Source organism: Podarcis cretensis (genome assembly GCF_951804945.1).
Source record: "Podarcis cretensis genome assembly, chromosome: Z".
In the NCBI taxonomy this organism is placed as follows: domain Eukaryota; kingdom Metazoa; phylum Chordata; class Lepidosauria; order Squamata; family Lacertidae; genus Podarcis; species Podarcis cretensis.
The window spans coordinates 15,113,893-15,624,312 of NC_137184.1; the positions used below are offsets into that span (position 1 = coordinate 15,113,893).

The 510,420-nt window shown below is 45.6% G+C and overlaps 8 protein-coding genes and 3 long non-coding RNA genes across 35 annotated transcripts; 4 read left to right on the forward strand and 7 right to left on the reverse strand.

The window, feature by feature from the left end:
- The first annotated feature begins 8,298 nt into the window (after positions 1-8,298).
- On the forward strand, positions 8,299-77,979 carry FIBCD1 (fibrinogen C domain containing 1). Of its 3 annotated transcripts, XM_079961383.1 has the most exons (8): positions 8,299-8,403; positions 9,030-9,125; positions 41,953-42,429; positions 51,053-51,212; positions 52,113-52,249; positions 72,370-72,466; positions 75,541-75,720; positions 76,675-77,979. In XM_079961383.1, exons 2-8 carry the CDS (start codon positions 9,054-9,056, stop codon positions 76,932-76,934), a joined length of 1,383 nt encoding a protein of 460 aa, XP_079817509.1. In that variant the 5' UTR covers positions 8,299-8,403; positions 9,030-9,053; the 3' UTR covers positions 76,935-77,979. The 3 variants fall into 3 exon arrangements, with proteins under 3 accessions (XP_079817509.1, XP_079817508.1, XP_079817510.1); XM_079961382.1 differs by lacking the exon at positions 8,299-8,403 and having other exon boundaries at positions 8,507-9,125; XM_079961384.1 differs by lacking the exons at positions 8,299-8,403; positions 9,030-9,125 and adding an exon at positions 39,445-39,572.
- Positions 77,980-78,106: 127 nt separating this feature from the next.
- Positions 78,107-103,305, forward strand: QRFP (pyroglutamylated RFamide peptide). The gene is made up of 2 exons (XM_079961533.1): positions 78,107-78,822; positions 101,802-103,305. Exons 1-2 carry the CDS (start codon positions 78,673-78,675, stop codon positions 102,198-102,200), a joined length of 549 nt encoding a protein of 182 aa, XP_079817659.1. The 5' UTR covers positions 78,107-78,672; the 3' UTR covers positions 102,201-103,305.
- On the reverse strand, positions 94,638-95,447 carry LOC307207539. The gene is made up of 3 exons (XR_013834695.1): positions 95,371-95,447; positions 95,112-95,239; positions 94,638-94,938 (listed from the first exon to the last, which is right to left on the reverse strand). It is a non-coding gene; the product is annotated as an uncharacterized lncRNA (long non-coding RNA).
- Positions 103,306-115,019: 11,714 nt separating the features above from the next.
- Positions 115,020-241,843, reverse strand: ABL1 (ABL proto-oncogene 1, non-receptor tyrosine kinase). 3 transcript variants are annotated; one of them, XM_079961241.1, is made up of 11 exons: positions 239,308-241,843; positions 159,680-159,853; positions 157,913-158,208; positions 150,988-151,260; positions 138,645-138,729; positions 137,372-137,549; positions 129,924-130,108; positions 124,619-124,771; positions 123,638-123,727; positions 122,325-122,489; positions 115,020-120,189 (listed from the first exon to the last, which is right to left on the reverse strand). In XM_079961241.1, the coding sequence occupies exons 1-11, from the start codon at positions 239,441-239,443 to the stop codon at positions 118,532-118,534; spliced, it is 3,393 nt and encodes a 1,130-aa protein (XP_079817367.1). In that variant the 5' UTR covers positions 239,444-241,843; the 3' UTR covers positions 115,020-118,531. The 3 variants fall into 3 exon arrangements, with proteins under 3 accessions (XP_079817367.1, XP_079817369.1, XP_079817368.1); XM_079961243.1 differs by lacking the exon at positions 239,308-241,843 and adding an exon at positions 185,302-185,431; XM_079961242.1 differs by lacking the exon at positions 239,308-241,843 and adding an exon at positions 182,424-182,807.
- A 10,494-nt stretch (positions 241,844-252,337) lies between these two features.
- Positions 252,338-262,429, reverse strand: EXOSC2 (exosome component 2). Of its 4 annotated transcripts, none has more exons than XM_079961441.1 (9): positions 262,113-262,429; positions 260,760-260,861; positions 259,512-259,557; positions 258,715-258,804; positions 257,956-258,021; positions 257,639-257,707; positions 255,245-255,421; positions 253,694-253,822; positions 252,338-252,911 (listed from the first exon to the last, which is right to left on the reverse strand). In XM_079961441.1, the coding sequence occupies exons 1-9, from the start codon at positions 262,412-262,414 to the stop codon at positions 252,831-252,833; spliced, it is 1,062 nt and encodes a 353-aa protein (XP_079817567.1). In that variant the 5' UTR covers positions 262,415-262,429; the 3' UTR covers positions 252,338-252,830. The 4 variants fall into 4 exon arrangements, with proteins under 4 accessions (XP_079817567.1, XP_079817566.1, XP_079817565.1 ...); XM_079961440.1 differs by having other exon boundaries at positions 252,338-252,914; XM_079961439.1 differs by having other exon boundaries at positions 262,066-262,391.
- A 2,663-nt stretch (positions 262,430-265,092) lies between these two features.
- LOC307207544 lies at positions 265,093-283,680 on the forward strand. 3 transcript variants are annotated; one of them, XR_013834697.1, is made up of 5 exons: positions 265,093-265,941; positions 266,054-266,165; positions 282,811-282,942; positions 283,038-283,237; positions 283,351-283,680. It is a non-coding gene; the product is annotated as an uncharacterized lncRNA (long non-coding RNA). The 3 variants fall into 3 exon arrangements; XR_013834698.1 differs by lacking the exons at positions 265,093-265,941; positions 266,054-266,165 and adding an exon at positions 278,884-279,048 and having other exon boundaries at positions 282,808-282,942; XR_013834699.1 differs by lacking the exons at positions 265,093-265,941; positions 266,054-266,165 and adding an exon at positions 280,145-280,807 and having other exon boundaries at positions 280,961-282,942.
- LOC307207549 lies at positions 272,373-273,993 on the reverse strand. Its single transcript, XR_013834707.1, has 2 exons — positions 272,758-273,993; positions 272,373-272,693 (listed from the first exon to the last, which is right to left on the reverse strand). It is a non-coding gene; the product is annotated as an uncharacterized lncRNA (long non-coding RNA).
- PRDM12 (PR/SET domain 12) lies at positions 275,107-297,098 on the reverse strand. Of its 5 annotated transcripts, none has more exons than XM_079961418.1 (8): positions 296,280-297,098; positions 294,308-294,705; positions 285,057-285,247; positions 282,990-283,145; positions 280,017-280,128; positions 278,615-278,677; positions 276,168-277,241; positions 275,107-275,400 (listed from the first exon to the last, which is right to left on the reverse strand). In XM_079961418.1, exons 2-7 carry the CDS (start codon positions 294,570-294,572, stop codon positions 276,859-276,861), a joined length of 1,170 nt encoding a protein of 389 aa, XP_079817544.1. In that variant the 5' UTR covers positions 294,573-294,705; positions 296,280-297,098; the 3' UTR covers positions 275,107-275,400; positions 276,168-276,858. The 5 variants fall into 5 exon arrangements, with proteins under 5 accessions (XP_079817544.1, XP_079817543.1, XP_079817547.1 ...); XM_079961417.1 differs by having other exon boundaries at positions 276,805-277,241; positions 296,280-297,097; XM_079961421.1 differs by having other exon boundaries at positions 277,018-277,241; positions 296,280-297,094.
- A 28,335-nt stretch (positions 297,099-325,433) lies between these two features.
- On the reverse strand, positions 325,434-385,820 carry FUBP3 (far upstream element binding protein 3). 6 transcript variants are annotated; one of them, XM_079961347.1, is made up of 19 exons: positions 385,706-385,820; positions 371,607-371,712; positions 359,378-359,428; positions 358,772-358,805; positions 356,974-357,020; positions 355,714-355,785; positions 354,613-354,670; positions 348,336-348,498; positions 347,075-347,173; positions 345,405-345,509; positions 343,312-343,414; positions 341,812-341,912; positions 340,649-340,790; positions 334,655-334,815; positions 333,519-333,592; positions 332,774-332,850; positions 330,945-331,016; positions 328,719-328,846; positions 325,434-327,083 (listed from the first exon to the last, which is right to left on the reverse strand). In XM_079961347.1, exons 2-19 carry the CDS (start codon positions 371,707-371,709, stop codon positions 327,075-327,077), a joined length of 1,599 nt encoding a protein of 532 aa, XP_079817473.1. In that variant the 5' UTR covers positions 371,710-371,712; positions 385,706-385,820; the 3' UTR covers positions 325,434-327,074. The 6 variants fall into 6 exon arrangements, with proteins under 6 accessions (XP_079817473.1, XP_079817470.1, XP_079817472.1 ...); XM_079961344.1 differs by lacking the exon at positions 385,706-385,820 and adding an exon at positions 385,482-385,624; XM_079961346.1 differs by lacking the exon at positions 385,706-385,820 and adding an exon at positions 374,998-375,129.
- On the forward strand, positions 384,248-414,627 carry LOC307207534 (uncharacterized protein). 6 transcript variants are annotated; one of them, XM_079961534.1, is made up of 5 exons: positions 384,248-385,407; positions 390,377-390,454; positions 392,442-392,647; positions 401,561-401,642; positions 413,866-414,627. In XM_079961534.1, exons 1-5 carry the CDS (start codon positions 385,240-385,242, stop codon positions 413,875-413,877), a joined length of 546 nt encoding a protein of 181 aa, XP_079817660.1. In that variant the 5' UTR covers positions 384,248-385,239; the 3' UTR covers positions 413,878-414,627. The 6 variants fall into 6 exon arrangements, 1 of the variants encoding a protein (XP_079817660.1); XR_013834691.1 differs by lacking the exons at positions 384,248-385,407; positions 401,561-401,642 and adding an exon at positions 386,002-386,121 and having other exon boundaries at positions 413,866-413,933; positions 414,325-414,627; XR_013834690.1 differs by lacking the exons at positions 384,248-385,407; positions 401,561-401,642 and adding an exon at positions 386,002-386,121.
- A 10,165-nt stretch (positions 414,628-424,792) lies between these two features.
- ASS1 (argininosuccinate synthase 1) lies at positions 424,793-504,188 on the reverse strand. 2 transcript variants are annotated; one of them, XM_079961403.1, is made up of 15 exons: positions 504,096-504,188; positions 500,990-501,102; positions 499,584-499,652; positions 498,293-498,481; positions 488,915-488,971; positions 486,561-486,635; positions 476,392-476,462; positions 475,858-475,888; positions 461,834-461,924; positions 458,440-458,524; positions 457,017-457,081; positions 449,116-449,247; positions 437,469-437,625; positions 427,685-427,750; positions 424,793-425,426 (listed from the first exon to the last, which is right to left on the reverse strand). In XM_079961403.1, exons 2-15 carry the CDS (start codon positions 501,095-501,097, stop codon positions 425,375-425,377), a joined length of 1,248 nt encoding a protein of 415 aa, XP_079817529.1. In that variant the 5' UTR covers positions 501,098-501,102; positions 504,096-504,188; the 3' UTR covers positions 424,793-425,374. The 2 variants fall into 2 exon arrangements, with proteins under 2 accessions (XP_079817529.1, XP_079817530.1); XM_079961404.1 differs by having other exon boundaries at positions 504,101-504,120.
- Between the last annotated feature and the right edge of the window lie 6,232 nt (positions 504,189-510,420).

Genomic DNA, 510,420 nt, shown 5'->3' on the forward strand with positions numbered 1-510,420 from the left:
AGGACTTTCGCCAGCCAATAGGAGGGGCTGAACAGGAAGAGGTGATAGCAGAGCTGGAGTCAGAGGGGCAGGACTTGATTTTGTCACCAGGAACCATTCTTGACTTTCACAGATGGGATCAGATGCACCAGCAGAGTCTGTGTTTGCCCACGTAGCAGTTTCATAAGGCAAGAGAGCCCCATAAAGGAGCTTTAGACATTTGGCAGGAGGGGCATGAAAATCTTTGGGGCATCTTCATCACTTTCATTCAGCCCTGCCTCTCTGCCTAGAAAGTGGATAAAGAAAAGTCCGCATCTTGCTTAACACTAGAATTTGTGGACATCCAATGAAGCTGAATGTTGGAAGACTCAAAACAGATTAAAGAAAGCCCTTCTTCACACAGTGCATAGCTAACCTACCGAACTCATTCCCACAGTAGCGATGACTACCAACCTAGATGACTTTAAAAGAGGATTAGGCAAACTTATGGAGGACACAGCACAGTTGGAGGCAAAAATGCTTCTGAATTCCAGTTGCTGGAGACAAGGAGAGAATTCTCTTGTGGCCAAATCTTGCTTGAGGGCTTCCCATAATGGGCATCTGGTTGGCCACTGTGGGACCAGGATGCTGGCCTAGATGGGCCATTGAGCAGACTCTTCTCATGTCATTATGTCTACATTGGAATTGTGACTTCTGAACCTTGTGCTCACTGCTGAGCCTATCCTGTCATTTGCCTGATTGAAGAACTCTTCCTAACCCTCTCCAGTAAGAGCCACCGTTGTTGTGTTTGGGGACAGGAGGGTGGTGGCCTTCCCAAATTGGGGAAACAAGCACCCCTTCCTTAATTCCTTCCCCCAAATGTCCCACCAGGCTAAGAACAAAGAGCTAGAAACATGCCTGGCTATAATTTAGCTATTGTGCTGTGGGTGGGTGGCTCCAGAGGTGTTCCCCCTCCTCAAGAAAAAAACCCAACCCACTGTAATGTTTTTTTCCATGTCCTTACTGCATCTTGACCATCTGGTTCTTTTTCTCTGGGGCCCAAACACACTGGGAAATGGGGAGGGTTAATGTACCATGAGGAGGCCAGCTCTCCTGTTCTTTGAGCTTCATTAAAGGTCCTTCAAGCCATGAAGAAAACAAAAAACCAGTGGCATTCTGGGGCCACCCAATACTCACAAGGCCTTCAAATGTCTCTGGGTTGGATCCAGCATTACTTCTCTCTATATGCATCATTAATGATGAGCAGGGAAATGGAGAGATGTGGAGGAAAGAGGCAACAACGTGGATGTTTGAGGTAGTGGAATGGTCACATACGTAGCAGGTGCAAAGAGGGCTGTGGCTCAGTAATAGAACACCTGCTTTGCAGGCAGAAGGTCCCAAGTTCAGTCCCCCAGTGGCATCTCCAGGTTGTGCTGGGAGAGACTGCTCTCTGAAATACTGGAGAGCTGCTGCCAGAATTAGATGGACCAATGGGTTTTTAACCTGTGTTCACATACTATCAAAAATGCATATGTATCCTGTACTTTTCTGTAAAATATTACTGTCTGAGTCATCATTTCTCAACCCAGCCTCACACTGGTTGTAGTTCTTAAGCTTCTTCTAATTCATCCCTGGCCAAGGTGTGAACACCTCTGCATAGGGCGAAGACATTCCCACCCTGTCAATGTCCCCTGGTATGCAGGCAAATGGAAACAAATCTGACACTAATGAAGCCATGCTGATGTGAACAGTTTCCCTGTGCTCAGTGTGCTTCAAGGCACAGTAAGGTGAACACTCCCTTGCATAAAGCAAATGTTACTGCAACACTTTCCAGGGTGTTCTGCTGTCTCATTCCATATCGCAATAAGTCAGATAATTTGGGGAAGCTGGTTTGTCACGCAAGATCTCCTGACAGACTCTAATTGTGCAATGTGAATTTGTCAGCACATGACTGAATCCTACCTGGAAACAGTGGCAGCCTGGAAGCACACTGAGTTGTTTGCCTGCCTTGTGGTGAGACCCTGACATGTTTTGCAGGGTTTTTGGGCCAGAAACGCACAATCATGTGTCCCAGGAGACCATCTTGAGGCATCTACAATAAGGAAGCAATTGCAGAGATTCACTGCAAGCAGTGATGTTGCACAGACTCTTTCTTTCTTTCTTTCTTTCTTTCTTTCTTTCTTTCTTTCTTCTCTCTCCCTCACAATCCCTCCATCTCTTATTGGCTGCCAGCATCTAAGGAAGGAGTAAAAAATGACACGCAGTTGCAACTGTCTAAATCTGCAATGCTGTACAATTAATTAGCGTGGGGCATGCGGAAGGACAGCTTGCAATGATTCTGGGAGCTGGGAGGCCTCTTTTAGCTCTCTTGGAAAAGCCACCCGGAATCAGCCAGCTGCGAGATTAAGTGAGGGACTAATGAAACACGGAGGATCTCCTCTCCCTTATTCTGCACACCCTTCAATGGCTCCATCTCACTTACAAGCCCCTGGTCCTTCCCACAGCTGTGTGTCCGAAATCACCTGTGATTATTATTGTTATCCAGGTCAGAGGACTCTGCCCAAGGCAAAATGTCACTGCAACTTGGACAGTGCAGAATTCAGAGGGGAGGAGGGGAAGGGGAGCATGTGAGTAGTTATAGAAACCATTATACTGTACTGTTACCTGCAACCATAATCTCCAAGTTCCAGGCACTTACCCAGGGTTTAGTTTCCTTGGAATGAATGTGAGTGGAGACTGTGGTATCCTTAGGATATATGGTCAAATATGCACATATATATGGGATGCAGGTGGTGCTGTGGGTTAATCCACAGAGCCTAGGACTTGCTGATCAGAAGAAGAAGAAGAAGAGTTTGGATTTGATAGCCCGCCTTTCACTCCCTTTAAGGAGTCTCAAAGCGGCTAACATTCTCCTTCCTCCCCCACAACAAACACTCTGTGAGGTGAGTGGGGCTGAGAGACTTCAAAGAAGTGTGACTGGCCCAAGGTCACCCAGCAGCTGCATGTGGAGGAGCGGAGACGCGAACCTGGTTCCTCAGATTACGAGAACTACTGCTCTTAACCACTACACCACACTGATCAGAAGGTCGGTGGTTCGAATCCCCACAACGGGGTGAGCTCCCGTTGCTTGGTCCCTGCTCCTGCCAACCTAGCAGTTCAAAAGCATGAAGTGCAAGTAGATAAATAGGTACCGTTCCGGCGGGAAGGTAAACGGTGTTTCCGTGTGCTGCTCTGATTTGCCAGAAGCGGCTTAGTCATGCTGGCCACATGACCCGGAAGCTGTACACCAGCTCCCTCAGCCAGTAAAGTGAGATAAGCACTGCAACCCCAGAGTCGTTCACAACTGGACCTAAGGTCAGGGGTCCCTTTACCCTTTACCTTTATGCACATATATACAACCTGAGCATAAAGTGGAAGGGCTCACAGCATTCACCCCCAACAGATCTTGCTTCTCCATTAGTCACAGCTTTGGATCCAGCACAGAGCAAGCATGGCTCTGTGTCTCCAGCTTACATCCTGCTTCCAGCTCAGCTCTCACACACCACACTGGCTCTTGTACTCCTAGGTGAGGCAGGTGGAGGAAAGACCCATCCAACCTAGAGGGCACCATCACTTAGCTGTAGCTCTTGCAGCTGAGCTCCTTCTTTTAGGATGCTGATGAGGACACTTAGTGGGTGTGTATCACAAAGAAACCTGCCTGACTGCTTCAGCAAACTCCTTTGTCAGATTCTAATGTCACTCAGTACAGGACCCCGATAATCAGAAGGTACTCCGGGCATCATCCAGGCTGCCCCACCCCACAACCTGCAACAGTACAAAGATAATATTTGCATGCATTTCTACCTCTGGCCCTACCCATCACTGACATGTGGCCTTTGGGAGCTTGCCTAGAAAGGAAAGGCTGGAAAAGGCCCTGCCTTTCACCATCGTGGCCTTCTGGCTGCACACTGTCAGACACAGGATGTTCATTTAGATAAATCTTTTGGTAGGACCCAATAAGCTGATCCCTGTCCCCCTATTGTTTCTGTAGCCAGTGCTATGGGAGATTCTGACCCATCCCTCCTGGGCGTGTCTGTCTGTCCAGGCAGGGTGGGGACCTGGAGCCAGAGAAACTGCCAGGCTGAGCACAGCAAAGCAGGCTGGTAAGGGGCTCCAGATCCAACATCAAAAGCCAGTGACAAGTAGAGCCAACTACCGGTAATTCTCTTTTTGCCCTCCTCCTTGCTGAGTTCTGCAAGCACCAATGCTAAGACTAAGGAGGAGCCAGTTGTTAGGCAGGACCACCGTCCTGGACTAGTTGTAGGAGGAAGGGAAGTTGTAGCTGGCTGAGGGCAAGCTGAGGTTGGTGGGGCAGTGTTCCATCCACCCTCCTGGGCAAAGCTTCCACAGCTCAGAAGATTGGGGTAAAACAGAAAATGTCACCCTCCACTGCCTCCTTCTCTGCTCCCCTTCCATTTTTACAACCTCCTCTGCAGATCCCCCCACAAACACACTGAAGGCAGTGGAGGGTTAAAAGGAGGCTGGGGAGGGACAGACAACAGCAATGAGGATGTGCCTTAGAGGCTAGATCTCAACCTGAGGAGACTGCTTCATCATGTCTTGTGGTCGGGCCAGCACTGCTGCCAAGGCTCCTTTCCTCAGAGAAGGAGCTTCCTTCTGCTACCTCAGTTTAGCGCGGGGGGGGGGTGTCCTTTGCCACAGACACTTGTTTTCTGGAGTTTGCTGAGCTCTGCATGGAGAACAACCCCCTCCCAATCTGCAGCCATCTATGCAGAGTGTCAAATCCTGGCAGAATCAGATTGCTATTTTTTTTCTTTGGGTCAGGGAATGCAGGTGGGAAAGAAAACAGGTTCTGGTCAGATGGAGCAGGAAGCTTAACTTGATTGACAGTGCTGAAATCTGCTGCCAATTAAGAAACTCATACCTGCCTGCCAAGGCTGAGATTGGAACGCATTCTTTTATCCTCACCCCATTGCATTAGGAAGAAAAACGAACAAGTGAGTCTGTGAGTAAGTGATGCAATAGCCAAAATGTACCTGCCATGAATAGTCAGGACATGCTGCAGCTCTGCAGAAGTATTGTGAAAGCACAAAATGTTGCATTGGCCTCAGAATCCAGCTTACTGGCTTTTTGAACAAAACCAGCACCAAGTTTCTAGTCCTTGTGGGTGCAAGAAATGCAAAGGCAATGCTTAGAGTCATCACAAAAGCAGTCTGGGTGGCTGAGGCAAGTTTTTCTCAGTGGTTGCGGGGGGGGGGGGGAGAGACCTCCTAGTCAAATGTAGCAGGAATGGAGAGCCATTGGACCTCCTGTTGTTGCTGGACTACAATTCCCATCAGCCCCAGCAAGTATGGCCAATGACCAGAGATGATGGGAGTTATCATTCAGCAACATCTGTAAGTCCATAGGTTCTCCACACTAAACGTATTACTTTGCCCTATGGCCAGCGAAACCATGCTAGATCAGGCTTCCTCAACCTCAGCCCTCCAGATGTTTTGAGACTACAATTCCCATGATCCCTAGCTAGAAGGACCAATGGTCAGGGATGATGGGAATTGTAGTCTCAAACATCTGGAGGGCAGAGCTTGAGGAAGCCTGTGCTAGATTATGCAAAATATGGTATGTGTGTTTTTTAAAAATATCATGCAAAACAAGAGAGAACAGGCATGTTTGCATGATTTATACAGGTTGCAGGATTATATTTATTGTTGTTCTTTTTATACTGAGTTTTTTGGGGATGTATTACTTGAATGAGAAGTGTTATAAAAATATTTTACATGAGGAATGACTTCCTTACTTTAGTATTGCTGGAGGAGACCCTCTGATTTATGGAAGTAATTCAAGTTGATTAAGTGGCTAATGCAAGTTGATTAAGTGGCAATTACTTGACATGTTCTGGCAGTCCAGGAACATGCATTTTTCTAATGGAAATCACACCCAGAAGCTACACACATAAATCTTTCTTTTTGTCTTTCTAGGACAGCAGTTTTCAAGATGGTCCTGTGGAAATTTATTTGAGTTTTCCTCAATGAGACAATACTTAATGGCAGAAGATGCCCCTCATAGAGAACTTGTCCCTCAACAACCAACCTTTCCACTATTATTATCTTAAATAATTTAAATCTCACCCTATCCTGTGCAATGCGCATGCAGCTCTGCAATGGTTACAGTAAAATGAAACTTTACTGTAGATCCAGGGGCAGTCTACCAGGTACTTGGGGGAAAACCCAGGGAAGCTTGTGTTGCCTCCATGCCTTGCTTGCAAACTTCCCCAAACACATCTGATTGGCCACTGTGAAAAACAAGTGTCCTGGGCCAAGGTGGATTGAATGAGCCTCATAGGTTCTTATGGGCCACATCGGGGGTAGTGAAACCTCCATGTGCAGGAGCAATCCACCTCTGAATAGCATTTGTGCGGGGACATTCATTCATTTCATTTATTGCAATTCTATCCCACCTTTTTCTTCAAGGAGTTCAAGGCGGTGTATGTTGTCTGCCCACCTTTCCTCAGTTAATCCCCACAACAAGCCTGTGAGGTCGGTTAGTCTGAGAGCCAGTGCCTGGCCCAAGATCACACAGCGAGCTCCATGGCCGAGTGGGGAATTTGAACCCTAGTTTCCCAGGTCCCAGTCCAAACCTCTAACTACTGCAGTGGACAGCCACTCATTTTTAACCTGCTCTACCTTGAAGGGTTGTTGTGAGAATGAAATGGGTGAGTGAGATGAGGAGAACCATAGACACTGCCCTGAGTTCTTTAAAGGAAGAAAAGAAAGAAAATTAAACAAATTTCTGTAGTTAGTGTGTGCGCCTGTGTGTGTGTGAGAGAGAGAGAATACGAAGGCAAGCTTAATTCTTTTTCCTCTCAAATGGCCAATTCACTCACATAGTGTAGATTAGTTATAACTTAAATCAGTGGTGCAGTTAGGTAATTTTAGACCCTGGATTTAATGGTCCTCCAGCCTACCCATCCTCTTTAGATGCTAACGTACATTGTTTCTCAGTGGAACATAGGAATCTGCCTCATACTGTCAGCCCGCTTACCCACCTAGCTCAAAATTGTTTACACTGACTGGCAGCGGCTCCCCAGGGTTACAGAATGAGATTCCTCTGACCCAGCCTGGAGATTCCGTGCAGGCAGGCGTTCTGCCTAGCCACAACTGGCTGTCCAAAGCCTCGTAGCGCAGCGGAGCCTGCATGTGAAACGCTTCACCTTGCTGGCTGTTTTCTGCCCTCAAGGAGCGCGCGACTGAAGTAGCTCCCTCGTGAAGCCTGGGGGCTAGAGGGGCCAGGAAAAATGTAACCGTGCGCAGGAGCCAACTCCTTGGGGCTGTGGGGGGCTTCGGCCCCCGCAATAAAATATTTGAGGCAACAAAGTTGATGGACATTCCCATTCAAATAGTGTGTGTGCACTGCATCATGTGATCGATTATGCAGGGCGGGGCTTACCTGGGGCCCCACAATATTTTATTCAAGTTGGCACCCTATAACCGTGTGGTGTGGTGGGGCGGGGGGAAAGGTTCGTGCCTACCCCACCCCGCCCATTCACGCACAGCAGGCGTCGCTTGAGGGCGCCCTGTTCAGGTGCGGAAGGAAGGAAGCTGCACGTGTGAACGCAGCCCGAAGCCAAGCAGGTTGCAGAGCGGTGGGTAAAGGGGAGAAAAAGAGAGTTGCGACTGAGGAGCGGTTAGAAGATAGGGCACGTTTTCATTAAGAACTTTCTGGTGTGTACTTATGTGTGAGTGAACGCCTCCCTTCCTGTATGTAAACGAGTGAATGTGTGTTTCCATCTTCTGGGAGTGCTGGTTCCCCTGGGGAGAGAAGGAATAGAGCCTGCTGCATTATTATCATTAGTAATATTAACATTACTTTCAGTAGTATTCGTAGTAATAGTCCTCCAGCCTACCCATCCTCTTTAGATGCTAATGTACATTGTTTCTCAGTGGAACATAGGAATCTGCCTCATACTGTAAGCCCGCTTACCCACCTAGCTCAAAATTGTTTACACTGACTGGCAGCGGCTCCCCAGGGTTACAGAATGAGATTCCTCCGATATCCGTGATATCGATAGTAACAGCAATACTAGTATGTATACTAGTAATAGTAGTATAGTAGCACTAAGCTATACAATACTATGCTACTAGTAGTAGTATCGTAGCTTAACAATTATTATAACGCGCGGAGGTACGGAAGGCGATCGCCTCGCTACGCGTCTCCAAGTTCACACGCGCAAGAAACTCGTGCTAGCCTGACGCGCGCGCGCGGAGGAACCTCGCGTCTCGGCACCCCCACACCTCATCCCGCCGCGCTGCCTGCTTCGGCTTTCCCTAAGCGGCAGAAGTGCCGCGAGCTTCGGCCAGACAGCTTCAGTACCCGCTCCCACCCCTCAACATACGCCCGCGCGCCCGCCCCACCATCAGCATTCCCAAGAGGGGAAGTTTTCTCTAGGTGGGTCATCACCATCGCCTCCCCTCCCTCCCTCCCTCCCTCCCTTCCTTCCTCCCTTCCTTCCTTCCTCCCTCAAGTAGCCCTTCATTACCCCCCCCCCCCCCGCCACGCACGCACATCCTTCCTGCAAAAGTGGGCTTGTTTTGTCTAGCCAAAAAGAGAAAGAAGAGGGGATTGCCTGGAAACACAGAGAGAGAGATTCCCCCTCAGTTTCTTGCAGATGCGGCAGGTCCCTCCCCGTCTCCGCTCCAAATCTTCCTGAGATCCTGGCAGAAAGAGAGCGAGGGAGGAGGGAGGGCGGGAGAGCGAGCGAGCGAGCGAGCGAGCGAGCGAGCGCAGGTAAAAGGATCTGCTAAGCTAGAGGAAGGAACCTCAAGACCCCACCAGGAGGCAAAATTGCTCTGTGCGTTTTCCTATCCAGCCCTTTTCTCTTCCCAGCGCTTGGGAAGCAATCCTTTGCCTGTCTTCTTCCTGCTTCTCGTTTGGAACTCCTTTTGGTGGGCGGGGTGGTGGTGGTGGGAGAGAGACTCTCTCCATCACACCCCCTTGGGTACCACTTTGGAGTTGCGGCATCGCCGGGGCGACCCTCAGTTGCGTTTGTGGGATCTGTGTTTTATCTCCACCAGTCTTTTCATCACCTTATCCAGAAGATGGTCAACGATCGATGGAAAAACGTGGGGGGAGCCTCTCAGCTGGAAGACGGTCCGCAGGAGAAATCCCAGGTAAGCATTTTTTTAAAAAAAAAAATATTAAGTGAGGATGGTGGTCTAAGAGAGGCAAGGAATAGAAGAACGGGGATAGGAGGATAAACCCTGAGTGAAGGAGAGAGGAACTGGTATCGATGGAGAAAGAGAGATGTACAAAAGGAAATTGGAGGGGGGCACAATTGGATGTTTAATTTGGATTAGTTACCCCCATTTATACTTACAATCAGGTGGTTAATATGGGGCTAAATAGGAGGATCTGATCCCTTCCCAACAATACACATGCTATATTAATATTCCTCTGCACTTGAAGATGCAACCATCTCCATCCAGAGTCACTCTAGATTAAAAGGATGGAGGCTTTGGATTGGACAGGATACAGGATGCACTGCTTTCTCTCTGTTTCTTAGAAAACCAGCCACCCAAAAACTTTTTTTATCCTCCTGTTGATGCTCCTCTCCCCTTCCTGTGCCCAGTCCTGTAATGTGACTGCAGTATCTTTGCACAAAATTAAAAAGATGTAGAAGTATTTGGGGACACGCGGATGGTACACTTTGCCCATTCAGCCATGTGAGGTGGTTTCCCTCTTAGCTGCCAGTCAACCCACTGGCTGATCTAGCTCAGGACCAGCTCTCCATGGGTTTTAGATGGGGAGCCTCTCCCAGCCCTACCTGGAGATGCCAGGGATCAAACCTGGGACTTTCTGCATGCAAAGCAGATGTTCTGTTGCCAATCAAGGCCCTTCCATTAAAAATACAAATAGGATCCTAGTCGCTGGGATTCAGTATAGACATAAGGGGATGTCTTATGTCAGATCATTGGTCCATTTAGCTCAGTACTGTCCACACTGACTGGCAGCAGCTCTCCAGGACTTCAGGCAGGGAGTCTTTCCCAATTCAGCTTGGAGATGTCAGGGACAGAAACTGGGACCTTCTGCATGCAAAGCAGTTGCTTTACCACTGAGCTGTGAGCTTTCCCTGAAAAGCAAAGCAAGATGCTAGTCCTCATAATTCTGAATCAAGAGCTGAATTAAATAGAGATATAGGAAGGTGTTTTATACTGAGACAGACCACTGGTCCAGTTAGCTCAGGATCAGCTGCTCTCTAGGGGTCTCAGACAGGGAGTCTCATACCAACCCTACCTGAAGATGCTGTGGGTTGAACCTGGTACCTTCTGCATGGAGGACATGCTGTGCTACTGAGCTACAGCCCTTGCCAGTAACAAAAACACAATAAACTGCCTTATAGTGAGTTCATCTGCTATACTGATGGCCAGCTGCTCCCACAGCGTTTTCCCCCAGCCCTACCTAGAGATGCCGGGGATTGAACCTGAGATCTTTCACCTGAAGAGCAGGTAGTCTACAACTGAGCTAAGCCCCTTTCCCTAAAAGTAAAGATTCTAGTCCTCATAGTTTTAAATACAAGTGTACAGGAACATAGGTAACTGTCAGACCATTGGTTCCACCTACCATCAGTACTGTCTACACGGAACGGCAGCAGCTCCCCAGGATTTCAGGGCAGTGGGCATTTGCAGACATACCTGGAGGTGCTGGGAATTGAACTTGGAGCCTTCTGCATGCAGAAGCAGGTATCCCATCCCATCAAATGAAATCATGTTCCAGGCTTTAGACTCCTGAATTAAAGGCTGATTTCAACAGGAACATAGGAAAGTGGTTTCTATTGGGTCAATCCATTGGGCCCATCAAGCTCAGTGCTGTCTATCTCCTGGGGTTTCAAGCAGGGAGAGTTTCCCAGTCCATGCCAGGGACTGAACTGGGACTCTTTGCTTCCCAGACAGATGCTCTAAAACTGAGCTATGGATGCCCTTTGTGAGCAAAGGAAGCTGTCTTGTTCAGAGCCAGACCCCTGGTCCATCTAGTTCAGGACTGTCTACATTGACTGGCAGTAGCCCTACAGGGTTTCAGGCAAAGGGTGTGTCTCCAACTCCTGCCTGGAGTCTGAGCCTGGGACCTTCCGCATGCAAGGCAAGATGCCCAACCACTGAGCTACAGCTCTTTTCCCTAAAAATAAAGCAAGATTGCATTGCAGGGGGGTTGGACTAGATGATCCTCAGGGTCCCTTCCAACTCTACAGTTCTAAGATCACAGACCTTGTGGCTCCGAAGGAAAGACTGGTTTTAAAAAAAGAACTTAGCATAAGTCAGACATGGGTCCACCTAGCCCAAGATTGTCTGCACTGACTGACAGCTGCTCGCCAGAGCTTTCAGGCAGGGAGTCTTTCCCAGCCCCACCTGGAGGTGCTCTTGGGGATTGAACCTGGGACCTTCTGCATGCAAAACAGATGTTCTGCTGCTGAGCTCTGGGCTGTCTTCTTCAAACCATCACCCCCTTCCCCATGCTGCCAAGTTGAGTGGCATCCGGTCATCCACTGCTGCCAGGATAGGGGTGGAGGACGCAGGTGCATGGCTAGCAGCAGTCTTTGGAACAGGTGCTCTCTCTGAAACACTGTGGAGTTGGGTGGCTGGGAGCCCATCCTCCGCCCTGGCAACCCTCACCTCTGTTTGTGCGAGATTAGCAGGCGTGCACAGGTCTCTCGCTGGAGTTTCAGGATGGCAGGCTCTGTACATTCACTCCCAGCTTCACCCTCCTGCGCACACACACGCAACCTTCCCCAGGGACCCTCTTGGAACCTGTGTTGCTGGCTGTTGGCAAAATCCTCCTTGAATTATTTAGTTTATTTATTTACAGACAGAATGTCACTCTCTTTCTCTCTGACTCAGAGGCTGAGCCACAAGACAGGCAAATGGATAAACAGGATGGGGGAGAGGGGGAATGACACTCCCCACCTTGCACACACACTCTCTCCAAAGCACCTATAGAAAACTCACATGTTCCCTTAAGAGCGCAGAGGCACTCTGGTGTTGCAAGAAATGGTATTGATTGATTGATTGATTGATTGACTGACTGACTGCATTTGCATGTACATGGTTCTCTCCAATTGTTGTGAGGTAGGTTAGGCTAAGAGAGGTAGTGAGTGGCTCAGTGTCTCCCAGTGAACTTCATTGCCGGATGGGGATTAGTCTAGTGCTCTAACCACTACACCACAGTGGCTCTTGATGACAGTAGGCAGAAGACAGGTAGCCCAAGCTTTAGGCAGAGTCAGAGCCAATTAGAAGGGGAGCCAACTAATTCTAGTTTTGTCTTCCACCCCTTCTACAAGGGGCAACACTGAGACTAAGGAGGAAGAAGTTGACAGCCAGGAGCACCCGCTGGACTCCTTGTGAGTAAGAAGACAGGCAAGTGGGTTTTGCCTGGGGGAAAAGGTTGGTGGGGCAGTGCCCCTTTCACCCAAATGGGCAAGCCTCTAGTACTTTCAGTACACAATTGGAACAGAATCTCCAGGCTCAGAAGCAGTCTACTGCAATTTTAGATGCCAGAGACAAACAACTAGCGAGAGCTGCTGCCTTCAAGTCCAGCTTCTGGGTGTCATGGCTGGCCATAAGAACACAAGAAATGCCTGCTGGATCAGGCCAATGGCCCATCTAGTCTGGCATCCTGTCCTCCCAGTGACTAACCAGATGCTTCAATAAGGAAACTGCAAGCAGGACCTGAGCAGAAGAGCAAGACTCCCCTGCAGTTTCCAGCAACTACTGTTCAGAAGCATTACTGCCTCTGACTACATGGGCCCCCTTTGGCCTGCACCAGCAGGGATCTTCTAAGGTTCTTACTTATTTTAAACAAGATTTATATTCCACTGTTGTAAATTGATTATTGTTATTAGTATTACACAGCACCCTGGGGTCAATTTGGATGAAGTGCTGTTTAGGATCGTTAAAGAACAAACACATACACAGGAAGCACTGCCTGTGCTGCTGGGAATGTGCATGAAGCCTGGCACAATGAAGACTCCTTTTAAGGAGGAGTATGCAGTAGTAGGGGACGCAGGTGGCACTGTGGGTTAAAGCCTCAGCGCCTAGGACTTGCCGATCGAAAGGTCGGCGGTTCGAATCCCTGCGGCGGGGTGCGCTCCCGCTGCTCGGTCCCAGCGCCTGCCAACCTAGCAGTTTGAAAGCACCTCCGGGTGCAAGTAGATAAATAGGGACCGCTTACCAGCGGGAAGGTAAACGGCGTTTCCGTGTGCGGCTCTGGCTCGCCAGAGCAGCGATGTCACACTGGCCACGTGACCCGGAAGTGTCTCCGGACAGCGCTGGCCCCTGGCCTCTTAAGTGAGATGGGCGCACAACCCCAGAGTCTGTCAAGACTGGCCCGTACGGGCAGGGGTACCTTTACCTTTACCTTTTATGCAGTAGTAGAAGTAAAATAGCCTGGAGAAGTGTGCAACAGTAATGTAAAATAATGTCGGGGTGGGGAAACTTTTTAAACCCAAGGGCCACATTCCTTGGGGGGGGCATATTCCAGTGACATGTGGGGAGCCAGAGGGGAAAGAAGGACAAGCAATGGATGCAAATGTTACTTTAGACTTGTTTCTATGTTTACATGCACACACCTCTCTCCATCCTCCGTGCAGAGCTTTGCCACTGAGATGCAACTCCCTTTTTGTTCCTGCCAACAACCCTTTGCTGCCTCAGCCTAGTTCTCTCTGAACCTTCCATCCTCCTGTGAGAAGGGGGAAACACACTACATTTTATGCTACACATGCTACTCACTGGATGCTAGATCTCTGGGACTGTTTTGGGGCATCAGAACCCTGTCCCCCTACCAAAACATAGGAGACTTGATAAACCACCCTTTCTCATCTAGAATATGTTTCTCTGCCTGTTCTCTCCCTCCCCAAATCTCTCAAATCAGCAGACCTTGTAACAGCCAAAATTGGATAATTTCTTTGCAAAAGGATTCTCCTTGTACTGCATCCTCCCTGCCAAGGATTTTGATAATATGACTTCCATTCTAATGTTTAGCGGAGACATCAGATTTGCTGTCCTTCCTTTTGTGTGTGCCCCCCCCCCCCGGCCCATCTGCTGATTTCAGTAGAATTTACTTCCAGTTTTAGTGTGCAAAAGACTGCAGCTGTGGAGAGCAGGCCCTACATATAACATGTGTTGAGAGTGGGGGAGAGAACTTGTGACTCTCCATGAATTGTTGGACTCCAGCTCTCATTGTCCCTGACTATTGGCAGTTGTTGACTAGGGCTGATGGGAGTTGGAGTCCAACAGCACCTGGTGGGCCACGGGCTTTCTTTTCTGGCTTCACACCTTTGTGAGATCCCTAACTTGTTGGGAGCTTTGTGTAGGACAAGGATACAGAGCCTGTTTGTGGTGTGTGCATGTCAAATTGTAAACAGTAAGGTCTGCTGTTGCAGTTAACATACTAAACTCAAAGTAGCTTCCAAAAAATATACTGGCATATTTACAGGCTCTCAAGTCTCAAATATTGAAATGTACCTTTCCTAATGAACCAACTAATGCTTCAGTTTACAGTATTCACTTACCAACTAAAGCTTACTGCCTGTGTTCTGCCTCCGCTGTCAGAGGCAATCTGCTTCTGAGTATCAGTTGCTGGGAAGCACAAGTGAGAAGAATGGTTGTTGCACTCAGGTACTGCTTGTAGGCTTCTCATAATGGGACTCTTGTCTAGCCACTTAACCCTTCAATACATTATGGTTTGCAAGGGACTTATCTACACATTATCACTACACTTTTATTTTGAAGGAAAAGCAGCCATGTACTCTCCCCTCTCCCAAGAAAGATTGGGGGCTTTCTCTCCTCCTCCTCCTCCACCTCCTCTTGCTTCATTTATTACATTTTATCCCACCTTTCCTTCAAGAAGCTCAATTACATACTTCTCCATCTCCCCATGTAATCGTCACAACAACCCTGTGAGGAATGTTGGGCTATGAGCAAGCGTCTGGCCAAAGCTCACCCAGTGAGCTTCATGACTGAGTGGTGGATTTGAACCCTGGTCTCCCAAGCCCTTGTCCTGCACTCTAACCATTGCACCACATTGGGTCATTGTTACCTCCAAAAAGGTGCTGTTTTTTGGATCAGGGCCCTCCCTGCATGACTACTTCCCCTTTGTATGATGAATAGGCAAAACAAAACAAAACCAGCCATACTATTACTAAAAAAGAGGGTGTTTTTTTAAATTAAGGTTTACTCAGAGTAAACCTATTGAAATGAATGGACCTAACTTAATATTTTTCAATTTCAATGGGTCTGTTATGGAAAAAAAAAACTTATTTGAATACATCCCAGAGTATTTTAACACAATGCATAGTTTGACCTACTGAGTTTGGCCTAATTTTCAGAGCCAAATGACATGTCACATTAACTGATATCAATACAAAAGCAATGTTTATCTTCAGGAATAAAGAGAAATGTGTTTGAGCGCCCCTTGAGACTAGCTCTGAATAAGGTTCTTTCTAGTAGAAAATGGAATGAATGTTCAGAGATGACAACTAGCTTCCTCAGTTGTCTCAATGCACCATCTGATGAAGGTGGTTGTCACAGAATCTTAGGCCATTTTGCATTAAAAAAAAATAAAAAAGCATATTCAAAATTAGTCCTTTAGAGAAACACATTTCTCTAAAGGTGTTTTTAACTTCTCTACTTAGAACTGGCCACATAGAAACACAGAATCACTGAACTGTGGAGTTGAAAGGGACGCATCTATTCCAACTTGCAATGCAGGAATCACATATTTTCCTTTGGGGGGAATAAACAGCTTTGTTTGGGGGATCCCAATCTGGAATAGGGGAAATCAGATAGATTAAGGTGGGAAGTGTTAATCTTGCCCATTGCTGCAATTCTCCCCACCTTCCTACACACCAGAGTTCTAGTCCTGATCAGATCACTACCACCTTCCCTAGCTGCTATCTAAAGCATTTCAAAAACATTTTCCAGACCACACTTACATTGTTTTTTTAAAAAAAATGCTTACTGACCCTAGTATTTTTGTAACTATCCTTTGACATGCAAATTATGCTTTCTTATGTGCTCATTCTTTGGCATGAAAGAAACAATCATGGAAGTGCTCATTTAAAAGTTGCTGAAGTGCTTTAGGTCCAGGCAGAGGGAATTTGGGTTGTTGATATCACATGCACCAGCCAATAGCTCATCCCATTCTATAAACATCCCTCCCGTTTAGGCTGTTGGAAACGTCTGTAATCCTTTTTCTTTTTCAACACATGCAAATGAGATGTTTGTACTGAATTTGATGAGGGCACTTTTGTAAGCTGAGCATAGAACCTGCCTTTGCCAATGTTTGAAAGTGTCTTTCACAGCTGACTCGGTTAGTGAGTGCCTTGTCAGGAAGACAACCAGGTTCTCTGAGATTTGGGAGCATGAGATCTAATCCTCCCAGACCACAATCCCACTTAAAAGTGTTGTGTGGTGTAAAATCCTCCCTAGAAAGGCAACAGATGCAGTGGCTCAGACTAGATTACAGGAAAGAAGTACCGTGAAGGGGATCAATCCTTGTTATCACAGCAGGAGGTGAAACACAATAGTTTTTTATTTTTTTAAAAAAAGGAAGTTATGAAACTTTGTGTGTGTGTGATTGTGTGCGTGTGTGTGTGTGTGTAAGCCAGAAAAGTATCATGCAACACATTCAGAAGGAATTACGTTGCAAGCCATGGTTCAACACCAGCTTGTTTCTCAGTGATCTGGTTAAGCCCTGGAGTGTTTTGCCTTGGAAGGGCTGCAACAGGATAGTTATTGCTTCATATTGGTAAGGAATGTACGCTATAGATCATGTCAATGCCATGGGCTCAAGGACCATGTGTGCTATTGGAATAGAGGGGGCGCAGATGGAAACCTGTGAGTTCCCCTTTCTTATAAGAGCCTGCTGGATCAAGCCTATGGTACAGCTAGTCCAGCTTTCTGCTTCCCACAGTGGCCATCCAGGAAGGAAGGCACATGCAACAGCACTCTCCCAACTTGTGTTCCCTAGCATCTGGTATTCAGAGGCACACAGCTGCAGACAGTGGAGGGAGAACATAGGACGAGCCTTGCTTAATCAGGCCATTGGCTCTTCTAGTCCAGCATCCTGTTCTCACAGAAACCAACCATATACCTGTGGGAAACCCACAAGCAGGACCTGAGCACAAGAGCACTCACCTGCTGTGGTTTCCAGCACCTGGGATTCAGAATCATTACTGCCTCTGACCTTGGAAGCAGAACATAGTCATTATGTCTAGTAGCCTTAAAGGTAAAGGTAAAGGGACCCCTGACAATTAGGTCCAGTCGTGGCTGACTCTGGGGTTGCGGCGCTCATCTTGCTCTATAAGCTGAGGGAGCCGGTGTACAGCTTCTGGGTCATATGGCCAGCATGAGTAAGCCGCTTCTGGCCAACCAGAGCAGCACATGGAAATGCCATTTACCTTCCCACCAGAGCGGTACTCATTTATCTACTTGCACTTTGATGTGCTTTCAAACTGCTAGGCTGGCAGGAGCAGGGACCGAGCAACAGGCGCTCACCCCGTCATGGGGATTTGAACCGCCGACCTTCTGATCAGCAAGTCCTAGGCTCTGTGGTTTAACCCACAGCACCATCCTCCATTAATTAGCCTTATCCTCCATATATCTTCTTTTAAAGCCATCCAGGTTGGTGGCCATTGCTGCCTCCATCGTGGGAGCAAGTCCCATAGTTTTAACTGTGTGCTGTGTGAATAAGTCCTTTGCTTTGTCTGTCCTGAGTCTTCCAGAATTCAGCTTCATTGGATGTCCATGCACTCAGGGGCAGAGTACATAGCTACCTCATGCTTCAGGCCCCAGATGTATGCCCTTAAGTTCATGCCTAAAAGAGCCAGGCAAAAGAGCAACCAGCCTTACGTTCTGAGCACTGTCTTGTCTACCTGAGAACGTGGGCAGCTTTGTTTGGAAGTCAGAAGAGATGATCAGCCTATAAAAACTGCTTTGTTACAGAGTCACACCACTGGCTAGCTTTGCTAGCTGCTTTGACTGATGTAGATCTCCGGGGGTCCCAGTCCCAATTTCTGCCCAATATCCTTTTGTAGTTTGAGATGCCAGGGATTAGATCCGGGGCATTCTGCATGCAAAACATGTGCTCTGCCACTGAGCTGCAGCCTAGCTGCATAATCCTGTTTTATTCAGCATCTAGTTCAGTATTGACTAACTGTGAACAGCTCTCTAGGGGCTCAAGCAAAGGGAGACTTTCCCTTTACTCACCCATTAACTGCAACTCTGGTTTTAAAAACTGGAGATTCCAGAGACCAAACCTGGGGACTTTCTATATACAAAGCTTGAATTCTGCAACTGGACTCTGCACTCTTCCTCATGGTTGGATTACTGCAATGTACTCTTGGGAGGGTTAGCCTTGGGGTTGGTCCAGAGGCTTACAGATGGTGCAGAACATGACACCTAGGTTGCTTGTGAGGGTCAGTTACCACCAGCATATAACACCCTACTTGATTTGCACTGGCTGTCAATCTACCAGGCCAATTTCAAAGTTTTGGTACTAACCTGTAAGTCCCTGTACAGCTTAGGACCAGGTTCCTTGAGAGACCATCTTATTCCTTATACACCCAGTAGATCTGTGCATATTGTGGGAAGTTTCTCTGAGAAGTTCCAAAGATCTCAGTAACCCACTCTGAAGTTATTCACAGCAGGGCCTTCCATGTGGCTGCCCCTGTTCTGTGGAACAGCATTCCTCTTTGAGAGACAGAGGTGCCCACTTTCTGCACTATCTGAAAACAACCAGAGATAGGTTTCCCCAGTTGGATAAATGAGTCTTTGCCATGAGCGTCCACTTGTTAGGGTTTCAGTCTTGTTTTAAATGTATTTGCTGTATTAAAAAACCAAAAAAAAAAAAACTGTTACGCATAAATTGCCTGGAGATAGTGGTATAGGAAGGTAATTAATAAATTAATGGTAATAATAACTACTACAACAGCAACAGCTCATACTTGAAACAGTCAGTGGCTATTGCTTTGGGGAGAATGTGCCCGTAGCAGTGCTGGCTGGCATCTTTTGGGACTGGCATGGTAGACACCGGCGGAGGAACAGGGGTATGGGGGGAGCACACCACCCCCGGCGGCATGATCCCAGTGGGGTGCCATTGTGGCTGCCCCCCACCCCTGCTGGGCACCACGCCCCCGCAGGAGGTGCACCATGCCCCCAGGATGCGTGCCATGCCCCTGCGGGCGGCACACCACACCCCCGGGACATGCGCCAGCCATGCCCCCTTGCCTGCTCTCCACCCCCCCACCCGCTGAAGCTTGAAGCTCCACCACTGATGGTAGATAGCCATGAAGCCAACAATAGGTGGCGCCAGAGCCAATGAAAGGTGGAGCAAGGGCCAATGACAAGCAGAGCCAACCAATCCATGGTGGCTGGGACTCTTTGGCACTGGTGGGGCGGAAGCCAGGAGCACCAATAGCAGATGAATCCAGGACTATTCGCTACCAGGTCATAGGAGGGCAGGCAGCTGTGCGGGGGGCAGACTGATATTGTTTGGGCAGTACCACAGTTGCTTTCATGGACCAGCCTCCACTACTCATGTTAGATTTCCAAAAGAGAAATAATGGTATATATATTTCACATGGACGCTCCCACCCCAAAATATATTTTCTCTCTGAAGTTAAGCCCTATTGATTTTTGATGGAGTTAACTTTCAAATAAGCATGCTCAGGAGTCCTTAGGATGTATCGACCAACAGCAATAAAAGTGTTCTAATGATGTAAAAAGGGCCTTCAAATGACCAGGAGGGTCCAGCAATGGTGTGTGAGCACGTGTGAAGTACTTGCTGGGGGAAGAAGGTGTCCTGGCCTCCCCCCTCAAATTCCTCCCCCCCCCTGGCCCCCCCCTGTGATTCAGAGAAGCAAGTTCTGTCCTGGTGATCCTCAGATGTTGATCAATTGGGAAGGGATTTCAGATTAGTGTATTGAAGACGATAAAGGGACTTGCGAAGACAAATCCAAGAGGATGGGCTGAAAGAGCAGAGGGTGTTTAGCTTACAGAAAAGAAGATTAAGTGTCCAGGGGGGAGATGACAAAAGGATATTCAAATATTTAAGACAACCTTATGGATAAATCTGTGACGGCTATTAGATTTCTATCCTCTCCTTCATCACAAGAAGAACCTGCTGAATCAGGCCAGTGCCCCATCTAGTCCAGTCTCATGTTCCCACTGTGGCCACTTGGATGCTTGTGGAAAACCTGCAAGCAGAGCCTGGGCATGAGAGCCTTCTCACAGCAACTGGTATTCAGAAGGATTACTGCTTCCCATTGTTCTGGCAGAGCATAGCTGTTCTGGTTTACAGCCTCTCAGTGGTAGAAGTTTTGCTGCACATTCAGAAGGTCCCATGTTCAACCCCATGTGTCTGAGGGCAGGGCTGGAAAAGACTCTTGTCTGGGACCCTGGACTACTGCTGACAGTCAGTGTAGATAATACTGAGGTAGATGGATGAACGGTCTGTCTCAGATTAAGGCAGCTTTGTGTGGGCTTGGTCTTTGGTTCACAGTTTGTTCGTTTGTTTTTGTTTTTTTGAGTTTTATTTATTAACGTTCTTATGTTACATCAGCAAATATTATCATTTACATCACAGGGCTTATTATAATATAATTTTAAGCATGTATGCAAAGTTTATATACAAAGTTTATATACCTAAAGAAAAGAAACGAGGACAAAAAAACTATTCCAAAATCATATATGTACCAACACTTTGGACTTCCTATCTATCCCGTTGTATACTCCTTTTTTACAAATGAATGCTCTCTTATTATTGTATATTTTTTTACATTTCATCCAATACATTCCTATATCAATATGTACCCTTGGTCTTATTTCTCAACTCCGTCTCTCTCCAGCGTCAATCGAATGCTAGCATAGATGCTACGCTAGCATTTGGTTCACAGTTTGAAAAGACTCAAAAGAAAAGAAAGGAGATTCCAGCTAAAGATTAGGAAGAACTTTCTGACAGCAGAAGCTGTTTGACAGTGGAACAAGCTCCTTTGGAGGAGGTTTTCAAACAGAAGTTGGATGGTCATCTGCCAGGGATTCTTTAGCTGTGACTCCTGCATTGCAGGGGTTGGACTAGATGACCCCCAGGGTCCCTTCCAACTCTACAATTCTGTGATTCCGTGCTCAAGGAATGCTGCTCAGGATTTAGGGCCATGACAAATTTCCAATGTTTGGAGGTTGGCAGTGGTTATTATGCAGTGATGTAGGAAGGAAGCCTATTGTACATGCTCAAAGCCATTATCTTCTTTTCACATGTCTAGCAGCAAAATGGGACTAAGGAGCTGGCATTCTGTTGTCCAGAGCCTATGAAAACTCTGATGCCAGCTCTGCCCCCGCCTCCCTCTCTGTCATAATTCCCTGCAGCTGCAGGTGAGATAAAAGCATCAGTTATGCAGCTGCCCCTGACTCCCTGCTGGGCGTCTCATGGGACAGATTTTGGCTGCTCCTTCCTCTCTCTGCCTCCCTCCAGCTGCATGCATCTTAGAGCTCTCCCAGGGAACTTCTGCCATCTGCTGTCTAGCACTTGGGGTGAGGAGGGAGGGCGACTTCAATCTTGCATCTCTCTTGAAACCTTGCTGAGGTTTTCAGCATCCATACAGATTCTGCAACAATTTGTCCAGAACTTGAATTTCTACCGCTCTAGTGCACTGTTTTAAAAAATCGAGTTTTTATGACGTCGTATACAGGAGTGAGGGACGCAGGTGGCGCTGTGGGTTAAAGCCTCAGCGCCTAGGACTTGCCGATCGAAAGGTCGGCGGTTCGAATCCCTGCAGCGGGGTGCGCTCCCGCTGCTCGGTCCCAGTGCCTGCCAACCTAGCAGTTCGAAAGCACCTCCGGGTGCAAGTAGATAAATAGGGACCGCTTACCAGCGGGAAGGTAAACGGCGTTTCCGTGTGCGGCTCTGGCTCGCCAGAGCAGCGATGTCACGCTGGCCACGTGACCCGGAAGTGTCTCCGGACAGCGCTGGCCCCTGGCCTCTTAAGTGAGATGGGTGCACAACCCCAGAGTCTGTCAAGACTGGCCCGTATGGGCAGGGGTACCTTTACCTTTACCTTTATACAGGAGTGAACAAAGCAAAACCATTAACAAACAATACTGGTCTGCTGCATAACAACGGAACATGTCAAGAAAAGAGGGGGGTATTCTATACATCACAAAGGCAAATGAAGGTATCTATACCACTGTGGTGAATGAGTCTTTCGGGGTTCTCTCCCCCTCCCCCATGCTTTTGAACAGCAGGTAAGCACCCCTGGGACTGGCTCCTTTGAGCTCACTGCCTTTCCATTGTTTAAATGCTGTTGTCACAGAGCTTGGAAATGACTAACATAAAAGGTGAGGCTAGCTAATTGTGTCTCTTTTAATCAGATAGGACTTTTAATCATGGTCTCTTTTGAGCAGACAGGTCTAAACTAGTGTTCACCCTCCTGAAGTCCTCTCTGTGACTGAGCAAAAGTGGAAATGAAGTGGTTCAAAGGCAAACGTTACCCATAGTGGCTTAGGGTTGTCACCAGTGATTTGAAAAATATTTGTGCAGTTAGGTGGAGCCAGGGTGGGCTTTGACCGGGCAAAAGGTGGAGCTTGATGAGTTCTTAATGGATCAGGAGGCAGAATGGGGTAGTTTCTACACAACAGCGGCACAGCCTAGAAACATTTGCTGCATCAGGAGCCGTGCCATGGAATGGAGCCCATGGGGTTTCCTGTGTCAGGAGTTGGACCCTGAGAAATGTTGTTATGCTGTGCAGTCAAGCCTAGAGGGTTTTGTTTTTTTACTGACAGGAGGTGGAGCCTTGGAGATGTTGCTGCCTCAAGTGGTGGAGATGGGTTGACTTGGAGCCTGATAGCAGGCAAAGCTTGATTGATTATGGGTCCGTCCAGCAGGGCTCTTCTTAGGTTATATTCTTATGATCCAGGAGGTAGCAGGCGACCATCCTAACTAGTATCCATGGATAGCCTTATCCTCAGTGAATTTGTCAAATGTCATTTTAAAGCTATGGTTCACAATCAGCCATCACCCACACATTGTGGTACCAGAGTAAGGACATAAGGACAACCCTGCTGGATCAGGCCAGTGGCCCATCTAGTCCAGCATCCTGTTCACACAGTGGCCAACCAGATGCCTTAAAGGGAAATTTGCAAGCAGGATCTGAGCACAAGGACACTCTCCCCTCTTGCAGTTTCCAGCAACTGGTGATCAGAAGCATTCCTGACTCTGACCATGGAGGCAAAGCCAAGCCATCATGGTTGGTAGCCATTGATAGATGATGCAGGACAGGCGAATGAAAGGACTTCTTCATGCAGCAGACAGTTGAACAATGGAACTCACTCCTGCAGGAGGCAATGATGGCCACCAACTTAGATGGCTTTAAAAAGAGAATTAGACATGGAGGAGCACAAGGCTATCAATGACTGCTAGCTACAACAGGGGTGGACTTGGGTCTTTCAAAATTCAGTGGCCCCTGTGCAAGGCCAAAATTCAGCCCACCTCTTGCCTTCCATTCTGAGTGTGTACTCCGTCATAGTTGTGGCGCCCTCCTTGGCTTGGCTCCCAGTGTGGAGGGACCAGTCATGCTGCCCTGAATCTGCTTTATAGCTACAATGGCTATGGTCTGCCTCCACAGTTTTGCTTCTGCACACCAATGCTGGAAACCGCAGGAGGGGAGAGTCCTCATGTGCTTGGGTCCTTCTTTCCCATTGGGGCATCTGGTTGGCCACTGTGAGAACAGAAGGCTGGTCTAGATGGGCCACTGGCCTGATCCAGCAGCCTCTTCTTATGTTTTTATGTTCTTAATAACATCTCTTTCCCCTTTGCTACATCAGAGATTCTTCATTAGAGGGTGATTTGGGTTCAAGGATATGTAGCAAAGAACTTTGTAATCTGCCATCAGACTCCTGTCCTCTTCTAATCACTCACTCCTATTTCCTCGGGGTGCCCTCGAGGGTGGCGCAGAGCCTGAAATGAGCCAAGAATGTTCCAGCCACTATCTTGGTGCTGGTTCCCGGGCAGTTCCACGGATGAGACATGCTCTCTCTCCCCACCGGCCTTCCCGATCAAAAAGCACCCGATCATTTGCCCCGAGTGACTGCTTGTTCTGTGCATCACTGTGCTTTTCCGAGCTTGCAAGGGGCTTGGAGGATGAGATGAGGCTGTTGTATCAACCCCTCATCTGCTTTCCCCTTTGGTGAGACAAGCTCCTTCGTTCTGCCGTGTTCGTTCCCCGGGCCGGGAGAGCGGCTTTATTCTCCCGGCTCCTTTCATTCTCCGAAATGTGATCTGTCAGTCAGAGCATAAAGCTCTGATCCCTACGAGATGGAGATGGAAGAAGGGGGGAATAGGTGAAAAATAACAGCTCTCATTTCACACCAGCTGGGTCTCACCTCACCCAATCTCACCACATAACAAGCAGGAGTTCTTAAGCATTCTGCTTTGTGGGCCTGTTAGAGGTGCTTTGCTTTTTCAGATTAGGTTTAACAGCCATTGTGACAGCTGCAAACCCCCCCCCCCAAAAAAAATTTTCATTTTAATCACCCTGTATTTAATCACCTAGCAGCATTTCCTTCCAAGTAATTCTGAGGTTTTGCACACCGGGCTCAAACTCACCTAAGGCATCACCTAGCAGAAACCTACCAGATCAGACCAATGACCCATCTAGTCCAGCATCCTTTTCCAGCAGTGCCCACCCAGATGCCTCAACAGTAAGCCCACAAGCAGGGCCTGAGCAGAAGAGCACTCTTCCCTCCTGCAGCTTCCAGAAACTGGTATTCAGAAGCATTGATGCCTCCAAGAGCAAGCATGGGGTGGTGGTTATGAGCGGTGGACTCGTAATCTGGTGAACTGGGTTCGCTTCCCCGCTCTTCCACATGCAGCTGCTGGGTGACCTTGGGCCAGTCACACTTCTCTGAAGTCTCTCAGCCTCACTTACCTCACAGAGTGTTTGTTGTGGGGGAGGAGGGGAAAGGAGATTGTTAGCCGCTTTGAGACTCATTAGGATAGTGATAAAGCGGGTTATCAAATCCAAACTCCTCTTCCTCTTCCTCCTCTTCCTCCTCCTCCTCCTCCTCCTCTTCCAACACTGGAGAAAGAATGGAAAAAGAGCCTGCTGGAACAGGTCAAAGAGCCACCATCCTGTTCTCACAGTGGCCAACCAGATGCCTATTGTGGGAATCCCACAAGTAGGATTTGACCATAAGAGCCGTCTCCTCCCCTGTAAAGGTAAAGGGACCCCTGACCATTAGGTCCAATCGTGACTGACTCTGGTGTTGCAGTGCTCATCTCGCTTTATTGGCCGAGGGAGCCGGCGTACAGCTTCCAGGTCATGTGGCCAGCATGACTAAGCCACTTCTGGCGAACCAGAGCAGCACACGGAAATGCCGTTTACCTTCCCACTGCTAGGTTGGCAGGAGCAGGGACCGAGCAACGGGAGCTCACCCCGTCGCGGGGATTCAAACCGCCAACCTTCTGATCGGCAAGTCCTAAGCTCTGTGGTTTAACCCACAGCGCCACCCGTGTCCCTCTCCTCCCTTGTAGTTTCCAGCAATTGGTATTTCAGAAGCATTACTGCCTCTGACCGTAGACCATAGCCATGTCTAATCCTCTTTTAAAGCCTTCCAAGTTGGTGGCCATCACTGCCTCCTGTTGAAGTGAGTTCTATAGTTTAACTGTGCTGTGTGAAGAAGTCCTTCCTTTTATCTGTCCTCAATCTTCTGACATTCAACTTCATTGGATATTGATGAGTTCTAGTGTTATGAAAGAAAGTTTTCTCTATCCCCACACCACACAAAATGTTAACCTGTTACTCACATTTTATCTGCCAAACACTGCAACCTTTCCCCATAGGGGAGTCACTCCTTAATCTTTTGGGTTGCCCTTATCTGAACCTTTTCCAGCTCTGCAATATCCTTTCTGAGGTGAGGTGACCAAAACCACACATGGTATTCCAAATGTGGTTGTGCCATAAGATTTTTATAATGGAATAATGATACTGGCCATTTTATTTTCAATTCATTTTAAAGGTGAACCAACCCAATTCACATTTTCTGAAACATTATGTGAAGCAAAACATAGCCATCAGTTGAAGTTCACACTTCTCTGAATTTTGGAATGTAGTTCTCTAGCCAAGCAATGTGTATATGAGGGCAAAGTATGCATAACATACATATATTGTCAAAAAGAATATTTTAAAAATGTCTTTGCGACGGGGGGAAATCACTTTGCAAATGTGTATTTTAGGTAAAACTGTACAGACCTCTGCATTTTAGGGATGGGGTGGGAAATCACACTAAAATGCTGGTGAATTTACATGATGACTTCTTTAAAGAATTAAACCCTTCTTTCAAACTGTTATGGAAATGTATAGAACTGAACCTAAGGTTGGGAAAATGAGAAACAGAGAGAAACCGGAATGGATGGATAAACCTGCCCCTGCTCCTGATAATACCAAACACAGGTGCTGCTTCATGTGAAGAGCACTGGAAACAAAACAGGGTGACTGTGAGAAACAAGAGGGAGTTGTTAGTTTGTGGTCAGTAGACACAGAATGCTGAACGTTGTCACAGGGGTCTATGGTGCAGCTTAAGTTGGTTGGATATGTTTGAAGAGGGAGGGAGGGGAATGCAGCTATCCAATAAAAAACATTAATAAAAATGAATGTATATGGGGAAAGAGTGTGCATAAAGATGGCTATATTATTGAGAGCAACAGGCAAACAATCATTGTGTTATGAACATCTGTGCATTGCTCAAAACTGCATTAAAATTGTGTTTATTAGGAGAAATGTGCACTAAAAATTTGCTGACCAGTTTTCATGGGGCCTTACAATTGCAAATTGCTGCAGAAATGTGGAGTATGGAATTTAGGGTTGGAACAAGAAGAAATGGGGGGGGGGGGCTGTAATTGACGGATTCGCCTGTCCCTGGCTCCTGATAATGTGAAACTCAGACGCTGCGTGCCAACAGCACTGGAGCCAAACTGAAATTGACAGATCCCTTCCTCCCTTATCCACAACACCCTTTTTGAGATATGGGCTGACTGCAATAAAACAAAACATGAAGCGGTGTAGCTATAAGCTTTCCCCCTGCTCTGAAACAGGCTGCAACACAGAACAGGGTAGAACAGGCAATGCATACCTTTTTAAAAGAAATTTTGCTGTGGGGCTTCTAATTGATCTGTCTCCAGTAGTCCCTATAGTTCTGCCCCATACATCAGTTGATGAGAAACCTTTCCTCGGGGCAGCTGAGCTCTTACAAATCCAGAAACTGCAGGGATCTTGGTTAGTGTATTCCAATTGCCAAAACAAACAAACCCACAGGCAGTTAAATGCATCTGACTTGTTCAATTTCTCGATCATCAAGAGTCTATTTATGAGACGGAGGGCGACTTTCAAACACCACCAACTTAGTCTTGATGCAATTTATACTTAACTGTTGTTCCTGGCAACTGGTCCCATAATCTCTTAATAAACATCTCAGTCTCACTTGTGTTCCAGAAAGCATCCACCGTGTCATCTGCCTTACGGAAATGTGGACAAACTAAGTGGCTTGATAGCAGGCAGGCTGGAGGGCAACTATGGGGAATGCTGCGATTCGGGTATTAGATAAGACCAGAAGAAGAGCCTGGCTGGTGCATCAAACCAATGGCTCACCGAATCCAGCATCTTTTCCTCACAGTGGTCAGCCAAATTCCTGTGGGAAAACCTCAACTGGAACCAGAGCACAAGAGCCCTCTCACCTCCTGTGGTTTCCAGCAACTGGTATTCAGAAGCTTTATTCCCTCTGACCATGGAAACAGAGCACAGCCATCCTCCATTAATTTGTCTAACCCTCTTATAAAGAATCCTGGGAGCTGTAGTTTGTGAAAGGTACTGAGAGTTGCTAGGAGACCCCCATTCCCCTCACAGAGCTACAATTCCCAAGATGGCTTAACAGTCAATCCCTCTTCCATAGCTCTGTGAGGGGAATGAGGGTCTTATAATTATCCGTACCCTTCACCAACTACAGCTCCCAGGATTTGGGGGTGGGAGGAGCCATGACTATTGTATCATAGTGCAAATGTAGCCATAGTCTGCTCAGAGTCATGTTTGCTTATTTCAATGGGTCTACTCTGCCTGCCTTCTTACTTACAGCTTGAGGGGGGCAGGCAGTTGCGGCCTGCCCGCTTCCTCCTCCTCAGTTTCGTTGTTGCCCTTGTAGAACTCAGCAGGGAGCAAGCTAGGGGCAAAAGTAGAATTAGTTGCCTCTGCCTGTCATTGGCTCTGGCCCCACCAATTACGGGCTCTGGCTCCACCTACTGTTGTAGCCCTTGACTTCTGCCCATGGGCCCAATGAGCGCCAGCCACCGCCACTGGTCCTGAATAATGCGACACTCCATCAACACTGCAGCCCTTTGGCTGAGGAATGCAGAAATGCAAGTTTCCGATATAGTATAAAACTTGGCCCCTGCTCCTTTTCCTCATCGGCGAGGGGAGCACGTTCTGGCTCCGTCTGTTGCTTATTTTTTTGCTTATTATGTAACTGCTTAAAGACCCTCTGGAGATGTCAAAGACCTTCAACAAAGGACGAGGAGAAGGCAGGAGGAAAAACCCATCGCTTTTCAGAATAAAAATCCTCTTTGCTTCAGCGCAAGAGAGAGGTTTTATTTTATTCTTTTTCAGAAGAGGAGGTTGGGCATAGTTTTGGGCACAATTATATTCATGCAGGTGTCTTGCAAATTGCATGGGTGTCAGGTTCTGGGAGATTGCTCATAAAGCTGAAGTTGCGCATAGCCAGAACAACCCAGAAACAACACCCCCCCATAGCTATTTCTCCCTTCCTGGAGCTGGCTCACTGAGCAGGCCTTGCCCCCCTGCCCATACAAACTAGAGAGCTTTTAAGAGAACTTTTAAGCTCTCTGCCTTGCTCACTGTGCCCTGGGAAGGTCTCACGTAGGCTCTGGGAGGTTCCCATGAGAACTCATGAATAATAGAATAATAGAGTTGAAAGGGACCTCAAGGGTCTTCTAGAACCTTACATTTGCCCCTATTGAAATTCATTCTGTAAGTTTGTGCCCAGTTCTTCAATCCGTTAAGGTCATCTTGAATCCCGATTCTGTCTTCCGTGACATTGGCTACCCCTCCCAGTTTGGTGTCATCTGCAAATTGGATGAGCATCCCCTCAATTCCTTCATCCAAGTCATTTATAAAGATGTTGAACAACAGTGGCTGCAGGACAGAACCCTGGGGCACCCTACTTGTCACTTTCTTCCAGGATAACGAGGAACCATTAATGAGCACTCTAGGTTAGATCAGTCAACTAGCTACAAATCCACCTAACAGTTACCTTGTTCAACCCAGATTTTACCAGCTTATCTGCAATAATATCATGGGGGGGGGGGATTGTCAAAAACCTTACTGAAATCAAGATACACTATGTAAGATCTCATACTGCCCCATGAGACCTCGCTAAGGCCACCATGAGCCTTTGTGAGATCATTCCAGAACCCAGTAAGCAAGGGAGAGAAATGGAAGATTCAGGATAGATAAACGAAAGTACTTCCTCATGCAGCCCATACTTGAACTATGTAACTCAATCTAGCAGGAGGCAGTGATGGCCACCAGCTTGGATAGCTTTAAAACAGGATTGGACAAATTCATAGAAAGGGCTATTGATTGCTACTAGCCACGATAGTTATGCTCTCCAACTCCATGGTCAGAGGCAGCGATGCTTCTGCATATCAGTTGCTGGAAACCACAGCAGGGGAGAGTTGCTCTTATGCTCAAATCCTGCTTGTTGCTTTCCCACAGACAGCTGGTCAGCCACTGTGAGATCAGGAGGCTGAACTTGATGGGCAATTGGCTTGATTCCTCAGGGCTTTTCTGATATTCTTATCAGAATAGTGGGCCCCACCAAGCCCTGAGTTCCTGCTGCTTGCCTGAGGGTGCCATCGCGGAGCCTGTCCAAATCCATTTTGTAACTTTGCTTCCAGTGAAACATGGCCTCAAGCCCACACATGGAGTCAAAATCGCCTGGGTTGTTTTTTGTTTTGTTTTTCATGTTGTTCAGCAGATCTGAATACTATTATTATTTTTTTTAAAAAAACACCACCGTGCTAAATTGTCTCAAGATGCTTCGCTTATTGACTCTTGACATCTTGTGTTTGGAGGCACACAAACCCCCCAAATGACAATGCAGCATCTCTGTTGCTGCTTTAAGGCAATCACCAGAGCTGCTGCCTGGTTTCTGCCAGTGATCCCTTGGCCAAGTGATTTGTAGCTCTTCAGCTGGACACATAAAAGAAAGTTCTTCATGCAATGCATAGTTAAGTCTATGGAACTTCTTCCCACAAGAGGCAGTGATGGCCACCAACCTGGATGGCTTTAAAAGAAGACTGGACAAATTCATGGAGGAGGAGAGGGCTATCAATGGCTACTAGCTACAATGGCCATGCTCTGTCTCTACAACTGGAGGCAGCAATGCTTCTGAACAGATGTGGGCTCTTAGCCACTCCAAGCCAAAGGTGTGATCTTTCTTGCCAACCCCTAGATATGCCCTTGCTTCTGAATATGTTGCTGGAAACCATGATGCTCCTGTGTTCAGATCCTTCTTGCTGGTTGGCCATCTTTGGGGGGGGGGAGATGCTGGACTAGATGGGCCCAGTGGTGGAGCTTCATGCTCCGGCACCGGGGGTGGAGAGCAGGCAGGGTCGGGGCTGGCGCACGTCCCAGGGTGTGGCGCACTGCCCACAGGGGCTTAACGTGCGTCCTGGGGGCGTGACGATCAGCACTGGCGGGGGGGGGCAGCCCCAATGGCACCCCACCAGGATGGCACTGCTGGGGGCGGTGTGCTCCCCCCCCCCCGTACTCCTCTTCCTCCATCAGTGGACGGGCCATTGGCCTGATCCAGTAGGCTCTTCTTATGGACAGAATGTGTGCCATTTCTGTGGCCTATTCCCAGCAATAAGGGCCTACATTTCTAGCAGAGAAGACAGGAACTCCAGTGCAGTAACATAACACCCGTCATCTCCCCATGTGCCTAATCCAGATCATTGCTGAAGTTGCCTTAATGCAAATGGCTGCAGGGGTGGAGGACAAAGGATGCTGGAAGGAAGATGTCACTCCAGACAGAAACTCACAGGAGAGGCAAGGACAAGGCTTGGAGGAGGGGAAGGGGAACTTTGTCAATGCAGCAATTTCTCTGTCTCTTTTTCCACCTCCCAAGAGGAAAGTAGTTGTCTTTTGTTTCTTTGAATATGCAGCTCATCCCCCCCCCGCCCCCCCTGCTGTGAGGCCTCAATCCATTCTGACAGCTGCATCTGAGGTCAGGAGAAAATCATAGCCTCCGTGTTGCAGGTGTAATGGAAAGCAGGGGGAAAGTTGGCAGGAATGGAGTAAGGAAATGAATGCAACCACAGGGAGAGAGCTGAGCCTCCTTGTGGGGTGAGGCAGCAAAGAAAGCCAATGGTTATTGACTGATTTTTATACTACTTTTTCCTCCAATGAGTTCAAAGTGGCGTACATGGTCCCCTTGCTCATTTAACCCCAACAACAACCCTGTGAGGTAGGTTAGGTTGAGAGGCAATGACTTGCCCCAGGTCACCCAGTGAGCTTCATGGCCAAGGGGTTTTTTTAACCCTGGTCTACCAGGTACTAGTCCAACACTCTTAAGCACTATACCACACTGGTCTCAGTGTATGGCAGTGGTAGACACTGGTAGGGGTGTGATAAGGCATTGTTTTCTGCTCTGCCTTCTTTTTCAGTGCAGGCAGCGCTGTTTCTGTTCTACAGCAGTTCACCCTCTGCCCAGAACTATGTTATTTGTCCCATTGTCCACAGTGGCGAGCTCACGTTACCATCATCATCAATATTCCACCTTTTCACAGACTGGGACTCAAGGCAGTTTATACAATTTAAAACAACACAGATAAAATACAAAAAGCTCAAAATGTATAAAAGTTAATTGCTAAAAAGTGCTTATATTCTAATAGAATTAAAACATTTAAAAAGCCAACAACCAAATCTAGAAATACAGATAATAAGAACGGCACAGCACCATTAAAAGCACAAAAAACAGTCAGCCCCCAAAATACTTGTTGGAATAAAACAGTCTTCACCTGCTGGCAGAAGGGCATAAAGGAGAGAGCCAGTCTAGCTTCTCCAGGGAGGGAGTTCTAAAGCTTGGGGCAGCCACCAAGAAGGCCTTCTCCCGTGTCCGCACCAAGCCTACCTGTGAGGGTGGCAGGACGGAGAGAAGGGCCTCCCCAAAACAGTGGCGTAGCGTGGGGGTGCAGGGGGGGCCGGCCACACCGGGCGCAACATCTGGGGGTTAGGGTTAGGGATAGGGTTAGGGGGCGCAAATCCAGGGTTAGGGGGCGCAAATTACTTGCCTTGCCCCGGGTGCTGACAACCCACGCTACACCACTGCCCCAAAATATCTCAGAGCCAGGGCTGGTTCATATGGGAGGACAGTGTCCTTCAGAAAGCCTGGGCCTAAGCTGCAACTTATGTAACTTATGTAATTAACCATGTAAGGGACACATGTCATTACACTGTTCCACTCCCTCAATACAAAGGAAATGCAATGCACCTGCAGAAAAACATAGTTACATATCATTTGGAGACTGAAAGCAGCAGCAATAGCCAATGGTGAATTCACTGGACTGAATTCTGGTCTGGACACAGGGTGAATAAGTGAGCATTGGCAGTTCCTGGACACATTTTTTGTTTCATCAGGATTCTCTGATACCCCTCACCAGTGGGGTATATGTTGACTGTGGTCACATTGATGGCATATATTGAATGCATATTGAAGTTCTGTGGTTTCCTCCAAAGAACCTGGGAACTGTAGTTTACCACCTCACAGTTCTACAGTTCCCAGACCCCTTAAACTACAATTCCCAGGATTCTTTGGGGGAATCCATGTGCTTTAAATGTATGGTGTGGATGTGACTTACAGCTCCCATCATCCCCGATAGCATGGCAAGGGATGATGGGAATTGTAGTCCAAAGCACCTATAGGACACTATATTGGCTAATCGTATGGGACAAGTTCAGTATATTTCCATAAGGCATAATGGTGCTAAAGGAAGACCATGATAAGATATGGGTTGTATTCAAATAAGTTCTACTCAGAGTTGACCTGTTAAAAATAATGCCCATTCATTTCAATGGGTCTGTGCTTAATAGGACTATTGTTGGATACAACCCTCTATAAACCTCCCTCTCCAAAACCCCTTATATTTGTTTGCCTTTCATTTATATATTACTCATACCTGCTTCTTTCATACTCAGCCCAAAAAACACTCTCTCAGGAGCTTCATATAAGATTAAAAAGTAAAATCAATCAATATCCACTTAAGCCAACGTAAGCAGTACAGCTCACAGGTCTCCTTTCTCCTGAGTTTGCCTGATTTGAGGGAGGGTGTTTTGGGTAAGCCCTGAAAGAAAGAGAAGGTGTTGCATTTGTGAAATGATTTGTTATGCAGGGAGGGGTGGACAAGTTACGGGCCTCCTGGTTTCCTTGCATTATCGTTCTGCTTTTCATTTTTATAGCAGAAGAAGGTGATTTTGCTAGGAAAAGAAAGTTGAAAAGTAAAATGTAGTTGAAAGAAACTAACACCCCTCTCCCCAGCCATTGCTGTGTGAACAGAAACTGACCTAGAGGCAAATAAGGAAGGCTCTTCAGAGGACAATCCCTCAGCCACATTCGACACAGAGAAAGAAAGCCTCAACAGCACTTGGCTAGTCTGCAGTGAATGTAAGGGCCGGCCTTGTCATTGCTGTTGGTCAGGCAGCAGAGTGTGCTGTGTGACCTGCTCTGTAACCCTTTAAGCTAACCTGCTGTTGCCCTCAACTCATGTATGCTAGAGTCCCAAAGGGCGACTCAACTGCCTATTTGTTTAGCTTTTGTGTATGGAATAATGGGAGGCACCATCTTGGCCTCAGGCTGAGATGCAGAACCTGAGACCTGGGGGCTGGATGCTGCCTCCCCAAGTAGGCTGCCTTGGGACTATCCCTAGGCCACACCCCTCACTGGCCTTCCTTTTCGATCTGCTTGAGTGTTTTTTGATTGGTTGGAATATGACCTTAAACTCTGATAATGCCACATGGTTGACTGGATGGAGGATAGAGAGGGCTTTGTGAATGTAGAAGCCAGCCTACTGTACAAAGGTAAATTTTCCATTTCTTTCTCTGCCCACCTTTTCCTCTGGCCCTGCCCACCACTGGCATATGGCCCCTGGAAGGCTGCCCAGGAGGGAATGTGGCCCTCGGGCCTAAAGAGATTCCCCACCTCTTGGGCTGGCTTTACTGGACGGGTTGGTGATGCAACTGGATTGTATTGCACATGCCCCCACCCCCCAAAAAAGAAGAAGATTATAGCAGATCAGCCCTGAAAAACATCAAGAGAACATCCCACCACCACCAAATTTCTACACCAGAGCACAACAGTTTGACAAGGCATCATCAGGAGTCTCCATAAGAAGCAAGTGAACAAAGGAGTGTGATTTAAGAGGATTGTGCTCATGGAGCGCAGCACTGGAGACTTAGGAGGCCTTTGTAATAAGTGGTTGAAAATAAGTGGAAGAAATAGATGCAGCATCCAGCAAAGGCAAAATCAGGACAGGCCCCCAGAGTCCAGCAAGCTTTAGTACACTAGCCTGCTCTGCTAAGCTTCTTTCTGTTTCTCCGGCATCCAAAGTAACCACTACAAAATTGCACACTGGTGTTCAAGCATCAGCTCATTGCAGATACAAACCTCTGGTCCGGCTCCCTCCGAGGTGCTCAATCTGGGTTATATCATGATCCAGTTCTGCAGATCACAGCGGACATAAGAACATAAGAATGGAAGAAAGCCTGCTGAATTAGGCCAAAGGGGGCCCATCTGGTGCAGAATCCTGTTCTCCTGATGGCTAATGCCTGTGGGAAACCTGCAAGCAGGATTTGAGTGCATGAGCCCTCTCATTCAGAAGCACTGGCATTCAGAAGCACTGCTGCCTCCAACTGTGCAGGCAGAACACAGCCATCATGGCGAGTAGCCTTTGATACCTCTTTGATAAATCATGGTTAGTAGCCCTCGTGGAATGGGTATATATGGGTTAAGAGAATCTCACAAGTACTGTAAACTGGTTTAACTTATTTATTCATTCTATAAATTTATACATTGCTTGTTTTTTTCTTACACACACACACACACACACACACACACAGGTTTTCAAAGAGAATAAAACAATAAAATTATTGGTAAAAAAACAATTAAAAGCAACTATTTAAAACATTCTAAGAAACAAAATTAGAAATAAACTAAAATTAAATAAAAATATAGACCAGCATTCTACATGTCTGGTTAGGCATGTCTAAACAATAACATTTTTAGCAGGTGCTTTAAAAAGTACAACGAAGGCATCTGCCTGAAGTGAATAGGCAGGGAGTTCCAAGGTGTAGGTGCTGTCAAACTGAAGGATCAATTTCTTCCAAATGCAGAACTGGTATTATGTGGCACCTGTAACATTGCCAGGTCTACAAAACAAAGCAGTCATCGGGGCCTGGTAGGGACCCCAAGATCTCCTGCAATGCTTTTGCAAAGTTTTTTTGCAGATAAAGTCGCTCAGATTTGGAAGGAGGTAGACTCCACCGTGAGAGCAGGGCCGGGGCAGGAGAGTGCCGGAGTTCTGTCTAGTCCTGCTAAATGGGATCAGTTTCAACCTGTTACCTCCAAGGATGTGGACAGGCTGCTTGGACGAGTGAAACCAACCACTTGTCTCCTTGATCCTTGTCCATCCTGGCTGATAAAAGCAAGCCGGGAAGGGCTGGGCAATGGGCTCCGAGGGGTGCTGAATGCTTTCCTCTGCGAGGGAGCCTTCCCGCTGAAAGAGGCGGTCATTAAACCGCTTCTTAAAAAAACATCTTTAGATCTGGCCAATATGGCCAACTATTGCCCAGTCTCAAATCTTCCATTCTTGGGCAAGGTGATTGAGTGGGTGGTTGCTGAACAACTCCAAGCACGCCTGGAGAATGCGGACCATTTGGATCCCTTCCAGTCGGGATTCAGACCTCACCATGGGACTGAAACTGTCTTGGTCGTGCTGGTCGATGATCTCTGGTGGGCTAGGGACAAAGGTGAGAGATGTTTCCTAGTTCTGCTGCATCTCTCAGTGGCTTTTGAGACCATCGACCATAACATCCTTCTGGACTGTCTTGAGGGGCTGGGAGCACTGTTATACAGTGGTTCTGCTCCTTTCTCCTGGGACGTGTTCAGAAAGTGGTGGTGGGGGATGAGTGTTCAGACCCCTGGGCTCTCACTTGTGGGGTGCCTCAGGGTTCCATCCTCTCCCCCATGCTTTTTAATATCTACATGAAGCCACTGAGAGAGATCATCAGGGGGTTTGGGCTGGGTGTTCATCAATATGTGGATGATACGCAGCTCTACCTCTCTTTTAAATCAGAACCAGTGAAAGCTGTGAAGGTCCTGTGTGAGTGTCTGGAGGCGGTTGGAGGATGGATGGCGACTAACGGATTGAGGTTGAATCTGGCAAGACAAAAGTACTGTTCTTGGGGAACAGGGGGTGGGCTGCTGTGAAGGACTCCCTGATCCTGAATGGGATAACTGTGCCCCTGAAGGACCAGGTACGCAGCCTGAGTCATTTTGGACTCACAGCTGTCCATGGAGGCGCAGGTTACTTCTGGGCAGCTGTCTACCAGCTCCATCTGGTATGCAGTCTGAGACCCTATCTGCCCACAGACTGTCTCGCCAGAGTGGTGCATGCTCTAGTTATCTCCTGCTTGGACAATTGGACAATGCGCTCTACGTGGGGCTACCTTTGAAGGTGACCCGGAAACTACAAGTAATCCAGAATGCAGCAGCTAGACTGATCACTGGGAGTGGCCACCGGGACCACATAACACCGGTCCTGAGAGATCTGCATTGGCTCCCAGTACGTTTCCGAGCACAATTCAAAGTGTTGGTGCTGACCTTTAAAGCCCTAAACGGCCTCGGTCCTGTATACCTGAAGGAGTGTCTCCACCCCCATCATCCAGCCCAGACACTGAGGTCCAGTGCCAAGGGCCTTCTGGCGGTTCCCTCGCTGCAAGAAGTGAGGTTACAGGGAACCAGGCAGAGAGCCTTCTCAGTAGTGGTGCCTGCCCTGTGGAAGGCCCTCCACCGATGTCAAGGCAATAAGCAACTATTTTACTTTTAAAAGACAACTGAAGGCGGCCCTGTTTAGGAACGTTTTTAATGTTTGAGGCTGTATTGTTTTTAATATTCGGTTGGAAGCCGCCCAGAGTGGGCAGGGTGTTAATAATAAATTATTATTATTATTATTATTATTATTATTATTATTATTATTAAGCAGATATTGGGTAAGGCGAGATCTCACAGGCAAACACATTGAACTTGGCCTAGTAGCAGATAGGCAACCAGTGCAGATCTCTGAGTACAAGTGTTATATGCTCACACAGCTTCACTCCTGTCAGCAGTCATGCTGCAGCATTCTGCACGAACTCCATCTTCCACAAAAATCTTTGTAGAAACATGATGGACTTGTGAACAAGCACATGTGAAATTGCACTGGAAATAATGGGTTGCATCCAATGCTAGTCCTGCTCAGAGTAGACCCACTGGAGTTATCAGAAATGGCTAATTTAGATCCATAAATTTCAGCAGGTTTACTCTTGAGTGGGACTGGCATCAGAAACCACTCTCATCTTTTGGATTCTGCGTGAGTTTTCACCATGATCTGTCTGTTCATTTGTAGCATTTATTATTAAAAGAAAATGGAAACTTTAGGGGGAGAAGTGCAAAAATGCTCCAGGCAGGCTGGGTTTTTTTTTGGGGGGGGGGGCATTATTATTAGTGATGAGACATTACAAGGTCCCAAAGGTCAGAGTTATCCCCAACCAGCATCCTATTGCTGCAAACTTTGCAGAATCAACCGCACACCTCGGAGAGTGTGGCTCTGAAAAGGAATTGGTGCCCTGGGCCATTTCCAAATAAGACTCCCTGCTCTAAAAACACTGCCCCTGCCTTCACCTCCCCTCTCTCCGTGTCCCATCTCCTTGCTTTTTTATTAACGAAAGAGATTCATGATTCATGCAGCAATGAGATGTTTTCTCACTGCAAACCGCCAGACTCATTAAAGAGTCATGAGGTCCGTGAACCTCTTCGGTAGGCGAGGCGCTGGGGTGACTCCAGAGTCACGGTGGAAGGAATTCCTGACCGGAACCAGGTCTCGCCATTTGGCCCTGCTGGAAGCGGGGACTGCTTATTGTCGCACTAAATAAAAACGAATCCAACCACAGAAGCGCATCTGTTCCGTGACCCCTCCGTCGTTATTATTTCATAGAGCAGGCACCCAAGTGAGCCGTATATCAACTGCGCCCTTCTGTCTAACTAACTACCTGGTAGAAAGATGTCTCCGAGGAGTGAACATTTATCTGTTCACCTTCAGAGAACAACCCCCGCTCTGTATGATCAGCCAGGTATCTTAGGATAGGGAAGGTGAATTACAGGAAATAATAATAATAATAATAATAATAATAATAATAATAATAATAATATGAAATAGATGCATCCAACTAAGTTCTCATCAGAGTAGACCTATTGACATTAATGGATTTACTATAGTCATGCCCATTATTACTCTGAGTAGGAGAAACATTGGATACAGCACCACATTTATGCTAAGAATAACTGATTTGAGTGTGCGTGTGTTTTTAAACATCAAAAGAAAACAGAATCAAGTGGTGTATAAATTTATGGAATAAGTATATTAAATAATTAATAACCTTAATTAACCTGGAGCAGTGTGGTATAGTGGTTAGAGTGTTGGTCTGTGAATGTCAGACAGTGGTTTAAATCAGTCATGAAGCTCACTGGGCAACCTTGGGTCACAGTCCCTGTCTCTCAGTCTAACCTACCTCCCGCTTCTGTACTTGGTTCAAAATATTCTTTCCAATGCAAACTGAGGTGGTCAATCACAACAGCTACAAACACAAGCCAGAAGGCCCTTGTTTGAAATCTGCTGTTGGCCACAAGCTCTCTAGATGACTCTAGGGTTGCAATGCCACCTGTCCCTAGAAAAGCATGATCATTCTTTTTTTCTTTTTTTTGGAGAAAAGTGGCCCCTGTCCTGTTTGGACTTCAAGCAGTCTGGACTCCTCCTCCTCCAACTGCGTGGTAGAGGGTTGGTCCAGTGGGAGGAGGAGAACGAGAGACTGAGCAAAGAGTTTGTGCAGGAAAGGGTGGGTCCATGAGGAGGGTAGCGAGAGTGAGAGCCAGAGGGACATGGGCAGAGGGTGGGATGGAGCTGAGAGGAGGAATTTGAGAGAGATTTTTTGCACGGGCAGAGGATGGGTTGCAGGGGGAGGGGGGAGTTGCAGTGCGCAGGCCTTCTATGGTGGAGTCTCAGGTTTTGTGCTAGCAGGGGTGGTTGTGGGTGGGTCGGAGAGTGGGTTTAGAGGGGCCAGGTCCAGTGCAGTAGTTTTTTGCAGACAGAGTGAATAGGGTGGGTCAGAGAGCATGGCAGGGTTTTTGCAAGGCTCTGGTGGAGAGTAGGGGGGCGGCGGATTGTAATGGATTGCTTTGAAGTCATTTCTGCACCAGGTAAAGTAATTTTGTCCCCCCCCCCTGTTCCCACCACCCCCGACCTGTCCTTTTGCCCAACCAAAGGTGACAACCCTACTTTAGACAAGCTATTATTTTCCTCCAGCTTCAACACACACACACACACACACACACACACACATATTGGCAACTACAGTACGGGGACATATCGGCTGTTACGAAGGTTTATTGAGGCTATATATCTCGAGTACTTTTTGTACCCTTGAAAGGCACTCAGCAAGTGCTTATATTCTTATTTTGAAAGTGCCCTTCAACACGACCCTTGGGCAACGGAGTAAGGATTGCTTAAGCAAAGGAGAAACTTTCTGAAATCCCAGTGTGTTGAGATATCCTGGGGGATATCAGTGGGCTTGGGGGGAGGGGAGCATTGCAGCTAACCAGTGGTGTAGTGGCCAGTTCAGAGGCACAGGGTCCTTTCATGACAGTCACAGCCATTAGACAATAAACTTATAATCATGCAATAATTCTAATTAAGGGTGCACCGCAACACTCAGTGCCAATCTATCTGTGTTGCCCTTCAGCTAGATATACTATTGTCTGTTCACATACATGGTCAAATGATTTGGAATGCTCCAGCATCCTTTTTTGGAGTGACTTAGGTTGTGTTCTCCTTGAGCATATATAACAGAACTTGTACCCCATTCTATTGAAACGGAAGCCCCCTTGTGCTGTCAGCAGTGGTGTAGCAAGCTACCCAGCGGTGGGGCGAGCCAGGGCAGGGCACGCTGTCCAGAGCCTCCAAAGAGCCTACCCACCGCCTCTGCCTCAGCTGTAGGGCAGCTGAGGGGTAGGCGATGGGCAGACGCAAGCCCTGCGCTGCTGTTTTGGGCAACACCGAGCCTGCAGGCGCCTGAGCCACTGTGTCACTCCCAAGAGAGATGTGTGGCTCGGGCCCGCTGCAGGCCCCAGCCTACGGTAAGTGCCACCCCCATGATGTGCCCCACTCCTCTGCCCCCCCCCCCAACTACGCCTCTGGCTTAGCTTTGGAGCAGACAGAACAACAACTCCTTGGTGTCCTTCCAGTGTATCTTCTCCAGAGGGACCCTAGGAGAACATCCTCAGTGGCTGCCCTACCTCCTTTCACTCTGATTGGTCTCCATAGTGACTAAGGAGCTTTCCTTTCATGCTGATGGGGCAGTTCTAGGATGCTGGAGACAACGGACCCTGCTGGGACCCATCTGCAGAAAAAGTAATGGGCTTTTGACCTGCTGTGTCCACAGACTACCACACCTCTGCAGCATACCCTAAATGGGAGGGAGATGAGACTCTGATGTCATTTGAGGGGGGCTCAGATCTCCCAGGGTTTTGCACAGTGGGGTCGTCACAGTCAGAGGAAGGCAGATCCTCTGGCTGGGGGGGGGGTATTGGCCCCACAGATTCATCTGGTAGCAATGCCTCTGGAGTTAGCCTTGCATCAGCTTTTCCTTCAGGTTCACAGTCCTTGCCTCCATCACCTCATGAAGCACCAACACCTTGGAATTCCCTGCCAATTGATATTTGGCAGGTGTCTTCACTGTGCCTCCTAAAAACATTTCTGCTTAGGCACAGAGAACATTGATATGTGCTTCGATGTGGTTGCCAGCTTATCATCTTAATTATTTTTCTTAATGCTTTAAACAGTTGTTTTTAACTATTTCAAACTCATAATTTCATTGTTTTATTCTTTTTGTGAACCCATTTGAGATTAAAAAGAACCCTATCAAATGGTAATATAAGAACACAAGAAGAGCTTGCTGGTCATCTAGTCCAGCATCCTCTTCTCACAGAGCCCAACCGTGTGGGAAGCCCATAAGCAAGTCCTAAGTGCAGCAGCAACTCACTGCACTTGTGATTCCCAGCATACTGCCTCTGACAGAGGAGAGATAACATAGCCATCATGAATGGTAGCTGTTGATAACCTCCATAAATTTGTCTAACCTATTTCAAAAGCTATTGAAGTTGGTGGCTGTCCCTGCATCCTGTAAATGGATGGTGAGAGAGTGAACAAGATATGGAGTAAGAATATTCGAAAGTCCCACGGGATCAGACCAATGGCCCACCTAATACAGCATCCTCTTCTAACAGTGGCTGACCAGTTGCTTGAATGGGAAGCCCAACGGTAGGACCTGACCACAAGAACCCTCTCCCCTCCTGTGGTTTCCAATCATGGAGGAAGAGCATATTCACAGTGGCTAGTAGCCATATAATTTAAAAACAACAGATTGTTGAAAAAAATAAATAAAATGAAGAGGAACCCAGCTTCTGGTCCCTGACATGAACTGACTTTCTCTCCCCTCACTTCCCATCCCTACCCATCCCTTGCCATTGCTATGTTGGCCCACAAAGTGGCCATAACCTTCTCTCTGCTTCCGTTTTCTAGAGAATGAGCTGCGGTTATATCCTCTGCACCGTCCTCCTGTCTGTGGCGGTTCTCCTCGCCGTCACTGTCACTGGCGCCATCCTCTTCATGAACCACTACCACACGCCCGTCACGGAATCCCCACCCATCATCAGCACCAATCCCGATGAAGCCAACGCCTTGGTCACCATCGAGAAAGCTGATGGCTCTCGTGTCAACATATTCATCGACCCCAATTGCCCGGACCAGGGCACCGGTTTCACCCGCCTGGAGGGCCTCCAGTCATCTGTCCTGAGGGCTGTGACAGATCTTGATGCCGAGACAAAGTCATCAAAGGGGCAGGAGAGGGCGTTGCTGGTGGGCCTGTCGGATGAGGTGTCCAAAGTTCTCAGCCATGCCACCCAGCTGAGGGCAGACTGTGACGGTCTGAAGAAAGGGCACAGCACCATGGGGCAGGAGCTGAACGCTCTGCAGAATGAGCAAGGCCGTCTCATACAGGTGATGGATGGGAGTGGAGGGGCAAGAGGCTAGTTCCTGTGAACACTTGCCCCGTAAATACACAAGTCATGCAAAGAATAAGTTAGGGACCGATATAGATTGAGATGATTTTCATATGTTATGGACAGGCAGCTAGCAGAACTGCAGTGTGCCCCCCCCATCCCCAATAACTTTTGGCTTGTGTCCCAGGAACAAGTTAAAGCCATTTGAAGGGTCATAGTCAGAGGTCTAGCATCTTTAATTTCAGGGGAAAGGTTAGTTTTTGGAAGAACTCCTGCTTGAAACCCTGGAGAATCACTGTCAGCCAGTGTTGACAGTACTGAATTGGAAGAACCAACGGCCTGACTCAGGATAAGGCAGCTTCCTGTGTTCCATTGCTGCTGACCCCTTGGCTCTCAATCAATTAAAAATGTGGAGTCTCTTTTAAAAAAACATCATTTCAGTTTAAATAAATAAAATAGTAGCTGACCAGAGATTTTCATGAACTGCAGACTGTCCTCTGGATTGGAGGGTTTTAAAATATTTTTAAGTCACTTCCATCCATGTAAAAAACCAAAATCAAATTATATGGAAAATGTTAAGTTCTGTTGCAGTTAGGTGCAGCACAAACTTTTGGTTTTTTAATTATTATTTTAGAAACAGATGTCAAAACATTTTCTATCTCCCCCTGAATATACACCATTACTTACCCAGGCTCCCTGGTTTACAGGACGCTAACTCTCTTAACAGGTTTTCAGGAAGTGTGTTTTTCTTACAGAAAGAATGGAAGAAGGCAAGAGGAAGCATTCCATAGCCTCTATAAAAACAGTCGTGGTTGCAAGTGGTGGAGATTAGGTCATATAGAGGTTGCTGCCCCACCAACCTTAGTCTGCCCTTAGCCACCCCCTACCTGACCATCTTCATGCATACAACCAATCAGGGTGTGGCTCTACCTGTCATTGGCACAGGAACCACCTACTGTTGGGCTCCCTGCCAGTCCCCATGGAACCAGCCGCTGAGTTCAATGGCGCTTACTCCCGATGCAAAGGACTTGTTCATTCTGTGTGCTGCTCCTTTTTGATACATGCATGTATAAGCATTTACTTATAATCTCTTTATTGTATCCCACCTTTTTCTCCAAGGAGCTCAAGTTGACTTACATAGTTCTCAGCCTCATGACAACCCTATGGGATATTTTAAACTGAGAGGCAGGGGACTTGCCCAAAGTCACCCAGCAAGCTTCATGGGGGAATGCAAATTTGAACCCTGGTTTCCCAGGTCCTAGTAGGACACTCTGGCCACTGTATCACACTGGCTGTAATGAATCACACAGTGGTCTGAATTTCTGAACTCTTCTCAGAGCTGTGACTAGGATGGGGACCCTCAGGATTGGGGGCTGGATGCTGCCCTATAGCTCTCTAGCTAACTGCCTAGCTCTCAGAACTTTTTCCAGGATTGCAGCCCTTACCAGTCCTGCTTTGCATCCTTCTTGAGGGTTTCTGCCTGCCTGGGATGTGTCCGTGAACTTTGCTCAAGACTCCTACTTGTCTGGATGGAGGATAGATAAGGATGTGTTGTTGTGGTGGTGGTTGCATTTATTATAGTGTTGTGAATTGGGGAGGTAGGCTGTGTACCTGTATACAGTCTCTTCTAATTCCTGGATACAATAAGGATTCAATTGCTGGAGTAGCCAGGCAAGTTTCTTGGTGACTCTTGGTGGCTCTGTGCCAGAAGACAAATGGGCAGGGTAGTTAGAAACTGTCTGGCAGTTAGAAAGACAAAGGCCAGAGTTGTGTGAGCTAGAAGCTAGAAGCTGAAGGCAGGCTGGGCAGATGAGAGAAAGAGCTAGGCCTGATCTCTGCTGGAATCCAGTGCTGAGGCCATGGGAGAAGCAAGACCGAATTGGGGGCGGGTGAATCCTGTGAGCCCCTCCAACACAGGCTCAGGTTGTACAGTATATAGATGTAAATAAACCATATAACACATTGTCAACCTGAGATAGCTCAGTTGGTAGAGCATAAGACTCTTAATCTCAGGGTTGTGGGTTCGAGTCCCATGTTTGGGCAAAAAGATTCCTGAATTACAGGTGGTGGGACTAGATGATCCTCGTGGTCCCTTCCAACTCTACGATTCTGTGATTCTGTGACACCACCGTCTCTGCTGTCCCTCATTCCGAGGACACCGGACCCTGGGTAAGTGCCTGGAACCCCTGGAATCTCGCACCGCTCAGAGATTGGGGTGGCATGCAACAATATTTACTTATATCCCACCTTTTTCCGAGACCAAGACTCAAGGCAGCTTATACAAGTTAAAACACCACCGGTTAAATACAAAAAGCCAAAAACATATAGAAGATAATTGTTAGGGTAGAAACTAAGCTACCAGCCAAATTGCTCAGCCCACTTTTGGCTCTGACCCCACCCACCACAGGCATGTGGCCCCCAGAAGGTTGCCCCAAAGGGAATGTGCCCCTTTGCCCCTGATAGACTTTCCTTGCTGATATGGCTGTATAGGGGCTCTCACAATGAGTTTATGCACTTCCAAATTTACAACCGCAACACTGGTCTGGGATGCCACAGAACTGCCCTGAGATCTATGGATAGAGGTTGGTATAAAAATCTAATTAATTAATTAGGAGGAGGAGGAAAGTTGCAGCCACAGCTTTCCATAGGAGGAAAACTGGAAAGGTTACAGAAGGCAGGGGAGGGGAGTCTGTGCATGTTTTGCACGTAGCGTTTGAGAGCTCATTTGCCAGACAGGTAGCTAAATGCTGGTGAGCCCTGAGGATGTTGGCTTACCTCAGTGAACTCTGTTGCATTTTGATTGAAGTCATCAAAGGAGGCTTCTGCAAATTCAGTGCTGATGCCTAAGGCAAGGTTAGAGGGGGTGGTGGAAAGAACAGCCATTACATCCCTGTAGTGAAAGGGAAAGTGCATCACCTGGAAACAAAATGGCTGACCATTTCAACTCTGCATTCAAGTGAGGTTTAATTGTCTGGGCAGGGGGAAGGGGTTCAGCCCCATAAACCTTGAGACTGGGCTAGAGCGACAGGGATGCCTCTGAACGTGTCTGTGATCTACCTCCATATTTGGAAGCCATTAATGCTTCTGAATACTAATTGCTGGAAACTGCAGGAAGGAAGGAAGGAAGGAAGGAAGGAAGGAAGGAAGGAAGGAAGGAAGGAAGGGTGCTTTTGTGTTTAGGTTTCCTATAGTTGGTATCTGGTTGGCCACTGAGGAAGAACAGGATGCTGGACTAGGTGGGTCATTGGCCTGATCCTGCAGGGCTCGTCTTATGTTCAGGAAAAGCACATGCTTTGCACGCAAGAGGTCCCTTCAGTCCCCAACATCTCCAGGTAGGTCCAGAAGGACACCTGTCTGGAATCCTGGAGAGCCACTGCAGTTAGTGTGGACAATATTGAGCTTCCTATATTCTTAGGAGTGAAGGCGCAGTGACAGAGCACCTGCGTTGCATGCAGAAGGCCCCAGTTTCAATCCCCAATGGTATTGCCAGGTAGGTCAGGGAGAGACTCTCTGCCAGAAGCCCTGGAGAGCCACTGCTAGTCAGTGTGGACAGTACTGAGTTTGATAGACCAATGGCCTGATTCAGTGTGAACCAGTTCCCTGTAGTTCTAAATCCTCCTCTTCGCCTGCATCTTCAGTTAGGTAAGACATCATCATCACATCCTTGTAAAAACCTTTATAAACCCTCCTGGTTTTGCACCTGTTTCTTGCTGAAGTAAGGCAATTCCTCAATGAATCATCACTGTATATTAGATAAGAACTGCTGACTCTTATGGAGAAGTCTGATAAAAGGTGCGAGCAAGGAGAAAAGCTGTTTGCATTTTCACCCCCACCCCCCCTCCACCCCCATGTAGGGTGTTTAATGGAAAATTGTGATGTTGGAAAATCTGCTTTTAAAAACCACCCATCACTTCTGCCAAGGGATCCTTATTTTTTGAACTCAAGAGTTCAGCAAGCCTCACTGAATTGTTTCAATTACTTTGATGAATTAGTTATTGTTTGCTTTAATTATATGCTACTGGATTTGATACTATGTATAGCGATTGCAATGTTGTTTTTAATGCTGTTGTGAGTATTGTGAGCCCCCATGCAATACACATACCCCCCCTACAGCCACAGGAAGCTTTGGCAGCACACTAACAATGAAATGGCACCACCTTAGTCCATGGCTAGGGAATCTGTGGCCAGTGGGCCAATCTTGGCTCTGCAAGGGGTCTGCAAGGCCATTTCCCCCCTAAGCACATCCAACTGCCCATCAGCTGACCCCCACAGCCAGCAGAACCTAACTTTCTGCTCATCAGCTTATGAATAAAGTGTACGATCCTGCTGGGTACTGCTTTGCTGGTTCATTCCTTGATGATGACTGACAGGTAGGCTGCCCTGCCCGTCTGTTAAACTTGGCCCATAGGGGCCAGTGGCAGATAAACCTCTGACCCCCCAAGACGAAAAGGTTCCCTGAGTGCATCTAAGTGTTAATTGTTATTTAATATTTTCCATGTGCTGTTCTTGTTTACCAGTGATTAGTCATCCCAGGAAAGCAACAACTTGGTCAGGAGGGCACAGGGGTAAGGCGATTTGCTGGTGCTTTTCTGGTGTAGGGAAGGTTTAGGACCTTGGATAGTTCTGCCGGTATGCAAAACCACAGTGGAATGATTTCAGCACCATGGAAAGCAAACCTGCAGCTAATGTAAAGGACATAAGTCTCATGCCACAGTTTCTGGCTCCTAGCGGGTGAAGGTCAGAATAGTGATGACCTGGTTGGAGGGAAATCCCTGGTCACTACAAGGTCCAGTCATCAGAGTATGAAGACAGCAGTAGTTTCCTCAGACAACGCAGGATCCCAGGCAAAGTGTCCTACATGGGAAGAACAACAAAGCAAGTCTGATTACTCCTCTGATATCTCAGCTTCTAGGTTCTTAGTCCATGCCATGATATGTCCATTACTTTTATTTTCTGGGCCTGGCTTTGGTGTTTTGGGCATGCCTTGTTAACATTTTTTCGTTTGAGTTGCTACAGTTGTCCTTATGTGGAGCTCAGCGGCCTCCCCTAGGTCTCCAGAAGTCATATCTTCAAGTACTGCTAGGGTGGGAAGCCTCTAGCCTCCCTGCCTGGGAGTTCAAGTTGGCCCACAAAGTCATTTCTCCCAATCCATGGCCCACCTGTCAACCCTCTGACATCACTGATGGGTGGGAGAATTAGGTTCAATCCTGCTGGGGTCTGCTTCAATATTATATTCCCTTGGCAAAGGAGACCCCTGCATCTACAAGGACTGAACCTGGTGAGCAGAAGTTTCAGTTCTGCTCAGTTTACCTGTTCCCCTGCTAGGAGAAGGCTCATATAGTCAAAGCACAGTGTAGGGCTGTTTGAAAGCCATTTGCAAACAGCTCTTTAGACCCCTGATTTTCAGAAGTTTGAATAGTAGTGTGAGGCTGTTTGCAAAAGGGCTTTCAAACAGTTCCTCACCATGCTTTGAAGTCCTGGCAGTTGGGGCATCAAAGCTCAGTATCACCTGATAGCAGCTAGGCTCTCCAGGGTTGCGGGTAATAGAGATCTGAATCACCAGTCAGAAAAAGCTCCCCACCCTTAAGGAAGATTAATGGGCAAATGCTCCTTGCCTCTAGCATATGTGCAAACACAAATGCATGTGTACAAGCAATAAGCCATTACGCAGAGCACAGCCTGCCACCCCATGCACTGCAGCTGAAGTCAGCTTTGAAGAGTTGATCACCTATAGCAGCCCAATTTTCAACTGCATTTTTGTTGTTTTATGACAAGATTTACATAGCTGCCCATCAACAGTGTTCCCTGGGCAAGTCTACAGGGCAAAGGGAATAAAATACATGATCATTAAAAGCATCAACAAACACAGCAGAATGCAACATAAAACTCTCGATGTTTTGGCAGAGAAATGCAATCAATTTGCAGCTCAATAAGATAAAGCTTCCACAATGGGGGCCCAGATAGCATTTGTTTAAAATGTTACCATATACATTACTAGGTCCACTGTGAAAGGAGGGGGGGGGAATTATTTCAGACTATTATGTTGCATACTCATGATATTGAGAACCAGTATGCTGTAGTGTTGGGCTAGGACCTGGGAGGGACCAGGGTTCAAATCCCCAGTCAGCCAAGAAGCTCAGTGGATGACCTTGGGCCAATTACTGTATTTCAGCTTAACCTACCTCACAGAGTTGTTGTGAGGATAAAATAGGAAAAGGGAGGAACTGTATATGCTACCTTGAGCTTCTTGAAGGAAAGTTGGGATATTAACATAGGAATAACAATAATGATAATGATAATGTTTTCTTCCCCATATGATTCATTTACCATGGCATTGTTTTATTTAAAAAAAACCACCTTCAGAATACTTTACAAAAAGAATAAAACATTAAAAGCAGTTTAAACTGCTGTAAACATTCACATAATAATTAAAAACAGAACTAAGCTAAAAATGTATTAAGACACATGTAAACATTCTACGTATCTGGGTAGGCTTGTCTAAAACAATAATGAGCAATGCAATATGTATATATTAAAAAATTCCACACACACACCCCAGCACACTATTATTAGCATTAGCATTAAATGTATTACCCATCCTTTACCAGCAGGGTCCCAGGGCAAGTTACAACAATTTAGAATTAAAAATGATTAAAAACCGATTACAGTCTCAGGAATAGGTCAGGGTAAAGAGGTGCGACTTCAGCATTTGCCAGAAGCTGCATAGTGAAGAAGCCAGAGCCACTTCTGTAGAGAGGAAACTTCACAACTTAAGGACTTCCACAATGGAATGTCCTCTTCCAGGCCTGCCACTACCCTAAACTTCTAAGGAAGGTGAAACTACGAAAATGTCTTTCCTCTGCTGATCTTAACACCCAGGAGAGTCTGTAGGGATATACCTATGGGGCCTAAACCACTTACGGTTTTGAACTCTAAAATAAACACTACATTAAAAAAATCTTAGCATTGGGACTAATGTAATGAACCACCATTAATACCCAAAAGTGCTATATACAAAAGAAGAAGAAGAAGAAGAAGAAGAAGAAGAAGAAGAAGAAGAAGAAGAAGAAGAAGAAGAGTTAGAGTAAAATAAAACCCAATTGATACTTTGACAGAAATGACAAGATTGCTTTCGGTCACTGTGGCTGCCTTAGTCTAATTTTAGAAATGGCCAGAGCAAAAATCTGCAACCTTTCCTATTAGCTCAGCAACTTTAGCTCCCAGACAAACCAACGGGCGATGAGAAATCATTAGTTATTAAATTTGTATTTCTTCCATATCATAAAAAGCAAAGATGCAATGCAGTTCCCTTGACACATTTCCCTTCTCAACGTAAATGAAAAGCATCTTGTGCTTTAATTTTTGAATGTTAACTCTCTTATATAAATTTAATAAAGGCAGACTGTTTGGGGGGGCGGGGAGAGAGAGAGGGAGAGAGAGAAGGAAGGAAGGAGCCATTAGGGATGTCGGAAGATTCTGGCAAAACTGGAAATGGGGCTGGGAATTGCAGATGCTGGCTTATTCACCACCATGCCCCAAAGAGAAATCAATCCAGTGAGTGGAATCAGTATTCACTGTTGTTATTGTTTTTAGTTCATAAATGACTGAAATGAATCGGGTGCCATAATGGAAGAGGAATCTTATTTACATAAGTTATGTAAGTTATATAATTTTGCCTCAGCGGACAACTGAGATTAATAATGTGGTTTTGGGTGGAAGATGAACTGTGGCAGAATCGAAATGGTCCTGCGTGTAACAAATATAGGGCAGAATGGAAATCAGTATTAGAATCAGAGCATCATAGAACTGCAGAGGCTGGAAGGAACAGCCGCTGAGGGAAGGAAAGTACCTGAGTATGGGGGCAGGAAGTTAAAGGGACAGTTTAGAGGAGGGAGCTGTAGAACAGAGCAAAGCCTCGCTTAGTAGGATTGGGCTGCAAATCCCTTTGAACTCAGTAAGGCTTGCAGCTAGGAAAGCATTCATAAGTCCCATTGAACTCTGGAGCAGTGCTTTTAAAAGCACCAAGCAAAAAAAGACATTATTCAGAGGTTGTGTCTAAGATCATAGGGGATCTCACCTAGTCAGGATGCATGGACAGGGTGGTGATGGTACCATTGTCTGGCTTGCCTCATGCAGCAAAACTGGCACTACTGCAAGTGCCACATAATACCTATTCTGCATTTGTAAGAACTTGATCACTTAGTGTGGCAGCACCTGCACTTTGGAACTCCCTGCCTATTGAGATCAAAAAGGCACCTTCACCTGCTAAAAACATTCCTGTTTAGACAAGCCTACCCAGATACTTGAAGTAATTTGAATCTATTTTAGTAGTTTAACTTTTTCATGTTTTAAAATAGGGTTGTAGTTTTTTTTTTATTGATTTTACTGTTCTATCGTTCATAAACCTCTTAGAAGTTTTTTGTTGTTTTTTTTACAATCAAGTGGTGTACAAATTTTATGAAATAAAGGAAAATATAAAATATAATGTCTTGGGGCTGGCCCTGGTTGAGACCTTTCGCAGGCTGTCCTAAAGCTAGTAGTGGACAGGTTGGTGCCTGCGGATGGTGTGTTGGCAAACCCCCTGAACTGAGTCATAACGAGTTTGGATTTTTTCCACACAGCTGCTCTCAGAGAGCCAGACCAACATGGCGAGACTAGTGAGCTCTGTCAGCGACATCCTGGACACCTTGCAGAAGGACCGCAGTGCGGTCCGACCTCGGCTCAAAGCTGACCTCCAGAAGGCTCCAGCTCGGAGTGCCCGGCCAAAAGGATGCTCCAACGGTAGGAGATCTGCTTCCTTCTCTTCTCCTTCTTGGGGCAATTATGAATGTAATTTATTCACACTCCACCAACCACAAATAAGAAGTTAGAGAATGTAAAATATGTATCCTGGGCCCCATCTGCACTTCACATTTAAAGCAGTTTCATGCCACTTAAACAGCCATAGCTTCCCCCAAAGAATCCTGGGAACTGTAGCTTGTTAAGGTGCTGAGAGTTGTTAGGTGATCCCCAACTGCTTTCACAGAGCTAAAATTCCCAGACTGGTTTAGCAATCAGTCCCTCTTCACAGGGAATTGTGGGTATTCAGCCCCAAATGCACAAGTGAGCACTCAGTGGTAAGATAGAACTGCATTTTGCGTTTTTTGTAGTGAGTCAGCTCATTGATCCATGTGGCTCAGTATTGTCTCTACACACTGACTGGCAGCAGCTCTCTACTGTTTCAGGCAGGGGGTCTTTCCCAGCCCTATCTGGAGACATCAGGGGTTGAATCTGGGAACAATTGCATGCAAAGCAGATGCTCTACCACACAGCTATGATTCTTCTGAGCAAAAAAACACACAGTCCCAGATGTAGCATACTGCTTTGTTTCTGCACGAATCAACCCCCTAAAAATCAGAGAGAGAGAAACTGTATTGCAGGGGGTTGAACTAGATGGCTGTTTGGGTCCCTTCCAACTCTATAATTTTATGATTCTATGAAACAAGAGTTCTGCCAGAACTCCACTTGCCCAGAGCTTAGAAGGAAAACAGAACAAAGTCTCTTTTAGTGACAGCAACCAGTTGGAATAGGCGAGAGTCCACAGCCAAGGGCTCAAACAGTGATGTTGTAATTTAGTCTATTAATTAGACCTCTCTTGTTTCTCTTCCCCCCAACTCACTTCTGCCCCACACTTCACTGCAGGCTCTCGGCCTCGGGACTGCTTTGACATCTATGCAAGCGGACAACAAGAGGACGGTGTTTTTTCTGTCTTCCCCACTCACTACCCTGAAGGCTTCCAGGTTTACTGCGACATGACGACGGATGGCGGTGGGTGGACGGTAAGGGTCTGTTGCTTGTTTAAGTCTCTTTGACACATTGGTTTGAGTAATAGACCCCTTGGCTTAGCTGGTCAAAGCATGTGACCTTCTGTCAAGGTTGAAGCAGAGAGGCAATGATGGGGAACAGATTCTGGGAGCTTATGGAGGACACAAGAGAAGCTGGCATCCTTTGTGGGTTGATGGGCAGGGCCTTCTGGGCATGGAGGCACCGTGGGCTTCACTGCAGCAAGAGCACAGGGCCAGTCAGTGCCAGGGCAAATGCTGAGGGTGCTTTCAGATATGGACAATTTAACAGCATCTGATCAGCACAGTTTTGGTTTAAGCTGGAAATGGGATAGCAGCTCAGCTTCCAGACTTTCAGCACCCTGTGGCTGGGACCAGGATGCTGTGCCTTTCCAGTTGTTGCTAGATGACAGCCACATTCATGCCATACATTTAAAGTGCAGTGATGGCACTTTAAACTGTCATGGCTTCCCCCAAGGAATTCTGGGAGCTGTAGTTCATTAAGAGTGCTGAGTTGTTTGGAAACCCCCTTTCTCCCTCACACATTGTTAAACTACCCTAGAAATTGTAGCTCTGTGAGGGGAAAAGGGAGTCTCCTAACAACTCTCAGCACCCTTAATGAACTATAGCTCCCAGAATTATTTGGAGAAGGCACAGCTGTCTCAAGTGGTATCATAATGCTTTAAATGTGTGCTGTGAATAAATGTTGCCAACAACTTCCATCAACCTGGATTGTTGGCTATGTTGGCTGGGGCTGAAGGGAGTTGGATTCCACTGTAATTAATTTCACTGGGTCTACTCTAACTAGAACTTAGTTGGATTCAACAATAACATTTTGGGGAAGACACAGATGGAATGAGATTTTGATTTTTATTTTTTTAGTAGGTAGGACTTAACAAAGAACAAACGGCATTTGTTATCACTGTACTTGGTTCTATGTTTTGGGGTTCTGAAATGATATACATAAAACAAACCTTCCCTGGCATTATCATGCTGATGTAAAATAAACTCATTTCTGGAGAGGAGCAGATGGGAAATAAATCTATACAAGAGTAAATGCAAAATATTGCGATAATGCCGACTTTATTATTAATGGAGCACACATAAAAAGCAGCGTTTGTGTACTAAACTTGATGGTCTGTATGCCAGCATGGTTAGATGTTCTGTTTGTTTATCTCTAGGCATAAAATTAGTTTCTAGATTTCATTGCGGCTTGGTGTGACAAGCAGATAGCCGAGAAGGTGGGGGCAGAGCTGTGCATGGAGAAAGACTCTCACAGTTCATTAGGAACCCACAACACTCTTATAAGCAAGACCATACCCTCATTTTGCCCATGGCTCTGTCTTGCATTTTGAGCTCAGGGGAGAAATGTGGTTTCCCAGAAAGAAGAGCCCAGCCTTGGAGAGTGCTCTGGCTTATTTCCTGCACAGCACCTGTGTACATATGAAGGTGCTTTAGACTTGGATTCAGACAACTGATTCATCTGGCTCTATTTTACCAACAGCTGTACTTGGAGATTGAACATGGTTCTGTCCTTGAGGTACAGCCCTTCCCTAGAATTAAGGTCCTAATCCTCATGGTTCTGAATAAGGAGCTGATTGAAATAAAAACATAGGAAGTGATGCCTCATATCGAGTCAAAACGTTGGTCCATCTACCCCAGTATTGTCTACACTGACTCTCCCCAAACCAACCCCAGGGCTTCAGGCAGGGGACACTCCCAACCTTACCTGGAAAATTGCATTGGGAATTCTCCATGCAAAGCACGTGCTCAACCTCTGAGCCCTTCCAAAATATGTGCCACTTGATTGTAGGTAGAACCTCTATGTGGTTTGCAAACAAACATTAAAATGATCATAAAAAATTGAAAACATGAATGTTAAAAAAATCAAAATACTATTAAAACCAACAGTTTAAGTTAAAACTAGATTTAAACACATCAGCTTCTACATGTCTGGACAGGATTGTTAGAACAAATACGTTTTTAGCAGGTGCAGAAAAATGTACAGCAAAGGTGCATGCCTGATGTTAATAGGCAGGGAGTTCCAAACCATGGGTGCTGCCAAACTAAAAGGTTGATTTCTTAAAAGTTCAGAACTAGATAATCAGTCCTGGATAATGAAGTAGTGGGGTTTTCATTCCACTTTCAGCAAATGGCAAGAAAGCAAAACTTTCAGCTGGGCTAAAGAGTTAATCGGCAGAAGTACCCAGGAACATAACAGGGTGGCTAAGTGATATTAAGAAGTAACTGATCCACATGAAGTGGTTTCAGGGCATGTGCCCTAAGGGTGTTTGAACTTAAGACACAACAGAGTGACTGAAGGTTTATCAGTGGCTCTTAACACACAATTCCATCTCCTGACCTGCCATTTTCTAAAGGCAAGATGAAGTCATTGGCAGAAATTTAACAAGTTTCCCCTCTGGGAGGAGAGTCATAGATGTGACCTTCCCAGAGAGCGCTGGGGTCATCACAGCAATTCATGTCTATGGCAAAGATGCTAGATTGGGGGCTAGTTTGTGTCAACAACGCCAGCCTGGAGAAATTAATGAACGAGGCTGAAGAAATGCCAAAACAGTGAGGCAACGAGACAGGAGCAGAAAAATCACAAATTGTGACAAGAGCAGCTTCATCCGAGAAGTCAGAAAGTTAGCTGAAGTAGGAGATACCTACAGACAGGAAGCTACTGAGAACTGGCTTTAAGAAGTGGTAGAAAAATCACTCTTGTCAAACAGTCAGGTTGGCACTCTTCAGATTTCAAAACGGTGTACAAGGAATACAGTCATACCTCGGGTTACAGACGCTTCAGGTTGCATTTTTTCGGGTTATTGACTGCCGAAACCTGGAAGTACCAGAATAGGTTACTTCCACGTTTCAGCGGTCGCACATGCGCAGAAGCGCTGAATTGCAACCCGTCCGTGCGCAGACTCACAGCTGCGGATTGCGAACGTGCATCCTGCACAGATCACGTCCGCAACCCGAGTGTCCACTGTACACACAGCCATGGAAGGAGCATTGCTGCTACTACCCATAATGGGCATGTTCAAATGTTAGAGGCAGCAATGTTTCTGTATACCAGTTGCTGGAAGCTACAGGAGGGGAGAGTGCTGTTGTGCTTGGGTCCTGCTTGCACACTTTCTTCCATTGAGGCACCTTGTTGGCCCCTGTGAGAAGTGGATGCTGGACTAAATGGCACATACCTAATCCAACACAGCTATTTTGATTTCTCCCTCCCTTGCTTCTGAATACCAATAACTGGGAAGCATAAGAGGGGAGAGTTGCTATTGCAACTCAGGTTCTCTTGCAGGTTTCTCAGAGGTTGGCCATTGTGAGAACAAGATGCTGGGATAGCTGGGCCTCTGGCTCTTTTTATTTTCATGCACCATGCATAAAGAGACATTGTGTGTGTCAGCAATATCAGAGACCCGTGAGTAGCCTGCATGCAGGACCTGAACACAACAGCATTCTTCCCCCTTGTGATTCCCAGCACTCAGCATTCAGAGACATGCTGCCTCCAACAGTGGAGGTACAAGTCATTCTGGCTAATAAAGACTGATAAAATTATTCTCCATGAATTTGTCTAGAGCTATCCAAGTTCGTGGCCATCACTGCCTCCTGTGGGAGTGTTCCGTTGCATGTAGAATTTCTTCCTTTTATCTGTCCTGAATCTTCCAGTTTCCAGAGGAAGAATTTTATCTCTGCTCTTTCTCCATGCCATGCATAATTTTATAAAGTTCTATCATGCCACCTCTAACGTCTTTCCTCTAAAAAGTCCCCAGCGCTGCAACTTTTCCTCATCAGAGAGGCACTCCATCTCCTTGATCATTTTGCTCGCCCTTTTCTGAACCTTTTCCAACTCTACATATTAAATGATTGCATAGTGAAAACTGAGTGAGGGATCATATTTTGTTTACTGGGGCCTACAGGGAAGGTGGGCAGTTAAGAAGCTGTTATGTATCCAGGCACTGTAGACCAAAGCTAGGCTGTATCCATGCAATACAGGCCTAGGAGCTCAGGAACCATCTGCATAACAAAAGACAGAGAGGAGTCTAAAACCCTCCAATAACATTGTTAATAGCTGGCAGGCAACCAATCCCTGCTGAGATAGGCCAGTGTTGTGATTCCCTAATTGCAGCATTAAGGCAACCTATCACAGGTGGAGTTTGTATCTCGCCTGAGCTGTCTTAAGATATATATACTGGGCCCTGTCAGTCTTGTTCCTGTTGCTACAATAAATCCCTTTGAGCTGAAATCTGGTCTTTAGGTTATGCCTGAACCCACCTACACTTCAGTAGCCATGGTGACATGACAGAGCCATCTGCATATGTCTTTCTACTGAAATCAGGGCCAGGAGACAGTGTGATGCTGGTGACAGCTTGGCAGATGTCTACAAGCATACACTACGATCGCCAGGTCAGAGGCCTGATTCATGGTGGCTCCTCCAATCCAGATCCCTGACAAAACATCATGTACGATTTGCCCAGCACCCTTTTCATGAGGAAATGAGGGATGTGAATAATATCCTCCCTGCTCTGCTCAAGCCAATCTCGCACACATCTATTATAGACACTGGTCAGGAGCAAAAGACCTGTCGGAACAAATTGTTTGGGGACTCAATCGCAGCTCGTTAGTTAAGAGGAGAAGCAGAGGGTGTCACTTGGGACCCATCCATTTTTCTTGACTTGCAGACACAATCTCTGCCATCAACACTGTGGCTAGTGGCGATGGAAGCGTTTGGGTTGAAAATGAGAGTGGATTGTAAAATTAAGAGCTGCCAGAGAAGCAAACCATTTTATCACACCTTCTGCACCTGGTGTGTGGTAAAATCACATGGGCATGATATTACGGACAGCCAGGTTACCCCGAGGTGAGAAAATAAAGCCTGGGATAGTTTGGCTTATCTGAATAAACAACATAACATTTTTGTTTTGCTGTCTTTCCTCCTGCCAGATAGGGATAGGGATAAATTTTGTTCACTTTGCATTTCATAGAATCATGGAATTGTAGAGTTGGAAGGCACTCTCAGGGTCATCTAGTCCAACCCCCTGCAAGGCAGGAATCTCCACTAAAGCTTCTATGATAGGTGGCCACCCAACCTCTGCTTAAAAATCTCCAAGGAAGGAGAGTCCACAACCTCCCAAGGGAGACCATTCCACTCTTGAACAGCTCCTACTACCAGGAAGTTCTTCCTGATGTTTATTCAGAATCTCCTTTCTTGTAACTTGAAACCATTGGTTCGGGTTCTGGCCTTTGGAGCAGGAGAAAACAAGCTTGTTCCATCTTCCATGTGAAAGCCCTTTAGCTTAGATATTTGAAAATGACTGTCCTATCTCCGCTTCGTCTCCTCTAAACATACCCAACTCCCTCAACTGTTCCTCATAATGTTTGGTTTCCAGGCCATAGATCATCTTGAAAGTGACTCTGACTTAAGATCACATTGACACCATACATTTAAAGCACTACGATACCACATTAAACAGCTTTATTTAAACCCATGCTGTTGTTTAAAACCACCATTTAAAAACTTGCCTCCTCTTTTACTCCCCTGCCCACCAACTTCACGCAAATCCAGAATTGTGATGTGGCACTACAACTCCTCCACTGGGGGCTGCACGTTGGCAGCCTTACATTTTTATATCTGTAGGAAGACAAGTAGTCCATAAGTGCCAATAAATAAGGCAGCAAGTTGTTTGTGCAGAGTCAACATGCTGGTGCTTTGTGAGAGGACTAAGGGAATCCCTCATCGGTCAGACTAGGCCAGGCCAAGCCAGGCCTCACCTCTGTTTCTAAGAAGGTGAAACTGGAGAAAGTCAACATAAAAAAGATCCAAGTATACAAAGCTGACTTGATAATCCTGATAGTTGCAGTTATATAACCTGTAGGCCCTTTGTTACCCTAGAAAATGAGGACATGAGTTAGAAAAGGTGGTTGCTTGGCTGTGAATGGCACCTTTCCAAAAAAGCAAATTACCCAGTGTCTCTTTAAGTCCATGGCTTAAGGAATCAGAGAGCTGTGTGAAGGAATGGATGATGGGGCCTAGGGAACTCCAGCTTCAGCTGAGAGCAAGAATTAGGTCCTTATGGATGAGGGGAGAGGGCTGCAGTTTTGTGTCCAAAAGAGGGACAGTCCCTGTTGGTGACCAGCTGTATTGTTTGCCTGTCAGAGCTTCTCTCTGTGTTTAGCAGTTACTTAAATACCAGAAATCCCTCTCTCTACTGGAGGGGGAAATTATGCATGTTCAAATTTTGCCTGCAATTGTTGCACACCCTGATGCTCTTTTAAAAACAAAAAATGGTGAGAAACTGAACCCAGATCTTCAGGAACATGTAGGAAGAGCAATTCTGTGAGGGAAACGAAATGGGATCCTATGAGCAGATAGTGATTGGCGATGTAGTTCTTAAAAGCTTTAAAGCTATTTTCTTAATATATATTTTTTAAGGCGGGAAACCTGAGTTTCACTAAGGCAATTCTGTGAGGTAAATGCCCAAATGAGCAGACATCAGTGTGTGATGGAGGAATTGAAAGGTGGGTTTTGAAAGCTCTGGAGCTCTTCAAGAAAAACTAAAAAGGAAGGAAACTTACGCATGAGGATGTCAGTTTTTGTTTTTCTCGCTTTCTCATTTTCCCAACTGCCCTGCTGCCAAGTTTGGATTTTCCCCAAAACATACATTTTTATGCACACACACAGCTAGCTAGCTAGCTATTAAAAATAGCTATTTATTTATTTAACATTTATTTATTTATATGTATATTTGTACATTTATTTATTTGTACCTTCATTTGAATCCACACACGTTACAACAAAATGCACTTGGGTGTGCTATATCTACGACTACTCTCCACACATTTATGCACACTTTACCCTATTATATGCATTTTTGTACACAATATTTGGCCAGAGAAGTGTGTTGCAAAATTTAACTGTGGATGCTGATCAATAACTGTGTTTATTTATTGTATTTCTATCCCACATTCTTTTCCAAGGATCTCAAAGAGGCATACATGGTTCTCCGCCCTCCTTATTTAATCCCCACAAAAACCCTGTGAGGTAGCTTAGGCTGAGAGACTGGCCCGGGGTCACTCAAATGAGCTTCATGGCCAAGTGGGGATTCAAACCTGGGTCCTAGGCCCTAATCTGCCACTTTAACCACTACATCACACTGGCTCACATATTGCAAATTAGCAAATTAAGTCTTTAAATTTGAACCAAATACAATTACTCCAGTAGCCCTGCTTGTGGAACTGCTCTGATAAATGTGTGGCTATTTTCTCTTTTTTAACCCATGCTTACTCCAGGACAGTCAAATCAATTTGTCTGAACTAGATCAGGATATAAACAGGTTGTGTCTCTCACACTGTGTCAACATGCTCCCCACTCCACAGTTTCTGAAAGCCTACTGGGAGCCAGGACATAGGTTAAATTGCTCATGCTGCTCTATAAATCCCTTTGGATGAGATCATATAATTTCTTCATCTACAGCTCAGGTTGCCAGCGAAGCCCATGACATGCTGAGGAAGGAGATTCATGCAGCTTCTTGAGGGCTTGCTGGTTTCCTTCTCTGACAAATAAACTGAGCACAAATTGGATGCAAGCTTTGTATGGATTCAAGGAATGGCACAAGCCACATAAATCCACATTGCGCCACATGCAAAAAGGAGCACCTGAGATTCAATCTGTGTGACCACAGTAACTCAGGAGTAGAGCAGGTCCTGGGTTCAATCCCCAACATTGTATTGTATTTTAAATATTCTGTTGGGAGCCGCCCAGAGTGGCTGGGGAAATCCAGCCAGTTGGACAGGGTATAAATAAATTTATTATTATTATTATTATTATTATTATTATTATTATTAACATTTCCAGCTAGGGCTGCCCGAAACCCTGGAGAGCTGTGGCCAGTGAGTGCAGACAACAGCACTCCTGATGGACCTGTGTTCTTATTTAATTCAGCCTTTTATTCAGAACCATGAGGACTAGAATCTTACTTTATTTTTAGGGGACAGGTGGTAGCTTAGTAGTAAAGCATCTGCTTTACATGCAGAAGGTCCCAAGCTTAATCCCCAGTGGCATCTCCAGGTAGGCCAGGGGAAAGATTCATGTCTGCATTCCTGGTGAGTTGCTGCCAGTCCACCCATACAGGACTGAGTTCATTGGTCTCACTCGGTATAAAGCAACTTCAGATGTTTTTAGACTTTCCCCTTCTGACAAATGATATGATGCTCAAGAGGAACTGGTTTTTCTGATGCACTTGTAATTAGCGAAGGCAGCCATTTCCCCCCTGCCACATGCTTTTTCAAATTAAACGACAATGTCTCCTGAGAAACCTTAAAATAACTCTCCTGTTGATGCTTCAATCTAAAGTAATTAGTACTTATTTCCAGCTGACTACTACACCGCTAACAACAGCAAAACAGTGTATTGCCCCAAAGTAGAAACATAAAGACCCTCTTGCCATATCTGACCAGTTAAGGAAAACCTGGTAAACCTGTCTTAATTATAAAACTTACATATTGTTACCGGCCACCCCAACCTCTACTGTGTGGCAGCAAGAGATTTCAAGGTTCTTGGAAATTAACCAGGGTTTGCATTTACTTGGGAAAAATCAGGCACAACGGAGACTGCAGTGTCTTAGAAATATGGTTTATTCGCACATATTTACACCTGAGTTAGAGAGAGAGAGAGAGAGAGAGAGAGATCCCAAGAGGGGTTGTCCTTCCAAGCAGCGCAGCACTGGATTTAGAGGCACCTTAAGCCCCATCCCCGCGTCTCTCTGTTAGTGGCCTGCTCCAGCCCAGCCCTTTAGTTTGCTGCCCTTCAGTCCCTGCATAGAGTTCTGCCCACTTCCTGCTCCTTCTTCCCAGAAACCCCTGCTCCCAGATCATCAGTTGTAAAAGGACACCCTCCCTTCCTGTGGTGACATCACCTCCCTTGTTACCCTGGCAACTTCCTTCTGTGACTGGCAGAGCCTTCTGCCTGGTTGATGACTTCCATTGAGGGCTGACAGCTGGCTATCAGTGCCATCGTTTCTTCAATGACCCACCCCCAGCAAGGCATTACCAAGCTGGCGTCATGAAGAAGTTTGCTGATGTTATTCCCAGCTCTTGCTAAATGATTTTGCTCAGATTCTGCCACTCCACTGAATGTAGAGACTATGGGGAGTCTGCCACACCCCCTCATAACAATACTGTATAATGAAAATGCAATACATAATAATCAAGAAAGCAAATTTATTAAGCTGTGTTGGGCCTTATTCTTACATTTCTGGAATGCCAGTGTAAATGATTATATATTTCCCCCCTTTAATTTATTCACAACACTATAGAATTCTTGTTGTTTGTTCTATTATCCCTTCCAGTGCTATTTTTCAAGAAAAAGAGGTGCGGGAACTCACTATGAACACCTCCCTTGTTCTCTTATAATGGCAGTATTGCCCACTTGAGAGATGCTGGAACAGTTCTGGCGAGTTCTGGCTGGGAAAAACCCCCTGATCTCTTCCCCTCCTTATACACTTCCTTTTTTCTTTCCCCTTTATATTTCATTCTTTTTCTTCTTAGGAAACAAGAATGTTTCATATATAATAGTTTTGACAATGAATTGTAATAACATAACCTTAATAAAATCATTAAAATTAAATGGCAACCTCATCCCTGTTTCCCCCTCACTGCTATCTGGGTTGGAGAAAAAGAGTTGAAGGAGAAAAGGATGGAGTCACTCATGAAAAGGTTAAGAAAGGCCACCTTTCTCCGTACCTTCTCACAGCTTCAAAAGTGCTCCAAGGACTGAAACAGCGACTTCTCAAAGGGCAGTGGGAGATGATAACTCCAATACTTATGTGCCTATTTAAAGCCAGCCCAGTCAGCAGGATCCTCTCAGCTTTGAGGAGAAAATAGTTTTAACATCAAGGCAACACGCTGGCAGCAAAATGCCTCAACAAGTCTGTCAGCATGCTAGACATGTCATGGCTAAATCCAGACCTTGAGCATCAGCCGGACCACGCAGGGCAAAGATGCGAAAGAGGGCCCAGATAAATGCATTTCGGGGCTTCAGACTTATGGTAGGACAAGCTGCAAATTATGCTCCATTTTGGTCTCGATGGCACTCAAGCCAAGGTCTGTTCCATCTCATTTGGTCCTGTTGTGACCATTGTGTGTGAACTTCTTACATAAATTACACACTTTTGCAAAAACCCATCTCCTCTACATCTTTTAGAACTCTGCTTGCCTTCTGCTGCATTGTTGCTTCTTAGTCTTCCTTGGTCATGGCAATATCAAATAGTTCATTGCCAAAATTGTTCCCACCTATAATCATAAATATCCTATTTCAAATCCCTGCATTGGTTTGCTGTCCTCTTCCATATCCTGCAGAAACTCTTTGTCCACACCTTTGGAGCATTCCACAATAGCCTTCACTTATCCCATTGTTCTTCTTCATCATCATCAAATTTATTTCCTGCCCTTCTCTGGCAGGGTCCCAGTGTGTTTGACCATAGAATCATAGAATTGTAGAGTTGGGAGAGATCCAAAGGATAATCTAGTCCAACCTTTGCAATGCAGGGATCACAGCTAAAGAATCCTTGACAGATGACCATCCAATCTCTGTTTGGATACCTCCAATGAAGGAGAGCCACCAATGTCCAACAGCACTTACCGTCAGAAACTCCTTTGTAATGTTTACCATATTTTTCGCTCTATAAGACGCACCAGACCACAAGACGCACCTAGTTTTTGGAGGAGGAAAGCAAGAAAAAAAAATATTCTGAATCCCAGAAGTCAGAACAGCAAGAGGGATCGCTGCGCAGTGAAAGCAGCAATCTCTCTTCTTGTTCTGGCTTCTGGGATAGCTGCGCAGCCTGCATTCGCTCCATAAGACGCACACACATTTCCCCTTACTTTATAGGAGGGGAAAAGTGAGTCTTATAGAGCAAAAAATATGGTAATCAGAATCTCCTTTCATGGGATTTTAATCCTTTGGTTCAGGTCCTACCCTCTGGAGCATCAGAAAACAAGCTTGCTCAGTTTTCCATGTGACAACCCTTCAGATCTTCTTTTCTCCATGCTAAACATACCCAGCTCCTTCAGCTGTTCCTCGTAAGGCTTGGTTCCCAGCCCCCTGATCATCTTGGTTGCCCTCCATTGCATATATTCCAGCTTGTCAACATCCTCCGCAATACCGACACCATTTTCCTAGATGTAAAGGTAAAGGTAAAGGTACCCCTGCCCGTACGGGCCAGTCTTGACAGACTCTGGGGTTGTGCGCCCATCTCACTTAAGAGGCCAGGGGCCAGCGCTGTCCGGAGACACTTCCGGGTCACGTGGCCAGCGTGACATCGCTGCTCTGGCCAGAGCCAGAGCCAGAGCCGCACACGGAAACGCCGTTTACCTTCCCGCTGGTAAGCGGTCCCTATTTATCTACTTGCACCCGGAGGTGCTTTCGAACTGCTAGGTTGGCAGGCGCTGGGACCGAGCAGCGGGAGCGCACCCCGCCGCAGGGATTCGAACCGCCGACCTTTCGATCAGCAAGCCCTAGGCGCTGAGGCTTTAACTCACAGCGCCACCTGCGTCCCAGTCCTAGATGTAAAGCACTGGTTAAATGTGTGGCACTTGCTGTAACAACTTCATGGTGAGTACCAGCACCTTTTTGCTGATGCATCATACAGTTGATTCATGGTCTACCAAGACCCTTAAATCCTTTTCACATGTACTGCTAGTAAGCCAGGTGTCACCCATCTTATATTTGTGCAGCTGCTTCTTCCTGCCTAAGTGCAGATCCTTACATTTGTCCCTTTTGAAATTCATTTTTTTAGCTTCTTCATCTGAAGTCTTTAAACATAGGTTGAGTAGTCGTCTGCCAGGGATTATTTAGCTGTGATTCCTACATTGCAGTGGGCTGGACTAGATGACCCTTGGGTCCTCCTTCCAACTCTGCAATTCTATGATTCTACATTATGCTCCTCAGATGATCAATTCCAATCCAGCTCTCTCAGTCCCAACATGGACTTTTGAGGATAGCCAGAACCTCATGAGTGAAGGAGAGAGAATTTTCTTCTTGTACAATAAATCAAGGTAGGCTTCTGACAGAACCTCTTACACATCACTAACATGTTAAGACAAACTTAGGTTTTGCTCCTTTGACCCTCTGAGTCAATTCTGTTTGACTGCACTGTCATGACACCTTTCCTTCCTTCCTTCCTTCCTTCCTTCCTTCCTTCCTTCCTTCCTTCCTTCCTTTTTCAGAAGTGACACTAGTGTTTAACTAGTGGGTTGCAATATCCCCCCAGACATGGCCATTTATGTTTGCTGTTTTGGTTTTGACTTGTATTTTTACCCCAACTCTTGTTTCAATGATACTCTAAAAGCTCTAGTTACTGGTCAAAAAACTTACACAATTCACCTGCAGCTTGAAAGCCAAGTGAAAAGAGAAGGGGAGATGTGTAACAACAAAAAAATATGTACAGAACGTTCATGATTCTTTGAGGCTCTGAAATAGCTACTTGCCTGCAGCGAGTGAGAATTGCCCCCAGGCAGCAAAGCAGGGAAGAGAGTTAGTTCTATTTACCTCGTATGTTAAGCCCATCAGTACATTGAACTTGACAAACATTGGCATATGGACTGACTGGCTAATATTTACTGGTGCAAAAGAGAGAGAAAATGAGAATTCCTGGATGCCAAGATCCAAGTTTAAGGCCCATACTCTTTGTTGAGAGAACCCCAGCAGACTTTTAAAGTCTCAAAATATGTAGTAAAGGATGTAGTAAAGGATTGTTAAACTTTTAAAATATGCCCTTCCAAGTGAGGTGTTCACTGAGAGTTCCAGCACCTCTTTTTCTAGGATAATAGCACTGGATACAACCCAATTAATCTAGTAAGAAAAAGCAAGAACAGGCTTTTTCAAATGTTCCACAAAAAAGTTGCTGCATACCTGTTGCATAGAATCTAACAATGAGAAAACCATCTTCTTTCACCTGAATCTGGAATGTCCCCAACATGTGCGCACTCAACTGCTTTGGCAGAATTGACACTACTAAGGGTGCCACATAATACCCATTCCACATCCGTTACAACTCAGTGAATTAGTGTGGCAGCACTTGCACTTTGGAACTCCCTGCCTATTGAGATCAAGCAGATGCCTTCACTGTACTCACCAGCTAAAAACATCCCTGTTTAGACAAGCCTAGCCAGATGCTTAGAATGCTGAGGTGATTTTCATCTGTTTTAGTATTTTAACTTTTGTATGGGTGTGATGTTTTTATTGATTTTTCTGTTTTATCTTTTGTAGAGCAGACTGAGGCTTTTTTATATTAAAAAAAAAAAACCATAAACCAAACAAGCAGTGTATAAATGTTATGAAATAAACAAATAAGTAACTTCTGGGGTGAGGATGTACAGTACCCAGATCAGCTTTCCACAAAATTAAAAACAGAAGAACTTGGCTGCTGGATCAGAACAAAGGCCCGTATGTCATCCCAAACAGGTGTCCCAATTGTAAACACGCAAGCAGGACCTGAGCACAAGAGCAATCTCCCCTGCTTAGGTTTCCAGCAACTTTTATTCAGAAGCATTACCACCTCCAGCCACAGAGGCGGAGCTACAGTCATCATGGCTATTAATCTTTGATAGCCATGTCTAATCCTCTTTTAAAGTCATCCAAGTTGGTGGCCATTGCTGCCTGCTATGGGAGCAAGTTCCATAGTGCTGTGTGGAAAAATCCTTTTCTTTTATCCTTCCTGAATCAGCTGTCCATAAATTCTAGTGCTGTGAGAGAGCCTGAAAAATGTTTCTCTCTCTCTCTCTACTTGCTGGGAGGATGCTGGGAGCTGAAGTGGTCCAGCAACATCTGGGGACTGAAGGCTGAAGGACACTGCTCTGTTTTGAAGGGCTGTGAAGGGCTGTAAAGTTAACAGACCCAAAGAGGGGATATCAGGAGGGGCCTTTGTGGTTGTCCATCAATGGTGAGCACCTGGAAGGCAGAGAGGCCACCTGGTCACAGCCTTCTTCATTAGGGTGAAATGCAGTCTATTTCAATTATAGCAATTACGGTATGTCTAAATCTGGACCTATGCATATAAAAGAGCAGATGCACAGTATATGAATATATGTGCACCTCCTTTTGCAGTGACGCATAAGTGACAGTCCTTTATTCCAGTGAAGTTAATGCAGTATCAAAGCAATGCACTCTCGAGTGGTCCCTGGTTATTAAAACTGTTGCTGTCACCCTCTGGATGATTTGTGGGCAGTGCGGGGGGAGGGGGGCATTGAGGCCAATTGCTTGAATGCTCAAATGGACTGCAAGTACCTTCAGAAAGGTCACAACTGATCACTTCCGGGGCGGAGGGGAGAGGAAACCAACACATGTAAATTTTGGGGTTGAATCAGGAGAGAAGTAAGCCCTGTAGTCAGGATTCTTGTAGTCTGCCTACAATAAGTACAGTACTATTGCCAACCGCCTTGTGGCTTCAACCAGGTGCAATGCTAAACAAAAACAAGTTGCAGTGATCTTGGGTGCTTGCATCCTACCACCGCCTGGCCCAGCTTGCAAGAATTTCAAAAGCTTTGTGTCCATTTTGTACCACTGACTGGTTGCTGTGATGCCTGAACATGGATAATCTGTGGTTAATCTTAATGATGGTTTGTATGAACAAGATGACTTCAAACTGTGGTTTTTTTGACAAACCATAGTTAAGACTAACCACTGTTATGGTTAGTTTGGGATGTCATGCTAAAGTGTGTTCAATTTAAAACAGAAAATTCCGATCTCCTCTTTGTGGCCATGCCGAGGGTGGGCAGACATGAACCTGTGTGTAAAGCCATCTTTTATGAAGAAAATGATATTGGAATCTGATACCCTAGTAGTATTCAGCCACCATTCCCCAGATTTACCCAGCACAGCCTGTCTCTGAACTGCCTAAGGAGCCATTGGTTTTTCAATCATAGCTTGGCAGCCTTACCAAACAACATCAATTTCTTTTCTGACCCTGGAATAGAACACTTGAGTATTGAGTTCTTGACCCTTGTCTTTGAAGCTATGAATGCTTTCCCTTTGTGATCCAGCAATAAAACTAAGTCCTCAGGGATACAGACCCAACTGCAACACCTTAGCTATTAGCAAAACGTCACAGCCCCTTTTCCTCCTGATGGTTGTGTTAATCTGCTTGGAACTCCGTGGCTGTGACCAGACATATTTGGATCCTGTTAGACCTTCTTATATGACGTACTGATGGCAAGATTAAAAGATATGGCAAATTCCCCTGATTTCAGATTCAGGTTTCTAGCCCACATGGCTACAGAGAAATCAGCTCTGAGGGAGGAAAAATAATACGTCATATTGAGGGGCAAAGGAACTGTGGCTGTGGCATTGTGCGCCACTTCGGGGTCCATGCATGGCTGTCTCTGCACCTCCACAAAGGGGGATAATCAGCAAAGAGGCATTTATCACCAAAGCTGTTCGAACCACTAATCTCTCAAGGCATTTGTGTAATCAGGCCTTTACATGGACGGTTGCAGAGAGGAGAATGAGAGCAAGGGAGAGCTCTCTGCTAATGCAACTCAAGCCCCTCCAAACCCTCCTCCATCAGTGCCATGGACAACTGGCCTACTTTGCAGCCTGAGGTCAAAGCAGCTTAATGAAGGAGCTTGCATTATCTCCTGCTCCCATAACCTTCCCTCCTTCCCCATGCCCCACTGATGTGGGAGCCAAGAAAAGCTCTCCATTAGCAATCAGCTTTGGGCCCCTTTCCAGCAAAAGTGTCCTTCAGCCGTCAAACTGTTCAGGCCCAAAGCCCCTTTCAAAGGGGCTTAGCGAAGGCAGCTTCTCAAGCGCTCAATGCAGGGATAAAAATTAAGGGTTCTAATTCTAGAAGGTAAGTACTGCTTGGATCAGAGGCGAGCCTGACGAGTGAGCATCATGTCACAGCCTCCAAACTAGGGCTTGCAAAGTTGGTCGGAGCTGTGGCGGAGCATCTAATGGAGGGCTCGGCAATTCTTCCAGCCTCAAGGGCCATGTTTCCTTCTAAGCAGCCTTCTGGGGGCCACAGAAAAGGACTGCGCAGGCCAACAAGCAAAAGTTGCTGGAACGAGTGTCAATTTACTTCCTGCAGTGCTCCTGATGCTCTCTGCACACTGTGCGACTGAACCCATCATGCCCCCCTAAATCTGCCTCTTCTGAGGCTCTCTACATGCAAATGGTGCACTCCACCACTGAGCTATCTCCTTCCCCTAGCCACAATAAACAAGATTCTAGTCCTCATTGTTCTGAAAAATCACGCAGCACATAGTTCAACTATGGAGCTTGCTCCTGCAAGAGGCACTGATGGCCATCAACTTAGATGCTTTTAAAAGAGGGTTAGACAAGATCATGGAGGGGAGGGCTGCTGATAGCTGTTAGCTATTATGGATATGTTCTGCCTCCATAGTTGGAGACAGCAAAGCTTTCTGAATACAAGTTGCTGGAAACTTAAGGAGGGGAGGGTGCTGCTTTTGTGATCGGATTCTGATTGTCAGTTTCCCATAGGCATCTGGTTGGCCACTGTGAGGACAGGATGCTGGACTAGATGGACCACTGGCCTGATCCTGCGAGGATCTTCTTATGTTCTTAAGTATTGATTGAATTAAGTAGGAACACATGAAGCTGTCTGATACTGAGTCAGGCCATTCATCCATCAAGTTTAGTATAGTCCACACTGACTGGCAACAGCTTTCCAGGATTTCAGGAAAGGGACATTCCTAGCCCCATCTGAGGATGCAGAGGATGGACCCAGAGACCTTTTTGTACAAAGCATGTACAGCCCTTGCAAAATAAAAGAAAAATCCTGTTGTTGTTTTCCCCACCTTAAAAAAAATAAATAAATCCATCCATGTTTTCCTGTCTGTCCAGGTTAGCACACAACCCCAGACTAAGACTGTGGGGAGCCCAGTTCCTAGCTGCCCCTTAACAATGTTCCATTGTGATGCAACAGAAACACATCAGGATTTTGAAGCATATGCTGGCTGCGGTGGTGCTCAACCTCCAGATACTGCAATAATGTAATCATGGGCAGTTTATGCAGCATGAAATTGCCCGAATCTGTTCAGGAAGAATCATCCATAGCAAAAGGGTTTGGTGGTGGGGGATGTTTGTGCAGCTCATGGGAAGAAAACAGGAGAGGGAGGACATCAGTCAGAGATAATTCTTCCCCTCCCCCTCCACACACACTTCCACAGAACACTACAACTCCCTATCATCCAATGCAATTGACTGTAAATATTTCACACACTTGCAAAACTAACTACAGAAATGGTGGCGATCCCTGGCTTAGGTGGGTTTTTTGTTTTGTTTTGTTTTTAAATAGAGGCTTGGACAAATGTACAGAGAGTAAGATGGTCAGAAGCTGTTTGCTTCTTGGTTTGGAAACTGAGTCCAGCACAGAATGCAGTAATGGGTGGAATGAGAATGAGTGAACCTCCCAACTTCCCTTGATGCCAGTTGGATTCCCCCACTGCTGGTTTTAAGCTAAAAAGCCTTGTACTGTTTGGGATCCCTATACCCAAAATACTGCCTTTCCACGTATTTATTTATTTGTTCCATAAAATTTATAACTGCTTGATTGTAAACAAAATAAAATGGGGGAGGGGGGGAGGGGAGGAAATCTCAAAGCAGGTTAAGGAAAGGATAAAACAAGAAAGGAAAAGTAACAACCATAATACTTTCGAAGGGTGAGAATAACAATAGACTGAAAACGGATTAAAACCCACATCAACTTTCTAAGCATCTGGACATCTTTGTCTAAACAAAAATGTTTTTAGCCAGTGCTAAAAAGAATACAATGAAGCCAGCTGCCTGATACGAATAGGCAGGGAGTTGCTGCCACACTACTTAAAAATGCAGGGTGGGTATTATGTGGCACCTGTAAGAGCGCCAGTTCTGCTGAATGAAATGGTCAAGTGGGCATAAATGAGGTAAGACCATCTGCAGGTAAATTGGTCCCAAGTTGTTAAGGGCTTTATATAATAATAACACACTGAACTTGGCCTGGTAGCAAAACAGCAGCCAGTGCAGATCTCTGAGCTCAGGTGTGATATGCTGACAATGTCTCAGTCCTGTCAGCAACCAGGCTGCAGCATTCTGCACTAACTCCATCTTTTGGATCAATGCAAGGGAAGCCCCACATAGAACACATGGCAGTAATCCAGTCTTGAAGTAACACATATGAAGAAGAAGAGCTGCTGCCAGTCAGTGTAGACAGTTCTGAGATAGATGGACCATTGACCTGACTCTTGGTATAAGCAGCTTTCAATGTGCCTATGAAACTAGCTTAATTTATGGAGGTAAAGTTCACGTCTGCCTGCTTTTACATCTGGCACCTGGAAGGTTGCCCAAAATATGCGGCCCTCCCAGCAGAAAAGGGTTCCCTGCCACTGTTAGAAATAATACCCCAGTTCCAACCCTCCAACCATTATTAGCCCGAGGGTAATGGTGGCATATTGGCATCACCAGTGGAAATAGGGTTACCATCACCAGAATGCTGCTTGAAAGTAAATGGATGTGCCATTGTACTTGTATGGGCAACTTTGAAAGGCCTTTTAGGTCACGGCTGAAAATCCAGTGATCTGAGAACTCAGCTGTTCTGAAAGTAAACTTTCCTTTTGGTGCCCTTCCAGTCAAAATGTGCCCCTGCTTCATTAAATCAGGGGATGGACGCTTAATTAATGGTGAGTAGCAGATACAGGAGGTATTTTCTTGATTCTCCCGCCAATAGATCAAAGTTTAATTAAGCAAGAAAAGTACCAAAAGGAGGACATTTCACTTGGCTAATTTGAGAACCACAGCAGAAGGGGGTATGGCGAACCGGTAAATGCACAGTTCGTTATTGCTTAATCTTTAATCAAAACTCTTGTTGCCCAGAAATGAAAACCAGCTTGAAATGTTCACGTTCACCATTATATAGGGTTTGCCTATAAGACGCCGTGGTTCAAATGCAACACAGCAGGGCTTCCCTATCACTTGGCACACCATTCACAAATAGCAGACCGTGGGCACCAGAAGGGAGGTCATGTACCCAACAGCAAGTTTAGCGAGTTATAAAACACTGAATCATAAGATCACACATGGCTAAGGGGAGATCTGCTGGCAATCCAAAATCAGAATACAATTCAGTAGTTCTTCATGCAGAGGATAGTTAAAAAATGGAACTCACTCCCATAGGATGCAGTGATGGCCACCAACTTGGATGGCTTTAAAAGAGGATTAGAAAAATGCATCGAGGAGAGGGCTGTGCTACTACCTGCAATGGCTATGCTTAATCTCCACAGGTTGCAGGCATGCTTCTGAAGACTAGATGCAGGAGACCCCAGGAGGGGAGAGGGCGCTTGTGCTCAATTCCTGCTTGCTTGTTTCCTACAGGCATCTGAGTGGCCATTGTGAGAAGAGGAGACTGGACTAGAAGGGCCACTGGACTAATCCAGGAGGGATCATCTTATATTCTTATGTCTGCTTTGCACATTACTTTAAAAACAACAACCCTACAACAGTGTTGGGAAACCTCAGTCCCAGGGACCAAGTGCATCCCTGGAGAGCTCTTGATACAACCCTTGGGACTCCGGTCAGGCTTTACCTCCTCCTCAGCCATTTCTTCTTTCTATAGGCTCCATACTACCTATGCTTTGTATCCTTCTTGAGTGCTTTTGCCTGGCTGGAATGTGCCCTTGAACTCTGCTCATGCCCCATGCCTCCCTCCCAGCCTGGCTTGCAGCCCCCAGGAGGTTGCCCAGGAGAGAATGCGGCCCTTGGGCTGGAAGAAAGTTCCCTGGGTGATAGCCTAGAATGAGAAAATTAATAGCCGCCATATCTGTAACATAACATTTCTGGTTTCAGTGTCAACCTCCCTATTAATCCTGACAGGAAGCCTCTTCAGAGTCCCTTTTGCTGAACCACTCCAACATAATTAGCCAATTTAACGGGGTTTTTAGTTTGCATCTCGACTCTTTCATCTGATAAAGCGGCACCATCGCTCTTCAAACTGGACTGTGAATGGGGGAGGCAGAGACAAAGCTGACGGAGGCTCGCCCCCGCCTCCCCCCCAGTGAACACACACACACACACTTTCTCTCACTCGTTCTTATTAATCCTGCACTGATTTCTCCCACTACAGGTCTTCCAGCGGCGTGAGGATGGCTCCGTGAATTTCTTCCGTGGGTGGGAAGCTTACAGGGATGGATTTGGGAAACTGACTGGAGAACACTGGCTCGGTATGTGCATCTTGGCCTTTATTATCACAGCTTTGGGGAAGAGGCAGAGAGGTGGCTTTATTTATTTTTATCCCACCATTTGCAGCGAGTTGCTCAATGTGGTGCACATGATTCTCCTCCTCCTTTTCATCCTATCCTCACAACAACCCTGTAAGGTAGGTTATAGGCTGAGAGGCATTGACTGGCTGCACCCCTTGAGCTTCATGGCCAAGTGGGGGATTTGAACCCAGGTCTCCCAGGTCCTACTCCTCATTTAATCCCCACAATAACCCTGTGAGGTAGGTTAGGCAGAGAGGCAGTGACTGGCTCACCCAAGATGGTGGTCCTCATTGCCTCCTGTGGGAGTGAGTTCCATAGTTTAACTATGCATAGAGAAGGACTTTATTTTATCTGTCCCAAACCTTCCATCATTCAGCTTCACTTGATACCCATGAGTTCCAGTGTTATGAGAAAAGAAGAAATGTCCACTCTCTCCAGGTCATGCATAATTTTGCAAACTTCTATTATGTTGCCTCCTACTGCTTTTTTCTCCAAACCAAAAAGTCCCAAATGCTCCAAGCACCTGTTCACTTTGGAATTTCCCTGTTATGACAGCCTTGACCCATTCCTAGATAAGCTGCACACCAGCGAGCAGAAACCTCTGAATCAAAACTGTTGGGGTTTGCAAGGAAAGCTGCTGTTGGCTGTTGTGTCATGTTGTGGAGATGATTTCTACCTAAGGAGCCTGCAGCCTGCAAGTATAACTTAAACTACTGGTAATTAAAGAGAACACCAGGCGCGATGGAGGAGAGGTTTGAAAAAGGGAGAGAAGGAGTCATCACTCATGGCGAATGACAACTTTCCCCAAATCACCTCTTAATTGAGAAATGATCAGCAGGACTCCTTCTCCCCACTCAGCACCCACCTCTGGAGAGGTGCTTTTGCAAGTCCTAATTGATAGGCAGCAAAATCCCATCTCTCAGCCTCTGAAGGCCCACACTAAAAGCTGCATGAAACAGAGGCTGAGAAGGTTTGGACTGGGAAGTGGGACTAAATTGTGGATAAAGCACATGACACAACAGCCAACAGTAGCTTTTCTTGTTGTGTTGGCTGGGCTCTTAATATCCCATTGCCTCTTCCACCCCCACTTCCAGTTGGTGCATGACATGGAGGTATTGGGTAGTTTTTCTCCCTCTCTCATAACACTGGAACTTGTGGACATGCAATGAAGCTGAGTGTTGGGAGATTCAGGACAGATCAAAGAAAGGACTTCTTCACTTCCTCCCACTGGATGCAGCGATGACCACCAGCTTGTATGGATTTGAAAGAGGAGTGGACAAATTCATGGAGGAGAAGGCTATCAATAGCTATTCATCATAATGGCTATGTTCTGCCTCCACAGTCAGAGACAGTAATACCAGTTTCTGAATACCACTTGTTTGGGACTACAGGAGGGGAATGTGCTGCTCTTATGCTCGAATCCTGCTTGTGGGTTTCCCAATGGGGCACCTGGCTGTTTACTGTGAGAACAGGATGCTGGACTAGATGGGCCATTGGCCAGATCCAGCAGGGCTTTTCTTATGTTCGTACATCCTTAGAATCATGGTATTGTAGAGTTGGACGGGACCCCAAGCCTCACCTAGTCCAATCCCTTGCAATGCAGGAATCTTAGCTAAAGCATCCATGACAGGTGGACATCCAATCTCTGCTTAAAAACCTCCAATGAAGGAGAGTCCACCACTTTTTGAGGAAGTCGGTTCCACAGTCGGACAGCTCTTGCCACCAGAAAGTTCTTTCTGAAGTTGTGTCAGAATCTCCGTACTTGTAACTTAAGGGTAACTACCCAGTGCAGAATCTTGAATCTCCAATATCTGCACACCACACATTTTAAAAGGAAAAGGTCAAGGACCCCTGACAGTTAAGTCCAGTCACAGACAACTCTGGGTTTGAGGCATTCATCTCGCTCTATAGGCCGAGGGAGCCGGCGTTTGGTCATGTGGCCAGCATGACTAAGCCGCTTCTGACGAAACCAGAGCAGCACACAGAAACACCGTTTACCTTCCCGCCAGAGCTGTACCTATTGATCTACTTGCACTTTGACGTGCTTTCGACCTGCTAGGTTGGCAGGAGCTGCGACCGAGCAACAGGAGCTCATCCCATCACAGGGATTCGAACCGCCAGCCTTCTGATTGGCAAGCCCTACACTCAGTGGTTTAGACCACAGCGCCACCCGCGTCCAATCACACATTAAGGCAGGTCTGATTTTTAATATTTTTGGTAGCCTTAAGAAAGCTGCTTTCTGAAAAGGCTGCACCTTCTAAGAAGAGCATAGCAAATTATGTATTTCATAAAATGCATATACAGTGGTACCTCTGGATACGCACACCTCCGGCTGTGTATCCTTCAGGATGTGAACACAGCAAACCTGGAAGTACTTTTCCGGCTTTCACCACACGTGCATACGCAGAAGCAGTCCCTCCGGTTGTGGAAACCTCAGGATCTGACCAGAGCTCCGGAATGGATCCTGTCCGCAACCGGAGGTACCACTGTACTGCTTGATTGCAAAAAAATCCAAAAACCAAAGATATCAAACTCTCAAAATGGTATACAAAGAAATAAAACAATGAAATTGCCAGTAAAAAAGTACAAAACAGCTATTTAAAAGTCTTCAAAATACAATTAAAATCAAGAAGTTTAAACTGAGATTAAAACATGTCAGCATTCTACATGTCTGGATACAGTGGCGTAGCGTGGGTTGTCAGCACCTGGGGCAAGGCAAGTAATTTGCGCCCCCTAACCCGTGGATTTGCGCCCCCTAACCCTAACCCCCAGATGTTGCGCCCGGTGCGGCCGGCCCCCCCTGCACCCCCCCACGCTACGCCACTGTCTGGATAGGCTTGCTTAAACAAAAAAAAATGTTTATAGCTGGTGCTGAAATGAGTGCAGCAAAGGCACCTGTCTGATGTCAATAGGCAGGGAGTTCCAAAGTTTGTATATCCTCGTTTATAAAATGCAGTGTCTGGCAAACAGTCATGTATGTATTTAAGGACACACCCATGTCCCACATATAAACTGATTTGAAACTCATTTAACAGGGTTGAAGAGGATCCATGCCTTGACCACGCAAGCCAGCTACGAGCTGCGCATTGACCTAGAGGACTTTGATAATGGCACAGCTTATGCACATTATGGAACATTTTCGGTGGGTTTGTTCTCTGTCGACCCTGAGGAAGATGGCTATCCAGTTACTATTGCTGACTATTCTGGGACAGCAGGTAATTTTGCCTGGTGCCTAGGGCAGAGGGGATATGTGTGAGAGGGGAAACAGATACGCACGTGCAGTGGATATTTGTGCACTGGGGATGTGTGTTTGTGAATAGCTGTGGAAGTTTGGGGTATATACCTCTTTGTGGATCACCAGGAAAAAAGGAAGGTAGGAAGGAAGGCCATTTGCTCTGTGCTCAAAATACCGTGCATTATATCCAGAACAGCACCGGTGCTAATAGCATTGGAGCAATCGGGCCTGTCAGAACGGCAAATTTCCACTTCAAAACAGCTGCTCAGAATTGAAACTTCAGGTCAGAAATTGACATTTCACCCTGACAGAAAGAACATTTAGGTTGGAACGTCCAATTTGCAAGGAAGAATTTAGCTCTCAGCTGTCAGGTACTAACTCAGAAAGCAAATATTTATAGTTTTATTGACGTAAAACAAAACAAAATTTTATTTCAACTGAATTGCAAACCCCTTTCTAAAATGTAGAGCTACAGTTCTGTTCATTCTTTTAGCCTCACCAAAAACTGCACCTTTAGTTTTTCAGCCTTCCATTACTTTGTCGCAGAATGTTGACATTAATACCCCTAGCGCAGATCTGGTGCCATCTGCTAGCCAAAATGGCTATGCTTTTGTCTCCATGGTTGGAGGCAGTAATGCTTCTGAATACCAGTTGCTGGAAACCTCAGGAAGGGAGAGTGTGCCTGTGCCAGAATCCTGCCTGTGAGTTTCCTACAGGCATCTGGTTGGCCACTGTGAGGACAGGATGATGGACTAGATGGGCCATTGGCTTCCTCCAGCAAACTCTTCTTATGTTCTTATGGACCTGCTGAGAGCTTTTGGAGCAAATTTCAATAGGCTGTCTGTGGAGTTGGGGGGGCAGATGTCCCTGTCCACCAAGTGGCCCTTTCTAAAGACCTCACCACACCCTGACAAATGACTCCTTCCCCCTGCAGGCGACTCGTTCCTGAAGCACAATGGCATGAAGTTCACCACCAAAGACTTGGACAACGACCACTCAGAGAACAACTGTGCCTCCTTCTACCACGGGGCCTGGTGGTACCGCAATTGCCACACCTCCAACCTGAACGGGCAGTACCTGAAGGGCCACCACAGCTCCTACGCCGATGGCATTGAGTGGTCCTCGTGGACAGGCTGGCAGTACTCCCTCAAGTTCACCGAGATGAAGATCCGGCCTGCCAGAGATGAGAATTAGCTAAGTCTCCTTCCCACATCACCCTACTTGTTCTCTATCCCCACCCCACCCACACCCACACCCCCAGTCCCCCGTAGCTCAGTGTTGTTTTTTGTCTGAGTCTGGGGCAGCAGGACCCGAAAGAGCCCCCTTCCCACCAACCAATGTTTTAATACTTCAAGAGTTCCCCTTGATGTGCACAGCCGGTTCCTGGAAGCAAAGGCACCAGCTCTACCTCTTCCAAAGCAAGGGTTGTCTTAAGTCCACAAGTCTCCCATATAAACACAAGCAAGAAGGATTTCCCAGCTGCACAATGGAAGCCATCTTACTCACCCCCCACCCCGACGACAACGACGACTTATTATTCTTATTCTTATTATGAAAAAAGAGAGGTGCTTCGATAGCCAAAGAACCTGGCCCCTAGAATGTGTGAATCTCTTAGTGGTCCAAGCATATCCAGCATCCCACCCCTTAGTAGAGATGTAATCATGCTATTTATAACAACAGCCTGATCTTTAGGCAAGGTGAGCTCACATACAAGGCCAGGCTGAAGGAGATGAAATAGACCCACGGCAAGGAAGGAAGGCTTTGTGTCAGTGCTGAGAATGACTGACAGTGCTTCAAAGCAAAGCCAAAGGAAAATATTGCTGTGCTGTCAGGAAATCACACATCATGGATTGCACTGAAAATGACCCCTGGATCATAGAATCGTAGAGTTGGATGGACTCAGAGTAATCTACTCTAGTCCACTGTGAAGCAGGAATCACAACTCAAGAATCCTTGACATATCCAACCTCTGTTCATTTGGTGTGAGCTTGCCTCGCTGTCACAACCAGGGGCATCAAGAGAACTTTGAAGGAAACAGGAGCAGGAACTGCTGAAACAGTTTGCTTTTTCGCCTTCTTGTCTGGAATAGAAATCATTCCAGCGATTATTTTCAGTATTTGCCTTTGTTGTTGCTTCCAGTCTGCTGATGATCTGTAACCGATTATGCTATACACCCCCCCCCCAATCTGCACTGCATTTCCTGTGCATTAAATAAATGCGGTGGGATAATGTAATGACAGCATATGTCACCTGCGTAATTTATTGTGTAAGTTACATTATTTCATCACAGCAGATGAGATGAGTAGTTTTGGTGGAAGACAAAAAGGAGCGGAATGGAAACGGTGTTACATGTGACAGCTACAGGGCAGAACCAAAAGGGATGTCTTCTCACATCTCTAGTCACAACACTTTCTTTGTGTTGCTGCATGAAGACTGGAGGGTGCCCCACTGTTCTTATGGACAAAAGGACCAACTAAGCACCAGGGTGAAGGATGGAGTCAGCACGTCAAGAGTAATGATTTGCACCAGGACAAGCAAACTAAGAATGGCCAGCCTTCGGGCATAGCTGGACTCCTCTATCTTCTCTCAGCCTAACGAATTCAAAGCCACAGGAATCAGCCACATTTGTTTGCAAGTCCTTTTGAAGCTGGGAGAGACAGAGGTAACAAGGCACCCACAGGCCCTGATCCAAAAGAATCTGAGCAGGAAAACACACTGGAGGTTGTGAGAAAGAGCCACAAGCAAGAAGGGGGCTGTATTTTCAATGGGGCAGAACTCAGTGGTAAAGCAGAAGATGTAGAAGATCCTAGGTTCAGTCCCCAGCATCTCTCTCCAGGTAGGGCAGGGAGAGACCCACTGTCTGAAACCCTGGAAAACTGTAAACAATGTCATGTGACAAAGCGCGTCAAACAATACTGAACTAGATGGACTAATGGTCTGTCTCAGCATAATAAGGCAGCTTCCTGTGTTCATCAAGAGCATCTGCAGCTCAGTGCCAGAGTACCTGCTATGCATGCAGAAGGTCCAGTGCTTTTTTTTTTTCAGTCGGAGTGTGTCGAAGCACACTTCCGGCACTTCTCAGGTGGGTGCCATTGTGGGCTGGCAATCCTCCCACCTGCTTCTTGCCTTTTATGCACTTCTGAGAAGCCCAAAGCAAACATGTCAAGTCAAAATGGAAGCTGGTCAGCATGTGTGAGTCTACAATTTTTTTAGAACTATGACTCCACCTATCTCCTAGCCATGATTGGTCAAGCTATGGGGTGGGGCCAATTCATATTCCATTTTCTTCAATCAGTCTCCCATGTAGCAGCAGCAGGCTTTAAGCTTTCCTGCCAGGCCTCTACTGTTGCACGTGTGTGTGTTTCTGCAAGGGCCTTTCTGAGATGCCCTAGCCACCTGCCTGAATCTAAGAGAACAAGGGAAGCAGGGGTGCATTTATCTGACCTGCACAAGAACTAGGGGTGACCTCCAAACCGGTTAGAGAGACAGCTTGCAGTAGCTTTTAGCACCTCCATGGGTTTGTTGTCAAACCGGCAATTGTTCAGGGTTGCCCTGAGTTGCCCGACGACTTACTGTAACAACTTTGTGGTGAGTTCCAGCACCTATTTTTCTTGTGGGTGGGGCAGGGGAAGCACTGAGAAGGCCCGAGGTTCAATATCTGGCATCCCCAGACAGGGTTGGGTTGACTCCCTATTTGAAACCCCGGATAACCTCTGCTAGTTAGTTTGACTGCTCTAAGCTAGGTGGATCAACCGTCGGACTTTGCATAAGGTAGCGTGCTGTGTTCATATGGAGGAATTTGCCCTTGTGTCTCAGTTCTGCAGAAAGCAAAAAGGGCAGGCACCTCTGAAGAATCACATTGCCTTCAGATGAGGGAGCAAGCTGTGATGTAATAAAGGCAGAATTAATGCATGCCCCAAAATCCAGCAAATCCTGAGCACCCAGTGCTTCCCTGCATGCACACACATAGGCAAATGAGGCTCATATTTCACATGGTGACTATCAAATTCTCTGTGGCCCATATATCTAGGGGGGAAAAAATTTAATGGGGAAAGCTCAGCCTAGTCATAGAGCATCTTCTTGAGATGCAGAAGGTTCCAGCTTCAGCCCCTGCCATTTCCAGGTAGATCTGGGAGACTTGCTACCTGAAACCCCTGGAGAACCACATTCAATCAGGGTAGATAATACCAACCTAGGTGGGCCAATGGTCTGACATAATATAGGGCAGCTTCCTATTCTCCTATTTAACTATGAGGTTAAAAAAAAACCGTGATGTTTTTTCAGAACCTTGAGGACCAGGATCTTGACAAACGTAGGGCTCTAGCTCAATAGTAGAGCATCTGAGTGTCATGCAAAAGGTCCCAGGTTCAATCCTTAATGACATCTTCAGGTAGGGCTTGGAGAGAACTCTTGCCTGAAACCCCTGGAAAGCTGCTGCCAGCCAGTGTAGACAATACTGAGCTAGGTGGACCAATGACTTCATACAAGGCAGCTTCCTCTGTTCCCCAAAGCCTCCCCAAAGACCATTCAACTGATCAAACTGGCTCTTGATAATCAATAACTGCACTGCCATCCGATTTCAGAATCTGGGATTCCCACTGGCACTAATACCTGCAAGTGCTTCACACATCATGCTTCTATAAATATTGGGGGGGGGGGGACCACTGTCCACATGTCCAAACAGGCACATGGGCTGTCACTCAGTAGGAGAGGACCTGCTTTGCATACAGAAGGTCCCAGGTTTGACTACCAGCATCTCCCATTAAAAGTGAATCATGGACAGCAGAGACGAGAATGGCCTATACCCCAAGTTCTTTGGAGAGACTGGCTGCCAGTCAGAACAGCCCATTCTTTGTTATATGGAGCAATGATCTAACTCAGCTTCACAATCACAACTTCCATGGTCCTGTAGGAAATGCATTATGTGTGAAGCAGCCCCAAGGATGGTTATCAGTCTACTTACCTTCTCCTTACCAGGAAAATAGGGGCTCCACAGCTCCCACATTTGATGAGGATTGAACTTTCAATACACTATCAGGATCAGGGGGGAAAACAACTCACCCTATTATTCTTTCTCACTGCCCCCTCTCCCTGTCATTCAGCACCTTCATTTCTGTTAACCTGTCTATTGTCAGTTCCCAAAACTGGGAGGAATCCAGAGTCAATTTGAGATTGGGTTGCATTGGACTGAGTTGAGTTTGACTGAGTTGAATCTTCGAGGTAGAATAGGAATTTTATAGCAGACATTGTTCACCCCTGCGCTTGATATATCAGCTTGGGAAATGTTCCTAAGGTGGAGAATGTGTGTATGTGTATGAGACAGCTCCCATATTTTGGGTGCCACTGGAAAAGCTAAGTTCTAGCCTGCTCCCAGCTGAATAATGGGTACAAACCACATGTCTAGCCTATGATTTTTCTCGCCTGGCTTGCTGAGGAGCGTATGACTTCCGCCTTCCATCTGTGGTAGAAAAAAATGTTATGCACACCCCAGTCTCTTTAGTGGTGAGAGATTTCAGGGTGCTTACACAGGGTTCAGTTTCCTTGGAATGAAGGTCAATGGAGACTGTGGTGTCTTTAGAATATATGGTTTTACTTCTACATATATACAACCTGAGTTTAGGAAGGGTCTCACAGCCTTAACACTCTGACAGATCTTGCTTCCCCATTGGGTTTCCAGGGAAACCCCTGAGTCACAGCTTGGGGTCTAGCACAAAACAGGCATGCCTCTCTGTCTCCAGCTACCAGCATCAGCCAAAACTCTGTCTTACACAAAAAACCTTCTTAGCCTGTTGTTCCTCATCCTAGCATTATGTGGCATCCAGCCAGGTGAGGTGGGGGAAAGCCCATCCATATGTTTCTATGGCAGTCTCTTTGGACTGGTCTGACCAGTTCACCAGGTTTCCTCTTGTAGATCTTAACCTCACAGTCACGGGGTCACAAGTTTGAAAGGTACCCATGGAGATCATCTAAACTAACCCCCAACCTTATAACAGTAGTGGTGGTTGCCACATTCTCCTTGCTCCAGCAGTGTCTATTGCCCAGGGAGGACAGAAGGCCATGGGCTCATTTTTGCATCAGACAGAAGCTGTGCACCTTTCAAGATTCCCCCAAGCCTCTCATTTCTTCCAATCCCATTAAGGTCTTGCAGAAGCAATCAGAGAGGGCTTATTATCTGTGGGTCACTGATAACTTCAGAAATTGCTTCCCACCTGTCCTCAAGCCCTCCATACCTCAGCTGCTGTTGCATGGCAGAAATCATGTCTAGGTAGAAAAGCTTGGTTAATATGTATTTTTCTTTTCTTTTCTTTGTCATCTCAGGCTTTCACAGCAAACAACAGAATACAGGATTGCCAAAGGAGCTTTAAGAAAATGGCACAACCCCAGCTGTGGTGCTTAGTTTGTAAAGAGGCTGCAATGGAGGGGGGGCTCATAAGAGAGATAGTTAGCAGAGCAAGCTGTTCTCCATCAAGCCCAGATGTTCAAAAATGGGGTGTCTGCCTTAGTTTGCTGTGGCCAATTCCACTCACTTCCAAGCGCTTATGGGACAGATCTGGCAATGGTTTTGCAGCAAACTCTTTAGCAGTTTGATGCTGAAGGACTGGTAGAGAGAAGAGGCGAGACAGAGGAAGCGGGTGTGTTCTTGGCACTAACAGGGAGGCAAAGGGTGGTTTTAAAAGTGGGTTGGAGAAATTCATGGAGGAGAAGGCTATCAACAACTACTAGTCATGCTCCACCTCCACAGATGGAGGCAATAATGCTTCTGAATGCCAGTTGCCAGAAACCTCAGGAGGGGAAAGAGCTCTTGCGCTCAAATCCTGCTTGCACGTTTCCCATTGGGGCATCTAGTTGGCCACTGTGGGGACAGAATGTTGGATTAGATGTACTGTTTTTGGCTTGATCCAGCAGGCAAGCTCTTCTTGAGTTCTCCCAGTTGCTGAGAATCACAAGTAGGGAGAATTGTTCAGCTTCTGCTTTTGGGTCTCCCATTGGGGCATCTGCAAGAACAGGATGATGGACAAGATGGACCTCATTTGTCCTCATCCAGCAGGGTTCACCTCATGTTCTGCCCCCTCTGTTGGAGGCTGTATGCCTCTGAATACCAGTTGCTGGAGGCACAGGAGGGGAGAGTGCTCTTGTGCTCAGGCCTGGCTCATAGGCTTCCCATTCGGGCATCTAGTTGGCCACTGAGAACAGGAGGCTGAGTAAATGGGTGAGCAATTTCTTATGATGGAGCCTGGTTAGATATAGTGGTCCAGGAGATCTCCCATTGTCTCTGCCCTGTAGGAATGGGAGAAAGGATTTTGATATGAGTTGCTGAGATTCCTTCTCAAGAGAAATGAATCTGGAGATTCTTGTGGAGGGGAAAACACTCAAGGAGTTGCAAAGGAAGTGTTTCCTTTCAATAACAGAATATTTCTCTGGTGAGGTAGGTAAGCAGTTCCGCACAGCTCTGAACCGCCATCTGAATTTGCCTACAGAAACATTTTGAAGGGTATTGGAACAATCCATGCATGGGCAAAGTTCCCTAGGAATCCCTGGAGAAGACAATTGTTCTGCCAGCATTACCTGGCTGGTGTCTTGAGCTTGGCATGAGAGGAGCCAAGATTAAGAACCAACTTCCATGCCATGTAAAATACCAAACTTAAAGGGAGCTTTGGGGCAGATCCACACCAGACATTTAAAGCACACAGATAGAGTGTCCTGCTTTGCCTGATTGACAGAGCAAGGCCAGTCAAAACCTATTGGTGGGCAATTAGACTTCGGGGAGTAGGGTAGAGGACAGAGATCCAGATAAACTGTTCACATGTTAATTTATACGTAGAGATATAAACTGATAAATAATACAACTAATAGAATTGGTGACATAATTCATCTTATCTCAGCAGGGTATGGGGAGTCTGTGTCCAGTTAACAGGCACCAAATCCTTAAGGCCTTCAAATTTACTGTGGTATACTTTTGCAGGAAGAGGTTATTAAGGCTGTTAATATCACAGCCAACTGGGGCTTGAAAAATAGAAAGTGGAGACCATCATCTTTGTGCACTGGAGAATTGGAAGTTGTGTGGAAAAAGCATTGTTTGCCTGCTATACAGTCTCCGTTCACTGCTTCTGGCAGTCTTTAAAAAATCTGCAAATGTTGTTTGAGCATAGAATCATAGAATTGTTGGGATGTACCCCAAGCACCATCTAGCTCAACCTCTTGCAATGCAGGAAGCACAGCTAAAGAATCCCTGACAGGTGGCCCTCCAAGCTCCATTAGAAAACCTCTGACGAAGGAAACCCCACCACCTTCCGAGGGAGTCTGTTCCAATGTTCAACAGCTGTTACTGTCAGAAGGTCATCCTAATGTTTAACCAGAATCTCCTTTCTTATCATTTTAATTCATTGGTTTGCATCTTACACTCTAGAGCAGCAGAAAACAAGCTTGCTCCATCTTCCATGAGACAGCCCTTGAGTTATTTGAAGATGGCTTTCATATCTCTTCCCAGCCCCCTCTTTTCCAACTCCCTCAAGCATTCCTCATAAGTCTTGCTTTCCAGACCCTTGATTATCTTGGTCACCCTCCTCTGCACACGTTCCAGCCTGTCAGTATCCTCCTTAAATTGTGACACCCAGAACTGGACACAGTATTTATTCCAGGTGTGGTCTGACTAAGGCAGAGTAGAACAGTACTATGGCTTCCCATTATCAGGACACTAGACTTCTGTTGTTGTAACCTAGAATAGCATTAGCTTTTTTTGCTGCTGCATCACACTGTTGACTCATTGTTAAGCTTGTGGTCTGCTAAGATCCCTAGATCCTTTTCACATGTACTACTGGCAAGCCAAGTGTCTCACATCTTATATTTGCAAGGTAGGCGCAACATCAATTAACTGCTCCCAAGGGCCAATTCCCTCAACATTAATTCATTTAAGAATGATACTGTTTGTTGTGGAGAGTGCACAAAATATTACATGAAGATTTATTCACATCGATGGTGAAGGGGGGGCATGCATCCTTTCTGATTCACAGGGAAGGTTGCTAGATCTGATTATCCTCCAGGTGTTCCAGCTGCCCCCCCCCCCCATGTGAGTGCCCATCCATGTTAATTCCCCACAGTAAACACAAAAAGTATGACAGAAAAATAAATGTTCCTCTAAACACACAGGGAATGGTGTACCAGAGTAACAATTGGCCATTAACCATTTATATAGCTGCATTCCAAACACCATTAGTTGTGCCTCATATTGGGAGGTGTTTTTTTTTTTTTAATTCTCCTTGTCAGGCTTATCTACCCTGCTGTGCCCAGGGGTGGTGGGAGACACTGCCAGCTTTCAGCTTCATGAGATGTCCACAAGTTCTCTCCTAACACTAGGACTTGTGGGTATCTAATGAAATTGAACACTGGAAGATTCAGGGCAGATAAAGAACTTCTGCAGTCAGCACAGAGTTAAACTGTGGAACTCCCTCCCACAGGAAGTGGTGATGGCCACCAACATGGAAGGCTTGAAAAGAGCACTGGAGCAAGTCAAGGAGGAGAGGGCTATCAATGGCTATTAACCATGACAGCTGGGCACTGCCTTGGGGGTGGTACATCCCATTTCACCGCTTGAAGCAAAAGGTGGAGTGTCCCCTTGCCCTGCTCCCATTGCCACCATACCTGCTCCTGCACCATACCACTGGCGGAGACGCAGCACCAACATCACCACTAATTTCAGGCGAGATCTTGCTGAAATCATGTGCACTCGCAAGATCTTGCACAATTTCAGACATTTCGGCTGAATTCGGCACCAATAGCAGCACTGCTTCTGAACAGGCAGCAGAGCAGGTGGGGGGGGCCAGGGCTGCTACCTTGGGGGCCACCGTTTACCTAATAGTAGAGCTGGCTATGCTCTGCTTCAATGGTCAGAGGCAATAAAGCTTCTGAATACCACTTGCTGGAAACCACAGGAGGGGAGAGGGCTCTTGGGCTTGGGTTCTGCTTTCGGGTTTCCCATTGGGGTATCTAGTTGGCCAATGAGAGAACAGGATGCTGGACAAGATGGGCTTTGGCCTGATCCAGAAGGTGCTTCTTAGATTCTCCTTCCACTTTTGGAGACATTGTGCCTCTGAATACCAGCTGCTGGGAATTGCAGGTGGAGAGAGTGTTGCCATTATACTCCGGACCTGCTTGTGGGTTTCCCATTGGGGCATCTAGGTGACAGGATGCTAGACTAGATGGTCTTATGTTCTTATGTTTATATTCATTCAGGAACTCAAAGAACCTGGACCAGTCCTGGAGGACCTTCCCTATATAAGACAACCCCACTCAGCTTCCATCCCAGGAACAGAAACTTGTCCTGCTTTCAGAAGGGTGTGTTTGAAAACAAAGGGGGGGGCGGGGGGGCGGGAAGCAGCTGTTATCTTTACCTTACACCTGGAGAAAATTTTCGGTTGAGGAATTAAAGCCCATTTGACAAATCCCACTCCTGCTGTTTCTTCCAGCCTAATTAAGTAATTTGATTTACACTCAAGCCCAAACAATACCTGCAATCAAGTGAAGGCAGGAGGAATCTGCTTCTTGTTGATACTGGAAGGTTAGGAGTTTGTTTGTTTGTTTGTTTGTTTTGTTTGTTTGTTATTGCGCCTGTATCTGCAGTATCTAAGCTTCAAGATTTGGGACTGGTTTGATTTTTTTTTTTAATAGTTCAATTTGTTCAATTCGAAGAAGATTCCGTAGATATTGGTGCATGTGCTCCACCTCAGAGGACATTCGGTGAAGACAAAGTCTCCCACAAATGAACGGGACATTCTTTTATATAATTCACCCAAGTGATGTGGAAATAGATTTTATGGTGTTTGCCTTTGTGGTGCTAGACAACCAGTCCATTGTGTTTGCCCTGGTTTCTTTTGCTTTAGGTGGAATATTTTCTAATTCTGTTGGATCAGGGAGGAGATAAGGGATTAAGCAGTCATCTTGATTTCTCCATTCCCACTCCCACATTTTGGATCTTTGAGAAACTGCTTTCTTGACGGGAGGGGAAAAAAGCAAAACTGGGTTGTCGTTGGCTTCTGAAAACATTTCCTCTGTCATCCTGAAAGCCTCGCCCCAGGAGTGCCTGTTGGGGCACAGCTCTACCAACCTCAGGCTGGCCTCATCCAGCCCCTCACCCACCTGCCCTCCTCTTTTGACACAGTCTGAGGGTTGCTACTGAATGTCAACTTCTTCCTCCTTAGTCTCAGTGCTGCCCTGCCAGAGGCAGGATGGGGACAAAATGAGACTTAATTGGCTTTGCCCAGGTGCCACCTACTAATTGGCCTAGGTGGCATGTACTAATTGACCTAATTGGCCCAGGTTCCACCTACAGTTGGGCTCCTTTGCCTTCCGTCCCACCAATCCCAAAGAGCACCAGCCTCCACTGCTTTCCCCTAGTGAGTTTATTTCAATGAAACGGAGGGGCTGTCTAAAATGTGGAGTTTCCAGGTTGGATCCAAGGATTAACTCCTGAAGAGTCTCTGTGTTATCTGTTTCTCAGGCTTAGGCTAAAACATGTCTGCTGTGATGCTCAAGGCATATTAATACCAGAGGGGCAGCCAGCCAGGTTAGCCTCTTGCACAAAGAACAAGGAAGAGTCTTGTGGCACCTTAGCCCTCCTAGTCAGAAACCAAGCAATTGGGGGGGGGGCAATTTTATGGGGCATTTTTCTACCCTGAGCAGAATTCAAGTGCATCTCTGCGTGTTAAAATGTTCCAAAATAAAGCTGAGTGTGTTGCATCAGGAGAAGAGCACTTTAACCAGTTTCCCTGGATCAGTTTTCATTTGAAAAACTATATGAAACTTCTTTTTAAACCCAATATCTTTGCTGAGATGAAAAAACAGCAAAATGGCAAAACTGAATAGGTTATGTCAGCTATTTTGGAACCCTTAGCATTTTATTTTTTTACAGAACAAAAATGATAAATGGCAAGCTGTTGAAATTCAGGGACATTGTTTGCTACTACACAGGTGATGTTCATTAAGGAGGGCTATGTTGCAGGTCTACCCCAGTGTAAGTCCTGCAATGAAAAGTGCTCATACAGCAGATTTTAACTCCACTTTTGGGGGTGGGGGTGTGAAGAGGGGTGAGAATTTAAAGTATGAGAAACATGGGTGGTTAAAGATGAATCAGAGGGGCCAATGCAAGTTTTAATATTTTCCAATCTAGAGAAAAATTGTGATGTTAAGTCGCAGTAAAATTACTGAGAAATGTTAGTAGAAATTGGTTGAAGTTCTGTTCACAGCAATGGGACATAAGCATGACTCACTTTCTCTGTATCTACCACAGTCCCCATCATCCATGATCACTGGTCACAGTAGCTGAGGCTGATGGGAATCATGGGGTTGGAAGAGACACCCATCTAGTCCAACCCCCTGCAATGCCGGAACCTCAACTAAAGCATCCATGACAGATGACCATCCAACCTCTGCTTAAAAACCTCCAATGAAGGAGAGCCCATCACCTCCGGAGGAAGTCTGTTCCACTGTCAAACAGCTCTTACCTCCAAAATGTTCTTCCTGATGTTTAGTTGGAATTTCCTTGTTTTGGTCCTACTCTTCAGAGCAGGAGAAAACAAGCTTTCCCTTAAGATATTTGAAGATGGCTCTCATGGAGAAACTATAGATGGCTGCTAGCCACAATAGCTATGTTCTGCCTCCACTTCTGGAGGCAGCATCCTTCTGAATACCAGTTGCTGAGAATCTCAGGAGGGGAGGGTGCTCTTTTGCTCAGGTCCTGTTTGGAGGCTTTCTTTTGGGGCATCTGGTTGGCCACTGTGAGAACAGGAGGCTGGACTAGATGGGTCTTTGGCCTGAACCAGCAAGGCTTCTCTTATGTTCCTCCAACTTAAAGATGTTACAGTCTTGCAATTCTTAACACTGTATGGCTTATCAAAATGTATTGTGTGATGTATTTCTGGGTTTTCTGTGCACAAGAAACCAGGGCAGGATGCTACAGAAGATGAACAGGGCAGCTACTTGACATGGGTGTTTCTGGATCTAAGATGTGCTCCTTCAAAGGCTGATCCTTGATGGTTAGATGCTGCTCTGAACAACTACTTGAACAGAGGCTGGCCTGACCTTTCCAATGATGCTTTCCAGTGAGCCATCATTTCACTTTCATGCACTGTTTGATCTTGACAATGACAAGGAATTATACAAAGCAGGGAGAATTTGCCACTTCTGCATTTCATTGAGCTGGAAGTTCAGCGATAAAGGGAGGGTGGGGGAAGAGAGACGTGACTTTCATGTATTTTGCATGGGTCACTTAAGGGTGTGTGAAGGTCAGCAAGGCAGCTGGGTATAGGATACTGCCCATTCATGTCTGAACTGCTGGGCAGATCATGTGCCCATCCACCATTTCAGTGAAGTAGATCACTAGTGTGTGATTGGTGTCCAATAACATAACGTGTGGACTTGCAAAAACTTAATAAAAAGGAACTCATTATTATGCGTTGTTTGGTTTACTGCTTTTCCTCAAAGGTGAATATGAGGGCTACTGCCCCAATTCAAAACAACCCTGTGAGGTAGATTAAGCTCAGGAAGGAGTGGCTAGCTTGCCCAAGATCCTCAAGTGAGTTGTCATGCACCATCAGAGACAATGGAGCAACTCTCCTATGAAGAAAGGTTGCGGCATTTGGGACTTTTTAGTTCAGAGACAGGCAAGTCAGAGGCGACATAATAAAAGATTATACAATAATGCATGGCCTGGAAAGAGTCGGCAGAGGGAAGTTTTTTCTTCCTCCCACATAGCACTAGAGCATGGACATCCAATGAAGCTGAATGTTGGAAGATTCAGGAGATATAAACAAAAGGACTTATTCATGTAGTGCATGAATTGTGGAACTTGCTTCCGCAGGAGGCAGTGAAGGTCACCTACAAGGATGGCTTAGGTCATCAATAACTGGTAGCCACGATGACTATGCTCTTCCTCCACAGTCAGAGACAGTAATGCGTCTGAATCCCAGTTGCTGGAAACATCAGAAGAGGCGAGTCCTCTTGTGCTCAGGTTCTGCTTTCTGGTTTCCCATTGGGGCATCTAGGCTGCCACTGTGAGAACAGGATGCTGGACTAGGTGAGCCACTGGCCCCTGCCAGCAAGGCTATTAAATTATTAATTTTGTATACTGCCTTTCATCTGCAGATCTCAGGGCAGTTCACAACATAAAAATGCAATATCGAAGCACAAAATACATTATAAAAATAAGAACAAAACAAAACCAAACACCACAAACCAATACCCTCCTCCCTACATGTGTCACTATGTCTCCCTTATCCAGGAACAACATTGTGTCTGGTTTTTCTAAAAATGGTTATTGACTGCAGGGGATGGGGAGATGTAAAACTTCAAATCAGCATTTAATAGGATCACACTCCTGGAGTGATCAGCCCTTCTCTTGAACAAAGTGTCTGTGTTTGAGTGCTAGCTTTGAAGACAAGAGTACTATAAAGCAAATCAAAGCAAGATATGCTTTATTGTACTAGCCAAAGGCCATGACAAAACCATACAAACACTACCAGGAAAAGAAATATCTATGTAACTGTATATAATTCAGTATAAAGGATAAAGCAAATAAGTGCTCAGTAGGGAGCCCAAGATGAAAATACTCATATCAGATATCATGCGTGCATAAAAAGCATTGAAGCCTAGGATTCCTTGTGCCTGCAGGCATAAATTGAGGTAGGGATCATATGGAGAAGGCCCTTTCTCTTGAAGCCACCCCTTGTATATATTGAGGGCTCTTGCCCCTTTCATTAACAGCTTTCTGCTCACACCGTTCTTCTGAAGAGGCCAATTAGCTGCTGCCTAAGTCAAATGGTGGTTGGTTTTGTTACTTGTCCAAAATATCGAAAGATGATTCACCTTATCTAGTAGTTCCAGCACATGGTCATTAAAAACAATTATCATTCACCTCTTCCTTCCCTCCTTTGGCCTCACACTGTCCTCAACCACTATATGTGTCTTCAGCACTAACTACTTTTTAATTATATTGCTGAACTCCTGCAGTGGTTCTCAACCTGTGGATCCCCAGATGTTTTTGGACTACAACTCCCATAATCCCTGAGCTCTGGCCTTGCTAGCTAGGGATGATGGGAGTTGTAGTTCAATAATATCTGGGGACCCACAGGTTGAGAAAGGCTGCCTTAGGGGGTCCCTTAGCTGTGGTTGCAGGGGGTTGGACTAGAGGACCCTTAAGGATCTCTTCCAACTCTATGATGCTATACTATGATAATCAGCATCACCTTCTTCATCTTCCCTGTCACTCACGGGTGACTCAGTGCTAATTAGCGATATGGTCCTGGGCCTGCTTTGGGATATAAAGAAAAATAACAATTGAATTAAATGCACTTTTTAAAGGGGGAGCGTGAACAGCTAATCAAAAAGACTCTTTTGCCCTCAAAGAAGCCCAGTCGGATCCATCTCCCCCCCCCCCCCCCCCAACTTCAGGCTTCACAATGGAATCCTAGGCTCTGGAATGCAGAGCAATAATCTTATCAGAGGGGAGGGGAGGGGAGGGTGTCTGTTTAATGAGGGGTCTTATTTAAAGAAAGGGAGACACGGGCATCTCATGCACATCCTACTTTCCCACCTGGACGGAGCAGTCAATCTAGCAGAAGCAGAAAAGTAAGTACTCAAGGAAACCTGTTGCCATGTTCAGTGGAGGTGGTTTTAGGGTAGCAAGACTGGTTTGGCTGCACTGGGCGGCATACTGCAGGGGGTGCCACAACAGTGCCGTAGAAGGGAGTATGAGAGGTGTGGTGTGTGTGTGTGTGTGTGTGTGTGTGTTGAATTTTAGTGTCACACAGGGTGCCACTGAAATTTGAGAGCCCAAAGTCTGCTACTGTGTTCAGAAGAAAGCTTATGTGTTTTTTTATTCATTCATTCATTCATTCATTCATTCATTCATTCATTCATTTGTCAAGGAATATTTTTCCCCAAGTGGGTGTTCTGTCTCGCAAAGAGTGGCATAGATGAGGTCAGCTCTTGAAACTAGTTTTCTAAAGGTAAACAAATCTAGACTCCTATTTCCCTAACTTCAGCCATTTCTAGACTACTAGGGCAAGGAGATTGGCCTTGAGTTCTCAATGCTTCTTTGGAGGCTAGTAAGAGGTGACATTATGGTAGTTTATAAAATTTTGCATTGCACTGAAAAAGTAGATAGAGAAACGTTTTGATCACTCTCTTGTAACACTAGAACTCGTGAACATCCAATAAAGCTGAATGTTGGAAGATTCAGGGCAGATAAAAAGAGGGACTTCTTCCTGAAGCACAAACTATGGAACTCCCTCCCACAGGAGGCAGTGATGGCCAGTAGACCCTCCAAGTGTCCCTATTTTCCAGGGACAGTCCCAGATTTACAGAAGCCCAGTTTCTTATTTGATCCTGGAATGTCCCCTTTTTCCTTTGGGTGTCCCTATTTTCATCAGAGAAATGTTGGAGGGTATGGAGTTATCTTACCCCCGAGCCATCTCAAGGCAGCCCTGTATAGGGAAGTTTTTAATGTTTTATTGAGTTTTTTAATATGTTGGAAACCACTCAGAGTAGCTGGGGCAACCCAGTTAGATGGGTAGGGTATAATAAGGCTGTCCTTGCTCACCAACAATGAGATGCTGAAAAATCAAGAGCAGGGTGAGGTGACTCTGAGAAAGGGATGGGAAAGGATGCCATGGGACAGGGATGTGGGGGACATTTTGCAACCGAGGGCCGCTTTCCTATCTGCGAAACCTTCTGGGGGCCACATGCTAGCAATGGGTGGAGCCAGAGGCAAAGTGGGTGGGACAATGGATGTAAAATGTCACCTCTGTGCAGCCAACTAGGTTCTGCATACCCCTCTCTTGATCCTCCATGCAGGCCAGCAAGAGGCATTGTCTGAGGACAGCAACTCCCAGTGAATGGGAGAATTGGGGACCAGGCAGAGGAGCCCGAGGGGTGCATTTGGGTCCCTGAGGTCCTCCACCCTGGACTCAATAAGCCACAGAGTCTCCAGGTCTGGGCAATGCTGTTCTTTGTGACTGCTAAACAGAGGATATTCGGGGAAGTCAACCCCTGTTAGGCTCACAGTGGCTCCAGACCTGCACAGAGCCCAGCAATTCTTGGACTGTGCTGTTCCCTGCATGATCTCCTGTAATCCAGAGAGGATTCCCTTTGCCTGGTTTCTCTTCCTTCCATCCTCCTTGCTTTCTGTCATCCCCCAAACCCTTTGCAAGGGGGCTTCTCAGCTTGCCCCACTTCCTCCGGCTCACCCCCTCCTGCAAATGTCTCCATGTATCCGTGATCACAGAATTATAGAGCTGAAAGGGACCCCAAAGGCCATCTAGTTCACCCCCTGCGATGCAGGAATCCCACCGGAAGAATCCCCAACAGATGGCCATCCATCCTCGGCTTTAAAACCTCCAAGGAAAGAGGAGGTGCCAGACCGAAATTGTTCAGGGGTGTGTGTGTGTTTATGTGTGTGGTGTTTGTATATTAAGGGACATGTAGTAAAATGTGTGTGTTTGTGTGGTGTTTGTCATTGTTAACTGACCTGCGTAGGTTTGTATATTAAGGGACATGTGGTAAAATGTTGTGTAGAGCAGCGTTTCCCAACCTTGGGCTTTCAGCTGTTTTCGGACTACAATTCCCATCATCCCTGACCACTGGTCTTGCTAGCTAAGGATGATGGGAGTTGTAGTCCAAAAACAGCTGGAGGCCCAAGGTTGGGAAACTCTGGTGTAGAGAAACATTTGTGGGATATAAGGTAAAGTGAGAGCAGTGGGTGGGCTGTGAGAGGAGGATGGAACCTTGGGGTGTGCTGCGTGCTGATTGGCTGAGGATGGAGTGTGACAGGCAGGTGACAGTTGGGACAGGTGTGTGTGTGAGACAGTTAAAGGCAGTTGGGCTTTGAAGGAGGAGGGAGGAGGGAGGAGAAAGACTCCAAGAAATCCAGTTCCTCAAGACATGTTTGTGGCTTAGACAAGCTGATTTGTCTCAGGAGGGCAGTTTGGTCCCAGGGACGCCAGTTGCCAATCCCAATCTCCACAGAAGAAGGGCCTTAACAGTCTCATCTTTGGGAAGGAGTGAGGAATCTGCTCTGCTGAGGTCTTCCAAAATTTGGCAGTTGTGGTCCCAGCCAGTGTCAACAGATACAAAATCAGTTCCTTGTTATATATACATTCAAAAGAGCTAGACAAGGAGAAGGGTGAATTGTTGGCCCAGTTATCAAAAAGATCTCAGAAAATACTTTGGTCCAGGACCCTTTGTTTGGCGCCGCCCTGCCAGATATGCCTGTGGGTCTCAGGATCCTGGCATGGTGGGGAGGCACCCCTAAGTGTACAAAATAAATTCATTATGTCAAATAGCAACCATGTGCCATTTGCAGGGAGAGGTCCCTGGTGTGAGCCAAAAGAGAAGAGCTTTTCTCCCGTCTTATTCTTGTATCTTGTCCCCAAAATGAAAGGCTCCCCTAACCAAAATCCTGGCTACACCCATGGTTGTCACTCTTCATGGCCAGACTTACCGTATTTTTTGCTCTATAAGACTCACTTTTCCCCTCCTAAAAAATAAGGGGAAATGTGTGTGCATCTTAAGGAGTGAATGCAGGCTGCGCAGCTATCCCAGAAGCGAGAACAGCAAGAGGGATCGCTGCGCAGTGATCCCTCTTGTTGTTCTGGCTTCTGAGATTCAGAATATTTTTTTTCTTGTTTTCCTCTTCCAAAAACTAGGTGCGTCTTCTGGTCTGGTGCGTCTTATAGAGTGAAAAATACGGTAACTTGGCAAGATCTCCCTCTCCCCTGACTCAAGGTCTTTGATGATGACTTCGTCTGGGTGGAAGGGAAAAGGAAAGAAGAGAACAGCCACTTAAGGGATGGGAAACCCCTGGAGGTGCCACACCCCACCCTCCAAAGCCCAAACTGCCCCTATTCTGTTGGCTACCAAAATGTTTATTTCAAGCCTGATTTTGGTGGGGGTGAGAGGTGAACCTGTGGGCGCCAGAGACGGTCTCTCTGGCCCCCAAGGTGCCCTTGGGGTGCATTTTGGCATGTCCTATCCAAGGACTGCCCCCCCCCACTACCTCCCAGAGCTCGGCTTTAAATGCCAAAGATGGTGGAGGCTGAGGTACCCTTCCCAAGTTCTCCTGGCCACATGAAGATCATCTTCCCAAGGGGCTCCACTGTGAACCTCCTCAAAGAGTGGAGCTCCAACGGTGGGCCCTGGGCTGGCAACTCTGCAGGTGAAACAAAGGAAAAAGGTGAGAAAGAAAGTAAAATACAAACTAACCACCTCTGCCTTCCTCCAAGTCTCCTCCAAGCAGAGGTCAGTCTCCTCCGGACTCCATTATCGTCAGAGTCTCACAGGCCTCGCCATCGTCTCCCTCTCAGCAACAGAATAATTGCTCACCTGGACCCCCAGACTCGCCTGTTTCCATCCCCTGGCCACTCACAAGGGCTGGATCTTCCTTGGGGACAAAGAGGTGGACCTTGTTCCTCATGCAGCAGTTGCCCAGCAGCTCTCGCAGCCTCTTGAAGCTAGGAGAGAACAAGGAGAAGTTAAGAAACTGGAGCCCTGGGTTCAAAACATCTCTCAGCCATCAAGCTCCCTCCACTTAGCCCATGTCAGGGAAGTCCGGATGAGGCAGAGGAGGACCGCAGCAATGGACCTGGTCATTGCCTTGGGGGCCAGGGCTTCAAACTCACTGCCCACTCTTTCACTCCTCCTCACTGCCAACTGCTGATCAGTTGCAGTTGCAGTTGGTCCCTAGAAGCCAGCAGTGAGTGATGTCACATAGGCTGGGCTGGGTGAGTCATGGTTGCCTTGACAACAGCCTCCCCACTAAAGCTGGACCACTCTGGCTCCTCCTTCAGAATGGGGAGGCAAGACCCTCCAAGTGCCCCTAATTTCCAGGGATAGTCTTGGATTTACAAAAGCCGTCCCGGTTTCTGATCTGATCCCAGAATGTCCTCCTTTTACTTAGGACATCCCTATTTTCATTGGATAAATGTTGGCGAGTATGGCTTAGTTGACTTCAAGAGAGGATTAGGCAAATTCATGAAGCAGAGGGCTGTTGATTGCTACTATCATGATGGTTATGCTCTATGTCCCTATGCTTCTGGAAACAGTTGCTGGAAGCAGCAGGAGGGGAGACGGCTCTTGTTCTTGGGTCCTGTTTGTGGGCTTTCCACAGGCATCTGGCTGGACATTATGAGGACAGGATGCTGGACTGGAGGGGCCTGATCTAGCAAGGATCTTCTAATGGCCTACTTCTACTGTCAGAGGCAGCCAGCCACTGAATACCAGTTCCTGGGAATCACAAGTGATGAGTGAGTTGCTTTTGTGCTCTGATGTTGCTTGTGAGCTTCCCATTGGGTCATCTGGTGTGCTACTGCAAGAACAGGGTGCTGGACTACATGGGCCAGCGGCCTGATGCAACAGGGGTTTTCTGATGTTTTTGCTGTCTTAGATCAACTAAAATATCACAGCAGTGCTCTCCTCTTCCCAATCTTATGATATCACAAAAAGCGCATTACAGTAGTACATTACATAACTGAGAGTGCATCAAGTTACAAATGCCCTTGCTTTAAATTTTTTATTTCAGTGATGTCATTTACCAAGCTATTGCATCCCTGAACAGTACTGTATCACGCAACTCCTTTTCATGCAGAAGCAGACATTGAAAGATGAGGAGGATATATTTGGCAGGTTCACTCTCTCCAAGGCATTTACAGATGTATTTGCCTCTGGAATTCTGACGACTTGGATGGCAGCCTCTTGGAGTAGCTTGGCTTCATGAGGCGGGTTCCAACACAATGGACAGGTTTTTCTAGGAAGTTTTCAGTGGGAAAATTTAGGTTTATTTGCACTGGAAATATATTGCAAATTCATTGACAATGCGGCTATCAACTGTTATTAGCTGTGATGCCTATGCTCTGCCTCTATGCTCAGAGGCTTTTCAGTTTTTAAACTATAAAGTAGTGCAGCCACTGTGCACCAAGACACAGTGTGGCTCCAAAGGGTTAATAAAGCATCAACCCATCCAAAGATTTATTTTACAAATAAGAAAGATTAATAAAAATAAACGTATCATCCACTTGTGAGTTCCATCATTATTGTTCTATATAGCCTTAAATGAGCCAGATATTTGCATGTACAGAAGGCCCTGATTGACCATGACGCCTCAGCATTTGTATAGGGAATAAAATCATGCCACATATTGAAAAACAGTCAATCAAGCTCTGCCCTTTAGATACTTTTAGTTTTATGAGATATCTTTTCAAGAAAGGTTATTTGTTTTCTTTCTTTTTCTTATGGTTGAACTTTTTTTCTTAGCAAATCAATAAAAAATTAAAAAGAGTAATGCCCCTGAATACCAGTCGCTGGAAACCACAGGAGGAGAGAGTGCTCTAGTGCAGTGTTTCCCAACCTTGTGCCTCCAGCTGTTTTTGGACTACAATTCCCATCATCCCTTGCCACTGGTCTTGCTAGTCAGGGATGATGGGAGTTGTAGTTCAAAAACAGCTAGAGGCACAAGGTTGGGAAACACTGCTCTAGTGTACCTGTCCTGAAGCATCTGTCTGACCACCGTGAGAACAGGATCCTGGACGAGGTGGGCCACTGGCCTTATCCAGAACCCAGGGTCACCTTATCTTCTTGAAATGGCAGGCACAAAATGTATTGTGTTAGTGGAAATTCACTTGCAAAAATGTGCAGATTAGAGGAAATGGCATGCTAAAAACAAGTGTGTCATTTGGGAGAAAAGTGCCTCGGATTTCTACAAGGAACAGAATTAAACACATTTTGTTGGCTGAGGCAGAGCAGGAAACAACTAGTCTCCTCCCTCGTGCCAAGTCAAGGTACATGGAGTTAACTAAAGGCTGGCTGAATTATTCTGGCACCTGAAGCAGAGAATCCCACAAGCGCTTCTCCCTGGGGAGTAAACATGACAATTATGATAAATTAAAGGACTTAAAATCTGCTGCCCTTTCATGACTTGAGCAGTGAGATGCAAAGGAAGGCAGAGTTGCTGCATTTTTAACAGTTATCTAGAAGAGGAGATTTCAGGGGGTGCAACTTGAAGCAATGGGGAAATTAATTTATTTATTTTGTATTCATATTCCATCTTTTCTCCAAGGAGCTCAAGGTGGCATACATGGCTCTCCCTCTCCCCAGTTTATCCTTACAGAAACCCTGTGTTGTAGGTTAGACTGAGAGGCAGTGACTGAGCTAATGAGCTTCATGGCTGAGTGGGGGATTTGAACCCTGGTCTCTTAGGCCCTAATGCAACAACTACACCACACTTGCTCTCCAAATAAAATAAATCTATCTCCAGTCTGTGCTAATTTTACTTGGGTTCATATACCTGTTTTGTTTCTGCATTAATCTGAGATTCTGTATTTTAAAATCCACATGAAAATCTGTACTTAATTATTTGGGGTTGTATGCAATGCTAGTCCTACTCAGAATAAATTTATGGAAATTTATTGCAGTGGCTAACTTAGGTCCATCAAGTTCAATAGGTCTGCTCTGGGTAGAACTTAGCTGGATAGAAACCCACATAATTTTACCACATAATTTTATTTACCTTGAAATCCACATTTCATCTCAATATACACATAAAATTATATCCATTTTTAATGCCTTTTATTATTTGAACCGAGAATATCAGGCTTGGGGCATGAGTGTTAAGGCTCTTCCATACTTTCATTTAATATAGCTAATAAGCTTTCTGTACCTCCATTAATCATCTGTTGTCTATATTACATTCTTCTCCAAATTGCTGCCTTCTCACACCTTCCTGTCCTTTTCTCATACTAATTTCTTTTTCAGAGTACCCCTGGTATGGGAAAAAAAATCTGGATCAAGGGAGGGGAACATATAGGAAGGCAGTGACTTGCAGGAGAGCACCATGTGGACAGCAGTACATGTGAGAAGGATCTAGGGGTGATAGTAGACCACAAACTTAGCATGAGTGTGATACTGCAGCCAAAATGGTGAGTGCTAATCTAGGCTGCCATCAATGGAAGTCTAGTGACCAGTTCAAGGGAAGAGATAGCACCACTCTATTCTGCCTTGGTCAGACCGCATCTGGAGTACTTTGTCCCACAGTTTAAGATGGATATGAACAAGCTAGAATGTGTGCAGAGGAGGGTCTGGAACCAAGGGTCTGGAAACCAAGCCTTATGAGGAATGGTTGAAGGAGCTGGATATCTTTAGCTTAGGAAAGAGGAGACTGAGAGGAGACATGGTAGCCATTTTCAGATATCTCAAGGGCTGTCACATGGAAGATGGAGAAAGCTTGTTTTCTCCTGTACTAGAGGGTAGGACCTGAACCTATGGTTTCAAAAGACAAGAAAAGAGATTCCAACTAAACATTAGGAAGAACTTTCTGATGGTGAGAGCTGTGCAACAGGGGAATGGACTCCCTCAGAAGGTGGCAGACTCTCCTTCCTTGGAGATTTTTAAGCAGAACCTGGTTGGCCACCCATCAGGGATTTGTTAGCTGTGATTCCTGCCTTGCAGGGGGGTTGGACTAGATGACCCTTGGGTTACCCTCCCAACTCTGCAATTCTTTGATTCCATGACAACAGAGAATTAATGAAGCTACATGAAGTTTTGTATCCAGATTAATTGGCAGTATGGATGAGCCCTCTTAAAGTGGGGTTTGCATTTGGCATCAAATCTGGGACCAAATGATGCATTACTGGAAACAGCATCACTCAGGAGTTCCCATTAAGGCCTTCCAAGTGGAGCCAAACTTTCCTGCAAGGACTTCTGTTCAGTGGTAAATTCCATGCCGAATGGAAACTCTGATTGCCGCATGAATCTTCCTTTGCAAACACTGCTCAATTCAAGCTACACCTGTTAATGAATACTTTCCCCCTTGAAATTGAGCATGGGGGGAAAATCTCACTTCTGTTATTTTACCCACTTTCTCCGTCAACCTACCCAGTACTGGCATGCAGCCCACAGAAGGTTTCCAATAAGGGGGTGTGACCCCTCAGTGCTGAAAAAGACCCCTCCACCCTAAGCTAAGCCATCATTCATTCACTGTACTGTGCTAAAAAAAAACCTATCATCACCCTTGTTATTTTATCAACTGCTGTTATTTTATTATAATATAGTTGCTGTTGAAACATAAAAATCTATGTCTAGGGAAGAAGAAGATACCTGTGGTGTGTCAAGGGTTTGCAAAGCTTTACACGAAAATTCAATAAATGTTTTAGACTATTCTGTATCTCACCCTACGAGACAAGAATGAACTCTGCGAGAGAAGTAGGGCGCACAATTTTGCAGTGCAAAAAGGAAGAATTCATTTCACAGCAGGAAAGGAAAAGGGGGGATAACTGTGTATTCCAAAAGCCCACATTTCAGCGGTGAGCCTTTGCTCAAAGGGGGCTCCATGCCAACCCCTCAAAACCATCTGAATAATTGTGACCAGAATTGACTCTCTATCACCCTCAGTTTGCCAAAGGAAGCTGTCCAGATCTCTTGATTAATTTGTTTTCCTGCATTCTTGTTTTACAAGGCTCCTGTTGAATCCACATGGTGCTAATGGAGCAACAGAGTTGGCAATCTGGGGAGTGGAAGAGGTCACAGGCCAGATCAAGCCACGGGGCAATTTTAACTAGCCAGGCCAAATTTTAATCAAGATATACTAATAAAAGAATGAAAGGGAAAAAATGCCTGCTGCTTCACTCAGAAGCAAAAGAGAAAAACTTCTAAGCAGTAAAAAAAATAAGAGCCCAGACTTCCTCTTGGATTTTGTAGGAGAGTAAGGCAGTCATTCAGTGGTGCAGCACATGAAATTGTAACAACAGCAGCAATAATTTTAATGTGTGGCAGAGAGCAGTCCTAATTCAAAGGCTGGAGAGGAGGGGGGCCAGGAGACAAGATGGGGTGGCTTGCTGAAGACTCCAGGGAGTCCCCTCCTCCTGCTGTGACCAGTTCCCCTCCTGCCTGGTCTCCCAGAACACATAGAGAAATGAAAAGAACAGATTGGTTGTGTTCAGACACAGTCTCAGAATGCTTGGGGAAAAGACCCCAGAGAGGAAGAGACTCGGGCAGCTGTGGGAAGACCTACTGGGAAGAGTTGCTGGGATCACTACAGCTGCACTATTTGGGTTCCTTTGAATAAAAAGTTAACTTCACCGACACCAGTGTTTGTTTATTGCTGACCTTCACCTGACTCTAGCTCCTGATAGGCTTAACCATCAGAGGAGGGAGGGAGGAAAGGTGGGATGAAGGCCAGAGCTGCTCACCTCTCCCCGCAGCTCCCATTGCACCACCGTGAGAGGTCAGGCTGCCTCTCCCCCTTGCTCCCCTTCCCCACTGCCTTTCCCCACTGGCCAGGGGAATTCAGGACTCTGCTTGACATAGTGAGAAGCCATGATGGTGCAAGGATTTTTGTGACAGTCCCAGCATTTTTAGGGCAGTTGGAGACTATGTTGGCCACTATGAGAACAGGATGGGCCCTTGGCCTGATCCAGAATGAATATTCTACCTCCACTGTTGGAAACATCAAACCTCTGAATACTAGCTGCTGGAAACCACAGGATAGGAGAATTATTGAGAGTTGTTAGGAGATCTTTATTCCCGTTCCTGGAGCTATAATTCCCAGAGTTCCCTGAGAAGAGTGATTGATTGTTGAACTAATGGCTCTCAGTACCCTAATATACTTATAAGCAGTTTAAAATGTGAATAAAACAATGAAATTGGGGGGGGGCTGTTAAAAATATTTATTTAAAACATTCAGAGAATAATTAAAATCAATGATAAATTTAAAAATGCGAGTAAAGCACACAACTCCTAGAGTGATTTGACAGTCAATCTCTCTTCCCAGGGAATTCTGGGAACTGTGAAGAGAATAGTGGGTCTCCTACCACCACTCAGCACCCTTAACAAACTCCAGCCTCCGATAATTCCTTGGAAGAAGCCATGATAGTTTAAAGTGGTATTATAGTTTTGAATGCAGCTACTAGCTCTTCCCTTATTCATTATAAAGTACAGAGGTGTGTGTGGTGTGTGTGTGGTGGGTTGAGGACTTGTCTAGAGATGCCTAAATCCAGTGACATGTCTTTCACTCTTTCTCCCCAGATGAAGGCCTCCTGCCTCTTCTCCTGCTTCTACCTGCTGAGCTTCTGTGTCTGTTTCCCCCTGGATGAAGGGCAGGCATTAGGCCAGAAGGCCAGCCTCTGGGTCCCTGGAACTGCCAAGTGGAAGTGTTCGCCTGGAGACCTCAAGTCCCTCCTCAGCATCGCCAGGGAACTACAGGGATTTGAGAAGGAGCGAGCTGGCATCCGCCTCCGCTTCGGGAGGGAGAGAGGAGGAGGTCCAGAAGATGAGAATGAAGCCACCAACTACCTGCCAGAGGAGGCAGGTGAGAAGAGGGCTGGCACTTTGGGGAACCTTGCTGAGGAGCTGAACGGCTACAGCCGGAAGAAGGGAGGCTTCAGCTTCCGCTTTGGGCGACGGAGGACAGCAGCTCTCTTCTGAAGTCCACTGTCCACCCACTTCGGCTGTGGAAGTCCTTCCTTATCTGTCCTGTGCTACATCTTCAACACTCTTGGGATGACCAGCAGTGCCCTCACCCCTGATTTCATCCTTCTGTTGCCTCATACAACACAAGCATTTCTCATTTTCCTGTTCCCCATTCTGCAAAATATTGTTTTTCGCAAAAGGGGGTGAAGAAGGGATTGATTCCACAACAGTCTCCTCCTTTCCACTGACTTCAGCTGTTCTGATTCGGCAGCTCAGTCTCAAGGCCACTTCTGCGTGTTTTGCAGGAAGGGAGAACAGTGCAGAAGAGATTCCCCCCCCCCCCACGCTATAATTTCCCCCCTGCATTGCCTGACCGTAAAGGAACATTGGGAGCATAGATCACAGTCTTCATTCATGGAGGGCACCTCTGAAACTCAAGAAGACCTGGCTGGTGCTTTTAAGAACTGAGCAGATGCTTGAGAGAAAGAGTGGGGAACGGTTTTCAGCTCAAGGGCCACATTCCCTTCTGGGAGTCATGGGCCAGTGGTGGGTGGGGCCCAAAGCAAATGTGGGTGGAGAAACAAATGAAAATTTCACCTTTGTACCATAGCTTAGTTTACACCCACCCACCCCTACCTTTATACTGCAGCCAGAGCAAGCAAGAGGCACCATTGGAGTTCAAGGATACATATTCTAACCATGCAAAATAATGGGGGGGGGGGAGTTAGGGGTGTGGCCTGGTAAGAGTAAGTGTGGAGTTGGTGTAGCCTTCATAGAGTTCTGAGGGCCAGACAGGGAGCCCTTAAGGGCCATGACCACTCTCTTTTATTTCTAACACAGTATCCTTGTGGAAGAATGAGGTGGAGGGGGTTTGCTTTCTGGGTTTGGGGAGAGAGATCACCCCTTGCTGGAGATGGGTAGAACTGTGAATTGAAGTTTTTCTCCATTTTTAATTTCTCCAACCAGCTCTCCACATTTCCACAGCCTGTGGAAGACCGCTATTCCTTTAAGTTCTCATGAAAAGTCATTAGCATTTTAATGCAGATTCTCCTAATTGATACGTTTGAAATATTTTTCCACTAACAGGCATTGTTTCACAAAACAATTTCCCCTAAAACAACACATATTTGTATGCTGTTTTTGTGGATGTGTGCATCTTTACTCACGTTACTCCAGAAAAGGGCAATGATTGGCAAGAACTGCATCACTAAATTTGGAGAAGGGCTGCAGTGCAGTTTCTGCATTGTTTCTGAAAGTGCATATTATGTAGGTTTGCCTTTAAGTGAGCTGAATTTCTTGCCCATTCCCTAGCTACCAGTTGTGATAGCTATGTTCTCCTTCCACGTCAGAGGCAATATACCTATGAATGCCAATGGCTGGGAACCACAACTGGGGAGAGTTGCTCTTGTGCTCAAGTTCTGCTTGGGAGATTCCCATAATGAACATCTTGTTAGCCACTGAGAGAAGAGAAGGACAGACTGGATGGGCCTCATTCAGCCTGATGCAGCAGGGAATGCAGGACAGTTTTAAAAGGGGATCAGACATGTTTATGGAGGGCAAAGCTACTGGCCAAAATGGTAACACTCTGCTGCAACAAAGACAGTAATGTATCTGAATACCAGTTTCTGGAAGCCACAGAGGGAGGAGTGTGCTATTGTGCTTGGGTGCTGCTTGTGGGCTTCCCATATTGGGTATCTGGAAGCCTGTGAGCAAAACCTAACACAAGACCACTCTCCTGTGCTTTCCAGCAATTGGTATACAGAAGCACTGCTGCCTCTGCCCCTTTCTCAATCTGGCTCCACCTCCTTCTTGAATCTCAGGAGACTTGAAAATCATAGAACCATAGAGCTGGGTCCCCAAAGGGTCATCTGGTCCCACCCCCTGCGATGCAGGAATCACAGCTACTTGGTAATCGAGGCGTGGAATCAAAATCTGTGTGCCAGTTATCGATTGCAGACTGAAATGACTGAAATAAATATTTGCTTGTTCCTCCCTCTGGTTTAAAGGAGGGAACACAATCCCCACCCCCACCCCACGTTCTGCAGAGCCACAACTGAGCATTGCTTCACCACAGAAGAATAATCAGAAGATGAAATCTGGAGCCCACCGGTTAGCATGACTTTCCCTGAGCCCAGTGCAGTTTGGAAACTCTTTCATTGCAGCTGGATGGAAAATTGACAGGCTGGGTATTTATTAAGGATCTGAGTGCTTAAAGAGTGTTGCGGGGTGGGTTATAAAGTAAGAGGGCTGTCTCCATGGCAACATCAATTAAAAGCTCCCAGCAGCTTTGCTGTTCAATCAAACCATACATTGGGGTTGTTTTCTGAAACAGAGCTCTCCAGTGGGATGAGATTAAAAGCAGGGTTTGTGAGGCATCTCCTGCACCCAGCCTCTGGTCATCTTCCTTTGCAACCTGGCTGAAGAAGCAACAGGTGTCATTCAGCCAACCATTTCCGGAGCAGCAAAAAAACAGGTGCTCTCAGGACTTCAGCCCTCTGTGGGTCTTGAACTTGAGATAGGAGGAATGTCAGGCTGGAACTTGGCCTAGTCCATAGCCTCTGTCACTATCCAGATCTGTGCTTGTCTCCGTGTCCAGCATCCACAAGTTGGACACAGCTGGCAATTTGCTGATCTCTAGGAGAAAAGCTGGTGCTCAGCTGTGGAGGATCTGCTTTGCACGCAGAAACTCCCAGGTAAGTCCTCGGAATCTCTAGGTAGGGCAGAGAATGGCCTCGAAAAGGATATTGCAGGGTTGGGAAAGCTTCAGAAAAGGGCAAGCAAAATGATCATGGGGTTAGAGAATCTCCCCTATGAAGAAAGGTTGCAGCGTTTGGGACTTTTTAGTTTAGAGAAAAAGGTGAGTGAGAAGGGACATGATAGAAGTTTATAAACTTGGTGGTATAGCAAAAGTGGGTAGAGACAAGTTTTTCTCCCTCTCTCACAACTCTAGAAATCACGGACATCCAATGGAGATGAATGTTGGAGGATTCAGGGCAGATAAAAGAAAGGAGTTTCTTCACACACCACAGTTAAACTGTGGAACTCGCTCCCATGGGGGGGCAAACAGCCAGTAGTTTAATTCTTTATTGACAAAGAAAGCACCAACCTACAGTAGCTCCAGAGGTGAATTAAACACACACACACACACACACACACACACACACACTCCCCAGGCTAATGCTCTGAGCTGGATGTTGGAGCAACAGGCACAAGTAACCTGTGACCCCTTTGACATGGAAGATGTTGCTGTGCCTGCTGCTTTCTGTCCCCACTTCAGGCACCTACTCTGCTTCAGCTCCTGGCGTGTCCTGCCCTTCCTCACCCATCTCTGACTGCTCAGATCTCTTCCCATCCTCCAGCTCTGGCTCCTGCCTTGTAGGAGGCACAAACCCTCATAAATTGCAACCCATTTCCTCTGGATCAGCCTCTGGCCACGCTAACCCTTTCACCATTCCATAGAGCCCCACCATTCCTTAACATCAGCTCTCCAGGGTTTCAGAGTGTTCTTCCCTAGCCCTACCCAGAGACGAGAAGGATGGAACCTGGTGCCTTTTGCATGCAAAGCAGATGTTCTGCCAACAAGCTACAGTGTTTTAACTATGATGAAGTTAAGGTTCCAGTCCTCAAGGTGTAAGAAGCTACATCATACTTTACTGGTTGCTGGAAACCACAGACAAGGAGTGCTATTGCACTCAGGTCCTGCTTGCAGGTTTCGCATTGGGCCACTGTGAGAACTGGATGCTGGACTAGATGAGACATTGATCCAATCCAGCAGGCTCTGCTTGTGTTCGTATGTACTGAATCAGAGCATTGGTCAAAGCAGGTGCTCTATTGCAGAGTTATGGTGCTGCTACACTGTTGAAATGGACATGATGATTCAAGAAAATAACCCTTGGGATAATGGGGTTGACTGCAAAGTCTGTGAGACAAACTTAGTGTGCTGCCAATATTTTGGTTTTCTGTAAAACAGATTTTAAAAAGCATGAATCAGAATATCAATACATTTATCTTTGGGGCACAGAAACTGGCAAGAGCATCTACCATCATAGAATCATAGAATTGTAGAGTTGTAGGGGACCCCCCAAAGTCAGGTAGCCTAACCTCCTGCAATACAGGAATCACTGCTAAAGAATCCTGTTATCCAATAATTCTCAAAGATTATGGACAGTGACTCTGAGCTTGCATTTGCAAGCTCCTTTAATTTCCTTGGATGCAGCTCATCAGGCCCTGGAGATCTGAATTCATTTAAATTAGCTAAGTGTTCCCTCACCACTTTTCCTATCTTAGGCTGCAGCTCCCTTCTTACATCACCTTGCCAACAAAGGTCCGTATAGTTAAAGCCATGGTTTTCCCAGTAGTGATGTATGGAAGTGAGAGCTGGACCATCAAGAAGGCTGATCGCCGAAGAATTGATGCTTTTGAATTATGGTGCTGGAGGAGACTCTTGAGAGTCCCATGGACCGCAAGAAGATCAAACGTATCCATTCTTAAGGAAATCAGCCCTGAGTGCTCACTGGAAGGACAGATCGTGAAGCTGAGGCTTCAATACTTTGGCCACCTCATGAGAAGAGAAGACTCCCTGGAAAAGACCCTGATGTTGGGAAAGATGGAGGGCACAAGGAGAAGGGGACGACAGAGGACAAGATGGTTGGACAGTGCTCTCGAAGCTACAAACATGAGTCTGACCAAACTGCGGGAGGCAGTGGAAGACAGGAGTGCCTGGCGTGCTCTGGTCCATGGGGTCACGAAGAGTCGGACACGACTAAACGACTAAACAACAACAACAGCAGGTTGGGCATTGCTTTCCTTTTGGGTGAAGAGGCAAAATAAGTGTTGAACAGTTTCACTTTCTCTCTGTCACAGAATAGCATTCTGTCTTCTCCATGCACGAGATCTACTACTTGTTTGTTCTTCCTCTTGGTTTGAGCATAGCTGAAGAAACGTTTTGAAAATTATTTTTAACCTCTCTTGCAAGCCTGACCTCCTTCCTGCAGCTGTTGGCTGTTCGTATATACTCTTTGTGGTTTCCCTTTTCTTCCATTTCTTATACATGCCCTCAGATCTCAGCTCATCTGTAAGCTCCTTATGTAGCTACACCAGTTTCTTCAGATGTCCAGAACTGGACAGTACACCCAAGAGGGGTCTGTCTAAGGCAGAATACACTCATTTCCCTTGATCTTGATGCTATAGTTCTGTTGATGCAGCCTAGACTTTCAGCCAGTGGAAATAGAGGAAAACAATAGAATGGGAAAAACCAGAGCTGTTCAAGAAAATTGGAGATATGAAAGGAACATTTCATACAAAGATTACCATAGTAAAGGACAAAAGTGGTAAGGACCAAACAGAAGCAGAAGACATCAAGAAGAGGTGGCAAGAATACACAGAGGAATTATACCAGAAATATATGGATGTCTCGTACACCCCAGGTAGTGTGGTTGCTGACCTTGAGCCAGACATCCTGGAGAGTGAAGTCAAATGGGCCTTAGAAAGCACTGCAAATAACAAGGCCAGTGGAAGTGATGGTATTCCAGCTGAACTATTTAAAATTTTAAAAGATGATGCTGTTAAGGTGCTACACTCAATGTGCCAGCAAGTTTGGAAAACTCAGCAGTGGCCAGAAGATTGGAGAAGATCAGTCTACATCCCAATCCCAAAGAAGGGCAGTGCCAAAGAATGCTCCAACTATCGCACAATTGCACTAATTTCTCACGCTAGCAAGGTTATGCTTAAAATTCTACAAGGAAGGCTCAAGCAGTACAGTGGTACCTCAGGTTACATACACTTCAGGTTACGTATGCTTCAGGTTACAGACTCCACTAACCCAGAAATAGTACCTCGGGTTAAGAACTTTGCTTCAGGATGAGAACAGAAATTTTGCTCCGGCAGCGCGGCGGCGGCAGGAGGCCCCATTAGCTAAAGTGGTGCTTCAGGTTAAGAAGAGTTTCAGGTTAAGAACGGACCTCCGGAATGAATTAAGTACTTAACCCGAGGTACCACTGTATGTGGACCGAGAACTCCCAGAAAAGCTGGATTTTGAAGGGGCAGAGGAACCAGAGACCAAACTGCAAACATGTACTGGATTATAGAGAAAGCTAGAGAGTTCCAGAAAGACATCTACTTCTGCTTCATTGACTATGCAAAAGCCTTTGACTGTGTTGACCGCAGCAAACTATGGCAAGTTCTTAAAGAAATGGGAGTGCCTGATCATCTCATCTGTCTCCTGAGAAATCTCTATGTGGGACAAGAAGCTACAGTTAGAACTGGATATGGAACAACTGATTGGTTCAAAATTGGGAAAGGAGTATGACAAGGCTGTGTATTGTCTCCCTGCTTACTTAACATATGCAGAATTCATCATGTGAAAGGCTAGGCTGGATGAATCCCAAGCCGGAATTAAGATTGCCGGAAGAAATATCAACAACCTCAGATATGCAGATGACACAACCTTGATGGCAGAAAGTGAGGAGGAATTAAAGAACCTTTTAATGAGGGTGAAAGAGGAGAGCACAAAATATGGTCTGAAGCTCAACATCAAAAAAACTAAGATCATGGCCACTGGTCCCATCACCTTCTGGCAAATAGAAGGGGAAGAAATGGAGGCAGTGATAGATTTTACTTTCTTGGGCTCCATGATCACTGCAGATGGTGACAGCAGTCACAAAATTAAAAGACGCCTGCTTCTTGGGAGAAAAGCGATGATAAACCTAGACAGCATCTTAAAAAGCAGAGACATCACCCTGCCAACAAAGGTCCGTATAGTTAAAGATATGGTTTTCCCAGTAGTGATGTATGGAAGTGAGAGCTGGACCATAAAGAATGCTGATCGCCAAAGAATTGATGCTTTTGAATTATGGTGCTGGAGGATAAAATGATGCATTTTGGGATCAAATCAGAAACCGGGATGGCTTCTGTAAATCCAGGACTGTCCCTGGAAAATAGGGGCACTTGGAGGGTTTTGCCTCCCCATTCTGGAGGAGCCAGAGTGGTCCAGCTTTAGTGGGGAGGCTGTTGTCAAGGCAACCATGACTCGCCCAGCCCAGCCTATGTGACATCACTCACTGCTGGCTTCAAAGTCACCAACTGTAACTGATCAGCAGTTGGTAGTGAGGAGCTGGACCATAAAGGCTCGTTGTCAAAGAATTGATGCTTTTGAATTATGGTGCTGGAGGAGACTCTTGAGAGTCCCATGGACTGCAGGAAGATCAAACCTATCCATTCTTAAGGAAATCAGCCCTGAGTGCTCACTGGAAGGACAGATCCTGAAGCTGAGGCTCCAATACTTTGGCCACTTCATGAGAGGAGAAGACTCCCTGGAAAAGACCCTGATGTTGGGAAAGATGGAGGGCACAAGGAGAAGGGGATGACAGAGGACGAGATGGTTGGATAGTGTTCTTGAAGCTACCAGCATGAGTCTGACCAAACTGCGGGAGGCAGTGGAAGACAGGAGTGCCTGGCGTGCTCTGGTCCATGGGGTCATGAAGAGTTGGACACGACTAAATGACTAAACAACAATAACAACAGACTTTCAGCCTAGTCCTGAAACGGCTCTAGGAAAATATGCTGGGCCACTGAAGATCCAAGGGACAGAATCAAGTTCCCCACCACCACTAGCTGAGACCACTGGCTGCACCCTTTTAGTCTAGAGGTGTAGTCTAGAGGTGCAAGCAGAGCGTAGGGATATGAGGCTGCATTGGGGAGGGGGCAAAGACCCTTTACAATTTTTTCTGCATCAGGGCCCCTGCCTCAAGCATCCAAAAACTACCCAATCAGCATGAATGGGGAGTTTTTTAGCCAGTGGTACCCATCAGAATGAAAGGAGACAAGTCAGCCACAGAGGATGGGCTCCAAGAGTCACTCTGGAAAGGTGAGTGGAAAGAAGACTAAAATCACTAAAGGACTCTGCAATTCAGAATTTGCCACTTCACTGCAGACTGTGGGACAATATAAAGATTATGGATGGTGGGGAGAAAGTGGATATAATAATGTCCCCCATCCTTTTGGGGAAAGAGCTAAGCTTTCAGTAGGAACAAAGGAAGTGATCGTATGATATAGGCACAGGATTTTCTGTTAAATCTCTATCTTGAGCTTATCTGCATGGGTTTTTTCCTAACTCCTGTTTTGCTCCTTGCTCTCAATGAGTTGTTTGTTACCAGCTCTGCTAAAAGTGCAAACAATTATCATATATTATGTGTGTTATTATACGCCTCTCCACTTGAGGCTTCCTAAAGGAACCAGCGCATAAAATGTATATACACACAACAATGCAAATAACTTACGTGTTTGTGTTCTTATAAAACTGTGGCAGAAATATAGTACTGGATGAGGCTGGACTCTTTTAGATGGATTATAAATATAATAGACATACTTTAGCATCCCATTTGGCATATAATTAGTCAGGCAATGCATGAATGGCTTAGATGTAAGCCGACACTCAATGAAAAAGGCGGTCCAATGCAGGCGAAGCCAAAGTCTGTGCCTGAATCCATTTAAAGGACATACATAGTTAAACTAGATGGAACTTGCTCCCGCAGGAGGCATTGACAGCAAACAGCTTGGATGGATGGCTTTAAAAGAAGATCTGTTGATGGCTACTAGCCCCAACGGCTAGGCCAAGCCTCCACAATCCAAGGCGGTAAATGCTTCTGAATATCAGTAGCTGGAAAACGCTGGAGGGGACTGCACTGTTGTGCTCAGGTCCTGCTTGTGGCCTTCCCTTTGGAACATCTGGTTGGCCACTTTGAGGATGCTGGACTAGATGGGCCATTGGCCTGATTCAGCAGCCAGGCTCTCCTGTTTTCCCTCCACTGTGGGAGGCAATATGCCTCTGAATACTAGGTGCTGGGATCCACAAGCGGGGAGAGTGTTGCTGTTGCTCTGAGGTCCCATTTACAGGCTTTCCACAGAGGCATCTTGTCAGCCACTATGAGAACAGGATGCTGGACCAGATGGGGCACTGGCCTGATAGCAACTGCCGTCTACGTTTTGCAACCCTGTCCAAATGACCACAGGTTTCAGCCACACCTCCAAACATATTAAGTGAGGTAGGAGAGCTTCTTCAGCCCAAGGTCCATGTTCCCTTCTAGGCAACCTTCTGAGGGTCGTGTGTCGGGGTGGATGGGACCAGCAGCAAAAGTGGGCACGGTATAAAATGTTTGCTTACACAAACCCTTTTCTATGTGCCATCCAGGCAAGCAAGGTGCATGATCAGGGATCAGGGTTAAACGACACATTGCACACAGGCAAAAATTCTCTAGAAAGGTGCAAAGCAGGATCAATTAGAGATATGGCCTGGGAAGAACGGGCATGGCTGTGGAGTGAGTCCCAAAGGCCTGGCAGAGAGGCCTGGAGGGTTGCATTAGTCCTTGGGCCTCAGATTTCTCCTCACCTGTGTTTTAAAGGCAGCATTCAGGGTTGGAAGCTTCAGAGAACCCAGCTTGAGATTCTCTTCACAGAGACAGCCCCACAAATTTAAACACTCTCCTTGCCACTTTTGGTCCAATATCAGATTATCATAATGTGAAGGGTGTGAAGGGGACACCATCCGTCACTTCCAAGGTAGGCCAGCAAAGCAGGAATTAAGTCTCAGGTCAAGCTGAGCAAAAGGAGGGCAGGGAGCTAAAAAAAACAAAAAATCTGCAGAAGTATCGTACCAGGGGGAGAAAACCCATAGAAAGGACAGTGAAAAATAAAAATAAACCACCCTTCTTCACGCATGGATCCAAGAGCCAAACTTAGCTTCAAGGAGAGAGGGTTCTCACGCAGGTGGAAGAAGATCTGCCAGGGGAATAGAAACCAGGGAGGGAAATTCTGCTGGCTCAGTTACTTTTGTCAATTTCAGATCATATTTTCTCTGTAGGAAAAAAGCAACACAACAACAACAACAACCCTTCTCTCTGCCATCCCCCCTCCACCAACCTTCGACTCCCCCCCCCCAGTGATGAAAGAAGTTTGCCAAGAAGAAAAGCGAGGGCACAGGGGCTCGGCTGACCCAGCAGATGTAAAGCTGTGCTCCCACAAAGAACATACGTCTATGAACACAATAAAAGCCCTGCTGGATCAGACCAGTGGCCTGCCTAATACAACCACCAGCTTGTACCCCACCGTCTGGTATCTAGAGGTAGTTTCCCTGGGTGTGGAGGTTCTATTGCAGTAGACCTCCATATGGAGAGTCCTGCTGGACCCATCTAGTCAAGCATCCAGTTCTCACGGTGGCCAACCAGACGCCTGAGGAAAACTCTCAAGCAGGAGCTGAGCACAAGAGCACTCTCTCCTCCTTCAGTTTCCAGTATCTGGTATTCAGTAGTAAAGACCCCCCCAATGAAACCCGATAGTGAGCCACTGCCAGTCAGATGGGCCAATTGTCTGACTTGGTAGAAGTAAGTTTTCTATGCTTCTGTTTAAATGAAACCTTTATCTGGATCCATGAGGACTAGAATCTTACTTTTTTACAGGGAAGTGCTGAAACAGTGTTTGAGCCCTTGCTTTGTATGCAGAAGCGCCAACGTTCAATCCTGGCATCTCCAGGTTGATTTGGGAATGTCCCATCTAAAACTCTGGAGAGCTGCTGCCAGTCAATGCAGACCGTACTGAGTTAGATAGGCTGGCTCAGTTTTAAGCAGATTCCTGGCTTCCTTTCCACATCTCAGTGATATGCTGAAGATGTTTCCCAAGGCTACTACACACTGTGCAACCTTTTACCATCTATGTAACAACAGCAGCAGCAATAAAAATCCTGCCCTCCCCCCCAAAAGCCCCAGAGAATGTTTTTTCCCCACTCTCTCTTTTTCTTAAGTTTTCCAGCCAAGCTGCCTCTGAAAAAGGGAGGGCCAGCATTCAAGGCTGGCCCTGACAGCAAACATTACCATTTCAACTACGTACTTCACAAAGCAAGCAAGCTGCTATCCTCTGCACTCCCACCCCCCCCCCCCAGCCAGGGCGCTCGCTCTTGCTCAGGCTCAATAACCCTGAAAATTGGAGCTATCAAACTGTTAAATGCATTGATCTGTTAAATCAACTCCCACCGTATTAGGCTAAGTTTAGGCTTCAACCCAATTGCCACCACTTTCGTCCAACCCACCACTCCCAGCTTGATGCGCTTAGCTCCTTTGGGGAACCCTCCCTCCCTCCCAGATGCAGCTGGATAAAACACACGGCAGAAACTCAAATGCCTTCCCTGAAATGCCAAAGATCACCTGAAAAGCTCACACTAGGAAGCAGCTGAACCCTCTTCTCTCTCTCTCTCCCAACCAGCCCAGGAAATTCCCACCTGCCAGAGCCAATGAAGCACCGAGCTAAAACTGGTCAACGGCTGTTAAATTCTCCCTGCCGGCCTTATATGCCAGCGATATAAAAATGAAAATCATGCTCAGCTTCCCATCTCTTGAAGGGGCACAGACATAAGAACCTAAGTAGAGCCCAATGGCCCATCTTAGGCCAGCAAAAACTGTTCTCACAGTGACCAAACAGATGCCCCAAGGGGAAGTCTACAAGCAGGACTCAAGCACAAGAGCACTCAAACCCTCTTGTGGTTTTCCAGCAGCTGATATTCAGAAACAATGCGGCCTCTGACCATGGAGGTAGAGCATACCTATCATGGCTAGTAGCCATGGATAGCCTCCTCCTCCTCCATGAATATGTCCAATTATATTTTAAAGCCATCCAAGTTGGAGCCCATCACTGCCTCTTGTGGGAGTGAGTTCCACAGTAACTATACATTGAGCTGTGTGAAAAAGTCCTGAATCTTCCAACACCCAGTTTCACTGGATGTCCCCGTTCTAGTGTTAGACCAGTTTTCAACTGGTTTTCCAAATCAAAACCAGTTTACGATCAGCCGCAGGATGGGCCCTGAAAACACACATCTCGGATGTCAAAGGCCAGGGTAAAGAGGTGCATTTTCAGCATTTGTCAAAAGCTGTATAGTGAAGGTGGTGGACATACCATTGTGGGGAGCAAGTTGCACAGCTTAGGGGCTGCCACAAAGAAGACCCTCTCCTGGGATGCCACCACCCCAAATCTATGAAGGTGGTGAAACTACCAAAAGGGCCCCTTCTCTGACGATTTTCAAGCCGGGGAAGGGACAGTAGAGAAAGAGGCAGTCTTTCAAATATTTGGGACCTAAGCTATTTAGGGCTTTAAACAATAGTGTGTGTCTGGAATTGGGCTTGGCTGGCAACCAATGCAGCTGAGATCTGAAGGGAACCCCAGCCAGCAATGTGGGTGCTGCATTTTGGACTAGTTGACGTTTCCATCTTCAAGGGTAGCCCCACAGAGAACGCACCACAACAATCCAGTCCAAAAGTTACCAGAGCATGGAGGACCATGGCCAAGTTATCCCTGTCCAATATAGCCTATTGTTCAAAGGCAGAGTTGCATTTGTTGCCACCCCTTCACACACTTTTGCCTCTGGCCCTCCTCATCCCTGGAATGCTGCTCATGACGGATTGTGGTCCATGGCCTAAGGGGGGTTCCCAACTCCTGAGAGATTCTTATGCTTGCCCCAGAATTAGATATAAGGTTACCAAAGCTCTAGCATTGCCCTTCTCATTGATGCACTAGCTTTCTATGTGTGAGAATTTCTTTCTGGGGAGGAGCTTCACCACATCTTGAGACTTGTTTAGTCAATCCAAAAAAGGTCAATTTTGTGTGTGTGGACTTCTGAGCAGGTAGAAGGCTCCCCTCCCCAGAAATTCAGAGAGATAAAAGTGCTGCTTCCATGCTGGATCCCACAATGAAGCTGTGCAGCATACCGTCAGGTGTTGAAGGGTGTCAACCTTCCTATCCATCTGAAACTGAAGAGAGTTTGACTTCATTTGACAGGGAAGAAAATACTCCTCCTTTCTTTGACATCAATTTATTTTTTTAAAAAAAATGCTAAGGAAGAAAAATCTGGAATTATTTAAAAAACAAACACAAAGCCAAAGATAGAGAGAAAAAGCCATTTACAGGGGGGAGGGAAGGTATCCTCCAGCCCCCACCCCCGCATTCTGAACTGGACAATCATCAGCTGAAGGAGGAAAACTACAAAGTCCTGCAAGTATTATTGCATGGGTGGGTGGGGGTGCAAAGAGAGAGACACAGTTATTCACATGTTGTAAAACGAAACAGACAGAAAGACCTACAAAAACTGTGTGTAATATTGAGTTACAAACATATATCTATAGTGGCAACAAGAGATTATCCACAAAAACGAAATTGGTACCCTCTGGAAACAGTAGAGCCCAACTGGAAAAGAGAGATCGTTTTCTGGGTGTGTATGTGAGTGTTTAGGGGTGCAAGTCTTTTTTGGTCTACTGTTTGTTTTTCGTCATGCACATCTGGGTCCACAAAGGCAGCTGGCAGTGGTGCATTTACATCCCCATATTTATTGTCATGTACAAAAAAAATTGTTATGACTATGTTGCAAAGCGGTGTGCGAGTGGGTTTTGTGGGTGGAGTGAAGAGGAAAGAGTCTCAGAAATGTCACAGCGACATAACCAACGTATAAAAAAGGAAATTGTAGCATCATAGAATTGGTAGGGTCATCTAGTCCAACCCTCTGCAATGCAGGGATCACAGCTAAAGAACCCTCAAAGAGGAAGGCAGCAATGTAATTTCAAAGTGGTTAGTGCTGAAGACACATAGAGAGGATAAGGAAAGCGCGAGGCCAAAGAAGAAAAGGAAGGGGCGAATGATAATCAGTTTTGGTTTCCTTGAGCCTCGCTTTTAAAAAAATCAAGTGGCGGTAAACTGCAGTTAACAGGGTGAAGTAGCATTGAGCTGAAAAAAAAAAAAAAATTGCCAAGGGGACAGTAGGTGGGATTGAAACCTCCTGGGCAGTAAATGTGACAGTAGACTGGTGAGCAGGTGATGGGACAAGGCTTTGGGAAGCCAGCAAGACAAGGGAGCTAATCGCTTTGCAAAAGGGCAGGGGGTTAGTTATGCTCTTGGATTAGGAGATTCTGTCAACAAATGTCTCATTGGATAAAACTGCTCCTGGCTCTTAGAACCCTCTGTGCAGATGGGATCAAATGCTCCCCTGTGCGTGTCTGTTTATCTAAGAACATAAGAGCCTGCTGGATCAGGCCAATGACCCATCTCGCCCAGAATCCTGTTCTCACAGTGGCTAACCAGATGCCCACAGGAAACAGGCAAACAGCACTCTCCCCTCCCAAGAGTTCCAGCAACTGGAAATCAGAAGCATTACTGCCTCTGACTATGGAAGCAGAGCTTAGCTACCATGGCAAGTAGCCATCAATAGCCTTCTGCTCCCTGAATTTGTCCACTCCTCTTTTAAAGCCATCCAAGTCTATCTTATCTATATATCTATCTATTTAATTGAGGATGAGGGATCCTACAGAGACAAAGACAGCATGTGACATGCCTACTTCCTGCACACTTCTTACTGACATGCCTAGTTTGGCATCTGCAGGGAATTACCTTTTGCATTTAATCATCTAATCCCCTCTTGGCACTTGTTAGGAGTGGTGCTACTGTAAGATGAGCCTTTGTCAAGAGGGGTTTATGAACACAAAGGATTGCAATTCATTTTCATTAAATCAAGTCAGTGGTTGTGTGCCCTTACAGATGTTATTGGACTACAACTTCCAAAATCCCTGACAAGGGGCCAGGCATCCAACAAGAACTAGTTGCCAGTCCCTCATTGTTGGGCTCACAGCTCACAGCTCACAGCTCCCTTCCCCACTGGACTGTTGGCCATGCTGGCCGCTGAGAACTGGGAGTTTCAACAGGATCCAGAAGGCCACAGGTTTCCTATCCATGCCCTGAACAAAGTGCTTTGTAGTCCAAATATGAAAGCACAAAGTTAATCTACAGTGGGAATGACTGCAGCTTGTTTCAGGAAGAAAATTAGCATAAAGGGAGGATAAAATTCTCTTCTGCCTCTGGTTAAATACTGATAGTAAGCCCCACTTCTATGAAAATTAACAAATTTCTGAAAACCCACCAAAAGTGTTTCTTTGCAGGACAGGACTACATAATATTTTTTTTTGAGGGGGAGAGATTTACAGCTCCCATTTTAATTTCTAGTCAGATGCTAGCAATTCACCACCAGCATACATTTAGGGAGGTTTCTGTTTTAACTGATGCCCTGGTTGAATCATGCCATTTTCAAAATAATTTGGCTAGGCTGTTTACTGGAGAGATGGGAATGTGGTGGTGGTGGTGTTTTTCACCACCAGAACAGGTCTAAGGTAAGGTAAGGTAAGGTAAGGTAAGGTAAGGTAAGGTAAGGTAAGGTAAAGGACCCCTCGACAGTGGATACAGGTAGTGGTGGGAACATGGGGGCAAAGGGACATAATAATTGCTCAGGTTCTCCTGGCAAGACAGGGCTTTTGCATCATTGCCAATATCTCCTCCTACCTCTGTCCCCTTCGCTAGCCAGTTCCAAACTGGAAAAAACAGAGATCTGGTGCACATGTCAGGGAAGTGGAGAAGGGCAGGTATGGAATAAAACACCATACAGGGGAGAAGAGGAGGAAGGAACTTGAAGACACCTCCTCCCTACACCTTTTGGCCAGGAAAACTGGTCCAGGTAGCAGGGTCCATCAAGCACAGCCTCCAATGTACAGGTTAGTCCAAAAGAAATGAAACATTAAACAGGAATAAAAGGAAATGATGCCAGGCTCAACACTGTTCAGTCATTTCCCCTTAAGGCGAGAACTCCACAGATAAGAGGATTTCGAGACAGCAGGGAATCTGGGTTAGAAAAGGGAGAGGGGGAGAGAGATGTGGATGGGTGGACCATCTCTCAATGAGTCTCTGGTTCAGGGGCTAGACTTGCAATGAACAGGCAGCTTTGTGCCCACACCTGATAGGACAGGGTGGTTCAAGGTGAGGCAGAGGGTTTTGAGAGCCCTTAAGGGTGACACAGAGGGAGGGAGGGAGGTAGGTAGAAACCCTCAGAGGATCCTGTGTAACCCCTGGCTAAAATTGAGGAGAGCTGTTCTTGCACACTTTCTGTGTCTGTTTGTGTATTGACTTCTTTCCATCACAGGACCCCAGGTGGTGCACCTTTGTATCTCCTGGGAAGCCCCCTTTTCCGGCAGTGACCAGATCCAGACCTGCTTCACTTCAGTGAGCTTCATAGCCTCACACACCCCTTGAATTGTATTTCCTGGGACCCACTGGTTTCAGTTGGGTCAAGCGCAGAAGACATCACCCTGTGTTAGTTAATATGTGTGATGATTTTGGGGCTGTTTTGTTCTGCCCCAGGCCACAAAATGCCTTGGCCAGTCCCAACTGATGCCCTCCACCCCCACCCATGCCACCCCACCCCCAGGTCCTGCATCTGCACTCAGCTGTGCAGCAACCCATCATCTTCCCCAGTTACAGGTATCCAGTGGCTTCTGCTACCTCTGGACAATGTCACTAATTTCTTTCACAGAAATGAGCAGCTTGCTAAAGTCCTGGGTGGCAGAGGGGCCCCCGGTGGCTGCAGTAGGGCAGATCTGGAGTTCCCGGAGGCTGTTCTCCAGCTTGTTGATGGCTTCCCGGAATGTGAACTTTCGCATCTGCTGAATGGAGTCCACGTAGCTGACACAGAAAGTGTAGAGATTCTTGCCTGCCTCCAGGACGGCGCTGTGGCTCACCATCTGCTCAGAGTTCTTGCTGATGGCCGTCCGCAGAGCCTCAGAGCTCTCCAAGACCATCCCCTTGGTGACGGCACCACTGGCGATCTTCTCTGGGGGCTGGCGGGTCTTTCGCAGGGAGACACGAGTGGAGATGAGGGGGATGAAGGCCGTAGAGGGAGGCTGGTCAACACTTGGGGCAGATGAGGGAGAAGTAGTGGAGGAGGCGGAGGCTGCCATCAGCAGCAGTTTTGTGGAGGATGGGGGCTTTGGTACAGAGGAGATCGCAGGCTTTTTCATCCCCTCTGCTAACAGACTGGACTTGAGAGGCTCAATGCTAGAGGAGTCTGTGGCCTGAGTTGGCTGCTTGCCCTTTGGCATGGGTGTCTCCTCGTGTCCTGGGCTAAGACCCCCCTTGCTGCTTTTCCCTATGGAAAAAGATGAGGAGGAGAGTGGAGGGGGCGGTGCTGGTTTCAACTTGGAGAGCTTCCCCTTGTCTTTCTCCGAAGGCTGTTTTGCCTTCCTCAGCCGGGGCTCTTCTGCAGGAGCTTTGCTGAGGAAGATGCCAGTTTTGGCAGAGGGGCTCTGCTCTGCTCCCAACCCACCTCCTAAGGCACTGGATTTCATGCCTTCCTCTTTGTGAGGAAGGCTGGCGGGAGGCACAAGCTGCTGCCTCCGGATAAGTTTCGGCGTCAGTGTGGGCGGGCTGGAACCCGGGCTGGACTCAGCATCTCTGAAGACGTCTTCAGGCGCCTCATCGCTCTTCTTGAGCAGCCGAGGAGGTGGGGTCACTGTCCCCCGGGTGACCACATCTGCCTTTGCCTCGTTGGCCCTCTTCCGAGGCAGGGCAGGCTTCTCACTCTTGTGCCCCCCAAAGGTGGACGAGTTGAACTGACGCCCTGTGGATTGCAGGTTCCGGGGCAGGGTGACAGACTTCCACTCTGTGTCCTTGGTCCCATGGGGCACGCAGGAGGCCGAGCACGATCGCAGGAAGCGCTTGCTGGCAGAGTTCAAGCTGTTTTCTTCCTCACTGGCCCCTGGCCGGCTATTGGTGGCAGGGCCAGATTTTTTCCAGGGGTTGGGCGACAGCAACCCTGAGTTCCCAGACACAGTCCCATTCGTGACTCCAGCCTCGCTGATGGCACCTTGGAACCTGGAGCGGTCCTCGGTGTCTGCCAGAGCAGCCCCGTTGCTGCCCTCCTTGCCCTCTTCCTCACCCCCTCCCTTGCGGTCCAGGTGGGCGTCCGCCTCCCGGAAGGAACTGCTCCGCTTGGGCGGGGTGGGGGCCATCTTCTTCTTCTTCTTGATGAGGGCGCTGAAGAGGTTGGTCTTCTTGTCCTTCGGGAGCAAGCGGTCATCTTCATTCAAGCCCCCATCTGCAGGGCCCCTCTCCTTCCGCAGCAGCAAGGGGGACACTGCTGGCTCGTGGTCTGTGGGATCTGCAGAGCAGGAAAAATAGAAAGTCAAGAATTAGACAGCACTTGCTTAACCGGCAAACCAATCTCCTCGCCTTATGGGCCTGTCTGGAGGTTGATTTGAAATGTGGCAGGCATAAGTTACACTGCTATAATAATAAGACCTGGTATTTATTCTAAGCTCTCAAAGTGCTTCACATGAATTATGTCAGTAACTCTTATAAGGTACAGCAGCATGATTATCCCGCGCCATGCTGCAGATTTGTTTGGCGGGGGGCGGGCAGAGAGCAGCTTATCTAAGGACACCAAATGACTTCTCAGCTCGTTCTCTTAAGTAGCTACTTTTAAAGATTTACTACTGTGAGACACAGTGACGACCACTGAGTTTAAGAGCGGATCAGGCACGTTCATGGAGGAATGGGAAGGTTTATTTATCAGCAGCTGTTAGCCATGATAGTTAGGTGCAGCCTCTCTGTTTGGAGGCAGTTTATCTGAGAGCTGCTGGGAAGCAACATGCCAGTGCCCTTGCGTCGTGCACATGGTCAGAGGCATCTGGTTATCTGATGCTGGAATAGAGGATGGTGGACAGGTTTGAAGTCTGAAGAACCAGCATGGCCCTTCTTAAGTTCTCACTCCAGTAACTTGCAACAGAAATCTCTGGGCTGTAGGCCAATTTGAATAGGCTTTCTGGAGCTGGGTGGCCATTTGTGTGTAGCTGCCTCTTAATCTCAAGTGTCAAACTGCAAACTTAGCTCAGCAATACAGCACCTGCTATGTATGTGGAAAGTCTCAGGTTCAATCCCTGGCAGTGTCTCCAGGTAGGGCTAGGAAAGACCAGCTGCCTCAAACCCTGGAGAGTCACTGCCGGTCACTGTAGACCATACTGAGCATGATAGAACAATGCTCTGTGTATGAGGCAGCTTCCTATGCCCCTATTTAATTCAGAACCATGAGGAATGAAATCTTTCTTTATCATTAAGACATGGAACCACAGATCAGTGGCAGGGCACCTGCTTCACATGCAGGAGGTCCCAGGTTCAATTCCCAGTTAGGACTGGGAAATACACTTGTGATCAACCAGATGCCCTATGGGAAGCCCACAAGCAAGATCTCAGCATACCAGCGTCACCAGGGACACTTGGGATTCCAAACAACTGGCACCAGGGGGCATAGTGTCTCCAAGAGCGAAGGCAAACCATCTTTGCTGGTTCAGACCAGGGGCCCATCCAACCCCAGAAGCAGGGCTGGAAGGCCCATGCCATTGCCTCACCAGCAAATGGCACTTCCAGGTAGATATCTCTTAGACATGGAGGATCTTTCCCAAATACCACAGCTAATAAGAACACAAGGAGCCTGGCTGGTGGATCAGAGTAAAAGGGGCCCAATTTAGTGCAGCAGCCGGAGACTGTAAGTGACCCCCCCTCCACAGCAGCTGGATTTCACTGGCAGAGGGAGGCCTGGCCAGATTGCTTGAGAGCACACCTGGGCTCAATCTACCAGGGTAGTAGGAGCTATATCAAGGCCTGGTCCAATGGGGGCAGGGGCGCCCCAAGCAGCAGCAGCTGCAGCTGCTTCAGAGGTAAGCAAGGGCAAGGGCTACCCCCTTAACACCACCTTTCTGGGGATGGCCTTGCCCTCATTGTTTAAGATGTTTTAAATTAACTGATTTTGAACTTGGATGTGTTTTTAATTTGAGAGTCACCCACCCTTTGGAATCATTTTTTTAAAACTCCTGTTTTTAACTTTGTCTGTTGTCAATAATTTTAATGTTTGCTTAATATTATTTGTGCAAAGTGCTTAGGAGTTCCATGTACAATCAAGTGGCATATAAATTTTGTTGATTTGTTTAACAATTATTATTATTATTATTATTATTATTATTATTATTATTTAAACGTTAAAATCCAGATTGCGCCCTGGTCTGGTATGAGCATACTTCTCAAAAAATCCTTATAATGCTATACAAAACAACCACATCCATATTTTATCTCTTTCTCATAAACACACACACATCAAATCCAGGAAGGAGCAACCCCAATGGTGCACTGGAGTCCTGACCCAACTGCTTTGTGTGCTGCAGGCTGCCTCAAGCCTCTTCAAGGTGCCTCAAGTGTCCTGAAGGCACCTTGAGCCGCCTTGCGACCAGAGCTAGGACATACCGCATTCCCCTGGCCCTTTGGTGGGTCCCGCCTCCAAGCTCTCATTGGCTTCTTTGCATTCAGCTCCTCTTCTGGATGTCCTTGTCTTTGTTGGCAGTTCTGGAGCTTGTAGTAAGGTGCTCACTACACTTCTCATTCCTTTCTTCCCCAATTCTTTCTCCACCTCTGGAAAACACAAGGATGGGGTGGGGAGCAGGGGGAGAGAGAGCAAAGAGTCAACAGGCACTAACCAGAGTTAGCAACTGACAGAAATTAAGCCTTTACTGCAGTGCAGGCCATTCTATTAGGACAAGTGAGGCACCACCCCACCAACCCCAGCCTTCCTTGAAACCAACTCAGGGGGCAGCCCTGCCCATCAGCTTCCTTATCAAGTCTTGCTACTGCCCCTTGTAAAACTCAGCAGGGAGAAGGAGGATGGGGACAAAAATACAAGTTGGGACTCAGCTAGACTGGTAAAGGAAAAGCGATTTGAATGTGTTGTATATGCAATATAACATTGTGCCACCAGATGGTGATGTGGAGTCCTGGTTTTCTCTGCCTGTTTTCCCTGTTTAAATTTACAATACTTTAAACGATGTGTCTAGATCCAGCCTTGGTTGGCTCTGCTTACTAGGTGCATGGGGAGGGAAAGCTCTAGGGCAGTGTTTCTCAACCTGTGGGTCCCCAGATGTTGTTGGACTACAACTCCCATCATTCCTAGCCAGCATGACCAGTGGTGATGGATGATGGGAGTTGTAGTCCAACAACATCCAACCCACAGGTTGAGAACCACTGCTCTCTAGGGGGTTAATGTGGGGAATAGCAAGGGGTTGGAGAGCAGAGAGAGTTGGGGACACAGTCCCTAGTATCTGTGTGTGCGTGTATTTGTGTTGGCTACTAGTCCATTTTGGGTGCTAGTCTTTAGTTTCTTTTAAAATTGTTTTTATTAAAGATTTTCTTGGGTTACAAAAGTATCTACATAAACTCTATTTTCAGATGGGGGAAAGTAAAATTAGATTCTTTTACTTAGTGTATATGTGAGGTTTTTATGTCAGCATCACTTGGGTAGGTTCTTTCTATTCATTTATTAGTTTTCATTGGTGCTGAGAGCATGGTTGGTTGCCTTCAGTTGACTGCAGTGGGTTTTGTCTGCCTGAGTTTCTGGACCCAGAACTGTTGGTGGCCCCCTACCCTGACTTATCAAAAGAAGATTTTCACTACATCTCCAAAAATAAAATAAAATGTGTGGGGTTATGCAGATGAAGCAATCATGCAGAAAACAAAGCACTTATCTCGCTTCCCACAGAGCGAGAATTATCCGTGATAGCACCTACCATCAGAAATGCTGGATTCCTGAAACATAGTTTCAAACGCCTGGTGGATTTCTGCAAAGGAAGGCCTATCGGATGGGCTCCACTGCCAGCCTGAAAAGTAGGAAAGGAAGGGTGGAATGTTAGCGTTTTTGTGAAATACCTTCAACACATGTGCAAACCCACTCTCTCTACCATGCAGTTTCTTCCCATTCTCACAAGTTAAGAGCTCTTTGGGAGGAGAAGCCAAACTCCCTGATGGGTGAGAAGGTGCACTTCCTTGAGTTCTCTCTCCTAGCCATAAGGGTGAAGCGATAGGGGCTACCAGCTTAACCTACCTCACAGGCCAACTAAGTTAGTTCTTGGTATGAGCTTTCGTGTGCATGCACACTTCTTCAGATACGTATCTGAAGAAGTGTGCATGCACACGAAAGCTCATACCAAGAACTAACTTAGTTGGTCTTTAAGGTGCTACTGGAAGGAATTTTTTTATTTTGTTTTGACTATGGCAGACCAACACGGCTACCTATCTGTAACTACCTCACAGGGTCACTGTGAGAATTAAATGAGGACCTAGGAGACTGGGATTCAAATCCCACACTTGGCAATGGAGCTCAATGGGTGAGCTTGGGCTAGGCATCGTCTCTCGGCCTAACCTATGCCACAGATTATGTTCTGCAGATTAAATGAGGAGTGGGGGACAGACCATGTACACCACCTCGAGCTCCTTGGGAAAAAAGGTGGGATGTAAATGCGATAAATAAAATAAACAAGAACATAAGGAGTGTAACTAAAGCCAGGTGAAACAATGCAATGGTTTCATCTTCATTTGGAATAACAATTAACTCACATTTCTCAAGGGGACACCTGGGCCTGTCATCTATCAGCTTGTTCTTACTAGGGTCAGTAAGGGCAGAAGACCAGGTGAAGAGCAGCTCCCTGCTTCTCTGTGACTGCAGCCGACCCCAGCAACCCACTAAGATGTAGAAGTAAGTAAAACCTTACATGCTCTCATGAGCTCATAGACTTTCTCTGGACAGCCCTCAGGTCGTTCCATTCGGTAGTCCTTCTCCAGGAGCTCATAGACCTGAGATAGGTCGATCCCAGGGTAGGGAGACATCCCATACGTTGCGATTTCCCAAAGCAAGACACCAAAGGCTACAGGGGAAGAGGAAGTCAGTAAGACATTTTCAATGTACTGATACTTTAAATGGGAGGTTATGGCAAAGGTGGGAACACATATAAACAACAACAACAACAGGTTGTATCTACCTTCTGTTCAGAGTAGACCCACTGAAATTAATGGACCCAAATTAATCCCATCAGTTTTAAAGGGTCTACTCTAAGTAGGATTAACATTCGGCTGACAAAGCCCAGTGTGATTTTAAGGCATGTATCATTGTAGCCAATTCTACTCAAAGCAGACCCATGTGGTGTAGTAGTTAAGAGCGTCAGACTAGGACCAGGATTCAAATCCTCACTTAACCATGTAGTTCACTGGGTGTGACCTTGGGCCAGTCTCTGCCTCTTAGCCACATCTACCTCACAGGGTTGTTGTGGTGATTAAATGGAGCAGAAGAACCATATGTGCCACCTTGAGCTCATTGGAGAGAAAGGTGGGATATAAATGCAATAAAAATAATTATTAGTCACACCCATCAATTTCAATGGGTCTACTCTAAGTAGGATTGACATTTGGGGGGAAACCAATGTAATTTTAAGACACATACAGGTGTAGCCAACTAAATTCTACTTCAAGCAGACCCAATGAAATGAGTTACGCCCAACAATTTCAATGGGTCTACTCTGAGTTAGGGCTAACATGGCATACCACACGTAATTTTAACATGCAATTATATTGTGTTGAACTATTGCTTTTATTCATTCATTCATTCAATTTCTTTGCCAAGAAAAAAAATAAGCATTGCCTCAATAAATACAGGGACTAGAGCTATGGTGTGTGTTTCACACTTAGCTTAATTAGTGTGTTTCACACTTAGCTTAATCATGCAATGCACATACCCAAACCAGGTTCGTGCACGGCAAGGAAAAGTCTAGGAGAAGTAACCACCAGGGCTAGTTAAACCAAAACAAATCTCTCCAAAATGATTGCTGAGGTAAAGAGGCCATCTAAACTATCCCTGGGTTGGACTTAATAAGCAAAAGGAAGGGGGCATCCAAAGCATATTCAAATGTGTAAAGCTGCTGATTTCATCTATATTTTGATGCATTTTAGGTCAATCTGATTTACGATGTTTGATTTTATTGATGCTTTTAATGAATAGTTCACATATAATTGTATGTAAATTGCTCAGAGGGTTGTTGTCGTTGTCAATAAATTGATATATAAACCTCAATTGAGATACTTTGCTCGCAGAGCATCCCTGCCCAAATCTTTGGCACCCTCCAGGTGAAGGGTCCTCTGGGGAAAGGTGAAGATTATCCGCTGGTGGTAACACAGAGGCAGGCTGCTTCACTGGAGGCCACAGTCTCATGGCATGCCACAGAGGCCCCATCTGTGTTGATGTTCTGCCGGCTCCTGAAGACACACCATTTTCGGTGAACTGAACTTATAATTTTATTGTTTCTTTTTCTTTTTCATATTTATTTATTTATTTATTTTTATTTTTTACCAACAACCAAAACCCAAACAGTGAAACCCGCCCCCCAGGCAGCTGATACATTGAGTATACATAATCAATAATAACATATTCAAACCAACCATATGTACAATTCTATATACATCAACATTTCTCCCTCCACAAGGAAGAGGTTTAACTTATTGTTTTAACTTATTTTTCCAAAAAAAACCACAACCTGTTGTGCTTTGTAATTCCATGTTTTGTTGAATACTTTAATTAAGGGTGTTTTAATGCCACTGTGGATCTCTTAGTGTATATTTTAACTATGTACTGATTTTATAGTAAACTGCTTTAGAAGTCATTTTGCGATACAAGTGATATGTAGATTAATTTAGTGAAGAATAATAATAATAATAATAATAATAATAATAATAATAATAATAATTCTTTTTAGGAAGGACTATCACTCAGCAGCCACCCCTTTGTATGCAGACTCTCAGCATCTCCGATCAAAGAGAGGATAGGTCATGGTGGGGGGAGTCTTTTTTCTTATTACAACCTTGGAGCACCACTGACATCACTGGAGTCATAGGGACAGACTAGTCTGAGCTGGTATTTATTTTTATTTATTTTCTCAATTTTCGTCCGATCTCCCCTCCCTGTTTCCTTCCTGTGAGTGTGCTAGAAGAAACACACCACTGAAATAATGAAAGCCTATGGAATCATAGAATCATAGAATCATAGAGTTGGAAGAGACCACAAGGGCCATCGAATCCAACCCCCTGCCAAGCAGGAAACACCATCAAAGCACTCCTGACATATGGTTGTCAAGCCTCTGATTAAAGACCTCCAAAGGAGACTCCACCACACTCCTTGGCAGCAAATTCCACTGTCAAACAGCTCTTGCTGTCAGGAAGTTCTTCCTAATGTTTAGGTGGAATCTTCTTTCTTGTAGTTTGGAACCATTGCTCCGTGTCCGCTTCTCTGGAGCAGCAGAAAACAACCTTTCTCCCTCCTCTATGTGACATCCTTTTATATATTTGAACATGGCTATCATATCACTCCTTAACCTCCTCTTCTCCAGGCTAAACATGCCCAGCTCCCTTAGCCGTTCCTCATAAGGCATCGTTTCCAGGCCTTTGACCATTTTGGTTGCCCTCCTCTGGCCACGTTCCAGTTTGTCAGTGTCCTTCTTGAACTGTGGTGCCCAGAACTGGACACAGTACTCCAGGTGAGGTCTGACCAGAGCAGAATACAGTGGCACTATTACTTCCCTTGAAGCCTCTGAAACAGAGGAGGTTGCCTGGTGCATCTCTGTGTAATTTGCTGCCCTGACACAGTCTCTGCCCCTGCTGTGATTGGAGTGTTCTCCATATCCTGGGGCAAAAATGCTGCAGAATTATTCACACTTGGGTGAGGCTGCCCAATGCTACTCTGCAGGAGTCCCCGCTCCAGGCTTGCCTACTCCCAACTGATTTTAATGCAACATGTAAATTTGTTCCCAAGAGGTGGGAGAGCCACGAGCAAAACACGCTCTGGCAGTTCCGCGCTCTGGGCAGCTCACATTCCATGCCAAACGGCTGCGGAGACGTTAAGGAAGAGTAACAAGCCTCTGCATCAATCCAGACAAGTCTCATGAGATAAGACAGGGCAGAATTAGCCTAATTTTCAATTTACTAGCTTGTCTCCAGTGCGAACACTTCAAGTTCCTTCAAGTCCTGTTAAAGGCACAATTAAGAGACGTCAGGGCGGATTAATTGAAACCTCTTTTCCTATTGAGATGCTGCTTCTTCTCTGGGAATCAAATAGCTCTCCTTCACCCTCTCTAACCCACTCCAAAAAAGCCCTCTGACCTCCTTTCTCGCTTCTATCCTAAGAGCATAAGAAGAGCCTGGCTGCTGGATCAGGCCAAAAGGGGCCCATCTAGTCCTGTGTTCTGTTCCCTCAGTGGCCAAACAGATGCCTCAAAGGGAAGTCTGCAAGCAGCACAACAGTGCTCTTCCCACCTGTGATTCCCAGCAAATGGTATTCAGAGGCATACGTCCTCCAAGAATGGAAGTAAAACACAAGTAAAGTGAATCAGACCACTGGGCCACCTAGTGCAGTCTTGTCTACACTGACAGGCAGCTACTCTCCAGGGGTTTCAGAGAGTGTACATTTCCAGCCCTAGCCAGAGATGCTGAGAATTGAAGCTGGGACCTTCTGCATGCATGTTCTGTCACTGAGCTACAGTCCTTCTCCTAGAAACAAAGCGAGATTCCAGTCCTCATAGTTCTACATAAAAGGCCAATTTAAGCAGGAACATAGGATGCTGCATTATACTGATAGTTGTTTCATCTAGCTCAGTTCTATCTACACGGACAGGCAGTGGCTCTCCAGGGTTTCAGGCAGGGGATATTCCCAGTTTCACTTGGAGATACCGTTGGGGACTGAACCTGTGAACTTCTGCATGCAAGACAGATGCTCTGCCACTGAGTTTGGCTTTTTCCCAAAGGAAGGATAATGTGATACATGTATCAGTAATCAGGTTGGTTTGCTTAAAGATGGGAGACTGAACGAAATCCTCAAGCATTGCAAACCACCTAGGAAATGAAAGCTGTGTAGACACCATAGATTTTTGAAGCACATTTTCCTCCTCAAAGAATTATGGGAACTTAAATTTACCCAGCGTCTTTGACAAACTACACTTCCCAGGATTCTTTGGTGCTGGGGGGTGGGGATATGTTCCAAATGTGCTTTAAAGGTACTTGAGATTCCCCTAGGCAAGGCAGAGGCTCTTGTCATCAGCTCAGCAACCTGTATGTAATTACTTCAGCCACCCCTCTCTCTCTTAACATGAAGGGAAGGCCACTGCCGTCTTGTGTATTGAGAGGTGTCACAATGCATTACATGGGAAACAACCAGGGACTGTTCTAGTCCAGCCATTTCTTTTGTTAACAGCTTGGTCCTCCAGCACTTGGGAGATTGAGGAGAAAATGTGATGTTAAAAAAACAACAACCCACAGCCTCCACAGATGCAGGCATATTATCCACCTTGGAAAACTGGATTTTTCTACAGCTATGATGGGAGTCCAGGCAGTTTTGAAATCAGTGGCTGATATCACTGCAGTTTTGAAAGGTTCAGCCTGTCATCTTGATTCAAAATGGTTTCTTGTAGCGTGCAAGCACAAAGAAAGACCTGTTCCCTTGATCTCAGAAACCATCATGCAAAAATTGGTTACAATCAACGTAGTTACCCCATCCACATCCAGTCATTCTCTCCACCATCCAACTCCCGAGTCCAAGTGCCCTGAACTGTCTGTCAGAACCAGTGTTCTTCACCCTTGGGGGGTCCACAGATGTTGCTAGACTACATCTCCCATCATCCCTGACTGCTGGCTAAGCCTGCTGAGGATGATGGGCATTGTAGTCCAACAACATTTAGATCCCAAACTGTCTCTCACCAATATTCAAACGCTTATCCATTCACTGTTGGCCACCATGAGAACAGGATGTTGAGCCAGATGGGCCATTAGCCTGATCCAGCAGGGCTCTTCTTCTGTTCTTCCTGTTCGCTCTCACTATTCCGAGCACACTCCCCGCCACCTCCCAACCTAATGCTTCCCTCAATTTACCTAATATGCATGTACCACATATCACTTTATTAATCTAAAATTATTACATATATACAAACACAATATTATTTACATGTACAACAGAACACCACAGGCACACTACACAGCTCTTACCCCAGACGTCAGATTTGATGGAGAACTTGTTGTAGGCGAGACTTTCTGGTGCAGTCCACTTGATGGGGAACTTGGCGCCAGCGTGAGCTGTGTAGGTGTCACCTGTCATCAGCCGGCTCAAACCAAAATCGGCCACCTTCACCAGGTGGTTCTCCCCAACGAGGCAGTTCCGGGCAGCCAGGTCCCTGTGGCAGCAGTGATGGGAGATGGGCTATGAAATCTCTCTCTACATTTCACTGCAGATACAACTTCTGTTCCATTACGTGCTCACTGCTTTTCATTAAGAGTCAGTTCACATAACCAGAGGCTGCTCCATCAAATTTACACAAGCACGTTTCAAGTGTTGATGCTGACAAAAGTTGGAAGGGACCACGAGGGTCATCTAGTCCAGCACCCTGCAATGCAGGGCTTTTTTTGCCAAACGTGGGGCTCGAAAACACGACCCTGAGACAAAGAGTCTCATGCTCTACCAACTGAATGTAAGAGTGGGATGGCAATGAAAGCTGTGGCTTCTTTGCTGCCATCTACAATTTGGTGGCAGTGGCTGTTTGCTGCAGGGAGCTTCAAATATTCCCACTGTACCCCACTAGCAAAATCAGGGATATGCCTCAGGGATGGGGACCCTCTGGCCTGCCAGGGAGCCCAGTTTGGCCCACAAGGCCATTTCTCTGCAAAAGCACACCCAACTGTCCATCAGCTGATGTCACTGGGTGACACCAAGAATGGGTGGGAGGGGTTCAATCCTGCTGTGTGCATCTTCCCTGGCAAAGCAGACCCCCACAGCCAGCAGGATTGAACTCTCTGCTCACCACTTGGTCACTGCTCCAGGTTTACCTTCTCCCAGCTGATTTGCCTCCTCTCAACCAACGGCTCTGATGCTAGCAGAGAACTGAGACTTTTTAAAGCTTCCTTTTGAAGGAACACCAGACTAAGCAACCTCGAGGAAAGTATTTTTCCCAGCAGAGGTCAAGAATGAAAGGAGATCTAGAACAGTCATTTTCAAACAGTGTTCCGCAACTCCTGTACTTCCTCTGAAGCTCATTAGGACTCCCTCAGTGAGAGGGAAGGGGGGGGGGGGAATCAATAATGGCAGACGATTTATTTATTTGGATTTATACCCTGCCCTTACAATGTATCATCAGGGTGACTTATAAACTACAGAGCCTGAGGAAATTTTAAAAGGTCTTTGCACTATATTTGTTTCTGGGCCCAGTTTGAAGTGTTGGTTTTACACTTTGCACCATTTAGAATGTTTATTTTTTTGGGTACACTTTACACCCTCTTAGAATGTGGGGTTTTTTTGGGGGGGTATTATTGGGTTACTGCTTTTGGTTTGATTTTCTATGTTGTGGTCTTGTTGTGAACCGCCCTGAGACCTCCGGGTATAGTGCGGTGTATAAGTTCATCTGCATGAAAAGCAGATGCTCTATCACTGAGCAATAGATTCTCCCAGGGAACATAGGAAGTTGCCTTATTATCCTGCATCAGACCACTGGTTCATCTAGCTCAGTATAGCCCACCCTGGCTGGCAGTTTCTCTCCAGGGTTTCAGGTATGGGACCGTCCCAGCAATATCTGGAGGTGCCACTGGGGATTGAAGCTGGGACCTTCTGCATGCAAAGCAGATGCTCTGTACCTGAAAAATTGGTTCTGTTCTCTTAAAATAAAATAAAAAAATCTAATTTTCATGATTCTGTAAAAAGAGATTTAAACAAGAAGCTGGTTTGAATCAGCTTATAGGTACATCTATCTCAGTATTGTCAATGCTCTCCAGGAGTTCAGGAGGGGATATTCCCAGCTCTATCTAGAGACGCCACTGAGGGCTGAAGCTGGGACCTTCTGCATACAAAGCAGATGTTCTGCCATTAAGCTACAACCCTTCACCAATCATTTTAATTGGGCCAAGGAGCCGAATTTATTGGTAACACACATCCACCTGGTGATGAAAAAGCAAACATTACAACAGTCGTTCTCAAAGTGGGCAGGATTACCTGGGGGCCCTAAGAAGCAAGGGGGTAGCAGGAGGGTGTAAATGTAGGTGTTAATGACTATCAGACTTTGAAAAGCTGGCTTCACAGAATCAAGTGCATTCATTTTGTTGAATTAAACTGAGTAGTTGTAACTGAACAAATGTGCAGTTAATGATTACTGTTTTGAACTTTTTTGTGTTATTATCTTCCTCAGTGGGCCATGAAAACTGCTATTCTGAATAATGATTTGTACAGGGTAGGGTAAAGTATGGGGCACTAGGGATTAGTTTGTGGAACCAAGGGGGCGGTGGCCTGAAAAGGTTTAGGAGCCACTGCATCAGGCGTTTGTGGAGTGGGGAGTAAGTTAACAACCTCAATGAAGGGTGTAGAAGCCATAACACACAAGAGAGAGAATGGAGGAATTGTTTCCATGCAATTTTCAGCTCCTTCATAAAACAATGGAAGAGAGTTCACCTCAAAAAGTATAAAATAGAGCTGGAAGTTTCATAAAATGGAACCAAAATGACCAAAAGGGTAGAGTGACTCCTTTATGTGTGGCGTGGAGACAGTGGATGGGGGGGGGGGAATTCTCCTCTCCTAATACTTGGACTCATGGTCATCCAATGAAGCTGAATGTTGGTGGATTCAGGACATTTAAAAGAAAGTCATTCTTCGTGCAGCATGTATTTGACTGTGGAACTCAGTGCCACAAGAGGGGATTATATCTACCAACTTAGATGGCTTTAAAGCAGACAAATCTGAGGAGGAGGATAAGGCTATCAAGAGTTACTAGCCATAATAACTCTGTCTCCAAAGTCAGAGGCAGCAATGGTTCTGAATACCAGTTGCTGGAAACCACAGGAGGGGAGAGCTGCTCTTGTGCTTAGGTCCTGCTTGAAGATCTACCACTAGGGCATCTGGGTGGCTACTGTGAAAACAGGATGCTGGATTAGATGGGCCATTGGCCTGATCCAGCACGACTCTTCTTATGTTCGATGAGGCTGAATAAACTGTTTCCACCCAACGCCATGCTAAATTGGAAATCAATCCAACTGCACAACTCTTTCCCTACGTGAAAGACACATGAACCACTTTCCCAGTGACTTGTGAACTTTGCAAAGTCACTGGCAGAGCCACAGAAGAGCTCCTTGTTGAATGAGAGAGCGCCATACTGAAAGGGCACATTAATTTGTCACACACCGTTGCCGACATGTCCTGTTCTCGTCAGCGAGAATGCCGTCAACACAGCACATAAAGGGGAGAAAAGCACCTTGTCATTAGCGACCGTCATTTCCCGCCGACTCCAGTCATTCAGTGAGGTCACCAACATGCATCTGAAATCCATTGAGGAGGACAGCAACAGCACCCCCCTGAAGGGACTGGGAGTCTGTGGGGGTGAGCCGTTTGCAAAGAAGAGAAGAGAACGGGAAGTAAGACACTTTTCCCGCCTGCTCCTGCGATCTGGGGTCACTGACAGTGCAGAACAAAGTGCCCAAGAGTGCAGAAGGAATGAGACAGAGTGATACTTGAATTTTTTTCTTCCTCTAAAAAAGAAGAAGCTAAGTTCCCTTTGCAGGAGGGGTTGGACCGGAGATGAGGATCCCAGCATGGAGCAAATGGAACCAGTTGAGACAGTAAGCGTTAGGTTGGGAGGGGGAGAGTTTGTGTTTGGAGTGGGGAGTGATTGGATAAGGTTGGTGGGAAACACTTTGAGCTCTAAATGTTGTTGGACTACAACTCCCATAATCTGCAGCCAAATTCTTTGGCTGTGATTCCTGCACTGAGGAGGGATTGGGCTAGATTGCCCTTTGAGGCTCCCTTCCAATTCTACAATTGTATGAGACACTGGTGGTGCCATTATCAGAGATGGAGGTGCCTGAATGAGCCTTTAGATACAGCAGAAGAAAAGCTTGTGTCTTAGGGATAAACGGTCAGCATTTCAGTGTGGGATCATCAGGCTTGTTACAGGGGAAGCAGATGGGCAACCTTTGGTGGGCATTTTAATTGTGTAGGAAAGATCACCACTCTGATGAAATGCAGTTGACCTCAACGTGTGTGTGTGTGTGTGTGTGTGTGTGTGTGTGAGAGAGAGAGAGAGAGAGAGAGAGAGAGAGAGAGAGAGAGCCAGCAGAGTGTAGTGGTGCACTTCCTCAAGTTCTCTCTCTTAACCAACAGAAAGGTGAGGCAAAAAGGGCTCCTGATCCAGGCACACCCTGGAAAGTCATGCAAAACAGACATAAAGGGCAAGTGTGGTGTAGTAGTTAGTGCTGGACTAGGATCTGAGAGACCAAGGTTCGAATCCCCACTCAGCCATGAAGTTCACTGGGTGACCTTGGGCCAGCCACTCATTCTCACAGTGTCGTTGGGATTAAACAAGGAGAGGGAGAACCATGTGGTTCCACTTGAGCTCCTGGAAAAAACGGGGGATGTAAATGCAATAAATGAATAAAATAAATAAATAAATAAATAGTGTCTGAGATGGTCGGGGATGGGGAACAGTAGTGCCATGATGGTAGGCATGGATCCACTTACTACAATAAACAGCATACATGCACGAACACACCCAAAATAGCAAGGCTGGCTCATCACACGTTGAAATAAGTGGAATAATGTACATTGACATCTGAAAAATTAAAAGGGGAACGGTTGTACCTTGGAAACAGAGCATCTGCTTTGCACGCAGAAGGTCTCAGCTTCAACCCTAGTGGTTTCTCCAAGTAGGGCTGGGAAAGACTCCCTGCCTGAAACACTGGAGAGTTGCTGCCAGTCAGTATAGGCAATAAAGGAAAGCTGTCTGTGGACAAACGCCAGCTCCCTCCGCCTGAAAAGAAAGATGAGCACTACACCCTATAGTCTCCTTTGGCTTGGGTTAACCGTCCAGGGATCCTTTTCCTTTACCTTTTCCTTATGGGTAATATTGAGCTAGATGGGAGTCTCTCCCACCTGAAGATGCCATTGGGGGTTGAACCTGGGACCTTCTGAATGCACAACAGATGCTCTACCTCTTCCCCAAATGGAAGGGCCTCACATGCATTATTTGCTATAAATACTACCCTTTATTGTCAGATGAATTTAATGACTATGCACTGCAAATGATCTATATTCTAGTCTTTGATTACACATGCACCAAATTGAAGTTTTCTGAGTGGTTTGGAAGTACTGTAATCATTTTCAAATGTACTCTGGTGGGTGTGGGTGTGCACGTTTCCCTGTGGGGTGGAGAAAGAGATGTACAAATGTCCCATTCGCAGATTCCCCCCCCCCCCCAGTGACTGGGGTTGTTTCCAGCATGTCAACATTCCTAAGTCACAGAGGAATCATCCCGGAAAGGAAATAGAGACCTCCCACACGGCACCAAGCTCAGCCCAAGTTCCTTTCAAGACAGACACTGACAATGCCCCCAAAAAGTTGATCAAGTCACCCACCAGCTATTAGATTGCTCAGAGGCCATTTCCCCAGACAAAGAATGTAAAGTGCTAGCAATAATTGCAGCACACTGAAAGGTCAAAATCCTCCAGACAGCAAGAATGGCAAAGATGCTTAATGGAGAGAAGCGGGAGAGGCACACAATCCAGACAATAGCGGGAGGAGAAAGGAATCACTAAAAAGCACAAGATGACAAGGAGAGAGGAGGATGGAAGGTGTGTTGAAAAGGTGGGGGATGGGGGGCGGGGAGAGAGAGAGAGACAGAGACAGAGAAGGAGACTTTCTGAGAACTCCAGTAACTGTAAAGCGGCGAATGATGGTTCGGGGTGGGGAGAGAAAAGGGGTGTCATTATGGGCAATTTACTAGCTCAGGGGAAGGAAGGAAAGAAGGAAGGATGGGGAAGAGCTCATTTTGCACAAAGAGCTGTGGTGATTAGGAAGGAAGGTTTCATTATGAGGTTTTATTGTAAAATCACAGAGGAGGTAGAAACACTGGTACACCACATCAGGACTGAGAAAGACTGAAAGGCAGGAGTGATGGAAGGGACAAGGGCATCCTGGGGGTTATGACCACACAGGGGCAAAAAGGTGAGGGTTTTCATTGGCTGCCAGCCACGATGTGTATGCTCTGCCACCACAGTTGGAGGCAGCAATGTTTCTGAATGCCAGCTGCTGGAAACCACAGGATGTGGGAGAGCTTTTGCACTCAGGTCCTGCTCGTGGGTTTCCCATAAAGGGCTTGAGGGTTTCCCAAATGGCCACTGTGAGAACAGGAGGCTGGACTAGATGGGCCACTGGCCTGATCCCATGTTTTTGTGACAGCATTGGACCCTCACACACCATCTCAGAATCTATTTGGTCCAGTACTATAATGCCATTATACTAAAAAGACAGCAAGCTGCCTCATGCTGAATCAGACCGTGGGCTTATCTAGCAGAGTATTGTCCACAATGACTGCCCAATGTTCTCCAGGGTTTCAGCCAGGGGTGTCTCTCCAAGTCCCATCTGGAGATGACAGAAATTGAACCTGGGACCTTCTGCTTGCAAGGCAAGAAATTCCACCACTGAACTATTGTCCTTCCCCTAAGAATTCCAGGGCTCATAGTTGTGAAGAAAACACTGGCTTATATAGGAACACATGAAATTTCCTTATACCGAGTCAAACCATTGCTTCATCTAGCTCAGTATTATTTACAATGGCAGTGGCTTCCCAGGGTTTCAGGCAAAGGTGGATCTGTAACACTCCTGGGGGTGGGGAGAAGAGCTGTGAGAGGATTTTTTTAGGGTGGAGGGAAACAGCTGGTATGGGAAGGATTGAAATCTCCCCCACTTTCTCTGCTGCAAAGTGAACTCTTGCTCAGGTTCACATTATACACAGTTGCAGGGTTGAGTGTGCAGCATCACCACCCCCAAAATAGCTGAACGTCTGGGTTTGTCAGCTGCTAAGCTGTGCAGGGATGCAACATACCCTTGGCAGGAAAAATAATCCAGAAGCAAGACGTGATTCCCCAAGGAGTGCCTGTGTGTTCCAAGACACAGCACACAACATTAATGTGCTACTGTAAAGCTGTATCGCTCTGTCTGTGAAATATTGTATTAACAGCCTCTGTAGCAGGCTAGTGGTATAAAGGGAGGTGGTTCCATTTTCTTCTGTAAGAACAGAAGCAGAGTCCTGCTGGATCAGGCCAAAGGCTCACATAGTACAACCCCGTCTTCACAGTCGCCAACCAGATGCCCCAGTGGGAAGCTAACAAGCACAGCCTGAGCGCTACCAAACTCTGCCTACTTGTACCTCCCAGCAAACAAGAGCCTTTTACAGTGGAGCTGTTTGATAGCCTTATTTATCCATCATGAATCTGTCTAATCACTCTTTTAAAGCCATCCAAGTTAGTGGCTGTCACTGCCACCATTTTTTAAAGTATGTTTTAACTGCTCTATAATGTTTTTCTTTTTAAATTGTGGATCCATTTGCAGCCCTGGGCTCTTTCAATAGGAAACAAACAAGCAAGCAAATCATAGCACTATTCTGAATAGCAGCACAAAGTTTTCCTACCTATGGATGAAATTCTTCTTCTCTAGGTACTCCATAGCAGAGGAGATCTGGGTGGCCATGTAGAGGAGCACAACAGCATTCACCTCTTGCCTGTTGCAGTCCCGCAGGTAATCCAAGAGGTTTCCATATGTCATGAACTCGGTGATGATGTAAAACGGAGGCTCCCGTGTGCATACGCCTATGAAACATTTAAAAATGAACAAATTAATTTTTAAAAAATAAATCCTGCTAAAGAAAGAAAAAAATAATTTGTGATTTGCAGTATTAATTCTGGGTTGTATCCATTGTTAGGCCACCTTCACACCATGCATTTAAAGCACGATGATACCACTGCAAACCTCTCCCACAAAGAATTGTGGCTTGTTAAGGGTGCTGAGACCCCTATTGGCCTCCCAAAACTACAGTTCGCAGTGTGGTTTAACAATCAATCCCTTTTCCTAGGGAACCCTTAATTTTCTGAAAGGAGCTCAAGGTGGTGTTTATGATTCTTACCCCGCCCCCTTTCATTTAATGCCCACAACAAACCTGCGAGGTGGGTTAGGCTGAGAAGCAGTGACTAGCCCTACAGTTACCCAGTGAGCTTCATGGTTGTGTGGCAATATGAATACTGGTCTCCGTGGTCCTAGACTAACACTAACTACCACACCACACTGGCTAGGAGAGACCTACTGTCTGAAACCCTGATGAGCTGCTGCCAGCCAATGTAGACAACACTTAACTAGATGGACCAAAGGTCTGACTGTGTAAGGCAGCTTCCTATGACTAGGATGAATGATTTTTAAGCTAGAGGTAATGCACTCCTATGAGGAAGGGACCACAGCTCAGTAATAAAGCATCTGATTTGCATGCAAAAGGTCCCAGGGTTCAATTCCCAGCATCTCCAGGTACAGCTGGGAGAGTCTCCCTATCTGAAATCCTGGAGAGATGCTGCAAGTCAGTGTGGACAATACTGAGTTAGATGGTTCAAAGCTCTGATTTGAAATAAAACAGCTTTCTATGGTAAGAGAAGTTTCCTCCAGAAGCTGGTTAAAGATGTCTAAGCTTTCTGGCCTTTTATATATTAAATACAAGTATGAAGATTTAAACACACACAGACGCACAAACCTAACTCAGTTCAACTTTAAAAAAAATTAATTGCCAGCTCCTGCCAGTGAATTGAAATGTCTCTCTGTGAAGCCTTGGTGTGGCTAAGTGGTTTATCTTCTCCTTAATGCCTGTATTGCTGCGCAAGGCTTTGGTTTGAGTCGCCCTGCTTGGTATTTCTGACACTTACCCAGTAATTGCACCAAGTTTGGATGCTTGATCTCCTTCATTACCGCTGCTTCTTTCAAGAATTCTTCTACCTCCATAGTGTCCTCCTGCAGGAAAAGAGGTAAGGGGAGCACAGGGAGAGAGAGAATGATTTCAGCACATGGTCTAGATAATGGAATCACTGGAAATTACAGTTGCACGAACAATAATAACCTCCGGTCTCAGGCTGCGGAATATTGATAACCTCTAGCCTCAGGTTGCAGAAAATCGATAACCTCTGGTCTCAGGCTGTGGAGCATTGATAACCTCTGGCCTTATGTTGCATAATATTGATAACCTCTGGCCTCAGGCTGAGAGCCAGTGTGGTGTAGTGGTTAAGAGCAGCAGTCTCGTAATCTGGGGAACCAGGTTCGCGTCTCCGCTCCTCCACATGCAGCTGCTGGGTGACCTTGGGCCAGTCACACTTCTTTGAAGTCTCTCAGCCCCACTCACCTCACAGAGTGTTTGTTGTGGGGGAGGAAGGGAAAGGAGAATGTTAGCCGCTTTGAGACTCCTTAAAGGGAGTGAAAGGCGGGATATCAAATCCAAACTCTTCTTCTTCTTCTTCTTCAGGCTGCAGAACATCAAAAACCTCTGGCCTCAGGCCTGCCCCTCAGTACAGCAATGGGCTCTTTCCAATCCTTGTCTGTGCATGGATTTACTTTTGCACAACTCTATGTCATGGTCTGGTTGGACACAGAGGAATGGTGGGAGGAACCAGCTGGGGAACCCCCAAGGAAAGAAGGCTTAGAGCCCAGGGAGTGGTCAGAGAGAGAAACCTGCAAAGAAGAGGTGTCGTAATCTGAAGAGGTAACCGGGCTTAGTGAGCTGGGAGTGTTTGTGGCAGAGAGAAGTTAAGAATCAGAATCACATCTGGCGAGCGCAGAGATGAGTCAGGCTGGTGAAAAGTCATGGGTGTCTCCCCCTCCTGCTGTGACACGCTCACCTCCCCCCCCCCAATCTTCCAGAACAAGGAGAGGTATGAAAAGAGAGGAGAGATTGGCTGTATGCAGGCGCAGTATCTGATTGCTTGGAAATAGCCTTGGAGAGAAGGAGACATAGATAGCTCTGGGGAGGTGGGGACCTTCAGTCTCAGCAACTGATTCCATGGAATAAGACCCACCAGAAATTAGCCACTGCGCTCATTAGGCTTGACACTCCGCAATGTCTGCGGAGATCATGTTTTTGCTAATAAAGAGTTAACTCCAACTTTAGACTGTATGATTACTGACCAGCATGCACTGGGACACTATACTTTCCATCTCTCTCTTCCTCACAACTGCCCCTTAATTCTGGGGGTTTCTCCAATCCTCAGGAGCAGTTTGGGGAGGGTGCAGGGCATGCACGGGGTGGACGAGGGGGGAAGAGTTCCATTGTGTGAGCACAAATCTTTGCTAATGGAACAAGTGCATTGATACCACCCTATATTTTGCTTGAAGCTCTTTTATTTTATATTTTGCTGGTGTTGGGTTACTGCAGTTCCAGGAGACAATTTTATTCCCTATATCCAGATTAAACTCTCCCTTTATTTGTTTTGAAAAGGCCACGCAGGTACCATCCAGAGAATGGCTGAGCAATGTGGAAATCGATGCAACTTCAGAAACTGTCACCTTCCTCTGAAATATCAGAGGGGCTAATTTACATGCTGAGCCAGGGGTGGTGGTGGCTGGGTTAACTGGAATTTGGAGTAAGTCAAGAATCAATCTGTGGGCTCCTGGCTGATCCCCTGTGGGGAACCGCAAGTCCAGAGGCCAAATATGGCCCCCAGGCCTCTCTATGGGGCCCTCAAGACTTGCTTCAGCCACACCTGAATGTGGAGGGTCTGTTAACCTATTAAGCTGCCAACAGACCTCCCCAATGAATTTGTTTAGTCAGTGTTCAAAGCCATCAAAACTAGTTTCCATTAGCACACCTTGATGAGTTAATGAAGTATTATATAAAAAGACACACTTTTGCCTGTCCAGATCTACTGACAAACAACTTCCCCAGGTGACCCCAAGTTTTAATATCATGGAGGAAAAAGGATCCCCTTCCTTGTTCTCTTTCCATGGAATTATGCATAACAGATAAATTCCATAAACTGCTGCCGTCCCTACATTAATAAACTTTTCCCTCCTTGCTTCCTGCATCTTCTGTGAGACATGACACTTAAGGCTTGATTAGGTAGTCAATATTCGCAGAGGGAAGATGTATCAGTAGCTTAAAAAGTTCAGAAGCATATACCAGAGTGGAGAAATCTCTGGTCCTCTAGATTCCAACTCCCATCATCCCTCCAGATGTCACTGGACTCCTGTTCCAACCATCCTTCCAGACATCAGTGGACTTCAACTCCCATCATCCCTAACCATGATGGTTACTGAACCTTATGGGAGTTGAGAGGGTGACATGGAGGGGGGGTCAACAAGTTCACTGTTCCTGTCACATATAATCTACAAATACAAAATGAGGAAAACCCAGTGTGGTGTAGTGGTTAGAGTGTAAGACTAGGAATTGGGAAACCAGGATTTCAATCTCCCACTCGACCATGAAGTTCTCTGGATGACCACTCGCCAGTCATCATCTCCCAACCACACAGGGCTGTTGTGGAGATTAAGTGTGGAGAACTACATACACTGCCTTCCTGATCTGGAGATGCTTTAAAAAGTATTAAGAAGTATTAAGAGGGGCCTCATTGGCTTCAACCAAAATTCCATCTAGTCCAGTATCCGATTCGCTCCCCAATTGCTTGTCTCCAGCCACTAAAACTCAGTGGCACATTGCCTCTCTGGAAACCGTGGCTAACAGCACAAACAGAATTCTTTAGCTGTGATTCCTGCATTGAAGGGGTCCAATTCCAACTATACAAGTCTAGAAGAGCTTCTGGCACAGAATTCTGCCCCCCTCAGAGTTTGCAATGGAACCCGAACCATGGAGAGAAAGTTTTGCATTTTAAAAGCCACTGTCTCTCAATTTTTCCTTGCAGTGTCTTCCACCGCCACAGTTAAAATTGCATTATGATGTTATTAGCAGAAAGCCATCTCGGCTTGGCCTCACTCTGGAGTGAGGAAGGTACGGTTCCTGCTCAGCGGGGCGTAGAGTCCAAGATAAACAGAAGCTTGGGTGGCCAGAAGGTCATTTACAAAGCACGGCTGGGAGGAGGCTGTGCCTTTACAGACAATGCTGTTCTCTGTCCCTGGGCTTCTTTCTTTCTGGGCAGGAAAACAAAACATTGATGGGGGATAAGGCAGAAAATGGCAGAAGGGGATACTGGGAGGTGGGAAAATGTCACAGAGGCAGCACCACTGTGAAACGGAGAAGAAACCTTGGGATTTCAGATGCTAGGAAAAGGGGAGATCCAGCCCAATGCCACCTGCTTGCTGGAATTTCTCCTGCACAGGGGCTAGTAAAATGAATGAGAGCTACACTAGATTGTGGTCTCCACTTTTTCAATGGGGCTTGCACAGATTAATTTTTTGGTTGTTGTTGTTTAGTTGTTTAGTCGTGTCCGACTGTTCATGACCCCATGGACCAGAGCACGCCAGGCACTCCTGTCTTCCACTGCCTCCCACAGTTTGGTCAAACTCATGCTGGTAGCTTTGAGAAATTTTTTGGTACATCCCTGCATTTATACCTCACCTTCTTCCCCAAAGAGCTCAGGGTGGTGTACATAGTTGTCCCCGTCCCCCCATTTAATCCCCACGACCACGTGAGGAAAGTTAGGCTGAGAGACAGTGACTGGCCCAAGGTCACACCCAGTGTGCTTCATGGCCAAGTGGGTGATTTGAACCCTGGTCTCCCAAGTCCTAGTCTGGTACTCTAATCACCACACTGTACCAACTCTAATTTGGTGTGAGAGTTTTTCTGCTAGAGGTGCTTGAATGTATCTGGCCAGCCCTGAGGACTAAAGATGTTCCTGTTCCCAGCTGCTAGGAATCACAAGTGGGGAGAGTGATACCATTGCACTCAGGTCCCGGTTACAGGCTTCTGTTTGAGGTATCTGGTTGACCACTGTGAGGACAGTATGCTGTACTAGATGAACCTTTGGAACGATTCAGCTGGCAGGCCCGTCTTATGTTCTTAAAATCTGGCTCAGTGCTCATTTTGCTGTTCGGCATTTTCACCCCATCCATGTATTTGCTTCCAATTAGTTTGACTGGCAGCTGGCAGGTGACTTCCTCTCCCTAGCCAACAGAAACCGGGCTAATAAAAAGTAAGCAAGGATGATGTCTGAACGGTAAGGCGAAGGGTAAAAAAATAAGTCTGGCTATAAATCACACAGCCGAGAAACCTAGTGGTTAGTGCTGGCTGTGAAGAATCTTAACTTCTAAACAAGTTTCTTGTCCTCAAGAATCTTCTTCAGAACTCTGGAGACATGTTGGCTAGGCATGCTAAATAAAGGTTCACAATCCAGGTTGGCTTTATAGCCTTTGAGCCTGGGAGTGATGGTCAAGAGACAGAGTTACCCCATGCTGTGATTTCCTGTCCTTCTACATTCTGTTTACTTAATAAGCCATTTATTTTCTTATAGAGAGAGGGTGTGAAAGGAATCTGCATGAGGCTACCGACTGAGAACTCACAGAACAGAGTCCAGCTCTCATGAGCCCTACAATGCAGCTTCTCTTCTAGAGCTGGGCAAATCTATCAATTTTTGTTTCTCCTGGATTCACTCACCTCACCCATTAGTTTTAAGTTCAGCTCTCCACATTCCCATGGCATTTTAGAGTCAAATATTAGCATTTTGCAAGCATTTTTTTCCTTATTACCATCCTCGTTGTCATTACAGCTGGTCTCACAGTGGGTTGCAACAGCTTACAAGGAATGGGGAACTTCAGGAATGTGGCCCTCCAGCCTTCTCTATCTGGCCCTTAGGACTCTTCCCAGGCCACATCCCTCCTAGTCCTTCCCTAAGTGCTTCTGCTTGTCCAGAATATGCTCTTGAATTGCAATGATGCCTAGAGACAATGCCCCTGTGACTCTGGACAAATAGAAACAACAGAGCATGTGCTTCTCCAGAGTCTTTACTATAGAGACATTTGTACTAGCCTCATCTTACCATTACTGCATAAGTACCCAGGGCACACAGGACAATTTTATACTTCCCTGTTGCTTTCAGATACCAACCCTGCTACAATATACGTTGCCAGATTCTGCACAGGAATGCTCAAAATTCGTCGGATGATGACTAGTGCCACAAACTAGATATAATGAGCACTCATATTAGAGTGCTCTGTAGACTGATAGCTATAGTCTTATACAGTGGTACCTTGGGTTACTTACGCTTCAGGTTACATAAGCTTCAGGTTACAGACTCTGCTAACCCATAAATATTACCTCAGGTTAAGAACTTTGCTTCAGGATGAGAACAGAAATTGTGCTCCGGCGGCGCAGCAGCAGCGGGAGGCCCCATTAGCTAAAGTGGTGCTTCAGGTTAAGAACAGTTTCAGGTTAAGAACAGACCTCCAGAATGAATTAAGTATGTAACCAGAGATACCACTGTATATACTAACCTTTTACGCTCTTCCACTCCTGTCTAATGTTCTTAATCCTTCTTTTAGACTCTCTTAGCTTCTTCTGGATCCTTATAGACTTTTATACAGTGGTGCCTCGAAAGACGAAATTAATTCGTTCCGCGAGTTGCTTCGTCTTGTGATTTTTTCGTCTTGCGGAGCACGGATTCCCCGGGTATTAAGGGCTTTAAGAAAAAGGAAGCAAACCCGCAAGACGTTTTCGTCTTGCGAAGCAAGCCCATAGGGAAATTTGTCTTGCGAAGCACCTCGAAAAACGGAAAACCCTTTCGTCTAGCGAGTTTTTCGTCTTGCGAGGCATTCGTCTTGTGGGGCACCACTGTATATACTTTCTGTCTTAACTCCTTTTAGTTTTTTTTAAAAAAATTAAAGATTTTAAATGATTACCGTATTTTTCCATCTATAAGACACCCCCATGTATAAGACGCCCCCTATTTTGGGGGACTCTGATTTAAGAAAATGGGGGGGAGATACTATCCGTGTATAAGACAAACCCAGATTTTGAACATTATTTTAGAATTTAAAAAATTGTCTTATACACAGAAAAGTACGGTATATCCCTCCCTCCTTATGCTGTTGTACGACTGTAATAAAGATTTGTTGTTGCTGTTGCAATGATGCCTTTTGCTTGCCTTGATGGAAGATGGAGAGACGGGTGGGGTTTTTTTCATGGCTGGATTATTATATTTATGTATTATTATTACAGTGGTACCTCGGGTTACAGACGCTTCAGATTACAGACTCCGCTAACCCAGAAATAGTACCTCAGGTTAAGAACTTTGCTTCAGGATGAGAACAGAAATCATGCAGTGGTGGCACAGCGGCAGCAGGAGGTCTCATTAGCTAAAGTGGTACCTCAGGTTAAGAACAGTTTCAGATTAAGAACAGACCTCCAGAACGAATTAAGTTCTTAACCTGAGGTACCACTGTATTATTATTATTATTATTATTATTATTATTATTATTATTACTATTATTATTATTACCTGTGCCTCACTAGCAGGTCCCAACAATTTATAATTCAGAACACGTAAAACATATTACAACCACAGGAATGGGGTGGGCCCCGAAAACACACATCTCGGGTGTCAAAAAGTCAGGGTAAATAGGTGCTTCGGAAAGCTGTATAATGGAGGTGCTAGATGCACCACTATGGGGAGGAAATTCCACAACTTAGGGGCTATTACAAGGGAATGTCATCCCCTGGGCTGCCACCCTCCCCCAAATTTCTGAGGGAGGTGAAACTACAAAAGCCCCTCCCCCCACTGATCTTAACACTCATGAGGATCTGTAAGAAAGGAGGCAATATCTCAGATATTTGGGACCCGAGTCATATATTAAGTTTTAAATGCTATTTTCACTCATGTATACATTGTTAGGCACACTTTGCCCAAATATACACATTTTTGTAAACATTTTGTAAACATTACCTTTCTGGAGAACCACACTGAAAATTTCAGAGAAGTGCAAATTCAGGAAAAAAACCTTCCACCTGGTTTTGTTCATGGTTCCAGAAAGTGTAATTAAAATGCAAACTGAATTGAGTTTCTCCTCCATCCTTATTCCCTTTCACCCTTTGCTGTGGAATTCTGACTTCCTGGTTTGTTTGTTTGTTTGTTTGTTTCATTTATGCTGGTGAACATGGTTCTCCTGCTCCTTGCTTAATCCTGGCAACAACCCTGTGAGGAGGGCTAGGGTGAGAGGAAGTGACTGGCCCAGGGTAACTCAGTGAGTTTCATGGCCAAGTGGGGATTTGAACCCTGGTCTCTCCCAGGTCCTAGTCAAAGATGCTAACCACTACACCACACTGCCTCTGCTTCTATAATGCAATGAAAAACTTCTTCCAGAATCTCTGTCTTAGCTCCTTGATGTACACCTCATTTTCCTCCTCTTCCAGGAAGACCACAGCATGCATGAAATATCAGGGGAAGCCTGACAGTAGCAATAATTTGTTTGTAAGCCTATTGGGCATGAAAAGATTCCAGGCTGACTGATCTTCAGCCTCCCACAAGGCTGGGGCTGGAAAGAGGCCGTGGCCGACGTCAGCTGCAGGATGGATGTCTCAAACGTGACCCTCCAGAGGCACCCAGGTGGGTCAGGCTGCTGGATTCAATCACATCACATCATCAGAGGAAATGGAGCAAGCGCCTGGCCAGATCTGTAGGACCACAGAAAGCCTGGGGGATGGGGGGGGGGAGATAAATCAAGTTCTTGTGTGCTAAAACATAGAGAGGCCTGGGATGATTTGCTTGTCTTGATGCAGGCAACAAAAGCTCTGCAAAAGGGGAATGGTTGTGGGGCAAAATATTCTGCAACCTGAGGCCAGAGGTTTTTGATGTTCCACAGCCTGAGGCCAGAAGTTTTCAATGTTTTCAGGTTGCAGAATATCAATAACCTCTGGCCTCAGACTGCGGTACATTGTAAACCTTTGGCCTCAAATCCTTGATCATCTTGGATGCCCTTCTCTGCACATGTTCTAGCCTGTCATTATCCTTCTTAAATTGTGGCGCCCAGAACTGGACACATTACTCCAGGTGGGGTCTGACCAAAGCAGAATAAAGTTATTCTATTACTTCCCTTGATCTGGATACTTCTCTTGATGCAGCCTAAAATAGCATTAGCTTTTTATGCTGCTGCATCACACCATTAACTCATGTTAAGCTTGTGATCCACTAAGACCCCTAGGTCCTTTTTACATGTACTACTAGTAAGCCAGGTGTCCGCAGTCTTAAATTGATGGATCTTCCTGCTAGCCCAGAAGCTGACATTTGTCCCTACTGAAATTAATTTCTCTAGTTTGGAGCCACTTCTCCAACAGTTAAAGTAATCTTGAATCCTGATTCTTTCTTCAGTGGCACTGCCTACCCCTCCCAGCTTGCTGTCATCTGCAAATTAGATGAACACCCCCTCAATTCCTTCCTCCAAGTCACTTATAAAGAGGTTGAACAACAATGGGCCCAGGACAGAACCCTGTGACACCCCACTTGCCACTTTTGTCCAGGATGATGAGGAACCATGAGTGAGTACTCTTTGGATTTGGTCAGTCAACCAGCTAAAAATCCACCTAACATTTATCTCATCCAATCCACATTTTATCAGCTTCTTCACAAGAATATCAGGGAGGACTTTGTCAAAAGCCTTACTGAAATCAAGATAACTACAACTTGCGTGCAGAAGATCCAGGTTTAATCTCTGGCATCCCCCCCTTAAATTCCTTCTATTAATAACCATAAGAACTGGAATCTTACTTTACTTTGAAGAGAAGAGGAATATCAAAGGCTTAAAGCTCAGGCCTTGCATTCAGAAGGTCCCAGCAACCAGTGTCTGAGCACAGGAGCACGCTCCCCTTCTGAGGCTGACATGGCCATGGGGCCACAGAGATGAAGAAGTCTAAGAGTTGCTGTATCAATTTGAAAACAACCCAAGCCAAATCTCTGGGTGTAGGCTGGCAGTTTCAATCAATTGTAGGCAAGTCCTAAAGGCTGAAATGCAATCTCAGAAGTTGGGGAAACTTTTGCAAAGTCAGAGAAGTTAGGTTCTAAATTGAGGATTGTCAGAAGGAGGTTCCCTTCCATTCTGCTCCGGGCAAATCAGGTTGTCAAATATCCTTGATCTCAATCTCTCTCTTTCTCTCTTGCCAAATGCAATGTACTAATTGAAGTCTTACTTAATGGCCCTATGGAGCTCAACATTACCGAAGCACTGGACGGGGTCCCCCCAGCCCTCGTTTTTCCTCTCTGTAGGAACTACTTTGCCAAGATGCACTGAGTCGCTTCCAGCCACTTTGAAGCAGGATAATAAATAGGCTGCAGCAGGAATAATTCATCATGAGCGACGTCCGTTGAAACTACCAAGGCAGCCTCCTTCCCGTTATTATTTTAAGGTGTCGATCTTCTTTGCTGCGGGGGCAGGCACGGCGAGGGACGGAGGGAAGGGATGCCCAAAGTGCTTTGGAAACTCTTTTCTGGAAGACAAATTATACCTCTCAAGAGTTCTCCCTGCAAAGAGACCGCTAAGGGCCTGTCTCCCCCTGCTGGTGTCTAAAGACAGATATGAGGTGTTTTTTAAAAAAACAAAAAACAAAACACCACCCGGCATTCTCCACACCTTTGAAGAAGGAGCCCTAATCCTGCAGTCTAAGACTAGATTGACGGATTTAAGGAAGGTGGATTAGGAGCCCGCCTTTCAAGTGTGTTTTTAGCCATGCATAATTTCAGGCTCTGCACCTTTTTGGGGAGAGTTTCTCTGAGCGCTCTGATAGCTCTCCCTGCACAGAGAGAGAGGGGGAGAGGGAGAGAAAGAAAAAGCAGCTTTATATTATTTTAGTCCCAGCTTCCAGTCATCCTTCATTAAGTATTTATCTGGCGTTTAGGAATTGGCGGCGGAGCGTGGCAAAGTACCCGCTTTCGACTCAGAAAAACAGGGAGATTTTACGATAGAATGCATAACTGAAACATCTAAGAGAAATCAGCTTCCCAGAGCGGGAAGAGGTGGTTTGCGGGAGGAGGGAAGTTACCCGTGGAAATGGCAAGCCTGCCCTCCACCACCCAAAAAAGCTACAAAGCAGTATGGCATGACTGGGATAGTGGTGGAGGCATATATCTCACATGATTAAATTCTGCAATCCAGAACTGTGTCAAGGGCTGAAATACAGTGGGCATTTGGCATTGCAGACCAACAGGTCTAAAGGACTTGTGGGTGTTCAGATTCCTTTCCTTTATCTGAACTGAAGATACTAGACCTGGAGAATCTGCTGCAACCTCCTCCTTTGCATAGTTTATGTGAAGTTGTTAGGAAACCCTCTATTCCCCTCACATATACTTGGGTTAAATGTTCCTAAAAATGTATATATAAGTGATAATAACATATAAAGTGTGTTACACAGCTCCTGCCCCAAATATCTGAGAGATCACTACCTTCCTTACAGACTCTCCCCGATGTTAAGTTCTGCGGTTCCAGCTCCCCATAGAAGCTCAGAGTGGTAGTGGTGGTGGTTTCATGACTGAGGGGTCTGATACTGCTTAAGATGTATAGCACAGACTGAACCAAAGACTAACCATTTTCATTACACCATAAGAAGCACTTTGCAGAACAGATCCCATTCCATCAGATGCAGAGAACATAAGAAGAGCTGAATCAGGCCAATGGCCCATGTAGTCCAACATCCAATTTTCAGCAGCCAACCAGATGTTCAGACAGAGCTTTGAAAACTAAGGAGCAGACAACGCTGACCACTGGGCAAACTAGATTCTAATTGCTGTCTCTCAATACATTCTGATGTATTATTACTTATTGTTTTTAACTAATTTGTTTTTATTGTTTCATATTTTATAAACATGTTATTAATGTTGTAAGCTCCTTTGAATCCTAATTTGAGAGAAAGGCAGGATACATAAACATTAAATACTGCTGCTGCTGCTACTACTACTAATAGATTGTGAAAGGCGTTCCCCATGATGTGCACATTGTCATTCACTTTTTTGAGAGGAATTTGAAAACATTCCTATTTACCTAGCTGCATTTGATGACTGAAGAATACTGTTCCTGGTAACGCTGAGATTTCTGGATGAAAGTACAGTGGTTTTTTTTTTTTTTTTTTAAGTAAGTAAAACACCTGCCCAGGGAGCGCAATGTATCTGTTAATGGAGGCTATATCTGCAGCAATCAGAAACGGAACATTTCTCTCCCCCCCCCCACCCCTAAAGTCTTATAATCTGCATGGTTAGAACACTAGGTGTCACTGTCTGCATATGCTTTTAAAAAAGAATCCACAAAGCCGACTTGAGGAATTTGCTTCTCTAGCGGTACAAAACAGAGGTGGGAAAATAACTCAGCAGTTCAAATGCAAATCCTAAGAACATAAAAAGAGGGCCCAACTAGCCCAGCATCTTCCCACACTGGGTAACCAGATGCCTGCAGATAAAACTTGCAGGAAGGATCTGAGCACAAGAGCACTCTCCCCTCCTGTTATTTCCAGAAACTGGTATCCAGGAATACTGCTGCCTCTGACAGTGGAGGTAGAGTGTAGAAACTATTTTAAATCTTCGAAAGCAATTAAAATAAACATGAAGATAAAACACAGGTCAACATTCTACATATCAGGGCTCTGCCTAAACAAAAATGTTTCTTCCACACACCAAAGAGAGTACAGTGAAGGTGCAAACCTTCTGACAGTGGAGGTGGAACATAGCAATCAGGGTGATCAGCCACTCATAGCCCTCTCCTCCACCAATTTGTCTAATCAACTTTTAAATCCATCCAGGTTGGTGGCCTTCACTGTTTCCTGTGGGAGCGAGTTCCATAGTTTAACTGTGCTCTGCTGTGTGAAGAAGTCCTTTCTCAGTGGCGTAGCATGGGTTGTCAGGGGGGCAAGGCAAGTAATTTGCACCCCCTAACCCGTGGATTTGCACCCCCTAACCCGTGGATTTGCGCCCCCTAACCCTAACCCCCAGATGTTGCGGCCAGTGCAGCCGGCCCCCCCTGCACCCCCCACGCTACGCCACTGTCCTTTCTTTTATTTGTCCTGAATCTTCCAACATTCAGCTGCATTGCATTCCCACAGGTATCACAAGAGAAGGAGAAAAACTACTCCCTAACCACTTTCTCCATGCCGTGCATAGTTTCATAAACTTCCATCATGTCACCTCTTTCTCACCTTTTCTCTAAACTAAAAAGTCCCAAATGCTGCAACCTTTCTTCATTAGGGGAGTCTGTACCTTTTGGGACCTTCTAAGCGTGGTGAAGTTTTCCTCTTTAAAAGGGCAGTGGCTACCAAACAGAAGAGTGGTAGAAAGAGAGAAGAGAACAGGTTTCAGTACCTACCTTTAAGGTCTTCACCGCCACTGTGAGGTTATACTTCTTCCAGACGCCTTCGTATACCTCGCCATACTGGCCCCCTCCAAGTTTGTGCTTCATGGTGATGTCCGTCCGTTCAATCTCCCACTTGTCGTAGTTGGGGGACACACCATAGATTGTGGGTTTGTTGCGCTTGGGGGCCGGGTAGTGCAGAGTAGTGATCAGCCCATCTGCCACGGTCGAGTGATGGTGGACCAGCTCAGCCAAAGTGTTGAAGCGGCTCTCCGAAGACACGTAGAGCTAGGAGCAAAAGCAGAGAGGAAGAGAGAGTCACCACAACTCCATGTTGTTGTTATTATGCTGCTGATTTACACAAAAATTGCATGTTTATTCATTTACATGGTACATATTTATACAGTTACTAGTTTATTATTGCTGTTTCAACTGCCATGGTCATATCAACCACAGATAAAATATATGCACTAATACAATATTAAAAATAACTTAAACCAAAATATATATTTGCATCAAAATAGAGTAATAGTAATAGTAATAATAGTAATAATAAAACATCATCAAAAGGTTAGAAAAGATTACAATATGAAAGGTTAAAGGAACCAATACATTAAAATCATCCAATTAAATCTCTAAATTAAACCATCCAATTAAAATTTATTATAATAATTAATTTATTAATCACCTTCCAAGCCACCGTATCAAGGCGATTCACGTTTAAAATAATAAAAAAGTTAACAACTCACAAATAATGAACACTTTTTTTTTTTTTTAAAGACTAAAACCCTAAGAAGTGAACATGTATGGTAAAAGACCCCTTTGTCCAGCTGTGAAAACCTGTCAGAACAAAAATGTTTCCAGGAAGTACAGAGAGTGGGCCGCTGTCGTTACTTGACAGAAATGCCGTTTCACAGAACAGGAGCAGCCACACTAAAGGCCATGCTCAGAGTTACTGCAGAGACGTCTTCCGAGAGCTTTGGAACTTGCAGACCACAAGAATATATGGGGTGCATAAGGGATAAGGCAGTCTCTCAAGTTATTCCTAAAAGCTTTCCTACATATTTATATTTTTATCATCTAGGCAATTAATATACTGACTTAGCAGTATATAAATATATTTATCAGTAAATAAAATAAATAAATATTCTTTTGTAAAAAAATAATAATTGCATGCTGCAATTTAATAAAACCAACAGCAACATCAGGGAGGTTTAAAGCAACTGTAATACAATAAAAGCTAACCACAAATTAAAACAGATTGCCAGCTAACTATTAAAGGAAAATGTTTTCCTGTAATTATCTGCATAAGGAAAGTTTTCAGTGAACGTTTGAAGGTTAATATAGAAGGCGCCTGCTTGAATCTCTCTGTTGGAAGAGCATTCCACAGGAGTGAGCCAATAATACCGAAGGCTCTGTTTCATATTGATGTCAGATGTGCTGCTCTGCAAATTCACTGGAAACTACCTTATGCTGAGTCGGATCATTGGGTCAATCCAGCTCAGGTTTGTCTACACTGACTGGCAGCAGCTCTTCTGGTATTTCAGTCAGGGAATATTCCCACCTCTACCTGGAGATGTTGGGGACTAAACCTGGAGCCTTCTGCATGAAAAACAGATGCTCTACCAGTGAACTAAAGTCCTTTCCTCTAAGAAGTATGTAAGATTCCAGTTCTCATAATTTTGAAAAAATAGGAAGCTGCCTTATTTCATGTCAGACCATAGGTTCATCTAGCTCAATATTATCCACACTTGCCAGGTTTTCAGGGAGGGAACAATCCCAACCCTATGTGAAGACACCAGGGATTGAGACAGGAAAATTGGCTTCCAGGTGGAGAAATCGAAATTGGAAACAGAATTGCTAGAACCCAATACTAAGAATGTATCAAGAATGTATAATTTGTTGCTGAAGTGGAATACAATAGATGAGACAGTTAAATCAGCCATGATTAAATGGGCACAGGACGTTGGACATGACATTATGTTTGCTGACTGGGAACAGTTATGGACCACCGGTATTAAATTCACGGCATGTAATGCCCTAAGAGAAAATATTATGAAAATGATTTACAGGTGGTACATGACCCCAGTTAAGCTTGCGAAGATTTATCATCTGCCCAATAATAAATGTTGGAAATGTAATGAGACTGAAGGTACCTTCTTTCACCTTTGGTGGACCTGCCCAAAGATTAAAGCCTTTTGGGAAATGATTTATAATGAAATTAAGAAGGTACTTAAATGTACTTTTCACAAGAAACCAGAGGCATTCCTCTTGGGCATGGTCGGCCAATTGGTGTTAAGGAAGGATAGGACTTTTTTTATGTACGCCACTACAGCAGCAAGGATCCTTCTAGCAAAGTATTGGAAGACACAAGAACTCCCCACACTGGAAGAATGGCAGACGAAAGTGATTGACTTTATGGGATTGGCAGAAATGACTGGCAGAATCCGTGACCAAGAGAAGGAGACGGTGGAGGAAGACTGGAAGAAGTTCAAAGCTTATCTTAAGAACTGTTATAATATTGATGAGTGCTAAAATGTCAAGGGGAAGGAAGATGCAGAATTGCAGCTGAAAATGTTATTTAAGGCGAAATTGAGAAAGATAACAAATTTAAATTTAATTGGTTAAAAGGCTTGCTGAAAAACTGTGAAATAAGGATGCAAAAAAGGTGAGGTATGGGGAAGTCCGAGAAAGGAGGCTTATGAAAATGAGGTTAAGAATTTATATTTGTGTGTTTGTTTGTATTGGTGGATGTTTTTATGTCGTTGTTATTGTTTTGTTTTAAAATTGGAAAACTAATAAAAATTATTATAAAAAAAAAATGAGGACACCAGGGATTGAACCCGGGACCTTTCACAGGTGCAAACAGATGCTCCACCCCTGAGCTACAGCCCTTCTAAGGCCCAGGTTTGATCCCATAAGCAATATATGAGCCTGGCATATATATCAGAGCTTGCAAACTGGGCAGTCCACAAAGGAGACTGCCCCAAAAATGTTGTGCCAAGATTTTGAGCCAAGCAGACGACACTGGAGTGCATTTTTTCCATGGTCTCCCCTCACCCCACCAGGCTTTTGCAAATAGTAAATGTAAAAGTTTAAAGAAATGAAGTATCTCTCCCGTCTAGACCCCCATCAGATCCCACTTCTCAACTGATCCCACTTTTTTATAACAGTGCTGCCCCAATCCTGGACAAGCTGCATCAGAGAAAGCTTTTGGATTAGTAAGAAATCAATCTTTCAGCATGGCAGCACCACAACTTTGGAACACCCTGCCTGTTGACATCAGGCAGGTGTCTTTGCTATACTCTTTCAATACCTCTTACAAAACATTTTGGTTTAGACAAGCCTGCCTAGATATGCAGAATGTTGACATATGTTTTAATCTGATTTTTAGCTTATGGTTGATTTTCATTATCTGTTTTACCAATAATTTTATTTTTTTATTCTTTCGTAAACCGCTTTGAGGTGGGTTTTTGTTGTTGTTGTTGTTCTTTTTACAATACCAAATTTTGCGAAAGGAATAAAAGAAAGCTGCCTTTGAACCAGTCTGGATATTTGACCATCTGTCTATCTGTCTTTCATGCTACAAAGCTCTCTGATCCTTTAACTGGAGAGTTCAAGGACACAGCCCAGCCAGGCAAAAACACTTGGGGTAAAAGATAAAGGACCCCTGGGCAGTTAAGTCCAGTCGAAGGTGACTATGTGGTGTGGCGCTCATGTCACTATAGGCTGAGGGAGCTGGCATTTGTCCACAAACAGCTTTCCAAGTCATGTGGCCAGCGTGACTAAACTGCTACTGGTGCATGGAAGACCCTGACAAGTGCCAGAGTGCATGGAAATGCTATTTACCTTCCTGCTGCAGTGGTACCTATTTATCTACTTCCACTGGTGTGCTTTTGAACTGCTAGGTTGGCAGAAGCTGGGACAGAGCAACAGGAGCTCATCTCGTTGCGTATTCAAACTGCCAACCTTCCAAACGACAAGCCCAAGAGGCTCAGTGGTTTAGACCATAGCACCACCCGCATCACCACTTGGGGTATAAAACAAGAGCAGTGTGGCCTGGGGAGAGTTCTGAGCACTGGACAGAAAGGTCTAGGAGGCTGAAAATATATTGATACAGTTGTAAGAAAAGCCTGCTGGATCAGGTCAATGGCTCATCAAGTCCAGCACCCTGATCTCAATGAAGCCAACTAGACGCCCCAACAGGAACCTACAAGCAGGATCTGAGTGCAGCAGCAACTCTACTCACTTGTGATTCCCAGAAACTGGTATTCAGAAGAAATATTCATACTGCTTCCAACCTGGGGGGGGGGGGGGAGAGATATAAGAGCCCTACACCAGGTTCAGACCAATGGTCCATCAAGTCCAACATCCTGCTCTCACAGTGGCCAACCAAGAAGGCCATGGGAAACTCACAAGCAGGATCCAAACACAAGAGCACTCCAGTGGTTTCCAGCAACTGGCAATGAGAAGCATTTGTGCCTCCAACCATGGAGGCAGAGAATAACTACAGTGGCTAATAGTCATGCATTGCCCTCTCCTCCATGAATTTGTCACATCCTCTTTTAGAGCCATCAAAGTTGATGGCCACCACTGCCTCCTGTGGGAGTTAAGTGCTGCAGATATTAACCTTGCACTGTGTGAATAAGTACTTTCATTTATCTTTCCTGAAACCTCCAACATTCAGCTTCACTGGCTGTCCACAAGTGCTAATGTTATAAGAGATGGAGACAGTGGCACAGTGTGATTCTTTCTACACAGACACATACAGAGACACAACACCAAAGCTGCTGATCTAACTGGAAGAGCTTGTGAGATATTAAATTCTGCCAGCAAACTGAGAAATGAGACAGCAGTCTTGGAAAGCCACAAAAGCCCAGACAGCAGGCGGGAAGGATTGCACCGTCTGTTCTCCCCACTACCATCTCCATCTCCCAGGGGACATATGATATATATTTTTTATCAAATGGCTGAAATTGATCGTTTAAGAACTAGGCCTGCTGAGACTCTTGGTGTCTTCTTCTCTTCCCTTCACAATAAAATTAGGATGAAAATTCATAGATTCCTGGTGGTAAGCCAGTGGCTGTTCACTTTAATGAAATCATCCTGCTGGTACCCATTCCCAATAATTCCAATTAAAACAGTTCCAGGGAAAGAAAAACTATTAACCTGCTTTGCGCAAATCTAAACTGATTATCATAGCAAGTATTGGTCATTCCTTGGCACTGAGAGTGCTGCCAGACTAAACAGAGTGCCTTATCGCAATGCTGGAGCAGGCTACAAGTGGCAGAACACCTTGTCGCTGATGCTGCACTGCCTTATGTCAGCAGGAAGATCTAAATCTCTCCCCACAGAGATGTACTGGGCACCTTCACTGCTTAGTTTGTGTCCTGTGCTGAAGACATACCTCTTTACCCTGGTTCTTGCGACTGTAATTTGTCGTAAAATATTTTCAGTACAGTGGTACCTTGGTTTACAACCATAATACGTTCTGGAGGTCCGTTTGTAGACTGAAACAGGTTGTCATCCAAGGCGTGCTTTCACTAATGGGGCCTCCAAAAAACACACATTCGTAATCCCCCCAAAATGGGTTTTAATCCAAAAAAAGGTTGCAAACTGGGACCCGCACTTCTGGGTTTGACGTGTTTGTAATCCAAAACTTATGCAGACCAAGATGTATGCAAATCAAGGTACCACTGTATTGTATTTTTAAATTGCTAAAACCTGCCCTGGAACCTTATTGTGAAGGGCAGGTAAAAAAATTAATTATAATTATTACTAGTAATAAAAATAATAAAAACAACAATAAAACAACAAGTGCTTGTTTCTTATTTTGACATCCTCAGAGGGTTTCAATTGAATAATAATAATAATAACAATAATAATAATAATAATAATAATAATAGATGCTATTTATTATTACAACATATTCAAAAAGTTGTTGTTGTTGTTAAACCCCACCTTTTCCCTTGATGGGACTCAAAGCAGCTTATAGTTAAAAGCAAGAACTGTAAAAACATAGACAGAACAATAATAAAAACCAAACATTGATAGGAAATGAATACCCAAAGGTCATCTCGTCCAACCCCCTGCAATGCAGAAATCACAACTAGGCTCCCTGACAGATAGCCAGCCTCTGTTTAAAAACCTCAAGCGAAGGAGAATCCACCACCTTCCAAGGGAATTCACTCCATTGCTTAACACCTTTTACTGCCAGAAAAGTTTTCCTAATGTTTAGTTGGAATCTACTTCCTTGTCTCTGACCAAACTGCGGAAGGCTGTGGAAGATAGGAGTGCCTGGCGTGCTCTGGTCCATGGGGTCACGAAGAGTCGGACACGACTAAACGACTAAACAACAACAACTTCCTTGTCATTTGAATCCATTGGTTCAGGTTCTGCCCTCTGGAGCAGCAAAAAACAAGCTTGCTCCATCTTCCATGGGACGGCCTTTCAGATTTTTGAAGGTGGCTCTCGTATCACCTCTCAGTCTTCTGCTCTACAGGCTAAACATATCCAATGTTTAGTCAGAATCTCCTTTCTTGTCATTTGTTCTTGCTATTATTCATTTATTTATTTTTTGTCATCTTCACAGGTTTTCAATCTTCCAGTGATCCATTTGGAAACCAGCAGTACTTGGCTCTGCTATCCTCACCCAACAAAGCCATACCAAACACATGCACACACAATTTTTTTTTGCAGTTTGGAAAATGATGGAGAAACAAACCGGTGAATGAACAATGAACAGAGAGACATGTGAGCAAGCTGCGAGCAAACCAGGATGAATGCTTGCTATCATATAACCCCGTCCCACAGATGAATCAGAACAAATGCTCAAGAAAGAACAGTAGTGGTCTAACCACCATGCATGCTTTTAGCAAAAAAATGATGTAAAATAAATAAATAAGATACGCCTGGAAGGTCAACCAGGGTCTGCTCTCACCTTCCCATCAGATGCAGTGTTGATCCGGTAGTGGTAAACCCTTCCCTCGTATCTCAGCGATATGGACCGCTGGCCTGGACTGCTCTCACTCTCCCGCACCAGGAAGCTACCGTTGATCCCACTGCTCAGCAGGTACTCTGCCGCATTCCGCGACACTGGCCCATGGTACCATGAGTGCTTCTCTAAGCTGTTCACAGGGGTGATGTAGTTGCTGGGGACCCAGCCTTGCCCGTTCTTTGTCTGGGCCTCACACCACTCCCCATTGTGGTTATAGCCCAAGACGCGGAGCTTTTCACCTTTCCATTAAAACAATTAAAAGAAAAAGAATGAATATTGGTCATTGACTATAACCAAGAGATGGATGAATGGATTAAATAAAAACAGCACATACAGTGTTTATTTTTACATGGACAGGCAAGCATCCGAGGCAGCATGTGGTAATAAAACCCAACAGACAAATGCAAAATTAAAAGCATCAGAGGGGGAAATAATCTGAAGCTGCTTAATTTTTGAACTGGAAACAATTTTTATGAAGCCAGAAGTCACAATTGCAGAAAGCTTTATCACATGGTTGCTAAGAGTGGTCATCAGGTAGATCAGGGGTAGGGAACCTCTGGTCCACATCTTGCAGGAGGCCTTTGAATTTGGTCTACAAGGGCATTTGGGGCAAAACATGCCCACTTGTCAATCACCCTACATCATATGATACCAGCTGTAGAGATCTGTTATCTCTGATCTAAGTACTAAGATCCAAGAGGCAGCTTGCTCTTTGATGGTAAAAAGCAGCAGCAAAGACTTAGCACTGTGATCCCAGTGCTAAGATTGGAGATAAGCCTCTGCCTGTTGACTCTTAAAGAGCAAGCAAAAGGTCACCTCTGATTTTAGCGCTGTGTGACTACAGCACTGAGATCAGAGGCAAGCCTCTGTCTGCTCCTGCAACTTGAACTTTGAACCACCTGGAGTCATCTTAAACCAGGCAATTACCGGATAGGTGTCCTCATCCACCTGCTAAAAATGGCCTGTGGAGGGTGGACCAGTCCTCAGGCTGAAAAATCTTTCCTAACCCTGGTGTGGAACCAGCATGGACATGGTTAACTTCACTGTTCCAGGTGTGCCCGCTGGAAGAATCCCAATGAAAAAAAAGGCACCCACCATTCCCAGAGAGGGTTCCCAGACTGCCATCCGTGTGAGACAGATCTGATATGGGGAATGGGACCTGGAAATTGGTTTTAAAACTTCTGCATGAAGAGAAGTGATGGGGGGGGGCAGGGAGAACCACTGTGGTGCCATTTCCAAGGCAGCTCCAAACACCACACATCTTCATCTCAGAGCAAGGAGACCAAAGTTGATCTCAAGGCCCATATTGAGAGAAGATGCTCCTTCAAAGTCACCAGAGACACACTATGTCGAGTTTAGCACTAGCACCAAGAACCTGGACTTCAGCTCAGCATCAAATTGGAAGTTCATATAGATGGAATGAACAAAGGAGGGAGTCCGTCAGCAGGCTGCTGCAGAGATAGAAGGCAGACTGGAATACCAACCTCATTGACCTCCTTCAATTCTGTCTGGTTACGTATTATAAAAGCTACTGTTTTGGGATTTGGCGCCTGAGTTTGCTTGTTCCCTATGCCCTCCCCATAGTTTGTCCTTTCAGGCCATGCACTGTTTTTGGACAAGCACTGTTCTGAATGAAAATAATGACACTCTAGAATAGCACACTTGGTCTCATGCACACTTTGTAGTCTGATGCTGACATATATCTCTTACCTTTAGTTATGCTGAGAGTGTTGTCTCCACTTGCTACAAAATCATACAGGGCAACGAAAAGGTTGGGGTCATTTTCTCCGGGACCCGAAAGCAGATTCTCTTTGGAGTTCCAGCGGACGGCTTCACTTAGGCCCTGGGGCTCAAATTCAGATGCTACTGGCCTCTGAAGCGCTTCTGGAAAAGTAAATGAAAAGGGGAGGGGAAGAAAAAGGTTAATTTTTAGATAAGAATCTCCCCCCCCCCTTTTTTTCTTAATCAGAGTTTTGCGGTGAATGTGCTTAGTGCAGTGGTTCTCAAAAGGTATGGAATGCCTGGTGTATCAGAAGCAGAGGCATAGCGTGGAGGTTGCTGGCGTGCCAATGCACCGGGCGTGGTTTCGGGGGGGGGGGCATTCCTGCCTATGGTTAGCTCTTGTGTCCTTCTCAGGAACCCTCCAGCAGAAGGGCGCCTGAGGAGGAGGCAACAGCTCAGGCATCCTGCAAGCCCAGCGCTGCTCGCAAAAGCAGCGTGGAGATGATGCTTGCCTGTTGCCTCCTCCTCAGTCACCCTCCTGTTGGAGCCTGGAGGGTGCCTGAGAAGACTGCAAGAGTTCATGCATCCTGCAAGCCCAGCGTCATTTTTGCAATTATTGCAAAGCGATGCTGGGCTTACAGGGCGCTGTGAGGGGCAGCCAGGCAGGCTGTGCAGTGCAGTCCCGATGCATTGGAGAGGCAGCACTGCCCCTCTCTGATGGTGGGACCCAAGGCTGCAAGGGTGCCCTTACAGGTTCCACACTGACTTAAAAGCAGCACAGAGCCTGGGCACAGAGCTGCTGCGTCCCTCCAGTTAAGAAGGATGCAGATGCCCCGTCCCCCGGAACCCCCCACCCTATTGCCCAGAGTATACCCACCCCGGGTGCTGGTGGGGTATGCTCCGCCACTGGTCAGGAGAGGATGGCAAATGTGGTGGGAATATTCAAGGACAATCAAATAAACATTTTAACATTTCAGTGTAGAATAGTATAGTATAATGTCAAAATAATATTTTTTTTATTAGTAGAATATGGATATCTTTTCAAAATGAGAGCAAGAGCATCAAGTGATATGGAGGACAATCCTAGTTGTGATCCAGAATCGCCATATTGTGAGAATGATTCATGTTCTTACGTAGCTGCATTGATTTATACTTTCTGGATGTCCCATGATCATATTATAAAGTAATTGTGTTCTATGTTATAAATCAAACACTGCCAGGAGTTGTTTCTTTTTGTTTTCCAGTGTATTTATCAATATAAAATTTGGTGTGGCATGAGCAAACTTTTATTCTGAAAGTGTGGCCCAGAGAAAAAAGTTTGAGAAGCACTGTTAAAGGACATTTATTTTGTATTTTGGCTGATTTATATTATTAATGTGTGTGTGTGTGCAAACAATTTTGTTTTATTATTTTATGAATTTTTTTGATATTGCAAGCATTATTCTTTTTTTATTTTTTGCATTTCTATCTCACTTTTTCCTCCAAGGAGCTCAAATTGGAGTACATGGCTCTCTCTATCCTCATTCAATCCCAACAACAACCCAGTGAGGTAGGTTAGGCCCAGAGACAAGTGACTTGAATGAACATCTGAATATACATTACAATAAAAACCATGAACAGAATTTAAAATTATAGGTTGTATCCAATGCTTGCCCTACTCAGAGTAGGCCCATTAATTTCAATGCGTCTGCTCTGAAGGTAAAGGTAAAATGACCCCTGACCGTTAGGTCCAGTCGCGGACGACTCTGGGGTTGCGTGCTTCTCTCGCTCTATAGGCCAGGGGAGCTGGCGTTTGTCCGCAGACAGCTTCCGGGTTATGTGGCCAGCATGACTAAGATGCTTCTGGAGAACCAGAGCAGCGCACGGAAATGCTGTTTACCTCCCGCCGGAGTGGTACCTATTTATCTACTTGCACTTTGACATCCTTTTGAACTGCTAGGTGGACAGGAGCTGGGACCGAACAACAGGAGCTCACCCCGTTGCGGGGATTTGAACCACCGATCTTCTGATCAGCAAGCCCTAGGCTCTGTGGTTTAGACCACAGTGCCACCCACCACCTGCTCTGAAAGGCATATCCTATATCTATTTGCACACAAACACACCAGCTTTGGTTGCAGAGCTCTCCTCAAAAGCTGCCTTATTCACCAAGGCAACATACTTAGAAAAGAAGAAAAGTCTGATGGGCTGTAAAACAATTAAGTTTTCAAACATGCTACGGGGATTCAGCCTTCCCCCCACCCCACTCATCTGTCCCTTTTTTGTGCACACAGATTACCCATTTTATCATCCCCGCAGCGCTTTAATTACGACAATTATGAGAGAAACAGAAGAGCCACTTGGAGAAAATTAAGCTGATTAATCATTTTACCCCGAAGAATGCTTTGATCTTGTCAAGCCCATTAAAAAGCTCCCTTTATCAAGCAAAGAGGCGCCATACATATTGGATGTGCTGTGTGTATGTGTGTGTGTGACATCATCAGCTGGGTAAACACCTGAAATAAACAGACAGCAAACAGCTGGAGATGGTGGAAAGATGACATCAGTGAAGAGCAGTGCAGAGAGAAAAGGCTGCCCCCTCACCCCCTGCTGCTGCTCCATCCTCCCTGTGCAAAGGCTTTACTGTAAACTGTACACAGTGGGATGTCATGCAACCTCGGTCAGTGAGAAAAAATGCCTCCCAATGGGGACTGATTCAACAGGAAGGCCGGAAATCCAGCACTGTCTTCCCCTCCAATTACACCACGACCAAGGACAAGTGGTGAAGGGCTCATGCCAGGTCTTGAATCAAGATCCTGGAGAGAGGCCACGCTGTGAACAGCATGAGAACCCCCCTCGCTCCCCCCTCCCCTCATGTTTATGTTAAAATTTGACCCCTCCCTTCTCTCTGCGCCAAATTACTTGCTCTCTTTTGAGATGAGGAGATGCAACAGGCCAGACTTCAGGAGAACAGTGAAAGCACAACTTGGAAATCAAGGAAAACTATTTACTTTTGAGTGATCTTCATAAAGAGATAGAAACAGCCTCCCTGCTGGATCAGGCCAACTGGGGCCCATCTGGTCCAGTAGGCTGTTCTGACAGTGGTCAACTAGATGCCTTGAACAGAAACCTGAAAGCAGGACATGATGCAAAGTATCACCCGTATCTTCATAGTGCTCGGTGGCCATAGATCTTGAAACCTATTAGGCCTGAGTGACCACACAATCACGGCTGAAGGTGGAAAATTGCACAACTTCCAATAATATCTGAATCCTTAACAACAGGACCTATTGGCAGCCAAATTTAGGGAGGGGTGCAAATTCAGTGACAGAGCACTTGCTTTGCATGCAGAAGCGCTCTCTCTCTCTTTCTCTCTGTCACACACACACACACACAAAATACATTTTGTGACGCTTTTCTTGAACATAGAATCTGAAGAACTTCACATGTATTGAAAGCTTGCACTCCAAGTAGTATGAACTTCAGTGGCAGAAGTAAAAAGACAACATCTATCTCCTGCTTTGTTATTTGAGAACAAAGCCTGCTTTTGGAGAGACCACCTGCTTCAGCAGACATCCCCGATATCTGACTTGAACCTTCTGCTTTGATTGCTATTTAAACTGTCACATTGTCCTGATGGGCTTGTTTATTATGTTAAGGATTCTTTAATGTAGGTTTTTGTTTGTTTGTTTGTTTTGCTATGTACTTTAATTACAGGTAGCTGTACTTTTTACAATAATTTGATTCTTGTTATTTTGATGTTATGTCAATTTCTGAACCACCTGGGTATTTCTTATTGAAAAGAAAGGCAGATTATGATGATGATGGTGTTGTTGTTGATGATGATGATTAAATTTCAATCTACCAACTCCAGCAACCTTCCAGCAAGCATAATCTATCCAGGTTTGAAGAAGAGAAGAAAGAAGAGTTTGGATTTGATATCCCGCTTTATCACTACCCGAAGGAGTCTCAAAGCGGCTAACATTCTCCTTTCCCTTCCTCCCCCACAACAAACACTCTGTGAGGTGAGTGGGGCTGAGAGACTTCAGAGAAGTGTGACTCGCCCAAGGTCACCCAGTAGCTGCATGTGGAGGAGCGGAGACGCGAACCCGGTTCCCCAGATTACGAGACTACCGCTCTTAACTACTACACCACTAAATACAACTCAACTAAATACAAGAAACCAAAACACAGAAATCCTCCAAAATTCACACAGTTCTCCAGCCAAGCGATATGTACAAATAATTACATAGCAAGGGAAGTGTGTACAAAAATGAATATGTTAATGAAAATCACACACACACACACACACACACACACACACACAAATGCATTCCTTTAAGGCAGATTGCTTTGCAAATCAGTACATTTTAGGCAAAACTGCATATTAAAAATGTGCATATTAGGATAAATTCACACTAAAGGTAAAGGTAAAGGTACCCCTGCCCGTACGGGCCAGTCTTGACAGACTCTGGGGTTGTGCGCCCATCTCACTTAAGAGGCCAGGGGCCAGCGCTGTCCGCAGACACTTCCGGGTGACGTGGCCAGCGTGACATCGCTGCTCTGGCGAGCCAGAGCCGCACACGGAAACGCCTTTTACCTTCCCACTGGTAAGCGGTCCCTATTTCTCTACTTGCACCCGGAGGTGCTTTCGAACTGCTAGGTTGGCAGGCGCTGGGACCGAGCAGCGGGAGCGCACCCCGCTGCAGGGATTCGAACCGCCGACCTTTCGATCGGCAAGCCCTAGGCGCTGAGGCTTTAACCCACAGCGCCACCTGCGTCCCAATAAAAATTCACACTAAATTCATGTGAACTGAACTTTTGGGGAAAATGAAAATTTGATGTATTTGTCCATCCATATGTGTTCATTTTTTACACTGACATCCTACTTTTTTGTCCAAGAAGCTTAAGGTGGTGTACGTAGCTTCCCACAACAACCCTGAGAGGTTGGTTAGGCTGAGTGAATGAGTAGCCAAAGGTCACACCCAGTGAGTTTCATGGCCCAGTGGGGATTTGAACCCTGGTCTCTCCTGGGTCCCTCTCTGACACTTTAATTGTTTCTGCCTGGTTTTGAACTGAGGATCTTTTGCGTGTTAGGCAAACATAATAAGCACTATGCTACAGAAACTATACTATGCTTTACTTTACTATGCTACTTTACTATGCTACAGTAAAGTCACTAGTTAAGGTGGCACCTGTATTTAAATCAATGCAACATTTCCAGATTTGAGCAATGCCTCTCTCACATGTGGCATAGGGGAGCTGCTGAGGAGGAGGCTCTTGAGCTCAAAGATCAATAGTCACTGGGTCTGATCAGCCTCAGTCTGCTACTGTTGCTCCAGGGTTCCTTTTCACTTGTGCTCTACAACACACCACTTCCCACCCTACTTCCCACCACAGCTTCCACACTAGGAAAGCACATGTACACATCTTAAAACACCTCTTTTCACCTTTACTTCCTCCTCGCAGAAGCATCTGTTCCAAAGAGGGAGCCAAATTCTTTAGAGAGGCACATTCAAATCTGTGTGTGTGCCTGTCTCTCCTCTTTTCCACTAAATCAGATTCAAATGTGCCTCTCTAAAGTACCATAAGGAAGTTGTGCTCACCTGATGGTGAATGCCACCAACATGGATGGCTTTAAAAAAGGACTGGAAAAATTCACTGGTGGTGCCAATGTCTGAGAAGCTTTTTCTTTAGGTGAGGCTGCCATAAAGAAGGTGTACTTTGAGGTTTTGGGGGTTTTTTAACAATAAAGCAGGGTGTAAATTTTATGAAATAAACAAACAGATTAAAGAAATGCATTACATTACAGGGAAGGCTTTGCAAAAATGTGTACCATTAGTAAAAAAAAAAACATACAAAGTTTGTTGGGAGAAATTAACACAAAAATGCTGATGAATATTCATGAGAATTCAGCTGCTCCCCTATAATGCAAATAGATGCAGAAAGGTGGAGAACTTGGGGTGTGCGGGGGGGGGGGGGAGAGGGAGGGATAGAGATGAGAAACAGACAGAACCAGAACATTAAAAATATCCTTCAATCCCTATTTGCAGTTGACATATCCACCCACCCACACAAAAGCTCTTGAAGTCAGGAGCTTCCACCCCAGACTAAACTTTGCATTTCTCCTCTCAAACAAACACTAGAAACCTGCAGGGGAAGTCAGCTTCCAAGCTGTACCAACTGCAAGGCAGGTCCAACGGAAAGACAACATCCAACATCTATCAACAACAAGTGCCACGTCCCATGGACTTGCAGACATCACAATCACCTCCCCACAAAAGCATCCTTTAAAGTGAAGCGACAGACTTCCTTCTGCACTGCAGCTACTTCCTCGGCTGCCAATTACAGGCTCACTTCCTCAAACAATGGCACGCCATGACAGCTTCCCTCAAGGTTAGGGATGTCAGAACATTCCGACAAAAACAGACACAGGAGGGGAAATTGCCGGTGTTCACTTTATGTCTGCAACAGAAAGCAACCCAGTGAATACAACTGATAATTGCTGCTACTTTTGCTGCCTTCAGCACGCAAATGATAGGTAATTGATTATGGTCCCCTACCCCTAAATGCATTTATTTTCCTTTGCACTGGAATGAATGGGGAGGAATGACCTAATGACAACCTAAGTTACATAATTTACATGATTAATTACGTGTGCTACACGATTTCCTCACAGCAGGCAGTGAGACAAATAACATGGTTTTTGACAGAAAGTGAATTGCAGCAGAACAGATCCAAGGCTGCAGGCAACAAATATGGGGCAGAACGGGAAAATATGTTGAATTACACCCCTAATCGTCTCCTTCTTCTTCTTCTTCTTTGGCGATCCCTCGTAACCGAGTAAGATTGTCTTCCATAAACACGGTTTTAACAATGAGTCCGTAAGTGACTGTGGAGGCTAATTCTGGATCCACATGTCCTTCCACAGTGGGGACATTGGTTTCCAGGCAGGAGTTGATCACGGTGTGGATTTGCCAAGCGTGCCTTCCTCTTAGCACGTTTCTCCCTTGTGTCCCGAGTTCGAGTGTTCCACGACACCTTTGATAAAGGCTGTTCTCCAACTGGAGTGCTCGCATGCCAGTGTTTCCCAGTTGGAACTACATTTTTTTTAGATTTGCCTTGAGACAGTCTTTAAACCTCTTTTGTTGACCACCAGCATTATGTTTTCCATTTTTAAGTTTGGAATAGAGTACAGTAGTACGTCGGGTTAAGTACTTAATTAGTTCCGGAGGTCTGTTCTTAACCTGAAGCGCCACTTTAGCTAATGGGGCCTCCTGCTGCCGCCGCGCCACCAGAGCACAATTTCTGTTCTCATCCTGAAGCAAAGTTCTTAACCCAAGGTACTATTTCTGGGTTAACGGAGTCTGTAACCTGAAGTGTATGTAACCCGAGGTACCACTGTAGTTGCTTTGGAAGATGATCATCAGGCATCCGCACAACATAACCAGTCCAACGAAGTTGATGTTGAAGAATCATTGCTTCAACACTGGTGATCTTTGATTCTTCCAGTACACTGATATTAGCTTGCCTGTCTTCCCAAGTGATATGTAAAAATTTTCAGAGACACTGTTGATGGAATCTTTCGAGGAGTTGGGGGTGGCGTTTATAAGTGGTCCATATTTCACAAGCATATAGTAAGGTTGGTAGTACAATAGCTTTGTAAACAAGCATTCTGGTTTCCCTGCGAATGTCCCAGTCCTCAAATACTCTGCACTTCAATAGGGAGAAAGCTGCACTCACAGAGCTCACATGCATCGTAGGTCACATGCAGGCAGCCTGTTAATTCAGCTTCCCTCCTGATGTTGCTTGCACCAAACTTTACAAGGAATAATGGCAATAAGAATGGCTGTTTTGCTGGGCATTCATTCCAGGAAGGTTAGAAGATGTGATACCAAACCATTTCTCTATCACTCTCCTGATCAAAGTGTCTTATTTTTTTTGGGGGGGGGGGATTGTGTTTGCTGTGCAAATGGCCCAACTGTGCCCAGCCTGAATTTGACAGGGTATGATTGAATCCCACCCTCAAAATAGCAGCAGTTTTGGAACTGGCTGTAGTAAATGATGAGTGGGGTCCTGAAATTGCTAACTTCCAATTTGGTTCAAGTTTCATAGCAGAAAATCAATTTCACTTATCAAGGAAAAGAGGTATTGAGTCCTATGCTGGTCATTTGAGATCTTAGCCCTATATTTATTCGATCATTCTAAGAACATCTAAGTAGCCATGTTTTCAGACGCAATGTAAGCAGCATGCAAAAACAAAAAACCACCAAAGGATCTCGCCAAACTGGGTGAACAAAAAGGTTGCAGCATTTGGGACATTTTAGTTTAGAAAAATGGTGGGTAAGAGGTGATATGATAGAAATTTATAAAATTTTGCATGGCATGGCAGATTGGATGGAGAAACCTTCTCTATCTCTAATAACACTAGAACTTGTGGACTTCCAATGAAGCTGAATATTGGATGATTCAAAACAGAAAAAAGGAAGGACTTCTTCACACAGTTGACAATCACTTCTATAGGAGGCAAAGATGGCCACCAACCTAGATAGCTTTAAAACAGGATTAGACAAATTCATGGAGAGGACTATCAATGGCTACTAGCCATGGTGGCTATGTTCTGCCTCCATAGTCGGAAGCAGCAATGTTTCTGAATACTGGTTTCTTGAAACTGCAGCAGGAGAGAGTGCTCTTTCATTCCAGTCCTGTTTACAGGTTTCCCATATAAACATTTGGCTTGTCCTGGTAAGAACATGATGTTGGACAACATGTGCCTATGTCCTGATCCAGCAGGCTCTTCTAATGCAACCTCTGGGTCACCTCACCCAGTGACTTTCTTTGAAGAAACACTTCAGAACACTACACAGTCTCCAGGCATCAATTTCATTGTGCATTCATGATTATTTGCATGTAAGAAGGCATTGGGTGGTTACACACAATTCCAGTTTCAGTATGGTTTGCTCCTGCAAATGTTTTGAGGTTTGTTTCCAATTGATGCATGTCCTGTAACTTCCTGCTGCAATCCTGTAACTTTTCATACCCCAGATGTTCTGGTCCCCCACCCAACCACTTTTGTAGCACTACACAACAGTGTCTGCTCCATATGGCAATAATTCAGTAACACAGTGGAAGCATCACAAACCTAATAAAGCGGAAGGATGTGTGGACAGTCCAGGATAAATACAACACTAAGCAGTATTACTGCACAGCAAAATATATATATATTTTTAAGGTAAATGGAGTGTAGAGTGACTGGATTCTGTACCCTATTCAGCACTCCTGAAGAACTGCAGCAGTTCTTAAGGAGCATCTCTATAACTAGAAGCTCAAGTGTCCTCTGTAGCTAGAAGTGCCTTTTACCAGCTCAGTCTGGTTTGCCAGATACAGCCATTCCTGAACACGGATAGCCTGACCACTGTAGTCCATGCACTGGTAACCTCAAGTCTGGATTACTGTAATGCACTCTATGTAGAATTGCTCTTGGGTCTGATTTGGAAGCTCCAGATGGTGCAGAATGTGGTGGGCAGACTGCTGATGGGGGCATCTGGCTGACAGCACATGGCACCATTGTTAAAACAGATGCACTGGCTGCCCATCTTCTACCAAGCCAGGTTCAAGCTATTAATTTACAAAATATTGAACAAAGTAGATCCAGGGTGGTTCAAGGACTGCCTGAACCCGTGTATCCCAGCTCAATCACTGAGACCACCTGCAGGAGGGTTGTTAGTTATTCCCTCAATTGGTGAGACTCATTTGACAATAACAAGGAGCGAAGATTTTAGTTTTATTGGCCTAGTCCTGCGGAATACTCTGCCAGTAGGGATTCAGCAGGCAGTTTGTTTCAACGTTTACCATAAATATCTGCTGAAAACATTTCTATTCCACCAGCCCTATGCAGGCTATTAAGTATACATATTTCCACAATAGCTAATTTCTGATGTTAACTATTTTAGTATGGTTTTTCATTTAATCACGGAATTGTAGAGATGGAAGGGACCATGAGGGTAATTAGTCCAATGCAGCATCCATGATGGATAGTCACCCAACCTCTGCTTAAAAACCTCCAAAGAAGGAGAGCCCACCATTCTTGATGAAGCCCATTCCACTGTTGAACTGCTTTTACCATCAGAAAGTTCTTACTGATATTCAGTCGGTATCTCCTTTCTTACAACTTGAAGCCACTGGTTCAGGTCCTGCCCTCTGGAGCTGCAGAAAACCAGCTTGCTCCATCTTCCATGTGACAGCCCTTTAGAGATGGAAAATGCTATCATGTCACCTCTCAGTCTCCTCTTTTCTAGGCTAAACATACCCAGCTCCCCCAACTGTTCCTCATAAGGTTTGATTTTTAGACCCCTGATCATCTTGGTTGCCCTCCTCTGCACAACTTCCAGCTTATAAGTATCCTTATTAAATTGTAGTGCCCAGAACTGGACACAGTACTCTAGCTGTGGTCTGACAAAGGCAGAATAAAGTGATAATATGACTTCCCTTGATCAGGACACTAGACTTCTGTTGATGCAGCCTAGAATAACATTAGCTTTTTTCGCTGCTGCATCACACTGTTGACTCATGTTCAGCTTGTACTTTTCAGACTGACTCCCCTCAATGTCTGCTTTTTCAGTTAACTTTTCCACTACAGCTAATCTCCACCAGACTAGCTTTAGCACACTGCAACAAGAACAAATATTGGTGCACTTTTTGAGGACTTGCACATTTCCTTACAGCGGCAGCATTTGTGGACTGGAGTCTCCACAGTCCCAAAGGTGCAGCAGGACTTTTATAGTAGCTGGGAGGTGAATCCCATGGACAAGAATGTGGCTTTCCTTCCACAGAAATGGGAGGAGGGCAGGGTGGAACTGTCTCCCTGCAGGTGGCCAGGCGGCGGGCAGTATATATTTACTGTGGTTGTAAACTACTCTGGTATATATGTATGTGTGTGCATGCATGCATGCATGCATGAATAAAATGTGGGCTTCACCACAGAGCTTTGGCTTCCAGTATCAGGCAGAGGTGGTGCCAAATTTTCTAAATATTGCATCACCATCATGCACCTGTGACATCAGACACAGGTGCGATCTGCTCAACAGAGATAGGCAGAGTCTTAATCTATCAGCAAAGAGAACATATGGCCAGATCATGTACCCTGGTGCCCAACACAAAATCTGAGCAACTCAGAAAGGATACCTCGCCGGTATTCCAATTTGCTGCTTTAAGATTGCATCCTGTTATGCATGCTCAATGGAAATCAGAGGGGAAAAGAAATCAATGCACGCTCACTGTGCACATGATGAAGTCACAAATAACTTGCTACAGCGACTGCTCTCTCTCTCTCTCTCTCTCTCTCTGTGTGTGTGTGTGTGTGTGTGTGTAAATAAATATTGTTAGGGATCCTGCAGGCATATGACCTTTCACACTTGCAAAACACATCTTCCCATGACACTACACGCCCAGTTTCATTACAACTGGGTGTTTCTTTTAAATGGGTGATAGGCAGGAGCCAAGCCTTTTGTGAGGAAGCAAGATACTAGATTCACTGGGGAGACTGAGGAGATGGATGGATGGAAAACACACAGTCTGGAACCAAACAAAGCAGCAGAAGGCCTAGGAAGAAATGCATAATGAAGGAGAGAAAGACAGGGACTTATTTCCCCCTTCATGCAAAACACTAACACACCTGTCCCATGTTTAACAAAAGCTGTTTAGCTTCATCAAACAAAATAAGAGACACCTGTCTGGACAGCAACAGTTAGCATGAAATGCATGTCATTTGTAAGGGAAGCAGTTTGATGTCTGGCATACTCCAGAGGTTAGGGGGAGGAAACAAGCCAGGAGATGGCTCAATGCAAGTGGAGGAAAGATCCGGCTGAATGCAACTAAACAATGGTGAGGGCTCATCACTGGGCCTACCTAGTGGGCAGTGAAGCCTGCGAAGAAGGCTTACTTTGCTGCTTCCATTGCATCCGCATTGTGCTGTCCAGAAGCTTTCCCAGGTAGTATGGGGCCTGCTACAGTCTGACCTAAAAGAGGTGGTAGAAACCAATGGTAGCTCACTGTGACTTGTTTGCAAAGCATTTTGAGGATAAAACTGCTTGCATCCACTAGGATCTTGATTCTGCTCAGTGGGGTGTACAGAGCATTTCCTAGTCCTGCTGTGTTGGATGAGTTTCAGCTTGCAAGGCTCAAGGATGTGGACAAGATGTTTGGACTGGTCAGGGTGACCACTTGCGGAATGGACCCTTGCCCCACTTGGTTGATAAAAACTAGCAGAGAGGGAGAAGTTGGCTGTGCCAGGGAGGTGATTAATGCCTCATTGCGAGTGGGGGTGGTCCCTCCTTGCTTGAAGGAGGCAGTGGTAAAACCGCTCCTCAAAAAATCCTCCCTGGATTTGGAAAAACTACTGGCCAGTTACTAATCTCTCCTTCTTGGACAAGGTTCCTGAGTGGGTGGTCACAACCCAGATCTAGGCACTCTTGGAGGAAACTGATTTTCTAGATCCATTTCAATCAGGGCTTAGCAGTTTTGGCACAAAAACTGCTTTGGTCACCCTGTATGATTACCTCTATCAGGAGAGAAACAGAAGAGATGTGTCCCTGTTACAGTAATTCTCCTCAACCTCTCAGCAGCTTTCAATACCATCAACCATGGGATCCTTCTGGAGTGGCTGTCCGAGTTGGAAGTGGGTGGCACTACTTTTGGTGCTGAACAAGGTTCTCCAGTCCCAGTTTATCGTAATAATGTTTTCACACATACCCTTGTTCCTGTACTGCTAGTCTTGAGCTGTGAACAGTTTTGGGATACATCTACACAGAAAGACAGCACACAAACTAAAAGCAATGGTAACTATTTACAGCAATTCTCAAACACTCCAATGAAGCTCTCTGAAGTTTCAGATCTAACAATAACAACTTAAGAAGAGCCCTGCTGGATCAGGCCAATGGCCCACTTAGTCCAGCACCCTGTTCTCACAGTGCCCAACTAGATGAGCCAACGGGAAGCCCCAGAACAGGATCTGAGTAGAAGAGCCCTGTCCTCTCTTGCAGTTTCCAAACTGGTATTCAGAAGCATGATTCTCTCCAACTGTGGAGGCAGAGCATAGAAATCATGGCTAGTAGCCATCTTCTCAACCATGAATCTGTCCAATCCTATTATAAAGCCATCCAAGTTGGTGGCTGTCACCGCCTCCTGTGGGAACAAGTTCCACAGTCTAACTACGTGCAACATGGAGAAGTATTTTCTTTTATCTGTCCTGAATTTTCCAACATTAAGTTTCATTGGATGTCCCCAAGTCCAAGTGTTACCACAGAGGAGGAAAAACGTTTTTCTATCCACTTTCTACACACCATGCATAATTTTATAAACTTCTATCATGTCACCTCATACTCGGATTTTCTCTAAACTTAGGTGATCTCCATGCCCTGCATTTAAAGCATTCCTAAAGCACTTTAACAGCCATGGAGAATCTAGGTAAATGTTTGTTAAGGTTGCTGGAACCTGTAAGTCTGTGAGGTCAGCATTCTTCAAACTACAGTTCCCAGGATTCCTAGAGTGGAAGCTCTGTCTGTTAACGTGGAACTAGAATGCTTTTGTTATAAGAATTATAAGGCCTAAGATATAAAATAAATGTTCATAAATGTACCAGGCAAAGACAGATACATAGACACACAGACACACACACACCCCACATGTCTGAAACAGTATAGGAAAACAGTCCTAAAGTCATTTTGACTCTTTCAGTCACCTCAAATATTCCTCTGCAGTTTGGATGGAAATAGGAAAAGCCTCCCTATTCTCTCTGTGCTCAGAAAATCCTGCCTTAAGGGCACATTTGGGTATGAATAGGGTAAGCCTGTGACCTGGATTCAGGAACTAAAGTATTAACCATCACAAAAGTGTAGCCAGACTGTACAAGTAATGAAATCAGTGACCATTATCAGGTATCCTGGCCTTAGGATTCTGCTGTAGACCGCTCTTTCTGTGATGTATGTGTGATGTACTGGGGGGTGGCCTTAAGCTTACAGGGTGGCAATTTCAAAAAGTCTATATAAGGGCTTGCACACCATTGTTCTGGGTTGTTCCTCCCTCTTGCATGTGGTGTGAGGACCCTGTTGCAACAGTTCAATAAAGATCAGGCTTACTAGCCACTTTGCTTCTCAATATTCTCTGGTTGGCCTCTGTTATTTTCTTCTGCCGATAGGGAACCCACTTAAGGACTCTGTACGCGCTCTTGGATACCCAAAAGGGAAAGGGAGCAGATTTTGTTTACATCACTTTAAATGTATAGTTTGGGTGTGACTTTAATATTCCAAAATGCTACAACCTTTCTGCATTAAGGGTTCAAACAGCACAAACTGTGCACTTTTCTGGTACTGGATTTCATCTGTTGTATTTTGATCAGAACTGAATTTGGGTGGGTGGGTATAGATAATGCTTCAGTTTTCCCAATTATGGAAATTGGAATCTGGTTCAAACACATATCCTTGCAAATCACGTAGAGAAAGAGCCCAGCATTTTCTAAGAACCACAGCAAACGTCAAATCTTCACTAGGCTACTTTGGGGTTACTGTAACAAGATACTTTCACCATACAGGAATGTCTACAGAATCTAATGGCTGGCAGTGAAAGAAATCACTTCTCTGGTTACAATTTTTGGGGGGTTTTTTTTAACCAGGGCGCACTGAATTGGGGAGGGTTCCCCAACAACCACACCTTCTCTGCTCCATTTGAGCTAAGTTTTTACAAGAACTAGCTTTTGCTCTGATGGGAAAATTCTCTGCTTTAAAAGTAACTTGTGTTTTAAAATAAAAATACAGCGAGAGCAAGTTAATTTTATCCTCTCTTCGAGACATATGGATGCAGTTCGTTTGTTGAGACCACATCTGCAGCAAGAACAGACAGCAGCACACACACACCCCGCATCTGATCTACTCCTTTTCACAATGCAAAAAGGGGGTGCGAATAAGTATCCAAACTGGGAAGAAAGAGGAGAGCTAGAAAGGGTGGGAGCTGCAGCTGTCAACCATTTGGTTCTTCAAACCTCTTAAGATAATATTTACCAGGTGGAATCAAGCAGGAAGGGAGGGGGGGGAGAGACAACCCTTGTAGAAGCCGTAATGGGGGTGTTTTGATTAAGCACCACAAACACAGTAGTTCCCCAACTTTTTTCGGGCCACTACCCCCATGGTTCCATAAACTCATCCCCAGTGCCCACTACCCTACCCTAGAAAAAGGATTGTTCAGAAAAAGAGTTTGCACAAGCCACTAAGGAAGATACCAGCACAATAAAATTAAAAACAGTAACAAATGCACATTTAGTAAAAATCCAGTTCAAACTTCTCAGTTTGATTAATTCAACAAAACTGATGACTTGATCCAGTGACACTAGCTTTTCAAAGTCTGATACTCCAGAACCCCCTGCCTCCCCCTTGCTTCTCAGTGCCGCCCCCCAAGGAAATTCCACTTTGGAAACCACTGTGTTAGGGAGCAATACTGCTCGAGCTAGCAACGATGGCTTAAAACAAAAACAAAAATCCACCACAATTCACAAAACTATTTACCCACTAGGGATGTATGAAGATGCCTTATGTGGAGTCAGACCCTTGGTCCAGCTAGCTCACCATTGTCTACACCAGGGGTCGGCAACCCACGGCTCCGGAGCCGCATGTGGCTCTTTTACACCTTTGCCGCGGCTCCGGGGCAGATACTAGTGAGGGGAGGAGGCGCACTGTGCGCCCCTGACACTCCCCACTGTGGTGGGCGCTGCACTGGCTGTGATGTCGCATGGGGGCAGTGTGTGCGTTAGTCACACACCGTCCCAACGTCACCTTCCCGCCTGCCCGCTCGCTACATTGTAAGGGGCATGTACGCTGGTCACTGCATTGAAAGGGGGCATGTACGCTGGTCACTGTTTTGAAGGGGAGTGAAGAACACACACACACAAAAGGTAACTTGTTAATTTAACGTTTATTTCTATGAGGAGGAGTAATTCTGAGGGGTCAAACAAAGAAATAATTAAAAAGTGACAAAAAAGTTATTTTTATAATGACGAGTTTTGCAGCTCCCAGGTTTTTTTTCTTCGGAAACGGGTCCAAGTGGCTCTTTTTATCTTAAAGGTTGCAGACCCCTGCTCTACACTGACTGGCAGAAGCAGCTCTCCAGGGTTTGGGTCTGGGAGTTTTATTCCAGCCCTACTGGGGATGCCAGAGATTGAAGCTGAGACCTTCTACATGCAAAACAGGCATTTTTACCATTCATCTATGCCCCCCCCCCCAAAGAAAGATTCTAGTCATCATGGTTCGGAATAAAGAGCTGAATCAAATAAGAATACAAGAAGCTGCTTCATATAAAATCAGACTTTTGGTCCATCTGGCTCCATACTGTCAACACTGACTGGCAGTGGCTGTCCAGAGTTTCAGGGATTGTCTTTTCCCAGCTCTACATGGAGATGCTGCTGGGGATGGAACCTGGGACCTTCTGCATGCCAATCAGATGCTCTGCCACTGTGGAACTGTCCTTCCAACTACTTCTTAACAGTAGTTATCAAAGCTGTTTTTGACACAAAACATCTAAGACACTGCCACGATGATTAAAACACAACATTTAGCCCAGTTGAAACCCAATAAAACTTTTAAAAGAGCAGAGCAAACAGCAGTAGTAGGATCAACTGATCTAGGCAGACTAAAGAATGTTTTTGTCAGTCTCTGAAAGGGGATGAGCAAGTCTCCCAAGAGGGAACATTTCACAACCTCAGGACAAAATTGAAGAAGCCCAGCTCCTGGCGAAACCTAATCGTGTGTCACAAAATGATGATATCCTGAGCTCAGCATCAGTGATAGATTTCAGTGTGTGTGTGTGTGTGGATGTGTCTTTCATATTTCCCAAGATGCTCTTGCCCTACACTATTTCCATCACTGTTTTTTCAGCCCTTTTCCACCCTAAGGACCACTTCCCCTCTTGCACAACCTTCCAGGGGCTGCATGGCACCAGTGAGGCATGGGATTAGAGGCAAAAAGTGGACGGGGCAACCAATGCAAATCTTTTCTAAATATCAATTTTTATTAAAATATATTCCATTAGTAACAAAAGTACACCCAGTGTCTCTGTTTTCAAGACATAGAGTATTTCATACAAGCCAATTACAGTCAATTTGAGACCTTTTTGTTGCCGGCAATGTGGGGCTGAGGGAGAAAGAGAATTGACGAGAGAGGGGGAGAAAAAAGAAGCAGGGTGAGAGGGATAGTAAACTTTCATTCTTTACGAAGAAGATGGGGTGGGAAGTCAATAAGAAACTTTGGATGTTAAAAAAAAATTGTATATGGTGATAAATGCCTTAAAATGTTTTTGGAGACTTCATAAAAATGTTATTTTAAAAATCCTTTCATCCTTTACAAAGTATATGAGTGGGGGTTTTTTGCAAGTGTTGCGTGGATAGGTGCCTTATTTTTGCTGGCAGAGGAGAGATCAGAGGGCCCAGGGCATGGTTGGTTGTTGTTGATTGGCTGCAGTGTGTTTTGATGGGGGGGCGGTGTTGCTGGGTTAAGGTAACTATATTGATTCATATATGGGGGTTTGGGGGGGTCATAGTCTTCTAGGCGTGTGTATGTGATGGGGTGAAGGCAGCCTCCTTTGTTTGTCCCTGTGATAGTTTCGTTTAGTTAGTTGGTTTTTCTAGTAGGGCAGTTTCCCAACCACTGCAACTCTTAACCTCTGAACCAAGGGCTACATTCTGCCAGTGCAAAAATCAGAGGTTCTTTACCCACACCCTCCCAATAAAGGCAAAGCAAGAGGCACAGTCACATGGTCACTATGCTGTGATAAATTCCACCTGATTGCTGAACGGCAGTGTCAGATAACTCAAATAAGCTATAAGGCTTTGATCAGTATATACAGTTTGTAGTTTAGCAATTCATCACACCTTCCACTTCTTTATTATGTCTGCTGAACACTCAGACAAGGCTTGTGAGTTTGCAGTGTCTTTCATATCCAGGTATGGAATAGAATCATACAAAGTTGGAAGGAACCCCAAAAGTCATTTAGTTCAACCCCCTGCAATGCAGGAATCACAGTTAAAGAATCCCTGACAGATGGCCATCCAACCTCTGCTTAAAAACTTCCAAGGAAGGAGAGAGTCCACCACCTTCCAAAGGAGTCCGTTCCACTGTTGAACAGCTCTTACTATCAGAACATTCTTCCTAAGGATTAATCAGAAACTACTTTCTTGTAATTTAAACAACAATAACAATTGGAGTAATGTTTTCTACTGGTGTTTCTGTAATGCTTAATTATCTCCATGCAGACAGTGGCTACATCAAAGGAGGGCAATAAAGAGCCCTGCCACTGGAGGAAGTTGAAGTCTTGAAACAAGAAACCTTCAAGCCTCAGTTTGGGAACCTCTGCTTAAAACACTTGAGCATGGGTAGGCAAACTAAGGCCCGGGGGCCGGATCTGGCCCAATTGCCTTCTAAATCCAGCTTGCGGATGGTCCGGGAATCAGCATATTTTTACATGAGTAGAATGTGTGCTTTTATTTAAAATGCATCTCTAGGTTATTTGTGGGGCATAGGAATTCATTCTCTTTTTTCTTTTCCAAAATATAGTCTGGCCCCCCACAAGGTCTGAGGGATAGTGGCCCCCTGCTGATAAAGTTTGCTGACCCCTGCTCTTGAGAGACCTGCAACATGGTGGGGGGGACACCATGTGCTTTCCTTGACAGAGAGAAGTCCTCAATTTAAACAGCTATCTGGCCATAAGAACATAATAAGAAGTTGGCTGCTGGATCAGGCCAAAGGGGACCCATTCAGTAAAGCATTCTGGTCCCAGTGGCTAAACAAATGCCACAATGGGAAGCCTACAAAGTAGAACCTGACTGCAGCTCCACTCTCCCCAGTTGTGATTCCTAGCAACTGGTATACAGCGAGAAACTGCCTCTGAGTATGGAGGTTCTGGTACCACAGTAGGTCTGAACATAGGGAGCTCTGCTGGAATGAACCATCAAGTCCAGCACTCTGTTCTCATGATAGGCAACCAGATGCCCAAATGGGAAGCCCACAAGCAGGACCTGAGCCTGACAGCAACTTTTGCCACTTGTGACTCCCAGAAACTGGTATTCAGAGGCAGATTGCCTCTGCCTGTGGAGGGAGAACACAGCCATTGATGGCCTTACTACTCCATGACTTTGTTTAATCCTCTTTTAAAGACATTCTATTGGTGCCCACCACCTTACATCTCATAGGAAAGTCTGGGACAGCAGAAGAGGCCCTGAAGTTGCTCATCTGCAGTTAGCACCAGGACAGCAAGCTGAACAGGCACACAGCTATGGTACAATAGAGCAGGATCTATCCATCTATCTTTTTCTATATACATACCCTTACAGATATGGAGTGAGAAAATGTGCTGTATTTCTTTATAAAGCAAAGGGAGCTAACCTTTGGACTTTCAGATGTTGCTCAGCTACAACTCCCATCCCATTGACTGTTAGCAATGCTTGCTGGGGTTTATGGGAGTCCAACAACATTTGGCCACCCCTGCTTCATTCATTATTTCTAAATTTGCCTTTTATGTAAATCTGTGTCCCCTTTTTTATTATGCATTTAAACATAGAAAGTTTCTTTATATAGAGCTGGATGATCAGTCCATCTACCTCAATATTGTCTACATTGACAGCCTGTGGCTCTCTGGGGTATTAGGCAGGTGGCACTCCCAGCCCTACCTGGAGATACTGCTGGGGGTTGAACCAGGAACATTCTGCATGGAAAGCAGATACAGTACAGTCATACCTCAGGTTATGTTTGCTTCAGGTTGCATCCTGTGGTGACCCAGAAGTACCGGAAAGGGTTACTTCCCGGTTTCGCCGCTCGTGCATGCACAGACGTGCAAAATGACATCATGCGCATGCACAGAAGTGAATCGTGACCTGCGCGTGCACAGACGTGCAGAAGGGGGTTGCGTTCCTTTCAGGTTGTGAACGAGGCTCTGGAACGGATCCCGTTCGCAACCACTGTACTTTAAATTCAGCCTGGAAACAAACTGGCAACCAATATAACTAAAGCAAAATGGTTACAATTTACAATGTTCAAACTGCTTTGCAAGCTAAATTGATCAGCTGATTGTTGGTGCACATAGATTTTCACATGCTTCTAATCAATGATAACTGCAAGCCCCCTTTCGGCCAGCCATGTCTCTCTCTGCCCCACACCCCACTTCAGATGTAGAATAGGTGGCATTTTCTTGGCCTAGCCAAAACAGCCAGGTAGCATTCATTAGTCACAGAGACTGGAAGGTCCTCACCACTGGCATGGCTATTCTAGCAGCTTTATTTTGCCCCAGCCAAAGTTTCTGGACAGCCTTCAAGAACAGTCCTACACACAGAGAATTACAGTGGTCTAGTCAAGAAAGTCAATGGTCGAAACATAATGGCAAGCATATGTTGGGTTCTGACAGCCTGAAGAGCTCTAACAGAAGCTTAAGAGTACGGTGTGTGCCAATTATGGCACAACTGCACTGGCTGCCGATTAGTTTCTAGGACAAATTCAAAGTGCTGATGTTGACATATAAAGCCTTATACACCTCAGCACCTCTATACCTTATGGACCGCCTCTCCTCATACAAACCAACCTAGACCCTGCACTTGTCATCTGAGGCCATTCTCTATTTCCCCCCTCCCAGAGAGGTTTGGAGGGTGGCAACAAAGAACAGGCCTTTTCTGTGGTGACTCCCTGACTATGGAATGCTCTCCCCAAAGAGGTTCACCAGGCACCATCATTACATGTCTTTAGGTACCAGGCAAAAACATTCCTACCTACCCAGGCCTATGGCTATCAAATAATCTATGGCATGTAAAAGTGTGGGGGAGGGGACTATTATGATGATTATCTTATTATTAGTAGTATTATTAGTATTATTATTATGCTGTCTGTCAATATGCTTTTTACTTTGGTTCTATCATTGATGTTCTTTAATATGTTTTTAATGCTATACTCCACCCTGGGATCTTTTGATAAAGGGTGGTATATAATAATACTCTGTGGAGCTGTTGAAGGGATCTTGACCCAGGACCCTTCAACCCTTTCCCAACCTAGATAGCTGGCTATGGAACGACATAGCATAGGGTCCCGATTCTTAGGAGTCAGATCTGCATTCCTAGGTGTCCGGTATTCCTTCCTCCCACCCATTTCACCTTAATGTTCCATAGAGCCAGTGCCTGATAATTATTTTTTAATTAATGCTCCTATAAATTTTTCGCATTACAAATGTGTTTATTTTTCTCCCAGCCCTGATTCTTTGTGTCCCCGCTCTACTCCAAGTAGAACTTATGTTAATGGCAGACAACTGTTACAATAAGATGGCATTTTTTTCTATTTTAAAAAAAGCAGAATTGACTGAGAAGATGGAAATTTTGAGTAAAGGGGGGGTGCCTTTGCTTTTGCTCGGTGTTGAAAATCAAACTCAATAACTCCTGGAACCCCAGATATAACAAATGATTACAAGCAGGCCACAATTCCTGCTCTGAAGGTACTTATTAAGATCTGCTTTTATGATCCACTTTTCAGAACTATTTTTGTGGAGAATTCACTGGCCAACCTTCCAAGAAACAGATATTGCTGACTGGCTCAAGGAAGTCACGGGGACTCATTTCCGCTTGCTAAACTGATGAACAAGAGGAGGCTCCTGGCATGCATGATGTTTGTATATGAGCCACATCCAAAAGCCTCAGCCAACCCACTGTCCAAAGCCCTAGAAGAAAAGAAAAGAAAGCCATGGTCTGTTTGAACAGTCCAAACAATGCCAGAAGAGAAAGAATAAAAAATCTGGATGGGGGAAAACGTGCCATTGATCCCTGAGGGAACTGGGACAAAAGGTTAAAGAACTTGACCAAGTCCAAATGAACAATTGGTGACACAAGTTGAAAACTGAATCCTGAGCTCTAATATTCCAAAGGAAGAGTATAGCTATTTTTTTTTAAAGGTTGTCTTTTCACTTCTAGACCTTCTGCAAGGCTTTTTTTTTAAGGTCTTGTGCTGATCTTAAGGACATGTCCCAAAGAATATATGTGAAGTTAAAAGACGTAGAAGGCCAACAGAAGTGAAGTTTAAACGATGCAAATAAAATATCTGCGTCAAAAAGGAAGAATTAAAAAACAAACTAACAGCACTACACAACCCCAAGACACACATACATATAAACTTTCTGGATCAATTGATGCAAATCTCTCTTCAAGAATGGGTCTCACTTAAAATTCTTCTTCAAAGGCCCGGGTGGCTTCATCCTCTCCTCTGAAAAGCAACCTCTTGGGCTGCTCCCGGCAAGAAAGAAGCCCAAGGCACAGATACGTGGTTTTGTTAGCAGATTGTCAGTGAGCTCTCGTCAGTTTCCAACCATAAATGGAAGAGAATCGGACACACTTTTTGTACATTGTGGTTAATAAAAATCACCTGGTTTGAAAGTTACACAGAAACTGCTTAAAAAATAAGCTTCTTCTTTGATGCCGCCAACCCCACCCCCAACAGCTCCCCCTACCCCTCATGCAAGGACTAAAACCATCAAGTGGAGGCTAACTCCGGGGAAGGGCCCTCTGAAGTCCTCCAGCCCAGTCCCCTATCAATGCAGCTGGCCCCTCTCTGGAAAAGCACAAGCACAATTGAACAGAGGCTTAGGCAAAGTGAGTCTGGAGCTAAGAATTCTGCTTTTGTGGGGCCCTCCTGACAGATTAACTACTCCCTCTCCTCCCTCCCACCAAATGACCCTGCAGCTCTGAACTCACCTTCCAAGTAGCAACTGGATGATGAAGAGAGACCCTTTTTCGACTTGCAACCCACTAATTTCAGGCAGATCTCCAACATTTTCATCGGTTAGAGCAAGGCCCTTGGTTTTGTAGGCTTGCTGTCTCCTCCCCTCCTCCTCCTCTTCTCCTCTTGAAAACTTCACACAAAAGTTCCCTCCAGTACATACACACACAAAAAGCCTACAAATCCAGCCTTCATTTAAAAACTGTTAACTGAAGAAGTCAACGCAGTGGATCATCCATTTTTTATGATTCTTTGATTTTCTATTATGATGAATTACTCCAAATGAGAGCTCCCAAATTTTGCCATCCCACTTTCCAGCTCCGTCCTACATCCAACTCAAGCAGAGGCTGCATACATTGAACTGCCAACAAAGGGCCCCCTTCAGGCTTTGGTTGTCTGACTTTGTGACATCAGGAAAGGAACGCCCATCCCATGTTAACCCCTCATGGCTCCACTTTCCAAGCAGAGGAGGGGAGGGATGAAACTAACAATTTCAGTTTCTTTCGAGTTTCTCACTTTCCAAATCCTAAATCCAGTTCTCCACACTTCTGCAGCAATCTGCGATTGTGAAAATTCATCAGTGTTTTAGGGTCAGTATCTCCTAACTGCAATTGTGAAAATTCATAAGTGTTTTACGGTAAGTATCTCGTAACGTACTCATTTCTGTATGCAGTTTTGACCAAGACCAGACACATTTTTGCAAAGCAACTCACCCTAGTTAATGCATTTTTGTATATTATCTTCATTAATGTACAGTGGTACCTCGGGTTACATACGCTTCAGGTTACAGACTCCGCTAACCCAGAAATAGTACCTCGGGTTAAGAACTTTGCTTCAGGATGAGAACAGAAATCGTGCTCCGGCAGCATGGCGGCAGCGGGAGGCCCCATTAGCTAAAGTGGTACTTCAGGTTAAGAACAGTTTCAGGTTAAGAACGGACCTCCGGAACAAATTAAGTACTTAACCCGAGGTACCATCGTACACATTTTTCTAATTTGTGCATTTTTGTTTTTATTACTTATTTATTGCATTTATATCTCACCTTTTCCCCCTCAAGGAGCTCAAGGTTCTATATCTCCTCATTTAATCCCCACATCAACCCTATGAGGTAGGTGAGGCTGAGAGGCAGTGACCAAGGTTACCAAGTGGGGATTTGAATTCTGGTCTCTCCCAGGCCCTAGTCTGACACTAACCACTATACCACAGTGGCTCTTTACTAATACTTACTGCTTGCATGGAGTACATGGTTGCAAAATTCAGAGGAGTGTGAATTCTGAAAGATCATTGTGCTCCAGTTCTTGTACTGGTTCAACAAGCATGAACTGGTCAGCTTCTTATTGAAAGGCTAAGAAAACTGAAATTCTCCCCCACACTTCACTAGAAAAGGGTCAGCTGAGACTCTACAGGTGGTGGCCTCAGCCCTTTAGAAATTCTTAAGGGGTGGGTAGTGGGTAGACATGTTTAGACAACTATCTGTTGCTTTCTAGCTTCACAGCAGCATGAGACAGAGGTTCTCAGATTTTTTTCTGGAGATGGTAAAACAGAACTCAAAGACAAGAAAAGTGAGAATATAGTGAGAATATAGAAGCTAATCCTAATGGAAGCCAGGAGATTCGTCGGCTCCCCCCCCCCCAAAAAAAATCTATGCTGAAAGAAAGGAGTCCATATTAGGAACGTAAGACCAGTCCTATAGGATCAAGACAATGGTCCCTCTAGTCCAGCCTCCTGTGCTCATAGTGGCCAACCAGGTGCCCCTATAGGAAGCCCTCAAGCAGGACCTGAGTGCAACAGCACTCTGCCCCTCCTGCAGTTTCCAGCAACTGATATTCAGATTTATTACCACCTCCAACTGCAGAGGCACAGCATAGCCAGCATGGCTAGTAACCATTGATGGCCTTATCCTCCACAAATTTGCCCAACCCTCTTCTGAAGCTCAAAGTTGGTGGGCATCACTGCCTCCATTTGGAGTGAGTGCACTGTGTGAAGAAGTCCTTTCTTTTATGAAATAAATGAACCTTTCTCATTAACCTGTCTCTGTTATCCATGAGCTTTATCCTTGCTATACATATTTAGTGTGGTACTCATCCACTTGCTACTCTATCCACTGGATAGATTTTATTCCGTAAACCACCCTGATAGGGTGGGATATAAATTCAATAATAATAATAGTCACAATCCAGCCACAAACTGGTAGCCACCAGTGCTTCTCATGGAGGTTGACAAACAACCCCCCAAAGGCCCTTATATGTCACCTTGTGCCTGGCCTATTTTCAAAATGGCACCCATGGTCACAGTGGCCCTTGAGATCTTTCCCCAGGTGTCCTCAGTGTCTCTGAGCCCCACCCTACTCACTGCCTCCCTTGGTCATGAGATGGAGAGCGCAGTTGCCACTTTTCTCCTATGAAAAGTGCATAGAGCTGAAGGAGGAAATTGGAGGAGTGATGCTCCTCCCAACTCCCTCTTTCAACTCTATGTGCTTCTCAGGGCTTCTTTGACTGATGACTGACTGATTGATTGATTGATTGATTGAATCTATTTCCCACCTTTTTCTCCAAGGATCTCAGGGTGGTGTACACAGTTCTCCCCCTCCTCATTTAATCCCTATTCCACCCCTGTAAGGTATGTTATAGGCTGAGAGGCAATGGCTGTGACCCAAGGTCACTCAGTGAACTTCATTCATTCATTCAACTTATACACCGCCCTATATCTGGAGGTCTCAGGGCGGTTCACAACAAGACCACAACATATAAAATCAAACCAAAAGCAGTAACCCAATATATTGATTAAATAAATTGATTAAACAAATGATTTGAGTGAGGATTCAATCCCTGGTCTCTGGTATGACATACTAACTGTTCATTCTTCTGGATCCAGTTTTTCACCCGACCTAAGCCAGTGTGGTGTAGTGGTTAAGAGTGGTAGTCTCATAATCTGGGGAACCAGGTTTGCGTCTCCGCTCCTCCACATGCAGCTGCAGGGTGACCTCGGGCCAGTCACACTGCTCTGAAGTCTCTCAGCCCCACTCACCTCACAGAGTGTTTGTTGTGGGGGAGGAAGAGAAAGGAGAATGTTAGCCGCTTTGAGACTCCTTCAGGTAGTGATAAAGCAGGATATCAAATCCTCTTCTTCTTCTTGGAAAAGCTAAGTATGTGTCTATTAGTATGTGAAAGAGAGTGAGCACACTTTCTCCCTTTCTGTCTGTCTGAGTAAGTGGGTTAATCTGGGTGGGGAAAGTGACCAGAGAGAGTGGACCCCACAGCACTGGGCCAAAAACCTATATGGTATATTATAACATTTTTCAAATAATGCTTTGTCAACAGTGGGGAGAGGTACCAAAAAACAAAACAAGACTGAATATTATGTAACACAGAGCATGGGGCAATCCTGACCCTCCCAAGTTGAGGACAGCAGTTCTGGGAAATTGCAGCATAGTCACACTGCAGGGAGTATCACAAGAGCATATCCTGAAACTGAGCAATTCTGACCCCTCCTGCTTTCCATAGCATGAGGTCTGTCTACTGCTGCAGCTGCAGGAATGCAGAATTCCATAAGAATTCCAGTGGAATTACTAAATGGGATTACTAAGACTGCCCCTATTAACGCTCAAGAGAGGGACAACAAAGTTAACACACTCCATGCCGAAGAAAGGAAGATGAGCAGGAAATCTGAGCAGTTTTGTGCTTCGATGCCAGCTTCTCCTTCTTAAAGAGCCTCATGGCTCCCTTCCCTCAAGCCCAAATTAGAGCGATAAAACCGGAAGGGAAAATTTTGTTTCCACTACTTGCAAAACCAAAAAATCTAGGATGGGTGGGTCTCTTTGATATTCCAGATTTCCTTTTCAAGAGCACAGATATTTCCATCTGCTACTTGCATGCTGAATCCAGGGTCGCTTAAGATTGTCTGTTTTCACAACAGATTCAGACATACAGAGATGTTGGACATGTGATCCCACTTCTGCCAACTAGTCTGTTCCTAACTTTTGTGTCATAGCCACTAGGGGTAAGCCTCAGCTGAGAAGGGCCATAGGTTAATGCTGAATCAGGCCAACAGCCCTTCTAGTCCAGCATCCTCTTCTCACAGCAGACAACCAGATGCCTATTAAGGGCAACCTGCAAGCAGGACCTGAGTGCAGCATTCTCCCCTTCCTGTGGTTTCCAGCAACTGGTATTCAGAAACATTGCTGCCTCCACTATGGAGGCAGAGAGTTAGCCATCATGACTAGTAGCCGTTGATAGCCCTCAACTCCATGAATTTGTCCAGTCCTCTTTTAAAGCCATTCAAGTGGTGGCTATCACTGCCTCCTCTGGGAAAGAGTTTCATTGTTTAACAATATGCTGCATGAAGAAGTCCTTTATTTTATCTGTCCTGAATATTCCAGTACTCAGCTTCATTGAATGCCCACAAGTTTTGGTGTTAAGAGATAGGGAGATAAAATTTTCTCTATCCACTTTATCCATGCCAGGCATAATTTTATAAACTTTTGTCATGTAATCAAGAGATTATTTTGTAGACTAAAAAGCCACAAACACTGCAAATTTTCCTTGCAGAGGAGTTGCTTCATCCACTTGATCCTTTTCCTTGACATACCCTGTTACAGACAGCAGCACTCTTCACAAACTCACTCCTCCAAGCGGGGAGGAAACAGTTAATAAAAGCCTTCTTCCAGAGTTAAGAGGACCAAGCCTGAGCGATCAAATTACATCTGAGGAGGGAGAAGAAGTGGAAGAAGAAGAAGAAAAGAAGTAGAAAATATATGCCCGAACTTTTACACAAAGTGTTAGACACAGCAGGGATGTGACTTAAACAAGGAATAAGCCATTATTTCTCCAGAGTTGTCTTGAGGGCAGTTGAAAGAAACACACACACACACACACACACACACACACACACACACACAACTTGCCAGCTCAGATCTTTTCAGATGCATTTCGACTGAAGGGTGTACAATGAAACATCCCCTGCTCTCCCCCTCCCCCAACTTCCAAAACAGCAGTTGCAAGAATTATTAGGGAATAATAGCACCCTTCCCAAACCCACATTTAATGAGGAGCCCCTTTTCATTCCAAAAGGTTATCCAAACAAATGTTCAGCCAGGGAAACGGATCCAGCAGAGCAGTTTTGCTTGATCCAAGCACATCTTGGAAAACAAAAGCTTGGATGACATCAGGATGCAAGCGAAGGCCCCAGGCCTGAAGTGGAGTGGGTGTAAGAACATAAGCGCCTTGCTAGATCAGGCTACAGGGAGCCAACCACATGCCCCAATGGGAAGCTTAAAAGGTGGACGGAAATAAGTGCACAATAGCAACACTCTCCCCACTTTTGATTCCTTCAGCTGGTATTCCAATGTATTGCTGGCCCCCAACAGGAGAGGCAGAAAAAAAGAAGAGCTTTGATGCTAGATCAGGCCAAAGCGGGGCAACCTAGCCTAGCATCCTACTCTCACAGTGGCCAACCAAATACCCCAATGAAAGCCTGCAAGCAGGATATGAACACAATACTCTCCCCACCTGTGATTCCCAAAAACTGGTATTCAGAGTCACGCTGCCTCTGACAGTGGAGGTAGAACATAACAGCCCTGTGGGATCAGAGCAAAGGCACATCTAGTCCAGCATCCTCTCCTCACTGTGGCAAACCAGATGCCTCAGTGGGAAATCCACAAGCAGGGCATGAGTGCAAAAGCAACACCCTCCCCACTGGTGATTCCCAGGAACTGGCATTCAGAAGTATCACTGTCTCTAACAGTGCAGGTGGAAAATGGCCATTGGGCACCATGTATTTGCCAACAGAAATGGTGTCAAGGCCCTCCTGTCTTCCACAGATCCCACTTCCTGCTGAGCTCAGCCTAACCCTGGCAGGTTCCTCTGGTCTCCACAGGACTCCTCTCTCTCAGTGCTGGACCTGCCTCTCTTTCTGTCTTGAGTTGCAAACAGCTGAGAAAATATTCACATTCTTACATACCCTAGAAGGTGCTTTGCTTCTCTCTTCTGAAGCCTACTTGAAAATCGGGGGTGGGGTTTGCATTTAATATATATTTTTGTTTTAAAAGCTGCAGCTTTGCTTCTGATGAACTGCAGCACACAAAAAGTTTATGAGATAAAAAATGTTTTAGTCTTTAAAGGTGCCACAAGACTCATTGTGTTAAAGGGGGGGGAGAGAGAGCCTTAAGGACTGTGGCATTAAGTCAGGGGTGGGGAACTTTGGGTCTGCGGCCCAAATGCGGCCCCTCAACACTCTCTATTTGGCCCTCAGTACTCTCCCCAGGCCACACGCCCTCCCTGCTTTGCACCCAGAGTGTTGTTGGGGCTTTTTGACTGACTGGATTGCAATCCTTGCACTCAGCGATCTTGCTTGCCTGGATTTATTTTATTTTATTATTTTATTTTATTAAATTTCTATCCTGTCTTTCCTCCAAGGGGCTCGAGGTGACAGCATACATGGTTTACCCCTCCCCCTTCTACCCTCACAATAACCCTAAGAGGCAGTGACTGGGCACAATGTTACCCAGTGAGATTCATGAGTGACACTCTAACTGCTACACCACACTGGCTATTGTTGGATAGAGAAGGATGTGATTGTGTAGAAATTAGCCTGCCACAGAAAGGTAAAATTTGCATTCACTGCTCTGCTCATTTTTGCATCTGATCCTGCTGACCCCTAGCATGTGGCCTTCACAAGGTTTCCCAGAAAGGAATGTGGCCCTTAAGCTAAAAAAGCTTTCCCTGCCCCTGTGGTGAGCCACCCTGCCAAAATTGTAGAGGGTTTCCAGGACTCAGACTGATGCACAGTCAAGTTAAGGTCAGCAGGTGATGGGAACGTAAGAGCCCTGCTGGATCATGCCAATGGTTCATTTAGTCCAGCATCCAGCTCTCACAGTAGACACCTATGGAAGCCCACAAACAGGACCCAAAAGCAACAGCAACGCTCTCCCCACTTGTGATTCTGAGAACGGTAGAAGTATACTGTCTCTGACAGTGGAAATAGAATGCAAGAAGAGCCTGGCTGCTCCATCGGGGCAAGAGCCAATCTAGTCCAGCATCCTGTTTTCACAGTGGCCAACCAGATACTCCAGTAGGAAGCCCACAAGCAGGACCAAATAACAAGAGCACTCAATTCAGTAGCATTACTGTCTCTGATCATGGAGGCAGAGTATAGCCATCACAGCTAGTAGTCATAGATACTCTGTTCCTCCAATCCTCTTTTAAAGTCATCCCTGCTGCCTCCCTGTGGGAGTGAGTTCCACAGTTTATGTGCTGAATGAAGAACTTCATATTATTTGTCCTGAATCTTCCAACATTCAGCTTCATTGGACGTCCACAAGTTCTAGTGTTAAGATAAAGGGATGAAAAGCTTTTCTCTATCCACTCTCTCCGCGTCAAGCAAAATTTTATAAACTTCCATCAAATCTCCTCTTACTCGCCTTCTCTCTAAACTAAAAAGTTCCAGGCAATGACAGTGAGAAAAGTTCCACTGAACCGCAAAAGCTCATACAGGATAAACACAACAAATAACTTTGACTTTTGTCAAGAAAATTGCTTCTTTGGAATGCTGAGCCTTTCTCTCCTCTCATCACGTTTCATGGGCGATGAGCCAGAAAATAGCTGTAGAAAACACAGTGTCCAATGCACTTGGGGGCTAAGAATATTTTGTCATGTGATAGGAGTGCACATGGTGGTGGTGTTTTTTAATCAAACTTGCCTCCCACCACATCACACCTTCCTAGAGAAATTACAGGGCTCTATTTTACACTTTATTCAGAGGCTGCAAAGCCATCCCTTGCTCTGTGGCGATTTTTAGATTCAGGATTTAAGGGCTCGTCTTCACTGCAGATCCAACCTCGCTCATTTTGTGCCTCATGTTTAGATCAACAACTACCTTCTTTCCATTCTGCCTTGGTCAGACTCCACCTGAAGTCCTGTGTCCAGTTCTGGGCATCCCAGTTTAAGAAAGATATTTGCAAGCTGGAAGTTGTGTAGAGGAAAGTGACCAAGATGATGAAGAGTCTGGAAATAAAGCCTTGTGAGTAATGGTCGAGGGAGTTGGGCATGTTTAGCCTGGATAAGAGAAGACTGAGAAGAGTTATGATAGCCATCTTCAAATATCTAAATGGCTGTCAAGTGGAATATGGAGCAAGCTGTTCTTTCCTGCTCCTGAGCATAGGATTCAAATTACAAGAAAGGAGATTCCGAACTTTCTGACAGTAAGACGGACTCTCTTGGAAGGTGATGCATACTCCTACGTTGGGGGTTTATAAGCAGAGGTTGGATGGTCATCTGTCAGGGATTCATTAATTGTGATTCCTGCACTACAGGGAACAGGGCTAGATGATCCTGAGTTCCCCTCCAACTCTACAATTCTATGATTCTATGGGATATGCTGGTCAGGGAAATGACTGAGAAAGGCGGTAGAGAGAGGCTTGTGCTCCTCACTGTGGATTTTGTTCTAGATTGGTCCACCAAGTCAATGTAGTTGCCAACTGAAGGAATAAAACTCCAATTTTAATTTTAATTTTTTTAAGGATGCAGAGGAGGAAATCCAGAGTTATGAAAGCCTGGCTGCTATTCTGCTAAGCCCCAAGTAAAGACTTCCCTGTCACTGTTGCCTCACCTCAGATCCTTTATTTAAAAGGCTCTGTTACCTGGAAGTTGGCCAATGAGGATATTCCATGTGTGAAACACCCTCCTCAGGACTTCTTAAAAGGAGATTTATGAAAGGAGCTTGAGTGATTCCATTTTAAACACACTCCCAGTCCTCTTCCTCCCCATCCCCTGCCGCAAAAAGGCAGGGGGGGGGGAGAGGGAACCCATAAAGGCACATGGAAGACTCCAAGGCATCAAAGAGGTTGGAAGGGGAGAAAAAAAACAGGGTTTGCTAAGCGGGAAATGGCCACCACATTTTTAAGATATGAAGTTTAACAAAAAGAACAAAAAACCCTCAAGCCATAGATAACATTCCATTCATACACCCAGCCCAGTGAAATCAATGAGGGAAGTGATTCATGGATTTAAGCAACAACTCATTTAAAAGACATCAGAGGTGCCCACAGATTCTTAGGCATTTAGAGCCACCTCATAGAGTTCACTGCCATGCAAATTGCTCACAACAGTTTATGATGATGACGGTGACAACGACAACGCTGATGATTTAAAGCATTTTTTTTTTTTTGCCTCAGCTCTTCATCAGAAAGCTTCCTATAATGTTTTACATACATTCAGAAAAAAAAAGCTGAGGGAGACAGTCCCGGCCCCAGTAGCTTACAATCTAAAATATGCAATACCAAAAAGAAAAAGGGATGAGGAGGGCAGAGGGGAAATAATGCAATGGTGTCTCAACCTGTTGGTCAGCTCAGCAGCAACTGCTACTGCCAGATTCTTTTTGGATTCTGTACAAGAACTGGGGAGAGGGGGGATTCCAAGGTGCTTGGATCCTCAAGGCAACCACTTGCGCTCTGGACCCTTGCACCTCTTGGCTGATAAAAACTAGCAGGGAGACGACAGCTGGCTAGGCTAGGGAGATTATTAGTGGCTCCTAGCGAGAGGGGCCTGTTGCCAATCTCCTTTTCATGGGAAAGGGGCTTTTGGAGGAAACTGACCCATTTCAATCAGAGTTTAGGCCCAGTTTAGGCACAGAAAATACATGATGACCTCTGTTGGGAGAGAGGCAGGAGAAATGTGTCCCTGTTAATTCTCTTCATTTTCTCACTGGCTTTTGATACCATCGACCATAGGATCCTTCTGGGGCAGCTATTCAAGTTAGGGGTGGGTGGCACCATTTTGCAGTGGTTCCAGTCCTAGTTTGATAGTTACTTACAGAGGGTGTTGCTTGGGGAGTGCTCTTCGGTCACATGGAGCCTTTAATGCAGGGGTTACTCTAGGTTCAATTTTATCCCCTATGCTGTTTAACATTTACATGAAAACGCTGAGTGGAGTCAACCAGTAGTACATAGTTCTGTAGTACATAGTCAGCAATTTGCAAATAACACATAGCTTTCCTTCTCCTTTATATCTGCAAGTGAGGCAGTGGATGTGCTGGACTGTGATCCTTCCTCAGTAACGGACTGGATGAGAGCCAACAAGTTGAAGCTCAATTCAGATAAGACTGAGGCACTGTTAGTGGCTGGTTCCCTAGACCAGATGGATGAGAGGTTGCCTGCTCTTGATTGGGTTACACTCCACTTGAAGGAGTGGGTACACAGCTTGAGGGTCCTTCTGGATTCTTTGCTGTCACTTGAGGCTCAGTTGACCTCAGTGGCACAGAGTGCCTTCCATCAGTTTCAGCTGGTGGCCCAGCTGCGTCCCATCTGGACTGGGATAGCTTAACTTCTATTGTCTATGTTCTGGTAACCTCTAGGTTAATTACTGCAATATATTATATGTGGGGCTGTCTCTGAAGACAGTTCGGAAATTTCAGTTTCTGCAGAATTCTGTGGCCAGAATTCTGGCCCACCAGGGCAAAACAGTCTGAGCATATAACACTGATCTTGATCCGACTACACTGGCTGCCAATTAATTTCCAGGCACAATTCAAAGTGCTGGTTTTGACCTATAAAGCCTTAAATGGTTCAGGACTGCAATACCTCAAGGACCGCCTCTCCCCATATGAACTAACCTGGACCCTGCAATCAACATCTAAGGCCCTTCTTAGTGTACCTCCTCCGTGAGAGGTTCGGAGGCTGGCAACAGAAGAATGGGCCTTTCCTGTGGAGGCTCCCCACTTATGCGATGCTCTGCCCAAGGAGGCTCTGCCTGGTGCCTCTGTTACATATATTTTAAGGCCAGGCAAAAACATTCTTCTTCTCCCCCCAGGCATTTGGCTAATTGAACAATCTATGGCCTTTTAAACTGCTTTGGCGTCTCACTATGTTACACATTTTTGTGTTTCTATAGTCATCTTGTGATCCTTGGATGAAGAGCGGAATAGAAATTTAAAAAATAAAGACAAACAGATAGATTACAACAGAAGAAGAGCCTGCAAGCAGGACCTGAGTGCAACATCCCCTCTCCAGTTGCTGTTTCCCTTCATCTGGGATTCAAAGGTAGACTGCCCCTGGGCATGGAAGTTCTGCTATCACAATAGATCTCCTTAGAAGAGCCAGGCCAAAGGGACCCTATCTAATTCAGCATCCTGTTCTCACAGTGGCCACCAGATACCCCAACAGGAAGCTCAAAAGCAGGACCTGACCACCACGGCACCATACTCCTCACTTGAAATTCCCAGAAACTGGCATTCAGAAGTATACTGCCTCCAACAGTAGAGGCAGAGCACTGCCATCATGGCTAGCAGCCTTTGATAACCTTATCCTCCCTCTTTAAAAAGCCCTCCAAGCTGGTGGCCATCCCTACATCTTGAGGGAGCAAATTCCACCCTGTAACTCTGTGCTGTGTGAATAAACACTTCGCTTTGTCTTTCCTGACTGGAAATGCTCCATCACAAAAGCTTCCCTAAATGCTTTTCCACGTGAAATTCTTTCAAATCCTTCCCTCCTTCTCCTCTTACTTCTTCATAAAGCAGCAGAGAACCCGAGAAAACTATGGCCTATTTCAAAACTTGCTTCCAGTAACACGGGTTTTGTTTAAAGAGAGTGCATTAAGTGAAACCAGCTGTTCTGAAGGGGTTGGTGCCATCTGGGGCTCGATGTGCGAGGCTGGTTCTTCAGTGATATGAGAATATTATTTCACCACTTAATATGAAATAGGGAATGGAAACGTACCACCTGAGATCAGTGTTCAGAACTGCATGTACCAAGGTCTCCATGTGCCTGAGGAACCTACAGAATATTTTTGATGCTCATTCTGGAATGTAGATATAATGGAGAAAATTGTACATAATTTGATATTTCAATGATTAGATCCTTCTAGTGTTTTTCAAATAAGATTCGGAATTCTTTTACTACATATACAACAGAACAATCGCTTTCAAGACAACCTTTGTCACATGTCTAGCAAATCTGGAATTATGCTTGAAAATCAGATGTTAATATTCTTTACCTAAACCCTTTTGTTTTAAATCATGTGCAACTGTACTCATTCTATGTGCCTCTTTTATAATTTTGCTTTTCACCTTTTAGTTTTCATCTGTTGTTATATCTGTTCTCTCAGTTTTATGTCCATTATAAAATGAAATAAGAAATCTGTACCAAAAAAAATGCACCAGACGAATGTTAAGATCACTGGGTTTTCAATAATTCCTGCTGAAACTGGTTAAAAGGGCAACTCCTCCATCACAGCACAGCTCAATAAAAGAAAAGAAAAGAAAAGAAAAGAAAAGAAAAGAAAAGAAAAGAAAAGAGGGAGGAGGATAGGCAAAGCTTTGCCAGGAGGTAAAGGCGTGTTTTGGTCTCTCTGGTGACTGTTTTGGCTCCTAGAGGATCAGATGATCTGAGTCACATGATATGCAGCTTTCACAAGGCCTGCTGGCAGAATTGAAGACTGCTAAATTGAAAAAAACTGACAGTCGCAATTACGGAGGAAGGGACAGCTTTGGAACTGTGAAACCCACAAATGGTGTTGTAAGGCAAGAGACAGTTCAACGAGAGGAGATGTTTACAAAGTCAAAGTGCAACAGAGCTTTTTAAGAATCCTTATGTTTTAAGGATGGAAGAGCTTCACATGTGCACTTTTTAAAAAACAGGAGCAAATCTGGGTAGTTGCCTCAATTTGGTTTGTTTGTTCTTCAAAAACTGGGGACTAATTTAGAGAGTAGCCAGTTCTTGATGAGGCGGACTCTAGTCTATTAAAATTTAAACAGTAACAAAGATTATTGATGGCTACTACCCACAATGGCTACACTCTGCCTCCACAGTCGGATGCTTCTGAATGCCAGTTACTGGAAACCACAGGAAAGAGAAAGCTCATGTGCTTGGGTCCTGCTTGCAGGCTTCCCATTGGAGCAACCAGTTAGCCACTTTAAGAACAGGATGTTGGACTAGGCAGGCCATCGGCCTGATCCAGCAGAGCTTTTCTTATAGGTAAAAGTTTTAAAATATTTTATTCAAAGTTCAAAGAACTAGCGTCTGGTCATGGTACGGCAATTGGTCACATCATAAAACTGCAATCAGTCTCTGAAATTAGATCAGTATGTTAAGCTACAGAACTCACTTCCACAGGAGGCAGTGATGACCACCAACTTCGATGGCTTTAAAATAGAACTAGAAAGATTTGTGGAGGATTCAGCTATCAAAGGCTACTAGCCACAATAGTTATGTTCTGCCTCTATGGTTGGAGGCAGTAATGCTTCTGAATATCAGGTGCCGGAAATCACAGGTAGCGAGAGTGGTCTTGCTTGCATGTTTCTCATAGTTGCATCTGCCCAGCCATTGTGGTAGGACTCTTCTGATGTTCTACCTCCAGTATCAGAGGCAGTCTGCCTCTTAATACCAGTTGCTGAGGATCACAAGTAGGGAGAGTTGCTGTTGTACTCAAACCATGTTTGCAAGCTTTCCATAAACATCTGGTCAGCCACTGTGAGAACAGGGCCACTGACCTGATCCAGCAAGCTTTTCTAATGTTCTTAAACCTGTTTGTCATTAAAAAGCTGCCACCTGCCTTGTTTACTACAACACAGAAACTGGGTAACCACCCTTCTCAAAGCAAGTTATATTTTCCTTATCCCCATTATTTCACTGGATATGTTTCAAATCTACAACCCAACCCAACATCTTTATAATCAAAATCATACACACTGTGACGCCAACATAAAAAAAAGTACAATCACCAAATTAGAGCAAAGATGTAGAAGTTGTGATCCTCCATGCTGGGCTACAACTCCCAACATTTTTGACCACTGGCCTTTCTGAGTGGGCCTTATCAAAGCTTGGAGCCCTTTCCTTACTGAACGAGAGAGAGGACATCAACTGACACAGGGCTAGTTATCAGCAACCATTTCTAATATTCTGAATCACTCTGTGCTGAATTGTAGTCACTACAAATTTGCCCTTTAACAACCTGGGACCAGTTTACCTACAAAATCTCCTTACCCCATATAAGTCCACTGAAGTGCTTCAATCAGTGGAACTGGCATTGTTATAGGTGCCACATAATACCCGTTCCACATTTGTAAGAACTTGATACTTTAGTGTGGCAGAAGCTATACCTTGGAACTCCTTGCCTATTGATATCAGGTAGCAGCTTTCACTGTACTCTTTTCAGTGCCTGCTAAAAATATTCTTGTTTAGACAACCCTACCCAGATACTTTAAAAAACAGTTTTAGTCTATTTTTAAAAAACTTTTTGAATATCTTAAATTATTGTTTATTTTTTCTTACTGATAATTTTATTGCTTTCTCTTTTTCATAAATTGCTTTGATGGTGTTTTTTAACATTCAAGCCATGTATAGGTTTTATTAGATAATTTTTTAAAGGTTAAAAAAAAGTATTATTGTGAACACTATTGTTTGAAAAGCAAAATACAAATATTAAATCAAGGCTGATTGCAACAAAATGGGCCCAAGCCTAACGTGATTCCCTCCACCCCCAAGTACATGACCTTCTGGTGGTTCAAATCCCAACACTAGGCTTAATTTATCTTTAAGCCAAGCCTAGGAGCCAGAATGGAGTAGTATGGTGAGGACCTCGGAGACCTAGATTCAAACTTCCACTCAGCCATGAGGCTCGCTTGGTGACCTTGGATCACAGACAATGCTTCTCAGCCTAACCTACCTTACAGGGTTGTTGGGGGGGGGATTGAATGGGAAGGGGGAGAACCGTGATTAGAAAAAGGTGGAGTAGAAATACAATAAATAATAACAATTTCACACACAGCAGTATCTCTTCCTTCTTATCTGTTTCATGGGTGCTGAAGAACAGGGAGGACATGTGTCCCTCCAGATGTTGAAAATAATATTAAGGAATCTAGAAAAGGCTAGGAAAGAAAAACTCTTTTAGAAGGCCAGTCACACATGGATAGAGTTTTCTTGGCACCTTCTGCTGAAGCAACAGGTTTTTGGACTGTCATGGAAATGGACTGCGAGATGGAGAATAGCCAAGGAGCACAAAGATACGGAGTCACATTTCCCAAAAAGGGACTGTTAGCAAGGGGATACAGAATTGTGTTCTTTCCCAAATGTCTGATAACAGAAGCACACTTTATCTCCTGGCACACACTCATAACACCCCAAAAGCCTTCCTTTTGGAACATGAAGGACTACATAAGCGTGTAGGAGCAGCCTGATGGATCAGGAAAAAGCGGGCCCATCCAGTCCAGCATCCTTTTTTCACAGTGACCAACCAGATGCCTCCATGGGAAGCCTGCAAGCAGAAACCTGAGTGCAACAGCAACTTCCCCCACTAACAATTCCTTCCAGCAACTGGTATTAATAAGCATTACAGCTTTCAATAGTAAAGGGAGAACATAGCCATTATAGCTGGTAGTCTCCTCCTCCATGAATTTCTACTTTTAATCTTCTTTCAAAGCCAGCCAAGTTGGTGGCCATCACTGCCACCTGTAGGATGGAGTTCCATAGATTAACTCTGTGCTGCATGAATAATTCCTTCCTTCTGTCTGTTCTGAATCTTCCAGTGCTCCGCTTCACTGGATATGTACCATAATGCTTCAAAACACAGTGGTGAATGCAATTTTTAAAAAACACCCTCTCTCTCTATTTAGAGTTCTAAAGTTGGCTGCTTTCAGAGGGCAAAAACCTCTTGTACATAAAACATAAATCTAAGTGCTGTCCATCAAAATCAAATTGCATGCTGGTGATGTAATGAAACTGGTTTTCTTTTTGGTCACAAGATCTGCCTTAAAGACAGCAATGAGGCAGAGAAGGGACCTCGGAAGAACCAAAACTACACATTTCTCCACACCGATATGCATCATGAGAGCCCAGCCTTGGGGCGGGGAAGCATGCTCTACATTTTCCCCACCTGCATATTTCCCAGGTCCAAATACCCTCTCCCCAGCAGTTTAACACTGGGTAGGAACCCTGTCCTAGCAGTTTAACTGTTGTCTACTGCCAACAAACCACAATCTAAAACCATGGTTTGTTGCTGGCTTATGAACCTTGGTTTTTAACTTTCACCAGGTTTGCACAGCATGCCTAGCCAAGCCTTAGATATGACTCTGCAGCCACTCTACTCCTCCCTAAACTAAGCTTGGAAACGATATCTGTACAGAAAATCACACACACACACCGTACCAAAATTGACCATTATTAAGCTGTGGGAAGACCTTTGATTCAAGCAATATTGTACGTTTTATTTAACACAAAAGGAAATTTCACTTTGCAGGAAGTCTCTCTTTGAAAACAGGAAAGGTTTCAAAGCCTCAGGGGACAGGAGAGATCCTACAATATAACTGTCTTCTCATTGTTATTAAAGGCTAGGGCACACAGAGGTACCTTTTGTGTACCTAAGCAACAATAAATCCAGTTCCAAACCCTGCAGGATTTCCTAAAAGCAATACATGGTGTGCAGGTATTTTGAAAACACAGCCATCTCTAGAATACCTTTGGCACCAAATGTCTTCGCACAGTGAGATGAACTGTACAATTAGTTGCCTGAAGTGAAAATTCAGGGCTAAATAAACTCTGGAAGTAAAAATAGCCACTTTTTTAAAAAGTCAAAAACAGAGCCACCCAATGCCCTTGAGTTCAGTGTTAGGGGAACTTTCTTTAATCTGAGAGCCACATGCCCTCATGTGGGACCTCCTGAAGGCCATGTCCAAGCAGTGGGCAAAAAGTGGGAGGCAAAAAGTATTAGGAGCAACAGGTCCAACTCTGACCATTGTATAGTAAGCTACATTTCAGCTTTGCAAAAGTCAGAGGGTTTTGCACACAGATGTATTCAAGGTGTTAGTCCTAGTATATAAAGCCCCAAATAGCTTGGAGCCAAAGCATCTAAAACAGCACCTTCCACAATACAAATCTCAAACCCTACAATCAGCAGGTGAGTCCTTGTTGGTAGAGCTGCGTCTGGGGGCTGCCCGGCTGGTAATTATTATCCATGACAGGGGCTTTTCAGTGGTGGCTCCCCTGCAGCAAAATGCCCTCCCTAGTGTAGTGTGCCTATCTCTCCATCACCATTAACTTTCAAAAGGAAACTGAAAACATTCCTGTTTACCCCATGCCTTTAGTGTCTAAAGAATACCGGCTCCTGGCTGGAAATAGGCTTTTTAACTGTAAATGCCTTTTAAAATGTTTTTAGCTGTAACTGCCTTTCTTGATGCATTTAATTCTAAATGTTTTAAGGATGTTTTGATCTGCTCTAGAATGTTTTTGCTTTGTTTTTATTTTAAACTGTGTATCTGTTTGCCACCCTGGACTCCTTGTGGTGGAAGAACAGGGTATAAATTCAATCAATCAATCAATCAATCAATCAATCACACCTACCTTACATCTAGACAAGCAAGAGGCACTATCAGAATTCAAAGACACATCCCATTCAGATAAAAACACTTTCAGGGGGCATTAAGCCATTGTGGAGAAACATGGAAATCTGTTTTATACTGTGAGAACCAGCAGTCTATGTAGCTCAGAAACTCTAACAGCAGCTATTCAGAGTTTCAGGCAAGAGATCCTTTCCCAGCCTTAACTGGAGATGGTGATGATTGAACCTGAGACTTTCTGCATGCAAAGCAGATTCTCTACCCACTGAGCTACAGCCCTTCCCTTCTGATGAGGGGCGTAGTTTGGACAGATCCCTTGCCTGGGAAGGCTCCTGAGGGCCACACTGACTCCCAGGGCCTGAGGTCCCACAGTCCTGCCATGGACTGTGTAGAGCTTGAAAATGAGAGGAACAGCAGAAAGGGGGAGATGAGAGATATCCCAGAAAAAAACTATCCAAGCCTTATAAAATCACGGCCACGGCGCTGTTAAAATGAAGTCTCCTTTGCAGCTGCTTTTCCAGTTTCTTTCCCTCTTTGTTATTGCCAGTTGCCATGGCGGCACCTTGAATCATCTGGACAAATTGTGCACACATGGCTCAGGCCACGTTATTTCCACTTGCTCTAGCCCTCGAGATCAGCTCTTTTGTTCACCTGGCAACTGTGGAGGCCAAATGACGTCACCCACACTAGAAAAATAGAGGGGCTGGGGAGGTTTTCCAGAAGATACACACATACACATACACACAATGTCCAAGATAGGGGCACTGAAAATGTTCTGGGGGGAACTAAAAGAATGGAAAGAAAAATGTTAGCTTCAAGAAGTATATGCTGTGTTACTACAAGTGGGGGACCGCCTGTCTGTCTTGACAACAACCTTGTGAGGGAAGTCACCAACATGCTCATTTTACAGATAGAGGGACTGAAAAAAAGACTAACTAGCTGGAGACCATCCGGTGAGTCCATGGCTGAAATGAAATGTAAACCCAGCTCCGCAGGCATTATCTACAAGGGCATTATAGGTTGCAGATGGTATCCAGATGAAAAGCTGGATGCTGGACCCTGTGGCAGCAAACACATTAAAATCTGGGTATTTCTGGGAGCAAAGCAGTGATCCTGCTCTCTGCCTTCATTTCTGAATGCCAGTTGCTGGGAATTCCAAGTGGGGAGAAAATTGTTGTTGAGCTCAGGTCCTGCTTGTGGGCTTCCCATTGGGACATCTGGTTAGCCCCTGTGAGAACAGGATGCTGGACTAGATGGGTTCCCTTTGGCCTTACCCAACAGGGCTCTGCTTATGTTCTTCACCACTGTCCAAGGCAGTATGCCTCTAAATACCATTCTCAGGGAGCCAGACAGGCCAGAAGTACATAAAGACAACTTCTGAACACACCCAGACTGAGTCTTGCACCTAAGCAGAGACTGCAAACTTTGGGAGTTCAGAATCCTACTTGTTCTATTTTCACACTAAAGGGGTTTAAGAGCAAATCTGAGGCTAGCATAGGTAAGCAGAACAATTCCAATTTTGGGAACCTGAAAGGCCTTGCATTTGACAGCAAGCAAATTATTCTCACAGTGGGTTCCATCCAACAGTGCCGCTCAGCTGACAGTTGGGCTTCCGTAAGCAAAATGGGGAAGAAAGCAATTTCCATTTATTCATTCTCCCCTGGTTACATTCTGGAACTGGGTGTGGAGAGTGCAGTTGAATAGGACATAGCTGTGGGCAGCCTGAGGAGGCACCATCCACAAAAGCAAACCTTGCCATGAGACAGTACAGCAGCTGGTTGAGGAAAGGGCAGAGCAGGCATAGGCAAACTCTGGCCCTCCAGATATTTGGGACTACAATTCCCATCATCCCTAACAGGACCAGTGGTCAAAGATGATGGGAATTGTAGTCCCAAACATCTGGAGGGCCAGAGTTTGCCTATGCCTGGGATAGAGGGTGAAGAAGGAGCTGTGAGTAGAGGGGGCCTTCCTCCCATTCTTTGGACCCCCAGGAAACTCAACAAACCAGCTATACCTGGACCTTGGTGTGGCGAGGGCAACTGAATGGAACACAGCTGTGGGTAGCCTGAGGAACTATCACCTTGGGCCTGCCCATAAAAAGCACATCTAGAATGAGAGAATAGGGTGATGTTTGCTGTTTCCATGAATTCTGCTCATTGTGAGAGTTTTGTGGGTGAGTTGAGAGTTTGTTTGGACTCTGGGTGAGAACCCAGAGGAAAATTTGTGTGTTTGTGTGTAGCTTCCAACACTGGGAAATGCTTCCTGCACCCTACCTCATGCATTGACAGAAGATACCTAACTATCAGCTGAGGGACACTATTAAGAATGTAAGAAAATCTCTGTTGGATCAGGCCTGTGATCAGGCCCATCTAGTCCAGCATCCTGTTCTCACAGTGGCCATCAGCTGCCTTACTGGGAAACCTCTCCTGCTGTAGCTTCCAACAAGTGGTATTCAGAAGCATCACAACCAACCATGGAGGCAGAGCTTAGCCATGATGGCTAGCAGCTGCTGATAGTCTTAATTTCCTCCACGAATTTATCCAATCCTGCAGGAGTAAGATCTATAGTTAATTTTTGCATACATACCAGAATTTTCCAACAACTAGTGAGGTACTATCCTAATTTCAGAGGCTGATGGCAGTTTTATGATGCAGCCAATTACAGCACCATAACCAAACATTAGTTCTTTGAACATTAAATACAATCATTACTGTTATACGGACACGGGTGGAGCTGTGGGTTAAACTAAGACTTGCCAATCAGAAGGTCGGTGGTTTGAATCCCCATGACAGGGTGAGCTCCCGTTGCTCGGTCCCAGCTCCTGCCAACCTAGCAGTTCGAAAGCACGTCAAAGTGCAAGTAGATAAATAGGTACCGCTCCAGCGGGAAGGTAAACGGCGTTTCCGTGTGCTGCTCTGGTTCGCCAGAAGTGGCTTAGTCATGCTGGCCACATGACCCGGAAGCTGTACACCGGCTTCCTCGGCCAATAAAGTGAGATGGGTGCCGCAACCCCAGAGTCGGCCACAACTGGACCTAATGGTCAGGTGTCCCTTCTTTACCTTTAACCAAACATTAGTTCTTTGAACGTTAAATACAATCATTACTGTTATTGTTATACTTAAATTCCCAAACATTTACACATGATTTACTTGGATTACTTGCATTATTGCTATTATTATTATTATTATTATTATTATTATTATTATTATCACAATAACAAATATGCAATCAAGTTTCCCACATTTGGGGAAACCTCAGGGGTCAGCAAACCTAGAGTGCAATGGATGAACAGCCCGAGAAAATAACACACTTAAATGGAAATCCAATTAAACCAATCCTAAATTATTGGGATTATAAATATCATACCCTTTATTGCTTGCATCTTTTTAAGTAACTGCTCTGCACTATTAAAAATTTCACAGCTGTAATTTCACAATGCTTCTCCTCTTAGAAGACAGGGTATCTTTAAAAAGTTTAGAAGAGCCCCACCGAGTGCCCAAAGCAAGAATTGCCATTCTGAAACCAGCACTAGAACATTTGAAAGGCCACATCCATTGGGGACAGTCTATGCCTGAGGAATGCTCTCTTTCCCTCTCTCTCTCTCTCTCTCTCTCTCTCACACACACACACACACACACACACACACAAAATCAGCTCACAAGAACTATGCATTTTGGTGCTAGTCCCAGAACTCCGAACTCAGTAATTACCGCATTTTTCGCCCTATAGGACGCACTTTTTCCCCTCCAAAAATGAAGGGGAAATGTGTGTGCGTCCTATGGGGCGAATGCAGGCTTTCGCTGAAGCCTGGAGAGCGAGAGGGGCCGGTGCGCACCGACCCCTCTCACTCTCCAGGCTTCGCGGACCTCTCCGCAAGCAGCGGGAGCCCGTCGCTGGGCTCCCGCTGCTTGCGGAGAGTTGCCTGCATGCTGAAGCCTGTGCGCGCTGAGCTCAGCGCGTCCAGGCTTCGCGCACCTCTCCGCAAGCAGCGGGAGCCAGCGCTGGGCTCCCACAGCTTGCAGAGAGCTGTCTGTTCTGGGGGCTGGGGTCGGGGGAAGCTCGGGCTTCCCCCGCCCCAGCCCCGCGCCTGGGGGGCGAATAATTTCCCCCCCTTTATTTCCCCCCCTAAAAACTAGGTGCACCTTATGGGACGGTGCGTCCTATAGGGCGAAAAATACGGTGAGTAATTATGATGCAGTTGATCAGCAGCGGCTCAGTTCCACATCTGCTCCTATTGTTAGCTGCTACCTTCCCCTTCTGCCTGATTTCAACTGAAAAAAAGCTGCAGACTGCATTTAATATGCCGTAAGAAGCAACTTCCTGCTGCGATGACCAGTTTAAAAATTCCTTCCCGCCATTGCAAGCCGCAGCATTTTGATATAGGGAATGCATTAAAAAAACCTTGCAAAGTATTGTCTGTTTAGGGAATTCCCCCCAACCCCACACTGACACACCTCTTTCAGCCTCAAAGGAGATTTCCAAGGTGGCTTCCCACATTAAAAATGGGAAACAAAACATTCAAAAGCACTTATTTAAAAAAAACACACCCAGAACAACAAGTGGGATAAAATACAAACCCTCTTGGAATTGTAGAGTTTGAATGGACCCAATGGGTCATATAATCCAACTCCCTTCAATGTAGGAATCACAGCTGGAATCACAATCCATGGAAAGATAAAATTCAATGAAAGCAGCTAGTATATTTCTCATTTTAGTGTCACCTGTCCCAAGTCAGTACTTGAGAGCAGTACATGTGAAAAGGATCTAGGAGTCTTGGTTGACCACAAACTTGACATGAGCCAACAGTGTGACGCGGCAGCTAAAAAAGCCAATGCAATTCTGGGCTGCATCAATAGGAGTATTGCATCTAGATCAAGGGAAGTAATAGTGCCACTGTATTCTGCTCTGGTCAGACCTCACCTGGAGTACTGTGTCCAGTTCTGGGCACCATAGTTCAAGAAGGACACTGACAAACTGGAACGTGGCCAGAGGAGGGCAACCAAAATGGTCAAAGGCCTGGAAACGATGCCTTATGAAGAACGGCTAAGGGAGCTGGGCATGTTTAGCCTGGAGAAGAGGAGGTTAAGGGGTGATATGATAGCCATGTTCAAATATATAAAAGGATGTCACATAGAGGAGGGAGAAAGGTTGTTTTCTGCTGCTCCAGAGAAGCGGACACGGAGCAATGGTTCCAAACTACAAGAAAAAAGATTCCACCTAAATATTAGGAAGAACTTCCTGACAGCAAGAGCTGTTCGACAGTGGAATTTGCTGCCAAGGTGTGTGGTGGAGTCTCCTTCTTTGGAGGTCTTTAAGCAGAGGCTTGACAACCATATGTCAGGAGTGCTCTGATGGTGTTTCCTGCTTGGCAGGGGGTTGGATTCGATGGCCCTTGTGGTCTCTTCCAACTCTATGATTCTATGATTCTAAGTCATGTTTTGCACTCTTCCAGCAGAAGCGGTCTTAGTACACCACAAGCCTAACATGAGTCAGCAGTGTGATGCAGCAGCAAACAAAGCAAATGCTATTCTGGGGTGCATGAACAGAAGTATAGTGTCCAGGAAAGTAATAGTACCACTCTGCTCTGCCCTCGTCAGACCACACCTGGAATACTGTGTCCAGTTGTAGGCACCACAATTTAAGAAGGGCATTGACAAGCTGGAATTGGGCAGAGGAGGGCAGCCAAGATCAAGGGTATGGAAATCCAGCCTTGTGAGGTTCAGGAAGTTGTGCATATTTGGCCTGGAAAATAGGAGACTGAGAGGTGATAGGATAGCCATCTTCAAATATCTGAAGGGCTGTCACATGGAAGATGGGCCAAGTTTGTTTTCTGCTGCTCCAGACCTGAACCAATGGCTTCAAGATACAAGAAAGGGAATTCCAACTAAACATCAGGAACACATCTGTGACAAGAGCTGTTGTGGAATGGACTCTCTCGGAAGATGGTAGGCTCTTATTCATTGGAGGGTTTTAAACAGAGATTGGATGGCCATCTGAAATGGATGCTTTGGTTGAGATTCCTGCATTGCAGGAATTGGACTAGATGACACTCAGGGTACCTACCAACTCTATGGTTCTATGATTCTCAATGCAGCAGTTACCCTCACTTTTGACTTTCAGACAGGGATGCAGGTGGCACTGTGGTCTAAACTACTGAGCCTCTTGGGCTTGCCGATCAGAAGGTCGGTGGTTCGAATCAACTCGATGGGGGGAGCTCCTGTTGCTCTGTCCCAGCTTCTGCCAACCTAGAAGTTTGAAAGCATACCCGCGCAAGTACATAAATAGGTGCCCACTTCAGTGGGAAAGAAACAGCATTTCCATGCGCTCTGGTTCCGTCATAGTGTTCCGTTGTGCCAGAAGCAGCTTAGTCATGCTGACCACATGACCCGGAAAGCTGTCTGCAGACAAACACCAGCTCCCTCGGCCTGAAGAGTTAACCCCCCACCCCATAGCCATCTTTGACTGGACTTAACCGTCCAGGGGTCCTTTACCTTTTTTTTTTTTTTTACCAGTCTTTCAGACACCTCTTGAGGACTTTTTTATGACCCTCAAGAGACTAAGGATTATTTCATCCAGGACTTTGGAAAAGTGTTAGGGCAATAAAAATAAATGCAATGTAGCAACATTTCTTGACAGTATGTCCTCCTATAAATGATACGAGATCGAAGGGTAGGCGGTGGGGAGATTCATGTTGGGGCTCAAATGCACCTTTGATAGAAATATTGATTCACTGGAGCACCACAGAAACAAAGACAAGATTTGAAATGCCAATAGAAAATGGAAGAGTATATATATATGAAGCCACAGCACTTCCAAAATGAAGTGGGTAAATTTTGCCTCTGCCTGCAGCAGCTGGAAAATCCAAGTGGATCCAAGGTTTTTTCATCTTCCGGGTTTATCTTCACAACCTCCATATGAGGTGGATTAGGTGAGAGAGACACACCACCCTGTCTCCTGAGGCCACACCAACTCCCTGTTTTGCACCCTGTGCTTTTTTTGCCTGACTAGATTGGAGTCCCTGACCTTGCTTGCCTGGATTTTTTAATTTAATTTAATTTATTTCATTATATTTCTATCCTGTCCTTCCTCCAAAGAGCTCAAGGTGGCACTCATGGTTCTCCCATTGCTCATTTAATTCCCACAACAACCCTGTGAGGTAGGTTAGACTGATAGTTTCCTGAATTACAAGAATGACCCCTGTGTCCCTTCCAACTCTATGATTCTATGAGAGGCAGTGACTCAAAGGCACCTAGTGAGTTTCATGACTGAGCAGGCGATTTGAACCCTGGTAACCCAGGTCATAATCCAGTAATTAACAACAATAGCATGCTGGCTTTCTAACTGTTGCAGAGACTGCCTTGGATGTTCTGCCCTATTGGTCCCAGACATGACTGTGACTGATCGCATTTTGTGCATGTCCAGAAGCACCACCATCCACTGCACATGTTCAGAAATGTTGGAGGAGCTGTTTCTGCTGTTTCTGAAGGCAGCATGAAATTTCTAAGTTGTTGAATGGATTGCAACAGACATCCCAAAGTGTTCATGGGAGAGTTGCCCTCCATTATTCTTTAGCATGTTCTGGGGATTTTTTTTTTTTTGGGGGGGGGAGTTTCTGGCTTTCAGGAGGAACCCTGCTGCCTGACTTTAAGTCAGTGGTTCTTCCTTGTTAACTTATGCAGGGCCTGAGACACAGCTTAAAGCACAGAGCTGATGTGCCTAGTCTCCTCCTTCAGAGGCTAAGGCCCATCTCTTCAGGCCAGTAAAGCAAAGCTTCTTCGAAATAAAGCAACTCCCTTCTAAACAGAGGTATATACCTCTGCTCAAGCCACATTCACACCAAACACTTTAAATGTATATTATGTAAGACTAATGAATTAAAAGGGGTGGGGGAGACACAGTAAAAAAAAAAGGAAGAAGTAAGGAGCCGCAATGAGGTGAAGGGATATCATCCTTAAAGACCTTAAGACTTAATGTAGCAATATTATCTGATGTTGAACCATTTTGGTTTTTTATGTATGCAGCTCATTATGTCTTGAATAACAAATGGAATAACTGCACAAATAATTAAACTCAATATATACAAAAAATTAAAAAATAAACGTTATAACACTGCTTTACAAAGAGCCAAGGCTTCCTCCCTCCGAGAATTCTGGAAGTAACAGTTCGTTAAGGGAGTTGAGATTTGATAGGAGGCCCCCTATTCCTCCCTCAGAGAGCTACAGTTCCCAGAGTTCCCTGTTAAGAGGCATTGATTGTTAAATCTATCTAGGATTATAGCTCTGGTAGTTAAAGTATCAGACTAGAACATGGGAAATATCATGGTTCAAATCCCCCCACTCAGTCATGACACTCACTAGGTGTGACCTTAGGCCAGTCATGGATTCTCAGCCTAACCTATCCCACAGAGAATTTATTGTGAGTAGGACTATCATCAGATGGAACCTATGATAACTAGACAGCATACCATTGATGTTTGCACTGTGAGAAGAAGATGCTAGGCTAGGGAGGCCACTGGCCTGATCCAGCACCCAGCTTTTACTTAGCCATTGTTAGTGACTGGCTGGGTTAGGAAGAGCAGTGGAAGCCACGTGCCCAACAGCCCTCCAGGGAGGGTACTGAAGATGACTACAGTACTTAGATCTTGGATCCTGGTGGTGGGACACTGAAGAAGAGTCTGCAGAAGGGATGACCTAGGAGGTGCTAAAAGCAGGGGATTTGAGTAATCAAGTGGGGTTAGGAGGAGGAACTTCCAGGACAGGGTTAGAGGCTAAGACTCACAGTATGAGCACCGACTCAGGCAGAGAGGAGTCAGAGGTTGCCTCTGCTAAGCAGTAGCAGGACAATCCAATTCCTACTGGCTCTCTTCCCTCTCCAACATCCCACTTGAGGAGAGTCCTGCATGCTGTTGAGAGCAGCAGGCCCAGAAGAGGTGCTTACCCCCAGGATGCAGCCTTCGTCTGCTTGGGAGGGATCCAGGGAGAGACTAGAGCGATATGGACGGAGCTCGTTTCAGCAATGTCTCAGATTCATTAAGACGAACCAGAGGACTCTACTGTGTTGTTATTTTCTGTTACTAAAAAGCTAGTTCCATTCCGCACCTGCCGTGTGTGTACCTGCCCCTTGATTGACCTGGCTCGTTTGACAGCTCCTTGGCAGTCATAATAGCTGGGCACAGAACATTCACACCCAGAGGCTGTCTTTCTCTGAATACCAGTTGCTAGGAATCACAAATGTTGCTAGTGCACTCAGGTCCTGCTTACAAGGCGTTCCACTGGGGCATCAAGAATAGGATTGGGCTAGATGTTCCTGTGACCTTATCCAGTTGCAGGACTGGCAATGAGTCTGCCTCTCTGCCTGTCTTTGTTTCTCTGTGTGTGTCTTTCAATTTCATAAGTGTAATGAGCCCTTCTGAGTGGCTCTGAATCTCATGCCAGGCCATGAATGAGCTGGAGGAGGAGAGCCAGGAACAAAGCTATGCCTGGAATCAGCCTGTAGCATGCATCGGGGGTCACATTCCTGAATAGACACCCTCATCATATGCTCTATGCCCCTTTCTCAGCTTTTTACCTCCTAGACAGCAATTTCTCCCAGGCCCTGGGAAATGCAACGTAGGCAATGACCCACTTCGCTGATCACATCTGGCTTAACTGAATTGAGCCCCTCTCCCACACATGCACCCCCAGCCTATTCTCCTTCCACAAAACGATTTATAACTAGCAAGATGAGATGTGACCCACAGCAAGTACAAGCCCTGTGATGCTGACCTTCCGACCCTAGCCCTGTCCAACCCTTTGACAGTGCCCACCAACTGCACTGAGAGCAGAAGGAATAAATCCCCACCTCCCAAAATGTGTTGCTAAAACACCATCAAACATGTCACTCAACATGGTGTACATGGTTCTCCTCCACTTCATTGCATCCTCAAAACAACTCAGTGAGGCAGAGATTAGGGTGATAGATAGTGACTGGCCCAAGGCCATCTAATGGGTTCCATGCCCCAGAATTCAAATCCTGTTCTCTCCCAGATGCTAGTCTGACATTGTAACTATCTCATATACATATATGAACACCCCCTAATATCTGTAACATAACATTAATTTTGCTAATCCCAATTACCAAACACCAACAAAAGTGTTCAATGAAGAGGATTAAAATGGAAATATATTTTTGTCTTGCTTTATAGAATCTATCTCTATCTCTCTTTCTCTATTTCATGGTCTGGCCTAGATTACAGGCCAAATAAATTAGGGTAGGCTGACAGAACATACAGACATGTCTCATTACGCACAAAGTGAGGAGTAGATTTGATACTGAAATGCTATTGTGGCTCAGGGAACTTGCTATGATTTATTTGATTTGTTTTAGATTAAGTACCTATATCATCATAGTTTCTACAAAGGATGGAAGAGGGAAGAGGGTCACAAAAAGACTTCCTCAATGCTTTGCAGGAAGCCAATGTCCATGTGACATGGGCCCAGGCAGGAATAAAACAGACTGCCCGAAACCTGAGAGGAAGTGGCAGGCGGCTTCTGGGAAAATCACAGCACAGCATCTGCCTGAAGGAAAACAGATCCTTAAAAAAAACACCAAGGCAGCAAATGCAAAGTAGCACCAAGCAGATGGGCTTTGTCTTCCCAGCACTAGCTAACCACTAATCAGGCAGAAATCCAATGAGGGCGGGGTATGGAATCTGACTGTATCTTGATGAAGTCCTTTTAAAGATGAAACATTATTGAATCAAGGATGAAAATTTCCATTTAGCAATCATAATCTGCAAATCAAAGACTAGCACCAGCATGGCATAGTCCAGGAATAGCCAACACTGTGCACTGGGTTCTAATTCTCCCTATAAGAACCAGACTCTGCAGTAGTCATCTGAGGCCCTTTTCCATGCACCCGCTTCACATGAGGGCCAGAGGCTGGCAACATGAGAACAGGGCCTTTTCTGTGGTGGCTCCTCAATTGTGGAATTCTCTCCCCAGCAAGGCCTGCCTGATACCATCTTTATTTATCCTTTTTCTTCTGCCAGGCCTTTGGTTTTAATCATCTGTGGACTCTTCCAGTGGGTGGTAAAACTTACCCATTTAATTTATTTTTTATTAAAAATTATTATTATTATATTTAATCAATATTTAACTCTTTCTCCAGCTAGATTTTAATCTCTTGGTCTGGCTTTAGGCCACGCAGAGAATCAGCTACTACTGCTACCCTACAGGAAGCTCAGCATCCAAAACAAACCTTGCTGTGCCTCTGGTATCTTCGGGGCTTCCTCCACCTCACTAAAGTCCTCTTAGAGCTCCAAGGAGGGTCTCCTCATGAACCACAAACCAGCTCTCTCCACCATTTCCTTGTTTTAATTTACTTATTTATTTCCCCTCACTGTACTTATCATGCGCGAGCCAATTGCACGTAAGTGGGGACACCACCACCAACAACAACAATAATACCATTGAGCCATAGCCCAATCCTCTGAGAAAAGGATGCTTCCAGTGAAATTTTTTTGAGGATATACAAAACTGCATTTTAGATGACTTATTTTAAACTAACTGAAACAGCTCTTTTTTATGACTGTGGGAGTAAAATGCACTGCTATGAACAAGAGCTGACGTTTGCCTCCTAAACTACAGTTTGCCATCAGGAACATCATCTACCCAAAATCATGCTATTTGTTTTAACCAAAATGAACCCCACTGTCTTAAGCTGTGTCACTACTGAAGTAGTTTAAGGTTTTCAGAGCAACTCAAAAACATGCAGTGCACAGTGGAAAAGTGGAACTCACTCCCACAGGTGGCCGTGATAGCCGCCAACCTAGATGGCTTTAGACTGGACAAATTCAGGGGGGAGAAGGCTATCAATGGTGGATGTCTTATGAAGCTGAACATTGGATAATTCAGGCCAGATAAAATAAAGGACTTCCTCACCCAACATATAGTTAATCTATGGAACTCACTCCCACAAGAGGCAGCCAATGTGGATGGCCATTCTGAAACAAACTCAGTGCTTCAGTGAGTCTACTGATTTCAGTGGGTAGGACTGGCATTGGAAATGACCACCCACCGTGCTTTCTTCCTGTCTGCCCCATTGAGGAGCCCAGAGGCAGCTTGACCTGCCACAAATCCCACTGGAGATGGCAATGCGTTTTTAGCAAGTTGCCAGATTGTGCAACCTGCTCCCATGTAAAGAATAAAAAATAAATAAATGTGAAAATGGACCAGGAATGTAGACAGAAAGCCATTAGCAACTTGCTCTCTGCTTTCGAAGCAGGCTCATTGCCAGACCAAATGTCAACGAGTTCAGCTGAGCTAATGTTACATTTGTTGGAGGAAAGAAACTTCTAACTAGCAAAGCTGGGTTTATTCCCACTGGACCCTGAACTGTCTTAAATGAATTTCAAATTTAACTCCTTTAGCTTTGCACCTGTGCAATCCATGTTGCTTGGCTAGTTAAGATGTAGGGCAGAGGCAAGGGACGCCTTTTCAGACCAAGGGCCACATTCTCTTGGCAACTTTCTGGGGGACATGTGTGAAGCGTGGGCAGACCCAGAGGTGCTAGTGGAGCAATGAATGTAAATTGGATGAGAGCCAATTTAGTGTATCAGCTATGCATGTTGGCCTCTGGGGGACCAGAGTTCAAACCCCACTTGGCCAAGAAGCATAATGGGTGATCTCTGGCCAATCACTGCCTCTTGGCCCAACCTACCTCACAGGGTTGTTTGGGGGATTAAAAGAGGAGTAGAACCTAGGAGAGATCAGGGTGCAAATCCCCATTCAACCATGCAGCTCACTGGGTAAACTTGGGCCAGTCGCTGCCTTTCAGACAAACTTACCTGACAGGGTTGTTGTGAAGGTAAAATGGGGAGAACTATGTACCTAAACTTGGGCTCCTAAGAGTAAAAGGTGGGATAAAAATGTAGTACTGTAATAAAACTTTAAAACTTATTTTTGTACAGGAATCTAGTTTCTACACATACACACACTCATGCATCTTGGTGTGTTTTTTACAAATTTGTTCTTTTATGACATTTTAAATATTTTAAGAAGTCCTGAGTGGTGCATAAGCACCACTAAATTATTTCAGTTAAGACCATTGTGTAAAGCAGGATTAGCCAATATGGCTACAAAGTTGCTGGGGCTCCCAGTTCCCATCAGCCCCAGACAGCGTGGCTAATAGTCAGGGATGATAAGAACATAAAACATAAGAATGTAAGACAAACCTGCTGGATCAGGCTAATGGCCCTAGTACAACATCATGTCCTCGCAGTGGCCAAGCGGATGCCCATTATGGGAAGCCCACAAGCAGGATATGACCACATCAGCATTCTCCCTACATGGAATTCCCAGCAACTGGTAGAAAATGTGAACAGCCCTGCTAGATTAGGCAATGGCCCATCTAGTCCAGTGTCCTCTTCTCACAGTGGCTGACCAGATGCCTGTGGGAAGCCTGCAAGGAAGACCCGTACAACAGCAACTCTCCGCATTAATGATCCCTCCCAGAAACTAGTATTCAGAGGCAACAGTGGAGACATCATGGCTATTATCTGTTGACAACCTTGTGCTCAATAAATTTGCCTAATCCTCTTTTAAAGCCATCCAACAAGAGCTGGGAGTTGAACCACAACTTCTGGAGGACACCATGACACCTGTCAGACAGTCACGGATGTGAAAGCACGCAAGGGCCCCTCTGTTTCCCCACAAGCATCCTTGTCTTTTTCAAACAATCAAGCAACCTCAAATAGAAGTGTAAAGCTGGGAGTGTCACGTTTTGGCCTCAGGACTCAGAAGCCCCTCACCCTACCCATCCAAATTCCATCTGCAGTTAATAGAATAAGGAGGGGTAAATTTCCACAGAAACAGCTCACGGAGATTTAAGCAAGTTCCTTGGGAATATATTAACTGGGAGCTCAAGAGTGAAATGATTTCCCTACATTAAGTACCTTAATGTGCAACACGATGTTAAAGCTCTACATGCAAAAGCTGGAGACGGGGAGAAAGTGGGGAAAATTGGTAAAGAGGATAACATAAAAAGCAAAAAATAAAATTAAATTAAGTATTCCCTAGTGTGGCTGCTTTCAGCCACAAGCTGATTTTCATTATCTTTCATCTGCCAAAAAAACAAATTAAAATATCAATCAAAGAGAGCAACCCAGGTAGAAACTTCAAAGCTGCAACTCCTGCTCAATAGCGGCGATTATTGTGTCATTGTTTCTCGGCTGGATGAGCGTCTCAAATGAGGCCCGAAATGGCTGAGATGGAGGGGGGGGAGGGGGCAAAGTCTCAACAACAACAACAAGAAAAGAAAATATCATCTTCGGGATCTGAGTTATTTGTGAACCAAGATGCTTCTGCCCCTAATGCAGGAAACAGCAGAAGAAAATTGAGGTTGTCAGTCCTGCCATTTGTGAAAACACTGGTCATAAAAGCTATCATTGGAGAAAGCTTCGGCATTTTGCTCTATGTCTGAGTTTTTTATCTTTAAAGTAGAGGTTAGTGGAAAAATTGAGCAGGGAAGAAGGTCCTTCAAAGGGAATGAGGCACAGTTTGAACCTTTGCTTGTCAAAACTCCCCAGAATCCACAAAATCCAATTCAGAGTAACACAATCATAGAACTTTATAGTGGAAAGGGACACAAAACTTCATCTGTTCCATGGGTCGGCAAACTAAGGCCCGCAGGCCGGATCAGGCCCAACTGCCTTCTGGATCCGGCCCGCGGACAGTCCGGGAATCATCGCGTGGATCACCAGCACGCACGCTCTTTCCCTCTCCCTCCCTCTCCCTCACACGGCAGCGCCAACGGCACCTCCTCCCTCCTCCTCCTGGCTTCTCCCCGCCCTGCCTAGAGGAGGAAGGGGCTGGGCTTTGTTGGTGCCAGCAGCAGCAGCAGCGCTCGAATGGCTGCCATTTTAAGCAGCCCCTCTCTGGAGCCCTTTTGCGCAATGCTCATCGTCCCGCCAGTCCCTGCCGTTTGCAAGACACAGGTAAGCAGCCACCAGAGCTCATGCTGCTCTTGCATCCTTCCCCCCACCCCCCAATATAGTCCAGCCCCCCACAAGGACTGAGGGACAGTGGACCGGCCCTCTGCTGAAAAAGTTTGCTGACCCCTGATCTAGTCCAACCCCCCGCAATGTAGGAATCACAGGTAACAAATCCAAGAAAAACCCTAGGGCAGTTTGTTTGGAATTTCCTCTAAGGCTAAAATTATAAGCCAGTGGTTATACAGAATCAGACTAGAACCTGGGAAATATCATGGTTCAAATCCCCCCACTCAGCCATGATGCTCACTGGGTGTGACCTTGGACCAGTCACTGCCTCTCAGCATTAAATGAGGAAGGAGAGAACCAAGTACACCACCTTGAACTCCTTGGAGAAAAAGGTGGGCTATAATGCAATAAATAAATCAACATGCAAATAAATGCATAGCTATACTTAGACATTATTTATCATCAGAAAGCTTGTAACTATTTTAAGATGTAGGGTGGTATCCAACTGAATTGTACTTAGGCATCCTACTCAAATTAATGAACCTGAGTTCATCACAGCCATCCATTTCAATGGATTTATTGTGAGTAGGACTATCATCAGATGGAACCTGTGAAAACTAAATAGCATACCATTGATTTCTGCATTGCAAGGGTTAGACTAGATGAACCTTTAGGTCTCTTCTACAATGCTATGATTTACTTCGTGCAACTCAGATTTCAGCAACACGAGTCTATGCAATTTCCTACCCCTGAGCTCAATGGGGTTTACATCCTTGTTCAGGATTGCAACCTGAGAGTGGGTACATGCTGTCAGCATGCTAATTTTAGCACGCCTGAAGAATAGTGAGCCTAGATTTATATGTACTCTGCAGAGATTACTCACCTGGAAAAAAAAATAGGTTAATTACAAGTTTGATTTTTTAGATTGGCCTAGGATTACATCCCTTCCAGGTTGCATGCTTTAAACTTGCTCATTTGTTGGGTTCCCAATTAATTTTAGTAAATAATAAAACAAATTAAGTGGTGGTGGAGGACTGCACAGAGAAAGAGTGCAGCAGAAGAATTCACGTCTCAGAACCTTTCCCCACACACATTCCTGATGCCACACAACATGCACAGTTGTGATGGGCCAATGAAAGTTTGTTGGAGCCCACATCATGGATTGTTTTTCAAGGTACACCCCAATCCCCAGTTCTTTAGAATTGTGGCCCTACAGTTTGGGCACCTATTTACAATGCTCTTGTATAGGATATGCCCCAATTTCAGAAGGCAATGCATAACGTCAGACCATTCAGGACAAACAATTTAAGGAAGGACTTCCTTGCGCAGCATACAGTTACATTTGCGACTCGCAAGTGCACTGTGTGATGACCACCAGCTTGGACGGCTTTAAAAGAGGCTTCAACTAATCGACTATGGTCATTGTGTTTATATCCCAACTTCTTTCCTCCAAAGGCTTCAAGGTGATGTACATGGTTCTTCCACTCTCCCTGTTTCATCCTCACAACTATCATGGCTGAGTGGACTGCCAGGTCCTAGTTTGATACTCTAACCACTACACAACACACATGCAGGATGAGATAATCCGTGGCTTCTAGCCAGGATGACTATATTCTTCCTCTTCACAGGTGGGGAGAGTGCTAATGTGCTGAACTCCTATTTTTGGGTTTCCCACAATCATCTAGCTGGCCACTGTGAGAACAAGATGATGGGCTAGATGGGCCATTGGCCTGATCTAGCATGGCTCTTTGTAAATTATCCCTCCTCAGTCGAAGGCAGTATGCTTCTGAATACCAATGTTCAAACTCGTCCCAGGATGCTAATTTTATGAGCCCAACCACATACATGAGATTGGTATCTATGCTCTATTTCCTAGACAATCGATGGGTCTCATTATTGCCATCTCCCTGAGCCCCACCAAACAGAGGCCTCCTTCGTGACAGCCTCAGCTGTAAGGCAAACTGAGTAGGCACTGGATAAGGTGCCAAAAACTGTGCCCCCCCCCCGGCATGGTAGAAACATGTCACTTTGCAGGGATATTGGCAAGTCCCGGTCTGTTCTCTGGTCTGTGCATCTGTTTTGACAGCCACTGACAGCAGTCCTTCAAGGCTTGTCAATCCAGCTCTTTTCATGAGTGCTAAATCCATGTAAATCAGACATTTTTTTGTGAAAAAAATTAGCAGCAAATTAGTCACACATAAATCCATGAAGTTATTTCATTTGTTTCTGCTCCTGTTCATTTATTCCAAGCTGCTGCGCTTTCCTGTGGTGAGGTTATTAGCTCTCTGCTAATGGCTGCCAGCCCTTGTTTAATTCTTCTTAATGAATGTATGAGTGAGCAGTGGAAGCTATTATGTGGAGCTTAATCAAGGGCAGGAATGAATTTCCTAAAAAAAAAAAAAAAAATGGGCTGCAGCTTGGAGATAAAACAAATAGTAATTGCTTGGAAGGGGAAGGAAGATGATGCAAAACATCTAGAAATTATTATTTATTTATTTATTGTTATTTATATACCACCTTTATCTTCCAGTGAGCTCAAGATGGTCACATGTTTCTCCTCTTCCCCATTTTTCCTCACAACAACCCTGTGAGGTAGGTTAGGCTAGAAGATGGTGACTGGCCCAAGGTCACCCAGTGAGCTTCATGGCTGAGTGGGGATACAAACCCAGATCTCCCAGGTCAGAGTCCAACACTCCAACCATTACGTCACACTGGCTCTACTGAAATTAAATGTGGCCACCCAAATCATAAGAACCTAAGAAGAGCGCTGCTAGATCATGCCAGTAGCCGATCTAGTCCAGCACCTTGTTCTCACAACATGATGCCTCTGGGAAACTTACAAGCAGGACCAAGACACAAGAGCATTCTCCTATCCTGCAGTTTTGGGCAACTGGTATTCAAAAGTTTTTACTGCCTCCAACAATGGAGCTAAAACATATCCATATTCCTCCATCAATTTGTCTAATCTTTTTTTAAAGTCCTCCAAGGTAGTGACTGTTGCCACCTCCTGCAGGAGGAAGTTCCACAGTTTAACTATGTGCTGCACGAATAATGACTTTCTCTTGATTGTCTCCTGCCTAGCTTTGCAGAAATGCCCACTCAGTGCCACAATAGTGGCACATAGTTATAATTCCTGCATTGTGGCAGGTTAGACTAGATGAGCCTTGGGATCCCTTCCACCCAACATTCCTTTGATTCTATGATAGGTAGTAAGAAATAGATAGCAACACACGTTCCATATTGGCAGGTGTCCTCTTTTTAAAAAAAGAAAAGGAAAATCAATAAAGAGAAAAGAGAGAGTTTTGCCGCAGAGCTTTTGAGCACCTGCCCTATATCAAGATGCCGCCATCACACTGCCATCCTTACAGTGAACTGCAGGTCACATTTCAACAAACAGGCAGAGGAAAAAACACAAAGTGGAAATCAAAGACTCATCTAGTATAATAGAAATGTGGTGGAAAAACACAGGCTTTTAAGAGGCTTTTTTTTTTAAAGCACAACTCTCCCACACACACACACTCCGCAGCCTGTCTAAGTCTATCTTTGAACTTTACCCAAGAAAAGACAATCCAACCATACAGATGAGTCAGGTAAAACAACTTTGGTCAATACCCTCGAGCCAAAAAGGGTAACTTCATCACAGATCCTGTATGCTTTACAATTTCCTTCATTTAAATAAAGCAGTGGGGAGGGGAGGTGTCACAGGTATCCAGGTCAGTGCTAATACATTTTCCTAAACTATTTGTTCTACAGGTGGTGAAGGAACACAGACAGAATAAGAAGTGTGTGTGTTCCAAGAATAAGGAGCTTGTGTGCAAGAGAGTGTGTGTGTCCCTTAGGAATATGGGAAGCTGCATGAGTCAAATACATTGGTTCATCTAGCTCAGTACTGTTTACTCTGACTGGCAGCAGTTTTCAGTGAAATCAACTCCACCTCTACCTGGATATTCCATTAAGAACTGAACCTGGGAACTTCTGCATTACTGGCAGTGGCTCTCTATTATTTCAGATAGGTGTATTTCCTAAACCTACCTGGAAATGCTAAGCACTGACCCCATTTCAAGGACCCCACTTCTCTCTACCATCTTTTTCTCCTCCTCCTCCTCCTCCTCCTCCTCCTCCTCCACCTCCCCCCAGCTCTTTCAGTCACTTTTTCTTTTAGAACATAGCTTTCAGCAACAGTTGAGTGGTGGTCATTAACAGGCACAGTGAACTAATCACATAATGCACTTTAAATGAAAAGACAGTTAAATGTGACTTAAGAAGCTGCAGCTGGGATAGCTCAGTCGGTAGAGCATGAGACTCTTAGTCTGAGGGTTATGAGTTCACACCCCATGTTGGGCAAAATATTCCTGCACTACAGGGCGTTGGACTAGATGACCCTTGGGTCCCCTTCCAACTCTACAATTCTATGGTTCTATGATTCTGTAAGTATTGATAGGCTTGAAGGGTTTGGATTAAGGGTTACCATCATTTTCTCTTTGTATAAGAACAAGCACGAAGGCGGTTTCCCAGCCCGCTCACAAGTCCTTATAATATCACTGGAAACAGTCAGTCCTAGCAAGTATTAACCGCTTTCAATTTTAACCTGAGGATTGTAATTGTACAGTTTTAACTTTAACTTTATTTTAATTAATTTTGGGATGTATTTTAATCGATTGATTGCTTGTTTTTATGCATATTGTATTATTTATATGATGTTAGCCACTCTGAGCCCAGCTCCAGCCATGGAGGGTGGGATACAAATAAAAATATTATTACTGCTACTATTACTATTGCTATTGTTGTTGTTGTTGTTGTTGTTATCTCGTTCATACCTCCAGTAGTAAAAATGGGATATGATTTGTTTTAAGCACTTATCAGCAACTGGACAGTCTCAGTCTCAGAGGCACCACAATGAGGACTGGACAGAAGCTGCCTTGTACTGAATCAGACCATTAGTCCACCTAGGTCAGTATTGCCAACACTGACTGGCAAAGGCTCTCCAGGGTTTCAGAACAGGACTGTATCCTAGGTCTACCTGGATATGCCATTGGGAATTGAACCTGGGACTTTCTGCATGCAAAGCTGATGCTCTACCACTGAGCTATGACCCTTCCCCCCACCAAAAAAAAAAGTTGTCTTAGTTATGACTAAAGAGCTGAATTAAATGGACACATAGGAAGGTGCCTGCTACTGAGTCATTGGTCTATGTAGCCCAGTATTGTCCACACTAAGAGACAGTGACTGTGACCAAAGGTCACCCAGTGAACTTCGTGGCTCAGTGGGTACTAGTCCAACACTCTAACCACAACACCGCCCTGGCAGAACTGCACAGATCGCTTGCCAATGAATGTAAAATCGCTCCCAATTGCCTATAAATGCAAAGCACGCTGCAGGAATTTAAAGGGAAAAAATCAAGTCTGATGCCTGCCGAGATGACGAGCAAAAAATCAGGAAGTCAAGCTTGAGCCCAGATTAAAGGAGAAAGAGGGAGGTGTCACTGCAATATATTGGAATATACTATGAGCAGCATTTCCACATGTTAGGTTCTGGACAAGGAAAGGCTGGGGAGGAGCAGAGTATTATGAGAATACTGGAATCAGAGACCTCTCCACAGCCTTATTTTTTAAAAATATATATATATATTTATTACTTTTAAAACTTACAATAAAGAAAAAGAAGAAAGAAGACAAAAGAGAAAAAAAAGAACAAAAAAGAGAAAAAAACAATACAATACAATATATAAACTATACAAAACACAACCTTGACACATTAAACTAAACACAATAAACTAAACAAAACAATACAAAAACAATTTAAAAGCATACATCATACCTTTTCCATATTCTATCTTTCATTCCCTTGTTTCATCGACCTCCTCTCACCTCCCTTTTTGTATTCCATTTCTATTAGTTGTCTCAGCAATTCCTTTCCCTCTTTCTCTATTTTCTGTCATATAAATGTCTTAACATATTTTTAATCTTATTTTCCATTAAAACTAATATACTTATTTAAGCTTAACTCCTTAAAACATTTCCACTAAGGCCATAAAATTTCATTCCAACATTTTTCTATCACTCATTAATTTTACAATATTTCTATATATAAACTTTAAATTTTCCAATCTTCTTCCACCATCTCCTCTCCCCGGTCTCGGACTCTGCCAGTCACTTCTGTCAACTCCATACAGTCCATCAACCTGGAGATCTTATGTCCAAGGCTCTTAACTCTTTTCCACGTCCCTTCTGCAGGTCTTCTTCATATTCTTTGATGCTAAAGAGCAGATCTCGGGAAAACTCCGACCTAACGATACTTTTATTCCTTCTCGACAGGTCAGCCAAATTTCCATAGTTAAAGCTAAGATCCATAAAGTATTTCAGGGCATGTTTCAAGATTCCTCCAAATCCAAAGGCCCCCAAAACTCCAATCTCCTCCTGACCCAAGTCCATGTCCCAAAAGTCAGTTAATCCCTGCATGAAGGGATCTTTCCAACTTTCCTTTTCCAGTCCAGACCGGGCTCCGATCCTCAAAATCTGACTTTTTCTAGTTTCAATCATAAAAGGCCTCAACTTATAGTCCTCAATTTGCCTCTGTAAGACTGAGGCTCCCACTTGTATTACTTTAGGTTCGACAACAACAACTTTCTCCTCCTTTTCCACAATTTGTCCTGCTAAAGTAAATTCCTGTACCAAATCCTGAATAATTTCTGTTTTGGTGCTCACTTTTTGTCCCAAATTAATCACTTTTTGTCCCAAGTTATCAATTTTAGTAGTCAAAATATCCGTCTTCTTGTGAAGTTGTTCCAGCGAGTAGCTTATCTTACATAATGCAGTCGTTAAGGCTTCTCCTGTCGACATTCTTAAATAGTCCAAGGTCAATCCCTGATTCTCACAGTTCTTATCATGCAGCTAGAGATTTCCCAGCTCTACTCTTGTAACAGTTTCAAAAGCTCCCTCTAGAGGGAAACACTCTCCACTTGTATCAGTCCTTTCAAGCACAGTTCAAAAAGTAAAGTTAGTTTCAATTTTCAGTTACTTTTCCTCCTTTTTAAACGCAAAAGAGGACAATGGAAACAATATATTTCTCTTATTTAACTAACTGTCAACATACATTCTCTTCACTGTCAATGAACTCTCCCAAAAACGTCAATCTACTGGCAGCCCGTTTCCAGGTTCAGAGCAGTGGTAATTTAATTTTTATCACTCTCTCCTGCAGGCTACACAATCCAAAATTTCCCCCCTCTTCTCCTGCTTCCAAGGGGGGTTTAATGATTTCAATCGATGGAAGTTTAATCCTTTACATAAGGCTTTCCAAGACCTTAGCTTGCAGCTTCTTTGCTTCAATCTATCTACAAAAGGGGAAGGCGGACTTCCTGTTTGAAACCTTCCCGTTTCGGTACCAAATTAAGTCATTTGTAAATCCAATTTTCCGTTCTACTCACGGGTAGTTGTTTGAAGTCAAATTGTCCACAGGAAAAAGTCGGCGCTCTCCGGCAGCAGCAATGCGGCTTCACTCCGTGAAAAAAGCAATCAATTCGAAGCACCGCGCCACTCACCCCACGTCGCTCCGGATCCCCAAAACTGGGTTTCCCCGTGAGCAGGGTAGGCGCAAAGGGTGCCAGCCGAATCCCACGTTCACAAGCTTCTCCCGCCTGTGATTTTAGTGGGTCTCCCCCTTCGCCATGGTGGTCAGACCCTGATTTCCACGGAGCAAATTCCTCCCGATCGGAGGAACTCCGCTATTGCCGGAGGCGCCAACCCGGTAGTCCCCTCTCCACAGCCTTATTACTGAGCGAGACAGTGCAGGAGAAACAGCTGGGGACAGGAGGGCTCTTCCACTCCAGCACCAAATACTGTACGCACACAGCAGCAGGGAATGAGAGTGTGCCACTCTGCTAGACATACTCTCCCAGCCTCTCATCCATTTTCACATCTTGTTTGCCAAGCATGCATGTTTTCATACAAAAGCCAACACACCAGGGAAGAGCAGAAAATCCCAGATTCCACTTCCGGGTTAGCGCCATCAGCAATGGCGGAATTCCTCTGATTCAGAGGAACCCGCTCCGCGAAAATTGGGTCTTGCCGCGGCGGCGAAGGCGGAGACCCTTTAAAAATCCCAGGCGGAGGAAGCCTGGGAACGTGGGATTCGGCTGACACCAGGAGTGCCCACACACACACACAAGGAAAACCCTTTTTCGGGGACCTGAAGCGACGTGGGGTGAGCGGCGCGGTGTTTTGAATCGACCGCTATTTTTACGGAGTGAAGCCGCACAGCCGTTGCCGGAGAGCGCTGACTTTTTCCTGGGGACAATTGGACTCTAAACAAGTACCCGTGAGTGGAACGGAAAATTGGGCTAAGAAACACTTTAATTTGGCACTCAGCGGGAAGGTTCTAAACAGGAAGTCCGCCTTCTGCCTTTGTAAATAGTCTGAAGCAAAAATCGTGCAAGCCAAAGTCTGGAAAGTTGTACATAAAGGTTTTTAATTCCTCCTGTTTTGATCATCTAAACCCCTCTTGGAAGCAGGAGTAAAGAGGGGAAATTTGATTGTTCAAGCCTGCAGGACAGAGAGTAAAGAAAGATAAATTTCCACCGTCTCAGACCTGGGAACGGGGTGTCAGAGTCGGAGATTTTTGGTGAAGTTCATTGACTGTGAATGAAACATCTTTTGACAGTTAGTTGAAGAAGAGAAACAAATTGATTCCAATGTTGCCTTTTGCATTTAAAAGAAACAAAAAATCCAAAAAATGAAAGTAATTTTTCTTTGTTGGATCTGCTTTTAAAAGATGGATACAAATAGAAATTGCCTCCTCTAGAGGGAGCTTGTTAAATTGTTGCTGGAGTCGTTCTGGGGATTTTACAGCTGTGGAGATTAGGATCGTGGGACCAGACTGTGACCTTGAACAAAAATGTGTTTGAAAGAAGTTTTGGTGCTTGCTTTCTGCAAGACAAGCGCTTTGTTGGAGCAGATGCATGAGAAGATGGATTTGATGACTGTTGCAGTCAGAAACTTTGGACAAACAGTGAATATGTATACAGAAACCATCCAGGAGCCAACTCAGGAATCTGTTTTGATAGAGCAAGTGCAAACACAGAAGATAATGGAGGAGGCTGCTGTTGAACCTCAAGTAATACAAATGGAGAGGCCCGAGGCCCTACAGGAGCATAAGCTATTGTTGTTGAAGGCTGAATTTGAAGTGGGCCAGGGGGGGTCTGGAGTTGTGGGGCCCCTTAAGTTTGGAGGGACTTTGAAACATGCTTTTAAATATTTTCTGGGTTGACTGTGGGGAATGGGCCGATCTGCTGAGGAGAGATGGAGATATTTTTGTGTTGGAACATCCCCAAGACCTACTCCTCAATGAGAAAGGAAAGAAATTAAGAAAGAGATCTACAAAAGACAAGGTAAAGTGCAAGTACAAACAAGAAGAAGACCTGCAGAAGGGACATGGAAAAGACTTAAGAGCCTCGGATATAAGATTACCAGGTTGATGGACTAGATGGAATGGACAGTAAGGACTGACATAACCCGAGACCAGGAAGAAGAGACACTGGAGGAAGATTGGAAGAAAACTTTTAAAAATTTATTTTGGCAATTAGTGTAAAATTAATGAGTATTAGGAAAAATGTTGGAATGAAAATATTTGGCTTTAGCAGAAATGTTATAAGGAATTATGTATAAATAAATATTAAGTTTTAAGTCTTAAGGTATTTTTGGGAAGATAAGGTTAAAATAAACTAAGGTAAACTGAATGACAGAATATAGTGAAAGATGGAAAGGATTTGTTGAGTTAATTAATAGGTTAGACTGTTAAGACAAACTATTTAAAAAAAATTGAGAAGGATGGAAAGAATTTGCTGAAATAAATAGCTAAACTAGAATACAAAAAGGAAGGTGTGAGGAGGTCAATGAAACAAGTTAATGAAAGATAAAGATATGGAATATTGTGTTTTTATTGTTATTGTTGTATTGATTTTTATGTTTTTTTTCTTTTTTCCCTTTTTTAAGTATTGTTATATATGCTTTGAAAATTTTCTTTTGTTGTTGTTGCTTTCTTCTTTTTTCTTTCTCTGTAATTTTTGAAACTTCTAATAAATATCATTTTAAAAAAAACAACAACCCAGATTCCCTGTTGTCTATTTGAATGATAAGTTGCTGCTATGGTCTTGTACAGTTAATGCTTGTTTCAATGAGGCTTAAGAAAAGCTTATTTCAATGAGGCTTGAGAGCCATGGTTAGAGTGCTGGACTAGAGAGACCAGGATTCAAGTCCCCACTTGGCCATGAAGCTCACTGGGTGTGACCCTGGGCCAGTCACTGCCTCTCTCAGCCTAACCTACCTCACAGGGTTGCTGTAGGGATTAAATGAGGAGGGTTAGAACCATGTACACCACGTTCAGCTCTGTGCAGAAAAAAATGGGTTATAAATGCAGTAAATAAATTATAAATAATAAAAAAGAATCTCCAAGCTTGAAGGCAGGGAGGAAGTGGAAAACTTAGGCCTAGGGGCCAAATGTGACTTCCAGGTCTCTCTGCCTGGCCCTCTAAACTCTCCCCAGGCCACACACTCTATTTTAAGGGCATCCCCTTCATTCTACTCAGTTCATATGGAGAAAAAGCGTGTGCCAGCGACCTCACATGAAACTCACACATGCCTCAGAAATTGCACAGACTCTCCTTCTTATCAAGCCAATCAGTGTAGCTCTTCCCAAAGGGCAGAAAACACTAAAGCCATTAACCTGTTAGAGACAGTTGCTGTGCAGATCCTCAGCTCAGCTGCACTTAACTGGTGTTAAACCAAGCCCAACCAAAAACGCCATTGTGGACACAGCCTTAGGTGCAATAGCAAAATGTTGTTCTGGCTGATCCCCTGGTCTCCCAAAAAGTAAAGTTCCCATCACAAGTCCTTCTGCTTTCTTTTTAACCACAAGAAGCTGCTCTTACCCAGAATATGCCATGCCTACAAGTCACTCACAGGCTAGGATAGTGACTCATGGGTACAGCTAAGATGATTCAGAACCAGCAAGAAGGCCTCAAAAGATGCATCATGCCAGCATCTGGATGTCATCAAAGGTCTGTCAACCTAACTAAAATAAGGTCAGGTTCCAATTTTGGAAGTACTGAGCTACTTAGCTGAAGCCCATCAACACTTGTCTCTCTTAAGTTGTTATTTTGAAAAGAAGCAGAAGTGAAGGTACGTATAGCATTAGAAGAACACTGCTGGATCAGGCCAATGGCCCATCTAGCCCAGCATCCTGTCCTCACACTGGCCACCAGATGGGAAGTCCACAAGAAGGATCTAAATGCAAATGCAGGACTCAAATACCTCTGCCAAGGGGCATAAATTTGGCCCCAATGACATTACACTGACCAAGCAGGAACTTTCAAACTCCGCTCTAACACTTTACAATGAGTAAACAATCCCCTGTGTTGCAAAATATGAGTCATTAATATCAAAAGCAACATGATGGCCAGAAACAATTACAATGTGAAAAACTTTATGGAATAATTCAAAACATCAAAACTAACAAACTGAAGTCTCTGAAAGTCCTTAAATGTATCACGGTGCCAGACTTTACCCAGCGGAGAACAAGCTCTGAAGCTTTGTATAATCAGCAAATGTCCAATTCTGATGTCCAACTCTGAACTCTGCTGAACAGTGTTTCCAGATAACAACTACTGTTTCATTTAATTCTTCATCAGCCAATTAGTTCAACACTCATAAGTAGAAAGATTTGTAATTTCTTCATTAACTGAAAATAAAATATTCAAACAATGACCTGCACATGCATAACAACAACTTCAATCAGCGTAGAAATTATAAACTGTAACATAAAAAGGTTACATGCCCAATCTTTTTTCGAATAGATATAATATACATGAGAATGAAAAATACTCTGGAACAGTGCTCATGCAATTATGCAGTCACTGTTACTGACAACATTTTTTGAAAAATACAGTGGTGCCCCGCAAGACGAATGCCTCGCAAGACAAAAAACCCGCTAGACGAAAGGGTTTTCCGTTTTGGAGACGCTTCGCAAAACAAATTTCCCTATGGGCTTGCTTCGCAAGACGACATGTCTTGCGAGTTTTTCCGACTTTTTCCCCCTTCCCCCCCCCCTTTTTCTAAGCCGCTAAGCCACTTATCTGCTTATCCGCTAAGCTGATAAGCCGCTAAAAGCCGCTAAGCCGCTAATAGCACTAATCCGCTAAGCCATCAATGGGCTTGCTTCGCAAGACGAAAAGACCGCTAGACGAAGAGAATCGCGGAATGGATTCTTTTCGTCTTGCGAGGTACCACTGTATATATAGCCAACCCCAGGTGACACTAATAACAAGGAGACCGAGTTTAAAGACACAGTACAAAGTAACAGCAAAGATGCAGATAATCAAATAAAACAACTGAGGTCTAATTCATAGTTAAGTCCCTCTGAATGAATAGTTTTAAACATGAAAATAAAACTGGCTTCTTGCTGTCGCTCATAATCTTTTCTGATACCAATTGTCTTCTGATTCACCCATAAAACTGTAAATAATAAATCTGTGTCTGAATGATTGTGAGAAACAAAATGTTCTACCAGAGGTGCCTCCTTACTGGCATTACGTATGCGTGAGCAATGTTCCCCAATCCGAACTCCAACTGCTCGAGTGGCAGAGCCTATATACAATAGGACATTGAGTAAGGTAGACCACATCTCTGGTCTGACATGTACTAAATTGACGAATAACAAATCTGAAATTGGTTTTCTCATCATAAATTTCTTTAGTCTGTAAAGAAAATGGGCAAGATGAACATCTGCCACATTTATGGTGACCAGTGGGCCCAGAAGTGCTAATGGTACGAGTTATAATTCTTTCAGAATTCATATCCGTTTGTACTAACATATCTTTAATTGATTTGGTCCGTCTCAGGCCAATCAAAGGAAATTCATTACAACCTGGTGCATTCCAGAGTACACGCCAATGTTTGCATATAATTCTAATAATTCTGTCTGCATGAGTAGTGTACTCTAATAGTGTACCCTAACAGATGATCTCCATAGACAACTGGATCGAGGCGGGTCAGGACTGCTGCTCCTTTTAGATTTGTCAGCAGCCTTTGACATGGTCGATCATTATCTTCTGGACCACCGCCTCGCAGACGTGGGGATACAGGGCATAGCCCATAACTGGCTGTGCTCTTTTATCTCTAGTCGGGGACAGAGGGTGGCACTAGGGAGGGAAATGTCGTCACGCCATTCCTTGGTGTGTGGAGTGCCGCAGGGCGCAATTCTCTCCCGGATGCTTTTTAACATCTTTATGCGCCCCCTTGCCCAGATTATACGGAGCTTTGGGCTGGGCTGTCACAAATATGCTGATGACACTCAGCTCTATCTGCTGATGGATGGCCACACCGACTCGGCCCCGAACACACTGACCAGATACTTGGAAGCTGTGGCTGGATGGTTTCGTGGGAGCCAATTGAAACTAAATCCTTCAAAGACAGAGGTCCTATGGCTGGGTCGGGATGGCATGGGGATGAGGGACCAACTCCCTTCTCTTGCGGGGGCCCAATTAGTGCCATTGCCTTCCGTTAAGAGTTTGGGTGTGATCCTTGACGCCTCTCTTTCCATGGAGGCGCAAGTTACAGCAACAGCCAAGGCGACATTTTTCCACCTTTGCCGCATCAAGCAGTTGGTCCCTTACCTTTCCCGCCCCGACTTGGCCACAGTGATCCATGCGACGGTCATCTCCAGGCTTGACTACTGTAATTCGCTCTATGCAGGGCTGCCCTTGAAGCTGACCCAGAAACTCCAGAGGGTGCAGAATGCTGCAGCGAGGCTCCTCACGGGGTCTCTGCCATGGGAGCATATTCACCCAGTGCTTTTCAAACTGCACTGGCTCCCGGTAGAGTACAGGGTCAGATTTAAGGTGCTGCTTTTGACCTTTAAAGCCCTTCACGGCCTAGGACCCTCGTACCTACGGGACCGCCTCTCCTGGTATGCCCCACGGAGAGCCTCAAGGTCCATAAATAGCAACACCCTAGTTGTCCCGGGCCCTAAGGAAGTTAGATTAGCTTCAACCACAGCCAGGGCCTTTTCAACACTGGCTCCGGCCTGGTGGAACGCTCTTTCTCATGAGACCAGGGCCCTGTGGGATCTGATTTCTTTCCGCAGGGCCTGTAAGACAGAGTTGTTCCGCCTGGCCTTTGGCTTGGAGCCAATTTGATTCCCTCCCTCCCTTTTTTTTTTTCCTTTCCTTCTCCTCCTGCGATGAGACTACATTTATTTTAATATTTTAATGTTGTATTTTAATTTTGCTTTTAAGTTGTAAATCATTCAACTTGTTTTTATTATTGATTGTAAGCCGCTCTGAGCCCGGCCTTGGCTGGGGAGGGCAGGGTATAAATAAAAATTATTATTATTATTATTATTATTATTATTATTATTAATGAGCCTATAATGCGATTTTGAGACTGTGAGGTGGTTGAGGGACTGAGAAGCAACGTCCAGTCCTTCGTAAGAGATTTATATTTGGACCTGTTCACAATGGTGGGAGGATATCCTCTGGAATGAAGAAAGTGAGCTAGAATATCTGCACTGTTATGGAAATCATGGTCAAAAGAGGTATTTCTTTTAAGGCGTAAAAATTTTCCATAAAGAAAGTTGTTCCTCAATCGTCTGGGGTGAAAAGAATAGTGTAATAGAGAATTACAATCAGTGGGTTTTTTATGAGATTTAACAGCAAGGAAGCCGTTATGTTTTATAACCTCAACATCCAAAAAAATACAAGAAACGCAGCTATGATGACCCGAAAAAAATAAAGATGGATGTAAGGAGTTAAGCCATGTGGAAAACTGTAAAAACTCTTGTTCAGAGTTCAGAGTTGGACATCAGAATTGGACATTTGCTGATTATACAAAGCTTCACAGCTTGTTCTCCGCCAGGTAAAGTCTGGCACCATGATTCATTTAAGGACTTTCAGAGACTTCAGTTTGTTAGTTTTGATGTTTTGAATTATTCCATAAAGTTTTTCACATTGTAATTGTTTCTGGCCATCGTGTTGCTTTTGATATTGCTAACACTTTACAAAGCAGAACTAGGCTTACTTACTTACTGTCATTATTTGCTGCAATAAGTACCGGTAATGGGTGTTGTGTTTTTTAAGGAAAGGAACAAGTTTAAAGTCTCAAATGTCTCACCCAAGATGAAAGCATGTTTTCTTGCTCTATACAGCTTTCCAGAGGCTGCACACAGGGCAATCCTTTATCCCCGTCTTCAGGTTCTAAACGCCACTAAACAGTACCTGCCTGACACCTCATCAGCAGGTTTGCCAGTTGAACCTCAGTATGCCTGGACTTCTACAGCGAGAGGCATTAAAAATGCTGAGAGTCAGCAGCAGCTGCTAGAAATATACTTATTCTAATCAGACCTGTGATGCAGCTTGTAAGATTATAGGAACATATGGAGAACCCTGACGGATCAGGTCTGTGGCCCACCTAGTCCAGCATTCTGTTCTCAGTGTTGAACCAGATGCTTGTGCTAAGAGTGCAAGCAAGAATCAAGCACAGAAGCAGCACTCTCCCCTCCTGTGGCTTCCGGCAGCTGGTAATCAGAACCATTATTTCTGAACCTTTTCCAACTCAACCATACACTCTCTGACACGATATATAATAACACAGGAAGCACTGAAGCCGACATAGAAGGGGAGGAGGAAGATAGAGGAGGAGCATGAAAGCCTGGTACTCATTCCTGGTTTCATAAACTATGGTTTATGAAGGTTGGAAAGGTTTTCTGAACCAGGTCAATGACTGACTCTCAGGTTTGATCAAACCACTGCTTGCCATTGCCGACAAAACTAAAAACGATGGTTTGTAAATGCTCTCAAATATGAATTGTGCACCAGCTTCTTCTCCCTCACTCCCTATTCCCTTTAGAGACTGTGTGCTCTCCTTCTCCCAACACAGGAGCTTGATCTCAGGTGTGGGGTACATTTGCCTCGCCAGATATTGCTGAACTACAACTCCCATCATCCACAGACATGTTCAGCAACATCTGGATGGCCGAAGTTTCCCCATACCTAATTCATCTCCACTAATATACCAGAGCTTTTAAAAGCTATCAAGAGTAAGTTTGAACAAAAGAACCAGTCCTCTTAAGTCAATCTAAGGAAAACTGGGTGCTGTTGTAAAGGGGGAGGGGAGATGCAGGTGGTTATTCTTTTCTTTCAAGCTTTTAAACAGTAATAATTAAGCAAGTTAAAACAGCTCCTAATTAGCTAGTGTAAAGAGATGTAGTCATCATTAAGACCACATTTCAGAAACAGCCAGAGAAGGGGCGAGCCTAAGAGCTTCTAACACAGAGCTTTAGGTTTCAACAATTTAAATCACACCCATAAGCTGTGATTCTCAGAAAACGAGGTTTTCAACTGAGAAGTAGAGTTTGCATTTGATATCCCGCTTTATCACTACCCGAAGGAGCCTCAAAGCGGCCAACATTCTCCTTTCCCTTCCTCCCCCACAACAAACACTCTGTGAGGTGAGTGGGGCTGAGAGACTTCAGAGAAGTGTAACTAGCCCAAGGTCACCCAGCAGCTGCATGTGGAGGAGCGGAGACGCGAACCCGCTTCACCAGATTACGAGTCCACCGCTCTTAACCACTGGCTCTCAGGCAGGATAATATTGCAGAACCTTCTCCATTTTTAAAGCACACACACACACACACACACACACACACACACATATACACAAATACACAACATTTCTAGCCTTTTAAACGCAGACCAAGATCATTTCTGACAAGCGTAAAAAGGATGACTAAGCTTTATTTATAGGGAAGCCTAAATAACATGGATCTTCTAAGGAGTGGGGGAGAGAAACATTAGGTAAAAGTGTTTATGCTGAAATCTAGTTTTTCAGATTGTTTTGAGGTTTGTTATTTCTAAATGGAGAAATATGTACTATAATGGATGAACCAGGAGAAAATTGACTGCCAGCAAATGGTAAGCTGGCGAAGTTCAAGTAGGTAGTGTCAAGAGAGATATCTGTCATTGGGAAGGCATTTCAAAAATTGAGAGAGAGCTTAAAACCCCATCATGAATGTCAGTGGTAATCTTTATTCTCTTTCTGATGTCAAATGAAAACTGTCTTTCATTTTAATTTGCCCAGGGCATTTCCAGACATGCATTTATCATGGGATGGATGTTCCTCATACATGAAAATGTTTTGCGGTGCCCACCTGTCTTCACTGGCATCAAAATACCAGCCTATACATTTTTCTCATTGACTTCATACAGTGCAAAAACTTTTAACTTGGAACTGTGTCAGAAATATAGTGCATGGATAATGTAATGTTTCTGAAAGCCAGTTGCTAGAAACTGCAGGAAGAGAGAGTGTTCTTGTATTCAGGTCCTGCTCTATGGTTTTCACAGAGGAATCTGGTCAGCCCCTGTGAGAAAAGAATGCTGGACTAGATGGACCACTTACCTGCAATGTTCCAGCAATGTTCTTCTAAGGTCCAGAGTGGTATGGTATCATCATTATTTTCACTTGTTTTACTTCCTTATTTTCTTTACATTTATTATTCCTTGTAACTGTGGTTGAAGATGAATAAATGTTGATTAGATGTTGTTATTTCTTAACTTTATTTCATTTTCATCACTAAGAATTTGGATTGGGGACCAATGGCAACTTTAAAAGCTCACCAAGGGGTCTATGAGTTCAAAAGTTTGGAAAACCATAAGAATATAAGACAAGACTGCTAGATCAGACCAGTGGCTCGTGTAGTCCAGAATCCTGTTCTCACAGTGGGCAACCAACTGCCTCCTACAGAGGTAAGCAGAACATGATGGCAAAGCAACTCTTGCCTTCTGTGGTTCCCAGCAACTGGGGAAATGAGTTCCACAGTAACTCTGTGCTGCACAATGAAAGCCTTTGGATGCCAATGAGTTCTAGCATTATGAGACAGGAATAAAAACTTTACTCCATGCCATGTATAATTTTATAAACATTATCTACTATGTTGCCTCTTACTCATTTTTTCTATAAACTACAATGCTCCAGATGCTGCAAACTTTCCTCATAGCAGTCACTCCAGTCCTGAAGTAAAGGATCCAGGGTTTTTAAACGAACAGCAGGCAAGTATAGCCTTAAAACAAAACAAAAAAGGTGGGGGAACAACTGCACATGCCTGTCCTGTGTCAACTCTTTAATGAAGAGCAAATGAAATCAGGAACGCAACATGCTGCCCGTTGCTGGCTCATTAAACACATCACGCTGTCAACACAGATGGTTTTGGGGGATGCGTGCAGTTTATCGTAAAGAGAAATTCTCCCGGCAGAAACTTGAACCACTTCCAAACTGAAGCTGTCCTCCTACCCTCCTGGCACATGAATTCCAAATCCTTCAAAGAGGAAAGGAAGAACAATGATTGGTCCAAGAGATAATGAAGGCTGGGACTCACACAGGAGCACCAGCAACTTCACTGCTGTACCCACTTGTTCCCTTCACCAGATTTAACCATTGTTAAAAAAAATCTTGAAACGAAACCCACAATCAAATTAATGAGTAGAAGTTAAAGAGATAAGTGTTCACTGTTAACTCTTAAGGGTATAAGAATAGCCTTCCTGCTGGATCAAGCAGAGACATCACCTTGCCAATAAAGGTCCGTATAGTTAAAGTCATGGTTTTCCCAGGAGTGATGTATGGAAGTGAGAGCTGGACCATAAAGAAGGCTGATCGCCGAAGAATTTATGCTTTTGAATTATGGTGCTGGAGGAGACTCTTGAGAGTCCCATGGACTGCAAGAAGATCAAACGTATCTATTCTGGAGGAAATCAGCCCTGAGTGCTAACTGGAAGGACAGATCCTGAAGCTGAGGCTCCAATACTTTGGCCACCTCATGAGAAGAGAAGACTCCCTGGAAAAGACCCTGATGTTGGGAAAGATGGAGGGCACAAGAAGGGGGCGACAGAGGACAAGATGGTTGGACAGTGTTCTCGAAGCTACAAATGACCAAACTGCAGGAGGCAGTGGAAGACAGGAGTGCCTGGCGTGCTCTGGTCCATGGGGTCACGAAGAGTCGGACACGACTAAACGACTAAACAACAAAGTCTAGCATCCTGTTCTCACAGTGACCAATGAGATGCCCCTATGGGGAACCCTCAACCAAGACCTGAGCACATGGGCAATGTCCCCTCTTGAAGTTTCCAGCAACTAATATTCAGAAGCATTACTGCCTCCGACCATGGAGTCTGATTGCTGCCATTATGGCCGGTAGTCATCAACAGCCCTCTCCGCAATGAATCTGTCTAATCCTCTTTTAAAGCTATCCAAGTTGGTGGCTTTATTTTCTGTCCTGAAACTTCAAACATTCAGCTTTATTTGATGCGCACAAGTTCTAGTGTTTTGAGAGAGGGAGAAAAGTTTTTCTCTATCCACTCTCTTCATGCCAGGGATAATTTTAAAAACCTAGATCAGGTTGCCTCTTAGTCAAATTTTCTCTAAACAAAAAAGCCCCCAACACTGAAACCTTTCCTCATAGGAGAGTCACTCCTTCCCTTGTTCATTTTGGACCATTCATGCAGGGCACTGGCTAGGCTTATGGGGCCTTTACTGTTGCTTGTTTGAAGGCAGAGTTTGACCTACATCATGCCTAACACTCCCCTATGCATGTGTGGGGTGGGGACAAGTTTAATAGCATCAAAAATATATATATAAGCTCCTCGTTACCATCCACAGAGGAATCCCTGAAAACCTTCTAGGAACCCCACAGTTTCTAGAACACATTTTCAAAACCAAAAGCAGAAGGGTTTGGAAGTCTAGGCACTTTCCCTCTCTCATTTGGGGAAGGGGCCATAGTTCATTGGTACAGCATCTGTCTTGCATGCAGAAGGCCCCAGGTCCAAGCCTTAGCAGTACATCCAGGTAGAGTTGGTAGAGATTCCCTACCTGAGATCCTGGAGTCATTGTAGACAGTACCGAACTGGATGGACCAATGGTTTGGCTCAGCATAAAGCAATTTTCTATATTCCTTTATAAAAATTGAGACAGCTCTTTCCAGCAACAGCCATGGCAATCTTCCACAGGAGGGAAAGGCACAGCAATACTGGGATAGCATAATCCCAACTCTTTAGCACTTTCATGTTTTATGTTGTGGCCAAAACACACACATGCACACCTCCATCCAGAAAAGAGAGAGATGCATTGTCACAGTCCAAGGATACATTGCAGCCAAGTAAAGATAATCAAGGAGGGAGCAGAATGGTGAAATGGGCATGAATCGTTCAATCATAGAATTGTAGAGTAGGGCCTGGAGAGATATCCCAGGGCTGGATAGAGAGGTCTGGAGAGATGGATTCAGCCCAGGGGCCTGAACTTCCCTCACCTATAAACTGTATCACATATTGTGACAGTTTCTTCAGGCAATGCTTCCTACTTGCATCCAGCAGCCTCCTCCTGCCACCCTGTGGACATCTCACAACAGATTCCTGTAAAAAAGACGTGTGTCTTTCTTTGTGTGCATTATCACCACCACCAGAACATCTTGGTTCAAACATCTTAGCGCATATCATACCCATTCTTCAACACACTGCTTGGTCAAAGGTGTCTCCAAATGTTTTGCTACTCAATCAAAATCTGTGGTCATGACCAACTCATTCACCTTCAATTCATCTGGAGAAGCCAGAGGAATGTAAGAAGAGCCCTGCTGGATCAGACCAGTGACCCATCTAGTCCAGCATCCTGTTCTCACAATGGCCACCAAGATGCCCCAATGGGAAATCCTCAAGCAGGATCTGAGCACAAGATAAACACTCCCCATGCATGTGATTGTTGTTGGAAAAGTGGAATACAAATATAAAATCAAAATCTATCAAATTCTCAGCAACTGGCATTCAGAGTCATACGGCTTCTGACAGTGGGGCTGGAACATAAGAAGAGCCTAGCTGACAGATCTGATCAATGACCCAGGATCCTGTTCTCATAGTGGCTAACCAGATGCTCCAATGGGAGGCTCACAAGCAAGACATGAGCACAATAGGATTCCCTGCCCCATGGCTTTCAGCAACTGATACTCAGAAGAATGCCTAGTGGCCATAAAAGTATTCAAAGCACTCTTATGTCTCCTAGTAATGGTTAAGAGACCAGCCCACTTTGCGTCTACACTGGAGGTTTGCATGGTATTCCTGGGCTCTTTACCGACAAAATCCACAATCAAACTGTATCATCAGATTCACGTGTAGTTTCTGCATATAATACAGAGGCTGGGAGTGTCCCTTGCCTGAAACCCTGCAGAGCCACTGCCAGTCAGTGTAGACAATACTGAGCTAGATGGAACCATGATCTGACTCTAAACAAAACAGCTTCCAGTGTTTTTATATCCCTAGTGCATCTCTTAATACTGTCATGGTCCAGATACATCTAAGCAATTCAAAGCTCAGCAGATTCTGGAAAGGAGTTGCAGGCAACATCTCCCATGGGTATAAAGTATGATTCTGCAAATCATTTTCACACCAGGCCATTTATTCTTAACATTACGATCTTGTATTCTGATTTAATATTTTTTATACAAGAGATACAGAGACTTGGATAGTGGCAGCTTTAGGCACACCAGTTCTCTCCCTCTCTATGTGTGCGTGTTACTGATGAACTCTGGATTCCTCCACTTTGTAACACATATTACAAGTCTCTTAGGACCATGAGTTCATTCCTTTCAGCCCAGATATCCATGGATTCCACAAGCAATGGAGCCGGAACCTTGAACTCCACCTTCAGTTACAACAAACAGATGAGCTCAGCTTCCTGAAAAGCAGCACATACAAAAAAGGAGATTTGTTCCTCTCCCCATATTGTGCTGACGAGAAACTTTCACCTGGGCTCAGCCTACTTAAGGTCTGATAAATGACTTTTTTTATTTAAACAATTGGGAATGCATAATTTTGTAGGCTCCCTCTGGTGGAGGGGACCCAGCATTTGGATTGCAGATTTATTTTTATTTTTTATACCCTCCTTTTTTCTCCAAGGTGATATACATGGGTCTCCCTCCTGCTCATTTCATCTGCACACAACAACCTGTGAGGTAGGTTGTAGGCTGAGAGAGAGAAAGGGACAGTGATTGGCCCAAGGTCACACCCAGTGAGCTTCATGGCTGAATGGGGAGCTCCCACAGGTCAAAGTCCAAAACTCTAACTGATACATCACAGTGGATCTCTGAATTTGATTTGCCTCTCCATCATTTTGTATGTGCAACTGTCAGGACTATCTACTGGTCAGTATGAAAGAAGTCACTGAAAGAAATGCACAAGCCACCCTACCTGCTACCTCCACATCATGTCCAAGTAACTGTACTTCATCACCACAACCACCTGTATAAAGTATCAGTATTGTAAAATGAGCCCTACTGGATCAGACGGGGGGGGGGGGGGTCCTGCATCCTGTTCTCACAATCGCCAGCTGAGAATGCCCCAACTGAGAACCCTGCAAGTAAGACCTCTCTAGCTGTTTCCCATCACCTGGTATTCAGCAGTAGACTGCCCTGGGCATGGAGGTTCTGCTACCATAACAGATCTCCTTAAGGGGAAACTGGCTGCTGGATCAGGCCAAGAGGGGCCCACCCTGTTCTCACGGGGGCCAACCAGATGCCCCAATGAAAAACCCACATGCCAGAAATGAGCAGAGCAGCAGCTCTCTCCACTTGCAATTCCCAACAACTGGTATTCAGAGGCATACTGCCTCCAATAGTGTAGGCAGAACATACCCATCACCACTAGTTGCCATTGATCCTTCCTGGAATACAACCAGACCTCCATTGCCAATCTTCTTTTGCAATGTGAAGCCACAGGGGAGAACAAGGTAAGCTTTAGAGTGTAGTTTGTGTGTTATTTAATATTTACAAAATTAATTACATGCCAACTCTTCCAAAAACATCAGGGCGCTGTACAGCAACTCAAAAACTTATAAATGCAATGTAAAACTATCATTAAAATGACTGGCTACTCAAGAAGTTTTTTGTTAACTGCACTGGCTGATAAAGGTAAAGGTAAAGGTACCCCTGCCCGTACGGGCCAGTCTTGACAGACTCTGGGGTTGTGCACCCATCTCACTCAAGAGGCCGGGGGCCAGCGCTGTCCGGAGACACTTCCGGGTCACGTGGCCAGCGTGACATCGCTGCTCTGGCGAGCCAGAGCCGCACACGGAAACGCCGTTTACCTTCCCGCCGGTAAGCGGTCCCTATTTATCTACTTGCACCCGGAGGTGCTTTCGAACTGCTAGGTTGGCAGGCGCTGGGACCAAGCAGCGGGAGCGCACCCCGCCGCAGGGATTCGAACCGCCGACCTTTCGATCGGCAAGCCCTAGGCGCTGAGGCTTTAACCCACAGCGCCACCTGCACTGGCTGATAAGCATCTACAAAAGTCTTCAAGAGACACCTGAAAGTCAACAGCAAGGGTTCCTGTTGAATCTCTGCCAAAAGAGTGTTCCACAGCATGGGGGTTTTGATATTCAATGCCCATTAGCACTTCTTTGGTTGACTTAAGTAAGCAGGCTAGGTTATAAGGCCTCAGGTAGTCCTTAAAGTAAAGCATGTTGTTCATGCAAGGTCAGCACAAAGGCTCAGCCAGGGCCCCAAATGAACTGAGAGTGCATCCTAAAACATCACTCAGAATCCCCTGCTGCAGTCAGAGATTCCACAGGAGACATACAGAAAATCATCAGATCAACATGGAAAGGGTCCCCTGGTGAGAAGTCTGAAAACCACTAGATATTTTCTTTTTTTCTTTTATTTGGTAGTCATCAACATGGTGCCTGCAGACTCCACTGTGCCTATTGGTTCCTCCTATGGTGCTCAGAGCTCCTGCCAACCTAGCAGTTCGAAAGCACGTCAAGTGCAAGTAGATAAATAGGTACTGCTCCGGCAGGAAGGCAAACAGTGTTTCCGTGTGCTGCTCTGGTTCGCCAGAAGCAGCTTAGTCATGCTGGCCACATGACCCAGAAGCTGTACGCCAGCTCCCTCAGCCAATAAAGCGAGATGAGCACCACAACCCCCAAGTTGGTCACAACTGGACCTAATGGTCAGAGGTCCCTTTACCTTTACCTTTATGGTACTCAGAAAAGATATTGGGAAATAACCCTTTTGTGTTATGCCAAACACTCCATGGCCATCATTTTGTGAATGACACCCACGGCATTCTCTCTAAATTCCAACCTCTCACAAAAAAGTGACCTCTTATTTTACGTATTGTTACCTACCATTATTATATGAAAATGAATCCCACAACCTAGTGGGTGCGAGTACAGCTACAATTTAGAAGGTGTCACATGACACAGAAGCCTTCAACCTGAAAACACAGGACTTGGTTTCATCAGAATCTCCACCAGAATCAGAACCCCCAAATGCCTCAATTGCTCAAATGTCGAATGTGGTATGTAGTATTAATAAAGCAGACCCATTTGTACAAACCTCCAGTTCTCTTAATTCCATGTGTCATACACTTCCACAAATTAATATTTTTGCTACATTTGCAAACAGATTAAAACACTGAATGCAAATTACGCGATTATTTTTTGCATGGAAAAAGGAGTTAAAATTAAGACACAGATGGAAGCCCTTACCGTGAACCAGAAAGACGTTGCAGTGGGCAGACCCATGCCTGGATGCTTCCTTCTTCCCTGGGCCTTTGATAAAGTGAAGTGTGGGCAGACTCGGCCTCCGCTGGTCCCCAAGAACTTTTCCAGGCTGCTGACCCATAAAGTATTGAAAGGTGAGTGGTCCCGACCTGAGAAGACACCAACCTTCCAGATTGGCAGAGATACCTTCACAAGGAAGTGTGTTCCTTGGGGGTAGCGTGGGACGGGGACCAGATCACTCAAGGCATGCGGTTCAAGTCAAGAGGCAGAGCACATTCTTCCAGACACTGCTTGTTTCTCGGAACACTATATTAGAAGTTCCACTTGGCAGCCGCAAAAGCCACTAATTTATTTATTTTTTTAAGTTTTCTAAGTGAAGAGGGGAAGAAAAAGTCTTGTCCCTGATCTTCCACTGGGTGAGCTGATACTAGATCTCACCCAGGGCAAGGAGAGGTCATTTTGCTGCAGATCGGTATCAAAATTCTTCTTTTCTTTTCTTTTCTTCTGCATAGCAATTACTTCTCACCGGCCAAAAAAACAGGCAGCATTTGGCTTTCAAGTATTATTCAAGTCTGAAAGAAAGGTGTCTGTGTGATAAGGTCATTTATTCTTCCCCTGATCACAAAAAAGGCATAAAGCAGTTAAAAATTTCTGAGGCTCTATAGTTGGGTTCCACGGAAAGTGGAATATTTCAGTGGACTTCATGGTCTGTGCCAGACTCTACCTGTCCCATAGCAAAAGTCACAAGTCACCCAGTGGCACTTCTCTAATGTCCCAGTGAAAGTGAAATGAGTAATTGTGCAGGAGGGGGTCATTTTGAAGAAGCAAATATTAAAGTCATCAGCAAAAAGGGAGATTAAGATGCTCCTGACCTGATCACATAAATATACGAATGTCACCTGACACAGGAGTCACCACTCCAGGATGGAGGGAGGTGGTAGGTCAAATCTGCACCGCAGGAAGAAGGTCAGGAGGAAGGTTTTCACATATAAGCATGACCAAGCTAGCTTCATCCCAGTTCGGCTGCTTCGCAAAGGTTTCTCGGGATATTCCTTGGGAAGGCAGATGCTTCGGATCAACTCCAGCAAAAAAAAACAAAAACAAAAAACTGACCAAAGACTGAAAGGACACCCAGAATGCCCCAAAAGAGATCAAACTGAGGATTAGTGGGGTTTGCACAGTCAACTCTGAAGCAGTAGAGCACCCCACATCCCCACCCAGCATCCAAAATCTACTGAAAAGTTGAGACCACCTGAAGCTGAATACCAGGAGAAAGTCAGGGAGTTAGAGAGTGTTTGTTTGCAATCATAGTCTACATAGAAAGGGAAAGGGACTGAGGGGAAGAGGAAACACAGATGGAATGAAAAATGCGTGGAATGGAGAACGAGGGCTTGTCAGCAAAGAGGGAATCTCCCCTCTCACCCCCAAGTGGAAGAGGAGAGGCAGGAAAACAAAATTTTGAGGAATACAGAGTCCATATGAAGAAGAAAGGAGGAGAATGAAAATTCCTATTACTTTTGGGGGGCGGGGCGGGGCGGGGGCGGTATTAATTAAAGCTTCTTTCAGTTAAATGTAAATCAAAGTCCTGAAAGGGAAGGAGGGGTAAAAGTTAAAATGAATAACAATGGGGAAGTGGGGGAAAGTCACAGATTCTGAATTTTAAAAAAAATGTGAGGGAGAAAATTATCCAAAAGGTGTGTAAGAGAAATTGAGGGGAACACATAGTGCAACTCCCTGCAGAAAATGTGAGGAAGAGGGGGAAATGGGGAAAGAGAAGGAGAGCAGCACACAAGACTCCAAATATCCAAAAAATAATGATGAAAACAGCGGGGAAGGGTGGAAATATATCCCAAAGCCTTAAAGGTAGAAAAGAGTTATTGACGGGACGGGACACACACACAATCGAGATAGAAAATGGGGAACGGGGAAAGAGAAGGGGGTCACAAATGAGGGAGAAGGAAAGGTCTCAATTTGGGGAAGGAGAAGAGGGTCTCAAATGAGGGGGCAAGCGTGGGGGAGTCTCAGATTCGACCGAGAGAAAAGGGGTCTCCAATGGGGAGGGGAGAGAAGGGAAGGTCTCGAACTGAGGGGGAGAAAGGGAGTCTCAGCTTGCGTTAAGTGAACGAAGGGGAGGAATTGAGCGGGGTGGAAGGGGAGGTGGCTCAGAGCAGGCCCGAAGCGACGTTGACGGGGCGCAGCGCGGCTTCCCACCGCTTCTCCTCGCCTGGGCAGCCCCACTACCCCCGCTTTCCCCTCGCTCTCCCTGCTTCTCCACACACGCGCGCCCACACACCACGCCCTCCCGGCCCTCCAGCCCCGGAGGCTGGGGGTTGCTTCGTCCTGGGGCTGCTGGGTCCAGTCAGTCAGTGTCAGCCAGCCAGCACTTGGGCGGCGGCGGCGGCGGCGGCCACCCGGTAGCGGCCATGATGGGAAGGGAACCGGTCTGCAGAGGAGGCTCATTGTTGCCGCCTTCTCAGCAGCGGCGCGAGGGGAGGAGCTCGCAGGGACAGCGGCCCGACCAGGGAGAAGGGGAGGGGAGGCTGGGGAGGGTGCAGGGGGGCCTCTTACTCAAGAGGGCGAGGGAGAGAGATCTCAGGGTTTCCTTAAAAAAAAAAAAGCAAGTCTCTAGCATTTGTAGAAGCTGAGCTATGAGGCAAAAGATGTAGATGTCATTTTTACTCAGAGTAGACCTATTGAAAGGTATGTTTGCAGCCTAGTAAGTCCTACTTAGAGCAGGTTGATTCAAGTGGGTCTGGTTAATGACGCCCATGCCATTAACTAACAGGTTTCATTTCAGTGGGTCCACTCTAAAGCAGGACTAGCATTGGATACAACCCATAATTATTAATTGCACTTACTGATTGCTTTTTTTTTTTACGAGAACAATTATACAAGCATTAAACCCAAGTATACTGTGTGTCTCTCTCTATGTGTGTGTATATATATATCACGCACACCTTGCCTGTCTCTGAGAAGGACTCAAAGTGGCTTACAGCTAAAAATAAGAACAGATGAAAACAGGAGGGAAAAGCAATTAGACATTGATAAAAAGAATTACACATTGATAAAATTATAGCAGGTCTGAGCCTACCTCATTATTTACATTTTTGTGAGAGAAATTAGCCTGCTCTCTCCTCTTTAGTGTTTTACATTGCCCCCCCCCCCCAGAACTTTCCTATGGGCATTCATTGTGTTCAACCATTTACTCCCAGGTAAATTGATATTAAATATCTTGGTGGAGTGTTCAAAGCCTAGGCATGTATACGTGTGAGCAACCTTAGGGCATCTGCAAGGGCAAATCGCCAAATTTCCAGCTTCCATTTTTAAAAAGTACATGTAAGCATTTTTAGAAGCTTTTTTATATTTTAAGGCAAAATATAGGGGCACTATTATGGTGGTGGTGGTTGGTTTTTAAAGAAACTAGCCTGCTTCTTCCCCCTTCATAGTTTACTTTGGGGAACCCCCCTGGAAAAATCCTTGCTGAGCCCTATGGATGAGATCAAGGGGGTGGGGCTTAGTCCCAGCATGTATGTGAGTACTGTATAACAGATATCAGACTTGAGGGTCCAAGCTGTTTTTCAAAGTCAAAAGTACACAAAATCTATGGATCAAATACACAAACCCCCGCTGCAGGCTTGTTGACATTCTCAAAGAACTCTGGAAAATTTAGCAAGGCATGACTTAAGTCAAGGCATGACTTGTTATTGTGAATACAGTATTAGGCAAGCTTAGCGTTTCCAAAGCTTGAGACTTTGTTTACTAAACACCTACCAAATAAATATGCCTAAATCACTCTCTAGGGTATCGGAAGATTTTCCAATGCAAATCGGCCTGATTTAAAAACATAGTACAGTTGTACCTTGGTTGTTGAACGTCTTGGTACTCGTACGTTTTGGCTCCCGAACACCGCAAACCCGGAAGTGAGTGTTCTGGTTTGCGAACATTCTTTGGAACCCAAACGTCCGATGCAGCTTCCACAGCTTTCGATTGAGTGCAGGAAGCTCCTGCAGCCAATCGGAAGCCGTGCCTTGGTTTTCGAACATTTTTTGGAAGTCGAATGGACTTCCAGAACAGATTCCATTCAAGAACCAAGGTACGACTGTACCATAGAATTGTAGAGTTGGAAGGAACCACAAGGGTCATCTATTCCAAGTCCCTGCAATGCAATGTGGGACTCAAACCTATGACCCTGAGATTAAGAGGTTCATGCTCTACCTATTCTACGTTTTGGTAGGTGGGGGACAGACTCCATGCCACTGCTGATAGCTTGCCATTCTCCATCCTGAATTCCCCCTCACACCCAGCTGTGGAAACATACAAAGCTACCAGTCAGTACTATCTGTCATAGCAGTGACTGGTGGTCATTCTCCAGAATCGCTGGTCTTTCTCAGCTTTTACTGTCAGAAATGCTTTTGGTTTCTGAACAGTGGCCCATGCATCTATGTGGCTGATGCCAACTGCCAGTAATTTAAGATAGGGAGTCTGCCCCAGCCAGAGTGGCTTGGCTTTGCGGTCAGTGTTATGAGAGGAACAAAGGCCTCCACAATCACATGGCAGAAGATTCCAGGGTCTGTCTTTGGAATTTTTAATGCTAACTGGCAGTGACTTTCTGGGGTCTCAGGCTGGAATCTTTCTCAGTCCTTGTGCTTTGCATGCAGAAGGTCCCAGGTTTGATCCCTCAGCATCTCCAAATAGGCCTGGGAAAGATTCCTGCCTGAAACCCCCCAAACACATTGTCAGCATAGGCAGTATTGAATTAGATAGACCAATAATCTGATTCATTAGGCCCAATATTATTATTATTTATATCCAGCTCGTCTCCATAAGAACATAAGAAGAGCCTGCTTGATCAGGCCAGTTGACCATCTAGTTCAGCATCCTGTTCTCACAATGGCCAACCGGATGCCCCAATGGGAAACCTGCAAGCAGGACCCAAGCACAAGAGGACTCTCCTCTCCTGTGGTTTCCAGCAATTGCTACTCAGAAGCATCTACTGCCTCCAACTGTAGAGGCATAGCATTGTCATCATAGCTAGTAGCCACTGATAGTCTTATTTACCTCCATGAATTTGTCCAATGCACCCTAAAAGCCATCTAAGTTGGTGGCCATCACTGCTTCCAGCAGGAGCAAGTTCCATAGTTTAACTATGTGCTGTGTGACCAATCCCTTCCTTTTGCCTGTCCTGAAGCTTCCAACATTCAGCTTCCTTTGATGTCCATGAGCTCTTGTGTTTGGAGAGAGGGAGAAAGGTTCTTCCTTATCCACTTTCTCTATGCTGAGCATAATTTTATAAACTTGTATCTTGCTGTCTCCTACTCTCTTTTTCTCTAAAATAAAAAACTCAAAAAGCTGCAATCTTACTATGTTTGCCTAGATTTGAAGCACCTTTATTTTTGCACCAGGTTGTAGTTTGTGCTAGTTAAGAAGAGGTGGTGTTCTAACATTGCTTGACGAAACAAAAACAAAAACCCTACTTTAAAAATGGGGAGGGGGTAGTATGGTTGGATTGGATGAATTGACTCTGGACCAATTAGTAGATGAGGAAGATGAATTATATATGTATGCTGTGTTAAAAGATAAATACCACTTATTGGAGATGGCCCAATTGCAATATTTGCAGTTGCAGAATTTGTTAATAACCCTGTTTGGCCAAGCAGCTTTTACAACATCTAAGACACCAGAGATATTAGAACAATTGATTAAACCCTTTGAGACTAAAAAGCTGGTGGTCACTTTTTATAGATATTTGGTATCAATAAATCAGTCTGATACGCAAATTCTGAGAAATGAGTGGAATAAAAAATGGAGGTTCCTATGTTATCTTCTAATAGTGGGAAAGTGTTTTAGCTTTTGTAGCAAAGGTGTTGGATTTTAAATTATGTCTTATAATATAACAAAAAAATTATTGGACTCCATAGAAAGGGACTATCTACGAAAACATACTGCTGGAGAAGTATTAAGGATAATGCTTCTTTGAAACATATGTTTATGCAGTGTCCCACACAAAGTTCTGGGAGAAAATACTAGGTTGTATACATATTACTTTGGGGGGAAACTTAATACTATCAGAGAATATTATTATTTAAAATTATCTACCCACTATATGGAATTTGACAACTGGTCAACATAAATGGATTCTTCGTGCCCTCACTATGGCTAAAAGACTGATTAATCCAAAGACAGATAAATCAATGCCCCCTTTAATCAATGAAAAGAAGATATGACAACTCTTGCAATATACAAACTGATTGTTTATAGAGGTAGATTGTTTATGGACAAATTGTTTATGGACAAATATAATGACATTTAGAATGCATTTGTAAAATATAGTAGGTTATAAATAAATAATAATTTTATTACTTATCCTCCACCCATCTAGCTAGGTTGCCAGATGTATTGGAATAATAGTTTCATTTATATTAGGCAAGCATGTACACCCCTTCATGGATCACTGCCTTGCCGTGGCGAAGGGGCTTGAATAACTCAGAGAAGCTATGAGCTATGCCATGCAGGACCACCCAAGATGGACAGGTCATAGTGGAGAGTTTTGACCAAACGTGATCCACCTGGAGCAGGAACCGGCAAGCCACTCCAGTATCCCTACCAAGAAAACTTCATGGACAAAGACAACAGGCATATAAAAGTTATGACACTGGAAGATGAGCCCCTCAGGTTGGAAGGCATCCAACATGCTACTGAGGAAGAGTGGAGGACAAATACAAGTAGATTCAGAGCTGATGAAGCAGCTGGGCCAAAACCGAAAGGTTGCTCAGTTGCGGATATGCCTGGAAGCGAAAGGAAAGTCCAATGCTGTAAAGAAAAATATTGCATAGGAACCTGGAATGTAAGAACCATGAACCTTGGTAAGTTGGATGCGGTCAAAAATGAGATGGCAAGAAAAAATATCGAAGAGAAGACTCCCTGGAAAAGACCCTGATGTTGGGAAAGATGGAGGGCACAAGGAGAAGGGGACGACAGAGGATGAGATGGTTGGACAGTGTTCTCGAAGCTACCAGCTTGAGTTTGACCAAACTGTGGGAGGCAGTGGGAGACAGGAGTGCCTGGCATGTTCTGGTCCATGGGCTCATGAAGAGTCAGACACAACTAAATGACTAAACAACAACAACAACAACAAGCATGTACAAAATTGCAGTTTTTTCTTATTCTTTATCTTTTTTTCCTTTTTGTATTTTTATGTACTTTCTGTTTCCTTTTTTATTTCTTCCATTTAATTTATATATTGTCCATAAAATATAATTTTTTTAAAGAACAGTTGTGTCACTGGAGATCCTCTATTATTTTGAGCCCAGGCTGGATGTGTGTCACAGATTGGCCACTGTGAGAACAAGATGATGAGCCATTAGCCTAATCCAGCAGTCCCTTTTTATGTTCTTGCAAAAGCAATGTAATGCTGAAAAAAACTCTGTTCATACAGAATAAAATTTCACCTAGGTCTGGCCAAAAGGATTCAGAGACCCTGTATTAGCTGATGCATGCCCTCTGGTCATCACAGGTCTCCAGATGTTTGGAGCTACAGCAGTCTGGCTGAAGCTGGTGGGAGCTGTCATTCAAAACACCTGGAGGGCATCATGTTGACGAAGCTGCTGTAAATCCCTATTATTAATAACAATGCTATATCCTGCTCTTCTGAAGGTATCCAGCATAAATAAAACCATATCATATAAGTGAATAAAAGTGCAATGGTTTCCAAAATTGGTAATGAAGAATATGATATACAGCCAGCACTTAAAAACACCTAAATGGCAGCAAAGGAACATAATGGCAATAAAACTAGGTATTGCACATTAAAAGCCTGCCAAAATGAATCTGTCTGTCTTCATTTTCTGCAGAAAGTCACATAAAAGAGGGAGCCTGACTTAATTTCTGTTGGGAGAGCATTCCACCACCGTGGAGAAGAGGAGGGCACAAATTGGCATAAAGTTTGTGTATTGCAATTTACGATATGTACGTAGGTGTAAATTTACTGCTATAATCTAAATAGAAATGCAGCATAGCGGAGATGTGATCAGGAGACTTGTGTGCCTACTCATTCAGTTGTACGTTTGAACATAAGAAGAGCCTAGCTGCTGGATCTGGCCAATGGCCCATCTAGTCTAGGATCCTGTAACACAGTGGCCAACCAGATGCCAACTCCAGGAAACCCACAAGCAGGACCTGAGCATCACAGCACTCGCCCCACTTACACATCCCAGCAACTGGCAGTACAGGCATACTACCTCTGGAAGTGGAGGTAGAATGTAAGAAGAGCTGGCTGGCCCAGGCCAATGGCCCATCTAGCCTAGCATTCTGTTCCCACAGTAGGCAACTGGATGCCTCTGGAAAGCCTGAAAGTAGGACCAGGGCATGATAGCAATCTCCACACTTGTGATTCCCACCAGCTGGTAAGACCATAAGAAGAGCATGCTGGATCAGATGAATGGTGCATCCCACCCAACATCCTGTTCTCACAATGACTAGCCAGATGCCAGTGAGGAACCTGCATGCAGGATCCAAGCACAAGCACTCTTCCCTCCTGCAGTTTCCAGCAACTGGTATTCAAAAAGTGTTACTGTCTCTGACCATGGGGGCAGAATACAGCCTTCATGTGTAGTAGCCATTGATAGCCTTGGTGGCTATTGCTACCTACTGTGTGTGTCAGGGGCTGACAGGGGCTCTGATGAGTGCATGTAGCCAGTTGAATCCCTACCATTCTCTATTTTTAATGTTTGAGGTTTTACTGTGTTTTCAACATTTTGCTAAAAGCTGCCCAGAATGGCTGGGGCAGCCCAGTCAAAAGGGCGGCATATAAATAATAAAATCATCATCATTATCATTATCATCATTCCACTGTCTCCTAGAAACGAGGGAATAGCAGTGATGGCTTCCATTCAGAAGCCTAAGGTTGCATGTGGTCATCTCATCAGATGAGGGTACATAAGCTGAAGTGGGGGGTGCCACTGCTGCTGCAACTGCTCCATACGACACAGACCTGCAAACAGCTGTCTAGACTCTAGATGCTCTGTGTGTGTGTGTGTGTGTGTGCGCGCGCATCTGGAGTACCTTGGGAGCTGCTGTAAGTGTGCACTTTTGACAATAAATAAGGGAAGTCACGAATCTTCCGGCATCCAGCTTCTAGTGTTCTAATGTGATAAGAGAGGCATAAAAAGTTTGCTCTATTCACTTTCTTCATGCCATGCCTAAGATTATATGCTTCTGTCTTTCTGCCTTTTCTCTTAAAAGTTCCAAAGGGGAATTGCTCCATCCCATGGATCGTTTCAGCTGCCCTTTTCTGAACTTATCCCAACTCCACAGCATTCTACTTGGGGTGAGGTGACCAGAACTACACACAGTATTCTAAATGTGGTCGCGCCATAGATTTGTATAATGTGATTCTGATATTAGTCATTTTATTTTCTATTCCTTTCCTAATGACGGCATGATGTTTCATTGAGGGAAGTACGTACTATCTCCTGAACTACAGGGAATTGTGAACACAGCATGTTGGAGATACCCTCTGCTTCATTAACGGCCTCATCGCTAATAATGCCACTGCGGGGACCCCAATTTGCCTCTGCTTTCTGAGTACAATAATTAATCCAGCCATTTGTCATCTGCACAGAGACAATATCTTTCAAAAACTAGAGAGACTCAGAAGAAGACATTTCAGTAGCGTCAACGTATATCCTCTATCTTTATTACAGCAAGCAGGCAGCATGCCTAATCTGACACTAAAGCAGCCCTGGAGCTTAATAAACGTGACACTAAAATGCACATTTCTCGATTTATAGAACTTCTCACGTTGCCATGTGCCAAAAGCAGAAAACTGACTTTGCAAGGCAGCTACCGTGGCATTCTGGAAGACTTGAAAAAGCTCTCAGGTGCATGTTTGAACTGTGCTGTAAGCAAGCTGGTAAGCCTGGGCCTTCTCTGAACTGCCACATCATAAATTTGTTTTCCCTGACATCCATATTGCTTTGGGGACAGTTTCCTTCAGTCCCCTCCCTTCTTTATGGCTAAACAGAAACACAGGGAGATGTCTAGGTTGGTGAAAGATAGCAATGAAAAGCATTCCTGGTATGAGATAATTAGCAAGGAAAAGCAAAGAGTCATGGGGAACTTAGAACTTAGAAAGGTCCCACTTTCATATTTTCTTTTTTGTTCAAGAAAAAGCTGCTTTGGAACTATGGCTCTGCCATAGTCCAGTCCAGAACAGCAATACCCAAACTCAAGTACTGCAATCAGAGATTCCCCGGGTCAGCCGTCCCTGGTGTCCTCTATGTTGAGCAATTATTATTACCTCACCTAGCTTCCCTAGGGTGTTCCAAAGTATGGGAGCAGCCACTGAGCAAGTCCTCTGTAATGCACTCTATGTGGGTCTGCCTTTGAAGTCTTTGTAAACTAATTCATAGGTCAAGTGGCTGATGGGTGCCAGGCCCTTTGTTTCAATTTCACACAAACTGATGTGTTCTCAAGTTCAGTTCAAGGTGCTGATGTTACCCTTTAAAGCACTAAATCCCTTGCAACTTGGATACCTTAAGGGACGCCTTCTTCCATATGTTCCTCCTCACATGCCCCAAATGAAATCGAAGGTCCTGGCTCCAGCTCCCTCAACCTTTTGGCTTTAAGCAAGGTAAGATAAAATATATTGGGTTGGATTCAGAGATTATAGGAACACAGGAAGCTTCCTTACACTGGGTCTACTGAGCTCAGTATTGTCTACACTGACTGGTAGCAGCTCTCCAGGGTTTCAGGCAGGGTACTTCCCAGCTGGAGATACCAGGAACTGAACCTGGGACCTTCTGCACCACTGAGCTACATCCCTTCCTTAACTACCCTTGGGTCCCATTGCAATTATTATTATTGTTTTGTAATCACAATTTCAAATCATAAGTATAGATATATTTTCCACAATCTCCAGTCTGAGTGGGTTCAAACAACTTAATATAAGGGCATAAATCTAGAAAGATCAAGTCTATTTGATTGATTGATCTATTTTGCCCTGCTATGAATTTTATTTTTTATGTGGTTTCACTCTTTCCATTAAGCAAAGTAAGATGAGCAGATGGGGAAGCTTGGATATATGTATTACTCGCTCTTTTATTTCTTAACGCTATTCTTTCCTCCCTTCTTTGTTGAGTTTTGTGTGAGTTATGGAAGAATGAGTGGTTTTCTTCTTCTTTGACCTTGCTGCTAGAATCTATGTATAAAAACTTTGTATGTGCCAACATGACATTTAATAAATACAACAGTAAAGGGTCAACCTACCTTAGCTGTTCTGGTCACTGAAAACATCTAAGCACCTTGAAGCTTTGACAGTTTGTTCCTGCATCAAGGAAATAGGTTTCATGGTCTTAGAGAACTCTGACATGATTTTCTCGAGGAGACGTCTGCCACCTAGCGCTTAGCTCCTGCCAGCACACTGGGATTTCCCCTCATGAAGAAACTGGATGATTCAAAGAATATCCCTGTCTCCATCCTTCCTGGAAATGGTTGTGCAATGAGCTTAAACAAAATACAAAGGACTATTTGGACTACCAGAGCCGTTGGTTGTTAGTGAGGCTGCCTCAGCCTCCCAAAAGAATGCAATGCATCACTATTTTTAACTAGAATCGGCTCCTCACACATGTACCTACCTGGAACCCTGATATGCTCCAGGTGCCCTTGTCAAACAAGGTAAAATGGATCATTGCTGGAGAAAGGGCCTTTTCCAGAATGACCGTCTGTGGAATGCTCTCTCCAGAAAGGCTCACTTATTAGTGTCAGATTAGGACCTGGAAGGCCAGGGTTCAAATTCCCTCAACCATGAAACCCACCGGGGGACCGTAAGCCAGTCACATACTCTCAGCCTACCCTACCTCACAGGGCTGTTGTGAGGATAAAATGGGGAAAGAACTATGCACATCACCTTGAGCTCCTTGGAGAAGGTGGGATATAAAAGCAATAATTAAATAAATTCAGATTTTAAAAGTAAATGTATTGATTATGTTAGGTTGTATCGAAGTTATACTCCGTGTAGACCTATTGAAATGAATGGGCTTCAGCTAGACATGCATATTCATTTAAATGGATCTCCTCTTGAGTAGGATTAATGTTTAGTCTTGTATTATTTTTAATGTTCTTGTAAGCTCCCTTAGAAAGCTTTGTTGTTGCGTAGCATATAAAAACGAGTCAGCAGGTAACACTAGGAGTTTGTGGAGTAATTGTTTTGTTTGTTACTATGCTATGCATTTTTGTCTTTTTATATTGTAAAGCACCTGGTGATCCTCAGATGAAGGGTGGTATAGAATTATTTTTTAATGGTTTCTTAAACCATGGTTTGTTTGATCACCTGCATCTTACCTAAACTATGGTTTGCTTACTGTCAACAAACCGCAATTTATTGCTGGCTCACAAACCTTAGGTAAAGGTAAAGGGACCCCTGACCATTAGGTCCAGTCGTGACTGACTCTGGGGTTGCGGCGCTCATCTTGCTTTATTGGCCGAGGGAGCCGGAGTGCAGCTTCCGGGTCATGTGGTCAGCATGACTAAGCCACTTCTGGCGAACCAGAGCAGTGCACGGAAACGCCGTTTACCTTCCCGCCAGAGCGGTACCTATTTATCTACTTGCACTTTGAAGTGCTTTCAAACTGCTAGGTTGGCAGGAGCAGGGACTGAGCAACAGGAGCTCACCCCGTCGCAGGGATTCAAACTGCCAACCTTCTGATCAGCAAGTCCTAGGCTCTGTGGTTTAACCCACAGTGCCACCTGCTTACAAAACTTACCTTGCTTTAATTGTGGCTTGGCATTATGGGTGAACCTGGCACCCATCCTTAACTATGGTTTGTTTGGCCAGACATATTAATAGCCATCAGTAGCCTCATTCTCCATTAATTTGTTCAATTCTCTTTCAAAGTCATCCAAGTTGGTGGCCATCTCTGCCTCCTATGCGAGCGAGTTCCATAGTTTAACTCTGCACTGCTTAAAGAAGTACCTTCCATGTGAAGACTCTCTCAAACACATATGCATATGCACTCGGTTTTTTTAAACAACTAAAGTTTATTGAAATATCTCCAGTAAAAATAAAGAAATAATTCCCCCACCCCACCCCGCACACACACACATAGCTTGAAGCATCCACAGTATTACAGATGCTTTTTTACAATGCTGGCTACATGTAGAGGAATGTGATGCTGCATTTCGGCTAGGTCAGGGGCTGAGGAAGCAGTAGCCATTGAGAAACTGTTGGACTCCTATCCTGCTGGAGCCCAACTTATCAGCCCCTGCAGGCAGTACAGCTGGTGGTTGGGGGTGGTGGTGTGAACTGTAGTCCAGCCTCATTGGGAGGGCCGCAGGATAACAAATGATACCAAGATTCTTAAGCAAAAGTTCTCATCATTTCCACAGTCCCCCTTTTTTTATTTGGTATGGAATTTGTAATGGAATCTCACACTGGAAAAAAAAAAAACATCAGGGAGGCTAGATCCCTGAAAAGAAAGGACCATCACTGCCTCGCCACTTTCTCTCTCCAGTCACCCCTCCAGTTCCAGCAGTCTCTGACGCGTCTCCAGCACAATCTTCTCCATCACCTCTGGCTTGAGAAGGTCCTTGATCTGCTATTTTTTTTATATATATAAAAAAGTTGAATTAGCATGCAAAGAAGATCAAAACACACAGCACAGACGGTTCAGGAACAATTTGTAGTCAATCTAAACCCACTCTACAGCTTTTTAGAATGCTTTTGTTTGAGCAGGAAGAAGCTGGCTGATCTGTAATGTACAGCACTGATATGTGCAATTGTTTTAAAAGTACTTGTAGTTTTGGGGATATTTCTCACCACCAGAACTTTCAAGGAAAAGGAAAATTGGATAAGACAACATGTGCTTCAATCAAAATCTTCATAAAAGTGAATAGCCCGTCTGATGGCTTACTGGTGTACACCTGCAAACTGCTCAGTAGAAGCTGGGCTCACATCACTGGCAAAAAATATTCTCACATCCGTTGTTAAAGAGATTGTGTTTGTCTTCAGACTGTCATCGTTCATGAACAGCAGTGTAACGCAAATTCAGTAGTGCAGGATCCCTTCCAGATACTGAGAGCCACACCCCATTCTAACATTATATTCACACTAAGATTGTGTAAGAAAGGGGGTGGGGAAGAGAGACTGCATGAGTTTTGGAAGTCACACCTTTATGGCTTGCATTAATAACTGAAGAGGAAGTGGTGTCCTATAGATATATACAAGGGGCCAACTCATTGGTGGGGAGAAATGGACAACCCATTTCATTACAGGAAAAAATGGCCTGTGGAAGTGTGTGCACATGTGGATGCATAGCCAAGCCAGCCTGCCACCCTTCCACAGCCCAGAACAAAGAGCAGCAATTGGATACATCACCTCATGAGAAAGGGAGGCCTCGTAGCAGTAGAGGATACTGGTGTCATAGAGCATCTGTTTCTGCTCTGCCAGAGCCACAACACAGTTCCGGAGTCGGGAAATCACTTCACGGTCAGACAAGGGCACTGGCTAAAAGGAAGGAACCCACATGAAGTCAGGGGCCATTGTCTCAGGAGCAACAATGGAGAGTGGTGAAGGAAGAACCCCAAGTTCACACACACAACACCAAGCCACAGTTAAAACAAACCAAGGTTTGTAACCCAAAGAATGGTTGCAGACTGTGGTTTGCTGGCAACAACAAGCCATAGTTAAGGCGCCAGTCAGAGTTCACACACAACACTAAGTCAGTCAATCCGGAAGTGGGCAGTGGAGTTACCTGGAGTGGGAAGTTACAGTAACTAAAAGGCAGAAGAGGTACTGAAGAAATACAGATCTATCAGACTTTAAAAAGCTGGTGTCACTGAATCATATTCACCAATTTTGTTGAATTAATTAAATTAAATGGTTTTAATTAGATTTTGAATAAATGTGCAATTAACTGTTACTGTTTTGAACTTTGTTACTATCTTCTTTAGTGTGTCATGCAAACCGCTATTCTAAATAATGCTTTTCACAGGGTAGTAGGCGGGGGGGGGCGTTTATAGAATCAAGGTGACAGGGGTCTGAAAAAGTTGGGTGTGTAACCTGTGGTGTAACAAACCACGGTTTAGGGATACGTGTCGATGTGAAAGACTTTAGACCTAATGTGAACAGGAGAGAAAGCAAAAGACAGCCTCAAGTGATGAACATTAGTTCTGGCGAACTGTCAGTTCAGGTACAACAGCAGTCTATAAGACACCAGAAGACTGTTAGTTTTGCTGCTGCAGGCTAACACAGCGAGCCCTCTCTCTCCAGCCAATCTTCCCAGGATCTCACACAGAACTTCCCATTTCTAAAATCTAAAACTGTAATGATGGAAATTGTGGACATATTGTGGATGAAGCTAAACGTTGAAAGATTCAGGACAGATAAAAGAAAGTTCTTCACTCAGTGCATAGTTAAACTGTCAAACCCGTTCCCACAGGAGAAGGTGATGGCCACCAACTTGGATGGTTTTAAAAGGGGATAAGACAAATTAATGGAGAAGGCTATCAATGGGTATTAGCCACAATGGCTACAAGCTATGCTCTTCCTCCACAGTTGGAGGCAGCAATGCTTCTGAATACCACTTACTGGAAACGACAGGAAGGGGAGAATGCTGCACTCAGGTCCTGCTTCCAGGCTTCCCAAGGCATCTGCTCAATCACTGTGAGAACAGAATGCTGGACTAGATGAGCGATTGGCTTGACCCAGCAGGCTCTTCTCATGTTCTTAACTAGATAGGAGGCTGAACCTCAAAACACATCCAGCACCACTGCTCATCCCTTACCTTGAGGGGTGGTTTCAAGTGGAAGAGGAGAATGCCAAGACTTGGCTGCAGGCTGCCAGTTGCAAACACCTAGTAAATAGCTTATTCATTCAACTCCAGCCAAGGGCTATTCTCTGCTGCGTTCCCAAGGCCTGTTGGCTCACCTCCAGGTTGGTGATGAATCCCCCAGCCTCCTCATTCTTCTGTTTGGGCGTTGGGTAGATCCAGATGAACCCATTGTTGCCAAGGATAACGGAAGCCCCACAAGTCAAGTCATGGAAATGGGTCTTCTGCCGCTTCACGAGGGAAGGGGACACCTGGACGAGCACACCTTGGCCAAGCTGGAGAGACAAAGATGCAGACCTGAAGTCAGCATAGAGCGGTCAGGATGGGAAGGTGGTGGTTAATGCACCAAGGATGCAGGAGGAAAGCTCCAATGTGCTGGAAGAGGGCAAAGTGTGTTGTGGTGGTTAGCATGTCACACTAGGACCTTGGAGGCCACATGAAGCTCCCTGGCTCACCTTGATTCAGGACAGATAAAAGGAAGTCTTTCTTCACCAAGTGCATAGGTTAAATATGGAACTCCCTCCCACAGGAGTTAGTGATGGCCACCAACATGGATGGCTTTGAAAAGGATTGGACAGATTCATGGAGGTGAGGGCTATCAATGGCTACTAGCCACGATGGCTATGCTCCACCTGCATGGCCAGAGATAGTAACCAGTTACTGGAAGCCGCAGGAGGAGAGGGTGTTACGAACAAGATGCTGGACTACATGGGCCACTGGTCTGATCCGGCATGGTCATCTTATATTCTTGGGCCCAATCACTGTTTCTCACCTTTACCTACCTCACAGGGTTGTTGTGAGGATTAAATGAGTACTAGGGCCTTCAGGAAACCAGGGTTTAAATTCCCACTGGGCCGTGAAGCTCTTTGGGTGACCTTGGGCCAGTCTTCCCTCTCAGCCTATAGCGTACCTCACAGGGCTGTAGGAACTAAATGAGGAGGGAGAGAATCATGTATGCCACTTTGAGCTCCTTGGAGAAAAAGGTGGGATATACATGTACAGACATTAAGTCTTGAATGCAGTCATCCAAATGGCATCAAAACAAACCTGGAAAATCTTTTACATTACAGATTCAGCTCACATCCACAGAATATACAATCTAAAGCACTGCGGTAATTTATCCGGTAATTGTTTTTAAAATTTTCACTAAAGTTTGTTAAGGAAGGAAGGAAATGTATAAGGAAATACCTTACAGAGTGGTTGTTAAGGGTTACAGAGAACATGGATTGCTTTCAAAGTACTATTGGAATACTAACTAATTATTTAAGATCCCAGGAAGCAATTAATGTGAGCACAAGCTCTGGAACAGAGCCTAACAGAGAAAGAACTCTGTTAATAGAAGCAGAGAATGCAGGTGATATGTAGGTACAGGACCCTACATTGCTTACTGAGAAAGTTAAACATACCTTGATCATGGGGCTACCAAAAAGATTTAAAAATCCATCCCTAGAGTAATAGCAAAGGCTTAATCAAGTCAGCCCATTTTAGCAGTTATTCCTCACCACATTTTTTAATCCAGTTTGCTGTCCTTTCACCCTTTATTCCATAATCACACTTTTCCTTTCATCTTTTAAGTAAATGCTAATCCCCCAAAGTGGGTGGGTGGGCAGGATAATCCTCAATTGCAACCTACTCCCTGGCAGGGACCCTCCCTTCGCTTTTATCCCAAGATGGGGAAAGCAAAGACTATAAGAAATTCCCAACCTCATAAAGCCCTAAATCTGAGCCCCAGGACTCAGAAAGAAAGAAAAAAGAGAAAGTTTTCCTGTAAATGTAATAATCACTTACGCTGAGCAGGTGTTGCAATTCCCGCCCCCCCCAAAAAGGTAGGAGGGCTTTATGGTCTCAGAATCACAGCCCCAGGAAGATCAAAGTTCAGAGCCCAAAAACTGAGGAGTAGATTCTCACAATATTCTAATTGGGGAACTTGATCTCTTCATCTCCTCAGGCTGCCTTCTGCAGGGAATTAAAAGCACCTGGCAAGGACAAGCCCTGTCCTAGGAGCAAAAGCCAGTGGAGCAATCATCTGATCCCAAGAGCAAGCATTGAACGAAGGACCCCACTGATTTCAGGTGCCATATACAAAGCATATGCCAGTACGGTATCTCTGCAGCCCAGCTGAGCCTTCTAAGAATGTAAGAGCATAAGAAGAGCCTGCTAGATCTGGCCAATGGCCCATTTAGTCCAGCATCTTCTTCTCACAGTGGCCAACCAGATGCTGGTGGGAAGGAAACCTGCAAGCAGGATTCGAGCACAAAAGCAACTCTCCTCTCCTGTGGTTTCCAGCAACTGGCACTCAGAAGAATTACCGTGCCTGTGGAGGCAGAGCATCGTGTCTAGCAGCCTTTGATAGTCCTCTCCACCATGGCTTTGTTTAATCCTCTTTTAAAGCCTGGCACATGTTCCGGGACATGTCCAGATTTTTCTGTGGCACACGACAGGCAGAGTGACTTCACCACACAGAGAGCAGCAAGCAAGTAAAGCTGACCCACCTTTCCGTATTTCAGACTCCGTGTGTGCAGCGATACAGCCCCATCAGAGAACACCGCTTGGACTTCTGCCTGTCAGGATCGCTTAAGGAAATCAGCCAATTTTGTACAGGCATTTGCTGATGGGGAGTAGGGAGTAGGGAGTGCCTCTTCTTAGCTTAGGGAAAGAGAACCTACGGCAGATAGTGTTGGATTTCCCCAACTCCCATCAACCACAGCCAATACGGCCAATGGTCCAGAGGCGTCCAACAACAGAGAGCGGTTATCAGATTTTTCACTGCCCTTGGCTTCCCCCTGGCCAAGTACTAGAGTATGGATACACTGATAAGGTCCCCTTCCTGCAGGTAATCTCGCATTGCCAGTTCATCCTCTGCTGATCTCCGCCTCTGAAAAACATGCAGGCGCACCCATTAAAGGAAGCACAATTAGCAGGGCATTCATTCATTTAAATAGGTCTTAAGTCAGTTGAACTTAATACTGAGTCAGACACGAGGTCCATCTTTCTCAGTATTGCCTACACTGACTGGCAGTGGCTCTCCAGGGGTTTGAGGCAGCGGGGATCTCTCCCTTCCTTATGTGGGGATGCTGTCGGGGATTGAACCTGGGATCTTCGGCATGCAAAGCAGGCGCTCCACCACTGAGTTGTGACCGTTTCTTGTACAAGTAAAAATTCCAGTCCTCGTGATTCTGATTTAAATACGAATATAGGAAGCTGCCTTATACCAAAGTCAGACACTGACTGGCAGTGGTTCTCCAGGGTTTCACACAGGGAGTATCTCCCAGCCCTGTGTGGAGATGCCACCTGGGAACCTTCTGCTTGAAAAGCATGTGCTCTACCACTGAGCCAAAAGTTATTTCCCCTAAATGAAATAAGAGTGCCTCTGGGCATATGCTTGATATCAAACAGGCAGCAAAATCACAACATACACACTAACCATTACTAGGAGTATTATTCTCTGTGTGCTCAGGAGTTGGCAATGGAGCCCTTGCTTATGTGAGGGCCCAATAAGCCTGCTAGGGTGTCTTTAGATAAAACACCCAAGGCTTCCTAGCTGATGCAGCTTTGGGAGGGCACTCACCAGCTCCCCTCCTGGAAGATTCATGGATGAAAGGAGCAAGACAGAATCCAGCCTGGAATTGGTCTCGACTTTCCACCGTTTCTGCTGAACCTAAAAAGGAAAAAAACATTTTCTTAAGTACTTGTTAAAATCAAGAGATTTCTCTTCAATGGAGCATGACAAGAGGAAGATCAGCCTGGCCCTATCCACTGACCCAAGAACCAAAAGTGCCTCAATTGTGTGCAGGTATGCTATTACCATGTAATGTTTTTACAGAGGACGGGCACCTTTTTCAGCTCAAGGGCTGCGCTATCTCAGGGAGAGATTCCTCAGGGCCACAAGCTAGTGGAGGGTGGGGCCAGAGGCAGAAGCCCACACAGAAAGCTTTCTCTGTCCAACCAAGGGAGAGATGTAGTCACAACTCAAGGACATGATCCAGCTAGGCAAGAGCACTTGAGGAAGACTTGATAGAGTGTACAGCCTCGTGAGAGCCCCAAGGGCCTGACAGAGAGACCTAGAGGGCTGCATGAGATTCCCCATGACAAACCATAAACTACCTTGATGACCATTTGAGCATTTTCCTCTCGACATGTTCTCTCTCATTAAATACTTTTATAATACAAAAGTTGGTATGTTGTGTATGTTTCAAATCTGGGGTAAGGATGCTGTGTGGTCTGCCCCCAAGATGCTGTTGGACTCCAGCTTCCATCAGTCCCTGCAGCCAGCATGCCAACGGACCAGAGTTGAAGTCCAGCAACGTCCAGAGAGGTGCAAGTTCTCCACCTTCAGCTTAAAAAAAAAAGTGATAGTCTCAGTACCTCTGTGATTCGTCCAACCACAATATCACCAACTTCACCATTGTATCTGCAAGGAAAACAAAACAAAGACAACTCTCAAAAAGATGGTTCTTTGGTAACCTGAATTCTCTTGACTAAAAGGCTAGGAACCTGCACACTTCCCTTGCCCCCAACTGTTATTCTCAACAGTCGACCTAAAGGCAGCAAGACCAGTGGTCAGGATTGATGGTGCAAGTTGGGGAAGCAAATGAAATCATTTTTAGAATCAAGGAAAGCATCTGAAACCAAATATTCACTGGGAGCGTAAATGTATATTGTTTTTTAAAAGGGTCACCAATTGCTGCGTAAGCCCACGTCAACATCAAAAACGTAATGCTGCACCCACATTGCATGTGTTTTTGTTCCTGCTCCTTCTGGGTAGTTCGCCACCCTGACCTCAGCTCTCATCTGCGGCTCAAGAAGCTATCAGCATGAGACAGCGGCCACACACCAGGAGCAGCTTCAACTGGCCAGCTAAACCAGGAGTGGGTAGCCGATGAATTCCAAACCCTTGGTGAATTACAGACTCCCCCCTGCATGTGAAGACAGGCTGCAGTAGACCAATTGTGGGTCCAACAGTCAAGAAGGAAGTTACTGCACGTGCTGTAGAGGGATATGAGGGGCAGATGAGGCTCATCATCTTGGGAAGGTAGCCCATCTAGGAAAAGAAAACTCCTATCCTAAATCGCCACTTGTGCCTAGCAAGCCAAAACGCCAGGATCATCTGCCCTGTCCTGTCCACCAACCTGCTGCAGGTCAATGACTCACAGAAGACGGCCATCACTGACTGTGAGCTGAAAACACTCAACGCTCATGTTGCCATTCTACAAAAAACCAGACTCACTTTGAATGGCTGCCTCTGAGAGAAGAACTACATATTCTTCTGGCAAGGAGGGCATCCAAAAGAGCCAACTATTGACTGTGTCATCCGCATGACAGACAAACTAGCCAACAAGTTTTCTTCATCTTGTATTTTTATGTTGTGAACTGTCCTGAGGGTTATAGATGAAGGGTGGTATACAAGCTACAATTCCCAGTGTTAAACCACTCTAGGAATCGCAGCTCCCTGAAGGGAATAGAGGAGTCCCCTAACAACTCTCAGCACCCTGAACAAACTGCAGTTCCCAGGACCCTTTGGGGGAAGCTACGACTGTTTAAAGGGGTGCAATACTGCTTTAAATGCATCGTGCAAATGAGGTGTAAGACAGCTACTCTTCTGGAACCTCTCACCTTGTTTTCAAAGCTTTCACACAGATCAGCTTGTTCACCCTGTCCACAACACCAGCCACAGAGGCAATGAGCTTCTCGCCTCCCAGGTATGTCCCATGGCCTCTACCAGAGAATAGGAAAAATAAATGGTCTGGCACACAACTCTGTAGATTATTTTAAAAACATCAGAATATGATCATTGCTCATCTGTGCATTATACTGTCCTTACTCTGCTTCGATATATAGAATGCAACTAAAAATTTTAGGCTTTCTAGTTTAGAGAAATAGAGGAATGAAGGGTTCTCTCTCCTGCCCTGCCCTGGTCACTCATTTGTCCACAAGATTGTCTCTCCTATGGCAACTACTAGGCGAGTGTTTGAAGAGATTTATAGAATAGCACATGGTGTGAAGGAAGCTGGTAGTTCCCCTGCAGCAGCTGCTGCTGCCGCCACTGCCTTCACCTCTCAGAATTCTAGAATCTAGGGCCATCCAATGAACTGAACTAGATTCTGGGGAATTGCTGCAGCTTAGTGAGTAGAGCACATGCTTTGCATGCAGAAGGTCCCAAGTTCAATCTCTGATGGCATCTCCAGGTAGGACTGAGAAGAGACCCCCTGCCTGAAACCCAGTAGTCATTGTAGATGATATTGAACGAGATGGATCATTGCTCTGGCTAGGTTTAGGGTAGTTTCCTGTGATTGTCATAGAGATACACTTTTTTCACAAATGTAACTGATGTCTGAAATTCATTGTCACAAGCTGAGGCCCCGCTGGCTTCAATGACTTTAAAAAGGGGGTTCAGACAAAATTAATGGAGGAGTATATCAGCAATGATCCTGATTTCCTGGTTTATCTTTTGTAGATTGCCTTGAGGCTTCTTTTTCCACAGTCAAGCAGGGTATATATCATGTGCAATAAATAAAATAAATAAATAAAAGTGATTGCACCATCACCGCCACAAGCTCTTCTCCCCTATTATTTTACTGTTAGTATTATTATTTACTAAACCTGCTAGCCACTTTATCCAGCCCAGGGCAGCCCTAAGTGACTTGCAACCAACTAATCTGTAAACCAACAGTGCCTCTGAGAGCACGTGGTTTAATATCTAAGCAGGCACCGAAGCCAGCAAGATGCAATGCCGCCCCTTGCACTGGGAGCATCGTTCTGCACATGCTCAGGGGTACTCTTGGCTGCTCAGGTTCAGGGGAGCCGATTAAGTCCCAAGATTAGGGCTGGTTGCAGGAGCGCGATAGCTGTGTCCCCCTCGCTTGCCCCATAACACGCGCACAAACACGGCAAGTATTTTACGGAGCAACCAGCTACCCACGTGGGTGCTTCCATGAGAAGGAGCCTGCCTGCCCGCCTTCCCTTCACCTCATGTATCCTGGGTCGGTGGTGATGGTGTCCCCCGGGGCCACCAGGTCCTTGTCCCGCTCGCCCGCCTCGCGGGAGAAGCTCTGAGCCAGGCGAGGGCGGGGAACTGGGAGCCGCACTTCCACGGATGTCGCCGGGGCCGGTGCTGCTGCTGCAGCTTCCGCCATCTTGACTGCTGGCACGTGGTCGCGCGATTTCCCGAAACGCTGCCTCCGGTTCCGCCGTTTTAACTCCTGGCACGCCCGCGTGGAGCGGGAGCGACATGCGTGGAGGAAGAGGGGTGGAGGTTGGCGAGTCAACATTGATCACTTCCGGTAGTCATTCGACAACATCTCTCTCTCTCTCTCTCTCTCTCTCTCTCTCTCTCTCCCCCCCCCCCATTTGAATTTACAGTACGTAACTGGACATTTACGGTAATCCCATGTTTGACCAGTTCCCCCGCTGCTGCACACACGTGTGAATGGGTTGTATGTATCCAACCAGGTTTTGCTCTGAATATGTCCACGGCGGTAATGCGTTCAAATGGACCAAACTTAGGTCCATTCCGCCATCATGGACTTATATTCAGTCCCGTTGAAGTGAATAGGCATAGCTAGCTGAGGTTCATTTATTTCAGTGAGCCTCCTTTGAGTGTAGAGAAGTTTAAAATTAGCAATATACAGTAAATAGATTTGAAAAACAGTTAAAATACAGTACTGTATTTGTATGCTAGGTTTGGGATCCGGAAGTCTCATCTACTTTCATGGACCAGGAGACTGTGTCCCCTTTGGCGGTAGAGGCATTCAAAGCGCTTTGCCCAGAGAAGCGTGGCTGAGTAGCCATGATGGATTCTGGCGACATCGGGCGAAAGCGCATTCACGTTTGGTCATACGAGAGAAAAAGGGTCCGAGCAGGTTTTGTGTGCCTTTGAAATATGCTTCTCTGGCGCCCTCTTCTGTCCACGTGTGTTATCTTTAAAAAGCAACAGCCCCTAAATATCACATTCAAATACACTGTCTCTTCTCCTAACCTACTTCAGGGGATTGTTGTGAGGATAAAATACAGTGGTACCTCTGGATACAAACGCGATCCGTTCCAGAGCCCCATTCGCATCCTGAAGTAAATGTAAGACGTGACTGCATGTGCGCAGGTCGTATTTCACCGCTTCCGTGCATGCGCGTGACATCATTTTGAGCGTCTGCGCATGCACAAGCGGCGAAACCCGGAAGTAACGCACTCTGTTACTTCCAGGTCTCCGCGGAGCACAACCCGAAAATATTCATCCCGGAGCTACTTTAACCCAAGGTATTACTGTAGGGAAGAGGAGAACCTTGTGTGCCACTTTGAGCTTCTTGGTGAAAGTGTGGATGCCATGATGATGATGATGATGATGATATTGTGCTCAGGTCCTGCTTCTGGGTTTTATCATAATGGGCATCTGACTGGCCACTGTGAGCCAGGGGCTCTGACTTGGACCCCAGATATGGGTGCCCATGTGCTGTGACATCATAACATCACATTATGTCCCCCTCCCAGAAGCGGAGGAGTGTGAGGCCTAGAACACCGCTTTCAAGGCCCCAATACTTCTAAGGCCCTGCAGGGCTCTGACAGGAACTCTGAGACCTCATGAGAAACTGGAGGTCCCATCTGAGGCCTTGCAGGGTCTTGAAAGTGGCATCCTAGGACCAATGGGGCCTCCAGTGTCACTTCCGGTTCCTCGCAAGGAATGGAAGTGGTGTCAGAGGCCCTGTGAGGTCCAGGATGCTGCTTCCAAGCCCCCCCCCCCCCCGATTTTTTGTGGGTTCCCAGGCACCCAGGGCCCCTTGGAGTTAGTGCCAGTGCTGTGAGCAAAGGCATACTTAGGGTCCCTTGCGCCCTTCACAAGGAGCTGTATCTGTAAAGGTAAAGGGACCCCTGACAGTTAAGTCCAGTCACAGACGACTCTGGAGTTGCGGTGCTCATCTTAGTCTATAGGCCGAGGGAGCCAGCGTTTGTCTGCAGACAGTTTTTCCGGGTCATGTGGCCAGCATGACTAAGCCGCTTCTGGCGAACCAGAGCAGTGCACGGAAATGCCGTTTACCTTCCCGTTTACCTATTAATCTACTGGCACTTCTTGGCGTGCTTTCAAACTGCTACGTTGGCAGGAGCAGGGACCGAGCAACGGGAGCTCATCCCGTCATGGCGATTCGAACCACCGACTTTTTGATCGGCAAGCCCAAGGCTCTGTGGTTTAACCCACAGCGCCACCCGCGTCCCGTGTGCCCCCCTTAAAAAAAAAAAGACTTTACTGCTGTTACAAGAATCCTAAGGTCCCAAATATAAAATAAACTTTCATAAATGTACAAGGTAAACACATACGTAAGTATATAAGCCACTTGTCTGAAATAGTACAGGAAAGCAATCCTGAAGTCGTTTTGACTCCCCCAAACCATTTTGACTCACCATATTGACCCAGGTGAATATGGTGAGCCTGTGACCTGGATTCAGGAATTAAAGTATTTACCATCACAAAAGAATGGCGGGCTTCCCAGGTAAAGCAATCAGTGACCATTGCCAGGTATCCTGGCAGACAGGATTTCTGCTGTAGACCGCCTCCTTCTGTGATGTATGTATGATGTTTTTGGGGGTAGTATTGAGCTACACAGTGTGGGCAATTTCAAAAGTTTTTAAGTGGTGCCCCGCAAGACGAATGCCTCGCAAGACGAAAAACCCGCTAGACGAAAGGGTTTTCCGTTTTTCAAGGCGCTTCGCAAGACGAATTTCCCTATGGGCTTGCTTCGCAAGACGAAAACGTCTTGCGAGTCTTGCGAGTTTTTTCCCTTTCCCCCCCTTTTTCTAAGCCGCTAAGCCGCTAATAGCCGCTACTAGCCACTAAGCCGCTAAACCGCTAATAGCGCTAATCCGCTAAGCCGCTAATAGGGATGCTTCGCAAGACGAAAAAACCGCTAGACGAAGAGACTCGCGGAACGGATTATTTTCGTCTTGCGAGGCACCACTGTATAAGGGCTTGCGCACCATTGTTCAGGGTTCCTTCTCCCTCCTGCGTATGGTGAGTGAGGACCCCGTTGCAACAGTTTAATAAAGATCATGTTTACTAGCTGCTTTGCTTCTCAATATTCTCTAGTTGGCCTCTGTTATTTTCTCCTACAGATAGGGAGCCCACTTAAGGACTCTATATGGGCTCTTGGATACCACATAAGGGAAAAGGAGCAGGGTTTTTTTTTTATAACACCACACTAGGCGGGAACCTAGTTGGGTCCCCCAGGAAGTAGGCAGTTTGAGGGCTGCACACTCACACACAAAATTTGGGAGAAGTTAAAAGCAGTTGGTAGTGGGCATGAATAAGATGGCAGAGGCAGCACCAGTTGTCCCATCTCCCAACCTCAGCCCCAATCTCATTTTCTTCTGAGGCGATCATCATCCAGACAATCTGCCTACTGTGCCTCTTGCATACCCTCCAACATTTCCCCACTGAAAATAGGGATGTCCTAACTAAGCACAAACGGGACATTGTGGGATCAAATCAGAAACCAGGATGGCTTCTGAAAATCCAGGACTGTCCCTGGAAAGTAGGGGCATTTGGAGGGTCTTGCTTCCCCATTCTGAAGGAGGAGCCAGAGTGGTCCAGCTTTAGTGGGGAGGCTGTTGTCAAGGCAACCATGACTCACCCAACCCAGCCTATGTGACATCACTCATTGCTGGTTTCAAAGGCACCAACTGCCACTGATCAGCAGTTGGCAGTGAGGAGCAGGAGTGAAAGAGTGGGCAGTGAGTTTGAAGCCCTGGCCCCCAAGGCAATGATCAGGTCCATTGCTGTGGCCCTCCTCTGCCTCATCCGGACTTCCCAGAGGTGAGCTGGGCAGAGGGAGGGGCTGGTCCAAGGTCACTCTGTGAGCGTGATGGCGGAGGGATGTCTTGAACCCAGGGCTCCAGTTTCTCAACTTCTACCCATTCTCTCCTAGCTTCAAGAGGCTGCGAGAGCTGCTGCAAGAGGAACAAGGTCCACCCCCTGGTCTCCAAGAAATATCCTTATGGGTCACCAGGAGGTGGAAACAGGCAAGTCTGGGGGTCCAGGTGAGCAATTGATCTTTTTTAAAAATATATCTTTATTGCATTTTTTAAAATTACAGAGAAAGCATGGATTAAACATTACATCCAGATATTCAAGAAGAAAAAATACAAAAAGGGGGGGGGGAGAATAAAAAACAGGAAAAAATTAATCAAGTACACAAAATTGTTCAAAGGATACAAACAGTAATTTAACTATTCTATACGCCAGGTTCTCAGAAACAAATACATTTGTTATCCTTCTTTCTTTCTTTACAGTCATTTTCTTTCTGTTCCAGAAAACTAGTTTTAATCCCTGCTATATTAGTTGACTTCCCTCTATTTCCTTGCAGCTTCAATACTTAAGTGACACATATTCTGTATTCATTTATTAAAATCAGTTTTTTCCATTATATCTGTGAGATTAATCTAAGCACAACCAAGTATTGTTTTTGAAACCATACTTTGTCAGGTAGTTTTTGAAGCAATCCCATTCCTTTTTTACCTTGTCGACTGAGTGATCTCTTATGAGTTCTGTCATTTTGGCTAGTTTGAGGTACTCGCACAACTTTAATTGCCACTTGTCTTTTGTTGGTATTAACTCAATTTTCCAGTATTTTGCTGTTAGCACCCTAGCTGCTGTTGTCGCATAAAGAAACACTCTTTTATTTTCATTTGGAATGATTATCGTTAGAATGCCTAATAGGAAAGCTTCCGGTTTCTTTAAAAAAATGTGTTTTAGCATTCTTTTTAGTTCCTCATAGATTATGTCCCAAATTTTTTTGATCTGGGGACATGTCCACCACATGTGAAATAAGCTTCTCCAACACATATTGCTGTTATTTTTCTTTATTTTTGCTAATTTGGATGGGGTCAGGTACCACCTGTAAATCATTTTCATAAAGCTTTTTTTTTATCAGATAGCACGCTGTGAATTTCAAGTCTTTTTTCCATAATTTCCCCCATTTTTCCATCTCAACTGGATAGCCAAAATCGTGTGCCGACTTCACCATCACTTCCTTCACCTCCTCGTCCTGAAGGTTTCTGTTATGTATTAAGATTAGTTGCAGTTCTCACTCAGGGCCACCAGTATGTAAATGAAGGATTGAAAACTGTCGTTCCTGATTGGTTATCTAGTTGTGAGTTGTTACTGTTACAAGTTACTTAGTATTATATAAAGCAACCAGCTAGGCTGCAGTCAGTCTGATTCCAGCAGCAGTTCTAACTGCTGTAATAAAGAGCTGTGAATCCAACAGAGATGTGTCCTTCATTCATCTTTTCCACTATTCAACACTGGTGATGAGGATGGGATAGGATGAAACAAGACACAGCCAGAGCTGAACTGCTGAGGTGAACACTCAAGAGCTGAGATATCGCTGAGGCTAGTGTCCATCCTTCACCATTCAACCGGCACTGGGAAAACATGGCGTCGCTACTGCCTCTACCCCCGTTTTGGCCAGAAACCGAGTCCTGGCAGACTTATATCGTTCGGTTCGAATGCTACCTTGAAGCAAATGCTTTCACCGATTTGACGGACAATTGGAAGAGAGCTCTTTTCCTCACTGTCTACGGCTCAGAAGTTTTCGAGACGACTAGGGCTCTTGTGGCTCCGCTTGTGGTGCAGGCCGCACCCTGGGACACACTGACTAAGAAACTCAAGGGACACTATGCACCCAAGGTGTCCAGAATTTCTGCCCTTCCCGCGTTCCATCATCGAATCCAAACTGAGGGGGAGACAACAAATTCTTATCAGCCCTCAGGAAGGCTGCATACCACTGTGAATTGCGGGACTTGAGCAATGCCCTGCTGGATCGAATCGTGTGCAGTGTGAGGGACGAGAAACTACAGCACCGTTTCCTCGCCAAGTCCAATCTCACTCTCAAACAGGCCATCGAGGAAGCTCAAGCTGCAGAGGCAGCGAAACAATCAACAGCGGAGATCCGCAAGGCCAACAGCCCAACAATTTCAAAGAAGCCAACCACGGTCCACCGTGGAGAGATCAGTGAATCCAAGGGCTGCTCAGACGAAGAGGATGATGTTTGCCCCATCAAGCAGGAATGTGGAAAGGTCAAACGGTAAACGATGGACCAATCAGACTGTGCGGGTTGCAGTGGCAATCCTCCTCGGTCCAAATGCGGTTTCAAGGATGCCATCTGTCACCATTGTTCATGTAAGGGTCATATTGCGAAGGTTTGTTGCTCGTCTATGCCAGCAGATTGACTATTGAGGGAAAACCATGGAAGTCGACATGGGCTCTGCCATGTCCATCGTCTCTTGGAGTACCATCAAAAGGTTGATTCCCAAATTATCTATGAAACAACTGGACTCCACCTACCTGCATTTGAGGGATTATCAGGGAAATAACATTCCGGTTGTAGGTGTGGGCAAGTTCAAAGTGACCTTCAAGGACTTTTTGGGACTGCTGAAGTTAGTCGTGGTCGATGGAAATTGGCCCAGCCTGCTGGGACTGGACTGGTTTGCATCCCTGGGGTTGGAAGTTAAAGGCATCCACAAGTGTTTCACAGTCAGAAATAGACGCCATCGTCACAGAGTTTTCAGAAGTGTTTGATGGAACCTTGGGACAGTATGTGGGGTCGCCCATATCCTTTAACCTTGATCCACTAATCACACCCATCAGATTCAAGCCTTGATGCATACCATTTGCGCTCAAGCCTAAGGTGGATGAACAACTAGACAAGCTGATCTCACAGGGGGTCCTGGAACCCGTAGACAAAACTAAGTGGGAGACTCCCATCATGACGCCCATCAAGCCAGATGGGTCAGTGCGCATCTGAGCTGACTATAAGTGCACGATAAACAAGGCACTCCAACAGCATGAGTACCCCCACCCTGTCGTCCAACACTTACTACACTCACTGGGAGAGGGCAAGGTTTTTGCGAAATTCAACCTTGCTCAGGCATACCAGCAGCTGCTGGTAAATGATGCCACTGCCGAGGCACAGACAATCGCCATGCACTGTGGGGCCTTCCGTTGTCAGCTGCAATTTGGAGTCAGCGTGGCACTGGGAATTTTCCAGAGCTTAATGGAGTGGCTCCTACAGGGTCTGACTGGTGTCGTACCTTACTTTGATGACGTGCTCGTCTCAGTGGGAACAACACAACAGCTTTTTGATCGGCTGCGGGATGTCCTGACCAGGTTCCAAGAAGCAGGTCTCAAAGTAAAGAGAGGGAAATGCCAGATTGCTGTACCACAAGTCAAGTTCCTGGGATACCTGGTTGACAGCTCCGGCATTCACCCCACGGAAGCAAAGATCAAAGCTATACAACAGGCTCCTGAACCACAAAACAAGAAGGACTTGCAGGCCTTTTTAGGTCTATTGAGCTTCTATAACATGTTCCTGCCACACAAAGCGACCATCGCTGAGCCCCTCCATCGACTGCTGGACAAAAAGGCATTGTGGTCATGGGGCCTCCGGGAAGTCGCCACCTTTGCGGCTGTAAAGACACTATTAACGTCAGACTCTGTCCTCGCTCAGTACAACGAGGAGCATCCCCTTGTCCTAGTCTGCAACGCTTCACCTTTCGGTGTCGGGGCCATTCTCAGCCATGTTTTCCCTGATGGTAGAGAGGCTCCCATCGCATACTTTTTGAGAACCTTGTCATCAGCAGAAAGGAACTATAGTCAGCTTGACAAGGAGGCGCTGGCGCTTGTGGCAAGAGTTAAGCGTTTTCACGAATACCTCTATGGCAGAGCTTTCGACCTCATCACAGACTACAAACCTCTTCTGGGTATCCTGGCTGGTGACCGCCCGACCACCCCTCCCCCCGATTTTATCACCACGAATGCTACACTGGACTCTTTTCCTTGCAGCTTATAACTATCGGCTCCTATACCAACCAGGCAAGTTGTCAGGGCACGCCGATGCACTTAGCCGCTGGCCTTTGCCGATGCTGGTTGAAGATCCGGCACCTTCATCAGCAGTACTCCTGATTGAGGAGCTGTCTGCATTTCCTCTGTCAGCAGCTGACGTCGCTCTCCATTCTTCCAAGGATCGCACCATCAGCCGCATTCTCAACTGGGTGTGGAGGGGGTGGCCAAAAGGGCCAACTGATCCGGAGTTCCAGCATTTCACTCAACGGCAGCACGAGCTCTCTGCTCACCAGGGGTGTCTCCTATGGGGAGACTGGGTCATCATTCCAACCAAGCTTCATCAGCAAGTCCTTCATGCACTCCATGTTGGGCACCCGGGAATTGTGCGCATGAAGGCATTGGCACACAGTTTTGTTTGGTGGCTGGGCATGGGCAAGGCCATCGTATCCTGGGTCGAATCGTGCCAGGCATGCCAGGAGTTAAGACCTGATCCATCTATGCATCGTGGGAACTCATGGGAGACCCCAAGGCACCAAGGTCAAGGGTGCATATCGATTTAGTGGGGCCTTTCCCACTAAATCGATTTAGTGGGACACTTTTATGGTGGTAGTGTATGCATATTCTAAATGGTTGGAGGTGGTTTTAATGTCCTCAACCACCTCAGAAGCTGTTATGCCAGTGCTGCAGAGGCTTTTTGCCACACATGGGTTGCCAGATGTTCTCGTATCGGACAATGGAGCCCAATTCACGTCGGGCACATTTGAGCACTACCTCCTTGGCCGGGGCATCTGCCACTCTCTGACAGCCCCATTTCATCCAGCCAGCAACGGTCAGGCAGAGAGAATGGTTCACTCGGCTAAAGAAGCGTTGGCACGTATGGCACAAGAGGACTGGCATGAATGGGTAGCCTAGTACCTGTTTGTACAACACATCATACTGTGCACAACAACAGGCCGGAGCCCAGCCGAACTTTTGATGGGCAGCCGCCTGCGATCTCCTCTCGACCGACTGCACCCAGATTTCGCAGTGACAGATTCCCCAGGCTGTGCTAGCATGCCAAGTGTCTTCATTCTGGAAGAGAAGGTATTTGCCCAGAACTATGCGGGGGAGGTTCTCTGGGTACCAGTTGTGGTGGTTGGGGTTACAGGGCCAAAGTCATATCAGGTGGCTTTGGACTGTGGATGGATATGGCGCCGGAACATTGACCAACTGCACCCCCAGGCTGGGGATTGGGATGGGGGGACAGTGCCTCCGGCAGCCCGGGCAGTACCGCTGAAGTTCAAACAAGTGAGGCTGGGGAGGAAACTCCATCGTACAGCCCATCTGTACCAGAAACCTTACCGCAGTGCAGAGCCTCCGCCGCAGAAGCCGACATAGAAGCCTCCGACCGAGCCATACACCTGCGTCCCCGGGGGGGGGGGGGACGTGCCATTGGGCCCTAGCAGCTTGGCTGCCCCTCCAGTGATACCTCTGCGTTCTACCCGGACCCATATACGTGCAGCCTACCTGAAAGATTGCGCAGTATGAAGTACCTGTAATTCTAATCAAATCCGTGGTTAGCGTATATGGTATATGATTGTAACAATTAAGGATTGGGGGAGCCTAACACCTCATCTAGGTGGGGAGGGGTGTTATGTATTAAGATTAGTTGCAGTTCTCACTCAGGGCCACCAGAAGGATTGAAAACTGTCGCTCCTGTGAATCCAACAGAGCTGTGTCCTTCATCCATATTTTCCACTATTCAACAGTTTCAATCCAATAATAAGCTGTATGTTTTTGATAATATATTTTTATTATTTAATAATAGTTCTTTTCACCCTTTTCAGTGACGGCTTCAGCCTGGTGGAATGCTCTGTCCCATGATACTAGGGCCCTGCAGGACTTGATTTCCTTCCGCAGGGCCTGTAAGACAGAGCTATTCCGCCTGGCCTTCAATTTGAATTAGCCTGAACCTCTATTCCCTTTTCCCTTTCCTCTTGAAACCCTTGAAGAAACCCTTTCTGAGACCCCACATTTAAATTCTTCCCCGGTCTCCTTGCTGGCCCTAGTAGGACCAACTTAGTCAGTTAGCCCTGGTGATCATTCAGTGTCTATTGAGTGGGTCCCCCCCCCATGACTCTGAGTTTTTGAATATTATTGACATCGATGCTGCATTTTATGTTGTATTCTATGCTGTTTTATGCTGTTTTTAAGTCGTATTTTAATCAATGTTTTATAGTTCCTGTTAGCCACCCTGAGCCCAGTTTTTAAACTGAGAAGGGCGGGGTTTAAATAAAAATTTATTATTATTATTATTATTATTATTATTATCCAATATCTTTGTGTCAAATCCATTAATTTTTTTGTCTGATTTAAAAATTTTGTTTACCTGGTAATATTGTGGTAAGTTCACACATGCCTGCTTTAGTTCTTCGTATTTTTTTATTTTAAATTGGTTGTTTTCTTCTTCTAATATTTCCTTGTATGTTAGCCAGTTGATAACCATGTTTTTCTTTTTCACTGCTGTTGCCTCTACCGGTGACAACCACCAAGGGGTTTTGGGTTCCAGTAATTTTTTATTTCTTTCCCATACAGTAAATAGAGATTTCCTTCTTATGTGATTGAGGAATCGTCTATGAATTTTAACTTTATTATATCCCAGATAACTGTGCCAGCCGAACCTATTGTCCCAGACTTTGATGTCTAATATATTTGCATTTTAAAAAACCATCCATTCTTTAAGCCTTCAGGTGAGCAATTGTTCTGTTGCTGAGAGGAAGACGATTGCGAGGTCTGTAAGACTCTGACGATAATGGAGTCTGGAGGAGACTGACCTCTGCTTTGAGGAGACTTGGAGGAAGGCAGAGGTGGTTAATTTGTATTTGACTTTATTTTTGACCTTTTTCCTTTGTTTCACCTGCAGAGTTGCCAGCCCAGGGCCCACTGTTGGAGCTCCACTCTTTGAGGAGGTTCACGGTGGAGCCCTTGGGAAGATGATCTTCATGTGGCCAGGAGAACTTGGGAAGGGTACCTCAGCCTCTACCATCTTTGGCATTTAAAGCCAAGCTCTGGGAGGCAGTGGGGGGGGGGCTGTCCTTGGATAGGACATGCCAACATGCCCCCCAAAGGCACCCTGGGGGCTGGAGAGACCGCCTCTGGTGCCCACAGGTTCACCTTTCGCCCCCACCGAAATCAGGCTTGAAATGAACATCTTTTGGTAGCCAACAGAATAGGGGCAGTTTAGGCTTTGGAGGGTGGGGTGTGGTACCTCCAGGGGTTTCCCATCCCTTAAGTGGCGTTCTCTTCTTTCCCTTTCCCTTCCACCCAGACGGAGTCCTCATCAAAGACCTTGAGTCAGGGGAGAGGGAGATCTTGCCAAGTTAAGTCCGGCCACAAAGAGTGACAACCATGGGTGTAGCCAGGATTTTGGTTAGGGGCGGGGGCTTTCATTTTGGGGCCAGAACCTCAGTTTGCTATGTGTTTTTATTGGTTTTTATTGATAGGGGCAGCTTCCCCCCTGCCCCCCAGCTATGCCTATGGTGACAAGAGACTTCCCAGGCAAGTTCAGATACAAGAATAAGATTGGAGAAAGCTCTTCTCTTTTGGCTCACACCAGGGACCTCTCCCTGCAAATGGCACATGGTTGCTATTTGACATCACAATGAATTTATTTTGTACACATAGGGGTGCCTCCCCACCATGCCAGGATCCTGAGACCCACAGGCATATTTGGCAGGACAGCGCCAAACAAAGGGTCCTGGACCAAAGTATTTTCTGAGATCTTTTTGATAACTGGGCCAACAATTCACCCTTCTCCTTGTCTGGCTCTTTTGAATGTGTATATAACAAGGAACTGATTTTGTATCTGTTGACACTGGCTGGGACCACAACTGCCAAATTTTGGAAGACCTCAGCAGAGCAGATTCCTCGCTCCTTCCCAAAGATGAGACTGTCAAGGCCCTGTGGAGATCGGGATTGGCAACTGGCGTCCCTGGGACCAAACTGCCCTCCTAAGACAAATCAGCTTGTCTAAGCCACAAACATTTCTTGGATTCTCCCTCCTCCCTCCTCCTCCAAAGCCCAACTGCCTTTAACTGTCACACACACCTGTCCCAACTGTCTCCTGCCTGTCACACTCCATCCTCAGCCAATCAGCACGCAGCACACCCCAAGGTTCCATCCTCCTCTCACAGCCCACCCACTGCTCTCACTTTACCTTATATCCCACAAATGTTTCTCTACACAACATTTTACTACATGTCCCTTAATATACAAACACCACACACAAAAACACACACACACACCTGAACTATTTGTGTCTGGCACCTCCTCTTTCCTTGGAAGTTTTTAAACCAAGGATGTATGGCCATTCTATGAGAATGAGGGAGGTGTTAATGGTAAGTTCTGGCATCTCTTTTTCTATAAGAATAGCACTATTTAAGCTATAGTTAAGTTATACTGAAGCAAGGCAGTGGGGAGGTCAGTGTAGTGCAAACTCACCATCAGGAGTGCCAGATAGGTTGCACCAATGTATTTGCACCACATTGCCATCTCACCCGCTACTCAGGTTCGATCCCTGTATGGACCAGCTGCATATTCCTGCATTGCAGGGGTTGGACTAGATGATCCTCAGGGTCCCTTCCAACTCTACAGTGCTATGATTCTTATTTCCAGTAAGCAACTGCGACTCGTGTATAAATGCTTTGGACAAAGGAACAAATCTGTACAATGCCCCTGTAAAGTACGCCGGTATTAATTACCTGCCATTATTCATGGCAGGGAAGCGGTTTTAATCTGGGACTTCGAATCACACCAATTCTAAAAAAATCAAATAATGTAAACTCTGAAGTATCTACATATCTTCCATCGCCAGTAATTTGTGGTGGGTTGTTTTTATTATTATTATTATTTATAATACAAGAGAGAATGAGAGAGGTACAAAGATGTATATACAACTGTGTACATAATACAATCAAATTATATATAATATCAAATAGCGTTTTACACAGATTTATATTTACAATGTTAAAGTGACCAGCATTTCATGGAAGTCGAACACCATTTGTGAGACAACTCTATATATCATCTCCTTACAATAGGAATAGATATCATCATCAATAGGTACTATTACAAAAAAATGTATATTTTACAAAAACAGAACAGAAACAAATGCCTCCTTTATTGGATGCAGAGTTTACAAACAATCTTGATTGCCATGGAGAGAGAAAGAGGACTGAGATGGAGAGAGGTTCAGTCAGAGTAGACAATACTGATGGACAAATAGTTTGATTTGTTCTAAAGTTATGTTCCTACTTCACAGTCCATCTGTGATGGGAGCAGTTAGCCTGGGATTATAGTGGTGCTGAAACTCTTGTCAATAGCTGATCCATAAGAATTTCACCAGAGGTCAAAGAGAGTATTAAGCTTTTCAGTGGAGATAACAATTCACATCTACGGCAGAAAGCAACAGGGGTCAACTGGAATTCAGAGCTGCAGAAGGTGTGAAGAGTCCAAGAGCCCAGAACCCTGTCCAGTTCACCAATCATGAAGTCCCCCACCCCAACCAACTACCTGTTAAGTACTCCAGAGCTCAATTCAGAAACCTGGGATTGAATTCTACTACAGGATAATGGAGTGCAGGTGCCTGTAAGTGTGTGGGCAGGTATTGTCGGATCCAGAAGAGAAGTGGGATCACTTGATAACTACCACCAAACCTCTAGAATAGCCATGTGTGGTATGTGGTGGCCTCAGGATACCTCTGGACTCCATCTCCCATCAGCCTCTGCAGCAAGGATGGCAGGGCTAGCCCAAGATGTGGTGACACCTGAAGCTGACTCCAAAATGGCACCCCTCCCTGCCAAGGAAGAAGGGGGGAGGGAAGATCTACTTCAGGAACAAGGGAGGGGGGGAGAAATATTGACATTGGGATCTGCTTAAAATTCCTGACACCCGCAAAGTTGTGAGCTTTCTTTAGGAAGACCCCAAAATTGTTGAGCTTTTTTGAGGAAACCTAACCCAATAATAGTGATTTTAAGCTTTTTGAGCTGTTTCCGCTGCTTTTTCCATTGTGTTGCCCTACATCCTGGTTTTCTCTGACATTTTAACGATTTGGCAAAATTTCCCCCCCCCCCAACGCCATTTTTACACCTGCAAACCAGGACATGCCAGGAATTTTCCTGACATATGGCAAGTCTAGATCTGCTGCCATAAGATCTCACCTTGCCTAGCTCTGGAGGATGACCAACAGTTAAGGATAATGGAGTCCAGCAACATGTCGTTCGCTATTCCTGCTTTAAACTTAAGAATGATGTGAAGAAGTGCTTATTCCTCTACCATTTACTTTTCTCTCCATTTTTGCCATGGCTTCATCTTACACTCAGCCTCTTATCTCGTCCCCAGAAATATATCTAACTTGGATGCCTGAGTCAATGGGCAAAATAGGGAGGACCATACAGGCCTCACATCATGAACAAGAAACCAAGATGGTGGAAATCACCCAAGGAACTTGGATGGAAATATTGAAATACTAAAATAAAAAATTAAGAGAGTCCCCCACCTAGTTCTCACACTTAGGAATAATGAGACTTTGCCAGAGCAGAATCCCCTCATCATTCCCGACCAGACCATAAGGTCCATTAATCCCTCCCCAGTGCTCTGTTTCTGACAGTGGGCAGCCAAAGGCTGCTGGGAATCTTGAAAGCAGGGCCCAGAGGCCCCGCCCTGCCCCCCCTTCTCTTGTTCAGATGGTAGACGTGTGCCTGAAGATGGAAGTTCCATTTGCCAAGCCCCACTAGAAGCCGCTGCTGGATGGGTCCACCACAAAAATCCCCCTGCCCCTTTCCCCTGCGCGCTCACCAATGGCTTGGTGCCCACCAGTTCACGGCAGTGCCAGGGGGCTTCCTCCCGACCTCACAGCACCATGGTGGGGATGTGGTGAGCAAGGGAGGTGGGGTGCGGCACAGGCAGGGCCGGCGAATGCGACTGCAGGGAGCCGTTGGGGGGCCGGTGCCTGGCACTCTTCTGGTGGGCCCGCAGGCCAGCCAGCTGGGAATAGGCACTTTGGCAGACCTGGCACTTGTAAGGGCGCTCGCCGGTGTGGAGCCGGACGTGGTTGCGGAGGGTGGAGGACTGGCTGAAGCGGCGGTTGCAGAAGCGGCAGACAAAGGGCTTGTCCAGGGTGTGGATGCGCATGTGGGAGCGCAGGTTGCTGCGGGAGTTGAATCCGCGGTGGCAGATGACGCAGCGCATGCGGCCAGTGGAACTGGCACCTGCTTCAGCTGCGTGGAAGTCCTCTGCAAGGGCAAGAGGGAGAGGTTTAGGTTATTTCCAGCAACAAACCCCACTCCCAAACAAAACATCATTTTATACACTTAGGCTTCATCTGTAACTATATATTTAAAATAGTTTCATACCGCTTTTTAAACACTTCCCCCAAAGAATCCTGGGAGCTGTAGTTTGTTCAGGGCGCTGTTATTTCCCTCCCAGAGCTACAGTTCCCAGAGGAATTGTTTAAACCAGGCATAGGCAAACTCGGCCCTGCAGATGTTTTGAGACTACAATTCACATCACCCCTGACCACTGGTCCTGTTAGCTAGGGATGATGGGAGTTGTAGTCCCAAAACATCTGGAGGGCCGAGTTTGCCTATGCCTGGTTTAAACCACCGTGATAGCTGCAGCTCTGTGAGGGGAGTAGATATTATTTCATTCGGGTTGTGACTTTCTAGATAAAATCTGGTGAATAAGAATGCCTTTTCAGGGGATAAAAAGGTTTTACAGTGCAGTCCTACATGTTATGTACTCAGAAGGCTGGTGAGAGTGAACAATTAATTTTAATTATTATTATTACAAGTTACACACCACTTGACTGTAAAAAAAATATATCCCCAAAATTGTTTACAAAAAGAATAAAATAATTCAATAATCAGTAAAAAAAATAGTTAAAATCAATTATTTAAAACTTTTTTAAAAAACAATAAATAAGCTAAAAGCCACTTCTTTGTGTCTGGGTAGGCTTCCCTAAACAAAAATGGTTTTAACAGGTGCTGAAAAGAATACAGTGAAAGCACCTGCTTGTTCTCACTAAGCAGGGAGTTCCAAAGTGTGGGTGCTGCCACACTAAAAGATCTGATTTCTTACAAATCTGGAATGAGTATTATGTGGCTCCTGTAACAGGGCCTGTTCTGCAGATTGAAGCAGTTGAATGGGCCTACTTGTGACCTTGCAGGTAAGCTGGGTGCAAGCTGCTAAGGGCTTTATATACTAATAGTAACACCTTGAACTTGGCCTGGTAGCAAATCAGCAACCAGTGATCTCTGAGTGCAAGTTTTATATGCTGATATGGCCTTACTCCTGTCAGCAATCATGCTGCAGCATTCTGCACCAATTGCAACTTCTGGGACAAGTGTGAGGGATGGCCCACTTAGAGCACATTGCATTACTCCACTCCTGAAATAATCAATGAGATATTGAGCCCCTGATTTTAATAAAAAATTATATAATCCTATAGGGCCTGATCCATCCCCACAAAGGAGCCCTCTTCCCTCACACTGCCTGGCCTCAGTAGCTCATGTGCAGTGCAGGGGCTGCCATTTTGCACACGGGAGGTCACTGTCACCCTCCGGTTCACCCCCTCCAGCCATCCCTCGTCTCCCAAGGAGCACCCTACCTTGGAAGTTACTCATGCCCGGAGCAGGTGAGCCCACAGATGGGGACGGATCAAGCCCATATTCTATATGTATGTCATTAATGAAATAAACAATGCAATTAATATTTATCATGGAGGGTCGTGCAGCAACATCAGTACCACTCTATATACAACAGGAACGAAAACTTTAAAAAGACACAGCCCGAATGAAATAATATCTTTTAAAAATTCATTGCATGCCCTCAGATTCCCAAAATTAGAAACCACTTCTCTCCTTTCCTCTGTATAAATACTTCTCCTTGATAGCTTCAAAGACCTACTGTGGGCACAATTATGCCCTGGATTTTTATTGGAAGACTCTATCAGTGCAGACCTGTTTGAGATCTGCATCTCACAACTCTGGAACTTAATGCCGATGGATAAACTGGCAACCCATATGTGAGAGAGTCGAACAGGCAAGAAACCTGGTATAGTTTTATTACATATGCAGCATTAATGGGACATGGTTACAGGCCTCCAAGGACATATGGCACTTTGCAGAGTGATATCTTTGTTTATAAATTGAAAGTTGAATGTAATTAACTAGATATTTGGTGCTTCTGTGCAGGAGGCAGGAATTGCTGAATATTGATTGTCGCTTCTTGTATAAATAAGTGAAAATAAGAAAATATTTTGAGGGGGGATTGCATTCCAGCAAGCCCCAGCAAAGTAAGATAAAAGCATTAAAAATGGCAGCGGCCCAGTTGATGCATTCGTTTGAAACACAGCAGCAAGATTAAACGTTAAGAGTTTTATCAATTTTATTTAAAGGCTCCCCCTGAAAAGATACAAAGTGGCGGGCCTCCATCAGGAGATTACCCCACCCCCAAACACACAAGTTGTGATGCTGCAACTGACGAACAACAAGAATTAAAGTGCATGTCTGCATTGCAGGATAAAAATGGTTACACCTTTCTTTCCCCCCAGGGATACCTAAAACATTTACAACAGATGGTATTAAAAATATGTGGCACTCAGCATCAGCTGGAAAAAGAATAACTCATAAATAGCATGTCAAAATGCTCAAAGGACCCTGAAAAATTCTGTGTGGTTTGGTGGGATACCATCTTATGTGCATTAGACACGTGAGACTCCCTTTCCTCTGTACAGCGTGGAATTTTACTTTCCTGGTGGTCTTAAGTACTTTACCAACCTATTATTAAGTCTCTTCTCAGATATACTGCACTGCTTTTTGTATTTGTTTTGTATATATTTCTTCTAATTACTTTTTTTTAAAAGAGAGAGAGAGAGAGAAACAGGAGGGACTGATTCCCACTTCCTCCCCACTCCACCCCGCAAATCCCGCAAACTGGCAGAGGGAAATCTTAAGAAAGGCAAGTTTTATACAATGCCAAGCCTGAGCAGAATTCAACCATCTCCTCACCGTGCTTACTCTTCTTCTGCTCTTCCTCAAGTCCCAGCACTCCAGGGATCCCCAGGAAGGTATTGTGGGAGTTCCCATACCAAACGAGCAATTCTTGATCCGGAGGAATCATCTATAGAGAGAGAAGAGGGGGAACGGCTTTAAAAGAGGCTTAGAAAAATTTATGGAGGAAGAGGAGGCTCTCCATGGCTACTAGCCATGATGGCTAGACTGTGCCTCCCTGGCTGGAGGCAGCAATGCTTCTGTGTGCCAGTAGCTGGAAACCACAGGAGGGGGGAGAGCTTTTGTTCTCAGGTCCTGTTTGCCGGTGCGTCTGGTCAGCTGTTGCGAGGATTGTGCTGATACCCTTCTAACCATTATTCTATATTATGATATGTCCAAAGTGTCAGTCCCTGTGCTTAAGGGCTGCAATGCTTAACCAATTAGATTAGGAGTGGGGAACACTTTTCAGCCCAAGGGCTGCATTCTATTTTGGGTGACCTTCCAAGGGCCACATGACAGTGGTAGGTGGGTCCAGAGGGAAAAGTGAATGGAGCAATGCATGTAAAAATGCCCCTTTGTTTTGTTGTCTAGTTTCTCTGTCCTCCATCCAGGAAACCAGAAGAGGCATTATCAGACCTCAAATTCCCTCAAGCAAGGCCATTGAGGGATATGGCCCTTATAAGAAGAGCTCAAGGGCGTGAAAGTGAGACCTGGAGGGCCATTTGCCCACCCTTGAATTAGAGTAATCAGTTGGAGAAAAAAGGATAATCTAAGACATGCCATAATCGTTCCTGCAGGAGATATTTACCGTATTTTTTGCACCATAACACTCACTTTTTTCCTCCTAGAAAGTAAGGGGAAATGTCTGTGCGTGTTATGGAGGGAATGCCTACGGGTGGCATGCCGACGGATTTTCCTCCTCTATAAACTACGTGCGTGTTATGGTCGGGTGCGTGTTATAGAGCGAAAAATATGTTTAATCTTTTGGCTGCACCTAGTAGAAGAGGATAGCCTTTTTGAAATAGAAAAGGAGCTAGCCTCTTCTGCCAGGCAAACAGCAGCAGTTTAAAATATATATATAAACTGTAGATGGAAAGCATCATTTTAAAACAGGCATCCTCTCCACTCTGAAATATCCATCACATACAAGAGGTTATCTGAAATCAGGTGACCAGAGAGGGGGCCTCCTTAACACTGCCTCCCCACCTTTCTGGGAACAGCCTCCTCACCGAGGCTTGCCCAGTGCTAACTGTAATATCAATTCTGGTGCCAAACAAAAGAGAAAAGAAAGAAACATTTTCCAGGCTTGGATGAAAAGGTTACACCAGCCTTTTGCAGAGAAAGGTGGTGCAATTTCTCTGCAAAAACACCCTCACATTCCACTACATCACACAGAGAGCAGTTATTTTCTTTTACGAAAGCTAAGTAGCAAAATGGCAAAAGGCATCAGAGAGATCTTCTGCAGGAGAAAAGAACCTCCCCCTTCCCCAAAAATAAACCTACAAGTGTTGCTAAAATCTTAACTATCATTTTCACATTAGGAGACAAAACCCCAGACATGAAAGATGGCGCATAATAACTGTTCTTAGCACTTGGGTGTGAGTAGGCTGTGTTTGCATCTGTGTGTGTGTGTGTTGCATTTCAGAATATGCTGCAGGGGTAGATGCTCACTGTGTCTGGTCTTCAGGTTCCAGCATTTCCCCACATTTGAAAAGCTTCACTTGTCCACTAAAGTGAAACAGATAGATCACCTAAAGCCAGCAGTAGAGTGACCCCCAGCCCTCCAGATGTTGTTGGACTCTAGCTCTCCTCAGCCTTGACTGTTCGGCTTCAGTGGTTGGTGGACAACGTAGCTTGGCTACATCAGGAAGGCAAAAAGCTCCCCACCCCCTAAACTGAAGTCCTCAGTTGCAATCTCTGATGGACACATGCACAAATGAGAAAGAAGTGGGCAGTTGTGGCTGCCACCCATTGGAACTGGTATGGTGTAAGGCAGGAAGCGCAACGATAGGTGGCGCCAGAGCCAATGAGGGGCAGAGCTGATGGATTCCAGTTTTCTCCCCATCTTCCTCCTCCCGGCGGAGTTCTACAAAGGCAATTCTGACACTCAGGAGGAAGAAGCTGGTAGCCAGTTCCGTTCCATGGACTAAATTTAAGAAAGAAGGTAGACAGGTAAGGGCTGGCTGAGGGCAGACTGGAGTTGATGGGGCACCTCCCTGTTTGCCCTAACAGTCCATTCTCCTATAGAAATTATGCAAGATGTTCCCAGCTGCACCTTATATAAGAGGCAAAGCTAAAAAGTGGATAGCCTCTTAACATGGGTGTAGCCAGGGGGAGCAGGGGGTAGCTCCCCCCACCAATCAAGTAAATAAATAAAAATACTTAGCTAACTAACCAATCAAAGGCAGCAGAAAAACTTGTACAGGGAAAAGCATATTGTGTCAAACACCTAAAAGTCCACAACAAAATAGAATTTCCAATAAGAATTCCAAAGAGCCGCCCCCTCTGGCTTCCGAGATTTCAAAGAAGAGCCTGCTGGATCAGGCCAGTGGCCCAACCAGTCCAGTATCCTGTTCTCACAGTAGCCAAGCAGATGCTTTGGGGAAACCTGCAAATAGGATCCAAGCCCAAGATCACTCTCCTTTTTTGTTTTCCAGCAACTGGAATTCAGAAGCATTATGCCTCTGGTTGTGGAGACAGAGCATAGCCATCGTGGCTAGTAGCCATGAATAGCTCTACACGCCACAAATGTGCCCAGTCCCCTTCTAAAGTCATCCTAGTTTAATGACAAAGTGCCTTTGGATTTCAGCAGCAGAACAAGTATACCAGTAAATTGCTTTCCCTTGGCACTACATTGGATTCAGTCCTATGTTTCTACATTGAACTCCCCAGCACCAGAAGAAGAATAAAAAGTCCGAAGAAGCATCAGCAACTTAGGTTGAAGGCAAGTATTTTTGCTCTCACCCATTCCCTTGTCCGTAACACCCTTACCTCAATGGCCTTGTAAAAGATGCTGTTCCCAATTTGGACCACCTCCAGGTTCTGCTCCTGCTCATTTCTGGCACACTTGATGTATGTCATCCAGCTGCGATGGTCCTCTTGGCTGGCGTCAATGAAATAACGGACAGTTCCATCTTCATTGAAGACCTGGAAAGAAGGGCAAGAGGGTTTCAGTCCATGAATCACACCCACCTACCGCATCTGAATAGATGCATCCAGGTTATCCCACCCCAGAAAAGGTATCATCAGTGTGTTGGAAAAGTTGTAGAAAATTATCAGGAGCATCAAGGCTTTAAAAAAATTGGGCTTTTAAATCTTTCTGCACCCTACATAAAACTTATTTTTCTCACAGTGGCCAGCCAGATGTTCCAACGGAAAGCCTACAAAACAGGACCCGAGTGCAACAGCAACCCTCTCTTCCTGTGGCTTCCAGCTACTGGGTATTCAGAAGCATTACTGCCTCTGGCCATGAATGCAGAGCATTTAGCCACTGTGGCTGGTAGCCATGGATAGCCTTGTCCCATAGTTGAACCAAGAGCTGCATGAAGAAGTCCTTTCTTTGATCTGTCCTGAATCCTCCAACATTCAGCTTCACTGGATGCCCATGTGTTCTAGCATCACGAGAGAGGAAGGAAAGCTTTTCTCTATTCACTTTGTCCATGCCAGGCATAAATTTATACACGTCTATTATGGCAACCTAGTCTGCTTGTGTGACAGAGCCATCCATTCCACCGCCTCCTTCTGACTCATTCTTTCCCACAGGCATTCCCTGTGTTCCTAATAGCTGCATTAGTTCATAATCATAGAGTCTTCTGAGAAGGCCCATAAATGGATGCTGAAGGCAACAACGCCTCTGGAAGTTTGCCCACCCCCGCAAGTGATATTCTCAGGTACAATGTCTCTAAATACCTCAAGGACTGCCTCTCCCCATATGAACCGCTCTAGACCCTGCAAGCTTCACCTGAAGCCATTCTTTGTTGCCTCATCTACAAGAGGCCTTGGGGGGTGGAAACACAAGAATGTATATTTTCTGCGGTGGCTCTCCGTTTGTGGAAGGCTCTCCCCAGGGAAGCTCCCCTGGCACATTTTGTGTCAGGCAAAAACATTCTTCTTTTCCCAGGCCTTTCATCTAGTCCATGGGTCAGCAAACTTTTTCAGCAGGGGGCTGGTCCACTGTCCCTCAGACCTTGTGGGGGGCCAGACTATATTTTTTTTTGGGGGGGGGGGAATGAATGAATTCCTATGCCTCACAAATAACCCAGATGCATTTTAAATAAAAGGACACATTCTACTCATGTAAAAACACTCTGATTCCCGGACCCTCCACGGGCCGGATTTAGAAGGCGATTGGGCCGGATCCGGCCCCTGGGCCTTAGTTTGCCTACCCATGATCTAGTCCAACCCCCTGCAATGCAGGATGTCTCTCAGTAGACTTCTGAATAAACTTTTATTTGTTCTGGAAATCAAAGCACATATCACTCACACTTGAAGCATTGTGATCTTGCCATTCTAATATGACAGGTGTGCCTGTTTTTATACGCTGGACTAGCATCAATTTGTGGAAATTGTGGGCTGTAGACTAGTCCATTGTTAAGAGTGTTTGCTGCTCCAAATGGCCTCAATCTCTGTCATCAGGAATGGGAGGATAAAAGGAAATACAAGGCCAAGTATACATATTATGGGCTGTTCCGCAACCCTAAGTAAAGGGACGTAGCTCAGAGCTGGAGCATCCACTTTGCATGCAGAATGTCCATGGTTCAATCCCTGGCATCCCTTCTTTCCCCTTCCTAATGGGGGAATGCCTGTTGAAAAAAGAGGCATTCTTCCATCTCTTGCATCCCATCTCTTTGTTCAGGGATAGAAGACCTGTGGACTTTCAGATGTTGTTGGACTTCAACTCCCATCATTCCTGGACCATTGACCATGCTGGCTGCAGGGGTTCATGGGAGTTGGAGTCCTACAATATCTGGAGAGCTATGGCTTCCCCACCCTGTTCCAAGAAGAGCCACCCTCCTCTCTCATGTGGACACACACATGCACACATCCTTGCTTCTTTACCTCCCACATCAGATTGTTGTTTTTGCAAAGGTCCACGTGCTCTGGGGAGATGATTCGGCCAGTGAAAGGTCCCATCTCTGTGCCCGCTTTGATCCAGGTCTTAGAAAAGATGCCCAGTCCTTCTCCAGGGATGGAACTCTGGGCAATAATGACTTCTGAAGGCAGCACCAAGCTGGATAACTTCTGGACCTCTGTGCATCAGAGAGAAAGAGAAAAGGGAGAGAAAGAAGTTAAGCTACACCAGTGGTTCCCAAACTTTTTTTGGGGGCCCCAAATTGCTCCCCACCCTACACTATAAAAAGCATTATTCACAATAGCAGTTTGCACAACCCACTAAGGAAGCTAACAACACAATAAAATTCAAAACAGCAATAATTAGTTGCAAATTTTTTCAAAATCCAGTTGAAACAATTCAGTGGAATAGAGTGTAAGGAAGTCCACAGATTTCTGATTTCCCCCATGATGATTACTGTACTTCAATTGTTGTTTTTTTATCCTTTTTTATTGGTGCCCCTGCTTCACTAGAGCTCCAAACAAGCACAAATCCCTGTGTTGCAAAATATAACAATCTACAAAAATGGAAACGCAACACGCAACGTGCTTAGGCTGCCCTTTGGGTAACCCAGCATTTGGAGCAAGCAGGAACAGAGCAATGGGAACTGCCTCATCTTTGGATCAAAGCAGCCCAGTATCCCGTTTCCGCCAGTGGCCAGCAGATGTCTCTGAGCCCTTATAAGCAGGTTGCAAAGGCAAAGTCTGTCATCTCTGAACATCTTGGCTATACTGCCTCTGTAAATTGAGGGTATGGTTAGCTAGCAAAGCTGAGAGATTTGTCATGAATTTTCAACAATCCTCAGTTCTTGCTCCTGGTTAAAAATTCCACTAACATCAGTGGGTGTCCCCCCCCATACCTTTTCTCAAACTCAGCTGTCCCCAATTTGCAATATGGGAATAACAACAGAACTACCACAACAGAGTTGTCATCCAGAGTCCCAAAAACAACACCTGTTTTTGTACATTGGGCATTTGAAAGGCGGGGGGGGGGCTCAAAATCATGATTTGAGGTTCTGCTACTGCCACTGTTCGCATCAGCCACCTAAGGCAGACACCCCACTTTGCCTAATGATAGGACCAGCCATTCAGTGTCTTATCATTATCATGCAATGGGTTGCTTGTATCTTCCAAAGTATAAGAGCCCGGCTGCTGGATCAGGCCAAGATCCAGAGGCGAAACTAGGCTTTATTTCACCTGGGTCAAAGACCCAGTTTGGCGCGCGCGTGCACATACACACACAAGCATTTGTGTACACATACACAGGCTGAGAGCCTCAATGGTGCCCCTCTGAATGCTTCACACACACCCCACCCCCTGTAGCTACAGCTCTGCAAAGGCCCATCTAGTCCAGCATCCTGTTCTCACAGGGGCTGAGCAGATGCCCATTGTGGGAAGCCCACAAGCAGGACCTGAGTTCAAGGGCACTGTCCCGTCCTGTGGTTTCCAGCAACCAGCATTCAGAAGCATTGCTGCCTCCAGTAGTGGTGGAAGAGCATAGCTATCAGGTTTAACAGCAATTGCCTTCCCATTCACAATTCTCACTGTCCAGAGGATGCAAGGAAAAAAAACACAGAACACTTGGGATGGGTCAGGAAAAGAGCCCGGGGAAAATGGATCCCATATCTCCATAGTGGGAGGAAGGCAACAGGCTCGTGTACCAGTAATATGAGCAGCTGACAGTGAAACCGAGAGCTCTCTCCCAGTTCATTGCCACTTTGCTTCCATTGTCATCTCTTCGAAGAGATGCTTTTTTAAAGGTGAGGCGGGTTAAAAAGAGGCGCTCACCTCTCTGGTGCAGGCAGAAATCTAGCAAATTGCATAATTGTGCTGGTGGTACCCAAGCTGGAAACGCAACCTGATCTAGGGACTGATTTAGGTGAGAGTGTTTGGTGCTAAAGCAGGCTGGTGCTGTGTGCACACATTACTGGCTTAAAATGCACTGAGACCATTCTTTTTCACAATTTGGATTGAATCTGGGGTTTTTTAGAGGGTGATGCATCAAAATGCAGCATTTCCTAAGAAAGGACAGGATAGATATGGATGGGGGTTAATGTCATGTGTGTACCCAGTGCTTTTTTTCTGGGGGGACGCAGGGGGACACATACCCCTAAACATTTTGTGAATCTAAGTTTGGCCTCATTGAGGGGCAGTATTTCAATATGAGTAGGAAAATGAGAGTACCCCTAAACATATTTTTTTAAGGAAAAAAAGCACTGTGTATACCACTTCCCAAACAAGTGAAGGGAGTGCTCTGGATGCAGAGTAAGATGAAGCATATATACAGCCAGAGTCCCTGGAGAATACCAGGGGGTTATGGCTGCATTACTGTTTTGCATTAAGGGCCATAGGAGCAGGCTGGAAGAATAATTATGCATTTTTCATTCCAGTTCATAAAGTGCATATGACACTTGATTGTAAAGAAGAACAAAAGCAGTTTATAAAATTATGAAATGATCAGGTTTTTTAAAAAGCAGTTCAAAGCAACTATTTGAAACCTAAAAAAATAATTAAAATCAAGGAAAAGCTAAAAAACCAGATTGAAAGACACATTATATGTCTCTCTGGGGAGGCTTGCCTAAATAAAAATATTTTTAGCAAGCGCTGAAAATAGATTACAACAAAAATGGCTGCCTGAGTTCAATGGGCAGGGAGTTCCAAAGTTGTGGGTGCCACAATAGAAGAAGTAGGATTGAGGTACACTGGGTCCCAAATGAAAGACCAGTGTAAAACCCAATCCATTCTTGATTTGTTGGTTTATAAAAAGGTTTCTAGACAGGATTTTAGTTCTTAAAGGGGTCACAAGACACGTAAGGATGGTGCACATTCATACAAAGGGAACACCCCTGAAAGAATTGTGAACAGATGCCCCTTTGCCTACACAAAAGAATGTTGGGAACTCTAGTTTTCCCCTCACAGAACTACAGTTCCCATCACAGTTCCCTTCAGAAACTACAGTTTCTGGTATTATTATTATTATTATTATTATTATTATTATTATTATTAGTGTGCTTTGCATGTACAGTGTGCACACAGCCTAACCCAAAGTATATAAATTCCTCTGGGAGAATTCACTCATTGCCCCATCCATATGCATAATGCATCACAGAACTGGGTGCACTGACTCATGCTCAAAACCCCACCACCACCATTATTCTCAAACCTTTCCTCTGTCATCTCCTTCTCTGTCTAAATTTAGAAGCACCCTGTGGCAGAGACTAGTCCAGGTTACATTATTATGGAAGTATCACTCCACTTGGATTAAACAGACCATGCCCACCATGTATATTTAAAGCCTGTTTAATGCACCTTTATATCATGTGGCTTCTCCCACCCACCCAGTATCCTGGGAGCTGCAGTTTGTGGAGGGTTCTGGGTAAACTACAGTTCCCATGTTTCTTTGGGGGAGCCACGTGCTTGAAATGTGCACTAAATGTGCGTTAAAAGTATGGTGCAATTGTGGAGAATTATTATTATTATTATTATTATTATTATTATTATTATTATTTTGGGTGTGTGCACGTGCGTAAGCCCTTTTAAATTGGGAGAGATTGACTATGTTAGATCTATCCCCTGAGTGAGAACTTAGTTCAACGCAGCCTATTCATTCCAGTGCGTAGATGATCAAAAGCCAGGAGTGCAAGACAGCACAGGAGCAGTTGTACTATCTATAAAACACACTCCGTTAAACCTACATGGCAGTCCCCGTTGCAAACACACGTCCCTTTTAAAGAGGCGATTGGACTTCTCCAGCTAAGACGCCAACACAGCAATGGAGACAAGAGAGGACTGCTGATCCAGAAGTGGAGCCAATACGAAGTTTGCAGAAGTATGAAAACCATTTTAAGAAAACTAAAAGAGGCACATCCCTCTTGTGTACAAATGAGAACCATGGGAAATAAAGCTAATGGAAAGAAAAATAGGAAAGGAATGGAGTATTATGGTGAAGGGCACGGGTGGGTGCAAACATTTTATCCCAAGCCTCACTTGTAAGTAATGTTTGAACATATTTTGGATTCCACAGCTCAAGCCTTGTCTCTGTAACAAAGTACATCATATACACATAACAGAATGCTCTCCCCAGAGAGGCTTGCTTGGCACCTTCATTATACACCTTTAGGCGCCAAGCAAAAATGTTCCTCTTCAACCAGGCCTTGGGCTGATTAACATCTTATGCACTTTTTAAGTGTTTTAAATGTTATTGGTTTGTGGTTTTTGTTCTTGTTTTTATTATGCATGTCGTGTTTTTATTTTGTATTTTATGTTGCGAACCGCCCTGAGATCTACAGATGATGGGTGGTATACAAATTTAATTAGTAAAATAAAATAAATAAACACTGAGCACCCATAGAGCACCTCAGCACACCACAAAAGCAGGTGATAGCGTGAGCCACATCAGCATAATGCATGGAGGAACAGTGTGCTTCCAAGCTATGTTCTCTTGAAGAGATTTGCGTTATTCTTTAGCCATAAGGTTACAGCAATCATTTTTTTAAAAAAATGCTTACCTCTGAATATCAGGCGCCAAGAAGAAAGAATGGGGTGGGCTGTCCCTTTAAACCTGGCATTTGGCTGTCCTCCATTGGAAACAGGATCTTAAAGCAGATCAACCATTTTGTCTGATCCATCAAGGCTCTCCCTATATGCTCTTAAAATCACTTACGCTCTGGAAATGTAGCCTCCACATTCAGGAAATGGGCCAGTTACCAATTTGCCCATCACACGCACGCACACACACCCTACAAACACACAGAGACACACAATTGTCACAAACCATCACTGTAGTGTGTGGGGGACCCTTCTCTGTTGAGTGGAACCCTGATGAGTGTCCTCAAAGTCTTATCTTGATGACCCCACAGACCCCTGCCAGGAACCAGCCATACATACTAGGAATGCACACGCTTTCATGATAATCCACACAGACACACGTCTACAAATCACGCTGAACACAATGCCCATGTGAGGGTACGTGGAATACATAGGTCCCCCTTGCCGCACCACCCAACCACAGACCCCAAAAGCACAATCACTTGGCCCTCAGTCGCCAACTTAGAGAGGTGTGCGGATGTTTGGGGTAGCTGTGAATTGGGGTTATCGTGGAATATGTTGGCAGAGGATTATAGCCCACTGCGTTTTACTCAGAGTAGACTCACTGTTGGATATAAGCAAGAGTATTGGGGGCTCCTGGGTGTGGCTTTCTCAAGGAAAAGTATGCATTGGTTAACCAATTGGTTAAGATGTCCCCACTGAAACTTTAAGTTCCACTTCAGGGGAAGGGGGAACGTCCGTGGATAAGTGGAAGAGCATCTGCTATGAGTGCAGAAAGCCCAGGCTGAACCCACCACCACCACAATGGCATCTCCAGGGAAGGCAGGGAAGATGCCCCACCTGAAAGTTTGGAGAGCTGATGGTGGTTAGTGTAGACAATACTGAGCTAGCTGGACCCAGGGTCTGACTCAGTGTAAGACATCACTTTTTGTTTTAATCACTTGCTTATTCAGAACCATGAGGACTAGGTCCTTAGTTATAGGGAAAGGCTGCAGCTCAGCAGCAGAGCATCCACTCTGAGTACAGAAGATCCCAGGTTCAGTCACCAACAGCATCTCCAGGTAGAACTGGGAAGGCACCCAATCTGAAACCCTGGGAAGCTGCTGCCAGTCAGTGTAGACAATACTGAGGTAGATAGTCCTAAGATCTGGACTGGTATACAAGCAATGTTTGTGTTCCAGTTGTGCATTGATTCAAATCTGAACTAAATAGTTTTATGGGGACTTCAAAATAAGATAAGTCCAGCCCTGTTGCATTGGGAGTGGGGTCCTGCTCATTTTGCTGAGTGGGGTCTAGACATCTGCTGTGCACAAGTCTTGCCCTATTCCTTGCATGGGCAGTGAGAAAAACAGCTCTCTTTCGTCCACATTCATGGGGCCCTTTTTTTGTTTCAAAGCAGCTCTGTTGGCCCACCCCTTTCCAGTGGGCTTGCACACCCTCCCCCTAATCAGTGGTGCCATCAGGGCAAGACTTGTCTGGGGACCCTCTCAGCAGAATAAGCTGGAGCCCCCACCCCTCAAATGTATAACTGCCACAGTTGGAGCTAAGTGAAGTTAATGCACATTACCAGCTGAGCTGAGGAACACAGGGAGCTCCACATACTGCAGCTCCATTTTGTTTACACTGACTGGCAGCAGCTCTCCAGAATTTCAGACGGGGTTTCCCTCCCAACCCTACCTGGAGATGCCATCCAGGGTCAAACCTGGGAACTTTTGCGTGCAAATCAGGTGCTCTACCGCTGAGCTATGACCCTTCCCCTAAAAGCAAATTAAGTTTCTAGTCCTTGTGGTTCTGGGGAAATAAACATATTTATTTTGCAGGAACACAAAACAACACACACAGAGGCAAATGGTCATCAAGTCCAGAGTTGAAAATTGTGTGCTTGCTGGTTTCCCACAGGCATTTGGTTGGCCACTGTGAGAACATGACCGCCAGACTAGACAGAACCCCTGGCCTGATCCAAGCAGAGATCTTTTGGGGATTCGAAACTGCGCCCCTGCTAACCTCACACACAGAGCCTTTTCACTCACAGATCTTCATTGATGGGGTGTGCAGCACAACGCCCCTTGACTGAGGCCCTGTGGGGTGCATATACCCCATGGAACGGGGTGGAGGAGAGCTGGTGCATAATCTTTTACAAGCCTCCCTTTCTAAGCCAACCTGGGAAAAAGTGGGATGTGGAACAAGGGGGTTCCTGGGCTGGAGGGGGGGAGGGTGGAGAGGGTTAAATAGTGTCCATTGCACTCCATAAAGCAATTTGTCACACTGTTTAAAGTGATCTGCATTCATTTAAGTCCCTTGGATAGAAAATCACTAATTCTAAATTCATTAGCCTTTGGAGATCGCTGTTTGCCCGTCCATGGTCGGCCCTGAATGCCCTCAGAAACTTGTTCTAAAAGGCCCAGGAATTTCTCTGGACAAAATGGGAGAGATTAGCTGGTTGACATCCCCTGAAAGGCCACAGAATGGAGTTTTCATGGCAAATTAAGAAAGGAACAGTAATCTTCCAGGGAGGGTGGGGGGAGTGTAGAAGCAGGGAGTCACGGAGATGCCAGCAGGGAAAATAGACTGTCCTAGGATTGATGAATGAGGGGAAAGCACTTGAGACATTTTGAAGAAAAAGAAAAATGTGACCCCCCCATCAACCCTTTCTTCTTCTTCTCTCCACCCCCCCCTCCCAAATTGCCCTTTTAAAGTTCTTGGTTTAAGTGGGAATTTCTCCCCCCCACCCCGGCCCTCAGGTCAGGCCCAAGTTAACTAAATGAATTTAAAATTTCCTTTATCAGTCAGCTGCTATTACACGCCTAATAAGAATTTAAATGCCAAAGGCTTTTCAAAGAGAGAGAGAATGAGGCTCATACTTTTTGGGGGGTGAAGAGCTAAATTCAAGGGGAAGACAGGGAGTGAGAAAGGCAGAAAAGTATTATTTTAATACTTATATATATATATGATAGATTTAAAAACATCTTTGGGAAGGAGGTCAGAATATGGCACAAATTTACACTCTGGTTATGTTGAGGGGCAGAAAAGTATGTGTTTAGTTCTTCTGAAAGGGCGGGTGAGGAGAAGGAGGGGAGAGGTTTTTGGAGACCATTCAGAGAACACTGATGGGAAAATCCCAGTATCAGAGTGCTTTCAGAATTGGTCTATTAGGCTTTTACAGAAGCTGGATGTGTTGGCTGATTGATTGGTTTTGTTTTGGGGTTTTAATTTTTATTTTCTCCTGGGGGAGCGAATCAAGGTCTCCTGTTACTTCATCCTTTTCCAGGGGTGGGTGGGGTGGAGATCCCAACCTGATCAAGCTTTTTAGATTTCCTTTTGAGGACAGGTAAGTTACTCCCCATCCGTCCCCCCCTAGGAACACATACTTTTGCTGTTGCTGCCGGCATCCTTCTATCTCGAGGGACAATGGAAGAGAATGCTACGGTGGGGTAAAATGAAACTGTTGGAGAGTTACAGCGCCTGCTGTGGAAGCTGCCTCCATACTGACTCAGACCACTGGCTCCATCTGCTCAATATTGGCTACACGGATTAGCAGTGGCTTTCCCAGGATTTCAGGCATGGTTCTTCCCCTACCTGGAAATGCCAGTGAGACCTTCTGCATGCAAAGCAGCTGCTCTACCGCTGAGATACTGGCCTTCCCCTTAAAAAGAACTAAGATGCCAGTCCTCGTGTTTCTGAATTCGAGTTTGATTTAAGTAGGGACATGGGGAGCTGCCTTCTACTGAGCCAGACCAGTGGTCCATCTAGTTCAATATTGCCTACACTGACTGGCAGCAGCTCTCCATGAGGTCTCTCCCAGCGCTACCAGGAAATGCCACTGTGGATTGAACCTGGGACTTTCCAGCTTTATCGCACTTCCCTTTATTTCTGGGGTTGCAGAGAGCGCAAGGAGAGAAACTGATGATTTTTAGCAAGACTTTTACGCATCGTTGGTTAGAGGGGGGAAATTATTTTCGAAAACCCATGCTTTGGGGGGAGGATGTGAGATGAGGGGCGGAAGAGGGGGTGCTGGAAATTACTCAGCACGTATTTCTTGTGAGCCAGGGGTTCTAAAAGAACTTTGTGTCTCGCAGATTTGGGGAAAAGAGATCCCTGATGAATCCACAGGCAGAATGGGATGCCTTTAGGGCATTTCTTAATAAAGGCACATTTCTGTTTAGGCGGAGCTAATACTGTCGAGAGCTACCTCGGGGCTTCATCGCGTCCGGTTTCAGTGGGAGAGATTTCGAAAGCGCGCCTCAGTTTTCCTCCTGGAAGGCAACCTCCCCCCTCCTCCCAAAAAGTACGTCTTGGAGTCCCGCTGAATATTGCCAGGAATGCAACATTCAGTTTATAGCCCTCTTCGGGTTTTTTTTGGTAAAAAACCAGACAAACTTCCTAAGGCTGTAACCCTAACCCACTTACCTGGGAGTAAGCTCCAAGGGATGCAATAGAACTTACTCCCAAGCAAGCACGACTGGGATTAAACTTTCCAGCTGCCATCCTGACCCCACTTACCTGGGAGCAAGACCAGTTGAATGCAACAGGACTTACTCCTGAGTAGACACGGTTAGGTTTGAGCTTGGAAATTATTCTCTCACACCCTTCTAGACCTCTATCCACACACACACATCGACCCTCCAGGAGGTCTCTGAGGGTTATAGACTCACCTCCAGAGAAGGACTGAGCCAGGACCTCCGCCGTGAAGGCCGTTTTGGGGTTGCTGTGCGCCCCTCCTCCGCCTCCTCCGCCTCCACCGCCACAGCCCCCGGCGGCCTTCTCCTCGAAGAGCTGCTCGCCCAGGACGTTCCTCCACCGGCCGTAGAGGAAGCTGTGCAGGATGTCCGACGTGATCACCTCGGCCAGCGAGAGCCCGGGCCCCTTCAGCCCCCCCTTGAGGACCAGGGCTTCCGCGGGGAGCACGGAGCCCATCATAAGGACAAGGTGGGGCGAGGCTTCAAGGGAGATGGTAGGTTTTGGGGTGTGTGGGAGTGTGTGTGAAAGTGGGGGGCAAGCTTGGAGCTGGGGTCTGCGTGGGGGTCAGAGATCCTGGGCAGCTGGCTCTGATCTGTTCGGGGAAAGAGAGAGAGAGAGAGAATGAGAGAGAGAATGAGAGGGAGGCGGGCTGTCCCAGGAGCAAGTGGAGACCCCCAAGCCACTGCCTGCTTAGCAAGTGGCAACAGAGTCTTCTGGGCCCAGATCCTGAGGGCTGGTACTATATATGCGCTCCGATGACCCCTCTAATTGGTTATTAATAACCCCCCCTCCTCTACCACCCTGACGTCGCAAGATAGACTTGTTCTACCAGAAGGAGCCAGCGCTTGAGAAAAGGGAGAGAGTGGGAAGGAGGGAGGGGGGCCCTCCTCCTTTAGAGGGGGTGGGGGCAGCTGATCTAGGCAGAGGTGGGGGGAGAGGGAGAGGCGGAGAGTCTGCCTTTCCTAGCCCACCCTGAGCCCACCAATGGAGGCAGAGACAGAGAGAGGCAGGACGATGTGTAGGCGGGGGGGGGGGGGGAGAGAATCACATCTTTCGACACCTGCTATTTCCAAAGGTTCCTGGCACACACAAAAAGCTTTGCCAGCCTCTTTAAACAACTCCCGGGAGGACTAGAGAGAAGAAGAGAGTTTAAAAATTAAAATAATAATGTTGATAATAATCTAGGAAGGGATTCTGGCACACGCAGAGATCTCATCGCACCTGCAAGGTCCGGGGATCTATCCCGCCCCCCCTCGATTGGAAAGAGGGGTCTTTTCTTAAAGCGCAAAGAAGGGAATACTGAGGCTAGGATGAAGTGGGTCTTCATTAATGGGGCAAGTGGAGAGCCTCCATACACCCGCCCAGAGGTGTAAGGAGCGAGCTATCGGTTGGCGTTCCAGCCGAGAAAGAGAAAACGACGAGAAAACGAGAACCGGGAATCTTAGACGTGAAACTGACCCGGGAAATGGACGAGGCGCGCTGCGCTTGGGTTGGAAACTGAGAGACAGCGCAGATCGGAGGGGTCCTCTTATGTTTTTGAAACAGTATGAATAAATATAGATAGATGCTTCTCCCACCTGCCCCAGCTCCCAAATATTACGCAGACCTCCTAAAAATCTCGAATCCTGCTTCCCTTAGCAAAATCCACAGCACACGCGCCTTAAGATGTTTGATTCCTTCCTAAGAGTTTCTGAGCTAGTGGAGACGGGTATCCGTGCGCTTCTTTGGACGCTCGTTTCCACCCAAGCGCTTTCTCTCCCAATCCGATCGCCAGATATTATGGACACAGGTCGTTTTGGGAAGAGACGGGGACGCCCGGCGAAGGAAAAGGGGGAGCTGAGTCCCCATAGGAAACTCGGGGGCGTTCTCTCTCACGCAAAGATTGAGGGTTGTTCAGGAAGGGCAAGTCAGATAGAATTTCAGTGTAGGATTAGGTGTGAGAGAGATTGAGAATAAGAGACTATAGAAGAAATTGTATTAAGCAGATAAGTCAAGAGGAATTTTCTGAAGCGCTGGAGCTTGTTCGAAGAACGTCTCTACCTAGCTGGATGGATGGGGCAGAAAGAACGCGAAAGCCGCTCTATGGATCCGCTGCTCGGAACCGCTTTTAAGCGGCAGAAACGGGAACGTCTGAATAATAATAATAAACTAGCCTTACAGAATTACCTGGGTGAAAATACAGAATGTCCTGGTCGTGTGCTGATTTTTTTAAAGCAACAATCTTTATCTGTCTCACGCATACCATACGCGCTTTTTCGTTTTAAAAACGAAAATGTTTTTTCATAGTTGATGTTTTGAGGGATGATCAAGAAAGGAATCAAGGATTCTAAATAAAAACAAATATTCCAAATCTGTCAGTCTCTTTCTTTTTCAAATAACGCCGCTCCACTTTTTTAAATCCGGAGTGGAACTAGATTAGAGAGAGAGAAGCAATTTGTTTTTCTTACATTTCAGAACAGAAATCTCCCCCCTCCCCTCTTTAATACCAAAAATGATAATGTCGACGGCTATCGTTATAACCCATGATAATTAGATACGGATCGGTTCCCTTTCACCACCAATTAAGTTGCCTCAAACCGGATCAAGAAGCGAAAACGCTTTCAAATCCGTTTAGGCGCCTACGAGACAGGGGTCCAGGTCTAGGATGTCGTCTCAAAGCTTCGCAAAGTGCATCATCCCTAAAACTCTCCGGCGGAATACAGGATCTGCCCTTTTAGGCTGAAGGCTACGGGACCGAGAAAGATTTGATTGACGGCTGAAAAAACCCCAGTAGGAAACATTTTTATTTTATTTTCTCCCCGACATCCCCCACTTTTCTAAGCGTCAGTAACAGAAGCAGATTATAGGGGCGACGCGCTATTTCTCTCCCTGGGCATAAACACAGTCCTGAGAGAATAGAGGGTTCAAAAACAAAACAAACAAAAACAAAAACAAAACCCAGGCAGCCATCTGCGCAGCCCGGAACCAGGTTTGCAAGTCCCGAACAGGTAATCGGGAGTCTCTTTCCCAGGGGAAAACGGGCACTGCCAGGCTCCTCAGAGCGGCCACCTTTCGCTTAGGGAGGATCCGATATGTAAATCGGAAAGGAACTCAGAATTTCTATTATTTCTATTATTACTATTATTATTATTATTATTATTATTATTATTGGCGGCGGCGGCGGCGTCATTAAACAGAACCACAGACATCTGAAATAGGCTAAAAGCAACGCCTTAAACTCGGATTTAGGGGCGCAAAGTTTGTGAACAGTTGATACAGAGAGAGAGAGAGAGAGAGAGAGAGAGAGAGAGAGAGAGAGAGAGAGAGAGAGAGACGCACAAGAGCACGAGAGAGGTAGATAGAAGAAACGCGGAGGCACATACATCAAGATAGACAGACTGACAGACACACACACGCACGCACACCCACCAGAAAGAGAATTAGACATACACAATTAGATACACGCAGAGTTAGATAGATATGCACAAAGGTATACACGCACACGCTATAGAGAACGAGCGAGAGAACGAATTAGATGAGTTAGATAATACACATCGGTACGCGCACGTTATTTAGAGAGATACGAAGAAAGTTAGATACAGAGAGACACACAGAAAGACACGCAATATATAGTTATGCACAGAAATACACGGTGGAGTTAGACACACATGCACACTCTATACATACATAATACACACATATAGATACAGATAGATATAGGGAGTTAGACAGAAACACGAAAACCAGACGTATTGGAGACTCAGAGGTTCAAATTTAACACACACCCCTTCCGCAGTCTTCCCAGCTCAGCACCTCCTCAGTCGTCCCCTTTGAGATCCTCACTCTTCCCCTCCTCAAAAGGTAATTTTGCCACTGGTTGGAGGACCAACTTCGCAATCGATAGGTGCGGGGGGGGGGAATAAAATATATCCGGCCTCACCGTCCCCTAAGAAGATGTTTTAGGTACAGAAAGATATAATATTAAAAGATTTAGAGGGGGAAAGCTATTCTCCAAATAAATGAGTAAAAAGTCTGCTGTGTCTTTAAAGCTCCCTGGATTTCTTAGGTAGAGGCGTAGGAAGCCTGATTTGCTTTGCCATTCAGGTCAATAGATATGAGGCAGGGAAAGAGCTTGCATTTGACTCTTTGTACTGTATGACGCGGATTCTCACAACCGCTTTACACGGATCATCTATTTCGCAAGACGTTGAGGATGAAGACGAAAACGGAGCGGGGAGGTGAGGTTGGGAAGCTGGAAACCTCTTTCCTTTGACAGGCTTTTGTGATCGCTGACCCGGGTTCACACGAGTTTCCCATCCATACTAGCAAAGTTGCGCCTGTGGATGTTTTGCTTGTTGCACGTACGGGTTTGTTTTTTTTTAAAAAATTCTTTAGTAAGAAAGAAGCTTGAAACGGTGGAGTACAAATCACTTGTGAAGCAGCGCGGCCCCGTGGCAGATTCATCAACACGGAGTAAAAGGATCTGATCATGGATAGGGTGTTTTAATTGCATAAATTTTATTGCTAAATGAAAATTCCGGACGGGAATTTCGCAACAGGCATCCATCCACGCTTGCGAGTTGCCACCTTTCTTTCCTGGGTTTGTCCTCGCGCCTTTAACGCTCCACACGCGTTTCGGAGGGGAAGCTGCGCGTGGGGTTCTGATCCTAGGAAAAAAACTCTCCCAGCTGATTAATTATTTTTGCCTGGCTGTTGCTGGTTAACAAAAGTAGGGGGTGCGGGTTGTTGACGTGAAACCCAATATGCTTTATCTCTGTAGAGACTTATTGCTTCTCCTCATCAGAGGACACGTTGCAAGGGACGAAGCTCGCGTTGAGCAAAGGCTTCCAGCAAGGTCCCATCAGCTGCTCATTTCAGGCAGGGGTTGTATGCGAGGGAAAGTTTGCAAATCACCCGGAGGGCTACTCATGAGCATATTAACACTAAGGCTGCCCAGGGACTTTACTAGGCACCCAGAATATTCGGAGAACAGACACCTGTTTATGGGCCATTTGCAAAGTTAGAAAGTACAGCTGCAAATGTGGGGTTTAAATGTCACAGGAAGCCAGTCAGTTCCATCCAAAGCATCAAAAGTAAGTTATTTGACTGTCAGATCTCTTCACCTATCAGGAAAGTTCTTCAGCTAATTTGCATCCAACCTTCGGTCACCTTCCAAACCAGTTCCACTTCAATTTGATCACACCCCCACTAACGTCAAAAAGATCCTTCTCAGAATTAGTTCAACTGTCCGTCAGTTACTCCCATTTATTACTCCCCCAAGTCATCCCTGGGGAAAGTCTTCTCAATTTAAGAAGCACATAGTTAAACTCTAGAATTTAGACCCAGAAGAAGTAGCAATCGCCACCAACTCAGATGGCATCAAAAAATTAGGCAAAATCATGGAGGACAAAGCTCTTGATAATATCCCACTCAGCCACCATGAAAAACCACACACCCTTCTTTTGATTTCCTCTGAATCTGTTACTCAGAAACACTCATGACAATTGGGGGCCTAGGCTATGTCAGCCTAGCAAAGGCTACCACCCTGGTAAAGTAGCCTGGATGTGAGACCTCATGGGGACTCACCTGCAAGCTGCATTGGCTTATATCATGGATGGGGGAACTTTTTCAAAACTTTAGGCAACAGCCTTTAGGACAGCCATGTCTAGAGGTAAGAGAGCTTTCAGGTCCCCCCAGCCAAAATACATGAACGGAGGATGAGGGACGGGGGATGGATGGCGACCCAGATTCAGCAGCTCATAACTCATCCTTCTTCAATAAGCCCCTTCACAGGAAGACACCACTTCCAAGTTTGCTTCACATAAATTCAGGTGCATCCATTACCAAGTTCTGGAGCACACCCTACAGGAGCTGATGTCTCAGCACTAGCCTGGCTCAGACTGAAAGTCTATATAACAGGTGAAAACTCTGCTCCTTTCTGGCTCTCAGGAAGGCTCCAACTGTGGCACATGCCTACACAAGCTTCCTTCACCTCCAGAGCAGTCTTGTGCAGTTGGCTCAATTACCCTGGCCCTGGTGGCCACTCCATTAGGGCAAATGGGGCACTGCCCCACCAACCTCAGTGTGTCCTCAGCCAGCCCCCACCTGCTTTCCTTTCTTACCTGCAACCAGTCCAAGGGGCAGCCCTGTCTGCCAGCTTTCTCCTTCTTAAGTCTCAGGTTGCCCTTGTAGAACTCAGCAGGGACGAGGATTGGGGCAAACCTAGAATTAGTTTGTTCTGCCTGTCACTGGCTGTGGTGCCACCTACTGTTGGGCTCCCTGCCTTCCACCCTACCAATCCCAATGAACACCATCCATCACTAGTCCTGGAATTAATTTGGGGGGGGGGGGGGAGAGCAGCTGGCCCAAGCTCCACCGAGAAGCTGAAGCAGCCAGCATGGGAACCTTCAGTGCTGTGGCTGGAACTGTGGGATCTGGAGGTTCTGCTAGTGTGGGAGTCCACAGGGATATTTAGGGAGGCTTTTCACCGGAGGCAGTTTTAGGGCAGCACAGCAGTGATTTAGAATGGTGTGAGAGGCGGAGAGGGATGCCAAATTTTAGTGTTGCACAGGACACCACTAAAGTCCGAGAGCCCAAAGTCTGCCACTGCTTTTGCAGACACCCTAGGAGGTTCTGGAGGGCACACTGTCACCTGCAGGCACCACACTGGCAAAGCCTGACCTAAGCAGCCTCCATTTCTTCAGCTGAACTGCATGAGGTGCTTAGATGTGAGGCTGCACTGGTGGATTTGACCGAGGGCCAATAATGTTTTTATCTCCAAGTGACTCAGCAAATAGATTTCTTCAACTTAATGCGGAGCCTAAACTGACTGCCAGGTCTGAATTGTGGAAGGGATCTATGGTAGGCACCCACCACTCAGACCAAACTGGTCTGACCAGCTGGTGATATCTGAGGTACTGAGTACAGTGGTACCTCAGGTTAAGAACTTAATTTGTTCCGGAGGTCCGTTCTTAACCTGAAATTGTTCTTAACCTGAGGTACCACTTTAACTAATGGGGCCTCCCGCTGTTGCCACACGATTTCTGTTCTCATCCTGAAGCAAAGTTCTTAACCTGAGGTACTGTTTCTGGGTTAGTGGAGTCTGTAACCTGAAGCGTCTGTAACCCAAGGTACCACTGTACTGGGGGGCAGGGGGATGGGTTTGTGTTGATATGGATTGGGCTGATTCCTTATTTAATTATTGGCTCCACCTCTTTCAGCTTTTTCTGTGGCCCCTCTTTAAAGAAACACACAATCCAATCCAAACCAGTGCAATCCAGTGTGAACTACTCTATTCTCATATTGTATCATATCATCATATCATAGCATGGAGATGTTACAATGTTACAGATACCGCAAGCTGGATACACCCCCTCTCTGAAACTGCAGATATAGAAAATTCTGAGCCAGATAGACCTCTAGGTCTGACTCAGTAAAAGTCTGATGAATTGTGGCCAGAAACAAAATCAGTAGCCACTGCAGCATTTACTGGATCATTGTGACATCATCCCTATGAACTTTTGTGGCCAAGTAGTCATGGTTTGGCAGCTGTGATGCTCAGGAGTTATGAAAGTGTGTGCAGAAGGTCAAAGAGCACCGGTTGTGGACACTTGGCTACTTGGTTGTGGACACTTCAGGAACTAGCTTGGCATAGAGAAAATGGATGCAGAAAAGTTTTGCTCCCTCTCTCATAACATGAGAACTCATGGATGTCCAACGAAGCTGGATGTTGGAAGATTGAGGGCAGATAAAAGGAAGTCCTTCTTGATGCAGTGCATAGTTAGACTGTGGAACTCGCTCCCACAGGAGGTAATGATGGTCCCCAACTTAGATGACTTTAAAAGAGGATTGGACTGATCAATGGAGGTTAAGAGCTGTTTAAAAGTGGAACAGACTCCCTCTCCTTCCTGGGAGGTTTTTAAGCAGAGGCTGGATGGCCATCTGTCATGGATGCTTTAGTTGACATTCTTGCATGTCAGGGGGTTGAACTAGATGACCTTTGGGGTACCTTCCAATTCTATGATTCCAAGGCTAACAATGGCTTCTAGCCGTGATGGTTACATTCTGCCTTCACTGTCAGAAGCAGTAATACTTCTAAATGTCAGTTGCTGAAAACCAGAGCAGAGAAGAGTACAGTGGACACTCAGGTTGCGAATGTGATCCATGCGGGAGGCACGTTCGCAACCCGCAGCATTCGCAACCCGCAGCGCCGTGTCTGCACATGCGTGGGTCGCGATTCGGTGCTTCTGTGCATGCGCAAAGTGTGATTTAGCTCAGCTGTGCATGTGTGAGTGCTGAAACCTGGAAGTAACCCGTTCTGGTACTTCTGGGTTTTGGCGCGTCCGTAACCCGAAAACGCACAACCTGAAGCATCTGTAACCTGAGGTATGACTTGTTCTTGGATCCTGCTTGCCTCTGATTGTCCGCTCTAAGATCAGGATGCTAGACTAGGCTTTATGGGTCAAAAGCAGCACTTTGAATTGGCAGCCAATGCAGTCAGGCCAGGATCAGTATAATACGCTCAGTACATCTTGCTTTGGTGAACTCCTTGGCTGCTGAGTTCTGCACCAGTTTAAGTTTTCAAAGTGTCTTAAGAGGCAGCCCCACGTATAAACCATTGCAGTAATCAAACCTACAGGTTAACAGAGCACAGGGGACAAAGTTTGGCAATCCCTTTCCAAATAGGGGTGCAGCTGGGGCACCAGCAGAAGCTGATGGAAGGCACTCTGCACCATCAAGGCCACCTGAGCCTCGAGCAACGGCAAAGGATGCAGAAGGAGCCCCAAACTGTGTACCCATTCCTTCAGAATGCACAAATAGTGTCTCTGCTTTATCTGGATTGAGCATCAGTTTGTTGGCTCTCATCCAGTCCATTACCAAGGCAAGGTTATGTTGAACCTCAGATTTGGGTTAGTTTCTTTCATCCCGTATTTGGACTTAAGATGAGCTACTGATGAAGGCACCTTGACTTTCATCTCTTAAAGGGAGAAATGAGCAGGCTGCAGCAATGTAATATTATGAAATTCATGAGACATAGCCTAGGGACTGCTCAAGAATCTAGCCCTGATCTCCATCTTGAGAAAAACATGATTAAAGTCAGGTTCGCTGCCACATACAGATATTCTTGATGGTTCCACAACCTCCATATGGACCACCTGTGGTTGGCAAACATCTGATTCAGGGCTTTGTAAAAATAAAGTTTAGAAGAAGCACCTTGAACATGGGCCAGCATCTGAGTCCTTCTCCACCACCAAAACATTAAAGCGTGAAGTTCCTTTTGGAGAATGCTAATCTCAGCCCCAAATTCTGTTGAACATCAGAGGAGTGTGCGAGACAGAGACGGCCCAAGACATTTGCCACTGTAGGCAAAATGCCCTGATGCCCACCAGCCCGACCCAACAGATCCAGGTCCCCTCCCTCTCTTTGCACATTACATTGTGCCACTGCTGCTTTCAGCCCCATCGTCACAACTGTATCTTCATGATTAGAGTATGGTGCTTTATCACTTTATCCCGCTTTATCCCGCTTTATCACTACCCGAAGGAGCCTCAAAGCGGCCAACATTCTCCTTTCCCTTCCTCCCCCACAACAAACACTCTGTGAGGTGAGTGGGGCTGAGAGACTTCAGAGAAGTGTGACTGGCCCAAGGTCACCCAGCAGCTGCATGTGGAGGAGCGGAGACGCGAACCCGGTTCCCCAGATTACGAGACTACTGCTCTTAACCACTGCACCACACTGGCACACCAACACTGCAAGGGGTTGGTCTAGATGATCCCTGGGGGTCACTTGCAATTCTACAATTATCTGATTCTATGATTCTAAGCTGCAGCTGCACCCACGCTGCCAGGATGATGCTGCTGCAGCAGCAGTTAGGGTGCCCTGGTGAGAGCAATGGGGCTGTGTTGGTGGCCTGGGTGAAGTCACAGTGAGCCTGGCAGCAGTGCAACAGAAGGGGGGTGGGTTTGGTTCCACTGCCTGAAGCAAATGGCTCCACTTAGCCTAATGCACAGGCTGCCTCTGCAGCTGCTGGATCAGGCCAGTGGCCCATCTAGCCTAGTAACCTGTTCTCACTGTGGCCAACTAGATGCCACAAGCAGGAACCAAGCTCAAGAGCACTCCCCTGTCCTATGGTTTGCAGCAACTAGTACAGTGGTACCTCAGGTTAAGTACTTAATTCATTCCGGAGGTCTGTCGTTAACCTGAAACTGGTCTTAACCTGAAGCACCACTTTAGCCTATGGGGCCTCCCACTGCCACTGCGCCACTGGAGCACGATTTCTGTTCTCATCTTGAAGCAAAGTTCTTAACCCGAGGTAATACTTCTGGGTTAGCGGAGTCTGTAACCTGAAGCGTATCTAACCTGAAGCATATGTAACCCAAGGTTTAAGAACAGTCCGGTTTAAGAATGATTTGGTTTACGAACTCTGCAAAACCAGAAATAGTTTCCCAGTTTGCGAACTTTACCTTGGTCTAAGAACGGAATCCGAACGGTTGAAGGGCACTGGCAGCGGGAGGCCTTATTAGGGAAAGTATGCCTCGGTTTAAGAAAGGTTTCGGTTTAAGAACAGACTTCTGGAATGGACTAAGTTCTTTTTCAATGGCATTTCAAATATATAAAATTTCATTTAAACACACCGTGCCTTGGAACTTTACACCCTGTGTAAATTGGGAGTTTCCTGTACCCCACTCACTGTTGGCAATTTACAGCAGATGATGATAGAACAAAACAAGATTTATTAAATTAGAGATGAAGGAAATTAAAAATGATATGGACAATTTGGATTAAAAATAGACAAAACAAATTGGCAAGACTAGAAGGAACAGTTAATAAAAATAGAATAATCTTATACACAAGCATCTATAGAAATGAGGCAACTAATTGATAAAGTGGAGACTTTGGAAAGTAAAAGTGAAGTTCTAAACAGAGATGGGCAGATAGTTGGATAAAAAGGTATCCATTAGGTCTAGTCATGACCGACTCTTGGCACTAATGAAGCTAAGGGGAAAGGAGTTCTGTCTAAGATTGAGAGTGATTGCAGAAGAGGAGGGTGAGTATATTTTTGTTGGCATTTGTCTGTCTCAAGAGACAATGGAGTGCACCTCTGGGGGTGAAGCCAAACCGCTGCATTACCAGCACCAAAGTGACCTTCCTGGGCCTTGTGTATGGAGGTCCTGGGCTGTCCAGATGACAAGACTCGCTGACGTGGTTCAAAGGAAAGGAAAGCAATACATCTTGCACCAGCTTAGCTGCAGAAGTTGCCGGAAGGAGGAATACAAGACACCATCTAACCGTCTTAGGGACTCAACTCCAGATTTGCGCAGGGTTTACTCCTTAGCCTTTCCTTCTCCTGAAGATGTCCCACAGGCAGTGGAGGTTTAGGATCAGAGTTTTCCATCTCCTAGATGGGTTACCTTCCAGTGGCGTAGCGTGGGGTGTCAGCACCCAGGGCAAGGCAAGTAATTTGCACCCCCTAACCCGTGGATTTGCGCCCCCTAACCCCCAGGTGTTGTGCCCGGTGCGGCCGGCCCCCCCTGCACCCCCCACGCTACGCCACTTACCTTCTCAGGTTGATGAGCCTCATCTGCTCCTATGATATTAGGGATAAAGTTATTAATTCCTTGGCATGCATTTTGGAAAAAGATGTGGGCAATATGGAGGCAGAAATAGAAAAAAAAATACACATTTTGAAATAATACAGAATTAATACACATTTTGCAAAATTAGCAACATACTTTATGGAGAAATCCAAACTGGAAATGGAAGAAATACAAGTAGATGAGACTGAAGAAACAGAATTGGGAGCTGTGGGTATAGGTTAACATTTAATTGAAGTCAGAACTTTTCCTTCTAGGAATAATGAATATACAATTAGAAAAGGACCATGGAACATTATTTCAATATATGATCTCAGTGGTGAGTTTTTTATATGCACAAAGTTGGAAAGATTCATAATTACCTACCATGGAGGAATGGTTGCTAAAATTATTGGACCTAGCTGAGATGGTGAAGTTGACATGTTTAATTGAGGCGGGGGGAAACTATTGCTGATATTTACTAAAGATCAGGTACTCCTCTTGTGTAAAAGAAAAGAAAAAAAATTGTGATATCTGGGTTTGGGGATTGAATAAAATATTGGATTTTAGAAAGGGGAATAGTTGGATATTACCTTGGAGTGAATGTTTTGAATAATTTTCTATATATATATCTGTCAGATGAAGAATGGGAAGTTTTCCTTTCTCTTTTTTGTCCCCCCCTTCCCTTTCTTCTTTCTATTTCTCTCCCCCCCCCCCCCCCATTTTTAGTTTGTGGGTTTTTAAAAATTAGTTTATTTTATCTTTGATCTTGTAAAAGAAAATTGGATGTTTGATATTAGCTATTGTAGATCATTTTCCAAACTTTAATAAAATCTAGGGGGGGGGGGGAGAAGAAGAGTTGATGAAGTTGGTCATGTTTAGGCTGGATAAGAGGAGACTAAGAGGAGATATGACAGCAATCTTCCAATATCTAAACGGCTGCCACATGGAAGACGGAGCAACCTGGTTTTCTCCTGCTCTGGAAGGTAGGACTTGAACCCATGGCTTCAAGTCACAAGAAAAGAGATTCCAACTAAACATGGGGGGGGTCTGAATGTAAGCAGTGTTCAGCAGTGGAACAGACTCCCTTGGAAGGTGGTGGAGTCTCCTTCCTTGGAGGTTTTTAAGCAGAAGTTTAATGGCCATCTGTTATGGATGCATCAGCTGAGGTCCCTTCATTGCAGGGGGTTGGACTAGATGACCCTTGGGGTTTCCTTCCAACTTTACAATTCTTTGATTCTGTGTTAGGCTGTGGTCCTGCTTCTGGGCTTACCATTGGGGCATCTGGTTGGCCACTGTGACAACAGGATGCAGGAGCAGTCCATCAGGACTCTTATGTTCAATTGGAGCCTCGGATGAAATACTTTATCCCAGTCTGCATGCTTTCTGGAACCATTTTTAACTTCCATCTCAGGAGAGATAATTCAAAATCTCCTCTTTAGCATCACAGTTCCCAGCTCTTCCAGTCAGCCCTCCTTCCTTTATTGGAGAGGGAGGGTATGTCACAGCCTTGAAACCAGAACCCTTCTGCTGCCACCAACAGAGGGTTGATCAGCCTCGATCAGCCTTTATCTGTGGGCAACAATCCAAATCAGCCTCAATCAGTCTTTATCAATAAAGATGTACCAAATTTTGGTTTGCACTCACAAACTCCCAAATTGTGACGGCCGCTTTCTGAGTATGGGTTGGGAAAATGACAGCCATGTGGATCGGCTCTTAACTTTGAAGCAACCTCAGTGGTGCCTATGGGGAGCCCCCTCCCTGGAATAAATAACTGCCCCCTGCATATCCGTGCAAGGTTCTAAACCTCAGGCTCTCCTGCACCTTCTTATCATGCCTTTATTTTATTACCTTTCCTCCCCCGCCCCTTTCTCAATCTATCCAAAAAGAAAGATTTTGGAGGAAGCCAGTTTAATATTCATGACTGTTAATAGAGCAGACCCCTTTTCTTCCAGACTCATTGTTGCCCTGGTATTTCCTTCTCTGTACTCCCACAGTGATTCAGAAGGACTTTAATATTCATGGGTGTTAATAGAGAACCCCTAGTATATTGGGGCATTGTTCGGAGGTGTACATATTGCAAAGGACTCAATAGCCACTGTTTCCCTTTTCTCTTTCTTCTGCCCCCCTCCTTTCCCCCTCCCTTTCTTTCATTTTTTTTCCTGCACTCCAGATTGTGATGGGACCCTCCCTCCCCCTCCCTCCCCCAAGTCCTTTTCTCCTTTAGAAAAGGAAACATCTTTATTCCAGCTTTAGACTTTCTGGTTTCCTATTCAGAAGGCCTCCGAAATAATGTCAGGAGCAAGAACAGTGCATCAAATCAATCTTGCATGGTCTTTTGGAGACCAATTTGACATCCATGGAGTCGTGGTCTCTTTTCGCTAGCTTTTTTTTTTTTTTTTTTTTAAACAGAGGAGGGGTGATGAAGAAAGACGTGCAAAAGAAGGAGGGGTATTTTGGGAGGGAGAGAAACTAGAAAGAGCCCAAGGATGGAGTGATTCGAGGGGGTGGGTGAGAGAAGGAAAATGAGCAGAGATGTCAATGCGATAAAAAAGATTAGCCCCCAACAGCTGCTTTGGGGTGGGGTGGGGTTAGCTGGGAGGGGTCTTTTCCAAGCCTCTTTCAGCCCCCCTAGTGCATGAATAGGGATGTTATGTGTGTTGGGGGGGGGGCGGAGAAAGAGAAGAGGCAAGATTGATTTATGGTTCTTGAGCGTCAACATTTATTGCTCTTAAAGTGTGCAGGGGAAAGTCAAGAGAAAAGGGGGACCCCCCATGGAAAGAAGGAGGCCTTTTGTAGGAAAGGGGATCGAATGAAGAGCGGGGAGCTCATCTACAGGGACTGATGGGAATTTGATTGGCGGGGGGGTGTATATGTGTGATACAGATTCTTTTATCGCGCGCTGATCTCCCTGGTTCTTTTTTTGGGGTGGCGATGTGAGAGATCGGGGTTGGTTCTGCAGCTGATAACTAACTTTGGGGGGGTGGAGGCAGATTTTCCTTTTTCCCTCAAAAAAAAGGGGGGGAGGGAAGGAGGAGGGAAGAGAAAGAGTCCTCAATAGCTCTTGAAGGCCTCTCTGTGGCTACAATTACCAATTTGTGAATGGGGGAAAAGAATAGGGTTGAGTTTCCCTCCCTTGAGTTTGTCCTCCTTTTCACCCCATATCCACACACACCTCTTTTCACCCCATGTATACAAACACCTCTTCTTTCCCCCCATCTTTTTTCTTTTGAAAGAAATCCACCCCAAATCATACTGGGTGGCCTTTCTGTGGCTAGTTGGTAGCTGAGCCACATGTGGCTGTGAAATTAATGAACTTGAGAATTATATAGATGCAGACAGACAGACAGACAGACAGACAGACAAGGATATAGAAGGATTATTATTTATTACCTGTCCTTCCACCCTGAGGCTTCAGGGCAGGTTACAACATTGAAACGTAATGTCAGAAGCAGTTTAGCATAATGTATACAGGTGTAATGAAATGGGGGAAAGAATAGGGTATTCTTTTGGATGACACAGTTTATCTGCATTTACTGCTGAAAACGCATAAGGACAATTTTTTATTTTAAAAAAAGGAATCAATTAATGGGCCTATGTTAGTCACGCCCATTCATTTCAATGGGCCTACTCTGAGTAGGGCTCCTGCTGGAGCCAAACCCCTAAGAACTCAGGCATAGCGATTAGAGTGTTGATCTAGGATCTGGGAGAGGCTAGGGTTCAAATCCCTGCCTTTCCGCCTATAGCCTATCTCACAGAGTTGTTTTGGGGATTAAATGAGTACTGGGACCTGGGAGACCAGCGTTCAAATCCCCACTCGCCCCCCACGTACGTGGTTCATTCTAGTTTCACATAGCCACATGGGTCCCTCTCTGCATGCAATGAGTATGCAAAGCCTAAAACCTTTCAGGCAAAGTATTCGGACGGAAGTTGATTTAAGTTAATTAAGGTACTCAGAGTAGATCTATTTAAACTGATGAACGCGACTCGTTACAACTCCCAGCACCTTGAACAAACTACAGTTCCCGGGATTCCTTGGGAGAAGTAATACATAAAGGTATGGGTCATTTAAGTTAGGGCGCATTAAAAAAAGGATGGTGAGGAGAGAGCCAGAGCCCCCCCCCCATTCCCCACTAAGCGGAGCTCTGATTCCTTTCATTCACCCCCTCCTTCCCAGCAAGCAAATCGATTGGGGACCCCCCTCCCCAGAGGCCAGAATCGTTGGGAGGGAGCGAGAGATACATTTTAAACCAGTGGCTGAAAGTCTGTCTTTTGAACTTTCTCCAATCCTCCCCCTCCCCAAAAGTCTCCCCTCCTTTCGCCTATGCTAGCAGATTTCCTTCCCAACATCTGCTTGGCCACCAAATCTAGGCTCTAGGGCAGATCTTTAAGCCTCCCTGGTTAGTGCGGGAAAGGGGGGGGGGCAAGTCATTAAAAAGATATTAGCGACCCCGCGAAGACGCAGCTAAAGCACCGGGCCATTTATTGATGTAGTGGCTGGGGGGGGGGGCGAGCAAAAGGAAACCAACCAATTTATTTTAAAAAATGAAATAGGGATTTCTGGACCCTGGAAGGAAAAGGCACTCCCGCCTGCGCTGACTTTAACTGCCCCCCCCCGCCACTTCCAATGGGTCCTTTTAGGAAAAACGCCGCCGGTGTCTCTTGCAGCTGAACCATCTGGGAAGGGGGCTTGCCTGGCTCCCCCCCCCCGCCCCATCAGCCTCTGCCTTGCTGCTCTTCCTTCACTTTCCTGCCTTCTCCTCCGTTCCCCTCTGGTTGAGTTCTTGGGACTTTTTCTTTCTCTTCGTTTTCTATCTGTCACCCTCTCTCCGCCTCCGTCAAACACGCGCGCCCACATTCATTCTGTCCCTCACCCACTCCTGCCTTTCTCACCCCTTCTATGACGACGACGACGACGACGACTAAATTACTATTCTTACTGTAAATATTCTCATTATTGCTAAATAATAATGGATTTGACGCAGAGTGCTCAATCAATGGTTCTGGTTTTACTCAGAGTTGACCTATTAAAACTAATGGAACCTTAGTGAGTCAGGTTCATCGAATTCAACGGGCCTGCTCTGAGTAGGGCGAGCAGCGGATACAACCCAGTTCTTCCCTACTAGCTTCTTCTTCTCCCCGCGCCCACCTCCTCAAATCTTTTCCATGCCATCTCTCCGCACTGACCAACAACAAAATAAAATTAAAACCATCCCTCTTTAAAAAAATAAAAAGGATAAACTAAGCCTGGAGCCATCAGGTCCTTTGCCGATGGAAGCCAAGCTCCCAAGCTCTTCCTCATCAGCCTGAGATTATGCGCTCTCGTTTTTGGTGGGGTCCACTCCCCCCCCCCCCCGCAGATCATTCTCAAGGTGTCATCGACGAGCACGTTCTTTCAGATTTCCCAAGCTCACAAAAGGCCAAGCTGCTGTTTGGGGTCTTTCCCCCTCTTCTGCTTTCTGGAAGCCCCCCGCCCCAAGAACAACAACAACAGCAGTAACAAAAGAAAGAAATAGCCAACGTTTTTCAACAGCTCTAACTCAAGGAGGGAGCGGAGGAGGCGCCCCTTTTAACTAGAGGCGATCCGGGCCTGGGAGGAGCGGGGGGGGGGGGGGTCGCTTGTTTGTAGGGATCACGTTTAATTAGCTGTGGACAATTCCAGGAAGACAAAAGCACCTCAGTCTGGATCCAATCCGAAACTCATTTGGAACAGCCTGAACAAAAAAAAATAAGAAAAAGAAGAGGGATCAAGCAAAACAGCTACAAAGGGGGCTTTCTTTGGGGAGGGTGAAGAGGAGAAGGCAGGTGACTGGCACGTGGAAAAGAACAAGCCTCCGTCTCCCCCCCCCCCCAGGTCCGAGGTAGGACTTCAGAAGAGTTTTTCAAAGCTGCTTCAACATCCTTGACGGGGCTCGCCCAGCTCTTAATGGGGGAGACAGAGGAACCCTCTTTTCGGAGAGCCGTGCCTTTTCGCCCGAACGCTTGGGAACGTCGCCAACTGTTCCGTGCGCCCCGGCTGCTCCTCGCCTGCAGACAATGCCTTTGGAAAAGCGGGTCTAGGAGGGAAGGAAGGAAGCGGAGCTGGGGAAGGGCATCATCATCCAATTAAGGTTTTCATCGGGCATCCAAGGAAGCTGAATGTTGAAAGTGTGGAACAGATAAAAGAAAGGCCTTCTTCACACAGTGCATAGCTAAACTGAGGAACTCCCCGCTCCCCCAGGAGGCAGGCAGTGGTGGCCACCAAATTGGGTGGCTTAAAAAAGGGGTTGAAGAAATCCGAGGAACAAAAAAGCACTATGGCTGCGTTCTACTTCGATGGTAGATGGCAGCAAATGTTTCTGAATACCACTTGCTGGAAACCACAGGAGTGGAGAGTACTTTTGTGTTTGGGGTCCTGCTTGTGTTGCGGGTGTTCCATTAGGGCATATGGTTGGCCACTGTGAGAATAGAACACTAGACTGGAACATTAAGCGCATAATTAAACTGTGGAACTCCCTCCCACAGGAGGCCGTGATGGCCACAATATTGCATAGCTTAAAACAAGGAATGGGCAATTTCATGGCGGAGAGAGCTATCAGTGGTTACTAGCCATGATGGCTGTGCTCTGCTTCCAGGTTGGAGGCAGTATATACGTCTTCAGACCAGTTGTTGGAAACCACAGGAGTTGTTGGTCCCTGTGAGAAAAGGATACTGCTCTAGATGGGCAAATGGCCTGAGCCAGCAGGCTCCATTTAAGGGCATTTAAGGCCACTTAAGGGCACATCCCAGCTGGGCAAGAACATTTGAGGTGTGAAGCAACGGCCTTGGGAAGGGTTTTGGTGGCCAAGTAAAGGTCCAGTCGCGGCGCTTATCTCGCTTTATTGGCCAAGGGAGCTGGCGTACAGCTTCCGGGTCATGTGGCCAGTATGACTGAGCTGCTTCAGGCGAACCAGAGCAGTGCACGGAAACGCCGTTTACCTTCCCGCCAGAACAGTACCTATTTATCTACTTGAACTTTGATGTGCTTTCGAACTGCTAGGTTGGCAGGAGCAGGGACCAAGCAACAGGAGCTCACCCCATCGCTGGGATTCGAACCGCCAATCTTCTGATTGGCAAGTCCTAGGCTCTGTGGTTTAACCCACAGCGCCACCCACGTCCCTATTATGGTGGCCAAGTAGAGAAGCCCAAAGGGCTGCATTTGGCTTGAAATATTTGCCACACCTTCTTTTGAGCAACAAGCCCTTGCTTCGGTTAAGTAAATAAATGACCCTATCATAGCTGGCAAGAGCATAGAAATGAAAACAAATAAACACCTTTCCTTTTTAAAGAAGGAAAAACATGGTATCAGTTGACCCGCTTACGCCCATTCAGCTACACTGATTGGCAGAACTGGCCTTGTGACAAGTAATGGCCATTCCACATTTGTAAGAACTTGCTGTTTTAGTGTGGCAGAACCTATCCCTTGGAACTCCCTGCCTATTGACATCAGGCAAGTGCCTTCACTGCACTCTTTCCCATCACCTGCTAAAATCATTTTTGTTTAGGCAAGCCTGCCCAGATGCTTAGGGAGTTGATGCAAGACTTAACCTGTTCTTAGTCTATTGTTGCTTTAACTTTTTGAGTGTCTTAAATTATTGTTGTTAACATTCCTTGGTGATATTTTTATTGTTTTGTCTTCTTTGTAAGAAGCTTTGATACTTTGCGACAGAAATACAGTAATAATAATCAAGCGGCGTACAAAGCTTATGAAATAAATAAGTTAATAAATAAATGTAGGGGAGACACTTTGCAAACTTCCAAGAAGCAGGGCTCGTGTTGTCTTAAAATTAATTGCCAAGGTCAAGGATTTGGAAGTAGTGGGCAGCAACCATGTAATCAATTGGCACGCCATGCTGTGCATTAATGGCCTCCACTTTGAAAGATGGCACTCGGGGGATTTTGAAAATGTACCTGCATGGTGCCAGCCACCCAGAAGTCTGATCTTGGAGTGGCTGAGATATTTAAAAAGCCCATTTCATTCCCAGAGTCTTGACTTCTCTGCAGTCTCTCTGGTTCCTGTGTAAACATAGCCCAGGTCCATCAACAGTCTGATTATCATAGCGGAGAAGAGATTCAGGCATTGTGTCATTCTCTTTGCCTCTGTGGGCATCACCAGAACCATTGCGAGATATTTGTGCTCCTTTTCCGCTCCTATAATGATATTTTTTTCAAGATCACTTTAGCAAATAGTCCCGCACATTTTTAATGAAGTGGAAAAGGCAGCCTTGGGGTGAATGTGCCGTGTTTCTGAGCTATCCCATCAGTTCATAATAGGGTCTTGGGAATAAGTAAATTGCTCAGTTTCGGCTTTTGCAGATTCTCATTTTTAAAATTATTATTATTATTATTATTATTATTATTATTATTATTATTATTAAACCAAAGCTAGTGTCCTGTAGGGGGACGCAGGTGGCGCTGTGGGTTAAAGCCTCAGCGCCTAGGACTTGCCGATCGAAAGGTCGGCGGTTCGAATCCCTGCGGCGGGGTGCGCTCCCGCTGCTCGGTCCCAGCGCCTGCCAACCTAGCAGTTCAAAAGCACCTCCGGGTGCAAGTAGATAAATAGGGACCGCTTACCAGCGGGAAGGTAAACGGCGTTTCCGTGTGCGGCTCTGGCTCGCCAGAGCAGCGATGTCACGCTGGCCACGTGACCCGGAAGTGTCTCCGGACAGCGCTGGCCCCTGGCCTCTTAAGTGAGATGGGCGCACAACCCCAGAGTCTGTCAAGACTGGCCCGTATGGGCAGGGGTACCTTTACCTTTACCTTTAGTGTCCTGTAGTGGCTAGAGTTTTGGACTAGGACAGGGTAGGCAGCCTAAGGCCTGAGGGCTGGATGCGGCCCAATTGCCTTCTCAGTCCAGCCCATGGATGGTCCGGGAATCAGCATGTTTTTACATGAGTAGAATGTGTGCTTTTATTTAAAATGCATCTCTGGGTTATTTGTGGGGCATAAGAAATCGTTCATTTCCCTCCCCAAAATATAGTCCAGCCCACCACATGGTCTGAGGGACGGTGGATGGCCCATGGCTGAAAACGTTTGCTGACCCCTGGACTAGGACCTGGAGACCAGGGTTCAAATCCCCCACGCTGCTACGAAGCTCACTGGTGACCTGAGGCGAGTCACTGCCTCTCAGCCTATCCTCATTGCAGGGTCGTTGTGGTGTTTAATTGAGGAGGAGGAGAACCATGTTAGCCATTTTGAGATCCTTGGAGCAAAAGCTGGGATGTGAATAACTAAGTAAAACAAGTTACAGATAGGTAGCCGTGTTGGTCTGCCATAGTCAAAACAAAATAAAAAAATTCCTTCCAGTAGCACCTTAAAGACCAACTAAGTTAGTTCTTGGTATGAGCTTTCGTGTGCATGCACACTTCTTCAGATACACAGTAAAACAAAACAGTGTATATGCAAAATACTCCAAATCAGCAAAATGGTGTCAATAAATTTAGCCTGGCACAATCTCACACTTTGTACACCTTGGCATTTTGAAATATCAGAAAAAATAATAAAATAAAATAAAATAATTAAAGAAAAAGCCCTAATGAATAAGACTTCCAACATACTAAGTGGGTTCAAGTTTGAATTTCAAACCATCAATAAAATAGATATTTATCGGTGTCAATTTCCCATTTTGCTCATAATATTGATTATAAATAATAATAGGTTTGTAAAACCCATGCTGCTCTGTAATCTTATATGATATATTTGTGTACATTAAGGTGGGCTATGAGTTCAAGAACTAAGCAGCTAATTTGGAAGTTTGCGGCTTTTGAAAACTTACAAAATTATTTGCTTTTCAAAAAACCCCTATATAGTGGAGTTTGACTTTATTGTTCTCATTCTCAGATTCTTGCTTTTTAACTTTAAACTTAGTTATATGCATTTCCATGAAAATTCATTATTTATATCCACCACCAACACCCATCTATCAGCAGTGAATTTCTCCGTGGTTTTCTATATGGTTTTGACTAAAATACACATTCTGATGAGCAATTTCCCCCTGAAATATTGCAATCCTGTAAATCATTTTCATGATTATACCTTTTTTCTTTTTTCTCTCTTTTTAACACATACTTTCCTTTAATATGTGCATTTGTTTGATATTTGGGGGGGTTGGAGAATTGCATTGCAAAATTCACAGAAGGGCGAATTACAAAGCCTGGCTGCATTTTGGTCTATGAAGCACAAATTAGGTCATTTCTCATCAAAGCGAAAACAAAACCCAGGGTTGTTTCCCCCTCAGTGTTTCTCAGAGTAGGCCCACTGAAATTATCAGGCCTAAGGTAGCCATGCCCATTCCTTTCAATGGGCCCACACTTGGTGGGTCTAACATAGGCTATAACCCTGAATTCCCCCCCCCCCTACCAGGGTCTCAAGCGGAGAAGGTCCTTCCTTACACTCCAAAGAGCTTTTGGAAGGAAAAAGCTCCAGGGTGGTATGCTACACTCAAGAAAAAGGGAGCCCCCACCCCAACAATATGAAGCACACATCACATCAAATTGTGGTTCCTCACAGGCTGTGTTTAACTACCAAGGCAAACCAAACAGATATACAGTACAATGAAAATCTGTGGCATTTTAGTGCCTGCTAGCAGTAGCAAGCCTACATTTTGGAGGCCCCTTCACAAACAACAACAAGGTCTGTTATCTTCTTCGCTAGAGTTGTTCCACAACAGATCATCACAATTTTTAAAATTTAATTTAACTACTACATCTCAGATTTTGATTAAAATTGCTGTGCTGGATGGTCTCACAGATCAAAATCCTATGCCTTATAGTTTTTGAGTTATGTGAAGGTATGAAAATTACTGAACCTAAATTCCAGGACCCCTAACCTCAGAAGTGCCACTTTTGGGGCAGTTCTGGGATTAGAGGTCCTGAAATGTAAGCTTTGTTAATTTAATAGTAAATCTGCTCCTGCCTGCTAGAAAACATCAAAATTTGATTACTATAATGCAGACTGTGTTCGGCTCCCCTCATGCCTAATCTGGAGGCTTCAGCTGATGAAAAAACTGCAGCTAAACTCTTGATGGGGACAGCCTATCGCCAGCGCATAACAACAGCGCTCAAAAGTCTGCCCTGGTTGCCTACACTCTACTGGGCCAGGTTCAAGTTTCTTAATTCATGAGGTCCTTAGCATCTTGGGTCCTGGATACCTCAGGGACCACCTGATCCTTTATGTCCCTGCCCAATCACAGAGGTCTGTTAGCAGGGGAATAGTGGGGGAGCAGGGGGGCTGTTGCCCCAGGTGCACAATCTTCTGCAGAGATCCCCATCACGGTCTGCTTGCAGTGGGGACTGGAGAGTACAGAGGATGAAGATCACTCTCTGCACAATCCACCCGGCACATGAGTGCTCACCCATTGGTGGTGGGGGCTGGGGAGTGCAGAGGGTGAAGAGCACCCTCTGTACCCCATACACCCAGCATGTGTGCAATCCTCCCCTGCTTGGGGTGTGTGCATGCACACCCACCCAGGACACTGGCAAGCAGCACTACACCCTTAGCTGTTTGTGGGTTCCCCGTGACTTGGATCCACAGCTCATATCCATCAGGAATCATGCTGCATTCAGTATTGTAGGTTCAAGTCTGTGGAACTTCTTCCCACCTGAGATCAGAGAGGCCCGCTTGAAAAACACTTATCTATTCCAGCAAGTTTTTTTTTTTATTTGAAGCCTGGTTTTATAGTTTAAACTTATTTTTTTACCCTTTTCCTTCACTGTTTTAAATTTTCAGACAACTGAGATAAGAGGCAGGATGAAACATAACCCAGATAAATGGTTATTATTTTGAATTACGAGGGGGCACTATAATCTTTTCAGTGTTTTCAGTGTTCCACTGGCCCTGGAAACACACCTAAAGTTGGAGAAAGACAAAGGGGCACCTTTTTAACTTTTCCCTGTTGACAAATGATCTTCTGAGTGATGCTTGAAATATATACTAGGAAAGCCACCCATTCCTGGATTTCCATTTTAACCATTGCCTGCCCACCTGGTCTGCAAAAATAAACAAAGACCAAGAACTACAGGAAGATTGTTGTCCTGCCTGGGGTTCTGGATAAGTTTAATATTCTCCAGTGAATAGCCCAGATATGGGTTCCCGCTGCTGAGAGTATGAGGTGGGGTAGGGCAGCTAGGTTGAGTGATGCACCCCAGACAATGGGAAGGGCCCAGTTAATTGCTTTGGGGCAAAAAGGACACCTGCACCCAGGGATTAAGAGAGCCATCCAGGAGGGACAATGAGAGATCAGAGGCTTCATGCTCTCCCCCTCCCCCGCTAAAAAACTAATTGAAAGAGGATTTCCCTCAGAGATAAGGGAAGGGGTGGAACAAGGATTTCTAAAGCAGGAGGGGTTGTGTTTGTGTGTGGAATTAAGAGATGGATACAAGCACATTACAGGATGCACGAAACTGTACCTGAATCTTTCATCAGTTAATTGGTTGGATTAATTGGTTAAAAGTTTTGGGTTGCATCCATCAAAGTTTACTTGGAGGAAACCCACTGAAATTAATGGATATAATATATGAACATAAGAAGAGTCTGCAGGATCAGGCCAATGGCCCATCTAGCCCAGAATGCTGTTCTCACAGTGGCCAACCAGATGCCCCAGCAGGGAAACACTCAAGCAAGACCCAAGCAGAACAATTCTCCTCCTGCTGTGGCTCCCTGCAACTGGTATTCATATTCTTTTCTGCCTCTCACCTTGGAGACAGAGCACAGCCATCCTGGCTAATAGCCTTTGATGACCCTCTCCTCTGTGCATTTGTCCAGGCCATCTTGATTGGTGGCCATCCTTTTCTCCTGTGAGAGTGTTCCATAGCTTACCTAATGGGCTGCATGAAGAACTTGATTTTGTCTGTCCTTCATCTTCCAAAATCCAGCTTTATTGGATACCCATGAGTTCTAGTGTTATGAGAGAGGAATTATAATGTTTTCCCACCCACTTTGCCCAGGCCATACATAATTTTCTAAACCTCTATCATGCCATGTCTATCATGGTATCCACTTCTCACAGCAGCCAACCAGATGCCTATTAAAGGGAAGCTTACATGCAGTAGTGGGACTGCAGTAAAATCAAAATGTTTTGGCAAATGATATACAAAGAGCTAAAGAAAATGTTCCATTTAACATTTAGGGAAAAGCCTGGAGCTTTCTTATTAGGGATAGTGGGAAAAGACCTGCCAAAGAAACTAAAAAATATATTTACTGTATGTATGCAACAACGGCGGTAAGAATCTTAATAGCACAAGGATGGAAGAATGAGGAAATCCCGACGAAAGAACTGTGGCAAGAAAAATGGATGGATTATGCGGAATTGGCAAAACTGACACACAAACTACGTGATAAGGATAACTGTGACTTTAAAGACGAATGGGAACCTTTTATGAAATATTTGAAGAAGCAACAAAATGAACTGGACTCTTTGGCAGGTTTTGAGTAAACATTCATAAACTGTTTATTGTAATATATAGATAGACAACTTGAGGATCTCTACAATTTTATAACATGCAGATAGAAATATGTGTTGAGAAACCAGAGAAAGGAGCTGAGGGAAGTCTGGGGATGGGGTGGGGGGTGGGAGGTTGGGTTTTTTTGTTTGGGGGAGGGGAAAAATAGAGGGGGGGAAATAATAATAATGTGGATGATGTATTTTTGATAAAACCATTGTGTTGAAATTTCCAATAAAAAAAATTATATATATATATATATATATATATATATATATATATATATATATATGGAAGCTTACATGCCGGACCTGGGTGCAACAGCAATTCTTCCTGCTTGTGATTCCCAGCAACTGGTAACTCTGCCTGGGGAGGTAGAACATAAGCAGAGGCTGGATACTGGATCAGGTTGATGGCCCCACCTAGTCCAGCCCCCTGTTCTCACAGTGGCCACCAAGAAGAACCTGGGTCCAACAGCACTCTCCCTGCTTGTGATTCCCAGAATCTGGCATTCAGAGACATGCTGCCTTAGACGCTGACACTTTTTATTTTTTTGTTTTAAACCATTTGGATACCAAAGTTCAGATATTTATTTTTTTATATGCTGGTTTGCACACATACCATGCAAGCTTTGCAAAATGGAGTGAGAATTTTTCATTGTGATGACATTCAGTTTCGCTTGAGCACCCGCTGCTTTGGTAGAATCTTGCCCCAGCTGTTTTGCCTTTCATGTCATAAGGACGAGTGAAAATACACACACACCTGGCCCAAATCGCTGTAGAGGAAAGTGTTGGTGAATGGGTGTTTGTGTGTGTGTCCAACCCCCCACCCTTGAATCCCATCAATAAGTTATAAATACAGTGAAGGGAAATAAGATCGCAATAAATCAGTGTATTGTCAAATGAAAATACTTAAGTTAAATAATGCTTGAGCCACCAGCAGCGAATCTCTCTCCCCCCACCCTGAGTTATACTTTGCTAATACAAATTACTGTAAATAAGATGGGGAGAGAGCGAGAGAGAGCGCGAGAGAGCGCGATTTAAGCACACAGGTTGCTTATGAGGAGGCATGCAAGGGAAGAGACCTATCTCCTTTCATTTAAGAATGACATAGAAATCTATTTTCATTTCAAAGAATGTTTGGTACATGACCCACACTGTGAGCTTCCTCATGTTTGTTTGAAAGTAAATCTGTGTGCAGCAGGGATGGCTCCCATGCAAGGCTGTGATCCTTATCCAATCTACCTGGGAGTAAGTCCCATTGACTTCAATATGGCTCATTTCTGAGTAAGATCCAAGTGTGGGGAGCCTTTGGCTCTCCAGATGTTGCTGGACTAAAATTCCTATCAGTTCCAGCAAGCATGGCCAGTGGATGATGGGAGCTGGAGTTCAGCAATATCTGGAGGGCCAAGGGTTCCTCACATCTGGTCTACCATATCTGAACGAATTCCATGGGGCTTACTTACTGCCAGGTAGAGAAGAGGGAGAAATTTGAAGCAGTTCTGTGCTTGAAAGCCTCATAAACTTGAAAGCCTTGTTATTTCTTGCTAGCTAGAGTAAGATGGGTTCATAAATAACCTTGGTGCTCTGGAAGTAAAGGATGTGGGGTGGGGGTGGGGAGAACTGAACTCAATTCACATTTAAAGGTGAACCTACCTAATTCACACTTTCTGAAACAATACATAAACTGAAAAGCAGCCATCCTTTGAAATTTACACTTCTCAAAATTTTGCAATGCAATTCTCTAGCCAAGTAGTGTGTACAGAATGCAGATAAACACACCTGTTAGGAAAAATAAACATACAAAATACATTTTACTAGGGAGCACTGCTTTACAAAAGCTGTTTATTGTATATTAAAGGTAAAGGTAAAGGTACCCCTGCCCGTACGGGCCAGTCTTGACAGACTCTGGGGTTGTGCGCCCATCTCACTTAAGAGGCCAGGGGCCAGCGCTGTCCGGAGACACTTCCGGGTCACGTGGCCAGCGTGACATCGCTGCTCTGGCGAGCCAGAGCCGCACACGGAAACGCCGTTTACCTTCCCGCTGGTAAGCGGTCCCTATTTATCTACTTGCACCTGGAGGTGCTTTCGAACTGCTAGGTTGGCAGGCGCTGGGACCGAGCAGCGGGAGCGCACCCAGCCGCAGGGATTCGAACCGCCAACCTTTCGATCGGCAAGTCCTAGGTGCTGAGGCTTTAACCCACAGTGCCACCTGCGTCAATATTGTATATTGGAACTGCATAAAAAAGTGTGTTGCGGAAAATTCATGTTAAAATGATGAAGACCCATGAGAACTTAAAATATATATTTTTTGCAAAAACTGAGCAGGAAATGTGAAAAACTGAATTTAAGATTGAAAAATTGAGTGGGGGCAGGAGAGATGGATTGCTATATTCACCACTACCCCTGTATGCCTGGAAAGATGGATTAGGATTGCAACCTTAGGCATCAGTGAACCCGATCCAGAGATGTGCTAATCCAAAAGGACAGATGGTCAGATCTAGATACCCAGAGGACGGATACCATCAGCTTTCTTTCAGTATGATAAGTATTTATTCTTGCAGTGTTGACAGAACAATATCCAAACGAAAGAATATGTATGGAAATAAAATATCCACTTAAAATGAAGACTAGAGCCACAGCAGTTAGAGAATATGGAAGGTCCCAAGTTCTATTCTGAATGACATCACCTGGTAGGGCTAGGAAAGCCACTGCCAGTCAGTGTAGACAACACTGAGCAAGATAGGCCAATGGTCTGATTCAGTGAAAGAAAACTATCCCATCTTTGGTAAATTTATTTCATCCCACTGGACACACCTTATAAAAATCCAGAGAGGACTGGCTATAGGCCATGGTAAATAAATGAGCTTCTGTGGTTAGAGGCAGCAGCTATCCTCCAAAGACCAGCTGATGTTGCCTTTTATGTTGCCTTCTGAGGAGCTGCTTCCCAGAAGCTTAGGTTTGTATGCAGTAGACCTTTGGTCCAAAGCAGCCAGATAGTTCTTATGGAGGAGCAGATAAATTGAATGGGGGGAGTTTGAGAAGATGCTGTATTTATCAGCAACTGCTAATCTTGGTGTTCCAGTGGAGGGTGAAGAAGGTGCTGCCCCACTGACCTCATTCTGCCCTCAGCTGGCCCTCACCGGCCTGCCTCCTTGCTTACAACCAATACGGGAGGGGACACAGCCCATGAGCTTCCTCCTCCTCCTCAGTCTCAATGTAAGAAGAGCCTGCTGGATCAGGCCAATGGGCCACTAGTCCAGAATCCTCTTCTCACAACAGCCAACTAGAAGCCCTCATGGGAAGCCCATAAGCAGGACCTGAGCCCAAGAGCCCTCTCCCCCCTGTAGATTCCAGCAACTGGTGTTCAGTAGTATTGCTGCCTCCAGCTGTTGAGGCACAGCAAGGATATCCTGGCTGGTAGCCTTTTGAAAGCCCTCTCCTCCATCAATTTGTCCGATCTATTTTAAAATCATCCAAGATGGTGGCCACCACTGCCTTTTGTGGGAACAAGTTCCATAGTTAACTCTGTGCTACTTGAAGAAGTACATGTTGTGTGTTGCCCTCATAGAATTCCACAGGGAGAATGGAAGCAAAACCAGAATTGATTGAATCTGTTTGTCATTGGGGTCTGCCTCTATGTATGTTCCTCTCCTTAACCTGTTCTGCAAGACCCAATTGAATTACCACCTTTTACATGGAAGCCTCAACGAGGATGGTCTTCCTTGCTCACTGGACCAATGGCGGCCACCAATAGGGCAATTGCATGTATGTGAACTTGTGGCCCTCCAGATGTTGAACTACAACTCCCATCAGCCCTGGCTGTTGGCTGTGCTTGCTTGAGGGTGATGGGAGATGCAGCTTAGCAATTTCTGGAAGAGGTTATTTCAGTCATAAAATAAGAGGTCCGCAGTTCTGGGTCCATCACTGAGAAAGCCAACCTAACCAATCTTAACCGTAGGCAGCCAAGGAGGACCCCCCCCCCCAAAGTAGATCTTAGCATATGCACCAGGATTGATCTGGTGAAGGCAATCTACAAAATATAGAGGCTACAGCCTGCTTAAGGGATTTTTGGCTCTGCTTTATCAGGGCTTGTGTTCATAAAAATACTGGAGAAAGCTCATTGCAGGCACTGATACTGGAAGAACTTCACAGCGAAAGAGATGGGCATTTTAAACATAGAGCTAAATATAGTTGTAATTTCCAGAACATCAGGAGAAAGTGTAGAGAGGGCTGTAAGAAATGTGGGTGGTGCTGATGGTAGCTCAGAATGATTCTGGTAAGGATGAGCCACGTCACCAGCAGTTAGGTGCAGGAGTAAACATTAATGGAAATATATGGTTCTGTAAAAGCGAAACCATCCACAGTTGGTTCTGGATGCCAAGTTCTCTCTCTCTCTCTCTCCCCCCCCCCCGACTTTCCTGCAGCTCTTAGTGCTGGGTGGGGGTGGCAGAGATAAAGAGATGAAAAATCGATTGCTCGATTTGGTAACATTTCAAGCACTTAAAATACTTATTCCCTGACACCAGACTGCTTATGAAAAACTCGGCTCCATGAGGCGCCATTCTTAATGGCCGGCCCAGTTCTGAGGGCCTAGCGAAAGTAGGTTGCCCCACCCACTCGATATTTAAAGGGGGGGGGGAGTGGGAGGACTAGGGCTGCATGAAAGCCAGTTTCCATAATTCATATTATGGACATTTCCACTAGGGAGCTGCTATCTCATGTGTACTTACAGATACATTTAAGAAAATGCATCCTCCCCAGCTTCTCTCCCTTGGACCATTTATGAGTCTCGGGTTGGACGAGCCACAATGCTCCTGTCTTCAATTAAAGGACACCTTTGGGTTCATTATCACACAATTGCTCCCTGAGAAACCTACCAAATGCTCTTTTGGCAGCGAGCTTGGAAGATGAATTAGGAGGAAGTCTTCTCCGTAATGTCCTCCTCCTCCCCCCTTATTCCCCATCATCAGCATTTATACCTCCTCTTCCCTGTTGCATACCAACCGTCCGTCCATCCGCCCCCCCCCCCGGCTTTTCTTCTCTTCTGCCCAAGTGGCTATTACCATTCCCATCTTTCAATATGTGCCTCTCGATTCTCTGGAGGTGTATTGAAGAGATGCCATACCCAACCCCTCCTTTCTTCCGGCTTTCAACTGGGGCCCCGAGTTGCCACTTTTGCAGATGGGGTCGTGTGTGTGTGTTTTTAAAAAGAGTGAGTGAACAGATGCCAGGCTGGTTGGGGAGGTAAATGGGTGGGGCGGGGGGGGGGAGAGAAGAAGATGAAGCTTGATAGTGGGTTTCATTCTTTTCTTTCATAAAGTCAGGGTATGACCTAATCTGGGTTGGGAAACCAGTTGAAAAGTTTCTCTAATCCCAAAAAAGAAAAAGGGACACATTCAATCTAGATTGACAGAAGGGGGGGATTTTTTTGGGGGGGAGGATAAATAAGGGGACAGACATGCACACACACATGCACACACACCAACATATATAATTTTATTTGTATGCCTCCTTTCCATAGGTCAAAGCATGCTCAAGGTGGCTTACGACATGAATAGAACACATTACATGATAAGAAAAGCAGTCATAAACAATAAATAAAACATCAAAAAAACACACACAACCAAATCCATTCTCTCTCTCTCTCTCTCTCTCACACACACACATACAGCTACTAAGAGGGGTAATGATACAATTATCTTCAGGAAAGGAGTTTTATGCCAAGAACTCGGGGGGAATACAGCAGCATTTTGCACCGTAATCTGAGCCACAACCAACCCATGGAGGAAGACTTGTTGGGTTCAATAGGGTTTACTTGCAGGTAAGTGGGGCCAGAATTGCAGACCCGAAATTAGGAGGGTTCTGACTGGGAAAGGAGGGGGAGAAATGAGAGTGGTAGGCAGAAAAAAATGCCACCTTGTCCCCCAAGTTTGAGTTGCAGAGAAGAGAAGCAGGAAATCATCTGAGGTTTTTTTTGCTTATAACATGCCTCCTTTTAGCGAGATGATTCCTTGCTCTGGGGCTGTTCCATAACCACCTTACTTTGGGGAGGGAAAGGAGAGACCACCTTTGCAGCTCTGCAGTTGCAAGAGAACCTAGGTGTGAAATTTCAGCACAGTTCACAAAGAATGAAAGGTTTGATTGGGAGCTAACAGCACTATAATATAGCCTTTAAAAAAGCTAGTCACACACACAAACCCACAAAAAAGATAAAATAGAGAGGATGGGGAGGCGTATTTTTTTTTTTTAATGCTGCTTCTACTTGACATCTTTTTTTTCCAGGTAATGGAGCAGTGATAAAAAACAGACTTTTAATACTTAACCCACAAGTTTCCTTGTGGATTTGCTTTATTATAGAGAGAGTGTAAAATGCAACTGTCAGTCAAATAAAAAGAACAATTTTTCATTTGTTTAAAACACATCATGCTCAATATTATCCAATTGCATTTACCTATAGTTAGACATTTCAAGCATTATAAAGAAATCAGGGAGGGGGAAGGATCCTAGAACAATAACTTCAGTACAGTTCAAAACGGAATGTCCCGCAGGTCAATTAAAAATGTCAAGAAAAAATAGCTTTACTTCCCATTATTATTATTTTTTTCTCCTTTAAAAATACACTGTTATCTGTACAAGAAAACACTACAAGTAAACATTGGAAACCATAATATCCCTTTTATTAAATCAAAAAAGTATTCAGCGGCATACCTGGGGTTAATACTAGATTTATTTATTTTTTTATTTCTCTAGGTAAAATTTCGACAAATATTAAGATAAGAAAATACTTATAAATGAACAAAAAAAATTGAGGGGTGGGGGAAAGCAAACACACACACACACCCTGGAATTAAAAAATAGTTACTACTATTTTATATGACTTAATGTTCCACAGTGTTTGTTAAAAGTACTAATAATAGCAGTTTTATCTTAATATTAAAAATAAGAGTATTTATTTCTGAAATAGACAAAAAGTATTTTGTTTTTGTGTGTTTTTTGTTTTAGACAAAGCTTGGAGGTCTTAGATACGCAGATGCAACCAGAAAATGGAGAACATGGAAAGCAGAATAAAATTGCTAAAAAAAAATTAAACACATCTTTTTATATTACCCCTTTAGATCTCTAAAAATTATACAGCCCCCCCTACAAAAATTCCCCCCTTGATAACCAGCCTGACAGCAAACAGTAACTGTCTTGATAAAAGAATTCACACAATTAATTACAATAACATACCATAGTTCAGTTTCTTTTCTTTCTTTTCTTAAAAATGCAATAAAATAAAAAAGAGCCAAGATACAAGAAATTAGAAGTCATATATTTAATGAATTTACATATTTAAGAATATTTAAATACTGTTTTTCAAAAATTTCTTTCTTTTTTTTAATTTGTTACATATCACCTAAGACTTCCAAGCCTTTTTTTGTTACAACAGAAAAGATTTAAACAAGGTGGAAGAAAGGGGGGGTGGAATACACACAATAAGAGGTGGGGGGACGGGGACTAAAAACACTTGTTGAAATGTCACAGCTCTGGGGTAAGATTCGATGATGGTTATTCTCTGGTTTCTCCCCCCAACCCCAAAAAAGGACCCTAGAGTTTCACTTATTTTCTTACTCTCTCTCTTCTTTTCCTTATAAATTTGGAAAACAAACAAAAAAGCCTCCCCAAAATAATTAACATTTCCCCCCAAACAGATTACCCAGCAAAGTCCATAAAGTTAAGTACATTACTAATTGTTCCTGATTCTTAGAAAAAAGTTCAGTGTAGATTATCCTAACAACTAGTGTTTCACCAAAAAAACCAAAGCAAGATTTCTTCATCAAAATGGTGCAAATCTAGAAACCCTCTGTTACAAAAAGGTTTGTTTCCACAATGATTCCGAGAGAGCAAGAGAGAGAAAAGGGGGGGCAGGGAGGGGAAAATAACAAACAAAGAAGAGTCAAGGATGTTGTTCTACTGCTCCTGCAAAGGGGAAGAAGGGGGGAGGGAAGAGAGAGACAAAATGAAAAACCACTGTTAAGAAAGAAAACTTTCAAGAACATTTTAGAACACAAGAACCACCTTGCTGGATCAGACCGGGAAGGCACACCTAGATTAGAGGTGGCTAACCGGTGTGGATTTCCAGATGTTGCTGGGCTGCAATTCCCACCTGCTCCAGTGAGGATGGTCGGTGCTCAGGTGTGATGGGAACGAGTCTTGCAACAGTTAGAAGGCCACAGAGTCGCCCTTCCCTGATCTGAGAAACAGCTTCCCTGCTGCATGCAAGATGTGGAAGGATGCCTCTGTCTGGAAGAGTCATTATTTTGGGGGAATGGCAGCAGCTCCCAGCCCTACGTGGAGATGCCAGTGGGCATCGAACCTGGGAACTTGTACATACTATCTGAGAGCCAACTATCTGATTTATAGAAGACACCTGAAGGCAGCTCTGTAACGGGGAGTTTTAAATGTTTGATGCTTTAGTATGTTTCAACATATGCTGTGAGCCGCACAGAGTGGGTGGTTTATAAATTAAATTAAAATAAATAAAATAAAATAAAAATTCAAAGTAGATGCTCTACTACTGAGTTACAGCCCCTTGGGGTGGGGGCTATAAGGCAGGGGAGTGGGCAAGAGCACCCCCTCTTCTCCAGTTAGCAGACATCTACCACTGGCCTCTGCACAGAAATGTAGGGGGTGGCAATTCTCAAGTATTCCATGCTACCTCACACCACCTTAAAAAGCTAAAGTGTACGAGCAAAGTGTGACTTCAATTTCAATTCAGAAAAGAGGAGTGCAAACAAACCTCAGCTCTCAGAAAATTTGGGAAAACAGAAAACCAGCTGCTTGCCAGCAGGGTGCCCATTACTTGGAAACACAAGCTACACTATTAACAGTTCTGGCCTTTGCTTTCACCAGGTCCAGAAGAGGCTAAGCCAAGTTTGGAAAACTTCACGTAAGAAGAGCCAGCTGAATGAGGCTAATGGCCCTTCTAGTCTAGCCTCTCGTTCTCTCAGTGGTCACATGGATGCCTGTGGGAAACAGGATTTGAGCACAAGCCCTCTCACCTCCTGCAGCTTCCAGAAACTGGTATTCGGAAGTGCCACTGCTCCTGTGGAGGCAGAGTATAACCATCATGGCAAGTAGCCATCGATAGCCCCTCTCCTCCACGAATTTGCCCAATCCTCTTTTAAAGCCATCCAGGTTGGTGGCCATCACTGCCCCCTGTGAGAGTGAGTTCCACAGTTTCACTATGCCCTGTGTGAAGAAGTCCTTTCCTTTCATCTGTCCTGAACCTTCCAATGTTCAGCTTCACTGGCTGTCCATGAGTTCCAGCGTTATGAGAGAGGGGAAAAAAACCTAAGTTTCAAGTTTAAACAAAGTTAAACTTTGGTAAACTAGGTTTGGAAAGCAGTCACCCCTTCCAGAAAACCAGGCAGAAAATGTTTCAAAAACTGGGAGGTGATTCTTTGGGAGCAGGCAGTTGCTGATATGTCACAAGCGATCTTGTAAGATACACAGCACTGGTTGTTTCTGTGAAATTATTTCATGACTAAACAATGCAAGGAAACAGCTATCAGGAAGAAGGGTGTAGATACAGCAGAGAGAAGCGAGACCCACCTGGTTGTGGGCCTGGCCTTGCCCTAATGTCTGCCCATAATAAGCAGCCTGCTGTCTGTAATACTCTGCCCAGGCCATCGTGTAGTCAGGCTGGGAGCTGGCTTGAGACACAGCAGTGGCAGCATGACCTGGAGGGATAGGAGGTGGAGAAAGAACAACAAAGAGTCAAGCGTCAGAGGAAGCAAGTAAGGAAATACTCAAATGCACCCACCAAACCCAGATCCCTCCCCTTTCCAAATACAGGACCCAGGGCAGGCATCCTTTAATCATTAGTCCCCCCCCCCCTCAACAACCCTCAGGGTTAAGATCCCAAACATGCACAGTAAGCATGTCCTCAGCCCAGAACCTTGGAGAGCTACTGACAGTGTCTGACCGCTTCTTATATTCCTACTTAAATCAGACTCACGAGGACTAGAATCTTTATTTTTAGGACAAAGGCTACAATGTGGTAGAGCATCTGTTTTGCAATACAGAAGGTTCTAGGTTTAATCCACAATGACTCAGGCCCCAAATACCTGGAAGATTACCTCCATACTATACAGAATCTTTCTTGGTCGCTAAGACTGGTAGCAAGAGAAATGAGAGCAGAGAAACCCCCTTACACATTGCATTCATAGACCTGATGAAGGCCTTTGACCTAGTCAACCAAAGAGACTCTTCACATAGCTTAACAAGACAGGATGTCCACCTAACCTCCACAAGATCACTGTGTCCTTCCACAAAAAACGGGTGCAGCACCATCCAGAACTCCAGCTCATCCTCCAGTGACTTCCCTATAAAGAGTGGTTTGAAGCAGGGCTGTGCTCTCAACCCCAACTCCCTTTGACATATTCTTCTTCTTGTTACTCTCACATGACTTCAGTTCAACTGCAGACAGTGTGTACATCCACTCAAGGAGCAATGGGGGTTTGTTCACCCCGGGAAGTCTCTGCACCAAGACAAAAGTGTCTTGAGATGTTGTTTGCAGATGATGCAGCCCTGACAGCGTACTCTTGAGGAAACTACAGAAACCACCTACCATTTTGCCTGAGTCTGCAGGGAGTTCGGCCTCACCATCAGCCTAGTGAACACCAACATTTTGGGTCAGGATGTCATCAGCACTGGCGACCACACGCTTGAGGTGGTAGATGGTTTTGTCTACCTGGGCTACCTAGGCTCCACCATAACCAGCAATCTCTCCACTGATGCTGAGCTAGACAAGTGTATTGGCAAGGCAGCTACAGCAATGGCTTGCCTCTCCAAAGGGATATGGGAGAATATGATGCTAACGTCCAATACCAAGATGAAGGTCCACCAAACGTACATATTGAGCTTTATGGTAGTGAGACATGGGCAGCTTACACCTGCCAGAAGTGTAGCTTCAATGCCTTCCACATGCACTACATCAGGAAGGCTTGGGGGATCACATGTCCAGCAGAGTCTCAAAAGAATATGTGCTCTTCTAGGCAGGCTCCCAAAGGATGTGCTGTACAAGGAGCTGGCATTAGGCACTAGGTCTGCTGGCAGACCAACTGTGTTACAAAGATGTCTGCAAATGTGAACTGAAAGGCTGACAACATCAACCCTGCCATGTGGTAATCCCTTGCAGACAACCACAGTGCCTGGAGACAGTCAGGTCATGCATTAGTAGCAGTGACCAGAGGAGAACTGACTACTGGGAGGAGTGTAGAGAGAAGAAACACCATGGTGCATCTGCAGCAGCACAACCAGACGCATTCATCTGCCCCAGCTGCAACAAAACATTTTTCTTCCGTTTCGGTTTCTACAGCCACAGAAGGAGCTGCAACTCTCCAACAGTTTGACTTCACCCCCAAAGGAGCACTCCTTCATTGTCCTTCATTGAGGTAGACCGGGTGCCAACAAGAATGTTGTAGATGTACTTCTTCATCCTGGGTTTTGACACTTGAGAGGTATATTTTTGGAACCCAGCTTATTTCTGTAGTGACAAGGTGCTTTAAAGTGCTTTTAATTCTGTGTTTTAATTCTTGTAACCCACCCTGGGACCTTAGGGTGAAGGGTGGGTAAATTAGTAATAACAACAGTCCACCTGTCCCTGTAACCTGTAACCCTGTGAGGAAGGCTAGGCTGAGAGGTAGCGACTGGCCCGTAGTCACCTAGTGAGCTTCATGGCCAAGTGGGTATTTGAAACCTGGTCTCTCCCAGGTCCTAGTTCAACACTCTTAATTACTGCAACACCCGCCCCCAACCCAACTCATTTTCACTCACTCTGTTTCTTGTAATAGTCCTCCCACGCCTTGCTGTAGTCTGGTTGGCTGTTCTGCTGTTGGCTCTGTTGACCTGTACAAGACACCAAGGAGAGAGGAGAAAAGGAGAAGAAAGAATAATGGGTGGGAGGTGCAGAGAACAGTGCTTCTTACACTTGGGGTGTTATTGGGTTGTTGTTTTTATTTTGATTATGTATTTTGTGGTTTTATATTTTGATTTTATTCTGTGTACCACCCTGAGACCTCCAACTATAGGGTGGTATATAAATTCAATAAATAAATAAATAAATAACACCACAACACACACAACACTAGCCCTGCATGATAGGCAATTAGGCCCCCAAAGTAGCTCATGGTGGAGAGTGTACTTCTTCCAAGCATATAATACCAGGAGTTCTCTACCACAACCTGCCCTAGTTTGCTAGTAATGCTAAGCTATACCATAGCTAAGCATCCAGCTTGGATGGCTTTGAAGGGGGATTAGACAAATTCACAGAGCATAAAACTATCTGCTTTAACCACTGAATTATGAACCTTCCTCTAAAAAAGCAAACCAAGGTTTTAGTCTTCGTAGTTCTGAATAAAGGGCTGAATTAAACAGGAGCACAGGAAGCTGGCTGTTAATGTCTGGCCATTGGTTCATCTAGAGCAGCATTGTGTACAGACTGGCAGTGGCTCTCTGGAATTTCAGACAAGCATATTTCCTAGACTCACCTGGAGATTGAACTTGGAACCTTTTGCATCAAATGATGAGCTCAAATGCTGAGCTGCAACCTGACTACATGCCCAGAACAGGGTTTATGGAGAAGGCTTCCCTCTAAAGAGCTGGCATTCTAGATTTTTAATGGAAAGTGGGCAATAAAAACTAATAGCACCTTCTGACCACCTAACTACCCCCCCCATCCTGTTGCAATGGGAAGTTTTTGTAGCAAGGGTGGTTGTGTGGTGGGGGAAGAGGAGGACAGTGATGTGCAGGGAAGCAAAGCCCTAACTTGAAGAGTGTTGAGGGCAGTTAAAAAGGACTTGACCAAAGCATTCTCTTCCAAGGAGAACGACATAGAGTCTGCAGCAAGGTTGATGGGACACCGTGTTCCATGGCAAAGTGTTTTCACCCCACCTAATTTACTGAAGGTGGGGAAATTAAAATCTAGAGGACATATGGGGGAGGGCTGTGGGGAGGAGAAGGTGCCCCCTCTGCTCAGAGGCAGAAGGGGAAAGAAGCAGGTACTTGTTAGTTCTGATGAGCAGAGCTCTGAGCATGATTCAGTCTCAATCTTAATGGAATTATTACAATGGAATTATTAGGGTGGGGAGAGTGGGAAGCCCAAGTTAATAGGCTGCTACAGATATGCCTAACACGCAAACCTGAGCTCATGGTTTGTCTTGCTCCAGACAAACCAAGAGCCTAGATCTGGACATAGGGTTTAAGCTAAACCATAGCTTTGGTGTGAGTTGTGTGGCAAGCAGGATGACTGGAGGGAGAGGGGGAAGGAATGAAGTGGCTGTGATTTTTACAAGTTCCCATATGCACCTGCTTAGCAAAAGTTTAGCTAAAGTGCTAGTAGAAAACTGGGCTGCCGCATGACAGGGAACTCCAGATATTGTATGTTTGAAGTCATGCTTCCTTTACGAGTCCCAGGGTGGGCAACCTGTAGCCCTCCGTATACTATTGGACCATGACTCCCATCAGCATAGCCAATGGTAAATGGGAGATGTAGCCCAGTGACATATGGAGAGTAAAAGGTCCCCCACAGCTGAGCCGAATCAACTTAAACATGGGCGATCCTTGCACCCGTCCCCCTGCAATCTCTACAATTACAATACACTTACTTGGAACCTGCTGCCCAGGTTGCTGCCACGTCGGATAGGTGCCACCCCAACCCTGCGTCATGAACGCCTGAGGACCGCTGTGGAAGACAAGGCCATTAACAACAGAGGAGTGAAAGGTAGTCCAGGCACATTGGTGAGTTGGGATTAAAGTTTGTTGAAAAGTGTTGAAACAGACCATGCTGTGTAAGAGAATAGGTGTGGATAAGTTTCACTACTGACACATTGGTATAAAAAGGCGCTGGTTCCACTGGAGTATTTTCTTAGAACCTTTCCCATGCCCAGATGCTGCTGTACTACAACTCCCATTAGCCCCAGCAAGCATGGGCAATAGCCAGGAATGGTGGGAGTTAACTCAGGAGAGCTAACAGTCTCCCCCAACTTGATTTAAGTCAATGGTAAAACAGCCTCCTGCCCAACCAATAATCCAATGGAAGGAACCAATGAGATTGATGACAGGGAAGGGAAGCCCATGCTATGTTTATCAACCTTCTAAGGCTGCATGTGGCTACAGGAATCCCAGTAACACTTGGGAGGGCCACAGTCCCTGCCCCCAACTCCCATCTCCCAGAGCCTCAAAATTACAGGCTTTAATTAAGTTCATCAGAGCAGTGCACAGACTTCTTGTTCTTTTGTAAAATCATTGCAGACCAAGGATGCTGCTCAATGATAATCACACCTACAATCCTATTTGATGGCGGGGGAGCAGCCTAAAGGTGAAGGGAAAGCAGGCAAGTAAACTACTTACTTTTGGTGAGGTGTAGCAGGTGCCTGATTGAAGGGGCTCTGGCCAAAACCTCCAGGACCACCCAGACCAGTACCCTGGAGAAAAAACAAACAGGTAATTTATTCACCACTCTGTCTGGACTTAGTGAGACTGCACCTGAGATTTAAGGTGCTGAGGAAGGCTTCTCAAAATGAAGAATTTAATTCTCTTTCGTTTTTACAGATTTATAAACAGCTTCACAGTCAGAGGCTGTTCAAAGAGGGGTACAAGATAAAAGTAGGATAAGCAATGCAAAGCCCACTTTATTAAAAAACAAACAGTAAAATCATTCTCTGAAACCACTAAGAGCAGTAAATCCCTATATTATGAATTCTAGAAAAACAGTAAAAAAGCCTATCTGCATATATGCAATTAATATTACGTAAGGGATTGGGCCACCCACTGGGTAAGGCCTTCTCAAATAAAAATGCCTTCAAATGGGCGCCTGAGCATTGTGACGTTAGTTGCCTGTCTGACTGCAGCTGGCAATTAATCCCAGAGTTCTTATGCAAGATGCATAGGACGCGCTGCATGGGGCTGTTGGGTTTCCCCAGCACTGGCTCTAGGCCTCAGAACAGTTTCCGCATCTGTACAATGGGAACAATGGTGCCCCAAACCATTTCCTGGGACTCAGCATCCGGCAAAAATGCCAACCACCTTTGCAAATAAAAAAAGAGCCTCAAGTACTGAAAGAGAATGACCACGGTGGATGTTTTGATCCTGGTGGGGTTTTTTATAGACCAGGCATAGGCAAACTCCGGCCCTCCATATGTTTTGGTACTACAATTCCCATCATTCCTAGCTAACAGGACCAGAGGTCAGGGATGATGGGAATTGTAGTCTCAAAACATCTGGAGGGCCAGAGTTTGCCTATGCCTGTTATAGACCAATTGGATGGTGATTTGCAAGGGGCTGGACTAGATGGCCCTTGGGGTCCTTTTCCAACTCTACAATTATATGATTCTATTATTTCAATACTTATCACTTCTTTCTAGCTGTATACTGTAACAATGACATTGTTTTGCTAGTCTTGTTCTTCATTGGACTGCAATTTTCAAAATATTTTTTTATTTTAAAAAATGAAGAAGAAAGTAGATGGGGAAGGGAAAGAAACTTACACCAACTTTCTCATCTATGAGATGTCTCGCAAGCTCAATCTGCTGGGAGATGCCCCGAATGGTGAATATCCGTACATTAGGGTCGGTGTTGGGAGGCGGGTTTCTCTGGAGCTCTACATGGGCTCCAGAATGTTGGTTTATGCTCTTGATATTCTCTCCCCCTGCAAAGAAGAAAGAGGGGAGGAAGAAAAAGGAGAGGGAACATGATCAGACTTTTACTTTATATATTCAGCAGTTATTGTGAGTGCATGAAAGAGAAGGAGGAAGGTCCAACCACATGGATTAGATCTGGCCTCATCACACTGCCATGTCCTTCAACTATCTTGGACTACAACTCCCATCATGCCCCAGTATAAACTAGTGTTTCCCAACTTTTTTTGGCCCACCACCCTGCTCTGTGGTTCTATAAACTCACCCCAGTGCCCCCTATTAAAAGTGTTATTCAGAATAGCAGTTTGCATAATCCACTAAGAGAGCTAACGAAACAATAAAATTCAAAACAGTAACAATTAATGGCACATTTATTCAAAACACAGTTAAAACTATTTAGTTTTAATTTACCTAACGTAATTGATTAAACCAATCCAATGACGCCTTTACAAATAGTCATTTACATCTCCAGCTCCCACTGCCACCCATTTGCCTCTTAGTGCCCCCCTGAATCTGGCATGATAGTAAATTAAAGAAGGCACCCTGGCACTCTTCATGCAAGTGAGCAGTGGCAGAGGACCTTCCTTGCATGAAGAGTGCCAGGGTTAATCCCCAGAATCTCCAGGTAAGGCCGGAAATGTTTGCTGCCTGAAACCATGGAACGGTGCTGCTGATCATTGCAGGCAATAGGCGTAGGTGGACCAACGGTCTGATTCAGTAAGGTAGCTCCCTATGTCCATATTTAAACCAGCCCTTAATTCAGAACCATGAGGACTGGAATCTTAAGTTCATTTTTAGGGGAAGGACCACAGCTCAGTGGCAGAGCAGCTGCTTTGCATGCAGAAGGCCACAGGTTCAATCCTCACTGAAATCTCCAGGGAGGACTGGGAACATTCCCTGCTGCCAGTCAGTGTGGACAATACTGAGAAAGATGGACCAGTGGTCTGACTCAGCATAAAGCAGCTTGCGATCTTCCTGAATTGGTAGCCAGTGCAGATTAGAAGGAAACCGGTAGGTTAGAAGAGAGCAACCCCTCAGGGGACCTAATCTGCAGCTTCCTTTTGTAGGTGAATAAGCAGGTGAACGGACACTGGTGCAATTAGCTGCTCCCTCATGGTGCAATCATGCACCCAGAGCCCAATTTATCCCAGCAAATTCCCAGAAGAGGTCTTTGGTTATCTCAGGAAGAGCTTGTGGGATGTCTGCCGATAGTGAAGGAAACTCTGAAGATGCTACCTTTGTTTCGTTTTTTAAAAATGAGTGTGAAACAGTAGCAGCTTGTACTAGGGTGGAGCACGACTAATGAAAGTTTGGTTTGACTTGGCGGGCCAGGACGAGAAAAAGGCAGCAGCACACATACGGTCTTGGAGGAGGGTCTCCGTCTCTTAATGAAATTTGCTTAACAAAGGCAGCGGCTACAATGGGCCAATTCTTCTTCTGTCGGAATTTCACACAAGAGGGGAGGTTAGCCTCAGCTTGGAGAGAGGGAGACAAAAGGGGTGGGGAGTTGTGATATGCTTGACCCCTCCTGGTCCTGGATACAGCCACCAGTCAAAACCCAAGGCAACAGGGTGGAGAGGGCACTCTGCCGATCCAAGCGGACAAAACCAATTAGTTGAGCATCTGCGGCAGCTTGCTCTGTTCCGCCAACTCCCTTTCCGATGGGTTAGCGCAAGTAACTGGAGCAACTCCCAAGCTGGCAGCTACCAGGAATAAAAACGCACGCTGAGTTGATATCCATGCAAAGCAAGCAATTCAACCTAGCATGGAACGAAACGGCTGCTGCTTCTCCCGACTCTTAAGAAAACCATCCAATCTGACCGAATGTATAAGAAGAGCCTCACGGCTGGATCGGGCCAGCAGCCCACCAAGGCTAGCATCCTGTTCTCACAGTGGCTAACCAGATGCCCCAGCGAGGAAACCCTCAAGCAAGACTTCAGCACAAGAACATTCTCTCCCCCTCCTACAGTTTGCAGCAACTGGTATTCAGAAGCACTGCAATCAAGCAAATGGTTAAAAAAATCTTCCTGGACTATAACTAATTCAGGCTTCGAGCAGTAGATTAGATGTTATTTTATTACAATCATAACCTGCCCCAACTCCCAAAAGGAAGCCAGGGCAGCAAACATACCTGTGATTAAAATAATAATAATAAAATGAAAAGGAAATGTAAGTAAGATGTTTAACAACTTCTAAAAAGATTAGAATGTCTAAAGAACACATTTATGAACAGACTTTACCAAATCATTCCTCTCTGGGTAGGCCTGCAGAAATGGAAAGGTTTGCAGGGAGATGGTGCCTGCCTAATGTCAAGAGCCAGGGAGTTCCAAAGGACCTCCCACACTAGAGGAACAACTCATAATGAATGCAGAGCAGAGACTGTGTGGCTGTTGTAGAAGTGGAAATTCTACAGACTGGAGGGACTTACTTGGCACACTTCCATTTACATCTATTACACACACAAATGCAAGTTTGTGAAGGAGAAAAGTTGAAGCAACAGCCTTTTCATGGGCATGCATGCATTTTTCTGCATGTACAACTTAAAAATGGTGGGGCAAGTACTGTCACTGTAAACCCCCCCCCCCAATGATCAACAGGCCCTGCCAGCTTTGCGTTTTGGGCAAGGCTGCCTCCGTGGGGGCCCCTCCTTCAGTTAGTCCGCCTTCCCACTGCATTCAGGATCCCTCTTTGGTTTGTTACTACCAACACAGCCCATTCGTAAGCAGTACAATTCCAAAGGGACTTTGCTAAAAAGAGGACTTAAGGCATTATCCTGCAGCTCAATTTACTAAGTCATCACATCGCTCAAAAACAGCCTGTCAGTTAAAACCGGCTCATAATGAAACGCCACCAGCGAGCCCACCATTTGAAATACGTTGTTTCAAAACATGACGTTAGGATGTCATGAAACTTAAAGACACCATTATCCTCTTTCTTTTAGGAAGCTTCTTGTTTGGGTGTTAAATGTGTAAGTGAGCGTCACCTTTTCCCCCCTCTGCCCCTTGCGAAGTCCACCCATCGGCCTTGGACCTTTTGCCCTCCCAGAGGCATTCAAAAGGGGAATCTCACTCCCAAAGACATTTCCTTCGAGGAAGGAGAAATGAGGACAGATAATTAGCCGCTACTCAATAAAACGCCTGCTTGTGCCTCTCAGTGCCGCGTTAATTTGAGTATGAGATTCTTTGAAAAGAAAACAGGAAAAAAAAGAGTGTGGTTCTCCGTTTCAAAATAATTAAATTCTTTCTATGGGCTAGGAGTGAGGAATTCTGCAAAGCTAGCTGGGGATGGACTACTGATCTCTCAATAGAAGGAGAAAAGCGGTACAATGGAGGCAGTGATTGGTCACAGACTCACTTTTGTCTGGCCATTGCCTCTGGTCAAAACCAAGTTTTGTAGCGTTCTCCCCCTTGCCGCCCAAAGCACTACAAAAACCCACAAACACTGAATGGAGGAAATATTTGTTGCTGCAAATAAGAAAATGCACCACAGGCACTGATGGTGAGTTTCAACTCTCTGGGAAAGTCTAGCTTCCTCCCGTCCCCATTCTGAGCAACTCCCAACCCACACAGAGGAAGCGCCTTCAAGGGCAGCACAATTATGAGGGGGGATGACATGACGTTGTGCTGCCCAATGCCAGAAGTTTCGCCTCTGTTCACAAGCGAGGGTCACCCGCTTCGAACATGGCGCCTTTCTGCACAGACCCATTCAACAGGAGAGCTTCCATTCTTCCACCTGACCACGGATGCATGTGGGTGGGTGGGGGAGCGACCGAGCAGGCGAGGCCCCCCGCAGCTGGACGTGAAATTGTAAAGCAATTAATCAAACGGGGCTAAAAGGCAATGTTGACAAGAGAAGGGACTGGCCACGCTATCTGTCAAGACTGCTGCGTTTATCATGGAAATCCAATGGGGCCCCGGAGAGGCAGCTGTCTGTCTCTGCAGCAGTGGCACACACAGGAGGGAGGAAGACTTGACCACTGCAGAACAGGCTGGCCCCAGACCTCAACGCCACCGTTACCCTTTTAGAAAAGGAGGACCAGGCTTACCGCCACTTGACCCCCCGAGTAATGATTATATAGTGGGGATATTTAAAAGTAGACCAAAAAAATTGAAAACTGATGCAGAAGTGTAATGAGCTGCAGACTGGAAAAATGAGAGAACGTAAGTGGCAGCTCCAACTAGTCCACACATTTACCTGATATATTTACAGTCTATGTTCCGCAGTCTTAAAGCGTTGTGAGCACAGAGGCACTCTTGGTGCCTGCTAATGTAAGACACTGATTCCATTTCCCTGGAAACTCAATGCCCAAGTCTAGGTGTCACCTGGAAGCGGTCACAGTGTTGGACTTAAGAGCAAGTAGGGGACCTAGTTCAAAACCCCTCCCACCCACGAAGCTCACTATCTTGCTTTACAGGATTCTTATCAAAGAGGGGGGCGCTGTTTCATATACCTGAGGTTCCTCTGAAGCAGGACAAAAAGATAGCAAATAAGTACTGTCCCAAAAATGTATTCTTAAAGCAGCAGAGCCTGAACCCCATGAAAGGAGCAAAGCAGGTCACTCAAGGAAGGGAGTTTCAGTCTGGTGGCCACCACAGAAAAGGCCCTGCACATTGCACCTCTGTCAGCTGGCTGGGTTTTTTGTTTTGTTTTTAAAGAAAAACCCCAGAAGGCAGCTTGAGCATGTAGGCCAGTTTCCACTGGGGGAGGGCAAAGAGATGCTGATGATTGATTGCCTTTATATCCTACATTTCTTCCAAGTTGGGATTTGGCTTCCAACACTTAAAAACATCATTATAAAATACAGTAGCACCTCAGCTTACGTTACCGTTAGGTAACATAAACTTCAAGTTGTGAAAGTGGCTAGCCCGGAAGTGTTTTGCTGCGTGCACATGTGCAGAAGCGCTCTACCACGGCGTGCACATGTGCAGAAGCATTCCCTCTGGTTGTGGAAACCTCAGGATCCGACCAGAGATCTGGAATGGATCCCGTCCACAACCAGAGGTATCACTGTGCAAAGTAATAAAAAGAAACTAGTTAATAACAATAGCTATAATACATCCAAACACATGGATGTGTTTGGATTAAAACCAGCAATTCAAATCCAGTTTGCCACAACAGCAGCCCAGTGATCAGCATTCCCTACTCCTGAGTTTCCAAAGGTCCATCTGAGCAAGGGAATCTTAGCTTGCCAGTGGAAGGAAAGCAAAGAGGGAGTTAGTCTGATCTCTTGGGAGGAACTCCACAATATGGAATAAGCCACCAAGAAGTCTCCCTCTCATGTCACTACCAACCATGTCTCTGATGCTGATGGAAGACTGGAAGAAGGCTGACACCAGAACACTGGGAAAACTTCCAATATCTGGCAATGCAGAACTACCTCCCACCTTTAAAGCACAGAGTTTTAAGATTTCTATGCATTGAGTTCTGCTTCCTACAGTCGGTTGGACTAGATGCTGTTGGGATTCGCAGGATACTGAGTAAGTCTGCAGGCCTCAACAGGCTGATGCAATACTCTGTGAAGTGCTGGGTCAGAGTGACTCAGCAGGAGTGTGATTAATGTGATTGGCTATCACCTGTTTTAAAAAGAAATGCCTGCTCAACAGTAACTGTGGTGGTTGTGCTGTGGTGTGGTGGTGCTGTGGTGGAGAGTATTCGTTTGCCTTAAGGAGCAGGTACTCTGTATGGACTGTTTTTGTAAATACCTGTATATAGCTCACATTAAAAAGTCTGCACTGGAAAAACCTGGGACTCTGAGCGTTTCGCTAAAAAGCGCCGCAAGGAATTCGCGACAGATGCCCCTTGAGTTCCTTTCAACTTTACAATTCTATGATTCATGCTGCTTACCTTTGCCTATGACCAGGCCGCATTTGTCAGCTGGCACGGTGTAGGTGATTTCATGCATGCCTCCAGGGGTCCCAACACTCCAGTCTCCGCGGCTGCGCCCTCTTCCCCGAGCCACAGTGAGGCTTCCAAAACCATCACGCTCCTTGGAGAAGAAAGAGGGCACACCTGTTAACATGTATATGGTCCTCCTGGGACTTGCCGTTTGCTGCATCGCCATACCTTCAGACAACAGACTTGCTGCCCAATGGATGCATTGAGTCACTTAAAATCAAAATTTGCCAACCTGGTGCCTGCCTGATGTTTTGGTCTACAACCCCCATCAGCAGCCCCTGCTTTAATAGCAAGACCCAGTGAAACCACAAGGATTCTACACTCAGCCACAATATCTGTATTTACAAGTCCCTCCCATCCTGGATAATGGGCAACAAGTTTGTTGGCCTTCTGTGACTGTGGTGTGGTCTTGATTTTTGACAGAAAGTGGGGTCATCCTTCTTTCCAAGTTTCTAGTCAAAAGAAATAGGTTTGAAAATGGGAAGTCAGTGTCCACGTGTTGCAATTTTTGGACAGTTATTTTGCCAAACGATTTTCAGACTAAATTTACTGCACCAACATTCACCAGGGTTAACAGCCAACTTAAGGACATGTGAATTACCATTTTTATCTGTGTATAAGACTAGGTTTTTTAACCAGCTTCAATCCTTGGCATCATCTCCTGGTGGGACTAGGATGAAATGCCCAGTCCAATACTCTGGACAACTGCTACCGGTCAGCATGGATAATATTGAACTATAATATTGAGCTACATAGACCAATTGTCTGATTCAGTATAATAATAATAATATAATAATAATATTTATACCCTGCCCATCTGGCTGAGTTTCCCCAGCCACTCTGGGCAGCTTCCAAAAGAATATTAAAAACGAATAAAACATCAAACATTAAAAACTTCCCTAAACAACTTTGTGTAGGGTTAGGGCCACAGTTAAATAGCAGAACGTCTGCTTAGAATGCGGAAGGTTGCAGTTTCAATCCCCCCCCAATGGCATGGGAATGTTCCCCTGCCTGAAACCTTGGAGAGCTGCTGCCAGTCAGTGTAGAAAGTACCAATCCAGACAGATCAGTGGCCTTACTCAGCATCTGAAACTTTCTTATGTCCCACCTACCTGTGCAGTGATAATGAGTTCGTTGATTATGTGAGCTGCGTGCTGACACCGATCCGGAAGGCCCATGACCTGTGCGACTCTTTCCGGACTAATCCCATCATCTGTGGAGCAAGAGGAGACAGACCTTAAATTAAATACAAATACAAAGTGGGAAAAGGCAGGGAGGAAGGAGCTACCCATGAGAAGGGAACTAAACAAGCCACATGGTCACTCACTGCCACCAATATATGCACATCTGGCTCATGCAAGACTATACAGAACCACCATTCTCAATACAGACAGAACTTACTTTTATTATTTGTAAATGGAATTTCTGTCTGTGTTAATACTTTATCATCCCTTTGGAGTTGTGTTGTATCTTTGTAATTTGGTCCTTCAAAGCTGTGACACTTTAGGGATTAACTTTTAATTCTTCGTTTTAACAAAATAAAAAAAAATCCTTCCAGTAGCACCTTAAAGACCAACTAAGTTAGTTCTTGGTATGAGCTTTCTTGTGCATGCACACTTCTTCAGATACACAGAAGAAGTGTGTATCTGAAGAAGTGTGCATGCACACGAAAGCTCATACCAAGAACTAACTTAGTTGGTCTTTAAGGTGCTACTGGAAGGAATTTTTTTATTTTGTTTTGACTATGGCAGACCAACACGGCTACCTTCTTCGTTTTAGTTACTTTTTGTTATGTCTGCATTTTTGTTGTTAACAAATCAATAAAACCAGCCAATAAATAAAAAAGAAAATTTCAAAAAGGGATAAAACATGCCTCCAGGACTATAGCTGAGGAAACAATATTTACATGGTGGCAACAAGAAACTCAGGGGCAAATTCTCCCAGAGGAAAGGACTGCCACATCACATGAAGAATTTAAGGCTATGCAAGCTGGCACAGGAGAAAAAACAAAATATGATACCTTGGAACAGAACCTGCCCTTGCCCCAGGCATATTCTAAGACTGACTTACAATTTTGTAATTGTTTTAACATTTTTATTGTGTGATGTTATTTGATGCTTTTATTTAAAAATGCAATATACACTGGTGAAATTAAGCTCCTGTTGCTTTGGACTGATTTACAGTGCCCCCCCCTCCAAGCGTTCCCTTGTGCTCTGATCCCCTCCCCAGATCTTTGGCTATGGGCCTTGCACCGAAATGAGATGGGGTGTGACTGTAAGCTCAGGGGTGCAACACCTGCTCTGTGTACAGAAAGCCCCTGGGTTCAATACTCCTGCCATTTGGTGGTGGCAGTACTGAGTTCAGTGAACCGACTTTGTATAAAGGCTATGTTCTCAACTTTAGGAAAGGGGCGTAGCTTGGTGGCAGGCTCAATTCTCAGCATTTCCAGATACAGCCGAGAATATCCCCTGCCTAAAACTCTGGAGAGCTGTTGCCAGTCAGTACACAGACACTATCTGAGCTGAGTGAACCAATGATATAAAACAGCTTCCCTGGAAGGGAGAGAGAAAGTGGTTGCCAGTTACAGGCTATACACTAAAAATTAGACAGACCTGGTTTAAATTGAATCCTAACACCAGCATCATTCTGAATCTTCTTTATCATCTCTCCATTTCTTCCTATTACGATTCCCACTGCAAACCTAGGCACCGAGACCTAGCGGGACGAAAGAAAAGCAGTGAGAGGAAGCAGACCCAGAAAGGTAGCACACAGATGCCCCATTAGCTACATCAGGCAGCTTGAATACCAAGCCAAGAGACACGTTCACATACTTAAGAAAAAACATTACTCCCACTTTCTGGAACAGGAAGCAAATTATCCCATGCTAAGTCCAGCTCTGCAATTCCCAGAGGCAGCCACACCCATGTCAGGAAGGAGGCAAATCTAAGCATTGTTTGCCCCCACTTTATACCTCAGATTTGAAAGAACCCTACACGCCACATCCAAAGCTGGGTATGGGTAAATGGGAAACCTTAAAAGCCTAGTAGTCAGATGTGGCCCTTTCAGGCTTCTCTGTCTGACCATTGGGACATGCTGGCTGGGGCTGATGAGAGGGAACTGGGCTGGGGGGAAACTGTGAACACTGTTTTGTGCATGTAGCACAGCCTCTTTCCCAAACTTGTTTTCTGTATTTCTGGAAACCTGAAGGGCTGGGAAGGCAGGATGATGAACCCAGAAGGAGGAGGGAGGACAATGACTCCTTGTCCCACAGGCACTGGCTGATGGTCCTCAGGGATCATATTCCTCCAGACTCAACCCTGGCAATCCAGGGTGGAAGTCAAAAGGGTGACAAAGGCTAGACAAGGATGAAGTTGACATCACTGGACAAGATGAATACACCAAGGGGCTGACTCAGTACATTCTTTTGCTTAGCATTTGCTTATACTCTATTGCACACACCCATACCCCGCAAAAGCAGAAGTTGGTGTCATCAGCCCAATCCTGCAGAATGAGGTCTTCCAATAAGAAATTCAGCCAGTGTTTTCTATTTTAACCTTCAAAGAGGTGCTTTAAAATTGTCTTGGCCACCAGCCTTATGCTGACAATTAAGAAAACATTTTCTGTAATACGCTAGCTGATGACAGGTTGTTTAAAATTTTTACTGTGGTTTTTATAATTGTTGTTGACTGCACTGATACTTATTTCTATGAAACTGCAATATAGAAGCATTTTTTTATATATTCCGTATTTTTCGCCCCATAGGACGCACTTTTCCCCCTCCAAAAATGAAGGGGAAATGTGTGTGCGTCCTATGGGGCGAATGCAGGCTTTCACTGAAGCCTGGAGAGCGAGAGGCATCGGTGCGCACCAACCCCTCTCGCTCTCCAGGCTTCAGGAAGCTATCCGCAAGCCTTGCAAACCCGGCGGGAGTTGCCGCGGGTTCACAAGGCTTGCGGGCAGCAGCCTGCAGCCCTGGCGAGTGTCCGCAAGCCTTGCGCGCCCGGTGGGAGGTCCTGCCGAGCGCGTGAGGCTTGGGGCAGCAGCCTGCCGCCCGAAGCACGGTGAGCCCTCCGGAGGGCTCCCCGTGCATCGGGCGAGTGTCCGCAAGCCTTGCGCGCCCGGTGGGAGGTCCTGCTGGGTGTGCGAGGCTTGGGGCGGCAACCTGCCACCCGAAGCACGTGGAGCCCTCCGGAGGGTGTCCCGTGCTTCGGGCAGGTGTGTGCAAGGCTTGGGGCGGCAGCCGCGGCTGGGGGGGGGAATAAATTTTTTTTATTCATTTCCCCCCCCCCCAAAAAAAAATGCAAGCTTCGGGGACAGCTGGGAGGCGCAGCGCGTTTTCCCACTGTCCCCTGACCTGGTCTGAAGGCGGGCGGCGGGAAGAAGAGTACTTCTCCCCGCTGCCGGCCCCACAAGCGCCTGGGGGGGAAATGATTTTTTTCCCCTTTATTTCCCCCCCAAAAAAACTTGGTGCGTCCTATGGGGCGAAAAATACGGTAAATGTGAAATTTCCACAGCCACCTAAAACTATGCAAGTAACACTCAGCAAATGAATGAATAAACATGATGATGATGATAATCCCCCCACTCCCTATTTTTCCTCCAGGGACAAGATTCCTGCACTGCAGGGTGTTGGACTAGATGACACCTTGAGAGCCTTCCAACTCTACAATTCTATTATTCTGTAACATACAAGACATGTCCATACCTCTATGCTGCCTCCACCCATTCTGGAAGTAAAATCGTTGCGTACGCCTCTGAAGTCCGCCTGGTCTTTCTCTCGAATGATCTCCAGTACCATCTCTTGTGCTTGCTGTACAAGTGCAGGAAGAGGAAAACAAGCTGATTACAGATTCTTTGGACCCTGGCAATAAAATGTGATCCCTGCCTCCTGTGGCTTCTCCACAAGCTAACCATTTCCCTCAAAGCAGGGGTATTCCATTCCGCCTTTTCTCTTCTGACACGCTCAACATTCCATAACTACTGAGCATGCTCAGTCGACCCTGTTTGGGATGCGGTTTCTTCCCCTTCCCTTAGAGATTGGGGTTTCGTTTGGTATTTTGTTGTTCTGGTTTTGCCAGAATATGCCTCCCTTTTCATTCAGTGGCTTCATCTGCATCAGCCCATTACCACCCGTGTTGAATATTTACAGTGTGCAACAACACTGCCCTGCTCCTACTAGTCAAGTAGACTTGCAAACCTGCAGACTCTGGTTTCGGGGGGGGGGGGCAGGGGGAATGCATCTAACTTCCTGAACTCTCTTAAGCTTTCATGAACAAAGCAAAAGTTTTGTTTCTAGACCTTGTGGAGGTAAGTTTAAAAATATTCAACCACCACAAAAAGCTTACACTGTTTAAGAAACTGAGCTTTCAGATCTGGCCCTCCCTCAGAACCACTTTTTCAGGCCACGAATCCATAGTTAACCTCCTGCCATAACCTCACTTCCATTTCCAAAATACACCATTACTTTATTCGAGTTCCAAATGTGTCTTCTCAAAAAGAAGATTACACCTATTACACTTCTCTCCTGCTAATCTCCCAAGGCTCTCAAGTCTGCATATATGGGTTCCCCTATTTTTATTATCCTCAAAGCAACCATGTGAGGCAGGATTAAGAATGCAAGAAGAGCCCAGCTGCTAGTCGAGCATCCTGTCGGCCAACCTCCTGGAAGCCTGCAAGCAGGACATAAGTGCAACAGCACTTTCTCCTTCTGTGGTCCCTGGCACCAGCTATTCAGCATATGGCCTCTGACAGCGGAGGCAGAACACAGGCATCAGGGTTAGGTTGGCCCAAGGTTCTCCAGGGCGCTTCATGGCTGAAGTGGGGAGTGATCCAAACCTAGGGCTTCCCTCACCTAAGAACATAAGATGAGCCCTGCTGGATCAGGCCAAAAACCTATCTAGTCCAACATCCTGTTCTCACAGTGGCCACCCAGACGCTTCTGTGAAGCCTACAAGCAGGGCCCAAGCCCAAGAGCAACACTCTCTCCACCCTGTGTTTCCAGCAACAGATAACCACTAGCCTGAAACAGTTTTCCAGCACGCCACACTCAGTCTCTTTATTGCAATTTCATGAAGCATGCAGAGGCAGCTTTATCACTGCAGTGCAAGGATTTGCATACTATTCTGGTTCATTAGTGTGGGTCACTAATGTAAAGGCAGGGTGGGTGTGGGGTGCAAGATGTAGATGGGAAAAGGACTGTTTGGCCCATAGGCTTGAGATGCCCCCACCCAACTCTATCGTACACACACACACACACACACACACACACACACACAATACGAGAGACTGTGGCTCACAAATACTGCCAACTGTGCCATTATTCTAAATCCTCCTAACGTTCCATCAGCGCGACGGCAAATCCTCTTTGATACACACCTGTACTTTAAAAGCATCGCCGGTAATCCGGAGAGGTTTATCCGCTCCAGTCGGCAAAGGGCCATCTTGGATCATAATCATTTTCACGCCCGTTCGTTCCTGCAGACGTACCAATGGCGATGGGGAGGGAGAGATAGAGAAAGCGCCACAAAACAATAAATGGAAATGCCAAAACAGGCAGAAAGGCTACGAAAGTAGGAAAGGGGGGGGGGATTTTTAAAAAGCATAGATAAGCAATAGGAGCCCCACCACCACCACCGCAGCTATGGACATTTATGTAGTTAAGCGGCTTGATCTGGCCAAGTTTTCCTGATAACTCCATAAAAGAAATGCAAGCAATCGTAAAATGAAGAGGGAAAAGCAGACAAGGAAGCCACACTTTACCACCACCACCCAAACACAGACAATTGCAATTTTACTTTGCATTAAAAAGCTAGTGGTCATGGTGCATTCATAGAATTGTAGAGTAGGAAGGAACCCCCACTGGTCATCTAGTCCAGCCCCTTGTAATGCAGGAATTCAATATATTTTATATAAAACCCTGCAGGGGTGGAAACATGGTTGCCAACATAAACTGTTGCAGGTACCATACAACCCAAAATAAACTGCACACTTATACTGGCTACAACTGAATGCTTCCTTCTAACCTTGCTTTGTGGGGCGTGGGGAACGTGTGGGTGCACCCACACACAGGCACACCCAATTCAAGGTGCTGGCTTTGACCTATACAGCCTTATTTAGTTATTTATAAAAAATATGTATATACTGCCTGCTGAATCTCTTTTGGCAGAGCAACCCACAGGACTGGGCTAATTACACTAAAGGCTTGGTTTCTCTTTATCAAGTGAACCTCGCTAATTCAAAGAATGATTAACAATGCTCCTGCAGATGATCTCAGTGATCAAGTGTTCAGGCTATCCCCGAGATACCCCAGACGTAAACTGCCATCCAGGTTTTTTGAATTAATACATGTAAGGCTTAGGGCATCGATGCATCAAGGACTGCCTCTCTATACAAAATGAGTGCTGTCTGAGGCGCATCTAGTTCAGCCTCCTGCTCTCTCGGTGGCCAACCAGATGCCCACTATGGGAAGCCTGCAAGCAAAATATGAGCACAATAGCACTCTCCCTATCTGCAGTTCCCAGCAACTGGTATTCAGAGGCATCCTGTCTCCAACAGCGGAGGCAAAAAATAGAGCCAGCGTGGCTGGTAGCCACAGACTCCTCCTACTAGCATCTGTCCGAAGCTGCATCCTGCCCACCTGTAGCTGCTTGATGGTTTCTCCACCTTTGCCAATGACGAGGCCCACTTTGGACGCCGGAATGAGGATCTCTTGGATTGTGCTGTTGCCGTCCACGTCGTTGTGGAACCCAGGCCCATTCCGACAGCGGTCCACAATCTGCCCCAGTAGCCGCTTTGCTTGTCTTTGGGGGGTGGGGTGTGTGGAAGGGAGAGAACAGAGGGGGAGAGAGAAATAGCCTCAAGGAAAACATCTATTATATTGCAAACACCCCCATCTTGCTGGGTGTAAGGGGTGGGGACTACCACTGGAATACAGGGAGTTTGGGGAGGGGAGGAGAAAAAAAGAGAGAAAAGACAGGATACAGAAGGGAGAAAATAACCAGCGGCCATGATGGCAACTCTCTGCTTTGGATCAGATTCCCCTCTCTCAGGCACACCCCATTTTGGAGTAGGAGAGAGCGGAGAAGAAGCTCACAAAGTCCAACCAGCGCCTCAAATGCTTCCTTTTCACTGCGGTGGCTTTTCCTACCTGATACACCTCTCCCATCACTTGCCCACTTGTAGCTCAAGTGGAAGAACATCTGCCTTGCATGCAGAAGGTCCCAGGTATGATCCCAAGCATCTCCAGGAAGCCCTACAGAGACCTCCTGCCTGAAAGGCTAGACAGCCACTGCCTGTCAGCGTAGACAACATTGGGCTAGAGTCAGTGTAAGGAAAGCTTGCTGCTTAAAATAATTCCTTTATTTAGAACCATGAGGTCAGGAATCCTTTTGTTATAAGAGAAGGGCCATAGCTCAGTGGCAGAGCACTTGCTTTGCATGCAGAAAATCCCAGGCTCAGTGCTTGGTAATTCCCAGGCAGGGCTGGGAAAGTCCCGTTGCTCTCAAACCTCTCTAGCCACTGCCAGACAGTGTAGGCAAAACTGAGCTAGATGGAGCCAAGGTCTGACACTGTATAAGGCAGCTTCCTGTGTTCAATCCCTGGTGCTTCTGGTCCCTATGGCACCAGTTAGCCACTGGTGAACTGACACCTAGCTCACCCAGCAGCACACAAAAGGAGAAAAAGACACCATCCTTCCACCTTTGCATTTGTGCAGGTTTTGAAAAGGATGAAACTCAAGTGTGTCATCGTAATCATAAATTGCAGCAGCAAAAGGAAAGCGCTCTCTCTCTTCTCACGTAGCTCTGAAGAAACAGACCTTTAAGCAGAAAGCCACAAAGTCTCCACCCAGGTACTCTGTGCAACAAATGCATAATGCACATCAGTTTTTCTGGATCTTATAGCTTATAGTTTTCCTTTTGCTCCAAAACAAAAATACTGGAAGAAGGGTAGAGGTGAGAGGGAGCCCACTTCAGTACCAGCACAAAATAAATACGCAAAAAATCCAACCAGACTGCTTTGCCCTCTAACATGCACCTCTCAGTTATATTTATCCTTACACCTACGGAAGAAGAAAAAGAAAATCCAGGAAACCTCAATGCTTTTTTCAATCATCCAAACGCAACTGAAAAAAAGGAAAGAAAAAAAAGATCCCAACAGATGGATTTGGAAAAAACCCACCTACCCAAAGGCTGCGGGAGAGAAAGAGCAGCTCCATATGGCTAAGTGGGTTCCTGTTAAAGCCAAAGGCTCGTGGCTCCAAGTCCCAGCGGGGAGGTGGTCCTCAAAATGGCTTGGGAAGAGGCAAGCTCAGCTCCTGGGGAGGGGGAGGGAGGAAACACTGACCCTAAATTTTTCTATAGGGCGAGAGAGAGAGAAAGAGAAAGAGAGCAGAATCCCCACCCGCCATCCCCCAGCTGGGCTGCTGGGTGGAACATTCTTGCAAGGGGCTTTGGGAGGGGCAGGGGGTGAGGGGGGAAATAGCCAGCAGCACCTAGGACAACGTCTCACACCAAAGGAAGTGGCCGGTGGTGATGGTGGTGTTAACTGACAGATGCCCGGCCCCAAATGGAAACATTTTGACCTGCAGGTTTCTGCAGAACCAATGCCTCATAAGTTAATAAGCACATAAGAAGAGTCTGCTGGTTCGGGGGAATGGCCCACGTAGTCCAGCTTCCTGCTCTCACAGTGGCCACCTAGATGCCCCAGTGGAAAGCCCCTCACAAGCAGGACGTGAGAGCAACAGCACCTCTCCCAGCTTGTGATTTCCAACTGGCATTGAGAGGCAACCTGCTCTTGATACTGGAGGTGTAAAATCAGAACAGCCCTGCCGGATCAGGCCAGTAGCCCATCTGGTCCAGCATCCTGCCCTCAGAATGGTTGACTAGATGCCTCATGGGAAACCTGCAAGCAGAAGCTGAGCACAACATCACTCTTCCCTCTGGTTTCCAGCAACTGGTATTCAGAGCGCACAGGCAGAACATAGCCATCAATAGCCTTCTCCCTCTGATGAGGAGGATAATTAGTTGATTGAGGCATGTTTCTGGTAGTGCCCTTCTAGAATGAGAAGGTAGATAAAGGAGGCCACTTGAGCATGCAGTCATTCTGGGGAAACCAAGAACTCCCCTCATTTGATCAGATGTGGCCAATGAAAACTAGCCAGTAGACTAGTCCAAAAACCCATCCACCTAGGCAAGTGTTTCACACCCTCCATGCACTGGGGTTGCCAACGCAATGCTCCCCTCCAGACATCTCTTGGGACTCCCATTTCCCCTCACCTTTGAGGATTGGCCTTAATGGCTGCTGGGTGTTAAATACTCAACATCTGGAGAATGCCACACTGTCTGACAAGATACATTTTCTTCCTCCAAGAGAGCAGTGATTAAAGCATTGGACTAAGACACGGGAGATCAGGGTTCAAATAGCCACTTGGATGGACTTCCAGGAAAAAGGAACAGTGGACTGTCGTTCTACCAGAAGATAATTATGTGCTGATTGATGATAGACAGACATTCTGGATATTAAATCACTCTGGAAAATAATGGTGAATGAGTGAGAGAATCCTCATATACTTTGATTGAGGCTGTTCTCTGCTGTCTGTGACTGGGGACTTGTACAGGGGTCAGAACAAGCTGAAGAGCGAGTACCTGATACTATGTAAGAAGTATGCCTTTATGGGTATAAAATCTGTATCCTCTCTTTCATAAACACTTTCATGATAAGAAAAACTATCTCGGATAGATTTATATGTCTGCTGGCTAAAATCTGTAATTGGAAATCCTGTAAAAACTACTTTCTGTTGTTAAGAGTAACAAAGGGAACATGGGTCTAAGCAAGAGCAAAAAGCTTGATTTATGAATGACAATAAAGATTAAACGGATGAGGCGATTACTTCTTTTCCTTCTTTTGGAAAAAAACGAAACTGAAAGAGCCCTCAGTGGGGAAAGAATCTTGCTGTGGCTGTGAAGGTGCTCTTAAGGTGGAACCTTAAGGGGGAGTTGGAACTTATAAAGAGACTGAGTTACAAATAACATCAAAAACATCAAAAGTATCCAGTATAGCAAATATATCTTTGACTTTTCCAGTGACTGTTGGGATCATTCAGCAGTTGTTGGCTGAACAATTAAAAACTATCAGATCAATGCTTGATGAATCAGAGGGCGATGAAATGGAAAATATCTAGAGACTTCAGACCAAATCAATGAAAAGCTGGCAGGACTGGATGATGAAATAGTAAAATGGGGGAAAGCAGATGATGGAATGGAATTGCCTTCTGTCTAAGGATTTGGAGGAGAGGATGGAATCATAAATGGAGAGATGGAGAGTCATCTGCATTTGACATTGATGGAGCTGCGAGAAAAAGAAGTCTAAGGAAAACCCCAGTCCTGGCCTTTCTTCAGTTCTAGCAGAGAGAAAGTATTCTGCATATGATTTGGAGTGGATTCAGATAATTATGCTAATAAATACATGGTGCTTTCTCTGAAAAAAAAATGAAAAGGGAAGCTCCTTGAGGAGGAGATCCAGAAACTATCGTAAACAACATAAAATGGAAAACAGAAAATTGAATGTGAACATATGGAACTGGGTAAGAATTGAAGAATATATAGTAAGGGGAAGGGGAAATTAATATTATTAATAGAGGTAAAGTTAATTACTAGTAATAACAATTTGGGAATCTCTCCTAAATATTTTGCAAGAAGAAGAAATGAATGATTAAGACACTTTGACTTAGAATATGGTTTGACAGAAAGAGGAGAAGATGGATATTAACACTGACAGAATGTCGTTAATAATCTTTTTCTTATGTAACCGACAGACAGAAAATTGGAAGCTTCTTTTCTCTATCTTTAATGTTTCTTTCCCCATTGTTTCCCCCCTCTTGTCTTTTCTTGTTTCCCCTCCCCCCCTTTTTTCTTCATGTTTCTTTTGGAATACTAGGTTTGGGGGCCTTTATTAAGCTCCAGGAATTAAGTATTTGTGGGGTGTGGATGGCTGATGGAGGACCCTGGGTGGAAGAAAGGGAAGTGTTGGTCTCCCAGGGTGAGAGGCTGGGGGAGGGATTCCAAGTGAGAGCTAGGAGGGACTGCTATCCTCTATAGGTTGTGGGGGCTGAGAATCACCTCCAGGAGAGGACTCAGTATTCTACTTGTTCTCTTTGTAGTTTCTGTAGCTATTATCTTATTGATAAACAATGTATTCAAATACCCACTTGGACATGAACTTCATTGGGTGGTGGCCTTGGGCCAGCCACTGCCACTCTCAACATAACCTATCTCATGGGATTGGTGTGGGGATTAAATGAAAACTAGGACCTGGGAGAACAGGGCTCAAATTCCCCCCTTGGCTATGAAGATCACTGGATGGCCTTAAGCTAGTTACTGCCTCTCTCAACTTAACCTACCTCTCAGGGTTGTGATGGGAGAAAAATGGGAAGGAGGAGACAATGTCACCTTGAGCTCCTTGGAGGAAAAGTGGGATACAAAAAATGTCAAATAAATAAATAAATAAACAAACAAACAAACAAACAAACAAATGCTCTTGCATCTGCTGTTTCTTCATTCCTCTGCTGCTGCCCTTTCTTGACTGATTGTCCTCACTGACAGAGAGAGGAAAGAGGTTCTCTTTGCTCACCAGGAGCGGGGTGGGGGTGGGAGCGGGGTGGGGGCCACTGTTCAAGTGAGCGAAGACCTTTGGATGCCTCTGCAACAGGCTTTTTAAAAAATGTTTTTTTACACAAAAGGGAGAGAGATCCTTTGTGCTTGTCTAGGAGGTTTGAGAGAGTATTGAGGGGCCTCCCCTCATTAACACTATAGCTTGAAGATGGTAAGTTACACCAGTCTTCGGGAGCTTCTTCTCTTCATCAAGCTACAATGCCAGTGAGAGAAGACCCCGGGTGTCTCACTCAAGACCCCGGGTGTCTCTCCCACTGTTTACTTTCCCAATACTTCAGTGCAAATGAAAGAGGACTTTGGGGTGGGGGGAGGAGGCAAGCAAAGTAAATAAACACAAGCATAAAAAGAGCTTGCTGGATCAGTCCAATGATCCATCTAGTACAGCATCCTGCACTCATAGTGGCCAGTACCTGTAGGGAAACCTGAGAGGACCAGAGCTCGAGAACACTCTCCCCTCTTGTAGTTTCTAGCAACTAGTATTCAGAAGCACTGTGGAGGTAAAACATAGCCATCACAGCTAGTAACCATTCTCCTCCATGAATTTGTCCAATCCCTTTTTAAAGCCATACAAATTGATGGCTATCACTGCCTCTTGTGGAAGCAACTTCCACAGTTTTAACTATGCGCTGCATGAAGAAGTCCTTTATTTTATCTGTCCAGAATCTTCCAACAACCAGTTTTGTTGGATGTCTGAAAGTTTTCATGTTACGAGAGAGGGAGCAAAACTTTTCTGCATCCACTTTCTCTATGCAATTCATACTTCTATAAATCAGTTTTTATAAACAGAAACAGAGGCTCCCCCAAAAGCTAATTATTTATATGTGGAACCCTCCTACAAGTGACAGGGCTCACCACTTGCCATTAATAACAAGAGTTGCATGTCAGAAGGCCAGTTAAATACTTCTCTGGGGTCTTCTCTGCAACACCAGGGTAACTTTTCAACCCTTAAAAGGGTGCCCTCGTTCAAGCAAACTCAAGAGTTTTTGTAGAGGACCACAAAGACAGTCTACGCTGTGAAATGGAGGTAAACAGCCCTTCAGTGGGCCAAACTGTTGAGCTATTATGTATGAGATAGAAGTGTTTGGAGCAGAGTGAGTCTATGCTGGCTATAAAGAGGACAGCAAGCAACTGAAGAGAAGAAAAAGGGTAAGAGAAAAACAAAAAAGGAAGAGGGAAGAGGACTAAGGGGAATAAGTGGAGACAACCAAAGTTATATAAATGTATATGCCAATTAAAAAAACTCACTCAATGCTCTCTGGCGTTCCAGTCAGCACGCAGGGTCTCTCTGGCATTCCGCCGCTGTCTGTAAAAGACAAAGCAAAAGAAAAGAAAGATCAACAGGTACTGGGTATCTGATAATTCTTAGCAGTGTATCAGTTTCCAGCTGGTTGAATAAAAAAGACTGGATTACTTCAGTGCATTCTATGTTGGGCTGCCCTTGGGCTTGGTTTGGAAGTTCCAACTGGTGCAGAACACAGAGGCCAGGCTGTTCATGGGGGCACATGGCAGACAGCATGTGACACCTTTGTTGAAACATCTGCACAGGCTGCCCATCCACCACTGAGCCACGTCCAAGGCAAATTAGTCTCGTACTAATTTACAAAGCCTCAAATAACTTAATAACTCAAATAAATAAAGCACACGCACAGACGCACACTCTGCCTGGCTATGTGTAAAACAGAGTTTGGCTTTTGGAAGCACAGAATCTTGAGTTCTGTCCCCTGTATAAACCATCCAAGCAAGCAGGCAAGCAAATTCTGCACACATTCCCTTCAGCGTCCTTGTTTTAGTCTCAATATTGTTACTCATGGGGAACGGAGTGATGCCAGGCTTATACTAAAGCTAGCGTGAGCAACGAAAAGAACTCACCTGGCATTGAACAACTTAGGACCAAGGTTGCTATATCCATTGTCAGCCCTACTCAAGTGTAGACCCCTTGGAAATTAATGGACCTAAGAGAGTTGGTCAGGTTACAATGGCTACAACACCATGGCTCTAAAATTGTTCAGGGCTTTTAAAGCGGTCTCTAGATTACCGCCTTCTAGGGAGGAAGGAAGGTACTGATTTTGGGAGAGGAATGTGGGGCATGCTTTTTTCCATTGGGACTGATCCTTCTTGTGAAAGGAGAGGGAGAAGGCTCTGGCCCTGGTGAGAAGCCTTGCAGGAAAGTACTTTTGGAGTCTAATAGAATGTTTTATAGGACATTTCTATTATCCTAGCTTTCAAGTTGGTCAGACCGTTTTATATTTAATATACCAATCTAAAAGACTAGCAGGTGTGTGTAATCTTAGTGCTGCCTTGGTTCTTTGGGAAGCTGGAGGTGGTGAGGGGGTGAAATAACCTTACCTGGCGCAATCTGAATTTTGCAGCCTGACTCTGCCTGAATCCGAGAAATCTGCTCACCACCCCGGCCGATAACTGAAATAAAATTTGGAATTGATCAGGATTTTGTTGCTGCCAACAGACTAGAATATTGCTGGGTTTTTCATTATTTCAAGAGCAAGATGTGAACAAGCACATGACTGAAGTTTTGCATGCATCTATGAAGGGAGCATCTGTAAACTTAAATGTCTGGAAGAAGATGAAGCGAAGATGCAATGCTCCGAAATCACAAGTTTCAGGTCCTCCACCCACCTATCTGTTAAGTGCAACTGAGTTGACACCTTCAGTCAACAAACAATTGACCACTCCCAGCCAGCTCTGCTAAACCAATAGCTAAGTCTCAAATTCTGCTGGCAGGCCATCCTGCTTGCGGCCTTTGGGGCATCTGGAAAGAACAGGATGCTGGACTAGATGGGCCTCTAGCCTGATCCATCAGGGCTTCTCTTAAGTTCTACTTGCATGCCTGGAAGCAGGATGCCTTTGAATACCAGTTGCTGGGAGTGCACTCAGCTTGATGACTTCCCACAGGCATCTGGTTCATCAGTGGGAGATCCAGATGCTGGACAAGATAAGCCGCCTTTGGCTGGATCCAGCTGCAGGGCTCTTCTTATGTTCTACCACCACTACCTCCGAGTACTAGTTGATAGGAACTACAGGTGGGGAATGTTCTGCTGTTGCGCTCAGGTCCTGTTTGTGGGTTTCACAGTGTAGGTGTCACAGTGGCACCTGGTTGGCCACTGTGAGAACAGGAAGCCAGACTGGGTGGGCCCCCTTTGGCCTGATCCAGCAGGGCTCCTCTCCTGAACCTGGGACCCTGAGCAGGCAAGCACATGCTTCACCACCAAGCTGCACACCCTCCCCCTTGAAATAGCCCTTCAATGGTATATCCTCCCCCCCCACATACACCCCAAACCATTTCTCCTCTGCTCACCCCCTCCAACCCCTCCCTCCCAGCACATTACCGGCAAAGTTGGCCATCAAGGTCTTTAACTACAGGCCACTGTAGCACTCAGGAAGTAACTAAATTATCCTCAATTGATTTTAAGGTTCACGTGGAAAGCATTTCCCCCGAAATTGCCACGTTCTCAGCAGCATTAACAGAAATCTGCGCTGTTATGCTGAGCACTACCTATCATAATATATATTAGTCTTCAGATGGAAGGAGTGTTCACAAAGGCCCCGTATGAAGGAAAGAGAAAAATTGCTGCAAACCAGAATACTTACTGAATCCAACCATTTTATCAGGCACTTTGAATTCTTCGGTTATTACCCTGAAGAAAAGAGAAAAGGGGAGACTCATCACGACAGATAGACATCGTCGCCTTTTCCAATAGCATCAACTGTCACAGGACATTTAGGAAATTGAGTTTCCATCTCCAGAAAGTGAAGTAGGAACTAGTTCCAATGTTGTGGAAAACTGGGTGATGAAGAATGGAGCTTTTAGCCAGTAGCCCCTACCAGCTTCCTACAAGGGTGTCTGGAAAGCTGCCCTCAAACCAGTCAGCCCATGCCCTAAGTGCTGTCGGGAAGGGCTTGCTCTGCCCCATCTCAGGGCATGAAGCACATTACAGACATGGGCACGAGCTTTTCAATGTGGTGGTGCACCAACTCTAAAGAAGGCTTGGCACCAATGCTGCTGAGATTACAAGGCCAGTTGAAAGGACACTTCTTTGCCCAGGATTTTGCAGGGTTTGATTCAGTTTGGCTGGCTGCAAATTAACAGCTAGCCCATCTGTACTACAGTCATACCTCGGGTTGAAGTAGTGTCAGGTAAGTATTTTCGGGCTGCGGGCTGCAGTGACCCAGAAGTAACAGAGCGTGTTACTTCTGGGTTTCGCTGCTCACGCATGCGCAGACGGTCAAAATGACATCACGTGCATGCACGGAAGTGGCGAATCGCGACCCGCACACACGCGGGTTGCATTCGCTTCTGGATGCAAACAGGGCTCCGGAACAGATCCTGTTTGCATCCAGAGATACTGAGAAGGAGAGGAAGTAAGTAACATAAAACTTATATATTGCTGATTGTGGAAAAACAACAACCTCAAAGTAGGTTGCGCCCAGGATCCTATTCCAAAGGCAAAAACTAGGCTGGGATCCAAAAAGGCAGGCTGTTTTTGAATATACATCTGGTCGGGGTGTGTGTGTGGCTTTGGGCTTGCAGCTCTTGCATACCACCAGAACAGACATCATGCTACATGGCAACCTGCTTTCTAAACCAAGTGGGAAGGGCCACAGCTCTCCCAACAGCATTCTGCAGGTAGGATTTTTTTGTAAACCACTTCGAGGGTTTTTATACAACCAAGCAGTGAACAATTTCACCAAATAAGTAACTCAATAATAGGACATGGGGTGTCCTCTGGCCTCACACATGTGAGAGCTGCTGACAGTCAGAGAAGGCAATACTGAGCTAGATGGATTAATGGTAAAAGGTAACTTCCTATTTGGGAAGAGACATAGCTCAGCGGCAAAGCACCCACGGTGCATGCAGAAGTTCTCAAGGCTCCAAACCTGACAGCATTCTCATGTAGGACTGGGAATGTCCCCGGTCCCAACCCTGCTGCCAGTCAGAGTAGACAATACTGCACTAGATAGATGAATTGTCTGATACTGTGCATACACATACAAAAACAACACTCTTACTGATAGCCTTTCAAAAGAAGCACAAAAATCTGTTGTTTCAAGGTTTTCGTGGGTTTTTCCCAAACTCCATTTGGCTACTCTAAGCAGCTTCATGAATCTCAGCCCAAGTCACAACGTTTAATTCAATGCAGACCTTCCTTTCTGCGTTACCCACTGCTTACGCGTGCCTCATCTCTTTCCAAACAAATGCATGCAATATCCAGGAACGCAAGCAGAAAACTTCAGTCTTGGGGCGGGGGCGTGTGGGAAGAGGAGAAACTGAGCCTACGCAGTTCTGCCACGTTCTCAACCTCTGACTCTCTAACACTCCAGTACAGATGGCAGATCAATAAACAATTAGAAGTGATCAATAAATAATAAAACATAACCCACTGCTTACCTTTGATGTACCAGGGCCCCTAACTGGTTACCTACTGTGTCGGAGAAGAGAGAGAAAAGAAAAAAATCAAAGCATTAGTGCGGATAAACTAACTTCATCTCTATAGCAGGGAAAAAAAAGAGTTCTTACCATTTTCATCAAGGGGGGAAAAGAGAGCGAGAGAGAAAATAAAGGAGAAGCAGAGCTAAAAAACAGCAATTTGGGTTCAGTGGCTGAAATGAATGTGTTATGTGGAACAAGAAACAGGAGGGGATTTCTTGATCAACAACAGCGGAGAAGCGAAGTGTCCAGCTGAACGCAGGATAGGAAATTGATCCACCTTGCTCCCATGTGGTGAGAGGCATGGGGAGGGGGAGAAATCCAGCACCTCAGGATCCCAGAATCCCTAGAAAAGTGCAGCCCACCCCAACCTCCCCAAATTAAACCCAATGTAAAAAAATAATAATAATAAAAGATCAAGCAGATTGGTACAGCATTTAAAAGGTGGGGAGAATAAGAAGCCATAATACACAAGAGATTTGGAAGGATTTAGTCTAATCAAACGCACTGAGAGAGAACAGAGAGAGAGATTGAGGAGGGGTTTGGGAGGGGGGACTTGCAACATACTTCTCTGGGTCTCTCTTAACTGTGCTCCATGGAGCCAATTTACCCGAAGACCTGTTAAAGGAATAGGGCTGTTAAAGAACCTTGCATCATCACCAAGTTTTATGTGCTATGACATTTCTACTCAATACGACCAGGGGAAGAGCTATGTGCAAGGTTGTCTTCTGTGCATGTACACACACACCCCAATCGGAAAGTTTCCATTAGTTGTTGTCACTACAATTTATTACATGCCCTTCACCCTAAGGATTACAATTATTAAAACACAACCTTAATGCTAAAACACAATACTGCATGATATCAGAAACAGTTTAACACAACTTAAAATTACAAAAAGAGCTGTATCCTAAAAATATACATGTCTCAAGTATATACAACTTATTCTTGCATTTGCAGTGGGGTTGAATAGATGACACTTTGGGTCCCTTCCAACTCTACCATGCTAAGATTCTATGTGCCAAAAGCCAGGGTAGGGTGATGTGTCTTCTGCATTCGCCGGAAGATGCATAGTGAAGGCACCATATGCACCCACAACTTAGGAGCTTAGCACCAGGGAGAATCTGTAGGGAAGGACGCAGTTTTTCAGGTATTTGGGGTCTAAGCTAGTTAGGGCTTTAAACACTAATGTGAGCACCTTGAATTGGGTCCAGAAACAAACCAATACATCTATTTAAAAACAAGGGTTATACAAGATCTGAAGGGAACCCCAGCCAGCAATCTGGCCACCACATTTGAGGCCAACTGAAGTTTCCAAGTTGTCTACAAGGGCAGCCCCATGTAAGGCACATTGCAATAATCCAATGTGGAAGTTACCAGAACACAGAGTACAGTGGCCAAATTATCTTTCTCCAAAAGTGGCTGCAGCTAGTGAGCCAGTTCGAGCTGAAGAAAGGCATTCCGATCAGTGAGGTCATCTGAGCCTCAAGTGACAATGTTGAATCCAGGAGTGCCCCCCCACCAAGTGCAATAATCTCTCCCACATCAAAGGGCTGAATTGCAAATAAGAGACAGTAGCAAAGCTGGGGGGGGGATGGGGAACGGACGGACCATGTTGTGTCCAACTAAATTATGAACAAGTTCCTCAAGTGCAACAGAACTTCTCTCTACTCTACTTCACCCCTGCATCTGTTCCAGAAAATTGTGGTGGAAGAACACCAGGGGATTGGCCAGGGGAGGTGGAGGCAGAGCAGTGGCGGTGGGAAGTTATGTTGTGCTCCAGAAATTATTTAGCACCCACAATAATTACATTAACTCCTCAAGTTGTGAGGCTTTGAATACATATATAATTGATCTAGAACAAAAGATCCAATGATATATCAAACTCAAGGGGTATGCCCACACAAATAAGTGGACTAAAGTCTATGAGCTTCAGGGGGCTGACTAAATGCCTAATTTAGATACCACCTGAAGAGTCTCCTGGCACCTTAAAGGCTCATTGCATTAGCTTCCATGGACTCCAGGCCACTTTGTTGGATCAGCAGTTTTGGCGAAGAGTCATTCCTTGACCAACAAACCTAAAATTGTTGCTAAACTTTTAGAGACAATACCTGCCCATACAACAAGAACTGTGAACACAGGAAGAGCCGTAGGTCAGTGGAAGAGCACCTGCTTTGCATGCAGAAGGTCTCAGGTTCTTTCCCCAGCAGCAATTGCAGGTAGGACTGGGAGAGACGTCCTGTCTGAAACCCTAGACAGCCACTGCCAGTTAGCTCCCTATGTCCCTGTTTAAATCAGCCTTCAATTCTGAACCCTAAGGACTGGAATCTTAGCTCATTTTCAGGGGAAGCACCACACACAGCTCAGTGGGTAGAGCAACTGTTTTGAAGGCAGAAGATCCCAGGTGCAATCCCCAACATCTCCAGGTGGGGCTGTGAAAGATCCTCTGACTAAAACCAGGGAGAAACACTGCCAGGCAGTGTAGAAAATATTTAGTAAGCTGGAGCAAGGGTCTGATTCAGTATACAGCAGCTTCCTTTGTTAATACAATGGTTTGTACCTTAAGGCTATGTGAACCAAACAGAATCCACTTGCTCACCCAAAAATGGGGGTTTGGGGGGCATGCTCAGTAGGAAGCACCCAACATATCCCATTTTATGCTCATGCAAGCAGAACCTTAGCAGAACGTCTCACAAAAATGAGCTGCTGAGATATAACAACTGGCAGAAACCATTTCAATTGCATCTCCTTGCTGAGGTGCAAACAGACTAAACTTCAATGAGATAAATTTTTGCCTAACCACTACCCTGGGCACCCACATACTATTTTTAACCTGAGATTAAGTGGGCCATCCTAGGAATCAAAGTGGTGTCGGAAGGGCAGGTACAGACACACACACAACATGAAATTGAGGAGTGATAAAATACTACCAAAGCTCATCACGGTCTCTGATTAAATACATGTTTTAGGCAAATAAACACAACAGGCAAAAAGATGGCCAATCTATTTCTGCTCTACATCAATCACTTCCTGACAATACAGGTCTCCAAAGTCATCAACCAAGTGCCAATATTTTTATTGCTCTGCATCTCTTAGAATGGGAGCTGCCACTGAGCAATTAACACCCTGGTATGCCTTTTGAAAGTTCCCACTGCGAACTGAAGGAGCTCGTATTGGCTTCTGATCAATCTCATGGGAGCAGTGTATGACAGAGCGGGGAAGCCGGTGGCCAGAGCAGGAATCTACAAGGGATGCAAAGGTCTTTTTTAAATTGTGGAGAATGAGGATGCTGGGATTGTTGGGGGCGGCGGGGTGGGGGGTGGGGAGCTTGCTAGCTGTCATCCCAAATCCATGTCTGCTCCTCTCTACCCAGGACCGCAGAGGATTAAAGGGATGCTCTGGGATGTCTTCTACCTACAAGAACAGTGTTTCCCAACTGGGGGCCAATTCTCCACCTATTGGGACCACAGGTGAAAATTGCATAAATGGGGGGGGGGCACAGCACAAGGCTAGGGGGCCACAGAGGGAAGTGAGAAGTCAAGGGGGGGAAACAATTGTTAAAAATCCTCATTGGCTGGCTATCCACTTGGCCAATCACAAATGGCTAAGGGGCGGGGCCTAGCACTCCTTTTTGCCACATGCATTTTCTTTGAGCAGTCCTGGTTTGTTTCTGAACTCAGTGTCTAGTTGAGCGGAGTCATCTGGTGCTACTGACTTGCACCTAGTAAATAACTAAGTGTCTACTCAGCAGAAAGCTGCACTGAGTTCAGTGGGCCTTACTCTGAGGTAAGGGTGTGTGGGGCTACAGCGTTTTATCTAGGCAGCCAGGGCTCCTCCGGATGACAATATCTTTTTGCATCAGGTCAGTGAGGACCACTTGCTTTATTGTTTTTCCCCATATATACATAACTCTCTTTGCGCCTTTTGGACTGTATCTGTAGCTTTCCTCCTCTGTATCAAATAACTAGGGTCAAATGAGTGTTGCTTACTTTTAATAATACATGCTTCAACAACATTTCAGTATGTTCCTATCATTTTATGTAACAGCATTTTACATAATGGAGTGCTCTGGTCCATGGGGTCATGAAGAGTCGGACACGACTAAATGGCTAAACAACAACAACAAATTTTGTATAAATTATAAAAATTATAAAACATGTTTTGCTTAAAAACAAAACATTTAAATAGCTTCCTTTCTACCGGTGGCGGGGGGGCATGGGCGTAGCCCGGACTTTTGTTAGGGAGCAGGCTTTCGTTAAGAGGGAAGAACATCTTATTTGTATTGATTTTTACTTATTGGGGGGACAGCTAGCCCTCTTCCCCCCTTGGCTACACTGAGGGCTGGGCACAGGAAGGAAACAAGGTTAGAAGAGGGCCATGGTTGGAAAAAGGTTGGGAAACACTGAACCAGAGGACAGAGGGGCTCTTACGCTAGCAGCTTAGTGAGTTTCAATGCTGTGCAACACAGGGATCCAACACCATGATGGAACTAAAAGAAACTCGGAAAATTAAAATGTTGATCAGAAACACATATGTACTTACAGAAATCACAGTAGGCATGAGATAACGCTTACTACGTAAAAAGTTTTATTAAGGAATAGACACAGCAGATAGATAAACAAGATAATTTCCGAAATCGAGATAAAGGGAAGTCGATCAATGTCGTCAAAGTTGTATGTATCTCATGTTTTGTTTGTTTGTTTTTTTCTCTTTTTCTGTTTTTTTCTTTTTCATTTTGTCTTTTGTATGTTTGTGAAATATATTTATGTCAAAATTTAATAAAAAATTAAAAAAAAAGGAACTAAAAGAAACTCATCCAAATGGTGCAATCTACTAGGCAATCATCACCTGTTTATGCGCACTCTAGTGCAATGATGTTCCTTTGGGACAAAATGTTTTGCTGGTGGAACAAGTATTACATACACACACAAACACACACACACACAAACACCCCACATCGATTCTCGAAACAGACTGTGGGAAAAATTTCAAATTGCTAACATTGACAGCAAACTTCTACTATTGATCCAAGAACTATTCAGCAATACAGAAATAACGGTCAGAGTAGGTTTAAATGGTGATATGACTGATGCTTTTAAAATGTCACGAGGGGTGAAACAAGCTTGCCTTCTGGCTCCCACTCTTTTAAACTTTCATATTAATGATTTGGTGCCAACGCAAATTCCCCATCCCTAGTAATTAGGAACAGAAATATCTCAATATTAATGTAGAGAGATGATTTAGTGCTCCTTTCCCAACTGGGCCTCAAAAATCTCTTGGAGGTGTTCAGTACATCATGTAAACAAGAAGGCCTACCTATAAATTACTCATTATTTTAGGCAAACACAGTCCTAGGTATAAATGTTCAGATCAGGAAGCCATAGGACAAACTTGCTCATTTAGATGCCTGGGTGTACTCTTTAGTGAAACCCCCTGTTGGAAGTGTCAAATGCAGGCAGTGCAATTTAAAGCACAGAAAACCATAGGGACATTGATGAAGTTTTATTACAATAAGGGAGGGCAGCTGGTTGAACCTGCCCTAAATATATTTGGTAGCAAGTGCTTACTCAAATTTTCTGTATAGCACTGAAATCTGGGGCTCTGATTTGAACTCCATTAAAGTTTTGGAAACACTGCAAAATATTTTTTGGGGGGAAGCTATACTCTCTAGCAGAGCTTTTTTCCAGGTGGAACTCACTGGAACTCAGTTCTGGCACCTCTCAAGTGGGCACCATTGCCATTGTAAGAGAACAAGGGAGGCATTCTTGGTGAGTTCTAGCACCTCTTTTTCTATAAAAATAGAACTGCTCTCTACCATCAGGTCAACAGCTCTTCTTCACACAGAATCCAGGTAGTCAACAATTAAGGCAAGAACAGACTGCACTCAGTTAATCTTAAAAAATGCTACTATGCCTATTGAGCCTCTTCCTGTGTTGTGCTATATAGAATTGGGTGATAACCAACTCCAGAAAGCAGCTTGTCAAGATGTTTTGGACTATTACTATTTTCAAGAACTGAGCTCTACATTGACTTGTGATGCCCACTGCAGTCTTGGATGGTCACTACAACAGAGTCCCATACACAGGGAGATTTTGTATTTGTATTCATGTCATGTTTGCAGACATGAAGGCTGGCACCATCAACTTGGCCAAGTAAGAATCCTTTGCAGACAGCCACAGTGCCTGGAGACTGACAGTCAGGTTGTGTATCTATAGCAGTGACCAGAGGAGGAATGCGGAGAGAAGAAACGCCACGGTGCATCTGCAGCAGCACTACCAGATGCCTTCATCTACCCCAGCTGCAACAAAACATGTCTCTCCCATATCAGTCTCTACAGCCACAGCAGGCACTGCAACCTTCCAACAGTTTGACTTCAACCCCAAAGGCACACTTCTCCATAGTCTCCCGGGACAGACAGATGCCAACAACCAGAGGCACCAATAAACTCATCCAGTGTGATTTCATATTAAACTTCCAAATCACTACAACAATTTATAGTGATTTCATCTAACTCCTTTCCCCCTGGTGTTTTCTTCTCTCTAGTATAGCATGTATGTTGGCAAATTAGGTTTTAAAAAGGCAAAATAATATTGGAGCTGTCAGAGATGCACAAGTGAAACTGTTTTAGTGCTCAGGAACTTGGCAATGTCTTTATTTTTATTATGGATAATTATATCATGGATATATGTTCTGTATTCTTTTATTAATACTATTACCTAGTACAAGTTTGTCATGGCCTTTGGGCTAGAGCAATAAAATAACTTGAACGAGGGTTCTACAGGTTTCCTATAATGAGTGAGAAGGAATGCTCAAAGTAGACCTACAGAACTTAATGCGCCTAAGCCTACGTATGTACATATGAACAAATACTACTTCAACCCACAGTTGGCTCATATTTTTAAAGGACCATAGATTTTAAAATATTTGTTTTTTTTACAATCGCTTCAAGTAGAAAATAAGTGCATCAAGGAACAGAAGGCTGATTCAGAACCAGAACTACAGTTTCCTAGTTGCAAGAGCATCTGTCTCTTCTCATTTTTGAACAGGGTGTGGGGGACATTCAATGTGATACACACACGTGTAGCACAGTCCACTATCTCATGTCAAGTTTCTGCCAGGATTCAGAGCAACCTTAAGCAAAACATGTTCAAAAGATCACCTTTTTCCTCTCCTCTATAACACAAACCCTGCAAGACATGGAAGCATGTGCAAGCAGTTAAGACTAGAAGACAGTTATCCTTCCTGACAGCCCTTGTGGAGGAAATAAATTAAAAGAACATCAGAGCTCAAGGTTGCAAGGTACAGACAATCTAAAGCTCTATTTGCTGTCAAACAAGCCCATTTTGCTCTGAAAAGAGTTAGGCTAATAGAGAAGCAAACCTCTGGCTTTTTTTTTAACGGGGAGGGGATCGTTCAGAATGCAAGCTGCCATTTACTATCGAGGCAGAAAAAAACTTCCCATCAGCCTCCGAAATAGAAGGGTCGGCTGAACTTGCAGCCCCCATCATCGCATGTGCGCACTTTCCCCTCCCCACTTTTACATCTAGCGGGCACAATTTTAAGTTTAACGGCTGTCATTTTACTGCAAAATAAGGGAAAACGTTGCATAAAAATCGGCCCCATTTTCCAGGAGCAGCCCCCATCATTCAAAAAAAAAAAAAAAAGTCTGAGTCTACCTCAATTGAGATTTACTCTGAAGAAAAGACAAGCAACATCCACAGGATGGATATATTTTTGTTTTGTCTAAATGAAAACGTTTCTGACAAGTGTTGAAAAGAGGACAGTGGCCAACCACAGCAGACTTAGACCACTTCCACCTGCTCCTATCTTCACTACCTTCACTAAGGAACATAGTCACAGTGGCCTTTGAGGCTCTTAGCTCCTGCTTGTTTCAAGACAGGCAAGCAGGCACATTTTGCAGCACATAATTTAAAAAAAAGGGGGGGGGATCTGTTCTGTGTTCCCAGCTCCATTTCAAGCCCAGGTCAGTTCAGCCAATTCCACCTGCTGCTGTATATTAAGGATACTTTCAGGGAAGGAGGTGGGTGTTAAGATTGCATCCTCAATATGGCCAATAAAAACCCCTCCACCCTCTCTTCTCCCCTTCCCCCAACACCCTAAGAACTTGTTACAACCAGCACACTGCTGTTAAGCGCCTCATGCATAATCCTCCATCAATCAGCTGCCCATTTACAGAAATGGATAGGTATGCTGTTAAAAGTCATATCTGACGCTGAAGCTCATTGCTGCTCATCCCAGTGGTTGAGAAAGCAGGTCCAAGAATATGCACGAGTAATAGAGGTGAAGAAAAGGAACAATGAGATTTTGAATGCAAGCAAGACAAGGGCCCCTTTTTCTCTTGTTGTCCCCCTGCCCCCCAGACAGGTTCAGCAGGAACAAAATAGGTAAATGTCAATTCAAAAAGTTCCCAGAACTTTTCCCACTGATGCAAACATTTCCAGGCTTATTTGCACTGGGGGAAATTTCCAGTGTCTTTGAAAGCAATATAATTTAGCATGCTTTAATAAACATAACTAAAAACTTTGAAGCACTGCCATGCTAGCTAGATGTACTTAGGAAATAAAGGTAGTATTCCACCCCCATCCCCCAAAAAGGAAAAAACAGAACATCAGAATAATCTCCTGGTTTGAGAAATTTCCTCACCCGACATGGTAGCTCCATCATCATACAACCAGGGGTACATCCTAGTTAGCTCCCTGCCAGCACCAGGGCTGCTGTGGAACCTTCTCTATGGCCCTTATTTCTCTTTCAAGTGAAGATCTTCATTATACTAGTCTGCATCTTTCTTGGAGTTACTTTTAACTCTTCTTATTTAAGGAACTGTTTGTTTGCATACTTCATTGTGGTGGTAACCATTTTACTTGTTTTATAATTGTCTATATTGTTGCAACCTGCCCTGGGGCTCTATGGTAAAGGGTGGGCAAGAAATCAAATAAATAAATGAATAGAACAGGGATCAGCAACAGCCTCCACAGAAGGCTTGGGATCTGGGTGAAAGGGGTGCATTGTGTAGCAAATTCTCTACATTTTCAAAGCTAAGCAGGGTCAAATATGGTTTCGCATTGGATGGGGGACAGCGTGTTGAGATTCCTACATGACCCTCAGGTTCTAACTTCTAACTCTACGATTCTCTGAATTCTGAGTTTTGCAGTTGTATTAATGGTTTTTTTGAATCAATGTTATTGTCAATTGTTATAAAATGGTTATTGATTGCTTGAATAGTCTGTTGACTGCAAATAAAATGATGGTAAAGGTAAAATACTTAATAAAATCAAACAAATCGGGGGCAGTCTTCTCCCTTGCTGAAAGAAGCAAGGCTTCCCAGGCTTGAAAGAAGAACCTGCAGCCAAGATGTTGCAGCATGTGTGCTTGGCTGCGCTGAGTGCTTGTGGGGCCCACAACAGTCTCTCCGGTTCACAAATGTGCCCAGGAAACCTTGACGAACACAGTCATAACTGAACAACTCCAGGGCCACCAGCTGTTCCATGTGACAACCAAAGTTAAAACGTACGTAGCAAGCACATATAGCTGACTGGTGCTGAAATGTATTATAATTTAAGTCAGTGCCTAGTTGGGTTGTCTGATACATTTGTGAAGCTTTTGTTTCAGAAATAATTATAGGGAGCTGCTGCCCACTAAAACACTCAAAATGTCTTTTTCGCCAAGCATGACATGGAGAGCACATTGCAGCAAGCCAACAGGGGGAAGGGGGGATCACACCATAAGTTATTTTGTTTGAGCTTAGAAATAAAGTAAAACTACTACAAATTAAGAAAAGAGACAAAACGAGTTCAGAGAATGCACATCCTTTCAATGCATTTAGGATCTCACGGTGAGCTAGAAGAACATTTGCATAGTTAGCCTCAGACAACAGGGCAAAAGCATTTACACACCATGAACTTAAATATGCCTCAAGCATTCAGGAACTAATACAGGTTTGATGGGGGACCTGAGACCTGCCGGTGACCTATAACTCCCATCATCCAGGCTGGTTACAGCTGAGAGGAGTAGAGAGTTTAACAATACATGGAGGGTGAAACAGTCCCGCAGCCCTAATCTAAGAAGAGGCATCCTTCCATCCCAATTGTACCAGGGAATTCTGTTACTTGGATCAGATATGGGGATACATGGGGCCTTCCAGATATTGCTGGATTCCAACTTCTATCATCCCTGGTTATTGGCCACTATTGGTGGCTGCAGGGGCTGAAGGGAGCTGGGGTCCAACAGTATCTGAAGGACCCACAAATATCCCCCAGTTCTTGTTTGCACTAACTAAACTTAAGCATTTTGATCCAGAATTTAGAACATTTAAACATTTCACTTTATATTCTGAAACCATTCTTATTTTCCCCTCCAATCCTTCCCAAACTCACCAATGGTTCCAATTTTGGGCGGTGTGTGTGTGTGTTTGTATGTATGTATGTGTCAGATGAGGGTATGCATTCTCATTTTTAAATCAAGGTTTTCCATGCACATACCGTACTTTTCCGTCTATAAGATGACCCCATGTATAAGACACCCCCTATTTGGGGGGACTCAAATTTAAGAAAATGAGGGGAGATGGCCCAGAGCTGCTGAGCTTTTTTGTGGAGGATTGCACAAAATCCACCTCCCATCTGCCCCATCACCGCCTAATGCCCGCCCAACTGATAGAGCATCAGCCAATCAACACCACCCATTGATGCAGCAACAAATAACACACACAATAGCTGCTGACAGCCACGGCAGCAACCAATCAAATGTTCACCCTATGCACTACCCATGTATAAGGCGACCCCCCACTTTTTGGCATGATGTTTAAAGGAAAAAATATAATCTTATACACGGAAAACTACAGTACACTGATTTGGCCAACTTATTTCTGAATGCAGCCGCTCATGTGGCCGTAGTAGATGCCACTCCAAGAGGAGTTTTCTGGGAAGCCCTGGATGCAACTGAGGGATGCGGAAAAAAGTCTCAACACACCCGGCTCTTTAAAACCCAGCCAATAGGATTTTTTTAAAGGGGGTATTAAACTGGAGACCATCTTAAAATCACAGCAAGTTAAACAGACCACATTTAGTCAGGGCAGTAAGCTTTCGAATACCAATCTCAGGAGGGGAGAACTGTTGCACGCAGCTCCTGCTTGTGGGCTTCCCACTGATTTGCCACTATAAGAACAGAAGGTTGGACTGAATGGACCAGGGCTCTTATTATTTTCTGTTCACTTGGGTTAACATGAGCCAGCTCACTGGGGTTCACCAGCCAACCTATCTATGGTCCCACGCACAGAGTCAGGCTAGTCACATAATGAGTTAGGGGTATATCAGCGTATGGAAACCAACAGACCAATAGGACATACCTAACTCTGCAGCCGTTGGAACTAGCAGACTCCAGCTGCCCTCTCCTCTCCCCTCGCTTCCCAGGCACAGCTTCAACTGAATTTCACCATCAACTAATCAAGGGAACATTCAATCTAGCTTCATAAACACTGCCAAAACCTACTTGTCATTTGACAAGCCCTGCCATCCAGGTGCAAAAATTTGATCAGTGGCATTTAACTACCACGGTTCTGCTTTGTCTGGAAAAAGAGTAAAGTGGCTGTCCAGATATAGTGACTGTGGAAGACATTATTCTCTTAATCACTTCTGGCATTCCAGTGTTAATCTTCTTTTTTAAAAAATAATTTTATTCATAAATTTTAACAAATAAACATTTAAAATTTAGCAATCCATTATTCCTCCTACAACTTCCCCTCCCTCCCTCCATGGTTCCCTCAAAATTTCAGCTTATGCTGCATATTATAGTTACTCTATACCTTCACCTTATCTCACAATAAAAACAAAAAGTTCACCACTACTGCTACTCTTACTCAAATCCTATTTGCGTTAACATTTTTCCAGTGAGTTTTAAAGTATTCTGCAAATATTTTCCAATCTTCTTTAAAATCAGTCTCTTTCTTATCTCTAATTTTACATGTCAAAACTTGCCAATTCTACATATTCTATCCATTTCAGCTTCCATTCTCCTTTGGTAGGTACAACCTCATCACCCCCTTTTTGTGTGTATAATATGCTGTCATATTCCGTAAAGGAATAGATTTATTTTTTGGGGGGTGGGGGTGGGGGGATATCTGCTCCAGTTATCCCTAGTAAAAAAGCTTCTGGTCTTTTGGGGAAAGCTACCATAAATTCCAACTCATTATAAATCATCTCCCAAAAGTCCTTAGGTATTTTGCATATTCACCACATGTGGCAAAATGAATCTTCTACTACAGGGATGTCTAACAGGTCAATCGGGATTGACTGGTCGATCCCTGGGAGGTTCCGGTCGATCACTGTTGATCGCAGGCTCCTTTTCCTTTGTTTTTGCCTAAGAGCAGCCGTCCCCCCCATCTCCCCGCCCTTCATTTTCGCATGATTGTAGGAATGGAAGACGGAGTTTTCGCTGTAAGGCAGATTGTTTCCATAGCTATCTTTTGGTGAGCGACTAATCTCCTTTCCCCTTTACTCTAGTCCGACATTTCCCCCTTAATAATGGGGCTTTCCTCCCTAAAGCAAGCTCAAAAACTTTGAGCTGAAACCCCCCCCAGGGGTAGATCACTGCCAGTTTTTTCCCCTGTAAGTAGATCACAGTCTCTTGGGAGTTGGACGTCCCTGTTCTACTACAATGCTATTCTATTAATTTGCAATAAGCACTCTGCCAGCAGACATCATGCCACCAACACCCTTCCCATAATAATATGAGTAACAGCAAGTATCAAAAGGCAAAACAGAAGAAAACCGAGGAGACTTACTTCCATCATCCAGGGGCCGTTTTACTCCGTAACCGTACACTGAAGGGTCCACAAGCGGTGTGGAATTATTCAAGTGAGGGATCTCACCAATTTTAGCAGCCATTTGCTGTAGAGAAAGAAAGAAGAAGAAGTTTGGAACAACATGAGCAAACTAGTTTACTTCTTATGTGGCTGAAACAGCAAGAAACAGCTTTTACAGCAATATATATATTGCGGGGTGGGGAATCAAAATTTCATCATGCTAGAGCATGACCAAAAGACACACGATGCAGCATGAGTGAGAGACGGAATCCAAGAGGAGGCTATGCAGATGGCGGCAGGTTTATAAAGGCAGGAGAAGGAACTGATTAGTTAATGAACTGAGCCAACCAGAGCACAGTACGGGTTACCTGGGTCCTTGGTGGGTTTGCTCCTATGGAAGTGGTTGACGCAGATACTGCCAACAAAGAAATAACAAGTTGCACCCCTCCAGGGTCACTGCAACATTATACTCTCCCGCTGCTCATGCCCATTTTCCTGACTAAATTAATTAGAAGTGCCTGTTCCTAAATTCTGTTAACAGTTGAGCAACAGGCTGAAAACAACCCCCACAGAGATGCTTTAGGAGCACATAGGACCATGGTCCGGCTCACAACTCAGCCATGGTCAGCTGGAGGTCTCCTCCACATGGGAGGTGTACAAGTCACAACTGTGGTGGGGTATGCAGGGAGTGTCCACCCAGGAGGTATGGTGCAGTAGGGAGGGGCTATGGCAGCAACATAACACAGTTTCACTGTTGTTTCAAAGGGCCAGTAGTGCAAAGGAACAATGCCATTTTGGTGGCTCAGCCAGAGGGAACCAACCCCACACTGGCAACCAAGAAACTGAATTGATGTCACATGCCAAAAGGGATACTGGGAAGCCCAGCTAGTTGGAGCTGCATCTCAACCAGACTCCCCAGGCAGCTTGGCTACACCAAGGGATGGCTAACATGGCACCTGCAGGCACCAGTGTGCCTGCCACTATCTCCAATGGCACCCATTAACAATTTCAGTAAATACCCCCTCAAAAATCCAAAATGCATTCAAGACTTTTTGCTCTCCCTGCTCAGTTCCTGTTTGCACGGACTCAGCCTATCAAACATCAATGTCATACCCTACCCACCCACAGCTGTCATTCTCCCAACGTGGAAACCCATATATGCTGCTCTCTGCACCCCAGAACAGCCACAATACATCACATGCCCCCATGTCAGGATCAAGCTAATAGCTGACAAATCCTGAGCACCTTCTAATACCAGAACACAAGGGGTGGGGTACTAAGAACTCTCCCTCTCTCTATAAAATTGTAACAGGGCTAAACACATTTTCACAAATGCCATATTAAAATGGAAGATTTATTGGGGGTGTCAGGAACAGAACAGAGACTTGCTTATGATGTTCTTAAAAAAGGTAAAGGACCCCTGACAGCTAAGTCCAGTCACAAATGATTCTGGGGTTGCAGTGCTCATCTCGCTTTACTGGCTGAGGGAGCCGGTGTTTGTCTGCAGACAATTTTTCCGGGTCATGTGGCCAGCATGACTAAGCCCAGGGGTAGGCAACCTAGCCGCTTCTGGCGAAACCAGAGCAGTGCATGGAAACGCCATTTACCTTCGCACCGGAGCGGTGCCTATTTATCTACTTGCACTTTGACATGCTTTCGAACTGCTAGGTAGGCAGGAGTTGGGACTGAGCAACGGGAGCTCACTCCGTCGTGGGGATTCGAACCGCCGACCTTCTGATCGGCAAGTCCTAGGCTCAGTGGTTTAGACCACAGCGCCACCCGCGTCCCTTACGATGTGGACATAAAAACAGAAGCCACCTTATCACACCAGGCAACCCTGACAACTGCAAAGCTGTTGCAGAGACATCTCTTTTTTCCACTTTAACTTGTCTCTCCCCCCCTTTTTAAAAAGTACAGTAGAAATGAGAAACCTGTGACCCTAGTGATGTTACAGGGAATCCAACTCCCATCAGCCCCTGAAGCCAGTATGGCCAATGTTCAGGGATGGTGGAAAGTGGAGTCCAGCAACATTTGACCCCTGATCTAGCTTGCAGCATCATTCCCTACTGCTTGCAAGAGATGGAAGAAGCCCTCTTGTTTAGAAGAGGCAACCCTCATGAAAGAAGAGGTGACCTCTTCTTAGATCAGGGAACTGTGTGGCCTTCCAGACTATGTTGGGACTCCAATTCCCATCACCCCCAGTCAGCATCCCCCAGCCCAAGCCCCAATACCTCTCCAGCTCACACAATCCAGAGGGGCATTAGGGCTCCCTTAATCTGCTCAGCTGGGGGTGGCAAGCCTCCCGCTCCCCAGCTAAGCAAGTCCCCATATCACTCTGGCTCAAGCGAGCTGATGGGAAAGGGGACTTCTTCAAAGGCTTAGGCAGGCAGAGCCTGAGAAGTGCTTGCTGTGGCTGGAAAATATATCGTCCAAAACTGATGTGAAGTCCATTTCACTCACTCTTTACTGACCCCTGCACACTCCTTTTGAATACAAGTGACAACCATTTTAGGTACGTCCAAATGATATATGATCACTAGTGCACAGGTCCTTTTGGACCTGTATGAGGGAAGAATGTAGGTGGAATGGGGGAGGGGCAGAGCACACTTATGCGAGATCTGCCAATACATGTGGGGGCAGGGAACAGAAGCCCCCATGTGAAATGGTTGTTGCCTATAGTCACATACATATAACCTTTCCTAACTTCTCAAACTATGGTTTACACAGGTGAGAACAAGTGCCTGGCTTGTCTGCTTCCCACTGTGTTAAGGCTTTAGCATTCCACTGTGGGTCACATTAAACCACAAAGTATCTGAAGAAGTGTGCATGCACACGAAAGCTTATACCAAGAACAAACTTAGTTGGTCTCTAAGGTGCTACTGGACAATTTTTTAATTTTTTAAATATATTTTGACTGCATCAGACCAACATGGCTACCTACCTGAATTAAATCACAGTTCCCTGTTTGAACTCTAGCTTAGCATTGGTTTATGAATGAGACTGATAAACCAGTATCTCCTGTCTTATTACAGAATCATAGAACTGTAGAGTTGGAAGGCACCCCAAAGGTCATGGTCCAATTCCCTGCAATGCAGGAATCTCAACTACCCTGGTTAGATGAGATTAAATCACACCTCCCCACTTGGAAACTGCCCTTGCAGTGAGAATAGAATAGCGAAACAAAGGGAGTGAGGAGTGAGCAGCACAACCATGATACATCAGTAGTAGCAGGGAAAAGAACTTACATAGACAGAGACAGACCCATAAAATTGCTGCTCCAAACATCTGCCCTAAAGTACATTCCTCTAGGAAGAACCCCAACCTTCTGATCTACCCACAAAAAAGTCTATACCAACAACATACAACCTACATTCGAAATCAGCAAGAGCAGCATCGTTCAGGCTTCCTAAGAAACAAGAGTTATGTCAGCCAACTCACTTATCTGAGACTTGTGATGCCCAGGATAAAGGGGAGTACGGGGGAGAAAAAGACTAGAAGTTCATGAGTGCCTGTCACAATAGAAGACGGCTGTCACAATGGAATTGTCACAAGGGTATGAGCTGTGGGGTCTCCCAAGGATCTGCTCTGGGACCTGTGCTATTGAACCGGGTTCAAAAACAGGGTTAGAAACTCAGATATATAAGCTAGGCACCAGATGGCTCCTTAAACCAAGGTTAGTTGCTAAAACAAAATATCTAGTTGCCATTTAAGGGCAAGATGACTCTAAAGTCTTCTTTTTCATAGACTGACTGTGACTATCAGTTAAACATCTGGCTAGTTCTGATGACAACACTGGGCTAGGTTAAGAACTTTGAGAACTTAAAAGACCATTTATAACATAAGAATATTCTTCACAACTGTGAACAAAGCAGTGGGGTGGGGTAAGTGCAGACAAGTTACTTTTAGTCCAGCATCCTGTCTTCAAAGTGTCCAGCCCAGATGCCCATGTGGAACCAGCAAACAGGATTCAAGCAAAGAGCACTCTTCTCTTCTTTGTTTCCAGCAACTGATATTCAGAAGCACTGCTGCCTTCAAAGGTGGCAGCACAGCATAATCTTTGTGGCTAATAGCCATCAATAACCCTCTCCTCTATGAATTTGTCTAATGCATTTGTCTAATGAAAACAAGGTGGTTGGTTTAAAAAACAAAACAAAACACAGGATGGTGAAAACTCAACCAGACTGTGAAGCACTCTAAAAGACCTCTCTAAACTAGATGAACAGGTGTCAAAAATAACAGATTTTAAGTAAAAGTAAAGTAATGCATACCAGGCAGAAGTAAATCCCTAACTCGACTTATACACTGATGGGGGTCTGAACTGGCAGTGGTTGACCAGGGAAAAGGATTTGGAATCATGGTGAATAATACCACCATTATCATTATTTAAATAATTTATATAAGAAATACTTCTGAAATTCATTTCAAGAAGAAATGCCAAGGCGCTTCAATAAATAGTTCAAGAAAATCAAAGTTTGCATGTTGGTATTTGGCAAGATCACCACTATGATTATTACATGTATAGGGAATAAACACAGACCCTCAGAATCACTTATTAATGAAACATTTTTGGCAAGCCTAGTGGATACTAGGGGACTCAAACCCATACCTCATCCACCACATACCTGCACATTGTGGGTTGAGCCTGAGAAACTCTGGTTTGCCCATGGCCAAAGATGGAGTTGAAACCCAAGTTTCTCAAGCTACCTCTGACAAATCATGTGGCCTCCTCAGCTACAATGCAGGTCACTGATAGAGGTCAACTATGCATGTGCAACATGCGAGTTCAAAAGTTAAAAGGTCTTGGCACAAACCTGCTGTCAGAATAGAAAGCAGTTTTATGGCCAAAAAGATTCTAAGGCAACTCCATACATCTTTTCACATACGCTCTAGAGCAGCAGCCTCCAACTTTTACAGTCGTGGGAGCCACCTTTAACCCAACCCCCACCACCATCACATTTGTATGCCGCCTTTCCATAGTTAAAATGATGCTCAAGGCGGCTTTGCAATATGAATCATTTTCATGATTGCAAACATAACAGAAGTAGCCATAAACAAGAAATAAAACACATCAAAGGGTACACAACAAAACTGAACAAATTCCCACATAATTCATTTTAAGATCTAAAAATAAAGATACAACAAATAATATCAATGACAACAACACCACACTAAACAATACCGCAAGATTCTGTTCACCGCCCAGGTCAGGTGGGGAAAGTCTTGCAAGGTGGGGAGCAGGTCTTCCAGACCTCAGAGCTGAACATGTTTGGAGACCCATTCCTTTTTTTCTACAATAGATGCACTGTGTTAGGGCTGTGAATCCAGCCCACCTTAGATCAGTCCACAAGCCTTTTTTGGATGGATGGAGGGTCTCAACACATCAGCTGAAGACCAGTGCTCTAGAGCAGGGGTAGGCCACCTAAGGTCCGGGGGCCAGATGCGGCCCAATCGCCTTCTAAATCCGGCTCGTGGACAGTCTGGGAATCAGTGTGTTTTTACATGAGTAGAATGTGCCCTTTTATTTAAAATGCATCTCTGGGTTATTTGTGGGGTCTGCCTGGTGCTTTTACATGAGTAGAATGTGTGCTTTTATTTAAAATGCATCTCTGGGATATTTGTGGGGCATAGGAATTCATTCATTTCCCTCTCCAAAACAAATATAGTCTGGCCCACCACATGGTCTGAGAGATGGTGGACCAGCCCATGGCTGAAAAAGGTTGCCAACCCCTGCTATAGAGTTCACAAGGGTCCTTTCAATCGAAAAAGGTATTTAACACACACACTGTGTGGTATCAGCCAAGCATTACACAGAAGCTGACATGTCCCAAGGGCAAAAATTAGCAGGAAAAAATAAGAAAGTTCACATTTCAGGGATGCAGGGGGTTGGACTAATTGAGCTTTTGGATCCCCCTTCCAATCCTACAATTCTATGAGGTTTATTCTCAGTTATACTGCCACAAAGCTTGGGAGTATATTTGCAGTTAGAGAACACTACTAGCCCTCCAGCATTTATCATCATGTCATCCACTATAGACAGTGTACTCACCTAAATCCCCTTTTCACCCCCCTCTACTTTCAAGAAGATCATTAAGAGGCCTTAAGGAGTTCCCAGATTGCTGCCCCCTCCGCAAAGGATAACGGAGGCCAGGGCACAAGAACTTCAATCGTTGCTGATTTCTACTTTCTGTCTTCCCGTCTTTCATTTTCCTTTCCAAAAGACCAGACCAGAAAAAGGAATCTCTTGAGAAAGATTCTAGACTGGTTTGTGCCCCACAATCAGTAATGATTATGAAATGAGACAGCCAATAAGTCTTCTGGCAACTAACAGATGTTTGGTGGCACAACTTTTCACAGGCCAGAGCAGAAATTGGGAGCTCCCCTGTTTTCTACAACTCTCACCATCCAGCCCTAATTGAACACACTGGCTGAGAATGATGGACTACAGATTCCCCATCCCTAGCCTAGAGTCTATTTCCTCAAGGTGTGTGAAGTATTACAGTCAACTAACAATGATATTATGTACAGCACTTCCCACACGCACACCAAAAAAAGAGATTACTGGGAATTGTAAAGCACGCCAGGTAGAATACAGCTCTACCATTCTTAAGCAAACAGAAAGATCTGTTGAAACATACATGTATAGCAGAGATATAAAGCAGAGCCTTTTGCCAGGTAGCACAAAGGCGTTATAAATCTGCTCTATGGGAGAGAGGCACCTCATGCTCTTTCCTAAGTATGGAGGGTCAAAAGTTGAACAGGTGCTAAATACAGTACTGTACTGGTCACCATATCAACTGGTCATGGTGGCTTAAGAGTTTGGCATAGGGTTGTCAAAAAGGTACCACATGGGGGGGAGTTTAACCCTTTCCTGCCCTGCCCACAGTCCCAACCAGAATATGCCAATGGAAAATAAGGCAAATTTATTTCAGGAACTATTTGGGCTCTATTGAGAATTTGATCACATCCACAGCATACATTTAAAACACATTAAACCACAAAACTGCTCCCAAAGAATTATGAAAACTGTAGTTAAAAGTAATGGAACGTGTAGAACTGTGAGGAGTAAAGTTCCCAAGATTCTTGGCTGTGTGTGCTTTAAATGTATGAGATGTATGAAGCCTGACTGAGAGAACTGCAGTCCACAAAAGTTTATACTACAACAAATCTGTCTTTTAAGATGCCACAGGAATCTGAGCTGCCACAGTATGGCAGCCCTCTGGATGGCGAAACAAGCAAAAATCATTAAATTAGAAGAGAACTCTTCCAAAAGTATCATGCTGGACACCTCCTGGTTCTGGCCCCTATCATCTGACCCCTACTCCCCGCATTCCTCTCCAGGAGCCTCCCCCAAAAGAACCCAAGAATCTCTGACAAACACATCCCACTCACGCCCTGAAGAGATAAAACCAAATGAAAACAGTGAACAGAAAGACAAAATTGCCAGCTTCTTAATTCCATTACACAAATCTGTGTGCTGAGGCCCAACGCTTACAGTTCCAGTTGCTGTATCTCAAGAAGGATACAACACAGCTGGAAAAGACATAGAAAAGGACAACTCTTCTATGAGGAAAGGCTACAGTGAGATTATTGGGAATATTGGCCTTAAAAAGTAGGTACGAAATGTGCAGGGGGAGGAGAGATACCTCCACTGTCAGAGGCAATGTACCTCTGAATACCAGTTGTGGGGAACTGCAAGTGGTGTGTGAGTATTGTTGCACTCAGGTCTTGCTTATGAGCTGCCCAAAGGCAGCTGCTTGACTACAGTGAGAACAGGATGCCCAACTAGATGTGACTCTGCTGTAACACAGGTTTAGATTCACAGGGGGTGGGGAGCTAGCAATAGCTACTTGCCATCTTGGTTGTATGGCAGGGGCAGCAAAACTTTAGCCCTCCAGATGTTCTTGGATTCCAAATCCTATTAGCTCTAGAGAACACAGCAAATGGTCACAGTGATGGGATCATAGTGCAACAATATATGGGACCCAAAGATTGAAGAAGGCTGGCTAAGGGGGTGGCAGGTACACCACATGGTATACAATAACAGGCCCTGCGGGAGCATGATTTTCCATTGATTACCCTGATGCCACCGCCCATTCCCTAGGGAGCTACCTCACTGTGTCCTAATGGTAGGGCCGGCTCCAGGGTCAGTGATCACACATTCCTAACTCAAGAACTCAACTCAGCCACATCTGCTGTATGTTACCTCCAAGTTCAAGAGGGGTACTGTACCAACGTGCTAAGAAGCAACATCAAGGACACTACTGCCTTCATCTATTTCTTTGCTTCCTAGACATCTTAGGAAGATATCTAATGAGCAAAGCATCTGCCTTGCATGCAGAAGGCTCCTGGTTCAATTCACAGCAGCATCTCCAGGTGAAGCTGGAGAGAGAATCCTGTCCAAAACTCTACAGAACTGCTGTCACTCAATGTAGACAAGACTAAATGGACCGCTAGTCTGACTTTGTATCAAGCAGCTTTCTATGATTCCACGAAGGGCTCTGGCTCTGCTGCAGAGCACCCGCCTTGCATGCAGAACATCCCAGATTCAATTCCTGGCATCTCCAGGTAGGGCTGCAGCTTTCTACATTACTGCCCACTGTGAGAAAACAGGCTGCTGCCCTTGTGTCCTTGATCCTACAAGGCTCAGTTTTTACCAAGCCATCCTAGGAATAGAACAGGGGTCAGTAAACTTTTTCAGCAGGGGACCGGTCCACTGTCCCTCAGACTTTGTGGGGGGCCGGACTCCAGAGATGCATTTTAAATAAAAGCACACTTTCTACTCATGTAAAAACATCAGGCAGACCCCACAAATAGCCCAGAGATGCATTTTAAATAAAAGGACACATTCTACTCATGTAAAAACACACGGATTCCTGGACCGTCCGCGGGCTGGATTTAGAAGGTGATTGGGCCAGATCTGGCCTCCAGGCCTTAGTTTGCCTACCCATTGAATAGAACATTCATGTCCAAAGGCAGTCCACCTGGCAGGTGGGTGTGGCAATAGCAGAAAAGGGCTGCTGTTTTCACCCCCAGCTTATGGGGCTCTCCAAGATGCTTTGGTCTTACTGGTTTGGGTGGAGGGGAAAATAGAATGCCTGTTTGATTCTACGTCCAGCAGAACTCATTTAGAAGTTCCTTAAAAAAAAAAAAAAGACAAGAGAGACACCATCTACTTTTGGCTCTTCCTCAACTGGACATTTACATCTGGCTGAAGAGCAAAAGCAGAGGAGCCCAGCCGGGCAATCCCACAATTTCTGCATAGAGACCAGCAGCCTTTGGTTCCCTCTCAAATGTCACCCAGTAGCAGACTGAAACTGTTATCTTCCCACCCACCCCCATTCTTCTTTCCTCTTGCATCATGTATTTTCGATAGCAAGCCTGTGAGGGTAGGGACTGTCTTACTACTGACCTTTGTTAAGCTGCTCTGTGAGCACCCTGTCCCCCCACGGCCACTGCCATGGAGCAGGGTAAACAAAATTCTCTGAACAAAATAGATGAAAACATCATCAGCATAATAAAACTTTCATTTTTATTCAACAAAGACCTTTTGGTTTTATTAACCATGACAAACATTAACTGTCCAGAGGCAGTGTACCTTACAAAAAGCAACTGCTGGAGAGGGCCATCGCCCCTTATCCTGCCTGGGGTGCGGCTCCCAAACAGGGTAATGGGATGGTGCTATGAAAATTATTATTATTATTTATTAAATTTGTATACCCGTAGGTCTCAGGGCGGTTCACATGATAAAATCACAATATAAAAACACAAAATACATAATCAAAAGAAAAGCAACAACAACCCAACAATACCCCAGCACATTTTAAAAGGGCGTTAAATATCATATTGGCCACTGTCATGAAAACATGACAGTGCCCAATATAGACATTTTGGGACTAAGCAAGCAAAGCTCCACGATAGCCTTTTCTAGCTACAACAGGGAGCAAAGGCTTCACGCCCACAGGAAGTCTACCTTTGGAGACCAGTTGCTGAAGGAGGGAAACGGGTAGAGAGGGAAGCCAAGCAAGGGAGGAGAAGGGCTGATTTGGGAAGGCTTCCAAAAAAGCATCTGGGCATGAAAAAGAGGCTGCTGGGCTACTCCTCCATGTCAGAGGCAGTCTACCTTTGGAGATCAGCAGCTGGGGAGAGGGGGAGAGCTGGAGGTGAGGTCATGCAAAAGAGAAGGAAGGCTGCTTCAATTCCTGCATTGCAGAGGGCTGGAGTATATGACCTTTGGGGTTCCTCCCAACTCTACAATTCTATGACTCTATGAAACATCCTGCTTTGGGAGGGGGCTTCCAAAGTGGAATCTGAGTTGGGAAAAATGGGGAGGGCTGTGTTAGAAACTCAAATACGTAAGATAATTGCCAAATGGCACCTTAAACCTAGGTTATGGTCACCACAACAGAATATCTAATGGAAAATCTAATAGTAATGGAATTTAGTAGTAGTAGCAGTAGTAGTATTCATTTCATTTCTATACTGCTTTATATTTTAATGAAAAAAATCTCAAAGTGGTTTACAACACATTAAAACATCAAACAAAACAATCCAGATTACAGTCATACCTCAGGTTGAGCGCTTTCAGGTTGCACTCCGCGGCAACCCAGAAGTAACAGAGTGCGTTACTTCCGGGTTTCACCGCTCACGCATGCGCAGATGCTCAAAATGACGTCACACGCATGCGCAAAAGCGGCAAAATGCGCCATCGCATTCCATTCAGGATGCGAACAGGGCTCTGGAACAGATCCCGTTCGCATCCCGAGGTAACACTGTACAACAAATTCAAGCTTCAAGAAATATATTTAAGAGCCTTCTCTAAGTGACATTTTGCTTTCCCCATATTTATTTATCTACTTAATTTATATAGCCACCTCATGGCAGAAGTACTCTAGCATGTCGGACTAGGACCTGGGAGATGATCAGAGTTTAAATCCCCACTAAGTCATGATGCTCACTGGGTGACCTTGGGCCAGTCACAGCCTCTTAACCTACCTCATAGGATTGTTGTAGGGATTAAATTGGAGGGGGGGGTGAACCATGGAGAAAAAGGTGGGATATAAATGCAATAAATAAGCTCTTCCGCTTACCTGCCTAAGAAAGCTGGAGTGGCCAGTCAGATGGAGATGTCAGTTACCAACCTGACATCCAAAGATTCCCACATAGTCACAATTGGACCTGCACCAGTTGCAAAATGCACCTGGTGAATTTCTAGCATGGGTATGTGTGGCCAACATTAATTATACGCAGCGTTAGACGCACTGAAAATTATTTGACATGAGTAGCTTGAAGTTGACTGATTTCAATGAGTCTGCTTCGAGTATTATTATCAATAAATTGTAGTTAAACTTACTACCAATCCTTCACCAGCAGGTCCCAGGATTGGTTCAAACAATTTAAAAACTAGAATTAAAAACGATTAAATTGTAAACAATATTACAATCACAGTAATGGGGTGAGCACCCAAAACACACCTCAGGTGCCGAAGGCCACTTAGGCAGGCTATAACATCCTAGGTCAAAGAGACCCACAGCTGGGCTCTTCTTGGATTCTTAACTTGGAAACCTGGAGAGCTGCAGCTAGCCTGTGTAGAAAATACAGGGCTAGATAAACCCCAGCTCCCTATTTAATTCAAAACCCTGAGGACTGGAACCTTGCTGTAACTTTAGAGGAAGTTCATCATTAAAGCACGTGCTTTAAAGGTCCCAGGTTCAATCCTCAACATCTCCAAGTAGGGCTGAGAAATACTCCCTGCCCAACATTCTGGGGGACTGCTCCCAGTCACTGTGACAATACTGAGCTAGACGGACCAAGGGTCTAACTCTTTTTAGAGAAAGGGACCATGGCTCAGTGACAGAGTATGCATGCACAAGACTCCAGGCTCAACCAAAGCAGCATCTCCAGGTGGGGCTGGGAACTCTCCCCTGCCTGAAACCCTGGAGAGCCTCTACCAGTCAGTGTAGGCATTAGTGTTTTAAGACAGATCACAATACTCTGACTCAATATAAGGCATATCTTCCTATGTTCCTAGTTTTAAAACCATGACCCTATTCCTATGCAGTTTGGTCACAAGCCAAAAAGGCTTCTCCACATCTGACACACAGCATTAATATATGTCACCCTTTCCCACACTGGTCTCCCAGTGCATGACAGGTGGCCTCTGCCTCATCCAGGCCTGCCCCAGACCAGCCTTCTGAGCTTGATGGACCAACAGTCTGATTCAGTATAAGGCAGCTCTGTAAGTCCCTATTCAAATCAGCTTTTATTTCAGAACCATGAGGACTGGAATCTCAGTTCATTTTTAGGCGTAAGGCCACAGCACAGTGTTTAAACATATGTTTAAAAGTCCCAGGTTCAATTCCCTGCAGCATCTCCAGGTAGGGCTTGGAATTGCTCCCTGCCTGAAATCCTGGAGAGCTTCTGCCTCTCAGTGCAGACAACGCTATCCAACAATGAGCTAAAGGTAAAGGTAAAGGGACCCCTGTCCATTAGGTCCAGTCGTGACCGACTCTGGGGTTGCGGCGCTCATCTCACTTTATTGGCCAAGGGAGCCGGTGTACAGCTTCCAGGTCATGTGGCCAGCTTCTGGCAAACTAGAGCAGCGAAAGCAAATGCCGTTTATCTACTTGCATTTTGACATGCTTTCAAACTGCTAGGTTGGCAGGAGCAGGGACCGAGCAATGGGAGCTCACCCCGTCGCAGGGATTCAAACCACCGACCTTCTGATCGGCAAGTCCTAGGCTCTGTGGTTTAATCCACAGCGCCACCCGTGTCCCTTAACAATGAGCTAGACAGACCCTAATAATCTTACTGTAAGGCAGCTTCCTGTGTTCTTATATTATGGGGGATGGTTGTAACTCTGTTGCATGCAGAAGGCCCCAGGTTCAATCTTCAGGAGCATCTCCAGCCACAGCTGGGAAAAGACGACCTGCCAGAAACTGCTGAAAGCTGCTGCCTATCAGTGTAGACGGCACTGAGATAAACAGACTCCAATGTTCCAACTCAGGAAGTTACCTTATGCCTCATTGTGTCCCATGGGGAAAAATGTCTCCCCACACTTGATACACACCCTTTCCCACAATGGCATCCCTTCTCCCAGGAGGAGTTGTGATGGGCCCACCTTCCATATGCCTACTCCTCCTCCTGCCCTGGCTTAGCCTACGCCATCGCAGCCCACTAAGCTAAACAGGACAACGTTCTTACTAGGTATAAGACAGCTTTCTCATGCCCCCACTTAACTCATCCCTTTATTCAGAACCACAAGGACTAGAATCTTGCCTTCCTCTTTAAGAGACAGAACTGTGGCTTGGTGGCTCCAAGTCCATTCCCCCATGCCCACATCTCCAGGAATTGTGAAAGGTCCCTGCCTGAAAGCCCTTAAGAGCCACTGCCTGCCAGTGTGGGCAATGCAGTCTGCCTCGTTTGGGAAAAGCAGCCACAGTTCAGTGCTAGGAACGTTTCCTTTACACAGGACCGTCGAGTTTTCCCCCAACACACACACACCAATCCGCCTGAAACGCTGGACAGCCTCTGCCTGCCAGTGCAGGCAACACTGAGTTCGACCCACGCCAGAGAACTCGGGAAGTTGTCTCGCGCGCCACGCTATGGCCCCTGGATGGGATGCAGTTCGGGGCAGACCCCTGGAAAGGACCAGAAACGCCTCCCCGCGCCGACCTCCCTTCCTCCCACACACCCCAGGAGGAGGCCCGAGGGGCTACCCTTCCCCACTTCTCCATATGCTGCCTCCTCCTGCTGCCGAGGCCGAGGCGCGCGGGGTGGCGAGGTGAGGCGAGGAGCCAGGCCGGGCCCTCCTCGCCGTCTGCCATGCGGCCTTCGCCCCCACCCACCCGCTCTTACCTGGCGGACGCGGTGCAGCGCGTCGACGAAGCCCTCGCTCTTCCCCGCCCCCGCGGGTGCCGCGCTCGGCCCCAGAGCCAGCTCCGCCATGACGCGCGCGCCGCCGCCGCCGCCTCGGCCCAGGCCTCCTCCCGCCGCCGCCTCGGCCTCCTCCTTCTTCCTGGGCCTCCTCCTTCCTCCTGGGCCTCCCCCCGCCCGGCCGCTCCTGCCGGCCGCTCACTCACTCAGCCTCTCCTCCGTCCAGCGCCCGGGGGCTCAATCTCGCTTCGCCTTCCTCTCCCTCCCCCCCTTCTCCCTCTCCCTCTTTCTCTCTCCGCCTGGGGACCCGTACCCGGAAAGGGAAATCCCGCCCCTCGCTTCCGCCCGAGACAGGAAGTAGAAGGAGGGAGGGGCAGCCAGGGAGAGGAGAGACAGGCCGGGAAAGAGGCGCGGCGCTAGCCGAGCGAACCTCTGCTTCCGGGGGAGGCGGGCGGGAGGAGGAGGGGGTCACGTGGCCAGGGGCGGGCTCCGCGTGGCTCCTCAGGAAAGGCCCAGATGGGAGGAGCCTAGGAGAGGAGGAGACGGGACGGGGAGGAGCCTTAAAGAGTAATACAATATGTACTGTGCATATTTGCGGTGATCGAAAGCACACCTGTTGCGGGTTTGTTTTTTAATCTAGTTTTAATGTGGACCACGTTTCTGTTTGCATGATTCAGGGCAGCTGCAGGACTCAGGCCTGTTGCAGCGCTTTCAGTCACCTTTTGTATTTTGATGATGATGATGATGATGTATGCAACCTGCAGAACTCCAACTTTGGAGTCACGTTTTATATTTGTATATATATATATATATTAATAATATTTATTAAAAATTTTCCAGAATAAAAAGGAAAGATAGCAAGAAAGAAAGAAAAAACAAATATGATTTACACTTGGTTTCAGTGGCATCTTTCCCGGACTTCCCCCCCCTCCCCCTCTTGTATTCCATTTCCCTTAAATTGATTCCACAGATTCTTACCCCAAATTTTAAAACCTTATTTGTAATTTTAAATAACCCATTTATTCCAAATTAATTTATCTTATTTATCTTAATGAACCATTTCTCCTTATATTTTATATAATTCCCTAAGATCGACCCCATTTCCCTTCCACGAATTCCCCTATTTTCAAACAACAAACATGAAAAAAGAAAAGAAAGAAATAATATATAATTTTACAGCCTTTGGATTCCAAATCTCCCCCCCCCCCCCCATTCCCCGGTTCCAATCCCCAAAGTTCATCCATTGTCTACTGCCAGCCTGGTGTATCCACGTCTATATCTCAACTCCACTTTGCCGTCTTTTGATAGCTTTTAATTTCAGAAAGTCCAATCTCGAAAAAACTCTCAGAAAAAGTCATTGTTCTTCCATCCAGACCTCTATGTTTAAGAGTCTAACTTAAATTCTATTTCTTGGTCCTTTTAAAGTCTGGATGTTCCAAATACTCCGGCTTCAAATTTGGTCCAGCTCTTATTCCTCAGGTTGCTTTTTCCTGTTCTGCTGCAGAAACCTTCTAATTCAGAAACTTCTTGTTCTCCACAGAGGCTTTTGTTATTCAGGAACATAACTTGCGTCAAGTCCCTTCCTTTCTTCAATAGATAAATCCATTGTCTCCTTTAGTATAGAAACCTCTGTAGACAAAATAATGCTTCGTTTTTGCAGCTTTCCCAAGAGATAACAGATCCTGCTCAAATTCATAGTATTTTTCCACTTGCTGCTACTGTTGCAATGTCCCAGCCTCCCTCTAGAGGGAATATGGTAACTTAATTTCTTTCAAAATCAGACCCAAAAGTCAAATAACTTGTTGCCTTTATTTCCAATAATTTATGTCCAAATTGTAACAAATCTAACCAGCAAAGCCATCGTAACAAAGTTCTCTTTTATTTTCCTGCTTTGACAGCTACTTTGACAGCTGTCAAAGTTTCTGTGTCTCTTCACCAGTCTCTCATAGCGGATCGTTCCCGGTTCCCGGGGGGGTTGCATTTTAGTTCCCACAAATCAGTCTTCTCCTCCAGCACAATTATTGTAATTTCCCTTCGTGAAGTTAAATTTTTTTTTCAGGTAAACAAGTTCATCTCTCGATCTTAGTTGTCAAATCCTTGCGTCGAGCCATCTACAACAGGGGGGGGGCGGACTTCCTTTTTGCACTCCCCCCGCTCGCTCCAAATTCAAAGATCAAATTTCCCTTTTAAGTCCAATCAATTTACTCATGGGTTGTTCCTTTTAGTCCAAATCCGAAATTTTCAAAGAAGAAGTCGTTGCTCTCCGCCGAATGGCATGCGGCTTCGCTGGGCAGGGGAAGCATTGGACTCACAGCACCACACCCCCCCCCCGTCACCCGCTCCGCAGCCTTTAAAAAGGCTCCTTCGCGGGTCGGGGGGGCGCAAACGGTGCCCGCCGAGTCACCAAGTCCATGGGCATCTCCGCCCATGGTTTTTGAGGGTCCCTGCGTCGCCGGCACAGCAGGACCCGACCCCTACCCAGCCGACTCCCTCGGGAGCTCGGAGGGAGTCCGCCATTCGGCGATGGCGCCAACCCGGAAGTGTATATTTGTATAATTTAAATAATAATGTTTATGCCAGCTGCAGGGCTCAGACTTGTTGCAACTTTTGGATTAACATTTTATATTCAGATAATTTAAACAACAACGAGAAGAACAATATTGTTGCATGCTGCCCAAGTCACTGAGCTGCACAAAATTCCAAGTGTTCCAGGTGCTTATGCCGTGTTAAGTTTCCTTGGAAGCAGGGATGGTGGATACTAGTGTTTAAGGATATATGGGTTTATTTACACAAATTTACCCTGGTCTCACGGTCAAACACTCTAGCCCAGGGGTCAGCAAACTTTTTCAGCAGGGGGCCAGTCCACTCTACCCTCAGACCTTGTGGGGGGCCGGACTATATTGGGGGGGGGGGGAATGAATGAACTCTCTGTGCCCCACAAATACAGTGGTACCTTGGGTTACATACGCTTCAGGTTACATACGCTTCAGGTTACAGACTCCGCTAACCCAGAAATATTACCTCGGGTTAAGAACTTTGCTTCAGGATGAGAACAGAAATTGTGCAGCGGCGGCACATCAGCAGCAGGAGGCCCCATTAGCTAAAGTGGTGCTTCATGTTAAGAACAGTTTCAGTTTAAGAACGAACCTCCGGAACGAATTAAGTATGTAACCCAAGGTACCACTGTAACCCAGAGATGCATTTTAAATAAAAGGTCACATTCTACTCGTGTAAAAACACGCTGATTCCCGGATTGTCCATGGGCCGGATTTAGAAGGCGTTTGGTCCGGATCCGGTCCCGGGCCATAGTTTGCCTACCCATGCTCTAGCCACAAACTTTCCTCCCCAATCAACCCAAAAAAATGGTGGGGGGCGGGGTCTGCCTGTGCTTCAAAAGGTGGCAAGGTGACCCTCCTGCTCATTCCATTGAATGGAGCTCTGGGCCCATTCACTAGTTTTTGACACAGCTTCCCCCCCCCCCCCGAGTCACAGCGCAGCTGTGTGTGATGATTCACTTAGGTGCCTCATCCTGCCACTTTTCAATGTGGTTTTCCCTTCTCATAAAAACCATATATAAACAACATCCTTGCCAGCCAGCTCCCCCTGCCACCCCCAACTAAGCCCATGGGGCTGAATGCTGGGGCTGGAGATGCTCTCTCAGGATTACAGGGACACCAATCCTTTGAATTGTTCTCAGAAACGTATCTAGGTTGGTAGCCATCATTGCCTCAGTCTTCCAACATTCATGGAGTTGCCCATTAGTTCAACGTTTTTTCCTACAGCTCTTTCCATGCCATGAACTCCTCCCTTGTTCTCTTGGAATGGCAATGGCGTCAACCTGAGAGGTGCTGGAGTTCAGCTCCAGTGAGCTCCGCCTGAAAAAAAGCCCTGTGTCTTTCACAAAGCATGTCAGATAAATAGTGGAGTTTGGTGCGTATTTCAACTGCTAAGGTGGAAAACAGGGAGCCCAAACAATAGGTGGAGCCAGAGCCAATGAGAGGGAGGAGCCAACTACGTAATTCTAGTTTGGTCCACATCCTCCTCCCTAGTGAGCAACACTGAGAGTAAGGAGGCGGAAGCCGCTAGGCCAGTCCACCCCTGGATGAGATGTAAAAAAAGAAGGCAACTGGTTGGGAGCTGGCTGGGGATAGACAGGTTGGCAGCGCAGTGCTCCATTCACCCCAACGGACCAGCCTCCACTGCAGATAACCAATCAGGCCACTCTGCCAAACCTACAAATTGCAGGGGCCCCCCATCTCTATTTTTTACTATTACAGTCAGGATTTGGGCCCTGAAGTTCTAACCACCCTCTGATGATTGCATTAAGGAGTAAGGGTTGCCATATATCCAGAATTCCCCTGACGTAGCTCGTATTCGGCCCTCATAAACAGCGTCTGCGTGGAAATCGCTTACCGTAAATGTCCGGAAAATTCCAGACCTATGGCAGCCCATGTCTGAAGTGTTGTTTTTGGCAAATTTCATTAAAAATAGCTCAAAAGCTCAACAACTTTGGGCAAAAGAAAGGGCTAAACAACTTTTGTGTCACTTTTTTGAAATATGGCAACCCTATGATAGCTATGAGCACTCATTTGATGGTAATTGGCATTGATAGCTCTGGGATTTGGTGCTAATGGATCAACTAAGATGCCGATGTTGTGCACACCAGAAAAGCCACAGAAAAATTCTATGCAGTCTGGTTAAGTTTTATTTCTTATGCCAAGATTAACGAACATGGATAAAAACCACAAAGTTCATAGAGTCTTTTCAAGGTCTTGTTAAAGACTTTGAACATATCTACACTATACATTAAAACTGTGCTCTTTTTCTAGAAAAAATGGTCCTGGAACTCACCATGAATGCCTACTTTGTTCTCTTAGATTGGCAATGTCACCTACCTGAGAGGTGCCAGAACTGAGTTCCAGCAAGTTCTGACTGAAAAAAGCCCTGGGTTTAAAGTAAGGTTACCAGATTTTTTTCAACGAATCCAGGGACATTTTTTTAACAAAAAAGAGGATTTTTTAAAAAAGTTATTTTTTAAAAAAGTAAGAAGTAATATCTTCTCTTTTGTGGTCTCCTCTGTCACACAGCCTTCCTCTGGGCCCTGACCTGCTCTCTTGGAGCGCTAGCCACAGTGGAGGAGGCTCAGATAGGGCCTGGGCTCGGCCACATGTCCTTGCCCTCCTGATGCTCTCCTACTTCTTGTCCTCAGTTGGCGCAGCAAGGTCGGGGCTCCCCTCTTTTTCTCCTTCCTCTTTCTCTCTCTTGCTTCTCCTCCTCTCCTCCTTCTCCCTGTGTCAGCCCTGGAGTGTCGCTGGGCTCTCGCTCCCGGCTCGATTTGGGTCACTGGGCAGGGGTGGCGGTTCCCCCAGTTGACGCGGCAGGCGTCCCCAGATCCCCCTTGGCAGTGGCGGCGGCAGCAGCAGTCTCAGCAGCCCAGAGCCAGCCTGGTAGCACAGATGGCTCTGGCTGGCTTCAGGAGCTGCTTGCTGCCGTGGCATCCACCATTTTGCCTCGTCAGAAGTCCCCATATGATGTGTCTTGTGCTGTTGAACTAATCACGCAACATTCATTCCCTACTAATAAATCTACAACACTTAAAATATAAATCCAGGGACGTTAAATGCAATCCGAGGACATTCCGGGGATGGATTTTGTCCAGGGACAGATTTGTAAATCCGGGAACTGTCCCTGGGAAATGGGGACATCTGGTAACCATAGTTTAAAGCACATTTCATGAGCATGGCTTCCTCCACAAAATCTTGGGAACCACTTTACTCATTACAGAGAAAAAAATTCAGTACTCTTAGCAAATTAAAGTTCTTAGGTTTCTTTGGAGGGGAAGCAGTGTCCTTTAAATAGGCTTTAAATGTATTGTACAGATGTGCCCATGTTTTGATACATACTTTTTGTGGGAATTGATCACTGCGCATTCCCATTCATTTTGCTATATTGTTTGGTTTTTGTAAAATCAATAGAAATAGTTATAAAAACACAAAATTGTTACATATGTTATATATGTTTGTAATAAATGTGTATATTATATACATGTTCAAAAAGTTTATGTGGAGTGTTAGGGGAGGGGTAGAATCTCTGGTGGGGGACATGTCATATTCCTTCTGGGGTCGTCCCCCTTTGGTCCCCACCCTGCACACAGCTCTCACCTGTAGCTCCTAGAAGCTGTCGGCATGGGACTGCGGTCACACCACACCCCAGTAACGTATTTGATTGGTTGGCTAAACTAGGAAAAGTTTCCCATCTAGAAGGAAAACTCTGATCCTAAACCTCTGCTGCCTTGTGGGATTCTTCAGGAGAAGAAAGGGCTATGGAGTAAACCCTACACAAATATGGAATGGAGTCCCTAAGACAGTTGAATGGCGCCTTGTGTGCCTCCTTCCGGTAACTCCTGCAGCCAAGCTGCTGCCAAGGGTGTTGCTGTGCTTTCCTTTGGGTCACATCAGCAAGGCTGAGAGGGGACCACCGTCTGGGCAGCCCAGGACCTCTGTACACACTTCCCAGGTTTGCACCCATGGGAGCTCACTTCAGTGCTGCTAACATAGCTGTTTGACTTCAACCCAGAGGTGCACTTTGTTGTCTCTCGAGACAGATGGATGCCAATAAAATATGTTTATATATTTATTTTGATTTATTTATGACACATTTCTTATCCATAGCCTTATATATAGGGCTGAAATCATGGTGGCCATTTATCCCCATTGTCCCCCATAAAGGAAGTGCATCACCCCTGAAAGAGGAAAACAAATCTGCACTAAAAAATTATGCACTCATTTAGATCTATAGTTGCAAATTAGAAACAAATACTATAATGTAAAGATAAATACGTTTCCCTGTAATGGGGAAGAATGTGACCAGGTGACCTGTCCAGGTGCTCGCTACTGATAAACGTATATTTCAAGGACTCTGATCTCTTTTCTTATCTTTAAGCAGAACTTGCACCAGGTGGCCTTCAAATGGAGAACACTTTGGAATAACAGACTGCCCTGTAAAAAGTCCTGGGATATGGTCTTGAGGGCACACGAGACCAGCATCTTGCTGAAGTTAAGCAGGTCTGGGTCTGATCAAAATCTGAATAGAAGACTATCTGGGAACTACACATACATCACATTGAGTTCCATGATTGAAGAAAAAGGGTATGTCTCTCTTTACTATTATTATGTATTGGGTTTAACCCATTTTATGTTACAAGGCGTGTTTTAACCAATCACAGAAGCGTTGGTAGACGAACGTTCTAATGGCAAGTAAGCGCATGCTCTTTCAACTGTCAACTGTCAACGGTCAGTTTATGCTTGGGATTATTATCATGTTGTCCAGTCATTTTGGTTCTTGTGTTCCTATGAGTGAGCTGTTGTCACTAACAAATGTTGAATAAACTTAGTTGTGGAACTTATTCTGCCTTGGGCTTCTGACTTCTTCAGAACATTTAACATTGGCAACAAGGATGGGATGTTGATGAGCTCCCACCGGCTGCCAGAGGCCAAAGACCGCACCGCAGCGCCACCGCCTGCTGCCTCGCAGTAAGCGCGACCTCACCACCATGCTGGACTCAGCAAATAGTCCCGGAAACGAGACCACGCCTGCCACTTCTTCGCAACCACCCACAATCACACAAGCGACTGCTCCAGGTCTGAGGATGGCTACCAGTCATAGTCGGCCGCCACCGGACTTCAATATGAGCCATCCTGCAGATCCATAGCCCTTTCTTCTCCTGCAGAATGGCCGCAGTGGCTCTGCCAAATAAGGAGCTACGTCCGACTACAAGGCTTCACTAGGGAGGCAGACAAGGTGGATGTGCTACTGACAGTGCTGGGAAGTTCCGCCATCACTCTACTGGAAGGTCTGGTGGCACCCAGGGACATAGAGGCATGCACTTTTGATGAGCTGACACAGGCTACGACAAGACACCTCACGCCTCAGCCAACTAAGAACCACCACCGCTATGACTTTGCAGACAGACAGCAACAAGTGCAAGAGTCAGTGAGTGAATACATCATAGCGCTCCGGGTGATTGCGATGTATTGTCAATTCGCTGACATCGAGGAACGACTTCTCAAGGAACGACTTCATCAGTGGCATGCGAGACAGCCATCTGCAAGCTGCTGGCAAAAGACGACATCACGATGATGGAAGCAATGAATATGGCCACGGCCTTTGGGAAGGATAGCGCCCATGAGGCGGCCTGCAGCCTACGTACCAAAAGGAGAACTCACCGCATCCAGCAAGACCGGTCGTCTTCCGTAGGTCCCCATAATGAGGATGTCCACTGAGCTTTGGACCTATCCGACCGACACCACCGCTCCCAAGCTACGAGCGCATCATTGAACCAGCGTCTACTCACTGAGGATGCGTGTTATGGGGTAGGCGTGTCATAGTCCCCCCCCCCCCGTTAAGGAAAAAAGTCTTAGAAGGGCTGCATGTGTCTCACCCGGGGATCGTCTGGATGAAGGCATTGGCCCATAGCTCTGTATGGTGGCCAGGCATAGATGCAGAGATAGAGGGCTGGGTGAAACGTTGCGAGCCCTGCCAGGCCTCCTGGCTGGATCCACCCAAGGCACCAATAGTTCTGGGAGTCCACACAGTCCGCATGGTCTCAGGTGCACGTGGATTTCGTGGGGCCTTTTCAGGGCCAACACTTCCTAATAGTGGTCAATTCTCAGTCCAGGTGGCTCGAGGTGGTGCTGACCTCAACCATGTCCCCTAGAGTGACTATAAATGCGCTCAGGAAGCTATTTATGACACACGGCTTGCCAGACACACTGGTGAGTGATAATGGGACCGCTTTTACTTCGACGGAATTTAAAGAATTTGTAACCAAGAATGGAATCCGCCACATTCGTTCCGCTCCTTTTCACCCAGCCACTAACGGTCAAGCTGAATGCATGGTCCATACTACCAAAGATGCACTTAGGCACATAGTGCATAGAGACTGGACTCTCCAGTTAGTGGAGTTCTTATTTGCCCAACACATCACCCCAAGTGCAGTGACTGGCCGGAGCCCAGCGGAGTTGCTTATGGGGAGCCCGACTGGGCTCTTGAGCAATGACCATCCACTGTGGTGTGGTGGGCTCCAAAAGGGTTCTCCCCGGGGGGACACTGTGTACGTCCAAAACTATGGGCCCAGACACAATTGGGTTGCTGGTATCATTGCCCTTTGTACAGGTCCGGTTTCCTACGATGTAGGGTTGGAGGAGGGACTGGTTTGGAAGAGACACCTTGACCAGATCAGAGCCAGGGCACGTCCAAACACGGAACTTCGAGTGGAAAACAGAGGACAGAGAAATGGGTACTTCAGGAGATTCTGTGCCCAGGCCAGGGTGGGAACCAGACGGGTTGCCGGTGACTGAGTTATCCCAGCAGGGCGACTTCAGTTCGGAATCCTCAGTGGATCCATCGGCAGTGACCCCTTCCGAGCCGGCCTTGCTGACCGCCCCACTCAGACTGCGGGTACCAGAGGAACCTCGTGGGTAACCCACCTCCTGGGTACTGGAGGAACCTCCTGGGTCACCCACTCGAGCACAGGAACCCTGACAGTCCCAGCGGGAGCAGAAAAGGCCGGCACCCCTTGATGACTATGTTTGTTCCTTTTGTTAGGAAGTTGGGGGGGAGGAGTGTTATGCATTGGGTTCAACACATTTTATGTTACAAGGCGCGTTCTAATCAGTCGTAGAAGCGTTGATAGACGAACGTTCTAATGGTAAGTAAGCGCATTCTCTTTCAACTGGCAACTGTCAACATGCTTGGGATTATTATCGTGTTGTCCAGTCAGTTTGGTTCTTGTGTTCCTATGAGTGAGCTGTTGTCACTGACAAATGTTGAATAAACTTAGTTGAGGAACTTATACAGTAGTACCTCAGGTTAAGAACTTAATTCGTTCTGGAGATCTGTTCTTAACCTAAAACTGTTCTTAACCTGAAGCACCACTTCAGCTAATGGGGCCTCCTGCTGCCGCTGCACCACCGCCGCACGATTTCTGTTCTCATCCTGAAGCAAGGTTCTTAACCCGAGGTAATATTTCTGGGTTAGCGGAGTCTGAAACCTGAAGCGTAAGTAACCTGAAGCATATGTAACCCAAGGTACCACTGTACTGCCTTGGGCTTCTGCCTTTTTCTGAACATTTAACAACTATATTTTCTCTAGTCCATCACCGTGCTGTTTTCATTGGCTTCTCCTAAGAGACTAAAGGCAGAGCGGGTGGGAGCAGGAGGAAAAGGAGGGGACTCTGGTTTGTAGAAAATAACTTGGAGAGAGGTTAAGGAAAGGCCTTGCTGCAGAGAAGAAGGGTCTCTCTGTGTATGACACCTTCAGCTTTCTGATGGCAAGGTGGAAGAGAAGGGAGGAATTGGGTGGACGTAAAGGTGGCGTATGGAGGAAGGGAGAAAATATGGTTGGGAGGGAGGTGGATGGGTGAGACAGTTTAGGGTTCTGGGGATGAGGAAGCTTGAGAGGAGAAGGAATTGGGGAGAGGGAGGAGGAAATGGATGGCGTTAAAGGGGGCATTTCCAAGAGGCACTAAGGTAAATGAAGGGGAATATATCAGCATCCTTTTCTTCCTTGTCTGTTCCTTTGCTGCCTCATATGAGAGTGATAAAGGATGACAAGCCCTCACTTATTCTGTAAAACCTGCACACATTTCATCTCACCCTGGCACCATGTGTTGTGAAAATGAAGTCCTAGATCGGGGGTCAGCAGACTTTTTCAGCAGGGGGCTGGTCCACTGTCCCTCAGACCTTGTGGGGGGCCGGACTATATTTTGGGGGGGGGGGAATGAACGAATTCATATGCCCCACAAATAACCCAGATGCATTTTAAATAAAAGGACACATTCTATTCATGTAAAAACATGCTGATTCCCGGACCATCCACGGACCAGACTTAGAAGGTGATTGGACCGGTTCCGGGCCCCAGGCCTTAGTTTGCCTATCCATGTCCTAGATTCAATGTAGTAATTTAGAACAGGTATTTCATTAAGTAGTAAGCACCCATGTATGTACAACATATGTAACAACACAGCTCATACCCTCCAACCGCCCCAGTTTTTGAGGGACACCCCGGATTCACAGAAGCATTCCCAGCTTCTGTTTGGATCTGGGAATGTCCCCCTCCATAACTGCCGCTGCTGAGCTCAGGAGGAGGATGAGCTGGCAGAGCCTCTCCATGGCCACCACTGCCAGCCTTCTCCCTTTGGCAGCTCATAGTGGCTGCTAGAGAGTGGGCAAAACAGAGGTGTAGCTAGGGGGCAACGGGTGCACTGGGCACCAATCACCCAGGGGGCAGTACTTACCATGGGGCTTGCAGTGCGCCCAAGCTATGCATCTCTCCTGGGAATGACGCAGTGGCTCAGGCGCCTGCAGGCTCTGTGCTGCCCAAAGCAGCGTGGGGCTTGCATCCACCCACCACATCCCCTCAGCCGCCCTACAGCTGAGGGAGAGGAGGTCAGCAGACTGCATGCAAGCTCCACACTGCTTTTTTGAGCAGCGTGGGGCTGGCCTGACTCAATAGAAGGCAAATTCCTGTGTTCCATACCAGGCCTCAATTAAAAAACATTCCATTTTTGCTGGCCCTGAAGTCTGAGTGGAGTGAGTTTGTACAGACCTAAAACATAATTCTTAGCACCTTCACTGAACAGTAGGTCCCAGGATCTTTTGCAGGGGGAAGCCATTACAGTTAAGCTGTATATTTGTAGTGTAGATAATATGTGCTACTAGCTGCAACCAGACACCTTCAAGTTACTTTTGTTGTTTGGTGAGGTAAATGTGATGTCAAAAAGAGAGCTACAGCTGTTGGCAACACATGTTGAGATATATAGAGGGGCAAATGTGCACCAGGCAGGAAACTTGAAGCAGGAACCATGGCCGCTTTCCATGCCACCTTCCCCAAGAAACTCTGTTGTAAGGCAAGTGTGCCGTAAAATTACGTCAAGATCAGGAAGGAAAATGATCTGGCATTTGGGCACTCTTGACAACCCCAGGGCCTGTGGTGTTTTTGAAATGGATCAGCTAGGCAGCTGACAGCTTAAAGCTGACAGAAAGATTGACGGCGTTTTTGTGAGGAAAGAAAAACAGCGGCAAAATGAAGCTCTGGTCGGGGGTGGGAAGCTGAGGGAAATGAGGGAATCAGACAGCATCAAATGGTAATTGAAAGAGGAGGAAATTACAGTCCTTAAACACTCCCCAGAAACAAATTTTTGATGTAAATCTTTTTTCTCTCATATGACAAGAAAAGAAATCTTGATTCAACAACACTCTTCTCCTCACAAGAGCTTGCACATACAGACACACACACCCCTTTCTCAACACACACACACACATACACACAAGCATTCAGGAGAATCAAAATTAGTTGTGACAGCTGAAATTCTGTACTCATCTAAGGACATTTTGACAGGGTACTTAAAAAAAAATACACATAAGAAGAAAAGAGGAAAGTGGTTCGGCGTAGCGCTAGGGGGTGAGGGGGATGTGGGGGGATTCAAAGTGATACAAGACGCATAATTCGAACCTCCTTGGATTGCAAAGCTCCTTTTACCTAAGGGGCCTGCTGCCTTATTTTTATCCAAATGGCTCAATTACCTCAAAGCCCCACAGAGAAAATTATGGATGCTGGCCTTTATTTTCTCTCGCTCTTCCTTCCTTCATTTCTCTCTCTCTCTCTCCCTCTCTCTCATCTCAACAACTGTAGATATTTTGTTTTCTTTACATTCTCTTTTGTTTTGGGGTGTTTGGTTTCCCCCCTCTCCCCATCCCCTCATGGTTATCAGGGTGTGTGTGTGCACGCACACACACCTGAAATGTGTTCTCATATAAAGGTTTAAGAAATTTCAAGAAATTACGAAAATTTGGAGGCGAGTGGGGGGCCAATGAGTTGTGGAAATAAAATGAAATAAATAATGTGAAGGCCATTTTTTCTCAGGTAAATATTCCCACTGCACCTTCTCTCCCCCCCCCCGCACATCCCCTCTCTCAAATTCACTCACTCTTTTTGCACAGTCACCCCACCTCTCATTTTCATTTTCCCCACCTCTCTTTTCACTGCCCCCCTTTTCCCACCACTCCATTTTCTCTTCTTTCGTACACCTCTTAAAGCTGCCGTAATAGTAGCCTGTTTGGCACTTCACTCAGCCTCAATGAGAAAATATCCCCTCTCCCCATCGACGGCTTCGTTATTTCCAAACCCTGCAATAGCTCCTTTGCAAAAGGGCCACGGGGAGTAGCCATTTTTCAGCATTTTCCTTTGCCTCATGTTTGTCATCCTTCGAATTACCACTCCAGGGGGTTCTGCTCGGACCAACACTGGGCCTCGCTATTCACGCCTCTCCTGCTCCTTGAGATCATGCAGGGAAAAATTAGTTATTTATTTTGAGCGCCCGCTGCAACTCGTTTTATCTTCAGAAGTGTTTGTTTTGATTACTGGCAGGGGGAGGGGAGCAAAAAGAACGAGGCTCAGCAGGGAACAGCTTTGGAAACGCTGAGCTGTGGCGGCCTCACGGCCCCTCCACACCCAGCAGGGAGTGCTAGAGAGAAGTGTGCAGTGGATATGTAGTGTGTGTTTGTATATATAACAGACAGACAGACAGATATGGTTGCATATGGGGGTGAAGAATGTTAGCAGAATGAGTGCAATGAAGCAGACGGAGTCCAGAGAAGGAGAAAAGTGATATTACTTCACTGATGTAAAAAGGAGGATAGCTGCAGTAGTTTTTCACAAGGGGAGTCATTCCATTCAGGGCCAGCCCACCCATGAGGCCAGGTGAGACAACTACCTCAGGCAGCAGGATCTACCAGAACGGCAGATCCCAATGTCAGTCTTCCTTCCCCAGTTGTTCCTGATGTAGATCTTTCCTCACCTTATCCCCTGGTAGGAAGTGGTGGGACCATTTCGGGTTCCATCTCAGGTGCCCAAATGTCTTGGGCTGGCCCTGGTTGCAGTTTTTGTGTCCACTTTGTCCTCACATCCAAACTTAGCAGGTGGTAAGTGCAAGGAATAGGGCTGGGCCATAGGCAAGAACACCTGAATCCATACCTAGGAGGTACCAAGGTATTCTGAGCAACTTGGGCAGATGAAAACCAGGAGCCTGAAATTTGGCAAGCACAACATTTATCTCTGCTTATCTGCCAGAGGCAACAGGAAGGACACAGTCTTGCTGTATATACCAAGCCTGGATAATTCCAGAGGACTTTGTACCATCTGCTAAGACAGTGCTAAGGAAACTGGCCCTCCAGATGTGGATGGACTCCAATTTCCATTAGCTTCAGCCAGCATAGCTGATGATGCTGGCAGTTATAGTACAAAAACTTTGGAGGTCCCCATCCCTGGTTCAGAAGAGGAGGAGGAGGAGACAGAGGCAGGTGGTAATAGTGTCTATATTTAAGTTATTCTAAGAGACCAGAAGATAGATTTTCAGACAGTTGGCATATATTCTGAATGGCCTCTCCGAATGGAGAGTTCTAATGAAGCAGCCTGCTCATTGACAATCAGGCCTGGGGACTTCAGGATTTTTTTCATTTCTGACACTGACAGATGGACACTCCAACTGCAAACCTATAATCCTTTGATTTTTCTTGGTGTTCAGTGTGTTTAACTCCTCCTTCCCTGAAAATGCAGGAAACCCCTTGGAGTCAGAGAGTTATAAAGAGCGTAGTAAAGGGTCAAGACCAAGAGATGAAATGCAGCTACTTCCTCCCTAGAGATGAAACTGGTACCAATATCTATTAACACACACTCTCTCTTTAAATCCATTTGAGCTTTGAGACAATGAGTGTTGTGGGTTGATTTGTTAAAATGCCACATTCTGCTTTGTTATTTTAACTGATCTCTATAGGTTCTGTATCAGGACAGCAGTAATTATTTTAAAGGGTGAGTGGAGAACCTCAGGTCTGGGGCCCCTCCAGGGCTTGCTATCTGGCCCTTGAAATTCTCCCTAGGCCACACCCTTCATCACCCTTCCTTTGCAACCTCCTCAATCGTTTTTCTCTACTGGGATATGTCCTTCAACTGTATATTGCTTACTTTGACGGAGGATGGGAAGAGGTGTATGTGTTTAGAAACATCTAACTTGTTAAGGGATGTAATTAAAAAAATCAAAGCAGTTTGCAGCAATAAAACATAAAACTGCACAACAGGCCTAGCAAAATAGAAAAGTTTTCAGCGGGTGTTTAAAAGTTGATACAGAAGACACACACTGAATCCTACTGGCAGAGTATTCTGCAGGACTGGGCTGATGACCTGAAAGGCTCTGTTTCTTGTTAAATGAATGACCAACTACCTTCCTGCAGATGATCTCAGTGATTTCACTGGGATAGAAAGGTTTAGGCGTTAGCCACCATCAATCTGTTAGCCACCATCCATCCTCCACCCACCTCCAGACACTCACACAGGACAATCACTGCCTTCACTGGTTCCAATTTAAAAGAGAGGTAGAACTGGGTATCATCTGCATATTGATGGACACCCAGTCCAACCCCCCTGATGATCTCTCCCAGCGGCTTCATATAGATGTTGAAAAGCATGGGGGAGAGGACAGAGCTCTGAGGTACCCCATAGGGCTCTGAACACTCATCCTCCAGCATTACTTTCTAGACATAGCCCAGGAGTAAGGAGCAGAACTACTGCATAACAATGCCCCTTGCTCCCAACTCCTCTAGAAGTTCCAGAATGATACCATGATCAATGGTATCAAAAGCTGCTGCTAGATCCAGCAGAAAATTGTAAGTTCAACCTGATTGGTGGAAACCAGTTTTACAGGTTGCCTTCATCGGTGGGAGAGATTATTATGTCTCACTGGTCAGTTGCTGCCCACCTTTAGCTGGACAGTGTCCAGTAAATAAAGTGTTGACCTGTCATAGTCCACTTGCTTCAGTGGGTGCTTGGAACTCAGAGTGTCACTAAACGAGTGGACTGAACTGCTTCAGGCAAAAAAAGAAAGAAAGAAACTGTCTTGTGCCTAGATAGCTAGAATGTCAGGACCATTGCAGGTCAATGATTCACGGAAGATGGCCATCATTGACCATGAACTGAGAATGTTCATCATTGATGTTGCCACTCTACAGGAGACCAGACTCATTTCAAATGGCTGCCTCAGAGAGATATACTACACCTTTTTCTGGCAAGGAGAGCATCCAGAAGAACCACGTATTCACGGTGTAGGCTTCACAATGAAGAACTTCCTTCTGTCTGTGATAAAGGGCTCAGAACATTTGTTTTCCCTCGACTTCTCAATTGCCTTCATTTTGGTTAACATCTTGAGCATCCAAGACGGACGGATGTCAACAAGGACCAAAACTCAGGCATCCTTTTAAATTTGCACTTCTCTGAATTTTGCAGTGTGGTTTTCCTGCCAAATAATGTGTTTTTAAAAATGTATATACTGGGGCAAAATGCCCATAAAAATTAATCCCCCCTGCCATGAAAATAACACGAAAATGCTTTATTTTAGGGCAAAATGGCTTTGGAAAAATGTGTCTATTAGGGGAAATTGCAGCTTGTAAACCACTTAAAAGTTCTGTTGACGATCAAGCGTTATATACATTATATACATTTTTTAAAAATTAAAATAAATCAATGAAATAGAAGGATGTGTAGGTTGGCAGAAATTTGCATTGAAAATGTTGAACAATGTTATTTATTATCTTCTTATCTGTTGTATTTATAACCCACCATTTTCTCGTAAGGAGCTCAGGGTGGCATACATAGTTCTCCTCTTCCTCATTTAACCCCATGAGGCAGGTTAGGTTGAGAGGCATTGAATGGCCCAAGCAAGCTACATGGGCTAGTGGTGATTGGAACCCTAGTCCGACATTCTAACCACTTCATGTGGACCTTTCATAAAAAGAAAATGCAAGGTTTACTGAGGAGCTCCGGAAAATGAAGCGGGCTCTCAGACGGCTAGAGCGAGTATGGCAATGGACTCGTGACGGAGCCTCAAGAACATCTTATAGGACGCTTATGAAAGCCTATGAAATGGCTGTGAAAGCTACTAAGAAATCTTACTTTGCAGCTTCCATTACATCCGCTAGCTCTCGCCCGGCACAACTTTTTAGAATAATTAGGTCAATAATGTCCTTAGGAGGACAACCAAATTTAAGCACAAATTCGACCCACAACTGTGAGGCATTCACAAGTTTTTTTGCGGAGAAAGTCCTGTTGCTCCGCCGTGACCTCCCTGCCAATTTAGATACAGTGACTGAACTGGAGGCCCCTCGACTGACTTCAGGTCCAGTGTTGGACCATTTCGATCAGATACTCCCTACTGATGTGGATAGATTCCTCCAAGTTGGTAGGCCCACCACCTGCCTCCTTGATCCGTGCCCGTCTTGGCTGATTAGGGAGTGTCCAGATGTTGCGTGGACCCCCCTGGTTGAAATTATCAATTTGTCCCTTGACACGGGGACATTCCCAGGGGAACTGAAGGAAGCAGTGGTGTGTCCACTCTTAAAAAAAACTTCATTAGATCCCTTAGACCTATCCAATTACCGCCCAGTTTCAAATCTTCCATACCTGGGTAAGGTAATTGAGAGAGCGGTTGCTGAACAGCTTGGTAGGTTTCTGGAGGAAACATCGGCATTAGATCCATTTCAGTCCGGTTTCCGTCCTGGTTTTGGGATGGAGACGGCTCTGGTTGCCCTAACAGATTATCTCTGTAGACAACTGGATCGAGGCGGGTCAGGACTGCTGATCCTTTTAGATTTGTCAGCAGTCTTTGACATGGTCGATCATGATCTTCTGGACCACCGCCTCGCAGACGTGGGGATACAGGGCATAGCCCGTAACTGGTTGTGCTCTTTTATCTCTGGTCGGGGACAGAGGGTGGCACTAGGGAGGGAAATGTCGTTGCGCCACTCCTTGGTGTGTGGAGTGCCACAGGGTGCAATTCTCTCCCCGATGCTTTTTAACATCTTTATGCGCCCCCTTGCCCAGATTATACAGAGCTTTGGGCTGGGCTGTCACCAATATGCTGATGACACTCAGCTCTATCTGCTGATGGATGGCCACACTGACTCGACCCCGACCACACTGACCAGATGCTTGGAAGCTGTGGCTGGATGGTTTCGTGGGAGCCGATTGAAACTAAATCCTTCGAAGACAGAGGTCCTATGGCTAGGTCGGGATGGTATGGGGATGAGGGACCAACTGCCTTCTCTTGCGGGGGCCCAATTAGTGCCATTGCCTTCCGTTAAGAGTTTGGGTGTAATCCTTGATGCCTCCCTTTCCATGGAGGCGCAGGTTACAGCAACAGCTAAGGCGACATTTTTCCACCTTCGCCACATCAAGCAGTTGGTCCCTTACCTTTCCCGCCCCGACTTGGCCACAGTGATCCATGCGACGGTCATCTCCAGGCTTGACTACTGTAATTCGCTCTACGCTGGGCTGCCCTTGAAGCTGTCCCAGAAACTCCAGCGGGTACAGAATGCTGCAGCGAGGCTCCTCACAGGGTCTCTGCCATGGGAGCATATTCACCCAGTGCTTTTCAAGCTGCACTGGCTCCCGGTGGAGTACAGGGTCAGATTTAAGGTGCTGCTTTTGACCTTTAAAGCCCTTCACGGCCTAGGACCCTCGTACCTACGGGACCGCCTCTCCTGGTATGCCTCACGGAGAGCCTCAAGGTCCATAAATAACAACACCCTAGTGGTCCCAGGCCCTAAGGAAGTTAGATTGGCTTCAACCAGAGCCAGGGCCTTTTCAACTCTGGCTCCGGCCTGGTGGAACGCTCTGCCTCATGAGACCAGGGCCCTGCAGGATCTGATTTCTTTCCACAGGGCCTGTAAGACAGAGTTGTTCCGCCTGGCCTTTGGCTTGGAGCCAATTTGATTCCCTCCCTCCCTCCCTCTCTCTCTCTTTTTTTCTTTTCCTTCTCCTGCGATGAGGCTACATTTTAATATTTTAATGTTCCATTATTTTAATGTTGTATTTTATTTTTGTTTTTAAGTTGTAATCATTCATCTTGTTTTTATTATTGCTTGTAAGCTGCTCTGGCTGGGGAGGGTGGGTTATAAATAAAAAAATATTATTATTATTATTAAGTTGATGTAGAAATGCTGAAAACCAAATTTAAAATTGGAAAAATGAGAAATGAAATTGAAAACTTCACCTCAGTGTGCCATTGCTTAGAATTGCAAGAGGGGAGAGTGCAGGGTCTGCTTGTGAGACTTCTATTAGGCCATTCAGCTGGTCATTGTGCAAACAGTGTGGTGGGCTAGTTGGGCCCCCTTTGGCCTGATCTCGCACATTTTTATGTTCTTAAGTTTTTATTTAAAAAAAGCTTGCTTCACAATCACATTCCACAAATGAAATCAGAAAACAAGTCAACACATGATATGTCTCACTCACATCTTGTTAACATATTGTTGAAATTTAAACGGGTCTGAATTTTCCATTCCAGCTCTTGTTCAGAACCCTCCCTGGCCAACCCCGTTGCATTTGGGTTTGAGCCTCCTTCAACCAAAGATACAAGCTCTGCCTCTACTGTAGGCTGACACAGGCCTCTATGGGGCAAAACCAGCTGCTTTGACATTACTGAGGCTTTCTACTCAGAGAGGGAGAGGGAGAGCAAGAGGCCTCTCTGCCTTGCCATACTGCTTTTGCCTCAGGGCTTAAGCTAGGCGTGTCCATCATGATTTCTGCAAAGCTATCTTTGTAAAAGTTAATGTCATGAGTCTCTGCTCCCCTGTTTCCTTATCCTAGGCCATCTGCTGCATTATTAAAACTCCCCCCCCCCTCCTGCAACCTTAGAGAGCTCAACTCGCCACACAGGATTTACTGCCACACCTTAAAAACCATGTTATTAGTGCTATGTAGCTTAGGGGTCAACATGTCACAGTAGACCTTCATTGATTTGGTTTATTATTTTCTTTTTCTTTTTTAAAGAAACCCTCTCCCCACGGCTAAAGCACTTTGCCTCCCAGAGTGGTCTCAGGCTTCACGGGCCTCTTTCCCCTACCTTCCATTGACTGACCTGAGCTTCTCTGAGGGGATGGAGGCGAGAGGGAGGGAAACCTCAATCCAACACTGAAGGCCATCAAGTGTTTCTGAAAACATGGCTGGCGGGGTAAAAAACCAGCTGGGTGGTTGAACTCTTGACCCTTGAGGAAAGATGTAACGTGTCTCCCTAGTTTATTTTAATCAATACCTCTATAAAATAAAGCCGCATGAGGCTGGCTTTTGAGGGCTCTCTCTGAAATCCCAGGACACCTTCTGCTTGTTTGCAAAATCAGAAACTGCCATTTCTGGCTTTTGGTTTAGTGTTGAGCGGAATGGCAGATGGCCCACATGGCCTTGGGGTGGGGAAAGGTCAGCGGACCTTGTAAGAATCTTCCAGCGGTCCTCAGATGAGATCTTCACAACCTTCCTCAGTGGGGAAAACAGAAGCTCGCTGTTAAAATGGTCGCTTGGGACTAGGAAGGACCCCATAATCAGGACCCCATCTACAAGAGCTTGTATAGGCTACCAAGTCAGGTACAAGGTTCTTGTATTAACAGGTACAAGCCCCTTAACAACTTGGTTCCAGGATACCTCAGGGACCACCTGACCCCTTATGTCCCTGCCCAACCCCTGAGGACTTCTGGGGAGCCACTGTTAGTGGCCCCCTGTGACACAGACGGCTTTGTTTTCCCTCCACTGTTGGAGGCAGCAAGCCTCTAAATACCATTTTCTGGGAATCACGAGTGGGGAGGAGAGTGCTGTTGCACTTAGTTCCAGTTTGCAGGCTTCCGATTGAAGCATCTGATCGGCTACTGTGAGAACCAGATATTGGGCTAGAAGGACCACTGGCCTGATCCAGCAGTGTTCTTATGTTCTACCTCTATTGTTGGGGATAATTTTTACTTCTGAATATCAGTTGCCAGGATTAGCAAATGGGGAAGAGAGTGCTGTTGCACTCAGTTCCTTCATGCAGGCTTCCCAGAGGCAGCAGGATGCTCAAATAGTCTTTTGCCTGATCCAGCAGCCAGGCTCTTCTTTATGTTCTGCCTCCATCATAGGAGACAGTAATGCTGCTGAATACCAGTTGCTAAGAATCGCAACTGGGGAGAATGCCGTTCCACTCATGTCCTACTTTTAAGCTTCCTGTTGGGGCATCTGGTTGCCACTGTGAGAACAGGATGCTAGTCTAGATGGGTCACTGGCCTGATCAAGCAGGGCCCTTCTATTCATATGGAGACAAGACAGATATAAATATTAATACTGGGCTGAATGAAGCAGCTGCCTGAAGCAGCAAGCCCTGAGAAGTTTGTGTGTGTCAGGAACATGCTGTAGTTGTAGGCTGTGTGCACCACACTGCCAGGCCTGTGCCCTCTAAGCCAACCTATTGCCCTCAGGTGTGGAAGAGAGCAGTGTTATAACAACACTCAGCATACCCTCCAACATTTCAGCCATGAAAATAGGGATGTCCCATTCCATAATGATAACTTTACTATTTATACCCCACACATCTTACTGGGTTGCCCCAGCCACTCTGAGCTGCTTCCAACATATATAAAAGCACAATAAAATATTAAACATTTTTTAAAAAAACTTCCCTATACAGTGGTACCTTGTTTCTCAAACTTAATCTGTTCCGGGAGTCCGTTCGATTCCCAAAACCATTTGAAAACCAATGTTCCAATTGGCTGCAGGAGCTTCCTGAACTCAAGTGGAAGCTGTGTCGGACGTTCGGCTTCCGAAAAACGTTCGCAAACTGCAACACTTACTTCTGGGTTTGTGGCATTCGGGAGCCGATTTGTTTGACAACTAAGCCATTTGAGAACAAAGGTACCACTGTACAGGATTGCCTTCAGGAGATGGATAACTCCATACCCTCCAACATTTCTCCCATGAAAATAGGGATGTCCTAAGGAAAACTGGGACAGTCCAGGATCAAATAAGAAACTGGGATGGCTTCTATAAATCAGGGACGTCCCTGGAAAATAGGAACACTGCAGGGTCCGAGCCAGTACCAGTCCTGTCAGCTTCTGTAACTGAAATGGCAGCCATCTTGTTTTTCACCTCAGGCAGCAAAATTTATTCACCTGGCCATGACAGGAAGAAGTGAGGAGGAAAGGAGACATCCCGGTAGCCGTTAACCATCGCTTAACAAAAGTGGAAATTCATAAGTCATGAGTGTGTTAACCAGGGAGGGAGGGGCCCCTCATACCTCTCTGTCACAATTCATGGGGTGGTTTAGTACTCTCCAAATGGGAGATTGATATCCCATGATGCATAAGTGCCTGTAATATAATATATGTCAGAATGTGTATGTGCGGCATATGTGTGTGAGTGGGAGAAAAACTAAAATATGGGGGGGGGGGTTGTGGAAACAGTCTCCAGTTGCTCCCTAGATAATGGAATAGGGATACAGGGAATTATGAAATGACCTCACTTCCCATTTTGCCAACCACACCAGCTGGGGTTTCTCACATTGTCCGATCTGATGGGGGACTCTTCAAAGTGTGAGTGAATTTTCAAGACAAGACAATAGCTGAGGTACTGTGGAAATCGTGATGGGAAAAGTTAGGGTTGCCATATTCCCAAAAGGGGGGGGGGGAGGCCTTTTGAGCTACAAACTGGTAGGGAGGGGTTGCCCTGCCAGGCATAGCGCTGGAAGAGCCTAGTGGGGCTTTTCCTGGCGCTAGATGCCAAGGGAGGTGGAGCCTCAGGCTTCCGGTGTGGGGAAGATCGGGTAGTGGAGGGAGCAGGTTGGCTGACTGCACGCACATGTCCGTGCATGTGCCCAATGAGAGCTTCTCCTACACACCAGCTCCTGGCACACTCACAAACACCCACAGCCTGTCAGCAGAGGAGAAAGAGGAGGAGGCTTGACCTGGCAAGACAGTTAGTGGGGGGGTTGTTGCCCCCTCCTGCACACACACACACCTCTCCCTATAGCAAAGTGCAAGGAGTTCTATGTTATTGGTGGTGGTGCACCAGGGGAGGCAGAGGCTGCTGGAAAGTTGCCCCCAGCCCTCCTGTAGTGTCCTCCCAGTCTTTACTGTTGGCTGCAAGGTCCACTTGGAAACCTCTCCTTAGCAGGTACTGGAGAGATGATAAGCCAGCACTCACCTCACCAAGACTGCGTTTCTGTGCTGGAGGAATGGTTGCTGCTGCTGCTGCTTCCCCCAGAAAAGAAAGCCATTGCAGTCATTTGAATCCTGAGCTGCTTTTGTTTTGAGAAACATGAAATTGGTTGAGGCTGTTATTGGATTTTTAAAGCATTTAAAAAAAATTATTTAAAAATATGTTTCTTTTTTAGTCGTCCTACTTGCCATACGTCAGAGTTTTCCTGGACATTTTGCCAATTTGACAAAAATCCGCCCTGACGCCATTTTGTCAGTCCTATTCCCAGACAGTCCAATTTCTTGGACGTATGGCAGCCCTAGGAAATTTCCATCCAAACCAAACAGCAGTCAGTTTTGTCTTTTGTAGGGCTTGACACTGCCTTTCAGCCATGAGACAGACAACAATAATTTAAAACTGATTGAAGGTTAAATATCAAAGGGAACCATCAACTGACCAATAGTGCTTGCTTATTGGACTAGCGCTGTCCCAAGATTTTGTCCTCTTATTTTTCACCAGTTTTCTTCCTCTGCAAAAGAGGCTTCCATTTTTCTCCCCCCCCCCCCCCCCCCGCTTTTCACACTTGTGCATGTGTAGCTTCTGGAAGAGTTACACTAAGATCATAGCCCCAATCTATATTGCAAGTCCAGGGGCTGGGTGCAGTGCTCTGGGCCTCTCTCTGTGGCCCTTTGAACTCTCTCTCTGACCACACCCCATTTATCCAGGCCACGCCCCTCACTGGCCCTGCTTTTGTACCTGAGTGTTTTTGCCTGGCTGAGGGCTGTTTCTCAGTGGTGGGTAGGGCCAGAGGCAAAAGTGGGTGGAGCACGGAATGCCTTCAACACCCATCTCTTTCTATCGTCCATCCAATGCTTTTTTTTTTACTTTCCTGGATGGACGATAGAAAGAGATGAGTGTTGAAGGCACTTCTTGCTCCACCCACTTTTGCCTCTGGCCCCACCCACCACTGAGAAGCAGCCCTCAGAAGACTGTCCAGAAGGAAATGTGTTCCTATCTTCTACTGGTTGCTTGAATATTAAACCCAAAATTAATTTCTATCCATTAAGCTTAAAAATATGTGTTTTTTTCCAGTTTATCTTCAAAGGACAGCTGTGGGGGGCTTGCTTGAAAGAAAGACAACTGGAGATGCCGGATGGTACCTTTCACTGGACTGAACTCCTGATCCAGGAAATGCACATTCTGGGATGGAGGAAAGCCGTGTGGCTTTCTCCAGATGCAGCTGATAGGACTGTGCATCCAGTGAAAGGTTATGTTTTGTCTGGGAGACAGGGAAAGAAGAGCTTCTGAGCTGGAGCAGTCTATCTGAACTTGGGATTTCAGCAGCAAGACCTTTTGAAGGCTCACACAGCTATTCTTTTCAGTGGCCCCACCTGCTGCTTATCACTCCCCCAGCAGGGATCTAACTCAATATGACCATTTCTGAACACATGCAGTTAACAGTTCTGGTAGAGATGAGCCTCTGAGTTTGAACTGGCTGGTGGGAGGGAGGGGAAGATGAAAGCCCTTAAAGAAATCTACAAACCACAGTTGGAGGCAGTAATGAATACCAGTCACTGGAAACCACAGGAGGGGGCACATTGCTGTTGTGCTTAGATCCTGCTTTCAGGTTTCCCATTGGAGCAGGATGCTGGATGGGACCCCCTTTTGCCTGATCCAGCAGCCAGGCTCTCATGTTTTCCCTCCACTGTCAAAGATAGCATGAATGCCTCTGAACACCAGCTGCTGTGAATCGCAGGAGGGGAGAACACTGTTGCACTAATATCCTCCTTGCAGGCTTCTGCTAGGCTACTGGACTAGATGGGCCACTAGTCAAGACTACACCAGAGCTCTTCTTTAATCCATCTGTGGCCCCCCCCCAGCTGTCACAAATCATCCTCTTTGCCCAAATGAGCTGAGTTCCCTGTAATTCACCGTAGATGTGTATTTTGTCAAGTTGCTCCGTTGGTTTGTCGATTTTCAGTAGAAAATCTCTCTCTCTCATGTGTGTATGTGTATACACACATATACACACACATATATACACATATTCCCTGTTCCCCACAAACTCCCTTTTTGCTCCTTACTGGTGACTTTTGTCCTTGATGGGTTCAGCATCTGAATGAGACATTATTATATCACATAGAGGGAGCTATTAAGGAGAAAGCGGCGCCCATTCTCCCCTAGACAATGCCAGGTTTTGCTAATTCTCTCCTGTGTTATCCGCATTTGGGTCCCATCTGGCTGGCACAGTTTGCTCCAGTCCCTCCCGCCATTATGTTACCGCTTGCCTGTTTGAATAATATTGCTTCCCCCTTCCCTTCTACGCTTTATCCACCTCTAGCCTCCCTCTCCCCTCCTCTCCCTTTTCTTCTCTCTTTTAATAGTCTCCCAAAGGCCAGAACCGAACTTGCTTAATAGAGTAATGTCAAATGTGTTCAAAACAGACCAATAAAAAAAAACCTAATGCATTTCCTGCTCTTTGTCTGTCAATCGCTCTAGTGCCTAACATTTTCCACTCTGAAAACCACTTAAAACACATCTACAACAATCCCTCACAAAACAGCCACTTGTTGGCTAATTGTAGGAACCTCCCTCCTCATTCCCCCCCACCTCTGCTGTTCCGCCTTTTCCTCGTCTTTTGCATTTGGAGGATCAATCCTGACCGGAGCACTGCAGAGTGCCTGTGGCTCTGAACCAGAGTGCCACAGCAATTCAGGGGGGTCTGTGCAGAGCTCAGCACCTGAACAGATCTGGCCTTTTCCTTTCAACTCCTGGCAAGAGGGGAGGCCACATGCATTTGGGGCCTTCCGTTCTGACGCTACTGAGTCACTCTGGTGACCTTGAGCATGTTGCTTAAATGCGAAATTGTGTTTTTAGGTTGGCTGCCTGCTTTATATTCATTTTGCTTTTTTTATTTATTTAAAAAAAAGGTTGGTGGGGAGAGAGGGAGGGGGAAAGTATTTAAGTGTTTCAAGTAGCCTTCCTGCAGGGCTTCATTATAAAAAAGAAAGAAAAGAAAAGACAGAGAGTATTTTCTATAAAGAGATGACATCCGATTGGCGGCTGCCATTGGAGAGTTATAGAACTACTTAAGCAATGGAATAAGGGGCAAGGGAGGAGGGTAAACCTCAATACTATGGGCAAATGCAGTCCACCAGGCCTCTCCCCAGGGACATACCTCTTTTCCCCAAGCCACACTCCTCACTGGCCCTCTTTCACCCCTCAAATACAGTGGTACCTCGTTCTGGAGGTCCATTCTTAACCTGAAACTGTTCTTAACCTGAGGTACCACTTTAGCTAATGGGGCCTCCTGTCGCACCGCCGGAGCACGATTTGTGTTCTCACCCTGAAGCAAGTTCTTAACCTGAGGTACTATTTCTGGGTTGGTGGAGTCTGTAACCTGAAGCGTCTGTAACATGAAGCGTCCCACTGTATATTTATCCTTGACACTGCCTCTAGCTTGTTTGGATGGGGAGCAGAGAGAGCAGCGTGTGAATTTGTCAGAAACTACCCTGCTTTCACATTCCTTACTCCACCCACTTTTGCCTCTAGCCCCACCCACCACTGGCACATGGTCTCAGAAGGCTGCCTTAAAGGGAATAGAGCCCTTAGACACTATCCCTGATTTAAAACAGAAGGACCCCAGGCTATTCAAAGTTGGTGCGTTGGGTATTGTTTACATCAAGGATGGACAATCGGTTGACATCTAGATGTTTTGCAAAGCTATTTCTCATAATATAATTCATTTTTGTATGTTCGTTTCACTATGCATTTTCATGCCCACACTACCCTGGTATATGCATTTATTTACCTTACTTGGTTGGAGAGCGGCATTGCAAAATTCGGAGAACTGCACTTTTCAAAGGATAGCAATGTTTCTGTTCACATTCTTTTGGAAAATGTGTATTGCTTAGGCTTGACTTTAAATGTGAACTGAATCAAATTCCTCCCCTTTCCCTTGCCTGGAAGGATCCATGTTTCCATGCACTTTTTAAGAGGGAGGACAATGATTCCTGTCCCTCTCTTCTGAACTGGCTTAGTCACAATGCGAGGATTGGCAAGCAGGCAATGCACAGTGAGAGTGGGAAGCATTGTTTTTGCTCTGAATGGTTATTAAAGCAGATGAGGAAATGATGGTGCGTCCAGCCAGTTAGATGGGCTAGGAAAAAATACTTTGCCCCTGTTCTTGGTGGCCACAAACATGGAGACTTAGCTTTTTGCAGTCTGTAATTAGATATTGCTATTTATACGAAGTATAGGCAGCCCCTCGTTTATCTAGGGGTTACATTCCAAGGCACCATGCATGTTGGTGAAATCATGTATAATGGAAACCCACTGAAAAAGCCTGTGAACAACCTGTTACGCCCCTGCCTCAGCTCCACCCTTTTAGTTTCAGGGACATCGTTATGATGTTTCCGGGTCACTTCTGGGTTTGTTGCACATACACAGTTACGCACTTATTGAACGTGCATGAATGGACAGTTTATAAAGTAACCTAAGCAGGAAGGACAATGCCTCCAAAGGGTTTACAATCTAAATGCTAAGCCAGAGACAGAAAGGTGAAAGGCAGCCCAAGACAAATTGAAGCAATGCAATTAAGCATAGCAATACAGAAGTTATTTAGTGGTTCTTGGTTTCCAAACCATGCCACACAATTAGCTGGGGAAAGTAAACAACAGACTTGTAAGGTAGATCAGTGTTAACTGTCCTCACATTGCAAATGAACATACAATCAGGTTGAGAATGGCTTGCTTAACACCACCTAGTGAACTTAAAAGGAAGGGCTTGTAAGTTAACTCACAAGGAATCACAGGAAGAATTTGGGGAAGGGCTGTAGCTCAGTGGTAGATCCTGACATGCAGAAAGTCCCAGGTTCAGTCCCCAACATCTTAAAGTAGGGCTGGAAGACTTCTCTGCCTGAAATCCTGGAAATCTATAAGGCCACATCCAATGGCCTGTGAGGACTAGAATCTTTAGTTTTAGATGGACGACAGTAATTCAATGACAGAACACGTGTTTTGGACCAAGCGTTTGGCTCAGTACAAGGTCACTTCCCCTGTTCCTAGCAAGGGTTGTAGCTCTGTAGTACAGCATCTGCTTTCTATACAGAAGATCCTAGGCTCAATGCTCAGTGACATGCCTAGGTAGGGCTCATAGAGACCCCTGCCTTAAACCCTGGAGAGCTGATGCCAGACAGTGTAGACAATACTGAGACAAATGAACCGCTCAGTAGAAGACGACTTCATATGAAGATTTGGAATGGCTGGTCCTGTTCATCTCTCTCTCTCTCTCTCTCTCTCTCTTTCTGTCTCTCTCCTCACTTTTGCAGGTTGTCTCATGACCCAGAAAGGCAGTCAGGCCAACAGCAGCAGAGGGGCAGATAATGTCAGCGTCTAAGTGAGCATCTCACATAACCAAAGAGGTCACCCTGGTGACCTCTCCCCCCCCCCCTTTCTACAGAGAGGAAAAAGTCAAGAGAAAAAGCTAATATCTTCTGTTACGAGGGTCCAACAAAACATACCTGTCTTTTTGGATGGCCACATTCTCAGTTTGGATGATGGGGAAACAGGGAGGGGTGTTCAGGCAGAAAGGAGACCCCACAAAGGGCCAACTGACCACTGCTATTGAGTGACCAGATGGGTGTCCGGAGTTCCTTGTGTGAGTCCCTTGTCTTTTCCTTTTACGGCGGTGAGGCTTTGAGGCCTAGACCCCTCGGGGCAGCCTTTTGTAATTGCCATGCTTATCTGCCCTCCCTGGTTTTGTGATCCCGCCTGTCCTTCTCCCTCAGGTGGTTCCCATGATGGCGTGGACCGTCAAGGAGGAATAAAGCTCCCTTTCAGCAGTCGCTGGTGAAGGCTTTGGGAAACTCCCGGGGAGAGATGCAAGGCAGATCCTTGTGAAATGCAGAGACAAAGCCACCTTGTTTCAAGAAGTTTACAAAGGGAGCCCATCTCCTCCTGGGAAGTTTTCATCCAAAGGCTCTCGACCTCAGCACAAAGGGAGTCTTCTCGGCCAAGTTGGGTGTATGTATTTAATAAACCTACTAGCAGCAGGCAAGGGGCCACAGATGGTTTTTGGAGATGTTGTATGTGTTTTTGTCTCTGTTGTTCTGAACATTTTATATTTAACAACAGAAGAAGAGCTTGGCAGCTGGATCACGCCAAAGACCCATCTAGTCCATCACCCTGTACAGACAGTGGCCAACCAGATGCCCCAGTGGGAATCTCACAAGCAAGACCTGGTTCCAACAGTGCTGTCCCCACTAGCAATTCCTGGTAATTGGTATTCAATCAATCAATCAGTCAATCAATCATTTTATTTGTATGCTACCTTTCCAAACTTAAAACAATGCTCTAGGTGGCTTACAACATATAAAAATTACATAACTACAAACTTAACAAAGGCATAAACAAAACAAAAAAAATCAAAAAGTATACAACCAAATCAAACAATTTCCTCATGAGATCCCAAATAAAGACACAAAATATTAACAACAACAATAGCCACCCCCACCACGCAAAAAATACTCCAGCCCAAAATTCTGTTCAGCAGCCTCAGCTATTGTAGCTTGAGTTAGTCAGGGCTCTGCCCTGCCAGGCCAGGTGGGTAAAGGTCTGCAAGGCAGGGAGCAGATATTCCAGGACTGACAGTCAAACCTCCTCTGACAGTAGAGGAGGAACATAACCATCCTCGAATGATGCATCTGACAAAGTGGATTCCAATGAAGCTTATGCCGTAATAAAAAGGATGGTTAGTTTTTAAGGCACCACAAATCCCTTGTGGGAAACTCAGAAGCAGGACCTGAGTACAAGAGCCCTCTCCCTACCTGCAGTTTCCAGCAACTAGTATTCAGAAGCATTGCTACCTCCAACTGTGGAGGCAGAGCATAGCCATTGTGGCTAGTATAAGGTTACCAGCCCTCTTTTAAAGCTATCCAAGTTGCCACTGCTGTCCCCTGCTGGAGCGATTTCCATAGTTTAACTATGCACTGCATGCATAAATTCTTCCTTGTGTCTCTTCTGAATCTTCCACCATTCAACTCCGTAGGACATCCATGAGTTCAAATGTTATGGGAAAGGGAGGAAAACATTTCTATTTCCATTCAATGCATAATAGTATAGACCTCTGTGATGTCTCCTCTTCCTTGTCTTTTCTCTGAACTAAAACATCCCAAATGCTGCAACCTTTCCTCATCTCTCTCCCTTAAAAAACAAAACAAAACATCTGTTTTTCTCCCAATGTGGCTCTGCAAGCAGAACCAACACCCCCCCCCCCAAGTAGAATAGCAGGCTTTTATTTTAATTTTTCTCAAAGCCTGCATTCAAGGAGAAACTGAAGAAGATAGGGAGAGTTCAGCTCATCCTCCTCACACCCATGCTGTGTTGTAAACACACCCACACAACTTTGGAGGTATTTTGGATGACCCCGGTTGGTGTGGCATTGTGCACCATCGTCTCTTCACTGGGTTAATGATGTTGTTGAGCCCTCAGGGACTGAATTAACCCTGCATGTGGTTCCTTGAGGTGGCTGTTTATCTGCCACAATGCATTATTTATTACACTTTACGGCGCTGGACTCTGCTTCCAAGGGGTCTCCATCTGCCTCCCTCACTCAGGGAGACGGATGTCACATGTATCCCTATGGGGGAACATATCACTTTTCCCTTACTGTACTGCCTGCTCTGCCACAGACTTAGGGCTACAAAAGTGGGGTGTGTTTAGTAGGGATGGGGAACCTGCAGCCCTCTAGATGTTGTTGGTCTCCAACACGCATCAACTGCATCCGATACAGCCAACTGCCAGAATGACAAATGGGATAGGAGGGGAATTGGAGTCAAACAACATCTCGGGAGCCACAGGTCCCATATCATTGATCTAAGAAAGACCATTCTCTTCTGCAAAATGGGAGAATGCCTATACAGTGGTACCTCAGGTTACATACGCTTCCGGTTACAGATTCCGCTAACCCAGAAATAGTACCTCGGGTTAAGAACTTTGCTTCATGATGAGAACAGAAATCGTGTTCATGCGGTGCGGCAGCAGTGGGAGGCCCCATTAGCTAAAGTGGTGCTTCAGATTAAGAACAGTTTCAGGTTAAGAACGGACCTCTGGAATGAATTAAGTACTTAACCCGAGGTACCACTGTATGCAGAAGCTGTCTGTCATGTGAGAGGAGGGAATGCCTCTTGTTAGATCAGGTTCCCCACTGCTGATCTAAAAAAGAGACATTCCCTTCTCAAAGGATGGATGAGTGCAAGTGAAGGGAGAATGTCTCTCATGAGAGAGGTGGGACCTTCTGCATGCAAAGTGCCACAAAGGCAGTATCAAAATGACATTTCACCTGCCAACACACCACCCGCAAATACATGCAACAGGGAAATTGTCAGCTACGAAAAGAGGAGCAGTTAGTGACACAAGCTCAGGCTTGGAAGCTAAAGGCAGCCTTCCAGGACTCTCTAATCTGGTCCTCAGGACTCTCCGTAGGTCACACCCCTCACCAGCTCTGTTTCACACCCTCTTTGACTGTTTTTGCCCAGCTGGAAATGTGTCTTTGGAACTCTAATCATGCATATTATTTACCTGGAGGGGAACAGAGGGGTGGATGGGTGTGGACACCAACCTACTTACATTCATTTCTCCACTCACTTTTGACTCTGGCCCCACTCACCCACTGGCATGTGGCCCCCTGGTGCTTGCCCAGAAGGGAATGTGGCCCTCAGGCTGAAAAGCCTTCCACATCTTCCCACTAAGTGAAAGGGACTCCACTATCCAGGGACTCTCCTGGCTTTGCTGCCTCCTGGAAATGTGGGAAGTAAGAACCCAGTGAACACATGATGGGCTGCAATTCATGGGCCGTAGGGGTGGCCTGGCCCACTCCTTCCATGTCCCCTAAGCTGTCCAGTTTGCCCCAGCCAGTGAAGATCTAGCAATGAAAAGGGAGTCTCTGTGCCTTTAAAGAAAAGGGTCCTTTTCTTCCTCTTCTTCTCTTGTGTGCTGCTGTTGGGGAGCCCAGCGGTGTGTCGGGAGGAAGATGCCAGAGGCCACCTGCAGAGATCCTGTACAGCTGGGGAAGATTAGCCTTTTCCACTAGACCAGAGCCATTACCTTCTTCCAATATGCTATCACTTCCGCTAGGAGAGCCTGCAGATGAGATATCGATTGACAGTGACCCTGGAGGAGCCCCTGCACTCCTCAGCCTGAGAGGCGTACAGATCAGCCCTGCTGGCAACGCAGTGCGCCCAAGGCGGAAGCTAACGGGAAGGGTCATCCAACAGCTGTCCGTTACCCAGAGGCCTCTGGGCTTGGCTCAAGAGGGCTTGCAGCCGAGGGCAAGAGGGGGAAGGAGACCAGAGAAGGCTGCGTGGGAGGAGTTTCAAGGGAGGGGGAAAGCCATAGTGATGCTGCCAATGTTATCAAACCAGCGTTTCCCAGCCTGGCTTGCACACACAAGTAACACTGGTTTGTGCTCATTCAGTGTTATCAGGCGGACCCTTGGACAAGACTCACTGGGGATGGAGTGACTCCCCTTTGAAGAAATTTTGTGGTCAGTGCTCCCCCCCCCCCAAGTAAAATAGGTGCCAGAAGTCACCATGAAGTTGTTATAGTAAGTTGCTGGGCAACTTCAGGCAGCCCTGAACAGATGCCGGTTTGACAACAGCCACATTCACCACCTGCTGAAAAACTACAAGCTGTCTCCAAGGCTGGTTTGAGGGTCACCCCTGGTTCTGGTGCAGGTCAAATAAATGTGCTGGCACCTCCCTTATTGTCTTATATTTAGGCAAATGGCTAGGGCAGCTTGGAAGGACATTCACACAAACACGCTCAGACCCTCCAGGTGTCCCTAGGGACGTACCTGGTTTAGAGAAGCTGTCCTGCATTCTGATTTGATCATGGAATGTCCTGCTTTTCCTTAAGATGTCCCTATTTTCATTGGAGAAATGTTGGAGGGTATGCACGCATGCATGCAATGGCAGAGGCCTGGCTGCAAAGCTTAAAGCCTGCTCCCACTACATGGGAGGCGCTGGGCGGATTGAAGAAAAGGAAATATGAATTGGCCCCACCCCATAGCTTGACCTAGGAGCAAGGTAGAGTCATAGATCTAAAAAAAAAGTGCAGACCCGCACATGCTGGCCAGCATGTTGACTTGAAACGTTTGTTTTGGGCTTCTCAGAAGTATGTAGTGCAAGAAACTGAGGGGGGAGTGCTAGCCCACCATGGTGCCCACCTGAGAGGTGCCTGAACTATGCTCCAGCACATTCCAACTGAAGAAAATGCTGATTTTTGTTCAGGGACTTTGGAGAAAAGAAGAGTGAAATGGGAAATGATAGAAGTGAATAAAATTAGGCATGACATGGAGAAAGCAGGCTGGGAAAAGTTTTTCTCCCTAGGGAAAAGAGGGGGATGGGGACAGCACAGCAAGTGGGCAGTAACAATGGCAGTGAAGACAGGGGAAGCAGGTCCACTCTAGATGGGGGGGGCACTGAGAACATGTGAAGAGCCTGCAGGGTCAGGCTAGTGGCCCATCTCATCCAGCATCCTTTTCTCATAGTGGCCAACCAGATGCCTGCAGGAAATCCTCAAGCAGGACCCCAGCACAAAACTGGGGCCTCAAGAGCATCGTGATGGACAGACAGAGATTCCTAGAGGGCCACATTAAGCCTGTGGGCCTAAATCCCCTCACCTATCCATATATTAATAGCCAATATTCAACATTAATAATCACAGTTACTGTGTGTCGGGCCCAGGATGATGGCAGCAGCCTGAGTCATGATGGGGATTTTACAGAAGCCCTGCAGTCAAGACTGAAAAGCACATGAAGACCAAAGACTAACCATGGAGACAACAACACTCAGATACTGGAGAAGACAAGCAATTTTCACTTGACCCAGGAAGTAATAGAATCATAGAATTGCAAAGGACTCTGAGAGTTATCTAATCCAACCCTGCTGCAATGCAGAAATCTCAATAAAACATCCGTAACAGATGGCCATCTAACCTCTGCTTAAAACCCCTCAGGAAAGGAGGAGTCCATTCCACTGCTGAAAAGCTCTTATTATCAGAAAGTTCTTCCTGATGTTTAGTTGGAATCTCCTTTCTTGTAACTTGAGTCCATTGGTTTGGGTCCTACCCTCCGAAGCAGGGGAGGACCATCCTCCATCTTCCATGTGGCAATCCTTTAGATATTGGAAGAAGGCTATCATATCCCTCTCAGTCTCCTCTTATCCAAGCTAAACATATCCAGCTCCCTGTTCCCTTATAGTCCTGCCTGTCCAGGAGCCTCCAAGGCCTAGCCTAGGTAGGCAAAATTGGTTTCCAGGGCTTGAAGGTACTTTCACCAAGGAGGCTGCTACATGCACAGTTCAGTGGTTTGCTTCAGGGGGAAGCAGCTGCCATGGGCTGGCTGGAAGCAGAGGAGTGGTGGGAGACACTAGCTGGGGAACCCCCAAGGGATGACACCTCAGAGCCAGGGGATTGGTGGTGGGATGACAATGAGTGGTCAGAGGGAGAAGAGGAAGCAGACTAGGAAGAGGCGGTGTCAGAAGCTGAAAAGGTAACAGGGTTTAGTGAGCAGGAAGAGGCTGTGGCAGAGAGCAGTTCAAACTCCGAGGTAGAAGCAGGGGCTAGAGAGGCAGTAAGAGGGCAGGCTGCTGAAGAATCCAGGGAGCCTCCCCCTCCTGCTGTGACCAGCTTGTCTCTTGGAACACAGAGAGAAATGAAAAGGGTGGAGCAGAGATTGGTTGTGCACAGTTTGCAACTGCTTGGGAAGGAACCTGGAGAGGAGAAGCCTTAGAGAGCAGAGGGAAGGCAACTGCCTCAAGGCAACAAGACCAATGGGAAGAGTTGTTGGGATCACTAGGCCTGAGCTGTTTTGGCATCTTTGGCATAAAGAGTTAACTTCTTACGGATGCTAAAGAAAGAGGTGGTTTCGCTTTGCCAAATTTGAAATTATATTATGAAGCATCTTGCCTTTGTTTGTTATGAGACTGGATTTTCCTAGATAACACAGATTTATTGGATCTGAAAGGTCACGACAACAGATTTGGGTGGCACATATTTATGGTATGATAAAGTGAAAGTACATAAAGGATTCTTGAACCATACGTTGAGAAATCAACCTACGAGGTATGGGACAGATATAAAAACTTATTCGAAAGGAAAACACCTTGGTGGCTCTCACCCTTACTTTTCAGTTAAAAAGGTAAATATGAAAGGGAATTGGGCCATCTATAGAGATTTATTAATTGAGACAGAAGACCAATTAAAATTGAAAACATTTGAAGAATTAAAAGAATATATGACAGAATATATATTCATAAGAATGTATATGATATAATACCATCAGATAAATGATATCTTTTAAATATATTAAAAACGGTTTTGATACAATAAGATCAAGGTTTGAAATAGATCTGTTGGAGAATAAGGTGAAAATATTATCAAAAATGTTTAACTTTTAGAATGGCATACAAAGGATGAAGAAGTTAAGGCAGTCATGATACACTGGGCTAGAGATTTTGGATATAATATTCATTTGTCATCTTGGGAAAAATTATGAAAGGAAGAAATAAAATTTACTGCATGCCGCTCGCTGAAGTAAAATATGAAAATGATGTATTGCTGGTATTTAACACCAAGCAAAATTGCAAAAATGTATAAAACGAGTTCAAACATGTTGGAAATGTAAGGGAATATTTTTACCATATTTGGTGGTTATGTAACAAAGTAAAAGACTTCTGGGAGATGATTTATAATGAGTTAAAGAAAATACAGAAACCTTTTTATTAGGTATTATAGGTAAATAGATACTGAGAGTAGACAAGTGACTATTTTTACAGTGGTGCCCCGCAAGACGAACGCCTTGCAAGACGGAAAACCCGCTAGACGAAAGGGTTTTCTGTTTTGGAGGCGCTTTGCTAAACGAATTTCTCTATGGGGTTGCTTCACAAGACGAAAAAATCTTGCGAGTTCGTGCAGGTTTTTTTCGCTCCCCCCCCTTTCCTAAACCGCTAAGCCGCTTATCAGTTGTTCCGCTGATAAGCCGCTTAACAGCTGATCGCTAAAAGCCGCTAGACCGCTAATAGCGCTAATCCGCTAAGCTGTCAATGGGCTTGCTTCGCAAGACGAAAAAACCGCTAGACGAAGAGAATCGCGGGACGGATTCTTTTCGTCTTGCGAGGCACCACTGTATTTAAAAGATCACTGTAAAAATTTAAAGACACTGGCAGGAATGTGAAGATACTTGTAATGTGAAATTCTGCTATATTTTACTTATGATTTATATAAAGATTTGGAAAATGTAAAAGATTTAGTTAATTATGGGATAAAGAAATAACCCATGGAGGGGTGGAGGGAAGTTCAAGGGTTCAAAAGAACCTATTAAGTAGAGGTGAAAAATGAATATTGTGAGGATATCATTAATGTGGAAAATCAATTTAAAAATTATTATAACAAAATAAAAGAGTTAACTTCACTGACACTGTGTTTTTTACTGCTGAGCTACACTTGACTCCAGTTCCTAACAGTAGCATGCAGATCTCAGCAGCTCCTGAAGGTCATCTTATAACAGTGGTCCTGGTGTGGCAGGAGAGGATGGCAAGTGTGGTGGGAAGGTTCAAGGCCAAGAAACATGTAAAAATTGCAGTATTGAGGCATCTAATCATAGCCTGCATTTTTATTGAGGCTTGATCAGGGCCTGTATTTTAAAATGAGCTTAAAGATCTTCAAATGTTTCATGCCAGGCAGAAGAGCAGCTGCCTAAGAACCTTGGCAATGTTTTTCCTCCTAGACAACGGGGCCCCCTGATTTATAGCAGAAAACAATTCTCAAAGTCAAAGGGAATTACAGGCTGACAGCCAAGGTTACACTGACCCTACATATTACAGAAGATAAAAAAGCAGAGAAAAACATAATTAAGAGTGGGTAAATAGTAAAATAAAACCATATGCCTCCCATTCAACTTGAGCCATATTTTCCTAAGGTTCAAAGGTCAAGAGCAATGGAAAAGCATCTAGCTGGCAGAAAGGAAGAGAGTATTTTGGGAAGTCTTTTTCTAAAGTTGTTTCTTTCTTAAACTGAGATCCTTTTAAGATTTCTTTTCCTTTTAAAAGGTTATTTATGTTATGTATTAAATATATTGGCTTAAATGTAATTATGCAAAGGAATTAGAAGCTAAGAAATGTTAAATCCTTATGCTAGATTCTTATTTCATATAGTTGGAAGAGATCACAGGGGCCATCAGCCACCAGCCTAGCCCCCCCCCTGCCAAGCAGGAAACATCATTAGAGCATACATTTGGTTGTCAAGCTTTTGTTTAGAGACCTCCAAAGGAAGGAGATCTTTCAATGATGATCCTTGACATCTGTTTAAGATAAAAATTTAAGATTAACCATCTGTTTTGGAGGGCAATAGGGCGAGGTGAGCTGGTAATTAAGGTTCCTTGTTGAGACACATGTAAGATATATTACTACTTATTTGTCATTTATAGATAGAAGAATATATAGCTTTTTGTTTCCCATAAAAGGGCAGAAGGAAATGGGTGTATCTTTTGTGATTGGTTCTAGCAAACAGCCAATAGGAATTTCAACCAGGCTGATTGGACAGAGGCAGCCACAGGAGGAGCAAGGGGGCTGGATTAAGGAAATATAAGTGCTGGCCAGAATGGCAGGAGGCCAGGCCAGAGCTTGGTAACCATATACCACTGTGCCTCATATTTATTTGTCTGACAAATAAATTATTATTTTAATTTCTCTATTGCTGCGTTGAATATTTCATTCCAGCTAAGCGTTAACCACAAGCAGGGTGCCACAGTATGGTATACAGTCATACCTCGGGTTAAAGTTGCTTCAGGTTGAGCATTTTCGGGTTGCGCTCCACGGCAACCTGGAAGTAACGGAACACATTACTTCTGGGTTTTGCCACTCGCACATGCGCAGACGCTCAAAATTATGTCACGTGCATGTGCAGAAGCGGCAAAACGCGACCCACGCACACGCAGATGTGCAGTCGCAGGTTGCGTTCACTTCAGGATGTGAACGGGGCTCCGGAACGGATCCCGTTCGCATCCAGAGGTACCACTGTAATATCAAATTATTGTTTTAATTGCAGAATACACATATGTATCTTTTCAAGATTAAGCACTGCTGGGAGTTGTTAGCTTTTGTTTTTCAATGTATTTCTTCTCAATAAAAAAATTGGTGCTGCACAAGCAAGTTTTCATTCTGAAAAAGTGTGGCCCAGAGAAAAAAGTTTGAGAACCACTGTCTTATGAAACCGAGCAAAGGGTAGGGAGAGGCGGACAAAGGAGTGAGGCTGTTCAGATTATAACAGATTTCCCTAATTTATTGTTCCTCTGTTCTTCAGTTCTGGTTTGTAAAGTATGGGGTCAAAGTGAGATTTTTCAGGGTGCTTTCAGTCCTCACCAAGTCAAAGGAGGATGTTAATAAATGTTCCCAAAGTCAGATCACAACCCCCCTTCCCAAGTCCAGAGCAGCTTTGCATTGCTTGAGTACATTCAGTACAGTACCTGTATAACTATATGCTATCCTAGATCTCTGTTTCTGTAGGTCCATGGGGTTTGCCAAAAGTGAGGCTGTCTAAAATGCTGCCTGTGGAGCTTTGGATTTTTGTTTTGGTTGTCACTTTAAAAAGTAAAAAATCATCATCTGCTGTGCTTTAAGTTTAAAACCTTCATTTAGTGTTGTTCAGCTTTATAAAGGAGAACTCTGCAGGCAGCTAGACAGTGTCAGGTTGTAAGAACTATCAGAAACGATCAAACACCAGAAATGCTAGTATAAAATATGCAAGCAAGAATATACATCACTCAGCCAACTCTAAATTATTTTATAAAAAGCAACCCCTGCTCCCCACCTTTTTGAAATTTTGAAGTGTATGGATTTTGGAGTTTTAGCTGGTCTAATAAAAGTATTGCCCTAATATGAATTATGGAGGATAGTTAATACATAGGGCTATGGAACCAGTTCAAGTCCACAGTTGACGCTGCAATTGGAATATTGAAAAATTCCACATTTCCCCACCACGCAACCTTCTCCATTTTTCTCTATCCTTTTTTACCTTGATTTTTATTTTCAAACTGAAGCATCCCTGTAGGGATGTGGGCGGCGGTGGCCGGGGGGGTTGGGGGGTTGGAGGCAAAAACAAATTGAGAAATTCATTTTAATAAAGGGACTTTTTTAAAGGGTGAAATTAAAGCAGACCTCGTTGCAATTAATGAAAAGACAAAGAAAGCAATGCTCTTAGTGGTGATCAAAATGGAAGGAATTATTTTATTTCTTCACCTCCCTCAACCACCCCCATTCCATTTTCCCTTTAGTCTCCCCAGAGGTGGAGCGATGGGCTTGGGTAGAGTCCAGGGCCCTCTTTCCTTTTGCTGCTTCTTCCCTCCACCCACAAAAAAAAAAGCAAGCCCAATCCAGCATGTCCTTCAGATGCACTTAAACTCGTATGAAAGGACAAAGACTAAAGCTTGGCAATGCAGCTTGGCTGAATAAGTGTGAGGGAAACAGTCAGAAGCAAAACAGAAAGAAAGGAGGTCCCATTCATTAAGATTCCAGAAATAATGGCACAGATATTTTAATAACATATTCGTGTGCAAACTGACAAGCGTGGTGATGCTCCCGCCTTTCCACCAACCACCTTTTTCTTGATTCCATTTCATTGGTGCCACTAAAAGACTGTAACAAAACCATTGTGGGATCCCACAAGGCACAGGGAGATGAGTAACTATTACCAATTACTACCGCAATTAGCCCTGAGTGGCACATAGGTGTGTTAGCTGGGTGGGAAAAGAAAAAGCCTGCAGCCCCCACCCCACCCATTATATTATTTCTGCTGTGCTTTGACCTTGCGTTGGAGTCGATGATATTCCTTCAGCCTGGAAACCAACAGAAAGAAAGAGAACGTGAGAGAAATTCATTATGAATTAAAATTAGTATTGGGCAAAGTTGAGACAAATAAATGAAACGAGTGGGGAGGGGTGGGAATAAGTGCAAGGTGATATGTAAGTTTTTCTAAATTTTCCTGTCTGCTGCTGAAAAACTCATCATTGTATAATTAATTTATCCAAAGGGAATAAAACAGTGTACATTAATGCACAGGACAAAGAAGTTAACAGGCTGCTACTGGGGGCAGGGAGGGGCAAAAGAGCCTATTAGGTACCGTATTTTTCGCTCCATAGGACGCACTTTTTCCCCTCCAAAAATGAAGGGGAAATGTGTGCGCGTCCTATGGTGCGAATGCAGGCTTTCGCTGAAGCCTGGAGAGCGAGAGGCATCGGTGCACACCGACCCCTCTCGCTCTCCAGGCTTCAGGAAGCTATCCGCAAGCCTTGCAAGCCCGGCGGGAGTTCCCGCGAGCTCACGAGGCTTGCGGGCAGCAGCCTGCAGCCCCAGCAAGTGTCCACAAGCCTGGTGTGCCCGGCGGGAGGTCCCGCCGAGTGCACGAGGCTTGGGGCGGCAGCCTGTTGCCCGAAGCACAGGGAGCCCTCCGGAGGGCTCCCCGTGCTTCGGGCAAGTGTCTGCAAGCCTTGCGCGCCCGGCAGGAGGTCCCGCCAGGCGCGCGAGGCTTGGGGCGGCAGCCTGCCGCCCGAAGCAGGCAGAGCCCTCCGGAGGGCTCCCCGTACTTCGGGCGAGTGTCTGCAAGCCTCGCGCGCCCGGCGGTAGATCCCGCCAGGCACGCGAGGCTTGGGGCGGCAGAAGGGTCTCCTTCTGTTCCTTCTCCAGGTTCGCTGAAGGGCGATGCCCCTTCTCCCTCTCTGCGCAGCACCTCTCCTGTGAAGGAGGGGCGCTGGGCAGAGAGAGAGAAGGCGCAGTGCTCCTTCAGCGACGCGTCTGTCCTGGCTTCTGCTTTAGCCCTGCACAGCCTCTTTGGGCAGGGGGAGCCTTCATCCCGCTGCCCTGAAGAGGCTTGGCGCGGTTACCCCAGAAGCCAGAACAGCCACACGGTATCCCAGAAGCCAGATCCCTCTTGCTGTTCTGGCTTCTGGGGTTCAGAATAATTTTTTCTTGTTTTCCGCCTCCCAAAACTAGGTGCACCCTATCGTCCGGTGCGCCCTATGGTGCGAAAAATACGGTAACTGAGAAGGGTGTGTGCATAGGACAGATTATGTAAAAACCCAAAACAAAATAGGTGATTGCAGATAGCATTAATTAGCTGTGCTTTCTATTCCTGGAAGCTGGGCTTTCTATTCCTGGAAAGTTCCATTAGCTAAACAGTTAGGGCTATCTGATTCTCTCCTTTATAGAATCCATGACTGTAAGATGAAGGCACACTGCATGCAGAAGTCCAATGAATTAGGGAGAAATGCAGTCTTTTGCAAGGGATGTTAGGTTTCTCTGTATGTAAGGAAATCTTTCGTTATGGGGAGCGTGTGATGCCCCCACCCATACTCTGAAATGGAAGAACTCAGCCATGCCAGTAGGGGTGGTGGCCATCAAGATTGTTGGGGTGGAATGTAGGGAGACCAAAGAGGTGGAGCCAGAGCCAATGAGAGTTGGAGCCAACTCACTCTAGTTTTGTCCCCATTCTCCTCCCTGTTCCTCCTCTAAGGAGACCCCAGGTTCCACATCTGGGCAGGGTAGAAGCTACCCCTCTGCTTTTCACCCCAGGCTCCATCTCCACTGCTGGGGGACAGATGTCTACAGGGGCCCTGGGACCCATCCAGCTGAGTGGCAAACCTTGGGTAGGAAGAGGAGAATTACCAGGTAGGAGACTAGTGGCTGCTAGTCAGTATAACAATACTGAGCTACCGTATATTGACAAAGTGGTCTGATTAAGGAGATGACACTGTCCTGGGTTCCTACTTTAATTCAGAACCCTGAGGAACCTTATTTCATTTAAGGTAGGGGGAACCTTATTTCATTTAAGGTAGGGGGTCTTCCTAAAAAAAAGCTTTCGGGGTGTGGCAACCCTATTTTAGGGGAAGGGCTGTTATGCAGAGGCAAATCATGCACTTTGAATGCAGAAGACCCTGGATTCAATCCCCAACAGCATATCCAGTTGGGGCTAGGAATGCCCCCTACCGGAAACCCTGGATAGCTGCTGCCAGTCAGTACAGACAATATTGAGCTAGATAGACTAGCATCTGCCTAGAACATTGGCAGGCTTCTGAAACTATAACGCTTCAATACAAACCGAAGGGAGTTAATGTTGATAAAGCCGGTAGCGTCTGATGGCTCATAATCGCCCTGGACATCCATGCTGCAGGAAGGAAAGGCAAAATAATGATTTGGCGGCTATAATAAAGACAGTAACGCAGTGCCAAGGTTGGCTTTCAGCGGTGGAAAGGCAGGCATCCCGCACAACTTCTAGAGACCAGGATAGGTATGTGTGTGTGTGTGATCTGTCATGGATGCTTTAGCAGAGCGTCCTCCATTGCAGAGAGATGGACTAGATGCTCCTTGGCATAATTTCCAACTCTGCATTTCTGTGATTCTATGAGATGTTTAAAGAAGGGGCAAGGAGCCCTTTTCAGCCCAAGGGCCACATTCTCTCCTAGGCAACCTTCCAGGGGCCACATGCCAGTGGTGGGCAGGAGCAGAGGCAAAAGTGCACAGAGAAACAAACGCAAATTTTTATTTTGTACACTAGGCTTGTTTCTACACATACCTCTTCTGTATGCTTTATCCATCCAGAGAAGCAAGGGGCACTGGATGTGCATGTGCCATATCTCTGAAGCACATTTCTCCCACTGCAAAAAATCCTGAGAACTGTAGCTTCGGGTCAGTTCTCAGGATTCTTTGCAAGTATGGAACGTGTTTTAAATGCACTTTAAGTGCATTTCAAGTGCATATGCTGCCAGTTCAAGGACATGTTCCACATGGGGGGGGGGAGCTCTAAAGGGCTAGTGAGGGTCGTGGCCTCAGGAGGTCTTAGAGAGGTTTAGAGCAGGGGTAAGCAAACTTTTTCAGAAAGTCCCTCAGACCTTGTGGGGGGCCAGACTATATTTTGAAAAAAATAATAAAGAACAAATTCCTATGCCCCACAAATTACCCAGAGATGCATTTTAAATAAAAGCACACATTCTACTCATGTAAAAACACCAGGCAGGCCCCACAAATAACCCAGAGATGCATTTTAAATAAAAGGACACATTCTACTCATGTAGAAACATGCTGATTCCTGGACCGTCCGGGGGCCAGATTTAGAAGGCGATTGGGCTGGATCCGGCCCCCGGGACTTAGTTTGCCTACCCATGGTTTAGAGGGCTGTAATTGTCCCCTGGGTGCCTGAGGTTTACCACCCCCATCAGTTAAAGAACGCAACCTTGACAACCCAAAATAACATATTTAACACACACACACACTCAGACACACATTCCCAAAATGACCCCAGGTGCTGCAGTGCACTGTGGGAGGCAGAATGTTGTCCTGGAGTCCAAGCTGGGTGACAAAGCCCTCTCTGTTTCCTACGTCAACTGCAGAATCAAAGGCTCTGAGCTTCAGCAGAGAGGGGAGCCCCCTCCATGAGCTTAAGTCCCCTACCTTACCAGTGATCTGTTTCCCTGCAACTTCTATCTCAAAAACCAGGAGCCCCATTAAAGGTTCTCAGAAATACCCCTTTCATAAACCAAGCACAGTCCCATTAATTAGAAAGCAATAAAAGATACCCTACAATGGCTTGGCACCCCCAAAGTCTCCAAAGCAACCCATTTCCCCTCTCCCCCACCTCCCCGCATCACTTCAACTGCAAGGGGATGGTTTGCTTTGCAAAATGTGGGGGAGGGGGTTGTCGGTGTGGGTGTTTCACGCTGGCACCAGCCTCTTAATTTGACCCCATAGCAGATGTTTGAGGTCCAGGGGAAAGCTAGTAATGCAGCTCCCTCTCAAAGTTAAATTTCAAAAAGTCAAAATCTTGACACAAAAGTTGTTGAGTTTTGGGGCAAAGTTGTGGAGCTTTTTTTATTTTTGCCCAAAGTTTCTAAATCTCTCTTTTTTAAAAAAATCTACACTTCTGACATGGGTTGCCATATGCCTGAATTTTCCTGGACATCTAAGCGTTTTCCTCCTGGGGCACTGTTTCCGGTGGCCGAATCCCGGCTATGTCCGGGAAATTCCGGGTGTATGGCAGCCCTAAGAAAATGATATTATGTGTGTATGGTAAGGCTGAAGGCTAAGGGTTGGCACCAACCCTAGTCCTACTCAGAGTAGACCCAATGAAGTTAATGCTTATGATGAAGGTCACATTCGCGCCATATATTCAAAGCACTATAATACCACTTTAAGCAGTCATGGCTTCCCCTAAAGGATTCTGGAAGGTGTAGTTTGCTATGGGTGCTGGGAGTTGTTAGTAAACTCCAGCCCCCAAAAACAGAGCTACAATTCCCAAAGTTCTACGTGGAGAGGAACTGGTTGTTAAACCACTTCGTTGCTGTTCTACAACTCTGGATGTGCCTGGCCATTGGCCATGGTGGCTGCAGAGGCTCATGGGAGTTGGAGTCCAGCTCAACTTGTTCAGGCCCTGTTTTTAAGCTTCCCACAGGTACCTGGTTGGCTACTGTGAGAGCAGGAGGCTGGACTAGATTGGCCACTGGCATGATCCAGCAGGCTCTTCTTAGGCTCTTACATCATCATTTCAAATCCTCTCCCATGCAACAACAACAAAAAGACAGCATATTTTCTGCTGAGAAGCCTCCATCAGATCCATTAATAGCAGCAGCTATTCCATCAGACTGCAACAGAGAAGGGAAGAGAAGCAGAACCATTCCATTGGCACAGCTGAGAAATGAGCAGCTTTTGGCCTCTCCTCTCGGACTTTGCCACAGCAGCTGGTCATTAAAGGAACTTGTAACTGAGAACTGGTACAAAACTTTGCTCACTTCCTCCTCCGGCCAATTCATTTTTTTCTTTGATGCTGTGTCTTTTCTTTGTTTAAGAGCATAAGCCTGTGGACAGGGACTGTCTATTTTTAGTGACCTTCTCTGAGAGCCTTTTTTGGCCAAAGAGCAAGATTTAAAATACTGGGTTGTAGCCAATAGTGGTCTTACTCAGAGTAGACCAACTGAAATTATTGACCATAACTAATTTAGGTCCATTAATTTCATCGGATCTACTCTGAGCAGAATCCACTTGGTTACACTTCTTTAAATATTCTCTTTTTAAAATAAAATAAAATGTTCCCTTACATAAAACAAACCTGTAATTAGAAACATGCATTTTAAATACTCTCCTTTGTAAAATAAATAAATACAAATAAATCAGAATACTGAATACTTTGTCATGTAAAAAAAAGCAGCAAAATCTGCAGTTAAGAGAGTTGTGTTTTGAGTGCTCCCACATGTGAAAAAACAAAAGCTTGCCTTTAAATGTAGTTTTCAATACTCTGCTGCATTTAAAAAATAATAATCATCACCATCCTATTTTAAGTCTGAAGAGAGGCACATTCTGGCCTCTGCTGCTAGCCAGGGGTTCAAGGGCCACACTGGAAGTTAGCACCTCCAGGGAAAACATCATGGCAAGGGGATAGCCACTTGGCCCCCATCCATCAGTCAATGAAGGACCAGCTAAATGTAAGAAATTTGCAGGCTCATCTCTTCCAGCATTGTTAACTGGATTCAGTGACCAATCCAATACCCATGATGGGAAGCCAAGAAGTAGGGCTTGAGCACAACAGCAATATTCTTCCCTCAAGCAGCTCCCAGCAGGTGGTATCCAGAGGCAATACCGCTTATAATGGTGGAGCTGCTCCAACTCTTGATTTCTTCATCCCTCTTGTCTACTAGACAGTAGTAAGCCTGCGATCAGAGACGCCTTCATCTTTTAATACCTGCACGGCACTTAGCAAATTGCAAGCACTTCCTAAGTGTTAAATCATATTTTTTTAAAAAAATACATAATGCTTCCTGATGTTAAAAGAAAGAAAGAAAATGAAACACAAACCCTTTAATTAGTACAGTTGTTGTTGTTTAGTCGTTTAGTCGTGCCCGACTCTTTAGCAGAGCATGAAGCGTTGCCATAGCTCTCTGGGCCTGATCTGCTAGTTTACAGCATGCATGGGATCTTTTTTTCCCCTGCTGAGGAATGGCCTTGAATCTTATCAGCTCATTTTGCCTAATCCGCAGATTGTCTCAGCACTAAGAGCCGGGCAAAGGACGTCAAGGGGCTCATTGCAACCATGGCATAATCAGGGGGCTCTAATCACACCCTGTTAATTATTTTAATTGTTAAATATGGAACTGGAAAACAAGGATTGGGGATTAATGGCCATTATAGCTCTTCATTATCCGACACAGCAGTTTCAGTTTCCAGAAGGGGCAGGACAAAAATGGAAACACTGGCAGGGATTGTGATTTTGACAAAGCAATCACCTGAGTAAGGCATTTGCTTTTAATTGAAAGTGCTACATGCTGTTGCTTGCTGTTGCCACCGTGAGATTTTATTGCTTTAACATATATTCCGAAAGCTGATTTGAGGGTTCAGTCCTTGCATGCACATTCATACACCCACAAGACTGAGGCGCATAAGATCATACACGGTGTAGATAGAGCAGATAAGGAAAGATTGCATTTTTTCCCTCTCCTAGCAAAAGAACTCAGGAAACCCGATGAAGCTGAATGTTGGTGGTCCACCTGCACATTTTCAGGGGATGAGGTCATGGATTCAGGCAAGGTATGGTGGTTGGAGAAGGTATGGTTCCCAGAGCCAGCCCTGGATAGCTCCAGATAAGTCCATCTTGACAGCATGTTTCCAGCCTGAGGAGGTCACATTGTCCTTCTCTGACTCCAGAAACCTCACCCCCAAAGCCCCAGCAGAACCACAGTCTCCCTGTACCCCTGGAGTAATTGGCAGTTGAAGCAGGCTAGTCCTCTTTAACAGAAGATACATCTCTCAGTGGAGACAGGATAAGCTCCATATAAGGCTCTGTCTGAGGCTGCCTGTTGCTGAAGCAACATTTGAGCTGTGCTCTGTGCTCTGTCCAAGGTCCTGGCCTCCAACCTCGCTGGATTTGCTTGGGGCCCCAGATGTAGCTGGACTACAACTCCTATGTCCCTGACCTCTGGCTGAGCTGGCTATGGATTATGGGAGTTAGAGTCCCTCAATACAGGGAGGGTCGCACAGTCCCTGATCTATCAAGAGGCATTGCTTTCTGGATGAGTTCCTAACAGGCTGACATAATTACAGTGGTACCTCGGGTTACAGACGCTTCAGGTTACAGACACTTCAGGTTAGAGACTCCGCTAACGCAGAAATAGTACCTCGGGTTAAGAACTTTGCTTCAGGATGAGAACAGAAATCATGCTCCGGCGGCAGCGGGAGGCCCCATTAGCTAAAGTGGTACCTCAGGTTAAGAACAGTTTCAGGTTACGAACGGACCTCCAGAACGAATTAAATTCTTAACCCGAGGTACCACTGTATTTTAAAAGAAAACACACTTGGCTTTAATAACTGTGAGAATAAGACTGTGTATACACCACACATTAATCCACATTGAATCACAAGCTGGGAGAAAGAGGGGTTATACATATATTGAATAAATATTGTTAAAGAACCCCAAGAACTTTGGGAACTGGAGTTTACCCTGCCAGTTCCCAGCACCTGCAACAAACTACAGTTGCCAGGATTCTTCAAGGTGGGTGAGAAATCTGCTTTAAATATCTTTTAAATGTCTGTGTATGCAACAAACATTTAATGCACCCCACTCAATCCGAGAACTGTAGTTTACTCCACAGAGAACTTCCATTCCTAGCATCCATAATGAACCACAGTTTCCAAGATTCTTTGGGGAGGGTGGTAAACATGGTTTAAATGTCCATGTCCACACCATACATTCAAAACAATAACCCCTATGAATCCTGGGAACTGTAGTTTACCCCAGAGCTCCAGTTCCCAGGATTATTCAGGATGGATAGGTAAATGTGCTTTGAATGTCCCTGTACATACCATACATATAATCTTCCCCATGAGAATCCTGGGAACTATAGTTTATCCCACACAGAACTTTCATTCCCAGCTCGCATAACAAACCACAGTTCTCATTATTCTTCAGGGTGAGCAGGAAGTGCACTTTAAATATCCTTTAAATGTTTGTGTATACATCAAACATTTAAAACAAACATCCTAAAGAATCTGGGGAACTGTTGATTATCCTACACGGAGCTCCCTTTCCAGGCACCCACAACAAACCATAGTTCCCAGGATTCATCAGAGTGGGTGAAAAATGCACTTTAAATGTGCGTTTAACATATGGAGTGTATGCCTCAGTATGAAAACCCCAAATGAGCTAGTTTCTTGCCTCTGCAAAGGGGGTGGGGAGAGAGAGACACCCCACACGTATAACTCTGTTCATTTTCTAAAAATTGCAAAGAAAAAACAACCTTTTTTATTTGGGGGGGGAGAGAGAGAGTTTACAATGATGTTACCTCCCCTGACGGGCTGCAGAAAAACCTCTGCGCTTTTATTTTTGCTCAGCCGAGTGGTTCTGACCTGCTCTATAATTACGTTACTTTCTACCTACTGCGCGGAGGCATTTTTGCTGCGATGCACCTCGTTCGGCTCCCTCGCGGGTCCCCGCCATGCCGTCACTCAAACGCTTTTCAAACCAGTGATGTAGAAATCAAAAAAAGGAACAGAGGGAGGGGGGTAATGGGCTAAAGACACACTGGGAGTAAGTGCTCCTGTTTCAAACCCCCCTCTCTTTCACTTTCTCTCTCTTTTTTTACCTCCCATCTTTGGCTCCCCCATAAAAAAAACCCCTCTCTCTTTTTAAAAAACGTTATTCATTTAATCTCCACCGCATGAGAATGCAAACGATAATGAAAGGTTGGGGGACGGATTATTAGGAGCTGTTGATTTCAAGAGGGAGGGAGGGAAAGAAGCCGAGATATGGGGGGAAGAGGATAATTTGACATTTACTCTGACTGATCTAAACTGATTTGGGTATATTTATGGCTTATAAAGTGTTTAGAAGGATTGAAAGGGGCTGAGAGGAGGGGTGGGGGAAGTCGTGAGAGAGAGGCAGACAGCAGAATAAAAGAGGGGGAAAGTGCAATGTGGGGAAGAAAAAAATAGATTTGACTTTTAAACAAGACCTTTGCTTAATTTATTTATTTATTATTATTTTTTAAAAAACAGGTTAGATGAAGTACTTGCTCCTAAGTTATTCATGGGTTATGTCTGTGGGGAAACTTTCTCTGCCTCCACTTTTAGCACAGGGGGTGTTGATTCCTTGAGTCAGGGAGCTGAGCTGTAGCTTAGGGGTTGAGCAGCTGCTTTGCATGCAGAAGGTCCCAAGTTCAATCCCTAGTGGCACCTCCTGGCAGGGCTGCCAAAGACTCCCATCTGAAATGCAGGTCTTGTTTAAAAGTCAAATCTACAACCTCCTGAAATGTTGAACCAGCTGCCTAGCCCTAGTACTTCAGAGACCGGTGCCACAGGGGAAAGGAAGAACCACAATTCTTACTTGGGTATTGGGTTTGTGGAGACCAGTGGCAACAAAGTACGAAATTTGCGGTAAAGTGTCTCCACGCAGTGCCATGTTGCCAGAAAAAATGTGTTGTCATTTTGAGGGGGTGGGGTGGGGTCTGTCTAGAATGCAAGAGCAAACGGGCCGATTTCTTCAGAAGGAAGGATGGTGAACTTACACGAGCCCAGAAAATCATATCCTACCACTCTAAAACAGTTAACGAAAAGGCTTTGATGGTGGTCCTACTTAGTCAGTTACCAATTTGCCCAAGCTGGCGAAGCTCATACCATCTCTGAAAACCTTATCAAGCCTTGCGTAAATACATAAGGTGAAGGTAAAGGGACCCCCGACCATTAGGTCCAGTCGTGGCCGACTCTGGGGTTGCAGCGCTCATCTTGCTTTACTGGCCGAGGGAGCCGGCGTACAGCTTCCAGGTCATGTGGCCAGCATGACTAAGCTGCTACTGGTGAACCAGAGCAGCGCACAGAAACGCCGTTTACCTTCCCGCCGGAGCAATACCTATTTATCTACTTGCACTTTTTACGTGCTTTTGAACTGCTAGGCTCACTCCGTTGCGGGGATTCGAACCACCGACCTTCTGATTGGCAAGTCCTAGGCTCTGTGGTTTAACCCACAGCGCCACCCGCGTCCCTGCGTAAAGACATAGTTGAAGGTATATTGGATGGAAAAGGTATGACGTTAGTAGGCACAGCTGCTTTGTCAAATAACACAATCTTGTGAAGAATCAGGGATGTGAAAGCTACTTTACTCTCACTAATAAAAGGTACTGAATTTTAGCTTCAAAGGGATGACTCAATGGATGTGGCCGTGTTAGCAATTCCAACAGTATTTGTGCACTACCATTACTTGGAAGTCTTTTTCAAGAGAATCTGCTTCTCTGCAAGCCGTTACTGACTAAGTTGAAATTTTTCAACTTAATAGATGAATTTTTCACATTGAGGGGCATCCCATGGGATAATGAACATGGAAGTAATTAATTTTATCAAACCATGACCTAGGAATACAAGGCTATTCAAAATGTAGTATGTTGTACATGGGGAGTCTGCACACATCTTTACTTCTTCACACAGAAGTAAGGTAGCTTTCTCATGGCAAAACTTTGACTCAACTCTTTGAAATGAGGGCTGAAGTTTCTCATTTCAAAGTTAGATGATCACTTTGCTTTGGGAGACAGGTTGTTGAGGAGCATTGGCTCATAAAATTGGCATATTTAACAGATTTTTTATTTAAAAAGTTAATGACTTAAGTCTCTCACTTCAAGGAAAAGCAGTACCTTTTTTTTTAATGCTAGTGATAAAGTAAAGTGGTACCTCTACTTATGTGCCCCCCTTGTTAATATCCTTTGAGATATGCACACGGCAAACCCAGAAGTATATTTCCGGGTTTCGCTGCACACACATGCACAGTAGCACTCTACCGTGCTGTGCGCATGCTCAGAAGCACTCTATTGTGCCGCGCGCATGTGCAGAACAGGCACCTCCGGTTGCAGAGACCTTGGGATCTGACCAGAGCTCCAGAATGAATCTCATCCACAACCAGAGGTACCACTTTACAAGCCTTTAAAAGAAAATCAAGTTTTGGGCAGAATCAATGAAAATTTGAAATCTAGACAGCTTCCAAATGGTAAAAGAATTTAGAGAAGAACTAGATTCTGCCATGCCTGGAGAAATCTTAAAGGAGTTTCACATTCACCTGCTAAGTTTGCTCGATAGTTTCAACTGTTATTTTCTGGAAGTACTCCATGAAAAAATTAAAGAAAACTTTTGGGTTGTAAACACATACTCTGCTGTGTCAGAAAAGCCAGTATGTCTGTCACTGCAACAGTAGGAGTGCTTGATCAATTTGACATCAGGTTCTGTGATAAAAGATAATTTTGAAACTAAGAAGTCACTATCAGAATTTTGGGGTCAGCTAAAAGATGAATTTAAAGTTTCATCAGATAAAGCAAAAATAATCCTGCCCTTTGCAACAATTTAGTTATGTGAATCAGGGTTCTCTACCTATGTGGCTACTAAAACAAAATGCAACTCTCATCTTAATGCAGAGCCTGGTATTCGGTTGCAGATGTCTCAGATTCAACCAGATACAGCCACATTGTGTGAATCAAAACAGTCCCACCCCTCTCATTAGAATCTAAGTTCCTGAGCTATGCTTTATCATTCTTTTTCAACATTTCTTTTGTTTTGTAACTGTAAAAATGGTTTTAAATACCATATGAGTAACATATTGTGCATTTACACTGCTTTGAATTCATTCTTAAATGTTTTACCTTACTTTATATTTTTCCATTTTTATTTATTTATTTTGTTTATGTAGTTAAATAAGTTTCCTTTTCTTTGGAATTAGTGGAGAAAATAACATTTTGAATGAAATAAAATGATATTTAACATGCCCAAATGCAGAAATCGTTGGACCCACTATTGGCCTTGTTCACATGCAAGGGAAGTCCCTAATTCACTGAGGATTTGAGACACACTGGCCCCCTCACCATGCTTACCTCACTAGCTCCTTGTTGTACAAGGACTGTGTGGACTCCCTTCCCAAAATGTAGACCTTGCCTTTCAGGACAGAGACCTGTACCGTCCCTTCCACAAGTTCTTGGGATTGGACAATGCAATGGCGGATGTAGTCACACTCTGGGCTGTACCAGAAACCTGCAGCAGAAAAGTAGAACACACAGGCTGAAAGTCATCAGTGGCACCTTCATAAGAATGTAAGAAGAGTCTGCTGGATCCGTTCAGTGGCCCATCTAGTTCAGCGTCCTGCTCTCACAGTGGCCAACTAGCATTGCTGCCTTCAGCTGTGGAAGCAGAGCATGGCCATGGTGGCTTTTAGATACCAATTGCATCCTCCATGATTTTGTCTAATACTCTTTTAAAGCCATCCAGGTTGGTGGCCACCACTGCCTCCTGTTGGAGTGAGTTCCACAGCTTAACCATGTGCTGTGTGAAGAAGTCCTTCCTTCTATCTGTCCCGAGTCTTCCGATACTCAGCTTCATTGGCTTTTATGACCTAGTCACCTCCTCCTGCACAAGGCAGCTTATCACACTCAAGATCTGATCAATCCACATAAAGTTTCAGTTGATATTAGCTCCCAGCAGAGAAACATCTTCAGCACCAATGGAGCTGTCCAAGGTCCTAGTGTCACCTGCCCTCTGCATGCATTGGATACTGTCTGCATCCTATGCGAGCCTCATGTTCCCATGGAAGCGAACACTTCAGGTTGTGTGTGGAGGGTTTGGCTTCCTTTACTACTTAAATAAGGTGGCCCAACTTCAAGCTCTGGCCCTCCATATGTTGCTGAGCTACACAGATAACATAGGACTTCACCCTTGTTAATCACATAGGAAACTGCCTTTTTTAGAGTCAGACCACCGGTCCATCAAGCACAGTATTATCTACATGGACTGGCAGTTGCTTTCCAGGGTTTCTGACAGCCCTGGAAACAGAGGAGCACATATGACACTTCTTTACAATGGGTGGTATTCCAGCCATACAAAAGTATATAATTTCTATATCTCAAAACACACCCTCTCCATCCAAAAAGAGCAAGAGGCATTATCACAGTTCAAGGACACATTCCAGCAAGAAACTGATGACCACTGCCACGTGTGGTGTGCTGCATTGCTGCAGCTTCCCTAGTGAAACACCAGAAGGTTGTAGACCAGAGCCAGTGAAGGGTGTGGCCTGAAAAAGTGAGGCCTGGGGAGAGTCATGAGGGCCAGATAAAGAGATATGCAGAACCACATTTGGCCCCCAGGCAGGACAGAGGTATTCTACCTCTGCTCTCACTCCTTGAGTAAAAACAATTAGACCCACAGAACTTTAGATCGTAGAACCCCCTGCGATGCAAGAATCTATGTCCACCAGTGGTAACTACTCATAATGCAGGGAAGCTAGGCATGGATTTAGGGAACATATGGAGGGTCTAGACATCCTGCCAGTGCTGGATGGTGGGAAGAAGTCAAGAGCTGAGAACCAGAGGTCAGGATTGAAAAGCAACCACAACTGAAGGTTCTGAAGAGCAATGTTAGACACATGAAGTGTAGGTGGGTTCCCATGAGGCAAGACACAGAGATAACATCAAGAACCTTTACTGAACTACATAACTGGGAAACAGAGGCAAAGCAACTACTTATATATATTTCTGAAAGCCTGGGCCACTCCCAATGAGATTAGCTGTCTACACTTCCATACTGTGAATCATGACTCAAGAGTTCAAGGGCCAATGGCAGAGGCCAAAATCCTGAAACGTTCTGTGATTGGACAACATGTATTGAATCAGAACACAGGAGCTCAGAATCCTTAGTCCTGAGTCAAGCTCAGGCAAACACAGACCACTGAATGCATAACAACACACATGCTTGAAGTCAAATAAAGCTTGTCAGGAATTGCCACTGAGGCAAGAAACCCTGTTAATTCTCCCTGCCTAGGAGGAGTCAATAGCCAACCTCAGTGAAGTCAGCCAGTAACGTTCTTTGCTGAGAAACTGCAGTGATAAGGCTTGCTAGAAGGGAGCCAGCCGTTCCCAGCTCTTCAGGTGACAAGCTGCAGTGATGCAACTTGCCACATAGGGCAGTGGTCAGCAGTTTCTGTTGCCCCCATCTTTTCCACTCTTCACCCCACCCCCATCCATCTTTCTTCACCAATCTCCAAAAGCTTTGCCTCAGCTTCTGAAATTGGGAGCATTGAGTTGCTTCCAACTCCACAAGTCGCATTCAGGAAAGAAATGAGGAATGCCAAAGTAATGGAGACACCTTCTGTCTCTCCCAACATTTCCAAAACCCTTGCAGGTCGCTGTTGGAACATGACAAAGAGACAGAATCTTGATAATCAGCAATAATATACATGTAACATTACCAAAGACCATCTGGGGGGAATCACCTGAAACCAGGAAGCTGCAGTGCCTGGAACAGATGGCAGAGAGCATTCAGGTGGGTATGCATTTCCACGGGCAAGGCTTCTTGCCTACACAGGGGAACAGGAGCACCAGCAACAAATTCAATCTCACAAGAGGAACAGGAGCAGCTTGGACAGAATTTGGACCAAGAGCTGGAGACGATCAAGGATTGGAATCGGAAGACAGGAAACAAAGCCTTCTCAAGCCATATTTCCCTGTGGAAACCACTCTTTAGCACTCAATCAGAGCAAATGGCAATTCGGGTTTTCTCTGGATGGATGTTTGCTCTGATTTAGCACTAAAAGAGCAAGTTTTCCATGGGAAAGGAGCAGGGCAAGGGGAAAACCACTCAGACCCATGCCTAGAAAGCATGAGTCAAGTAGAAAACCACTCAGACCTGTGCTTTCTAGCCACAGGACTTTGAACAGGCATGAATTTCCCCAAAGAATCCTGGGTGCTGGGCATTGCTGCGAGACCCCTGTTCCCTTCCCAGAGTGATTTAGCAATCACTCCTTCTTCACAAGGAACTCTGGGAAATGTGCGGGGAAGAGGGATCTCCTAAAAACTCTCAAGAGGGATCTCCTAACAACGCCCATCATCATCACCATCATCATCATCATTATTATTATTATTAAAATTTGTATACCACCCTATACCAGTAGGTCTCAGGGCAGTTCACAAATACAAAGTTACAATATAAAAGCATAAAATACATAATAAAAATAATTTAAACAATTAACAATACTAATATATACAAACTAATAAAAAATACTCCAGAGCCCACAATTCTTTGTGGGAAAGCCATGCCTGTTCAAAGCAGAATGAAAATGCTTAAAATGTAAAGAGTCATGGCTTCCCCCAAGGAATCCTGGGAAATGTAGTTTGTTAAGGATGCTGAGAGGTGTTAGGAGGCCCCCACATTCTTCTCACAGAGCTCCAATTCCCAGAATTCCCTGGGAAGAGTGATTGACTGTTAAGCCACTTTTGCCTAAACTAAAAAAAATCTCAAATGCTGCAACCATTCTTCATAAGAGGAGTCACTCCATCCCGCCTTGATCATGTTGGTTGCTCTTTTCTGAATATTTCCATATTCTACAATATTCTTCCGGAGGTGAGGTGACCAGAACTGTATACAGTTTCCCAAATGCAGTTGCACCAAATATTTGTTCCTCAGTCCCAACCACAGACACAGACTCTTCCTCTGCCATCAAGAAGTTACCTTTGAAACAGAATCCCTTGGTGGTGCTATCCCTGCACCAACCCCCTTCCAATCTGCCGTGCTTCTGCTGTCTTGGAGACAAAACTGAACATGATAATTGGGCTTCCTGACTCTGAAGAGATAAGGCCTTTTGGAGCAAGTGAACTTTTCACAGAGGGTTCTCTTCAGAGCTCAGGGGTCTTTATCGGGTTGGAGATCAGGACCCATCTGTCCCAGGTGGACTCCCTTCCCCATCTCTTTCATATATCAAGTAACCTCATGCCGTCACTCAAGCAAGGGGGGGACAGTCTCACCTTTCCCTACAGATCATGGCTGAGGGGGCATCTGTCTACCCTGAGCTGCCTCCTTGCCATTGTCACCAGCCCTCTGGTGGGAGGGAGTTCAGACCCTGGGAAATACAGGACACAGGAAGGTACCTTATCCTGATTCAGGCCACTGGTCTATCTAGCTAGCTCATAATTGTCTGCACTGACTGAACAAAGCTCTCCAAGCTTTCTTGCAGGAATTTCTCTCTCATCAACGGTAGGACCAGCCCATTTTCTTAATGGTAAAGACTGTCCTCTTCCTGGACACTGCCCTGGATTAGTTGGTACTCCTGCTGCCAATTAGTCCATAACACTGCCAGAGGAACAGACAGAGGATGAAAGAACTATCCTATTTCACTGTTTTTGGTGGTCAGAACAGTTTATCCCTTTAATCCCTTTCCACTCTCACTTACACACAGGTGGCTCCCTCACCGCCACCGCCACCCTCGGCTTTTCATTCGCAGCTGGCTACAAGTGCTTATGCAGTGAGCAAAACATGTTTGCCTAGGTCAGACTGTAATTGCTTTTATAATTGTATTGAATTAAAGGTGGTCAACCTGTGCCTGGGTTAACACAGAACTGCAACTGCAAGAAGGGATTTGCATCATGGAATACTCTGGTGTAGTCATTTAAATAAATCCCTGCACCTAGAAATCTAGCATGTGGGCAGGAAGACTAGGTTTCCTTTCTAAGAGCACAAAAGTTCATCATGCAAGCCCACACCTGCTCACTGAAATGCAAACCTCAGACACAGGATTATTTTATTATCCAGATACATAAGCATAGAATACTATGCATTCGGGGAAATGTTGGAGGGTGCGCTGCCTGATGTCAAAAGGCAGAGAGTTCCAAAGGGCAGATGCCATCAGGCTAAAAGATTGATCTCTTACAGATGCAGAATGGGCGTTATGAGGCACCTGGAAAAGTTCCAGTTCCGCTGTCGAAGCAGCTGACTGGGTAGAGGTGAGCTAAGGTGACCTTGCAGGTAAATTAATCATTATGATTACTATTAAATGTATCAATATCCTGCCTTTCATAGGTGCCACCACAGTATTATTTTGTTGTTATATATGAAATCAAAATTGTTTCAGTTGTTTTTGCCTCTGGCCCTGCCCACCGCCAGCACATGGCCCACGGAAAGCTCTCTGGAAGTCAAAGAGGCCCTTGGGCCTAAAATCTTCTACCCCACCCCCAGTTTAACATAATCGCTTCCTTAAAACACCCTTCTCCCTTTTTCTCCATCCACTATTCCTCCCCCCCCCATCTGCCCCTACAAAGCAAATTTCCTATTCAACGGGACACTGCCCCCCTTTCTTAGTCACCTTCTCACTTTGTAAGAGTAATTCCACTCCTAATCCTCGCAGTGGAGGGACCGTGGGAGAGATGGCAAGATTTCCAACACCTGGCTTCTACCTGGCAGCGAGAGAGAACAAAATGGGGGAAGTCTCTCGCATTTGCCGTGCCACCTTTCCCACAGCACGATGGGGAGCAGGGGAGGGCCATTTTGCGGGGGGGGAGGGAAATGACAACCGCTAATTGCCTTAAATTCAGAGAGACTAGTTACAATAATTAGGTGTTTAAGGAAGACAGGGGCATGAAAGCCTGGCCTCCAGCAGGTTCCCTCTGCTGAGTGGAGTCCTCTGTGATCTGCAATATTGTTATTTGGCCTGTGTTTATTTTAATTTTTTTTTAGGAAAGAAAATGCTTTAAAAAAAAAATGTTCTCTTTGCCTAAATGGTTTATTTATCATCTTGCAAATGGTTTCTGTTCTTAGAATGGAAAACATCATAAGCCTGGAGTGGGCACGGCTGTGAGGGTTGGGTTTTTTAAAATTAAAAATAAAAACTTAAATGGCTTTTTTTTATTTAAAAGAAGAGGTGTTGTATGCTGGCACCCAACTTTGATTCTCTGGAAGTATGTTCCCACCCTGTTGCAAAAGCTCAGGGCAAGCTGCAAACAATAGGACCTGTTCTGTGTCAATTGTTGTCCAAGAGACTTCTTAAGAAAATAAAGAGCCTGCTGGATCAAGCCAACAACCCATCTAGCACAGTGTTCCGTTCTGACACTGGCTACCCAGATGTTTGTGGGGAGCCACAAGCAGGACTCAAGCACAACAGCCTTCCCCCCTCCTGTGGTTTCTAGCAACTGGCATTCCAAACCATTACTGCCTCTGAACATGGTGGTAGAATGTTATGGGACAAAACAACAACAACCCACCAAAAACTGCTTGAGCACAGACCTAGTGATCTCAGACCTATGCCTAGAAAGCACAGCCCTGAGTATCAGCCCTCTGTTTAGAACAATGAGGACTAGAAGCCTTTTACATGAAGGACCACAGCTCAGTGACACAGTGCATGCTCTGCTTGCAAGAAGGCTGCAGGCTGAATCCTTGACATCTCCAGGCCAGACTGGGGAAAGGCTCCTGCCTTAAACCCTGAGGAGCCTCTGCTAGTCAGTGCAGACAACATTGAACTAGATGGACCGCTGGTCTGGCTCTGTTTAAGGCAGCTTCCTGTGTATTTTTTCTTTAAATCTGGGAAACAGACTGAAGAAGGGCAAATAAACATAGATCTACCACCCAGACCCTCTCATAATGGAGGGGCTTCCCATGCCAGCCCCCATCTGGAATGTCACAGCCTCCAGCACAGCCGTTCTTTCTGCCCCTCCTCTTCTTTTCACCCTCCAAATTGCAGCAATTCTGTAATAGCTGGCCCTGCTGACCACAGGACTGATTGAAATGTCAGAGGTAACAGTCTCCTTTTCTCCCCGCTACCACTCTCCCTCACACACACCCAAAAAAGCCTTCTCAGAGCTACCTTTGCAAACCAGAAATTTCACCTGCCATTTCCCATGGTTTGCTCATACTAAAGATGACCAGATCCTCAATCATGGGGAGTGAGGGGGAAAGGGGGATGCACAGTGCCCCAGTGTGGGCTCAGCATCACATAGCAGGTTTCCTTCAAGAAGGAAAGGAGGAATAAATTAAACCACAAAGATCCAACAGTACTTTGCTGGAGCAACAACAGAACCTGCTTCTTAAAAATCCTATCTAGATTATTTTCAACCAAGCATCTCCCCCAGTGTACCAAATTTTATAGTACTTCCAAAAAACCTTGGGTTGATTGAACTAAGTCATACTCACAGCATACCCATTGAAAAATGGGTCAGAAAAGGGCAAGGGAAATGATCGATAGGATGGAGCAATTCCCCTATGAGAAAAGGAAGTAGCATTTCGGACTTTTTTAGTTTAGAGAAAAGGCAAGTTAGAGGCAACATGAAAGCTGATTATATAAATGATGTATGGCATAAAGAAAGTGAACAAAGAAAAGGTTTTCACACACACAGCCCTTAACATTAAGGACTCAGCTACACAGCTCCAATAAAACATTTTAAATGTCTTGTAAAGGGCAATATACAAATGGGACACTAGATGGCGACAGTGAGCTATGCCAAATTCAATGCATTTTTCAAAACTTTTTTTAAAAAGCATTTTCACAGCATTTTTTTAAAAAAATTAAAAATACATAGATTCCACCTAAAACTTGTAGACATCCAACGGAGATGAATGTTGGAAGATTCGGGACAAATACAAGGAAGTCATTCTCCACACAGCAAAGAGTTATGTAAACTATGGAACTTGCTCCTGCAGGGAGTGGTGATAGCCACTAGCTTGGAGGGCTTTAAAAGAGGGTTGGACAAATTCAAGGAGGAGGATAAGGCTGTCCAGGGCTACTAGCCACAATGGCTATGCTCTGCCTCCAGGACTTTAGGCTGCAGCAATGCTTTTGAATACCAGTTGCTGGAAAACACAGGAAAGGAGTTCTCTTGTGGGTTCTGCTTGCAGGTTTCCCACAGACATCTGGTAGGCTACTGTGAGAATAGGATGCTAAACTAGATGGGCCATTGCCCCGATCCAGCAGTGCTCTTTATTATATTCTTAAATTAATGGGCCTACATTAGCCATGCTTTCAGCCTGCAGGGAAGAGCCTGTGACCCCTCCATTTGTTACTCAACTACAACTCCTATCATCCCTGACCACATTGGCTGCAGGAGCTGATGGGAGCTGGAGTCCAATCAGCATTGGGAAATCCTCAGGCCTTCCTTCCGTACTGCAGGGAAAGACCTGGGGGAGATGGAGCGTCAGCAGGGAGCTGTCCAGCAGCAAGAGCAAACTTGTTCCACTCATAGAGTGCTTGCCAGTTTCCAAGAAAGCAAGACTACAGGAGGGGAATCAGGTTTTCGGGAACCCAGAGAGCTGGCAGGGAAGGCAGATACTGATCCAGCTCAACTAAAGCCTTATGGTCTCATGAAGGCTAGAGTCTCATCTCTCAAGCAGAGCTGCTCACAGTTTAAAGGGGTGGTGTTCTAACGGAAGGAAGCCAAGCACTTTACTACTGTTGGAATGGCCTCTGATTATCCTCAGCTTTCTTCAAAGGGGGCAGTTTGGATCTGTGGAACAGGCAAAGATATTGGTGCTCCATAACACTCATTCTGCATTTCCAATAACTTGATCTATTAGCATAGTAGCACACAACCTTTGGAACTCCCTGCCTATTGGCACAAGACAGGTGCCTTCACTGTAGTCTTTCCGACACCTGCTAAAAACATTTTTATTTAGGCAAGCCTCTCCAGATATGTAGAATGCTGACAGGCATTTCGATGTGGTTTTTAGCTTATCGATTATTTTAGGTTTTTTTTTAATGTTTGAAAAAATTGTTTTCAAACTGTTTTACTGAAATTTCATTGTTTCACTTGTTTTGAAAAACTATATTTATTTATTTATTTATTTATTAAAAAACCTGTATGAAAAACATGCTGGAGCTGCTGTGTCACCAGACGAGAACCACTCCCTATAGCCATCTAAGCTCAAGAGAAAACAACTTTTTTGCTTGAGGGCCACATTCCCTTCTGGGCACCCCCTTGAGGGGCAGGTGTCCGTGGTGGAGTGGGCAGATCAGAGACAAAACTGGGTGGAGCAATGGGATGTCGATTTTGGGTTGTCTCCAACTGAATTCAACATAGATCAGGCCCATGGACTGTAATGCAACTTAGTTATGCCTAGCAAATTCAATGCGTCTGAATAGGACTGGTACTGATGACAACTCTTTACCTTTGTACATCAGGCTAGTTTCTATACACACAACTCCCCGTCCTCCATACAGCAAGCTAAAGGAAGGACACACTGTCTAGCCAGGCTATAAGCACGTGAGGAAGGCGCAAAACAGAGCTGGTGGGATTGTGGCATGGGAGAGGTCAGAGGACCAGACAGAGATTTCCAGATTTGTTGGGATGTCAGAGTTTTGTGGGTACAAGTCACCCCTAATTCTTAAGGAACGAAGCAGAGTAAGGTCAAGGAAACCACCAAGAGAGATTGAAGACTGCAGACTCCAGCTGTGTGCTGGTGGGCAGAGACCAAAGTAGTTTAGGATTTCAGGGTGGGTGATGTAAGCAAACAGGAGGATAATGTTAGGTTTGCAAGCAGTTTGGAAAGCAGAGAAAGGCTGGGCAGAACATGATGTTGGCTGATAGTGGCAAGCTGAGAAAAAGGAGACAGAGAGCATGGTTTTCAGCTGTTCTTTGAATCCAATGCTGTGCTTGGCTAGGGCCTCTTGGGAAGTGAATGCTCTGCAAACGCTTTATCTAGGTTCAGGTTGTATATATGTGTGAATAAACCATATATCATAAAGACACCACAGTCTCTGCTGTGCCTCATTGTCTGAAAGGAAACACGAGCTCTGGGTAAAATGCACCGGCAACCTCTGGAATCCTACACTGCTGAAGAAGATAGGGGTGGCATGTAACAATAGCAAGTGTGTCAATTACACACAGAGACTCAGGAACTACATCAGTTACTGATGGTGCTCAAGTCTAAAGCTGTTTCCCTTGAAAGGGATAGAATATTTGCAAATGCTTAACAGGAGTGATGCAGTGAGCACTTCCAAGATATCTGCAGACCCCAAGATCTAGGCACTTACCTAAATTCATATTTAACACCAAATTATTAGCACAAAATGCTAGGGTCTCAATGTATGCATTTCTAGATGCATCTTATTCCCCAAAATATGGATTTTAACACATTTTGGTCCTTTTGTGTGTGTTTTAACCCAAGGACTGCATTGCAAGATTCAGAGCCCTGCAAAAGGAGATCTGCATTCCAATCTTCACCTTAGTTGAAGAAGCATGGATCAGGCCCGTTCACATCAAAATGGAATCCCTCAACCATCCCAGGTGGGGAATTGTGACTTTGTTCTCCAGATGGTGACTTGTGGCTGGGAATTATCTATTTCATAACCTGGTCACTGGCTGTGTCAGGAGAGGGCTTTGGGAGGCCCCAGGTTCAGACATGGCACCATATTGCAGATAGGAAGGTTTACTAGGGCTGTTAGCCAGTCACTGAAATCACAGTCTGATTTTGAATTGTTCCATCAGTATTGCACTTGCAGATGCTGGATAAAAAGAAGAGTTAGCAAAAAGCATGCTTTTATCACATGCTCAGATATCTGAACATGATGCACATGATCATGAGAAGAGGCATCCCCTCCTTTGGGAGGAAAAGAAGGGGAAACGCCTCTTTTTAAAATTTTCTGGCTTCCCCCTTTTTTCTTCTTCCTGTACTCTTTGCGATACATCCTCCTCAAATAGCCTCCTTGAAAACATTTCATTGAAAGTCAGGGTAAAAACCCAAAAAAGAATTAGCAAAGAGCAAACAGTTAAATACAAGGATGGTGATTGCCTTCTTTGGTTTTTAGAATCCCTTGTAATACACACACAAAAACACATATAAAGATATATACAGTGCGTTTCTTCTAGATAAACGGCTGCTGGTACTCACTATGAAGTTGTTACAGTAAGCGCCACATTTTTAACCAGTGCTTTTCTTTGAGGAAAAAGGGGGGCAGTACAGCATACGAGTACCCCCAACAAGCACTCCATATATGTTATGATTACAGTGGTACCTCAGGTTACATACCCTTCAAGTTACATACGCTTCAAGTTACAGACGCTTCAGGTGACAGACTCCGCTAACCCAGAAATAGTGCTTCAGGTTGAGAACTTTGCTTCAGGATGAGAACAGAAATCGGGCTTCAGCGGCATGGTGGCAGCAGGAGGCCCCATTAGCTAAAGTGGTGCTTCAGGTTAAGAACAGTTTCAGGTTAACAACGGACCTCCGGAACGAATTAAGTACTTAACCTGAGGTACCACTGTACTTATATTTTTTAATTTCTTGTTTGTTTGTTTCTTTTAAACTGGCTTATTATATTGTTGCTGTTGTTGATTTTGTTACCATTTATTATCTGACCTTCACCTTAAGGTCCCAGGGCAGATTAAAACAAATGAAATATGATGTTAATCTTAGTAGATTAAATTTGTGAGTCTCCTTCCTGCCCCGCAACAGAAAACCTAACTAGTTAATGGAACAAATGTTGTGGGCCTTATTTCATATGAAATCTGGAAAGATGAAAGTGTGGACTGACAGTTGCTTATACCTTGAACTGTGTGTGTGTGTGTGTGTGTGTGTGTGGCAAGGAGAGAACTAGGTTAAATTTATCTGGGTAACTGAGCCACCCCTAAAATACAAGGAATAAGCAATGGTAGTGAGCGACATCGAAGATGCAGACTTCCTCTGTTGCTTTATACCAAAGCATAAATGAAAAACAGAGAGAGGCACGCTTGGAAGGAAAACGTTTTTTTGTTTGTTTGTTTGTTTGGTGCTACATACCATTGTACACCAGCTCAGCAAATTTCAAGGCCAACGCTTGCTTTATTCTCCTCACTTCCCGGTCCATGGTGAAGGCCTCAATGTCTAAATGAGCGTGGTACAGTATGGTCCCCGCCGGAGTCTCGTAGATACCTAGCCATTTCACGAGGCAGGGGGAGAAAGAAAGAAAGAAGATGGGGGGAGAAGAGAAGAGGGGGAGGGGGAGAGGAATGAATGAGACCCAAACTGTCAGGAAATGACAAAAAATAATGATTTGGCTGACAGAAGGAGCCGCAGTCCTGGCTCCATTCACTCTCAGCTTGCCGTAAAATGCATGTGTCATTATAGTCATGCTGAGGCCGAGACAGTCCACTCCGCACCTTGCGGAGAAAATTTCTAGATTCCCTTCTTTGAAGAGGCACTCCAACGAGGCTAAATGACAGGGTTTTGGAGGCGACTCCCCCCACTGAAGCAAGCCCACCGGTCTGTGCCTGAAAACCTGTAATTAAACAAGCCACGCGGGGCAAAGTCGTGGGGGTTTGGAAGAAAACCTTCCCCCTCGCTCCCCCCGCCCCGCAACATGGTTCCACTGAAGAAGAAGTGAAAGCCCCTCTCCCGTCTCAGCTGTGACAAAAAATGGAGGGTACCTGAGAAGGTGGGGGGGCGGTAGTTTTAATCTACCTTCACTTGGGGGCTGCCAACCCAGACTGTCCCCGCCACAATCTGTTCCTCATCGCCAATCTTAACTCAGTTTAGGGGATATGGGAGAATGTCCATTGGGAGTCCACATTTTAACATGCGGTTTACCTTGTGTTCTGTTTGTAGCAAGATGATGCATAAAACACAGCTTTCCTTTGAAATCCATCCATGCAAAGCAGGTTCCATGACCAGAATGAAATAGAATAAATGTGTGGAAATAACGCAAGGAAATGCATTGCATGGGGAAGGGGGATTTGCTTGCAAAAAATTACAAATGGCAAAAGTGTGCATAAATAACAGCCTTGAGAAAGGCATTCTATGGAGCGAGTTCCATAGTTTAATTATGAGCTGCATGAAGAAGGATTTTCTTTTATCTGTTCTGAATCTTCCAACAGTCAGCTTCATGGGCTACTCTGGGTTTTCTTCAGACTGCACAAATCTTTCGCCTTTAAAGCTCTATGGGATCTCTACAACTTGTAGCATTATAAGAAGGGGATAAAAACTCTTCCCCCATCACCTTCTCCATGCCCTGCATCATTTTATAAATGTCTATACTGTCATCTCTCACTTGCCTTTTGTCTAAAGCAAAAAGTTCCAAATACTGCAACCTTTCTTTCCTCAGAAAGGAGTTGCTGCATCCCATTGATCATTTTGGTCACCTTTATCTGTATCTGACGGACAAATCTTGAAGGAGGTCTGCATTTCAGTTTGCATTTTGTCTCAGAAAGTGTGAATTAGGTAATTTTGCTTTTATACATCAATTGAATCATATTTCTCTCCCAGCTCTACTCCTGGTCCACTTTCACTCCCATCTAGCAGAAGAGTTCCTATCTAACTCAGTACTTTCCTCACTGACTGGCAGTGGCTTTCCAGGATTTTGGATAGGGGTCTATCCCAGCCCTACCTGGAGATGCTGGGGATTGAACCTGGGACCTTCTGCATGCAAGGCAGATGCTCTGCCACTAGGCTATGATCTTGCCAACCCAGAAAGACTGGGGGGGAAGCCTGACACCTTGATGTATCTCTTTTGATGTACAGAGAAAGAGGAGAAAAAGAAATTCATGCCATGGACAGGAGATCAAAGACCTTTCATGTCTCACAGGTTGGTTTGATGGGGAACCAGCTGGACCTACCAAGTCTTGGTGTTTGTAGACTGTTGCTCACAGATCTTCACAGCCCAAGAAGCTAAGAAAGTTTCTACAGCAGGGCAGAGGAACCTCAGGCCTAGGAGCCAAATGTGGCCCTCCATGAGTTTCTACCTGGCCCTTGGAAGTGTCCCCAGGCCACACCCCTCAGTGGCCCTGCTTCACACCTCCAGGTGTTATTTGCCTGGATGGATGGAAGTGTGTCCGTGAACTCTTGTTGGCTTGATGGAACATAGGGAAAGGGTGAGTTAGCATATCTACAAACTAGCCTACTGTACAAAGCCAAAATTTACATCCATTGGTTCACCCACTCAGGCCTCTGGTTCTACCCACCGCTGGCCTGCACCCCTCAAAAGGTTGCCCAGGAGGGAATGTGGTCCAGAGGCTGAAAAACATCCCACTTCCCTGCCTCACAGAGCTAGGAGGAACTGGTCTGATCCAATGATGGCACTGGCCAGGGTCCCAAGTTTATATTACGGTAATCCTGGGAGGATGGAGAGGGCAGTGTGAAAACCCCAGGAGCCACTTAAAGAGGAGCTCCATGGGAAGGAATGGTGGGTGGAAAGTAGGTGGACACACACTGTCAAAGGAATCCCACTAGAAGGTTTCCAAATTCTCCCCTCAGCATTTGCAATTCCAAATGAGCTTGCAATGTTTGGCAGTGGTTAAGTGACAGGGCTAAGGACACATGGCAGACAGTTGCACTGGTGCAATGTGAAGGAAGAGAGGAATGAGGTGGAGGGGATGGATGGAGAGAGAGAGAGAGAGAGAGAGAGAGAGAGAGAGAGAGAGAGAGAGAGAGCATCCTTGTTCCTTAATCCCTTGAGTGTGCAGCAGAATAACAATGTTCTTCTACACCATGGGTAGGCAAACTAAGGCCCAGGAGCTGGATGCTGCCCAATCGCCTTCTAAATCTGGCCCGCGGACGGCCCAGGAATCAGCATTTTTTACATGAGTAGAATGTGTGCTTTTATTTAAAATGCATCTCTGGGTTATTTGTGGGGCCTGCCTGGTGTTTTTACATGAGTAGAATGTGTGTTTTATTTAAAATGCATCTCTGGGTTATTTGTGAGGCATAGGAATTCGTTCATTTCCCTCCCAAAATATAGTCCGGCCCCTCACATGGACTGAGGGACAGTGGACCGGCCCCCTGCTGAAAAAGTTTGCTGACCCCTGTGCACCACAGAGGGTTTTTTAAGAAACAACAACATAGAAACAAAAATATCTGTGGCAAGACAAGGGTAGCCTCATATCACCAAATCTGCGCAGTAACCCTAATCCACTCCAATTAATCTATCTTCTCCTTTCCTCAGAAGATGTTAAAGTTAATTTGGACAGATAAAAAGCTTGGTTTTCTCTGTGTGTATATATAAGCTTTCATCCACCCATTCCTCCTCCCTGGGCAGCCCTCCCCCTCCATATTGCCCCACACATTTCTCTAAAAGAAAAAAGGGAGTGTTAGAAATGGATTATTTTCTTCTGTCTGTCTGCCTCCCCAGTTCTCTCTCTCTCTCTCTCTTTTGTTTTTGTTTGATTTGTGACAGGAACCCGAAGCCACAAAGACTGTAGGCCTGGAAGCTGGGGTTTTTTTCTTCTTGACAGTCGAAGTACGATCCACCGTGCGTGGGGGAGAGGAAAATGACAGGCGCCCGTCCTGCGTCGCCGCACAGGAGACAAGAGCCACCTTCAAAGTGACACTCACCGCTGCTCCAAGTGTCTATTTTCATCTCTCCATGTTTACAGGAAAAAGACAGAGGTGTCAGCGATGCGTGGCTCACGGCATTTCAATCACGCCGTAATTGCTGCCGTGAAAGTGGACGAGGATTGGGGGGGGTGATGGGAGGAGGGGGAGTATAAAAGACAGCTGCTGCTACTTAAAAATTTCTAATTTGTAACCTCGGCTGTCTGTTTACCTCCAGCAAAGCTGTTTCGGCTTCCTTGACAGCAATCCACCTGTGACACTCTGTAACCAGAGGCACTAACTCCAGCGCACTCCGGAGCATGAAAGGAGGGTGAAACCTCTCCCCTTCCATACATGAAATCACAAGAAGAGCCTGCTGGGTCATGCCAAAGGGAATCCATCCAGTCCAGTGGCCAACCACAGACCCTCAAGGGAATTCCACAGGCAGGACACAAGAACAAGAGTATTCACCCTTCCTTTGCTTTCCAGCAACTGGTATTCAGATCCATTGCTACATCTGACTGCTGGTAGCCATTGGTAGTTTTCTCCTCCCATCATGTGTTTGTCTAATCCTTTTTTAAAGCTATCCAAGTTGGAGGTCATCTCTGTCTCCTATGGGAACGAGTTCCATAGTACGACAGTGACCTCACCCAGACTGCCATTAAAAAAATAGTAACTTATGGACATAAACAAATCAATAAAATAGAAATAAATAGAATTACAAAACGGCAGCATAGTATAACTGGGAGAGACTTAGCTTGCCAAAGTACTTAGGCTCCTTGGTGGGATTTTATCTCGTAAAAAACAAATGGGGATGCAGAGGACTTTGTCTCCTCAGTACAATGTGAAATTTGGCTTACCTCCAGCAAAGCTGTTTCGGCTTCCTTGACAGCAATCCACCTGTGACACTCTGTAACCAGAGGCACTAACTCCAGCGCACTCCGGAGCATGAAAGGAGGGTGAAACCTCTCCCCTTCCATACATGAAATCACGAGAAGAGCCTGCTGGGTCATGCCAAAGGGAATCCATCCAGTCCAGTGGCCAACCACAGACCCTCAAGGGAATTCCACAGGCAGGACACAAGAACAAGAGTATTCACCCTTCACATTGTACTGAGGAGACAAAGTCCTCTGCATCCCCATTTGTTTTTTACGAGATAAAATCCCACCAAGGAGCCTAAAACCTTTCTGGGACCTCCAAGCATTTTGTTACATGTAATTTATTATTGGTTGTTTTTCCGGCTAATGCTAAACACCACATATTTTTATATCAAAGCAAAAGTCACAAATCCTGCAAGATTTAGGGGAAACTGAGGTTCTGGCAGCCCCTAGCACTCATGTCAAGAGTTCCTAAGAACTGAAACATTTTTGTCGTTTAATGTGGACAGTTAGCTTCATGGGCCTCCATTAAGTCTCTGTGGTCCATATGAGGCTCTCCTCCAAATCACTGCCTTTCCACACTTTTCATTTCTTCAATCCATGTTTTCCTTTACTCTATCCTTTTTGAAGTATTCTTGGTGTGAGGAAATCCAAACCAACTGAGAGAAAAGAGTTGGGGAGGCAGAGATCTGGAGGAACAACTCCCCTATAAAGAAAGTTTGCAGCATTTGGGACTTTTTAGTTTGCAGAATGAGGTGACATGTTAGAAGTTAATAAAATTGTGTTTCTTCCCCCCTCCTCTCATGACCCTAGAACTCATGGGCATCCAATGAAGATGAATATTGGAAAATTCAGGACAGATAATAGAGAGGACTTCTACATGCAGCAAATAGTTAAACTATGGAACTTGCTCCTGCAGGAGGCAGTGATGGCCACCAGCTTAGATAGTTTTAAAAGAGGATTGGACAAATTAATGGAGAAGAGGGCTATCAATGGCTACAAGCCATGATGGCTATGCTCTGCCTCCTAGGCTGGCTTAACAGTCAATCCCTCTTCCCAAAGAACTCTGGGAATTGTAGTTCCAAGAGGAGAATAGATTATCGCCTAACAATTCCAAGCACCCTAAACAAAGTACAGTTCCCAGAATTTTTTGGGGGAGCCATATGGCTGTTTAAACAGAAGCTGAAGCTGAGGCTCCAATACTTTGGCCACCTCATGAGAAGAGAAGACTCCCTGGAAAAGACCCTGATGTTGGGAAAGATGGAGAGCACAAGGAGAAGGGGACGACAGAGGACGAGATGGTTGGACAGTGTTCTCGAAGCTACCAGCATGAGTTTGACCAAACTGCAGGAGGCAGTGGAAGACAGGAGTGGCTGGCGTTCTCTGGTCCATGGGGTCACAAAGAGTCGGACACGACTAAACAACTAAACAACATGGCTGTTTAAAGTGGTACCACAGTGCTTTAAGTACACAATGCAGATGGGGCCAAAAAAAAAGCAGTGTCAAAATAGCAACAGGTTTGAATAACATATCTTTTAAAAGATTTGTTGTTGTTGTTTTATGAAGAAGAGAAAACCAGACGTCTCCCCAAGCATACACATACACGCATGTATCCCTACTGCCAAAATCAGTAGTTTTCATCCTGAAACATTCTCCTCTGAAAACCTTCACCTCTAGGGGGCACCCACATAAAAGAGACATGCCATTCACTATTCCTGCAGCCGCTCCTAGAGATCTGAGGGGAGTTTGGTAGGAGAAAGGGAGAAATTGTTTCAAGGGAGCTGAAGGATCTGAAAGAATGGCACTTCCTGAGCTGCAAGCATGACTCAACATCTGCCCCTCACAAAGCCCATTCGCCGTTGCTGATATTGGGGTGAGCGTTCACACCATAGTCAATGATACCTTCAACCACCCCACCTGCAATTCTTTAGAATCATAGGATCATAGAGATGGAAGGGACCCTGATGATCATCTAGCCCAACCCCCTGCAATGCAGGAATATGCAGCTGTCCTATATAAGGCTTGTACCTGCAACGTTGGCATTATCATCACCACCACGCTCTAACCAATTGAGCTATCCAGGCTATCAATTTATTTATTACTTTTATTGAATTTATTTAATGCATTTATAGAACACCTTTTATCTCCTCGGAGGTCAAAGCGGTAGATGTGGTTCTTCGCCTCCTCAATTAATCTCCACAACAGCTCTGTGAGGTAAGCTATAGGCTGAGAGGCAGTGACTGGCCCAAGGTCACACCCAATGAGCTACGTGGCCAAACAGGGATTTGAACCTTGGACTCCCAGGTCGTAGTCCTCATTTAATCCCTATAGCAACCCAGTGGGGTAGGTTAGGCTGAGCTTCAATGGCAAGTGGGAGATTTGAACTCTGCAAGTGGCGCTGTGGGTTAAAGCCTCAGCGCCTAGGACTTGCCGATCGAAAGGTCAGCGGTTCGAATCCCTGCGGCGGGGTGCGCTCCCGCTGCTCGGTCCCAGCGCCTGCCAACCTAGCAGTTCGAAAGCACCTCCGGGTGCAAGTAGATAAATAGGGACCGCTTACCAGCGGGAAGGTAAACGGCGTTTCCGTGTGCGGCTCTGGCTCGCCAGAGCAGCGATGTCACGCTGGCCACGTGACCCGGAAGTGTCTCCGGACAGCGCTGGCCCCTGGCCTCTTAAGTGAGATGGGCGCACAACCCCAGAGTCTGTCAAGACTGGCCCGTACGGGCAGGGGTACCTTTACCTTTACCTTTATCACAGGTCCTAGTCCAGCACTCTAACCACCACACCATACTGTTTCCAACCTATTAGGAGCAATGATTGGAACAGACTGCTCCAAGTTTTGAGTGACCTCAGAAAAGAAGGTTTAGACGTTGTCCCTTGTCTGGGGGAAACACAGGAAGCTGCCTTATACCAAGTCAGACCATCTACACTGACAGGCAGCAGCTCACCAGGGTTTTAGGCAGGAGATCTCTCTCAATCCTACCTGGAGATGCTGGGGATTGAACTTCAGACCTTCTGCTTGCAAGACAGATGCTCTGTCACTAAGCTATGGTCCTTTCCAAGGTTCAGGAAAGGAGGAAATGGAAGTACAGCTTGTGTGTTACTGGATTATAGCCAACACCAGCCCAATAATTAGGCAAGGAGTAGGGAACCTTTTGGTGCCAAAGGGCCAGATCTCCAACCAGATTTAAACAACTCAACCGCTTCCAAAAACTTAGGCAAAGAGGTGCATCTCAAAGAGGTGCATGACTAATCAACAAGGAGTACAGCAATGTTGCTAGGCCCACCTCCAAAGAGTGGGCACTTCTTGGGCCTACCACCAATAAGGCACTCCCATACACCACAATCCGTGGGCCTCAAAGTACAGTGGCACCACCAGCAGGGCCTCCACACATTATCCTGACATCCAGGCAAGCCAACATAGTAGGGAGCCCCCTTCCCTTCTGATATAGGGAGCTCAAATTAGTGTGTCAGGTCTGGGTTTAGCTGCAGCTTTGCAAGTCCAGAAGGAACAATGCTTACCTCGAGACTTCATTCCGATGAACCGGTTCTCCACGATGTCAATGCGCCCAACACCATGCCTGGCACTGTGGAGAGGAAGGAGGCGAGAGTCAATGCTCACAGGCATGGAACAGACTCCCACAATACATGCTGGACTCTCTTTCCTTGGAGGTTTATAAGAAGAGGTTGGATGGCCAGCTGCTATGTATGATCTGTTTGAGATTCCTGCATTGCAGGTAGTTGGAATAGATGACCTTGGGGTCCCTTCCAACTCTAAAAAATTCCATGGTTCTATGTTTTTCTAAACCTGCAGGCAAGGCAGTGCAAAACACCAGAAGCAAAGGATGATGGGAAAGGGAAAGGGCAAAGGTCTCTCACAGGATGGCTGGGTACAAGGGTTTTGACCCCTTTTGGACAGATGACTTAGCCACTGTACTCCATGCTCTAGAAACTTCCAAATTGGATTACTGCAATGTGCTCTGCCCTGGAACATGACTCCAATACTTCAGCTGGTGCCAGGTTCAGTGGATGGGGTTAAATTTAGAACCCACATACCCCTCCTCCCATTTTAAATCAGCTGCACTGGTTGCCAGTTTGTTTCCAGACCCAATTCAAAGTGTTTACATTAGTGTTTTGAAAGCCCTAAACAACTCAGGCCCCATATACCTGAAAGGTCACCTCCTTCCCTACATAACATCCCAGGTGCCAAGACTGGCAGAGGGGGACCTCTTGGTTGTTCCACCACCCTCAGACACCCAGGAGAGGGCCTTCTCTGTGGCAGCCCCTAAGTTGTGGAGCTCCTTCCCCACAGAGTTGTGTCGGGCACTTTCACTATACAGCTTCCAGTGAATGCTAAAGACACACCTCTTCATCCTAGCCTTTGACACCTGAGGTGTATATTTTTAGGGCCCACTGTATTTCTATGACTGCAAGTTGTTTCCAACTTGCATGTGCTTTAAATGGCTGTAACCCACCCTAGGTCTTTATGGTGAAGGGCAAGTAATAAACAAGAAGGACAAGGAGGGACATGTATATTTCCTCTCCCTCTTTCTCACAGGAACACTGCCTTATATGAGGTATATATATATATATTGGACCCGGCTTATTTTTGTGATTGTAAGGTGTTTTAAACTGTTTTAAATATTGCGTTTTGACATTTTAATCCGGGTAATATAATGCATTTTTGTATGTTATCTTCAGTAAATATGTTCCTTTTCTTACACACGCTTTATCCTATTTGATGCATTTTGGGGCACCTTAATTGGCTGGAGAACCACAGTGCAAAATTGGGAGAAGGGCAAATTTCAGAGGATGGCTGCGTTTGTGGTTCATGTATCGTTCCAGAAAGCACAAATTATGGTAGGTCTGATGTTAAACATGAACCAAAATGAATTTCACTCTCCCTTCATCCTTCCATGGGGCCAACACAGACGGGGAAACTTACGCAATTTCATTCAGGTAAACGAAGAGCTCGAGGGACGAATGGTGAGCAGTGCCGTATTCGACATTGGTGACCTTGATGGGGACACCTGTCAGCCAAGAGAAAAGGGACATGGAGATGGACGGGGTGGGGGAGAAAAAGTCGGCACAGGAAACAGACGGGCAGGGAGGGTAACAGGGGAACTGGACTTTGAAATCCCCTTATTAATGTCAAGAGCGCCTCTTTAAAACATCACCCTGGACGTGTTAAATAGATGTGACAGATATGAACTCTAAATAACTTCTTAAAAAGGCATGGCTAAGCTGCTCCACTCAGAAGGCTCTGGTGTTTTTTTCCCCCTTTAAAAAGCGGGGTCGGGTGAACCCTCACACAATACGAGGCCGAAAAAAAGCCCTGAGAGAAAAGAGGTGGGGTTTTTTTTTAAGGCAATAAAAGTTTCCCCCCTCCCACATACAACTGCCCCTTCCCACCCGCCCGTCTATTCCCCCCCACCTCTTTTTTTTTTTTTGAGGAGCTTGAAATTGCGGGTAAGGCCTCGACTAATTAAATTTCACGCTCCCTCATTGTCTCAGCCCGTCGCACCTTCTGTTCCACCAGCCACCGAGACTCGGCCCCGGCGGACAAACTCTACACCCCCACCCCACAATTAAAAAAGGAGGAGGAGGAGAAAGGACGGGAAAACTGAGGCGCAAGTGAAAACACAGCGCACGGCCCCTGTTAACATCCATTTGGCGGACAAATGCCGCACATGTCCCCAGTTATCCACCTGACAGGAATGAATAGGGAGCTTGACTTGGGACTGTTTGTGGCCAAAGACCAAGAAGATTCTCAGGGAATTCAAGAATACACTTACTTTCATTTTATTTTTAAGAGGGTGACAGTGAGGGGAAGTGGCAGGAACCCCGAGAGTGGGAAGCCCAGAGGTGTGGCAACCAAAACAGAAAGAAATATTATTTTCTGTTCTTTTTAAGAGCATGAGGGAAAGACATGAAGAGCCCAAGGTGGTGACTGAAAGAGAAAGAAACCGCTCTTTTCTTCTCTCCCCCCCCCCCCAGTATGAAATGAGCAATAAATGTATACGGAAGCAGGACACAGGGGAGATGTGTGGGGAGGTGGAGAAGAGAGGGGGAGACCCATAAAAGAAAAATAGGGGGAAACTTGGCAGTGGGGGGAGGCCGGTGAGCCTGTTCAGAGGCTAATCTCTCTTCCATCTGCCCTCCTCATTACCATATAGAGCTTTATCAGTCACTAATCAGGATTCAATAGCTTCCTTTCTAGTCTTTATTACAAAAGGCCCGCTGTGTGGTGAAGGCTGCCTGTCAGCGTCTCCATTCTAAACCCATTTATATATTTTATTTTTTTGTTGTCCCCCCTGCGCCTTACACACACATACACAGGAAAGAAAAAGTGGGCTAGGAGACTGGAGGGTTTATGAATTCGGCTGTAAATGACTATTAAATGTAAGCCCCGGCGATAATGAACCCTAAATCTCTTTCTGGTCAGCACAGCCGTCAGCACCTCCTCGCCATCGTCTTTCGCGGTCTATTGTAGCCTTTTCGGACAGCGATCGGACGTGGCCCGCCTGGAGGAGTGCAGGCATTGTCCAGGAAAGCTGCTTATCCCTTTTAAAATAGTTAATAACTAGATTAGAACTTCAAATAAATTAACTAGGGGGTAAAACAAGGATGTGTTTGCAGGCGAAAGGAGGGTAGCATGTGGGTGCGTGTGGGTTTCTGTGGGTGCCAGAGCATGCCTTTCTCTCAAAACACAGAGTGAGTTATTAAACCTCACTGCATCACTCTGTGTCGTCCAGTAGGGATGCTGGGTGGACACATGGTGATGGAGGGAGAATCCATTGATGGGCCTTCGCTTTCTCTACCGGTTAATTTATTTGTGCTTTGATCAGGCTATTAACTATATTGTACCTTGGCGTCGCAGTGGATCGCTCTATGAAAATGTCGGCCCAGTGCACAGTGGCTGTGGAAAGGGGAAATTTCATGCTAGGGATCGTTAGGAAAGGAATTGAAAATTAAAATGTGGATATAATGCCTTTATAAAAATCTATGGTGTGATAGTGTTTGGAATACTGTGTACAATTCTGGTCACCTCACCTCAGAAAGGATATTGAAGAATTGGAAATTATTAAGGGGCTGAAGCGATTCTCCTATGAGGAAAGGTTGGAGCTTTAGGGATTTTTATTATTATTATTATTAGTCTAGAAAAAAGGCAGCATGATAGACAATGATAAAATTATGCATGGCATGGAGAAAATGGATACAGAAAAGCGTTTTTCTCCCTCATAACACTAGAAGTTGTGGATATCCAATGAAGCTGAATGTTGGAAGATTCAGGACAGATAAAAGAAAAGGGATTTTCATGCAGCACATAGTAACTCTGGAATTCACTCCCACAGGAGGCAGTAAAGGCCACCAACTTGGATAGTTTTAAGAGACAAATTCATGAAGAAGGCTATCAATGGCTAGTAGCCACAAAGGCTCTGCTCTGCTTTCATGTTCAGAAGAAGTAATGCTTCTGATCCAGTTGTTGGAAACCACAGGAAGAGATAGTGCCCCTGGGCTCTGGTCCTGTTTTGAGTTTTTTTCAGAAGAAGCATCAGGTTGGGCACTCTAAGAACAAGATGCTGGACCAGATGGGCCACTGGCCTGATCCAACAGTCTCTTAGGTTCTTAATCAGTAGATCAACCAAAGCTTGTTTTCCCATCATCTGATTACTCTGTTTGATGGCCTTTGGATTCATATGTTAACAAACTCTACTGAAAAGCACCAAAGCCTCACCTCAAAGCTTGCTCCAAGCCCCCTGACTATTTAGAGCAGGCATGTCCAAAGTCTGTTTTGGAGGCCTAATGCGGTGCACCAGTCAATGTAATCTGGCCCCCGTGGCAGTATACGTCCTGGGGTAAAAACTCAGCAACTTCAATACTAAAAAGAACTCAACAACTTTGGTCGGCCCTCACGCATGTTCTTTGAAAAAAGTTTGGGCACCCCTGATTTAGAGTGTCCTTTTCTGCACCATTTCCAAGCGTACAACACATTTTTATTTTAGATCATGGGTAGGCAAACTAAGGCCAGGGGGCCGGATCTGGCCCAAACGCCTTCTAAATCCAGCCCGCGGACATTCCGGGAATCAGTGTGTTTTTACATGAGTAGAATGTGTGCTTTTATTTAAAATGCATCTCTGGGTTATTTGTGGGACATAGGAATTCGTTCATTATTTTTTCCCAAAATATAGTCCGGGCCCCCCACAAGGTCTGAGTGACAGTGGACCGGCCCCCTGCTGAAAAAGTTTGCTGACCCCTGTTTTAGATGTTGTGACCAGAACTGTACTCACTCTTCCGAATGTGGCCACAATGCAGCATTGCAAAAAGACTGTCCTTACCCTTCTTGAATTCAATCTCTAAGATGTCTGGAGTGTCTGGGGCTGTAGCAGGGTCTCTTGTCCTTTTGTAAAGGCCAGGGGGTGCCTGGTTCTGTAAGAGAGAGAGAAGAGATAGAGAGACAGAGAGACAGAGAGAGAAATGAGTGTTAGCAACACTGGATGCAAATCACCTAAGCCCTGGAAATTTGGGAGTGAAGACAGGAATGGAAGGTGTGGTTTGGAAAACCCCTCCTGGCATTCACAGTACAAGCATACATTTGTTTCTGACCCAGGGTGAGCTCTGAAATCAGTTCAGGGTGGCTTTGATCAGTTCAAACCAGGGGCGGGAGGAGAGATGACTGTGCAGGCACCTACTGGCTAGTGCCTGTGATATCATCAATACATGTCCACTCATGATTTGTTGTCAACCGCACACAAGGACTTCAGGGAATGTTCTGCTGAATGCAGCTCATTTTCAGGGGGAAAGGGGTGAACAAATAAAATTTCGGGGGGGGGGGTAGGAAAAATATCTTCTGATAATTTTCAGCAATGTTCTGTCAATAGCAGACTTATGGAACATGACACTGGTTACAAGCAGAAGCAGCTTTTCCTAAAAGTATTGGTTAAATAGATAGGGAAAAGGATCTATTTCTAGAAACCAGCCATAAGACCTAGCAGCAAAAACTCTAGTTTTCAAAGTTTAGATAACCTTTGACATACTAAATGCTGGGAGGGAAGAAGGTGTGAATGATGGGGCTGTCACCATGCCTCTATAGCTTCTGGTCAGCCACTGTTGGGAAGGAGAATGCCAAGATAGAGAGACAAGTTGATTGGATAGCCAGTGGCATAGCACGGGCTACCAGTGCCTGGTGGCCACACAGAGAGTAGGGGGAAGGAGGGAAACGGACAGAGTACGCATGCGCATTCAACTGCCTAATGGCATCTGCATCACCCAGGGAGATCACAGCTGCAGATATAAGAAAAAAAGCTGTTCTGTCGTCTGGAAAGGTCACTTCCTGGTTTGCATGGAGCTCAGCTACGGAAGCATGCAGCTGTATTGAGGCAGCACCAAGTGTTGAAATTTTGCACCCCTAACAATTTTGCACCTGGGGCAACTGCCCTTGTGCCCCCCCCCCACACACACACTATGCTGCTATGGACCAGCATGTCCTGCGTTCTCACATGGTCCTGCCTACATTACAACATTCCCTGCAGGCTGTGGTGATGGCTACCAACTAGGATGACTTCAAAAAGAGTACCATACAAATCCACGTTCTTCCTCCATTGTCAGAAGCCTCTGAATACCAATTGCTGGGAAGCACAAGTGGGGAGAGTGTTTCTGGTGCAATCAAGTGCTTGCTTGTGGGACAATCTGATGTTGTAGAGTTGCCTGGCCAGAACTTCCTTTTAAGAAACCAAGCATTGCCTTGGCTGGATCAGACGAAGGTCTAGCCAGCAGTCTCTCCCCAACAGCAGCCCAGCTGAATACTTCTGGGATCTCATGAATAAACCACAAGACCTTCTGAGCATGGCAGTCTGGCATCTTGCCTCTGGTCATAGGGGCTTCATTGGAGTTGCTAATGGCTTTAACACAGGAACATAAAAGCATAAGAAGAACCTGCTAGATCCGGACAATGGTCCATGTAGTGGACAACCAGATGCCGGTGGGAAACCCACAAGCAGGATTTCAGCAACTGGGGTTTGGAAGGACTGCTGCTTCCAGCCATGGAGGCAGAGCAGAGTCAACATGGCTAGTAGACATTGATAGCCTTCTCCTCCATGAATTTGTTCAATCTTTTTCTAAAGCTACCCTAGTTGGTGGTCGGCACTGCCTCCTGCAAGAGTGAGTTCCATAGTTTAACGATGTCCTGCTTGAAGAAGGACTTTCTGTAATCTGTCCTGAATCTTCCAACATTCAGCTTCATCAGATGTCCACGAGTTCTAGCATCATGAGAGAGTGTGATGGTTGGGCATTCAGAGATATACTTCCCCTGAGCTTCCTTGGAGCTCTTAACAACTTCCCTTTGACAACTTCCCAGCCTCCTATGCATGCAATCCACACACACACACACACACACACACACACACACACACAAACACACACACAAACACCTCTTTTTAAAAGCCTAAGACTGCTCAGGCAGCAAAAAAAGAAAGAAAGAAACCCTGCCAAAGGAAGGGTTGGGATTTTTTATTATTATTTTGCCACCCTTTGCAAAATGAGAGCACCGGAGGTGTTTGGGAACAAAGGGCCTTGTGGGGAATCAGACAATTTTTTCCCCTCAACTTGATCTCATCTTTTCCTTTGACGCCCCCACAGCTGGAGGTGGAATAGCTATGGAGGAACAAGTCAGGCAGGGAAAACGGCGGAGGGTGGGGGGAATGCGACTTTGGCAGAGAGGGAAAAGATAGAGGCAGAACCCCATACACTTCCAGAGAGAGAGAGAGGGAGAGAAATGGGGTTTATTCTGCACTGACCGAAAAACTAATGACTAGCCTTGACCCCAGCAGGTGCTCTGGGAGACTGTGCATTTTGACGGTGTCCCCAAGGTTAATACACCCAGGGGGGAAATAGAGGAGCAAAGCAAAAAAGCCATTTCAAAACACATCAACCTTTATGTATATATATTTTTCCACCCCCCTCACCAGATTTTTACAGCACAGGGGTGTCTTATCTCTTAAAACGGGGCTGGTGGGAAAAAGAGCAACAACATTCCCATAATTAGTTTATGCCTCGGGGGCTTCTGATGAATTTCCACATTTGCGGGCATGCAGTAAGTGGGGGGTGGAGCTGAAGAAGAGAAAGGGGGGGGGAGAGAGAATAAGGGAATCTCTCTGGGCATGTGGAAATAAATTCCTCTGTCTACTTGCTGGCTTTGCAATTTCACAGAGTCCAGCTCTTTTCTGGGCCAGCCTCCGACTCTGAGGCATCATGTTACGCCAACGGCTGGAGAGCGGAACTGTGCACAACATCTAGGCCCGAATGCAGGATGGCTTGATGTTTACAGGGGTTTGAAAAGATAAATTCAGTTTGAGAAAGGGTGGGTGACATCTCTAGCTGTATAAACTGTACAGCTGATACAGGTTTGCATCAAGTCCACTGAGAAACCACTTGCTTCCCAACTCCAGGGACCTAGCGATGAACCAATCTGTCCATGTTGGTTTCACTCCCCTCCCAATCTTAAAAGTTTAGTTTGCCGCATTTATGCATCAGTTGCCAAATTTAAAGGTGTATTTTTAACATGTGTATACAGTGGTACCTCAGGTTACATACACTTCAGGTTACATACGCTTCATGTTACAGACTCCGCTAACCCAGAAATATTACCTCAGGTTAAGAACTTTGCTTCAGGATGAGAACAAAAATCGTGCTCTGGCGGTGTGGCGGCAGCAGGAGGCCCCATTAGCTAAAGTGGTGCTTCAGGTTAAGAACAGTTTCAGGTTAAGTACAGACCTCCGGAACGAATTAAGTACTTAACCTGAGTTACCACTGTACTATATATTTTAAAAAGTGGTCTGTCTACTTGTTTGTCTGCTTGTCTGTCTGTCTGTCTGTCGCTTCTCTATGCATTTGGATGCCTCTTGAGATATACTTGGCATGAAGGTGGAAGTAGGTGGCTTTTGTCAACATGTCATTTTGAATCAAGATGGTGGACCAAAACTTGACTTCACCATGACTTTGCCCAGTTTTTGGTGGGCCAGTTCCAAACTCACAAATTATACTGCCCATTAAAAAAAAAATCACCGTATATGTTGGTTGCCATGCAGCATCAGACAATCCATACTAGCATACTGCATAATGCACAATTATGCAAGCCATTTTCTATAATGATACTAGAAAATGCTCCCTAATAAAGATTAATTTTCACCAATGCATGCATTTTCATACATACTTCCTCATGCATATTTTCAGACACATTATTTGCTTGCCGAACTTCACAGCACAAAATCTGACGACACACATATTTCAAAGCATCATTGTGCTTCTGTTTTCAGGAAGTTCAAATGAGGTAGATTTGAATTAAAATGTGAGCTCAACTGAACCTAATTTCTGTTTTTGTCTTTGCTGGAAGCCCCACATTCCTTAAAGAGTCACAGATGAAGATATTTTTTTTGAAACCAGCCTACTAACTACCTCTCCACAAACGTTGCTCAGAACAGCTAACAGCAATACGATGTCATGAAACAAATTTTAAAATATAAAAATGTGGGCATGGCTCCCAATGAAGAATTCTGTTCCAGGTGGGTTCTTTTTACAATAAGATCAGCCCAAGGGCAGTAGTAGGTTCAGGGCTGGCTAAAGGAAGTATTCATTCTGCATGGTGCATGGTTAAGAAATCCCCTGTGAAATAAGGGGGCTTCCACCGCTGGTTGAAACAGTTTAGACAGATGCACTGGAGATCAAGCCTGTCAAAAGCTATTGCAATGATAACTAAATGAAGATATTACATTCTTACCTGTTGCTGGAGGCAGTACTAGCCCATCCAGTTCCCCTCCATGATTTAGAATAATGTGGAGCCTCTGCTTCTGCATGCAGGTTCAATCCCCAACATCTCCAGATAGAGCTGGGGAAAAACTCCTGCCTGAAACTCTGGAGAGGCACTCCCAGTCAGCATAGACAGTACTGAGCTAGATGGACCAGGGCTTTGATTCAGTATAAGGCAGCTCCCTATGTCCCCATTTAAATCAGCCTTTCATTCAGAACCATAAGGACTAGAATCTTAACTCATTTTTAGGGGAAGGCCCGCAGCTTAATTGCAGAGAGCTTGTGTTGCATTCAGAAAGTGCCAGGTGCGACCCTGAGCGTCTCCAGGTAGGACTGGGGAAAGACAACACTGAACTAGGTGGACCCAATAGTTTGATTGAGGAGAAGGCAACTTCCTATGCAGGAGTGGCATGTCCCATTTCACCACCGAAGATGAAATGGGAAGGTGCCTCCCTTGCATGTGTTGTGTGGCAGTGCCAGCAAAGTGGAGGCAGCAACAGTAGGTTCTGGTGAGTTTCCCCGAGATCTTGCTGGGTCAGAGCTGTTGCTGGAGACACTTCTCTGCCACCAGCAGAGGTGGTGATGTGGGCAGGGTCCCTGCAGGGATGCCTCCTCTTGGGCTTCCGCCACCTGAGGCGACTGGCTCAGCCTGCCTCATGGGTGAGCTGGCCTCTTCCTATGCCTTCCTATTTAATTGTGGAGTGTCCAGTCCTTCTCTAATTCAGAAGCAGAAGGACTGGATACTCCGCAAGCTCTTTCAAGTACCCCATAGGGACTAGAAAATTTGGTTGTTCATGAAAGCAGAGATTCACCTCTGGTGACCCACCACTGAGGTATAGTTCTTCTCCAAAGGTACTGTGGCTCAGCGTTAGAGCATTTGCCTTTCACGCAGAAAGTCCCCAGCAGTCCCTGGTTTCTTCAAGGTAGGGCTCGGAGAGCATCCCTGTCTGAAAACCTGGAAAGCCACAGCTGCCAGTCAGAAAAGGCAATACTGAGCTAGATGGACTGACTCAGTAATACAGCAGCTTCCTAGGTCCTAATTCAGGGTGTGTGTATGTAGGGTCTTCCAAGGAAACCCCTCATATACACACAGCCCCCTGGATCAGAAGTTGTTCAAGTCACTGGGAAAGGCTTCCACTTAGTACAAAGAGCCCCTGGCTGTGGTCCAACTAGAACATTTATCCCATCAAGCAGACACCACCAGCAGATGGGAGTGCCCAAGGAGAAGGCTAGGGGGCAGCCATAAGGGGGAGGGGGAAATGGAGCAGTGGGGAGATGTGCAACTTAAATTATTTAAACATTACAGATTGAACTCGCTCACCAACAAAAAGTGGGTGCAGCTCCATTTTGGTTAATGAAGCTCCCAATGGAATATATTCCCAGTACTGGAAGATAGGATCTTTTCCAGGTTTCTCAGGTAGCTGGGATGCAGCTGACATCAGCAATTATTTATTTCCTTATAGAAATAAAAAAATTATACCATCAAAAAAAGCAGAGCAGCTTGCAATGATGATATCTATATACATTTTTTAAAAAACCACTTTAAAAAATCAGAGATTATCAACTCACTATAGAAAGAAATTTCCTTAATAGCCTACAAAGGCTGGACAGAATAGAAATTTTTTCAGCAGGCATTTAAAAGTTAAAACAGAAGGTCCCTGCTGAATCTCTATTGGCAAATAGTTCCAAAGGGCTGGGGCCATGACACTCCAGGCTCAGTTTCTTTTTGTTTTCAGATGAAACTCAACAATGACCTGCAATGCTCCTGCAAGAACGAGTGGTCGTTCTGGGATATAAAGGTTCAGGCCGTCCCCAAGGTACCCTGGATCAGAGTTGTTCAGGGCTTTGTAAATTAACAACTTGAACCTGGCTCAGTCATTGATGGGCAGCCAGTACAGCTGTTCTAACAAGGGTCTCCCATGTTATTGACTAGGTGCCCCCATCAGCAGCCCGACTACCCCATACTGTACCATCTGCACTTTCCAACCAGGCCTGCTGGAGGCCCTACCTAGAGCGCATTGCAGTAATAGAGCCTTGAGGTTGTAGTCTGAGGCTCTTCTTTTCCAAACTGCATCGCAACTGCATCATTGCAGGCCCACAAACCAAAATTTGCTGAGAAACGAGGTCTTCCACAACCTGCCTTCTCCCTACTGTGGGGCTTTTTATACCCTCCAGGTTTCTGCACCCTTCATTCTAGCTGAGGTCCTGCAAGTGGGGCCCTTCCCTACCATAATCTTGGTGGAGCCTCCTGGTAGTGTCCAGATACAGTCTCCTCAGGAGCCATTGCCTGGTTGGTGCTTGGTGGTGAGGATTGGGGCCTGCAAAGGACCATCGAGCCCCTTTAGCCCATCACACGCACTTCCAAGTTCCAGTGCTATTAAAGGACAACAAAAAACAAAACCTCTTTCTACGACCATGATGGAAAGCTTCTTCCCACCAACGCCAAATGCTAGAATGAAATGCCAACACAATTAGAGGTGAAAGGAGTCCACTGAGGACAAAAGGAGATGTATTGGCATACTTTGGGGGAATCTAAAGTGTACCAAGATAACATCTGTGGGGCCAAACATGCACCCCAAATCAAACATGTGCCCTGAATTCTGAGAATGATCAGTTCTCATGGGATGTCATTTTGGAAAATAAAAATGGTGAAAGGATGTCTGCTTAAGCAGCAACAGCTTATAATATCTTGGAGGGGCTAATGGCTAGCGAGAACCCTAAAGAGGAACACTCCTGCAAAAAGAGAAGTGCATGCTGCAACATTTTGTGGCAGGCCCCACTTTTAGTTAGATCGAAATCTAACAGATGTCCTTGGGGTTCTGGGGACACATGAACAAAAAACAGTGGGCTATACCCCCTGAATTAAGCCGGAGTAACGGCCAAACAATCCTGCCTTTGTTTCTCTTTTGATTCATTGCTGGGAGACATTTTGGGAAGCTCAACCCCTGGAAGCACTGGGGTCCAGCTCACATTTTGGGAATTTCCCTCTGGACATATTGTCCTCTGGAGATCACAGTTTCACCAGCCCCTGGGCACTCTGCTGGGCTTGTGAGCCCCCAGGCTGGACTCTGAATAAGGCCCTGATGCTGACGTCCGCTGCACCATAACCATGCCAGAGAATGTGCAACCTAGGTACAGGAATGTGTGACAAACACGCCTCTCTCTTTCCTATATTTCAGGGATCAGGGAGGGAGGGAGGAAGGGATCAGTCAGTCCCGGTCCTCTCAGTTTCTCATTTTTCCAATATTAAATTCAGTCCTCTAGATTCCGGCAGCAATTTGCAATAATAATAAAAGCCATCTCCTGAAAATTCATCAGAGCTGTGAGGGGATAGGGGCGCAAAGGTGAGGTGTAAAGGGAGGGGCACTATGTTGGCAAGGGGTGAGATTTTGGTAGAGGGCAGGTGGGGTTGCTGAGCAATGTGAACAGGGGCAGGAACCCGCAGTATTACATAATTGTAAACGTTAGTTGGTTGGAAAACTGCACTGCAAAATTCAGAAAGTACAGATTCAAAAGTTCAAATTTTGAAGGATGGCTGTGTTTGCAGTTCACACACTGCAAATTTCATAGCTTTAAAGAAGAAAAGAAACCAATTTCTTCTCCATCCCTAATTGTATAGCTCCATTTTTTTGTGGGGGGAAACTCCAGTTCCCAGCATCTCTGACCACTAGGTCATACTAGAGTCCAACAACATCAGAGAATAAGAACATATGAAGAGCCCTTGGGCAGTGACCCACTTAGCCCAGCAGCCCCACAGTGACCAACCAGATACCCCAAGGGAAAGCCCACAAGCGGGACCCAAGCGCGAGAGCCCTCCTCCCTCCAGTAGCTTCCAGCAACTGGTGTTCAGAAGCATGACTGCCTCCAACCACGACAGCACCCCATCATGGAAGAACTCCAGCTTCTCCACCCCAATGTACTGGTGTCCTGACTATGCGGGAACTGTAAGCCTTCCAGCCCTTGTTGGACCATGCTTCCCACCACCCATGGCTGTTGGCTAAGCCAGCTGGGGCTGGCGGGTGCTGCCACCCTAGATCTCCATGGACCAAAATGAACGGCGGGTGTTCAGGCTACTTTTCCCCCCTGAAAACCTCTCTCTATTTTGAGTTGCAGCAGGAGTTAGATTGGGGGGGGGAGAGTAGAGGGTGCTGATATGCTGACACCCTGTCCCTTCGTCTTCTCCTCCTCCACCCCTTTTCGCCATCATCACCCCCCCAACAGACATGACCCCCCCCCAGACCTGACAGCCGGAGGGATTTGAAAACAGATGGTTGAGCTATTTTCTGCCTCTGTGAGGCCCGATTGAGGAGCAATGAGGCAGCTAATACCTCGGAAGATAGAAATTTACTTGCTTTAACTTCATATGGGTACCCTGAAAAGAGTTCATTCAGTCCCAGGCACAACAATATCAACCCTGGATGAATAAACCATTTGCAGCATCGATAGCTGTACATCACACTTTAGTTCATGGACCATTTACTTCCAATTTTTTCCTCTTCTTGCCCCACTCCCTGATTCTTCATGCACACACACCCTCCCCACAATCACCCAGCCTCCTCCCTCCCTCCCTCCCTCCCTCTCCCCCCACCTTCATTCTTTCCCCATTGCCCCTTCATCCCTTTAAAGATGACATCCCAAGACCAGCCCTCCTATGGTGTGGGATAAATAAGGAGGCATTGATATACTATAGCAAACCTCTATGTTGTTTGAACTGGGGCATTTTTCTTCTTCTTCTTTTTAAGGGGGGAATAGAATTTGCAAAAGCATGTACCCAAATGATGGAATGAAGCCCATAATGCCATGTTGATGTATTTATTTAATTATTTTTTTAAAAATAATCTATTTAGTTGTTTTATTTAACGGCCCTTGTTTAGGGAATTGTAACTATAGACCCAACTTTGCTTTCAAGACATTTGGTTAAAGAGTTTTAAATATTTCACATACAGATGTGTGCCTTTTCTAGGCACTCAATTCTTCTCTGCCTTTTATCCAGAGCTTTTTTTCTTAAAAAAAAAATGTTTAGGGGTACTCTCATTTTCCTACTCATATTGAAATACCGCCTCTCAATGAGGCCCAACTTAGATACACAAAATGTTTAAGGGTATGTGTACCCCTGCGTCCCCCCCAGAAAAAAGCACTGCTTTTACCTTTCCCTTTCCTGATCCCCCCCTCTCCCACCTGCCTTCGTTCTGCTTCCCTCACCCCCCACCCACCCCACCAACCTGGAGTACTAAAGTTTTTCATGATCTGAGCACAGGTTCTTCCTTGCTTTCCAAATAAGTATGATCAAGCCTTCCTGAAAAGCACAGCCAGAGTAAAATTGGAATCTGCCGCCCGTATAATTTGGGCTTCTGCGTTTACGCATTTTGAGTACATGTGTGTGTGTTGTTAAAATAACAGACCCATACATGAAAATGCAGCATTTTTTTTTCTTTGATGTAAAAGATATCGTTAGGAAGGGGGAAATGGAGCGAAGGGGGAGGGAGAATCCAATCTCTCTTGCTTTAGAGCGGGTCATAACCTTGTTTCATTAGGTTTTTGTACAGATGGGCTTGTTGCATGAGCGAGTGTGTGTTTTGAATATAGACATTTCTGTATATATACCCTAGGAACGTTTTTTTTATTTTTTTAGCGGGGTGGGGGTGGGCAGGGACACAGTTAGAAACTTAAGGTTTTGTTATGGGCACCAGAAAATGCCCATTTCACAGGAGGAAAAACAGGGGATCATTCATTAATTAGGTTTCTTACCCTCACTCTTCAAGCACAAGATTCAAGTGTGGACTGGAGAGAGGTGGAAATGCAATGGATTCACGTAAGCTTCACTCATAGTCCACCTATTGAAATTAATGGACTGAAGACTGTCAGAAAAGCCTGCTGTGTCAGGTCAACGTCCCAGCTAGTCCAGCATCCTGTTCTCACGGGGCCAATCAAACATCCCAATGGGAATCCCACAAGCAGGATATGAGTGCGCTGGTGAATCTCCCCACCTGTGATTCCCAGCAACAGGTATTCAGAGGCATCCTGCTTCTGACAATGGAGGGAGAGCATCAAAAGAGCCTGGCTACTGGATTAGGCCAAAGGCCTATCTAGTCTAGCATTTGGTTCTCACAGGTAGGAACCCTAACAAAGAGGACATGAATGCAGGAGACCAACTTAGTTGTGTTCGTTAATTTCTATGGGGGAAACCTAGCTGAATACCACCCAATATCCAAACCCAGTCAAAACAACTTGCTGTGCAAAGGAATAGGATGGATCCTAAAATATACTTCTCAGTGGCTGAAGGCCAGAGTACAGAGGTACATTTTCAGCATATCTGTACAATGAGGGTGGCCGGCGCACCTCTGCAGAGAGGGAATTCCACCATCTTTAATTTATTTGTGGGTTGTCTAACATGGGGCAGTGCTGAGGTGACTTACCACCAAATTTAAAGACTTTACAGATTTCATCAAATGCCTGGGAGAAGTGAATTCTGTCTGTCTTTATTAAAATTTAGAGGCGGTCCTCTGACTTTACACCCACACACACAAAGGCTCAGTTTTCAATGTCTCCACACTCAGTTAAGCCCAAGCCCCACTACCTGAGTCCCCTACTTGCATCTGCCTTTTCAATTAATTGGTGACAAGCCTAGAGTGCTGACTGGTGCAGAGATTCAACAGGCAGCCTCCTCTGTGAGTGGCTTATTCTGCTGGAGGAGGGTGTGTGTGAATGAAATGACACCCAATACCAAGATGCTGCAGAAATGCCTATCCTCAACAGGGGTTGGCAAGAAGCAAGCAAGTCCAGAGCAGGGACTCATGCAGGGATATGACAGGCAGCCTTCTCTTGGGGCAAATTATTGTGCTCCACCTCTCTGCATTGCTATGATCAAAACACAGAGATTCAGAGCAGGCACACAATAAGATTATGCTATATGTTGTTGATGTTGTTGTAAGCTGCATTCAATCAAGTCCTACTCATTAATTTCAATGGATCTACTTGGGATAAACCTTAGTTGTATACATTTTACTATTATTAGGCAGGTGGCTTCTGTTTTAACTTTTAAACACCTGCTGAAAACTTTTCAGGCCTATGCAGGCAATTAAGAATACATATTCCCATAGTGGTTAACTGATGTCTGTTTTTAAAGTTTTTAATGGTTTTAATGTATGGTTTTATGTGTTCTTTTTGTAAGCTGCTTTGATTTTTAAAAATGAAATAGTAGTCTATAAATGTTTTTTATAAATAGATAAATAAATTTACTAATTGTTGTTGTTGTTGGGTTGTATTCAATGCTAATCCTATTTAGAGTGGATCCATTAAAATTAATAAACATGACTAACTTACGTGCATTAATTTCAATAGATCTACTCGGTGCAAACCTTACTTGGATACAATTAGTAGTAGTAATAGTAGTAGTAGATGTATTTATTATTATTTACCCACCCTTCACCATAAGGTTCCAGGGTGGGTCCCAACCATTTGAAGTACAATACTATGCACGATTTACACCAAATTAAACTGCCTTCCCAACCTCTTTCAAGTGATGTTTCCTTGGGAGGAAAGTAATCATGCAGAGACATGACAGCACCCTCCCTTTGGGGGTAAGTTGGTGCTTACAGGAGCCTTTCATTTTACATCTCGCAGCACATTAGCAGTCCTCTATGGCAGAAAGCTTCAAGAAGCCATAGTCTAGGGCATCACCCAGTTACCAGGAATGGCGCAAGAACCTTTATCCCAAACACACACAGAAAACTTTCTCACCCATCATCACCTCCCCCACATCCCTGGCCAACCCTCCGTGCCTGATTGTCTAATTAGTGCTGATGGATAGTTTAAGTAGCTCCCCTGAGCGTGGCAAGTCCAGCAGAGCATAAAGTGGAAGCGATTAGGACCAGCAGGCAACAAAGCCATCCAGCCCCATTAAGATGCAGCGAGGGCCATGCCCAGGAACTCCGGAGTGACATGCAGAGCTGCCAGACAAGGAGGACAGCACTTGGAAGTGGGTGGACAGTGCCTGCTGGGCCTGCCCCCCTCCCCCCATAGGAGTGCTTAAGGAGTAATATCCACATGGGCTCAAGCAAGGGGGATCTCTGGAATAGGCACAGGTCCAAAGCCTTGTGGGATGCTTCCCTCAAAGAATCCTGGGAAACGCAGCTTGTTACAGGTGCTGAGAGTTGTTAGGCCTTCCCAAGAGCTACAGTTCCTAGAGTTCCCTGGGAAGAGGGCTTGAGTGTCAAACCACTCTGAGAGTTAGTTGGCTCTGCCTCTCATTGGCTCTGCCTGGCTCCTCCTATTGTTTGGCCTTCCTGTTTCCTGCCCTACCACATAACACTACCAGTCTCAATGGGCAACGGCCACTACGGGATTGTACACAGAACCTGGCTGTTCTGATCCCATTGAGCTCCGCCCACCTCCTGTACTGAGCATATGCCTGAGCTATTCATGTATTTTCATGCAGAATTATACATGGGGAATAGTATATTATAACTATAATATGCATTAAAAATTGCTACTCCTGTGTGGTACTGTAGTTCTGCAACATCATGCTTTACCTATTAACACATGGTTATTATTTTTTTAATACAGTTGTGTATCTTGTTGTATGCATCTGTTTTTGTACAGGAATAGCCAACAAGGCACCAGAAGTTTTATTTATTACTTTATTTATCTCATTTATACCCCACCTTTTCCTCCAAGGAACTCAAGGTAGCTTATGTGGTTCTCTTCCACCACCACCCATTTAATTTCCACAACAACCCTGTGAGGTAGAATGGGCTGAGAGAATCAGCAACTGGCCCAAGGTCACGCCCAGTGAGCTTCATGTTTGATTGGGGATTTGAGCCCTGGTGTCTTCCAGGTCCCAGTCCAGCTACTGCACCACATTATCTCAGACTGGTTTGGGACCACCATTCCTAACCACTGGGCATGGTGACTGGTGGGAGATATAGTCCAAAACATCACATCAGCTATCCCTGCTTTAGGAAACCTGTTCATACGCATATAATATTGTATGCATAATAATGTCTATAAATGAAAGAATTGTTCATATTTTTAGCAGAACTGGTAAAAACAAAAATCATTTTGCTTCTTGTCAAGGCCAATGAGTGAAACGGGAATTAAGAGGAGAGGGAGGAGGAGGAGGAGGAGAAGGGGGGAGGAGGAGTAGGAGTTTTAGACTTGATATCCCACCTTTTGCTCCCCTTAAGGAGTCTCAAAGCAGCTAACAATCTCCTTTCCCGTCCTCCCCCACAACAAACACTCTGTGAGGTGAGTGAGGCTGAGAGACTTCAGAGAAGTGTGACTAGCCCAAGGTCACCCAGCAGCTGCATGTGGAGGAGTGGGGAAGTGAACCCAGTTCACCAGATTACGAGTCCAACGTTCTTAACCACTACACCACCACACTGGCTCCCTGACTGACAGTAGCTCTCTGGGGTTTCATGCAGGGGTCTCTCCCATCCCTACATGGAGATGCCATAGGGGACTGGACCTGGGGCCTTTTGCAAGCAAAGGAGGTGCTGTTCCGCCAAGCTATGACCCTTTCCCAGGTACCCTTTGTTTTTTCTTGGTAGGCACTGCTTACCTTAGGGTTTTCCAAGATCCCGGCCTCATAGCTTTTGAATATGGAGATCAAGAAAGGGAGAAAAGGAGAAAAGTTTAATTAGTAACTAGGTCTCTTGTCCTCCTGAGCCGCTTGTGGCACAGGGCTGACCTCTGTCAGAAACAGGACACTGGGCTGGGTGGCCATTTGCTCTCAAGCAGCAGCAGCAACAACAACAACAACAACAACAACAACAACAACAACAACAACTTTATTACAGTGGTACCTCGGGTTACATACGCTTCAGGTTACATACGCTTCAGGTTACATATGCTTCAGGTTACAGACTCCGCTAAACCAGAAATAGTACCTTGGGTTAAGAACTTTGCTTCAGGATGAGAATAGAAATTGCGCGGTGGTGGTGCGGCAGCAGCGGGAGGCCCCATTAGCTAAAGTGGTGCTTCAGGTTAAGAACAGTTTCAGGTTAAGAACGGACCTCCGGAATGAATTAAGTACGTAACCAGAGGTACCACTGTATTTGTACCCTGCCCATCTCTGGGTGGCTTATCGTCTCACCTGATGTGCATAAGGTTTTCATCCATGCTCCATGGATTGGTGGGCGTCACTGGAATAGGGATGCCATGCTCCTACAGACAAGATAAAATGAAAAGGGGAGAAGGCATTAAATCTGGGAAACACAGCAGTGCAGCGTCAGGAGAAACAGCTTTTGCTATGGCAGACAGACAGCAGCGCAACCTGTTGCTTCTGCCTGCTTCTTGCTTTTCAGATCATCATTTGTTACAGGATATACGCCCCTTTTGCAATATTCCAGGGGCCACGAAATAAGCAATGTTTTTTGGGAAGTTAGCTGGAGCAGAATCGTAAATTTTAGATTTAGGAGCGACACCAAGGGTCTTCTTGTCCAACCTCCTGCAATTTAGGAGGGAAGCTCTGGGATCATGTGAGGCTGAGTCTTGCCTATTATTTATTTATGTATTTCAACCATTTATATACTGCTCAATCACAGTTGTCAGTTGTCCAAGGAAACACAATACACAATGCAAATTAAAATCAGTTAAAAATTACAAACTCAGAGTTCAGTTAAAAAGCCTCCTGGAATAATTTTGTAAGTATTCAGTAGGTGCCAGAAGGATACTTAACATCATGCACTTAAAGTACAACATTCGAACTTGCAGCACACTAGTGGCTTAAAGTATGGGGTGTTGGTGTTTTAGCATTTTCCTGTTTAAAATCATTTTCAGCTTTGCAATTCAGCAAATCCACACATGAACAGAGGATAATTTGATTGGGTCAGTTGATAAAGGCCAAGCCCCTCGTTCTTAATTACAAGTGAAACATATGCATAATCACATCTATGAACCCAGGGAAGTCTGACCTTCATATATCTAACTCAGTACTGTCAACACTAACTGGCAGCAGCTCTGTCCAAGGTTTCAGGCAGGGGGTCTTTCCTACCCTTACCTTGAGATGCCACTGGGGATTAAATCTGGGACTTTCTGCATGCAGTGCAGATGATGTCACTGAATCATTGTCCTTCATCTAAAAATACTGTAAGGCTCTAGTCCTCATGAATAGAAGATGCTGGGGACTGCCCAAGGGATCTTCTGCATGTACAGTAGATACTCTAGCACTGAGCTGTGGCCCTTCCCACTGGCAGAGGTGTCTAGAGAAGATTCTCTTGTATGCACTGGCGGAGGAAGAGGAGTAGGGGGGGAGCACACCGCCCCTGGCAGCGTGAACCCGGTGGGGTGTCATTGTGACTGCCCCCCCACCTGCACTAGGTGCCACACCCCTGTAGGTGGTGCACCACGCCCCTTGACGCGCACCAGCCCTGCCCCCACCTGCTCTCCGCCCCTCGGTGCCGGAGCATGAAGCTCCGCCACTGCTTGTATGGATTTTATTCAATCCAATTTTTTAGGCAAACTGTCCTGATTATCACATGCTGGACCTAATGAACAGATCACAGCACAGTTAATATCCTTCAGTTAATATCCTCTCCAATTTTTTGCAGTCCAGTATTCATCTTTCAAAAAAAAAGTCCAAACAAAATATAGCTTTTATAGTAATGTTGTGTGCTTTTTATATATACTTTCTAAAGTGCTCAGAAACCTATTTTGGCATTAAGCAATAGTTATACAAATAAATCACAGCAGTTTGCCAAGTATTAATTTTATGCAGTTAAAAAAAAAAAGTTTAAAAGTACGTAGATTTATGCAGAAACAGGATAGAAAGGTCATATGCATGAACACATGCCAGGCAGAGAGCAGACCAGAAATGGAACCATCCATCCTTATCCTATAAAAAGTTTCACGCTGTCCCTACCTGCCTTTCACAAGGCCTCAAGACATTACACGTTTCCTCCTCTATTAATCTCCTTATCCTATCTCCCCCTTTCTCTCTCTCTCTCTCTCTCTCTCTCTCACACACACACACACACACACACACACACAGCATATAGACAGTCATAAACCTCAGCTCTGTTACGGGGTCACCCACTCAGTCAATTAGCCGGCGACATTTCTGTGGGTGAAATGGTCTGTGAAAACTGGGTGACTTACACGACGGGCATGGAATTAGCGGGAGATGTAGCAATGACATGGTTCTCAGCCTGACAAACGACACAGCAGCGGGGTGTTGATCGAGGGGGTGTTAGGCTCTGCCAGGGAAAGGCAAGGCTCCACCAGTGTTTTCTTAACTTGAAAGATTTGACAATTGGGACAATAATTTATTTTATTTGTCAGAGGAGATGTTTGCTGTTTGTTTGTTTTTTTGCAAAGTTACAAAGAGGGGCATGCAATTCCTGGACAAATCCAGTCAGCGGGTGCTGACGTGGTGCTTGTTCCTTCCTGCATTACAAAGTCTTGAATCAGAGCCTGGGTGACCATCTGTTAGGGACAGCTTCCAAGTCTAGGTTCTTTGCATTGAGGAGGGTGTGTGCGTGCCTGTTAATTTATTATTTAGTTATTAAGAGATTTATTACCCAACCCTTTGCTGCAAGGTCCCAGGGTGGGTGACAGGAACCATGTCACCATTCAATACTGAAATCCAAGAAAACACTTTAAAGCAACAGCAATGGCCAAAGAATGTACCTCAGGCCATAGCCCATCCTACCTCAAAAAGGGGTATTGTAGGGTTCGAAAAGGTTCAGGAAAGGGCAACCAAAATGATCAAGTGGATAGCGCTGCACTAAGAAGAAAGGTGGCAGCACTGGGGGCTTTTTAGTTTAGAGGAAAGATAAGTAAGAGATGATGTCACAGAGGTTTATCAAATGATGCATGGTTTGGAGAAAAAGAACACAGAAAAGTTTTTCTCCCTCTCTCATAATAATAATAATAATAATAATAATAATAATAATAATAATAATAATAATAAATTTTATTTATATCCCGCCCTCCCCAGCCGAAGCCGGGCTCAGGGCGGCTAACAACAATAGAACTAGTGGACACCCTATAAAGCTGAATGTTCGGAGACTCAGGACAGATAAAAGAAAGGACTCGTTCATATAGCAGAGTTGATGAGTGGAACTGATTCCCATAGGTGCCAGTGGCCACCAACCTAGATTGCTTTGAAAGAGGATTGGGCAAATTAATGGTGGAGAGGACTACTGATGGCTACTAGCCATGATGGCTATGATCTGCCTCCACAGCTAGACGCAGAAATGCTTCTGAATACCAGTTGCTGGAAACCACAGGAGGAGAGAGAGAGCTCTTGTGCTCAGGTCCTGCTTGTGGGTTTCTTGGTTGGTAGAGCATGAGATTCTTAATCTCAGTGTTGTGGGTTCAAGCCCTACATGGGGCAAAAGATTCCTGCATTGCAGGGGATTGGACTAGATGATTCTATGAACTACAATTCAATGTAGTCCATAGCAGCCAGACTTTACTTATGTTCTACTGCCACTGTCAGAGGCAGTGACTCTGAATACCAATTGCTAGGAATCATAAGTGGAGAGAATGCTGTTGAATTCATGTCTTGCTTGTGGGCTTCCCATAATGGGCATCTGGCTGGCCACTGTGAGAACAGGATGCTGAGCTGAATGGGCCACTGGCCTGATCCAGAAGGCTTTGCTCACAAAATCCCCCACAAATCTTCACTGTTGAAGACCAGTTCTTCCAAGTTTCGGCAAGGAGAGACATGACTTACTGTTGCTTCCATGAAGGTGGCAGAAAAATTAATTAACCAAATCATTTGCATTGGCATGTCTGTTGTCAGGGGCTGGAGCACCTCAGGCCCAGAGGCCAAATGTGGCCTTCTGAGCCTTCCCCCCCCCCCCCGGATACCTCACCCACCACCAGCCCTGCTTCCACACCCTCCTTGAGTGTTTCGGCCTGGCTGAAATGTGTCCTTGAAATCTGATCGTGTCTCTTGCTTGCCTGGGTGGACGATAGAGAGGGTACGTTTGTAGAAACTAACCAGCACCGAGGGCCTTCTGGCAGTGCCCTCCACTGCGAGAAGTGAAGCTACAGGGAACCAGGCACAGGGTTTGTCTCTGTAGTGGCTCCCGCCCTGTGGAATGCCCTCTCCCATTAGATGTCAAGGAGATAAAGAACTACACAACTTTTAGAAGACACCTGAAGGCAGCCCTGAATAGGGATGCTTTTTAATGTTTAATGTGTGTATGTTTTTATATATGTTGGAAGCCGCCCAGAGTGGCTGAGGTAACCTAGGCAGATGGGCAGAGACAAATAAAATATTATTATTATTAGGCAGATGTAACCATTATATTCTTTGCTCCACCCACTTTTCCCTTTGGCACCGCCCACCACTGGCATACTGTCCTCAAGTGGTCACTCAGAAGGGAATGTGGCCCCTCAGGGCTGAAAAAAATGCTCCTTGCCCCCACGTCTTTCAGCTCACAAGGCACTCTTCCTGGCCTGCTGTTCTTTTCTCACCCATCCATCGGGGTGAGGCCGACTACGCGAGCGTATAGTTGTCCACGCTCCGAGTCCTGTGAAAGGGAGCAACCCCCCCACCCACCCACTTCACACTCCAGCGACCGCACTGGTCCATTAGCTTTGAAGAGCTCGTTAGTCAATTAAAGCTCCCCTTTGTTTATACTGAATGGGCTGTTATAAGAAGCGGAGGGCAGGCTGGGGAAGCTAATTCTCTTTTTATGACCACAAATCTCTCTCTCCCCCACCCCACCCGCCATTCCCCGTCCTGGAGCCCACCCCGGAGGCTACGCGAACACACACACACACACACACACCGACGAGCCTGTGAAACATGGATTAGGTGTTCTATGCAACCATGGGTTTTTAAAGAGGCAGTGGTTTAAAGGTTTCAAATAAATAAAGTGAAGCAAAACCCTGGTCATTTTCTTTTCTGTTAGTGGCACTCTGAAAACGCTCCAATTCCATCTGTGTTTTAAATGAAGTTAGACTAAATTTTATCTTTATTTTTCTCGAATCACAGGAATACCTGTTAGGGATTCAGGAGACTGGGCGTTGGACTCCAGAAGCTAATAATAATTAGCACTCTTGAACGCAGCATTGCTTGGTAATTCTTAGGAACCCCCAAATCTGTGGAGTTTTGAAATCTGGCTAAAATCAATGCAGTTTTGAAAGGTACAGTCTGCAATCTTGTTTCGAAATGGCATCCAATTTTATCCAAACCTTTGGTTATGTCATCTCAAGAGGTATCCAACTGCAGAGTGAATAAGCAGATAAAATATACAGTGGTACCTCTGGTTGCGAACAGGATCCATTCCGGAGCCTCGTTCGCAACATGAGCAGAATGCAACCCACGTCTGCGTGGGTCACGATTCGCCACTTCTGCACATGCGCGTGACGTCATTGTGTCCGTCTGCGCAAAAGCCGGAAGTAACCCTTTCCAGTACTTCCGGGTCGCCGCGGGACGCAACCTGAAAAGACGTAATCTGAACCGAACGTAACAAGAGGTATGACTGTACCATAGAGAAGGGGTAGATAACCTTTACCCCACCCCAAGATGTTGCTGGACTACAACTCCCATCAGCCCCAGCAAGCATGGTACTTGCCCACACCTGGTGTAGAAAGTAATACCAGCCATAGGACAGTAATAGTACCAGTACAAGAATCTTTTCCAACCCTTCCTGGAGATGGTGGAGATTGATACCTTGAACTTTGGTAGTAGCAGATTCTTGTTACTATTTATAACACGGAATAATATTTACTGACTTTACAAGTCATTTGGTACACAAGCAAGGTCTCCAAGTGACTTGCAAGCATTTTCAAGAACTGTGCTCAGAGCCCTGACCACTGCCCAGCTACTACCCACAGGGACAGATGCGGCAGGCCTCTTAAGGGTGTTCCACATCAGTCGCTGTGATAGACTGGCCATATGAAAGTTTTGTACAGTAGGGCTGCTTAGGTACTGGATCTGTGACTTTTAACATATATAACCTGCCGGCTCCACCACTAAGTGATGGGTCCCTTTGTATCATCGCTAAGAACATAAGAAGATAAGGACCTAAGAGCCTGCTGAATTAAGCCAATAGCCCATCTAGTCCAGCATCCTCTTCTTGCAGTGGCCCTGCTGGGAAAACTGCAAGCAGGACCTGCGCACAAGAGCATTGTCCCTCCTGAAGTTTCCAGCAAGTGGCCTTCACAAGCACTGCAGAGCCAGCATGGCTAGTAGCCATCGATAGCACTCTCCTTCATGAACTCACGCTAATTCTTTCATACAGACATCCAAGTTGGTAGCCATCTGTTGCTATTCGAATTGGTAGCCACTGCCTCCATGCAGGAGTGAGTTTCATAGTTTAGCTTTGCACTGTGTGGATGAGTCCTTTATTCTTAATAATAATAATAATTTATTATTTATACCCCACCCATCTGGCTGGGTTTCTCCAGCCACTCTGGGTGGCTTCCAACAGAATATTAAAATACAATAACCTATTAAACATTAAAAGCTTCCCTAAAGAGGGCTGCCTTCAGATGTCTTCTAAAAAGTCTGGTAGTTGTTTTTCTCTTTGATATCTGGTGGGAGGGCGTTCCACAGGGCGGGTGCCACCACCAAGAAGGCCCTCTGCCTGGTTCCCTGTAACTTGGCTTCTTGCAGTGAGGGAACCGCCAGAAGGCCCTCGGCGCTGGACCTCAATGTCCGGGCAGAACGATGGGCAGACGCTCCTTCAGGTATACTGAAGGCTGTCTTAAAGCTTCTAACATCCAGGAGGAAAAACTTTCCATTAGGGCATTTGGTTGGCTCCCCATGATGACAACAGACAGTGCAGGGCTAGATGGGCCAGTGGCCTAATCCAACAGGTTATTCTTATGCATGTGTTATTTTTCGACTGCCTTTTAGTCTGGCTCTCTGAGCATTACAAAACCCTGGCTGAATCTGCTGGACAGGAGATAAAGGAACAGTTTGCTTGTGGCAGAACAGGCTCTCTAAAAGCTCTCCAATATCCTCATCCAGCACCTTAGATTCAAACAACAATACCCTGGTGGTGAATGAACACAAACAAACACAAAAAAACCCCAGGTTGTGCATCCATTAACCAACCATTTCCCCTTCCCCCCTGCCCTTTCCCTAACACACGGCCACAGTTTGAAAAGTCTGAAACGCAACTCTTTTCGTCCACATTAATTGCTTCGAGCGGGGGCCCTCTCCTCAGCTTATAGCTGTGGCCTTTTTTTTTCTTGGGAAGAGAAAAGGCGCACACTTCAGTTTCCCATACAATAACAATTAAAATACACACACACATATACACACACAAACAGAGAGAGGGCGAAGTTAATAATTTGACCGTTTGGCAACATATGGGAGTCTCTTGGAAATTGCCTACTTAGGAATAAATAACAGATGGTAAAAGACAAGCGTCGGGAAAAGCACGTGCCTCTTTATTTCCAAAATATAAAATTTAAAAGGGAGGCCAAGAGCGACAGCATCCGGTCTCAGAACCCTCTGCAGAATAATTCTTTCTGACTCAACACAGCTTTGGATCCGCTTTAGATGGGCGTTGTTGTTGGGTGTTTTTTATTTTAAAAAAAGAACTAGGAAGGAGAGAGAGAGAGAGAGAGAGAGAGAGAGAGAGAGAGAGAGAGAAAACCTCAAGCAATTTTCTGGTTTATACACCGAACTGCTCTTTTCCTCTTGATTGATTGAGCCCAGTTGTCAACCATTTCCATAAAGTCGCAGGGAAAGAAAAGGTCCCCTGGTGGGCAGCCAAGGGGCTCTGATGCAAAACTTCTAATATGTTTTATTGAAACTTGTTCTTCCAAAAAAAAAAAAAAGCGGGGAATAAAAGGCATTGGGGAGGGGAGGGCAAAAAAGGCATTTACTTTGTCTCTCGAAGGAGCTATTGAAGTGGGGACAAGTTTCTGCCTTCAAAGTGGATGACAATTAACATCTAGGTAATTACGGGCCTTTTTTAAAAAAAAAGGAGAAGGGGGGAAGTATCCTTACACCCCAAAAACCGAGGATATGTGGAAGCCTCCTGCAGGGGGTGCCTGTAATTGCTGCGGTAACGAGCAGGCGAGATTGCGCTCAGCTAAAATCCAAAGTGGCCTTGAAGGTTAGAAAATTAAAGGTTCGTTGTGATGAAAGGGGGAAAATGACACGTTGTGAACGGTGTAGAGAGAGAGAGAGGAGGCAGAATGGACGGCAGTTTTTTAAAGCTCTCTGGAAGGTTTCAGCCCCCCCCCAGGGGACATGAGCAAAGCAGCCTCAATTTCACAGGAACGGGGTGCTCAGTGATGGAGTAACTGTGTTCCAAGTTTGAGAAGGGGAAATGAGAAGAAGAAGAAGAAGAATTTGGATTTGATATCCCATTTTATCACTGCCCTAAGGAGTCTCAAAGCGGCTAACATTGTCCTTTCCCTTCCTCCCCCACAAACACCTTGTGAGGTAGGTGGGGCTGAGAGAGTTCAGAGAAGTGTGACTAGCCCAAGGTCACCCAGCAACTGCATGTGGAGGAGCGGAGACGCAAACCCGGTTCACCAGATTAGGAGTCTACTGCTCCTAACTACTACACCACGCTGGCTCAAGTCAAGTCATAGAATCATAGAATTATAGAGATGGAAGGGACCCCAGGGGTCATCCAGTCCTGCCCCCTTAGTGTAGGAATCTCAACTAAAGCATCCATGACAGGTGGTCATCTAAACTCTGCTTAAAAACCTCCAAGGAAGGAGAGCCCACAACTGCCTGAGAGAGTCCATTCCACTGTCAAACAGCTCTTACTGTCAGAAAGTTCTTCCTGATGTTTAGTTAGGATCTCCTTTCTTGTAACTTGAAGCCTGTGGTTTGAGTTTAACCCTCTGGAGCAAGTTTGCTCCATCTTCCATGTGACAGCTCTTTGGATATTTGAAGATGCTTGTCATATCTCTTCAGTTTCCTCTTTTCCAAGCTAAACATACCCAGCTCCTTCAACCATTCCTCATAAGGCTTGCTTTCCAGACCCCTGGCCATCTTGGTCACCCTCCTCTGCACACATTCCGTCTTGCCAATATCCTTCTTAAATTGTGGCGCCCAGAACTGGACACAGGACTCCAGATGTGGTCTGACCAAGGCAGGATAGAGTGGGACTATTAATTTCCCTTGATCTGGACACTATAGGTGTTGCTGCAGTGTAGAATAATATCACCCTCTTTTACCTTTGCCTTCAGCCCCACAATAAAAAATCTGAGGGGGCAGGCACACACACCCCCAAAAAATTGATGGCCGTTGCCATTCAAATGGTGTGCATGCATCACATCATGATCAATTATGCAGCGCAGGGCTTACCTCCTCCCCCCCAATATTTTATTCAGGTTGGCACCCCCTGGTCTTTGCTAACCCTGCTCTGAGTTCAAGACAGGAAAAGGAACAGATTTCAAAATGTATACTCTCAGTAAAACTAATTTGAAGACTATTCTGAGGCTGCAACAAATTTCCACATGGAAGCACCTGCTGAGAATCTGAAGTAGCAAAATCCTGTTCATGACCCTTAAATCCAGCCGCAACCAGGGCCTAGAGTCAGAGGCGGCAGAGGCATCAGCTATGAAGCAAAGCCAGGTCTAGGACTTCCAGCCAGCTGCTGCAGACCAAGTGACCACAGCGCCTGAGGCCCTGGAAGAATGTCCTGCACTAGAAAGGCCGGGAGCTGGGTTGCTCAGAGGCCCCTTCTTCCTGTGGGCCTGAGAAACCAAATGCCTCTCACATTGCACACCAGGAGGCAGGCTACAAAATGGGAAAAGGACATCTGTCTGGCCTGTTAAGAACCTGAGGTTCTTCTTCTGAGCCTAGAAGAAGCAGCCCAGGGGGCAGAGGCTTAAAATGCGTCTGGCTGCTCTCAATGGCAATGAGAGCAAATGGCTCATTTATTACTAAATTTATTATTATTATTTATATACTGCCTATTCCCCCAGACCAGGGCTCAAGGCAGCTTACGCAAACTGAAACAACACAGATAAAAAACAAAAAAAACTAAACTAAAGACATATAAAAGACCATTATTTTAAAAAGTAATTAAATCTGAATAGGATAAAAACAATATTAAAAAAAACACCAAATGTATTAAAATACAGATAACAGAAACAGCACAGCACTATTTAAAGCCCCACCCTTAAGAAACAGTCAATTCTCAAAGAACAAAACAGTCTTCCCTTGCCAGTGGAAAGACAAGGAGGGAGCCAAACTGGCTTCTCCAGGAAGGGAGTTCCAAAACTCCAAAGAACCAGACCTTTAATTGCAGGAATTAACAGGGGTATGGCAGTTACAGGAACGAGGGGAAAGGACTAATGCAGGAGATGGGCGAATTCTCCTACCTTGGCATATTCCATGAGGTCACTTCGGCCTCGAAAGCGGTTGTAGAATTCCGGCATTCTCCAAGGAGCAATGATCTGCAGAGAATGGTGGGAAAGAACTGGTTATGCGGGGGGCATTGTCAGCAAGTATGAGTTTGGTAGAATCGGGTTCCAACATAAAATCAAGGCCAGAGTAACCAATGGCTTCTAGCTGCAATGTGCACTATGCCCCTGAATACCACTTTTTAGGAATCACATAGGGATTCACGTAGGGAGAGTGCTGCTGCACTCAGGACCTGCTTGTGGGCTTCCCATTATGGGCATCTGGTTGGCCACTGTGAGAACTAAGATGCTGAACTAGATGGGTCACTGGCATGACCCAGGAGCTAGGCTCTTCTGATATTCTTCTGCCAGAAGTTGAAGGATAGGGTCCACTGGTAGTCCTCCTTAATCAGAGGACATTGCTAACTTAAGAACATTCATTCCAGTGAGTCTACTCTGAGTAGAGCTTGGTAGGATATAACCCCAGCAACATTTGGAAGATACATTATAGGCCGCTTTCCCACCATACATTCAAAGCGCTATGATGCCACATTTAACAGCCACAATTTCCCAAAATAACCATTGGAGCTGTGCGAGCTATTTTCATGATTATATGCATTTTTATGCACACTTTACCCTAGTGTATGCATTTTTATTTATTTTGGGGGGCACATTGCTTGGCTGGAGAAGGGCAGATTTCAGAGTGCAATTTCCAAAACATGCAAATTTGGGTTGGTTCATCCATAAATGAGGCCAGAGTTGGATTTCTCCCCCTTAGACCTGGTCCACAAGGTGAAGACCAACCCCTTGGGGGCAGTGGGATTACCTGCTAAGACACATGGGGATACTTTGAAAAGCTGGTATCACTGGATCAAGTTCATCAGTTTTGTTGAATCAAACTAAATAATTTTAATTGCATTTTCAATAAATGCTAATTCATTGGGGGTTTTTTTGAATCTTATTGTGTTATTATCTTCTTTAGCGGGTCATGCAAACTGCCATTCAGAATAATGAGTTTCTGGAACCGAATTGATAGTGGCCTGTAAAAGTTTGGGGACCACAGCTGTGGAGACCTTCCCCAAAACCAGCTACTAGAATGAACCCTTGCCTGGAGTAGAGAGAGTTTCAAAGCTCTTTTGGATAGCCAGGAGCACTGGCCATTAAGCATCTCCTGCATTAATCTCACCAAACAAAGGTAATCCAAGATGCTCTCAAGCTGTTACTGTAACTTAATGACCTGCCCGAGGCAAGGTGCAATTCAGGTGTCCATTTCGCCTTCTCCAGTTTGGGTTAAAACAGGAGGCCGATTAAAAGATCAGAACAACCCATTCGAAAGCCAATAGATTTGACAACCAATTTTCTGGGGTTTTTTATGTAACTCAGGAGAACTAACTTCGAGTTTCAGTTGTTTGGCTAGGAAGGGACATCAGCTAAAATAGAATTGCCTTCAGATGGGCATCAGCAAAAAGGGGGGGGGGAATTGCGTGTAAGACAACAGAATGGAATTCTAGAGTATATTGAAGGTAATTAAGGGATCAGGCAATTAACAGGTTAGAGCAATGGTTCCCAAACTTTTTCTGGCTACTGCCCTCTTGGTTCCATACACTCATCTCCAATGCTCCCGACCCTATAAAACAGCAATATTCAGAATAGCAGTTTGCAGGCCCCACTAAGCAAGATAACAGCACCATAACATTCAAAATAGTAACAATTAATTGCACATTTATTCAAAATCCAATTAAAACTATTTAGTTGAATTCAACAAAACTGCTAAATTTGATCCAGAAATGCTAACTTTTCAAAATATGATCATTTACATATCCACCAGCACCCTCTGCTGCCCACTTGCCTCTTAGCACCCCACATGTAATCCTACTGCCTCCCAGGGGGCGGTATCACCCACTTTGGGAACCACTGGGTTAGACAAACAGAGGCCACATTCGCACCATACATTTAAAGCACTATGATACCACTTTAAATAGTTATGTTTCTGCCCCTGCAAAGAATTCCAAGATCTGTAGTTCGTTATGGGTGCTGAGAGTTGTTAGGAGGTCCTCTTCCCCTCCCAGGGCTATGAATCCCAGAGTGGTTTAAACAATGATTCCCTCATCTTAGGGAAACTCTGGAAATTGTAGTTCTTGGGAGAGAAACAGGGGTCTTCTGCAATCACCAGAGAGAATAAACTCCCCCATCTCATGCTATGAATCGGCATCCAAATTGAGGCCCAATTCAGTTTGATTTTCTATTTCCCCCTCTAAAACAAATGCCCCCTCCGATAATTTATCAACTTTGTTTTGATGGGAGATCATCAATGCACTGCTACAGCTCCTTACCTTGATCTGAGGGCAAATGGCATAGTAGGTGAGCTCAAAGCGAATTTGGTCATTACCCTAGAAAGGATAGAAGAACACAAGAGTACAATTAAACACTCTTGAATCGCAGGCAGGTTTCAAATCCTGCCATGCTGATCAAGGGCTAGCCTTTTTTTCCTGTCCCACTGTGACTGATTGGCTGCAGACTGACTGAGGTTCACTAGGAAACTTGAGAAAGGCCAGCTCTTTATGAGAGCCCCGAACTGCTTCCTTTTGCCGACTTTAAAGCTTCTAGTCCTCATTGCAACTCTTGAAAAAGAGCTTTATGGGGAGATACATCAATAACTCTTGATTTAATACCTGTACAGACCTTCTTTTCTCTAAATTAAAAAAGGTAAACTTAAGGTTTGGTTTACACTGGCATCCTATAAAAGGTTCTTTTAGCATTTAGGGATAGGCAAATCTGTCAATTTTGGTCTCTTATTTATCGGATAGTCGACATTTCCATAGAAGCTGGCATTTTTTTAGTTTTAAAAAATCTCACAAAGCCTGTATTTGTAGCAGTACCATGCCACTTTAAACAGTTATGGCTCCCCTCAAAGAATCCTGGGAACTGTAGTTTGTTAAGGGTGCTGAGAGTTGTTAGGTGATCCCTGTCCTCTTACAGAGTTGCAGTTTCCAGTGTTCCTTGGGAAAGGGGATCGATTGTTAAACCACTCTGGGAAATGTAGTTCTGTGAAGGGAATAGGGGTCTCCTAACAATTCTCAGCACCCTTAGCAAACTACAGCTCCCAGAATTCTTTGGGGGAAGTCATGACTGATTAAAGTGATATGATACTGTTTCAAACAAAGCATTAATCAGAAGAATCTAGGGAAGAGGCTAATTAGCATCATGGAACACGAAGGGGAAGGAAGGTTAACCTGTTCCACTATCTGCAGGAAAGTTTCAAGTGCATTCTGGATATTTAGGTTTATGCACGTAAAGCAGATTAAAGTGTTCTGTCACCCTGGCTCTAAAAGAGAGAGACTTTTGCAGTTAAGAAAGCGAAGGGGAAATGCTTGAGAAGAGTGGGGTGAAGGAATGATTAATGGGAAGATGTGTAAAACCCTGCCAGCAAATCCAGAGATTAGCAGAATGAATACTCCTTTATAGTACACCCTCATTGCAAACAAACACTTCTATATTGTATAACCTCCCTGGAAACAAATGAGAAAACATACTCATTAAGGTCTGGGCATAGCCTAACCTCTCCATTGGTTTTGTACAAGCAAATCAGGAGGATATTCAATAAACAGGTCATCTGGAGTAGTCCAGAGTTCCCACTTGCGACTCACAAGCTGTAGGAAGAGGTAGTAAGTGTCAGGGAAAGCACCTATCTTTTAATGAGAACTGTAGCTAATGGCTTGATGGGCTCCCCCTGTACATCAATGGGCATGGTACACCCCCAGACAGTGTCTTTCTCTAATTAACCTTCTCAGTGAGCGTGTAATCCCTCGCCCATCTGCTTACCATTATTGCAAAAGGCAAATACTGGCACAAAGCCATCCCAAAGATGGATCGTTCCACTCAGTTATCAACCAGCAGGGCTGGGGTCTGGTCTGTTTGATGTCACCAGGTGCACATACATCTCACAATTTTCGAAAGCAAGAAGTGTGTCAGATTCCAGTGGGGAAGGGGACCTCTGCTTTGATTCGTGGTCAAAGTTTCTAGTCCCTATGGGACACTTGAAAGAGCTTCTGGTCATCATGGTTCAGAATTAAGGGCTGATTTAAATAGGAACACGGGAAGCTGCCTTCTCCTGAGTCAAACCGTGGGGTCCCTCTAGCTCAGTGCTGTCTACCCTGTCTGGCAGCTGCTCTCCAGAGCTTTCAGGAAGAGGGTCCTTTACCCAGCCCTGCCTGGAGATGCCCACGGGGATTGAACCTGCAACTTTCTGCCTGCAGAGCAGGTAGCCTACAACTCAGTAAGCCCCTTCCCCTAAAAGTTAAGATTCCAGTCCTCCTAGTTCTGAATAAAAGATGGGAATTATACAGGGACTCAGGAAGCTGTCGAACCATTGCACCACCCAGTGGCGTAGCGTGGGGGGTGCAGGGGGTGCCGGCCGCAACATCTGGGGGTTAGGGTTAGGGATAGGGTTGGGGGCGCAAATCCAGGGTTAGGGGGCGCATATTACTTGCCTTGCCCCGGGTGCTGACAACCCACGCTACGCCACTGGCACCACCAGTATTGTCTACACTGACCAGCAGCAGCGGCTCAGGGTTTCAGGGGAATTGAACTTGGAGGCCTTCTGCATGCAAAAGCAGGTGACCTCCTAGCCTTCCCGTCAAGGAGAGCTAGTGTGGAATAGTGGTTAGAGTGTTGGACTAGGACCTGGGAGACCAGGATTCAAATTGCTGCCTGGCCGGGAAGCTCACCAGGTGACCTTGAGTTGCCACTCACTCTCAGCCTAACCTGCCTCACCGGGTTGTTGTGGGGATTAAATAAAGAGTGTGAGGACCACGTATGCCACCTTGAGCAACTTGGAGGAAAAGGTGGGATTCCAAAAAAACAGTCCCTTTACACAGTTTCAAGGTGAGGAGATAACTCAGAAGGTCCATAGTCTGGAGCAGTGCTTTGCAAACTTAGCAATGATTGCATACCGCTTTTGAGAGTTTATAGTCTTACGGTCGCACCCCTTCTTGGGTGGCGACAATTGGGGGGTTAGTTGGGGGGCATGACCTTGGACCTATCACTGTCTGAGAGCCTAGACTGCCTCACAGGGTTGTTGTGAGGTTGCAAGTGGGTAGCAGGACGACCATGTGCGCCGTCTTTGAAGAAAGATGGAGTATAAATGTAATCACAAGTAATAAACAGTGCCCATGGAAATTAGGTGGAGATGTTCTTGAGGAGAGGGCTGGAAAGAGAATACACATGGCTAAACTTGTTCCTGACTGCAGGAGCCTCCAGGGACTATTACAAAACACTCTGGAGGAAACATCTATTAGAACACTCATTTCCCTTGCAGGCCCCAAACAGCCCCATCTGCTGCCCAGCCGCAAGGTCCTGCAGATGACGCGCGGTGCATTAAAGAAGTTGGCAATGCAACCAGAGGATGGACTGCTTTGGAGAGGGGGAATCAGGTTACCGGTTCTCCTGGCCTCCCTAACCATTTCCCCTATGAGAGAATGGTTGCAGCATTTGGGACATTTCCATTTAGAGGAAAGACAATTAAGAGGAGACATAGCAGGTATTTATGAAATTATGCATGTCCCAGAGAAGGTGTATAGAGGCAGGTCTCTCTCCCTTTCTCATAACAGGATTTCCCAAACTTGGGCCTCCAGCTGTTTTTGGACTACAGCTCCCACCATCCCCAGCAGGAGCAGTGGTCAGGGATGATGGGAATTGTACTCCAAAAAACAGCTGGAGGCCCAAGTTTGGGAAACCCTGCTCTAGAACTTGTGGCAACCCACTGAAACGGAATGTTGGAAGCTTCAGGGCAGATGGAAGAAAGTCTTTATGCAGTGCACAGTTAAACCATGGCACTCGCTTCTTCCACAGGAGGCAGTGATGGCCACCAGCTTGGAGGGCTTTAAAAGAGAATTGGGCAAATTCATGGAAGGGAAAGCTGTTCGTTCATGGCTACTAGCCACAATGGCTGTGCTCTGCCTTCCACAGCTGAAGGCAGCAGTGCTTTTGACCACCGGTTGCTGGAAACCACAGGAGGGGATAGTTGTGCTCAAATCCTGCCTGTAAATTTCCCATTGGGACATCTGGTTGACCAATGTGAGAACAGGATGGCAGTCCATCTCCCCTGTAGGGTCCAAGGAGATTTTTTTATTCTTTTGAGCTCACATAAGCCATTGTTTATTTCATTCCTCTCAACACCCAAGCAGTGAAGTTAATGGACTGGAATCAAAGGGGAACAGAGATCAGAGCAGCCTTTAATGGCCACGAAAAGCTTCATCCCTGATTCACAAACAGTCGACAGGCACTCCTTGGAAGGATGCTGGGGACCCATTGCACAGTCTCTCTCCCCCCCTGCTGGACAGTTCCTGCCTTGTCAAGCCAGAGAAACTCTGAGTCAGCAACTTTAGAATGGGAAGGAAGCGGCTTTAAAAGCACGGTTTCATTGCACCCTCTCGTGGAAAGAAGCCTGCTATACAACTTTCCAGACCAACAACAGAAATAAAGAGCACTTATTATTTCCATATTGATTTCCAAATTATTTCCGAAGTGAGACCGAGAATGAGCGCTGTAACTTCACTGGAGTGAGATTTGAATGGGTAGCTTCTTATTTTAAACCCCCCATTTTATAATTTTTAACTATAAAACAGATATGGTAGAATCAAAGAATTGTAGGGTCGAAAGAGACCTAAAGATCATTTAGTCCAGCCCCCTGCAAGGCAGGAAGGACAGAGTCCTGGGTTGCTGGAAGCCACAGGATGGGAGTTTGCTTTTGTGGTTGAATGTTTTGTGGTTGTGTTTCCCACACACATCCAGTCAGCCAGTGTGAGAACAGAATGCTGGACTAGATGGACCCCCTTTGGCCTGACCCAGAAAGCTCTTATGTTTTTATGTCCTGGGATTAAAGGATCATCTAGTCCACAAATAGAGAGACTGTGTGGTTCTCCAGAACTTGTTGTACTATAACATCTTGTTGGGCTACAATTCCTGATTGGGCACCAACTCCCATCAACCACTAGTCAGCATGGCCAATGGCCAGGGATGATGGGAGTTGTAGTCCATTAACATCCAGAGGCCTCAGGTTCCCACTTCCTCTGCTCCCACCTGATTGTGGCATTCCCTTTCAGCTGAGCTGTGCACACCACTGCCACCATTCCAGCTTCATCGGAAGACACATTCATTTCTCTGGGCATTTGGAGAAACAGTGACTGGGATTTGATGGGCTAGGATTTCTTGTCTGTAATACTGTGCAAACTGTTCCCCCTGAAGATCTCCGCATTGCAGAGCAGGTGCCCCAGGAATCTTGGGGTTCCTCAAGCGGTTGCTTAGGCTTAGCATGCTTCCATGGTTAAATAGATGAGCCAGCCAGCCAGCAACTCCAGGGCAACAGATGGACTCTCCCCTCTGCCGGAAAGCAGCTTAATTTTTAACCGAAAAAGAAAACAGGCTGTCCAGATTTGCAAAAGCATGGCATCCAGTCTTCTTGAACCCAAAGGGCATAGTCCGAAAAGGCTACATTATCTTCCTCCCACCCCTACCCCAACACTTGGGACGGGTTTCGTGAGAATTCCAGATCTAGTTTTGTTTTTAAAACAAACTTCTAGTTCTCATGTTTGTGCAGTACCATTTTTAAAGGCTATCTTTTGATTCAATAGGACTGCATACACATTTAAAGCACTTTTAAAGCAAATTTCCCAGCAGCCCAAGAGCCCTGGGATCCATAGTTTATGCCTCACAGAGCTAAATTTCCCAGTAACCTTAAATTACAGCTCACATGATTGGGGGGTGTACTTTAAATGTCTGGTGTGTACACAGCCTAAGGGTTGATTAGGTTGCTCTTCCATGAAACCCCAGTCCTAAATTATGGGCAGTCTATGGCAGAGCACCTGTTTGACATGTAGAAGTTCCCAGGTTCAGTCCCTGACATCTCTAGATAGGAGCTAGTAAAACTCTGGAAAGCCACTGCCAGTCAGTGCAGACAATGCTGAGCTAGATGTATCAGCAGTCTGGCTAAGTATAAGGCAGATTTATGTTCCTATTTAATTCAGTCCTTTATTCTATGAGGACTAGAATCTTGGGTCACATCTACATCATACCTTTAAAGCACCCTCAAGCCATTTGAATAGCCGTGGCTTCCCACAAATCCTGGGGACTGTAGTTAGTTTGGGCTGCTGGGAACTGTAGCTCCATACAGCTGGGAACTGTAGCTCTTTTTTTTTTTTTAATGATATTTATTACTTTTAAAACTTACAGAGAAAAAAAGAAAAAGAGAGAAGAAACAAAAGAAACAATACAATATGGACAATACAAAATACAACCTTAACATCTAAACACCATAAACTATACAAAACAAAACAAAAACAATTTAAAAACACACATCATGCCTTTACCATAATCTATCTTTCATTCCCTTGTTTCCTTGACCTCCTCTCACCTCCCTCCTTGTATTCCACTTCTATACGTTATCTCAGCAAATCCTTTATCTTAAAATATTTTTAATCTTATTCCCCATTAAATCTAATATGCCTATTTACACTTAACCTCTTAAAACATTTCCACTAAGGCCAAAAAAAAAAAAAAATCCATTCCAAGATTTTTCTATCCCTCATTAAATTTTACAAAATTTCCCTATATAGACTTTAAATTTTCCAATCTTCTTCACCGTCTCCTCTTCCTGGTCTCGGCCTCTGCCAGTCCTTTCCGTCAATTCCATATAGTCCATCAACCTGGAGATCTTATGTCCGAGGCTCTTAACTCTTCTCCACATCCCTTCCGCCAATCTTCTTCATATTCTTTAATTCTAGAGAGCAGATCTCGGGGAAGCTCCGACCCAACAGCACTTTTGTTCCATCTCGACAGGTCAGCCAGATTTCCATAATTAAAACTAGGATCCATAAAGTATTTCAAATCTTGTTTCAAGGTTCCTCCAAATCCAAAGGGCCCCAAAGCTCCAATCTCCTCCTGACCCAAATCCATGTCCCAAATGTTAATTGATCCCTGCATAAGGGGATCTCTCCAACCTTCCCCCTCCAGTCCAATCCTCAAAATCTGACCTCTTCCAGTTTCAATCACAAAGGGCCCTGACCTGTAACCCTCAACCTGCCTCTGTGAAGTTAAGGCTCCCCCTTGTATTACTTTAAGTTCAACAACAGCAACTTTCTCCTTCTCCTTTTCAACGATTTGCCCTGTTGAAATAGATTCCTGTGCCAGATCCTGAGTTATTTCTGTGTTGGTATTCACTTTTAGTACCGAAATGTCAATTTTGGTAGCCATAGCATCTATCTTCTTGTGAAGCTGTTTCAGCAAATGATCTATCCTGCAAAATGCAGACACTATTATCTCATCTGCCGACATTTTAGTCCAAGGTCAGTCTCTAGTTCTCACAATTCTTATCGTACAGCTGGATTCCTCAGCTCGACTCTTTTAACAGTTTCAGCTCAACTCTTGTAACAGTTTCAAAGACTCCCTTCTAGGGGGGAGCAATCTCCATTTGTATCAATCCTTTCCGACACAATTCCAAAAGTAAAATAGTTTCAGTTTTCAGTTACTTTTTCAATTGCTTTTTCTTCCTTTTAAAACGCAGAAGTGGACAATGAAAACAATATATTTCTCTTATTAACTGACTGTTTTTCGCTGTCAATGAACTTTTCCAAACGTCAATCTGCTGGCAGCCCGTTCCCAGGAGTTCAGAGCAGTGATAATTTAGTTTTTATCACTCTCTCCTGCAGGATGCACAGTCCACAATTTCCCCCTCTTCCCCTGTTTCCAAGGGGGGTTTAATAGTTTCAATCGATGGAAATCTAATCCTTTACATGAGGCTTTCCAAGACCTTAGCTTGCAACCTCTTTGCTTCAGTCTATTTACAAAAAGGGAAGGCGGACTTCCTGTTTTGAACCTTCCCCGCTCATTGCCAAATTAAGGTATTTAAATATCCAATTTTCCGTTCTACTCACGGGTTGTTGTTTAAAGTCCAATTGTCCACAGGAAAAAAGTCAGCGCTCTCCGACAATAGCAATGCGGCTTCACTCCGTGAAAGAAGCAGTCAATTCAAAGCACTGCGCCACTCACCCCACGTCGCTCCAGATCCCCAAAACAGGGTTTCCCCGTGAGTAGGGGAGGCGCGAATGGTGCCAGCTGAATCCCAAGTTCACAGGCTTCTTCCGCCTGTGATTTCTGTGGGTCTCCGCCTTCGCCGTGGTGGTTCAGACCCTACTTTTCACGGAGCAAGTTCCTCCCGATCGGAGGAGCTCCGCCATTGCCGGAGGCGCCAACCCGGAAGTCCTCCAAGCAACTCTCAGGCTAAGCAGTTGAGGCCATTGAAAGAGAAAATGGGGCACTGCCCCCAATTTCAGCCAATATGAAGAAAGAAGAGCATGCTGGATCAGGCCAAACACCCATGCATCCTGTTCTCACAGTGGCCAACTTGATGCCTGCAACAAACCCACAAGCAGGACCTGTGGGCAAGGGCCCTGAACTCTCCTGTATCTCCTAGAAACTGTGGAGGCAGAGCAAAGGCATCATGGTTAGTAACCATTGATATCTCTCTCCTCCATAGATTTGCCTTATCCTCTTTTAAAGCCATCCAAGTTAGTGGCCTTCACTGCTTCCTGCTGTTATGAGTTCCATAGTTTAACTATGCACTGCAGTGCTCTTGTTCAAGAAAAACATGAAGTTGTTACAGTAAGTCGCTGGGCAACTCAGGGCAACCGTGAACAGATGCTGGTTTGACAACAGCCACATTCACTGCCCATGGAGGTGCTAAAAAATAAGGCAAGCTGTCTCCCTAGCTGGTTTGGGGGGTCACCCCTGGTTCTGGTGCTGGTCAAATAAATACGCCTCTGACTCCCTCGTTCTCTTAGATTCAGGTGGGTGACTAGGGCAGCTCAGAAATGCCCTTGCAGAAACACACATGTGTGCAACTGTAGAGGCCTGGCTGCAAAGCTTACAGCCTGCTGCCACTACATGGGATAATGATCGAAGAAAATGAAATACGAATTGGCCCTGCCCCATAGTTTGACCAGTCATGGCTAGGAGCTAGGTGGAGTCATAGATCTAAAAAAATGTGTAGACTGACACATGCTGGCCTGTTTCCGTATTGACCTGAAATGTTCGTTTTGGGCTTCTCAGAAGTACATACAGTGGTATACCTCTGGTTGCAAACGGGATCCGTTCCGGAGGCCCGTTCACAACCTGAAAGGAACGCAACCCGCAGCGGCACGTCTGCTCATGCGCATGACGTCATTTTGCGCGTCTGCGCATGTGCGAGCGGCAAAATCCAGAAGTAACCCTTTCCGGTACTTCTGGGTCACCACGGGACACAACCTGAAAAAACGTAACATGAAGCAAATGTAACATGAGGTATGACTGTAAAGGCAAGAAGTGCAGGAGAATGCCAGCCCGAAATGGCACTCACCTGAGAGGTGCTGGAACTGCACTCCAGCATGCTCCGGTTGAATAAAAGCACTGATGCACTGCATGAAGAAGTCCTTCCTTTAATCTGTCCTGAATCTTCCAGTCTGCGCTCAGCCAGCTCCCACCTGCCCACAACCAATCCAGGGAGTGGCACTGCCTGAGAGCTTCCTTGTCTTCCTTAAGTCTCAGTGTTGTCCTTGTAGAACTCAGCAGAGGAATGATAGGGACATAACTGGAATCAGCTGGCTCTGGCGCCACCTACTGCTGGGCTTCCTGCCTTACATCCCGCCAGTCTCAATGAGCACCAGTCGTCAAATGCTTACCTTGCCTGTAGCTCCATGGGCAACATACTGGGCACCTTCTTTCTGCGCTATTTCCATCTGCTTACGGGCAATGCAGGGCCTGGCCAGTGAGGTGCCCAGGAGGTATCTGTCCTCGTAAATCGCGTTGGCTTGGACCGCCGGCCAGATGAATTCCTCCACAAACTCTCTGCTGATATCTTCAACGTAAACCTGAGACCGATGGAGAGGAGGAGAAGGGATGGGATTGTTCCCAGTTATTTATCAGTAGCTGGAGGGAGGCACGTTTTGAACTCAGAACCCTGCCAAGGGGTGATGGGGGCAAGTAAAGCCTGCTCCCAAAATTATATTCATCGTCTGACACCCTGATCCAGGTGCCCGCCCTCCCCACTTCAGAAAGTTTGCAATCCTGGCAACAGCTATAGAAATACAGTTTTAAAACTGTAATACAAGGCTGTGTTTTACAAAGTTACAAAGTGCCTAGTAAGTATATCTTGGGAGTTAATGCACAACTAGGCTGTGCTTAGTGATCCCAAGTGCAAACTGTGGTGCAGGGCCAGCCCAAGACATTCTGCTGCCTGAAAACCAAAAAATGGCATCACATCACCCCACCACCACCACCCCACCATGCAACCTCTTGCTAGAGCAGGGTGAAGTCAGCCTGGGGCTGACTTTGCCTGGCTTCAGCTTGGGCAACAGTTTTCCAGTGGTCCCCTTCAGTGGCACTAACTTGAATAAAATATTGGGGAGGGGGGCACTGCCCAACACCCAACTGGAAGTTCGACAGAAGGAGGGAGGGAGGGAGGCTGGAGCCAAGTGAGTGCAGCCCAGGGAGAGGCCCCCAGCCCAGTGTAGCCTTCCTCCCTCGCCCAGCAATTCAGAAGCCCAGGCAGTCAGGCACCAGGCATGGGAGGTGGCACTGCCCAGGCTGGGGCCAGCGCTGAGAGGCTCCTGTTGTCAAGCTGCAATTGGCATGGCCACCTATTGGCAGCCATGTGAACTGCAGCATGATGACAGTCGTATATTTTATGTCTATAGAAAGATTTATACTTTGAGAGTATTTCTGTGCTGCCATTGTAGGCAACTTCCTCCCACGCCATCATTTCATATACACAGCTGTAGAGGCAACTTTCCACATAATTCCAAGAACAATCCACTTGCAATGCTTCTGACCTGTTAATAATGCATGCATAACATTCTCTCCCATCAACCTGATAAACTAACCCTGCAAATTAGGCCAGTCTGACAGCTCTGTGGATTTGCAACCCATTTGATTGACTGTTAGCATGTGGAGGGGGGGGGGCTTAAGAATCACCTTTTCGCTTCCCAAGGAAAGTGCTTTCTTTCTTGCCTTCTCAAAATCATCCTCTTGTCCAATGTTGGCCTGGAAGAGTAGACACCGTGCCATATATTAATATTTGTTTTGGGGTAAAAGGGGTGGGGAGATGGAAGACACACATAGATCAGATTCCTTGCTGAACTGTGGCTAACCCAGAATTTCAGCCAGAACTGACCCAAGATTTAACCAAGTCTTACTGCAAAATAGGAGGAGGAGGATACTGCAGAGTTGGAAAAGGTTCAGAAAAGAGCAACCAAAATGTTCCCCTGTGAGGAAGGGTTGCAATGTTTGGGACTTCTTTATTTAGATAAAGTGGATAGAAGAGGAAAAAACATTTCCCCCTCTCTCATAACGCTAGAGCTCATGGATCTCCAACAAAGCTGCATGTTGGAAGATTCAGGATGCTTAAAAATATGTCCTTTTTGCAGTGCAAACTATGGAACTTGCTTCTACAGGAGGCCTGGATGGCTGCTAACCTAGATGGCTTTAAAATAGGATTAGACAAGTTCATGGAAGAGGATAAAGCTGGCCACAATATCAGTTGCTGGAAACCACAGGAGGGGAGAGCTGCTCTTATGCTCGGGTCCTGCTTGCTCAGCAGCGTAGCAACCCCCACTGGCACCTGGGGCAGACCAAAGTTGTTGAGCTTTTTTAGGGCAGCCACCAGAGTTCCATAGCTGCTGATTTCAGGCATGGGAAGTGGCTCTGCCCCCCTGCAGAGTCTGAAATGCCTGGTTACCACCATGCCACCTTCAAGCTCCCCTGCTGCCCAGAATCCCACCTCCAGATGAATAGCATCCACCGTGCTGCACTACAAATGTCTGTGCTACTCTAAAGACCCCCATGCCACCCTATGCCACTCCCACCTGGTGTGGACTGCCCCCGCTGGCTAGCTACGCTACTGTGCTTGCTGGTTTCCCACAGGCATCTGAGAGGCCCCGGTGAGAACAAGATGCTGAGTATACCTGAAGGAGCGTTTCCACCCCCATCATTGGTCCAGCTCTGAGGGTCTTCTGGCAGTTCCCTCGCTGCGAGAAACCAAGTTACAGGCAACCAGGCAGAGGGCCTTCTCGGTAGTGGCGCCCACCCTGTGGAACACCCTCCCAGCAGATGTCAAGGCAATAAGCAACTATCTTACTTTTAAAAGACAACTGAAGGCAGCCCTGTTTAGGGAAGTTTTTAATGTCTGACGCTGTATTGTTTTTAATATTCAGTTGGAAGCCGCCCAGAGTGCCTGAGGAAACCCAGCCAGATGGGCAGGGTATAAATAAATTATTTATTATTATTATTATTATTATTATTATTATTATTATTATTATTACTACTACACCTATGGCTCTTCCTCTCCTGGATCCTGCTTGAACTCCACCTTGTCAACTTACCAAGTAGGCGATGACCTTGTAGCCTTGTTCCTTCAGCCAGACCAGGATGCACGAGGTGTCCAACCCCCCGCTGTAGGCAAGGACCACGACGCCTTTGCTCTGAGACATTGTCTCTATCAGTAGAAACAGAAACAGTTCCTCACTTGGGTACCAGACAGAGGTTGGGACAAAGATTCTTCAGTCTCCCCCCCCCCCACAACAACAACAGTGGTCTTTTCAGTGGTGGCTCCGCAGCTGCAGAATGCTCTCTCCATCATTATTAAATTTCAGGAGGAACTTGAAAGCCCCAGGGAATTCAGTGGCTGAGGAATACTCTTCTTGGCAACCATTGGCCTTGGGCACATCCCTATTTCACTGAAATTTTTATCCCAGGGATTCGAAACCCCTTTTCCTGCCTGAGGGCCACATTCCCTTCTGTGCAACCTCCCAGGGGCCAGGGGCAAAAGTGGGTGGAGCAAGAAATGCAAATTTTATATTTGGATAGTAGGCTAGTTTCCATAGACACTCGCTCTCACATCCATTTCTCTAGCATCCATCCAGACAAGGAAGAGGCATGGTCAGAGTTCAAGGACACATCCCATCCAGGGAAAGAGACTCAAGGTGGGTGGGGGTCAGGGCTGGTGGGGAAAGAGACATGGGGAGGTCTTTGGGTGGCAGAGGAGGAGGTGGTGTAGCCTAGAGAGAGCCCCAGAGGCCATAAAGACTTGGAGGGTCATATACAGCTGTGAGAATTCCCCACTCCAGAAATTAGACCATGAGTCCACCCTTGTTTTAGACACCCAGGTCACACCTGTGCCGTGCACTCTGATACCACTTCCCCCAAAACCACAGGCATGGCTTTCCCTCAAAGAATCCTGGGTACTATAGGTTGCCAATGATAGGTTGTTAAGAAATCCTCCCAAATTCCCCCTCACAGAGCTACATTTCCCAGGGTTCTTCGGGAAGAGGGATTGGTTGATAAAACTACTCTGGGAACTTCAGTCCTGTGAGGAGAAATGGGGTCTCCTAATGTCTCTCAGCACCCTTAACAAATTACACTTCCCAGGATGCTTTGGGAGAAGCCATGGCTGTTCAAAGCAGTATGAGGATGCGACCTCTGTTCCAAAGGCCAGTTTGAACAATAAAGTTCTTAAAAGACATCTGAAAGAAATCAGGGTGAAATCAGACTGCAGGCCGTTTGCAGCCCAAGAGCTGAAAGGTGTCCGGCTCTGCTTTAGAGAACCATGTGGCTGTTTCTACCATCATTTGTCCAATTAAAAGTTGTTTTTTTACCCCTCAGTGGACTTGGCACATTGTGTAGGTAGCCTCGTTGGCACCATCACGCCTGGCATCAGCATAAATGATTGAGAAGGCCAAACAAAGACCTCCACAGTTCCTGCTTTGGACAACCAGCCTGGACTGCATTTTCAATTTCCTCTGTGTGCAGCCTGGGATTTATTTGGAGGAGGGGAAGAAGAACGAATGGGGGTACCAGTTGCAGACAGAACAAAAGAATAGCCACAATCCACAACTTTTCTGGGTTTGCTTTTTTTTGCCAAGTACCGGTATTTGGGGGCTTCTGTACAAGCCAGCTCATGCAGCATGGTGTCAGGACCCAGGAGATTCAAGATCAGTCATGAAACTCACCGAGATGCCCATGAGCCATTCCCTATCTCTCAGCCTAACCTACCTCTCAGGGTTGTTAGGAGGATAAAAGGTGGGCATGTCCTGAAGAGTCAGTGTGGTGTAGCGGTGAAAATGCTGAATTATTTGTTTATTTCTAAAAATATTTAAATACCACTATTTCATATACAGTAGCACATAAAACCACACAGTAAAAACCATTATAAACAATTAGAATGAGAAATCAGCAAGCTATAGTGGAAAGATGTGTTTTCAATTCCTTGCATAAGTCTGACGGAACAGAAAAGTTTTCAGCAGGTATTTAAAAGTTGGCACAGAAGATGTCTACTGAATGTCCAGAGGCAGGGAGTTCCACAGAGGCCAATGAAACTAAAGGCTTGGCTCTTTGTTCTTGTCAAATGAGTCTCACCAGCTGAGGGAATAGCTAACAATGTTTCTGCAGAGGATCTCAACAGCTGAGCCGGGATATAAGGGTTCAAGTTGTCCGTGAGGTATACCCTAGACCTAAATTGTTCAAGGCTTGGTAATTTAATACAAGGACTTTAAACCTGGCTCAGTAATAGATGGGCAGCCAGATTAACCTGGATTAGCATAATCTGAGGTTCTGCCCCCCAACAAAAGCCTGCCGCCCCCCCACAACAAAAATCCTGGCTAGGCCCATGTTTGTTGGAGTGTCATGAGCATGAAATAGGGAGAAAAGAAACAAAATGTTTCATTTCCAGAATCAAAGCTGGCTACAAGCAGATGATAGCTACTGTGAAAAGTATCTTTCTCCACACCCCACAATTTGCTGGATTTAAATACAACCCACCCACCAGCTAGAACACAAGGCAAATAAATTCATTACGAGAGGCTCCCTTTACTGAATATAGGGCAGAGCTGCTGGCGAATAACATTCATCAGAAGTTTTTCATTCTACTTTCCCCTTTTAACTCAAGGGGCACCAAAAATGTTTGCTTTGGAGGTCTCTGCAAACAGCCTTGCTAGGTAGCACCTGCTCTTTGTTAATGCATTTTGTGGGCACTAGGGAAAACTTGAATCCGAGGCTTCCCAGGTCATTCCCCTTAGTGGCTATCATTCACCCCCTTTCCTTACACCTTTATGATACGAAAGCCAAAGCTGCCAAGTTTCTAGTTCCACCTACTGCATAATGCATAGCAGCCCTGCTGGCGTTTATGTGTGGCTATCTGAGGCTAGGTTTAAATGAGGGACTGGAGATGCCCAGTCAATGGGGGTTCACTGCCAGCTGCCCTAGTGAAAAGCAAAAGCCCCAGAATTACTCTCGCACTTTCAAACAGGTTAAACATACACATGCAGTCCTATTCAAATTATTTTTCCACATTGCATTTATCCACTTTAGAACACAGCCTCAACTCTTGTTTCCTTGTCTTCCTGGATCTTAATCTCCTCTTTAAAAAAAACCCCACCCCCTTTGCAATTTATCTCCTTCATCTTCTGTAAAATTTAGAAAACCCTCACTCACCCCACCACAGGGAATCTGCCACAGATGGAATAGTGCCACTCAGCACACAAAACTATGTGTGCCTCTTCTAGAGAGCCACCCCGGATTATAAATCACAGCCACTTGTTTGGGATGGGAGGAGCCAGAAATGACTGAGGTGTGTCTAACTCTCAGAGGGACTGCTCTGCATACTGCAGACCTCCCTCTTCACTCATTCACAATTGGGTTATGGAGTGAGGAGGGTTTTAAAAAGGCAGCCTTCCCCAGGGATTGAAAGGCCCCAACAAAGACCTCCATAGGGCCTAAGGAAACCAAGCCTTATGAGGAAAAGTTGAGGGAGTTGTGTATGTTTAGATTGGAGAAGACAAGATTGAGAGGTGATATGAGAGCCATATTCAAATATCTGAAGGCAAGCTTGTTTTCTGCTGCTCCAGAGGTTAGGACCCAAACTGATGGATTCAAATGACAAGAAAGAAGGTTTCAACTAAACATTGGGAAGAGCTGTCTGATGGTAAGAGCTGTTCCGCAATGGAACAGTCTCCCTCAGGAGGTGATGGGCTCTCCTTTGTTGGAGGTTTTTAAACAGAGGTTGGATAGCTACCTGTCAGGGATTTTTCAGATGGGATTGTTGCATTTCAGGGGGTTTGACAAATGGCCCCTTGGGTCCTTTCCAACTCTACAATTCTGTGATTCTGTACTTTGGACAACAAGCCTGACAGAAGGTATTACAGTATATAAGAACTGTAGTACTGCCAGTGGCGTAGCGTGGGGGGTGCAGGGGGGGCCAGCTGCACCGGGCGCAACATCTGGGAGTTAGGGTTAGGGGGCGCAATTCCACGGGTTAGGGGGCGCAAATCCACGGGTTAGGGGGTGCAAATTACTTGCCTTGCCCCGGGTGCTGACAACCCACGCTACGCCACTGAGTACTGCCAACTTTGGGGGGCACTCTTCTGCCTTTGACAGGAGCCAGGCAGGTGAGCAATTCGCAAGTGATGCTCTTCCTGGGTTAGAGGAAAAAAGTGCTGAAGAAAACTTTATTTTCTGCATGTCTGGCTGTGGGTTTAAAGACACAGGAGCAGGTTCAGGAGCAGAATTTGGTAACCCCCTTGTCAACAGAAGATCCATGGCTTGTGATTGCTGGCTCAAGGCCAGAAAGAGAGAGAGAGAGATAGTGGCCTGCTGTGCCAGAATGTCACCTGTCTTTTTTGGCACCTGGGTGTTGACATGGAGATGTTTGCTGACTCTGCATTCTTCACAATCCAATCCCCCTTTCTTATGCAGTCTTGTGGCTTCCAAACTCTGTGTGCTGAGTCAGGAGCAGACAAACCAAAGGGCCAAGGCACACAATCTTGCCTATTCTGGATGCAGGCGCGGGACATCCCCTCTGTAAACACAGAAGGATTACCCTCTTGGATCAGACCCCAAAGTCCATCCGGCTCACATTCCAAAAGCAGAACATTTGATGCTTTAGGAAGTTCAAAAGCAGGCATAACTGGAAATAGCCAGCTAGCCGTCCACCCCCCCCCCCACTTTAGGGATGCAGAGGTAAGGAATTCAGTTCACTTTGTATTAAGGAGACAAATCTATCTTGTACTTTGCAAAACAATATGCAAACTGAAATGCAGCTATTTTTCAAAATTCAGACTTATCCAAATTTTGCAATGCAGCTCTCCAGTCATGTGACATATGAAAGCCGCATGTGTTAAGTACAGTGTTCATTAAAATGCACACATTAGTGAAAATAACATACCGAACAGTGGGTGGAGTATCACTGGGTTCATTTCATTGGAAAGAGAAAATTCTGAAGACTTTATAATACCAGGTTATTCACTGGTATATAGACTAAGTAGGTGGGAAGTTACTCTCTAATGTGTCATGAACTTTACCATTATTATTATCACAGAGTCATAGAATTACAGAGTTGGAAGGGACCCCTAAGAGCAGGGCTGGATTTAGGTTTGATGAGGCCCTAAGCTCTGAAGGTAATGGGGCCCTTTATATGTCCAGCTGTCCTTTGTCAACAACAAATTGTCGCTGTTTTTTGTGTTGAATATATACTATATGGCAGGGGTGTCCAACTCCCAACAGACTTCAGGAGCCGAAGTTGTTGAACTTCTTTTGGGGGAGCCAGTGATCTACCGCAGATGTCCAGTGATCTACCGGTGGATCACGGTCTACCTGTTGGACGTGCCTGCTATATGGACATTTATGGATCTAATAGGTATCTAAAGCCATTTGCCACTGTTGCTGTATGTAGGTTTTATTTTATTTGTTTTTTATCTTATATTTTGGAAATGTACATCCAGGTGGTTTTTTCCTTTAAATTTTTTGGGGGGCCCAACGAGATTGGGGCCCTAAGCTATAGCTTGTCTAGCTTATACAGTGGTACCTCAGGTTAAGAACTTAATTCGTTCTGGAGGTCCATTCTTAACCTGAAACTGTTCTTAACCTGAGGTTCTCCGGAGCAGCAGAAAACTAGCTTGCTCCATCTTCCATGTGACAGCCCTTAAGCTATTTGAAGATGACTATCATCTCACATCTCAGCTTTCTCTTCGCCAAGCTAAACATGTCCAGCTCCCTCAAGCATTCCTCATGAGGCTTGGTTTCCAGACCCTCGCTCCCCTCGGTCACCCCACTCTGTGCACTGTCCAGATTTTCTTCTTAAAACTTCCAGACATGGGAACTCTGGTGAAGCACATCTCAGTCGCTCCCTGCCCCCCATCTGCAGATGTGCCTCTCTAGCAAATTTCATTTAGATACCAAGAAACATCAGCACATTTTGCAGATTTGCAGATGTTTACCCAGGGTAAATTTGTGAGCGTGTGTAACCCCCATGGCCATAAAAGGCAGAGGTTCCTTCTATGCTTTTCTCCAAAACTGTTGTGAACCGCCTTCTGATTTTCAGATGAAGGGTGCTATACACATTTAATTTATTATTAATTACATTATAGATGTGATCATGCTCCCCCCTGTGGAAGTGCCATGGTCTGATCACTACGCTCTGAAAGCCAATATTGATTTCCCGCTGCTCCCCTGCTCGGGTGGCAAGCCTATTTGGGCTTGCCCGCGAAAACTGATGGATCCTGATAGATTCCGTCAAGCCTTGCGGGACCCTGCTCCTCCTGGTGACTCATTAGATGACCTTGTTGAGGACTGGAATAACCGGCTCTTGGCAGCCATTGATGAGATCGCGCCTAAGCGCCCTCTGCGACCCCGTCGAAACCGGGCCCCTTGGTTTACTGAGAAGCTCTGGAAAATGAAGCGGGATCTTAGACGGCTAGAGCGAGTATGGCGACGGACTCGTGACGGAGCCTCAAGAACATCTTATAGGACACTTATGAAAGCCTATGAAATGGCGATGAAAGCTGCTAAGAAATCTTACTTTGCAGCTTCCATTGCATCCGCTAGCTCTCGCCCGGCACAACTTTTTAGAATAATTAGGTCAATAACGTCCTTAGGAGGACAACCAAATTTAAGCACAAATTCGACCCACAGCTGTGAGGCATTCGTGAGCTTTTTTGTGGAGAAAGTCCTGTTGCTCCGCTGTGACCTCCCTGCCAATTTAGATACAGTGACTGAACTGGAGGCCCCTCGACTGACTTCAGGTCCAGTGTTGGACCATTTCGATCAGATGCTCCCTGCTGATGTGGATTCCTCCAAGTTGGTAGGCCCACCACCTGCCTTCTTGATCCATGCCCGTCTTGGCTGATTAGGGAGTGTCCAGATGTCGCGCGGACCCCCCAGTTGAAATTATCAATTTGTCCCTTGGCACGGGGACATTCCCAGGGGAACTGAAGGAAGCAGAGGTGTGTCCACTCTTAATGAAAACTTCACTAGATCCCTTAGACCTATCCAATTACCACCCAGTTTCAAATCTACCATATCTGGGTAAGGTAATTGAGAGAGTGGTTGCTGAACAGCTTGGTAGGTTTCTGGAGGAAACATCGGCTTTGGATCCATTTCAGTCCGGTTTCCATCCTGGTTTTGGGACCGAGATGGCTCTGGTTGCCCTAACAGATGATCTCCGTAGACAACTGGATCGAGGCGGGTCAGGACTGCTGATCCTTTTAGATTTGTCAGCAGTCTTTGACATGGTCGGTCATGATCTTCTGGACCACCGCCTTGCAGACGTGGGGATACAGGGCATAGCCCGTATCTGGCTGTGCTCTTTTATCTCTGGTCGGGGACAGAGGGTGGCACTAGGGAGGGAAATGTCGTCGCACCACTCCTTTGTGTGTGGAGTGCCGCAGGGCGCAATTCTCTCCCCGATGCTTTTTAACATCTTTATGCGCCCCCTTGCCCAGATTATACGGAGCTTTGGGCTGGGCTGTCACAAATATGCTGATGACACTCAGCTGTATCTGCTGATGGATGGCCACACCGACTCGGCCCCGAACACACTGACCAGATGCTTGGAAGCTGTGGCTGGATGGTTTCGTGGGAGCTGATTGAAACTAAATCCTTCAAAGACAGAGGTCCTATGGCTGGGTCGGGATGGCATGGGGATGAGGGACCAACTCCCTTCTCTTGCAGGGGCCCAATTAGTGTCATTGCCTTCTGTTAAGAGTTTGGGTGTAATCCTTGACGCCTCCCTTTCCATGGAGGCGCAGGTTACAGCAACAGCCAAGGCGACATTTTTCCACCTTCACCACATCAAGCAGTTGGTCCCTTACCTTTCCCGCCCCGACCTGGCCACAGTGATCCATGCGACGGTCACCTCCAGGCTTGACTACTGTAATTCACTCTACGCGGGGCTGCCCTTGAAGCTGACCCAGAAACTCCAGAGGGTGCAGAATGCTGCAGCGAGGCTCCTCACGGGGTCTCTGCCATGGGAGCATATTCACCCAGTGCTTTTCAAGCTGCACTGGCTCCCGGTGGAGTACAGGGTCAGATTTAAGGTGCTGCTTTTGACCTTTAAAGCCCTTCACGGCCTAGGACCCTCGTACCTACGGGACCGCCTCTCCCGGTATGCCCCACGGAGAGCCTCAAGGTCCATAAATTGCAACACCCTAGTGGTCCCGGGCCCTAAGGAAGTTAGATTAGCTTCAACCAGAGCCAGGGCCTTTTCAACTCTGGCTCCGGCCTGGTGGAACGCTCTGCCTCATGAGACCAGGGCCCTGCAAGATCTAATTTCTTTCCGCAAGGCCTGTAAGACAGAGTTGTTCCACCTGGCGTTTGGCTTGGAGCCAATTTGATTCCCTTCCTCTCTTTCTTTTTTCTTTTCCTTTCTCCTCCTGCGATGAGGCTACATTTTAATATTTTAATGTTTCAATATTTTAATGTTGTATTTTAATTTTGTTTTTAAGTTGTAATCATTCAACTGGTTTTTATTATTGCTTGTTAGCCGCCCTGAGCCCGGCCTTGGCTGGGGAGGGCGTGGTATAAATAAAAATGATGATGATGATGATGATGATGATAACGACGACAGTGAAGTGTTGCCTAGAGCAGGAATGGTTTAACAATGAGGATACCTTAGAAAGATGACTGAGGACAACCCCAACTGTGCAACATCTACAGTAAAGAGTCCTCCTCAAGCTTGAACTGTGACCCTGAGGAAGCAGACGTGGAGCATAGGAAACTGCCTTATACTATTTGGCCATTCCAGCTCAGTATTGTCTACACTGACTGGCAGCAGCTCTCCAGTATCTTTGAGAGGGTTTCTTTCCCAGTCCTAACTTGGAGATGCCAGGCATTGAACCTCAGACCATTTGCATGCAAAGCAGATGCTCTGCCCCTGAGAAGGTGAAGGCAGCACTGTTGGAAACTGGTTTGGATTTTAGAGGCAGTGAATCACATTACTTACTCCAGAGAGCTTTCTGTTCTGGAGCTGCTGAATGACTTCCCTTCGTTCAAAGCCACTTCATAAAAGCTGTTCTCTGTGGGGTCTTGCTGGGCAAAATGAGATATCCTTTCACTGCTTGGGGCTGCTGATGTGTGGCACCAGGCAACACCACTACGTCAGTGGGAGATGCAGTTGCCTAGCAACCCCACGGATCCATCTCCTGCTAGGATGTGAATCCTGAATGAAACAGCAAAGACGCACGCTCACCAGCCAACAGCATTGAAGCACCTTGTGGATGGATGGACAACCCATTCCTTGCACCTTACATTTGGCAAAGTGAAAGCCCAATTAATGTGTTACATGAAATAAACCAGAGGGGGGCGGCGAGAACTGGTAACTCATGGAGACCAAAACAGGGTCTTGTGATGCTGGTGCAAAGTGGTAGCTTTATGTACGGTACTGAAGGGTGGGGGGTGGGGGTCTCTCAACCAGGTCTTCTACAACCAGTCATCATCACCTCCTCCACCTATCAGAATTCTGCTCTCTCAGGAAACCAAGGGCATT

Bases quoted from the DNA above. Each gene is read 5' to 3' on its own strand.
- FUBP3 (XM_079961344.1), bottom strand. From the start codon at position 385,571: ATGGCGGAGCTGGCTCTGGGGCCGAGCGCGGCACCCGCGGGGGCGGGG. The intron at 359,429-371,606 runs GTAAGTCTCCTC...TTCCTTTAACAG, and splicing joins ACGGCCCCTGGATGATGGAA to GTCTTCGGGTAAATTGGCTC. The intron at 328,847-330,944 runs GTGAGTGAAAAT...CTATCCCTCCAG, and splicing joins GGACTATTACAAGAAACAGA to GTCATGCTGCCACTGCTGTG.
- FIBCD1 (XM_079961383.1), top strand. From the start codon at position 9,054: ATGGTCAACGATCGATGGAAAAACGTGGGGGGAGCCTCTCAGCTGGAA. The intron at 51,213-52,112 runs GTAGGAGATCTG...ACTTCACTGCAG, and splicing joins GCCAAAAGGATGCTCCAACG to GCTCTCGGCCTCGGGACTGC. The intron at 75,721-76,674 runs GTAATTTTGCCT...TTCCCCCTGCAG, and splicing joins TGACTATTCTGGGACAGCAG to GCGACTCGTTCCTGAAGCAC.
- EXOSC2 (XM_079961438.1), bottom strand. From the start codon at position 262,376: ATGTCGCTCCCGCTCCACGCGGGCGTGCCAGGAGTTAAAACGGCGGAA. The intron at 257,708-257,955 runs GTATCCATACTC...CGATCCTGACAG, and splicing joins AGGAAGGGGACCTTATCAGT to GCAGAAGTCCAAGCGGTGTT. The intron at 255,422-257,638 runs GTGGGTCAGCTT...TTGTCTCTCCAG, and splicing joins GGAGTCTGAAATACGGAAAG to CTTGGCCAAGGTGTGCTCGT.
- QRFP (XM_079961533.1), top strand. From the start codon at position 78,673: ATGGTCTGTCTCAGCATAATAAGGCAGCTTCCTGTGTTCATCAAGAGC. The intron at 78,823-101,801 runs GTGGGTGCCATT...CTTTCTCCCCAG, and splicing joins ACACTTCCGGCACTTCTCAG to ATGAAGGCCTCCTGCCTCTT.
- LOC307207534 (XM_079961534.1), top strand. From the start codon at position 385,240: ATGGGATGCAGTTCGGGGCAGACCCCTGGAAAGGACCAGAAACGCCTC. The intron at 390,455-392,441 runs GTAAGGTTACCA...CTTATCTTTAAG, and splicing joins AAAAAAGCCCTGGGTTTAAA to CAGAACTTGCACCAGGTGGC. The intron at 392,648-401,560 runs GTATGTCTCTCT...GCCACTCTACAG, and splicing joins TCCATGATTGAAGAAAAAGG to GAGACCAGACTCATTTCAAA.
- ABL1 (XM_079961241.1), bottom strand. From the start codon at position 239,443: ATGGGTCAGCAGCCTGGAAAAGTTCTTGGGGACCAGCGGAGGCCGAGT. The intron at 151,261-157,912 runs GTGAGAGCAGAC...TTTTGCTCCTAG, and splicing joins ACACTGCATCTGATGGGAAG to CTCTACGTGTCTTCGGAGAG. The intron at 137,550-138,644 runs GTAAGTGTCAGA...AATGTTTCATAG, and splicing joins AAACTTGGTGCAATTACTGG to GCGTATGCACACGGGAGCCT.
- ASS1 (XM_079961403.1), bottom strand. From the start codon at position 501,097: ATGTCTCAGAGCAAAGGCGTCGTGGTCCTTGCCTACAGCGGGGGGTTG. The intron at 475,889-476,391 runs GTGAGACGATAA...CATATTCAAAAG, and splicing joins GAAAACCTTATGCACATCAG to CTATGAGGCCGGGATCTTGG. The intron at 425,427-427,684 runs GTTTGTATTGAA...GTTGGTTTCCAG, and splicing joins ATCAACATTAACTCCCTTCG to GCTGAAGGAATATCATCGAC.
- PRDM12 (XM_079961418.1), bottom strand. From the start codon at position 294,572: ATGATGGGCTCCGTGCTCCCCGCGGAAGCCCTGGTCCTCAAGGGGGGG. The intron at 283,146-285,056 runs GTAAAGAAGCAA...CCTTCTTTCCAG, and splicing joins ACAACAATCTGATGTGGGAG to GTCTTCAATGAAGATGGAAC. The intron at 277,242-278,614 runs GTAGGGTGCTCC...TTGCCCTTGCAG, and splicing joins GGGCATGAGTAACTTCCAAG to AGGACTTCCACGCAGCTGAA.